Below are 553,450 nucleotides of genomic sequence, written 5' to 3' on the forward strand. Positions count from 1 at the left end.
GGTCTGTTACAAACATTCACTTTTTGAAGCACAACCATGCAGTTTGAACAAATTTGACCCCGTTGGTGGCGATGTAGTTATGACATGGTGCCTGATTGGCCCCTGGTGAGTATCAACATGGTGAATTTAGCACATTAGCTTTAGCTTCTGCTAAATACCACATTGGTATAGCACTTCCGACATCCACAAAGCATTTTAGGACTATGAAACATTTCCATTCTCTTGAAGACAGCAAAGGTATTCACAAATACAGTTTAAAAAATGAGTGGAAAATCTTGTAAATGCATTTAAAGTAGATAACTAGAAGAGCCAAGTCTCTGAAACTCACTTTAACCTTCATCCAAGTGTATGCATCCAAACAGCCAGCAAGAACACGAATAACACAGACCATGTAGCATTTCCATTTAATCCACAACAAAGTAATCAAAGATCAAAAAAATAATCAAAAAATAAAAGTTGGTAATAAAACCAGATGAATGCAGCTCCCTCCAAACATTTCTTACAGTGTAATCCTCTCTACATATTGATTTAATGAATCAGGCCAAACACAAAGACTGTGCTGCCGCCAGACAAAGGATTCTGAAGTGAATTTTATTAAATGAGTTATCTGCCTACTTAAAAGTAGTTCTGGCTCACTGAGTGATGAAATGAGCGTCTAGCATGGTTTATGCACCAGTAAGTGTTCTTCATAGGTAGCTGGCAATTAGGCGCGGCGAAACATCTCCAGTAACGTCTACAATTCATCTTCCTGGCATGCGGGGTAGACAACACGGGCCGCCGGTTCTGCCTCGTGACGGATTTCAGGGGAAGCAAGATAACGTTTTCCTCCACAGCCCAGGAGCTCGGCTTTGGCGTGCTGCGTTTTTTTTTTCTTCGCGGACAGGCAAAAGACGAGGTTGGACTCGAACACGTCCCAGTGGGTGCTGTTGGAGCCGGGCCACCACTCGTCGCCGCTACAAGCCGACCCTTAGACACACACAGCTACGACTCACGTTGGAGTGTGGGCTGGCAGCTGTAGAGGCCAAACTAATCCAGCTTCGTGAAGCAGTTGGAGGAGCGTAAGCTGTTAACGGGTTAAGGTGAAAATGTCTGCTGGCAGGTTCACTCGTTCTCCACCTCGCTGCACCCAGCAGCAGGTCGCAGCACACCTCCTCCAGGTGACACGCCCCACCTGCCAGCTGCCCTGGCAGCACACATACTTTAAGCAAACACCCACGTCTCCAAGGCCACATATAAATATTACATAGCATCTACTGGAATACTTGCAGTTTGCTCTGATAGGACATCGAACACCGCAGAGGAAACTAAAAGAGGCTAATTATGGTCAGCTTCTTTAGCCGTTTTAGTTTAATAGAGATGCACCAATCAGGGTTTTGTGGTGACAAATTTCCAATCTACATGTTGTGTAAAGCCTGGCATTACCGATTTTAAAGATTCTGAGTTCGGCACTATAACTAAAAGTGCTAAAGGAAATTTCTCCAGTTTTACACGAGAGATTTCCAGCTCACTTAAAAATATAAACCACATATTTTAGAGTTAAATAACAAGGCATGAAATGACTTCTAAGCCTTGCAGCATTGGTGACCTTCTGTTGTAGGTAAACTATGGAAATATTTTATAAAAAGCACCTCTTATTATTGTTTTTACGATCAAAAACATGTCTCATTTGGCTTTGAAGAGTCACAGTAGAGCGGACAAAGAAGGTTGCCAGCACCTGATACAGATGGATAAGTGTGGCTTGGCGAGTGTGCAGTTGTGTGCTGCTCTGCTCTCCAAAACCTGCTGCTTTAAACTTCTCCACAACTTTCTGGAAAACAACAATGTGAACGCGTCACGTTTCACGGGAGACAGTAGTTCCCTGCCAGCCCGTCTCTGCCCTTCTGCCCTGCACTCCAGAATGCCAGCGGCACAGAAACCCAGCAGAGCTTTCCAAAGGAAAAAAAAAAACAACAGAAAGCTTTTGACAACATGGAATAACAACAGAAAGAAAGCAGAGCACAAGTAGGCCAGCCTCCCAGGGAGCCTCAGTCCTCCATCCACCGTCCTGGTCCGACTTTTCAGATTGTCCTCATAAAGACAACAGCCCTCAAACTGACAGCTGTCTCCCTTCGCCAGCACAAACACGGGCAGAACCCAGTAGTTGGTGTTTCTGTGCACGGCCTGTCTTGCCTTTTTTTTTTTGTGCTTCGGACCACGGTTTGTTGACAAGTTGGAAACAGAAGGCCTGGACAAACCCGTCACCGAGGAGTGGTGGAGTAATAAAGTGTTTCTGATGAAAACTTAATGGCCCCTTCACCTTTATTGATGGCGGTGGGATCAGGATCCCGCGCCGTAATGGGCCCGAGTCGCTGCGCGCAGGAAAGCAGCTCCATCAACCTCACGCTCGCTAACACACCAAGCAGAGGGAAGCTCATAACAAGGGAGGGGCACGGATTAACACACTGAACACTGGCTGAATAATTAAATCACCCTCGATTTTAGCCAAATGTGTAACACTGAACTAAATCCAAGCATGGTTGGTAGTTAGGATGAGTCAGAACATGAAAATCCCTGAGAAGTAACAGGTAGATGGATTCTAGATGAGTTGGGAGAAAGGTTAAGAGTAAACATCCCTGCATGTTTGGTTGAAAATCAACTAACACATTTTAAAGGCTTGGTTTTGGTACAATCAGAAAAAAAAGATCAAATTTACTTTTCTGAAGCTGGAAGCTTCTTGTCTATAATGTCAGGACAGATTCAACTTGCAATATTAGATCTCAATAGTTCATAAACATTCTGCAAAACTGGACAAAGTTGCAATGTTAAACCAAAATCATGCTACTTTTGAATAAAAAGAAATATCCAAGTGTCATCAGCAAACAGTCAAACCATAGCAACTCTAAAGCACGGTGGTGTGGTGATAATGACATGGGATCCTGGGACCGCAAAGTCAAAGAAATGACCGTAAACGTTTGAAATGTGATTTTTGTGAGATTGTTGGAAGTTCTAAAAGCAGATTTCTGACATCAAAGTTTTAAAAAGAGAGTTTTAAACTAATAAAAATGAGGAATGGGACTTGAATGCGTTCATTATGATTAATTGAGGACATATTTTAATGTGTTAAAATTTCAATGCAATTAGCTTTTTTATTGGGGTTTTTTTTTACATACAAAAGTCCCAGACTGGAATCTTTGTACAGTGTTTCCAGTACGCCTGTAAATCTGACACATAAGCAACGTCCACAAAAACATCAACGGATGAAAAAACATTTTCCTGCCCTACAGGGAGTTTTTGCTTCAAAAGACTATGTGATGGGACACTGTTGCGTGCAAGTTGTGCTGAAAGACGTTTTGAACTGAATATTTTCCCAATGTATAGTTTTAGAATAAAATACAATTAATTAATCATAGACCGTGTAATTAATTTATTAGTCCCATCACTAATAAAACTTTTTTTCAATGTTCTCCGGCTATATTTAGTAGAGAATATTGATGCCTTGCCCCTCCCCTACTTGTTACTGTATATACCTGTTCTCCTACTCACAGAGAATATCAATTCAGCAATTTATTGTTTGCTACGGTGTAAAATACATTCATGATTATGCTCCACGTGTAACGTAAAAACACATTTTTGCTTGAAATCTTTGTGTTGACAGTGTAATCCGCTGAAACCGTGTTATTTCCACTCGAGGTTGTCGCACTGTGAGAATCTAACCGAAGCTCGCCTCGTTCTTAGCAAAGTTAAAACGAAGTGCCGAAGCAGTGGGAGCATCACGGTCAGCTGAGCACCTGACCTCACTCCTCACTCCGACTTTCCTTTAAGAGGAAACCGAGGAATTAAATTTGTCCATTTGTACCCCGACATGTTTGAACTACAACTGCACAAACAGGACTTATTAATAATTCCCTTTCAAATGCTAATTTGCTTTCATACATAAATTATAACTCCAGAACTGGCGCTCAGAACTGGAGGGGGGAGAGATGGAATAAAAACAGCCTCAAGTAACTAATGACATTATCCTGAAACTTGCCTCCGAAATGCAAGCCCGCTGTCAGGGCTCAGTGTTTGTGCTCCGTAAAGGTTTCACACTCTGCCTAACACACGCATTTCCAACGCATTCTCACGCAGACATATTTCAACTAAACGAGATCAGATGCTGATGTTCATCCCCCCAGCCGTCCTGTCTGCGAGGACGCTAGCTGACATGTGATAAAGCTGCACAGCTATTTAAATCCGCTTGGACACCCCTTACCGGGATTTGCGGGAGAGAAATTTTGAAATCCTTGCTGGTGAGAGAGCAGCTGAATCAGAGAGCCGCCTGCCAACTTGTTGCCTGCATCCCAGCTTTGATGTTTGTTTCCAGGCGTGCTGTGCCGGAGACCCTCTTCCTGATCAATGCATTGCCTGACTGAAAGGCAAAATATTATCCTAAATTTGACTGTTTTTTTTTTTTCCTTTACAAAACACTTTGGAGGAGAAGCACACAGCTTTATGAGATGCTTGGTTTAGTCTGGCACACATAGGAAATTTGGATAAAGATGTGCAAAAAAGCCCTAAAGAATTGATTCGATTAATTGATTTAAATTTATTCATATGCTTTTTTTTTGGAAGAGTTTAATATCACATAAAAAAATAATTTAGTTTGGAAAACATCCATGTAAGAAAATAATATAGGACAGTACTCCTGGCAGCATTCAGTTTCTACGCTCTGCTAATCTGGAACAAACTTCCAGAAAACAGCAAAGACGCTGAAAAACCGAGTTCCTTAAATCAAGGCTAAAAACCCGCTTGCTTAGAGCTGCATTTGATTTGAAGTAATTGGAGCATTGATCAATATATTTGATGTACATTTGCTTGATGATTTTGACTAAATGTAATCTTTATTTCTTATTTCATTATTGGTCACTGCATTGTTTTATGGCGCTTTGAACTACCTTGTTGCTAGGATGCCATGCAAGCAAACTTGACTTGACACTTTCCCTCAAATAATTTGCAAACAAGGAGAGTCATCTTTGGCCATTCCATCATATGTTTTGAATCATTGTGCTAAAAAAGATATATATATATAAAGAACAATGAATTCTTACTTTTCTTGCAGACGGCATCACGTTTTTAACTAGAATCTTCTAATATTTTGCAAAAGGTTTATGATGCCACGCACCGTAACAGGTTACCCGGAGTTCACAGCACCACAGAACCTCCACGTATTCATTCTCTGTTTCCCACCAGATCCACCACGTCTGCTGCTAAAACGCTCTATCCTATTTCAATCTGACCAAGTTGTTCCAATTAACATCTCTGTCAAGTGAGGCAACCTGCGTATGTTTACGTTTGTGATGGTAGGACAGAAAATGCTTCTTTTTTAAATCTCCTGGCATGTCTCTGAAACAATTGCTTAGTAAATAGCATCTAATGGTTGTCATGGAAACTTGACAGCCACTCAGGTTGAGCTTCGGACATTTTCTCTTACCTCCCTTCAGATGATGGCGAGATAACCAGAGGTCCTCTCCTAGCAACAGCTTCAAACTTACTGCAGATTTGAGGCGAGGAGCTATCTTCGCGAAACCTTTTTCTGACTTTTGAAATTTAACATTGCCCTCTCACTCAGCTGAATGGCATGTTTTCTTGTGTTTCCCATTTTTGAACAGAGGCTAAGAGGAAAAAGAGGCATCTAAATCATGTTCTGCTACATTTTTCAGCGTGATTTTATGTTGATGCAATTTTTCTTAGCCTTGGTAGAAAAAGGAGTTAAGGCTTTTTACACATCTTAACCAGGAGATTCAATAAATATTCATAAAAATCGGGACTTTAAGTTGTTTTTTTGTTTGTTTTTTTTCCAGTTTTCTTGATCAGAAAGTGTAAAACTGGGATTGGACAGAATCCTATATATACACAGCTACTGCGCACCTGTCCATGGATGCACGCTGCCGCGCCATACCCACCTCTCCTCCAACCACATGTTAGGGTGTGTAATGCCTTGTTACCTGCCAGGAGCTGGAGGGGATCTCTGCAAATTTGCCCAGTCCCCCGAAGGTGTAGCACCGGTACATGTGATCCAGAGACTCGGAGCAGTGCCACAGCAAGCCGAAGCTCACCGAGTCTTTGGCGCCGTGGTGCTGATGATGCTGGTGACCGCTCCTCAGCTGCTCCTTAACAATCCAGGCGGGGGATATGAAGCTGAAGCTGCAGACGGCCACCAGGGCGGAGGACAGGAGCACCCAGAAGCAGCCCACGCAGCTGAACATGGTGGCGGCGGCTTGGGGCAGAGAACCCGAGGACAGACCCAGACCGATCCCGAACCCGGCTTCGTCTTCTTTCTTCTCCCGACCCAGGAGCCAATGCATTTGGAGCTCGCCGCCTTTCAGGAGCGAGACTTCAACTTGTCCTCCTCCCTCTGTCCAGCACTACATGAGCAACAAGCAGGGATACGGTCAGTGGTGGGGAACATCAGCGGCTGCAGCTCCGCGGGTCCCCAGGACATCTGGTCTGTAGAAAACAAAACCCAAAAAAAAAAAAAAAAAAAAAAAAAAAAAAGCTGGTGGAAGCTGAAGATGCAGGAAAAGTCAGGTGTTCCGCTCGCTCGGGCTGCCACAATGCGAAATGTGACACTAAATGTTTGCACAGACAAAAAAAAAAGAGCTGGAAGCGGAGGAGTGGAGGTGGAGGTGGAGGAGCGGCGGGAAGCAGGAAAACACCTGAAAACACAGGTGGACTCTTCCCCCGTCTACCCGCGGGATGCTGCCTCTGCCTCAGGACCGACAGCGCCTTACTTTGCTCGCACTACTCGCCTCAGTCGAGTCTCAACAACGCCAAGTTGACGTTTGGTAAAGGAGAAGCTTCCGCCTCGGACCTTCAAAGTAAAATCCAATCGCTAAGGTGGCGCGAGGTCCAGGAAATCCAGCTTTAAAGCTACATGCTAGGTCTTTCCGTAAAATCACTTGCTTCTCTCAAATAAAACAACGTGTCATGGTCGTTGCACTTCTGTCCAGTTGTAAATTAATCAAGATAAAATCTTTCCTTTCGAAAACCAAACTAGTATACGCAAGCCTCTTGTGACATCACGAGGCATAAAGCAGCTCATTGGTGGTTTTCTTCCTCTTCATTAGCATATTTGTAAATGTTTCTCCCTCAAAGGTGTTTTCTTAAATTCTGCATGGTTGTAATTGAACAGTTCCATATTTGAGTTCACACTGCATGACTTTTGGGAAAATGTAGTAAAATATCAAAGTTGCTTCTTAGCTTCAATACCCACATTTCATTTTCAAAGATCAATTAAAGTTGTATTTAAAAAAAAAACAAACAAAAAAAACAATCTCACTGACGCATCCCGTTAAGATGAGTTTCTAGGCCTGGTGATGTTTTGCTTCTACTGAAAATGATCATCAAATAGATTTGATGAGCCCACATCATAGCAGTTAGCTAAATGATGGATTCAACTTGCAGTACAGGTGGCTGCAAATCAGTAATTACTGAAAGAGATACAAGTGAAAAATATGTATGGAAAACAAAGATGGGAAAATAGCAGATATACAGGCAAATACTTTGGATTAATTTGTAGTACTGGAGTCAAACCCTGGTCCAGATGGAACCGCTTTCAATGAAGTGAGACCAAAATACGCCACCATTCACCAATTTGGTATGAAACATCTGTGAAACCCTGAAGTATAAACCAAAACTTTAACGCTAAACATAAAGAAGACATTTTGAAAAAGGATGTTTTCTAAACAAACGTTTCTTTGCTCACCATAGGTTTAACATTTCTGAACTGCAATTTCTTGCTCTGAAAAAGGAAACTTCTTTAACATCGCCTTTAATATCTTTAAATTACCATCTTTTTTCTCCAAAAGTTTAATACTTGTACTTTCTTTTCTTTTGTATGAATTATGCTACATACACAAACTTACTTTTACAATCCATAGGTTTCCCTGGTTCCTATATTTAAAAAGCCAGAGAAGTAAAATGATGCATTTTCTCCAGCTTTACCCCATGACAGTGCAGCCAACACTGCCCCCATGTGGTCAGACACGATAAATCACTGTTATACTTCTGCTTCAAATACCAAATCTTTAAAAATCCTTAAAAAATGAAACCCTAAGCATTCTGTTAAAAAGAGCACATCTGACTAACCAATTCAAAGAATGAAACAGGGGAAGGAAAAAAAAAACCACATGTTTTATAGTAATTGTCTTTGAATCAAACACATTTTAAATATATTATAGATCAAGTACACATACATGTCAAAAACAGTGGTACATAGTACCAAGAGTTTTTTTTTCTGGTTCCTTTCCACATCTAGGTAAGGCTCAAAAGAAATAAAAAATAAAATAAAATTAACTGAGCACACCTTCCAGTTTAGCAGTCAATTCATTACTGAGTTTTGTGTCAGCAATGCTTATATATGTATAAAAACTAAGATTACAATTTAAAAAAAAGACAAATATTCATATAAGGGATAAACCAGAATTTATATCTATATATATATATATATGTATAGAACCTTAAGGACGTGGAGTTTGGAGTTTTCTGACATAGCTGGAGTATTATTCTATCGTTCCGTAAAGGTGCCTAGATGTTCAGTCCAAGAACTGGATCCGCTCTTCGCCTGCCTGATTCACAGTCACATCGCGAGATGCTCTACAGTACGCAAAGGGCCGGGGCGGAACAGCTTCAATTAGTAAACAACTCCACGCTGCTTCTGTGACTACGACTCGAAAACTTGCTGATTGGCTCTAAGTGGTAGACCCAGGCGAGAGAAACTCACGTAAAAACAAGGAATGCTTATAAAAAAAAAAAAGGTGCTGTGTGGGAGTGAATTTAATGAAGTCCTAGTAGAATCCTCCAAAGGTCCGAGATAAGCAATAAACCGTAGTATCAAAATGCTGCTGCTTCCTTCTGGACACGTGCTGAATGTCTTCCTACAGGAGTGTCTTAATGCGAGCGCCCTCGTGTGCATCTTCATAGTGTTTTGGAGATAGAAGATTGAAGTACTTCAAGTTTTGTCTCGGTCCATGCGTTAACACTCGCCCGTAATAACAGCCACACACACACACACACACGCAAATACACGCACACACACAAGCATAAGGTAAACGGGGAGGCGATAAAATTCTTTGTTCTTGTTTTGAGGGGCGGTAAAGCAGTTCACTGCGGCGTAAATCCAGCCGATAGACAGAGTCTGCAGGGAGTTACTGTCCTTTGGTTCCTCAGTAGGGTCATAGCTGCACACAGACAGAAGAAAACACTTAGCGGAATATCTATTTTCATCACACACACACACACACACCCCCACGCGCCCACACACACATTTCTACTGAGAATCCTGTGGCGGCTTCTGTACCTTGGTGGATTTGCCGGGGCTGTCGTGGTTCGACTGGTGAACGACGTCGTTGACAATCATCTTGGCGATCTTCCACGCCATTTCCTCCTGGGCCTTCATAAAGAAAAAACTAATTATTATTATAAAAATAAATACCACAAGCAAAAAAATTGATAAATAAATAATAGAAACACAGCATGTGGAAGAGCATCTACTAAGGCTATATGAATCATTGATGATACTTTAACAGCTTTTTTTTTTTTCTTATCTCACCTCGTCTGAGTTGCCCTGGACCCATTTCTTCATTGCTTGAGAAAACATGGAACCTTGATAGGGAAAAGAAAGCCGTTTATTACCTACGAAACTTGCTTTTATGACATGAATATTTCAAGAGCGGGACGTTTGACTTTACAGTTCATGGCTGGTCATCATTTCTAAGCTTCTATAAGTGCCTCTATAAGCAAGAAACTGAATCATTTGCTCTTTCTTCTTTGCAAAAAAAAAAACCCAACAAAAAACACCAAAGCTTTATCTTATTGGATAGAGAGCATAAGTCAGCAGCAGATTTCTGCCCCAAATATTCAAAAGGTTAATTAGGTACGGACTTCAACGTGGTTTGCTATTTTTATCTAAACTACAACAATGTGAGGCAAAAGTCAAGTCAAAGTCAAAATATTTTAATTTCACACATATGCCAAACCTTGAGAATCTCTACTTTTGGACTTAAAGGCTTTTGTTTGACTTTAAGAGCAGAAAACTCATTTTTTCCGACTCCAGAAAATCTCTTAAATATTTCATAGGACTTTGAGCTGCGGGGAGATAAAGTTTTAATACATATATATATCGCTACAGAGAAGAAGGTCTCCACTGAACGAAAAACGAGGGGGACAGGAAGGACGTTTGAGGGTCGTACCTTTTGATTTCTTCACGTCGGGTTCTGGCTCGGCCTCTCTGATGAACTGACCCAACTCGTTCACCTTTCCGAAAGTCATCTTTCTGAGAACGCAGAAGACAGGAGCCGATGAAGAGCAAAGGGGATGAAAGGAGGCCTGAACGCACACACTCGTGTGTGGGCGTGTGTGTGTGTGTGTGTGTGTGTGTGTGGGTGTGCGTGTGTGTGTGTGGGTGTGTGCGCGTGTGTGGGGGTGTGTGTGGGGGTAGTATAAAGAATAAAGTAGTAATTTTATGAAAACGCCAACACAAAAAATAACAAAAATTAAAATCAGGTATGTTGAACATCTTATAAAGTCATACTTGGTATCGCTTTGACAAACAAAGAAATACTTCATCTTTTAACACATCAGAACCATTACTATCAGTGGCAGGACTTTGAATCGATAGTGAAAACAATCCTCAACACCATTAACAGTTCACTTTAGAGACAAGAGTTGGAAAGTTTCGTTTTATGGGTGAACTCACCCAGCGTACGGCCGCTGGTAGAGCATCTCCGGATCCAGGCTGGCCACGTCGACGGTGATCGCCTCGTCGAAGTTCTTCAAAATCTTGATGGCTGCTTTCTTGGCTCCCTGCTGCAACGAGGGTACAACAGGAATTCATCTTCATGAATGTGACAAAGACCAGCGGAACGATCGCGACCTCGTCGTCATTATTGTGACCCAGCAGGGCGGCTGAAAATGTCAGCCGTGCGCAGCTCACCTGAACCTGGGAGCTCTCGCCGGCGTTCGAGCCGGAGCGGTCGCTGTCTGCCGGCACGCCCTGACCTTGACCTTGACCGCTCACGTTCACGAACTCGTCGCCCCGCACCGAGTTGATGAGGTCGCTCAGGTATTTGTAGTAAATGTTGCTGGACAGGAAGCCGGGCAAATACACCTGAACGGTTCCAAAACAGGATGACTACCATTAGTGACGAGCCTTTGCAGCTCATCGTTTTCTAAGATTTCAACGCTCATGTGGAGACGATCAGGCGTCTCTGTTAGAACTGCATGATTCGTCAGTGACGCAAGACAAAACCTTCAGAAAAATCGATACTGAACTTCAGAGAAACTGATTATTTTAGATATTAAAGTGAGGAAATAATACAGTGCCTTGTAAAAAAATATTTACACCACTTTCACATCCTGTCAAGTTACCAGCACAACTTTGTGGAGAACTTTCAAGCAGTGTTTGACCCAGAACAGGTCCAGAATTACCTCAAAAAAAAAAAGAGAGAGAGAGAGAAAGAAAAAGAAAACCTCAAGAGGAAGGATCTATTAAATTAATTGGTTGTAGAAACTAATCAAAAACTGAAACGAGATCAAAATCTTTCTGTTGTGGCTGCCAAACTTTGGAACTTGTTGCATTTAAATATTAGAGAAGCGTCTTTTCTCCCTATTTTTAAGTTTCTTAAAAAATACACCCGTTTTCAATAGTGTTTGACCCAGTCAGCTGAAATGTTCTTTTTATTGCATATGATTGAGCTTATACGTTTTAAATGTTGTTTTATGTCTTCTCTTTATTCTGCACTTTGGGCTTTGCAAAACAAATTATCATAATAATTGAACATAAAAACAAAACTTCCATATCCAGTTAAAAAAAAAAGGAGTAGGAAGAAGACAAAGCTTATTAAATCATACCTCCTAATTTCAAACCAGATTCTAATTAAAAGCTTAAAACTGAAACTGTCAGGCACCACACACGTTTTATTTTTAATCACCGGTTATGGTTTCATTTAAATTTCACAGCAACTAGAACTACAAGCATCCAGCAACTTAAAAGTCAAAGTTGAAGTTAAGTTCATGTCAGATATAATTCGTCATCAGAAAAATGGCTTCAGCGAAATAAAATGCTCGGTCTCAAGTCTTTATAAGACATTTAGCCCTAAAATATTTGCAGGAATAATTTAGATTATCTCTTATTCCATCGTTTCATTTATCCTAAAATGTTTTTAACTTTAAGTTTTCTGCTCACTTTAAACACTTCTGTCTTGTACAATTACAAAAATGTAAGTTTACTAAATTAATTAGTCATGTACAAGTTAACACTGCCTTTACTGACAGCGCTTTGTTGCAAGAAGTAGAAAATTTGGGTGCGCCTAACTTTTTTTTTTCTGACGCCCCGAGCGCGTCGTCATCAGAGACTCTGACCTTCTCCATGGTCGTCCAGGCCTGTCTGAGAGGAGTGGTGAAACAGTCGGGGAGCGGCCCTCCCTCCCGGCAAATGTTCGACTCGATCTCCATCCGTACCGAGTCGCCGAAGCCCAGAGGATTGGTAGCCTGGAGTGAGAAATACCTGGACAAAGAAAAATTTAAATTTTTTATTTTTTTTTAAACTGCATGAACTGTGCTCAGTTCAAGACACTAAACTTAAAGCAGTAATTCAAGCAAAATAAAAAAATAAAAACACTTAGCATAAGCGCATGTTTAATAAGGACAATTTGATTGCTACAAATGTGAAAAAAACGAGGGATAAAATACATTATATTTGCAGATACCGTATATATATATATATACGTATATATACAGTACAGACCAAAAGTTTGGACACACCTTTTAATTCAATGAGTTTCCTTTATTTTCATGACTATTGACATTGTAGATTCACACTGAAGGCATCAAAACTATGAATAACACATGTGGAAATATGCACTAAACAAAAAAGTGTAAAACAACTGAAAATACCCCTTATATTCTAGTTTCTTCAAAGTAGCAACCTTTTGCTGTGATTACTGCTTTGCACACACTCTGCATTTTCTTGATGAGCTTCAAGAGGTAGTCACCTGAAATGGTTTTCACTTCATAGGTGTGCCCTGTCAGGTTAATAAGTGGGATTTCTTGCCTTATAAATAGTCATGAAAATAAAGAAAACCCATTGAATTAAAAGGTGTGTCCAAACTTTTGGTCTGTACTGTATATATAAATGACATTGTGCTTTTCTGTCAGAAAAAACATACTCGAAGCTTTTTAGGGTTTTAGAAGCACAAATAATTCGTACTTATCATAGAGGATCATGGCGTCGTTTTGAGCCTCCTGGCCGTCATACTGGCCTTTTTTAGCAGCCAACTGGTTCTGGAAGTTATCCGCAGCCAGCCAGAACTGTAGTATATTCATCGCCTCTTCCTTCTCCATGTACTGTCAATGAGAGAACATGGAACTCATGAACAAGTCCAAAAAACACAGGGCGTCTCTGCAGGATCGCTCTGATAGCAGGTTAGTACACAGCAGGAGCAGAAATCCTTGTTTCTTTATGTCTTTCTGACTTGTTTTTGTCTGTGTGTGTGATTTATTGTTGTTGCTCAAAAGCCTCTGTGCTTTTGAGGACCGCCGCTAAATATGGAGTCACCGGGAGGCGCACACTGTGTGGGAAAAAAAAGGTGAGAAAGCCAGAGAAAATTGGGCCTACTCACCTCTGAGAAATAGAAGAGCGCTGACTCACAGAACAAGATGTCAGCCAGGAACACGGAGCCACTCGTCAAAACTTCAATCTGGTATTTACAGAAATGGTGGCTCCGCAGGAATTCGGTAAAGTGCCTGGAAATCAAAGGGCACAAGGGAGGCGGAGACATCCGTTACCGAGGATGTCACAAAAAAAAAGCCTCACGGTGAAAAGTGTTGGAGAAGAGGAAGAGAGAAACTCACTGTTGTTCCAGCATGGCGAGGACAACCGACTGCGCAATGACAAAGCAGTTTGGGTCCACCATGCCGTCCTCTCCGCAAATCTTAGCTGAGTGGAAGGAGAACAGGGGAATTTTTTTCTTTTACATTTTTATGGCTTCAACCAGAGGTTTCACCGAGAGCCACTGAAGCTCTGCGTCTGTTATTCTTCTTACCGACTATATCGTTTCTGATCTGCTCTGTGATGGGGATGGGTCTTGCAGCATCTGGAGAAATGTATTTGGTGAAGATGGTAACAGCATCCTTTTCTATACCTGCAAACGCAGAAACCCGCAGCTCATCATCTGCCACATTGCAAGCACAAACGTCCATTCATTTCACTGGGTAGTTCTGACACGATAAATCGTATGATCGTGATTAATCGCGGTTAATTGTGATTAATTCAATTAATTGCATATAATTGTCATTCATCCAATTAATTATGATTAATTGTGATTAATTGATTATTGAAATAGTCAGCAATTCATTTAGAAATCGACTGATCGTTAACTGGATTATGCAGACTCAAAAAAAAAAAGACAATTTGCTGGAAAAAATTCCCAACATAATCATAGCGGTAATCAAGTCAAAACTGTCCAAGTGGAATAGATTTAGCTTCACCCGGTTCAGATTTATTAAAAAGATTTTCTTCTTTTAAAAGAGATTTGAAGTATTTATTGCATCTTTTAATGTATTTCTAATATTGTATAAAAATCTGCAGAATGTGCCGACTTCTTTATCCAGTTAATCGCCTAAAAATCAGCCACTTCCACAAACAGACTAATCAATTGAACAACTACCAGTGAAAACAGTTATTTTTTAAGTGGACTCACTTTTCATGAGTGTGTCTGAGAAGTCTCGCAGAGTATTGTTGGGATGGCCCTTAGAGGGAGTCCCTGTCCTGGAAGGTGGCTGTGTGCTGGGGGTCTCCGCCCGAGACGGCTTGCCTTCCCCGCTCAACGAGTCCCACCGGGTGGAGAGCGGCGACGGGTTCCCACGGCTGTTGTGGAGGGCAAGGTCATTGAACGTGTTCTGATCGAGCTCTGGCCCGTCTGGAGAGACGGGGACCGGCTCGGCCAGCGAGCTGTGTTTGACGGAGTTGAGGTTTTGCGCTCGGACTCGCGACCAGCTGGCCGAGCGGAAGCTCTCGGCCTCGAGCCAGAACCGAACGAGGTGGTCGGCGCCCCGGTGCTCCATGCAGTGCAGGAAGTGGGGCATTGCCACATTGTCTCTGAGGACCTGGTCCACTGTCTTGGACATCCGAGAGCGCGTCTCCGGGGGCAGATAATTCACGCTGGAATGCCCTGGAACGAACAAGTTCACTTAGTTTAGGAACACCGCTAAAAATGCCGTCCTGTTCAGTATCAGTGAGGTCTTTAACAACAGTCAATAAAGTCTTTTAAAAAGAAGCTTTTTAAAAGAATGCTGTATTGTCTATGACATGTCAAGGTGCCTTTGATTCATTCAAGCTGTGTGGATAAAAACAATGGAAGTTGAAACAGCAAAGTGCTCTAATTTGCTAGCCCTTTTTTTTTAATCTTCTAACATCGTACTAGGAATAATAAATAAAACAACAAAATATACTGGGAAAGGGGGTGCTGTGGTGGCGCAGCACCACAGACCACCACAGGAGGTCTAAGTCCTATCGAGGTCTTAGACCTCGATAGGACTAAGACCTATCGAGGTCTTAGTCCTCGTGCCGGTGGTCGCAGGTTCGATTCCCGGCCTGGCAACATTTGTCGCGTGTCTTCCCCCTTTCTCATTACCCTCTTTCCTGTCGAACTGCTTTCAAATAAAGGCCACTAGAGCCAACAAAACCTTAAAAAAAAAAATATATGAGAAAGAGACATGATCAATATTGATTGAAAATACTTCCAAAAGAATATTCAGTAACACTTTATTTGAAGGGGTGTGCATAAGACTGACATAACACCTGTTATGAACATGAAGGAGTTTCATGAATGCTTGACTGTTGTGATGAAGTGTTATTATTTACTGACACAACAGTCAAGCATTCTGGAGGATGTTGGTCATGTGACAGTGACAGCAATGCAGCAAAGGATTGTGGGTAATTTAATTGAAGCGAAGAAGAAGAAGTGGTGAAGTCATCAGCAAGGTCTTTTTCTCCAAGATGTTGAAAGGGAGTGAAATATAAATAAATAATATACATTATACATTATCAGTAAACGTGTCATCTGCCTTAATGGCAATTCTAATATCGGATATCAATATATTGATCCAAATTTTCATAGCAGTGCATCCCTAAAATATACTTTACCAATTCAATAAAAAAATGCCATGAATTATTTTGTTATTCTGCTCATTTTTGAAGTAAGTTGATTGGTGACCCCAAGTAAAGTCCTGACCTTAACCAACACCTGGATACTGTGAGCCATGCTAACCATGCTAACCATGCTAACCTCCCTGTGTCTTCTATGTTCCTGTAATAAATCCTGAATGATCTATGAAGGTGGGATTACTAGAAGTAATCATTTTGAATGCTCCTTTTAATATATTGTTCCATTAAAAGCTCTTAAAGGGAAGTCTGAATCCACTAAAATTTGTATCGTCTTCAAAATATCGACAAAACTCTGATTGGTGCGTCTACATTTCCATATCACGCTGCGTTATTGACCCCAGTCTCTGAGGCCTGGGAATTCACACCAGTTTTTAAGTTGAATATTCAGAGGGAGGAGTTCACAGGTGGGCCAGTAGGTGGCCTTATACTTTGCAATTTCATACCAAAAAAATTTTTTTTTTAATCTTCTCTCAACACCGTCAAGAATCTGCAAGTTCACAGTGGATAGAAATCACACAAAGTCAGTTTTAGGAGGATCTAGTCACATGAGACTCCAAATATAGAAAATCCCCCAAAAAGTAAAATAAAATAAAATTTTACTATTCATCTGAAAAGGAGACAAAATGACTTTGACTCAATCATATTACCTAATGCTACCCTCCCCCCACCATCTGTGCTGCCTTGAATCTTAAATCAAAGTCATCTTGGAGGATCGTCCCTCATGTCTGCTGCTTCTGAAAAATTTGAACTCGTCAACTTTTTTCATTCTAAATATTCTTCTGCTTCCAATTCCTACCTCTATAAAACAAAAAGCTCTTCATGATATAGCATCTAACATGCTAATTCTGTAAAACACTGTTTTAATTACAACAATAAGGCAAAGAAAGTTGTTGTTTAGAATCCCGTCTCTCAAGTCTGAACTCTTATCACCGGCTGCAACCTAAGAATGAAATAACCAAAGCAGTCCCCTCCACCTTTCCTCACATCCTTTCTTCCCTTTGTTACAAACACAATCTAGTGACAACAGAGCGCGCCAGGCTGCAGCACAGGTTCCTCCACCTTTGAGTCACCCAGACTAGCTAGTGCAGTTCCCGTCTGCCGCTTCCGTCAGGCACACAGATGCTTACTGCAACTGTCCCAGAAGGTGACATGGAGCCACCTAATTATAGTTTGGGTTTTTTTCCCAAAAAGAAAAAAGGTGGACAAGTTGCTTCACTGGTGCGTCAGGGCCAAGTTTACCTGACAGTTGTCAGAATGAGCGGGTGTGCTTCGACGGACGAGCGCCTCGGGCAGAATTATAGAGGAATGGAGACAGCTGAGCGACGCAGCGGGATGTTTAAGATGCTGCCGTCGTGACGAGAAACTTACACAGGCAATCTGCAAGGACATTGCCCGAGAACTGCCTGCCTGCACGGAGCTTAACTGGATTCTAGCTTGGGAAAGAAGCAATCTTTAAGATAATTTCCTTCAGATTTTAGTGGCCGTTATTTGGCTAGACGTATGTTTAAATTGCAGGCAACGTTCCTAAACATTTTCTGGATTCTTTTCAGAGGGTGTTCAAAGTTCAGACTTTTAGTTTCAGTTTCAGTTCAGTGGTGGTTATTTTCAAGTGCTTTAGAAATAAAGTGTGGAATAAGAACAAAGTAAGGCTAAATGGCAGTGGGTGGGTGGATGGATGGATGGACGGATGGGACTTTAAAACCACAGACCAGAAAAATGCGTTATATAATATTTTCTCCATAATGCATTTCCTCCCCGTTCCCATTCTCACTAACAATACTTCAATAAAATGCCAGAGTTTTCTGGACTGCGTAGAGCACCTCTGTAAACAAAACCAACTTTGCCATTTCGTCATTCTGCTAAATCACAGACTTATTACATTGAAACATTTTTTTGTTGTTGTTTTCTTTGCCTGCCACACGTCTCTCGCTCTCCGTGTTCATCCATCTGCTGTCATCTCAAGTGTAACGGAAACACAGAAAGGCTTGCTGCGTACCGAGGTCTCCGAAGTGCGCTGCCTCCATGTGGCTCGGCTGCTTCTTGAGGATGGCGGTGCGGCCCCGGGCGAAGGAGTCCATGTTGGCTGATATGGCACTGATGGCCACGTGGCTCGGCCCGGCGGCGTCCAGGACGGCATTGTGGTTCTTCAGTCCGTGTGAAGGAGAGTGAGGGTTGACTGGAACTGGGTCAAAAAAAAAAAAAAAAATTTAATAAAGCTGAAAAATTACAGCGATGTTTTCAAAGTGACCCGACCAGGTGACGTCAGTGTGACGTGGATGACAAAGCCTTTGATTGTGGGTGTTTTTGAAAGAGCTCTTAGTGTGCGCAGGCCATAAAAAGAAGCCTGAGAGGACAAACTGTGCAGTGTTTGACTGACTGCTTTGTGTTTCACTGATAGCAAGAGCTTGGATCCTAATGATACATTAACTCTGTTTAGAATAACTAGAGCAAACCTAACCCTACAAAAACTTAAAGACTCTCTTAAATCACATCTGTAAAAATCCAAGGTTGTCTTCCATGCTTACATAAAAACTCAAAGACTCATTTTTTAAAACCCCTTCCAAAGCAAACAAACAATTCAGTTGTTTTGTAAAAGCGTTCATTCCCCTTGAACTTTTTCACATGTTGTTATCTCACAAACACAAGCTTCAATGTAACTTCTGCAGATTTCATGTGTGCAGACCAACACAGAGTAGCACCGAGCTAAAGTGGATACAAGGTTTTCTCACTTCTGGTCCATTCTAACATGAATATCTTTGGATGCAAACTGATCTATTATCCTCCTGAATAGGGCTGAAACGACTAATATTATTCACCTCCACAAGCTTCTCACGACACACTTTCCATTTTAAACCCTCTTCTGTGATACTTTACAACGCCGGAGGTAAAGACGAACTCACCTTTGTTAACTTTAGCATCCGTTACTCTCTCGGGTTCCTTGCTTTTGGCTGTGGAGAAAAGGATAAAAAAGGCGACGTGTAACTGAAGGTGTAAACACTCGGGATCAAGATACAAGGTGAGAGCAGCTGGACAGAATGGAGATGCACGGTGAAGGGAGACGGGGGCTGCCGCGACGGCATTAGCAACGCAGGAAAACAATATCTAGTTACTTGATGACACGGACGGGAATCTGATATGCTGGATACTGCAAAAGAAAATGTATCATGTACGACATGGGAACTTATGCAGCATTTATCCCTAAAGGCCTTTCAGCTCTAAAGAACTAAAATATTCATCAAACCAAGCCTTATATCAAACCTTATATAGAACCAGGTGTTTTTGAATGATCGGCGTGAGAATCCCTGACTAAACTAATTTCTGTCTGTGTTTTTAAGTCTCCCATCTCTAGTTAACAGTGACTCTTAATTAAATTTCCATGGCATTCTTCAGACAATCCAGGCCTATTCCCTTGCTCCCAACTTGTTTAACCCTCCATCCAGATTATTTTGTGTGGATCTAAACAAATCTGGGTTTCTATATATTGACACTAAAAGAGAAAGAGAGACTGCATTGGCTGTTGAAGACTTCTGAATGTAAAATGACCTGATGTCTGTGTGCATGAGGAATGATTGAACAGAAGGCAGCCGAATCCTAAGTCAATCATTTTATGAGGTTAAGGAGTTACGTTTTTGAAGCAAAACACCAATTTCCTTAAGCTTTGTCCGCACATGAATAACTGGAACAACAGGGAGATATATTATCTTACTAATAGGCCAGTCACAATAAGCAATAAATCAATTAATCACATGATAAATTTAAACAAACTCAATCATTTCCATTTGAATGATTTATTTTTCTCTTTCTTTCTCGCTTTCCACCAAAAACTGGATGACAAAAGTCTTCAGTTTGTTGCTTTGGTTTCAACTAGCCCTTTTTTAAAGGACAGTTTTATTAATAGAGCCTTTATTATTAATTTTTATTTATTTCTGTTGTTTTATTTATTTATTTTGGATATTTAAAATGCCTTCCAGTTCCAGTGTAAAACATTCATTAGACTTTAAAGTTTATTGATCGCAGAGAATGAGTTCTTGTGTTATTATTATGCCATTACCATTATATTACTGGGAAACAGTCTCAAACAACAATATTATCATTTATCGCAATAACTTCTGTGGACAATTTATCGTCCAGCAAAATTTGTTATTGTGACAGGCCTACCTACTACTTAGCAATTCATTCTAAGAGCTGAGCAATGGGGTTGGTGGCCAATTTTCAGACCTTTGCGGAGGCAGATGGGATCGATGGATAAGATCGGTTTCGCGTGTAGGTATCGGCCGATCGCCCAAAATTAAAAATATCTGGGCCCATCAATCGGTTCACCCCACTATAGCCTAGAAAATGGGTCTGGCACTCCTCGAGTGCCACCGTTCTGCAAATGCACAAATGGTTAATGACCACATCTTTGCAAAACTTGCTGACATGAAAAGGAGGTTTCAGCCTTTAGATTCGGGTGTGTTGGAGCAGAGATGCATCCAACAGTTGCAGAACAGTTGCACTCGAGGACTGGAGCTCCAGATCCCTGGGTCTAGCGCTTCAGAAATTGCTTCCCATTATCAGCTGGAGCAGGACATGAGTTTGCTGTAGATTGTAGCTGAGTCAGGATCTATAAGCAATATAGACAACATCCCACAGACCAGCCCTTGGGGACTGGACTTGGACACCCCGGATGTAAAATGTTTGAAATGACTTAAATAAAAATAAATACATTTTTTTTAAAAATAGTAACTTCCTTTTATTTAAAAAAAAAACAACAAAAAAAACTTGTATGCCCAGTTGGACCTCCCAACAAGCGGAGCCACTGGCTTCCTGTCAGTCCTGATTACCATCACTGCTAAGAGCATCCACTGTCTTTTCAACACTTCCTCCTTTTTTTTGCAAACGAACAGCGTCAGCAACTCTGATGCAACCAATAAGAAGGGGAAAAAGCCACTCGTCTCACTCGTTAGGATAAAAAAGATGTACTAACTGGGCTGGTTTTCTAAAGAAACATGCAATCACTGCAATTTGATGGCGTGCTGAGAAAGACTGCATAGTTAGTTAGCAACGACGAGCTGAAACTACAGTGATCTAACAGAGATACTCTGTAACACATTCAGTTACTGAAGGTAATCCGGGAGATGTTTACCTGTATTATAGAAATATTTGATATTATGCAACTGCTAACGTCAGACAGATTAAAATGTGAAAAGTGGTCAGCCATTTCTAAACCCTGGTGTTGTTCAAGAGTGTATTGCATAGAAGACATGTCAGGCTCCTCTCGTTATAAACAAAACAGTATTTACTACAAAGTGCCCCAAAGAGTGCAACATCTGCAGTCACGCCTTATCACTTTATGACAGGTGACAAGTCTGTGCGCACTCAGCTCAGTGAGACTGAATGAAACTAAAGTTAGCATGCTACATACATTTCCACATCTGACCACCGTGCAGATACCGACAGCTGTACGAGCTAGAAGTGATGCAGAAAGAGGCTCCACACAGCGATGCAGCTCGCGAGTAGTTTCGAGCTGACAGCACGAGGCAGCTTTAGTGCCAACCAGACCAACAACAGGTTTGGTTAGCTCCAAGAGGCCACCGCTAAGCTAACCGCGCCACTGCAGCAGGTTAGCGGCGGCAGGAAAACACCACCACCACCACCACCACCCCGGGGTCCCTGTCCGTTTTAAACCCCCCTGTTTTTAATCGCATCTCTTGTCATGTTGCCGTGGGCTTCTCCGTCCTCGGCGGGACTCTTCCCCGATAGCCGCGGCTAACGCTGCAGATCAGCAGTTTGAGCTTCTTCCTCACCTTTCCTCTTAAAAAACGACATGACGGGTTTCGCACTCTGGACGCTTCCTCTGCTCACTATCACCGTCCCAGGGACGTGCCACGAATCCCTTCATTCAAACGCATCGGCTCCGTACACTCCTGAGGCGGAAGTCGGTTTTATTTCGGAATCTCCTCCGGTCTGCGCTGTCAAATCAAAATTATCCCCAAATCCAAGCCGAGCTCGGTGGCCATATTGTCAATAAACGACTAACTTCCGGGCTGCTTCTGGGAGCAGCATTGTGGGAAATGAAGTACTTGCCCGCTCTGGTCGGAAGATGGTGCTGTTTGTCCGCAGTGTATTAACGTCAGAAGTTTCAAATGTAAATAAACAATATATATTTATCAGTATATTTTGATTTTTTTTTTCAACAAATACATATTTTAGCTCCACCAGCTTTACAAATTAGAGTTTTTTCCTCGTTCTTTTGGATTTTACAGGAGGTCTTGGCTTTGACTAGGACATTCTATCAGGTATATGGTTTCATTATATACCATATACAGTATATATGGCATATATATATATGGTATATGGTATATATATATATATTTTTTTAGCCTCTAACATTTCTTTCACACTACCCATCTTCCCATCACCTCTGACAAGCTTCCTTGTACCAGCTGGAAAACATCCCACAGCTATCGCAGTCATGTTTCACCATGGAGATTATTTACAATGATGCCAACTGTTCATTTCCATAAAAAATGTTAACGTACAAGTAAATAAAATAAAAGCGGAAATTGCAAATGTAAGATTTACAAAAAGGCTAAAATTTAAAGTTTGAATTTGCAGAGGAATTGATTTATAACTCAGAATGTGAAAACTTCAACAAGGGAACGGCTCATCTAAATCAAACATAATACTGTAGTTCTGAATGGATCCCTACAGCTAACACTGAATGGTGTTTCTTTCTGCAGTCATGTAAAGCTACACACCGTGAGATCCAAAATAACAGGAAATATTTTCTGCACGTCTGAGTCACATTTAATGAGGCACCGTTTGCATCAATTGAGGAACTATTTCTCTATTTCTCAATAGGCAAATTACAATATTCTTTGTAGGGAATCGTGGTGACAACAATTCATGAAGTTGGGGATTTCTTTAAAATCCCAGCTGCAGTCACTTGCAGATCTACAGACAGCTTAGAAACAAGGAAAGGTCTATCATCTGGGCCAAGAGCAACATAATTAGTTTCTCTTTGCACACAGTGAGAGCAGTTGGGACCAGGATATTTTGCAAATAGACATTTTAGTCTGCACAGTAAATGAGTTTGTTTCTCGTCTTAAAAATGATATAGAAACAACATTTGACTCTTCAGTTTCTTTGCAGTGTCCTGCGCTCGTAGAGCTTGTCCACATTGACAAATTTGACATTGTGACTTCAGCTCTTGCTGAAGACCTACACACACATGTCCTGTCTTTCCTATTGCACATACACATCTAATACATACATATTTACTCACTCACTCCAGACAAGTGTAGATTTCTTGCCACATTGTTCGGGACCTTGTTGTCACGTGGTGACAACATGGTGAATTTCTATTTTCTCCCTACAATTTCTTGTCTTTTAAAGATCAACACTCATCAGCCTGACTCAAATGTCATGTCCTCTTGACTTTCCCATTTTCATCATTTTGAATAGATGGTAAGAGAAACAAGCCGTTCGGAGCAAGCTGTTTACATAGCGATGCCGAGAGATCGTGTGGTTCTGGACAATCTGGTCATAGTCGCACTCTGCACAATAACTAGCCGTGTGTATGATGTTCACATCACATCACACACGTATGATGCGTGCATGAGCAGGACTGGATGTATTCCTTTAACAGTTAGCCGAGTAGGAGAGATGACAAACTGGAAAATGAAAAGTTTTTCTGTTAGACAGGTGACAGGAGGTCAGAGACTTAGCTGTAAAAGGGATGTGAGTTTATTATGTCATTACATACTGAAAATGTAGCTGAGCAATGATAAAATACAAACTGAGATCATCTCTTTTCAGAATAATACATAGTCTAGAATTCACTGCATTATTCATTTAGACAATATTTTAAAATTTGAATACTTATATCCCATGATCAAAGAATTTCCCCCTCATGTTGGTGAATCTGAATGAGACATCATTCATACATTTTAAATCACATTACGATTGAAGCATCAAGGCCCTCAAAGCACTTTTTTCAGAAACAATGTCAGTACACTACAAATCACTTCCTTTGACAATTGTTCGTCAACAGCAGACTTGATTTAAAAACAGAAATGATTAGGATTGACATATAAATTGGGTACTATCAGTACGATGTACTTATTCAACCAAACCTCCATTGTCATCACTGTTTATGAAGGTTCTTTTCAATCTCGACCAACGGTGTGTGTGTCTTTGGGTCTGTCAATGCGATAGACGAACTCTGCAGGGAGGAAGTATCCCAGGTACTCCACGGTGTCGGGCGTGGTGTCGATATAGTAGTGGCCACCTTCTCCGTGGTGGCTGAAGCCATGGGTGTGCTCCACACGCAAATCCAAGCCCTGGAAACGCAGGACAAAAGAAAGTGACTGCAAACGCCCCAATCTGTTCTTCAGCATCTTTACTGAGGAGCTTGCTTTACTCACAGGGTCTCTGGATACGAGCACAGACTGGCAGATGAGTGGAGCGCTGACCTCAAAGTGCTTCAGCCAGTTGTTGACTTCGTCGTCTGTGTTGAGAGGGCAGGCTGAGAACTCCCTCGGCTATCGATGATCCAAAGCACAGGAATAAATCAGTGTGAGTGTCTCTCAGTAGCCAAAGTACGACGGCGTACTAAGGGCATTGCAGGCAGAAATTCTGAGATTAATCTCATTCAAGAAATGTGCAAACAATTTTAACACTTAACACTTCAGCTCATAACCAGCTGAAGGCTCGCCAGCTGAAGACTCTGGCTCAAAAGCTGAAGGCTCTCCATGTCTCTCCTAGCTCATCCAGTTCAATTTCTGTGAACAATGACGAATCTTGGTCTCTAGTATTTTCACCATAATTCATCTGATCAACGTGGGTTTGTTCATCCCAGTAACTTGTGAATGATGCCTTTTTCTTGTTCCTCCTCTTACGTGGCCGTTTCTCCCCTTGTTCATCTATTATCTCCGGTGTTTTGGAGATTGATTCTCTATCAGCAACCAGTTGTGGCGTAGCGATCACAATTTGCTGTTTGCTCTTGGACTGATCCACTGTCTCCTGAGTTGTTGCGATGGTTTCTTTCTCAGAGTCCAGTGAACCATCATCAGCAAGACAATCTTCATTCTGCTCATAGCAAATTTTGAATGGCACCTTTCTCTTCTTATTGCGCCTGACTCTAGGTGAGTCCACTTCCCTTTCAATAACATTGTCCAATGTTTCCATTTCAATGGACTGCATTCTTCTCTCTTCTTTGGATTCTTAGATATATCACTTTTCTAGTAAATGCTGTGAATATCTCACTCTTGCTCAGTGTTAGTATTCCCCAGAGTAGTGACTCAAACAAAGTTGAACTCTCAGATTAACTTGTCTCAAATGGCTGCTCAGCGGTTGTGACAAAGTTTGATCAATACGACGAGCCTAAATAGAGGTAGTGTAGTGTAGTGACACTGCACTACTGTGACACTGTGACATCACGTTGTTTTCCTTATAATTCAAATTCAAAAATACTATATTGATCCCAAAGGGAAATTAAATGTTATTAATTCAGGTTCTTCAAAAGTGTTCTTGTAGATTGTGATGGTTGTTGGCAGGAAAGGTCCCTTGTAGCGGTTTGCATTACAGCGAATCTGAATTGTTTACAAGCAGCATGAATAAACCCTTTTTTGGCTACCCTCTCATCAGTTTAACAGTGTGTTTAGAATAATAATTATACCTATAATTACACATTTTTTGCTGAATTAATACTTAATTTGATGGCTATTAAAGGCTAGTAGACTAAAAAAAGACTTAGTTCTTAAGGACATAAAGAGGATCCCTTTGTTGCTGTGCACTGCAGGTCAGCTGGCTGAGAGAAGGACACATAAAAATAATAGAATAGTTCTGATTTTTAGCACAACGGGTAATGGAACCAATACCAACAACTTCCCAGGCGCATCTGGACCAACTCTTTTAAGATTGGTGTTGCTACGATCATTTTGGCAATCAGCTTTAAAACAAAAACAATTAGATCAGATTATACTTTTTTACTCAAAGTTACCAGAATCTCAGCCTAATCCAGTATTTACCATAATGTGGATTTTAGCCTTCCCTTTCTGGATGATGAAGGTGCCTCCCAGAGCCAGGCTCTTTTCTGGATACTGAGCTGCCAGAGTCTTCCTCAGTGCTGTTACCAGACTGTTACTTCCTGTCCTCCGTTTGGCTCGCACCTCTATGACCTGGAGAGATGCACGCAGGCAGAGGGGAACGATCAGCTTCATCAGCTCCTTGACCTTCAGTTAATGTTTGAGAGCACACTTTTGATGGGGCTAAAGTGCATATAGTTAATAACAGAGTTGGGTTAATCCTCCCACTCCCAATATACTCATTATCTTGCATTTATTTTAAAATATCTGCCTTCACTCATTTCCTGCAAGATTGAAATCCACTTTGACACTGATACCTTTCCAGGCTTCCCCTCACAGGCATATAGATTGCCCAGGAGTCCAAAGTTGCAGTCAGAGAATTTGTCACTGTACTTTTCTTGCAGACACTGACCATCAGCTGGATTGATGGAGGAAAAGTAGCTCCCGTTGACTGCTGGTCTTCCTTCAGCCTCAGTGAGAACAAGAGGCATGAGCTGTAGGTCACAGTGTTTGTTTTATTAACTATTGAATATAAAAAATAAATCAATTTTTAAGTCAATTTCTTGCATATAATAATTCACCTCGGCGTTCATCCCAGTAATTCTGGAAGGGGCGGCTCCTGCTCCAAGGATAAAAGCCCCCGGTAGCTCCAGCTCCTTGGATATTACGTTCATATTGTATTCCTAACATAAGGACAAACAGTAAAAAAGTCTTTATTAAAATGGACAGCATGCAAAATCTGCAAGCTATGCATTCAACAAAAAAAAAGAAATAAAAAAAAAAACCTTATGTGTTTGAGGCAAGGGGATCAGATATGGTACACCTCCAACATCAGTAATGCGAGGTTTACCACACAGACCTTCAGGACATGAACAGAAAAGGCAAAGAAATGTAACAAATACTCTGGGACAGCATTATTCAAGCATCCCCCTGAATTTTGATCTATGAAATACCTTTGACAGGAAAAAGGAAAGGCTCCTTGGTGAGATCTGGACAATCCACAACACTCACTTGAACTTCTACAAAATTGGCTTCCAGCCCAGCCTGCAACACTGTAACCAGGAAGCAGCGCTGTCAAACTAAAAATCCAATTTTATAAACATGCATGGGGGAACTTTGTCTCTCTTTCTCTAGTAGTCCCTACCTCCTCGCAGCTCTTCGAGGGCCGGGGCGTGCAGCTGAACTTTCTCTGTTTTGCTGATGTCTGCCATAACTTCTTCCACAGTGACAGTGATTCTGCTCTGGGGCCGTTAGCTCTGCAGAGACGAGCAGGAACAGTTAGGGTTAAAGTCCAACCAAAGAGGAAACACTGGCGAGAAGGTTCCTCCTCATTTCCGGTTTACAACTGGGAAAACTAAGATTTGCTTTTGTATAATTTCAAACAAATGATAGTGGAAAATATTTTTGATCAGATATACAACATTTCCAGTAGCATATGTAAATTAGGTAAAATATTTAAGAAAGTCATTTGGTGAAAAGCCATTAGCTTAGATTAAGCCTTTCCGCTCGCTTTTAGCTTCAAACGGAAGTGGGGCTGAACTATCTTGCTTCTATCAGCGCTGTTGTTCTTTGGTGATTGGTCACAGGAATGGGTTCGCCATATTCTGAGAGGCAAGTTTGCCTTGGAAAGCACAATAATATTTGTCTCGAGTAAAACGAACACAAAAATTCACATTTTAGCTCATTTCGGTGAGTCGTTTCAGGCAGTCTTAGTAAAGTCGTAATTTTTCAGGACTTACAAGCTAATATGGCTGCCTTGTATGCGTCAAAGAGGGGCTGTGAACACCTCTGACATTAATTATAACCACAATCCCATTCTGTTCAGCTACTGTATTGCTCAGGTGACTTCATTTATGAATTAATTAAGAAATTTATTGTCATTACAACATCATCCAAAATACCAGTTACCTACCAAACTGTGGATTTACTTGTGTTTGATATAGTTTCTACAATTTTAATGGGAGAAGAGCACAGCAGGATTGCCATCCTTTTCCCGTATACGGGACGCGATTTGCTCCGTATTTCTGTATGTCCGACAGTAACGCCTATCACACACATATAAACATTTAGTGTAACAATAATTACGAAACTCAAACACAAGATTTGTTAAGGTCAGCTAAATTTTGGCGGGAGCTAGTAAGGACCCCAGAACGCTTCGGACCAATGATGATGTCACGGTTGCCTAGAGACGGACACTAAGCCCCTTTTGCACTGCACCGCTGGACCCGGGTCGACCCGGGTCCATTTAATAATGGCGTATTAAGTTTTGTTGTGCTGCTTTGGACCAAAAAAGGTCTGAGCTAACTCCCGCTCTCCGGGTAAACTCAACCGACGCTCGCCACAGTTGTTCTTATCTTCCCAAACTTCAGCAGTTTTCTAGTTGTTCTGCTGAGATAGTGACATCAATTTGTGACATCACGCATAGTGATGTCACAAAGAGCTAGTCACAAATTGAACTCTGCACACTTGAATTCTGCAGTCATAAGCATTGCAGAAGAGAGAGAGAGAGCAAGAAGAAGGATTGTGTCCCAACAAGAGATTGAAAAGGAAAGTGTTTCAAGATTAAAAGGAATTTCTCACAAACAAACAAAGGAAAACATGGGGCAGATTTTGAATTCATTCAGACAAAGAGGATCAAAAGTGAGTCAGCGCAATACGGCTTCATCTTCTGATTCTGGGAATGAAGAAATACAGCAGATCTTGGCAAGAGAGACAGAGAAGCTAAATGGCATCTTGGAAGAAGTTAACATGATGTCTATTGAGAGACAGTCACTCATCAAAGCAAACGAGGAGCTGAAGAACGATAACACGGCATTGAAGCAGGAAAACACTGCACTGGGGCAACAAAACACCGTCTTGGAAGAGGAAAAAAGCATCCTGGAGCAGAGAATTTCCACATTAGAACAGGAAAACACCAATCAGAGGGAGAGAATTTCCACATTAGAACAGGAAAACACCAATCAGAGGGAGAGAATTTCCACGTTAGACCAGGAAAACATCTTTCAGAGGGAGAGATTGACTCATGCATTGCGGGTAAGTACCTACCTGGAGCAAAGAAGAAGGCGTTTGGAAGGGCAAAACTTTTTTTTTGAGCTTGATAACAGACACCTGCATCAGACTCTCAATTTAAGAAGAAGGCGACATGAGCAGGAAAAAACCTCCCTGATGCTAACCATCACTGCTCTGGAGGTGAAATGCACTGCCCTGGAGCAGAAAAACGCTGCCCTGGAGGAAGAAAAGACTGCTATGGAGAAGGAGAAGATCCCTCTGGAGGAAGAAAAGAACGCTCTGGAGAAGGAGAAGATCGCTCTGGAAGAGAAAAACACCACCCTGGAGCAAAAAAGTACCGCCCTGGAGAATAGAATAAACTACTTGGAGCATAAAAACAAGACCTTGGAGCTGATAAATGCCACCATGGAGCAAGTGAAGAGCTCTCTGGAGAAGGAGAACACCACCTTGGAGCAGGAAAACAATAACCTGCAGATTGAATTGGAACAGCTGAGGGACAGAATAGAACAGGTGCTTTCAGACCAGACACAGAATCAGCCGACTTTGTTCAGAAGAGTGATCAGAGGCTTTTCCAATATGCTTCTGAAAATGTACCAAACAGGAACTCTCAGGTACTGGATCGACAGATGGTACTTCTAAACCAAGAAGTGTCATGAGGGCTCCAAGCTTCATGTTTGATTATCGGTGGTCTCCATGCTGACTTCCAGGGCTTCGTAGCGAGTACCGTTGGTCTCCGGGCCTACCTTCAGGCCTTTGTAGCGAGTCTTGTTTGTATCCGGGCTGACTTCCAGGGCTTTGTATTGAGTCCTGTTGGTCTCCCGGGCTGACCTCCAGGGCTTTGTATTGAGTCCTGTTGGTCTCCCGGGCTGACCTCCAGGGCTTTGTAGAGAGTCGTGTCAGTCTCCCGGGCTGACCTCCAGGGCTTCGTAGCAAGTCCCATTGGTCTCCGGGACCTTAGGGCAGCATGCAAGAGGGCAAAACCTCTAAAGGAAGATAACTTAGGTCATGTGACTCAAATAAATACAAGGATGGTTTTGGGTCAAGAACAAAAGTTGAGATGACATCAACTTTTGTTCACTAAGATTGATCAACAAAGGGAAATTAAAAGCTGGGAAACAGTCGCTTTAAATGTTTGATAAAGCAAATAAATCGATTAGACAGTTGCTTTTTTCAGTGACTGTGGGAATTTGATAAATAACACACTATGTGTTAACTAGGGTGACCATATTTTACTTTGGGAAAACCCGGACAACCTGCAGCGGGGGTGGGGTGTTGGGGGAACACCTTACAGCGGGGGGCGGAGTGCTGCCCGCACTGATGCGGCTCAGGGATTACGTGACACGCAGCGCCGTGCGCAGTGCCCTACAATGCACTGGAAGCTATGTAATGTGTTTGAGGCAGTTGACCAAAATTCCGGACAATTTTTAAATTCCCCCCGGACATCTTTTTAGGTCTGAAAAGTAGGACATGTCCGTGAACCAGCAGGTGGTCCTAGTGGTGCATTCAATTCAGTTCAATTCAAAAATACTTTATTGATCCCAAGGGGAAATTAACTTATTACTGCATAAGTCTGTTGTCAGCGGTGAATATAATGCCGCTGTCATTGTCTCTGATATCATGCCGCTATCAAAAATGCTCTGCTATGTGTTTTAAAGACAGTCTCTTCCCACACCGCTTCGTCGGCCCCTTTTGCAAGATGATTCATCGGCTGACTGTGAATGAGTACACACACTTGGCGTTTATGTCGAATGTGCTGATGGGAATTTAGGAGACAGTGACGACTTTAAAAATATATGTACTGAGAGAGACATTATGTTTTAAGTTGCTTTTTCTTCATGTGACAATAGATAGATAGTTTTTTACAGGAAAACAAACATTTTACCCACCAAAACTTAACTTGCGCTTAGAAAATAATTCGGCGAATCTGCAGCCCATCAGCTCACAGCTAAACTTACATAGAGCAGTGTCATTGAGAAACATGGCCGCGTCCACGGGGGCTGCAGATGCTGCTGCTGCCTCACACTCTACAGGTCCAGCTTCCTCGGTTCCGAGCATGGGCAGTCCAGCGATCCAGTACAGTATGGTTCTGGAGCACCTGGTAGGGGAGAAGCGGCCCATTAAAGACCTGAGCCCCGGAGTTATGGGGGGTCTGCCGGTGCCTCCGAAAAGCGACGAGCAGAAGATGATAGAGAGGGGAATGGAGAGCTGCGCCTTCAAGTCGGTCCTGGCCTGTGTAGGAGGTAAACAACCGCACACTTGGGGGTAATTAGGTTACGTGTTAATAGAAAAATGGTTTATGGTTGTCACGTTTCTTTAAAATGGAAGAAAATCAGCGACGCATAGATTCGTATTAAGGAAAATAAAATCCAGAGCAACCAACTTTTAGAAGTCACTTACTTTTGTGAATAAAGTCTGTAATTTGTGTGTCATTTAATCTAAGAAAAACGTAATTGTTAGTGAAAACCTCTGATGTTCTTTGGGGAGCATTAGTAAACAAAACAGCATCATGAAGACGAATACAGGTCAGGGGTCAAGTTGAGAAGTTTAAAAATAGATATAGGAATAATGGATCACATGAACCTAAAAGGTTTATTCCATTTATGGAAATAAACTTTCAGAACTCATTCATGGGTAACTGGAGGAGTTATCACAGCTTTAGCTGCTTTGCAAAGAAGAACCCAGCCAAAAAAAACTAAACGTGCATCATGTTCCTTCACAGTTTTTCATTACTTTGGTTTGGCCTGTCCGATCAAATGCCAATACAAAACAACAACAAAGCTTTTGGTCGTAACGTGACAAATTGTGAGGCAGGTTTAAATTTGATTAACACTGATGAGAGTGTGTTCTTCACCGTCAGTGGCAGTGCTTGTAGCGAGTCCTATTTGTCTCTGATAATGGAGCGTTTATCTTTCCACAGGGTTTGTCCTCGGAGGAGCTTTTGGTGTGTTCACAGCTGGTATCGACACCAATGTCGGCTTCGACCCCAAAGACCCGCTGAGGACCCCGACGGCCCGAGAAGTCCTTAAAGACATGGGCCAGAGGGGCATGTCGTACGCAAAGAACTTTGCTATTGTGGGCGCCATGTTTTCCTGCACTGAGTGCATCATTGAATCAGTGAGTGACATCATTTCCTGTTTTGTCCGACATGACACCGGTTGTGAAATTTTGTGTCGTCATTTTGATTGTGCGTGTTATTTATTATTATTATTATTATTATTGTAAAGAATTTATAATATATTTTACCAAGATATCTAAATATTGATCTTGCCGTTTTAACCTTCGAGGAAAGGTGTTAGAGCGCCCTCTGCTGATTAAATCTGAATATTACTCAAAATGATGTTTAAACTTTATCACAAAGTGAAACACATTATATTTATTGATCTGTCAGTTTATTTCATTCATTTACACTTTAAGATAAACATATCACATGTTACAAACGTTTTGAATGATAAGTAGTTGGAAGGAAAAATATCTTTATAGTCTACCGCTTCTCTGAAAAGTTAATTGAATATACCATAAGCAGCTACACATCAATTAACCATCCATGTAGAAGATACATCTTTAAATGTAAAACTAACAATGTATATAAGAAAGATATATTATCTTTGTAATGATGCAGCACTCTACTGACACAGATGGATGTTTGAAAGCCTTTATTTTTGTTAATTATGATGATTTTTCCACTTGCAGGTGATGAAAAGATGACATTTAAAATTAGAATATTACACCAGACCAATAAAAAAAATCAGTAAAAATATGGAAATATGAGATTAATGAAAAGCATGTTTAATACCTGCTTAAAAGTTATTTTCAAAACACACTTTTAGCCCGACGAACGGCCCTCAATCTAAACTTGTATTGTAATTTATCGAATATGACTTTAGAGGGGAAAACGCAGTCTTTGTCCTCCAGTTGTTGTGTCTCTGTCCCCATGAAGGTAAATCCATCGGTGTTTTTGCATCTGTTTGCTTTGCAGCACAGAGGAAAATCTGACTGGAAGAACGCGGTGTACAGTGGCTGTGTGACCGGAGGAGCCATAGGCTTTCGCGGTAGGTAACCTCCTCCTTTTCTGCTGGCTTCACCCTAAAATTGGGCTCCGCTTCACATCGTTCCACCATTTCTCCTTTTCTTCTGTCTGTCGTGCAGCTGGTCTCAAAGCCGGAGTCCTCGGATGTGGAGGATTTGCTGCGTTCTCTGCTGCCATCGAATATTACTTGCGATGAGACGAGAGGCTTTACGGACAAGAACTTGTTTTCTATGTGGACTCGCTGCGAGGAAGCCGGGGTACAGAGAGGAACGTCGACGAACGTTGGCTTCAGGGACTCTGCTGGGACCTGAACAGCGCTTGCAGGGGATGTTCCTGCGTCTCCAGTCACAGAATGTCATGGGCAGAGAAACTTCTGCACCCGGGTCCTGATACCGAGGCCCAGAAACCACTGTTTGGTTACAGGCTCGTTATATAAATTGACAGAATGTAATCAAGCAGGATTATTTATATTAAAGTTGTTCTTTTTCAAGTGGTTCGTTCACTCAGTAATTTTAACAATCAGAAGTATTCTAGTGTCAATTCTCCTGACTTGGGGAATTTTCTGAAACATGCTATGCCTCTTTCTTTGTCAGTCTGTGTGTTCAATATGACGGCACTTTGGGTTGTTGCCAGTATCATTGTGCTTCCGATTATGAATTAAAGGAGATAAGAGGATTTATGCTCTTAGGTTTTATGTTGAATACTCTTTCTGACCCAACTCTGCATTTATCCAGACTTGGTACCGGCACAGGGAATCACTGACTTCTGACCCCTTATGGCCGCGTTTGACCTCTCGTTACTGCACTGACCTCTCTTTAGTGATTTCTTCTTTCTGGCAGTGATCAGGGTCTGGATTGCTAATCTGTGTTTAATCTCAGTTATTTAATGTTTTATCAAAGACCAGGTCTGTTTTGATCTCTTTTTCTGTATTTACTTTGATAATCTTTGTCTAATATTAACAGTTTATTAATCTACAGAATTAAGAGTGACAAAAAACCCAGAAAATCTACATTAATAATTTTCTCAGACACAAAGTGAGTGCTTCAATGTTTCTTTTAATTTTACTTAAAAAAAAAAAAAAAGAGGGAAAAAGTTCACATGGACATTTAGTCGCAATATTACAGCATATTGAAATTCTTCTCAAAGGAAGTAAAATACAACAGTTTTTGTTTCTTTTTATTCTTATATTAAAAATATCAAATATTACTCATTTAGCAGTGCTTGCATTTTCTTAAGATATGTAGGCTTGATAGCAGAAAGGTTGGCTTTGTATCGATTTCTTCCTTCTCCTTCCCAGAGACGGCCTACCTTTGTGTTACCCGGCCAAATTTCATCGACAAGCTGAACATGCAATGAGGGCGTCTACGCAAAATCATCCTACAGATAACACTGGTGCAGCAACACACTTGGAACAGGCTTGAAATGCAAGAAGAAGCAGAGGAAGAAAATAAAAGTCAACTGTTCCGTTTATGGTGTTATTTCCCCTCTCCCCTGCCGTCAACCCTCATGTGCCCTCGCTTGTCTACAAAGTGATCAGAACTGAACTGGCAGACTTATCTTCTCAGAACGGCTCACCGACCACGCGGTGATACAGAAAAAACTGGCTAAAAAATCAAAAGAAAGAAACATCACTACCTGGATAAACTTAAAAAAAACAAACAGACTCCTTAGAGAATGTCTCTAGTTGCACAAAACTCTACAGGCACAAATATTATATATATATTTTCAAAATAAATAGGGCTAATTTTGGCCAAGACTCAGTGGAGAGGAGCGTCCTCTGTCCCTACGGAGACACAATCCTTGCTGTTTCTTGGAATGGCTTTCCAGCCGCCTCGAAAGTTTGCTTAGTCCCTTTAACACGAACTCACGCTCTCAGTGGAAAACATCCACAGTCCTACTCACACACATACACGCACACACACACACACACACACACACACGAAGCCAGGAAAAACCAGAAAGGAAATAGAAACAAATGAGGAACGTTATTATAAAACATGTAAATGCCTTTTTTTTTTTTTGTTTGTTTTGTTTTTCTGGAATGCCTCTGAGCAGGAAACATAAACTCAGATATTGTCCTGTCCACTGCACCAGGCTGTGGTCTCTGCCCGGCCCCCAACCCCAGACACTCGTCTGAACATTTCCCGGTGTGCTCCCACAGAGGCCGGTCGCGTTGCTGCCGCAAAACCGTTTCGACTTCCTCTTCAGATGGGAGAAGCGAGGGACGGCAGCAGAGACGAGCGGTCTGCTGGGAGCAGAGCTTAGGCTGCAGCGCTGGGTGGTGGGGTCCGAGGTCTGGATGGAGTCGCTCTGTGTCACCCTCGCGGTCCGGGTGAAGCCCCCGGCGGGGTGGAGGCTTTTTTTAGACGTCAGTGGAGAAGTAGAGCGTGTTGCGCTTGAGTTCGTCGAAGGAGATCGGAGGATGCTGCAGGTAGTAGAGCAACACCTGGACCTGGAGAAAGAGAGAAGGAGTGATTGCAGACCTTAACTTGCTGAGGTTCTTAAACTTTTCCATAGTCAACCTGTTGACTGTCAGTGCTGGGGGGTTAATGCAGAGTAATTCTAACAACCTTTGTTAACACCCCTAAATTGCAAGACACGTTTGGGGCCATTTTTTTTTAAACTTTGAGACTAGTTCTCTCTCTAATGTTGTTTTGAAAAAAATATATAAATAAATTATGTGTTTGACATCATTGGCAACCTTAAAGTCCACCCTTCCAGAATCTATAAACAACTCAGAATGTGAAATAGGAGACTTGTTCCTGGTTTTGCCGTGACCAGAAGCATATTTGTTGTTAATTGAAGCGATGTGAAAAAACTAAAATGAACAGAATTTATAGGATATCTTAAGGCTGGACAATAAATCAATAATATATATGGCGATAGACACATGATCAATATCAATAGATAATACGTCTGGTAGAATTTTCAATAATTTCGCTGAACTCTGATCCAAACCACATGGAATTCTGGGGAATGTAGGCAGAGGAAAGACTTTAGTCACTCAACCTCTCATGACAAGCTAGGCTAGGATAGTGGCACCAACTAACTCTCTCTTTGGTTACCTAGCAACAACCTGTTGAGTAATTTCATGTTTCACCACCATGCCTCATAACTGCTTAAAAATAATTTTAAACAAAACAGCGAAAACTGTGGATAAAACAGGAAAGGCTACACCACCAGTTTGGCAGTATTTCAGGTATTTAAAACAATAAACTAATCAATAATTATTGATATCGATCGATATGAAATCCTTGTGATAAGTTTTTCAGCCACATCGTCCAGCCCTTGGACATCCCAACAGAAAGCAGCGTCTTATATTCCAGTAGAAACACTGTTGGCAGCAGCACCCGTGAACAAACTTATTTAAATCTAGACTGTGACTGATAGTCTAACATGATTTTGTTTTGATCTAAATCAGAGGCCTCATCGTCCAGGCCTCCAGGGGGCAGTGTTGTGCTATAGTTAGAGTCCAGCACACCTGATTCAGATGGATAAATTACTTCCTCAGCATGCAGTCACGCTCTAAAGAGTCCTGCTAATAACTTATTTTTTTATTCTGGAGTGTTAAAGTAAAAACACATCTAAAAGTTGCAGAATGCCAGCCTTTAGCTCTGGACCATCGTATTTTGTTACGGTTGTTGTGCCGAATGCATAAAACTTAGATCTGTGAAAAATCGTTGAAAACTTTGTATCCTTTCCACTTCACAGCTATGTGCAACTTATCAAGTAAAATCCCAGTAAACTAGACCAGTGTTTCCCAACCCTGGTCCTCAAGACACACTGTTCTACATGTTTTAGAGGTTTCCCTGCTTTAATGTGCCTGATTCAACTGATTGCAGTTCAACAAACGCCTGTTAATCAGTCATCAATTGAAATCAGCTGGATTGAATTGTTTAAAAACAGCAATATAATTTACATTTTGGAACCGATTTGAGAAGCATTTCTCTTCCAAGTTTAATACATTGCATAAATATTGGAGTAAATGTTTTTGAACACAAAACTGCATCATGCAGTTTTCCTTGGCTGCAGGGTCTGAGAGAGCTGAAACAGACAGGAAAACACATGTCCAATTATGTCCTGACAGCCCGTTTGTTTTTTTTCTTTTTACTTTAAGCATGATCTCCTGCAGCTGAGCAGGAAGTCCTCCCACCTATGCCCTCCATAAAGGCTGGGTAGAGACGATCTGTGAGAAGAGGCTCCGGCAGCTCCCTGAAATACAGCTTAAGCGTTCCTGCGATGGCGTTGATGTCCATGTCACTCAGCATCACCAGGATGTCTTTGGTATCTGCGAATCACGAAGACAGACCCGTTAGAGACGGATCACACAGCTTCATCGCGGACTTTCAGCAGAACAGCTGCTCTCTCTTTAGCTCCTCCCTCAGCGGACAGATACAGATGGGGGTCAAGGTTGAAAAAACAAACAAAAACAACAATTTAAGGCGATCTAGACTCTGACTGGTCACATCTTAGGGAGAAAAAGCAGCTGTGAGGAAAACTGAGAGACTGTTACTGAACACAGGACAGGAGAATCTGACAGCTGCTCTTCCTAAATACTAAAACCCCCGGCTGCAGCGGGGTCTGTCTTTCTAAAACAGACAATAAACACACAATATATCTCTAGGGAATTACATTCTCACTGAAGAAGAAAAAAACCCCTCATTGTTTTGCTCATATCTATTCCAATGAATTTTGTTAGGAAGGAGCGTAGTGCTTTTCCCAAATGTAGAGTTCCTCAGTTGAGGTTTGACCGGTCAGTGTATTCACATTTGTCACAATCCAAGAAAGTTTTAATCCCAAATATAAAAACCAAGAAATTATTTTAAATTGTTTTCAATCAGTGTGCAACGGTTATCCTTTCTTTAAAAAAAAAAGTGAAATGTTCATTTAACCCTTTATCAGGATATCTGCAAGTCAAATTTAAGACTTTTAAAGACATTTTTAATTCCATCATGAATAAATTTAAGACCTAAAAAACTATAAATAGAGAGAATAGTTTGTGGTTTGTTTGTGGCTCTTGGCAGCAGGTTTATGCTTCTCACGCTGCATATGGCTCTCTACAGTTTTAAACTCCACAATGCCAAGCTTAAAAGTTTGCACAGAATGCACCTACCCTCGTTGGCAATAAAATTGAAGCAATGGCAAAAACAAACATCATCCAGCCAACTGGCGATATATTTGTACTTTAAAAGGCTCGACATACGGGAGGTGACTTCGCTCAACGCACACTACACGATCTTAGAGTTGTCGGCCCATTTTCAAAACCTGAGAGATCACACATGAGCCGACAGAAATCCTAGGTATAACGGTTCGATCGGGTTCGGTCCTGCCGTGTGGTGTCCAACAATGGGCACCAAATAATGGCTACAAGTCCAGTTAACTAATTTTAAAACCAGGCGTTAATCAATGCTTTACTACAATCTACCTGCAATGCATGTGGCTAGTGTCAGCGTAAAGTCCTGACTGAATGAAAATCATTATTACCTATTTATGTCACGTTAACAAAGAACAGCTGAAAAGTTGCCAGTTTTATCAACTGCGGTGGCAATTTCGCTCCAACTCCTCCTCCTTGTCATTTCTATATTCTTTGCATGTTGAATAAACATTAATGTTGTTTCCACGTATCATCTCCAATGTCCGCTGGACTTCGGGTTGCGCAGTATCAGCTGTTTGGGATTCCCCTCCGTAACCTCCCCTCCAAAAGCCCGGAGGAGAATCCACGCTTTCTGATTGGCTACCTGTCACATTCAAGAGGCTGCTTTAAGCTCCCAGTCGGGGAAAACCCCTGATTTAGATCGGAGCGGCCACGATGATCTACCGCAGGGATGCTCAAACTTTTGAGACCAAGATCTACTTTTTCTCTCACCAGCCGGCTGAGATCTACCTCATGACACGAAGACATAAAAGTTGTAAATTAAACTGTATTGACTTATTTTATATGCAAATATACATCAGTTATAGCAGAAATAATAAAGTGATAGAAAACCTAATGCAGTATATTTCTTCCTCAGTGAGATTCTCCTACCGTTTTACTCTCTCTCTCTCTCTCTCTCTCTCTCTCTCTCTGTCGTTAAGCACGCCCGTTGCCGTGGCAACCGCCTGCGCCCCGCAAGCGGAGCAGCGACGTTAAAAACATAACATTCAGTCCGTTACGATGTCAAGTTTCCAGGTTTGATATTTATTTCTGGATTATTAATAAGCGCTCACCTGAACACAGCGACGGTTGATTAGCTAATGTAAACTCCTGCTCTGCTAGTCAGTCTGTCTTTGAGTCGCCTGTTTTTTTGTTAGTGGAACTGAAACGCACTGAATTGCGCAACACCTTGTTGAAACAATAATTACTGAGAATATAAATTTTAACAGGTTTTGTTGATTTAAAAAAAAAAAATATTATTCTTTAATGAAGCTACAAACGTTTAGGATCTTAGTGAATATTTTGATAAGTTCTGGTCTCATCGTCCTGGCGGCTTTCAGTTTGTCACCAACTGCCGAGATCAACTGAAAACCTTCCCGTGATCGACGTGTTGATCAGCCCTGATCTACCGTAACACACCAAACACTACAGGAGGATCGGTTACAAAATCGTAAGCGACAATCTTAGAACGGCCGGTGTTCTAAGATTGTAGTAAGGGGAAAAATGGGGGCAAAAAAACCGTGTAGTGTGAATTATTGCATCAGGTAGTCGATGTGCCCATTTTCTCTATTTAAATCTAATTATTACTGATGGGCAACATAGTATACAGACTTCATAATCTGCACTCTTGGTTGAATGCAGTATTTATTTTCACTTTGGCTTTATGTTGTTTAGTTTTTATTCCAGTACATTTTTTGTTAATGGAGTCTGAGAATCCATTTTATTTTTGTTTTTGGTTGTTTTGTTTATTTTGTTTATCAGTTCCAGTGTTAAATGTTCTTTTGAAAATAAAGTGTATCTTTGGCAGGAAATCGCATGAATTATCACGTCATTTCTATTAAATCAGTGTAGAAAGGTCTTCAAACAATATTATCGTTTATCGCAATAATTTTTGAGACAATTAATCGTTCAGCAAAATTTGTTATCGTGACAGGCCTGTGTGTATATAATTATTAAGATTAAGGTTTTGAAATCAGAGACGAGATTTCTAAATCAACATAAAAAAGTTTAAACTTAAAGCTACACCCTCTGTTGTAAGTTTGACTATTTAAATAGCAACTGGGGGGAAAAAAGCATATACAGTGCTGGACATGTTTACTTATGGAAGCGTTAAACTGCCAGAGCTAAGAAATAAATTCTGGAGTTGTATCTTGTTATAACGAGATACAAAAGTTGACAAAAACATTAAGATTTCTCTTTTGAAAGAGATATAGACACAAGCCCCACCGGTGCAGTGAAATTCACTAAATTATCTGAAGCATCCTGTAGACTTCCAACATCCTGCAGGCGAGATTCCCCTCACCTGTTCAAGAATACAGCCAGTTCCAGGTCCAATTACCCTGGAAACAACATGCCCTGGGACTCTATCATTCTATAGAAAGCAGGAGAAAACACGTCAGCCATAAAATGACCGTCAAAACCCAAAGTACTCTCACTAACACTGAAACCAGCCGTCGACAGTCACTTCTGCGTCGGTGTTACCCCGGCCAAGCCAACACCGGTCCCGTGCAACTTACTCCTTCTTAAATGTCCGACACAAGACAGCGGAAACGTTAAAATATTTAGATTTTACCTGAGTGAACTGGAGAAGAATAAAGGAAAGCGGTAAGATGAGAAAAAGATAGAAACATGCAGTTTCTTCTCCTCACCTGTTCGCTAATGCGGCGGAGCTGCTGCTTTCTGTGATGCTGCTACTGCCGCCGCCTCGCTCACGCGAGTCGTTGAAGTGACACGCGCTGACTGAGCCGGTGGTAAATAAGAAATTTATTGTCATTACAACATCATCCAAAATACCAATTACCTACCAAACTGTGGATTTACTTGTGTTTGATATAGTTTCTACAATTTTAATGGGAGAAGAGCACAGCAGGATTGCCATCCTTTTCCCGTATACGGGACGCGATTTGCTCCGTATTTCTGTATGTCCGACAGTAACGCCTATCACACACATATAAACATTTAGTGTAACAATAATTACGAAACTCAAACACAAGATTTGTTAAGGTCAGCTAAATTTTGGCGGGAGCTAGTAAGGACCCCAGAACGCTTCGGACCAATGATGATGTCACGGTTGCCTAGAGACGGACACTAAGCCCCTTTTGCACTGCACCGCTGGACCCGGGTCGACCCGGGTCCATTTAATAATGGCGTATTAAGTTTTGTTGTGCTGCTTTGGACCAAAAAAGGTCTGAGCTAACTCCCGCTCTCCGGGTAAACTCAACCGACGCTCGCCACAGTTGTTCTTATCTTCCCAAACTTCAGCAGTTTTCTAGTTGTTCTGCTGAGATAGTGTCATCAACTTGTGACATCACGCATAGTGATGTCACAAAGAGCTAGTCACAAATTGAACTCTGCACACTTGAATTCTGCAGTCATAAGCATTGCGGAAGAGAGAGAGAGAGCAAGAAGAAGGATTGTGTCCCAACAAGAGATTGAAAAGGAAAGTTTTTCAAGATTAAAAGGAATTTCTCACAAACAAACAAAGGAAAACATGGGGCAGATTTTGAATTTATTCAGACAGAAAGGATCAAAAGTGAGTCAGCGCAATACGGCTTCATCTTCTGATTCTGGGAATGAAGAAATACAGCAGATCTTGGCAAGAGAGACAGAGAAGCTAAATGGCATCTTGGAAGAAGTTAATATGATGTCCATTGAGAGACAGTCACTCATCAAAGCAAACGAGGAGCTGAAGAACGATAACACGGCATTGAAGCAGGAAAACACTGCACTGGGGCAACAAAACACCGTCTTGGAAGAGGAAAAAAGCATCCTGGAGCAGAAGAACACTGCCCTGGAGAAGGAAAGAAATACCCTACATCAGGAAAACATCACATTAAAACAGGTAAATGCCATCTTGGAGGAGGAAAACACCTTCTTCAAGCAGAATAATACGGTCCTGGAAAAAGAAAAGACTGCCATGGAGCAGAAATACAGCACTCAAATCAGCACCCTGGAGCAGAGAATTTCCACGTTAGAACAGGAAAACACCAATCAGAGGGAGAGAATTTCCACGTTAGACCAGGAAAACATCTCTCAGAGGGAGAGATTGTCTCATGCATTGCGGGTAAGTACCTACCTGGAGCAAAGAAGAAGGCGTTTGGAAGGGCAAAACTTTTTTTTTGAGCTTGATAACAGACACCTGCATCAGACTCTCAATTTAAGAAGAAGGCGACATGAGCAGGAAAAAACCTCCCTGATGCTAACCATCACTGCTCTGGAGGTGAAATGCACTGCCCTGGAGCAGAAAAACGCTGCCCTGGAGGAAGAAAAGGCTGCTATGGAGAAGGAGAAGATCGCTTTGGAGGAAGAAAAGAACGCTCTGGAGGAAGAAAAGAACGCTCTGGAAGAGAAAAACACCACCCTGGAGCAAAAAAGTACCGCCCTGGAGAATAGAATAAACTACTTGGAGCATAAAAACAAGACCTTGGAGCTGATAAATGCCACCATGGAGCAAGTGAAGAGCTCTCTGGAGAAGGAGAACACCACCTTGGAGCAGGAAAACAATAACCTGCAGATTGAATTGGAACAGCTGAGGGACAGAATAGAACAGGTGCTTTCAGACCAGACACAGAATCAGCCGACTTTGTTCAGAAGAGTGATCAGAGGCTTTTCCAATATGCTTCTGAAAATGTACCAAACAGGAACTCTCAGGTACTGGATCGAAAGATGGTACTTCTAAACTAAGAAGTGTCATGAGGGCTCCAAGCTTCATGCTTGATTATCGGTGGTCTCCATGCTGACTTCCAGGGCTTCGTAGCGAGTCATGTTGGTCTCGCGGCCTGCCTCTAGGGCTTCGTAGCGAGTACCGTTGGTCTCCGGGCCTACCTTCAGGCCTTTGTAGCGAGTCTTGTTGGTCTCTGGGCTGACTTCCAGGGCTTCGTAGCAAGTCCCGTTGGTCTCCGGGCTGACCTCCAGGGCTTTGTAACGAGTCGTGTCAGTCTCCCGGCCTGCCCCAGGACTTTGTAGCGAGTCCCCTTGGTCTCCGGGCTGGCCTCCATGGCTTTGTAGCGAGTCCTGTTGGTCTCTGTGCTGGCCTCCATGGCTTTGTAGCGAGCCCTGTTGGTCTCCAGGCTGACCTTCTGGCATTTGTAGTGAGTCTTGTTTGTATCCGGGCTGACTTCCAGGGCTTCGTAGCAAGTCCCGTTGGTCTCCCGGGCTGACCTCCAGGGCTTTGTATTGAGTCCTGTTGGTCTCCCGGGCTGACCTCCAGGGCTGACCTCCAGGGCTTTGTAGAGAGTCGTGTCAGTCTCCCGGGCTGACCTCCAGGGCTTCGTAGCAAGTCCCATTGGTCTCCGGGACCTTAGGGCAGCATGCAAGAGGGCAAAACCTCTAAAGGAAGATAACTTAGGTCCTGTGACTCAAATAAATACAAGGATGGTTTTGGGTCAAGAACAAAAGTTGAGATGACATCAACTTTTGTTCACTAAGATTGATCAACAAAGGGAAATTAAAAGCTGGGAAACAGTCGCTTTAAATGTTTGATAAAGCAAATAAATCGATTAGACAGTTGCTTTTTTCAGTGACTGTGGGAATTTGATAAATAACACACTATGTGTTAACTAGGGTGACCATATTTTACTTTGGGAAAACCCGGACAACCTGCAGCGGGGGGCGGAGTGCTGCCCGCACTGACGCGGCTCAGGGATTACGTGACACGCAGCGCCGTGCGCAGTGCCCTACAATGCACTGTAAGCTATGTAATGTGTTTGAGGCAGTTGACCAAAATTCCGGACAATTTTTAAATTCCCCCCGGACATCTTTTTAGGTCTGAAAAGTAGGACATGTCCGTGAACCAGCAGGTGGTCCTAGTGGTGCATTCAATTCAGTTCAGTTCAAAAATACTTTATTGATCCCAAGGGGAAATTAACTTATTACTGCATAAGTCTGTTGTCAGCGGTGAATATAATGCCGCTGTCATTGTCTCTTATAATATTTTTTACCAAAATATCTAAATATTGATCTTGCCGTTTTAACCTTCGAGGAAAGGGGTTAGAGCGCCCTCTGCTGATTAAATCTGAATATTACTCAAAATGGTGTTTAAACTTTATCACAAAGTGAAACACATTATATTTATTGATCTGTCAGTTTATTTCATTCATTTACACTTTAAGATAAACATATCACATGTTACAAACGTTTTGAATGATAAGTAGTTGGAAGGAAAAATATCTTTATAGTCTACCGCTTCTCTGAAAAGTTAATTGAATATACCATAAGCAGCTAAGCATCAATTAACCATCCATGTAGAAGATACATCTTTAAATGTAAAACTAACAATGTATATAAGAAAGATATATTATCGTTGCAATGATGCAGCACTCGACTGACACAGATGGATGTTTGAAAGCCTTTATTTCTGTTAATTATAATGATTTTCCACTTGCAGGTGATGAAAAGATGACATTTAAAATTAGAATATTACACCAGACCAATAAAAAAATTCAGTAAAAATATAGAAATGTGAGATTAATGAAAAGCATGTTTAATACCTGCTTAAAAGTTATTTTCAAAACACACTTTTAGCCCGACGAACGACCCTCATCTAAACTTGTATTGTAATTTATCGAATATGACTTTAGAGGGGAAAACGCAGTCTTTGTCCTCCAGTTGTTGTGTCTCTGTCCCCATGAAGGTAAATCCATCGGTGTTTTTGCATCTGTTTGCTTTGCAGCACAGAGGAAAATCTGACTGGAAGAACGCGGTGTACAGTGGCTGTGTGACCGGAGGAGCCATAGGCCTTCGCGGTAGGTAACCTCCTCCTTTTCTGCTGGCTTCACCCTAAAATTGGGCTCCGCTTCACATCATTCCACCATTTCTCCTTTTCTTCTGTCCGTCGCGCAGCTGGTCTCAAAGCCGGAGTCCTCGGATGCGGAGGATTTGCTGCGTTCTCTGCTGCCATCGAATATTACTTGCGATGAGACGAGAGCTTTACGGACAAGAACTTGTTTTCTATGTGGACTCGCTGCGAGGAAGCCGGGGTACAGAGAGGAACGTCGACGAACGTTGGCTTCAGGGACTCTGCTGGGACCTGAACAGCGCTTGCAGGGGCTGTTCCTGCGTCTCCAGTCACAGAATGTCATGGGCAGAGAAACTTCTGCACCCGGGTCCTGATACCGAGGCCCAGAAACCACTGTTTGGTTACAGGCTCGTTATATAAATTGACAGAATGTAATCAAGTAGGATTATTTATATTAAAGTTGTTCTTTTTCAAGTGGTTCGTTCACTCAGTAATTTTAACAATCAGAAATATTCCAGTGTCAATTTTCCTGACTTGGGGAATTTTCTGAAACATGCTATGCCTCTTTCTTTGTCAGTCTGTGTGTTCAATATGACGGCACTTTGGGTTGTTGCCAGTATCATTGTGCTTCCGATTATGAATTAAAGGAGATAAGAGGATTTATGCTCTTAGGCTTTATGTTGAATACTCTTTCTGACCCAACTCTGCATTTATCCAGACTTGGTACCGGCACAGGGAATCACCGACTTCTGACCCCTTATGGCCGCGTTCGACCTCTCGTTACTGCACTGACCTCTCTTTAGTGATTTCTTCTTTCTGGCAGTGATCAGGGTCTGGATTGCTAATCTATAAATATATAAATACTTTTCATTGACAGATTGTGACTTATTAAAAAGGCATAAAGAATCTCTCCATCTTCTCACTCGTTTCTTCCAGATGACACTTAAACATCCTGCGAAGTGTTGCTGTTCCATTATGACTTTCTCAATTAAACAAGAACATATTTTGGTTTTAATTAAATATTAATCTCATTTTAACAAGTTTTTTATTTCGTCATAACAAGATTCAGCTGCTGCAACATATCTGTCTAAACACCTCCTCCTGAATATCAAATATGCTCACTGTGTCACTTCTTTTAAGTCTGAACTAACTTTTCACCTTTTAAATCTAGGACTTTTCCCAACATTTTTGATATGATCAGTATTGAAGGTTGGTCGATTTTATTTTTGCGATTTATAATAGTTTTAAATATGCTGGTACAGCACTGTTTTAACTATACTTAAACATGATATAATAAATAAAAAGGCATTTATTTACTCACATGTTTAAAATATTGAGCATTCAAAAATGGTTTGGCGTGACAAAAATTATGAATATGTGGAGAAGCATCACATTGCCTCTGATAAGGATACTTTGAGCCTGGTTCTTTTCTCTCAGAACCTTAGTGCTTTGATTTCTTGAAATACTGGGGCATTATAAATAGATGCCTGGTAACCCTCCAGTAAACTGAAAATAGGTTATTGGATCATTCAGAAGGATATTGATCTAAAACATATAGCCAAGTCAACAAAGAAAATAATACAAATGACTGAGTACTAAAATATGCACAAATAGGAACATTTGCCTATCAAAGCGATACAAAACTAGCTAAAGAAACATTAGTCTATCAGAGTGTTAGGTTTCTGTCTCTAGATGTAGTAGGATAACAATAAAAAAAAACTAAGCAGATGTTTGAGGTGCAGATGGGATGTATTGATCGAGCAGGAACCCTGTTGAGCACACAAGCCCCACCGGTGCAGTGAAATTCACTAAATTATCTGAAGCATCCTGTAGACTTCCAACATCCTGCAGGCGAGATTCCCCTCACCTGTTCAAGAATACAGCCAGTTCCAGGTCCAATTACCCTGGAAACAACATGCCCTGGGACTCTATCATTCTATAGAAAGCAGGAGAAAACACGTCAGCCATAAAATGACCGTCAAAACCCAAAGTACTCTCACTAACACTGAAACCAGCCGTCGACAGTCACTTCTGCGTCGGTGTTACCCCGGCCAAGCCAACACCGGTCCCGTGCAACTTACTCCTTCTTAAATGTCCGACACAAGACAGCGGAAACGTTAAAATATTTAGATTTTACCTGAGTGAACTGGAGAAGAATAAAGGAAAGCGGTAAGATGAGAAAAAGACAGAAACATGCAGTTTCTTCTCCTCACCTGTTCGCTAATGCGGCGGAGCTGCTGCTTTCTGTGATGCTGCTACTGCCGCCGCCTCGCTCACGCGAGTCGTTGAAGTGACACGCGCTGACTGAGCCGGTGGGTGGAGCGCGTGCTGGATGATTTGGCGCCGTGCTCGAAAAGGTTTCTGGGAAACGTAGTCGTTAATGCTTCAAAAATGAAAAATGGCCAGGATTTTTTAAAAAGCAAGTAAAACGGCATTTTATACAAGTTTATATGATTTATTGCATATATTTTATTAAAGGAAATAAACTTGGGCATCAATAACTCTGAAATGCAGTATTATCTCTGTATTATATGGTCAAACTTTGAGACTATTTGGCTCCTTTTCATGTCCTGGAGTTAGAAAAACTACGGAGCCCCCTCCGTAGCTCCTGATGTGTTCTCGCTTCCCGTGTAATTTTTTATTTTTTTTTTTCTTGCCTTCTAGTGTGAAGCAACAAATCTGCCACTCACAATATGGCGGTGACGTTAACGCGCGACCCGGACGCTCAAGTGACGCTAAGTTCGTCACGATGCTAATGTTTAAACACTTCCCGGTTTTTATCCTGACACGCGTCTTGGGGCTCTGCTTGTCTTCATCAGACAAACCAAAGGCTTCGTTCAGGGTGTTTTTCCGTCTGCATCTGCTGTGTTCGTGATTCCTCTCTAAGTTACTGCTAACACGATGTCAGAAGCAGTTCCTCCTTCCTCTTGTGTTCTCCCAGATAACTTTACAGACACTGATGACATGGTAGCTCAGCCAGGTGACATAATGTTGGTAAACTCTCCTCCTGATGATGCGAAGGAAATATCAAATCATTTGATGTCCCCTCTGGAGCAGCAGGACACAAACAGGTAAAAACTAAAATGATGCTCCTCCAGTCGCCGGAGTGAGTCTGGTGTAGCTTATTGAAAGTGTTTGTGTGTTTATAGTGATTCAGGAGACAGCTTGTTCATCACTCAGAAATGTGCACCTCAACGACGGAGGCGCTCAAACCGGAGATCAAACTTCAGGGCCCACCGAGAGTCACCAGAAGATGAATATGACGCATCCACCTCCGAGGAGGATCATCCTGAAGACAGAAAGCAGAAGAAGAAAAGCTGCACAACACCGAAGTTCACCTTTCATTTCCTCAAGGAGAGAATGATGACTAGGTTACCATATTATCAGAACAGAAAACTTCATGTACGACCACAAAAAGAAAACTTAAATGCCCGTTTCCTTATGTTGAAGACTTTTTAAAAAAAAAGGTGCACATGCATTTTGATTGCAGTATTACGCCATGGGAGGTTACTTCAGATGTACGGAGCAGCTTTGGGACAGCTATCAAACAGGAGAAGGTCTGCTGCTGTCTTTACCGACTGCGGACCAGGACGGAGGAGAGCCCATGTCTCCGATGTCAGAGTAAGTTTGTTTAACCAAATTAGCATATTTAAAACATGTACATACACTTAAAACTCTTCAACAAAATTTTGTTGGAAGAGGCATAGAAAACACATGACCTTCTAAACTAGTGAGGAGTTTAGACATACCTTTGAATAATAGTGCTGTTAATCAAAGGCAAATAAAGGAGGTTAATCCCATAAGACTTGTTTTTGCAAAGTTCCTTAAAAACATTAAAAAGGGCTTGCATATAAAGACATTTAGCCCATGAAATTTTGCTGATCAGGTGCAGTTCTGGTTGGGTAAACGGTAATTACCTTAACCCCTCTTAAGATCTTAAATGGCAAAAAATATATTATTTAAATATTTTTAAAAAGTCAAAGATCATCCAGTGTTTTGAGGATTGTTTTTTTTTTTTATTCAAATGTTGGTGAAACACTTTTTTTATTATGTTCTGATGACTTGTGTAGAAAGAGAGCAGATTTGTATATACGTCAACCAAGAAAGTAAATCGTTTTGGTAGAAGTTTTACCGAAACCATAAATTTCTCTTGAATGTTGATCACCAGATCAATATTATCACCCTTACATGTCAGAAAGTCATGCTAGAAGTTAAATAATGTTTCTTGATTTCGAAGCAGTTGTGCATTGGTCCTATATTTTCATTCTGGCAGTGGTAAAGAGCATAATGTTGTCCCACTCTTCTGTTTCAGAGAGGAAGACGAAACTACAGAAAATGAAGACATCAGAGTGGTGGTGAGTGTGCTGCTAACTTCTAAGGAAGAAAAAAGAAAGCTTGTTAAAGTTCTTCCTGAGGAGAACATACAATTTTTGTCAACTCACAGGAAAAGAAGCTCTTTGTGGTGTCGAAAACAAAGAACTCCCAACCTTGGTACAATCCCAGAAAGAGATCCAGTGAAGAAACGCAACACAATGAAGAACACGACAATGCTGCACGCGAGCCACAGGGAGGACCGGGAATAATGACGCGCAAAATGTCGACGCGGATACCCTTGTTGAGGGGGCCGTCCTCTTCGAAAACAAAGGAATCCGATGAAATCTCGGAAGAGACGGAGTCGGTTGATGAACGAGTGTCAACGTCTGGAAACCTCCCTGCTGAAACTGGAATGGGAAAGAAGAGCAGATCTCCAGGAAATGAGAGTAGAGCAAGTGATCTTATTCCTGAAGAGAATGAACAGATGCTTGGTAACGAAAGCGATGCCACATGCCGGGGTCTGAGTGCAGAGCAGAGCGACAGAGAAGCAACAGACCCTCATACTGGGGCGGAGGAACAAACCGGTGTACGAGATAATGACATAGAGTGTAGAACAATCAAGGTAAAAAAGAGGAAGAAAGAAAAAAAGGACAGAGAAGATGACAAATGTGTAGAGGAAGGAAAAGATCAGAGTCTAGGGGGAGCTGAGGGTCATCAGACTGATTCCTCGGCAAACCTCATTATCACTGAGGCAGTGGAAGCTCCTTGTATGGAGAAGGAGAAACGTCAAGAAGAAGAAAAGTGGATACCCTCGTCGAGGGGGGCGTCGTCTTCAAAAACAAAAAGGTCAGATGAAATCTCGGAAGAGACGAAGTCGCTCGATGAACGAGTGTCAACGTCTGGAAACCTCCCTGCTGAAACTGGAATGGGAAAGAAGAGCAGATCTCCAGGAAATGAGAGTAGAGCAAGTGATCTTATTCCTGAAGAGAATGAACAGATGCTTGGTAACGAAAGCGATGCCACATGCCGGGGTCTGAGTGCAGAGCAGAGCGACAGAGAAGCAACAGACCCTCATACTGGGGCGGAGGAACAAACCGGTGTACGAGATAATGATATAGAGTGTAGACCAATCAAGGTAAAGAAGAGGAAGAAAGAAAAAAAGGACAGAGAAGATGACAAATGTGAAGAGGAAGGAAAATATCAGAGTCTAGGGGGAGCCGGAGGTCATCAGACTGATTCCTCGGCAAACCTGATTATCACTGAGGCAGTGGAAGCTCCTTGTATGGAGAAAAAGAAACGTCAAGAAGAAGAAACGTGGATACCCTCGTCGAGGGGGGCGTCGTCTTTAAAAACAAAAAGGTCAGATGAAATCTCAGAAGAGATGAAGTCGCTCGATGAACGAGTGTCAACGTCTGGAAACCTCCCTGCTGAAACTGGAATGGGAAAGAAGAGCAGATCTCCAGGAAATGAGAGTAGAGCAAGTGATCTTATTCCTGAAGAGAATGAACAGATGCTTGGTAATGAAAGCGATGCCACATGCCGGGGTCTGAGTGCAGAGCAGAGCGACAGAGAAGCAACAGACCCTCATACTGGGGCGGAGGAACAAACCGGTGTACGAGATAATGATATAGAGTGTAGACCAATCAAGGTAAAGAAGAGGAAGAAGGAAAAAAAGGACAGAGAAGATGACAAATGTGAAGAGGAAGGAAAATATCAGAGTGTAGAGGGAGCCGGAGGTCATCAGACTGATTCCTCTGCAAACCTGATTATCACTGAGGCAGTGGAAGCTCCTTGTATGGAGAAAAAGAAAAAGAAGAAGAAAAAGAAACTTGAGAACCAATATTTCAAACAGGAGGCGGATGAACAATCAGACCAACAGAAGGAGAAGGATTTTGTTGTGGTGTGTGAAACTGAAAATGTTGATACAGACTCTTTAAAGACCAACAAAGTTGCCGAGTCTCCGACGAATGACGTACATGTCCCAAAGAAAAGGAAGAAAAAGAAAAAAGACTCTTCAGATCTGAATCAAACAACAACAGAACAACCAAAGGCAATAGATCATTCAAGTAATGGTGAAGTTTTTCAGGAAATGCTGGAATTCAATGGGTTTAAAAGAAAAAAGCACAAAAAGAAAAAGAGGCAGCCGCCTAATGACAATCAGACAGATGTGGACTTATCAAACGATCCCTCGACCATGCCAGAAAATACAGACTTTGTTTATAAAAAGAAGAAAAAGAAACATGTGTCTGACCAAGTCGGACTTGCGGAAGAAGATGAAAGTGTAGAGAAAACTTCAAAAGACAGGCAAGATATTGAGCCGGAGACCAAGAAGAAGAAGAAGAAGAAGAAGAAGAAGAAAATGAAGGACGATATCAACGCAAGTAATTCAGAGGACATGTTGGGATCTGGTGACTATTCCGGGCTTGTGCGCGAAAAGAAAAAGAAAAGGAAAAGGACCCCTTCCGTCCATTCTGCTGATGATGAGGAACAGTCTCCATCTGCTCATGAGGGCTGTGCTGAAAAGCCTGAGGTCAGCGCTGGTGAGTTAGCCGCCGAATCAGCAGACGTTTCTGAACATTTGCAAGAATCAAAAGATGGCAAGAAGAAAAAGAGGAGGTCAGCAACTGTCTCCGAGAGTGAGGAAAGGGAGCTGGAGGAAACATGTGAAGCGCTGGTCAAGAATAAAGAGAAACGCAAGAGAACTGAAAGGCTCACGGGAAGTTTGGAGAGCGCTGAGCAATCTCAAACCGAAGAAGCGGTGGTTGTGAAGAAGACAAAGAAGAAGAGAAGCAGACAGGAGGTCCCGCATGAGGAGCACAGAACAAATCCTGGGGCTGGTTCTAGGTTTAACGCAACGTCATCTAAAACATTTCCAGCAGAAGTCGAGACGTCTTCCTCTCGGTGTGTGGAGAGGAAAAGGAAGCGCAATGCAAAAAGACGACTTTACAATCCAGATAAAGATTTTCTCTCAGACTTAAACAGAAGACCCGATGGATCATGATGTCACAAGGTTTATTTATTTTATTGTGAACTGTCCACTTTTTTAGAGTGACAATGTTGAAATTTAAAACGTTTTGGGTTCTGAATTATTATTTTTTTCTATATTTAATTTTGTATCAAAGCATTTTTCACCAGAATAGTTCTCAATTATTTTAAAATTGAGACATAATGTACAAAAATTTAAAGAATTTTTATGAAAACTCTATATTCTCCTCCCTTTTTTTCCTTCTATCACAAGTCATTATGGACAAACACTTCAATCCTAACTTCATCAGGTCACAAGACATATCTCCAATTTTTAAGGTCTTTGTTGCACTTAAAAGCTATAAGCTCACTTTTCATGTTCTGTTTGGTGTTTGCTTCTTCCTGTCCAAATGAATCTTCAGGCCATGTTGATACGAGATTTGCTTCACAGTGGATAGTAACTAACATCATCGACCAGCATTTTGAAAGGTAATGACACACAAGTTGTAAATGAACTAATCAGAAACTTAGAAAGTGCCTGGGTCAGACTTTAGAAACGGCCTACGTCCCCGAGTTTTTTGGGGGGGACACAAAAAAATGTACTGTTTATGTCTTACAAAAAAATTCACCTCATATTTAAGTGGTTGGCTCATTTCACATGTGGTGTTTTTTATTAAGCTACTGTTGAATTTGTATTAATTTCAACAGCACAAAGAAATTTGAAAATTAGACTTTTCTTTGGGACCAACATTGAGTCAAAAAGATTTGTACTTGCAAATGTGCAACCCTAACTATTAATATTATGTAATTTGCAACATATTTTTTTAATTTTATTTATTTATTTTGTTGGGATTAGGCACCAAAACCTCTCCAGGATAGAGACCCTTATTCTGGTAAATCCAGCTATGCATAGTGCCATTATCCTTTCCCTGTTTCAATTTTTTCTATCTGTTTTGTCTAATAATTTTCATCTAGCTTCTTCTGTGTGTTTAGCTTAGAAAATTTGTGTTTTGTTGTGTTTGGGATGGCAACATGAGTGGGTGTGGCCCGGGGCGCCATTCACGCTACCGCCGCCACTGTTCTCCACGCAGTAACCGCTGACTGAAGAGCTCGCCGGCCGAGCACGCTCGTTACGTCAACACGCAGCCCCAAACAGAGGATTTAAAAACGGCGAGTCTGCGCGGCTCCGGTTGGAAACTTTCCAACCACAGCGAGGCCAGCGCGTCAGCAGCATCCACACACCGCTCGGCAGCGGCTCCCACCTTCCAGTCATGTCCAATGGCAACAGCAACAACAACACGGCGCGGTTTGACGCGGCCAGGAGAGTGGCGATCTTCGGAGGGACTCACGGGAACGAAATGTCCGGCGTGACACTTGTTAATCTGTGGATGCAGAACAGCGCTGAGATCCAAAGAAAGGGACTGGAGATCAAGCCCTTCCTCACGAACCCGAAGGCTGTGGAGAAGTGTGTTAGATACGTGGACACGGACCTGAACCGAGCCTTCACTCAGGAGAACCTCAGGTAAACAAACACTGGGACAGGTGACCGCTGGATGATGGGACTGCAAGAGATTCTGCTGTTGAAACTTTGTGTTGGAGATCCACAAAATGCACTAATGACTCCAGTAGCGGTTTAGACTCGGTTTTATTCTGCTTTATAAGGCATTTGAACGCACTTACGCAACATGAAGTGTTGTATGAATGAGCAACATGAAGTGTTGTATGAATGAGCAACATGAAGTGTTGTATGAATGAGCAACGGTGTACAGAACAGGCGCGCGGGGGGCTAGGACGCACATTGTAACATAACTTTCATTGTATATTACAAAGGTCACCCAAGTCTTGTGCCTATAGTCCTTTCTCTGTCACGTCACGTGGATCAGCATCAGCATGTTGGTATCATAGGTTGGTGTTTGTGTCCAGTAGCCAATAACAGCGGAGCGGCGTGTCCCCTCCTCCCGCGTCTCCCTCCTCCTTGGCCGGGCAGCAGCTGACTCCCAGACACCCTGCAGGAGCAACGTGAGCGGAACGTGACCGAGCTGCGCAATGATACCGAGCCATTTGAGCTGCTGTCACTTTCTGTTGTTCTGATTTCGGAAGGAGAACAGGGCATTACGCAAACGCTCGTGCAGGCTCCGTGCCACGAGCACGCGCGAGCCGCTTAGTGTTGGATGGGAAAAAAAAAACGGAGCACCTGGTTTGTCACACCGACTGGCCACAGCCGTCCCATCTATTCCGCTGTGTTGTACATTGCAAAAGCACAAAATCTTACCAAGTATTTTTTTTGTGTGTCTAATTTCCAGTGCAAATATCTCATTAGACTTAAAATAACACAAACTAGTAACATTTCAGCAAGATGCACTAGCTTGTTTTAAGTCAGTAATTCTTGAACATTGTTCCAAATGTAGTAGTTCCACTGGCAGATTTTTTTCACTTATAACAGGGAAAAATACCATGTAGTAATTTTACAAATCAATATTATTATATTTATTTTAAATGGAATAAGATAATTGTAGTAAAAAAAAAAAAACTAGACAAAAATACTTTGTAATATTTTGTTTTTGTGGTATAGCAAGGTGCTTGGTGAAAGTTGCTCCCTCCAACTGTTCATATATCTGACTTTTACATCATTGAGGGTTTTCCAGTATGAACGGCCTGTTAAAGCCCACACTACAGCTTCTAATAGGGGTTCATATCCAGACTTTGACTAGGTCACTTTAAAATGCTCATGATTTTGCCTTTTGTAACCATTCAGAAGCAGATTTGTTGATGTGTTTTGGATGATTCTCCTGCTGCACAACCTGAGTGTGCTTGGCAAACTAATGACTAGATGTTCTACTTAATGGTTTTCTGGGAGTGACTTTAAATCAATTTAGAAAAGTCAGGTCCTAAAGTAACAAAGCAACCCCAGATCCTCATACTACCACTACCATGTTTGACGTGGTCAGTCATGGTAACATTTAAAGGGTGTAAAGAAGCAAAGCCACTATAGGCCATTAACTACCATCACCACTCTCAGTGTGGTTCTTTTTCTGACATTACAGGTTAGTGTTACATGAAACACACTTTCCAAAAAGTTAAATCAACAGAATATTCAGCTAAAAGTCTCAGAGATAAACAATTTTAGTTATAGTTTTGCAGCCGTATCCAGATTGATGAATTTAAATGACTTTATCCATCCTTGGATGTCTTTTGAACACTTTGTTTTGACTATTTTTGGCCTACTTCATGTTGTTAGAGGAGACAATTTATGATTTTCTTTTTTTTTTTTAAAGTTCTAGATTGGGTTGGATGGCTTTGTTTCCTTTACAAAATCATAATTTGAAAATTTGTCTTTGTAGTTGTTCATGTCTTTATTTTCTCTTATCTGACGTTAAAATTTGTCTGATCTGCAACATTTCAATGAGCAAAACCAGGAGAAGGACTTATTCACAGCACTGTGTTTACCCTGGCCACTAACCTTTGGTACATATTTCAGGCTTAAGTATTGCAGTGAAACTTTGGACACACACATGGATCTACAATGTTTACTCTTTAAATACACATGACTATAATGTGCCTTGTGTGTCATGGAAACAAATCTCAGACTTGCAGGAAACATTATTTTCATATAGAAACAACTAATTCACATGATGCAACATGCATCTCAGTAAAAGGAAATATGCGGAATTTGTACATGGATTTGCTTAGATAATCAAGGTGTTGTTGATATAGTAACAATTAATACATAGACGTCCATGTAGTTTTAAAGTTTTGCTGGTGTTTCTGGCTATTTAAAGATTGGATAAATACTAGAAAAAGTTAAACATTGATCAGAGTCTGAGGACTACATTTTTACGGGTTAGGTGAAGTCGCTATTGTTCACAAAAATATCCGAGCAAATCTTTCCACCTCATGTCTTGTCTAAGTTGGGGTTTTTTTCCCTATAAAGGTCATTTATCCTCAAATTTTGTGAGCGATACAATGGTTAATTTTAAAACTGTGCAGCTGCCATCCTGTTTGTCCCCTCGGAAGGAGATGAAGCACTTTGAAGCTCTTCTAAAAACAGCTCATTAAAAAAAATTCTCTGACAGCTCTACTTTTCCTCAAACTCAGCACCTGCACGTCTCTCAGCTGTGAACCCATCTGTGCTGGAGTCCACATTTCTCCACAGCGTGCTGATATTTGGAGAAAACGACATCCTACGGCCATATGCAACGTGGGTGAGAGAATATGGACTGCAGAGACCCTTTTTCTTAAAAAAAAAACAAAACATCTGTGGTTTAGAGAGAGTTTTCCGGACCAGTGGTTGTTTTTGAAATGCGTTAGAACGAGCCGATTGAAGTTGAGAGAGAAGCACGTTCGGTGGGAGTTTAACCTGAAAACAAACTCACAGATACTTTGGTCCGAACACACAAGACCATGAAAATGAGCCTTTATTCTTCCACCCTGATGGATCCACAACTGATTTTCACAAGCGAGAGTCCTCTGTGTACACACAAGCCACAGCTGCGCAGCGCAGACATCTTGTTTTAAACAAATTGTCCGTCAAACCTGCTGCTGTTTCTACCTTTAAAGCCTCAACATTTGACACCGTTTGTGTCGTACAGCGCAACAGGAGGCGACGAGCTGCCCTATGAGGTGCAGAGGGCCCTGGAGATCAACAGGATGTTCGGACCCAAAGGAAGCGCCGAAGCCTACGACGTGATCTTCGACCTCCACAACACCACGTCCAACATGGGCTGCACTCTGATCCTGGAGAGCTCCAAAGACGCCTTCAATCTGCAGATGATGAATTACATAAAGGTGATGGTCTCTCGCAGCTGTTTTAAGTCGACCTTTAGGATGTTAATTTGGACAAATCCCTACCAGACATACAGTTCCTTACAAAGCTATTTTTCCACATTTTTCTTACTGCCACAAAGTTGTACAAACTATATGTTATATGGGGGGTTTATATAATAAAGCTCAGATAGAAGAATCCTTATGAAGTGTCAGAAATAAAAGAACTGCTGAAAGAAAGTCAAAATAATCCCAATTTGCAGCTTGCAAAACAAATCACGTAAGAGACGACGTGTATATGTAGAGGAAGGTACTCTGGTTAGACGAGACCAAAATCTAAAATTTCTGACCTGCATGCAAAAGCCACCTGCGATAGAAAACCAAACATTAAGCACAACGGTGTTGTGAAGCATCGTTATGGTATCAGCATCATGCTGCGGGACATATTAAGTCCAAGAAAGATGACAGGAGTAGATTAGAGGCTGCAAAAATCTGAGATGGCAGCAGAGCTGCAGGGTTACGCTTGTTAGCAGCGTGTTTTATTTTAATTATCAGTGTTGAGGGAGTTAAATATAATAGCGTGCTACATTTTTTTGGGATATTTGTGAAAAATGTAGAAAATCGCTTATCTCGTTTCTTACACCGTACAATTGTTTGCGTTGGTCTATCACATTAAATCCTAATAAAATACAATTAAATTGATGGGTGCAGAGTACATTGTACCACAGAGATGATTCCTCCTGTGAGTTGTATATTTGGAAAACGTTTTTTATTTTGGGCTAAATTGTGTAAAAAAGCGAGCTGGTTCTCTCTTATGTTTCCAGTCAGTGATTTACGAAGACTTGTGGTCTATAATCAGACCCAGTTAGAATACGTTACTAATAAAATGACCTGCTTAGCTTTACCGTGTTGGGGAGGAAAGGCTACGTGAAGGATTAACCAAGTAAAACTAATAAACTTTGGCCGGTATGTGCTGGCACTAACCTGAGAAAAAAAAGATTGTTTTAAAAAAATAACAATTAGAGCTGCTTGGTGCTTGTTCTGCTTGTAATAAAGTCTTTTAACCTTGATGTTGCTAAGGAAGACATTATTTGTTAGCTTGGTTGTTCTAATGAGAAAGGCAGGGCTCTTTTAAACAACACATAAAGGAATGAAGACATATCACCAGAGAGCTACAAAATGGCAGTTTTACTTAGAAAACAACCATTAATTATTACAACAAAGTTTTGTTATATAACTAAGGAATCTGAGTGTTCAGTATTTCACAGGAAGAAATATTTTATTTATTAATTTTTCAGTAATCGGGTAACATTTAGAGTTCATTCTGCTATCTTTGAAAAATCCTTAAAAAAAAAAAAGCAGTTCCTTTTGATGCGGGAGAAACATTGCTGAGACGAGCAAGAAAAATCAAAAATATAATTAAAAAGGCTGAATCGGCTGTTTTTATACACAGAAAATTTTGTTGCATGAATCTAAAGTAGTTACCACTAAAATCAGATTACATAAAATGCATCCAAAATCCTTGTTGTTCTTCTTTTGATGTACATTCTTAAAGGCTTTTTGCAGCTTATGCATGGCCATGCTGCAAAGCCTTTCTATATTTACCTCCCGCCTGATGTGCTCAGTTAAATCCACGCCGCTGGTTTGAGAACGACGGACAGTTTCTTGTTGTGTTGTTTGACTCTTCTAAGGAGAATTTAAGCAGATGGGCAACATGGTCACTAAGAATCTATGTGAATGTTTCTCTGCATGCTTTTGGGAGAGTTATTACAGAAGATTTTCTTACACTAATCTCTCTGTGATTAAAAACAATATTCGCAGTTCAGTTTTACTATGCACACCTAAAACCACCTAAAAATAAATAAATAAGTATTTTTTTTTATTCCAAAACTTTTTGAATGTGCTAGTCTGGTGCTGCGTTGCAGTAATTAAGGCAACCATGAACTCTGCTGTTTACATAGACCTGGATGGCTAAAAATAAATAGTTTGTAGTTTGGGCTCTTTGTATTTATTTGAGTAACATTTGATTAAACTAAAAAAAATAAGAATCAAGACATTTGTTAGTGAGCTATACAGACAGCTAGCTAGCTTGCTTGCTAGCTAGCTAGCTGATATGTCAAAATACAGGCACGCTTGCTAGCTAACTAATGAAAACCCAAAATGAGAGCACACACTGTTTCACAGCACTGTATGCGTCATGTTTGCTCCTAGAGGAATTGGCTCTGATGTAATTTTCCACTTTGTCGAGCAGAAACCTAAAACATTTGACTGTGTTGCATAAGTCTTTGTCATTAAAGCTTTTTTTTTCTTTTTTTTTAATATGACGTTCTTGTTGGTTTTTGTTTCTGCAGAAAGCCTTCGCTCCTGCTAGTTGTCTTGTTCTCCTGAATGAACACCCTCTGCTGAAATATTCCACCTCTCGCTCTGTGGCCAAGCACCCTGTTGGTGAGTCTCTGACTCTCTGGGGATTTTCTCGGCTCTTTCAAATAGTTTACAATGTAGAATCAAGGTTAGTGTCAAAGAGCAGTGAAATAACTGAAACTTTTGAAGTGATTTATTTGTCAATGTAAAGATTACGTACTTCCAGTCTGACATTCATTTGTACGTGTATTCATCATCTTTGGTCGACATTGTAAGGATTTTGATTAATTATATATATTTTTTTATTCTTTCACAATTTCCATTTTGATGACATCTACCATTTTTGATTAAAAAAAAAAAGTTGTCAAGTTTTAAGGCAGAATAACGCCAGGTCCTTTTTGTTAAACCACATAGTTTCTTTTCAAATTGGTAAAAAAACAACAAAAATAAAACATTTAACTAATTATTGGGAGGTACACAGATACTTTTGAGGCTGTATGTTAGATTTTTACCTATAGCGTTGTTGTGTGCCCAATTCTTGTTTTTAAAAATCCTTTAAATTGGTTTGTATAATAATTCCACCTGAAAAAAGAATGATTCCAATAAATCCCCAAATTCCTGACGGTCATTATCACAGTGAATAACTGTTCATGGGAGATAAATTCCCTCTGCTTTATGCAAATAGGTGTCTCTGCTATCTGCTATGAAGCATGTGGTGATTCTTAACAACGTCAACCTTTTGGATTGTTTCGTTGCAGGAATGGAAGTGGGTCCTCAGCCTCAAGGGGTTTTAAGAAGCAACATCTTTGAAGCTATGAGGGTCATCCTGAAACATGCCCTGGACTTCATCTCTCTCTTTAACGAAGGTAGAGCTTTTGAAGCCGCTCTGTTACGCTGCGAAACTCTGATGACCAAAGACTTTGTGTTTACTAAACTGTGACTGTTGGGCTAAAACAGAAGCTCATGTAAACATAAGTTGTCATACGGTTTATTTTAAAAAAAAAATAAAAAAAGCTAACTTACCTTTCAATGACTCAGTGATAAATCGTCTATGTTCTAGAAAAATAAACATTTTGTAATAAAATAAATGTCCATGAAGCTGAATCATCTCTAAATTTCTTCTGATCTGGCTCGTCAATCCGCCGCTCTGCTCTCTCATCCCCCCTGAAGGCACCGAACGCTGTGCTTTCCTTCCCTTTACATAAGCCCAGCTGCCTGTGCCAAGTCCCAGTTGCAGCCTGTTTGTCTCCCTCGACTGTCCTGCTGTTGAACGGCCCCGCTTGTTGGGAGCCAGTTGCTTTCCGTATCGTGAGAGCTCGGCTGCCAATGTTGCGGTAACCTTCTGTCGCGGGACCACACCGGCGCTAATGAATGCCCCAGCATAATGATGAATCGATGTTCCTGCGCATTGAAGCCGAACGCCTTGATGAAACGACCGATTTGGTTTTAAGGAATCTTTCCATCACAGCTGAAAAGGGCACCTTACTGGGTAAAAGTGTGGCTGAGGCATCAGTACTCGTGGTTCCTTTGGCCTTGATTGAAATGCATTACTAACACCACTTAAGGACTTGCACATCTCAGGAACAGCAACCCTTAAAATTCGCCTTTTATTTCACATTGCCAAGTGTAAAAAACACAAACAAAAAAAAACATACTTTTCATATTTTAGGAATAAAATTCTGAAAAACAGAAATGGTGTGCATTTCCGTTTCCCCTTTTCTTTGATACCCCTAAATAAAATCCAGTTCCTTTCAGCAGTCACATGTGTTAACTTAAACTTCACAGCTGTTCTGCGAAGGCTTCCGAGATTCGCTGGAGAACAAACATCGTCATGAAAACCAAGGAACAAAGCAGATGGATCAGAGAAAACGCTATAGAGAAGTTTAAAGCAGGAGTAGATTATAAGATAAGGAACTTGTTCAATCCAGAAAAAAAGAAGAGATTTTCTCTATTTTGCAGTTGTGTGCTACTTTGTGTTGATCCAAGAAAATACATTGACATTTGACTGAAGGTCAAACGGGATGAACGCTTTAGTCTACATTAAGTTTTTTTGTTTTTCTTCCTAGCTCAAGATGCTGTATCTGAAGTTAGAATCAGACTCATTAATATGTCAGATTCTGTCATAAACACAAAGTATGTCTCTTGTGTGTCGGCTAGGAATGGAGTTTCCTCCATGTACGGTGGAAGTCTTCCGGGTCTTGGAGAGGATGGACTACCCCAGAGATGCCAACGGGAACATTATTGCCATGGTTCACCCCAACCTGCAGGTAAACGGCTGAAGGCAAATATACTGTGCCTGTAAAAAGTATTAATTTCCTTGGATGATATACTCTTTTTATTGCTTCTACAAATTAATCACAATCAACAAAATTTCCCCTTTTTGACAAAACAATGATCAAGAAAACTGATTTCTGCATAACATAACAACAATTGAATATAAACATGTAACATAAAATAAGTAATTGCATAGATATTCACCCCTTTTAAAGTGACTGGCCAAATTCGTCATCATCCTAGAGGTGAATACTTTGATATTCACTGTATAGCTGCCTTCAAGTTCATTGGAAGGAGGAAATTAAACTTTTAGTTGATGTGAACGTGTGTGTGTATATATATATATATATATATATATATATATATTAGCAGCACAGTCGAATCACTTCCCTACCGGCCGTTGTTTGTTGTTGTTTCAGGACTGTGACTGGGAGCCGCTGAACCCCGGCGACCCAATGTTCCAAACGTTTGACGGGAAGTCCATCCACTACCAAGGCTCCAGCACCGTTTATCCCACTTTTATTAATGAGGCCGCCTACTACGAGAAACAACAGGCGTTTGTGACCACCAGGCGAGAAACCTTGGCTGCGAGTGCCATCAGGAAAGCATGAAATGTTCTCCGGAAAGGCAGAAACAAAAACAGTGAAACAACAAAACCCTGCAGAGATATGTTGGTAGATTTTGCACAGGTTGCAAATCAAAACGCTTGGTGCAATATAACATTCTGATTTCATTTTTATCTTTTTAATATCAGAAAAATCAATTAACTATGCAAAAAATTCACCTATTAAGCTAAGTATTTATGATACTGTCCATTTATTTACATTAAATGAACTGAACTTTTATTAGTGTTTTAAAGGCCAGGCCTCATTACTGTTGGCTTATTAAACATTCCAGACACACTCTTTGAGTTTCCTACTGCTGCTCAGGAAGGCCATGGAAGATCAACACCTACGACCTCTGACCCAGAACTGTTGTCTCCTGCTGGAAACGTGTTTGTAAGATCTATCGGGGTGTGCTATGTGTGGCCTTTGATTCTACCTACCTTTAACTCCAGTATTGCATCTGTGGTGCTGCCCTATTGTTGCCTTATTCGGGGGGAAGTTTCCAGAGAAACTTCAGCATAGCAAATTTAGTGAAGACTTTGTGTAAAACATGTCAATCCAAAAGAGGTTATTTTGAGAGATGGTACATGAACTCTTCCTTTTACACTCCATTGATAGTGTGAGACGTGTTTTGTAATTACATTAACATGTATTTTTTGATATGTCTATTTATGTATGTTTGATTTTAAGTATTTTCTAGAAGTCATGGTGCTGTCTGACGTTTTTAATGTCTTGTGCGTCTTTGTGTAATACCGTCGTCTTACTGTAGGTCGTTTTTCAATCAGCAATATTCCTATGAGCACCATTTATATTAATCAGTAAAGTACTGTGACAATTATCCTTTCAATAAATGTATTACATCAGCGTGTAGGCGTTTGTTTTTCTTTGAAGAGCCATGGGAAGATATCACCTCCCACCACGAGAGGGCGACATGCAACCACAGTTTAAAACCCAATGACGATGCACTCTGTAGCGGTTTGGTGGACCAATCTGAGTCATTGGTAGATGGACATTATCTCACGGGTGCAACTTGAGCCAAAAGCTGGTGCAGTCACGAGGGAAAGGAAAATACATTTTCAAGTGTTTAAAAAAACATCAGATTGCTCACTGTCATTATTTACGAAAGTTGAAGCCAATTTATGCTGATTTTTAAAATTTATTTTTACAAATTTTTTTTCACAACATTGTCATCATAATCGATTAAAGAGAGAGTTTGGGTGCCAATCAGCTCTTGGTTGTAAAAAAAAACCCCCACCAAAACCACGTTGTTGCCATGGATATACATCATAACCGCTATCCGGAAGTAAGAAAAAAGGTAGAAATTCTTCCAGCTGCACAGCATGCAAAATTAGAGTGAATAATTCTCCAGAAAAGCAAAAACCCAAACAGAACTAAAGTAACTACTCCAATGTGCTGCCACTTTTTCCAGAACATCATTCTAGAAAAATAAGTCTAAATAAATAAAAGGTTGATTTGGAAAGTTTTTACTTATTTATCTATTTTAAGGGTTTTTTTAGGCTCTAGTGGCCTTTATTTCAAAGTGCTAAGACAGGAAAGTAGGTAAAGAGAGAGGGAAGACATGCAGCAAGGGTCAGCAAAGGTCACTAGGCCGGGACTCAAACCTGTGACGGCCGAGTACGGCCTCCTAATGGGGGTTGTGCGCAACCCCTGCGCCTCCACAGCAACCCAGTTCTTTCTACTTATCTTAAAACAAATGAATAATCATTTTTACTTTTGCGCAATTTTTTAAATGACAAAACCAACAATAAATCTTTGCTGTGTTTAAACAAATAAACAGTGCTATAACATCGACATGTCACAAAGTGTATTTCTAATTTAATCTAATCTTCCTTTGTAGCCAAGAAGATAAATGACGTGTTTGTTTTTTTTTAAATCCCAGCATGTAGGAGCTACAGTCTGGCTCAAGCATAATTACGTACAATGACATCAAATGCTATGATTACAGTGTATGAGAACATTGTTTTCCACATCTGTCATTATCACTAAACATTTCTGGAATCCAGCAAATGCAGGTGAAGGGAGCCGAGGGGCGTGGCACTGAAACAGTTGAGCAACGTCTCGGATGGAAAACATCTATATTGCACTTGGTTCTCAATAAATACTTTACATCATTGTATTTAATGAACTCAATAAAAACCTGCAGTTTTTCAACTATTGTAGAGTATTGGTACACTCATCTTTGTCACGCTTTTGATGTGAACGCCACACTGAGCAAGCATTTTTAACTTCTGTTTTACTGACCGCTAATTATGAAGAAGACCTTCTGCATTCCACCAGTGCTGAGAATGTGTGGACGTCTCATGATAGTTCATTAATTTCCTATAATCTGGCATGTCAGTAGAAATGTAAGTGCACAACCACCTGTTGGTCTCTGCCTGTTCAGTCGCTGCACTAATCACTGATGTTGTGGTCATCAGGAGTTGGATGACCACAACAACACCCGATCGCTAGATATTGAGAGGAACCCGATCTTTAAGTTCTTGGCAGGGATCCAAATGTGCACTTTAAACATTCCTCAGGATGCATCCCTGCTTCCACTGTGCGCCTCCTCGATATGTGACAGTACATCTGTTTTACTGGAAGAATGCTGCTTGGCAGCTTATCAAATTGTTGGTATCTGGATGCAGCTGCATAGATCGGCGGCTAGAATTACAGAACTGGTGGTTAGCTGTACTCCCTTCTGCATTGTAGAAATTCTGTTTATTGGCATGAACCCCCTCACAATGACAGGTTTACAAGATAAAGCAAGATTTATTCTTTTGCTTCATTTATTAAAATCTCAAACCAGTGAGTGCCAAGTCAGTGTTTGTCTGGTATGCCAAAGAGAGAGGAAGTGGAGGCATACTGACCATATCTCGGCACCATTTTTATTTCTTTTTCTTTTTTGGTAGTAAAACCATTCCCATGTTTGTAGTGCAGACATAGGAATGAGGAAGTAATTATCTGCAGAAAGTTCTGACATGCACCTGTTGTGGTTAAAATGCGTGTAAACCCTCAACGGGTCTTACAGTGGCAGCAGTTATGCTTCTCTTGTGATTACAGTCGCTTCGAGACTTCTCTTCTTTTCAGTGAAACTGCTGAAACCACCAGCTGGACGGAAGGAGAGTTATGTAAGAGTCTGTTTTAGCCTTCCTTCTACATTTCTGCTCTGCACAAAAACAAGTTGGCAGCCCGCTGCTGGAAATGCAGGGGTTGTTTTGGCAACCAAAGGCATGAATTCCCTGATTTATCCATGTCTGTGGCATCAACTAACATGTGGATAAATCTGGATGATAGAGAAATCATTTGAATTTAATGTGAGTTTAGCCAAATGCATTTGGTTGCTCGCTCATTTGGTTAATTACACATCGGTTTTAAAACATGCAAACATGGATGACTTAAAGAGGAATGTGACTTTATGGTGATGATCACTGGTAGTAGGAAAGCCCCACAAATCAAACATCAATACAGCCCCAATATAACGTTGTACTGGTCCTGGATCTAAACCCATCAAATTACTAGAGAAGAAGAAATACTCAATATCCTTAAGCAAGTGCTGGATTAATTATTTTTTAGAAAAAACTCATAAAAATCAGTTCTTCCAGTACACTAGTGCTCGCCAAACTGTTCAGCTTCCAATCCACACTCTGACAAAAGAAACGAGAGAAAGAGCTAATTGATCATTAATCCATTAAGCGGTAGAAGAATGACAATAAAAAGCAGCGCAAAACAAAACAAAACAAACATTAACAGTCAAAATACAGCATTTACAATGCAGTGAAAGTGTTTTTGAATCTCTACTAAAATGTACGTCATAAATATCCACTACCATTATGAATTTTGTTACTTAATAATGATTTGGAACATTTTACTATCACTACTGCTAAAAAAAGCGTAACATAAAATAAAACATATCAAAAAGGAACATGAACTAGATTTTTCCAGCACTCCCTTTAACTTTGGAAGCAGGCTTACTTTATGAAGTGAACACAGACAGTTAAAGGTTTATTAAAAATACCCCATAAACTTCAATTAATGCTGCAAACTGCGGTTAATGTTGCATTCAATGGTGTCGGATTTTTTTATTTTTATTTTTGACGATATACACACTGTGCGGTTAAAAGATTAAAATGTCACATTTTTAACAAACAGGATGACAAGTTAATATAACAACAGGGGGGATATTATGATTATTATAATTATAATACTAATGCAAATAATAACGCAAATAATAAAAAATTAACAAATAATAATAACAATAATAATAATAATCAGAATTTTGATTACTAAAATATATAGGGTATCATCTCTGTATAAAAAAAAACAACCAGAAGATAAGAAAGAAATTAACTGTAAAATAAAAAAGATAAAGATAAAGATAAAGATAAAAAATAAAGATAAGAGGAGACAAAGCGCTTTTTTCCCCAGATTTTTTAAACAAATCTGTATGCTTCTCCTTCCATCATTAAACCTCCGGAAATCTCAGTTGCAGTAGAAAATCGTAGCATTTCGATGCGATAGATTAAATTTGTTCCAGGAGTACTTGAAGGCACCACGGCTGGAAACAGGAAGTCTCGAAACTTTTCAGCACAGTGACAAACTTGTTAACCGCATCTCTGAGCCAGCACGTCTTCAGCCGGACTACAATCTGCGGAGGGATGAAGAGGGTCTGAAAGGTGTCAAGTTACCTACGCCAGTAAATATTTTTTTTGTTTCTTTAAATAAAAAGAGGTGTCGAGAGGAAGGTGGGTGTATGCGACAGATTTGCCGCTAACTGACGGCGAAGACAGTTAGCTCCAGCATTCCTCTCTCTGACGCCTGCCTGAACATCACAATGTGGGAGCAGGAGGAATTCGCTAAACACTGGAGGAACGAGTTCCCCGACGCAGAGGTCCCCCGAATGGACCTGAGCTCCGTGGAGGACATCGAGTCGGAGCTGGAATCAAGTAAAGCCAACCTGAAGAAGCTCCAGAAGGCTCTCGCGGAGGAGAAATTCAAGGTGATATACCTGCAGACCACCGTGGCCCAGAAGAAGAGAAACGACCCGGAGAGGTTCGAAGGAAAAGACGTAAACTTCAACGCAGAAACATTCGCCGTTCCTAAGATGGGGAATGTTAAAAAGCCGCTGCGGCGAGAAGATGAAGGCGGCGGCAGAGAGAGGACCAAGGTGTCCGACTCCGGGGTCTTGAAGCGCAGCGCGGCGGCCAACACGCCCATCTCCTACGGCCGAGAACGCAGCAGGTTCATCGGCAAGCCAGGTAAGTACGTCCCCATCCCCGTCCCGCCGCAGAAACCCAGGAGGGGGGACAAGGCCGCTAATGACAACGAGGAGGAGGACAGCGACCGAGAATACGAGAATGCGGAGCTGAACGAGAATTTCGTCCGGAATAACTTGTTGACGCCGAAGAGCATTGGCAAGGACAGCCAGCGGACGCCGGCCACCTGCACTGGCAATCCGCGGCCTTTCAGCAGGGACTTTGACTCGGATGATGGCAGGCTGTCTCCGTCCTTCCCGCGGGGCTCCGGCTGCAGCACACCTGACAGAAGGAGTGATGGGTACATGAGCTCCGACCACGACGACTCCTCCTCTGCAGGTAATCTATCTGCCATGCTCCCAATGACTTGATGCTTCAGCAAGAGTGTATTAAAGTCAGCGCAGTCACAGATTTATTGTTTAGTGTTCACATTGAAATGTATCTTATAGTTATTGCATCCTGCTCTTATCATCTTAATATAAATGCTGCCTTGAAAAAACATTCACACCCCTTCAGGTTTTCCTCATTTCCCATTTTACTATATTATGTATTTCACTTTTTTTGTGTGATAAATGTTGCGTTATTTGGAAGTGGAAAAACGTTTTTAGTTAATCAAACATCTGAAAAGTGTGGCCTGGATTTGTATCCATACCCCCACCCCTCTGATGCGTCTGAATAAAGTCCAACGCGATCACTAGACAACCAGGAGAAGTTTAATGCAGCTTTAATTTATTGTTTTAATCATCCGAAAATAGATAGATGAAGACATCAAAACTTTCAAGACATGGTTGTCCACCTAAACTCATAAGACTGGACAAGGAGAGCATTAATTACAGCGGCAGCCAGGAGGCATAGTGGAGTTGCTTAAATTGATAGCACACAAATGCATGCCACACTTATTGGATTTTTACTTATTTTAAAAAAAGGCGACTTTGTGGTGGTCTAATGAAATGCACTGTATCTCATCTTTGTGATGTGACAAAATGAAAAAAGGTTATCGGTTATAAATAGTTTTTTACAAGGCCACCACCATGTCACTTTTTCCTCCAATCATCATATCCCCAGCTGTCAGGCACACAGGCCTGTACCTCTTTTTAGACAGGAAGTCAGCTGATGGATGAGTTTGTTTTCTGGTTTTTGCTATATATATATTTTTTGGCACGAGTAGCCTTCTTCCTTAATTTGAATGGACTTGATGATAATGATGTAAAGCAAATAGTTTCCAAGAAAGTGAGGTGTTATCTAGGATTAGTTAAAAATATATTAAATTGACCCCCAAAAATGGGTAAAAATTTTATAAAACAGATGCAATAATATAAAGTGAATTTTAACATCTTGAGGAAGATAGCAGCTCCCCTCACTATCCTCTGCAGGACTCTCTTTTTTGCCTTTTTTTCCCCCCCGCCGGACTTAATTAATTATCTAAATCCAGAGCTAAAGTAGTCTATCACATACTGTGATCTTTATTCTGTTTTTACAAGTTGGAGGCTGTAATTATTTTTTAATTATTTTGGGAAATGTGTGAAAGTGGCAGTGTTTCTGAAGTAAAAAAAAAAGAAGTCTGTCATATTCAACTGTCTAACTAGCTGTGTATTAATGGTGCATTTCCGATAAGTCAAAGCCCTTCAGCTTCCTGGTGCACAGTCAGGTAGGTGCTGATTGATGTAACATCCTGTCACTGCAGCTCTACATTAAACACCCCACAAAACTGCCACATGCAGAACGAGTGTGAACGTTGGCTGCAGAGAGTGTGAGGTGCAGTGAGCTGTGCAGAACTCCAATATTACTAGCCTGACAGGCATACAGTGCATTCACGCTAGATTGACCGAAAATCCTCCTCTAGCTAATAATGCTGGCTGAGAAAAATACCACATTCATTAACAGCTAGTGCTTTGCAAAAGAAATAGTCGTGTCCTTGAACATTTCCACATTTCTTCAGGTTAAATTCGCAAACATGAATGTGATTTAGGCCAACACAAAATGCGGGTAGTTATGAAGTGAAAAGCAAAAGACTTGAGACATGGGGAGGATATTCATCTTTCAGCAGGAAAAAAAACAACCAGAGCTACAATGAGATGGTTTAAATGAACACATATTTATGTCTTAGCATGGCTTAGTCAAAGTCCAGACCATAATCCAGTTGTGAGACTTAAATTTATGTTTGCAGATGCACTACAGCTCGTCTGACTGATCCTTCAGATAAATCTTCATTTGCTAGATGTTCAAATTTGGTAGATGGAAACCTCAACTGGAATTGAATCAAATGGTGGTTCTACAAACTATTATTTTGTATTATGTGCTGAGTAGAAAAAGCTAAATGATATATTATTTGTATTCTAGGTCGCAAATATAGAGTACTTTCACTGCAGAAACACAAAACTTTACCAAGTATTTTTGCCTAGTACTTTCTTAGTACACTTAAAATAAGACAAAACAAACTTTCAGCAAACTTTTAGCTAGACATAGGATCTTGTTTTTAGTCAATAATTCTTTAATATTGATAAAAACAAATTAATTCCAGTAGCAGATTATTTCACTTGTAACATGGAAAAAAATACCTTGTTATAAGTGAAAAGCACCTGCATGTGGAATTAATATTAAATCAATATTAAAGAATTCTGGACTTAAAACAAGCTCCTATATTTTTGCTGAAATGTTACTTCTAAGTTAGTTTTCTCTTATTTCAAGTGTACTAAGATATTTGCACTAAAAACTACAGTGCAAATCTGGAAAGATTTTGTGTTTTGCTGTGTTGTGTTGGTCCATCACACAAAATCTTAAAATACATTAAAGTTTGTGCTTGTAGTGTGCCAAAATGTGAATAGGCTAAAGGGGTTAGCTTTTGCAAATCACTGTAATCTAATTCCCAATTTTGCAAAGTTGGACCAAAATAACACATAATGTTTATTATTTGATGGTTTCTGTGGGCGCCTTGCGCCTCCAGCTGAGGAATACAACCCACTGGTATCCATATGTTACCCTGGGCTGATGGCGAATGGGCGTCAGTCTGCAAACCTGTTGTTTCTGATCCGATTAAGATCAATCTGCATGTGCAGAACAGTTCTTGCTGCAGATGCAATGCTGTATTCTAATCTGATGCGAACCGGCTCACATAAACGTTTTCCAGAGCTTCTTGTGTGCATCTAAATAAAAACTGGTGCCAGGCATCTCAAAAATCAATGATTTCTTACCAGGTTTTTTTTCTGTAACGTACAGCTATATCAAATATCCAGTGAAATAGAGACTGGTTCTGCCTAAAGATGGCTAGTCTGAGGAAAAAATCAGACCACAAGATTCAGACAAATCCCACTGCATAAATCTGATACTTCCTTAAAAGTGTGGAGAAATTGACCAAGATCGTCTGCGATCTCATGAGTCAACATTAAGTGACTAACATGAACACGAGAATAGACTGAGGAAGGCTTTCTGATCAGATAAAACATGTGCTGCAGTACATAATCTTTATTAATGGAGCATTATGGCAAGCTTATCTCTTAAGTTTAAACATTTTGATTGCTCTCCTGATTACAACATAGCCAGAAGGTTCTATGTGGAACGAGAACGGCTGCCGCACAAGCGTGGTAGCAACTCCACTGTTGCAAAAGACAGGAAGCAACGTGACGCCAAAATAGAACTTTGGATTTTCTGAAAGAATGTCAGATGGTGTGTACCGCAGATGCAAAACAAAGTCATTGTGCGACGAAGTTCTGGCTTTGCTTCTCCAACGTGAAACTGTCCAAACAAAGACAAAGAAAGGAAAGCGTCGCAGTGATTTCTAATCACAGCAAACCGTTTTCTCTACCCCTTGAGCTGATTGGGGATTGTATTTTACTGTAAACATGTGGAAAGGTAAGGAAAAGCAATTACTGTTAGTCTCCTAATCTGCTCCATCATTGTTATCCCATAGGATACTGACGCTTTGCTGTGATGGCCAGGACAATCAGTGGAAGGACTTTAGCTTTGACCACAAACAATAGAGGGTGTGTGGGATGGAAACCCTAGAATTCCTAACCCGTAATGCCCTCCTATTGACTTTTGTAATTCCAAATAAGAGTTGTCTGTTTTTTTTTTCCCTGGGTAGTGCATTTATATTAGCACACACACACATACAAAAAGGCAGGTTCGTAGGAAGAGATCAAGCATAAGGTCATGTGAGTCTGAGGCGATTGCTTTAGCCTCTGTCTGTGGTCTCAAATTCACTGTTTTCTAGCTTGCTTCACAGCCAGACTCTGTTTTCTGTTCAGCTATCTTCTGTGAAGTACAGTCACAAATTGGACTCTAAGGAGAACCGTAGCTGATCAGTACCGAACCAAAATGGACTCTTGTTGTCTACGAGAGGATTGTCACAGTAAAACTGGTGGATTTGCTTAGTTACCGACTTTCGCATTCTCTAGTCATTCCGACAGCAGGATGGTTCTGCTGACAGGGCTGTTTCCTGTTGTTTTTGCCTATCGCACACTACTCAGTTCAGTATCTCAGCTCTGAAAGTTACCCACAGCTCTTCACTGCACCCATGCAGAGACCTCTGACACTCTGATATCTGGCTTTGTTTTAGGAAATACATCATTCACAATACAATACAATACTTTGTAAGGAACTTGCAGTTCCTTACAAAGTATTCATGCCCTTTTGAACTTTACACACTTTGTCACATTGCAATCACAAACCTCAGTCGACTTTATGTGACAGACTGAAGCAAAATAGCTCAAGAGGAAAAATACTCCTACCTTTCAAGACAAGCAGAGTTTATTTCTATAACACATTTACGTAAGTTGCAAGATGTTTGAAGCAAAAGAGTACAGTGCTCTGACATGGAAAAGGAAATGAAAGTTGGATTACATACTGAAATGTTTCAGTTGGTCTGACTGTAAGTAGGGAAAGTCAAAGGCAACACTAAACAAATGGGGTTTTAGTCTAGATTTTCAGCATTTTTGCAGTTTTCTGGAAGCTTGTTCCAGATTAGAGGAGCATTAAAACTGAATGCTGCTTCTTTATGTTTGGCTCTGACTCTTGGGATTCAGACATGGAACCAGAAAACCTGAGTGATCTGAAGGGTTTATATGACCACAGATCTTTGAGGTATTTTGTGCCAAACCATTCAGTGGTTTATAAACTAACTATTGTAAGGACTTTAGAACTGGAGTGACGTGCTGCATTTTTGTAGTTTTAGTGAGAACAGGATCAGCTGACTTTGTCATTGTCTTTATGTGACTCTGAAGGTTCAGGTGTGAGTCCATCTTCACACCCAGATTTCAGGCCTGATCTAGCTCTAATAAGTGAAGCTTTGTGCCGACTCTAGATTATTCCTCTTTAGATCCAAAAATAATAACTTCAGTTTTTTATACTCAGCTGTAGAACGTTTTGGCACCTCCATACATAGATTTCTGTCCACACATCTGCTCACTGCTTGAATGTGAACACCTTTATTGGGATTTTGAATTACATGTTCAGTCGGCATTCGAAACAAGCAAAGAGGCTCAGTGAAACTGAAATTACGTAATGAGAGGACAATTATGAAAAATGAACAATAAATTAGTAGAAACTGTACTGTATTAGTTGTATGTCTCCTATTTTTACGTTAAAAAGTTGCAAAGGCAGAAAATGTTGTGGTCTGTTTTCAGTTGATGCTCTAAGTTTTTAATACATTTCATCTCATGCATAAAAGCACAATCAAACCATCATTAGTGCAAAGCTGAGAAGTCCTTTATCTCTCCATCAACGCAGCAAGCTGAAACCTGTTGAAAGGAGATTTTACACAGAGCAGCCACATTCGTCTGACTCTGCAGAAAGGACTGGCTGATTACTGAAAACTATGTCTGGAGGAACATTATTAATTTTGCCTCGCAGGAAGTAGTATCCTAAATAAATCCTACTTCTTCAATAACAGAAATAGTTACTTAGGAAAAACTGTTTCTGTCACTCCCTTTTTCCTGAGAGTGGGTGTTGAGCATGAGGCACCTTCCCATTTTCCTCTGGGTTGGCTGTTTCTGTGCTCAGGGCAGGTCCAGGCCCGTCTTGAATAACATGTGCAGCGGAGGAAACTGCTGCGCTCTTTGGACTACATAAAAACTCACCACATTGTCTTGGTTTGATCATTGACTGTTTAGTCCTAAATAAAAAGCTCTGGCTTGTTGTTGGTTTTATTTAAGTGGAGTTATGCTGTGATTTATTGTAGAGTGAGCACTTTACTGTTTGGCAGGCGGACTCTTTAGAAAAAAAACAAACAATCCAGCCAGAACAGTTTGGCTTGCTTCTGTCGTTAGACTGCTGATGAGCTAAGGTGGGTTTACATTAGCTTCTGTGTGAGTGTGAGTGTGTATTTGGCTATTCAGTGCAGCACGTACACGTAATGGGAAACAGTGACGGTATTTAATTTGTCATAGGAAATTAGATTTTAAGAGTTCCCAGTGGGATATACATCAAGAATGGCATCTGAGTTTGAACTTGGAAAGTTGAGGCTTGAAATGCAGCCCCGAGATTTATTGTTACTTTGCAAGTAAAATGTACTCAACATGCTAGATGCATAGAAGTTCACAAGTAAATTTTTTAAAACCCAAGTCAAGACTCAAGTTTTCCACCCAAATTCAGTCATGCTCCAAGTCTCTAATGATAGAAATAAATATTTTTTTCACTTGTATTATTGGTCCTAAATTACCAGATGAACATTAGATCATTATTTGTGTCTCTTTTAACATGCAATTTACCATTTTAAATCAACCAAAGGTTGCTTTATAATAGAAAAATTGATCAAAGAAATATTTACTCAACTAGAGATATAAATATGCATCTCTTTTTTGTGAAAAATAATAGTTTAAAATCTGCTAAAGTCAAATTTTAGAATGAATCAACCTTTTTTTTAATGTTATTATAATATTATAAAGTTAATACATGTTTATCTCTGTCTTCACATTATCTACTACTTCATTTTTTATTGCACCAAATATGGTTTTCTTCTCTTCACTTCTAAATGGTAAAGATTTTTAAATATTGCTATTTTCAGGTGAGTGTGTCTTTATAAGGCTGCAGTTAGCTTGGCAGTGAGAGAATGTCAGAGGTGAAATTATTTTATTTTATTCTGAAATTATCCTGTGATCATTATTGTGAAGCTTCATGTAACAGATTTTTATGAACCATCATAAAAGTATCTAGCAAACAAAGTGGTGAGAAATGCATCGGCTTGATATCATCACCAGGGGTTCGCTCAACAACAATGAGCAAATCCCATTAGCTTTCTGACTGCAGCATAGTCAGTGCAATTCTTCAGATCTGGTCCAAATCTAAAGGACAATTGAACACAGCAAAATTTTCTTAAAAAATCTTCTGTTTACTTTTTTATCAACAAAATTATTGGGATGGGCAATTTGTTTTTTTGTTTTTTTATCACTGCATAAATTCAGAGCTTTACAAACAAAAACTCTGCTTGAAAAATGAAACCTTCCCTAAATATTTTTAAATGATTACATCACTACACCAATGAGTTTGTACAACTATCCAGCTAACCAGAACTCACAAACTATGTTCAGTCAAGTTTTTGAAACATGAATGCGAGGTTTACTAGTACTTCCATGGAAACAACAATGCAAAAACATCTAATCAGCTGAAGTGACAATATGAGCAATATTTTACATTTACAAACTCCATTAAAGTTCATTAACTACGTGAATTATTGTCTGAAAAATATTTATTTTAAACCGTGCAGTAGAACGTTGTCCATCTCATCTACAAAACTATTTGTGGACTATTTGACTCTACAAGAAATTCCAGTATTTTGTTTTCTATATAATATGTTGTGCTACTCAGAAAAATAATCAGAACTATGCAGTTCTGACCTGCTATTGCTCCAAACCTCTGCAGCATTCATATTCTCCAGTCCTCAGGGCTAATGGACTATTTTTTGTCTGTTTTGTCTTCGTGTTGCCTTGGTGATGAGTCGGCATGGTTGGAGATGGGAGATGGGCAGAATGTGTGTGTGTTGCAGCACTGAGGATGAGATGGGCGCTGAATGTTTCTACTAATACCTCTGTGTTGGAGGTGTGAAATACACGGTCAGGCGCTGCTGGTTGTGAGGCATCTACTACAGAATCGCCCAAAGCATCCAAATGGAAATTAAAACTGTAGGATCTGAATCTTGAATCTTCTGCTCTACAGTGTACTGAATTTTCCAGTATTATGCATCATTTATTTTCACATGTAGTGTTTATTTCTTATACTTTACATGATACTTCTGTACATTTTGATTAGCCAGTGGGTTTTACCGTAGTTATCATTAATAGTTTTAAAGGGTCATTGGAATTTAAAATTAGAAACTGACTCAGTCTTTAAACCACAAAGAGTAGCAATAGATAGAAAAGTTGAAAGAATTTAGAGTTTGAAAACAAAATAAATGTTTTTTTTTTTTTTTTTTTAGCTATTTCACCATTAAGTGAGTAGTTCTTTAGTCATCTGTTGGGTTTTCTTTTCCTTTCCCAATCAGTCATTGTACATTTGAAAAGACCAGAAGTTTAACCCATCTTGGGATGGTAATTTATTCAATTGGAGATTAGAGCAAGTTATGCATAGGCTACAAGAAAAAAATCACCTGGAGACATTTGTTAAATCAAAGTGTAAATTCTTTATTAACCAATCTAATCTATCTCTACGGGGATTTACTGATGTGAAACGTAACTCATAATAAGAAAAACACAAAGATAAACCACAAATAACAGTTTAGTACTGATCATAATAAAAAGGGCTTTGACCAGAATAATAAATGAATGCATTAAGAGCTCTAAGACCACTTGAGAATTTCCTAGACTCTTCCCAAAACTCTTTCTGGAAAAGTTTCCTTACCCTATTTGATATCTATCTGTTGAAGGAATAGGGAACAGAAAGCATAAAGAAAAAAGTAAAAAGACTAGACGTCACTGACTCATTGGTCAACATAGACGATCCCACCTGCGTAGTTAAAGATGTCATTTTGTTTCTCTACTCAGGGATCATCACACCCTAGAAATATTGACAAAAATTCAATTTTTGTACGTCTTTAGGATCTGGAGGGCCAGCCACAGTTAATCAAAAGGAGAGTTGTTTTAGGCAACTCCCTACATCAGAATGCAAGACACAAAGTATCTCTCTCTTCAGGGTGGCAGCAATTTGATGCAGATAGGACTAACACAAACAACACGACAGATTCTCTAAGCAGACTTACTGGAGAGACTGATCAGAAAATCCCATAAATTTGTCTTTTTTGACATTTTGTGCTCTGACTAATGTGTCCCTTGCCATATCTTGGGGGTCCCCCACCGTACAAACACCGTGGGATTTTTCAACTCTGGCGAACGAAACTTGACCAGGTGACCTTTGCGTACTTGTATCATAGGAGGAATCCCCTCCGTTCAGTTCCAGATTGGACTTAAGCTCACCTCATAGAAAGTCCTGTGACGCAATATGTTTCTGCAGCCTGCTGACGACATCAGCCGCAGTCATCAAGTGTTGAAACTGTGACTAGGAATGCAAGTACTCAGGGAGTCGTGCATTGCACTCTCTCAAGTCTCAGAAATCCGTTACGTTGTTTGAAGATTTACTTTCAGTATTAATTGCACTTTCCCTTAAGGCTTTCTTTTTGATGTATAAAACATTATACAGAAAGTAATTATTTTCAAAATGTTTTTTGCTTGTTGAAGTAGTAACTTTAATCCAGACCATGTGAATTCAAAGAGAGCTTTGTTATATGCACCTGATTTTCCCTTAAGTTCCTTATTTATGGGGCTCTGACATACTGACCTTTTGTTTCTAAAATCAACAAAGGCGTGGACCTCCCATGAGTTTGTAATAGTCACAGACAAGCTAGAAAGAGGAGCTGGAAGCTACTCCTCTTATACACACACACCTAAAACACTTTTTTTCCCCTTCTCATTTTCCTGTAAGCAGGACTGAGGTGATCTAATTTTCACTCCTCCACCCTCAAGTTCACTCCCCTTTTCTTCGCTTCAAAATGAATCATAGTAACTTGGAGTTTATGTGCTTGAACGTGTCATACAAAACGGCAAGAGATGAGCAGCTGCAAGATTCAGGAGTATGTGAAAGAAATGTGGTTTTCCTGTCAGTTAACCGATTTTCGTACCACCTCCCCTCTATTAATGAGAGACCACATTTTAACAAACAAAAAAAAAAATTTAAGAAGAGATGAAAAATGTCTGATACTGCAGTGGGAGACAGCCCTTAGTGCGGTTAGGGTTGGCATTGGCTGCCATGGAAACCCTACGGTGCATTTGTGGTGTGTGAGACGGGTGTGCAGGAGAGTGCATGCTGCATGAGGGTCCACAGAGCCCTTTATTGTTCTGACTGACTGTGAAGTAAAGTCTTCATCAGTTTGCTACTCCCTGTTATTTCTTTAGGTGGTGCAGCTGTTTACACTCCATCCATATTTATTTACTGAGGATCCACTTTTGTTTCAGTGCTACTGCTCACATGGAAGTAGTAATGCAACATTAGGAGTCTGTAACCACGCAGTGAAAAGTAGCTAAAAGTCTCTGTTTTAAAAAAAAATTAGCTTCTGTCATGTGATGCCGTGTCACCTCACAGTTGCGGTGTGTGTTTTAACCTTCTGATCAAAACACACTAAAACTATTGGCCTTTTAAAACTTTCAATATTGCATTGACAATCAATGTTAGCAATTATATTACGGCATAGTCTCATCGCATGGTGCTTAATAAAATGGTACTTATTTCCAGTTAAGACAGTTCTTCGTCAGGGTTTCCTCCAGTGTATTATAAGCCTGGCGGGCCACCAGGCTTTACTTGTGCCCCCACCAGGCTAAGAATTGCTTATTTATTTAAGTCTCTTTAAAACGTTTGCATTTTTTAAGACTTTATAGTTGGTGTTCAGGTATTAATCTTCAATCTTTCAGTAATACATAATTATCAAGATATATTTTCAAATTACCTGTCAACTTTAAACATTTTTTAATGCAAAAACACTTCGGCCCCTGGATGAATAACTGCATTAGCACCCAACCACTGGGCTTAGCAAGTTTTCTGGGGGAAACCTTGCTTTGTCATATGCATGTTGTGTGCAGCAATACTGCCGTTCATAAATTTGCGATATACTAAACTATTATTTGAGTTCTGATTTATACCTTGCCAGATTTTTAAATATGAATGCAAATTGCTCACCCAGTTGGTGGCTAATCAGCGTTTGATGAGCTTAATGAAAATAGCCAGCCCCTAAAACATTCGTTGCCTGATTTTATCTCTCTATGAGGAACATGATTGGCACTAGTAGTTGATGTTTTAATAAAATTAGCACATCAGACGCGCCGAATCTTGATGTGGGAAAACCAATGAAATGTATATTTTCCCCATAGTTGGCTCATATGGTAATTGTTAAGTAACAAAGGATTCTGTGGTGGATTATTTAGCAGATTGGAGTTTAGGTTTAACTCGGCTTGGAACGCGGTAAAGAACCAGCTTGTTGACACATTTAAACCCTATGACGACTGACTGAGCTATTACTAAACTAGATGCACGTCAGTAGCAATTGTTCAGCATGATATAAATAGAGACAGAGATAAAGTTCATGCCTTTGTTGCAACCAGCCTAGACTCTTATAATTAATTCTGTGTCAATTTAATATTGTTCAGCTGTAACACACTAATAATGTTTTACTAGTGTTCCATTGCAACCTTAATACTTGCTTTTCTCATAAATTTATTTTATCTCATAAATTGATAGTATGAAGCTTCTTTTGAGGCTGTAACAATTTTCGTATTGCTGTCGTGAGTGCAAACTTGTCATAAAAAGGAAAAAGGCAAAAAGGAAATTTTCTTACTTTGTGTTGAGCAACATTTTGAGCATGGCTACATTTTGTTTTTGTTTGATATCTTGAGTTTTGGGAAGTTTTCCATCACAAAGTGACAACTGCACGATAGTGATTTACACGGTCACATGTTTTAGAAACGCGAGTTATGGTTTTAAGCTACTGCGACAGACTGGCGACCTGTCCAGGGTGAACCCCGCCTCTCGCCCGGAACGTCAGCTGGAGATAGGCACCAGCACCTCCTGACCCCACTGGAGACAAGGGTGTTAGTAAATGGATGGATGGATGGATGAGTTTTAATCTACATGGTTTCACAACATCTGTTTGTTTAAGTGCACTAAAGGGGAAAAATGCTAACTTTTTGCTTGTGTGGATTTGATTTGATGACATCACAAGAGGCACAAATAAAAAAAAAAAATCAAGCTGATCAGCATAAGTAAACACGTGGACACGTGACATTTTTCAACATGGATTCAGAAGCTATCTCTCTGACTCTGCTCTCAAACCATGACAAAGACAGGCATGAATGACGACACTGTTGATGACGTTGATAAATTTCAGACCTTCCTTCACCTGATTTCTAATTGGTTTTCATGCATAGTCTCCACTCGTGTGATCGCTAATAATTAGCGACAGTGGAATCCAGATAATCTAGTCTGTGCTGGTCTTCCTAACAAACTGCTTCAGTGTATTTTACGGTATGATTGTCCTGAAATCCATGTAGCTCAAACGACTACAATTCCTTACTCAAGTATCTTTTGAGTAAGGAATTGAATTACAGTCATGCAATGAAAGAGGAAACACACACTAAGAACAATTGAAAACTTGGTACCCAAACCAACTGTTGCCTCACACACACAAGGTTTTCAACCAATGTTCAGAGATGGGTGAATTACTCAAAGATTGTACTTTACCCAATATGTGGGGTAGAGTACAAAGAGTAACCCTGTTTTAACAAGTAAAAGAAGTAGCCATCTAAAAAATTGCTAAAGTAAGTACATTTAAAAGCTAGTTTTTTCCTCCCAAAAATGTAACTGAGCATAAGTAATTAGTTGGCTATGCTTCAGCAGAGTAGCAAATCAAGTTCTGTGATTGAATACAACTAAAGAAAATTTCCTGCCTAGTAGCTTGGAAAAAATAAAAGCTGGATAAGTAATAAAAAAAAATCAAGAGCAATTCACCATTTAGTCATCTGTTTGTTATTGAGAGCATGTTATTCATTTTTTTACTTCAAAATCTAGCGATAAGTGGGATGACCGGGAAAATCGTGAACACATTCTTGGTCAGGCTTTCATTGTCCCTGCTGGTGTGTGAATCCTCATATCGGCAGTGTGAGGATCAAACAACTGCTACATTCAGGCATTAAAACCCCCCCAAAATATCCTAGACTAAAAGATTACTTGAGCTTCTGTGCCTTTTTAGATTTGATACATGTTACTGAAAGAAATGCGGTTTTATTGTTCCACTTAAATCCAGTGACAGTCCTTCTGTGTCTTAGAAGACAAAGTGTTTCCTCAGACTTTGTCACTATGTCCCTTCTGTGGCCTTTTTCAACCGAGCTGTTTCTGTTGTCACCGTTACACCAGGGAATCACTGACACATTTGCCTTTTCTGTTGAAACACCTGCGCTGAGAACATGAAAGCACTCTCTGTTTCCTCTGGTTCACAATCTTAAAGACATCCTTTGCTATGCTTATCATTTTCACTTCCCCATCTTAGTTGGAGGAAACGTGAATAGTTGGAGAAAGAATTGGATTGCAAGTGGAAAGCATTTCAGGGGTTCTAGTAAATTATTTTTTGCAAAAAGCCTTCCTGCTTGTGAAAGTGCATGGAAGAGGAGCGGATGCAGTTGATTGTGTTTCAGGTCACCTAAGTACCTGCTGTGGGTGTCAAGTGTCTGTGTCCACAATTGCTAATGGGAACAAAAACCAATAAGTGGACCTAGGGCAAGTGAACTTTCTTTCTGTTATTCCAGAACTGAGACACAGCTTGCTATTAAAATGTGCATCCCACTATAGTTTTTGTTTTACTTTTTTAATTTATAGTTCTAGCTTTTTTTCTACAAAGGTTGTTGTTGATTTTGAAGTTAGCGGTAAGCTTTTTTACCATGAAATGACAGTTCATGCGAAAGAACTCACCTTCCTGGTTAACTCTGTAGGTTAATCATACGTCCTATGTACAGAGGCCATACTCCTCCTTGTGTTTGACTCTTCATCTTAAGCCATTTGCTGTTCAATAAAGGGCATTAGAATAATAAACCAAATTAAAAGCATCAGTATGTTTGTATACTGTTCCTAGAGTTTAAAAGCCTTTTAAGAAGAAACTTCAGATACTCCATTTCATCTAGCTTGGTTAAAAACTAGTCCCCTGTTCTACGTTCTGCTTTGTACATAGGGTCTGGACCCGTGGCTATTTAGAAACGATTGCTTCTTGGAGGCGTGGACTTTGTTAAAGTTTTAAATGTTAACCAATCGCTAACGTTTGCCCGTGACGTATTTAATTCGCTGGTTGGTCGCTATGAAGCTTACCGGAAATTGTCTGCGCTGTAGAGAACCATACCCCACTATGAAGAGAGTCACAGTGGGGCGTGCGAATGACGGGACTTTTAATGTTAATTCCATGGCCAACATGGACGGATCGGCTACGTTTACTTCCTCTGCTGCCATTGCTAAAATTACAGACATAGATTTTACAACAATGCAGAAAATTGACGTAATCGTTCACAACTTCTTCTGTATGCTGATTGGCCAAAATTAAAATTATACTGGAGAAATCTGCTTCAATGGGAGAAATCCCAGATGAAGATGAGAGGGAGATGAGAATTGAGAGGAATTGCGAGAGACGGCAATGGCCAGGCTAGCTTACAGCAGTTTGAGAATAGTTTGGAATATTCTCAATCTAGGTCTATTTTACAGAACTTTATGGTTTAGAGAGAGTAACAAAACTGAAAACCAGTTTTTACGGGTGGATATAGAAAAATCCTCCGGTTGTGCCTTCACAAAGCAGCTTTTACTCTCCTTTTGCACTGAACCCCTCTCAAGTGTCTGCGTGTGTATGAGTGTGTGCTGATTTTTGTTTCTGGTGACACCGGACTCCAGAAGTGTTCCAAGTGAGCAAGCAGCACCTCGGCAGCATTAAACCCAGACAGATACAAATAAAAGAGCAACTAGCTTTTAAACCACATAACCAAAGGACTGTTTATCTGCAACATGAGACCCTCAATAATCCAACTGAAGCTCACACTAACTTCAGGAGACTCTGGTCTTTATGTTTAAGTAATGGGTAGAACTCCCTCTTGTGGACATATAAAATATGTATTTTCTTTGTTTATTTAATCCTAATTTGAAAAAAGTTGTCATACAATGCTTATATGTTGCCAAAAATGAACAGATATGTGAAAACATTGTTTCGGACTGTGGGGGTTTTTATCCACTAGTTAGTGCAAAGATAATATCAATATGGCATAAACTATTGAGTCTGTAAACCTCCAAACTTAGTTGCTCCTGCGTGAGTTCTACTGGACATTTTCTGAGTTAGCACCACAGTGATGGATATAAATCAGGAACAACAGGACTTGGACTTTGCCAGTTGATTACTGCGTCATATTGAAAACATAAAAACATTCTTATCCATTTGCACAGCATGATTAAGGGAAGAAATGTGCCTTTCTTATTGGTAGTAACAATTACAAGTAATTTAAATGTAATTACAAATATTTTTGTTTGCAGTGTTTATAACAACAGATAAATCTTTCCTTGCACTTCTAGTGTTACTGCAACACAATACAGACACTAGAGGGCAGTAGTTCTTTGCTTAGAAAGTGGTATCTAATGTATTTCTCATTTCAACTTTTTTTTTTTTTTTTACATTTATTGCAAAACTTAAAACGTAACAATGATATTTTAGTTCATTGAAAAAACCAAATGCCTACAGATTTTAATTTTAATGGAGCTTTTTTCTGTTCTCTCTGTTGTGGATGCATGTTGTGAAATAGAGAAAAACAGAAAGATGAGTAATCAGCATAAACACTGTGTATACAACAGGATTCGTGTGTGTGATGTGGGGGCAACGCTTGTTATCTGGTGTCTGTCCAATCGCAGCGTGATTCAGACGATTTCTACATTGACCTCAATAGATCAAAGTGAATTCAGCTGGCGGCCGATGAATACTCTCTCTATGGCTTCACGTCTCTCTCTCTTTTACTCACACACGCAGATTATTTGGAACCCCTTTGTCCCGTCTCTCGCTCTCTCCTGCACACAAACAGACTGAGTTCTGAGGGGAACTTTAACTTATCAAATATCAGAGACTGAATTAATATAGAAAAGCAAACACAGACACGGCACCGCGGGAGACTTAAGTTGTTCCACATAATAGGGCCATGACTGCTTCAAGGAGGGGGATCCAGTGCAGATGAGATGGATGGATTTGGAGGATCAAATTCTGTCATAGACGATATAAAATTTCATATTTTTCCTGTGTAGGCAGTTTATTTCCAGTTCAAGAGAAATGAGTAAGTATAGAAATCAGTTATATAGCCATTTGATAAATTATACCGTCAGTATCTGACATCTACTTCCCTAAACCTCATAAAGTGAAGAGGTGACTCTAAAAGAATGTATTACCCACTTCTTTACTTAAAGAAGAGCTAATTAGCAGGACATCACAATCAATAGAACAGTACCGTAGATCAAGTCAGGGATTCCCATTTAACATGCAGACATTTTATGAATGGTGCACTCCATGCTTTTAAATAATGCATGCTCATTGCTTGTCCCTGCCTCCCCCCCGCCGACAGCCTCCTGCACAAAGGGACATGTGCGAAAACATTTCATCTGGATCCATTTGTGATTGTCACAAGTCTTTAAACAATGCATTACAGCTATCATTACCGTTGGCACATTAATTATTGGTGACAGAAGTGTGGATTATTTTGAAAACACATCCTTCATGTCAGATTTTTTTGGTTCTGAAACTGTGGTTTCTGTTTCACACCAGTGCTTCTTTAGAAGCCACTCACGTGGAAACACAGCTGTCTACTTTCTGCGTACGCTGACCCACATACTCCAAAGTCCACACACAACACAAGCTCTAATGCTTGAAATATTGTGTGTGTGTGTTTAGGTGGAGGTTAAGCAGGATCAAGTATTTATTAGCTGCAAACCATTTTTTTCTATTGCTGGTCTGATTTATTCTCAATATTCCAGTTTCAAACCGAGAGAAGATGAAGGGGGGGCAGCAGAGTTTTCCCCAGCACATCTCCTGAGAGATGAGCAACCCCCCGTTTCCAATCCACCCATCACCCAATCTTCCCTCAGGCCTTTATCTGGGGTTGACATGTCGAAGGGGGCAAAAAGCAGTGGATGTGGGTGTGGTTTGTGGGGCAAGGGTATCTGGGTAGATCTTGGTGGTAGGAGCGGTGGGTGGCCGTCTGATTGGCTAGAGGAACACCGCGCTGCCTAATTACACACATACCTCCCCACACAGTGTCAGTCGGCTGGTAGCGATCACACAGACGTCCTCCAAGATTTCTCTTGACAGAAAATCTTTATTTATCTCTAGAAATGTCACGATAGGAACCAGAGATATTTTAGTTTAAGTGTCAAAGTGCAGTTGTATCTTTTTTCTCCTAAAGTCAGTGTAATAAACTAATGGAAACAGATACTTGTATTCATTAAAAACTTTTTTTTGTTGAACCCAATTTCTCTCTTAGATCAATGTTGTGACATTAACACCTTATTTTGATGAGATCAGCTCATCAAAAGCTGATCTCATAATCAGCTTTTGATCAAAATAATTGTCTTCTGTAAAACAATCTATATTTAGAGCCCAATAGTCTTGGAGTTTCATGCTATACAGCAACCAAGGCATGCTTATTTTTCACCTGAAGTTGCAGACTTCTCATCTATTTATCTGTTTTTTTTGCTAACCGATACAAATCCAGGTCAAATAAAAAGTGACACACCGTGTTCCAGTAGTTGTACGTAACATAAAGTAGTATTGTAATTGTGATTAACTTAACTTGTTGACCAATGACATTTTGGACGCTGCAGTATGTCTTTGCTGGCAGACTGCAGCAGATACTTTCTTGCGTTAATTTATGTTGTAACAATGCATCACCTTAAACCTGCATATCTTTTCTTATTTGTTTCTGAAGATATATGTGACTAAACAAACAGTGACATTGTTGCGTTGTCTCACGTCTTGCTTTTGATGTTTTTATTCTGAACTTTTTAGTGAAGTGCCAAGCTAACGTTAGCATTCTAATAATTCTGTTTTGATATGACTTGTTGATAACGTGGCTTGTGATGTATTTCAGGCCATATAAAACTTCCAGAAAAAGTTGGTCTTCATAACCTGAGCAATTGATTTTGAATGTTGTAAAATTTATTGACCAGTGTTTCATCTGCTCTCTGGATATCTAAGCATAGCAGATGGGTCACATGACGCAGAACGACAAGGATCCACATGAGTCCGTTTCATTGCAAATGTTCTTGTAAATGGTGCAGGAAAAAAAGATTCTAAGTGGAAAACCCAGACTCAATCACGTTGACAATGTTTAGACCTGCAGCGTGATGCATCATGTTAATCCAGAAGAAAGCTCTATCTGTCCTTCAAAACAAATCAATTCTACTGCGGAGACATTGAGAAAATGTGACAGCCTATCTCTAAATGAAAACAAAGAACAGCTTAAAGTCATGATCTTATCAGTCCACTTATCTTATCCCTCCCAGCTCCTCTGCCTTAATGCCAGCTCGCCCACACACACAGTGTGTGACGGACCATCGTTGAACGCTGACCTTTCTGCAGAATGAACTCGTGTGTTGCTGTATTTTAAAACCCCATGCTGCTGCTGCTGCTACCCCCCTCAACATCTGAAACCAGACAAACACTTCAGCCGCTCTCCACGGTACCTGAGCCAATTGTGTTGGCGGTGTGCGATGCGAGGAGTTCAACGTGGGGGGAGCAAACTCTTGTAGAGACACTTCATAATGGCCCTCTTTTACTACCCAGCTTGACTGCTTATTAATTTTTGATCGATGTAGGTTTGGGACGCTCCAGGAAGGCTAACTGCAGCCTGGTTTGTTTGTGTTTCAGGTCTTTGTTTGGCTGGTGCCCTTGAATGATGATGTATTCTAGAGGATGAAACTGGCAGCTTTGTGTTCAAAACCCTAAATCAGACGTGCACGTGGGAAACACGTCTTTTTGTCCCAGATTTAAGACAAAGGAGCCATACGTCTGGATGATCAATCTATTTTTGATGAAGAGCCACTCACCAACCTTCTTCATCTCCATCTGCTCGCTCTGTGTGAACCTCTTTATGTCTGTGCATCCTAATAGCACATTTATATTCATTAATAATCCCACAATAAATGCTACAAACCAGAGATAAGGATTAAACCTCTACATAGAAACTCTTTAATCATCCTTATGGTGACCCTGTACATGTTTTCATCAGCTGGCACACATGAGGACTGTAGTGAAACAAAGGAGTGCTCAGGCCCCGCTGCCTCCAAAGATTGAGGAGAAAGGAGGGGGTGAGAGGTTTTTGGGGTTCCTCCTGTCATCCTTTGTGTCCTAATTGAAGTTTTTCTGCCTCTAAACCCTCCAGACTTTCCCCCCAGCCCCCTGCTGGTTAGAGAGGAGGGAGGTAGGGGGGAGCAGGCCCAACAGAGGGTTGAGGGGAAAAGGTTCATGTCAGGCTTTGTTGCCACTGGCATGATGCCTGTCCCCGATTGCCCTTCTCTATAGCTTTGAGGTTCATAAACCTCAAAACTATTAAAAGGGGTGACGTGATGTGATGTTAATAATTTTAGTTTTTCAAAGGATGCACATAAATATTATAGCATCTACTTTGGATCTAATGCAGGTATTTCTCTAGTCAGGAAGAAGTAGTGCAGTACATGAGTTGTGGATACTTTATATGTTCAACCCGCATGTGTCTGTGTTGATGAGTGGGGTACAGAGAGTTGCCACGGAAACAGAAGATGAGACTCACTCAAAACATGACATGAACTGCATAGTTCATCTCTCTGTTTTTCTTACTGACTAAAAGAGTGGTTGTCTGATAGAAAACACCTGGTTATATTTTGTCCCATAAAAGACTGTGACCTTGAACTTGTGATGCACTGTGCTGCATCGACTAAGTCAAAAAAGCAATTTATAATGCCGCCATTATTGACCTTTGTGATCTTGTGAGGTATCGACAAATTTGGATATGGCAGTCACCTTTGACGGAGCATTAATGTCCCAAGGTGAAGCTATGAGCCCACTTTGTTTCAATAACAACAACAAAAAACAAAAGCATGTCCTAATTATGAAAAAAGGTGAATTCTGTGGAAGTCCTGACATAGTGGTGAAATCTGTCACTCAAATATGTTCCACAGTACTTTTGTAATGACAAGTAAACTGTGCTGCCATCAGTTGTAGCTGTTCAGAGCCTTTGGCATGCTGACTCTTCACTGACGCAGACAAAGTGTCTGCTGAGATTAGCATGAGATTAAGTAATGTTATTGCTATGAAACTGATTAGGGTTTGTCCCAGTGCTACAATAGTAACATATTCAAGATTTCCCCCAGAAAACTTGCTAAGCTCAGTAGTTGGGTGCCAGAGCAGTCATTCATCCAGCGGCCCTTTGTGTTTTTGAGTTAAAAAATGTTTAAAGATGACTGGAAATTTGAAAATATCACTTGATAGTTATGTGCCATTGAAAGATTGGAAGATTAATACTTGAACACCAACCATAAAGTCTTAAAAATGCAAACATTTTAAAAAGACTTAAATAAGTAATGCTTGGCCTTCTGGGGGAACAAGTAAAGCCTGGTGACCCGCCAGGCTTATAATACGCTTGGGGAAACCCTGATATATGTATGTCATATTTAGGATCTCTGAGTTGCCTTATGATGCCACTGGATACTTCGACTTAGTGTGTTGGGTGTATATTACTGTTTTCATATTTCCTATAGTCGTCAAACTAATGGGAATTGGGCTGCTACGTAATAATGCAATTTTCCTTTTTACTAACAAATGACCAGGTTACATGTTTACGTCTTGTTAGCTCTGGTTCAGCTAAACATGGCTAATCTCCTGTTTAACTCTGAACTATAAGATCTGCATAATCTTTTCCTGACTTCATGTAGAGCATTATTTATTTGGTGTGGGTGTGTGAGTGTGCAAGTTTCTGATCATATGTGCTTCTGTTATTAATGACCCCAGCAATACATTACATAGTAATATACATAAAGAGGAGGACGATTAAATAAAGCAAATACAAAGTTGTAGAACATTAATACAAGATACTAGAGAGAGTTTAAAACATCAACTCCCAATCATGTTGTCTTTGATTTTGAAATTGCTAAACTCTTACAAAACAAAATGAGATGTTTCGTCTGCTAGTATTAAAAATCAGTAACTACCATACAAGAATGAGGATTATTTCTCAATAACTTTTAACTGAAGTTCTTGAAGAAAAATCAGAATTGGCTAAATTGGCATCAGCCTCAAACTGGAGATCGGCCAAGAATCTGTAATCTGTACATCTATACTTTATGTGTAGTTTTGTACGTTACAGTTTGGGATATAGAAAAATGTTCAGTAAACTTATTGGTTTTTAAAGCATGAGATCAAATCTATATGTGTCGTTCCTTAATATTTGTCAGAACATGGCGAATATTCTACTTTTAAGCATATATAGGAAGTTAAGTCCAATAGCTTAATTTCTTTTAATAGCTCTGTTTCAGAAAGTTGGTTGAGTTACTTTGAACCAGCTGTTCAGCTTCAGCAGAGATTCTGTTGCCCATCCCATGTAGTGACACAAACCGTTCGCTTCACAGCTGCTTCCGAATTCGTTCCTGTGCTTAAAAGAGAGAGTGTGAGAGCAGAGCCGATGAGGCGTTTATTTGGGATCGAGACGAGAGAGAGGGCGAGAGAGAGAGGAGGGGTGGATGGAAGAGAGCAAGCCAAAGAGAGAGGGAGTGTTTCTCCCTTTCCCCTAGCAACGGTTGGTGGTGTTCGTCTCCAACCTCTTGTTTTCTTTTGCACACGCACACACATACGCACCCCCACAAACACATCTCCTGCGCTCATTCAGCTCGCTCGCCTTCAGCCTGTTGGAGCCCCGGGGTGTCTCTTCACTTTCGTTTTCTCCAAATGCTTCTCTGGGCTTTTTCTTGCCAGACAAAGGCTTTTCATCACGGATAAGAAAACAGAAATTCTTTGCAAAAAGCAGCGAGATTAAAGAGCGGAGGACATAAGAGAAAAGCGCAGAGTGTGACAGAAGGAGAGCGAAGGAGGATGGAGCCTCTGAGCGCTCACGGTCTGCCCCGGCTCTCCTGGATTGACACTCTCTACAGCAGTATGTATCTCTCCATCCATCCATCCATCCATCCATCCATCCATCCATCCATCCATCCATCCATCCATCCATCTATCCATCAATCCATCCATCCATCCATGTCCTCATCTCCACTCATAGATGTTCCTCAAGCCGTCTTACTTTGCACTCCCCATTTTCCTCCTCGTTTCCCTTACACCCACGATTACATGCACACACTTTGAATTCTTTGCATTTTTTCAAGACTTTTGCTCTGCAGGTGTTATGGTGGATGTCTGTAACTCAGCAGAAAACTCATCTGCATCTCCATTTTTTTCTGCTCTAGAGTGGCAACACCTCACTCTGGCTGTTTTCAGACATGAAGGCAGGGGGATGCCCTTATATTGGCAGTATGTGTCTGAAAACCCGGAGGTAGAACTTTATGTTCCAAGCCATGCAGAACAGCAGCTCTCTGATGTTTAATTTTAATCAGTTCTTTACTGTATCCTTCATGCTGTGCTGCAGACGCTTGCTGTACACTGGGTCAATAAGTGTTCAGATGGCAGTCCTGCTTAATAAAACAACAATCTCTTAATTTCCCTTTGGTAACTTTCCAATGACTTTGATTTGTTTGGTTGTTGTTTAGCTTAAAAAAAGCACAATACTCATTCATATAAAACAACATTCATAAATTAGGGATGAGCATTTAACATGCCATTTATTGTGAAAAATTTCTTGTCATGAAAAGAATTTTGATTTAATGTTCTCACAATAGATGTCAGTTAATGTTAAAACACTGATGAACTATCTTCTCCCATTTTTCCTGCCAGAGCATCCACAAATGTCAGTAAATTTGAAAATATGATTAAATAAAGTCTCTCTGTGCAGTTTGGCAATATAAATCACACTTCTTTAAGTATATGGCATCAAGAGCAGCTTTAACTTTGTGGCGATATGAACGCTATGCCTAAAAAGAAGTGATAAATACTTTTTAATCATAATTTTAATCATCACCATAGTACCACACAATACTGTGATGAAATTCCAAGTCCATATCGCCAAACCCTACTATACTTTAGTGACATGTATGAATGCTTTTCCGATCAGCTACTGTTATTCTGTGCAGCGAAACCCAGGTCTGATCAGGTGCAGCCATGGTTCTGTTGGTGTGTTTTTGAGCTTCTTTGTGTGTACGTTGGAGTCCTGGGCACATGGCACGGCCGCTCGGGATTTGCACCACTGTGCTACTGCTGTTACCATGTTGAAATCTCCTGAGAGAAAGTAAATAGGAGGATGGACAACATGAAGTCCTGGTGGGATTAAAACGTAGAGGAAAAACATTTTATCTTTGTGGTAAAGAGTGGTAGAATATACTTTCCCCTCATTAATCTTATAAATATTGTGTGAAATGTTTCATTAAAAATAATTTAAGCAGATTTTCTTAAACGCTTTCCTGTGATGTGTATTGCTCTTTGGTTTGTTAAATCGTTTTTTTTTATTATTGTAACTGTGCAGGAGCTTCAAATAGCCTTTTCAGTGGGTTAGAGTTAAGGGGAGCAGACGGTGTCACACAGCTCTGCAGTTCAAGAGGATTTCACCAACGTCAACTCGATTATTTTTTAGAACAGTTAACATTGATGCCTGTAGAGTTACTAGAAATTTACATTAGAGCTGAAATTTCCAAAGGACAGCCAACATTTTGTAAACGATTATCATCTGTGACAGAGTTTAAATCCTGAAAAGATGAAAAAACAGGGTGACTTTAAAAATATGTTTCACAATAATGACATTTCAAACTCAAGACTAATAAAGCTAATACTATATATCACATTTAAAACTCTGACATTTGGTTTTTTTAAGAAAGCATTCACCTGAAGGAAATGCCACTTAAAATAAGCTGCACACAAGTTGATCGCCCTCCAACCTCCAACCTCCTAGCCGGATGCTCAAGTCTCTCTTCTGCAGACTATCCAGAGGAACCCTACCTTTAAATGCTGCTGGCAGACACACGGAGGTTTTATGCCTACAGTGGTGTCATTTTGTGTTGTTGATCTTGTTGTACTTCACATGATGTGTAAGAAAAAATGTCTGCAGAGCAACCCGACTTCTTACTTCAAATGTTAACAAGCATGGAGATATAAATAATTATATTAACATAGTGCCCATCCCAGGGGTCCTTTAGTTGGATCCCTATTTCAGAGAAACAGGGAGCCAAAAAACCCTCTTTGCTCTTACTGTTGAAACCTGTACCAGTGGCGTCAGTGTTCTCTCATGACTGTAAATTCTTTACAGAGCTGGATATTTTTAGATGCTCAATGCATGCATTAATACTCATCTACCTGTGTTTCTGTGTGATAATCAGTTTCTGAATCATATTTAGCATTCACATGGTTTTCCTGTATTCGGTGTATCCTGGCATCCATGTGAAGCTGATTACATTCTATTTCAACACCCTGTGGAAGTGGATCCATTTTTAATGGCACCAGAGGCCAGGTGTATGCACCAGGAGACTGGATATTAGTTTCACAACTCTTTACTATCATGAAAAGAAAAATAGCCACAAACATTCATGCAGCTTAATATCTTTTGCTTTGTCTGTGGAAAGTTGCTGAAATTGTCCTCTGCTCAAGAACATTCAACATGAGTAACACCTCAGAATGTGTGAAGAGACTCATATTTCCGAGGAAATAGTACGCTGACCGCATCCCTCTGCTTTCAAACCGGTATGCATCCCAACTACAGCTTCCTCTGTTTTCCTGGGAGTTACTAACGCGATGGTGTAATTGCATCTGTTCTTTTTAGCCGCTGACGTGTTAATGGCTGTGTGTGCGCCGATCGGTGACCGCACATCCTGAACCACAGGAGCCAAGTGGGAGTAAATGCTCAAAGGCAGAGTGACTCTGCTTCTCCCAGAGAGACTGAAGCCTTTCTGTTTAACCCCACCGCCGATTTAGGCAGCGTGTTGCATTTCTGCCACGTGTTTGTTCTGCAACGGCTAATCCTAAAAGGCTTACAGCTCCAGTGTGTTGAACAGTAAAAATAAAACATGATAAATAAAAGTCTTCACATTAGAGCAAGCCCACTTGGAAGAGAAAAACAAGGCAAGTTCAGAGCTTTCATCAGTCTTCCTCTGCAACATTTGTCCAGTCAGCATCTAAAGTAGTCGAATCTCTGAGAGCAATTAGTACGTCTCAGCTGCTTCCCTTCAGCACTTTTTTTTTTGTCAACATTTTTTCAGCTCTTGTTTCAGTTCTGAGGCTAATCACTGTCTCTGGTGGGTTTCTCAAACAGAGTCATAAACTTAATCAGTTTTGTTCTAATCTGCTGCAGAGTGAGGACTTTCCCCCCTTCCTGTGGTTTGATGCTTTAGGCTGCTTTCTCAGTTTTCTGTCTTAGAATCTGACTTTATGAGATACCAAGATATTGCGTAACATCAATCATAGCTTTATGACTTTGTTGCTACAGCGACTGGTAATTTTTTGTGTGTTTTAGCTTTGTGTCATGGATAAAAAAATATATATTTTTCCTATTTAGTTTGTCAAGTTATTCCCCCCATTGACCATTGTTTACAATAGCTCCTTTACCAAACCCTTTCAATGGAATGTAAAAAAAATAATAAAAAAAACATAAAAGAAGAAATCTACCAACATTTTACATAACGGGCAGTATTTGTTTTTAATTTTTGTATGAAAGTGTTTCATGTTGCTCTGACTGATGTCTTCATGCAGGGCCATTTCCTGAAGTGTCACACTAATGTTGACATATTTGATGTGACTTCTTGACCAAGAAGGTCACAACATTTTGTCATTTTGAATCTTATGTGCTAAAAACGTTAAATAAGTTATTCTGCTTTGTAAACTTTGCATTCTGATTTGTACATTATAACATTTGACAACTAGTGTTTCAGCTGCCCTCTGTGCATCTCTGCCTATACTGAAAACATTCCAAGCGCAATGCATGGAGGAGGGCATATCAAAGACAGACGGACGCCTGCAGCAACTATTGCAGTCTCTCTGCTACTATTTTGCAAGCTATCCAAAACATGTTCCACTTAAAATTGGTTAGCACTTGAACAACATTTAAATGGAGTTTGCTAAGGGACTCAAGTCAATCAATTAAAATGTCTTGACTATGACCTCGGTCTGATACTTGGGATTTAATAGTGATAGACTCAGTCTTTATGGTCCTCACTGCAACCTCACAGAATTAGACTTGTCTCTGCCATGCTTCAGTGGCATGTGCAGCTCAATCAAAAGGGAAAGCCAGATTATGTAACAATCTGGATATGGACATTTTGGCATGGTGGGGCCGATGTGGCACGTGCACATTCAGGGACGTAACGTGTGTGCATATGTCAAATGGATTTTCCCTAATCCGATTCAGAGGGAGGAAGGCTTGAATTTATGTGCATCTCTGGGGATGCGATAAAAATAGTTTTTGTCACGCCGGTGTGTCAAAGAGTAGTTCTGCTGTGCTCTAGTAACCACACCACGATAATCAGAATTGGCAGATGAGTAGTTTGTCACTTGTTAAAGATTGTAGCATGAGTCTGTATTTTTATTGCTTTTTTGGAATAAACTGTTTCTAATAGCTGGTAATCCATCAATTCTTCATCACTAAACAATTACGAAATAAATAAAGTGTGATCTGATTAATGTAGAGTTTGGTTGTAAGTTAATTAATATAACATGTTGAAGAAGTATGACAAACAATTTCTGCTAGTCATCCACTGCCCAGTGTGTTAATGATCAGTAAAGATAACTCCAATGGTCATGAAAATTGCCCCAAGTCCTCTGGTCATTTGGTCACACAGTCCGTCATTGGGATGTGACTGTCTCAGCTGGTGACACTACTTCTTACTACATGTGTCATTTCTGATATCCCACAGAGAAGACCCACAGGTACTTACTCTCTGCTTGAAGTATTTTGAGAAGAAGGCCAGATTATTGAAAACCTCTTTCAGTATCATATGGGTACTCAAATGTTTCTAATATATCAACATGGCTATTCCACAGTGTATCAAAGATTTGATCAGGCAGGTCTTCCATGAAAGAGACCCTAGAGCCGTCCCAAAACCGTCAAAGGGTGCATTCACACCAACCCTGTTTAGTCCCCTTTAATCGCACTTTAGTTCGATCGGATGTCTAGAAATCTGGTTTGTTTGGGGAGATCTGAATGTGCCATTGAACTCTGATGTGGATCAGTGGTTGCATTAACGGAATATTTTCCGTATTTGATCGGTTATTTTTTTAAACGACGGGAAAATTTAAAGCCTGTCGGTCATTTGACAGGTTATAGTTAACACCCTTGACTGGTGCAGATGCGCAGACATTCTAGACTTTACGCAAAGAGTTCATCATAGAGGCAACTAAAATCAATTAATAAAAAAAGATTTTCTGAATATCATCTCATGAACACTGAACTAAATGTGTCTTTCTGACCGGGAGCTGACACCTTGTTGAAGAGTTATGGACCGGACGCTTTGGAGCGTCTGGTTGGGAAGTGCATTGCAAACCTTTGGTTGAAATGGAGCGTTTAATTAGAGTCTCCATTACATACAGAACAGAGAAAACTAAAGAGAATTCAGCGTTGAGCTAATCCATTTATAGTCTAAACAGAGGAGCCGGCAGTTTATCTTGGGGAAATAAATAAAGTTAATTTTAATTAGACTGTAACAAGCATAGTCTGCTGCACTTTTCATACAAAAGGAAGTTGCGCTTAATGTCTTTTTTATGTGCAGCACCACCAAAGGCAAGGGTTTAAAAAGATTTCTCAAAGGGTTTGGTTTGTTTGACACAATACGGTGTGAAAGTGAACCGCATCAGCTGAAAATGTAACAAATGTTGCAGCATTGGTCCCCTATCGAACTGAGTCTACCGGATTATCAGGTGTGAAACACCCAAAAGGGACCTTAAATACCTTCTTCAACCCTGGGAACACATCGGGATTGCCCAGGATTAACTGGAAAGTGTTGCTGGGAAGAGGAACATCTTGAACCACTACCTCAACAGAGAGATGGATGTGATTCCCAGGCTGCCATATTCTTTGTCTGGATTTCCTCTGGAGCACATTAACTGTAAATGATGGAGTTTACTGCCGGCCAGCAGCTCCTGGCTGACTTCGACTCAGTCCCAGTTCTGTCTTCATGTGTTAAATGTTAGCAGTTATTTGGCTGTCACATGCCTTGTCTCAGCAGACGGACTCTCTGCAATTCTGGACAGCTTCCCAGCAGACTCTCTGAGGGGAGTTTTAGTAAATCCAGGAATGTCTCGGCTGTTGCACCTTACAGAGACCCGATGTGACCAAACCACTTGTCTTTCTCCAACTTCACCTCTCAGAAAGAACATCCAGTACTTCTACACTCCAGGGGTCATAAAACCAAATCTGTCATCTAAGAGTTCTTTTCAAACATGTCAGTTGTTTCTCAGCCACACAACTTAGGTTAAATCAGCCACCTAATCCAAGTGTTTGCCAGATGTATATTTAGTTATTTATTATATTTAAATAACTAAATATTTAAATACATTTAAATAGTTAGACATGCAAGCTTTGAATATCGATTCAAAGCTTGCATTTCAGCTTTGAATCAATGTCCTCGCATCGTTTCATCCCTACTGTTGTCCTGGTCAACAGATGAATCTGTTCTTTCTTTTCTCTGAGCTGTAGCTATAGAAACAGCCATTCAGACTTCTTGTCACACACATGAGCAGGAAACAATCTGAGTCAGCCTCAAGCACTGTTGTTATGTAATACAGTAATCTCTACTGCCCCCTCAGTGCCATCTTTCTCTGCTTTGTGTTCAAGCATTGTCTTTGCTTTGGGCCCGTTAAGGAGTTCAGGCTTACGTAAGAAGTTCATCTCTTCACAAAAAAATGCTCCCCAGTTTTATTTAGCAAAATAAAGATGCTGGAAATGACTAATTTGACTATTCCAAATGAACATGTCTAGCTTATAGCAGTGAAACTGAGATCTGGCTATCAATTTCAAGTCTACCTTGACTTCTTAGTTGCTTCCTTCCCTGCAGGGGTTCTGCTGTACCATGACAACCTGAGTTCATTCAGTGACGACCTTCTCCATTATGGATGCAGCTTTTGTCACTGACAAAATGTTATAGTTCAACATGCAGCAAACAAGCAGGAGCAAGCTAGCTTAGCTGATCCTTTAGCAAGAGTCAATAAGTTGTACATTCCAGAAGTTACTGATATGAACTGTATTTATTAAATTCTGTCTTACAAAACTTTTAGAGAAATCCGACAGCAAAGAAACACTGATTAAATCCAGCGTGGCACCGATATGAAATATGTACCATTATTGATTTTTGATATTAGTAATTCTGCTATGGCTAAAAACCAGTATTTACTGATAAATGTTTCCCTACCCTTTTAACACCTTGAAAAAATTACCACACCACAATCACTGTCATTGTGCCATGCCCAAATACGAAATACCACATGGCCAACCCCCACCATTCCCGTAACATGTACACAAACAGCAACAAGATTAAAATAAACATCACTTATCATCATTATTATTATTATTATTATTATTGTCCCAGCTTTACTACACAGCCTGCTAAATATGACATGTAGCCAGTCATAAATTGAGATGACGGAAAGCATGGAGGGGAATCCAAAATACAGAGGACAAAACAACTGCTATGGCACACTACAAAGTCAGGTGAATGTGAGAGACGTCTTTTTGTATTGTTTTTGTCTCTGTTAAAAATAGCCCGCAAACCTATCGCCATTGCTTCGTCCTTGTCTTCCATGTTTTTTTACTCTGAAATGTTTGATCTCGAAAGGTTTTGTGAGATTTCCTGTCTGACACCTGAATGGTTGTGTGTGTGGTTTGCTGTATTTGCTGTGTGGCTGTAGACCACACAATCTGGTACCAAACCTGATATATCTATGATTTCTTATTCCCTTCAGTCTCTCAGATTTTGAAAATCAGCCAATAATTTTAAAATCTTGCCATGTGAAGTAGGCATTAGGTTGGTGTTTCTATAGTCATCCATCCTTGCTAGAAAGTAAGGATGAATTAAAAATTTTTATAATTTGGTCTACTAAAAATTTCCTACAAATTGAAAAGTATCTTAAATATAAAACTGATTTTGGATGTTACGCTTCTAAAATAACCACTGGTTTAAGTATCAGATGTTTCACCATCATTATTTTGGTTAAGCTCTGGTATCCTTTGTTGTGGTTGATGTTAGAGGGTGTGTCATGTGTCTCAGTGTGTTTGTGCTCCAAGTCTGTGGGGACCATCACTATACCCTGAGGGGGCTGAAGCCTTTTGTGTGTGCGGGTGTGTGTCTGTGTGTGTGAGTGCTCCATGACATAGACAGCAGTCATGCTGTAGGGCTATGGTAACCACCATCCTCTTCCTCCTCTGCCATCCATGCCCCATCTGTCTCAGCCAATCGGCACAGAAAGACCTCTCTTCCTCAGCCAATGGTGAGGCTGGCATGTTTACATGCTCCCGGAAGGCAGGGGCCATCATTAAGCATTCAGGTTAGTGTAGCAGAAGAGAGGAGTGGGGGAGACAGGAAGAGAAGATGAGACCATTATGAGTTGGGGCTGATGGATGCACTCGGGCAACAACCAGTCAACCAGCCAGACGCAGGTGAGCAAACATATGTACTAATTCATCGCAAATTTGATTACATTCGGTATTTAGAGATATTTCTTCAATAAGTTTATGGCTGATAAACCAAGAATCCATTAGGCCATTGGAACTTTTCTCTTCTTTATGTCTTCGTATACATGTGCTTTTGCTGGGGTCATTAAAGATTAATTGCCCCACTAAGCTGTTGCCATCTGGTCTCAGTGTGTTGTCTATATGCTTATCTCAACGGATGCTGTTCAGCCTGATTGGCTCTTTGACATTTCAGAAATCCTCAGTGAGAAAATAAGGGAAAAGGCCAAATGCACAGAATTAAGCTGTCATGTGAACAGGTTCATGATCTTCTGATATGGGATTAGTGAGTGGGAGTAAAAGTAAGGTGAGGAATTATTTCCTGTGTGTGTGTGTTTGCATGTGGTATGCCTTCATTTTTCTTCGTTTCCCCTACACCAACAAGCTGTCTGTGGATGTCTGAATACATCACATTAAGCAGGTCACATGACACAAACGGGCAGGAAGCTGAAGCAGCCATTACGCACCATATTTTATTTTGATCGTCATTGTAAAGGGTGACAAACACTTAGATAGTGTCTAAGTAAACAAAATCTATATTTGTAATTATCTCCATTGAGATATTTGTGTACAAACAAGAAAACATATCAGTAAAAAGCCTGTGCTGCATGTCTTTTCCCCCTTTCTCTGCCCCTTTCCTTTTGGCATATTTAAAAAAAAAGGCCCCTAGAGCTGCAAATATTCTAAACTTCCCCGTTCCCCACCAGAAAACAGAACATGAATATCCGTTATAACGCAAGGTGGTTTTTAAAAGATTCAATTTTATTGTTATTATCAGTAGTAGTATCAGTTTGAATACTATTTACACATGTTGTAGACAGTAAGGGAAGAGTAAGCATGCTTACTGTGTATGTTTTTAAGTGAACATGTTTACTGGGCTAAAAGTGATTAATTTTTTGTTCTGCTGTTTATACTGAACACTGGGAGGCTATAAAAGCTGATATTTGTTGTCTCCTCAGAGGCAGACCAACAGTCTGCTGCTTAACAAGCGTACTGCTCAAGTCTCAAAGCTTGCCAACTGGACTCTTAAAATCATTATCATAATGACAATAATGTGTGGCGTTTCTTTTGTTTCCATCACTTTCCACATAGCAGTGGATTTTTCTTGTGAACTACAGAAAAGTGTTGGTGATTAACAGTTCACCGAGACACGGAGGGAGAACATAAAGCAACTTTGACAGGCAGGCAAAACTCTCTGAAAGCTTTACCTTTCAAGGACTTCAGACTGTGCAAATGGACATATTGGACAATTTTGAAATGCTGTTTTTTGAAATCTTTGTATAGTTTTATATCTGTAACCAGTACATGCATATGTGGAGAGACACATGAAAAGTAGTGATGACATGACCATCAGGACTAGTCATGTCAACATGACTTTTGTTCTGTAACAGCTGCACCTCCCCACCCCCACATGTTGCTCAGTAATCTAGTCTAAGCATGTCCTGCATCAGAAATCCATCCATCTAGAGCAGGGGTGCCCAGAGTCGGTCCTCGAGGGCCGGCATCTTGCCCGTTTTCGTTCTCTCCCTGGTGGTAGTAACAACCTTTTCAGCATGTCAATGTTCTTGTTAGTCCTTCTAATGAGCCATCATTTGGTCCAGGTGCGTTGAACCAGGGAGAGAACTAAAACATGCAGGACACCGGCCCTTGAGGGCCGACTTTGGGCGCCCCTGATCTAGAGAGTTGTTGTTGACTTTACACTGATATTCTAAACTGGCTCTGTTTTCAAGACAATGTTTACGTTCCTCACGTTTGAGGTCAAAACTTCCTCTCATTGTCTTCCTTCTATCTTAATTAATGTAAGCAGAAGCAAGTTGTGGGACTGCGACATGGCCACCGCACAATATATCTAAAAGCAATCATCATGACAATGTCAGTGTCATTCATCCTTTGCGTTTTGATATTTTTAGCCAGTTAATTGGAGAGTGGTACATTTTCATTATATCTCCTTATCGGGTATAAAACTGTAATTCCTTGGCTGTAAACGTTTTGTAGCTTAAATGTAAAAAAAAGGGATAGGAAATAAATGGAATTTTTGTATGCAGTAATCATGCCAAGTAGTATTAACATTACAGAAACAGCCAGAATGATGTGGCAACAGATCTCTATTTTAGCATATTAGTGATTTATTTCAAAAAGGATGATTATTGGAGTTCTGAAATAAACATCAATGCAGCTGTGACAACGCTGTGGTACTTTTGAGGTCTGTTAGCCTCAAAAGTGTCTTCTCTATGAAGGAAGCCATTTTTAGGAAAATGGTTTTTAAAAATGTTCAGATTCAAGTTTTGTCAAATCAAATCATTTAGTCTTTTTACAATAAAGCAAATCCTATACAGCTTTATGTATAAAGCTGTAAATATGGTGAGACCATATTTACTCATCGTTCATTCAGAGTGGTGAAAAGAATAAATAACTATCACAGTATCACTTTATTATTATTATTATTGATATTACAGAATGTCTTCTGCCTTTTGTATGGCTCTCATTAAAACATTTCTGTTAAATTAAGTAATCTAACTGCTACAATTTAGCTAGCCACTTTTACAATTTGTTTGATCCTGCTCATGTTTAGAAAAACACAAAATAGATCAAATATAAAACTGCTACTCTTCCTTTGAGTGTATAGTACATCCATGAACGTCCTCCATCTTTATTTCTTCCCAGGCTAGTTACGAAACTAGAGTATCTTCTCTGCCTTATTGACTCAAAGTAACCCCCAATGCTTTTAAGTGGTGCGAAACATTTCCTTGACCCTGAACTACTCGGTCCAACACCCTCAGTGTCTCAGTCTTACTCCCTCTTAGCTGCATCATATTCTCCTAATTGGGCTGTGGAGCCCACTAAACAGACAGCACAATCACCGATTGGGTCGCCCCACAGGCTTTAGCCGGGCTTTTGCATTTTAATGACTTTATTGTAGTGCTTTTGTGTCACTGCACGGTTTGATTCATTTTCCATTAGCACATGTCCACCAACGGACACGCACAGTTAGTGGCACGCTGAGGAGTAGAAGCACACACAGCAGATTTACAGCACTTTTTTACTGCAGGTGTGTGGGCACTGAATAGCTCTTCAGTACATGTGACTGATTTGTCTCCTCAAACCTGCTGCTAGTGTGAGGAGTAGTTCGGCTGTAGTGAAAGTGTTTCTGGGTCTTTAGGTGTGTCTCCATGTATTCGGTGGAGCTCGTTTCCCATGATGCGTGGAAGCTGTGTGGCATTTCTAACCCGTCTGAAATATGGAGATCTATGCCAGGTAGTTGTAACATATAGTGACTGGCTGCTATGGCAACATCTCCTGGTTGAGTTTGGGGGATGTAGTGAATGAGTAGGGGGACTGCATACAAGTACAGGAGGGGTCCTTATCTCTGGCTGCCTACAGGCACATGGCTCATGAAGATATCCAGCAGTTGTGGATTTGTCTGTCCTTCGGCATATTAAGGGACAATACTGCCTTCTATCAGCCTGTCCCCCAGCAGGAAGTGCTCTACATGTGTGCACACTCCATGTGGAGTAGCTAGATAATGAGCACCCTTCTTCATCTCAGTTAGCTTCTGATGATTTTTGATTTAATGGTGAACTGCAAAATAAATATGTATTTGTGTGGTCTCAATGGTTCATGCTGATTAGACTTTTACTCTCCCTCATCCACCGTTATTTCTGAGTGTTGTATGGAGGTCAACCCTCTTATTGGCCTTCGTTGGGTTTGCTTCCTGAACATAGCTGTTAGTCCTATCGGAGGGTCCGGCCATTATCAGCTCGATCAGGCTGGATTAAAGAAATGAGGAGCAAAAATCCCACTTTAACCTGTTTATCCAAAGACCACAGGAGGACCATAGGAGTTCAATAATTACTTTTTTAGCTTAAAACCCTGAATTATTATCAAATTTTTTTCTCAGGAAACCATCTTTATCAATTTTTCACACTGTTCCCATTTTGCCACATGTCTAAACGAGAAGAAATGCTGAACATTTGAAAATAAAGTCCTGTCTCCTATTTGAGATGCGTACCTTAGTTTTGCATAGTGCATGTGTATCTGGATGAAGAGTGTAAAATATACAGAGGACTGTATATTTTAAACTGTATATATACAGTCCTCAACAAACTTGCCTCAGTTTGTAATTATAGTTTGCATATTTACAAATTATAAATAAATGACCCGTAGCTTGTGGCCCACATATTTTTTGTTTTTCAGAGCTCCACTTGAAGTATCAGAGCCACTCTGTGAAAATGGTGACCATGAGTCACACACCTCTTTTTATCTTTGTCCTTTTCCATGTTGCCTTCTGTTTGCTGCTGCTTCTTCTAACTTCTCAATCCTTCTCAAGTCAGATGATGGATTAATAGATTTTAAACACGCTCCGAACACAATGCACTTTTAAACAAAAGCCATTTCACCTTTAATCATCTCCAAGATATGGCCTCCCTCGTCCAATAAAATCCCAATTTAACGCTCCGGAAGCAAACTAGATTGGAATGTGACGGCGTGCTGCGAGACTCATCTGAAACATCTGCCCATCTGTTGCTGATGCATGAACACGTGGCCGCTTGCTTTCTCTCTCATTGTATCGTGAAGTCAGATGTTGTCTGGAAGAGATGGGTGTGTTCATGTATTGATTCCAGTTCAGATGGTTTCAGGACGAAGCAGCTACCAGTAGAGAATGCAATATACCGCTCCTCATCTGCCTCTTTGGTCAGCAGCTGCTCGTTTTAAGCCAACAGGTATGCTTCTTTTTTTTACTCATAGGTTTAAAATAGGGACGTTATGAAAGAGTATTATTTGAAGTGTTTTGATCTGTGAATTTGAAGCACTGCACTTTGTAGCTGGTTGTGTTTCTGCTATAAAAAATTGCTTTATGAGTGTGGAGTGGTGTAACTGGGCGCGGACACAGGCCATCACCAAGGCTTTTAATTTCCCCAGTGTCAACCCCTAATTGATAATTGCAGAACAGGGAGGTGTAAAAGCCTGAATGCACTGCATCAACACACTCACACAAACACAATGACTGTGCATTCGTCTTGCTACTAATGTACTGCTGCGGCTGGGAACCTGAAACTTGGCAGCTGAAATATTATTCCAGATTTTTTTTGTTTTGTTTTTGACATAGTGTTTTGTCTTGTCTTTAGAGAGTTTTCTTGAAATCGCTTGTTATCTTCAAACACTCTGGAAAGTGGTCATGGAAGGTGTGGAAAAAACGCTCATCAGACGCTGAAAGGTGGAATATCGGTTTGTGTGATTGTCGGGTTGTTTATTCATTTTCAGCAGCTCTCACAGTTTGCACGCCAGTTTCTTGGTGCCCACACACTGTTGGCTGACTGCAGGCCATGATGTAATCCATTCTCTCCTGAGAAAATTGCTGAGGAAGGCAGCACAGCTCCCTGATTAGATTCTCACGCTGTAGCGGCAACTTTTTCTCACTGTGATTTTATTAGTTGGATCCATGTGTACAGTGAGTTCAGCGCTCATAACGGATGAAAGGAGAAGACTGGGACAATGGTTGTGTTCACTATACAGCTTATTTTATCAGTCATTATGTTGTGAAGTTAGTTTAAAGCTTTAGAGTTGCATCAATGGATTGTAAAGACAGCCATGTTTTATGACTTATGTTCAGTTCTTGACATTTATTGACAATCTGGTGAAATCAAATCAAATTCTCTAAAAGTCTTGTCAATGTTGTCCTGAGATTAGATTTTTTTAATGTTTCCAAGAGTTTATTTCACCCTTTATTTCAATTTGTATTCTGTTTTTAATTTTCCAGGAATCAAACTAATTTGATTAGTTGTGCTAGTCATTGTGCTAATGGTCAGTAGGTTAGCAACTAAACTGAAAATGGGCAGAGGTTGGTCACCTCTAATTTTCTAGAAAATTATTTTAACTTAATGATACAATTACTTGCCTATTTTAAACATTTGAAATGTGTGGACTTAGTATAGACATATAGTCAAATTGTGGAGAAGATGTCTGAATTTGCTCAGTTTTGGATGAATGGGAAGTTGTTATGCTTTATAAACTATCCTTAATTTGCATAGTGGACAGTGCTGCTCATTGACATATTATTCCAGATTTCCCTCTTGGGGTTTTCAGTGGTTTGTGTGAAATGTGGAAACTGGAGGAGTTTCAAAGCCTTGAGCTAACAGTATTTTTACCTTGTGGTAGTTTATTCATATCATCTCTCTGTTTCAGCTTTGAAGTCTTTACTGTGACAAATTACACCGCTTATGTGGACAAGCAGAAGACATTTGGATCAACCTCACCGGTTGTCATGGCAGCCTTTGCCCTTTCCAATGAAACCAAAACCCAGATAGTGAGATATTTGGGGAGTGAGAGCTGTCTGTCAAAGTGAGAGTGATGTGAACTGACACGGTCAGAGGTCATTACACCCAATGAAAGGGTGCAATGGTTATTTAGTAGCAACTCCCTGCAGCTCAAACTGATTTATTATGCAACAATTGTGTCTTTATTTGCCTTATAGCTGTCTGCAGCTCATATCAGCAGGGACTAAAGAGTCTTCAGTTTTTAGACAACGAGAGTTTAATTTGGACAATCAGAGAAGTGCCACTGGATTGCATATCCAATGTTCATCAGATTTCTCAACACCCACCAGTTTGGATTGGTCTGCATATGCACCAAATCCACACCAGGTTCTGATGAATGAAGCCACGTTTCTGTTTTCTGCCAATTAGTTTTGGTTAAATTTTTTCAATTATTGTGCATCACTTCAACTATAATTGTTTGCTTTCGTCGAGAGGTGTCTTCTAGTTAGATATGGTTCTTTGATTCACTATCACTGCTGTCTTTCTGCAGCTTCAGGACAGGAAGAATGGATCAAAGTGAGGATTCAGTGAAATCTGATGGTTTTATTAGCTAATAATGTTCCAGGAATTGTGGCACTGTGATGAGTAATGCCGAATTTGACCTCATTGATTTGGTTTGTGTAAAACTGGAAATATACTGTTTAATCCATGTGACCAGATTAACTAAAATACTACATTAGACTGTATTTAACACTGTCCTGTTCTTTATTAGGTGTTTAGTTGTGAATTGGCATCATAACACAACTGAGAAGAGATCAATGGAATTGATTAGATTCATGACTGTGACAGAGAGTAAACTGAATTTGGATGTAAAATCTCCTTGTGTCACATTTCAAGATTCTCTTGAAAGATGCTTAATGTGTCAAATAGATAAAAGTAAAACTGTAATTTTAAGGAGATACTGAGATTATTAAAGTTTGTAGTATTGTTTTAATTGTACACCTTGGTCCTATTGTATCTTATTATCTTGTTTACATTTTTAAGCTAAAACTGCTGACGTGTTTTTCTTCCCTGGGAGATTTAAACACTTTCCTTTTGGACACAGTCTCGGTCACACAAAGCAGCTACAGTGAGCAAGTTTGTAAATTCAGATCAGTGAGCTCCGTCTGTGGTATTTGTGTGCGTGTGTGTGTAGGCGTGTGTTGTCCTAGTTTAAAAGGTTTTCTGGTGTGAGCCACTCCTTAATAACAGAAGCCTCATTGATCTGACTCACAGCAGAGCCCAGGAGTAATTGTGTAGAGCATGTATCTGTGGTTTGGGTAACAGAGGCAGCCCCGTTTTCCCAAAGCTTCTTGTGGGAAGTGCAACTTTACAAGAAAGCCGTAATACTGACGGATTCATCTGTATTTGATCTCTTTCATTTTTTATCACATTATCCCCAGAGTCAACGGAGCGGGAATCAAACTGGCAACCCACTTCTTGCAGGGTGAACTCCTACCACTGTTGCCACCAATACCCCAATTGGATGAATAATTGTCCCACAATTATTGTGATAAATTATATTGTTGTTTTAAAACCATTTTCAGGTAATCTATTGATAACGACGTAATAATGCAAGTTCACCACCAATAATCTTTCATTTTTTATTGAATACTAAACACTGGAACTGTGAGATATTTGAAATATCAAAAACAAAACACGGCATCCAAAAACAGCAAATAAAACATCATTAAAAATCACACTGTGGAAGCCATGAATAAAATGGATTATGATGTCTCTGTAAACAAAATTGCCCTTCAAAAAATATTCATCAGAATGGAAATTATCATGTGATTAATTGCTTGTTGCGACAGGCTTAATGACAACATAGAATAAAGTTCAAGGAGTGGAAATGATAGGTTTATTTTGTCCTAACCTGCAAAGAATTAGTCGGAGACAGAGATTAGTTTTCTTTTCTTTTCTTTTCTGCAGAACAGGAGAATTGAGAACAGACGCGACGAATCGCTGTCAAACACTGTCTGGAATCAATTCTGCCAGATCTTTCTTTGCATTTCTCTTTATTGTATAGAAAAAGGAGGTTGGGCTTCTTCACACAGTCACACAGAGAATTGACCAACCGTCTTTACATTCTGGAACCTCCTATGGACATGCCCTTACAAGGGCATGTGACTGACCACAACTAATCAGTTACATATGGAACTAATAACACATGAATGTTTAACGTTTTTAGCAGGCAAACATCCTAAACAAAGTTAATAATATACTACAAAAGATTAATAAAGTACTACAAAAGAAAGAGAAGTTAAGTAAATATAAAAAGAAGAATAATATGAGAGTAATAATATAAAAAGAATAATATGAAAAGAATAATATGAAAACATAACTTGTAAAATAAACTCATAAGTAAATGAACAGGAGGATAATTTTTCTAACAGGAAATGTTTTACAACCCTGGCTTTACATTGTTTGGTCAGTTTTGACTTTGTAATCACATTTTCATCCTAATAAAGCCTTCCGTTTTGTTACCAGTGATGACCAAAATCCTCATTAGTTGCCTAGTAATTGTTCTGAATGAACTCTTTGAAATTTACCTACCGGTACATATAAATTACCCGATACTGTAGTTACACATCAGCCTCTGACACGGCGTCTGTGATGACTTCCATTAGTCCTCTCATCATTTCCCTGTTTCACTGAAAGCTTGTATTTGGTAAAGCTTAGTCCCCCTGTTTGCACATCAGGCTGTGGGCGTTGTATATGTGATTTGTATCTTGCTCAAAGCTCTCTTTTTAGTCTGCAGTGATGTGTTTGTGCCTTTTTGTTCTGCCGATGATATAATATGGCAGGAATTTTGTCCGAGTGTGACTACTGGGTCGCCTCAAAAAGGTCAGCTTTGAAAACTTTGCTGACATGAGTGAGACATTTCATGTTAATTGCAGAGACACTGTTTACTCTGCTACAAAATATTACATTATTAACAAATAAACTACGTGGGAAGTGTCACCATAATAGGGGACTGTTTTGATTAGCAAATGAATCGTTTACACAGTTCCGTATTTATTGACAGTTGTAGGGCAAAGGTTTTCTGTTTTGTTTTTTCAGACCAGGATGTAATAGTTAACAATAACAGTTGTTTGTGCTGGTCAGCTTTAAGTTTACTAGCCAGACTTTGGTGTAAAATCCATCAAATAAATTTTTTATAGTATATCTCACTTCTAAAAAAAGACACATTTTTGGTTTTTCTTGTTTTTAGCTGACTCTGATCTCTTTTTAAAGAATTTAACACCAGAAGATATAACAAGGCATGATTATGACAAGGTATGAGGGCTATATAAGTTAATTTAGTCCAAGTAGGGCTGCAACTAACAATTGTTTTATTAATTGATTATTCTGGCGATTAATAAGATAAAAAAAATTAGCACATTCTGCAGATATTTTATTTAACCACTCAGCCCTTGGTTTTACAGTGTAAGAAATGCATTAAAGGATGCAAATAAACAATTAATTAAATTCATTTAAACAGCAAAATAAACAGACGCAATAACACAGCATTCCTTTGGTTAATTTCAACTCAGTAAATCTAACTGTAAAACATATTTAAAGACAGTGGTGTTTTTATCTTAAATGCAAAATGTTTTTGTACAACTTTGGCTTAAGTACTCCTCTGAAAATGTTTCAGTAACGAACAAAACAAGGTATAATTTAACAGCTATATTTCTTTCTAGCAGCGGATTACCTCACACCTCCAGTTTTGGTTGTTTTTTTTCCTTTATCATGCAGGCAGTTCATGTGTATTTTTAATCCATGTACTCGTAAGAAAACACCAAAAATATTGTTTTCTTACAGTCCGTAAGAAAACAATACGGACTAGAAAACGGTCCGTATTCTAGTTACGGACCGTTGACTAGAATACTGTCTGCTAACCAGAGGGGGCCAGCCATATGCAAATGAAGAGTGAGAAGACCACATTTTACATCTTCTATTCAGCAGCGGCTCTTCATGGATGTGTGTTTATTACACGCTCCTGAGCTGGCTTTGGACGTTGTTGGATAAACCCCTAGAGCCTTCATTTGAATAAGTGCTGGCTCAAGGTTTGAAACAGTGCAAGCATTGAGCACTGAGAAGCACCACGCTGGCTGTAGTTTTCATATCACTATTTCAGCGGCAGGCCACACATGTTGGGTTTTGGATCAACTCATTGTTCAGTTCCAGACTAAGAAGTTGTGCTGCTAGTGTTTAGAGGGGGACAGAACGTTGCCTAACAGTAACAATGGACAATTGCCAGTGAAGAGACAACCTGCTGCAACACTTATGGCTTTCTTCTTTGAGGCTGTGTGCGTCATTCGTTCTCTGTTCACTAGTGATGGTGAGTTGCAATGTGCTATTGGTTTAGCTGTGGCTTCTAAATGTGTGTGTGTGTCTCAAAACCAAGTAGAATGTACAGTCATCATCTCTGAATTGCTGTGCAGATTTTATGAAATAAGCCTAATTTTCCTCAAGGGCTGAAATGATTAATCAGATTAATTGTGATTAATTGATAAATCAAATAATCGTCAACTAATTTTGTAATCGATGGAGTACACAGACTTAAAAAAGGCCGTTTGCTGAAGTAATGACATACTCGGAGCAATAATTAAGCCAAACGTGTACAAAAATATTTACATTTTGCATTTATGATGAAAGAAAACCCTTTTCTGTTGATGTTTTCTATCCATGTTAGAAGTATTTTTTAATTGCAGATACGTCCTTTACTACAAGTGATCAGGTGTACACTAAAAGAAGGCTACAATTGCATTTTAGGTAACTAATCCTCTTGATTAAATAAATGCTGAAGTGGTTAAAGGAAACATCTTCAGAGTGTGCAAATTCTTTAAATCTGATTAATCGTCAGAATAATCGATTACTAAAATGATTAGTTGCAGCCCTGCTTTCCTCTAAGGCCATTTCTTCGTACTCGGTGTGATCTGCTACTCCGTCACGCTCCATTCTGATCTTATTCCAGTCTAATCCTGCAGACATGGATGGCCAAACAGAACCGGCTGCAGCTGGTGGACCATCTAAAACATTCTCTCTCTCTCTGTTGATTGGCAGCAAATCATTAACAGAAAACATTAAACATACAACAGTGAAGCGACATTAATGTAGCTCTGTGACGAGAGGTGAAAGCGGTGCTGTGTGAGACACGAACATTTCCAGGCTAACTAAGAGGAAGTGATATTCTCCATTCTGTAAACCTCAGGAGTAGAGAAATGAAATCATAAAACAACTAATGCTACCATGGTGATGAAAGGCAGTTTTATCCTCCTCTTTAAATCTCTGTCTGGTCGCACGGTTAGAAAGCTGAACACAGACAGATGTTAGAGACAAAATTTTCAGTCTCCACAAAAAAGCTCTGGTGACGTCATATCAGGGAACTCAGATAATCAAGAGTTCATAACAGTCCACCCACTTGTATTTGTTTTATTTTTCCTCTTTATTTGCATGTTTCTGATCTAGGATAATGTTTGTAGTCGGTACGGGGACAATAAATTGTTTGTGTGAGAAAATGGATGGATTTTTGGAAAGTTTGACTCCGATAGAAAACCTGGTTTATGCAGAGAATGATAAACTTGTAGAATTTAGTCTCCGTAATATTTAGTGAGCATAGCTGTCATGAATAGGACCAGATGGAAAAACTCAAACAGGAACACAAAAGGATCACACTAAAGTTTTGAAGATAATCATTGATAGAATTGTTTTTTTTTTCTTTTCCAAATTTCAGAGTACTTTTGAAAAAAACCTTCTTGAAATGCTTACGGAGAAATCCAAGCTTCATTGTTGAGCAGGTATTTTAATCTTGATCTGTTTTTGTGAATTAGCAGCAGTGGGTCTGGCTTGTGCAAAAGATAGTTACAGTTACTTCCTCTTCCCTCTCTCCCTCTGTGTGGCTTTTATTAAAACTGCTAAGCAGATCTAATGAGCTGAAAGACTGACCAATCACATGCCAAATTGCCCTTCTGAGAGACTCTCACACACTTCACACCAGTAATGACGAAATCAAACAGTTAATATGCGTAACGGTCGGGATGGATAAAGTAAACTAGACTACTGTATGCACTCCAGCTCTCTGCTCGGCGCAGTTGGAGCTGTATTTCTGAATGGGCTCTGTGTCCTTCAGATGTTTCTCCAAATAGAAAATAAAGAGCAATGATGGCCGCCTGCTTTAAAATAGATTTGATTTGGATTCTGATCAGCATGTTAGCATCTTCCTCACTTTAATACTTCACGCTCCACTCGTGTCTTCCTGCAACGCTTCACGGAACGCAGCTATTTCTGCGTATGCATGACAGCTGCATAAAAATCATGTCCCGATTCAAATTCTCAATTATCAACACACACACAAGCATGCAGGTACCAGATGGAGGCTCTGATTGACAGGTGGGCCTAATGACTTGAGGTACATGTCACAGACTGCATGTCCAGCCGAGCTGCAACATTAACTGCATGATGTAAATTGTCCCAGTGGGGTCTGAGTCCCGCTTTTCCTATTAATTTTTATCCGCATCTCATTAGAAACGACTGATATATTTTATGCAAACACACCCGCCCTATAAAACACCCACACAACTCCCACACAATCACTGTAAAACATCACCGAAATTAAATTTAGAATTTTTAAACACTGCTGATACAGGTTGTCTCATTGAGAGTCAATATCTCATTTACAAGAGAGACCTGTTTTGATCAAACATAGCATAAAAAATACAAACACAGTAACAATACAAGTTATTAAGAAATCCAACTAAACTTAATAAGCTAATAAAATGTGAACCAAAAACAAGAGCAAGTTTCATAAGAAAGCTCTCTTTGTCTTGAAAGAAAACAAAAGAAATATGCTTGAAAAGGACTGTGCTAGTTTCTGTGGGAAAATCAGCTGTGATAACATAAATCAACCTCTTTTTTAATTTTTTATTCCTTTCTCATTCTTCGAATATCTAGTTGTTATTCCAGTCGTCTTGTTTTTGCTGCTGCTCTTTTGACCTCAGGACAGGAGTGATTTCACAGTCAGCAATGTTCCCTTCCACCGGAGCTGTCACCACTACTCAGGGCTTGACTGCCAGTGTTCACGAGTTTCGACCTGATTTCTGACACAAAGTCTAGTACATGACTGTGATTCCACAAAGTTAAAGTTAGCTCTTGGCTTTGGACTTTTGGTAGTTTTTTGCTTCTAGGGCTGCAAATAATTGGGGGGAAAAATTGGCACAATCTGCAGATTTTTCATTTAACCACTTAAGCCTTCTTTGTACAGTATTAGAAGTACATTAAAAGTTGCAAATAATTAATTTACTTTTGTTGAAAAATAAATCAGCCCAGACTTCCTTCATTTTGGGAGCTTGGTGATCCACCGATCTTATCTACCTCGGCAAGGATTCTGGGTAAAACAGATTTGCAGACAAAGAAGCTTTTAACTTAGATGCCAAATTTCTAGATTGCTTTGTGCAGTTTTGGCTTAAATACTGCTCTGAGGATGAACGATTAATCGATCACTAAATTGACTATTTCAAAAACAAATTAATCTCAATTACTTTGATTAGTCGTACCAACTCTATTTCATATTTTCAGAGCTCTGTCTGAAATGAAGATTTTCATTTTGGGTCTAGTTGCTTTATCTCAATGCTTTCACAGCAAATTGTTATTCAGTATAAGAATTAATTGCTTGGAGTTGTATAAGTGGCTGGAAAGTGATGCCTGTAACTTGAATCCCTTTGTTCTGTGGTGAACTGTTAACCTGCACTTTTCCTGTATCAGAGCAGCTGGAAAGCACTCCAGCCGTCCAGCTTATAACCTTATCCTCTGTCAGGAAAACAGAGACTCATGCACAGTGACTTTTATTATTTATGCTCTAATTATTTGGACATTTTCATGGAAGATTGTATTCTGTTTTACTGGCGAAAGTCAGGGCAAAATGTGCCGCAAATGTATCGTATTTTTATCTGCGCACGTGTGACGATAAACCTGAACTTCTCTCTCCTTCCCCCTCCACATACAGACTTCAATTATAATACAGATGGCTACGACGGGGACGGAGCCGAAGACGGCAAGTCCCAGGATAGCTCCGAGACGCTGCCCTACATAGACGAATCGCCCACCATGTCCCCCCAGCTGTGTGTGTCTCAGGGGCCTGATGGTGAGGCGGTCTCCCCCTCGCCTCTGGAGGTAAGAAGAGGCACACAAATACACATAACAAGGGAGGGAAAAACGTTTTGACTTGGGAAAACTATTCATACCCCCTGGGGTTTATTGAGGTTTCATACACTGTGAACATACCGTTCCTTAAGGGATACTTGGTGGTGACAGAATCATGCTTTGGGGATCCTTTCTTTTTTTTTTTACTTGAAACTGGGTACCTGTGTTTGTCAGTCACACAAAGTATTAATGAAATACACTGACTCTTGTGGGACTAAATGTAAAAAATTAAAGGGGTAAAAACAATTTTTCAAGGCAATGTAGGTACTGTAGGTAAATGAACAGGACGTAACAGGAGGGTAAATTGCTGCCCCTCGTGGTTGATTATGTGGTAGATTGCTTTCCACTGAATATATTTAAATCAAAACATTCGTACATGGATGAGTAAAGACATAGCCTGAAATACGTGAGTGATTTTATTTTATTTTTTTAAGATACGTACGTTAGACTGATATGTAGCAGTGCGTGCTACTAGAAACTCTACCGTTAATTAGATGACAGCATTTCCTGTGTAAATAAACGTTGCTATCCATCCTGCAGCACTTCATCCTTGTTTTCCCTCAAACATCTGATTAAAGGCTCTTAGCTACTCGGCTCCCAGATCTGTTCTAAATATGAGATGATTGATGGCAGCTCCTCTTTCTGTGTCAGCTCCACACATTCAGCTGAAAAGATTAGATTAACTGAGGGTTGTTATGGGCTTTGATGTTAATTACTTAATTCTGGTAAATACATTAGATGTATTTACCACATCCAAGCATGAGAAGTTGTGTTTAGTTCTCACCATGGTGCTTGTTATGTTGCATAAGTTCAAAAATGTGGCTCTGTAGAGTCTTTTTGGTTATTTTTTCTTTTTCTTTCCTGAATTTGTGGATTTACTGACCTGTTTTTACTCAAATGATCAACCTTCCAGTAAAACAAGCCAGTGATTTGTTTAAGGCAGCAACTAACGATTATTTTAGTAATCGATTAATCTATCTTTCATCCTGATGATTTATCAATTAATCTGATAAAAAACGAGACATTCTGCAGATTTTTCATTTAAGCATATTTTACACCATATTGGACAAGTAATTTGATTACTTTTTATGATAAGAAAATAAACATGTTATTGCCTAAAATGCAACAACATGGTATTCCCTTAGTAAATCTGAACCGGATGAAGCTAAAACTACATCACCTGTGGAGTAGCTTGGCTAAAACATATTTACAGACAAAGGTCTTTTTTCTCATAAATGTATGTTTTTTGTACAGTTCCGGATTAATTGCTGCTCTAAGGGTGTTGATTTTTTTATTTTTATTAAAGGCCATATTTTTGGAGTCTGCATACTCCAGTTAACGATTAATTGATTACTAAATTAGATGACGATTTCAATAATAATTGTTTCAGCCTGAGGTCTGTTGGTGCTACTTTGTGCAGCTATTTCCTCAGGAAAAAACTTCATTTTAATCCTTAGTACCTGATGTTCTTATTGAATTTAAATATAAGTTGTTGGGGTTTTTTCTTACAAAGTTCTACTGATTTTACCTAGATGGGCTTTTCTTGCAGGGAACGTTGTGACACCATCAGCATTAGAAAAAAATACATTTAAAAAAACCTTTCACAAGGTGATATTTTAGATGGTAAATCATTCTAGTGCAGTTTTGAATTGGTGCTGTTGTATATATAAACTCAACAGATTTTTATTACATATTTCCTTATGCTTCTGAGATAAGTCATTGTGCAGTTTTCTCTTTCTGATCCTCTAGTGTTGGTAACTTGACCCGGCGATCATTTCACCCCAGGACCGATAATCACCTGCCACTGTGTTGTCCACCGTGTTATCTGGCCTCCTGTAATTGTTGTGGAGGGCCACTGAAACAGATGGACTCAATTTGCCAGTCTGCGTGTAAATTAGAGCACATGTGTGGACTGTGTTAACTGAGACCGAGGGTCCATGCCATTGATCAATATCTGTCACTTTAGGAATTTTAACTTATTTGCAGCATATAACTTTTCCACATTGTCAAGTTGCAACTACAAGATATTTTATTTGGATTCTATGCAACAGACGAAGAAGAAGTGGTACATAAGCAGAGAAAAACGGGTTGAAGTCTCATGTTTTTCCAGCCTCAAACTGATTTTCTTAAAGGATAGGATCTCATCTGATCTTTGCCTGTTTGCTGTGTGCCCTACTGCTAATTTGGGCTTCTTGCACTTTCTTCATGAAGTGTATAAATAATAGTGTGACTGTTCTTCCATCTGAGTTGTGGAGCATAAAGATACTAAAGTTGACAATGTTGGAAGGATCCTGATCACAAATGAGAACAGAGGAATAATGAAATTATGGATTTATCACAACTGGTACCATCTTCTTAATGGTACCAGAAGAGGGTACCATTACCATCTTCCAATATGCAATGGCAATATTGGATGATGGCAATATTGCCATTGCATAATTAGCTTACTAGCTTGGCCCTCTTCAGCAGTATCAACATGAATGAGTGGCTTGTTTCTCCCCTCAGAACACAGGAGGAATAAAGTTAGTTTGTTTCCAGTGTAAAAAATAAGATTACCGTACCGTATTTACTAATTTCTCTATTGTTTCCTCCTCTGTTATCTGTGCTTTCAATTTCCTAAATTTCAGTATTTGCTCTCTGTCTTTGATTCTATTTTTTATTCTAGATTTGAAGCACCATTACTGTGTAATCACTGCGATATAAATACCCCCGGTCCTCATCCAGGATGTGTTTTTAATCGAGCTAATTCATGAATTATTAAGCTTATTATTCAGATGTGTACTTTTGCTGGTGGTCAGTCTGCTTATTCACTGAAATAGAAGCTTGTCTCCATCTAGTGGTAAGCAGCACTAAGAGCAGAAGATGGGGAAAATTGTTAGTTATTAAAATATGAAACTTTTAAGAAGAATACTTCGGATATATGGTGCCAAAAATCTACCAAACCAGAGCTGTCTTAAAAACAAGTAGAACGAAACATCTTTTGGTCTTCAGAAGCTTTTATTTCAGGAACCTAGGAGTTAATTGGAAAAAATCAAACAAATTCTTGTAATTTTTCAAGACAACAAAAAATATGACTTTACTTTTGTACAATTCGTGTTAAAAAAAGGTAACACTTTATTTGACAGGGTGTGCATAAGACTGACATGACACTGTCATAAACATACAACGTCTGTTATGAACATGGAGGCTTTATGAATGTCTATAACTGTTGTCATGAAGTGTCATTCGGTAAATAATGACACTTTTAATACAAAGTTGCTTTAAAAGTTGCATTAAAAGTCCATTAGAAGTCCCAACTTTGTATTATTTTGTAAATAATGACACTTTAATGCAATGTTGGCACTTTTAATGGACTTTTAATGCAACCGTTAGAGCAACTTTGCATTAAAAGTGTCATGATTTACCGAATGACACTTCATGATAACACTCATAGACATTCATAAAGACTCCTTCGTGTTCATGACAGGTGTTATGTCATGTTTATGACACTGTCATGTCAGTCTTATGCACAACCCGCCACATAAAGTGTTACCAAAAAAAATCTCTAAATTGTTATGTGTGAGATACGTAGCCTGTAACAGTCAGCATCTCTCACACAACAGCACAGCCAGAGAAGAAAATGTGAGTGCCTGGAGGCTTCTTCACTTTCCTCTTCCTCATGCTTGTTAAGTTGGCCTCTATTTCTGCTGAATTTGCAGAGCCTTTCACAAAAGCTGACAGCTCCCAGCTATGACGCATGTATGCAGTACGATGTGCATGAATAAATATGAATAAAATGTGCACATGTTTATATTCTCCTGACAGAACAGTGAGTTTTCTCAAGTTTGTGTTTGGTTTATCTTCACTATTTATCACTGGTTCTCCTTTGTCTTACTCTGGTGTCGTTTTCTGTCTGCTTTCCTTCTCTTTAACGATCCTCACCCGTCACATTAATGGCTGGAAATTGTGCTGACTTTGAAATATAAGCCACAAACATAAGATTAGCTAACATTCACACTTTCCAGTGCTTGGTTTATAAAGTAAGGCTGATCTTTATAATATCATCTTGAATTTTTGCCATTTTTGCTTTGCATAAACAGTGATGATACACAAAAAAAATAAGTAAAACCTTCAACATGACGGCCTATAAGCAGTGAAACAAAATAACAGTCACCGTGGGTTATAGTTTTTACACTATAGCAAGTTAAATTTAGCAGCATGCCAACATCATTGCAGTCCTCAATCATTAAAAAATACAAACACACCTAAATTAAACTACATCTTTTTGCTTTCTTTCATGCATACGTCATTGTTTTAAAGCTACTGCACAGACTTTTCTGTAAAACCGTCCAAGATGATTTAAGATGAAGTTGATTCATCTATAGAACAAAATGCTGTGGCTAGATTTTTGGCAAAATTTTTTTTAAATCCTTGTTTAATAAATGTAAAAGCGGCTTAATTCGAAAATGAGCTTCTGATGACATCACATTATAAGTTGCTTTTGAGTGTTTTTGCTGTTTATTTTTGGCATTTTACTTTTCTTTTCTTTTAATTTCTCCATTAAATGGCTTCTGAACAGCTGCCACAAAACGGAGTGTTTTCATCTGTGAAAACACTGACTGCGTTTTGAGGAAATTCATTAAACAACAACAATTTTTGACTGTATTTGAATATCCAGTCCACAGATGGGAAGCAAAAACACTTTTATCAACAAAAATTCTGATTAAAATCCTAAAAGTATACTCTACGTGCATTCATCATGCGTAACTTTATATTCAACGAGAACTGTCTTTTGAAGCATCAAGTAAAAACGGTCATTGATAATTATGAAGCTTGCGATATATTGCAGTAAGTTGTTGAAGCTATGTAGACTGAGAGTAAAAATACACAACACTTGTATCAGTGCCAACAAAGAAAATAGATTAACTTAAGCTAGAAAAGTTAAAGGTTATGGAAGCATGGATATTCACACTAAGACCAAAAATAAAAAAGAAAACAGAAAAATAAGAATAAGAGACTGCATAATGAGATTAAAATTTACAAGAAAAATAATACTGCATTGCTGTTAAAAATCTATAAAATCGATGTGCATCTGAGTGGGATAACTTCAAAAAAAATGTTGGGAGAAAACAGTAACAGACTACACGAAATAAACAATGCTGTGCAAATAACAGCGGTGGCGTTTATTGAAATCAGACAAACTGCAGAATGAGACAGATTGCAGGGGTGTAAGCACTTAACGAGTCTGAGTTTGTGGATAGCAGTGATCATTAAATTTTATAACATCTGCTGGGAGGAAGGAGCTGTGATATCGCTCATTTGTGCGCATAGGATGCAGCAGTTCGTCACTGAAGGACCTCCAAGCTATTAAAATAAGTAATCTTTAAAAGTATTTTTGCGTAATTCATTCACATCCGGAACCTTCAATTTAAGCCTAATCAGCCTTAAACATTTGCTGCCTAACTTACAGAAATCCTGTTTAGCACAAAAATCAATCAGATGGAAAGATTCCATTTGGAATATTTAAACATTAGTACAAAGTAACTTTCTGAAGACGATGTCAATGTTTGCTTCAGCTTCACCATCAAAATCAGTATAGAGTCCGACTTTGGCATGAAAACATAAGAGTGAACTTAAAGGCATTGAAATGTTTTAAAATCTTTAGAAGTTGCTAATTTGCCCCAGTGTTGACCAGTGCCTCCATTCTTGTGCCTTTTCTGACGTCATCAATCCAAATAACGCAAAGGAGATTTTTTTCTTCTTCTTCCTTTCAGTGGGATTTGTGAAATTCTGTTGTGGACGTCTCATTTGTTCAACACCTAGCTGTGTTTTTATTGTAAGTGACCACTTGTCAATGAGACCAAAATACATCACCGGATGGTATCTTTAAAGCCCAACACGGAGCACACCCAGGAGCTACTTGATCTGCAATCAGAACCTGTTGTTTACGGGCCAGCATCGACGGCTCTGAGCAGTCCACTAATGAGATGATGACCAAAGGAGAAAAACTGTGCAGCGCGTAGCCATGCGAGAAAGGCAGAACCTGTTTTATGATGAGGAAGTGGCTTTTGACTGATGAGAGCGGAAGGCTGAAATAAAGAAGAAAAGAAGAGAACGCAGACGAGTGTCCCACCGTTGACTCTAAAGAGAACCGGCCTGCGCAGCCATCAAGGAAGTGGTTGGATAGCGTTTGTTGTGAGAGGAGGGGCGGGTAGAGAGGGGAGGGGCCGACCGTATCGACCGAGGTGAAACTGCAACACACACACACACACACACACACTGAACACACAGAAACACCAGGAAGCCCAGCAGAGGAAAGGGGGGGTGGGGTTGCGTAGGCGGGGCCCTCTCTCCCTTTCTCTCCCTCACCCTGTCGGCGTCCAGACGACTTGCTCCGAAGGGAAAATCCTGATGTGTCCAGGCGGGCCCTGATCCAGAAGCAGAGAGAGGAGAGGAGGTGGCAAAAGAGCGGACAGGAGAAGAAGGAACCATGGAGGAGGAAGAGGAGGAAGTGCTGGGCTACTTGGACAAGGTGCTGGAGGAGGAAGACGAGGTGTTTGAGTATGGAGATGGCGAGCTGGACCTCATCACTCCGATACATAAACAGTTCAAGGTGAGGTGAGGCGGGCGCTGGACAGCCGGATACAGGAAAAACACGCCGGCGATGCAAACACTTGAAAGCTGATCCACTCGTAGACTAACTGAAAGCCGTAATTGGAGTCCTCTTATGATGTGGCGTCAATGTGTTTGTTTTTGTGCTTGTGAGACATCTGTGCCGCAGCCGTGTGTGTGTGTTTGTGTGTGTGTGGGTGTGTGTGTGTGTGTGTGTGTGTGTGTGTGTAACAAAGCAGCTCCTCTGGAGCACATGTCTCCTCACTCTGCTGCTCTGTGAACACTTCTGATTTCTTCCCAAGCTAACTTCTGTCTGTGTGTGTGTGTGTGTGTGTGTGTGTGAACTCCTCTCTGCAGTTGAACTGTCTCACACTGCCACAATATCAGCTCTGTTATCTCAACCAGTGAGTACAGGGGTGCAAAAGGAACGTATGTATGGAGAATCCTTCTGTGTTGGGGAGGGAAAAAAATAAATACTTCCTTGCTTTCTGGATTTCTCATCTTGGTCTTGCTACACAGTAGCTCTTTGTACAGCGGAGGGAAAATATTCTTCGTGTCTTTTTTTTCTCCCCCCCTTCCAACTTTCTACGACGTATTCAACTCTAAAATGGTAAAGTGAGCACTTCTCCTGCACTTTAGCAAGTTTAGCCAGGGGTCAGGTCTAAATTCCATCCTGCAGTGTTTCAAAAGTATTCATACTGCTTAAACATACTCTCTTTTTGTCACGATAAATTGTCCTGGTAATTATGGCGATACTGTTGTTGTTTTGAGACCATTTTCAAGTAATATATTGATAATGGAATAATAATGCAAGTTTGGCCTCCTAAGGACCAATAAGCTTTAATTTTGTAAAGAACACTTATCAGTCGAACTGCAAGACATGTTATAAATAACATTTATAATATGTTATAAATAACATTTATAACATGTTATAACATTTATAACATGTTATAACATAATAACATGTTATGTTATTATAACATGTTATAATAACATTTATAACATGTTATAATAACATTTATAACATGTTATAATAACATTTATAACATGTTATAAATGTTATTATAACATGTTATAAATGTTATTTATAACATGTTATTTATAACATGTTATAAATAACATGTCTTGCACTTATAATAAAACATGACAAGCAAAGTTAATAAATAAAAACCTCACACACCAAAACCATAAATAAAATTGATTTGAATGTCACTGTAAACAAAATATTAATCATCAAAGTGGAAATGATAAAGCTCAGTGTAATTTATCACACGACTAATTGATTAATTACTTATTGCGACAAAAAACTTATGCGTTTTAATTGGACCTAATGTCATAGACCAACACAAAGTGGTGTGTACTTGTGGAGGGGAATGAAAATGATGAATGTTTTCAGTATTTTGTTTACAACTAAAAATCTAGAAGCTAAAATCTATTCGAGTTCAGCTCCCTGTACTCTGATTCATCTAAAAGAAATCAAACCAGTCATTTGTGAAATACTAAAAGCTTCAGATGTCAATAACCTGAGATTAAATTTCTTACAAGTGGACTCTATTTATCATTTAGGTAGATTTTACATAACGGTATCAGAGAATTGTCTCAGGCGAAGTTAAATGCAAATGCATGCCACACTTTTCAGATTTTTATTTCTAAAAGCTGAAAATAAATTTACCGATTTATTTCACCAGGTCTTTATTAAAAGAGCTTAGAAGGTTGTAGTAACAATTAAGCCTGTCACACCAAGCAGTAAATTAATTAATTGCATAATAGATTAAAATGAGCTCGATAATTTTAATTTGGATGATTATATTAGTTAATATTGTTGAATAGCCGACATTTTGAAATAAAAAAAATTGACAACCAGTACAAAATAGTTGGTTGCACTGTTTTTTAACAAAAGTCCTAACTGGCGCTTTTTGCCTGTTTTTCTCATCTAAGCTGGATGATTGATATGTTTTTAACTGTAATTTTATTTAGAGACTTCATAATTCATTTTAAATATTTCTGTTTTGCTTTTTTGGGATATTTAAAATGTTTCCTAGTTCCAATGTTGAATGTTCTTTAAAAAAAAAAAGTTATCTTTGAGAGCGTATACTTTCCATTATTATTATATTAGTTGAAAATGGTTTCAAAATGACAATATTACCGTTTATCGCAACAGTTTCTAGGATAATTTACCAGAAAAATGTATCCTAAGTAAACACTAAGCTCATACATTACAACCTTACTCTGTTGTTTGGGTCTGCCGTGTTCTGTTAAGGAAATAGAACCTGGTTCAATCCACAGAAACATCTGTTAGTACCACCATTGCTAAACAGTTAGCTGTGTCTTTAAAAAAAAAAAAAAAGACTCGTGAATCACCATACTTTGTGTGATAATTGTTCACGACGTCATCACAAACCACACCTTTGGTCTTCAGAGATAACATCGATGTCAGAGGTAGCCGGTAGTTTAGACGGATTTAACACGTAGAGCCAAAGTCGGGCCTTCTTGCCCCTGTCTTAGGGGAGGGCTGGTGGGCTAATATCATCGCAAAGATCTGACCGTGTTAATAATTAATCATCCTTTCTCCTCACTAGTTGCTTTTTGCAGATCTGTGACGGTACATGTGTGTAAACAGATTTAGAAACCCAGCCCAAAGAAGACTGTTTTTTTTTTTTTCATACAGACACAGCAGAAGATTTTTATTTCTTTCCATCCACAGAACTGACTCGTATCGCAGTGTTTTGTTTTTTTTTATCTGATATTGTGGTGCTGTGACATAAAGCTCTCCTATGTGGCACATTGATCAGGATTCAGGGTCATTTAAATATGCAAATGCAAAAACACAAAATCTTTCCAAGTATTTTTGGTCTAGTTTCTAGTGCACATATGTAAGCATACTTGATACGAAGATATTTTCACTAGAAACTAGACCAAGTTTCTAGTGGTTAGTGCTGTTTTTGCCTTCTTGTGAAAAAGACGTTTCACATTTGCTTCTTATCGGGTTTAAGACTTCTTTTTTTTTTTACTGACATGGTTGCACATTTTCTTCTAGGTTTGTATCTTGGCAGATAATAAAGCGCAAACCTTAAGAAGAAACTGCTGCCTAAAAGTAAAACTGCATGTTACTCAACTATCCTCACACTCGCTGGCTAAGGAATGGTTAATAAAAAGAAAGAAAATGTCCTGACCCAGGTTATGTTCTGTGGAAATATCATAAAATTGCGTTCCTGAAGGAAAGTTGGAAAACGGGGAGGAGAAACAGACCAAATTAGCTTGAGAGTTGAGGAAAAATGCACAGAAGCTCTTGCTACTGCTCTTCTAAAATTTGGAGTGCTGCCGCTAAGATGGCGCTGAATGTTATGCACACAAAAAAGACGTCAAAACATTCATTCAGATTTAAATGAACAGTTTGAAACGGATAAAATATAATCTAAAAATAATCGTTTCTTTTAACTGGAAACTTCATACAAACTAGAGGAACTGACTGGTATTAGACTTCCATTGCAACCTTCTTTGACATATTTACACCTTACATGTAGTATGTGAAGAAACTATGGATCTGTTATCCATATGTTTGGATAAAAGATCCAAATCATTTGGCAGCAATATACCGCCAGATATAAAATCAACTTTCTTCCAAGGCCGTTTAGACCAAAATGGCCTTGGAAGAATATATATGATTGTGAACACCATCTTTTTTATTTGAAAAGTTATGATTTTTCTGCACAACAGACCTAAACAGAAAGTATGCCATGTTTTGCTAAAAACATGATTATAGCTGCGACTTCTTTGACTCTGATCTCCATGTATAGCTGCAACCTGGAAGCTACGTGAGTCAGCTAAGTCACCATCGACGTTTTCAGATGAGGAAATCTTCTCGCTGCACAAGTTTTATGGATTCCCGTCAGGCTTTTGGTTCAACCACGTGTGTGTTCTTTATTCTGGTGTTTACCCGACGTCGTAACTGCTCTGGCACCATGCAGGAAATGAATTAAAGTCGTGGTCCTCCCGTGTGATGCCGGCATGTGCTTTGTGTCCACTTCATTACAGCGTCGTGTATTGTGTTTGCAGGGAGATGTTGAGAAAGGGCTGGAGATGAAGAAACTGGTGCTGTCTGGTTTCTTGGCCAGCGAAGAGATCTACATCAACCAACTGGAGGCCCTGGTGTTGGTGAGACACACATTCTCACACAGCTGCTCTGTGCGAACCTGTTTAGTGGGTCAGAAAATACTCAATCATATCGAGAGCCGAACCGCTGCCACTGCAGTTTCCTGAAACACGTTTCCCCATGCTGAAGCAGCGCAATATGTCATTTCCTGCCTTTTTATAGCCACACGCTGCCCTATGACCAGCATGGGGTTTCACATATGTCGAATTCAAGATAACCACTGTTTAGTAAAACTGAAGTCAATAAGTAAAGATGGAACATCAATAAAAGCAAGTTTTGTAGTGAGTTCACCAAACAGAGTCCAGTAAAGTTAAATCTGTCTGGACTTTTTAGTAGCTGCCGTCTTTGACGACACCAGCCAGACGTTTCACAACACAGCCCACTCTGTCTTTTTCCCCAAAGTCGCTGAGTGTCTCCAGAAGACATTTGCATCATGTTTTTTAGTCCTACTTTGTTTTTAATCAACGACTTTTATGTTGAAAACCTCAGTAGCAGACCAGCGCAGAATTTGTTTCTGCTTGTGTAGTCATTTACAGCCACTTTGAGTCTAAACCACTGTCACCGCAGGCTTACCCACGATGAGGGATTGTTGTAAAGTTAGCGACTTGACGCTATCGGCTGGGCTTCTGTAGACAGACATGTATTAAATAATCAACTCAGTCCAACTGTATTATGTCATAAAAAACATGATTTCAAAGTATTTATAGTTGAACTGGAAATTAACTAACTGCTTGGACTGGGTTTGAATGAAATGGATTAGTTTAATTTGATTCTAATTAACTTTAGCGATGGACACCTGTTTATCTTCTAAATTGCCTTTAGATGGCGTGTATGTAAATAAACTGAATTTAATTGATCTGTTTACTTTCAGTTCAGTTTAGTAGAGCCATATAACACCAGTTATTTTCTGGTGTTATATGGTTCAGTTTTAAATTCTTCACATGCTTATTCTGAAACAATACTGTCCTGATTGATCGATTGCTTCCTTCCTTTTCATTTTCTCTGATACGACTGCACAAACGACCCGATTACATATGTCGCTTGTATGTTTTAAATATAGAAGTGGGGGTGGCCATATGGAGTTAGTTTTACTGCGATATTTTGAGGTACGATTGTGACTTTTTTAGGTAGCTGGATAGTCGTGTCTGCTTGGCAATCATAGCTGCAAAACACAAATGGCGCTCTTGTAAAACATTTTCCTTAGGAAACCAGTCGCATAAAGCTGCTCACTGGCTGATATCCTGATGCGTCTCTAGTTCAAGCTTTTATGTTGAAAGACACTTTTTCACATCTTCTATGGAGACTACTAGCTATGCACTGTAACACTGTTTGGACATTTCAAATTATTTTTGATGATCTCGACTGGTCTAGTGAATGAACACCAAACTTTTTATTAAGTCCTTTCATTCTCATACTGTGTGCCTGTGGCCATCATGACCACTGTAGAAAAGCAGTGAGCTAGCCAGTCTGATGCACCTTCATCCAACCTCTGAAATCAGAAATACTCTGTCTCAAGAGAAAGCTTTTAAGTTCTTCACTCTTATCTGGACCCTCAATCCCAGCCACCAGAACAAATCTGCTCTCAAATTCGACATGGTCTTACACTCCATTAATTCAACCAGTGCCAGTCAACCAGATTTCTTTCTCCCTCTGCAGCCCATGCGCCCCCTGAAAGCCGCAGCCACGAGCTCGCAGCCCGTCCTGACCATGCAGCAGATAGAGACCATCTTCTACAAAATCCAGGACATCTTTGAGATCCACAAAGAGTTCTATGATGCCCTGCTGCCCAGCATACAGCGCTGGGACGAGAAGGTCACTGTGGGGCATCTGTTCCAGAAGCTGGTGAGTCTGACGTTGCCTCAAGACGTTAAACTGCGTGGGTCTTTTTTTTCTTTTCTTTTTTCTCCTCTTTGATGTTATCCACAGAGAACAAGAAAGTGGCTGTTAAAAAGAGAGTTGTAAGGCTTCTCTGAGTTGGCTGCCAAATTTAGACAAGTGATTCACCAAGTAGCTGTTCCTGTTTGTGTTCGTGTGTGTGTGTGTGTGTGTGTGGGTGCGTGTGTGTTCCTGACATTTGCAGAAATAGTCCAGCTTTCAGTCTAACACTTTTTTGGTTGTTGTTTAGTTCAGAAAGATTGGTGTCAGATTAATCATCTTTGCAGTGAATTTTGAAATATCAGGCTTTATCAATTTGGTTTAGTTTTTAAAAAGTAAACAATTAAACTGAGCTGCTTTACATGGATTGTAGCTAATCTTCTATTTGGTCCATAACAATGTGCCAATGTAGAATCCGAAATCCATTATAATCATTGAAAATTGTTGAATTCAAGTTATATTTTCAAGAATAATTTGCAGCAGTAAGCTCATATTTGAGTTCATAGAAACTGATTTTGTTTCTCTGCTGTTATTTTCTTACCTTGTCTTGAATCAGACGATTTATTGTCCTGTAGCTGTTTCGGCTAAGACCACGTTTCCTGAAGGTTCTGGTGCATTATCTGGGTATGAATTAATCAGATGTCTGTTCCATCATGGGAGATCCTGTGCTGTTGTTGCTGTGATTAGAGCAGAAAAAATGTTTTCCTGCTCAGTAACAGATTGTAGCATCTATTTTTCAACACGACTGTGGCTCAACTTGCTTCTGATTAATTGTTGCTTCTGTTAGCTGCCAGCTTAAAAAGCCAAGAATCCTCTTGGTGTTTACTACACCTGTCAACACATGAGTTGATGTCTTTTGTGTAGCTATCCAGTTATGGCATAAATCTGTAGTTCGTGTTCATCTTTCTTGGAGGATCAGATTTTTAGACACATTATAAAGTATTTCAGTCAGGAAATGGCTGTAAATCTATGATTGTGCCAAAAGTTATAGCCCCAAATTGATTTACTGGATGCCATATAAACAAGCAACATAAAATCTATAGAAAAAAAAACATGAAATCAACATAATGTTTTTATAACCTTTATGAAATCTGCAGTGTTGAACTTTTTTATATTTATTTACATTGTACACAAGCATTATAATGTATTGGGATTTCATCAGCAAAAAGAAGTGCATGGTTATGAAATGGAATTAATTGGATGAGTCAATTATTGAAATAATCGTAAACTAATTTAGTAATTAATTCACCACAAATCGCAGTATACAATTTCAAAAAAGGCCATTTGTTGAAAAAGTAACGTACTCAGAGCAGTAATTAGACCAAAACTGTTAAAAATATATAAATATGTTTAATTTAAGTTAAAAAAAAAGAAAAAAACCTTTGTCAGTAAATACTCAGAACTACTCAAGTGTTATACTTTTAGCTTCATTTGGTCCAAATTCACTAGAGCAGTTCTATGTTACTGCATTTCAGGCAATAAAATGTTTATTTTCTAATTAAAAAAGGCATTGACTTATTTGTTTATGAGAACCTTCTTAGAGCACATGGCATCAGGAAGTCTTGGAAATAGCAGGAAATTTTTAATAGAAATTTAGTGAAGTCTTCCAGTAAACCGAAAATGGACCATTGGTGGAAGATATTATGATCCAAAACACATGAAAAATCAACAAATCGTTCAGCAGACACAAAATCAGCTAAAGAAAACATACTCATGTATGAGAAAGGCTTAATTTTTGTGCATATTTTTCATTAAAAATGAAATGTGCCAATTTTTAAAAAATGTAATTAATTGATTAATCGTCAGAATAATCGATAGATTAATTGACTACTAAAGTAATTGCAAATTATTTTACACATCTTTACCAGGGGTGCCAGGTCATGCACATAAACCCAACTCCCTGCCCGGTTTTTGTCTTCTACAGTAAGAAAACATGGACTCACCTCATGCATACAGAACCAGAGGTGTGTGAACAAATGAAACGTTTATTGAAAGTGTCCCATCAGCCGATGCTTAACATCAGACCAAATGGTGCAAATGACTTCAAACTTTCCCTGTAGTGACTCTCTTCTGCTGGGATCACAGGAGTCACACCAGCAGGAGTCAGCTGTTACTGTAGTCATCAACTCCCATCTGTGCTGTTTAAATGTGCGTAGATGAGCATGTTGTGTGACAGCAAAACATTTAGTCGGAGTGGCAGTGTGAGAATACAGATGGCGGCGTAATTAGCTGCTATATGCATCCTGCTGCTCCTCATCGGTAGTGTGGAGTCCGCTGGAGCAGCAAGGAGTTCCAGGAAAAACGAGACAAACGCTAGCTATGCTTCCCAGTTATTTCACCTTTCTCACACAGGCTCCATGTTGGGAGTGACTTGGTTGGATTTTGATTGGGAGATAATTGTTTTAGTCGGTATGTTTTTAAAAACTGTAAACAATAAACAAAATACTATTTTCGACCTTCTGCATAAGTGGACAATATCCCGTCATTACAAAGAAAGTTAGGGCAAAAGCCATGATTTTCTCAAAAACACCCCAAAGTTATAGTTTTGTTTTTTTACTCTACAAATCCAGTAAAATCCTCAATTATAATGGGACAGTGGTATTTGCATGTAGATAAGACCTAAAGAAAAGAATAATGCTCCAAAACCTCAAAGTGTAAAGAGGCACTGTACCTACCCAGAGTTTATATTTTAGTCAAGATGTAGATCAAGAATTCCTCTCTGTTTGTTTACATTAAGTTTACACTTAATATGGGGCTGAAACAATTAATCAGATCAATTAATTGCATTAATCGTGATTAATTGATTATTGAAATCAACTAATTTCGTAATTAGATCATCACTAACTGGAGTATTTAGACTTAAAAAGGTAATTTGCTTAAAAAACAATACAGTCAGAGCAGTAATTTAACCAAAATGTTATAAAAAATATATACATTTCACATTTAAACTTTGTTTTTGGTAAATATGTTTTACCTAGAACTCCTCAAGTGGCGCAGCTTTGGCTTATCTATTTAGCTGCAGATGCATCCTTATCTATAACGATCAAAGAAACACTAATGTAATGCCATGTTATTGCATTTTAGGAAATTACTTTTTTAAAAAAGGGGATTGAATTATTTGTTCATTTTCATTTTCTTATGTATTTCTAACATTGTATAAAATAAACTCATGAGGTTAAATCTGTTGAATTTCCCAAAATCTTTTAGCCGATTAATCAATTAATCATCAGACTAATCGACTACTAAAATAATTGTTAGTTGTAGCAATAATTAAATGATGTTGAGTTTAATATGGTTGTGATAAGGATAGAAATGAACTATGGTGTGTCCCAACACGACTGCTGTTTTTGGATTCCCTACCACTAAGAGCAACACATGATCACCATCCATTCTGCAGCCATGGTGTTCAGTATTTCAATTTGTTGCTTGTTTCTTGTGTCTCAATTGGATCACAATCCCATAAATTGTTTCTGAAGAGATTGGCCAGTGAGTGCAAATAGCTGATTTTTGATCAGCAGGTCAAATGCTGAAACTATAAATAGTTGTTTATGTGTTTGTGGACAACACTGCTCCCACATTCCCTCATTATTTACCTGCCACTCTGACCGGCTGCGTGAAGTGTTGCAGTTTTCCCTGGAGCGCCGTGGGTTTCCTCCCATTCCGGACACTTTGTCACAATGTGCCGAATCAACGTGAATGACTGAAGAAATGTTGTGAATTTATATCTGTTTGTGCTTCCCACTCCTTCTATTTCTGGAAGTTTCTCTTCTCCTTCCAACGTTGCGCAAAAACTCACTTCTTTCTGTGATAATGAGGATTGAATCCTTATTTGTCTGGTTTTTGGGTTCAAATATTGAACTTATTGACTGAGTAAAAGCTTTTCTGTTCGTGCTGAAAAAGACCAAATGTGTATTGAAATGTTATGCGATAGAAAAGCACACAGTACTACTTATGACTTTCTTTCACCAGTGACTTTCTGTTTGCCACTTTTCCATCACATCCTGATTTATGGGGTGCAGGATTAATAATTATCGACCTGAGCTGTCGATTTCTGCAGCTAAACCTTTTCAGAACCTTATCCCCATCTAAATTATGTGGTACATTTTATTGCTTTGTTTACAGCTAACAAAGTCCTCTGACGTTTGTTTTTGCGACATGACAAAATGTAAAAGTTGCAGGGATTTCAATACATGTGCAACGCTTTGTGTCTAGAAGAGAGATGGGAGGAAATGAAGATAAGATGGGGAGTTTAGGAACAAAAGTAACAATAGCCTCTGATTCACTCTGTTCAGTTAAATCCACTCCCATTGCTTTGATAGAGTGCAGTCAACTCTCCAGCTTCTGCATTCAAGCTAAATTGCAGCAGAGTGCATATGTACGCACTGCTGGTCTGCAGCTTGTGTTACAATGCACACACGGTGCAGCAGAGTGGGGCTGCTAGTAGATGGGGAGAGAAAGACAGAGACTCTTTCAGTGAAGGGAAAGCTCATATCTACCAGTGGTTGGACATTAAGGGGTTGTGAAGGGGATTTGTTGACTGTTAGTGTTTATTTTTATTTACTTTTAAGCCTTCATGCCAGACAGGATGGTAATAATCTGTGTCTGTGCATCCTTAAAAAGTCTTAAAATCATCTAACAAAAATTAAGGCATTGAAATGTCTTGAACGTTATTTTAAAAAGTAAATTGGACTAAAATACGTAAATCACAGATCTTACATTTTTTTCTTTATAGGACTATTTAATCTCATATATTTTATGTAGTTTTATGTTTTTTTCTTTTCCTGTTGGGATTTTTATGTCAGGCAAAAATTTGAGTCGTACTCATATCTTCATTGCGTTCTGTGACTCAAGGTGATTGAGGCGCCTGGTAACTAGTAGTTACCGGGCAAAAAAAAAAAAAAAATTGACTTGAAATGCTTACTTGAATTTGACTACATATCCCTTAAGACATAAATAAAACTTTTTTTTCTGATAGTCCTACACCTTTTGGTTTCTTGCGGTCCCTTTATATTTTTCTGACTTATCTCTTTTTCCGTCCCGCTTTAGGCCAGCCAGCTGGGAATTTACAAGGCCTTTGTGGACAACTACAAGAACGCGCTGGAGACGGCGGAGAAATGCAGTCAGGCCAACAACTTTTTCCAGAAGATATCTGAGGTTAGTTGTTTTTTGTTTCTCTTTACAGTAAAAGTATCGGTGGGCAGACAAACATGTAACATGTCTGCAGCAGCCATTGGCTTATGTACTGTAACGTTTATTAAAAACTCTGTTGTGTGTGAACAACAACTTTTATAGGTTTCTACATCACTGATTGGACAGTAAACGCGTCTCTTGTTTGTCTCGGCTCCTACAAACCCTTCTCACTTAGGTGATGATGAACAGAAACAAAGAAGGGAAGCAAATAAAGTTTTCATTCAGAGAACAGCTGTTATGGGGAAATGTGCTCTTAGTATGAGGAACATGAGCTTACCTGTGTGAGTCATATGGTTGAACTATTTGACCCATACATGGACACATTAACAGACATGACAACAGTTAAAAGTTGCAGTATGTGACTTTATTAAAAACTATGTTATTTGCATATTTGTTAAAACTGTTACCATGTGATGACAGTTTGCAATGAGACAGATAATCAGTGAAAAGATCAATCTCCTCCACCTACACTCTGTGCTATTATTGACATCTGAAGAAATGCACCACTTCCGACCAAAAACAACCAATCAGAGCCAGGAGGCGGGTTTTAGCGCCGTCACTCAACATCACATACTCGCTGCTAAATGTGCTAATGGCGAAGAAACAGCTCACCGTTACAGGAAAACCGTTCATCCACCGTCATCAGTGGCCATGCTAAGTAGCCTAGCATTCAGAACGAGATCTGCTGATGGGGAAAAGTTGTAGCGTAGCACAAAGCAATGGCAGCATGAGATTGTGATTGACGAGTGCTAAGACCCGCCTCCTGGCTCTGATTGGTTGGTTCTAATTCACACTTTCTTTTCCCCCCACAGATTATCTGTCTCATATCATACCATCACAACATCATGACAGTTTCAAAAAATATGCAAACAGTATACAGTATGTATGTATGTGTAAATATGTACTTTCAGAATATCTCGTCTTGATTTTGATATGACTTGTTGCTGTTATTTGCTGTTAATCATGGACACAGAACTTACAGAGCAGAGTCTCTGTCATTGTGAGCATGGGGTGTGTGGTTTATTTTAGCTGTTCACACGAAAATGGGCCACAATCTTTAGAAATTGGCTGTTCAAAAGCATTTCAACATAACTTCCTGGCTGTGCAGCTGACACAACGAGCAGCAGTATACTAAAATCAGATGTGGGGAACTATGTTTACAAATTACTCAGGTCTTCTGGTTCTAGTCTGTGCTGTATCCCAAGAACCAGAACCAACATGGTGAAGCAGAATTCAGCTTCTATCCACTTAAAATTTGGGAATAAGCGTCTAGAAAACAGCAAAGCTGCTGAAACACAGAGTTCCTTTAAATCAAGCTAAAAAATCCATCTGTTTAGCATTGCCTTTTATTAGTAAATGCTGGAACATTGATACATATATTAGATGTATATTTCCTTGATGATTTTGATTATGGCATTTGAAAAAATTTAATGTTTTTTGGTTGTTTCATAATTGGTTACTATATTGTGTTTTAAGGTGTAAAGAACTTTGAACTGCTTTGTTACTGAAATGTACAATACAAATAAGCCTGATTTAAAAAGGAAAAATCCTTCATCAGGATCAGATTGAGCCATTCCTAATAAATATTACTCCCCACATTTTAAAGACTTGACATGTGAAAAGCTTGATGGATCATAATCATCAATTACCCTAAAACCAGACCTTGTTGATTTGAATTTTGGAAGCATATTTCACTATCTGTTCATGTGAACTGAGGCTGTTCTCTGAGCTCCTATCACTACTCTGAAGCCTCGTCGTGTTCAATGTCCTGCGGCTCTTGCGATCAATATTGTGCTAAAAATACAGACACGCTAGGTGTGGATGGACAAATATTTATCCATCCATCCATATTTTATACCTGCTTTATGCTCACTGGTTTGCACAGGGTAATTTCCACCTGTCATTGGGCCAGAGGTGCAACACAAACAGACGAGTACAAAGTCCAGCAACAAGATTATATTATATTTTAACCCTGTAGTTAGAAACACTGAAGAGAAGCAATATAAAATATTCCTTAACTGTGGTTTAGCTTCTAGTAAATGCTAACTGCGGTTGGCTGTGGAGGAAATCTCAACAAATTAATTTCCTCAAAAAGGAAGAGACTTCCAGTTGCACTTAATCCACATCCACTGATACAGGATGTAGACATGCTCTGATCAGGCCTTTCAAATTCACTTCACTTGACTTGCTAGTAGAGAAAGTCATTAATCCATAAAGTTCTGCAATTCTTAAGGGAATCTTTGAAGGTAAATCTCATTAGTTCTTCAGGTTTTATTACTTATTTTTATCTGATATGATTGTTAAACTCGATTTTTTATTTGAAACCATGTTAATGCAGAAAAATGTAAGGATTGTTTTCTTTTTCATGTTGCCCAACTGTGTTTGAATGAGACATTACTTTTGAACTGAGCAGAAAATTGAAGTATTATCATATTACCATAATTCATTCATCAAATGTTTCATTGTCTGCTTTTTACTGAAAGAAATATGCATCATAAAAGTACATTTTGCTGGTTGATGCAGTTAAAGACCAAAACAATGGTGGGAGTTCTTAAGTTCTTTGTTCTGATGATTTGATGAATAGAAAAAAATAAAATTTAACTTGCTCATCACAGATCAGTGCCAAGTAAGTACTGCACAGTGCGACATTACATAAAAACTGGTAATTGTATATTTCTTTTATTTCACTTTGGTCCTTCTTGTCTTATAATCAGTCCAGTGTGGTTCTAGTTTTTGTTAGCAGTTTAGTAAACATCTTAAGATTCATATTTCTTAATCATATTTTTCTTTTTCCCTGTTTCTGTCCAGACTGTTAGCGTGAAAGGACCCAAAGACTCCAAAGACTCCTCCACAAAAAGTTCTATGGAGGGTGAGTAGTGTGTGTTTCCTGTTCTTTTACGCTCCAGAGTGTGTCTATATCTGCCTGGGTTGTGAAAGGGAATCCAGTCTTGTCCTTCCTGCTTGTTTATGCAGCCGGTGGGCATCAGGAGTCAAACCGTTGTATGTGTGAACCTGCTCTCTCTCTCACACACACACACACACACACACACACACACACACACACACACACACACACACACACACACACACACCCACACCCACACCCACACACACCCCCACACACACACACACACACTCTCTCACTGGCTCGCTCCTCTGCTGCCTGTGTGCCTGAGAAGGGAGGCAGTGATCTGGAGCGGAGAGTCAGAAGAGCAGAAGAGGGATATGGCGGTTCTGCTGGTGCTCAGACTGTGTTGTAGCTGCAGATCCGGTAAAGACCGCATGAAATGAGCCACTGGACTTCAACGGAGTGTTATTTTTCTCTTCTTTTTTTCTTGTACCTCTGGGATCCTGTAGTTAATGGGTGAAATAGGATTGAGCAATGAAGTAGGAGCACTTAATTAATAGTTGTTTATGTTTTTTTATTGCGCTTTCATTTTTATTTACTGACATTGCCTGTTCCGTTTAAACTGCTTTGCTAAAGATTGCGGAGAGAATGGAAGTTTCTTTTAAAGCTGTTATGTGTGCTGGACTTTGTAATTATTGTTCTTTAGAGATTAATTTCTGTGTGTTTCTTAAAGAGATTCAGATTTTCTGAGTATACTGACCTAAAAACAATGTAGGAAAAAGTAATGGTGTGTCGATGTGAGTGAATAAGTGTGTGGTACATCTGGCTGTACTTTGTCTCCACCTTGCAAACTAAATGCTGCTGCATTGAGCATTCTGCCTCAGGGTAGTTTTCTATAAGGGAGAGAGAAAGAACCCTAATGTGCTGTAAAATGTATTACATGATACCTGGGAAGTAATTAATTCATGTATTGCCAATGACACTTTCTCAATGTAGAGAAACTGTTTTATCGGTCTATTCTTGTACTCTGTGCTCTGGCTGCACTTTATTATTATTTATTGATGCTTATGCAGTTTGTATGCTCTTTCATTATATGTACAGTGATGTAGCATGCAGCTACTGCATATCCCCCAACAATCAGGGGTTGTCAGCAACTAAAATAGCCTCTGTTATTAATTTTGAGGCATCAGGAGGATTCCTTTCTTACATCCACCTCTTCCTGTTTCATTATGTTTTGTCACCCTGCCTAGTTTGTAAGTAAATATAACATTATTTGTTCAGTCATTTTTGGAAATGCAGCATTGATGAGATGAGAGCAAAACAATTTGAATGTTATTGTAGATTTATTTACTTCAATAAATGTGGCAGTAATTAAACATTTTCCGGTTTGAAACACTTTCAACTTTGCTATTAAATTATTCAAACTCACTGTAAATATATTTGGTTCCCAGAGGTATTGTGGTCAGGTTCTCTGTTTGCTTAGGTTAGATCAGGAGTGTCCAGATTCAACTTGTTCACTTCTGATACGATACCGATATCTCAGCTTTGAGTATTGTCCGATACCGATATTAACCCGATGCGATATCAGCACGAATCATACACACTTTTATTACTTATTTCGTAGTGTTGAATGTTAGAAAATGCTTTAGTGATATTACTCAAACATGTATGAGAACAAGTGATCCATTTATTATTAACCAGTGGATCTGCATGCGGGACGCAAGAGCTGCTGGACAGGAATCCTGGGTCAGACTAAATGCTGGAGCAGAATGATTCCACCGGCATTCTTATATCGGAAATTTTAAATTTACGCCGATATAATCCAATACTTGTTTTTTGTCTGAGAACGAACTGATTTCTGGTGTCAATATCAGATCGGAACATCCCTAGTTTACATTAAAAACTACCCTCTGAAAAATGAGCTGTTTGTCTCTGTTCATATAACATAAAGAGACAAAATAACTGATCAAAGTTGCTTTGTGTGAAATTATTTACTTTTTGTGTTATTTTTCATTTTATTGTCATATCTTTGCAGTCTAATTCCTTATTCAAAGATGTTTATCTTTGTTATGCACAACTGCAACTAAATGTTTGAACCATATAAAAACCATATTTACAAAATATATATTTTTTACATATTTGTTGAAACTGTCACAATGTCATGACAGTATGATATGCGACAATAATTTGTGAAAAAATTGCGCTCCTCTGCCTTCTCCCATGCTCCCAGTTTTAACTAGAAACAACCAATCAGAGTTCGGAGGCGGGTCTTAGCGTTGTCAATCACAAACTTACGTGGCAGTGCTCACAGCAGCTTTTCCCCATGAGAGGATCTTGTTGCGAATGCTAGGCTAGTTTGCATGGTCACCGATAAGGGTGGATAAGCATTTATCCTGTAACGGTAAGTTGGTTCTCCACCATTAACACATTGACCAGTGAGTATGTGATGTTGATTGACAGCGTTAAGACCCGCCTCCGAACTCTGATTGGTTGTTTTTGGTTGGAAGTGGTGCATTTCTTCAGATGTCAATAATAGCACAGAATGTAGGTGGAGGAGATTGATCTTTTCACAGATTATCTGTCTCATTGCAAACTGTCATGGCATGGTGACAGTTTTAACAAATATGTAAAAAACCTTTTTTAAAATAAAAATTACATACTGCACCTTCAAGGCTGTAGTGAGTCATATGCAGTGTCTCTGCCAAGAGCCACACAAATCCCAGAAAATTCAGTTTTTGCTAGGCTTGGCCTTAATATTTATATTTTTTCAGTCTCAAATTTCATTCAATGTGGCTTTGAAAAAGGTCTGAAAAATCTTAAATTTGACTTGCTGAATCCTGCAGATAAATAAATCCTGAATAAATTATAATGTATTTTTGGTGTAGCAAATCAGTATTGCTACACCTAAACACAACCTCAGAACAAACACAGCCCTGGACATGATCTACTGAAGCTCATGTCTTACTTTACACTCACAGTTAACCTGTCTGACTTCCACAGATATTTTGTTGTATACAAAGTGGCCTAAAGTCATCTGATATTTCCTGCAGCGTCTGTTCTCTGTGTGTGTGTGTGACTCACACACACAATTAAATATTCTTTGCCCTGGCAGTCCGTACAGGATGTGTAGTAAGCCCTCTTGGAGGTGGCGACATCGCTTCACTGAGCCACAACAATTGACAGGGGCTGCATTCATGATCACAGGGTGGAGAGACTTCAAAGAACATCTGCACAGCTCTCTTGCTGAGTCTCATTAGTATTAAACAGTAGCTGTGTGGGCATATTTTAGTGAGGAGTGAATAGATGGAAGTCCCATCAGCAGATAAGGAGGGATGTTTTGCTTTCACTCTTTTGTGCCTCGTTGTGGAGGAAGTAGGCAAATGGCATAAACAAGAGAAAGAGAAAATGTTTCTGTTGTGCTGCACAGCTAAAGGACTGTAGTTGAAGCAAAGCGTAGTGGTCCTGCTCTCTGCCTGAGTGGAACAACCCTCCCTGCATGCAGAAGCTTCTTCTCTGTTTCACTTGGCTAGTTTTCTTCCCTCGGGCCTCAAATGTATTGTAACTTTTTCATTTCTGAAATGGAGATTAGCTTCTTTCCTGGGTGGAACAGCATTAGCTGCTTTCCATTTGTTTCTGCCCTTGATGCTGTAGCATTATAATTCACGACAATGTCATGTGACACAGGCTGTAATATGAGGGTGAGGCAGCTTTGACGTTTTTATTTAGTGGCTTCTGGAAGCTGGACTGCAGTGTGGGAGTCCATAGGACTGGGGTCATGAAAATGTCTTTGTTTTTGTTTTTTCTTTTCTCTGTATAGCAGCTTTCATAAACAATCTGGAAATGTTGGGAATTTCACTGAAGTGTTTCTCATCGACAAAGATTTATGTTTCCAAACGTCATCCACATTATCTAAATGTTGAATCCATCCATTCATCCATCTTTTTGATCGGACGTCCGTCCATTCCAATGTCTTATCACTGTAGAAACATCTTCCATTTAATTCATCGTCAGGTTTAGTATTAATGCCTCAGCATTGGCAAAAAAATAAAAAGAATAGAGAAATTTGAAAAATTTGATTCTGGAAAAAATATATTTTAGACATTAAAAATGAGAAACAGTCATGTTCTACATCCAGAGTTGGCTTGTTTTTGTTTTTTTCATGTTTATACCACCTACCATTTCTCTTTTCTCCTTAACGTGACTTTGTTTCTATTCCCTCCATCTTTACATTTTGCTGCATCTGTGGGAGTGTTTTACCTCCAGCGGTCATGTATGCCACCTGCTGCTGCTGTTTCACCACCTTAGCAGCAAAGCCAACCCTAGAGAAGCCAGCCGAGAGCGGCGATCAGGGGATGTCTCAGTCTTATAGCACTTTTTATAGATGTGTTGTGTTTTCTTTTCCTTAGAATGACTGCTTTTTTAGTTCTGTGTTTAGTTTAGATCATAGCAACCTCACTATGCAGAATTACTATTTACTAGTGCACAAACTTAGGAAGAAACAATCAATGAAATGTCTTTTCTTAACCCCCACATGGAAAATATCTTTTTTTTGGTAAGATTTTCTCGTTTAACTCTGTGAGCTGGGTTTGTGTATTTATTGTTGTCTGAGCTCCAGGTCTGTGACCCACTGTGTGTCTGCGCTGACTCAGACTCTCCGTCTTCTCTAACCCACAGATCTTCTTTACAAGCCGATTGACCGTGTAACCAGAAGCACCCTGGTCCTTCATGTGAGTGCACCACAGTAACTTCCACGGCCTTAAAGGAGCAGCCAACTTAAATTGTGCGCTGGGTTATAACAATAAACACAAACTCGTATCGTGCTCCTAGCTAAAGTTTTTCCAGTGTCTTGTGAAGGTTTTCACACAACTTTGACATTTTTACATTTTGTCAACCCTGAACTGTAATGGGGCGCATGTGTAAAGTGGAAGGGAAATGATAAATGGCTAGATACTTTTATTGTGAAGCTGTGTGGGTGTTTATTCAGCTCCCACTTACTCTTACACCCTGAAATAAAATCCTATCATATTTTTCTTTTGTAGTTTCCCTCCCATTTCACAGATATGCACTACTATGTGTCATTCTATAACATAAGATTCCATAAAATACAAACTATACGAAGCAGTCTTGGGGATTCTGGTCTTTACCAGCTTTTAAGATTATATGAATCTTAGTCAAGTGTTCAAAGGCCAAATCGACACTGTTGTTATTATTAATGGAACCAAAATGGCTCAACTTTTGTGTAAGGAAAAAACTTACCAGTCAGTACGATTTTTTTAAAACTCGATTCTAGACAGGGGTGCTCCGCTAATTCGGCCCCGATTTCCCTAATTATGGAAGATCAACAATCGGCCGATACTTGCATCTGAATTTGATCTTTTCCACCAATCTACTCTACTGCGGTCAACATCTAAAAAAATCAACCACTGTCTACTTTTGCTCTTTTGTAAGAGTGACTGACAGTTCAGCCCAATAGGTCAGGTCTGCACGTGTGCATTTATAATAGTCACCCCAATCTGTCTCTAATTTGGCAACTTTTCAGAGAATAAAAAATTGGAATTGACCAAAATCAGAATTGATCGGCCAAAAAACTGCAATCTGTGCACTTCTAATTGTAGAGCATCCTTTAGCAACAAAGACTTGAAGTGGTTGTTGCAGTTCTTTGACCTCTCTTGACGTCTCAATGCATCAGTTCTTAATCAAGATTAGGTCTGAATTTGTCAACAATTTAATTTTCTTTTTTTTCAACCCTTCTTTTATAGATTATCTTCCATATTTGGAATGATAGTCCCACTTTTTTCCAACCCTTTGTTGTTGGAAAGATGGCCTCGTATTTGACCCAGAAATCTGAGTCAAATACTTTGTTCTTATCTGACCAAAGGAAAATCTTGTGGCTCATTCAGCCAATGTTCCAAGCTTTGGTATCCTTCCATTTTCATTTATACAACAGGCATTCTCTTTCTTAAGAAAGAAAGAGAATGCCTGTTGAATGCCTGTTGTATGCCTGTTGTAGTAAGACTTTCTTAAAAAAGAGAATGCCTGTTGTGAACGTTTAGTATTTAGCAAGCTGTCTGAGGCTTGTAGAGTATTGCAATGTGGCTTTGAGGTCTTTTGTTGGCTCAGACTGACAGAATACCAACCTCACAGGAAATGGTCTTATAAACCTTCCCAACAATTGCTTCTCTAAGGGTATTGTTGATGTCTTTTCAGCTTCTGCATCTTTAATAGTGACTGGAAAGGGAAACCCAGATTTGTTGTTTCCAGCCCCAAACCGGCTTGCACCTTAAATGAGCAAACATTATTCAGAAACTGTCAGCCATGGAAGCAGTTTACGCCTGTGTGTGCGCGTGGTTGTGTTACGGGAGTGCTTCACATGCATATGCTTGCATAAAGCTGGCAGAGAAACAACAAGCCTTTCACTCTGAAACGGCTTTCAGTTCATGCTGCTGTCATGCCTGCTAACCATGCAAGGAAAATTGGCGGCGCTCATTCTGGAGCGAAGGCTGTTCCAGGCCGTCCTGTCATCAGGAATCATCAAAAACAAGGAACTGATATTACTTTAGTGAACATTTTCCTTGTTTGATAGGAAATTAAAAACTAGAAAGTAAGACTGAATGCATTTTTAGATAGTTTGATTTGTTTGTTGGCTGGAACAGGACCTGCTGAAGCACACGCCCAAGGACCACCCAGACTTCCCTCTGCTGCAGGACGCGCTGCGGATCTCTCAGAACTTCCTCTCCTCCATCAACGAGGAGATTGACCCTCGCAGGACTGCCGTCACTACGCCTAAAGGAGAGGTATGTGGCACTTTAAAAAGAAATAAATAAATAAAAAACCACAACCTTTGCAACCGCAGGATTCACACACAAATACAGCTGAGTCTATTCAAATGATGCCTCCCTTTGAAGTGAGCGCCTGCTACCCTGTGCGCGTTTTTAATCTGTCAGTAGGAGTTTACCTCTGGTGTTCTTCCAGGCGCGTCAGCTGGTGAAGGATGGATTTCTGGTGGAGGTGTCGGAAAGCTCCAGGAAGCTCCGGCACGTTTTCCTCTTCACTGATCTGCTTCTCTGTGCCAAGATGAAGAAGACAGCTGTGGGGTGAGTGTCATCTGTCAGACTGAAAAACTGTGATCCAGTCTCCTACTGGAACTGCCGAATGAAAAGCTCTGCCTTCAGACTTGAACTCGGCTCACTCTGACATTGGAAAAAAATCAAACTTGACAAAGAGTGAATTTTGGTCTTAAAAATCTGTCTCATCCACAGACTGCAGCTGTGACAAGTGATGTGTATATTTTATATTTTTTTTACATTTATTTTTGCACAAATAAATGTAAAATAAAAAGGCTTAACCTTTGGCTAGAACATAACATATACACAGTTATTACAGTGTATATGTAATTTTACATATATTTATTATTACAATAACTCAATATTGGTTATTGAGTTGTTCTCAATAACCAATAACATAAATCTCAACCTCTTCTTGATGATTTCACTTTGAGGTTGGAGGATTTGTCTCTCTTAGCTTCTGCCAGTCAGACGTTTTGATGATGCTAACATTAAAAAATACACTATTAGCCTTTGTTCTCACAACAAGCAAATGCGAAATAATGCCTGTATGCTAAAACCCTCCTCCCAGCTCTGATTGGTTGTTTCTGACCGGGAGCGGCGTATTTCCACAGATGGTGGTAGGGCCACTGGGAGGAGGTGGAAGAATTTTTCACAGATTATTTGGCTCATAAATAGTGACAGTTTTAACAAATATGTAAAAAGAAAGAAAAAAAAAAAAGGCATTTTTATTTTGAGCTGCTTTTACAGAAAAAGCAAGTGACCAAAACAAATCTCTCCTCCTTCGAGCCTGACTGTTTCTTTTTGTGGTCCTCATCATCCCTCACTCCCCGCTCCGATTGTTGCCATAACTACCACGGCTGAAAGTCAACAATAATGGCCTGTGCCGTTATCTCAGCAGGCCACCTCCAAGCGACACATGGAGCAGAGCAATCATCCAGAAACTCAATCACCCTGTGTTAAATTACTGGGGACCTCTAATCCTGCTCAATTCCAAGATTATCTCTGTTATGTCATTTGATAATCATTCATGTTCATGATGTAGAAAATATGGCAAGATGTCTTGCCATGTCTGGTAACGAAGGGGTTCAATTATTCCCATGTCAGACAAAACAGTGAACTAGACATAGGGACACAAACTGTGAAAAAAATGACATCTTCTTATAATCTATAATATAGTAATGTTATGTTTAAAAAAAAGGAATTACCTGGTTGTTAGCAACTTTAGTTAACTACATTGACAAAGTGCAGTGCATTTTTTTTTTTTTTAATCTAAGTAGACAAAAGAGTGTGTTTGACATTGGTGTTCTTGAATGTGCCTTTTGAGAACATCTGAGATTATGACTTCAAGATCATGAATCTTCTCAAAGGGCTGGTTGTGCCAGAATATATTGATAAAACCATTTAACAAACTGTTAAAATATTAATAAACAGCTGTGTCTACATTTAGTATGTACTACTTAAAATAAAATAATATTCTGTATATTGTATTTAAAAAAAATATCAAAATCACTTATTTTGTGAAGCTACTTTAGAAACAGAAAGAAATTTTGCGATGTTTGTGCTGATGGATGACAGTAAATGTGACTTTTTATGACTCTGCATCAGTCACAAACTTTAACTTGACATCAAGTAAGGCTGAGGCAGCAGCATAGTAGACGTAAGGAATACTGACTCAATTATGCATTAGCGCTAAAAGGTGCAGGGATCTGTTGATTTTGAGTAAATTTCAGCAAAATACTTGAAGGATTTATGTAATTTGACTGTATGCAGATGAAAGCTGCTTTGATTTGCAACCACACAACTGTTATTCTGAAGGTTTTATTCATGCAATGATTACAACATGGTCATTCATTAAATGTGTTTTACTCACATTCATTTTGCTTAATTGCTTAAAATAATGAAGACAATGCGTGCTGCGAAGTTAATATGAACATGGAGTCTTTATGTATGCACTCTTGAGTAGCTGCCTGAGCAAGTGTGGCACTATAATGAATGGAGTGTGCTGCTTGATCATTTAATGCTCATTAGAGGCACAGAACATTGCTGTCTTCAGCCCCTCATCTAGTAGAGCTAACACTACACATCTAACATTTTTATTAATATAGATTTGTGACACAAATAGACTAAGAACAATTCATTATTCTGCAGCTTTCAAGTTACATTAACCTACTTAATAGAGACATGCTTTTATAAATGGAAAATTAGGGAATAGGCCTTTAAAAGATGGTGCTCTTATTTATCCAATCGCTTTACTCATTGGCCTTGGCTGAATATGCAAGGTAGTCTTATATTCTAGCTTTAGCAAAGATGTGTAAATCATATTTTCTATTTGACTTGAACTAATTTCTATCCATTCTGTGGGGGTGTGTGTGTTTGTGTGTGTGTGCAGTCGCCACCAGCAGTATGAGTGCAAGTGGTACATTCCTCTGGCTGTTTTAACCTTCCAAACCCTGGACGACTCAGACTCCTGTCCGAGCATCCAGGTCCTGCCGGAGCATGAGATCGAAGAGATGAAGATGAAGATCTCAGTTTTAAAGAATGAGATACAGAAAGAGAAGGTAAGCTTTGTTTTGTTTTGCTTTTTTCCCTGATCCAAACTATTTATGTAGGTCCTGATCTTTAATTCAGCTCTCAGAATGGACTGAAACTTATTTCATGTTGTAATAATACAAAAGTCCTAGATTGAGAGTTTGTTTGTTTGTTTTGTCTTTATCAAGGTAGCCTTCAGTGTTTTTATTTCAAACTGGGACTTTCCAGTTCTCATTACATCTAATCATGAGCTGAATCTTTTGCTGTTAGGAGAAAGATAAGCACAAACAAGCGAATGACAGACTTCCATGGAGATTTGTGTTTATGTAAGTGATGCAAGTGACTCCTTACTGGAACAGCTGTATCTTTATTTTTAACTGTGCTTTTGTCACCCACCCTTATGTTTGTCCTGGCAGAGTAGAGCCGGGACATTACAGACATCTACAAATATTAAGCAAAATGAAAAAATCTTTTGTGTTTTTTTTTTTTTTTTAGCTCCTGCTGTTGTGGCTTTCCTGCTCTGATCTTTTGTTTATGTATGATTCACCTTGGCATCCTAACTATGCAACAATTTAGCTTAATTTCCAGAACTTTGTATTTTTCCACAGGACATTGTTTGATGTTTTGCCACTATGTGGTACAAAACAATTGTGATTATGTAAACCGTGCCTGCTGATACTGAGAAGAACGCTCCCCTTTCTACAAGCTGCTTTTTGATTGTGTTGAGCGTGGTGGAAAATAAAATTCTTGTTACAAAAAGATAAGTTCTGGAGTTATGAAAGTAAAGCCATAAACAATGATTCCCTCTTATATGGAACAATGATTCACAATGATTCCATCACAGCAATCACAATTTAGCTTATATAAAGTCACGCCAAATAAACTGAATGGATTTTCCGGACGCATACTTCCTGTTTAATTCATTTTGAAGCTGACAAGAAGTTAAAACTAATACAGCACAGTTTGCTACGACTATCTCCCGTGATTATTTTACAGCATTTATACCCTGAAATTGAATTAAAATCATTTTAAAGTCAAAGGAATTTTGTAATAATTTACAGAATTTTAGATTTTAAAGCTCGTCCCATAGAGGTACAAAGAAATATCAAATCACAATTCCTTGTTCTAGCAATTCTTAATCAGTTCAAAATCCTCAAAAATCTATTTTAAAATGCTTATAAATCATACTTCTACTTGCAAGTATACTGCATATCTCATTACATGTTCATTCGGCCGCTGTACAGCAGAGTAGTTAGCAGCTAGTTCTCTGTCTGAATAGAGCGCGCTAGCATTTAGCATGAGGAGAGCGTGAAAGTTCAAGGTTTAATTTGAATGCACTTTGGTTAAGACAGTGAAGTCTATTTTGTTTTAAACTCAAGTTGTAGAGATTTACAAAACATAAATGCACTATGACTGTATAGTGTATTGTATTTTTGGTCAAAGGTCAATACACTATGGTAGACTGAAGTGTGCTTAATTTTTGGAAAATTATATTTTATGCACAAACTTATTTGTAAACGGACTAAATTTGATCCAGTACGGAACCTTCAAGAATTGTTTTAAGTGTTCTATTTGTTTACACTGTATTTTGCTTTTGTCAGTCATAATTTAATCTGCATATTTTTCTTTCTGCAAACAGAAAATTTTTTTCTGAATTGAGTCGGGACCCTAAAACTTAGAATCTTGTGAAAATACACATTGGCAGCTTAAGTGCCGGGGATGAATTGTTTCATTTGCTAACAAATGTAGTAAATTAGTAACTATCCCAGTTTTAAAGTTTACAGAACAGCATAAAAGGGATTTTATTAGTGAAAAGTCTGAAATGAAGGAATGTTGAACATCTGCTCATTGCACCCATCTAAAAATAGTTTAGGCTAGATCTAAGAAGTACTACTATTTTGTAGTAAGATGGAGGTAAAAGAATGTATCCCAGGATATTAACCCGGTTTTTGTTGTGGAAATGTGCCGTTGTGTCATCGCGTCTTGTTAATCCTCGTTAGTGCTAAAAACAAATCAGTTGCTAAAAAGAGCTGAAATATCAGATGTTGTGACTCTTACCAGTTTCAAGTACTTTCAGTAAAGCACAGTGTCATCCAGGCCGAGTTGTATCACCGCCATCAAGAGCGGAGAGTTCCTGTTATTCCCCTCTCACGGCGCTTGGCTCGCCCACTCGGGGCACACTGAGTGGCCACTGCTGATATTTCCAGTCACCAGAGGCCGGTGGAGGGAGAGATTCAGCTGATTGTTGTCTGGGAGGCTCTGAGTCACAGCTTCCTGGTGAAGACTGAGAGGATTTATTTGCTTTTTCTTTCAGTCCTGACAAAAAAAATAAAACCCTGCAGTTATAAAATGCGCTTAACGGCATAGAGCTTACGTTTTATAGCTTATCCAGTCTTTTTATATAAAATGATTGAGAGCTGAATATGAACTGGCAACATTGGTGTTGGCAGGAGATTCTTGAAAATCTGAAGAGGAACACAAGGAAGTTTTTTTTCTTTTTTTTTTATCTGGTTGAAGTTGTCCTCATTTTACCTACAAACAAAGCAGATGCGGTGAAGTTATCAAATTGAAAAAGTACAAATTTCTTCTTTTTTTTCCATCCAACAGAAAACACCAGGTCCTGATCTTATGAAGCATTTCTCAGAACATTTTGAACACCTGCTGACTCGATAAATCACAACCAGCATTGGGTTTCTAAGTGATGCTTCAGACTGTAAACGACAGTGGAATGATACATGCTTTTACCTGATTCATTTGGAAGTAGAAACATTGACAAACACACTTTAGAAAATTTATTTGAATGGGAAAATTATTTGCAAAAGTAAACCAAACTTTTCTCTTAATTTTCTCCTGTACCAAAATTACCACCAGCTTTCAGCAGGTGGTATTTTTTCCTTGCAACTTATCTACGGCAGTTGCGTTTTTTGAGATTTCAAAGTTGTTTTCTCTTGCTATTATTTACATAAATAGGCACTGCCTTCCCCTTAAATGTCTCCTTAATGCTTTATTTAAATTTTCCAGCGCTAAGTGCCGCTATTAGCTCATCAAGGCTAATTTGGAGACAAATGTTCAATTTCGGTTAGATTTTGAGCTGAAATAATGAACATGTCGATATATTCCATGAAAGAATTCATAAGTCAGATGTTTTATTTTCTATTCTTTCTATTTCTCACTTTATCTTCTCAATTCAGTTGCTAATTTGTCATATCTTTATATAAATATCAATAAATCCACAAGTAGATTCATGATACAGTTAACAAAAGAAAAGGGAAAATTATCCCTTTTTTTTGGAGCTGAAGTTCTAATCAAAAGTCATGCCAAGTCTAAAAACATGCATGTTGTGATGAGTTTTGCCACTAGTAGAGTTCTGCCCCTCCTCCTTACAAGCCTCTCTTATTTCAGATAACTAACCACACAGTATCTTCATTTTGTGTGTTTGTGCAGAAAGCTCCAAAGGGTCAGAGCCGTGCGGAGCGTCTCAGGAAGAAGATGAATGAGCAAGAGTCATGGCTACTCCTGCAATCCCCCACCATCCCGTTCCGCATCCACAACAAACATGGAAAGGTACTGATGGCCCAATTGTTGGCAGTTGCAATGCTCAAGACTGACCACTAGGTGGAGCGATAAACCTTTGAGTAGTTTGTGACGGATTAGAGCTAGAATCCCTAAAATCCAATTCCCAACTCTTTGTTTTTCTTATTTTCGGTGACTTTCTAAAAAAGTTTTTTTTATTTAAAATGTTATTTATTGATTAAAACATTTATGCATTTGTTTGCAGAGCTATCTGTTCCTCCTCTCTTCTGATTATGAAAGGGCAGAGTGGAAAGAAAGCATCCAGAAACTCCAAAAGAAAGGTAACTGGCTTTAATTAAACAGTTTTGTTAATAAGGATGAAGTGTGACTTAATTAAAAATAAACGTCACACCAAATTTTGCTGTTTATTTTAAATCAGATCTCCAGGCTTGTGTGCTAAGTTCTGTGGAGCTCCAGGTCTTGACCAGCTCCTGTTTCAAACTCCGAACCGTCCACAACATTCCTGTCACAACCAACAAAGACGGTACGACACACTCACACAAAGACTCTCTTTTATAATCTTGTGTTTAAACCCTCACATAGTTTAAATTCACACACACAACGGTTTCTTCCCCAGCCCCTTCTGCACAAAAAAGACACATAGCGAAAGCTGGGGCCCTTTAGGAGATGAATCCGGGATGCAATATGTTTCTCATCTAGCTCATAGCGGCCACTGCCATGCCGTGTGTCGGCGTTGAGCCCCCAGCTCCTATGTTTGTTTTTGCTTCAGATCTCTGCATTGCAGCTCCTCTCAGTGACGGGAGGTTGGGTGGAGGGGGGTGACATTAAAGCCATCTGGCCGACCCGCTCTGATCCCCTTCCTCAATTGCCAAGAGGTTCTGTCATCCACTTGAAATCCTCAAAGCTGGCAGGAAGGTCTCGGGAAAACAATGTTTGATTCTTGCACAAGAGAATCTGAGTGAGATGTTTAATGAGGCTGCGGAGGTTTCTGGGTTTGCATACCTGTAAACGTTGAAGTGCTGGAAAAATTCCCCGCTGTCGTGTTTTTACATTGTGGCACCCACACTGAAGCCACAGCTGTGTAACCTAATAACTGTGTTGTTGGTTCCCTATAATTCTAAATCCAGGCATAATATTTATTTATGCTCCAGCTAATGATAAGAAAAATAACAGATTGTGTTTTTACTTGGTATATAAAAAGTTAGACAATATTCTAATGGTGCTGTTTTTTCTTTTCGTCAAAAGTTCAGTGAATTGGGGCGTGCCGTGGTGGCGTAGGGGTTGGCGCGACCCGTATTTAGAGGCCTTTAGTCCTCGACGCGGCCGTCGCGGGTTCGACTCCCGGACTCGACGATATTTGCCGCATGTCTTCCCCCCTCTCCTTCCCAGTTTCCTGTCAGCCTACTGTCATATAAGGGACACTAGAGCCCACAAAAGACCCCCTGGAGGGGTAAAAAAAAAAAAAAGTTCAGTGAATTAAGCTTAATATTGTGGGTGCAGTTGACGACCACAAGGCTAACATGGGCCACCTACTGACCTTCACACTTGCCTCTACTAACAACGTGTATGCAGGGTGTCAGTGCATCCTTTAAAAGTTTTAAATTTGTGTGTTATTCTAACAGTGTGTATAAAATCAAGGTCTTGAATTGGCTTAAATTCCTAAAAAAAAGAAGAAAGTCTTAAATTGTCTTAAATTCTTTAATCACAAGTCTTAAATTTTGTCAAGGCAAGACTATTTAATACAATTTCTGTCTCACAGGACTTTTCTGTCAGGCAAAGGTTTGATTTGTATGAAAGCATCGCCATTGTGTTCTGCGACTCGAGGCTATTGAGGCTACTACTAGCAAGCTGCTAGCTAACTAGCTCGATTTTTGCCTCTATCTAAGTGTAAATTTATCAACAGTTGGCTGTGCGATGTTTGTTTTTGCCACTGGCTGACTTCTTCTGCCAACCCATTTGAGGTTAGGTGGCAAAAAAAAAAAAAAAAATTAAACCTGGAAATATGGCTGTAGAGCGTTACATGTGAGAAGCACAAGTCAGGTCTACATTTTTTCTACATTTGTTGCATAACAAGCAACACATTTGTAGTTTTTGTGATCTTGAACATGATTTAAGGTGGCATTAAAATAAGGTCTTAAAAGTCTTAAATTTGACTTTCTGAAACCTGGTGATATTTATTTTATTGGAATTATTTATACCAGAGCAACACAAATTAAAGCATAATTATAAAGCCAAAGGAAAACGATACGAGTATTTCAAAGGGTTTTGCAGATAAAAAAAAAAAAGTTTGGCAAGTGTTTGTATTGGGCCTTCCTGAGTCAAGTGTTTGTAGAACCAACTTTTGCAGCAATTACCGCTACAGTTGTTTAGTCATGCCTTTACCGGCAGGATTTATGACCCGAAACCCACTGTTGTGTTTTGACTGGGCCATACAGATTTGATTTAAAGCATTCAATTTTACTTTCTCATGTGGTTGCAATGTGACAAAATGTTAAAAAAAGTTCAAGAAGTATAAATGTGTTACTGTAAAAAAAAAGCTTTCCATCTCTGTTACCGCAAGTAAGTTTCAACCAAAGATGTTTTGAGTTTGTTTTTAAAGAAAGCTCAAATCTTGCGATTAGTGTAAGCTTTTTTGACCAATTCCTTGATAGAAAGCAGCAGAAATGCAAAGACTTGAGTGACATAGGATGTAAAGAGGAGGAACTAGAAATATAATTACTTTCAGTGAAATCTCTCTTGCTTACGTCACTCATTATTTACCTGATATCATATTAAATGTGTAAAGATCTGTTTCGGTGGAGAAGCTTACAGGCCACCCCGAAGCTGAACTCTATGAACCACCTCCCTGTGAAACTTCCCAGTTGCATATAGAAAATACTCCCCCCCACACACACACACACACATATTTAATCCCAACGATGTCTATTCTCCACCACCTACGCTGGACCTCACTATAGTCCTGTCAAACCTCATCGTAGTTTATTTACCAGGAAACAAGCAAACTTCACAGGGTTTAACCAGAGCAAGAATTCATCGTCTTGAAGTGTTTGTTGGTGAGACGTTTTGAGGGGGGGGTTCTGTCTACTCTTCCACACAACATTCAGCTCAGCTGGCTGACAATGTGTAGTCTTAGACCAGCAGCATGAACAGAAATAGTTTGGGCTGACTGATCTTCAAATAGTGAAGTTTAGCTCTTTTTTTTTATGCTTACGGAGACACTCTGAGCATAAATGAATTGGAGTTCATTTTTACATTTATTTTGACTTAATAGTTTGGGGAACCAATTATATTGACTTTGGGGATAGTGTGTAAAACAATAATAATTACCAACATGGAGTTTTATTCCCCACTAAATAAATATCCTAAACCTTTTCAGTAAGTTCCAGTAGGGCTGGACGCTACGGCTGAAAAACGAATCAGGATAAAAAGCATTTTATATCAGTCGACATCAATAATTATTGATCAGTTTTTCTTGTTTTAAATATCTGAATTACTGTCAAACTAGTGGTGTGGCATTTCACCTTTTATCCACAGTTTTCAATCCATGTCATTGTTTTTTTTATTTCTAAGCAGTTAATAACTGACTACTTTTCTCTGCCTACATTCCCCAGAATGCTGTGCGGTTCTGAATTGGAGTCCAGTGAATATTCTATACATTAAATATCTGATATAGTATTATCTATTGATATTAATCATATGTCCATTGCAATATATATTGTTATTGATTTACCGTCCAGCCCTAAGTTAAGCTTATGGTGATGAGCTGAAGGTTTTTATGCATCTTCACCAGGGGTGAAATTGCATAAATTAATCTACATTTTACGTAAAAGAAACTCTTTTTCTAACTTTTAGGTGAGGAACGATACTATTTCTAACTTCACCTGATACGGTATGTTTCAATAACAGCTCTGTTGGCTTGTTTTCCAGATGAGGAGACCCCCGGCCTGTACGGCTTCCTGCATGTGATCGTCCGCTCTGCCACGGGATTCCAGGAGTCGGCCAGTGAGTTGTCAGCTAAAATTCATGCTTTTTGTGTCTTATATCTAAAACCTGCAGGAATCCACTGTACCTATATGTGATCACCAGAAACATTAATGCCCAGTCAGTCACTGCAGCCTGCCCATGTCTCTGACAACCTGCACTATTTCAACTGACTCAGAAAGCACTTCAGGCACATACAATGGAATAAAAATCAGCCACGCTCGCTTTCGATGCAGAACTGCAGCCAAACATGCTGAAACGCTTTGTTCACTTGCTCTGAGATTGCCCACTTTAAACAACAGTTTCTTTTGTGCATTCTTTGTAACTCTTGGTTCGTTGTTGGCAGAGAGTGGTGTTGGGCTTGAAACCACCGAGACCGTTTCAGACATGTCAGCGGTGGACAGCTCCTGCTTCACCACACTTTGCTACCTTTGTTGAACAAATACTAGATCAAATATCAGAGGGCTGAGGCAGAGAGGGAGAGATATGACTTTTCTTTTTCTTTATTATTTATTATTTTTTCCAGTTACCATGACAGCCCTGCGTCTGTATAGGAAAGCTAGTCCACTAGAATGTCCTGGTTAATGGATTGGAAAGCTTTCTCTCTCTACTCTGAAAGACTGTTTGATCCTTGATGGAGCGGAGTGAGCTGACGGGTTTGAAATGAGTAGGTGTGTGTGTGTGTGTGTGTGAGGAGATGTTGAGGTGGTGGGGTGGGTTCTCTGATACAATTTGTGGGCAGCATCTAGTGAAGCATGCAGATTCAGGGTGGGGAATGGCAGCCATGGTGACGGTGAGGAGTAGATCGTGCGTCGGTGTTGGAGGTCACTCTGATGGCCGTTCCTCATCTTCTGCATTATAAATGACTCCATTTGATCACACAGTTAAATGCAACAGCAAATAATCTTACCAGAAAATGCTGGACTAAATGAAGTCATTTCACAACTGAAACAAAAATGTCAGATATAATGGAGAACTAAGGAAATGGAATCGTGTCATATTTATAATGAGGAACACCAACTAAACTGAGATATAAACTTATCAGAACAGTTGAATAGAAACATGGAGGGAATATTCAGTAAATATTTGATCGGCTTGTAACAGCAAAAAAAATTACTTACAAGGTTAAACTTCACAGCTGGGTTGCATTAGGCGTGTATTTAGTCCAAAGTCTTTTCTTCTGCTGCCCACAGTTGAACACAGCCAGATTTTATCTACAGCGCCATCTACCCTACTAAAAGGCAAACTGCAGTTCCTTGACATAAGTAAAGGCCAAAGGGACGCCGCTCATGGCTGAACCCTCTGAAGATTGTTCTGTTGCTAAGAGAAAACCACATATTGACCCAAAAAACTGTTTTGTTTCAGTAAAATGTGTTAAAATTCACATCTGGAAATTTTTTTATGTCCATTTCTATTGGGATTATGATTTTTTTCTTACAATATACAGCTTATACAATCTGTGTAGCACCACTGCAAAGACATTAAAGTTGTAGTGATGTGAGCTTCCTTTCTGGTCCTCGTCAGCGTTAATGCAGCTGTATTTTGTAGTAACTGCAGCGCGGCTTCGCTCTGCTGGAGGAGACGACCAGGAATTGTTGTTTTCAGCCCATTTTAAACCTTGAATTAGCCTTTCAGACTTGGATGAAACATAACAGGAGATTTTTCCTCTTCATCTGAAGGGTTCATTGCTAATGTTAGAACACGAGTTTTTCTCTCTGAAGCTCTGTGCCTATTATTGAAACAAGTGGTACTTTTTTCTGATTAAGCTGAAGAAAAGTTCCATGTTAAATCATCCATGACTTAATAAGTACAATTCTGCTCAGAATGCATCACTGCTAAGCTGTGTAAGGTAGCATGATACCTGACTTAAAGCTGCTTGTTTTAGAACCACATCTGTGTAATTAGTTCTCTCAAAATGTAAATGTGACACAAATTATCAATTTTTAAGGCTGCGTCGTGCTTTTCCTTACATTCTAGACTTAAAACTAATCAGTATGGACCAGAGGACGTTATTGGGGTCTGTTATTTGTGTCAAAACAATCTCTGCTCAACAGGAAAGTGGCTTTAAATTCAGCCCAGGGCAAAACTTAGTCTAACTGGGTCACAGCAGCAGAAACTGGGAGTTGAGCGTGTCACAAAAACTGCTTGTTAAAAAGGAGGTCTAACCTAATACACCAACAACAACAAAAAAGGTGAAAACAGATCACGCTACTTTATTCTGAGTTTTTATTTTCGTTTGTCAAAGTGACAGCAGCACTCTGCAGCCTGAGCTGTGTTGGAACAGGGTGAACAGATCCAGATAAGAACATGTAGGCCAAACGGTAAGAAATGTGCGGCGACATCCCCGAAATCATCCGACCAGAATACCTGCTCTGAGACAATGGAAGGATAGATGGCTGTATTGTTTCAGCACTAACAACTTTCTGTCCAATTCAACGTTCGCTCCTTGTTTTCCCATTTCCCAGCTTTTATTAATTTTCCCTCTCTAGATTGAATAAAAACAGCTCCTGTTCTTTGCTCATTTGATTTGTTCCCGTAAAACAAATATTTTGTCCTGAAGCCTTGAAGCAAAACCTAGAACCCACCATGCTGGTGGCTGCAGAGCGCTGATTAGACTAACTGATTAGCACTTGCCTCTAAACTCTGTGGACCCGCAGTTTGACCCAACATTCAGCATCGCCTCGGGCGCAGGTTAGCCTCCTGTGTGAGCGTACGCACACACACACACGCACACACGCAAGCACAATGGCTGTGCTCCTTAGCTAATTAAGATGAAAAAGGATGGGATCCATTACCCGGTATTTAGAGGTCGAGACCCAATCCTGACCAATTTATTCCCCCACTCCTCTTTCCCAACGGGCAAGCCTGGTGGTGACTTGCCAGGAAAATAAAAACTCGTGGACTTCTGCCCCGCTTGCCGAAGACCCCCTGGATACAGTGCAGAGAAGCAAAAAAAAAAAAAAAGCCCCTCTAAATATGCTTCCTATGGCCTCGTTTGAGTTTTTGGGCCGGGGTTCATACATTTTTTTGATAGAGAAAGGAAGTCGACTTTCAGAGAGTAAGGCTGCAACTAATAATTATTTTAGTAATCGATTATTCTAACGATTAAGCAACTAAAAATGGCCACATTCTACAGATTTTTCATTTAACCATGTAAGCATTTCTTATACAATAGTAGAAATGCATTAAAAGACGGAAATAAACAATTTAGTTCATTTCCTCAAATAAAAAAAACATGCATTTTATTGCACCAGATGCAATGACAGCATTACTTTAGTACATTTTTACCGGGTGAAGCTAAAATTATGCCACGTGAGGAGTTTTAGCTAAGACAGATTTACGGAATATAAAATGCAAAATATCTGAATTTTTGCACAGTTTTGGCTTAGTCTAAATACTCCCATTAATGACTAATTGACTACTAAATTAGTTAACGATTATTTCAATAATCAATACATCACGATTCATACGAATAGTCTTTTCAGCCGTAGTTTCTGTCAGCTGTGACTATCGGCAATTCATGGATACGATGGCGTTATCAACGTTGACAGTTGCCATAGCGACTTCCACAAGCATTCAAACCTCTTGAACCTCACCACAAACTCCAAAGTTTTTGGTATTTTATGTGACTGGCCAACACAAAGGAGTAATTTTTTGTGTAAAATGAAAAACATTCTTGCTGTTTTGATTTTTTGTTTTGGCAATAAAAACCTGAGAAATATGGTGTGCATGTGCATCAACCCTGTTGTGGGCAATGCTTCTCTTTAGCAGCAACATGGAAGCTGGTTAAGAAAACCTGTTAGAAAATGCCAGTGACCTGGATCTGGGATGGCATCTACAGCTGGACTCCTACGAGTTGGATCAAATCAGCTTCATGTTAGAGTGGCCTAGTAAAAGTCCAGAGCTGATTAAAATGTGCATGACTTGAACGTGTCTCTGAATGTTCGAATCTTACCCCAAAATTGGTGCTTCTGCCAAGTATTGATTCAATACACTTTTAAATATATATATATATATTTTAAGAAACTTCAAAAAAGGAATCATGTTCTTCTTCTTTTATCCTTTTCTTAGAGTTAAAATAAACATTTTGATATTAAATATCAAGACATATGCAGCTGTCTAAGCAGCTACATTATGTAGGGGAAGTGTACAATAATTGCTTCATTTCCCACATGGTCCAGCTGAATTCCCCTCTGCTGAACTTCCCTCATAGCACTGGCACTAATCTCTTCCTCACTGGGACGAATTATGCCCGGACCTTTCAGGATGTTGAGAAAATAAACAAAGATGGAGTCAAACCAGATGGAATAAGACTCCGTGTTCCTCTGATAGTTATCTGAATGCAGTCAAGGTGTGGATCGCACTTTTCTTGTACTTTCAATTCAATGTTCTTAGTCTTTGAGTAAAGATGCGAAGGTGAGATTTACTCACATTCACATTCCCCCACACCTATCATTGTGAGCGTCCCTGTGAGAGGTCAAAGCACACAGCCATCCGTCATGCTGTCTGGTGGAGGCGACCCCAGGGGACGAGGTCCACGCTGCAGGACGATCTGGAGACCCATCACAGGCAGTCGGCAGCTCGATCTGCAGGGGGCAGCGTTAACAGAAACCCGTTTAATGACTTGATTGGTTCGTGAAGGGGGTCAGGGTGGGCTGGTCCCGGTGGAGAGAGGAATGAGGTTGTGGAGTGGAGGAGAGCAGCTGAGGCCGACAGTCGGCACAAACACAAGAGATGAGCCAAGAAAACAGAATAAAATGTCAACATGAACGCAAAGGAATCCTTTTTAGGTCTTCTCCATTTCAACTTCTGCCTGCCTGCCATCCATCCATCCATCCATCCATCCATCCATCCATCCATCCATCCATCATCTGTCTATCTATTCAAGCATTTTTCCATCTATCCATCTGTTTGTTTATCCATCTATCCATTCATCTGTGTATCCATCCATCCATCCATCCATCCATCCATCCATCCATCCATCCAGATTCATACTTTCACTGATTCTTCCCTCTTTCTGCTCCTTCCTTTCTGTCTCTGTTGTTGCAGCTTCCATATTTAAAGTCTGATCACTGTGAAAATATTTGTCAGAAACTTGTTATGAACTTTAGTGTTTGTACTTTAAATCTGACTTCAAAACGTTTGGAAGATTTAGACATGAGAGACCCGTCGCAGCTTGACTTTAAATCAAGTAGCAAAGCATGAAGCATTCAGATTGTATGTTTATCTGATGAACCTTGACTCTCTCTCTCTCTCTGTTCTCTGATAGATTTATACTGCACCCTGGAAGTGGACTCATTCGGTTACTTTGTGAGCAAGGCCAAGACCCGGGTCTTCAGAGATACTGCAGAGCCTCAGTGGAACGAAGTCAGTCGCCACCTGACAAGTCGCCGCGCCTCGCTTCCTGTCCAATCAGCCGTTTTAAATCTCCCTCTCTCCACCTGCGTCGTTTTCCAGGAGTTTGAGATCGAGCTGGAGGGCTCCCAGTACCTGCGGATCCTGTGCTACGAGAAGTGTTTCGACAAAAGCATGCTCAACAAGGACGACAACGAGATTGTGGACAAGATCATGGGCAAAGGGCAGGTCCAGGTGAGGTCTGCCGCCTCACCTGGAAATATGTCACGTTTTTTCCCATTTTCTCTCCGTGTGAGTCACTTTAATGAGTCGTCTAGCCTTTCTGTGCAGTAAAGTGGTTCTGTAGTGGCGGTTTGTTATGAAAGTGGTTGGATTAACAGTCTGGGAGTAAATTGTAACGGGGGTTTCCACTGTTTTGTTGGGAGGAATCTCTTTAAGTTCCATTTTAAAGTGGAATGGGTGGTTTCATTTTCTGCTTTGTATAAATGTTGAGTTGATGGTCCGCCGAGGTGTCGTGCTTCCATTTTTCCTTGAAGTCACGGGAAATCAAATAAAGCTTGGCTCCTTCTGTAACTTTCCTGCAATTCAGCACAACTTTTACAGTTAGTTCTGCCACAATTCAGTCAGTAGTACCTCTCAGCATGAGGCCTCTGACGGATGGAAACGCTCCCATCTTTCAGCGATGTCCCTGTTCTTCCTCCAAACTTGCACTGAAGTGAGCGTGTGGCTGCTTATTTATAACCCTCCCTCTTGTGCTCTTCACATTTCAAAGGACGTATTTGTCGCTTTTAAGCCCTTTGGAGGGGATTTGTTTATGGCGTGCGGAGTCAACAGGTAAAAGTAGAATCCGTGACAAGGTTTTCCTTACAAGTGTCACACCTCGGATATCAAAGAAAGTGGGGCAAACACGAAACTTCTCCAAAATATCTTGTGCTTTGTTGTTTCTCCGCAAACCTAAATCTCCTGCTATAAATCTTTTTTTTTTTTTTTAAACAAAAAACGACTTTGGATGGAAAATGTTGAACCCGCATGTTATTGTTCACATTCCTTATTTGTTACTACAGCTTTCCATGCCTTCCCCTTTCAGTTTGAAGATTTATGTCCTTGAGTTTTGCCTTTGATTCCCTCTGAAAAACAAATGGAGTGACAGAAGCGCAGCACCAACCATGCATCCTTCATGATCCACTCAGATCTGGCTGTGTTTTTTTTTCTCTGTCTTTGCATCCACTCAGCTCGCTTCAGTCTAGCAGTTTAGCCCAAAGTAAGTGAATGCTTTACCTAACCGGGATTAGTTTCTACATAAGGATCTATGCATCTAAACTGCAGCAAGTGTTCTGCTGCCTTAAAGTTTAAAGTTAAAGTTTTTCTTCCAGGATTGCCCTGTATTTAGCTTTTAGCAGCTTTTATCTGACTGCTGAAGAAAAGCATTTCCATAGCATAAAGCTACCACCACGTTTCACCATTTAAAGTGCACAATATCGACTCAATTGCAATTTAAATTGATTAAAAGCTTTAATATTCCATCACTTGCTTTGGCAATTTATCTGTCATTCCACACAGCATATCCAATTGTACACTGTTCCTTATGTATATTCAAGAACTTTTATGCGTTTCTGTTAGGGCAGCAACTAACAATTATTTTAGTAATCAATCATTCTGATGATTAATTTGATTTTTCAAAAAAGGCACATTCTGCAGATTTATATAACCACCAAGCCTTTATTGTGCAATATTAGAAATGTATGAAAAATGCAAATAAACAAATAATTTAATTCCTTTTTAAAATAAGAAAATAAACATTTCATATGTGCACTTGTTCATTTGTAGCAAAGGAATCATCCACATATAAAAAACTAAAATTAACATGTGAAAAGTTCATGTATGTATATATTTTTTGGTGCAGCTTTCAGCAAATGGCCTTTTTTGAGTCTGCTTATTCCAGTTAACAATTAATCGATTACTAAATTAATTGCTGATTTTTCCAGTATTCGATTAATCACTATTAATAGTTGTTTCTGTCAGCAACTTTTTTCTTGTCCCTCTGAAACAGAGTAAATAGGGGTGAACAATAAAAGCCACACTTTTTTTTTCAAGAATTTTATAAACCTTTCACTTTACAATTGTGTGTGGCTTTGTCTTAACCTGTTGTGTGAAATCTGAATATGGTACATAAACGTAAAAGTGCTCAAATGTGGAAAAGGTTCAAAGGATAGAACTATTTTTACACCCAGAGTATGAGAAACTTCAAATATATAGACTGCTACTGAAAAACTAAATTCCCTTTTCTAGGTTAAATGCGACAATCCCACCTTCAAATGAGTCATGTTAGAAGATTTCATCTTTGATTTATAGCTGCACCGTATCTGACACCCTTAATGAAATGACTACCAATCTGCGAGCCAAATGCTGCTGCTGTTGCTGGGAATTTCCGCTTCCAGCCAACACCAGCCAAGAAAACATAAAAATAAACCGGCCACATGTTCGCTGGCTCTGTGTTGTTGAAGGCGATCAGAGAATGGCATGTACTTTGTGAAGCTCTCAGGGGGATAGAATAGTATATCACAGCGTCTGATTGCCCGGGAATGATCCACTGCACTGCAGCGACTTTGCGTGTGGATGTTGCCATGAGCTTGATTGAAGATGTTCTTTTATTTCAAAATAAAATCCATAACCTGCTTCGCTTCTTTGATCCAGCCTGTGTTAACACAAGCTACAGACATGGAATGGCTTCATCATACCTTGCAAAGGAAGGCATGTGAAGTGTAGATTCCTTACCTAAAGAGACTCACACCAGGACCTGAGCTTGTTGCTTTGTTGATGAAACAGAGTTTGGAAGGAGCCTTCAGTGTTTTGTTTTCCTCTCCAGAGACCATCTGATTTATTTAACACACAGCAGAACACTGGCTGACCGTAAATGGGCATAGTGGTCTGTGAGTTTTCCTCTCTCTTTTTTTTGTAACCACTGTTGAGAAAGTTGTGCACTTATGTCATCAGAGGATGCTTTAGTCATGGCCTTAGATCGTTTGTTCTAGTTGTGACAGTTTGCATTTGTAACTGTCTTTCTTTTTGTTTCTTCTTTTTTCTTTTCTTTAAAGTCTGTTCCTTCAGTGAAAGCATGGTGGTGGCAGCATCATGCTGATGGACATGCTTTTTCTTTAGCTCTCTTTTTGGGTTTAGCTTCTCAGAGACTTCAGACTGAGGCAAAGGATATTTACACACCTGATAGTTTTGATAGACTCTGTTTGATTGGGGACCAAAGTTGCAACATTTTCAGCTGCGGTTCTCTTTGACGCTGCACTGTGTTCAATGAACCAAACACTTTGGGAAAATCTCTGACCAGTGGTGGCCCAAGAACCATTGACGGAAATTACACAAAAACCTCTAAAGACAGCGGTTTTCTTCTTCTTCTTCTGTAAACGAGAGTGTTTACATTTTAGCGGTTCTAAAATGTCTCCTATGTCTTCGTTAAAAGATCACGAGTCGCATTTACCCAGAATGCCCTGCGCTGTAGTCATATACTGGAAAAATCTAGAATAGAGCTTTGGAACGTGACGTCAGTTCCAAAGCTCTATTGTCTCCCCCCTCCGCCACCCTCCTCAACAAAAAAAATTATTGAAGAAGCATTTGCATTTAAATAATATCAATTTTAATATGAAAAGGCAAAAGAAACAAAGAACAAAAATAAATTTGCCATTTATCTCAGAACAAAATAAGAATTAATTTTTAGTCACCCCCCTAGTTAGAACAATGGTTCAGTCCAACTCGGAGGCGGAGCAACGGCTAGGAGCTAGCTGTTAGCTGTGGCTCTGTATCACAAACATAAAACCCTCCAGTAAGTAAATACTTAAAATTAAAGACATGTAACACGTTTTATTTACATTCACTGCTCAATAAGAAGAAACACATTAACAATAAAGATCAGACTGCAGTTCGTTATTTTCTTGCTTTGGCTGAATCTTGATAAGCTGCGTCATTAGCATAACTGCTACACTGCTTTCATAGACTTAAGCTTTTTTTGTTAAAGGTAGCAAACATTCATATTTAACTCTTTAACTTTTAGTTAATTAAAAGAGTTTGAAACGGGAGGGAGAGGCTGAGGAGTGGCAGCAGCTCTGTGTGTGGGAGCCGAGAACAGATAGAAAAAACAGAAAGCTGCCTTTATTTCTCACTGTCTTCAATGTAGAGCCTTTAAAACCACAAAATAAAATCTGAATATTTTTTTCTATATAAATCCTGGTGCTTTAAATGTTACGTTTAAGTTAGAATTCCCCCCAGATATTTATTTCTATCAACCTGCTGGTTCTCAGTCATCCAGGACATGGCAAAACTTAAAAAAGGCTTAAAAATAAAACAACTTGACAAGTTATAATTTAAACAGCCCATAACTTGGAGCCATTTCAATAAATCAATGTTCATGAGGAATTTTATTAGGAGCAGTTACTCATTAACTTTTTTTATTTAGAACCTTACATTTTTGTAAAGGTGCTGCAGAGATTAGATCAGTCAGACTGAACAAAACTCATATCTAAGCAACAATTGAATTTTTGTTTCTCAATAGTTTGCTTACTGAGAAAAACACGTTTGATGTGCATTACCAGCCATTTTTGGTCCTGCAGCTTGAATGTGGTTTAAAAACTTTTAGAATCACATTTAACATTACATTTCACTGTAACTTTGCTGACCCCCCCCCCCCCCAAAAAATAAAAAATAAAAAATTGGTCTTAAGAAATGTTCCTGTTTATAGGTCCCCCCCCCAATAATGAGATGGGATTTACGCCCTTGGCTGTAGTCCGCTTCCTGCTTTAGGATGTGGTATATTTTCCATGATTTCCACTTGTGAGTTCATCCAGTCACATTTGTGGGAGAAGAGAAATCCTTAAAGATTAAACACTAGTGCACCTGTGTGTGCTTTATGAAGATTCTTAGCCACATGAGGAATTCCAGCATTTATTTCTCACTATGAAGCTGTCTGACAGCCTCAAACCAAACCAGATAACCTCTGACCTTTAAGGTCATGTTGCTAATCCTCAGTCACATGGCAACAGAGTCAGGCTTACACTCCTCTGGTCTTTCAATAAAATGGATTCTCAATAGGAGGTTGGAAAAGCTTTGCCTCCAAAATCTTCATATGACTAGTGTGGGCAATATGGACTTAAACATAATTAATTGGAACTTATCAATTAATAAATCAGAATTCTTATAAGAAATTCATCACAATAAATGTATTTATTTATTTCAAGCAAGTGACAGTCAAAACTGAAGGAAAAATATATTTTTACATAATTTGTTTAAAAAGGAACAGATAGAAGATATTAGATCTGATGATCTAATCTCTCATAATTGAATATACTGTTATTTAGCACATTTTGTTTTTATAACATCTCAAATATTTTTGCTGCTTGTCTATTTGTTGGCTTAAATAGATGGTGGGATCTTAATCGAGCTTTGAATTTGTTTTACTAAAAAGCAAAAACTCTTGTCTTCAGAGGGCTGGTTATATTACTGTTTAGCTGAACAAACACGGTGCTTTGCCCAGTAGAAATGCGTCATATCGCGCAGCTTCAGCAAATCTTTGAGCTAGTAAACCCAACCTCCCCTTTTCTCCAAACCGGCATTTCAGTTCTTGTGGCTCAGGAGTTTTATGACCAAAATCATTCTAATTTTATTAGGAAGTCTTCTTCTAAGACAAGTCAATGGCTTCGCCAGAAAAATCCTTGAGATAAATAAATCCCTTATGACCCCAACAGACGCCACATTGTGCCGTTACTGAATGTTCTGTCCTCCGCGTTGTTTGTAGAAAACATCTGTGCTATCTTCAGTATCCCCGCTTTTGTTCGTCGCGCATTGCTGCAGCTTATATTTCATTATGTGGGATCTCCTGTGGAGTTGTGTCCCCAGCAGAGGGACACCACCTCACCCAGCGTGCCCTGGGGGCCTCGGCGAGGTGTAACCTGATAGTCTTGAGCAACTTCCCAGAAATAACGAGAGCCAGAAAAGTTGGATTACGTTTACAAACGGACAAAAGGGCGATAAAGTTGTTTGTCTTTGAGAGCTTTAACTTTTCTCTCTCTCTCTCCCTGAAACTTGCAGTGGTGGACAGGGCTACATGCATTAGCTCGGCGTTGCAGTAATGTGAAGCTGTGGGTGCTGAGGGGTTGTAAAGTTTGAGGCGAGCACTTTCATTTCCACTTTAGAGAGGAGGGCTCCTATAATTCTACATGGGGGCATTAAATGCAAAGTTTGGCTTGCTGTACAGACGGGTTTTATTGGGGGGAAATGCAGCTGCTGGGAAAGGGAGCAGGGGCGATCATCTGGAGAATTCACTTTCAAACTTAACGTACAAGCCAGGACGTCTAATTACGATCTGATTGCACTCATTAGAAATTTGTGGCGGAGTTCTGGTCTCTGGTTTATCTGCAAAGTAGGAAAATACGAGGACCGCATTCATTTAGAAGATTATTCTAACCATCCTACTGTGAGGGGTCTCTAATCATTCATACAGGGAGTAGATTAATACTGAGATGGCACTTGAAACTGATATTAGCATCTTGCATTAGCGATTAGCGCAATTAGTGTTACTAAACAGCAGCATCATATTGCATATTACAAAGAAAGTAGATTTACAGAAGGGCTGTCAAAATTTGCAAAGTCTTTCATGTTTATTGACAAAGTACGTAGACGTCACACAGCAGCACGTTGTTCACAGAAGTAATAATGGATGGAGTTGATTATGGATCGATTTTAAAGTTTATACACTGATGAAAGCCTGTGGTCACAAGATCATAATATGAAGGAAGCAAATAAAAAAGAAAACACATCTAATAGCAACGGCGTTTCGTGGATCATTGACGATGATGTGGATGTGTAGTCAGAACCGAGAGTGGGCAGATTGTGATGCGGTGCGATTCACTGACGCAGACTTCTTCCATAAGTTCATAATCATAATTTTCTGTCATTGTTTACGTCCTGGTTTACCACATCTGCTTTTTTATGGTGCAGAATTATAACGCATGTTTCATGCCAATGACATAAAAGTCGAATAAAATGCGGCATTTTTGGGGGTGTGAATAGATGGGCCATTCAGACTGCAGTAAAAAAAGGCACATATTGTTCGCATACCGGCAAAAAAAGCTAATTTGGGTCGCATTTCCGTGCTGTGTGAATGTAGCCAATAGCTCCTTTATATCTTTGTGCTTTTTCTGTCTTCATTTTAACACCTCACTGAAACAAAAAATACAACTAGTCTTACTTTCTCCAAACGTTTGCGCTTCCAACTGACCAGTCATCAGTCAGACGATCACCGGCTGATTTATGCATCTTTACCTCTGGTCTAGTCTCCCAAACACTGCGCTAACATTAGGTAGGCAGGGCAGTGAAATTTAGAAAACGCTGTTTTTATAGAATTTATGCCTCTCAACCTTTTTTTTTTACTTTTTTTAATATATGTCACTTTTGTTAAAAATGTCTTCCCCTTGGGACTAGCAGAGCTGTGGTATTTTACGCTGTGTTTGTTTTGAGCACAGAATTGGGGTGATTTTAATGAGAGTGTGTGTTTGTGTCATGCTTCAGTGTGTAAGTATTGATATAAATTAGCAACTAATACATGGAGTCATTTATTTTGTATCCGCTCCCCTCTCACCCCCCGTCATTCGACGCTGCGATCCGTCATGTTCCCACCCAACACGCCCCCTGCGGTCATACACACGCAATCTTACACACAGCTGTCAACAACACTAACAGATGGGGCTCTGCTCTTGTGCTCTACTGCTCGGGGGACAAACCACAGGCTCGCATGCACACACAACTGGGTGATGGGGTAATTCATTGTAAATGATATCAATTACCAGCAGTAATACTCTGTGTTTATTAGCTCAGGCCTCTTGTTGGGCGAGATGTGTGTGTTGGAGCGTTAGCTACCAGAGTTGTGGATATTCATTTGAAATAGCCAATAATAAGACAAACAAAAGCATTATTTCTTCGTATTGAGGCTTTATTTCTTTAACCATTTCCCTGCAATGTGCCATTTTCCTCAGCAACTATGTTTTTTAATTAGTCTCATCTTTCACACTCCTCCTGTTACAGCATATGGCATTTTTTCTTTATTGATGAGGAGTCCCAATTAAGCCAACTTCCTCATCAGTGGATCCTTGATCAGTGAAGCTGATAGCAGTGTTTTGATGGATCTCGATGATTTCCTTGTCATAATCCAACAGAGGGGTTCATCCATCACAACTCTCACGTCTGTAGCCTTTTTGTCCCCGTCAAAAACCTAACAACGCCTCCCCACCCCCGCCTCGGGAATACGCTCACTCTAACGAACTATATTCAAACAGTTCATGCCAAACATCAGATAAACTTGTTTTTTCTTGTCAACAGATGAGCTTTGGCTGCTGACCTGCCTAAGCTAGCTGCTATATTATACAAAGACAAAGCACACATGGTTTCATCATTTTTATTTTGTTTGGATAGTTTTGATCTGATGTTCTGATGCTGCAAAATGTAAACAATTTTAAATGAAACAATTCTGGAAATATTTTGCTCATCTTTAAGTCATTATTATATGTGTGCTATCTAAAAAAAACAACTTTAATTGAGTCTTTTATCAGCAAACTATATTCATAAAGCACATCAAAGAGCTGTAGAAGACAAGTAAAATTAAGCTGCACACAGTACCATCTAAATGAAAACATTCTCAGTAATATGGTGACATGAAAGCCTCACAGGAAAAAGGTTTTCAACTGGGTTTTATGGGTGTCTGCAGTCAGCAAAACAAAGTCTAAAGAGTCTCACAGCTTTGGAGCAGCAGTTAGTTATTAACTTTTTACATAGAAATTTTGGAACAGCACTGGGTTTGGTTAAAAGTGAACGTCGACCATCAGGAACTGGATAATTTAATAGACCCGGTACTGAACCTTGTGGAACCCCAACATGTTCCACAATATGGAATCAGAGGCAGAGTTGGGGAACTTGCTTGTAGGCTAATTCACCCAAACTACTGAGGAAGCATTGCATTTAATTAAAATACACTAATGGTTTTGATTTAATATGGCTGGTTTAACACAAAGGGCTTGAAAACCAACGGCTGTACCTATAGTGCAATCCATAAATAAAAATCTGAATATGTTCATATCAGTCTTGGCAAGTCGCAGCTTTACATTACCAGAGATCGGCCACAGAATACATTCTTAGTGGTGACTGCTATACTGCCAATGATAAGAAAACGTCTAACTAAATCCAGAATCCAGCCGGTAACAAGTTCACAAATTCCCAAACTGCTGCTGGCCTCTGTAGAAGTCGGAGGCGTTAGACATGCTTCTGCTTCAGCAGAGATGAACAGTGCACTGTGACATGTGTAGGAAGAGTTAAGCTGAGAATCTTTTTTGATGAGTGTACCCAAGTGACAGAACAAAAGCACGATGTTAAAAGGTCACTTAAAGGCCGAAGAACCTCAACAGGACGTCCTTCATAATGTCATCTGTCGCTTATCCCACATGTCTCTCTCTCTTTCTTCATAAAAACACTACTACAGAAAATAACTATGAAGTCTAAGGACGTCCGTCTTGATAATCAGTCCTCATTATAAGATTACATAATCTTTCAGGAAAGTCTAATGGATACGCAACAGATGTATGATTTCCTACCAGAAACATGCACATGTGGCACATGTGGAGCAGGCGGTGGGAGGGAAACAAAGAAGTCGGATCAGGGGGAAGAGAATAGGAATGAAAGCCCCAGATGGTGGCCAATTATGGGATGCTGGGAGTTAAAGTGAGAACAAAGGAGCTCATCACAGCCTGAGAAATGAAATGCTCTCCAGAGAGGGACGCCATGAATCTGGGTGTGCACTTACCACCACCCGTTTGTCAGATGGAAGAGTCAGAGTTCAGAAATAATTGCCTGAAAGAGGGGTTTGCAGATGCTTGAACAGTGAACTGCATCCAGATATAATTGATAGGTGCATGAGGGAGGCTCTCAGTACGACTAAAAGAGATTCAGTTTTTTTGTGTTGATGCCCATCAGGATCCGCTAGCTGTTTCTGAAGGGCTTTTCTTATTGACTCACTTTGTCATCTTTAACTTTCTTACCCAGATTTCCCAAACAAAGCTGTTCCTCTGCAAATAAAGAAAGGAATAGCAGACAATGCATGTCAGTCTAAGAATAATTTGTCCCATTTGACCATGTCCTCTGCGAAAGCTTTTCTTGCTTTGTAACCTGCAACTTTGGGGAAAAAAAACACTCCAGTTCAAGATCTTCTTCTCCTCTTGTTATTCCTCACACAAACCTCATTCCTCAGCTGTCCTCAAGCTGTACAGTTATTGACAACAGATGACAAAAGAATCACCTCGTCTTTTCTCATCGCAGTCCCAGTTTGACTCTCAGAGGGACAAAGCTCATTTCATGCTGCGAACTGTCTGCCAGGACACTGTGAAGCTCTGTCCCAAGGATTATCAAAGATTCTCCAGAGCTCTGGTTCTGTTAAATCTCTCTTTGGTCAACACCCACTTCTGCTTTGGGACCGGACCTTTGATCTATTACCACTTCTACCTGGGGTTAATAGTTACAGTTAAAGTTGATGTTGGATCAATGCATAAAATCAACATCGATTGGATAAAGATTTTTAATTTTTTTTTTTTTTTGAAATAGTAAAAATAATCCCAACAATAAGCACAGTTTTGGGGGAGTGTTTAAACATCTTTTAATTGGAATTTACTGTGACAGCAATAAATCAGAATTCCTGTCACGACAAGAAATTTATGATGATAAATAGGACTGTTGTAAAAGAATATTTTAGTAATCGAGTACTCTATAAATTATTTCAGCGCTCTTCCTACCGTTCGCTCTCGTACTCCCAGCATCGCACCACACAATTTAACAGTGCTTATTTTCCCCCCAAAACCTGGTAAAATGCGGGAAAATTCAACATCATCCTGCTACCACGTAGCAACAACTCATAGGCAGAAGTGACAGTGTTGCCCACCACAAATAATGACCCCGGCGGGTCACGGTGCGCTAAATAAAACATAATTTAACAAAGCTTCGAGGCGGATAAATTTTCCTCGAGGAATTTTAATAATTAAGGTACTCGAATCATTCGAGGAATCGTTACAGCCCTAGTGATAAACGATACGATAAATGCCAACCCATGTTGCTAGCATTACTGGAGGGGAGTCTTCTTGTGTATTCCCCTGAGAATAAAATGCCTGTCTTTACTGAAAGATTTCCAGAAGGATGCCAACATGTCCAAGTTCAGCATTTTCTTTAACGGTAAGAGTTGAAAAGTTCAAAAGAGGCTTTTTCCTTTTTTTGGACTTCTGGTTATCTGCTCAAAGTCTTGCTCTCTCTCCCTCTCTCACAGCTTCCATGATTTGTAGACATGAACACTGAAAATACATCTTTTTAAATATCTTCCTATATATGCTGCTTTTGATTTTACACAACCTAATACTCATTAAAAAAATACAAGGCTGGGGTGTTTTTCACCCAGACTGTCCACATAAAGCATGTGCAATTGCGTATGGGCACCAATAATGGCTAATCTAGCTAAAGATTTTCAGTCTCCTTGTAGAAATTCTGATCACAGCCACATCACATGATGGAAATATAACAATAATATATATGTGGACTAATATATATTAAGCAAGAGGGCTCTACACTAGCTGTAGTAATTATGATTTTTTTTTTTCATTTCAAGGACGGATCTTTGTGGTAAACAAAAACAAGTTTCCAGTAAGGACTAGATTTACATAAACAGCCCTGAGTGTCTCGCTGCCTTCTCTTTCCATAATCAGATTTCACATTACTTGCAGATTCTGGTTTCCACCACCAGCTTCAACTTATTGTTTTTTGGGTTTTTTTTAATTTTCTAAACCCCAGCAGGACCAGAATACTTTCCTCCTCTTCCTCATGTTGTTTTTGGCCAGTTTTAAAGTAAGTGTGCCTTGGAGATGCGCTGTGTCCATGCTCTGAGAGCCTGGTCTATCTTTTAAAGTGGTAAGCCAGGAGATCAGAGCCATTCCTGGAGGAGTTGAAATTTGTTCTTCAACTCTTTGTGAACCCCTCCACACACACACACACACACACACACACACCCCCACACACACCCCCACACACACACACTACCCTGCAGAATGTGATGTGAAGCTTTTAATCAGTCACCACATTGTTCTGGTGCTCTGCTCAGTTGTTTGTGGTTCCACACATCATGGTGTTGGAAAGGTGATCCTTTCTGAAATCTGTTTTGGAGATGTGATGGAAAGGACACCACAAAGTATCAGTCTACATCATGAATGTAAAAGAAAAATAGACTGTAAACTACTTGTATTCTGTTTTATTGTAGCCATATTATCCCTTTAATAGAGAAAATTACTTCGATAAATGAACTTCCCCGTCTTCCTCAGCAATGATATGCAGTACATAACCTTTATTTTTAGGAAACCATAGTCATCTACAAAACATGACATATAAAACTTGTAAAGTATCTTGAGTCGTAACATTTCAGAGTGATCACGGTACATTTTATGATTCCTTACATCTTGACAGCTGAGGAAAATGTTTTGCTAAATGTTTCCCCAGAAGCCTCACTAAGAATTTAGCGCAGTGTGTCAGTGGGATTACCGACATCCCACATTCCCCTACAGCCTTGATGAAATCTACAGCAGTTCAGATGTTACAACAGAGTGTTGCAATAGCTTGAACACCATAGCAGATTCTAATACTATCCATGTTCATGGTAAAAAGAAAGTACACCTTCTATTAACTCCAGGATTCCAACAACTGCATGATCTGACTTACAACTCTGTTCAAAAATAAACCTCACCTCAAGTTTTCAAAACCACACACATCCCTTTTCACTGTGCCATTATTTATTAAAGATGATGCCAAAATGGAAAAGTTTATGAGAACCTAAGTTGACCCCAAAAGCCTTAGTTGCACTTCTGGAAAACATTAAGATACCTCTTCAAGCATTTTCCCAATTACTCTTAATACAGTTTTTTCTTCCTTTATGTTATTTGAGATCTGAAAACACAGTATATTTGTCAGATTTGTCCTTTTCTGCAAATAAATGGTCAAAATGACTGTTTTATCTTCAATTAAAAAATATTTTGTCAAAAGTGTATAAAAAAACTAAATTTTCAGAAATGTGTTTTCCTCATGCTATATTTCTATATTTAAAGTCATACTACAAACTTAAGCTCTAAATTGGGTCTACAGAAACTCCTGTTGGAAAACATTATCTGTCAAGAAATGACAGACACCACAGCATACAGAACATCATTGGAAGGTGAGATAAGTTGAACTCAACAAAAAGTATTTCAATATAGGCTACGTATTATCAGGATGTAATAACTTGTTGTTTTCCTGTACTGTAAAATATTACATCCTGCTGATTTGAATAAATAGACTAATGACTCTGATTGGTATCTCAGATACAGAATCCTAATTGAGATAGGCCTAGTTAAAATATAAAGATGTATCATTTTAAGGTTTCTTGATGCCTGGACCAATATAACTGATGGTGTACAATATATTGAGAATTCGTGTATGTCTAATTCTCTAATAAGACAGTTTATTTGAAATGTGAGTTTCTTAGATCTCGTCTTTTTGTTCTGCACCGTACGACTATGAAACAGTGAGGTTCTTAATCAGTTACTGCAAAGCTTATTTCTGTGTTACTCTGTGGAAAACTCCAGTGTTCATAAGCTCCCAGCCTTAAGCATGTACTCATGATAACTCCACAGGACAGAGAGAACAAAGTACAGACAGAGCAACCGACTGCTCATTAGTAATCTTTCCCAGGCTTTTAAGGCTCTTTAATTGGAGCCCCAAAGCCCTAAAATACTGTTTTTAGTCTCTTGACCTAACATTGACATTTAACCCTACTATGAGAAGAAGTTTATGCTTAGTTGTGCTATTTTAATTTGACATTTTGAAGACCCAGTGTATATTGCACGACTAATAAAATACTTTGTTTACAGACTCTACAGTCCCAGGGATTATTTAAGATTTCAGAATTCACGTTATTGTTGTTCCTCAGAGTTACTGCTGAGGGTACGATCCCAATTGATATTATGCCGTTCATATGGCAGAACTGTGAGCTGTGCCAGCCGTTTGAACCTGATTTATTACTTCCTGTCCCAAGGCGAGGGAGGGAAAAGGCCTGTTTCCTGTCCAACTGTGCAGACGTTAAGAACTGGTACTGGTTTTCTAATCACTAAAGCTTGCATAAAATTATCTGTTCTATTTCGAACTAAGGAATGTGAAACAAGTGTGCTATGGAGAATTACCAATATTCGGTGCCTCTCAAATGTAGTCATACTCCTTGTAGTGCATGTTGTGATGTTATGTGACAGACCAATTCACGGCCAGCTCTACCCAGGAATTGTTTAGATCAAAGTCAATTCATGTGTTAGAAAAGCACAGTCAAAATTATTTAGAGTGGAGTCCTATTTGTGAAGTTAGGGACCACAGCTGCTCTCAAATAACTGAAATCTGCAAATACTTGAAATCCAGTATAACAACTCTTATAGCTTCCTATAGCTCAAACTCCAAATATACCTTTAAAATGCATTAATACACAGTGGAAACTATCAGCTACGCTGCAAAAACACAAAATCTTACCAAGTGTTTTGGTCTGGTTTCTAGTGCAAATAGTTTAACATAGTTGCAATAAGCAAAACTAGCTTATACTGTAAGTAACTTTCCAACAAGATATTGGAGCTTATTTTAAGTAAATAACTTCTTAATATATGCTAGTTATCATTTCATCAATATTAAGATATTATTGACTTAAAACAATCTCCTATATCTAGATCTAGTGCACTTGTTTTATTTCAAGTGCACTAGAAACTAGACCAAAAATACTTGGTAAGATTTTGTGTTTTTGCAGTGTATAGTCTCTGGGGAACAGCCAATCAGCACCATGGAAAGTAAAAGATGCTCCAGGATTGGCTGCTTTTGAAAAGGCCAGTCACTAGTCTTTCAAGTATCATTATGTGGGGCGTGCTGTGGTGGCGCAGGGGGTTAGCACGCCCCACATTTGGAGGCCTGAGTCCTCGACGCGAACGTCACGGGTTCGACTCCCGGTCCTGACGACCTTTGCCGCATGTCTTCCCCCTCTCCTCACCCTCCTTCCTGTCTGCCTACTGTCTAAAAAATACGAGCCACTAGCGCCGCAAAAACTCTTCGGAGAAAAAAATTGAAAAAAAAAAAAGTATCATTATGTGTAGGTAATTTAGCTTCCCAATCTTTGGAATATTTTAGAAATTTTCTATGAAAATATCTGCAAATGGTCGGGTTTTTTCACGTTCTACAGAAAAATCCGTGAATGGTGGTCCACCTTCAACTTTATAATTATATACCATTTTGTGCTGGTTTATCATAAAACGTCCTTACAAGACATTAGACATTGAGGTGATGAAATAAATACTTAAGCAGGGCTTTAGAGCGGCACTCCTTTGAAGCTGGTTTGGCATTTTGCTAAACACTTCCACAGATATTATTAGAACTCTTTCTGTGTGACCTTTACGTTGGGAGAGCTCAGTTTTTGGCCCAGTGATGACGAAAAGGTTAATGGGAGCTGCTCAAGTCTCTTCAGACTTGGAGTGAGGATGTTTTGAACTTGTTCAAGTTAACAGTGAGGTCATGCAGCTGCACCACATCCACCCCTGGTGCTGACAAGTCAGGGATCAAAGCAATTACATTTGATCTACTTCAACGTTACCAGCTCTACCGAAACTTTCTCTCTCTCTCTGTCTCTGCCTCTCTTCTTTCCAAAAATGTAACCCGGTGAAATGGCCTCTTCACTCCAGCTTTGATGCAAACTGCTGAAACGAAGCACTTAAAACAACCTTGGACATCAACGCAGTTATCTGCATCTCTTCGTGTTCCTCCGACGATGAATTGTTCCGCTCGAAGCAGCCTGTTGCATAACCGGCGTATCGTGAATTCATCTGAGCAAAGCGTTTTTTAGTGGCTTTATTATTTTCCATACCTGTCCCTGGCAGAACGCTGGAACGCATTGATCTGGTGGTGGGCGCCGGCTCGAGTGCGTACCTCTTCCCTCTGGTCTCCGGGCTTGCAAAGAGCCGTGTGGGTGTTTGTGAAGGCGGGCACCTCAAAAGTCAATTTCTCGCAGTCGCAAATTCTTTGAATTATGCAATGTACATTGTGTAATAGCCGGGAGAGGGATGTGTAGCTTGCGTGTGGGTTCCAGGAGTCAGGGAAGAGTTGTTTGGGTTGATAGCATCTCTTCCTCTTTGCGTTGTCTCCTCTTCCTCCCATACAAACCGATAATGTTTCACTTAAACCTCACTAATCCTGCTACCTGGCATTAATCATTAGCAGGAAGCAGTTCAGTTTAGTTTCAGATTCGCCTCATTTTTGTGTGATTTACAGGAAGAGAAAAAGGAGGAGGACTGAGATCAATGCAGAGTAGAGAAGAAGAAGTCGAGAGAAGACTTGGAGTCAGAATAGTTAGGGAGAAAATGTTAAGCTCCTCTTTCAGTCATCGCTGGGTGCTAAAGCTGAGGGTTTTATCGATTAAGTGATTGATTTTTCCACTGGCACGTTAATGGATTGTTCACCTGCAAATGAGGTTTGACGGCAAAGTGATTTATTTTTTTCAAGGGCCTTTGTTTTTATTGGATTCAGTGAGGAGGAACGGGAGGGGGAAGGATGGATGTTTCCGTGACTGGATAGCTGACCTGGTTTCACCGAAACACAAAAACGTCAGCGCTTATAAAACTATTCAGGATTTTTTGGATTTCACACCATTATGCTGTGGCTCGGCTTTGGTTTTGATTTGTTTGGAAGCACAACATTCTGACCAAGTTTTATGTTGGAAAAACCCATGTGGAGAAAATTTGTAAGATTTAGGTGTTCACATGTTTGTAGGTCCGTAAATTATACCTTTTTGTCATTCATAACAGACAAAACAAGTATAACAAACTCATGTCTGCTTGTTAATTAGTAATTCTTGACTAACCACTTCAGGCTTGCACAAAATGTATTGGAAAAACAGGAGATTTTTGAAATTGGCATGTTTCCATTGAGCAAATTTATTTTTGTAATTCCAATTTACGCAGTTTTATGGTCAATGGAAACACAGGCAGTAAGTATTTCCAAACAGATCGATTTGCCTTGTTACTGAGTGATAAATGTACCAGCCTTTGCTTGTCAAGCTGAAAGACAGACTTCAGCAACAAGTGTGGGAGGGGCCACCCTGGAATTTTCTCAGGCATCATATTAAGCAAACTTTGTACCTTAGCAACACTTTGTTGAAATAATTGGTTATATCTTGTTACCAGCATTTGGAGGTTCTGCAAATGGAGAACAGAATAAACTAAAGCATCAAAAGTAATATTAAAAAACGTACGTTTTGAGTACTGAGCTGAACGTTAATGAAAGCTACTCAGTTATGCTTGTAGGCATTTTGCTTAGCTCTGAGGAAGCCTAGCAGCTGCGGTCTGTCTGCTGTCTGCTCAACTTCAAGCACAGCACCTCCTCTCGATTATTCACCTGACTTCCTAGAAAGCCAAAGTGACACTGCGTTGTCTCCTTGAAATATTTAGACCATCCTACTTTTCTCTCTCACTTCTTCTTCTATGTTCCCAAGTTGCATAACCCCATCTCATGTTGTATCACTCAGGATCATGCTGTCACTTTTTCTTCTCTTAGTCCCACCGTGGCCCACCCCCTTCCTCTTGTGTAATCTTCCAGGTGGCTGCATCCAGTCAGCACACTTAAGATAAATTATTCAAGCAGGTCAGCAGCAGCTAAGTCCTTTGAGGCTGCACTCTCTTCATCCCTGAAACTGGGTCACGATCCTTAGATGTAACACAACCTCATCCTGATATGTGATTGTAACTTTTGTTTGTGTTTAGTTTGTGTTAACATCACATAGATTACATTCACAGAGTTCACACAATTGAGGCTGAATTAAGATTTTTGTTTGTTTTTTTGCACGATCATTCATACTAATAGTTAAATTGTTAAATGCGACTGCATTCAGATTCGTATAAGATTTAGTACAACAAATGAAAGTGGCACAGATATGATTTTTTCACCCCCGAATGAATAGATTGGAATTCGGCCAGACTGCCGTGAAAAAGTTTGACATGGGCAAAATATTTTTTTAATTTGGGTCGCATTTACAAGTTGTGTGAACATTGTCAATTTCTTCATCAGCATACTACTTAGAATTGTGACTTGGGTTCTACCTATTTAGTCAGAGTAGACTATGCATCACTGTGTTGTTTTCATTGATAAAGCATTAAAAATTTTATATGAATTAGATGCATAGAGAAGTTGCCTCTATTTTGCTGCAGATGACATTACTCTTCAGTGTGGATCCTACTACTGAGTGAATAATTTCCAATACCACTAGTGTAGGTTACAGCAAAGTCAGACGAGTTAGAAATTATGTGAAGGTATTTTGAAATATATTTTCTATTACATGTCTACGGTTTGTTCAGACTGAGAGAATGAGATTCTCAGCTGATAACAAGAAGGCTAAAACAAGTCACAACATCGTCTGTCAAAGTTATACTTTTGAGTGGTACATTTATTACATTACAAATTACCAACTAAGAATACGTTAAAGATGAAGCTTTCTGTTTATAAAATGACATCGTCAGTCTTATGGAACTTTTCAGGACGCTCATGAAATCAGTCATTTCCATTCACACACACATTCACACGCTGATGATGGCAAGCTACTGGATTGTAGCCACAGCTGCCCTGGGGCAGTCTGACAGACACGAGGCTGCTATATTGTGCCATCGCTCCTTAAAACTAGGTAACCCACATTCTGTGACATAGATACCAAAGTCATGATTCTGATTCAGGACCTTGTGCCTTAACAGTCGCAGGGTGACTCACTGTATCTGTAAGATCCTTTTTATATCGCACTCTAAAACAAAGTAGATCAGGTGAAAAAGTTATTTCATCTCTGACATACAGTTTATGTCAAATGATGTCATACGATAAGGATCATGTCCACTGGTGTTGTACTGAGTTTCATTCAAAGTCAACTCAAAGTTTTAGTTCTGCTCTGACAAGAGAACCGACTGTATTTATTTTTACCACGCAGTTGTTTGTCTCATGCTCATAATGGTGTCTTTTTTAGCACACTGCCACTCAGCCTGAGAACGACACAGTTTGCTTTCTGTGCTAACTCGGGATCTAATCTTGTCTTCCTCCCACCCCTGACACTTTTTTTAATTTTCTTCTCAACTGCAAATATACTGGAAAAGACTTTATTGCAGATGCTGTGTCTGACTTTTCTACAGGATGAAATAAATGGAACAAATCTCACCCTTCTGGTTAGAGGAAACGGTCTTAAATCACAATAAATATTACAAGTATAAAATAAATAACAGTAGAACCATTAAATGCACTTAAGAGTACTGATGAATGACTTAAAAGTCATCACTGTTAAAATAAACAGCTTCGGGTGTGCAGAGCGTGACCTCATTGTATAAACTGGGTTTTGTCATGCAGAACCCTGCAGCATTGCTGCTCTCACTGCTCGCTGTTGCATCAGGCTGTTTCTCAGCCTCTTTTTTTTCTTATCTCCTTCAGTCTGTTTCACAGCTTGCATTAAAACATATTCACAAAACCCCCAAAACAAGAGAAAAACATTTCAGAAAAGTTTTCTCTTCTCGCCTTTTGAAGTGGATTTTAAATACATTGTATTCTTTGGCATGTTTTAGCACTCTTTGCACTCTCTCCCCGTGTTCATCACAGCCACACCCAACAACAGCTTCTCTTTACTCGTTTCCTCCCTCCCCATCCTCTTTGTTCCCCCTCTGCCTCCTTCTCCACTTTTGTTCTAATGTGCTTAATAAATGATGGAGCGGTTTATCAGAGGAGGATGCTCCCAGTGGCCAGGATGAAAGAGAAGCAGGAATAATCTTTAAAGCACCCCAAGGCTGTGAATTCCCACCCTGCCAAACCCTCCCCCCCTCCTCCTCCTGCACTCGCATTTAGCACTCTCGCTGCACCCTGAAAGATCCTCCCTCGAAAGCCCTCCCGACACACAGACCTCTCTCTCTTTCTCTCTCTCTCTTTTTGAATTAAACTCTATCTCCCCTGCTTTCCTCCAAAGCTCCTGCAAAGGCAGCAGAAACAGATCAAAGAGCAGCAGTGGGTCATCCCCTGAACATGCTTATACAGATCAATCGACTTTAACCTGATTGAGTGATGCGCTCAAAGTCGGGTTTGCAGCCATCACTCTCAGCCAATCCCTGTCCTCCTTGAGATGCACATGATTACCATGAAGTGCTTTGTCTTCAGTGATGAGTAAATCAAATACGCCTAAGGCATCTTCCCGTTTCTTTTCAATTTTGTCGTTTTTCAGTCCTACGTCCCAAATGATTGTCTTTGTTCCTAGATAACGTCTTAAGGGATTAGGAGGACGAATGATCCCAAGAATATAAATGGATACTTATGTGTTCAGCAATAACTGGGAGTCACATATGACAACCTATGAAATCAGAAGTTTATATTGGTCTTTTTCTGCTTCGGGTCAAGTTACCCTTCCACCAATTTAAATCCCAATTTTGTATCTAAACATGGATATTTTGTTTCTTCCTACTTCCATTTTGTTCCAGTTTGCAAACTATTTCATTCCCATTTACTTAAACCATTGTATACCAGCTCTCATCAAGTTACCACTGTTGGTTTTGGTTCTATTTACCCAGAATGCCCTCCGCTATAATCCACTTCCTGGTTTTATATTGGTCTTCGTTCTGCTTGGCATTCTCATTCAGGCCACACCAGAGTTCACTTCAGACAAACCGAGAGTTGGTAGAGTTCACTTTTTTGGTCCAGATCAGAGTTTGATTTTGGATTTACACCTCCGAAAAATAAGCCGGACTTATTAGACAAACAAACTAGAGTTGGATTAAAGCGGACTGAGAAAGGCTGGTGTGAAAGCACATTAAGGGGCAAAATAACCAGCACCTAAGTCATAAAATGGCTTCTCTGTGCCTATACTGAGCGAATGCTGAGTTTGGTAGAAATTGAAAAAAAAAAAAAAGGTTCAGAAATGAAGTCATCAGAAAATTCCTTTTAGCTTCAAAAGACCTGAAAAATCCATGCAAATCCAATCTTAGAGGCTGTGAAGAGTTCAAAGCGTTCTGTATTAAAGGAACAGTGAGACATATTGAGAGTATGAAATTCTCACCTTGCATTTTTGTTAGTTTCTGGTAACGTCTCCTCACTTGGACCTTAACTTTTAAATTCACATTTTTCTTTTAGTTATTACTCGCATGATAATCTTAAGGATTTCTAATTTTATTCAGGAGTTTAAAAGTGGTTTTGCTATATTCGGCTATAAAAATGTTTCACCTATTTATCTTGGTATAAAAAAAGCACTTCATGCACATCAGGACTAAATGTACAAAGAAAAGCTGAGAACTGAATTTGTATCCAGAACAATTGCTGAAAACCATGAAGCGCTCAATTTTCTTTGAAAGTAGCTTCATGTAAAGTAATCTAAGTTTGTCATAGATGAAATTATGACAAATGAAAATAGTCGACTAGAGATTTAACAATAAATTTAGATTTGATCTGAACTTTGTGTCCAATTTCTGGTATTTTTGAAGACATTTGACATTTAATCTGATTGATCTTTATTAATAAAAGACAAAATAGAAACAGCATTCAAAATATAAAACTGTATACATTTTTTTCTATAACTCATGAGGGTCTTAATAAATATTTGTAAAATTTGTGGTGGCAACTTCATAAAATGTGTTTGAAAACAGTCGCTGTAATTAACAATTTTGTTATGATTTCAAAACAAAGATAAAAAGATAATGGGAAAAACTTTGTGCTTTGTTTTTGTAAGCCTAAACATGCTAATATTAAAGAGAATTAAAGTATTAAAGTATTTTACTTTAGCCATGGTTTTTAGGTTTTATGATAATATCATAGCAAGTAGGGCCACAGGTATCAAGTGACTTTTACTCAGAACAAAACTTGGGCACACATTCGTTACATTTGGCTAAATACAAGAAGGGGTTTTAAAGAAAGTTTTTGTTTTTGATGCCGCAAAGAGATTAAAAACTTTCTCTAGAGCAACAAAGCAGAAAACATTCAACCCAAGACTTATGAAAGTGTACAGTTTACTTTTATTAAAGCAAATGTCTGAGACAGGGAGCAGCTTTGCTGCGTTACATTCAGCCTTCCTGTTATCTGCTGAAATCTTATCTAGAAAACTAGATTTGAAGATGTACATCTTTTTGCTTCCTGTGACTGTATTATAAACACCACACTGAAAACAGCTATATTTTTGTGTTCTTCATTCAGTAAGAGCATTCACACAGAAGAGTGTTGTCAGCACAACCTGGTTAGAGTTTAGTGTAATTCTTCCAGTGACTGGGAAAAAAGGTTGGATTTCAGAGTTTCAAACTGAGTAAAGACTGATCTGAGATCAACAACAAACTATTTTTCAGTGCATCTGTACGGCTAATACCAGGTGTAAACTGATAGGAAACGTACCCCAGGCAGCAGCTACACAATCCCAGGATGTTCCGCATTAAAGCAAAGAACTCCCTGGCACTGAGACCATCTATTGTTCATTGGGTGGGTTGCATCTGTTAAAAGGATCATACCTACTGTATATTTGAGGACCTCACAGATGGAGGCTGGAGAATCACCAAACCAACAGCAGCATCCCACTGCTAGCCTGGGAACAGCTGCATCCAGACGGAGCCTGCAAACATGGACCTGGTCCACCCATGGCTGTGGTCATATAGCAGAACTGTACGAAGGGCCGTCCCACCCTGTCTATAATTACGATGCGGGGCTGAACCTGATGCCACAGCATAGGCAGCCAGGGGTAAAACCATCAGCTTATTCACATGTAAGCATTGCATAATAAGATTAAATAGATTGCAAGGGTTCTGTGCAATCTATTGTTTTTTTATTGGAGAAAAACTTGGCTGTTTAAGTAGAGTATAAGATGACAAGCAGCAATAACAATCAGAGAAAAGCCTTAGGCAGCTGCAACACCACATCAACACCAAACCATGCTCTAATAAAGAAAACATTTCAAAGATCTAAAATTTGACTAATTACTCCACTTTATCCTTTATGTGTCTCTCCATTCCCACAAGAACCTTCATCCTTATCTCCCAGTTGGGTTCCCTCCTCTTGTTGTGTTCTCATCTGTCGCCTTTTTATTGGTCCCATGTCTCCCGAGCTCAAGGCCCCTCAGCTATTCATCTCATAGTGTTAATTTATCTCTGCAGTGGCTTAATATCTGTTCAAGGCCTTCTCAGGAAAAAAGGGTCCATTATTTGGCTCCACTTTATGCATTATAAACCAGCCCACCGAACAGAACCTGAAAGCTGAATGTGCCAGGATTCCAGCAAATATTACCAAAGTACAGTCATATGCTTTACTTTGATTTCCAGTGGCATGTGGCAAGTAGGGGTTTTGAAGAGCTGTGTCAGATGAACTGTTGAACTTGGAGAGCTTTTTAAGATTGAACCCTCTGGATTCTGGGTTAGCATGTCTGCTTGGGCTCTGTCTTCTTTTTAATGTCTTAAATAAATAATGAGTTGACATTAGTGAAAGTGGGTATGTGACTTTGTAGTATCTCTGATCTGTGGGGTCAGGGTAGATCTGAATGTCTCTGCTGAGTGGGTTTTGTTGATGTGATGGAAAGTGAAGCATTGGACTCTGGTTGAACTGGTCGTACAGATGCCAGTTTCTGTCCCGTTGTCAGCATGTGAATTGACACTCAGGCATTTCTAGATGTTTAAAGTAGGGCAAAAATACATTAGAGCCATTATAAAACCAGATAAACGTTTTGGCCTCGGCTGCATAGTGTTGACTTTGCAGCAATCCCTCGATGGGAACCGCAGCAGCAGAAATGGCTCTGTCCGATAAAGAGTTACTACTAAAAGCAGAAGAGGCAGGAGTATTTTGAAATAGATTGTTCTTACCAGCTAAGTTTCTGTCCAATTGTCATATAAATTTTGAGCAAACTTTTAAAAAGTCGCCATTTTTCCATCTACTGGTTCGGAGCAAATCAACGTAATTTAGCCAGATGTTGACGTTACCCATGCCTGTAATAAACAGGAAGTAGAAGTTGTAAACTACTATAGACCACATATCGAAGGAAAATAGAGAGCGGTTTTCAGGAATGTGTAGCTCTCGGCGAAGTTGCAATTGTTGTTATGTCAAGCATTGGTGATGTTGCATGCTGTCTGGAGAAGTAGAGAAAGAAACGCAGTTCTCTAAAGCGGCTGATCAGTCATGTAAGGTAAAAGTTCGCTATGCCAGAACTTATTTGGCAAATGTGTTTCCATCTCCACTTTAGCGCATGACTTCTTTTTTGGGGGGGGGGGGAAATCCAAAAACTACCTCAAGCGAATGTAAAAACGTTTTTGTGAAATTGAGGAAGTTACTTTGAATTTCACCATTTCCATCAATGTTTTCATTACTTTAATTAGGAAAGTAATGAAATACTTTCCTAATGTTTTATGGAAACATTAGCTGTTAGCTATAGCTAACGGCAGTTTAAAAACAAAAAACAATTTGAATTGTGGACCAGTTCAAGATTAAGAATATGCAAAAGATCAACTACCTATTAAAACTGTCAGTATTTATCTTATGCTCATACTGTGCTCCTTGGTTTACCCTGCTCTGCGTTTTCACACTTAATTTGTAGAATGATATTTAGTTTTGAAATGGTTCAGAGAAACATTCATGTAATGAAGTGTAGTGTTTTCTACCTCATATTCACGCTGTCAAACAAATCCCTTGTGAACTGATAGAGGTGAAATCACCGAAGGTACTCCCCACTGATCTTACTGATCTTACATTTTCTGTGTAATCCACTGAAGAACTCTGTGCCTGTGCTTTTAAATGTGGTTCTAGCTGTTCTTTTTCTCGTTTCGTCCCTATATTAGTCTGGTCGATGGATGCTATAATAGCACGAACCATTTTCAAATAAAAACCCTTAAACATTTATGAGTTGCCATATACAAAGCTATTCCAGCGTTCCCATTCTCTCCCATCTTGCCCCAAAATATCTCCCCAATCTCCCTGTGGGGTTTTTCTTCTCCCATTTTCAAAACATGGTTTTCCCAGACATTCTTTCCAAGTTGTGACGCATGGAGTGTGTGTGTCTCATAACTACGGACCCCATGAGTTAAAAATAATCTGTGCTGAGGGGTTGGCTGAGGTCTGCTCCACAACAAAGCTCCACCTCCCCTCCTCCGCCTTCCCCTCCAGTTCGCGGAGTCAGACGTTCACGCCTTGCCTCTTGCCCTTTTTATCTTTTCACTGTTTTATCATCACCGCAGAAGACACGCTAACCCACATGGTTTTATGCTGGGTTTTGTACAGTCTGAGGTTATCCAACACGCCCTGTGATGACATAATGAGTCTGGTTCGGTACTGTAAGGATAATTACTGCTGACTGAATATTAAACTTAAACATTTCTTCTATTTTAGAGGAAGAATCGACTAAAAGAGAATCTAATGATACTCTAAGATTAAATGATAAGATACTGTACATCCCCTATGTAAACAAAGCTGATAGTGATTCATTCATTAAATGAAAGAAATTCTGTTTTTCTCTACTTATCTGAGGCTCCTCTATGAATCAGTGAACGATCAGCCGGCAGATGTCTGCGCCGACTCTGAATCACAATCATTATCCCTTTAAAATGCATCCTCGCGTATATAACCTTTCCAAAGCTGAATATCTTTCCACTCTAATTCCAGCAGGTTGGGACACAGAAGACAGGGAGGGAATTTGACAGGCACACACACATTCCTTTGCTGCATATCGATCCAAAATGTAGAGGGCTCCACGTATGAGCGGTCAACTCGGCTTGTCCTGTTGAATAAACGTGAAGATTTGATCTCGCTGAATGTCTTTGACTGACTTTCCAGTGTCGACAGGCAGGCTTAGGGGAAAGGGTTTTGGTGGAAAAATGCATAATAGTCAGTGGTAAGACAAAAATAGAGATATGCCAAACGAGGCACATTAACAGGCGCACAGGGTGAAAACGGTGGAAAAGGGGATTAAGGAGAAGAGAAGGAAATGCATTTCTTATAGACCTTATTAGAGATGTGTGGCTGATTTCTAATCTCTGGTTTTTGTATAGATCTGAATTGCTGATGACACATTTTTTTCCAGCTTCTCTACCCTGACCTGTCGTTAATCTTTTTATATTCGGAGCAGCAGAGGCAACGTCACACTGTGTGTGAAAGGGCAGTCGCTCCAAAAACGGGCTTTACAAAGTTGAAAAAAATAATAAGATATGAACATGTTTAGCATATAGTTAGTTTCACTCGCTTACATGGTGGAAATATTTTTAAATCCAGCTTGTTCAATGACTGACAGGGAAAAATATCGTAAAAGAATAAGACGGCTTTTTCTCTGTCTGGTCCTGGTCACTTTGCTTCTTCACTAAAATGTTTGGTTACAAGCTGACATGTGGCTGACATCTTCCTTGTTGTGTGCAAAAACCTTCTTGTTATTTGTTGAAAGTCTTGCTCTCTCTTGCTCATTCGCAGCCTGAATAAACCACTCACTTGTTTTAATATATTATAAATAGTTACGTTTTCCTCTCAAGTTGCTTTTCACCACTCAGTTTCCTCTGACTTAATTTCTGAACATCTCACTGGTACTGAAAATGGCTAACTTAGCGGATAGCATTGTACTGTGTTGTGCTACTGTTCAGTTTAGCACAATTTCTGATTAGGAATAAATGTGTTACATGAGCGTGAAACCTAATAAAGTAGAAGCTAAGGGTCAAAAGCGCATACGAATTCAATAAGATGCTAAAACCACAGCGCCATCTTGTGGCCTGGCATAGCCACAGCTAACTAAACGTGGAACTTTTTCCCCAGTCAGTATCCGAAAACCCTGGCAGCGGTCTTACCTCAGCCTTAAGAGTTTGGCTATAGATGAACTCCAGAATTGTTTAGGATTTAATTGCTTGTTGATTGTTTTTAATATTCATTGCCCTTTTTTTCTCATATTATCCACTTCCTGTGCAGCTCTGGGAAAAGTTGACCAGGGGTCAAAGTACTAACCAAAACACAGCGAAACATTTACCAATCCCTCCCTCTCTCTCTCCCTCTCCTGTGTTTCTTTCTCTTTTCATTCCTCATTGACTGTTTGTCCACCCCTCCCCTCTCTGGAGGAGTGTCCATCCACATCTGGAGAGGCAGCTCTGCTCCTGGAGCTCATTCACCCCTCCTGCTCGGCTCTCCCGCTCCCTCCCTCCTCTCTCTGTCTCTGCCTCTCGGAGCGCTCGGTGCCTCCGTTTGCCGTGGTGGAAGTCAGATTGCACAGTGAGGAGATGCTGGCGGCTGACTGTGAAGCAAACTCTCAGAAGCAGGATCCTACCTGGACTTTTTATGAGGCTTGTCGAGGAGGTCATGGCAGCAACCAGCTTTCCTTCTGCTCTTCATTTTTTTCCTTTTTGAATTAAAAAGACTTTCTTTTTTTATTCATCGCTTCTCGGCTCTCCAGCACCTGGTCTAACCGTTACGGGTTACGTGGAGATCCTTCCTCCAACCCCTGCCTTCTCCTCAAGCTCAGCACTTCCTACCACCTGCATTTTTTGGAGGAAGGGGAGATTCGACGGCTTTGGGATGACGGAGATCCTGGTGTCGGATGTAAACTTGAACTCTATGTGCGAGCGTCTGGAGCAGCAGTGCTGCGTGGACCAGAACCAGCACAATCTGTCCAGCCAGCCCCAGACCCCGGTGCTCAAGAGACACTCCAACACGGGGGCCAAGCTATGGGGCCGAGTTCGCAGCAAGCTGCTGAGACAAAAGGTCTGACATGCGTACACAAGCTGTTTTCTTTCTGCTTTTTATCTTCTCTTTGCTGCATCTGTCCCCCTGCATTCATCATGGTGTCACTTCCATCTGTTTGTTCAGCCTCTTTTTTATCCTCAGCGCATATCTGTTTGTTCTGTCAGTGGGGAGCTGACTCTTATCTGATGGCTCTATATGTGATGGATGGTAGTGATGCTAACGCTGTGACCTGGTTAGAAAAAAAAAGTTTTATTTGAGAGGATTGTTGCAGGAAATTGGTTCAGATGGATTTAATATCCTGCAAATGAGGGTTTGTGGAGATGACTTTATTTCTGTCTGTAAGAGGTATAATCACACTTTCTTGAGATGGAACACAATGTTAATGTTTCAAGACACAGCACAGAAACCGTGAGAGCTTATAATTATTTTCCTGGATTATATAATAACCTAATCAAGAACGGAAATCTCTGACTTTCTCATTTATCAAATCTTTCTGCCACCTTGAGCTCATCTCAGCCTCTTTTTTTAACTCCCACCAGTGTCTTTTGTCCCTGTAATTTCCTGCTGAAGACAAAACAAATGAGTGACTCGATGCGTCTGAGATGTTTCGTAGTCAAAACAGCTCCCTCCGCTGTTCATTTGAGAAATTACCCTGTGCTTGAACTGATGAAGTTAGTATTTTAATATCGTCTTTGACTTGCAGTTACAGAATTTGGCCTGTTCCAATTTTTCTATAAAAGCTGTAAGAACATGTTCTTTAAAAAGCACTGATTTCTAATGTTTTTGACCTTTTCTTCAGGTATGTAATAATACCCATGTAAAACAGACATGAATGAATTTGATTTTTGACATTAGCGTGTTATGCTAGTAATTAGCTCAGTAAAGAGCATTGTTAAAACAGCCATCTTTGTTTTCTTTGCCTTAGTCTTCCTTGAATGGGTTTGAAAGTTTATGGATATAAAAAGACCAACTTTGAGGTAGTCTGTTTGGTCTTCCTGTTATTTGCTGAAGTCTTGCTCTCTCTCGCTGTCACAGCATGATTTAAATTAAGACATGTCAAAACATCCCAGAGAAGATTCATTTTCAAATAGCTTACCATATCACTTTACCTCCTCTGATTTTGTTTTTCAACACCTCATTGGTACAGAAAGTAAATGACTTTGAGTCTTCTTACAGTACCAACTTCCACACCAAAGAGTGTTGAAACTGTCATTACTGGGTAGAATGTAGGCATAGTGTATTGTAAAAAGTCTAAAAATGGACAAATTCCTGTCATCAACCTAATTCTCAGTATAAATTACACAGACACAATTTGCAAATCATGTTTTAATTTGCCCAAATACAGTTTCAGGGCATACAAGTTTTATTGTGGCACACTTAAAATGCAGGATCTGAATCATGACTTGTTCTTTTTTAGCTAAAGAGAAGATGCTTTTTTTGGGAAGCTTTTATTTCTTGCTTCTGAATTATCACAAGCAAGCTCTGATTATATGCAAAGCTGCTCACGTGCCCCTTCAGCTATGACTAACTGAGATATAAAATTAGATGTTGTGAGGCAGTTTTGCTCTGTATTTGCGCATGTTTATTCAGCAGTCTTCACCTCATTATGAGCGCATCGGCAGAATTTCTCCTTTGATTTAGTGTGCATAATCAGCCTCTTCAGCATCTGCATCCAAGCTGAGACTTTACCTGACCTCTAATGTCTTGAATTATTCGATTGCTGCTTTAGGAACACTGACCGCTGTCAATCTGAGAGGAATAAGAGAGGGGATTACACGTTAAGACCAGCCTTTACTGAATTGACCCATAGGTCTGGTATTGATTTCTTCTTCTCCTCTCACGTTGTTTTCTCAGTGTCAGCAATAGTATATAAAAAAGTGATTCTCTAGCATAGAGTAAAGCTGCAGAAAAATCTCCCACTCACCCACCATGTCTCAAAGGCCCCATTCATTTTTACAATCATTCATTCATTTCAAAGTAGATTTATTTTTTTATTCTTTGTTGGTTGAGTAAATTTGTGTTGCACTAATGCACAGTTGCCTTTTGATCCTATCAGTGTTTATACAATTCTCCCTTTATTTTTCCTCTATGCTGCCTTTCTGCCCCTATATAACCGGGATCTCTGTTTGACGGCAGAGATGAGAGGATGTTAAATCATCTGAGCTCATCGCTTGAAACGGCAAAACAACAAAAGCCTCCAGGGTGTTTTCACGAAGAGATGAAGCGATTAATGTACTTGTTTTTGTCATATTTACATTTAAAACCCTGAATGCCAGCATTTTTGTAACTCTACAGCCTCAAAAATGTACCAAAATTGCAACAACAGAAAAAAAAAGAGCAAAGAAAGCATCAATGTGATTACTGAGCAAGGCAGGTGAAGCAGCAGACATTATTGCTTTTTCTCTTCGGGTGCACCTATGGCAAGCAGCATGTTATCTAATTTCTGTTCAGAGGAATCTGCATGAGAAAAGATTTGCGAGGGCACGGAGGAACACCGGGGAAATGTTCTTCCTGCTTCGGCTGACAGCCGAGCCTAATTAAGACGCAGCGAGATGAGATGGGAGGCTGACTTAGGAACACTAATTGGACTGGAACCAGACGTTGTATACCTCACGCGTTTTAACAAAAGAGCAAAAGATGATGAAGTAGCTATAGGTTGGCTCTTTGCTGGATTATTTTTTTTTGGTTTGCTTGACCACCAGAGAGAGGAACATGTAGCCATTATCACCTGCCCTCCACCTCACTCATCCCTCTGCATTTTAGTCCGCATACAAATTTATATTCTTTCATTTAAGTATGTTCATTAGTGCAGATGAGATATTAGGGTTTCATCCTTGCTCTTGCTTAAAATGCCAGCCAGCCCTTTAATGGCCCTTTTATGTAGGCCACATAAATCTCCGTCTGTCCCCACCGGCGGGTGTAGCCCTTTATTGGCCCCCATCTATCCCCTCCCGTGTGCTGCGTTGTGATTGGTTAAATGAGCTCCGAGAGGTCAGTAAAATATTCTCATGCTGATACTTAGTATAACCTCCTGGCTTCTAGCTGTACGGCTGAAAGCGTGCAGGTTGTCTTCTGCGTCTGCAGGATGATGAGTAGGCATTGATCTTCTATGTAGGTGGTGAGGGTTTGAGTTTCATTACACATTGAAACAGATAGAGAGGATTTTATTTCACCGAACCTCAGGGCTGAGATGAAACTTTGTGCAAACTGACACATTATGTTGCTTATGTGCAGTTAAAGATGCCGTTTTTACTTCCCTGGAAACCCATATAGATCATCTAATTGCTTCCATGTTGGCAGAGATAAGGATTACAGATCACCAGAAAACCGAGGTAATGAGCTCAGCGTTGTATTATGCCGTATCCCCAAAAGATTGTGCAGATCTGCCCATCTCTGCAGATCTGGCCAAAGAAAACATGAGGCTTTATCAGGGGAAATGAAACACTCATATAGATCATCTCTATATCACAATAAAACCTGTGTGTTCTTTCTCAGGCAAGGCACATTAAATCAGGACATACTTGCTCAATATAACAATCTCACAGTAAGGGTTTTATGTTGAGTTTGAAGAAGTTACATTTGTGACGACTGTATTATCCCCAGAACCAGAACCAAACGAGGAGAACCAGCTTTCAGCATCTATGCACCACAAATTTGGAACAAACTTCCAGAAAACTGTAAAACAGCTGAAACACTGACTTCTTTTAAATCGCAACTGAAAACCCACCTGTTTAGAATTGTATTTGAAATGTAATCAATTACAAATTTATTGATGTAACTTGACTTAATGATTGATTCTATATTGCATTGTGATTCTGTGTTTGTTATGATGTAAAGCACTTTGAAATGCCTTGCTGCTGAAATGTGCTATACAAATAAAATTTGATTGATTGATTGATTGATTTGCAAAACAGAACACAATACTGGGTTCATGAAATGGGGTCATCAAAATTTTCTTTTTTACAAACAGAATGCAGGGTTCTCAAATCACAAACTTTGTCTTTAGACAAACTGTAATCAGTGTAGAATAAATTAAAGTGATTCTTGATATGTGTAGACTGCGCGCTGACCGGCATTAGTGCGATACACTCACCAACTTGACTTGATTCTGCGCTGATTATTCCAATCACTAGTGTAGAATAATTTGATACAATTCTTGATATGTGTAGAATATGCACCGTTCTGCATTAGTGGGATACATACATCAACTTGACTGGAGTAAGACTGAAAACGGTTAGTGCCAACACTTTACTATGCTGGCACTAGATCTCACTGCACCCCTATGAGAGAGTTATTCAGAAATGATCTCGGGCTTTACTCACTGGCAGAAGGTTGCAAGAAAGTGCTAATCATAAAAAGAAATCCTTAATGTATTAAAATATTGTGTTTTGAAATCATTATATGAAACATTTACTTAGAACTCTGTCATTAAAAACTATTTAAGCTCCTTTATTCTGCTCTTATTATGAGATGATCCCTGCTCAGTGGGCTGCAGAGCTTCTACTCATCTGGGCTGCAGGCAGAGTCGTCTTCCAGACATATAGTGCTCATCCGTAAGCTTCTGTTTACTGGAAGTATAGGCAGATTCCATACACTGAATGTGAAGGTAACAACTCTAAAAATCACAACCATCAGTTGTTGGAAAATCCCTGTCCAGTGGCTCAAATGTGCAAGTAAGAAGGCAAGGCAACATGGCAGCTGAGCTGAACGCCTCCCGTGGCGCTGATGCCATCATCAGCTGTGTAGTAAAAAGACTCACCACTGATGAGCATGTAAGCAATATGCCTAAGTGATGAGGACGTCTAAATATAGTCATGCTCCTTATATTCCACGGAGCAAACATACTGCAGAGTGATGTTCTAGCTGGGACTCGCTGCACAAACACTTCCTGTAATCCTGCTAAAGCCAAGCAGGCGTGCAGTTTGCGCCGCGTTCTAATTAAGGAACTAATAAAAAGCTCTCTGCTGCTGAATGAATATTTAATCAGCCAGAGAGCAGGCACAGGAAAACTGTGATTAAACACAAAGGGGGAATTAAAGCAGCAATTCATTATAATTTTCCTGCAGATCAAAGGATCAAGTTGTTCTTTCTCGAAGGTTGTCAACAGCAAGAAGAAATAGGGTGATTTATTAAGGGTAGTGTTAATTTAATGAGGCTGTCGACCTACAGTCATACTATTACCTCTCATTACTTACACAAAGTTACTCCTTTTTTGTTGTTTAACAAGAGAGTTTAACACCTTTTTGCGCTTATTCCCCGGAGAATTTGTCCACAGTATGTAAATACTGCAGGGGAATCCCAGCAGATTGATACCGGACTTAAAGTCTGACCACGTGTTCTCAGAGAAACTGTGAAGTCTCCAGGAGTCACAGTGCTGCAGCTCTGAGTAAGAGAAGCAGAGGGGGAGGGGGGTAGCCAGCCAGTTCCCGTAGTGTAGTGGTTATCACGTTCGCCTAACACGCGAAAGGTCCTCGGTTCGAAACCGGGCGGGAACAACCTTTTTGTCTCTTCCAGCGGCTTGTTGAAATAATGTGGCTGTGATACAGCGTGACTTATGAGCTTTGTTCCGTGCCTGCAGATCAGTCCGACAGCATACACACTTTACAACCTGGCTAACAGATAATATTTCTGCTTGTGTGAAAATGGCATAGAGCTCAGACAGGAGTGTGAATAGATATAGAAATCAGACATGGATTTTCTGTAATGTCTACATGTGGGCTGGATCATGTGGATGCTTCCTGCTGAGCACACCGAAGGGCTGAGAAGTGAAGGGAAATATGTGAGGTCAAGTTTACACGTGTGCTCACATGTAAGTAAGTAGGGTTCACTGTAAGAGCAACACATGGTTGAAATAAAGCTAATGCACTTATTGAGCACCTGACATGACTAGAACGCTGAAAATCAGTGCACACAGCTGTTCTGTAGGTTTAAAGGATTTATTTGCTTGTTTTAACCTAAAGAATTGTCACTCTTAAGGACATACTCGCCAAACATGAAGCAGATAGGTCAAAATCCTTAGGAAGAGTTTCCTCAAGTTCGACATGTATTAAAAGTAAGAAACGGCCAAAAATGACCCTTTGACCCAAATGGCCGACTTCCTGTTGGGTTTAGAATATACCTCCAAGAGACTTTTACCTTGTTTTAGGCGGATCTATCTATGTACCAGTTTCAACTCTCTAAAATTTACCAGTTGGCCTATCTCAATTTACGGGGCGCTAGAGAGCCGTTTGACCATGGCCATTTTTAATTCCATTGAAATCCAAACTTTTTACAAGGCAGACAATTTTCATTACATTTGGTGAGTTTTTGAATATGTTGAGACCTCGGAAAAAAAACAATTAATTTAGGAGAAGAAAAGTAAACGTGACAATTGTGTTAACATTTATTGCATCAAAAATCAAAAACAAATTCTTGAGCATGGCTAAACAGTGCTAGGCTAAAGATTCAAAACATTCTCTCTAAGCAGTTGTAACTTGTATTTTCTTTGACACTATTTAACCTTTCACCTCAGTCGTAAAGCTTTCAGCCTACATTTGCAGCTTGAAGCGGAAATGGCGTCAAGATAAATCAAAATAGTGAGTTGTTTTTTTCTTTTCTTAAGCTATGGCTAGCCAGTCCACACAGATGCACTATTTAAAAAGTAACAGTTTTGAAGTTTCACAAAAATAACTAGTGTGAAAAGAGTTGCTGTTTCAGTCTTCAGCATACATTAAAACAAAGTCATTTTGTTCCATGCATGCCCGCTGGGTCAAAGTAAATCATTTCCCATAAAAGCCAAGAGAAGGCCAGTGGGTCAAGTTCTTCTCTTTTTAATAAAGAGAAGCCCAGTTGGGAGATGCAGATCTCAGAAGGGTCACTGAGTGCAGCCACTGCCTGTAATGGATCCTCTTTGTTTTTACAACCCTGTTTGCGTACATTCATATTTAATCAGGTTGCTTTAAAATGAGCAGAGAGTAATGGGGAGAAAATCTATGAAAAGAATTGTTTTCCTTGAGTCTCCAGTGAGCCACAGGAGGCGTTTTCAGTGCGTCCCGCTTCCCTTCCCGGTAGTAGCCGTCTACAGACCCAGTCGTGGTGATTACCCATCCTTTGACACAAACTCCCACCCTGCTGGGAAAATAGCCTGGAACAGTAATAGGAATGCATGAAACGAGAACTAAATGGCTCCTTTATGAGCTAATGAAATGCACTCGGAGAGGATGTTTAATGGTGTGCAGAAGTGTAATAACATGACTGCGGCGTGCAGATGCTAAAACCGACAATGAAAAAGTACTTAGCTGTTTTGGCCTCATGCAGCCTCCTGGAGTTTTAAGACTCCAGGAGGCTTAAAACAACACCAGCTTGCCCTCGCTGAGGTCTCGAAGGGCTTCGTGGGGCGAGAAGTTCAGACTCGGAGAATGTATCGAGGAGCAGGCCAAGTGCCTGGGCCAATCTGGAGCTTTTGTTGGACCCCAGAGAGACCGCCGAGGGGCAAGTGCTGGAAGCACGGCGGAGATGGCATCATTCATTCCTAAAGTAGGAGCTGCGAGGAAGCAGTTTTACCCATCGCAGCTGACTTAGAATTGATGCAGAGGACACGCAAAAAGCAGGTCAAAGGTTATTTCTTTAAAGTTTTATGGAGTTTGTTCCCTCTCTGCGCCTCCATGCGTCCAGTAAGAGAAGCAGAGGGGGGAGGGGTAGCCAGCCAGTTCCTGTAGTGTAGTGGTTATCACGTTCGCCTAACACGCGAAAGGTCCTCGGTTCGAAACCGGGCAGGAACATTTTTTTTTTTTTTCACAGCACAAATTAACACTGCAAATATCACAAAATCTTACTGGTGTATTATTGGTCTAGTTTCTAGAGAAAATATCTTGAAGCACTTGGAATGAGACTAAACTAAATTTTAAGTAACTTTTCAGCAAAATGTATTAGCTTGTTTTAAGTAAGTTACTCCTTAATATTGATACAAAAAAGAACTAGTTCCACAGATTATTTCATACTGTACTTGAAATAATTTGCCAGTAGAGCTAGCTCTTTTTCATCAAAATTAAGAAATCTTGCCGGAAAGCTACTTGTAAAAGTTTTGTCTTATTTCAAGTGTGCTAAGATATTGTCACTAGAAACTAGACTAAAAATACCTTATAAGATTTTTTCTTTTGCAGTAATTTGCTGTTTAAAGCAGCAAATGTTTAATAAATTATCTTTTCTTCTTCACTAGGAGAAGATTCTGATTCTTAAAAGTTACCGTTCAAAAACCTACTAAAATATTTCTACGGGGTTTTTAAATGATTCTTTGGATTTATGGAGCATAAACTAACAGTGCTGCCCAACTCAAACATGTTGCCGCACACTTTCAGTCAGCTGGCGAAAACAAGGCCACCCGTTTCTTTTTTTGTTTGTTTTTTGAGAGAGAGGTTTAGATGCTCTGGTTTAGAACTATGTGAATACATTAATACTGTGACAATGTGTTGCTTTTTCTCAAGATTAGCTTGCCACGAGAGTCCAACATCGGTTTCTGTGCACAACTTTGTCATTCTTTTCAGCCAGAATGTGGCGACGTTATCAGCTCTCCTCTGGGGAAAAATGACCACATGGATTTAGTGATTTGCCCATATTTGGTAAAAAAAAAAAAAAAAAAGAGCAGATTTTAACTACTGCGTTTGTTTTTTGTGTCTTTCAGCTGGACCCTCAGACTGTGCAGTCCAAGAATTGGCACATGGACGTCATCGAGATGAATGGGGTAAGAATTACGGCAAACTCCTCTTTAAAATTAAATTGTAGCAGTACTTTGTGATTTATTGTGTTCAGCAAAGGCAGCTCCACTGATTAAACTCTGTTTTAGCACAGCTGTATTTCTGGCCAGATCCACAGGAAGTGAAAATGACAGCTGGATGCTCTGTTGAAGCCAAACAGATCATTTTACTCCCAAACAGATCTGACTATCTGTATGGCTGCCGTAATAACAAGAAACAGAGCAGCTCTGAGATGTTTGTACAGTTCCGTTTGTGTGTCTGAAGGAGTCATTTTACAGTATATCTGGATCTCAATCTGCAGATTAAGGTGGAATTTTCCATGAAGTTTACAAGTCGGGACCTCAGCTTGAAGAGAACGCCATCCAAAAAGCAGAGCGGGGTGTTTGGAGTCAAGATCAATGTGGTCACAAAGTAAGCACTGTGGCTGCCTAAGTCGGTTGTCTGGTTTCTAACCTGCTCGCCAACTGAGAACTAACCGCGGTGATCGTCCGCAGGCGCGAGCGCTCCAAGGTGCCTTACATCGTCCGCCAGTGCATTGAGGAAGTGGAGAAGAGGGGGATTGACGAAGTGGGAATCTACAGGATCTCAGGGGTGGCCACGGACATCCAGGCCCTCAAATTAGCATTCGACACAAGTAAGGCCTCCACTTTGTTTCCTAGCTCTGTACCGCTAGGTCTGAAACCCACAGTGTCTAAATCCATCTCACTGACCTCACTGTAAAACTGAGCGTTGACTCTAGAAATAGACCCCTTTTCTCCATATGGTCCAGGTTTATGCTCATAAACTCTATAAGTATGTTCATTTCCTGTTTTTGGACAAATGATGCAAACCAAGCCTCACCACCTGTTTATTATGATACACAATATCATAATATTGTGTGTATTGTGATACACACAAACAGTTTGCAGTAGACGGACTATGTATCTTAGGCAGTGTAGAGTTTTAATTACAGCAATGCATCTTACCGAGCAACAAACAGCCAGCACCACAATGCTGAAAATGTCTGTAGCACCTTAAACCACTCTATGAGAAAACTAAAATGGTGGGTGCTTGGGTTCGACATCAATGAGGTAATACCACGGACCGGGTTTGTAACAAATATGACCCAGAGAAATAGAAATTCAGGCGAAATTACTCAGCTTCACTTTATTAACTACGGTGACAGGGAACCCTCACTGTTAATCACCATTGAACTGTAAGCTGTGAATACTTTTAAGTTTTAGGAAAACAACACACAAAAAAAATGGAAAACAACATATACTTTTCACATAAGGCAACACATAAGGCGGGCCCACTAAACACTTAATGTTCACAAGCAATGTCCAAGCTAATATATCGTCCTGAACAGTCAGTTCTACTCACGACCTTCAAATGGTGGTGGAGAAATGGGAAAAGACCCGAGAAAACCCAACGGTGCAGGCCTGTGACCAACGAGGAGTAGACGTTGAAATCCCAGAGGGAGGACGAATGAAAGAAACAATTTGAGAGCGGTGCAATTCGGGGAAAACATAGGAAACGCTGAGATGCCTCCCTCCTCTCAACTCCGCCGCGGCTCAACGGCTGCCGCAGGACCGTGGCGCTAAAGCGTTAGCTCACTTAGCTTAGCCCGAAGTCCGTCGCGACCACTTGCTCCGGCCCCCTCCTGCCTCGTCCCTCCAGCGTCCACTGAACTCCTTCAACTTCTCCCGACTTCCGTGCTCTCTCGTCCTGTTGTCCCTCTGTCTCTCCTCTCTTTCTTATTTATTCCTCTTTTTTTTATTGGGTTTTTTTTTTTCTCGTCCGCCTCCGTTCTCCACCCTTCACTCCTCTCTCCCTTGCTCCCGCCCTCTCCTCCTCCTCCACCAATCCCCATCCCGCACCGGACAAACTGTCCCCACTGCCAATGAAAATGGTGAGATCAGAGAATGTGCAGTGCAGCTTACGTCACACTGCTTCTTTCAGTTACAATATTTACACAATAGCTCACTAACAAACAATAGTTTTCATCATCAAATAAGATAATTACTCAATAGTGACCTTTATATTATTCAACTATTAAGGTGAAGGAAAATACCAATGTATTTCTTTCAGAAAGAAGAATACTAAACACTTAGTTGTTCACCAATGTATGTTTGAGTAAACAGTAATTTACTTTTAATATACTTGTATCTTATTTTGAACTATGTAAAATTAACCTTAACAAATAGTAACTACCATAACCTCAGTTTGTCACTGGGCTACATCTTCCCCCTTCTAGAAGGTTTTGATGTCCCCATCAAAATTAACGAGGGACAACTAACAGAGGACAGTTTTGATAAGAACTCGGCCTAGAACATGTTTCACACATGGCCATGGGGTGGCACCAGAGGGTATGGCAAAACTGGCTTCTAGGGACTTGGTAGGTTCCACTTCCCACCAACACTCCATGGCTGAAGACTGTCACCGGCCGGTCAGAAGGCTTTCCGAGTTCATCGTAGCTCAACCGAACTACTAAATTGATGAAACAAAATGTAAGTTTTCCTTAAATATGTTATTCACGTGTCTTAAATTTGGTCATGACAGGAGTATGTAATCTCATATATTCAATGAATATGTAGTTCTTTTTTTTTTCTTGGAGCTTTTATGGAAAGCAAAAGTTTGAGTTGTGCACATTGTGGGAATCGAGGCAATTAAGGCTAATGCTAGCTCTGCTAATATAGCCTTACTAGCTTTTTTGCGTCTATCATGGGGAGTCGACACAGGAGCAAATGACAGCAACTCGCAAAAGTCATCGCCGCTCTGAGTGAAACCCAACACACGGGACGCGACAGCGACAAAAGTTGAACATTTTTCAACTTTCCTGTGTCGCGTCACTAGCCCGAGTGTACGCGCCTACGTCTATGATCGCAAAATTTCACATGCACAAATGTCATCGTTCACTTAACTAGAGAAGCTCAAGCAATTGTTGCCGTACAAAGTGAATGGAGAGGGAGCGAAGTCACCTCCCGTATGTCGAGCCTTTTAAAGTACAAATATATCGCCAGTTGGCTGGATGATGTTTGTTTTTGCCATTGCTTCAATTTTATTGCCAACGAGGGTAGGTGCATTCTGTGCAAACTTTTAAGCTTGGCATTGTGGAGTTTAAAACTGTAGAGAGCCATATGCAGTGTGAGAAGCACAAACCTGCTGCCAAGAGCCACAAACAAACCACAAACTATTCTCTCTATTTATAGTTTTTTAGGTCTTAAATTTATTCATGATGGAATTAAAAGTGTCTTTAAAAGTCTTAAATTTGACTTGCAGATATCCTGATAAAGGGTTAAATGAACATTTCACTTTTTTTTTTTTTAAAGAAAGGATAACCGTTGCACACTGATTGAAAACAATTTAAAATAATTTCTTGGTTTTTATATTTGGGATTAAAACTTTCTTGGATTGTGACAAATGTGAATACACTGACCGGTCAAACCTCAACTGAGGAACTCTACATTTGGGAAAAGCACTACGCTCCTTCCTAACAAAATTCATTGGAATAGATATGAGCAAAACAATGAGGGTTTTTTTCTTCTTCAGTGAGAATGTAATTCCCTAGAGATATATTGTGTGTTTATTGTCTGTTTTAGAAAGACAGACCCCGCTGCAGCCGGGGGTTTTAGTATTTAGGAAGAGCAGCTGTCAGATTCTCCTGTCCTGTGTTCAGTAACAGTCTCTCAGTTTTCCTCACAGCTGCTTTTTCTCCCTAAGATGTGACCAGTCAGAGTCTAGATCACCTTAAATTGTTGTTTTTGTTTGTTTTTTCAACCTTGACCCCCATCTGTATCTGTCCGCTGAGGGAGGAGCTAAAGAGAGAGCAGCTGTTCTGCTGAAAGTCCGCGATGAAGCTGTGTGATCCGTCTCTAACGGGTCTGTCTTCGTGATTCGCAGATACCAAAGACATCCTGGTGATGCTGAGTGACATGGACATCAACGCCATCGCAGGAACGCTTAAGCTGTATTTCAGGGAGCTGCCGGAGCCTCTTCTCACAGACCGTCTCTACCCAGCCTTTATGGAGGGCATAGGTGGGAGGACTTCCTGCTCAGCTGCAGGAGATCATGCTTAAAGTAAAAAGAAAAAAAACAAACGGGCTGTCAGGACGTAATTGGACATGTGTTTTCCTGTCTGCTTCAGCTCTCTCAGACCCTGCAGCCAAGGAAAACTGCATGATGCACCTTCTGCGCTCTCTGCCCGACCCCAACCTCATGACCTTCCTCACTCTGCTGGAGCACCTGAAAAGGTACGCAGAAACACTCACACCATCAAAGTTTACAATGCAAAGAGCCACTTTTTTCTTCTTTTTTTTTTGGTTCTTTAGATCTGCATTTGGTTCATAACCCTTATTAACCCTAAATAAATGTTTCACTACTATCTACTACAGGAAATTAGGCTTTAAAATAAGTAAAATGAAATCAGGCACATTGTCACCGATACCCGATCTATAATTGTTTTTCAATATCAAGACCGATACAGACATTAATGTCGGATCGGTGCATGTCTGGTTTCTTTTTTCCCCCATTCTGCTGTTCCTTTCTGCCTTTAATGAAATATTTCCTGTTTGTTGTTCCTGCAGGGTGGCTGAGAAGGAGCCCGTCAACAAAATGTCCCTCCATAACCTGGGCACCGTGTTCGGACCCACCCTGCTCCGGCCCTCTGAGTCAGAAAGCGCCAAGGGACAGCACATCACGTGCGCCTCCGACATCTGGTCACATGATGTCATGGCACAGGTACACGATTTTAGTGCTGAGCATTATTGTAATGGTAGATGCAAATTCTCACATTTGTGCCGGAGCTACTCCGTGATTCTCCTGTGGTTTTCCGTCAGTCATCTTTATGATGGACAGTGAGAAAGAGCCGCTTCCTCTGCTGCCGCTCCACATGTTTTCTAGATTAACTTGACTCCCACATCGCCCACTGACCCATCTCAGTAGGGTCCTTTCTCCCAGCTGTATTTAGCTTTTTCACCATCTATTTATCTCTCCTGACTGACGGGTTTCATGTCAGCAGAGTTCTTCTCTAAGCTGGATAAACAAGTCTGAAGTAAACATCATAAACCGGGCGGCGTGGAAATGCAGGAGGTCTCTGCTGGCTCCTAGTTTGTCCTGAGGATAATTTGTGTTCAAAAACCTTTACTCCAATATTTATGCAATGTATTAAACTTGGAAGAGAAATGCTTCTCAAATCGGTTCCAAAATGTAAATTATATTGCTTTTTTTAAACAATTGTTAACTTCTCAAAAGTAGATTTATGGGATCATTCACAGCCACTTGAACTGATGGCTTTTGAGCTTTCCCACATATTGGACGTTCCAACCACAACCGTTAGTCTAATTTACTGGGATTTTACTTGATAAGTTGCACATAGCTGTGACGTGGAAAGGATACAAAGTTTTCAAAGTTTTTCCACAGATCTAAGTTTTATGCATTCGGCACAACAACCGTAGCAAAATACGATGGTCCAGAGCTCAAGGCTGGCATTCTGCAACTTTTAGATGTGGTTTTACTTTAACACTCCAGAATAAAAAAATAAGTTATTAGCAGGACTCTTTAGAGCGTGACTGCATGCTGAGGAAGTAATTTATCCATCTGAATCAGGTGTGCTGGACTCTAACGATAGCAGAACACTGCCCCCTGGAGGCCTGGACGATGAGGCCTCTGATTTAGATCAAAACAAAATCATGTTAGAATATCAGTCACAGTCTAGATTTAAATAAGTTTGTTCACAGGTGCTGCTGCCAACAGTGTTTCTACTGGAACATAAGACGCTGCTTTCTGTTGGGATGTCCAAGGGCTGGACGATGTGGCTGAAAAACTTATCACAAGGATTTCATATCGGTCGATATCAATAATTATTGATTAGTTTATTGTTTTAAATACCTGAAATACTGCCAAACTGGTGGTGTAGCCTTTCCTGTTTTATCCACAGTTTTTGCTGTTTTGTTTAAAATTATTTTTAAGCAGTTATGAGGCATGGTGGTGAAACATGAAACTACTCAATAGGTTGTTGCTAGGTAACCAAAGAGAGAGTTAGTTGGTGCCACTATCCTAGCCTAGCTTGTCATGAGAGGTTGAGTGACTAAAGCCTTTCCTCTGCCTACATTCCCCAGAATTCCATGTGGTTTGGATCAGAGTTCAGCGAAATTATTGAAAATTCTACCAGACGTATTATCTATTGATATTGATCATGTGTCTATCGCCATATATATTATTGATTTATTGTCCAGCCTTAAGATATCCTATAAATTCTGTTCATTTTAGTTTTTTCACATCGCTTCAATTAACAACAAATATGTTTCTGGTCACGGCAAAACCAGGAACAAGTCTCCTATTTCACATTCTGAGTTGTTTATAGATTCTGGAAGGTTGGACTTTAAGGTTGTCTATGTTGTCAAACACATAATTTATTTATATTTTTTTTCAAAACAACATTAGAGAGAGAACTAGTCTCAAAGTTTAAAAAAAAAATGGCCCCAAACGTGTCTTGCAATTTAGGGGTGTTAACAAAGGTTGTTAGAATTACTCTGCATTAACCCCCCAGCACTGACAGTCAACAGGTTGACTATGGAAAAGTTTAAGAACCTCAGCAAGTTAAGGTCTGCAATCACTCCTTCTCTCTTTCTCCAGGTCCAGGTGTTGCTCTACTACCTGCAGCATCCTCCGATCTCCTTCGCCGAACTCAAGCGCAACACGCTCTACTTCTCCACTGACGTCTAAAAAAAGCCTCCACCCCGCCGGGGGCTTCACCCGGACCGCGAGGGTGACACAGAGCGACTCCATCCAGACCTCGGACCCCACCACCCAGCGCTCCAGGCTAAGCTCTGCTCCCAGCAGACCGCTCGTCTCTGCTGCCGTCCCTCGCTTCTCCCATCTCAAGAGGAAGTCGAAACGGTTTTGCGGCAGCAACGCGACCGGCCTCTGTGGGAGCACACCGGGAAATGTTCAGACGAGTGTCTGGGGTTGGGGGCCGGGCAGAGACCACAGCCTGGTGCAGTGGACAGGACAATATCTGAGTTTATGTTTCCTGCTCAGAGGCATTCCAGAAAAACAAAACAAACAAAAAAAATGGCATTTACATGTTTTATAATAACGTTCCTCATTTGTTTCTATTTCCTTTCTGGTTTTTCCTGGCTTCGTGTGTGTGTGTGTGTGTGTGTGTGTGTGTGCGTGTGCGTGTGTGTGAGTAGGACTGTGGATGTTTTCCACTGAGAGCGTGAGTTCGTGTTAAAGGGACTAAGCAAACTTTCGAGGCGGCTGGAAAGCCATTCCAAGAAACAGCAAGGATTGTGTCTCCGTAGGGACAGAGGACGCTCCTCTCCACTGAGTCTTGGCCAAAATTAGCCCTATTTATTTTGAAAATATATATATAATATTTGTGCCTGTAGAGTTTTGTGCAACTAGAGACATTCTCTAAGGAGTCTGTTTGTTTTTTTTACGTTTATCCAGGTAGTGATGTTTCTTTCTTTTGTTTTTTTAGCCAGTTTTTTCTGTATCACCGCGTGGTCGGTGAGCCGTTCTGAGAAGATAAGTCTGCCAGTTCAGTTCTGATCACTTTGTAGACAAGCGAGGGCACATGAGGGTTGACGGCAGGGGAGAGGGGAAATAACACCATAAACGGAACAGTTGACTTTTATTTTCTTCCTCTGCTTCTTCTTGCATTTCAAGCCTGTTCCAAGTGTGTTGCTGCACCAGTGTTATCTGTAGGATGATTTTGCGTAGACGCCCTCATTGCATGTTCAGCTTGTCGATGAAATTTGGCCGGGTAACACAAAGGTAGGCCGTCTCTGGGAAGGAGAAGGAAGAAATCGATACAAAGCCAACCTTTCTGCTATCAAGCCTACATATCTTAAGAAAATGCAAGCACTGCTAAATGAGTAATATTTGATATTTTTAATATAAGAATAAAAAGAAACAAAAACTGTTGTATTTTACTTCCTTTGAGAAGAATTTCAATATGCTGTAATATTGCGACTAAATGTCCATGTGAACTTTTTCCCTCTTTTTTTTTAAGTAAAATTAAAAGAAACATTGAAGCACTCGCTTTGTGTCTGAGAAAATTATTAATGTAGATTTTCTGGGTTTTTTGTCACTCTTAATTCTGTAGATTAATAAACTGTTAATATTAGACAAAGATTATCAAAGTAAATACAGAAAAAGAGATCAAAACAGACCTGGTCTTTGATTAAACATTAAATAACTGAGATTAAACACAGATTAGCAATCCAGACCCTGATCACTGCCAGAAAGAAGAAATCACTAAAGAGAGGTCAGTGCAGTAACGAGAGGTCGAACGCGGACATAAGGGGTCAGAACTCAGTGATTCCCTGTGCCGGTACCAAGTCTGGATAAATGCAGAGTTGGGTCAGAAAGAGTATTCAACATAAAGCCTAAGAGCATGAATCCTCTTATCTCCTTTAATTCATAATCGGAAGCACAATGATACTGGCAACAACCCAAAGTGCCGTCATATTGAACACACAGACTGACAAAGAAAGAGGCATAGCATGTTTCAGAAAATTCCCCAAGTCAGGAAAATTGACACTAGAATATTTCTGATTGTTAAAATTACTGAGTGAACGAACCACTTGAAAAAGAACAACTTTAATATAAATAATCCTGCTTGATTACATTCTGTCAATTTATATAACGAGCCTGTAACCAAACAGTGGTTTCTGGGCCTCGGTATCAGGACCCGGGTGCAGAAGTTTCTCTGCCCATGACATTCTGTGACTGGAGACGCAGGAACATCCCCTGCAAGCGCTGTTCAGGTCCCAGCAGAGTCCCTGAAGCCAACGTTCGTCGACATTCCTCTCTGTACCCCGGCTTCCTCGCAGCGAGTCCACATAGAAAACAAGTTCTTGTCCGTAAAGCCTCTCGTCTCATCGCAAGTAATATTCGATGGCAGCAGAGAACGCAGCAAATCCTCCGCATCCGAGGACTCCGGCTTTGAGACCAGCTGCGCGACGGACAGAAGAAAAGGAGAAATGGTGGAACGACATGAAGCGGAGCCCAATTTTAGGGTGAAGCCAGCAGAAAAGGAGGAGGTTACCTACCGCGAAGGCCTATGGCTCCTCCGGTCACACAGCCACTGTACACCGCGTTCTTCCAGTCAGATTTTCCTCTGTGCTGCAAAGCAAACAGATGCAAAAACACTGATGGATTTATCTTCATGGGGACAGAGACACAACAACTGGAGAACAAAGACTGCGTTTTCCCCTCTAAAGTCATATTCGATAAATTACAATACAAGTTTAGATGAGGGCCGTTCGTCAGGCTAAAAGTGTGTTTTGAAAATAACTTTTAAGCAGGTATTAAACATGCTTTTCATTAATCTCACATTTCTATATTTTTACTGAATTTTTGTATTGGTCTGGTGTAATATTCTAATTTTAAATGTCATCTTTTCATCACCTGCAAGTGGAAAAATCATCATAATTAACAGAAATAAAGGCTTTCAAACATCCATCTGTGTCAGTAGAGTGCTGCATCATTGCAACGATAATATATCTTTCTTATATACATTGTTAGTTTTACATTTAAAGATGTATCTTCTACATGGATGGTTAATTGATGTGTAGCTGCTTATGGTATATTCAATTAACTTTTCAGAGAAGCGGTAGACTATAAAGATATTTTTCCTTCCAACTACTTATCATTCAAAACGTTTGTAACATGTGATATGTTTATCTTAAAGTGTAAATGAATTAAATAAACTGACAGATCAATAAATATAATGTGTTTCACTTTGTGATAAAGTTTAAACACCATTTTGAGTAATATTCAGATTTAATCAGCAGAGGGCGCTCTAACACCTTTCCTCGAAGGTCAAAACGGCAAGATCAATATTTAGATATCTTGATAAAAATATATTATAAATTCTTTACAATAATAATAATAATAAATAAATAAATAACACGCACAATCAAAATGACGACACAAAATTTCACAACCGGTGTCATGTCGGACAAAACAGGAAATGATGTCACTCACTGATTCAATGATGCACTCAGTGCAGGAAAACATGGCGCCCACAATAGCAAAGTTCTTGGCGTACGACATGCCCCTCTGGCCCATGTCTTTAAGGACTTCTCGGGCCGTCGGGGTCCTCAGCGGGTCTTTGGGGTCGAAGCCGACATTGGTGTCGATACCAGCTGTGAACACACCAAAAGCTCCTCCGAGGACAAACCCTGTGGAAAGATAAACGCTCCATTATCAGAGACAAATAGGACTCGCTACAAGCACTGCCACTGACGGTGAAGAACACACTCTCATCAGTGTTAATCAAATTTAAACCTGCCTCACAATTTGTCACGTTACAACCAAAAGCTTTGTTGTTGTTTTGTACTGGCATTTGATCGGACAGGCCAAACCAAAGTAATGAAAAACTGTGAAGGAACATGATGCACGTTTAGTTTTTTGGCTGGGTTCTTCTTTGCAAAGCAGCTAAAGCTGTGATAACTCCTCCAGTTACCCATGAATGAGTTCTGAAAGTTTATTTCCATAAATGGAATAAACCTTTTAGGTTCATGTGATCCATTATTCCTATATCTATTTTTAAACTTCTCAACTTGACCCCTGACCTGTATTCGTCTTCATGATGCTGTTTTGTTTACTAATGCTCCCCAAAGAACATCAGAGGTTTTCACTAACAATTACGTTTTTCTTAGATTAAATGACACACAAATTACAGACTTTATTCACAAAAGTAAGTGACTTCTAAAAGTCGGTTGCTCTGGATTTTATTTTCCTTAATACGAATCTATGCGTCGCTGATTTTCTTCCATTTTAAAGAAACGTGACAACCATAAACCATTTTTCTATTAACACGTAACCTAATTACCCCCAAGTGTGCGGTTGTTTACCTCCTACACAGGCCAGGACCGACTTGAAGGCGCAGCTCTCCATTCCCCTCTCTATCATCTTCTGCTCGTCGCTTTTCGGAGGCACCGGCAGACCCCCCATAACTCCGGGGCTCAGGTCTTTAATGGGCCGCTTCTCCCCTACCAGGTGCTCCAGAACCATACTGTACTGGATCGCTGGACTGCCCATGCTCGGAACCGAGGAAGCTGGACCTGTAGAGTGTGAGGCAGCAGCAGCATCTGCAGCCCCCGTGGACGCGGCCATGTTTCTCAATGACACTGCTCTATGTAAGTTTAGCTGTGAGCTGATGGGTTGCAGATTCGCCGAATTATTTTCTAAGCGCAAGTTAAGTTTTAGTGGGTAAAATGTTTGTTTTCCTGTAAAAAACTATTTATCTATTGTCACATGAAGAAAAAGCAACTTAAAACATAATGTCTCTCTCAGTACATATATTTTTAAAGTCGTCACTGTCTCCTAAATTCCCATCAGCACATTCGACATAACCGCCAAGTGTGTGTACTCATTCACAGTCAGCCGATGAATCATCTTGCAAAAGGGGCCGACGAAGCGGTGTGGGAAGAGACTGTCTTTAAAACACATAGCAGAGCATTTTTGATAGCGGCATGATATCAGAGACAATGACAGCGGCATTATATTCACCGCTGACAACAGACTTATGCAGTAATAAGTTAATTTCCCCTTGGGATCAATAAAGTATTTTTGAATTGAACTGAATTAAATGCACCACTAGGACCACCTGCTGGTTCACGGACATGTCCTACTTTTCAGACCTAAAAAGATGTCCGGGGGGAATTTAAAAATTGTCCGGAATTTTGGTCAACTGCCTCAAACACATTACATAGCTTCCAGTGCATTGTAGGGCACTGCGCACGGCGCTGCGTGTCACGTAATCCCTGAGCCGCGTCAGTGCGGGCAGCACTCCGCCCCCCGCTGTAAGGTGTTCCCCCAACACCCCACCCCCGCTGCAGGTTGTCCGGGTTTTCCCAAAGTAAAATATGGTCACCCTAGTTAACACATAGTGTGTTATTTATCAAATTCCCACAGTCACTGAAAAAAGCAACTGTCTAATCGATTTATTTGCTTTATCAAACATTTAAAGCGACTGTTTCCCAGCTTTTAATTTCCCTTTGTTGATCAATCTTAGTGAACAAAAGTTGATGTCATCTCAACTTTTGTTCTTGACCCAAAACCATCCTTGTTGTATTTATTTGAGTCACATGACCTAAGTTATCTTCCTTTAGAGGTTTTGCCCTCTTGCATGCTGCCCTAAGGTCCCGGAGACCAATGGGACTTGCTACGAAGCCCTGGAGGTCAGCCCGGGAGACTGACACGACTCTCTACAAAGCCCTGGAGGTCAGCCCGGGAGACCAACAGGACTTGCTACGAAGCCCTGGAGGTCAGCCCGGGAGACTGACACGACTCGTTACAACGCCCTGGAGGTCAGCCCTGGAGGTCAGCCCGGAAACCAACGGTACTCGCTACGAAGCCCTAGAGGCAGGCCGCGAGACCAACATGACTCGCTACGAAGCCCTGGAAGTCAGCATGGAGACCACCGATAATCAAGCATGAAGCTTGGAGCCCTCATGACACTTCTTGGTTTAGAAGTACCATCTGTCGATCCAGTACCTGAGAGTTCCTGTTTGGTACATTTTCAGAAGCATATTGGAAAAGCCTCTGATCACTCTTCTGAATAAAGTCGGCTGATTCTGTGTCTGGTCTGAAAGCACCTGTTCTATTCTGTCCCTCAGCTGTTCCAATTCAATCTGCAGGTTATTGTTTTCCTGCTCCAAGGTGGTGTTCTCCTTCTCCAGAGAGCTCTTCACTTGCTCCATGGTGGCATTTATCAGCTCCAAGGTCTTGTTTTTATGCTCCAAGTAGTTTATTCTATTCTCCAGGGCGGTACTTTTTTGCTCCAGGGTGGTGTTTTTCTCTTCCAGAGCGATCTTCTCCTTCTCCAGAGCGTTCTTTTCTTCCTCCAGAGCGATCTTCTCCTTCTCCATAGCAGTCTTTTCTTCCTCCAGGGCAGCGTTTTTCTGCTCCAGGGCAGTGCATTTCACCTCCAGAGCAGTGATGGTTAGCATCAGGGAGGTTTTTTCCTGCTCATGTCGCCTTCTTCTTAAATTGAGAGTCTGATGCAGGTGTCTGTTATCAAGCTCAAAAAAAAAGTTTTGCCCTTCCAAACGCCTTCTTCTTTGCTCCAGGTAGGTACTTACCCGCAATATGTGAGTCAATCTCTCCCTCTGAAAGATGTTTTCCTGGTCTAACGTGGAAATTCTCTCCCTCTGATTGGTGTTTTCCTGTTCTAATGTGGAAATTCTCTCCCTCTGATTGGTGTTTTCCTGTTCTAATGTGGAAATTCTCTGCTCCAGGATGCTTTTTTCCTCTTCCAAGACGGTGTTTTGTTGCCGCAGTGCAGTGTTTTCCTGCTTCAATGCCGTGTTATCGTTCTTCAGCTCCTCGTTTGCTTTGAGGAGTGACTGTCTCTCAATGGACATCATGTTAACTTCTTCCAAGATGCCATTTAGCTTCTCTGTCTCTCTTGCCAAGATCTGCTGTATTTCTTCATTCCCAGAATCAGAAGATGAAGCCGTATTGCGCTGACTCACTTTTGATCCTTTTTGTCTAAATAAATCCAAAATCTGCCCCATGTTTTCCTTTATTTGTTTGTGAGAAATTCCTTTTAATCTTGAAAAACTTTCCTTTTCAATCTCTTGTTGGGACACAATCCTTCTTCTTGCTCTCTCTCTCTCTTCTGCAATGCTTATGACTGCAGAATTCAAGTGTGCAGAGTTCAATTTGTGACTAGCTCTTTGTGACATCACTATGCGTGATGTCACAAATTGATGTCACTATCTCAGCAGAACAACTAGAAAACTGCTGAAGTTTGGGAAGATAAGAACAACTGTGGCGAGCGTCGGTTGAGTTTACCCGGAGAGCGGGAGTTAGCTCAGACCTTTTTTGGTCCAAAGCAGCACAACAAAACTTAATACGCCATTATTAAATGGACCCGGGTCGACCCGGGTCCAGCGGTGCAGTGCAAAAGGGGCTTAGTGTCCGTCTCTAGGCAACCGTGACATCATCATTGGTCCGAAGCGTTCTGGGGTCCTTACTAGCTCCCGCCACAATTTAGCTGACCTTAACAAATCTTGTGTTTGAGTTTCGTAATTATTGTTACACTAAATGTTTATATGTGTGTGATGGGCTTTACTGTCGGACATACAGAAATACGGAGCAAATCGCGTCCCGTATACGGGAAAAGGATGGCAATCCTACTGTGCTCTTCTCCCATTAAAATTGTAGAAACTATATCAAACACAAGTAAATTCACAGTTTGGTAGGTAATTGGTATTTTGGATGATGTTGTAATGACAATAAATTTCTTATTTACCACCGGCTCAGTCAGCGCGTGTCACTTCAACGACTCGCGTGAGCGAGGCGGCGGCAGTAGCAGCATCACAGAAAGCAGCAGCTCCGCCGCATTAGCGAACAGGTGAGGAGAAGAAACTGCATGTTTCTGTCTTTTTCTCATCTTACCGCTTTCCTTTATTCTTCTCCAGTTCACTCAGGTAAAATCTAAATATTTTAACGTTTCCGCTGTCTTGTGTCGGACATTTAAGAAGGAGTAAGTTGCACGGGACCGGTGTTGGCTTGGCCGGGGTAACACCGACGCAGAAGTGACTGTCGACGGCTGGTTTCAGTGTTAGTGAGAGTACTTTGGGTTTTGACGGTCATTTTATGGCTGACGTGTTTTCTCCTGCTTTCTATAGAATGATAGAGTCCCAGGGCATGTTGTTTCCAGGGTAATTGGACCTGGAACTGGCTGTATTCTTGAACAGGTGAGGGGAATCTCGCCTGCAGGATGTTGGAAGTCTACAGGATGCTTCAGATAATTTAGTGAATTTCACTGCACCGGTGGGGCTTGTGTGCTCAACAGGGTTCCTGCTCGATCAATACATCCCATCTGCACCTCAAACATCTGCTTAGTTTTTTTTATTGTTATCCTACTACATCTAGAGACAGAAACCTAACACTCTGATAGACTAATGTTTCTTTAGCTAGTTTTGTATCGCTTTGATAGGCAAATGTTCCTATTTGTGCATATTTTAGTACTCAGTCATTTGTATTATTTTCTTTGTTGACTTGGCTATATGTTTTAGATCAATATCCTTCTGAATGATCCAATAACCTATTTTCAATGTACTGGAGGGTTACCAGGCATCTATTTATAATGCCCCAGTATTTCAAGAAATCAAAGCACTAAGGTTCTGAGAGAAAAGAACCAGGCTCAAAGTATCCTTATCAGAGGCAATGTGATGCTTCTCCACATATTCATAATTTTTATCACGCCAAACCATTTTTGAATGCTCAATATTTTAAACATGTGAGTAAATAAATGCCTTTTTATTTATTATATCATGTTTAAGTATAGTTAAAACAGTGCTGTACCAGCATATTTAAAACTATTATAAATAGCAAAAATAAAATCGACCAACCTTCAATACTGATCATATCAAAAATGTTGGGAAAAGTCCTAGATTTAAAAGGTGAAAAGTTAGTTCAGACTTAAAAGAAGTGACACAGTGAGCATATTTGATATTTAGGAGGAGGTGTTTAGACAGATATGTTGCAGCAGCTGAATCTTGTTATGACGAAATAAAAAACTTGTTAAAATGAGATTAATATTTAATTAAAACCAAAATATGTTCTTGTTTAATTGAGAAAGTCATAACGGAGCAGCAACACTTCGCAGGATGTTTAAGTGTCATCTGGAAGAAACAAGAGTGAGAAGATGGAGAGATTCTTTATGCCTTTTTAATAAGTCACAATCTGTCAATGAAAAGTATTTATATCTCTTTAAAAAGAGAAATCTTAATGTTTTTGTCAACTTTTGTATCTCGTTATAACAAGATACAACTCCAGAATTTATTTCTTAGCTCTGGCAGTTTAACGCTTCCATAAGTAAACATGTCCAGCACTGTATATGCTTTTTTTCCCCCAGTTGCTATTTAAATAGTCAAACTTACAACAGAGGGTGTAGCTTTAAGTTTAAACTCTTTTATGTTGATTTAGAAATCTCGTCTCTGATTTCAAAACCTTAATCTTAATAATTATATACACACAGGCCTGTCACGATAACAAATTTTGCTGAACGATTAATTGTCTCAAAAATTATTGCGATAAACGATAATATTGTTTGAAGACCTTTCTACACTGATTTAATAGAAATGACGTGATAATTCATGCGATTTCCTGCCAAAGATACACTTTATTTTCAAAAGAACATTTAACACTGGAACTGATAAACAAAATAAACAAAACAACCAAAAACAAAAATAAAATGGATTCTCAGACTCCATTAACAAAAAATGTACTGGAATAAAAACTAAACAACATAAAGCCAAAGTGAAAATAAATACTGCATTCAACCAAGAGTGCAGATTATGAAGTCTGTATACTATGTTGCCCATCAGTAATAATTAGATTTGAAAAGAGAAAATGGGCACATCGACTACCTGATGCAATAATTCACACTACACGGTTTTTTTGCCCCTATTTTTCCCCTTACTACAATCTTAGAACACCGGCCGTTCTAAGATTGTCGCTTACGATTTTGTAACCGATCCTCCTGTAGTGTTTGGTGTGTTACGGTAGATCAGGGCTGATCAACACGTCGATCACGGGAAGGTTTTCAGTTGATCTCGGCAGTTGGTGACAAACTGAAAGCCGCCAGGACGATGAGACCAGAACTTATCAAAATATTCACTAAGATCCTAAACGTTTGTAGCTTCATTAAAGAATAATATATATTTTTTTAAAAATCAACAAAACCTGTTAAAATTTATATTCTCAGTAATTATTGTTTCAACAAGGTGTTGCGCAATTCAGTGCGTTTCAGTTCTACTAACAAAAAAACAGGCGACTCAAAGACAGACTGACTAGCAGAGCAGGAGTTTACATTAGCTAATCAACCATCGCTGTGTTCAGGTGAGCGCTTATTAATAATCCAGAAATAAATATCAAACCTGGAAACTTGACATCGTAACGGACTGAATGTTATGTTTTTAACGTCGCTGCTCCGCTTGCGGGGCGCAGGCGGTTGCCACGGCAACGGGCGTGCTTAACGACAGAGAGAGAGAGAGAGAGAGAGAGAGTAAAACGGTAGGAGAATCTCACTGAGGAAGAAATATACTGCATTAGGTTTTCTATCACTTTATTATTTCTGCTATAACTGATGTATATTTGCATATAAAATAAGTCAATACAGTTTAATTTACAATTTTTATGTCTTCGTGTCATGAGAGGTAGATCTCAGCCGGCTGGTGAGAGAAAAAGTAGATCTTGGTATCGTGGCCGCTCCGATCTAAATCAGGGTTTTTCCCCGACTGGGAGCTTAAAGCAGCCTCTTGAATGTGACAGGTAGCCAATCAGAAAGCCTGGATTCTCCTCCGGGCTTTTGGAGGGGAGGTTACGGAGGGGAATCCCAAACAGCTGATACTGTGATACGTGGAAACAACATTAATGTTTATTCAACATGCAAAGAATATAGAAATGACAAGGAGGAGGAGTTGGAGCGAAATTGCCACCGCAGTTGATAAAACTGGCAACTTTTCAGCTGTTCTTTGTTAACGTGACATAAATAGGTAATAATGATTTTCATTCAGTCAGGACTTTACGCTGACACTAGCCACATGCATTGCAGGTAGATTGTAGTAAAGCATTGATTAACGCCTGGTTTTAAAATTAGTTAACTGGACTTGTAGCCATTATTTGGTGCCCATTGTTGGACACCACACGGCAGGACCGAACCCGATCGAACCGTTATACCTAGGATTTCTGTCGGCTCATGTGTGGTCTCTCAGGTTTTGAAAATGGGCCGACAACTCTAAGATCGTGTAGTGTGCGTTGAGCGAAGTCACCTCCCGTATGTCGAGCCTTTTAAAGTACAAATATATCGCCAGTTGGCTGGATGATGTTTGTTTTTGCCATTGCTTCAATTTTATTGCCAACGAGGGTAGGTGCATTCTGTGCAAACTTTTAAGCTTGGCATTGTGGAGTTTAAAACTGTAGAGAGCCATATGCAGTGTGAGAAGCACAAACCTGCTGCCAAGAGCCACAAACAAACCACAAACTATTCTCTCTATTTATAGTTTTTTAGGTCTTAAATTTATTCATGATGGAATTAAAAATGTCTTTAAAAGTCTTAAATTTGACTTGCAGATATCCTGATAAAGGGTTAAATGAACATTTCACTTTTTTTTTTAAAGAAAGGATAACCGTTGCACACTGATTGAAAACAATTTAAAATAATTTCTTGGTTTTTATATTTGGGATTAAAACTTTCTTGGATTGTGACAAATGTGAATACACTGACCGGTCAAACCTCAACTGAGGAACTCTACATTTGGGAAAAGCCCTACGCTCCTTCCTAACAAAATTCATTGGAATAGATATGAGCAAAACAATGAGGGTTTTTTTCTTCTTCAGTGAGAATGTAATTCCCTAGAGATATATTGTGTGTTTATTGTCTGTTTTAGAAAGACAGACCCCGCTGCAGCCGGGGGTTTTAGTATTTAGGAAGAGCAGCTGTCAGATTCTCCTGTCCTGTGTTCAGTAACAGTCTCTCAGTTTTCCTCACAGCTGCTTTTTCTCCCTAAGATGTGACCAGTCAGAGTCTAGATCACCTTAAATTGTTGTTTTTGTTTGTTTTTTCAACCTTGACCCCCATCTGTATCTGTCCGCTGAGGGAGGAGCTAAAGAGAGATCAGCTGTTCTGCTGAAAGTCCGCGATGAAGCTGTGTGATCCGTCTCTAACGGGGCTGTGTTCGTGATTCGCAGATACCAAAGACATCCTGGTGATGCTGAGTGACATGGACATCAACGCCATCGCAGGAACGCTTAAGCTGTATTTCAGGGAGCTGCCGGAGCCTCTTCTCACAGACCGTCTCTACCCAGCCTTTATGGAGGGCATAGGTGGGAGGACTTCCTGCTCAGCTGCAGGAGATCATGCTTAAAGTAAAAAGAAAAAAAAACAAACGGGCTGTCAGGACATAATTGGACATGTGTTTTCCTGTCTGTTTCAGCTCTCTCAGACCCTGCAGCCAAGGAAAACTGCATGATGCAGTTTTGTGTTCAAAAACATTTACTCCAATATTTATGCAATGTATTAAACTTGGAAGAGAAATGCTTCTCAAATCGGTTCCAAAATGTAAATTATATTGCTGTTTTTAAACAATTCAATCCAGCTGATTTCAATTGATGACTGATTAACAGGCGTTTGTTGAACTGCAATCAGTTGAATCAGGCACATTAAAGCAGAGAAACCTCTAAAACATGTAGAACAGTGTGTCTTGAGGACCAGGGTTGGGAAACACTGGTCTAGTTTACTGGGATTTTACTTGATAAGTTGCACATAGCTGTGAAGTGGAAAGGATACAAAGTTTTCAACGATTTTCCACAGATCTAAGTTTTATGCATTCGGCACAACAACCGTAGCAAAATACGATGGTCCAGAGCTAAAGGCTGGCATTCTGCAACTTTTAGATGTATTTTTACTTTAACACTCCAGAATAAAAAATTAGTTATTAGCAGGACTCTTTAGAGCGTGACTGCATGCTGAGGAAGTAATTTATCCATCTGAATCAGGTGTGCTGGACTCTAACGATAGCAGAACACTGCCCCCTGGAGGCCTGGACGATGAGGCCTCTGATTTAGATCCAAACAAAATCATGTTAGAATATCAGTCACAGTCTAGATTTAAATAAGTTTGTTCACAGGTGCTGCTGCCAACAGTGTTTCTACTGGAATATAAGACACTGCTTTCTGTTGGGATGTCCAAGGGCTGGACAATGTTTCTGAAAAACTTATCACAAGGATTTCATATCGGTCGATATCAATAATTATTGATTAGTTTATTGTTTTAAATACCTGAAATACTGCCAAACTAGTGGTGTAGCCTTTCCTGTTTTATCCACCGTTTTTGCTGTTTTGTTTAAAATTATTTTTAAGCAGTTATGAGGCATGGTGGTGAAACATGAAACTACTCAACAGGTTGTTGCTAGGTAACCAAAGAGAGAGTTAGTTGGTGCCACTATCCTAGCCTAGCTTGTCATGAGAGGTTGAGTGACTAAAGCCTTTCCTCTGCCTACATTCCCCAGAATTCCATGTGGTTTGGATCAGAGTTCAGCGAAATTATTGAAAATTCTACCAGACGTATTATCTATTGATATTGATCATGTGTCTATCGCCATATATATTATTGATTTATTGTCCAGCCTTAAGATATCCTATAAATTCTGTTCATTTTAGTTTTGTCACATCGCTTCAATTAACAACAAATATGCTTCTGGTCACGGCAAAACCAGGAACAAGTCTCCTATTTCACATTCTGAGTTGTTTATAGATTCTGGAAGGGTGGACTTTAAGGTTGTCTATGATGTCAAACACATAATTTATTTTTTTTTTTTTTCAAAACAACATTAGAGAGAGAACTAGTCTCAAAGTTTAAAAAAAAAAAGGCCCCAAACGTGTCTTGCAATTTAGGGGTGTTAACAAAGGTTGTTAGAATTACTCTGCATTAACCCCCCAGCATTGACAGTCAACAGGTTGACTATGGAAAAGTTTAAGAACCTCAGCAAGTTAAGGTCTGCAATCACTCCTTCTCTCTTTCTCCAGGTCCAGGTGTTGCTCTACTACCTGCAGCATCCTCCGATCTCCTTCGCCGAACTCAAGCGCAACACGCTCTACTTCTCCACTGACGTCTAAAAAAAGCCGCCACCCCGCCGGGGGCTTCACCCGGACCGCGAGGGTGACACAGAGCGACTCCATCCAGACCTCGGACCCCACCACCCAGCGCTCCAGCCTAAGCTCTGCTCCCAGCAGACCGCTCGTCTCTGCTGCCGTCCCTCGCTTCTCCCATCTGAAGAGGAAGTCGAAACGGTTTTGCGGCAGCAACGCGACCGGCCTCTGTGGGAGCACACCGGGAAATGTTCAGACGAGTGTCTGGGGCATAGCATGTTTCAGAAAATTCCCCAAGTCAGGAGAATTGACACTAGAATACTTCTGATTGTTAAAATTACTGAGTGAACGAACCGCTTGAAAAAGAACAACTTTAATATAAATAATCCTGCTTGATTACATTCTGTCAATTTATATAACAAGCCTGTAACCAAACAGTGGTTTCTGGGCCTCGGTATCAGGACCCGGGTGCTGAAGTTTCTCTGCCCATGACATTCTGTGACTGGAGACGCAGGAACAGCCCCTGCAAGCGCTGTTCAGGTCCCAGCAGAGTCCCTGAAGCCAACGTTCGTCGACGTTCCTCTCTGTACCCCGGCTTCCTCGCAGCGAGTCCACATAGAAAACAAGTTCTTGTCCGTAAAGCCTCTCGTCTCATCGCAAGTAATATTCGATGGCAGCAGAGAACGCAGCAAATCCTCCGCATCCGAGGACTCCGGCTTTGAGACCAGCTGCGCGACGGACAGAAGAAAAGGAGAAATGGTGGAACGACATGAAGCGGAGCCCAATTTTAGGGTGAAGCCAGCAGAAAAGGAGGAGGTTACCTACCGCGAAGGCCTATGGCTCCTCCGGTCACACAGCCACTGTACACCGCGTTCTTCCAGTCAGATTTTCCTCTGTGCTGCAAAGCAAACAGATGCAAAAACACTGATGGATTTATCTTCATGGGGACAGAGACACAACAACTGGAGGACAAAGACTGCGTTTTCCCCTCTAAAGTCATATTCGATAAATTACAATACAAGTTTAGATGAGGGCCGTTCGTCGGGCTAAAAGTGTGTTTTGAAAATAACTTTTAAGCAGGTATTAAACATGCTTTTCATTAATCTCACATTTCTATATTTTTACTGAATTTTTGTATTGGTCTGGTGTAATATTCTAATTTTAAATGTCATCTTTTCATCACCTGCAAGTGGAAAATCATCATAATTAACAGAAATAAAGGCTTTCAAACATCCATCTGTGTCAGTAGAGTGCTGCATCATTGCAAAGATAATATATCTTTCTTATATACATTGTTAGTTTTACATTTAAAGATGTATCTTCTACATGGATGGTTAATTGATGCGTAGCTGCTTATGGTATATTCAATTAACTTTTCAGAGAAGCGGTAGACTATAAAGATATTTTTCCTTCCAACTACTTATCATTCAAAACGTTTGTAACATGTGATATGTTTATCTTAAAGTGTAAATGAATTAAATAAACTGACAGATCAATAAATATAATGTGTTTCACTTTGTGATAAAGTTTAAACATCATTTTGAGTAATATTCAGATTTAATCAGCAGAGGGCGCTCTAACCCCTTTCCTCGAAGGTCAAAACGGCAAGATCAATGTTTAGATATCTTGGTAAAATATATTATAAATTCTTTACAATAATAATAATAATAATAATAATAAATAACACGCACAATCAAAATGACGACACAAAATTTCACAACCGGTGTCATGTCGGACAAAACAGGAAATGATGTCACTCACTGATTCAATGATGCACTCAGTGCAGGAAAACATGGCGCCCACAATAGCAAAGTTCTTGGCGTACGACATGCCCCTCTGGCCCATGTCTTTAAGGACTTCTCGGGCCGTCGGGGTCCTCAGCGGGTCTTTGGGGTCGAAGCCGACATTGGTGTCGATACCAGCTGTGAACACACCAAAAGCTCCTCCGAGGACAAACCCTGTGGAAAGATAAACGCTCCATTATCAGAGACAAATAGGACTCGCTACAAGCACTGCCACTGACGGTGAAGAACACACTCTCATCAGTGTTAATCAAATTTAAACCTGCCTCACAATTTGTCACGTTACGACCAAAAGCTTTGTTGTTGTTTTGTATTGGCATTTGATCGGACAGGCCAAACCAAAGTAATGAAAAACTGTGAAGGAACATGATGCACGTTTAGTTTTTTGGCTGGGTTCTTCTTTGCAAAGCAGCTAAAGCTGTGATAATTCCTCCAGTTACCCATGAATGAGTTCTGAAAGTTTATTTCCATAAATGGAATAAACCTTTTAGGTTCATGTGATCCATTATTCCTATATCTATTTTTAAACTTCTCAACTTGACCCCTGACCTGTATTCGTCTTCATGATGCTGTTTTGTTTACTAATGCTCCCCAAAGAACATCAGAGGTTTTCACTAACAATTACGTTTTTCTTAGATTAAATGACACACAAATTACAGACTTTATTCACAAAAGTAAGTGACTTCTAAAAGTCGGTTGCTCTGGGTTTTATTTTCCTTAATACGAATCTATGCGTCGCTGATTTTCTTCCATTTTAAAGAAACGTGACAACCATAAACCATTTTTCTATTAACACGTAACCTAATTACCCCCAAGTGTGCGGTTGTTTACCTCCTACACAGGCCAGGACCGACTTGAAGGCGCAGCTCTCCATTCCCCTCTCTATCATCTTCTGCTCGTCGCTTTTCGGAGGCACCGGCAGACCCCCCATAACTCCGGGGCTCAGGTCTTTAATGGGCCGCTTCTCCCCTACCAGGTGCTCCAGAACCATACTGTACTGGATCGCTGGACTGCCCATGCTCGGAACCGAGGAAGCTGGACCTGTAGAGTCTGAGGCAGCAGCAGCATCTGCAGCCCCCGTGGACGCGGCCATGTTTCTCAATGACACTGCTCTATGTAAGTTTAGCTGTGAGCTGATGGGTTGCAGATTCGCCGAATTATTTTCTAAGCGCAAGTTAAGTTTTGGTGGGTAAAATGTTTGTTTTCTTGTAAAAAACTATCTATCTATTGTCACATGAAGAAAAAGCAACTTAAAACATAATGTCTCTCTCAGTACATATATTTTTAAAGTCGTCACTGTCTCCTAAATTCCCATCAGCACATTCGACATAACCGCCAAGTGTGTGTACTCATTCACAGTCAGCCGATGAATCATCTTGCAAAAGGGGCCGACGAAGCGGTGTGGGAAGAGACTGTCTTTAAAACACATAGCAGAGCATTTTTGATAGCGGCATGATATCAGAGACAATGACAGCGGCATTATATTCACCGCTGACAACAGACTTATGCAGTAATAAGTTAATTTCCCCTTGGGATCAATAAAGTATTTTTGAATTGAACTGAATTGAATACACCAGTAGGACCACCTGCTGGTTAACACATAGTGTGTTATTTATCAAATTCCCACAGTCACTGCCAACCTCCTGAGCCTCTCCAGGAGGTCGATGGGACCTGTGACAAGGGCAACGGAGCATGTACCTGCCCGCGGCAGAGCAGGAACCAGGAGGGTAATAGGACCCACAACAAAGGCCTGGAGGTCGGCCCGGACACCAACAGGACTCGCTATGAAGCCCTGGAGGTCCGAGAGGAGACCAACGGGACTTGCTACGAAGTCCTGGAAGTCTGCCCAGAGACCAACAAGACTCGCTACAAAGGCCTGAAGGTAGGCCCGGAGACCAGCGGTACTCGCGACTAAGCCTTGGAGGTAGGCCCGGAGACCAACGGGACTTGCTACGAAACCCTGGGGCAGGCCGGGAGACTGACACGACTCGCTACAAAGCCCTGGAGGTCAGCCCGGAGACCAACGGGACTTGCTACGAAGCCCTGGAGGTCAGCCCGGGAGACTGACACGACTCTCTACAAAGCCCTGGAGGTCTGCCAGGAGACCAACGGGACTTGCTACGAAGCCCTGGAAGTCAGCCCGGATACGAACAAGACTCACTACAAATGCCAGAAGGTCAGCCCGGAGACCAACAGGACTCGCTACAAAGCCATGGAGGCCAGCACAGAGACCAACAGGACTCGTTACAAAGCCATGGAGGCCAGCCCGGAGACCAACGGGACTCGCTACAAAGTCCTGGGGCAGGCCGGGAGACTGACACGACTCGTTACAAAGCCCTGGAGGTCAGCCCGGAGACCAACAGGACTCGCTACAAAGCCATGGAGGCCAGCACGGAGACCAACGGGACTCGCTACAAAGCCCTGGATGCAGGCCGGGCGACTGACAGGACTCAATACAAAGCCCTGGAGGTCCGCCAGGAGACCAACATGACTTGCTATGAAGCCCTGGAAGTCAGCATGGAGACCACCGATAATCAAACATGAAGCTTGGAGCCCTCATGACACTTCTTTGTTTAGAAGTACCATCTTTCAATCCAGCACCTGAGAGTTCCTGTTTGGTACATTTTCAGAAGCATATTGGAGATGCCTCTGATCACTCTTCTGAATAAAGTTGGCTGATTCTGTGTCTGGTCTGAAAGCACCTGTTCTATTCTGTCCCTCAGCTGTTCCAATTCAAGCTGCAGGTTATTGTTTTCCTGCTCAATCATGGTGTTCTCCTTCTCCAGAGAGCTCTTCACTTGCTCCATGGTGGCATTTATCAGCTCCAAGGTCTTGTTTTTATGCTGCAAGTACTTTATTCTCTGCTCCAGGGCGGTATTTTTTTGCTCCAGAGCGGTGTTTTTCTCTTCCAGAGCGTTCTTTCCTTCTTCCAGAGCGGTTTTTTCTTCCTCCAGAGCGGTCTTTTCTTCTTCCAAAGCAGTCTTTTCTTCCTCCAGGGCAGCGTTTTTCTGCTCCAGGGCAGTGCATTTCACCTCCAGAGCAGTGATAGTTAGCATCAGGGAGGTTTTTTCCTGCTCATGTTGCCTTCTTCTTAAATTGAGGTTCTGATGCAGGTGTCTGTTATCAAGCTCATAACCAAAGTTTTGCTCTTCCAAACGCCTTCTTCTTTGCTCCAGGTAGGTACTTACCCGCAATGTACGAGATAATCTCACCCTCTGAGAGGTGTTTTCCTGTTCTAATGTGGAAATTCTCTGCTCCAGGGTGCTGATTTGAGTGGTGTATTTCTGCTCCATGGCAGTCTTTTCTTTTTCCAGGACCGTATTATTCTGCTTGAAGAAGGTGTTTTCCTCCTCCAAGATGGTATTTACCTGTTTTAATGTGATGTTTTCCTGATGTAGGGTATTTCTTTCCTTCTCCAGGGCAGTGTTCTTCTGCTCCAGGATGCTTTTTTCCTCTTCCAAGACGGTGTTTTGTTGCCCCAGTGCAGTGTTTTCCTGCTTCAATGCCGTGTTATCGTTCTTCAGCTCCTCGTTTGCTTTGATGAGTGACTGTCTCTCAATGGACATCATGTTAACTTCTTCCAAGATGCCATTTAGCTTCTCTGTCTCTCTTGCCAAGATCTGCTGTATTTCTTCATTCCCAGAATCAGAAGATGAAGCCGTATTGCGCTGACTCACTTTTGATCCTCTTTGTCTGAATGAATTCAAAATCTGCCCCATGTTTTCCTTTATTTGTTTGTGAGAAATTCCTTTTAATCTTGAAAAACTTTCCTTTTCAATCTCTTGTTGGGACACAATCCTTCTTCTTGCTCTCTCTCTCTCTTCTGCAATGCTTATGACTGCAGAATTCAAGTGTGCAGCTTTTTGCGACTAGCTCTTTGTGACATCACTATGCGTGATGTCACAAATTGATGTCACTATCTCAGCAGAACAACTAGAAAACTGCTGAAGTTTGGGAAGATAAGAACAACTGTGGCGAGCGTCGGTTGAGTTTACCCGGAGAGCGGGAGTTAGCTCAGACCTTTTTTGGTCCAAAGCAACACAACAAAACTTAATACGCCATTATTAAATGGACCCGGGTCGACCCGGGTCCAGCGGTGCAGTGCAAAAGGGGCTTAGTGTCCGTCTCTAGGCAACCGTGACATCATCATTGGTCCAAAGCTTTCTGGGGTCCTTACTAGCTCCCGCCACAATTTAGCTGACCTTAACAAATCTTGTGTTTGAGTTTCGTAATTATTGTTACACTAAATGTTTATATGTGTGTGATAGGCGTTACTGTCGGACATACAGAAATACGGAGCAAATCGCGTCCCGTATACGGGAAAAGGATGGCAATCCTACTGTGCTCTTCTCCCATTAAAATTGTAGAAACTATATCAAACACAAGTAAATCCACAGTTTGGTAGGTAACTGGTATTTTGGATGATGTTGTAATGACAATAAATTTCTTAATTAATTCATAAATGAAGTCACCTGAGCAATACAGTAGCTGAACAGAATGGGATTGTGGTTATAATTAATGTCGGAGGTGTTCACAGCCCCTCTTTGACGCATACAAGGCAGCCATATTAGCTTACTACATTAGCGGTAGCATCTCCTGAAAAATTACGACTTTACTAAGACTGCCTGTCTCAGTCTCACCTAAGACAACATACAAACAACCCAGAAAGTCGCCACCCATCAGTTCTCTTTAAAGATTCTAGACTTGGCATTTGTTTTTGAAATAAAACAGGGGAAATTGGGTGCGGGACAGGGGGTTGGGGGGGAGGTAGCATTGGATTTTATTCTTGAGCATATATAATTAGGTTTACATGAAGCCTAAAAAATTGGGAGATTTGGGGAAGAACTGCAATGCCTGGTACAAAAGTGATCAAAGGGCAAAAGGGATATTACTCACTGATGTACTAACAGCTGCAGTTTGTCAGAAATTAATGAATATTGAATATGTGAGCAACCATAAAATAGGTTAGGATTAAAACATGGCTTTTTATTAGAAATTTAAAATAAATAAATAAAACCTCACTTTGGCAAACAACATGCCGTTGTTTTTCTAACTCCAGGACATGAAAAGGAGCCAAATAGTCTCAAAGTTTGACCATATAATACAGAGATAATACTGCATTTCAGAGTTATTGATGCCCAAGTTTATTTCCTTTAATAAAATATATGCAATAAATCATATAAACTTATATAAAATGCCGTTTTACTTGCTTTTTAAAAAATCCTGGCCATTTTTCATTTTTGAAGCATTAACGACTACGTTTCCCAGAAACCCTTTCGAGCACTGCGCCAAATCATCCAGCACGCGCTCCACCCACCGGCTCAGTCAGCGCGTGTCACTTCAACGACTCGCGTGAGCGAGGCGGCGGCAGTAGCAGCATCACAGAAAGCAGCAGCTCCGCCGCATTAGCGAACAGGTGAGGAGAAGAAACTGCATGTTTCTGTCTTTTTCTCATCTTACCGCTTTCCTTTATTCTTCTCCAGTTCACTCAGGTAAAATCTAAATATTTTAACGTTTCCGCTGTCTTGTGTCGGACATTTAAGAAGGAGTAAGTTGCACGGGACCGGTGTTGGCTTGGCCGGGGTAACACCGACGCAGAAGTGACTGTCGACGGCTGGTTTCAGTGTTAGTGAGAGTACTTTGGGTTTTGACGGTCATTTTATGGCTGACGTGTTTTCTCCTGCTTTCTATAGAATGATAGAGTCCCAGGGCATGTTGTTTCCAGGGTAATTGGACCTGGAACTGGCTGTATTCTTGAACAGGTGAGGGGAATCTCGCCTGCAGGATGTTGGAAGTCTACAGGATGCTTCAGATAATTTAGTGAATTTCACTGCACCGGTGGGGCTTGTGTGCTCAACAGGGTTCCTGCTCGATCAATACATCCCATCTGCACCTCAAACATCTGCTTAGTTTTTTTTATTGTTATCCTACTACATCTAGAGACAGAAACCTAACACTCTGATAGACTAATGTTTCTTTAGCTAGTTTTGTATCGCTTTGATAGGCAAATGTTCCTATTTGTGCATATTTTAGTACTCAGTCATTTGTATTATTTTCTTTGTTGACTTGGCTATATGTTTTAGATCAATATCCTTCTGAATGATCCAATAACCTATTTTCAGTTTACTGGAGGGTTACCAGGCATCTATTTATAATGCCCCAGTATTTCAAGAAATCAAAGCACTAAGGTTCTGAGAGAAAAGAACCAGGCTCAAAGTATCCTTATCAGAGGCAATGTGATGCTTCTCCACATATTCATAATTTTTGTCATGCCAAACCATTTTTGAATGCTCAATATTTTAAACATGTGAGTAAATAAATGCCTTTTTATTTATTATATCATGTTTAAGTATAGTTAAAACAGTGCTGTACCAGCATATTTAAAACTATTATAAATAGCAAAAATAAAATCGACCAACCTTCAATACTGATCATATCAAAAATGTTAGGAAAAGTCCTAGATTTAAAAGGTGAAAAGTTAGTTCAGACTAAAAAGAAGTGACAAAGTGAGCATATTTGATATTTAGGAGGAGGTGTTTAGACAGATATGTTGCAGCAGCTGAATCTTGTTATGACGAAATAAAAAACTTGTTAAAATGAGATTAATATTTAATTAAAACCAAAATATGTTCTTGTTTAATTGAGAAAGTCATAATGGAGCAGCAACACTTCGCAGGATGTTTAAGTGTCATCTGGAAGAAACAAGAGTGAGAAGATGGAGAGATTCTTTATGCCTTTTTAATAAGTCACAATCTGTCAATGAAAAGTATTTATATCTCTTTAAAAAGAGAAATCTTAATGTTTTTGTCAACTTTTGTATCTCGTTATAACAAGATACAACTCCAGAATTTATTTCTTAGGTCTAGCAGTTTAACGCTTCCATAAGTAAACATGTCCAGCACTGTATATGCTTTTTTTCCCCCAGTTGCTATTTAAATAGTCAAACTTACAACAGAGGGTGTAGCTTTAAGTTTAAACTCTTTTATGTTGATTTAGAAATCTCGTCTCTGCAGATTTCAAAACCTAAGACAGAGGTGCTGCTGGAACCTGCTGTTAAAATTATTTAAATAGATTTGTTGTGAGAATTAAAATGTTTAAAAATACATTAAATCCATTAGTTTTTCTCCTGGTGCTGTTAGAAAATGTTGAGACATTGAATAAATGTCCAAAAAAAGAAAACAAGCCAGATGAGCAGCTTAAGTTTGGTGTAAATTGTTGGTTTTAGTGTCAAGTTGTGTCTGGACCACCTTTGGGAGCATCAAGCTGTTCTTCCTGGTGTGATCAGCCAACCATTTGTTTCTCATTAGATCATTACCTTTGTAGTTGAACAAGCCATTGTTGCGTTTAGTACAGCAGTTTCTGAAAGCTTGCAGTTTCTGTCTTTAATTGGCCCTTCAAGACAGTCTGTCCTGACTATGTTGTGTGTGACTCTACTCCTGCCACGTAAACAGATGGATCATTGTTATTTTCTTCATAATGAAGATTCTTCAATAATAAATTTTTTATAACTGTGAACGATATTTGTATCTAAAAGTGGGAACAAAGAAAGTTTGAATTTGAGAATTCATGTTTGAGAAGAACTCCACATCCATCTCAGTGTGGAGTGTGCTTGGCACCAGTTGGAGAGAAATGGGCAATGGATTACAACGTTCCCTGTTTTCTGTTGCTTTTGGTTGGACCTAGCTTTGCCTTTGAGGTGCAGCTCTTCCTCAGAGGTGTGGTTTCCAAGCTTCAGAGCTTCCGCCTTACAGAGGAGCCGTCCCCCACAAAACACGCACTCAGATCCTTCAAACCAGCCGGCAGCGATTAGCAAACACCTGGTCGAACTGCGCATCTGCTGAGCTCATTATACGAGCTACTTCTCAGGTAAAAACATTGTTAAAGGATTAATAGAAGAGCAATATCATCAGGATGTTGTGATGGCTTCCTGAAGGTGGAGTATTAGAAATACAAGGAGTTTTTAAATAGACAGAGGCCCAATTTCAAGGTGTTAAATTACAAAGTCAAATTTTCTAAAGGAAAATATAATTATATACTCATATTACCATATATATAACAGCTCTAGGTGATCTAGTCACTTTCAGTTGCAAAAATGGCACTACGTGTCTGGGAAACGCATAAGAAGACTCTGTTTTTACATATGGTTAATTTGGGACTCTGTCTGCAGGATCCAGGCTGTTTTCAGGACAGGCTGTTCTTCTAAAAAGCCGCAGGAAGTGCAAGTCATATGGCAGTCTGAGCAAAGTCAAAACATCCGATTTTGTAATTGCTCATTTGTTAAGGGAGCTGTTTCCTCAATTTGATTTGGACTGGATCTGTTCAACAACTAACATCCAAAAGTAAAGATATCGGACTAAGAACTGCAGCATCTACAATCTGGTAATCGATAGGATTTTCTTTGTTGTTGATGGAGTTAGTTATGAATGTCCAACAACAAGGAGCTGTGAGTTTCTCAGCGACTCCTCTCATCTTCTGTTCAAGTCATTATCCAAGCAGTTCCTGTCATTGCTGTGCTATTTATAGCCAGGGGTTGTGTGGCGAACGCACACATCCAGCTGTATAGTGGCGAAACTGTCCTTTTATCACCCAGAAAATGTTATCTCATGATCTCCTTGACTGCTCTGCTTAGTGGGAGGAATTCGAGCCTGTGTGAATGTGAGATGCTGAGAGGGGAATTCAAGGTCCCCGTCTCAGTGTTGGGACAGACTCAGAAATATCTCCCACCAGCGCCTGTGTCCTGGAAACGGCTCACGTTGACGCCGCTGCGGAGGGACGGCGAGGAGAAAACGAACTCTGTTTTCCTTCCACTGTTGGTTCTGAGCGAATTGGCTCGGGACGGGTAACTACATTTGCAGTGACCTTGTCCGTCTGGTGAAACAGAAGATGCTGCAGTGATGTGCTTCTCTGTTCAAAGACGCCAAATGACTTCTGTGGGAAAACAAACCCCAGTAGTGATGGATTACTGACTTAATTTAACACTTAGGACATTAATCTCTGTCTCACATTGGCAAACATTCAACTGCCCCGATACTGAAGTGAAAGAAAATTATCCTAGATGAACCAATCATGTGGGTTACACTGCCAAAAGGTTGAACCAGGTTCCAACCAAAACTGAACTATGTCGCCTGCATGCTGAATGACATGAGAGGTGGAAAGAGTAGCAGTTCATCATCCTGGAAGCACATCCACGTGCTACAATGATCCAGTTCCTGATCATAAATCCAACTTAGAATCTGCTGCAAGACATAAAAAGTCTTACAACAGATTCTTTGCAAGACTTGTTCACAGATGTTCTCCGCAACATCAAAAACTTCAGAGTCTGAACACTGATTAGCCTTAATCCTAGATCAGTTCATAATAGGTTTCTATCAGTCTCTGGAAAATCTTAGCAACATGTTTGAATTCTTTCTACTTGTGGTAATACTTTTGACAATACAAGATGGGCAGAGGAGGTAAATAGATGGGATGCCAGCAGGGCTGCCTGCATTTTCTGACAGCATCAGCACTGCTGTTAGATTTTCCCCTGAGAGAGTGTTTTTTGTTTGTTGCAGGACACTGTCATCAGTGTGGAGTGTCAGAAGTGCAGAGCATTCATTTATGTTCATGTCAGATATGTTTTTCAGTTGAGCAGCTTGAGATAACGGTAGTCTTTGCTTATCTGAGACCTCTGTTTGAGATGGACTATATGCATAAACCCACTCAGAAACAATATATTGCTCTCTCTGGCTGCGTTCTGCTGACTTTATACACTTTGAATCAAAATATATTTGTCATTAGGTTGGTAAAGACAAGTGCAAGGTGTTACCACCATGAAGGTTTTTAAATTAACTCAAGTTCTACATTTAAATAAAAAAAATACTCCTAATATCTGTTTATTCATCTAGAGAGAATTGACTTACAAAGTGTGCAAGTCATCATTGCTTATTTTCTGAACCATCTAGTTGGTTTTCAGTTACCAGAAAGTCAAACAGCAAACCTGCTGGACAGATAGAGGGGCTTTATTATTAATAGCTTTGTCCTCTGAGGTCAGTGTGTCAGAATACCCTTGTTTGTCTCAAAGCAGTGTTCAGCTCTGTTTCCTATGTGTTAATCCACTTCACTGCGTGAAGAGAATAACTTTCATAGCTCTCTTTAAGAAATTATTTAGGTGGACTGACATTTATTCTCAACATTATTTGAGAATAATTTAACTGGATTTCAAAAAAAGCAACACAGCATAGATTATTTAAATGCTGCCTTTTAGAGTGGTATGCCCTTGACTGTAATGACTGATGCTTAGATTGGAAGGTGAGTGGTTCTGATTAGTCGAGTGGAACTCCATTTAGAAATTGACTAGTCAGAAGTTGAGAGCTAGCAGGAACCTTTACTGATTTTAGCTGTTTCTGGTCTCTCTTTAATAGATATTCATGTAGAATGTATTCTTCAAGCCTTCCTCCCATCAGCTGGAAGTTATTTAGAGATCAGAGTTGACATCATGTTGCATGTTTGTTGAAAGCACTAATATGATAACACCGGGCCACTCTCCCGAACAATGTTTAGCCTTTCTGTTATGTGCTGCAAATCTTGTTCTCTCACAGCTTGACTGAACTGCTGTGGACACATCTTGACATGTAGCAGAAAATAGCTTCCTTTTTAAGTAGGTTGTTTCTTGGGATGCACTTTTATAAACTATTGGGATGATATCAATATTAACATTGCTGTTAAGGTTACTAACTGACATTTGCCCTTTCAAAATTGGCGAATAGACGACCAGAACGATGACATCACTTCTCTGCTTCAGTTAAACACTCCACATTCCTGCTTTGCATCACTATCACTGTCACATGCCATTAGTTATTAATATTGGCCCAATTTTACGTATTGAATTGATTCTGATATGTTAAAAATTGACCAACATCGGCCCAGTACTGATATTATTGCCAATATATCGTGTATCTCTAGTTGCTATGTCTCTGGTCTTTTTTATGACGCCATTATACTAAAAATGGTTAACTTTCTCTTCACTTTGTAAAGCAATCTACACTGAAGAGTGTTCTTGTCAGTCTTACTTGGTAGCGCTTAGTACAAAAGAAAAAAAAAAGTTTTTGATGAATTGATCATTGATGAGCTATAAACCTGCTGATTCCAATGACCAGTATGTTTCTCTGCTCATTACTTATTCAATTAATTTAATTAATAAATAAGAAATATCAACATTTTTGGCTAAATTTGGGCTTGGAGGTATAAAATTGTATACTATTGCCTTGTAAATCAACAAATGGCTCTCAGCCTCTGCAAGATTTTCAAGAACATTTCTGCCTAAAAATATCTCACCTCAGTAAGTAAATACAGATTGTGCCTCACAGTGGTACAGAGCGTTTGTTTCTGTTTGTTTGTTCTGTGAAGGGACGCTCCAAGCATCTCCATTTCCTCAGGCTGTGTTTGAAGCTCAGGAAACAATCTACATACTTGACAAGCATCGCCCTCAGTGGCTTTAAGGAATGCTAATGTTTTTATCTTGGTAAAAGTGTAAAAAGCATGCAGCTCCACAAGAGGCAGGTGAATTAAAATGCAAACAGGACTAGCAAGCTTGGGTGTGTGACTTATAAGGTTGTTAAAATATTTACTTTGTCTGTTAGATGTCTGACCCATTGTAATCTCCTTTATTCTCCACACAAGTCAAACCGAACACACCCGCAGCGAACATCAAATGCCTTTCATTCCACAATACTGGGTACAGCATATAGACTCAAATTACAAACAGGAGTGTTCATTTCTGTTGGGTTGGACAGAAAGGGTTGTTGGTGGTGCTGACGATTATGATGATCCATTGTGGAAAATATCTCTGTTTTAGTGGCTGCATGTTTTTTTTTTTTTAATTCCCTCGCAGACCTTGTGGATGCTGTGCTTGTGTTTCTATGGAGTCCGCCCACTCGGTACACTCAGCCAGCTTGGCAGACTGGAAAACAGCTGAAGTTTCTGCAACGTGGCTCCGACTGACTGTTTATCTGTCAAGAACTTTGACACTGACAGAGCAGGAAGTTCAAACCTCAGGGGAGCCGTGGCTCTGAGAAAGATGAAACGGAAAACGGGAAGCATAAAATATTCATAAAAGTTGTATCTGTCTTCACATTTTATTAGCTGGATCTCCAAATATAGAACATTGCTTGGGGAAATAATGAGGGACTCAGACTGTTGACGCATAAATTTGGCCTTTGCCTATTTCTAATCAGTAGTTTATGAATAGCTCTGACTTATTGCTACAAACGTTTGCTAAAAGAAAACAAAACTTCTCTATATTTTTGATAATTGTAAACAGAGCTGGTGTATATATAAAATACTAAAATAAAGTAATTATTTCTCAAGAAAAGTCCAAATTTACAGAGCTGTAAAATTAGAAATTCACTAAAATCCTCCAAACCTAAACTAGGAAGAATTAGAGCAATATTTACTCCTTCACAAAACAAGTGTTTTTCTATTTCTGACCACATGTCCAAATGTACAATATGCATCTTATGAGAAGACATTCAGTTCATTTTTTAATAAAATTATTTCAAAAATAAGGAATAAAGAAATCTCCACCATTTTAGTATTTGAAGGAAAATCATTGTTAGCAGAGGACAGTGTTATATTGTGTTTCTCTGCAGTTAAACAAAAATTATTTATTAGTTATTTTAAGACAAAATGAATACAGAACATCTTAAATTGTCTCAAAAGTCTTGTATTTGGGCATTATTGCTTTTAACCTTTTCACACAGTGGTTTCTGTTCGTATTCTCTGTAGAGAAATGAGACTCTTACAGTAATTGATGCTAATCTTTACTGTTACAGATTCAAGAACAGCTGGAATCAGATTCTTACAAAGGGATCAAACAGATCCTTTTGTAAGGGATCTGTTTAAAGCCTATTTACTGTAATATTCTAAGCTTCCTGTTTGCTGATTACTCCTTCGCTGTTGTGCTAACCTGAGTAAACAGCCAACACCCGTCTGCTGAAAAGGTTTAATTCATTTTTAAACACTACTCTCTGATAGTGAACACAACAATCTTTGTTCTGCAGTAGCAACTTCCACGGAGAAAAGTGTGATTGTTGGCACACTGTCAACCTGTTAGCATGCAGGTATGCAGTTTTCCTTGATATTGTAAAAAAGAAGTGAGAATTAAAATAATCTTATTTGGTTATTCACATCCGTAATTCATTTTTAACCCCCAAAAATATGTAAACTAAGTTTTATTGTTTGTATTTCTGTTTCCTGAGCATGAATTGTAGAAAATAACAAAGAAAATCCCCGTTCCCTCCGTGAATCAGAGCCAAAACAAGCCATAAACCCGAGTCCAGTGGTGAGACCTTGTTATTTAGAAGATTTGTGAATCTTCACTTCCACAGCCTAAAGGCTAACTAGAAAACCTATTAATCTCTGTCCAGATCAAAGCAAACAATCAACTCAGCAGTTTCTTCAGTAGGTTCCTTCTCATCTTTTTTTGTTTTTAACTCAAAGATGCTGATATAAGCAGATGCTCTTGTGGTTTCACAGTTTCATATTTCTACACCAAGAACTTGTTGTTTTGTGTTTTATTTGAGAAATGACTTCAGTGTTATTCATAACTTTATTTGAAATAACTCAAACTACCTCATTGAGCACAAAAAATCCAAAATGGTTATTGAAACACTACTGTTTCGCTTTAGACTCAAAAAAATACTTTCAGAAACACTAACAATACAGGTCTAATACTAATACAGGTCTTAGCATGTTTCCCATTTCTAATAAATTCTTCTGCCTTCAGAAAATGAAACATTTGCTGTAATTTCTAGCTTGAAACTGCCGCAACTCCGCTAATACCACATTATGTATCCTGTTGCATACAAGTTTCACATCCCCACAGACTAATATAGGAACACGGAGGGAACAGAGACCGCCTCACAGCATGGGATATAAAGCGATCCCACGCTTCCTGTTGGACTTTAGCTGAGATGATGGTTTTTTCACACACTCCTTTACTACATTCAGGTGTTGGACAGATGCTACAGAGCTACACATGTGCTCAAGCAACGGTACAGTAGTAACTTAATGGTGGCGTAGTAGCACTGGTATTTGCACACATTTAGATATGAATACATTTGTGGAAGCTCGTTAAAAAAAGATCTGTAAAATGACCGTGTCTTAAATTGCAAGTTTATAGTCTTGTTATAAATGATTATCCAAATCTTATGGCGAAATCAACACAGAATTGATTTACCAGTCCCAAAACCACTCTTCTCTTATACCATGTGTCAGTAACCTGAGGCAACAAATGTAGCTTAATAACTTTGGATAACATGATAAAGAACCAACTCATATTTTTACATATAGATATAACAAATGCAATTAATCTTTGAATAAATGTACTGAAAATAAACATTGGGTTTTTACAGTGTTGGATTACTCCTGCAGTAAAATATGAACGTATCTTCACCAGCAGTGCTAACAAGTTAGTGTGTGCAGATAACCCCAAAATTTTTACCAAATGGACCAATATCTTCCCAATCATGTGAATAATTGTTTAAACAAATTAATCACTGTTACCCAAGTCAGTAGTGGGTTAATTATTAATGTACAGAATCAAACAATCAGTGAACCAAAACGTTTTGAAGGAAACAAAGGAGTCAGTGTTTTTTGTGGCAGGAAAAGGAAGGCTGTATCCAGTTGTGATGGAGGTATTGTTGCCAACAGCAGCAACATCCAGACAGAAGCTGAGGAGTTCAACAAGCATCAGTGGGTGGAAGAGGAAATGGGAAAGTTGTGGAAAATAGCTGGTGCCAAAAATCCTTGAAGAACTTGTGGCTGTGAACCGATTCCAGGAGATGGGCTGGAATCTTGGATTTAGACTTGAGCTGCAAAAACAGACTTTAGTCTGCGTTTTGGATTTTCAAATAAAAGTACCTGCTTTCTTGTTCTTTCTGAGCTTTAGCATTTCCTTTACTGTATGGCATCTTGCTCTTTGTTTTAGACTTTATAGTGTGTCCTGAAACATGTTTAGGCTTGGCAACAAGATTTTTTTTTTAATCCAGATTATGTAATAGTTTTACAAATACACAGACTAAGAAGAAATGTTTATACACCCTACCTGTTGGTACGCAATAGATTGGAGGAGTGGACAATTCAAAGATTGTGATGAACAGGTTTGAATAAAGACTCTTTCTTTTCTTATTCTTTCATTCAAAATGTTATTTACAGACGTTAAAGAATTTCTGTCTTTTGTAGCAGATTTAACAATTGTTGAAATGACTTGAGTGGTTTGTTTACAGCAGATTTTATTTAATTTTTTTTGCATAAAGTAAATAATTGGTTAATGTTTGTGTTTGATTGGGTGAAGGTGTTAAACATCTCCTCAACATCAGAGGTCTTTATCTGAAAACTGGACACTCAGACTTTCAGAACCAAAATTTGAAAGACTTCCATCTACTTTGCTTTTTAGCAATAGATTGGGAATGTTGCTGAATAAATATGTTGTGAGTCTCAGAAGTCAAACAAGGTGGGCAGGCAGATGGTACATGTCTACCATACGTTCATTAACAATAAACAAATGAGTAGTTTGTTTACCTGGGAAGAGCTGCACTAGAATGCTATACTAGACAAGACAGGCCAATGATCAGAATGAATCTGACCTGACTTGTCCAGGTGATAAACCCCAGCATTCATGTTATTGTTGCACTTAACACAGTAAATTTTATTTACATTGTTTAAATAATCTTGAGCTGTGACTGGTTTTATTGCCCCAGTGCAAATGGCCATTTGGCTAGCTACTGCTGTGATCATGTGATGTCATTAAGGTCACTAACTCAAGCAGCATAAAACGTTTACAGATGCTTTCTGTGCTTTGTTGTAAAAAAAAAAAAAAAGTGCTTATTTTTCAGGAATCCTACTACACCCAGGGAGTTGATATTTTTATATTTGAGCATTACCGTCTCATTAAATTGGACCTGTGTTTAGTTTTAATTCATGACATTTTTCTACAGTAATATAAGACGATACATTTGTGTTGAAGGAATTTGAACTGTTATAAATAATAATAATAGTAATCTTCCCAATTTGTTGAAAAACATCAAATCACTAAACAAATATATGCTAATAATTTTAGCACTGTCTTTGTCTTTAGTACTCTTTTCTTAGATTTGACATTGAAAGCATCTGATGTTGCTCCTTGTGTTACAACAGAGATTTTCCCATGGTGATGAGGATGATATTCAAAGATGCATGTGGGATGCTGTGCAGCTGGTTGTTGAGTGGGACTGCCTAGAGGAGGCGTGGCTGACCAAATTGGTGAGAGGATGCACCGAAGGCGGTGTGTTTTGTGGCAGAGGCTAAGAAGCTATTCGCTAAACAACTTGCGCAAGTAAGAAAATGCCATGCTTAAGTTTAGAACCGTCTCCATAGCAATACATCCAATCCAGCTAAGTCCAGCTGGACTGTGTTACTTTCAGGGAACAAACTGGTGGGTTGGCTGCGAAAACTACCACCACTCATCAGCCAGAAAAACACCTACTTACCATGGAGACCGAACGGTGACCGGTGGACAGACATTTCGTTTTGCAGACAAAAGAGTTACTCTGACCTTGTAGGAATAATCTCGTTCTACTTTGTGGCTGTTACTGCCATCGTATGCACAATAATCATGGAAACCAATTTATTTTTAGACACACACACACTCGACTGAATCACCATCACTGCATGTTTTATGTTTGCTTTCATATCCGTCAAAAACGTTGTGCGTGCATGGAGAATCTGACTCACTACTCCTTCCTGTGCACATAAGGAGGAAAAAGGAAGACGTGTGAGGCAGTCAGTACTCACTGAAGGAGTCTCACTCAGCCTGCTGGATGTTGTCATCTTGTTTCATACAATGGTGGTAATCCTTAGAGATACTTCACCTATTCGGTGTCCTGCCGTGCTGCTCCATGTTATGTCATTATTTATTCATGTTTTTCCATTGCAATGTTGCTTTTATGTCCTGTTTTTCAATTAGCCCAGTTTTAAGTTTTGCAGCAGGTTTGGATAATTGGCTGTATTATATCAAGTCCACGAGTTTCTTAAATATACAAGACGCCCATTGTTATGGATGAAAAATATTTGTGCTTGTACTTATTGGTATTTGTTTTCTTATTGTCTTATGTAAGATGTTTCTTCATTCTTTTGGCCATACCAAGGATTGTGCAATTTCACTTTGAGCAGAAACTTGATCTAACCTTAGGTTGAACAGGTTAAAACTAAAATTATTCATATTTATGATCCAGCACATTGACACTTTGAACCATCATGCTAATACAATACAGTAACCAGTTGTGAAACGAGCAATAGACGTTACATTTTGTCAAATGCCGTCGCCAAAGTAATCAAACTAATATACACCAAGGGTACAGCTAGAGTAGCTAGAGAAGAGGGGAGAGCATTCAGATCTGTTGCATAAGAATAATAAAATAGCTAGTGTTTCAGTTTTAACTTTCTGTGTTGTTATTAATATTTTTATGTGCTATATTTGGTTTGATGTGGTTCAGTTTGGCCTTTTCTGATTATTGTAACATTCTGTCAAACATGTAGACCGCAGAAACAGACAGTTGTGAAACACTATGATTCATTTAAGTGTTACTTAGGATAAAAACGAACAGTTAATATTTCCAACAAGCTATCTACAAAAGATCATGTTTTTAACCAGTTATCGCTGTTTAAGAGTGCTGTGTGTCAACATGGCTCCAAACATTGTGGAAAACAGCCAGCACTCTCTGTCCCCATTGAGGAATTTAGTGCCGCCACACAGACTGAATGAGACCACAGAAGACAGTAACACGAATGAAGCACTGCATTGACAAAATATATGTGGGCTGCAATTCACATGGCGGTATCGCCACAGGCTCGATGTAAATACAGATCCTTTCAAAAGCATTCATAGTCCCTGAGTCTTTTACATTTTGTCATGTTACAACCACAAACTTCAATTAGTTGTGTTAGGATTTTATTTGCTAGATCAACACAAAAATGGCTAAAAGTTTAGGGAAATTATCCAGGGAGTACAAGTTTCTCTAGAAGTAAACATTTGGAGGGTTACTTCTTTCTGTCCTTTCTTTCACAAGGCTAGATATTTGGGTGACTGCAAATTCCGCACATTCTCCTGAGCTGTGGAACTCTGCAGCTCCTCCAAAGTTACTACGATCTCTTGGCTGTTTCTCTAGATTAATTCTCTTCCTGCCTGGCTTGTTGGTTTAAGAAGTGAATGACCATATGTTGGTGGATTCCAGTTGTGCAATACTTTTTCCATGTTTGAATGATGGATTGTGCTCTGAGACAAAACCTCAGCTTGGGATAATGTTTTGCAACCTAACTCTGCTTTAAACTTTTCACCATGGTCTTCATGATGCTGTTTGTTCTCTACGGACACATTCTCACCAGCCATGTTTAGTCCACTTTGATTGAACTCTTGTTTGTTTGCCTAGAAAGTCCGGCTCATTTGGGGAGGTGTGAATGTGCAATTGATCTCTGGGGAAAAAAGCAAACTCTGGTTTGCCTAAAAACCTAGCTCAGTTGAATGTGAATGCCAGTTGGACCTGAGACCACTCCAAAAGCAGGAGGCAAACTGTAGCGCAAGGTATTCTGGGTAAATACAAACAAAACAAATGTAAGAGTCTAACCCTGGAAGGAGAAGTGGCCTGCAGTCTTATATCAAAGACAAAAGAGAAATCCTACAACTGCTAAAAGTCCATTTTTGTTTTTGTGAAGGAAGTTGTTCTCAGTGTCTTCTTTAGATATTTTCCTGTCATTTCCTTATGTCACTTTTGTTGCAGCGCCACCATAGGTGAGGAGGTTTTTCAAAGGGTTTGGTTTGTTTGACACTGTGCCGTGTGGAAGAGAATCACACCAGCCAGAAATGTAACAAATGTTTCAATTTTGGTCCCCGATCAAACCGAGTCTACCGGACTATGAGGTGTGAAAACCCCCTAAACCTCTGAGACCTTCATAGAACACCTACATTTATACTGAGATTAAACCACACTGAAAAAAATCTGTCTCTGCAACAGGACGTGGGAGTGTGTAATGCCTTAAAAGCAATCTGCAGTCTTGCTCAAGTTTAGCTGCAACACTTTAAAAGGCAGCCTGTTGCTTGCGAAGGGGTGTGGTCAGATTGAGTTCCTCTGTTCACCACTGGCCACAAGCTGAAGCCCATTTAATCCCAGACCCGAATGCAGTTCACTTTCAACCCACATGCTCTACATCCTTGGCAAGCTGCATGTTGTGGGATCAAAATGAGACCATTACTGAAGAACATAAATTCTGACTGTCAGCCAGTCCACAAATGATCCACCCTCATATTACTGAGGCTTTCTGAGACACAGATGGGCTTTGTCAGTGCCAGTTGCTGCTGTTTCTGCCCACACAACCTGGTGTGGTAACAAAACAATATTGTTATAAATAGATTGGAGTTGCAGCAGGATTAGTTTGTAAAACTTGTCGTTTTAAAAAATATTGTGATTGATCTTTCATGTGATCAAAGGCTGCATTGCATTTTAATTAAATAATAGTTTAATCTTTTCAGAATAAAATTCATCGCTCTTGTTCAGCTCTCACTTTGCCCAGTTGTTTGTGTCACATGATGGTGATCCCTCCCTCCCTCCCTCTGGTTCTTTCTTCCTTCACTGCAAAAGACCACAAAGCCTTAGCAAATATTTTTGGTCTAGATTCAAGTGCAAATATTTTACTACACTTGAAATAAGACAAAACAAACTTACAAGTAACTTTTCAGCACAATATAGGAGCTTGTTTTAAGTCAATAATTCATTAATATTAATGAAAAAGTACTAGTTATAAATGAAATAATCTTCCAGTGCAGCAATATGTTTTAACTTGTAATATGGGAAAAATGGCAGATTATTTACTTGTCTTATTTCAAGTGTACCAAGTTGTTTGCACTAGAAACTACACCAACAATATCGGTAAGAATTTGTTTTTGTAGTGTTTTTTTTTTTAACCCTTATTAATCACAAGTGTAAAACTGAGAGGTGAGAACAGAAACATGCCCATGGCAGCAGCTATGTGACACGCTTCTCCTTTGTATGAAGCAGAAAGAGAGCGAGGCACTTCTTCCTCTTTCTGGCTGCTGTGTGGAGGCCGTCTGTCGCTTCTCGTGTCTTTTCATTTTCACCCCCTGATTTGCTCTGTAGGGCCAAGCAGCAGATATTTATCCTCAGTTGTGGATCAGATCACTCAGTCTCCAGGATAGCATCTGCTACTTAACAAGTGAGTGGTTTGCTCAAGACATCACATGCTGTATGTTTTTGTTGTTTTGATATCCTTTTTTTAAATTTAGATCAAAAATTGGTTTGAGTTTGGTTTTCAAAAGGCTTTGGGAGGGGGGAAGATTGAACTTTATATAACAAGTAAGAAAGTCTGGGAAAACATCGGCAGTAGACGTTTTCAGCTTGATTTCTGACATTTCTGGCAGCTCGTCTCTGCCGCTTCTCCAAAAGCAAAATAAGAGCTGGGTCAGAACTTTTAGGAACAATGGCATATAACAGATAATGCTATTTACACTTTGCTGCAATAATAATTCCCTATGTTCATTTTCTTTACTAAGTCTACTACTGTCATGAACTGAATATAGCAACGTTGTACTTCGTAACCTCTCGAGATGTTTAAGAGAACGTCAAACTACACTATCTTTAAATGCCTGATTAAAAACCGCAACAGGAAAGCATCTAATTTTGCAGCCACAGTTTGCAGGACTGCTATTTCCCCTTTGAGCAACATGATATCTGTAGTTTTTTGTTTTTTTTTGAGATGTGCAAGAATATTGACAGGATGTAATTTCCTATGTTAATTTTCTTTACTAAGTCTACTACTGTCATGAACTGAATGTAGCAACGTTATACTTCGTAACCTCTCGAGATGTTTAAGAGAACGTCAAACTATCTTTAAAAGCCTGATTAAAAACCACAACAGGAAAGCAGCTAATTTTGCAGCCACAGCTTCGCAGGACTGCTATTTCCTCTTTGATCAACATGATATCTGTAGTTTTTTTAAGATGTGCAAACACATTGAGAGGATGTATGTTGTTTTACATGTAGAGCTCCTTATTGTGGGTGCATGCATTCCTCTTTACTGCTTATTCTAACCATGCTGACATGCAATGAGTGTTTGAAGTTGTAGGAGTACTTGGTTGCACTGCTGTAGTGTCTCAACTTAAAATTTAAGGAGCTGTTATGATCGCTGAGCTGTTTCTGCCTCTGATCATAGGTTATGATAAGCCATGTTAGCCAGATTGTATATTTATGTAAATGATGTGCACACAAAAAGTACATTAGCATTGTAGCTGATTTATAAAACTACTATGTATGTGTATAATATTAATCAATATGTTTTATTTTTTGCTTTGCAGTTGCTCTGTTGAAGGTTAGAATTGGAATTGCACAGACTGTGTGAAAATGAACTCTGGATAACAAATTAGAACAGTTGTGTTCGATTTTACTCGGTCTGCTTTGTGTGTATATATACAGTATATATATATATATATATATATATATATATATATATATATATATACACACACACAAAGCAGCTTGCAAAACAATTTTTTCTGACTCTGCTGCAGTGAGTGGCCTTTAATGATCTATAGCAGGAGATGAGGTGACACTTTGTGCGTGTGAGAGGGAGCAGTCGCTGTAAAACGCGGTATTAGTTATTATTGTTTTAAAACTAAATGGATATGGAGTGTAGCATCAGATACTAGCAACAGGTAGCCTTACAAAAAGTATTTTTTCCCCAGAGAACACAAACCCTTACCTTAACTCTTAAGATTCCCAACACAGGGACGTCTGAATTTTGAGTGCTCCTCCTTCAGCAACAACATCCACAGTGAAGAGTGTTGTTACCACTAACTTATTGAACTGGTTCAAAATGATTGAGTTTCTAACAGATTGGGCTGCCTTTTAGTGAAGCTGAAAAAGGATATATGTGAGATTAATATATTACTTTAGAAACATTTGCACTGTTGATGTCGTACATCCACAATTTTTTTTTAATGGGTTGTTGAGTCAGGTGGAAAATCGAATGGTTGTTTTGTGAAAAATACCAACTTTTGAGCCATCTGAAATTGGTACCACTGGCAGCCTTCATTTATTTCTGTAAATAAATATATATTCAAAATGTGTATAAATAACTTCCCTTTTTTCTTTTCTCTCCTCTGTAGTGTAGTCCATAAAACTGCTCCAGCACTTTGTCCCATATTCAGCCTACCATTTAACTGGCTGTTTTTAGCAGTAATTAAGGCAGATGACTACCTATGACTTATTTCAGAACCACAAATTATGCTTGCCTTTATATGAAGTTTGGATTTTCTTTAGAGCAGGGTCCATGTTTAGGATTTTATAAGTCATGTTCAAAGCCATGCCTTTTTTCTGCCTGTGAATTTTTATCAGGTTGTAAAAAATGTAGTCCAGTCGCTCTTTCTAGATTTCTATTGTCAGCTAAATAGCAATCAGTTTCTCATCTAAACTTTTACGTTGTTCAAGAGATGAGAACGGAGCCTCCCTGATTGAGGTTTCACAGCTAGTAGGTCGTTGGGAAATAAGTGGGACACCATTCTGGCTCCTGAGAATCAGACCTCCGCAGTGCAATATGGCGAGGTCACATTTGCAGAATGCAGCTCCGCAGTGGCCAAAAGAGGTGAAGACAAAGAGCTTTTTTTACTCTCAAAGCTGCCAGGTTATCTTTGATCGTTCTGGTTATTTATGTTTGTTTTTAAAAAAATATATAAATACAGTATCCTAAACGGGAACATCTCAAATCACAACTTTTCTGTTTGTCCATGTTGAGATCAGAGCAGGTCAAACTTGTGCCTCTCAGTAAAACTCGTGTAAAATGACCTGAGACAAGGTAAGACGTCACTGCTGAGGCGTTGTTGGACTGCCCACTCAGGCAGGAGTTAGTCACAGGATATTGCCCTGAGAAGTCCTGAGGATCATCTGATGGGCCAGAAGAGAAACACATGCTCTCACACAAAAAACAGTGAACACAATCAGCAAGTCCTGAAACTCCTCTAATCTTTTCTGTAAACACTGACACAAAAAGTCAACAGATTATTTCACAAAGTGTTTGTAGCTTCATCATCATATGATTTGCATGTCATGCGTATACCAGCACTATTTCTAGATGAGAGGTAAATTATTAAACTTGCTATCATAGTTCTGTGACTGCAGACTACATCCTCCATCTTCTCATAATACATTATTTAAAGAATGAACACAATCCTGTGTATCCTTGCTGAAGAATAGTAGAGTCCCTCCAAAGGACATTTTTATTTTAATATTTCGTCTTCAACTGTGTTTAGGTTTGTACCCAGTGGTATTTATACTGATTAATGTGCTGAAATCAAGAAATATATTAAATAAGCATGAAAAACACAAAACTACTAATAAAGCAGTAAAGATTTATTTAGTGATTAGAAGATCAGAAGAAATATTACAAGAACAGAAACTTAGAGATGACGGTTGGCCGATGTTGACTTTGAATTTATTGTGCTATTTTGTGGTACTATTACGATAATGATAAAAATTATGATTTTTAAAAATATTTATTTTTAAGGTGTGTAACAGCTTTCTTAGCCCCACAAACATAAATACTACTCCAGGAAAACATTCCCATTTGAAACATGCTTCTTCAGGATGCCACTTACTTATGTGTGATTTATTTCACTAAATGGCACAAAGTAACTATATTTAATCATATTTTCCAAGTTACTGATATTTATTTGTGATCTTGTGAAATTCAAAAATGGGAACGATAACATTTCCAATGATGCTTTCAGTTTTGCTTTTTATTTGACATAACGAATCACAATTAACATCCGAGGTTTTCCACAATAAATGATGCAGAAGATGCCCGCCCCTATTAACATCCATCCATCCTTTCATTTCTATCACCATTTATTCTCCAGCGGTCTCTGGGCGAAAGGCGTTGTACACCCTGCGCACCCACCGGACAAACAACCTTGCATGCTCACACTCAGACCTGAAGGCTGTTTAGACATCCGGTACCTCAGGTATTTTTAGGCATCCTTTATTTTTAAATTATAATGATTCTGAAGAACTCTCTAGAATCGTTCAGACATGTGTTTTCTTCTAGTTTTGTTCAGCTTTTCATCTCCAGATATTCACTCAAAATACACTTTTTGGTGCAGAGAATCAGAAGTAAATGACGAGGCTTTATTATAATGCTTCATAAGTGTACGGTTGACTTATAAACCCACGTGTGTGTCATGTAATGGGTCTATCGTGAATTATCCAGTTGCCTCAGGAGATCAGGTTGCTAAAACCCTAATCAATAAGTCAGCCTGGCCACGGGGAACAACACAGGAGGCATGCTCATGTTTAAGTGCCCTCCTGTTTTCCCCAGATGAAGGATTTTCCTTGAAACATAAAACGCAGTCATGCTGACCACATCCTGTTAGCGATGGAAACACAAACCCCTCATTGTGTGGGCTTTTAAAAACATATATTTTTCAGAAAGATAACCATTATGGCCTTAGGCATCTGCATGCCTACTTGCTACTTATGTGCATGTTGTGTCAAGTCTTGGTAAGTTCCTCCAAGTTTGAGCAAATTAGATAAGAGAGGTTGTTCCTTTACCTTCCTCTGTCAGGAAGCGGTTCAATGGTGTTACTTATTAAAGCGGCTCTTCGTTTGTGTATTTTGGAACAGCAAAAAATGCCACCAGACAGTGTTGCTACCTTATAGGTTTGTTGTCCCTATTCTTCTGTGCTTCCTATTGGCAACGTGTGCTCCAAACCTGGATAATTGTATAACAATATTTAAAGGAAAAAAATGATTCAAGTTAAAGGGGAGAAGTCTGTTTTTGCTATGATAATCATTAAACAAGCTCCAGATAGAATCAATTAGGACAAAAGTTACTAAGCACCGAGGTAAAAATAAAATATAAAAATGCTAAATATAGCCTTTCTGTCTCCAAACAGGCAGCCATGCTTAAATCAGGCGCCACCAAAGGAGGGCTGCCCAAGCCGGGACTCCAGGAGCGGGTAAGGCAGGCCTCCTTGACCTCCTCTACCTCCACCTCTGCAGCCTTGAGGAACTCCAGATCTTCTAACACTCTGGCCTCAGACCAGCGGCTGGGCAAGGTGAGTCACAGCAACCAGGTGTAATTTAACCTGAAATTAAATTAAATTTATTCAGAAGATTATTACAATCTAACTAGAACTCATAACTGTTTCTGTCACGTTCCTTTAGTGCACATTTGACCATTTGTAGCAAAGGATGCAGCTAAAAAAAAAGCACATCTAACATCAACATGTGAAAAGATCCCATCCCTTTCTGCTTGACTTAACATCAATACAGTGTAGGGGTGATTTATTGACTATATATATATATATACAGTATATATTAGCTGATTAATAATTGGATGCAAAATATTTTTTATGAACAGAATTTGATTCGGTGAAGTTAAAATTGCTATGTGATGAGTTCTGGGTAGAATATTAAAAATGCTAAATATAGCATTTTTAATATGCTATATTAAAAATATACCATATATATTTTTAATATAGCATGAAAATATGTTTTTAATTTAAATACAAAATGTATACATTTTTGGCTTAATTATTGCTTTGAATTTTTAATTTCTGTATACTCCAGTGAACGACTAATTGATTACTAATTTAGTTGATGATTATTTCAATAACCGATTCATCAAGATTAATCCAATCAATCGTTTCAGCCCTATTATGATGTTCCTTCACTAATGTTGAAGGAACATGTTGTCTAACAAACGTCTAAGTCCTTCACAAAACAGCTGGATTTACACTGAGATTGATTATACTTTATTTACAAATTAGGAGACTTTGTCAAGCATTTGGATTTATTTAAGGAGTAGAAGAGTATAATGTTGGCACTAACCTGACCTGTGTGTTTGAAGCTGAAAAGGGCCAGCAGTGACGATGCCTTGACGAAGCCGGCCCTTGGCGCCGCAGCCGCCGGCTCCCGGATGAAGAAGACCGTCACTACTGGAGGAATCTCTGACCTGGCAGAGGCCCGCCCTCGCAGCCTTTCAGGTAGGCGCTCTGCAGCTTCAGGCTCAGTTGGTGAATTGACCACATGCCGCCACTAGGTGGCCACAGAGCACTACTAAGACTTCTGTTGGAGTGCAGACCTGTTGTCTTATTGATTTTCTTTTTCTCTAGTTTTCTTGTTTGCGCTTGTTTGTTAGTGGGATTGAGGCTTTGGCGGCTGAGAAGGAACTCTGTGGAGGTTCTGGCCTGAAAAGTATTAATGAGCCATTTTATAATTTATAAATGACTGAGTGTTTTAATGGAGACTTAATTTTTACACTTAGTAGTTGGAATTGTATTTACTTCTCTATTGTAGCATTTATGTACAATAGTTTGCCTTTCTTTTAACTTATTCATTAGCACTAAATTTAGTGGTTTCCTTGGACACTTCATGACACCTTGAATCAGCTGTGTTGCTTATTCCATCCATTATCCTACATGCTTATCCCTTGTAGGTACTGGAGCCTAATCAAGCCCTAATCATGACGAGCAATAACCATGTCATGATTAGGGCGTAAATGACTAATTGTGATTATCGAAATAATTGTCATCTACTTTAGTAATCAAATAATCATTAACAACAGTATACAGATTCTGAAACAGAGTATTTGCTGAAAGATCAACATGCTCAGAGCAGTAATTAAGCCAAAACTGGAAGATAATATTATACATTCTACATTTAAGAAAAGAAAACTTTGTAAGCTTGCTTTAGCTTCAATTGGTTCAAATTCTGCAGGGAGAAAAAAAAATCCTATTAAGCGCTTTTTGCTATCCAGCAGTGTTGTAGTACTCGAGACCGGTCTTGGTCTTGAGACCATTTTTTGATGGTCTCGTCTCGGACTCGACCGCATTTGGTCTCGGGCGCTGAGGACTCGGGATTTTATTTCAAGACCGCAACTGTGAAAATATCACTAAACTTACAGCATACTGTCCAGTTTATTTGTTAACATGTTTGTTTTCAATGGATGCAAAACGCACCGATTAAAATCCAAGCAAAACGTGACTCACCAATGTTTCTGACCACTGCAGATTGTAGCACAGAGACGGAAGCAAAGCAGAACAAAGAGTTTGTTCTGCTTTTAATATTGGTTAAATTTATTTGAGCTCTAAGTATTTAATATCTAGGTGTTTTTATGGGGATGTGAATCTTTCAGATCAATTTGATTAGCAATTTTGATCATATTTCACATTTTATTGTGACATGTAGCGCGGGGCGCTGGTCTTGGTCTTGACTCGGTCTCGACTTCCCTCGGTCTTGTCTTGGTCGGGTTAGTTGGTCTTGACTACAACACTGCTATCCAGTTATTATTCCATTAATTCAAAAAGTGATTGCCAGATGAGTCCTAGACTGCTTTGATACCAAGTCAAGTATAAAAGGCTGAACTCTCCACATGTCAGAAGTATTATTTTAGCTTTAGATGCATCTTCGCTACAAATGATCAAGGTAATAACATTTTTATTATTTAAAGGAATTTAATTATTCAGTTATTTGCATTTTTATGCATTTCTAATCTTGTACAAAAAAAACCTCAAGTGTTTAGATGAAAATTTTGCAGAATGTGCCAATATTTTTATTTGATTAATCATCACAATAATCACTAGAAAACACATTACTAAAATAATAGCTGGTTGCAGTCCTAAATATGAATAGTCCTTTAAAAAATTGTAACACCCATTGTTAGTTGGCGTAACACTTTATGCGATGAACTAAAACTAATAGAAGATCTGGTTCAAAAAAAATATTAAATAATGTATTTTCTACTTGGTGAAAACAAGGAAGTTGGAGATTAGGAGTTTGTTGGTGCATCTTCTCAAAGAGCCCTCAGTGTGTTAGAAATCTTTATTTGTTTATGCTGCCCGATTCCCAGGATGCTTTTCTGCTCGTCATTTTGTTCTTTAAAGGGATTTTTTTTCCACTGCATGACAAAAGACTGTGGAGGAGTCGGGAAACCGCAGCCAACTCCTGCTCTCGCTCCTGTTACACTAAATTAGTCCCCGATCAACTTTCGCTGGATTGTGCTCTAATTAACAACAGGTCAGGCTTTCACACCCGAGGACAAGAACAAATTCCTGCTTTGTGCAATTCATGCTAAATAATTAAAGTTGACATCCTCTTATTGACCTAGATTTCCAGAAAATTGCTGGTAGTCTACCAAAATTACAGCTATAAACCCCCCTGTGTCTTGTATCATGGTGGTTGATATATTTATGATAAAATCCCTCCATTAATTAACTTTTTACATACTATTGGCTTTTTTTTCTTGCATTGCTCAAATTGACACAACACCCTTAAGCTTATTCCAATCCTGAAAAAAATTACAAGGCAGGTTTAAACAAATTTGACGAATTTTCCTTGTAACATCCCTCAGGCAGAGTGCGCTGCTTTGCACCTGGTGTGGGAAAGGCAATGAACAATCGCCACTGCGCATCCAGACATATGAAGCCAGACAGTGAGTGGATATGTGAAGTCAGTCTGAAAAAGCAAGCAAACTGGAGTGTGGAAAATGCGATGTGGCACCTGAAAGAGTGGCAGCGGTCAACCATGTGTGCAAAGTTTGACGGCCATTATGGAGCCTCGTGTTTTAAATGCCAAACATGGGAGTCTGACTTTATGGTTGCTAGAAATCCTTAAGAGGGAAATGACATGATTTGAATAAAGAGTGGGGTGACGATCTGTGATATTTTGAGATCCTTTGAATGCTAGATTTGATTGATGGTTGAAAGTTTCTCTGGAATGTATCAAAGCTCAACAGTTTTGGATTTGATAGTTGAATATGTTTTTAGGTTTCTTTGGTGATATTGCAGGGTTGGTTTGAAACACACCGAGTGTTGCCATGACTTTCCAGACTCCAAACCAGCTAAAATGTTATCATGCATTCCAAGCAGAGGTGGATCGGTGTACGTATAATCACTACACAGCAAGTGTTATGTTCATTAAGTCTCATTTGGATATCGGCAAAAATCTTCATACTCCTTGAACATCTTCACATTTTGTCTTCAGTGCATCGTTTTGGGATTTTAATGAACCAACATAAAGAAGTGCGTGATTGTGAAGTTTAAGGGCAATTTCATATAATTTTCTATGTTTTCTTTAATGTAAAATTTCTCTTTGATCAGAAGCTGCTAAAATGTTTAAAAGTTTAATGAATACTTTCGCAAGTCTCTATCATCATCTAGCTCAAAGAAAACATTTTACTATATTTTTGTGATGTATGGCTGTTATTTTAGGGCTGAAAGGTCGTGAACACCATCTAAAAATCTTCTGCTGCTCATTTATACATTTTGCCGCCATGCATGCACACAGCCTGACCCCTTCCTTCCCTGCCCTCACAGCAGGCTCTGCTAATGAGTTCAAAACTGTTATTTTTGCTAATGGAGTGTTGCTCCAGTTCCATCTGGCGCTTTACCAACTCTGCCCTCCTGCCAGACAAAGAGTTAAAACCCAGCCCCACACCGATGACTTATTTAAAGCACTTCGTCAATAATTCAGGGGGGCTTTCACTCAGGGAGGAGTCCCTGCGGAGCACGCAGAGAGAAGCGACAGAACATAAGAAAAGTTCCTGTTGCAGAAATGAAAAGCCTCTTTGGTATGACCACAGGGCGTACGTAACTGGATCAATGGTTTTTCATTGATGGGTGCTTTCTTTTGCCATTATTCAGTCGATTTCCTCTCACTCTGATCATCGATGTTTGTGTGAACTGAACAAAGAAGTCCTTCATTCATTTATTTCTCTGTCTGATCTGATCTATTCTAGTCACTGACAGTACATTTATATCATTCATAGATCCATAGGGCACATCATATTCAGGCTAAGACGCAGGTACATGTCAAAATGTTAGAATATCGTGGAAATTCAATGTTTTTGTCACTCATTTCAGAAGGTAATACTCAGATAGGTTCATTCATTAAAGAGTGGAACATGCCAAGCCTTTATTGTTTGTAATGTTTGAGGATTAAGGCTAGCAGATAATGAAAACCTAAAATTTATTCTCAGAAAATTGTAATTTTCTATAACAATTTTAAAAAGGTATTGTTAAAGTATAAATGTCAAGTCATGTAGAAAATGGAGTGGAAGGAAAAAGTATGATCGGAAACAGAGGTCAAGCTTGACACAATAACCAATTAATCACATAATAAATTAAAATAAGCTTGATAATTTTTATTCTGATTATTAGTCAGGAGTAAGGTGGTTGCAGCTTAACCCTGTTTTACTTGTAATGCCATTGTTTGGGAGGCACAGAAAGAACGACAGCGATGTTCCCTGAGTTGCTCATATCTGTCAGATAAATTAGCCGCATGTGCCTCAATCAACTGAGAGGCCTCAGCCTGCACAAGCAGTCAGGCTTGACGAACAGACACACTCAGTCAGCGGCTAATAAGACATATGTTTGGACTTGCAGACGGACGTAGAAATGATTCCATCACAATGAGTCCTGTATAATGTCTCCTGTTCTGGCTTGTGTACAATTGAACAGTGTAATTCACCATGTGGTATCCTGTTTATAGTTGCTCCTAATTAACCCCTGTTGTGCATAGTGTGTAAAATGGTTATCTGGCCGAAGCATATCTTCTCTACAATATGAGAAATGTGTGTGGCTAAATATAAAAGGGCCGATAAGTGTATTGTAAATGCATCTGGAACAAACTTAGAAAGTGTCCTGATCTGGATCAGTTGGAGCACAGAAAACTTAAAATGTTGTGGCCACAAAGAAGTCTCTGAAAGACAGAGACTGCAATGGTCTTACCAGGTCTGCAAAGAGATGGACGTGCTGTGGTGAGGAGAACATTCCTAGATGGATTAGAGACGCGTTTGTTTACTAAGGAGGATGTGCTGCTCACAACAGGAGAGGACAATATGGAAAAGCAGCAGCTTCTGCATCAGTAGGGAGACATGAAAGACCTGGAATCAGAACATGCTGGATAGTTCTAGAATGTCCGGTCTATTTTTGCCAGAGCATTTTAAGTGAAGTATTATATAATATTAGATAAATGCACAGCTGCTAAACCTCTTGAGAGCATTTGATTTACTTTCATTTCAGTATTTGTTTTTCAGAAGCTAAAAATCTTTTTTTTCGACTTCTGTTTTTCAGTTAGTTCCTTATCCCTCTACCGATATCACTACTTATTTATGCGACATAACCTTTGAAAATTAGCTTTTGTTAAAGAACAATTTGAATTTAAACGGTGCAACTAATTACCCAGTGAGTTTCTGCCTGTTAGATTTGGGTTTTTGAAAACTATCACTAAATATTAGCAGTGTTAGTTCTTTATTTGATTCATTCATCTGTGTCAAAATCAAAATAACAATACATACACATAACATTGCCATTAGTACAATAGTCCAAATTTAAAATGAACTTAAAATTTTAAATGAAAATTTTAAGTTCATTTAAAACTTAGAAATAAAGTTGGCTTTTGTGTTTTTGATTAAAACCGTTTTTGAAGCTTTTAATACCGCCCAATCTTTGTTGTTGATTTTTTAAAGGTTCTTTTATGCTGCGCCCTTTCATTTACTTAATGTGTTAATATTCTTTAACTTTCTCCTTGTTGGTGTTATAGTACACCTCGAAATGAGGATGAAATGTTTTGTACCAAGTGAAAATGCTTCATCATTTGTTTTAAAACTGATGGAAACTCTTTATGTTGTACCCTTAAAAATAATTTTATGGCCATTTCCTGAATGTTGCTCATTTATACAAAATAATGCATTTACCTGAAAAGAAAAGATTTTCCCAAATATGTTCTAATACAAAAATCCAGCTCGTATCGATATTCAATGCATATGTCAATTAGAAAATGTCAAGCCAATTCTAAATATAACAGGCTAAATCTTTTTATACTTTGTATCCACGCTAACACAACCGCGCCGTTGTTCCCTGCTGGTTCCGCTGTAGGCTAAATAAATTAGAAGTCTGTGTCAATTCATTATCTCAAACATCTTTCTCAATTCAGGATGTCCGAGCATCCTTAAAAAGTCATAATTCGCTCATCTAAAATTAAGGCCTTAAATTGTCTTAAATTCACTTTAAAAAATGTAAGTTGGCCTTAAACATGTTAATCACGGTTCTTGATGGTTTTTTTCTCGCTGGACTTTTGTCTCAGGCAAAAATTTGAGTTGCACCCAAACATCTTAACCCTCTATGGCATGACTTTTTATTTTTTGGGGGAAAAAATATTTTCCTGCATTCTTTGGGAGCTTGGTGGTCCCTAATTACATGTCAATCATAAAATCGGACTCTGACACCTCCTGGAACCAGATTTGGGTTTGTTGCCTCAGGGTAACATTGGTCTAGAACACCAAGATTTTCTACACTGATTATGAGAAATGAAATACAAATCAAACAAAAACTATATTCATAAAAAAACTTTTTTTTGGACAAAAATATGTCAAAAATCATGCCCCCCAAAAAATAAAATAAAAGGGCCAAGGTGAGGTACAGATATGTGGTTTGTTGCCTGAGGGCAACGCCATGCCATAGAGGGTTAATTTGATCTGTGACTCAAGGTGGTTGAGGCTATCAGAAACTAGCTGCTAATATACAGTACAGACCAAACGTTTGGACACACCTTTTAATTCAATGAGTTTCCTTTATTTTCATGACTATTGACATTGTAGATTCACACTGAAGGCATCAAAACTATGAATAACACATGTGGAAATATGCACTAAACAAAAAAGTGTAAAACAACTGAAAATACCCCTTATATTCTAGTTTCTTCAAAGTAGCAACCTTTTGCTGTGATTACTGCTTTGCACACACTCTGCATTTTCTTGATGAGCTTCAAGAGGTAGTCACCTGAAATGGTTTTCACTTCATAGGTGTGCCCTGTCAGGTTAATAAGTGGGATTTCTTGCCTTATAAATAGTCATGAAAATAAAGAAAACCCATTGAATTAGAAGGTGTGTCCAAACTTTTGGTCTGTACTGTACATTTGCTGGCTAGTCAGTGAGGTTTTTGTGTCTGTCATGAAAGGTAAGTGGCAATTTATCACTTGTTGGCTGTATGACTTTTATCTTGGCTATTGACCGTCTTCTATTGCCAACTGTACGATGCTATGTACATTCTGTGCAGAAAAAGATAGACACTAACGGGGTTAAGGATGTAGAGAGCATCACAAAATATGTAATTTGTCTTGATACAAATAATGGTCAGAAAGATCTAAAAAGTCTTACATCTGAGTTGGTGAAATCTGCAGAAACCCTGTTGGTTACTGAACCGGCAAAAATCATTTAGTAAAAATCCAAATCCTGCGTTTTTTCTCTCCATCCTCCTCTCTCTCCTGTACATCCTGAGAGAGGTGGGTCACCACCGCTCACCTCATCCTGGTGAGAGTAAACTGGCTGACGGCAGAGGGAGGAGGCGTGTGTGTGCATGCATTTGTGAGAAAGCCACTCCTCTTCTGAGCTGAACCCAGTCATCACGGCAATAATGAAGCACACACAAGGCTGCTGCATGCCAGAGTGACATACTGTCACCACTCTGGAGGACAAACACAATCACACACATTCATACACACTCACACGAACTGACGCTACACGCTGCCTGCCTCCTCGCACATGCCCACACACACAGTCCTAGAGAGACGTGGAGAAAAGCGGCGAGGACCAGAGGGAGACGAGGATTTTTCCATCTTTTATGGCTTTTGTCGACATGTGACCAGCCGGAGGTGATTGTGAGAGGAGACGACGGTCCGGACATTGACACAGACACACACACACACCTCTCCCCCCTGCAGTCACAGATTCTTGGATTAGTCTGCCTCACTGTAGCGTGTGGGAGTCAGGGAGTGGACCAACATGGGAAACCAAGCAGGGAGACTGGAGGAGACGGAGTCAGGTCGGATTATTGTGTCTTAAAATTGCTCGTTTGTCTCTCTATGTGTCCGCCTGTTTGCTCATGTAAAGCAGCAGAATACAGCAGGTCTGAGCTAATCTCCTGTCATGTCTGAGTGTTTCGCTGGAAGACAAGTTCTGATTAATAGCATCCTACAGGACGCACACCAACAAAGCAGCGGCGGACCAGTCTCCCTGCGCTTGGAGGAAACGTAGTTTTCCATGCAGTCCTTCTGTTGGTATTTGTGCAAAGCCGACACATTTTGTGTGCGTTGGTGTGTTTCCACATGCAGTAGGTCTGAATACGCACCTGTGTGCCCACTATAGTAGTCCGGGGGAGAGAAAGCGCTGAGTTGGGTTTACTGTAAGCACCAGGGCACCTCACAGGAGGAGATGCTATCATCAGTCTCACATTCACATCCCTCCTCTGCCCCGAGCGCTGAGATTTCCATTTCAAAGTGGCTCTGAACTGCACTCGGCAGCAGCTTTTAGTTTTACCAAGGGACAAAAGCAGCCGAGCTCTTCCGCAGCTTTCTAACCTCTCCTTAGTAGGACAACCTAGAACATTTGCTTATTAAACCTTTTTATGTATGTATCAGTTTGTTAAAAAAAAAAGAAGCTGCATCCATACAGGGATGGATGCAGCTGGAAGATGGAGCGCTGTTGTTTCAGATGAGAAGGCAACAATTACAAGCTGTTGCTCCAACACATTAACTCCTGGTTTACACTGTTACAGTGAATGTTTTTACTGCAGCATCTACACAGCAGAAAATTTGTGGTAAACTAATTATTTTCTGATTGCAAAGCAAAATGGCTCGCAGCAGAAAAGAAATAACCTAAGGTAACAAGAATGTGTGGCTAAAGGTTAAAGTCGGAGTTTTCTGTTATCGTTTTTTTTTTCCTAAAAAATGTAAATATTTAAACTGTATTTGGTGTGGTGCTTCGTGACTCCTAACCTCCTCCGATATTCTTCAAAATGAAACTGGTGCAAAGCTCACTGATTCACCTAAAGGTTAAAAATGTAAACCCATGCTCAATATTTTTATTGAGACACCTTAGTACATCGGAATAATCTTTGTTATATATAATAAGAGTAAGTTATAGATCAGGGTTATGTGAGTTTTACCCTTATCTTTGTTTACCATAGTTGACAATAGCATGATTGAAAACCGTACACATTTTTACATTTTGTTTAAAATGTTCAGGTTTTTTTTGTATGGTCCAAACCCTGTTTGTCTGAGAGATTGTTGAGTTTATCTTGGAGGTTGGAGATCGAACAATGACTCTCGAGTAGAGCGCGTTCTACCTGCAAGTCAGAAAACTAGTGGAATTAGCTCATTGTTTTAGCTCTCACTTCTACGTACTGTAGAAATACTGGCTAGTAGCAACATATTTCTCTGCATTTTACAATGTACATTTTACAGTTCACAAATTGTTTTTACACGAGATACAAACGCACTAATAGTTATACTGGCAACTTTCACAACATTTTATGTGTCTGAAAAGCCATATTGGATTCTCACACACCAGTACCAATTACCCATAGACCAATTGATGTTGGTCAATGGCCAATATCAATGTAGAGCAACTCCTATTTTCCCAGTTAGAATTCCAACTTGATGGGAAATCTTTGTTTTCCAACTCAGAAAATCCAACTTTATTGCACAAAGGTACTGTATTTTCTGCATCCAGGGGGGCATACTCCTCTTCTTCAGCCCCTATTTCTTGTGGTGTATCTAAAAGTTTAATTTTGGGAACTTTTAATTGAATAGTTCTTCCCCATTGTAACCCCTGTTTAGCTATCTGGATCTATATCTACCTAGATTTAAGAGACAGAAGTTTTTTGGTTTTTTTTTACACCTAATAAAAATAAGTGTTTGTCATTGATCTTTGGGTGTTTCTAGGACAAAGTTGTTTAGTTAAACTGCTTGAGCTATATAACCCCAGAAGAGCAGTAAGATTAGCCAGATGCTCTCAATAAGCCATCCAGCTCTATGAAACGTTTTAGGACTGGGAAGTGGAAAAACATTCCTGGTGCTGGAAATAGGAAAGGAAACGTGGAAATATAAGAAACTGACTTGAATTTGATAGAAGGTGTTATCTCAGAATTGGAAGGCGAAGGAATAAGCTGTCTGCAGCCACGATAAGCAGGTTGTTATCTAAACTGTTGTAGCCCTTCTCTTTTCTCTTCTCTTCTCTTGCACATTAGGAACGAGCCAAGACCAGAGCTTCGGCCCAGCAGGTTGCTGGGTTTTGATTAATTGTCAGTTCGGTCCTAGAACTCGCTCATGCCCATTTTTGTGCAGAGTAAAAAAAAAAAAAAGTTCAACAATATTTGCTTAATAAAGGTTTTGGTCAAAAATGGAAAATCTTAAATGTTTTCTTGCTTCGGATGATTGATGCGAATTCTTCACTCTAATATTTCAGGATGCTGCCAAGCTTTATTCCAAATGGGTCTATGGCCAATATCAATGCAGCAGGTAGTGTTATTGCTTGAAAAACATTCAGAGATTCAATTTCTTGTCTGTTGGTGGGATAATAACATTAAAGCTGCAGAATATAACTTTTGTAAACCATTTTTTTCTTCCTTTTTACATATTTGTTAAAACTGTCACCATTTTGTGATAATCTGTGAAAAATTGAGCTGCTCTTGCTTCTCCCTGTGATCCTACTAACATCTGAAGAAATGCACTGCTCCCAGTTAGGATCAACCAATCAGAGCCAGGAGACGGGTCTCAGTACTGTCTATCATGCTGATGTATATGCTGCTCAATGTGCTAATGGCGGAGAAACAACGTACTGTTTCAGAAAAACAGTTTATCCGCTGTTGTCGGTAGCCATGGTAACTGGCATTCATGGCTGGCTCTGTTGTGGGAAACCAGCTGTGTAGTATAGAGAAAGGGGGAGGGTTTGAGCAGCGTGTACACAAGATTGATTGACAGAGGAGCTTTATTTTGTTTCTCCTCCCATCCCCAGAGTATTTGTCTCGATTACAACATAGTGACAATATATATAGAAAACAATTTAACTATAGATTTTTGTTGTTTTCAAACTTAATAACTTCCGATCATCAAAACATTTTATCACACCAACTTGACCTGAGTAAATGCAAAAATGTAGTTGTAATTTTATTTATGAACAAAAAGGCTATTCTAAACAACCTTGGCCTGGTTTGCCTCCGGTGGGGGCAACAACAGCCGTCAGATGTTTATTACAACTGGCAATCAGTGTTTTGCATCAAAATGTGGAGGAATTTTGACCCACTGTTTTTGCCTAATTTATTTTAATTCACCCAGTTTGAGAGTTTTCTGTTTATGAACAGCCTTTTTAAAGTCTATTTGATTTAAGTCAGGACCCTGTCTCAGCCACTCCATATTTTTAGGGATTGTTTCCATTTTTTTAGCCTTTTAAAGGCAGACTTGCTGGTGCTTCAGATCATTTCTCTGCTGCATGAATCACATATGCTTGAGCTTAAGGTCACAAACTAAAGGTCATTTGAGATTTTTTGATAGAAAGTAGAATACATGATTCCTACAAAAACCAAGCAGCAATGCAGTACTGGGTTATGTCATTTTTTGAAAATGTTCCTCTAGTATTCAAATTCCTGAGCGATACAGTGTTACTGGTCTGTATTCCTAATAATAGCTGTAGTATGAGCAACTACTGGTTTCCTGACTTTTTATGACGACATACCAAAAAACATCTGAAATTTTGTCTTAGGACTTTCTTATATCCAAGTTTAGAGTTCTGAGGTGAATCAAATACAGCACTGGAGCCTATATGAATTTCTTATTCGCTTTCTCAGCTGACATTTAGAGGTCAGCATTCACTGTCCATGCCTGACAGTGAATGCCTTCTGAGTGTTTCTGCTCCTTTTGGCACTGACATATTGTAGGTGAGCAGAAGTTCTGCCAGTCAGAGTGGATTTCCAGTGAAGGACACAACACACAAGTGTCATCACACTCCCACATCAGAGGAAAGTGGCCTAGAGCAGGGATTTATCCAACATCTGATGGCCGGGACGCAGTGAGGAAGTTACTCATACTTTCCGTGTCAGTTAGCAGTTGGTACAGTAAATACAGCAGGATTTTCACAGAGCTTTGTGTTTGCAGAGGGAGGTGTGCTCTGTTTGAATGTCCTGTTTGTGTAATGGAGACCATTGCACTGGACATCAAAGTTGATACATTATAGCTCCCTCGTCTCAGCTCATAAAAATCCCTTATTTCATGCTCCATCAGCCAGGACTGTGATTCCACTTTTAGTGCATACCAAATTCAGCTTATCCTGATGTGGTTTTTATATCTGTCAGCAGCTGGCTGTGGTTCATCTGCAGTTTGGGAATGTGGATGCTGTCTGTTGTTCAGGGCTGGTTTTATCTTGGGAAGAATAACCCAAACAAAGATCAGACCACTAACACTTCAGTACTGATTCAGTCTTGTCGACATTTGGTTTGCATTTATTTATCGCATTTTCTGCTGCAGAGGACAAAGACACAGTAAAAAAATTGCCCAGTATTGCATGTTGCCCAGTCACAATGTCTTATAAATAACTCACGAAGATAAGGATTTTTACTGAATCAGTTATTTCTGAAGTGGTTAAACGATCCTCATGCTACTCAATCACAAAGTAATAAAAGTCAGCAAAGCATCAGAGGTCAGCACTGTCAAAAAAAGGTGATATTTATGTCTTCTGATCTGTTTATTAAGATGCTGCATAACATTATCTCTAGTGAGACTGATTATATTGAAGTAAATTAAAGATTTTCCAGTTTGTTCAATAACAGACAAAGGTTGGAAGCACAATAGGATAAAACAGAGCAGCTTTGCTGTACTCTGTTCAGCCTTCCTATTATCCAACTGTCTTGCTTTTAAATAGCTTCTCACATGTCTGCACTTTCTGACTTTATGTTAAGCAACTCACTGATACTGAAGTTGCCAACTTCGAGTCTCCACTCAGTAACAGCATCCACATCAAAGACTGTTGTGGCTCTTTGGATTTTAGGTGTCTGACCTTTTACTACACTTTGTCTTAGTATAGGACATGATTGACTTCTTTAAAACCTGCTGGTTATTGAAAGCGCTGGCAAATATAACTGTATAATCAAATAGTGAAAACTCCATATGTATGTCTTATTAAGGGCATGCAAATTTTCCCAGGGGAATATTTTGCATAATTGATTAATACGCCTCTTGTGTACCAGTAATGGCCTCAGATCAAAAATATGATGGTTGGTGGATACTTATTGTTTCTCAGATGGCTTTATAATGGCTTATAAATTTTTAATTTGATGTAAGCAGCCACTATTGTATAGAGAATCTAATAATTTTTGTTTCAGAATGGCTAACACTGCTACTACTACAGGGTTGAACTAATGGATTCCAATTCATTATCTTAAAACCCTTATAGTTGTAGCTGATGCAGATTGGCCATGTTTACAGTTTATAAGCGGTACCTTCTCATGAAATTAGGATGATTTATTGTGTTGTGCTTGAACAGTTAATCTGATTAATTGATTGTTGAAATAAGTGGCCACTAATTTAGTATTTGATTAATCATTAACTGGAGTCTACAGACTCAAAAAAAAACTATACATAGTTTTGGCCTTTTTTTGCATTTAAGATGCAAAAAAAATCTTTGACTCTAAATATGTTCTACCCAGAACTCCTCAAGTGGTATCGTCTCTGCTTCACCTGGATGAAACTCTGTTAAAAAATTTAAATTAAAAATAAAAAAATCTCCTAGAAAGCACCTTTTCCCAACTGATTATTAATCGATTAATGTAAAAATTAACCTATTAATCTACAAATGATCAAGGGTACACTAAAGGAAATCTGTTGTTGCATTTTGGGCAATACAATGTTTATTTTCTTATCTTAAAAAAAGAATAGAGTGACTAGTCCATTTTAGCAACTCTGTTATGGTACATAGAGGTTTTTGTTTATGGTTTTTATTCATAATGTCTTAATAATGATTAATAATGCTTAGTCATTCTTTATGGTGCCTTCAAATGCAGGGTAGCCATGTTGTTTGGTTTGAACTTCCCAAAGAAATTATCCATCCATTGAGTTCTGCTTATCTGAAAGAAAGGGGTGACAGGTTGAGGACTGAAACGCAGACATTTGTCACATTCGTCTCTAATGGAGTATCCCGAGAGATTCCCAGGTAAGGAGGAATTTAAAGTCCCTGCAGGAGGTTCTGCAGGGACCTCCTTTATTGTCTCCTAAAGGAGGAACGGTGGCTCTTCTTGACCTCCCACTGGATGGTGGCGCTCCTCTCTATAGCTTAACACAGTTAGCTGAGGAAACTCATTTTAAATTATTTTATACGGCATCTTTTATGTTTGAATTTAGGCGACCCATTAAATTGAGAGCTTTGCACTTTGTCTCCAAGTCCTCCTGCTCATAAGAGTTCAGCATTGAACTCAAAATTCTTGAACTCATCCACTCGAGGCTCAGACTGACCCCTGAACTGAAGGAAGGAGGCTACCTTTTTGTAGTTGAAACCCAGAATTATTGTGAAGGTAATTCCTTGAAGACACGGACAGAAATGAATCTTCAACAAGATGAAGAACCTAACTTCACCTTAATATTTGACAACGAACACCTCAAACAAGGGTAGATGGCCTTCAGTAGAGGGAATCGGCTAGACTTCTTGCTAGGAGTTGGGTATGCAGCTCTTTTGGGGATATAGAGCCTGGAAGGCGTAGGAAAAAAAGTTTACAATAGTTCATATGTACCTTGTGTGAATAAGATCTTTTTGTATTCATAAATCGCCTTCGATGTGGTGAAATAGCTTCTTATAAACTTTGATGTGACGGGGGTTTTATGTTGCAATACAAAGTCTTTTGATGTTTCTAACAGCAGAAATTTTTTAATGTTCTAGTCAGCAAAGAGATTTTTATGTCCTAACAGTAATAGCTGAATAGTTTTTAGTGGCACTCTGGACCAAGTGGACTTATCTCTGCTCAGTCACTGTTGCGGTCAGGCAGGCTCAGCTCTGTCTGCAGTCCTTTCTTTTGTGTAAGAGGAAAGGAATGCCTGAGTGTCCTGGTAGTTTACCGATGGGCGCCGATTTCATTCCCTGTAACTTTGACTACAGGAAGGCCATGGACACAGACTATGGTTTTTCCCCTATGTTCTCATCCGAATTACAAAAAAGTTCCCATTACACTTCCACAAACCTAGAGAGGAAGACATGGGAGCGGCGGAGCACGTTTCCTCTACAGCGTGTGTTTGTTTTCACGATGCCAGTGCGTCATTACAGATGCCAACTTGTGACACTGTGACCACCTACAGTCATTAATTCATCATGACTCCAACCGTCGCCCTCCCTTCTGTAAAGTGAAGTCTCTCCACACTTTGCTCACAATGCACCCTGTCACCTTTTGACTGGCTGGCATGCTGGCCCCAGCTATCCGGCTGGTGTTGGACGCTTTCCAGACAAAAGGTTCTTGGTGTGATTTGAAAGCTCATTTCCATTAGGAAGAATGAAGCCTGTACAGTTCAGTGCTGTGACTGAGGATATGACCTTTTATTAAATAAACAAATGCATTTGGGTTACTGGAAGTTGGCCTTTAAACGTTAAGGAAATTATTTAATGTATGGAGTGTATGCTACTCTATTAAAGCTGCTGTAAATCTGTTTTTGTTGCTAATTCTGTGCTGGCATCAGTAAAAGCTGCTGGTTTCAGACAGCACGAGTTTATTTGTTGCTAGAGGAGCGCTGCTCCTCTGTGAGCCATGTAGCGACCCAGATTTACTGCCTCGTTGGAGGAGTTACTGAGCCGAGTCATACATAAGACTTCACTACGCTAAACTAATGGTTGTCTGCGTTAGTATTTCATAGCCTGGCACCAGAAGGAGAAATATGTTTTTTGCAGAGCTTAAGAATATCATGGTCTTGTTCTTTATTTGGTTCACGATCTAAATTAATTGTTTAGGTATGAGCAAGTATGTTAAGTTAGTCTGTGATAACCTTAAAGTACCACATTTTCAAAAATGTGTTGCGTGATGTAACGGGTTTTATTTCAAACAGAAAAGCTCCATGCATTCCTCATGTTTGCAGACTTGTAGAGCAATACCATATATTAATTGTTACAGTTAGACTGGTATCTGTCATGTTTACTATAATTTTAATTTTGATAAATAGAGCTATTGTTGAGTCAAGACCAAGATCAGAGAATGCCAAGACGCTGAGGGAGACCAGACTAACTCCATGAACCAATGAGAGACCATTTTCAAGACCATTGCTGCAACAATAATCATATAGTTGTTGCTGCCAATGTAAAATAACATGTCAGCAAGCTTGGTTAGCGAACTAGCCTACAACAGATTAGCTATTTCAGAGCATATACATCCAGCTAAACGTTAACTGCTGGCAGAGTAAATGGAGGTGGAAGAGTAAAATTGTTGGTGAGATTGAGACAAAACTAAGACTGAATATGTAGTCTCAACAATAGTCTTCAGGCCAAGACCGAAAAGCTGATTTTTGTCATTAGTTAATTAGTTGGTTTATCTTTTAACTAGCCTGCAATCATCTGTTTAATATGCATGCAGCTGCTGTCTTACTGTTTAAAACTGCATTACCAGAGGAGTGATGGTGTTGGTCCTCTAGTGTCCATACTTTGACTGCCCATGATTTTCAAACTTGTTAGTATTTCCAAAATGACTATTTTGTGAAAATATAGGATTCTCTTTTAGCTATCTAACGAGTGGTAGCAACAGGCAAGGGAGGTGCAGAAAAGTTTTAGCAGTTTCAAACCCAGGCACTTTTAGAACTCCATTATAGGTGACCATTACCACTAAAAGAAATTAACACGTACAAATGATGCAATGGAAATTTCTTTACTACACTTTTATCTAAAACATTAGTATACTTTAATGCCGTTAACCGGCCGACGCCTAATGGTCTTTCACAAGCACAGTTTTGCTTGAATAAATTACTAAAATTGTAATTATAATTTTTTTTCTTAATCAGGAGAGAATGTAGAATAATGTTGTGGACCTTGTTCACTTAGGTTTTTATTACCTAAGTGAACAAGGTAATAAAAATCTATAGTCTTGTCATACTCTCCTGGGAGTCTTTCAAAGATGGCCCCAGAGCAGCTCCACTGGAGCAATTGGAGGTTAATTGTCTCTTTCACTGCCGTCTTTGCTGTACTGTCCTTACAGCTTTTTATCTCTTACTTTCTCCTTTCTTTAATCCACCACAACCATGTTTTATGTCCTCTTTTTTTCTTTGTTTACGTAAAATCTGACCTCAACTCTTTCTGCTTTCTAATGTGGTTATTTGTTGCAGGGTTTTTATAAAAATAATACAAAATTATCCAGCTTTTTGAAAACAACTGCAGAACTTGAGCAGCATGTATTTAGTTTGTTTTTGTTTTTTTGTCTGAAGAAAATTTAAGAGAAACATTGGTGACATTACTTTGTGCACATGATCAGCCGTGGTGATGTCAGGTTATAAAGGTTTGTGATCTAATAATCAGTGACTTTAAGCTTCAGATGGTGTAGGGTCTTTAAAAGAAATGGAAAAAAGGACGTTTACTGACCAGGATTTTTGAGTAGATGTTCTGCCTGTTTTTTGTAAAGCTTTGACCTGCAGTGCTGATGTCAGATTTGTAACTATAATTGATGAGTGTAACAAATGTGTATGGGGGAGTAACTACTTTATTCCCTCATCAAAAATATTTGTGGAGTGTTGCTTAGATTCTTGTATGCATGTCTCTTGTACTCAGCTCCTTCAGACTAGCCAGCAACAATTAGCAAACACCTGGTGGAAATGCATGAGCTCATCATATGAGGCAGTGAAACATTAAACGCTTGATAGAAGAACGTTGTTGTGATGACATGCTGAAGGCAGTGTTGTAAAAGAGCAGAAGCTTCTTAAAGAGACATGGGCTCAATTCAAGGTGTTTGCATTTCTTTTAAGTCATGTTTGATGTATAAGACATTTTTATAACGACTGAAGGTAGCATAGTTACTTAATTGTGCTTTAAAATAGGACTATTTATGTTGAAAACACGTAATACTGCCTCTGTCATTTGGGAACCTAATGACAGCCATGAAAACCGTCTGAGGTGGGGATGAACTGTTAGATGTGTCGTATCTCCTTTGACTTCCTCCAGTGCACAGTAAAGAGTAATTTATATCACTGTGATGATTTAGCTTTTACGTCTTCTAGAAGAGTACATAATTTAGCAGCGCACATTGGCCTCATTCTGTCACTCAGGATTTTTTTCTCCCAGTGAATTTCAGACATAAGTGACTGTGGATGTTTAATGGCAGCCATAGGATCTTTAAAGTTTCCCCTGTGACGTAGCTGCTTCATCTGGATGGCATGCTGTTCAGCCTCCTACATAAATCTTTTTGTTTTCTTAAGATGGATAGATATATTTACATATTTGTAATGCTTAAAATTAATTAATACGAAGCCCCTCAGTCTGCAGCCACAGTCTCTTACTAGAGGAATGCTAAACAGCTCTCTGCCCCAGAAATGTGCCACGGTTGGCAGTTCTTGCTTTCTCAGTAAGAGGATGCTCTGCAATGTGTCTATCAGTGACGGACTATTCCACTGGGGGATAGGATTTTCACTCCAAACTGGGCCATTTGTTCGGGGATTGTGCGTGTGTGTATTGTGTTTACTGAAAGTGTGTTACCGTGTTGATCAGGAAGATGCGCTGTCTATCTCCTGACACAGCCTGTCTGTCTGTCTGCCTCTCGCTTTGTCGGTTTGATGATGATGCGGGAATGTGATACACACACACTGCTATCTTTGTCCACTCACTGCTTTAGCTGCTTTGTGCCTGAATGCTCCACGTGCACAGCGACCGCTGTCATCCTTTGAAACAAGCGCTTCCCTTGTGTCTGTGCTGCTGTTTGCTGATGGTCCTAAAACAAACAATACAGTATTTTCAGGCAACATCCAGCTCATGCCAGGCGTCAGTAAATACTCTTTATATTTCAGAGGGCTCTGGAAAAGGTTTCATTCCTGTGACCCACATTGATGCTTTTTGAAATGCCAAAGTTGAGCTCTTCTACAGTCATGAATGACAGCAACACACACAACCAGGCAGATGTGATGCTGTCTGAATAGAGAACAATCTGTGACTGGGCCACAGTGATCCTAGTGCTGATTAATGCAACTATGAATGTGACAAACCCTCTATTCATAACTCCTGCATAGCTGAATGCTGATACTAATAATCTTTTGTTTTCAGTGTCAGAACGTTCTTGAAAGTTCCCAAAACCTCATTTAAGAACAGTGGCAGATTATTTTAAGGAGATCATGAATCATTTATGTAACAGAGAAAAAAAAATCACACATGTATCTGATTTTTCGCATTTAGTAGCATTCTAGATATTTCAGATTACATTTTGAAAAGTCGGTTTTCTCCATCTTAATCCAGAAAATTTACTAAAGTTTCAGATCAGCTCTCAACTTGTGTCTGATTTGCAGTTTACAAAATTAGAATGATATAAAATTATTGGTCTTACAAGGCTCCAAACATCCTTGGGCCTAAATAAATATGTACTTATTAGACATGCAACAAAGAACTAAACCAGGACTCCATGATATTGGAAAATACTGCAATGATAAAATATGTATTTGTATGCCTAGTTTCTGGTTCCCTCTCCATAAATCTGTGACAATTATGATTTTGGTTAATGTCATTAGTGTCCAGTGTGAACATCTGCTGCTGTGAAATTTTGTCCAAGTTGCTAAGTTGCAAGTTGATAAAACTTGGGAAATATTGGCCCACAGCTATATCACTCCAAACACCTCTTTTTTTATATGAATATTGCACATATTTCATACAGTGGCATGACAATATATTTGTGATATATTGTGCACCCATTAACTAAACTAGCAAAAAGAAGTAAACTGCAAACAAAGACAACTTTTAGTTTGCATGCAGCTCTAAAACAACTTCTCTAAAAACCTGAGATGAACAGAAACTGTTGTCTCATTTAAAGGAGGTTTTGCAGAAAAGGTCAAAGTTTATCACTCTTTTTGTTTTTAATTCATATTTGTCTTTTCTTATCATATTTGAATTTGACGTTTTTCTTTCAATGTGTTTCATATCTTCAGTGTAATTTATCTTAACCTGCTTTTTCTTTTTCTTGAAACTGCTTTCAATTGCCTTGTGCATGATGTACAAATAAACATTCCTATTTTACACAATTGCTATTTAAACTGCACATTATGGACTTGATTAAACACTTAATATTTTTGATTTTGTGTTGCAGGTGTGCAGCCGACCAAGAAGTCTGGAATTCCTGCTCCGAGAGAAATCTCCTCCTCTATAACAAGAGATCGGGTTTCCCTTAGAGATCAGCTGAGGAGTTCCTCTACTAAGAGAATCGTTACCAGTTCCAGCACCTCCAGCCTCTCCACCCTGGCAAAGCAGACGCGTAGCTCGACTAAGACCCGTGCGGATGCGGAGAGCCAGGAAAGGGGCCTGCTGGAGAGCCAGGTAAAGGAGCTTCTCGCTGAAGCTAAGGCGAAGGACTTGGAAATCGACAATCTAAGGACAGAGCTGCAGCGCTGCAAGAGTAAAACCTCCGCTACTTCGTCCTTGCCTTCTACAAGCTCGGTTTCAGACCAAGCGCACGCTGCTGATGATGAGCAGGGGCAGGTGGCTGAAGCCCTCGTCCTGGTTGGGGAGCTGAGGGAGAAGAACGGGAGGTTCCAGAGAGAGCTAGCAGCACTACGAGAAGAGAACCAGACATTGAAGGAAAAGCTGATTTGCTTGGAAGCTTCTCCTCTTTCCAATAAAAAGACAAGCTCGTCCATTACCTTGGTGAATGGCGTCCCTCCAGACCCTTCAGCTTCCCAAAAGGACAAACTCGTCCCCACTGCCAGCCCACTCAAAACCTCCGTCTCCTCCAGCTCTGACATTACCAAGGATTCGCCATCGCCAGACTCCTCGGAGTTCGAGAAGCTCCCATCTCGCTCTGAATCGGGCAGCAGCGTTGTCAGCGGCGATGACATAACGGCGAACAATTCAGGGGGTCAGGATGTGTCAGTGCAGAGACTAACAGAGCAGATCCACAAGATGGAGGAGAGCCATCACAGCACAGCAGAGGAGCTGCAGGCGACACTCCAGGAACTGGCCGACCAGCAGCAGATGGTGCAGGAGCTAACCGCTGAGAACGAGCGCCTGGCGGAGGAAAAGCGCCTTCTGCAGACGTCGCTTCAGCAGCAGAGAGAACGTCTGGAAGTGATGGCTCAGAAGAACGAGACGCTTGCCGTCAGAGTCCAGGAGCAGGCTCAGGCTCAGGCCCAGAGGGAGCAGGAGCTGGGGAGCCAAAGGCCGAGGCTGGCCGAGTTGGAGCAGAGGTACGCCGAGTTGGTGGAGAGCTCTCGATTCGAACGGGAAAAACTAGTGGACATCCAGCAGCAGCTGACTGGCAGCTTGAGGGCTCTGGAAGAAGAACACCAAGAGGCTCAGGGTCAAGTCTGCTGCCTTAAGGAGGAGCTGGACAGGCTGCAGGCTCGGCTGGACAAGGAAGTGGAAAGCAGCAGTCAGGTATCGCAAGCTGCCGAGGAACACAAAGCCACGGCAGAGTGTCTCAGACTGGAGAACAGTAGGCTCAAGGCGCAGGTGGACATAGAGAGGCAGAAGGTCGGTGAGCTGAAAGCCATGCAGAGCGTCAGTGACAGCACCGAGCTTCAGAACATGCTGAAGACGGCCCACTCTGAGAGGGACAAGCTGGAGGTGGAACTGACCGAGCTGAGACAGGAGCTGCTGAAGGCCCAGGCTGAGACTGAGCATGTGCGAACCACAGTGTCAAAGGTACGGAGGGAGACGTTTACACACCGACTTAGGTTGGATTTGTTTTTTCAAGGATTCAGCATTTAATTACTGTAATAGATGGATAGACACGCATGCACTTTATTGATCCCACTATGAGAAAATTCATGATGTGTCTCAGCAGCAAAGAACGAAATTGCACATTGCAATAAACAACTCACAATAAAACACTATCTAAAATATAAAATACCTAAATGTGTTTGTATTAATCTTATGCATTTTGGTTAAATATGTTTGGATCCCTAGTAAGACATTGTTAATCATTGAAGCTGTAGCTGTGGTTGGTACCTTTTTGTTTATTGTTGATAAGCCACCATGTTTGTCATGGGGCCACAGAGTCCAGCAGCTCTATGTCTGAATAGACCAGAGGTTGGTAGAATAACCTCCATCAAGTCTCAGTGAGTAACCAGTAGTGGTCTGATTTATTTTTTGAGCTTATGTAATCAGATAGACTAAAATATAAGATGTAGAATATAAAATTGTTTTAAACGTACATTTTTTCTAAAAGTTATTCAAGTAAATGTAGGAGTGAACGTTTCTTGATCACATTCATCACAACAGTGATGTTTCTGTTTTTACCTTATATGGAAGATGTGAAACATATTTCCACATTGTCTCAACATTTATTCTGGATCTATCTATCCTAATCATTTCTTTATCAATAAACAGAGTGAATTGTCATTGCTGGCAGCTCTGATTGTTTACATAATAATTGATGAACGATGATAATTTTGACATTTTTTGGTGCAGTAGAAAGTTTACATGTACTCACTCGGCGTATCTAATGAATGGTATGCTAATCTCTGGTCTGGTTTCCAAAACTATGCTTGACAGATAGTACACAGTGCTCTTTATTTAACATAGGTCAACCAAACATGCTACTTGGCATCATAACCAAATAATTCAATCTTTAACTAGATCTGGGAAAAAAGTCACTCTAGAAAAATAATGGTTCTAGTATAATGAAAACCTTAAATTCAAGACATTTGTGTTGGGCTGGACAATATGACTGAAAAACACATCATGATGTAAGCGCTCATATCTGTCGATATTGTTTTAAATATCTTAAATACTGCTAAAGTGGTGACATGGCCTTTCCTGTTTAATCCACAGTTTTCATTCCATGCAGTTGTTTTTGATTTTTAAGCAGTTTTGAGGAACTGTGGTGAAACATGAAACTGCTGCTGTGCAACTTATTTAACAGGTGGTTGCTAGGTAACCAGAGATCGAGTGAGTTAGTTGATGCCAACTTGCTTAGCCGGTCATGAGAGGTTGAGCGGCTTAAGTCTGTAATCTGCCTTCATCCCCCAGAATGCTGTGCAGTTCTGGATTGCAGCTCAGTGAAATGATCAACAAATTATTTTGGATGTGTTATCTATTTGTATTGATCAAATGTTTATATATATACTCTTATTTATTTATTACTTGGCTCTATATTTATGCTGCATTTTCTCCGTTAACTTCTGCCTGGCGACTGAGTCAAGTAAATACAGATGGGCAGACACATTAGTATTTATTTTCAGTGATATTTATCTTCACTTAAACTATAATCCTTTGTTTCTAGCTTCTTTGGTTTTCTCCCCACAAACACAGGAGTGAGTCAGGGCTGGTAATGGCTCTACAGTGTTAGGTGTGTCTCTTTTAAGTCATTATTTTTGGGAGGTGATGGAGGTGCCAACAGCATAGTTAGGCTTGTTCACCCGAGCATGATTCCTTGAGTCACACAGCTGTCCTCTGCCAACTGGATGTGAAAATGACGTGACTCCATAACTTCCCTGACAAGCATCTTAATCTATCACAGCCTCATGGCGTCAGCTGTGGAACGTCCCAAGTGGCTACATCATCTACTGGTTTTAGTATCCTGTCCTCATAGAGATGTGCCTCCCAGACAACCACAATAATCCTCCTTTGACTTCAAAATCTGTATCAAATAAGATGGTTTTTGTTCTGTTTAGACTTTAATTTGACATGGAAGTGAGAAAGACTAAAGTAATCTTGAGTAACCTCTAAATGCATTTAGAAACGGCAACACCACAAAATGACTTGGAGTGACTTCAGATGCAGTATGCATTTAGTACACTGCAGGAGCTCACATAAACACACAAACTTTATAAACATTGTGTCCATACACAGGTGGAGTCCACATGCCAGCAGGTTCAGGAAAAGGCTGAGAAGAGAGAGCAGGAGCTGAGCGACCGTGTGACGTCCCTGGAGGAAGCTGGAGTTCAAGCGGAGAACCAAGTGAAGGAAATGAAGGAGACCATCTTTGAGCTGGAGGACCAGGTGGAGCAGCAGAGGGCGGTCAACTGTCACACCAACCAGGCGGTCCTGGACATGGAGAGTATGTACTGATCGCAGGTTTTTTAGTTCTGCACTGTTTAACCGAAGCTAGCAAAGAAAATGAGAGACTATACATTAGGGCTGGGCATTTTATTATATTGTTTATTGTTTTTCGCAATATATTTCTCAGTATGATGAAAATTTAGATTTATTGTTGTCGCAATAAATTCCGATTAAGGACATTTAAAATCCTCCAAATTGTCCATAGTGCAGCTTAGTGATGCAAATCACACTTTTTGTGGTAATTTTTATTATAAAATTGAGATTAATTTAAAACCTGGTCAATAAATGAGAAATTATTAGGGTTGTTCCTTTTGCTTTTCACTTTAGAAAGATCTGTGATTTTGTCTGTGATGTCACCATAATTTGCAAAACGTGCCTGCAGACCAGATTTGTTACATTCTAGACTTACACAAAATCATTCAGAGGGCCACATATTGCCTACTAAGCAGCACTCTGGTGACCCTTGATATAGATATAATAAAGCAAAGTGCATTTTTTTAAAATATAAAAGCTTGTCGCATTCATGAAGTGTTATTGCAGTTTATGATACAATCCGATGTGTGTACTGTAGAGTGTTTATTGGCATAAACAGTATACAGTTTACAGTAAGATAATGATTAATTACTTTTGTTGATGGACCCCATCTCTGGATTTTTGTTCATATTTTATAATCACCTGATCATCTTGGATTACAGTTCAATGCACAGTTTATAAAGGGCTCCATCTAATGTAATGGTTATTAGCTGAAACAATCAGAAAGTTGATCTTACTGCCGTCAGATGAATCCACTTCAAACATTTTTCATGCTGAAGTGAGTGAATCTTCAGCAGGGTAGACAGAGTGACTGCATAGTGTATCATGACACTAATTTAGGATCATAACCGTGACACTGAGTAGCGCTTGCATTCCTTTTGTTGCACTGGAGCGCATGGGGTATGTGGTGTTTCTAAGATGCTTTGCTCATGTCACGGAAAATTTCTACATAGTAAAACTATATTCCAAGTTCCACCATTAAAATGCGAGGCCTATGCACAATATTTTCAAAGTATTTATAATGTTTATATCCCCATCATGGGGATATAAACATTATAAATACTTTGAAAATAGCCATGAAGAAAATCTCTCCACAGTTCCAACAAAAGCTAAAGGTTTACACATACATAAGTGCAAGATTTACTGCAGGGCTGTAGGATTATTAAAGCTCAGTCTGCCCAGACCGATTCCCTGGAGGTCTCTTTAAACATCCAAGAGAGTGTAAAGTGGAGCACATCGAACGTTGATTAAAATACAATAATATTACTGTTGTAAATCGGGGCAAGTTATATTGGCTTGATAATATGATTGCAGCGACCGAGACGTACTTCAAGAATAGTTCTGTTATTGGAAGTTTTATTTTTAGAAGACTTGGCTGCCGTTTCTCTAACATAATCAAACTGTTCACACACTATAGTAGTGACTGCTACTGTGGTACATATGTTTAGTTTGTTATGCTGTTTTTTGTTTTTTTTTAAATATCTGAACTTTGCTGTTGCAGATCTTGTGAAAAAGATTGAGGAGCAGAAGGGTGAAGCAGAGCGACAGCTGAAGGTTTTGAATCGACAGATGAAGGTAAGAAATGTTTGACATGGCGTTCTGCGTGGGTTCAAAAGTTCAACTAATTGTTGTTTGCTGTTCCAGCTTGGATCCATTTGGATGATATTTTACCGTATTTCAATAAAGACTGATATTTTTGGAAATTCAAATGCGCTACATATACAACATCTTTTTTTCCTTTATCTACCTAAAAGTGGAAATCAACCGAATCGTTCTGCCTTCTTTAGGAAATGTGTATTTTCACAATTATCAGAAAATAGAAAGGCATGCAGAATTCTTTGAGTTTATATATGTGCCAACAATTCATAAATATCATCTAAGAGTAAATGGGTCATATCTGATATTCACCTTAATGCATTTGGTCAGTTAGATGAACTCTGACACCTGACAGGATGTCAAAGGTCACTGGAAGTGAAGGAAACATTGTGAGAATAGAAAAGACAGAGGGGTGAGAAAAAATTGGGTTAATCAAAACTCATGCTGTCACAGTCACATGTTTACCTTACATCATTTAGCCCGCAAAACATTTTAGTTCTTAATGTTTTGCGTAAATATCAGGTGCATAAAACGGTGCAACACTGACAATTTTTTGGAAATCAATATTCCAAAGAAATACTGTTTTTGGTGTCACTTTGAGGTCAGGATGATTTCCTTTGGCTTGATTTTTCGTCTCTTGCCTTCATGCCAAAATAAATCTTTCCACTGAGCTTTGTTCAGATAGCATTGTGTCGCATGATAGCAGAGTTTTCCAATTCTTTTTCTAAGTTTAGGTGGTGAGTACTGTATCTGAAAGAATTGACTTGTTGACAATATTTCGAGATGCAACAATGGGAGATTTTGTTATTACATTTTTAAGAACCAATGCACATTTTACCTTATTTCTACAGTTCTAGAAGAAGTAGAATTTACAACATTGACATTTTTTCTAGCCTTCCTACCATGAGCGAGACGAAGGCTTACGTTGTGTGAGAGAGATTGTGAAACAGGAGTTTTCTATTTCTATATAGTGCAAAGTTGACATTATGAGTTGTCCTTAATGAACTAGCTGTTAGTACAGTTAGCATTAGTAAAGTTTCAGTCTCCATGTGCAATCCCAGGAAGATGTAAATCCTAACATCCCAGCTGAAATTTCCAAAAATCTGTCAACATTTCCAAATCTATTATACTCCATAACTGAGGGAGGTTAAAAGTTTTTAAATACAACATTTTTTCTGTAATATGTTCAGCCTTCCTGGAACCTGTTAAAGCCAGCTATGACGCAACGTCCCAGTGGACGGTTTGAATTTATGTCTGCTTTTCATGCCCAAAAAATCTGCAAAAGGAAGAAGGTCAATGTGACACAAATTAACAACCTTTAGCAGCCTGAGCAGCTAACGAGCCGATCTTAATAAAACATGGGCTACCTGTGTGGAGACTAAATAATCACATGCAGTTGATTGTCGAAAGGATCTTGCCGATCAACTGCAAACTGATGGAGACTAAAGCATTGCAAAATGTTATAAATAATGTAAATTGAATGCAGACATTCTTATTGTTACATTTTGTCTTAAAAATTATGAAATAAGCAGATTAGTGGTGTTTTATCCTCATATGAAAGGATTGTGTCCGTTTTGTGTTTCCCTTCAGGGTTTTGTTTTGCTCAGTCCTGACATATAAAAACACAATAGAGCAATTCAGATTATACCTACTGATAGCAGAAGGTCTACAGCAATTATGAATTGATACAAAAGGATCGTCTGACTGAAAAAACTGTCATGTTTTGTAATGTTGTTCATCTGTATAAAACTAAAGTTATTCCAAGAATAATTCAAACAGATTTTCTTCTACTTCATTCTGTGGTTTATAATACTTTTAAACAGTTCAAGAAATGTGGAATAATGTTGGTGTTTTGAAGGTTAGGAGCCCGGTCTGGACTCTTGTCATATCAGTGTGCAACATTAATGGCTGTCCCGTAACAAGTGCAGGAGATTTTTCAGGAGTTTGTCCGGCACTATAACAGAGCGATGTTTCCAAATGAAACTTTACACCTTGTTCCAAATTATTATGCAAGTGATATTTTCTCAGATTTTCTTAAATGGTTAATGCAAATGATGGTCAGTATAATTTTCAAGTCATGAACTATTACAGTATAAATCAAATTTTACTGAACAAAGCTCCCCATGAGAACAGTATTTTGTTCAAAAATAAAAAACTCAAAATGCTCTGTTCCAAATTATTATGCACAGCAGATTTTCAAAACATTTTATGGATTGTAAAAACTGCAAACGGTCATTCTTTGAATGTCCAGCATTAAGTGGTCACATTTACTAAAATCAAAAGCTATTTCAATCAAAAACATCTTAACAGACCGAGTTACATGTTAACATAGGACCTTCTTTGATTTCACCTGCACAATTCTTGCATCCATTGAACTTGTGAGTTTGTGGAAAGTTTCTGCTTGAATTTCTTTGCAGGATGTCAGAAAACCTTCCCAGAGCTGCTGGTTTGATATGAACTGCATTCAGATCTTCTGCTTGAGGAAACTCCAAAGGTTCTCAATAGGGTTGAGGTCAGAGGAGGATGGTGACCACACCATGAGTTTCTCCCCTTTTATGCCCATAGCAGCCAATGATACAGTGGTATTCCTTGCAGCATGAGATGGTGCATTGTCATGCATGAAGATGATTTTGCTACTGAGGGTACGGCTCTTCTTTTTGACCCATGAAAGAAAGTGATCAGTCAGAAAGTCCATATACTTTGCTGAGGTCATTTTCACACCTTCAGGGACTCTGAAGGGGCCGACCAATGATTCTCTCCCCATGATTTCAGCCCAAAGCATGACTCCACCACCTCCTTGCTGACATCACAGCTGTGTTGGGATGTGGTGGCCATCCACCACCAATCCACTACTGTGTCCATCTGGACCATCAAGGGTTGCACAGTAGTCATCAGTGAACAAGTCTGTTTGAAAATTAATCTTCATGTTCGGCTGGGCCCACTGCGAAAGTTTCTGCTTGTGAGCTCTGGTTAGTGGTGGCCGAATAGTAGGTTCATGCACCGCAAACCTCTGGAGGATCCTCCACCTTGAGGTTCCAGAGGCACCAGCAGCAAATAACTGTTTGCTGCTTTGTCAGGGTATTTTAACAGCTGCTCTCTTTATCCAATGAATTTGTCTAACAGAAACCTTCCTCATTATGCCTTTATCTGTACAAACCCATCTTTGTTCTGAATCAGCCTCAAATCTCTTCACAGTACGATAACGTTTCAGTTTTCGTTAAATATTTAATGTTTTCATACCTTGTCATACGGCACTACACTATCTGATGATTTTCATCAGCAGAGATCCTTCCTCTTTCCCATATTGCTTGAAACCTGTGGCCTGCTTAATAATGTGGAACATCCTTCTTAAGTTTCTTTAATTCTTAAGTTTCTTTAATTGATTTTCTTTAATTGAGCTCACCAGACAAACTAATCAACCCAGCTTTCTGAAATTAATTATAGTGATTCAAAGAGCCCTGACACACAATACCAGCTATAAATTTAATAGCATAACAAAAAAGTTCATCTTTATGACACTTAAATCCAATTTGCATAATAGTTTGGAACACGGTGTAAATGTAACGTTTCTTGGCTCAGAACCATCACACAGTGGAAATGTGGTTTGTGGTCCAACAAATTAGTACTATTATTATTATTATTATTATTATTTTAAATAAATGAACACAGTTTAGGGCTTGGGACCAAAGAGGAAATGAAGTGTTCAGTCCAAGTCCAAACATTTGGGCTGTGTGATGATATGAGGTTGTATTGTTGTTGCACTTGACGAAATTGTTGGGATTTATTGCAGAAAATTCATGGACAAATTTCCAGTGAACATCTGGGAATATTTTCCATCTTTTGAAAAAAAATCAGACAAAAGCATTAGGCAGTTGTAGGTAGAGAGATGGGTATTTGTTTTGTTTTGCCTTTTTTATAACTTAATCTGACAGTTTTAAATATAAAATATGATTTTTTTAAAATAGAAGTTTTTTTATTTGGAGAAAGCACCACAAAAATCTTATCATCAACTTTGCTTTAACTAGAAAAGCAACAATTAGAAATTATTTAGCCAATTTTCAGTCACCAACAACCTAATGATTTGATTTTAGCCAATTCTGATTTCTATGTAAAAAGTATAAATAGCAATGCACTTTTAAATGACAGCAAACAGTCTGTTTCTCTACTTTGTGTGATAACATAATGTTAGTAATATTTCAAAACAAAAATAAAGTGCCATAGCTGACTTTTTAAACTGTATTTAATCATATTGCATTAGCATTTTGTGTAATTAGCACAGCGGACATGTTTAAAATGACAGAGCTGACATTTAAACAGTTTTTAGACATCTTGTATTAATTAGCATTCAGCATGATTAGCACAGTTAGCATACTGTGATAGTAGACCCTTAGGTTATCTATTGGATTTACTTAAGAGTCCCAACTATTTCTTAGGCAGCCAAGTTTCTTCTTCTTTTTGTTGTTGTTGTTGTGCAGAAACCAAAAAAACAGGCCGAATCTGTCAGCAGATAAAAGTCCGTAAATCCACCACATGCTATCGGCTAAGGTTAGCTTGCAAGGTGTCCCTTGCAGATTGAACTGAACTATTTGCTAGAACAAACCAGACCAAGTTTTACTTTGCAGGTTGTAGCAGCTTCATAGAAAGTACAGCTTCTTTTCTAGAAGCCTCCTAAACTTTTTCTGCTTCTTATGTCTTCATTTTTAGACCTTAGCCTAACTTTCAGGCATCCTCAATTACTGATCAGAAAAATGTTGAATTCTTCTGACTAAGTTAATGACTGATCAGAGTCAGTTTAGAAGAAAATCGACCCATTCTGGTCGCCAGCTTTTTTGTCAGTGCAGGTTTTTATTTTAAAATGTGATGTGAAATTGCGACAACAGCTAAAGTTTAGCTTTTCGTCTTATGGAAAGTGTTTCAGACCTAAACTACAGCAAAGCAAATGAAACAAACATAAACATATAGAGCATTACTATTTCCAGAGTGGAAGAATCATTGCTTTTTATATTTTCATCTTTAATGTCAGATTCAGTGTTATGTGGATGCAACAATCATTTATGATTCCTGCAAAAAGATCCAGACAGAATCCTGATTGATCTTTCATGCACAATTCATGATAAAATCCCAAAGGGTTTATAATCTTGTTTAATCAGCCAAGCATGGCAGCCTGAGACCTTTAAAATCCTGAGATTCATCTCTTTTCCAGATTGTTTAAAATAGCCTTTGCAGCTGCTTTTAAGCTGACCATAATTATAGAAAGACATTTTTTCATGCATTCAGGGACTCTAAGGAATCATTCATACCATTTTTAACATACTGTTAATAAGCAACATCCTTTTATTTATTTTTAGGCTTCAGTTTTGGAGTGCTTACTGGCGATCAGTGACTTGCAAATGTTTTTTTTTTTCATTTGCCCCTGTATTGTTTTTTTTTTTTAATTTGCATAAATTAACTGCTGTGCCTCAACCTGTGCTGATCCATGTGTTTATGTATTTAGGAGGAGAGAGAGGAGTGGCGGCGCTTTCAGGCAGACCTCCAGACAGCGGTGGTGGTGGCCAACGACATCAAAGTGGAAGCTCAGCAGGAGCTGCGCACTCTCAGGAGGCAGCTGCAGGAGGAGCAGGACCGCAACGCGAAGCTTTCTGCAGACCTGCAGGCCATGCAGGGAGTCAGGTACTATCCACTGTTTCCATCCCCCTTACACCCACCCAGCCATCTCCTTCCAGCCCCCTCAGGCACCAGGCTCCTTTCTCTCTGAATGTACCAGGATGTGACATACCTACCAGAGTCCTGCCAGATCTCCACGCAGCAATAATCTTTAGACAGGTGGCCCAAATGATCCCAACTTGAAATAAACTCTTGCTCAAGAGGTTCCCAAATTTCCTGTTTGATCCTAAGAGAGGATATGTTTTCATCGGAGGCATAATTAAGAGCTTCAGTGTTCGTGTTCCTGGGATTTGGCAGACTCTGTAGGTCAATGAGCCATCTCCTGCAGTTTTATTTTCTCTCTGTATTTTTTACTTCTTTTAAAGCTGCTGCCCTTTCTGTTTCCCTCTTCAACATGTATTATGACCTGTGGCAAACATTCGAATTTCACACTCGAAACACATTACGTGTGAAGAAGTCGTGTGGTAGTTGTAATCAAAAACAGATTTTACACCAGTTTACTTCTATTAACATAATGGAAGCCTTACAGTTTTATTATAGGCATATTTAAGGTGCCAAATTAATTTACCTTTTCATATTTTGTCAAACTAAAGCCAAAAATTTCAATTTATCTTATTTGGTGTCATGTGTTAGATCACATGTGTCAAACTCAAGGTCGATGGGCCAAATCTGGGTCGCCATAGCTATTTATATGGCCCTCAATATCCTGGAGGGCCATATAAACAGAACTTCAAAACAAGTTAGGTGCTTACATGTTACTTATTTAGTCAAATCAGTTTTTATTTATATATTTCAAAATTACGTGAGTGTGAAATTTCTAATATTTGATTTTATGAAGTACTCATTGAATACAGAAAAAGCTATTCTACTTTTAGTACTTCAATAGATCATTTTATTGCACTTTATTTATTCTGCCACAACCGGCTCTTTGAGGACATCCCTGATCTTGGTGTGGCCTTAAATGGAAATGAGTTTGACACCTAGTGCATAAATGTGAATGAACATGATACATGATTTTATAAAATTTTTTTTCCTATGCTTAAAAATCTGAAAAAAACTTTTTTTTTCTGTATTTATACTAAGATTAAACAACATTTCAGTGGACTTTATTTATGAATTAGGTCACTTTTGAAGGCAGTTGGTTGGACAAAGAGTACTGCAGTAAAGTAGAACACATACCTCATTTTGCATATTTTTATAAAATATTTCAAAACTATTCACTTAAAAATGACAAGCTACTTTTTGCTGACCTAACTTACCAAATCCCATTTAAATATGTTGAAGTTTTTGTAGCGTGACGAAAGGTGAAAAGGTACAAAAATAGTTCTTAAATCCACTTAAAAATGAGGATAGCTGTGGTTTATGTGTGATTTAGCAAAAGAGTCCTAAAAATCCAAATGATAAAAACTTAATGGTGGTTTGTTATAATATTATCATCACTCCAGATAAAATACATCTTTGTTAAAGTAGACTGTTTATTATTCTAAGCACTTGAGCATGCTTAAAATTATTATTATTATTTTAAAAAACAATTGCATTAGCGCAAGATACGGATCAGTACCCGTGTATTTAGTATCTGGTAGTAGACCACGTCTCAATCACCAAACTTTCCCCAAGAAAAGCTGTTATGCTGCGTCCGCTCCCCTCCTCCATCAGCTGATGTCTCTGTTAAAGACGTCCGTCTGACGAGCCTGAAGTCCAGGTGAGTTCTCAGCCAGCCTGCCGCTCCCCGCCTTGTGTGCTGCCGACGCTCACTGACCTTCCTCTCTGTGTTTGGCTTCATGCTGCTTCTTCAGCCTGTCTGACTCTGTCTGCTTCTCCATACGCTGGCTGACTGCACCTTTAGGGCTACCATTCCCTCCCGGTTTGCTCTTTAAACCTGTGGATCAGTTAGATTGTATCTGGTGCCACCTGCTGTTGTTTTCGATGAATAACACTCCTACTTTTTTTTTTTGATGGAAAAAGCAGGATGATGATGGCTGCACTGGCATGACTTGGACTGAACTCATGCTGTTTTTAACGACACAGATACATATCCATAGCATCTCCATCACAGGGTGATCTGGCTGTATGAGTGACTGTTTTAATCTTATGAGGTGTGCATGGAAGAGTTGAGGAAAAATATGCCCAGAGGTTCTGGCTTTTTAATTGACATGAAGAAGCAATCATGTGTTGTTGTTGTTTTTCTTTTTTAAAGTAGACTTTCTACATCATTCATTTTTAATTTTCTTATCTTTTTCTTTTCAGAATCAGCACTGGAGCCACTTTTGACACCAAGACGGCAGTGGAAGGACACTAGAGAGTGACCCTCATCTCAGCATCATGTGAAGACAGTGTTATTGTTGCACTTCTATTTTGTGGAAACCAGCTTTGTTTTGACTCACTGTGCAGAAGGACGTTCAGGCCTTCATGGGTTCATTTCTCTCCATATGGCTAAAATATTTTTGAGGACTTTTTAAATGAGAGTACTCTATTTTATTTTCTCACTGAATGTTCTCGTTTTGTCTGGACTGTTGGATTCTTGTGTTGTGGACGACTTTTTAAATGAAATTTTTTGTGCCTTTGAGAAATTAGAGAAGATTGAATGGCCTGGTATGGTGAGGGGCGTAACAAATGCTGAATGTTTTAGGTTTGGCAGAGCTAAAGATTTCTATCACTGAATTTGCAACATTGGAAAACAGCTAAATCTTGCTTTTAAATGCAAAAGCAAGGAGATAAAATTTTTTATAAAAATCAATTTTGTAATATTTCCACATCCCTTTAGGAAAAATATAGAAGCACTGCTGTTAGAGGATGTTCAGTCTGTTGTTTTGCCTTTTGAGAGCAAAATAGAAAACATTATACAATATATGCAGTAAAACACAAAGTTGTTTAAATGAACCATTCATTCCTGGAGTGGTTCATTCCTGGTTGCACATGTAAAACACCTTACATAATATTAGCTTGTGACATGAATTCCAGGAATGAACCATTGCATGCATTAAGTTTTGGAGCAGATTAACCGTGATGTAGCAGCGCTGCTAGCAGCTCGTCTCTCTGAAGAGAGAATCAGTGCAGCTGTGGTCAGCTTTCTGCCAGGGCTGCAGGTTTGCGCCGACAGTGCAAAACACCGGAACTACCGTATTTTTCGGACCATAAGCCGCTACTTTTTTCCTACGCTTTGAACAATGCGGCTTATAGCCCGGTGCGGCTCTTCTGTTGATTTTTCTTCAACCGCCAGGGGGGGCTCGTTAGCAGGAAGTGAATCATTGGAAGTCAAAGAAGAAAGTGCTAATTTTCATTTAGAACAAGCACATTCTAGGAGCAGGTACGACGGAGGAATTTCTTCAAACTCATATGATGCAGCTTTTAAGGTGACGGCTATCGGATGACTGGGTCCTTTAATAAATCCAGGAGATTTATTTATTATGGAAAACCGAGAGCGGCGGAGATACCGGCGGCTTATCATTTAGATGTACGTCTCCAGATTAAAAAAAAAAAATTTTTTTTTTTTTTTCCAAAAAAATTTGTACGTACGGCTTATAGTATGGTGCGCTCTATAGTTCGGAAAATATGGTACATAATATTAGTTTGTGAATTTTACTCTTCCTTTGGATTTAAAAAAATAAATAAAGTAAGTTCGGGTGTGGCTACTGGTGTACATGTTTGACTGCATTACCAAAATTAAAAAGTTTGTACATTTAAAACTATAAGGTTCCAGAATGTAGTGATGTTTATAAGCAAAGAGGAATAATCAGCTGATCTGAGTCTTTATCATTGTGTTTGGGCCAGAAATGAATTTCCATAAGACAAAATGAATCAGCTGGATATCTATGAAATATCGAGTGTTATTGGAGTCCATTTGAACCAGAACCTCAAGGTTCTCCTTTGCAGAATGAAGCTGCAAACATCAGCGTAGAGTTGACCACATCTGCTGCCGCTCACGTCCCGCCCATCATAGTGAGGAACAGAGCGTGTCGTGGAAATCGCCACTACCTGGGGTAAAACCGAGCCGCACATTAACTGGTCGGAGCGCGACTTGCCAGTGGAAAAGAACCTTAATTTGCAGAATTAAAGTTGTGCAGTTATTTGTTTTAGAAATCCAAATTACAGGGTAATTCAATATTTTTCATAAATCTTCCTGATCAGGATGAAAAATTTCCAAACTATTTGTTGTAATTCTTAATGATCATGGTTTTGCAGCAAACCATGATCAGAAAAAAAAATAAAATCAGACTGAACATCCTCCATCCAGGAGCTTTAAGGATATCTTGTTTTTTTGTTTGTTTTTTTGCTCCTCACATCATCTTGTTACTGTTTTTGTATAAAATACGTCACTGACAACTTTTTCTTGTTGGTCTTTCTTCTGCTGTTCAAATCGAGTGCGGTTCATTTTTTTGGCCCCAAGATGGCGCTGTGGACAAACTTAATTAGGCATGTCAGTTTCAAGCTCTCCCATTTTTTACAGTTGTGTATTTTTTGTTGGTAGAATTATTTTTACATGCAGATGTCATGATATCATGCTGCCAGTATTAGACGTGACCGTTAACAGCGTACTTCTGGACCAATCGAACTGTCTTAAAATCAAACTTTTAAGTCGTAGACCAATAAAACTGTGTTCCCGAAATATTTACATCACTTTCAAATATTTATATTCCGTACTCCCTGTTTTGTGCAAAATCAGAATTTAATATATTAACCACACGGACTTTTTCTAACCTTTAGCAGATTCCAATAAATTACAAGCTTTACATGTTTATATGTAAATATTTTTCTCACCTTTGGTTCAAACTCTTAAAGAGCATCACATACAGTGTGTGTGAAATATGAGGTCCTTTCTACAACCCATCTTTAAAAAGCCATATTATCCAAGCCGAGTGAATGGTACTGGTGCTCAAGTAAGTTGGGTTATATAAGAAAAGATGAAATGTTTGGAAAAATCTTTTACGAGGCCGAGCATTCCTGTTCATATTGTGATAATTTATTTTGCTGAGGAAGGACTCGGCTGTTTTTTTTGTTTTTTTTCTGTATGTGAAGTTCTGTGTAAATGTCTGACTTGTTCATTAGGTGAATAAATAAACAAAATGTATCCAGCCCCGTGACTTTTATTCACACATCAAACTGGTCTGTAGACTCATCATAATGTGGGTTTTCTTCACTGATCAGAATCAATCAGAATATGGGGATGGGGGTCATATACAGGGCGGCCCAGAGGAAAACCCGTAAGATCTGAACTAATGTATGCGACAGAGCGGATCAGTCACAGGACTCTGATCCAAATCCAAGTTGGAATCTTTGGAAGATTATCGTTTACAGATGATCTCAATCCAGTCTGACTGAGCTCAAGTTATTTATTTGCAACGAATTAAGGTTTTTTCTTATTTTTATTTGTAAAAAAAAAAAAAAAAAAGAAAAGAAAAAACCATGAAAGATTTGCAAGTTTTGAGGTGTTTGAAAGCTCATATCTTATCACCAGTAAATTTAGAACACTTTTTATTTCAGAGCATTCATTCCTACTCATCAGGATGAATCAGGACTAACATGGAGGGTTTTGGATCAGAAACAGACTACACCACCATTAGCAATATGTTTTGCTTGAGTCTATGCAGCAATTGTGTTTTTTGTGTCTGCCAGGTCCCAAGGTGATGGTGGGCGAGCGTTGGACTCCGACGGCGGCAGCAGCCAATGGTGCGGCATCTCCGTGATCCCCGGCACGTCACCCGCCGACGCCAGCGCGGAGCCCGGAGCGACCGTCAAATCCCTCATTAAGTCCTTTGACACTGTTGGACAGAGTGAGCGCCGAGCACACGCAGACACAAGCAGTGGCCGGGCCAGGCGTCCCGTCACATCAGTGTAGCTGTAGAGGAGAACAGCTGATGAGCAGCTGTGGTCTCCAGCGTTCATGTCTGTCGTTTCTCAGCTCGTCAGGTCAGGGATGGGGGTGGAGGGGGGTTTCTGGTGTTTGTCAGGAAAATCATTTGATACCGATCAACATGAGATGAGCTGGAAGTCTGGGACTGATTAGCTGTTTTAGTAAATGGTTTTTTTTTTAGATGGTTTCTCGTGGGATTAACACAAATCTGGAAAGTGTGGCATGGATTTGTATTCAAATATTTTGCATAATGCTCTTTCGCTGCACATGTACTAGGGTGTTTCTCCCAGCTTTGCACATTTACAGATCTGAATTTATGGCCATTCTTATTTGCCAAACTATCCTTAAATGTCTTAATGTAGGTCAAAGTAATAAAGTCTGTGATCCTGTGACCGGAGGACTTTCTTCCAGATGTTTGCATTGTGCACCACATGGCTGGTGGCAAACTCAGAAATTGGACTTTAATGTTTACTTTGAACTTATTACTTTATTTAGAGCTCTCATACTAAAAAGTCTGGTTCATACACGGCATGACAAATGCAGAAGCGGTCCTGTTGGCAAATTCTTCCACATGAGCTGTGCTTCTCTGCAGCTCCTCCAGAGCTGCCATGGATCTCTTGGTCCGAAGAAAATTTTCTGGGGTTTTACCGGTTCCAGTTTTTGGAGTCAGTGGTGCTTCATTACATGTGCAAAACTTATGGTATCATCTCTAACTCTGTTTTAAACCTCTCCACATCTTTCTCCCTGATTTGTTTTTAATCTTAATGTTGCTCTTTATTCACTGTTTTCACTGATCTGTTTTGCTGTTTATATACCAAACGTAAGCTGTGACACCACAGCCTTAATGAAGAAGAAAAAAAAACCACTCTGACATTGATCATGGATATTGCAGATGGTCCATGTCATGCGGTTCCGGTGCTTTCCACCCCGAGAAGCCCTTTGAGTGGGATCCCCGTGCGCACTGCACCAGCTGCAGCCGTCTCCCCCATCCAGGTACTTAAAACTTCAGCCTTCATCCAAAAATCACATGTAGGTTTTGTTGGAGGGGAGCTTGTTTTAGACTTCTTTTTTTGTCTTTAAAAAAAATTTTTTTTTTTAGAGACATTCCTACATTAAGCCACTATCAAAGACGCTGGAAAAAAGAATAAATCATGGAGAGTTCGCTCATCCTCGTGGTATGTAACAATCCGTCCAAATCTTATTTGATCTGCTGTACCATATTTGATCGGTTGCTGCATGACATAACAATCTGGTTCTCTACAAAAATTATGGAATTGAGGCTCCTATTCACTTTTGCTAAGTGTGCAGAAGGTCTTCACCGTACTATGGGTTATGTACTGTACAATTCTGGATAAAATCTTCTCCCATAAGCCAGAAATCTGATGATGGCTCATCAATGAGCCACCATCAATATTTCGACACAGCCAGCTTCTTCAGCAGTGACCTTCCACTAAAGCAGGGGTCTCAAACTCCAGGCCTTGAGGGCCGCAGTCCTGCAGTTTTTAGATGTGCCACAGGTACAAAACACTGGAATGAAATGGCTTAATGACCTCCTCCTTGTGTAGATCAGTTCTCCAGAGCCTTAATGACCTAATTATTCTGTTCAGGTGTGGTGCAGCAGAGGCACATCTAAAAGTTGCAGGACTGCAGCCCTCTAGGACTGGAGTTTGAGACCCCTGCACTAAAGGCTCTGACCAAACCAGAATTGCATTTTGACCTTGTGCTGGTCTGTGGTCAGAGTGAAAGATGACATGCAAGCAGACAAAAAGTCCAGTCAGCCATCACTGTCCTCACCCAGAGAGCCGACCACCAGATTTTGTTGTGGCCTGGTGAAATTTAAACGTTCATTCAAATTCCTTTGGCTCTCACTCATGATCAGGTGGTCGTTTTAAAGGCAAAGTTCTGCTGATTCAATATCCTCAATGAAAAGTACAACAAATACAGACAATCAAACATTTGACTTCTGCTGGTTTTTTACTGACTTTCGCCACTTCCTTCTAGAAAAACACATTTAAATGCAACTCTGGAAATGCTCTTAAATGTGTCACGGTTGATTTGTTTCCAAAGCCTCCCCTGAGGAGCTGCTGTAGGAACATAGTTTCCTGACTGGAAGCAAACATTTCTAGGATATGCTCTGTTTTTTGACTCTTTTGTCACATTCTTCTGTATCCACATCCGTCTCTCGCGTCCTTTTGATTCCGCAGATAAGTTGTCAAGTTTTGGCGAGGACCTGAAACCAAACAGCCTCATGAGGAAGAGCCCTTCACTGGAGAGTGTAATCAAAAGCCCCATTTCCCTCAGCAGCCGCACCGCACCGTTCAGCTACGGCCGAGGAAGCAGCAAACTCAGGTATTGTCGTTTGGATCCAAAGATGAGCTTAGAGACACAGGAACAGTTTAATTACAAGAAAAGCATTAAAAGAAATTCAGCTTCTTTCTCACTTTAAAAATGTTTGAAACATAATTCATCTGTTACCATGTTTAGTATGTTTAGGGTTATGTGAGAACCGCTGCGTTATTGATGATGTATGCAAATACTCGCCAATTCTGGAGTAATTTAAAATGGCAAAAACATGTCCGCTTCTAGCATCGCACAGCCTGAAACGGGGAAATAATGGATTCAACAGCAGAGCTGCAGTGACGTGTGAAATGTTTAGCATGCTAAGTGGAACGACCATGTCTCATGTTCTTCCCATGGCCTCCAACCCCAGGGAGCAAGTCCCTAGAATAATATTACAGATAGACCTTAAATCTATCCGTCATGCATAGGATTTCTTTCCTTACTGCTTTACAACTGTGCACATTGTGCATGATGTCTGGAAACATTTGAGTGTGGGACCACAGGGACGGGGGGCCGGGCAGTAAAACGGGCTTCCACTCTGCACTGAGATGTCTGCCGTTCCAAGTAAACGTGGCTCCGCTCTGAACTCTAAAACAAATAAACGAAACTACAAAGAAGCTCCGGAATCATCACGATAGTGCAAGATAAGATCATTTCCTCCAGTAATGAAAAATTGCAAATCAGAGGGTCTTTTTTTTTATACGAAGCAAGAAAAACGAGTGAATTTGTTTTTCCTTTAGAGCAGCACCAAACACAGATTTTGACCCTTAATTTTCCTGTCTCAGTTTCTCCTAGTTTTCTTTTCTATTTTCTGGACATGTAAGAAGTTTAGCTGCCTTTTTAGTAAAATGTTTGTATTAAAGCAAATCTATTCTTTCTTAAAAACTTTCCTAAATTACACTTATGTCCCTCAGTATCACTGATAATCTATAAAAACACTCAGATCTTCCAGGTTAAAGAATCAGAACTTATATGAATAAAGTTCATCTCATTTTCTCGACAACAGACAATCTCTCAGTAAAGTTTTGTTTTACTTTTATACCAGGCATGCTGATTTCTTACCATGTATCAAACTGTCTTCTGTTAGAATACATTTCCTTTTGTTTTCCCGTATAACCTGCAGCTCTCAGCTTTGCATTTCATCTAAATAATATAGTTAATGTGCCTTATTTAAGTTTGAGATTATATGTTTACATTTTTTTTATAATTAATAATAAATTTTGCTGTTGCATAAAATTGTTTAACCATGTGATCTTTTATTTTTCTGGTCCAAATAGGGAACTTTTGAAAAGGAGAAATAAAAGTCATCAAGTAGAAATCTGAGAAGAATCAGATGGTTTTTTTAATATTAGGCCACAAATATAAAAATTATTTCAGAGAATGCATTCTTTGTGAGGACAAACGTTGCTCTAATTCAGCATAATTTTAGCTGTCTGACCAGCTATGATTAGCAAGCGTCCTCCACGTTCACACAAATAATTGTGTGGGAGTGGGGGGGGGGGACAGTAGAGGAACTGAACTAGATATCGCACAAGTTGTACTCCAGATGACATCTCTCCTCTCTCCCTCTCCTCTGATGGCGGCCCGCGTTCCCCTGGTGACAGTGTGGAAAGAACGGACCCCTTGGCCGCTCTGGCGCGGGAGTATGGAGGATCTAAGAGAAACGCTCTACTGAAGTGGTGCCAGAAGAAAACAGAAGGCTATCCGGTAGGGATCACAGGCCACGGACCGCTCTCAAACATGAGACGTGCTCCACACACTTTCACGCCCAGCTCTCCTTCACGTCTACATCTGACGGTTTGATATTTAGCCTTCACTCCCCTGGTTTTCATTAAAAAAGTGAGCTGACACTTCCCACTCTCTGCTTTATATTGCATGACGCGATATTGATTATTCTGACCCCAGATTCTGAGGTCAATCTTTATTTATTTTCATTTTTTTAGCCACAGCTGGGTCAGACAGCCGGAACGGCATATTGTTGACCAACCATTTAGCTAACTGGCATCTCACATCTCACTGGTATGAATGGGTTTATGCCTGTGTTTTTAGACGGCTTTGGAAAATTATTTTTTCACTTTGCAAAAAAAAAAAAAAAGAAGAAAAACCGGAAGGGGAAAAAACCTAGTTCTATTTTTTTTTTCAAAATAATTTGAGAAATATGGCATTTATTCGTATTTAGTATTATTTCCTCTGATAACCTTTAAAAGAATCACAGTGAACCACCATCCAAATACACAAAATACAGGGTGGAGATGCTTGAAATCCTTGAATTTCATTTCGGGGTTTTCAAGGTTTGGAAAGTTCTTGACTTCTGCATAAAGTTCTTGCAAGTGATTGATATTCAAACTGCACAGTTTTGGAGCAAAGTGCAATCTAACATTTGATTAAAACCCTAAATGTGGACAATGTTGTTTACATTTGAAACCAGATATTTTTATACACCTAATGAAAAATCAAACATATTTATAGATTATTTCTAGATTAACATATTTGCATGTGCATGCTTTTTTATTTATTTATATTTAGTCACATTCAATTACTTACATCACTCTTTTATATATATACAGTACAGACCAAAAGTTTGGACACACCTTCTTATTGAATTCAATGAGAAGGTGTGTCCAAACTTTTGGTCTGTACTGTATATATACTGTATATAGTAGTTTAATCTCTGGATTATAGAGATAGAGGCCCAATTTCTGGCCTTAAATTATGAAGTCAATTTTCTTTTAACTCATGGTGGATATATATAGAGTATGTTTTTAACAACTGAAGGTAACATAGATACTTGGTAGTGCCAGAAAATGGCATCATGTGCCTGGAAAACACATAATACTTCCCCTTTAATCTACTTCTCAACAACTGATCTGTTGGTTTTTACACTTTCTGGAATCAACCTGGAATCAGCACTTATTAACAGAAATTGAATTTGGTTTTTAGTTAGAAGAGTTGTGACCTTTGCTGTGATTTAAATTCATCACATTTTCTTCCAGAAATCAGTTCTCACCCCTTTAACTTTCTCAGTCTCTGCTTCTACCCTGGTGTTCATGCACCAGCTCTCTGCTGCTCTGAAACGAGTCGCGTTCCTTAATACTTTTGACTGTTAGCATCACTTATCAGACCAGGCGGTCTGAAAGTCCGCAGATGGAGAGTTGGATCAAAGCATGTTTATGTGTTAGAATGGCCTAATCAAAGTCCAGACCTGAATCCAACCTAGATTCTGTGGTTAGATATGAAAGTTCATGTTTATAGATCTTTCAGAGAAGAATTGACTTTTTTTTTTAAAATGTGCCAGACTGTTAAAAAAACATTCAGGTGTAATTGCAGAGAAAACTCTGATTATGAGAAATCAACACAATCATACAATATATTTTATTATTATTACGTTAAACATTTTTATAAAACCTCATGTTATTTTCCTTCCTCCAAGGAACACAAATCATGAACTCTTTAGTGATTTTTAAAATTATATAAATAGTAAGGCAATACTTCAACATTTCTGGTTGTAATGGTTCCACAAATGGTGGAATAAATATTTCTTAGGCCGCAGAGCCAAGTGCTGATATTAACCAAGCCAAGTTTCTCCCTTAATAGCCAGTTTAAGGAACCCATTATGCCCAGTGGGATTACAGATTAGCCAGTATAATCACTGTGCTAAAACGTTTTTCATGCACGCAGAGGGGCTGCAGTCTGCAGACTCTGGATCTGAAAGGAAAGGAACGATTACAGCCCTGTGTGCATTCTGATGGATCCTTAAAAATACACTAAGGCCTTTTTTTCTTCTTCTTAAAATCAATTGTTTCATGTGACTTTCCCATAGAAAGATGCACAAGTTCTAAATATAGATTGAACTTTTCCAGCGAGAGATTGAGTTATTGAATGAGCCGTCACATCGATAGTTCTGACTTCTGGAGAACAATGCTACTGAACTTTGAGCCGCCCTCCCTCTATCTCAGCTCGGGGACTTTATGGTCACAGTTTGCTCTGCTGGTGAAAGACGCACTGAGGAGACACTGTGCTAAAAACCCTGAAACCAGAACTGATGGCCCGTCTGTTGGGTGGATAAAACCAGTGATTTTTAGACACAATCAGTGGTTTGAACAGTTTTTAAAGGCAGTTAAAGGTTTGCTAAGAAATGCATCAATTATAAATGTTGCGATATATATACAGTATATATAATAATTTCTACGGTAAATAAAAGTTGACAGTTCCTTCCCAGTTGGGATTCTGGAAGACAGCCCCCAGTCTCGAGTCTCTTCCAGTTTTCTTCCAGGATTTCTCTGCGTTTAGCTCCATCCACCTTCCTAACCAGCTTCCCCGTCCCCACGGAGGAACAGCATGCCCACAGCATGATGCTTCCACCAACAGTTTGTAACATAAGTATGTGTTCAGCAGCTCTTTTGTAGTCAGAGGTTTTTCCGACCAGCTTATTTCCTGGGAATCTGGTGGCAGCTTCCTCTTTCTGTCAAATCCAGGTGCGGTTGACTTCAGGATCACAAACGACTCTTCCTGCTGCATCACCATCAACATTTAGGGTCTCTGTTGTCTTTTTGTCTCCTTTTCCTTGTTTATATACTCTGGCTAAGGGACACATGATTTGCAAATGTGTTTTCTCCTGGAGATTTCTATTCAGTGTCGTAAATTTCAAACTGACAGTCATTGAAATTATTTGTGCTGAATATGTTCAAAATCCTTTTAATAGCTTTAACTGTTTTCTCTGTTCTTGAGTAGTTTTTTTTTTCTTCTTTTAAACAAACAAACGGGAACAATTTAGAAATCTACCAAGTAACCTAATTTGCAGAGTAAACTGTATAATTTGATGTGTATGCTGAGATTTAAAGTTACACACAGTTATTTAGTGGTATCAGTGTGTGTGGAGAAAGAATGGAAAATGCTTGCTGCCCATTGAAGATTTTTACTTGTGAAACATTTTTTGTTTATCATTTTCATTCCTCTTTACAGTTACGCGGCGCCTCCCATCTAGTCCCAGTGAAATGCTCTGGGACTACACAGTCCCAGAGCATTTCTGAAGTTTGTGGTTGTAATGTGTTAAAATAGTATGAATACTTTTGCGAGAAAATGTCAATTATAAAGCAAACCTGTGGATTTTAGTTCAGTTAAGGACAGATGAGTTGAGCAACATAAACTCTTCACTGCAAGCGCTGATCCCTTCACAAAGGGCGATTATTTGCAAATGTCAGGAATTCATTAAGTAGATTTGGCTAACAGCGGTGTTTCAGGCTGTGGCGTAATCAGTTCCTTTCTGGATTCGGACGGTGATCCGTCACCATGCGCCCGCTCTGCTATTGGGTTTCTCAACGCACAGCGAGGCGGTTAACTCTTTCATGGACGCCTCGCTTGATGTAAAGTCTCGACTTTGTACAATGCGATCAATACGCGGCGCAGCACTCTGTAATGTGTGCTTCAGTCAGGAAAAGAAAAGGAAAGCCACTAATAAGTGACAACTAGAACAATTAGCAGAGATTTTCAGGAAGTGACCCTGGAGATTTTTATATCCTTCTGCTGAACTCGAGCCTTTCCAGAGGGATTTCTGTTTCTGTTGATGCAAGGATATATACTGTATATTTGCGGGCCAGCTGACGTATTTACAGCAGTTTGTGAAAGTGACTCTAGTTTCTTAGAAAACGTGACCACAAGATCCTGTTTGAGTCTCATGCCAGGCTGTGAGAAAAGGTTACAGTCAGAGGATGTGTTGAGCTTCACATATCTGGGGGAAGGTTACGGCGCTGCAGGCCTCCACCCATTTAGCAGAGCGCCTGTGACCTGGTCTCACTCATCTGTAGAGGAAATGGTCATATTTTAGTTTTTCTGTCAGGCTAATGTTCAGCTCCGATAGAGGCTAGTAAACTTTAGCTTTAGCTGCAGATCTCACCTCATTTATTGGCATCTTTTGTTAAGATGTGTGAAAAAAAGTTTACATTTTTGTTTTCATGCATGCAGTAAGTCGCAGCCTCTGTAATTTTAGCAAAATTTGAAGGTGCAGTTATTACCTTTCACAGTCCATGTAAATATAATTGTAGCATTTTGTTTTTAAATTATAGCAGGGCTAATCTATCGATTATTCTAACAATTAACTGATTAATTATATTTTAAAAAATTGGAACATTCTGCATATTTTTAATTTAAACATGCCTTTCTAAAACAATGTTAGAAATACATTAAAAGTATAATAAATAAAACAATTCAAATGCTTTATCTTAAATAAAAAGATTTTCTTTTGCCAAAAAGGAAGGAAAGGATGCATCTGGAGCTAAAAAAAAACAAAAACCCTGACAACATTTGATTAGTTCACATTTTTGATGCTTGACTAACATCATGTAGATGATGGTTGATGTATTAACTCTTTGTTTGGATTAATAAGTGGATGGCACAAAGAGGATTTAATAGGTTTTTTTTTTTTTTTTTTTACAGAATTTGAACCAGGTGAAGCTAAAACTTTAAGGAGTTTTGGGTTTAAGCTTAAGCAGCATTAATTACTTCGTCAGGTATGTTCCTCTTTCAGGAAAATAGCCTTTTTTGAGTCTGCATACTTCAGGTAACAATTAATCAATTGCTAAATTATTTTAATCATCGATTCATCATGATTAATCCAATTAATTGTTCCTGCTGTATTTTATAGTTTATGTTTATAAATTAATCAGTTTCTATAAACTTCTAATTAGGAATCCTTTACTTCATGGTTTCCTGCAGCATAAATATAATCTCAGACAAATTGTTGCCTGTTTCTTTTACCCACTGCCTCCATAATTTACCTAGCAACAGGTTAAAAAAATCATCAGAGCTCACTGTTAGAGACCAGCAGCAGAGAGTGGCATCCCGGGGTCACAGAGGTCACATGCAAACATAATAAACATGCCCACTAGTTGCTTGGGATGCGTGGGTACAGTCTTTTCTGTCCTACTGTCCCAGCTGCAAACATTTGGACAGATGAGAATCAGACTGAGCGTCTCATCAACAAACACCCAGGCGGCTCCGGAGTAAACCAAGGGGTGGATATGTGGCTGCTTGCCCACCTTGTGGAGGATCTGGGATGCGGTCGATCTGCTTCTGTGCATGACATCATGAATCCTCTGAAATCATGAATCTATCCTCACAAAGTGAAGGATTGGGATTATTTTTTTGTAGGATTTTCTTCTCTTTTTGCACATCTGTGGCACGGATAGATGTTGCACTTTCTCTTCTTTCTGCCTCCAACAAATTCACAGAGGTTTTAATTCAACGCTAATCAGCATTTTGGCGTCTGTGAGCCACATAGGGTCTGTTCTCGGCCTCTTCGGCCACATAATTACCAGTCAGGTGAAAGAGGAAGCTTTTGGCCCTTCCTGTCCCCTCTCCGGCTCCAGGTGGTTCAGTCGGGACTCAGGCTCATATAGGTCACCATTGTCTGCCAGAGACAAAGTCGATGCCAGTTGTTATTACAATCCCTTTGTTGGCAGGAGACGTTGTCAACCGACTGCCTAATTAAAGTGAAACAGCACCCGGGTGCTATTGTGAGCATTAAGGGAGATTATTTGATGGTTTATAGTAGCTGAGGGCCTAATAAATCTGTGTGATTGTAGCTGGACAGAAAGCCTGATGTCATTCTATGCTTTTTTTTCTGAAATCAATAAGAGGGGGAGTTTGTGTAATCATCACAAGGAGAGGGCTGTTAGATGTGTTGTAACAACCCTCTGCTTATTATTTTTTAAATATTAGGTTAGGCTCTCATTGCTCATCTATGAAAGGGAAACGTCAGTCACTCTGGTCTCCACTCAGGTGTGTGAAGGCTCAGGTGTGTTTACAGATTTGTGATCATGTGTCATCACGTTTTCTACACGTGACGCCTCTGATGGCTGAGAACATTTGAGAAAAATGTAAAGAAACATGTTGTGCCAGTGTTATACATGTGAACATCTTAAATTTGACCTTTCACCTGCTTTTTCCTTCCATCGTCCATCAAAAGGATCCATCCTCTTCAGATCCCAAGCAGCCACCAACACACACGAAGTTGAACATTTTATGTTATTTATTTTAAAAAGATGTATTTTTGATTAAGATGTTACAAGTGGAGCGTATGGCTTCAGAGTGAGCTATAAAACAACAAACAAAAGGAAACTATCTTGAATATTAACCGAAACGTACCAAATTGAAAGTAAATAAACCAACTTACCTCCCTAATTAAGAAAAACATGGGAAAACCAAGCAAACATAAACGGCAGCTCACTGCTACAAACTCCAGAACTATTACGAGGTGTTAGCAAACAGTGCGGCCGGTTGAGATGAGCTGAGGACAGGAAGTCTACGTCAGCAGCTTTCATATCCGCCAATTGGACGTCTCCGTCGCCTTCTGGGAACCAATCAGAGACAGGCACTGGCACACTCATATTTGCATAATTAAGTTGACGACGCCAGTTGTAACAATATGAAAATGCCTATTTTGGACTCTTACTGAGAAAACTTTTACCTCTTATGGTGGATGTTTTACCCATTTTATTTTATTTTTTAACAAATTAATCGTGATCAGCAAAATGCGCCTTTTTTGATCAGATAAATACATTTTTAAAAAGTATGGTAAATATTTTTATTGGTAGAAATAAGTTTTCACTTTGTCACTAAAGGCTTTCTTTTTGCCTTTTTTTGACAAAAAAAATGTTGATCATGACTGACTTGTAAAATTAGTAAACCATCTAAATGAGTGAATTAGGTAAATTCTCACAGTGTATCTACCCTAAAGTGTCACAGTCAGGAGCTGTTAATGTGTTTAATACATGACATTGTGTCTTTGAAGCTAAATTAATCAGAATTTTATAACACTGAAAAACAAGAGAAGACATCATGGACCCCTGGGGGACATGGTGTTTCACAGAGCAACATGTTTATCCACCTTCTGCCCCCCGTGCCCTAAAAACACGACGCTGCTAGAAGCAGGTGAAGGCCTGAGCTGAACTCTCAGGGGACGGCGAGATGTGAGCCCAGATCGGCTCCGTCACCTCGATTGTCAGATTCTGGGAAGCACAAATCGATTAGTGGCGAGGGCCTTAAAAGCTGCCTCTGATTGGCTCTGCCCTGTGGGACAGACTCCAACGACCTCTCACAGGAAATTAGTATTCACAAGGGATCCTGTGCACGTCAGCTTTGCACTAAACACATGAAACACACAGAACTGTTGCACTGCGTTTTAAGGCAGATTGTAAGATGTGTCCTTGAAGGATTGTGTGATAAAACTTCTCAAGGTCATTATTTGTGGTCATTTGTAAGTTAAACTTTTCCTCTTTCTTTTTCTTGAACAAAAAAGTATTTTGATCGCACACACCTGGAGAGTTTACTGCCATTTGTTTTATTTTGGTGTCACATTGTTAGAAATATTTTCTACAGTCTCATGTTTTTGTTGAAAGCCGTAAGCAGAGCGCATTTAGACTTATAACCATTCGATGATGCGTCTATTTATAGCCATGATTTAGGGCTGAATTTTGTCTAGATCAAGTTTGTCAAACTGTCGGCCCGCGATCCAAACGCAGCCCGCCGAGGCTATTTCTGTGGCCGTCGAGACTTTAACAATAACTTCGGGTTCCCAAGGTCAGTTGTCATTTTTTCTAATTCATGCAAGCCTTGATTAAACTGGATCTGAATTAGAAATGTCATTCATCCAGAGTCTTGGGTTCTCTTTTTTTTTTTCTGCTGGTTTTCAGAGGGTCTGTGGAAGGAAGTGAGTCTGATAAAGATTTTTTATTTTCCCACTTTAACTTTTTTTAAATAAAATATTAGACATGCATTAAACAAATAAATGGAAATAAAAAATAATTCAGCTCTTTTTTAAGATAAGAAAATAAACATTGTATTGCCTAAAATCCAATAACTTGGCATTCCTCTAGTAAATCTGAGCTGGGTGGAGTTAAAACTATTACACTTGAAAAGTTTGGAATAAAACATATATACCGACAAATGTATTTTTTATCTTAAATATTAAATGTATCTGTTTTTTGTACAGTTTTGGCTTAATTTACTTAACTGCTCTGAATATGTTGGTGGGAGGAGGTTGTTTGTTTTTTTTAGCAAATGACCTTTTGTAAGTCTGAATATTCCAGTTACTGATCAATAATTTTCTGAATTAGTTGACAAGTATTTAAATAACTGATTAATCACATTAATTAGTCCACTTAATCATTTAAGCCACATTCTTAAAGCCAAAACTTCAGAGCTGATTATCACAGACGTGTTGAATGTTTAAGGGGTCTCAGTGCTAAAAACTTGATCTGGAAGGTCAAACAGTAACCAAGATGTTAACTTGTAATTAAAGATTTTTGCTTTTTTGGCCATCGTTTAGACGCAGAAGCTTTCCTGAACATTTGCCTACTTGGGAACACAATCTAGCCTTGCACTGTATATTTATCATGCTCTTTGATGTCTTAATTTAGGACAGCTCCGGACACTTTATACATTTCTTTTTTCTCAATTAACCATAGAAGCCAAACAAAAATAAATGTGCTGTTTGCTCAAGATGGGAACAATGAGAAAAACCTCTGAACATTCAGCTCAGCTGGGCCTGAAAGAGCAGAGCCTATCCGGCCTCATCTGGGAAACTCACACACAGTGCACACACACACATACACACACGCACGCAGGCTCACACAAAAACCATTGAAGAAACGGAACGGACCCCCGGGAGAGTGGGGTATGGAGGTCAGACATCGAGGACAGGATGAGGATAGAAGTTCAAAGAGTAGACATTGCAGTTCTAATAATGAAGGAGGAACATTTAATGCTGCAGCTTTACTCTACATTCATCTGTTCATTAGTTTTTTTTATTCCGTTTCCTTGAAACGTGACAGTCGAACTTTGTTTCTCCCCCAAAAACTATAGATATCAGGTTTATTGTAAGAAAGGAGACAAGAATCTCAATCATAAATCCAAATGATGTCATTGTTGAAACTGTCTGGACTACAAAAAAACATATGGAGCCTTTTTTTTTTTACTTCAGATTTGTGTGAAAAGGTGATGTAATGCACCTAAAACCCAGAGTTAAATAGACTTTATGTAACACAGGAAGTTCATGGTGAGAAGCCTCATTTGGAGAGCATTGATATTTTGTTAGACTGTTCTTTGTCTCTTTTTAACCAGATGAGACGATGCAATATTTAGAAAGGTCAGTAGAATCCAAGATGTTCACGAAACTCCTTAAAAGTTTGGAGTTATTTGGCTGAGAAAATGAGGACGTTTGCCCTTTCATTTCGATTTCTGCTCCAACTACCAAAACTGTACACATTGATCACATTTTGTGTTGCAGCACAACAACATTTTGCTCAGGTTTTCATCCTACATTTGGGTCGGTGTGAACTCTCTGCGTCAGTCCAGATGACAGGTTAGTCTATCAATAAATACGCAGAATGTTACTGCGTTTTATTTTATTTATTTTACTATTAGAGTAAAAAACGGAAAAAAACACGATTTTTTTTTTGAGGAGGAGGGAAGGGAAACGGCGCTAGAGTCTCTCATAGTTCAACAAAAGTTGACAAGAATCAGACTGAGCCACTGCAAGATGTTCCCAGACAATATTCAGTATTTGTGATCTGTCTTCTTCAGTCCTGGGAACTTTAGATTTGAGCCCACATCTCAAACTGAACAACCACAGATCACCAATCATCACGAACAGAGGTTATCTATAGCACTGGAAGATTTCAGCCAAGACAGCTTTATTGATACTAAATACTTTTTGCACCGAACTTATTTTCCTGAAGCCGCTCTGCTCTGGTCAGTTTGGTGCTGTGCCGGCTAAAGGTGGGCGGTGAATTTAGTCTGCCGACTGTGAGAGGGGAGTGTGGCTGCTTCAGCTTCGATGACCTTGGGGCGCAGATCACTGACCCCCACAACAACAAGAGTCCAGAACGCAATTAGAAGAAGTTATGAAATCAAACCGTTTATTTTAGATTTGCTCGTTGCAGTTGGGACTTAAAAGGCTGAGTCCAAACCGGTGGAGAGTCATGTGATGCCTCTGTATAAAATGTTATTTTTTTTAATAACCAATTCCTGCACAACATCTCCAAAAGGAGATTTTACAACAAACACACATTCACATAAGTACCGTCCAGCTTCTTTCAAATGCACCATGAAACGGGTATCCATCCCTCCCTGCTTGCAGAATGCATCTTTTTTTGTTGTTTTTGCAGAATGCATGTTGCAAAGTCATTTTCTCTCTTCTTACTACTCCTGTGAGTAAAAGTTGAGTGTTGCAACAGTGACTTGTTGACATTGGAGTGTCAAGTGGCATTAAAGTATGACAGCAGTAGTTGGCTGGTCATAAGACCAGCAGCATCAACGTGCAGCTGCAGAGGCTAAACCTCTGTGTGTATGTGTGGATGTGTGTGTGTGTGGGTGTGTGTGTGTGGCGAAGGTCCAACCTATTCATGAATGTCATTTTAAAAATATCTACAGCATTCAGTAGATAAAGACCACACTAGATATGACCACGTGTTGCTTCTTCAATTCGCTCCACTACTAGTTTCCTGTATTAAACTACAATGATCCAATGTGAAAATGATGGGAAGAAAATCTAAAATTTATTTCAGTTTTATGTATAAACAATGGGCTTGTTTCTATCTTTGTAAAGCAGAGGTTGTTTTGCATTTAATAAAAAATAAGCCAAGGAATAAAGACTGAAAAATACCTGAAAGGTGTTTAAAGTGAGCTGCTGCACTACAAAAACAAAACGGTGTCAGTTTGTTTCACTTCTAACAAGATATTCTGCCGTGTTATAAGAAAAAAAGTGGAACTAGTGCTGTTTTATTAATATTAAGAAATTATTGACTTAAAATAAGCTCCCATATGTTGCTGAAAAGTTACTTGTAAGTTAGTTTTGTCTAATTCCAAGTGTACTAAGATATTAGCACTAGAAAGCAGACCAAAACTATTTGGTAATGTTTTGTGTTTTTGTGGTGTATCTGCTGGCACTTTATACTATTTATTTTGCTGCATCATAGGGCAAAAGCATTCTCTTAATACTCTCAAAAGGTAAGTTGAGGTTGAGCTAATTTGTCACAATCACATTTTTAATAGAGTGGCAAATAATCTGAGAACTGAACGAATTCCTTTTTGTCATGACGTCACTGCAGTAGAAGTGATTTTAGCCAGAGCAAGTTTATTTTTTGGCTTTGCTTGGTTGCCTACAGTGAATAGTGCCGTTGCTCTCGCCTCATTTTTCTGCTGCAGAGAATGGAGCTGACATGCTCTTCCTGTCAATACTAAGGTTTTCCTCCAGAGTTCTCAAGCAGAGAAAGGGAACCTGTTCCCTCAGGTCTGAATTGTTCCCCTCTAGTCACAGTGATTACTGGACAATAATGTCTCGTTGGCGGTAATGTGGACACTGCTGCAGCGGTGAAGAGCTTTACTTTGGTCAGCAGGTCTGGATCAGGAGTGAAAGAACAAGCTGTTAGATAGAAGCTTCCTCTCTCGATGGCTTGTGCTCAGATATAGAGATTATTCAAGTGGAGCTGCTGGTGCAACACATTGAAAGGAGTCAGCTGACTTGGTTTGACAATAGAAGAATTAATGTACTGCCAGAAATTACACTGTACTACATAAAGCAATAAATCACAGTATTTTTGTCTAGTTTCAAGAATACTTGAAATGAGACAAAACTAACTTACAAGAACCTTTTCTGCAATATGAAGGAGCTTGTTTTAAGTCAATAATTCATTATATTGATGAAGAAGTATTTGTTCCACTGGCAGGTTATTTCACGTACACATCAGGGAAAATGTGAAATATGTGAAATAATCTCAGGGGAACTAGTACTTTCTTAAAAATATTAAAGAATATTGACTTGAAACAAGCTCCTTTATCTTGCTTAATTCAAGTTTACTAAGATATTTGGACTATAAACTAGACAAAATAGTTGGTGAGATTTTGTCTTTTTGCAGTGAGCAGTACAGATTTTAGGAAGAATCATAGACATTACATTTGTCTCCATTACCTTTGAAAATGAGAGAGTTATTTAAAGCAGAGGGTTATTTAAACAGCAAAACTCATTCATTCATTTTCTATACCTGCTGAATCTTTGCAGGATAACAGAAAAGCTCATGTCTGTCTCCAGCACTGGGACCATTATGAACAGGTCACTGGTCCATCACACTCATGTGTTTTTATTTTTTCTATATGACTGTACTTCATAAATTTATGATCAGCTGATGAAGGATTGCATTGTTGGATTATATAATTTTTTCTATACTATTTCGGTGGCGGCTTTATGTTAAACCCACTGGACTTTTATCATTATTTTATTTCTTAATAGCTTTGATCTGTAATTTAATTGTGCAATGAACTAAGCAACATATTTTAAAAATCAAACGGTAAAGTAATCTGTGAATCCTTAATGCTTTTTTTTTTTTTTACTTCACTGAACTGTAACTTTTTAAAAGAGAAAGTTGTGTAGAGCTCATGATCAGCTGTCCAGGTGCTGACATGCTGAATCAGGCTCAGTCCAACAAAATGTTCTGTCTCTCTGTCCAGCCTCTCTCTCTCTCTCTCTCTCTCTCTCCCTGAAAGCGTCGGCTCTGGCTTTATTGTGCCGGGCGAGGCGCTTCCTGTCGCTTGATGCTGTGTTTGCTTTTCTGATCCCACTCCCAGAGACCTGTTGTTGTCCTCTGCTGTTTTAGCATTCACGTCTCTCTCCCCATGTCGACTCCCAACAGCCGCCCCTCCCTGTGCTGACCTCTTCCCCGAATTCAAACATACCTACGATTACGATTGGCTCTCGCCAGACCCGCTGACACCTGGAAAGGCTGTCTCACACAAATTGTCCTCAGAAGCCCCCCGATCCGGAGACTATTTCTGTCCGCTTTGGGCTTGGAGTGTGACTAACCCCCTGCTGTTCCCCCAGTGTGATGTTTGTGTGTGTGTGTGATGTTTGTGTGTGTGGGTGTGTGTGTGTGTGTGTGTGTGTGAGTTTACGCATGCTTCACCCACGCTCAGTGCTGCTGAACCAGCTGTGAGAGGGAGAGGAATGTGACATCACTGCCCAGGTCTGTCCTTCAGCTGAGGACCTGAACTCAGTGAGCACATTTCCAACACATACTGTATGTTATAGAAGCAAAAGGACAGTCCATAATGTGGTGATGCTGGTGTCACCATGGTAACACCCACATACTGAAATTAATACTGTTAATCATTGGGGGAATTAGCACCAGCTAATTTGGCGCAGGACATTATATTTGACCTGGGAGCTTGGATTAATAGATGCACCTGATAACATTGAACATGTTTTCAAACTGGTCAGACCCTCCAGGATTTTGTGGGAAGTCTCTGATTTGTGTAGCTATTTTAGAAATATTTGCAAGAAATTTTGCAATATTTGAGCTTATGTACAACGGTAATAGTGACTTTTTGTTACACTCTGTATCGATCACAAATTACAGCTTGACATGAAGTAAGGCTGAGGCAGCTTTACTTAGAAGAAATAAGAAATATTAACAGCTGGCACTTAAAGCCAACAGTTTTGACAATTTTTGAGGAAAATTTGCCATAAACTCAGTTTTGCATTAGCATGAAAAAGTGGAGGGATCTGTTGACTTTGCGTAAATCTCAGCGATTGCAGAATCGCAAAAAATTTGAGGGACTGATTGGTGTAATTTTGCAGCAGATAAAAGCTGCTTTAATTAGATGAATAAAATATAAACAAACAACTGTTATCCTGTAGGTTCCATTTATGCATCTGGAGCCTAGAGGACCACATGAAAAGCCACAGCTTGATTTTCCCCCTGTGCCTTAAGTTTGACGCATGCGCTTTAAAAGATTTCACGGTCAAAAACCAGTACTTCCATTTATAGGAACTGAAAATGTTAAACTAAGAAGGCTGGTATCAAAGCAGAAACTTGAGACAAATACTTATTTATGCTTTTATTTCCTGTTGTCTAGACTACTGTAAACGGCTTTTGAGATGCATCAACAAGAAAAGTTACTGACCCGCTCAGCTGGTCCAAACACTGCAGCAGAAGCTCCTAACAGAAGAGTTAACATCGCTCCTGTGTTCATGTCTTTGCACTCGTTCTTCTTCTTTTCAGAGCTCATATTAAAATCCCAAATTAAATCTCCTGGGCTCTGCATGGTAAAGCTCCTTTAAATGTCATTGAATTGTTAAAGCCACGGAGCTCAACTTAACCCTCTGTTTTTATGTTTCCTTGAACATGTTAGAATGGGCCTGTGGCCTATATAAAACATAATCGTTCTTAGATAATCAGACTTTAGTCTGGTCAGTTCTGCCTGGTTTAAACTCCTTTCAGAATGAGATGTTTAAGGGCCTCTTGTTACTTTCAATCCAAATAATTTGCTACTGGCCACGCCCCCTGACTCGACATTTACACTCTCATGTGAAAATGGCTGCAAACATGTGCAATTATGCAACTGTATATCTTTGAAAAGCATTAGCAGTTCCTCCTGCACGGCCAACAAGAATGGAGCAATTAGTTTGCTAGGTAACGGCACAGTAGGACTTAGCAGTCAGGAGGTTTTTGAAACGGCTCGTTTTCCAGACACCAAAAAATATTAACATAATACCAAAAATAAACAGCTGGATGTTTTTAGGCGTGTGGGCGGCTTTTAAAAGTAATAGGAATTTTTAAAAAGTACAAAAGTGTACTAAGGCTAGTTTTTAATTATCTAGAATTTTTAATATCTTTATTAAGTCATTTTTAAACTTTCATTCTCCATCTTTGTGAACATTATTGTTTCTTACCTGTGAAAGGTGCTTTGCTCATTTTCTAAATTTAGCCAAAGATATATTTACACATCAGCGACCTGCGGTAATCACGTCATCAGTACTATTATATGTTTCACTTCCTTTCACAAAATTTTCCTCCTCACCTTGAGAGTGCGTCTGGTTTAATGACTACGCTAACAGGCATCCAGACAAATGAAGGCGGCCAGAAATGCCCCCGTTTGTGTACAATTCCTCAGAGCTCAAGGGATATTCGTTATTGCGGTGGCCGGGTGATTTAACATTTTTGTCCTCAGGTCTCAGGGTTATGCCGTTTTTCTATCCTGTCAGGCAGTTAATTGCATTCACCTGGCGTCGCATATATGGATCAGTCACTGATTAGATTTGCAGAATGAAAATCCGCAGCGCTCCTGTCCGCAGGGCCAGGGTTGAAGACCACTGGCCGGGAGCAACGGTAAACAAACACGAGGCAGCGCGGCACGTTGTTAGCATCTCTCTGGAGTTAATTCTCTGTGTGCAAGAGGCAACAGATGGACTCTGAGATATTTATTGTGCTGCAACAGCATATCTTCTGGTACAGCAAGTCCAACCTTATTGTTTTGTTCTTTTTTTGAATTGTGAAAACAAGGTTCTTGTTTCTTCTGGGGGAAACAAATCTTGGCGCCCAGGTCGGGTTGGGCCGCACATATCCACAGCAGATTCAGTAGAATTGAGATTTGTTTTTGTTTGTTTGCTTGTTTCTTGCATGTGCAACACTTTTTTTCTGACTTTTCTCCTACAAATTTGACATTTCTGCACTTGTAGGGTTTCTTTTGTGCTAAGTGTGACATGAGGACACCGTAAACCCCAGATGTTATATTTGGCGACGAAGTGGTTTCTGGAATGTAAGGAGGAGAACCTCCTCAGCTGCAAGGCTGGTTCCCAAAAGCTCATGAGAGGGGTGAAACAGGAAGACCCCGTAAATAACTTATCTATCCAACGGGGAGTGTGCAACCTCCAAACAATGGCCTGCAGGAAGTCTTTCCTTCAAACTCAAGACTTTTCAGGCCCAGAATACACTGAATGCGTCGTGTGCGAGGTGACATTTCTGTGCGAATCCCACAAACAAAAACAGAAGGAGCTGGACGTGCCGCTGTGCACGTTCCTCGCCCAGAGGGCAGATCAGAGACCTCATCGACTGCAAATCTACGAAGATCCTCTTACCCGCCGCTGATGGAAACACTAGCAGCCTTAAATGGAGTCTGGAAAACCCAGAGTGAGACATAATAGCATTAGATAATAATTGTCATGTTGTTTTCTGTGGTTCTTTGACTTAATGGCTTTTTCATGGGCTGTTCATATTGCTCGCTCAAGTTATGGATGCTTTAAGGTCACCATAATTACTGTCTGTGACTTCATCCTGTGATCTTGTGGCTTTCTCCTCTTCTCCTGCTGGTAATTAATGATGAATAATAAATAAATACTTTTCTCTGTCAACAGAATATCGATGTGACCAACTTCAGCAGCAGCTGGAGCGATGGCCTGGCTTTCTGTGCCCTGCTGCACACGTACCTGCCTGCTCACATCCCTTACCAGGAGCTCATCAGTCAAGATAAGGTACAGGAAGCCTGTACAGGAGGCCAAACTATGAAAAATACCCCCTGCTTCCAAAAAATAAAGGAACGCTTCCCCGCCTGCGGGTCAGATGAGGGTCAAAAAGTAACACTATTTAGAGAACAGAGAAATAAAAAAACAATAATAAAAAAAAGGAAGCCACTGACTGAACAGCTGAAACTCTGTATGGGAAAACATTCAAGTTTAAAGGCAACAGCAGGTTGGCCTCCTCATTTCAGAATCAGTTATACAGTAGAGGGGTAAGTCTGCCGTCTGCACACATTTTAAAATAAAGCTCCACTATGTAGCTTTTTTATTTTATTTAATTTTTTTTTTTACATATTTGTCAAAACTCACTATGTTCTGACTGTATAATGTGAGACTGATGGTCTGTGAAAAAAACTGAGCCCCTCTGCCATCTTCTTGTGGTCCTACTGCCATCTGCAGAATCAATCAATCAAGTTTATATTTCAGCAACATGGCAGTTCAAAATGCTTTACATCATAAAAACACACAAAAAATACAAAGTCAAAGAACACGCAGTCAAGTTTCATCGTTATACATCAAAATGTTTTATAACGATTTGTAATGTTTCAAAGTAACTCTAAGCAGGTGGTTTTTTTGTCTTGATTCAAAGGAACTACACCTTTATAAAGAAACACATCTCCCCTGGTCAGACACAACCAATAAGAGCCAGGAGGAGGGACTTGGCGCTGTCAATCATGTTTGTGTACACGTTGCTGAAGATTGAGAGTTTTCTTACCATTACAGGAAAACTGTTTATTCATGCTAACGAGGCTGAACATTCACAGTTAGCTCCACTGTCGCCTAGCAGACAGTAAGAATGAGGTGTGAGCAGTCCGTACATGAGGGTGATTGACCGTGCTAAGACCAGGAGAAGTGTATTTCTGCAGATAGCAGTGGGACCGCATGAGGAAGAGCTCAATTTTTTCACAGATTATTTTTCTGTCTTAATATGGTGATGCTATTAACAAATGTGTAAAAAATATATTTTTATTGAAGTTGCCTACTGTATATTTAAGAGAATATCTTGATTCAACATCCTAATTACACAATGGGAATGTTGACCATTTATCATTTATAGAAGGTTTTCAATTTTCATCATTTTACAACCACAAACTTTAACACTTTTCTGGGTTTTATGTGTGTGATCAACATACGGTTGTACATAGTTATGAAGTGGAAATCAAAAAATAGAAATCTGTAAAGTGTTGTGATCCCTTTACATTCAGCCCTTATGAGTCTGTAATTTGTAGAACCACCTTCGGCTGCAGTGGCAGTGATTTGCACCGCGTAGTGGTTCGCACGTAGGCCAGGAAATTCAGTTTCGCTCTGATTCGATCAGAGCGACTTCTTCCGCATGTTTGCTGTGTCTAAAAACCTGGCCTGTGGCGAACTGCAAACTTATTTTGATTTTATTTTTACAGCACTCTGATAAAGGCCATGTTTGAGGGTTTCATTATTAATGGCTGCCGTGTCAAAAACAACATTAGCTGCTGATGTCTGCAGCTCCTCTGGAGTTACCATGGGAACATTAGCCACTTCTCTAAGCAATATGTTCAGTCTAAATGAATACCAAATAAATCCAAATAAAATAGACTGTGTGTGGTTGGAACGTGGAAAGGAACAATAAAAAAGGGGTGCGAATATTTTAGCACAGCACTACATTAAGCACTTAGAGCTCAAACCGTTACAGAATCTGTGCACTTTGTCCTTTTTCTTTCATTTTAAGCCGCATCTAAGGTTTTATTGGAATCAGGCTTTCATGGCCGCTCTGACCTCCTCAATAAGTGGGTCAGTGTTTCATCAGCATGTAATCAGGGACTCGGCTCATCAAACTTAAGTGATTGGAAATCAATGCCTTCATTGAAAGGCGCGCTGAATGCATCCAGCCCCGTCTTCACCTCATCCTGTCCCCATCGGGCTGTCGGACAAGATGCGGTTTTACAGTTTGAATTACAACCCAGACAGTGAACTTTCACGAATTAGAGAATTGAAAAACATGTCGGTAAAAGGAGTTTGTTGTTATGATGCGCCCTGCAACATTATTTTTAATTGAGGCATGTGTTGCACAGGTTGACAAGTGTAGCATTTTGCACGTGTAGACCCTCTGTCCACACAAATCACTCGCACCTCCAACTAAGAATGCTGAGATACATCCGTGAGTCACAGCAGCTTCTGCAGCGTGAGCAGCTCCTCGTCAGTTTGCATCAGGACACCAGAGCGTCTAATATGTGCTGAACGTTGCACCACACACTTTCTGGCTACATGTTTCATTTAGAAAGTCATTTCCTTTTTAGAGCTTCCTCAGATTCCATAAAAAAAAGTTTGCATTTTTAATTATCTAATCTGCCTCTTTTGTTTTGCAGTTCCTTTCTCCACCCTGTTTTTTCCAGATAGTTTTGCTTCTGAGAAAATGTGCAAAAAGAAAAAAGTGCATGTTGGGCCTCTTTGGCTTGCAAGAAATTAATTGCCTGGAAACATTATTCATGGAGTGACATGTGGAATATGATGATGGGAGAAAATAAAAGTATGAGAATAAACTTGTATGAGAATAAAGTTAAAATAACACAAAAATAAAGTCATAGCATTATGACTGTATTAAATATGTTTTCATTTTCATATTATAATTGTTTTATTCTCACAGTATTATAACTTTAACCTTTTAACACTGACATTATTCTCCAAACATTGACTTTATTCTCACAATAATATGACTTTACTCTCATACTTTGTTTTGTTTTTATTTGTATTGTTTCTCAGTATGGCCCTAATATTCCATCGTATGCGTGAGTTTGACTAAAGTGAAAATCGTCTGCTTATGCACATCACATTATGAGCCAAGAGGGAAATAAAATTTTTGATTTGCGTTTGATGTCACAAACTCGTCTAATGGAGTTGCATCCATTTCATAGGTCTTTTATATTGGCCGTGCTGCGTTCAAAGAAAGCATGATGATGAATTATGAATGTTTGTGTAGTGATGCTTTAAGCGATGCAGTGATGCCGACAGCTCTGTAATGCAGACAAGCAGCTGGTATACAGTGACGCTGCAGATAATATGCTGCCTCCCTGGCGGCTCTGTCACTTTGCTCTCACATCGGGGCAATAGATGAACGTCTTCGACCAGACCTGACATGTTCTACCTGATAAATTAGTCGTGTGAAGGTGGGTGCGTACGGCCGTGTCGGTGTGAATGTGCAACATGGAGCTGATGACGGAGACGCTGCATGGCCCATCTCTCTGAATAATTCAATAGACGTGTGTTGCCTTTAATAACTCCTTCTGAGTGACTTTCCCTGAGGCCCAAACACACAGCCTGCTCCCGGTGTAATCCGTCCTCCCAATAATCCCATTACTGGCCTCCTTCACCTTTTGTCATAGATGCTTTTAGGAAGATAACACGGTAGGTCTGCTTAGATTTTAGGTAAAAGAAAATTCTGGGATTTGCACCTGGGTGACATAACTGGAAAATCAAGGAGATGGTGAAGGAACCATAACAGTACTCACTTAAAACTTTGTTGTTTTTTGGCATTATATGACTATTTATATTTTTTTTCTCTAATTATACATGTAGGAAGCCCTGAGGAAAGTTGTCTGAGATCATAAGCTTGGAGACCTAACAGACGGGGAACCTACATGGAGATTTAAGTGTTCTTTAACAAGCCAGATCTGCATTTATTTCATCACAGTGATGAATAATAAAAAAGTAACTTCACCAACTTTTCTGACATTTTTTCATTTCCGATTAGCATGTTCTCGTAATAACTGTGTCACCGAAATAGCGTTTTTTATACTAGCGACACTCTTATTGTGTAAAACATAGTAGCAGTAAAGAAGCACCTCGAAGTCTCACTCTTTTTACCACAGAATAATTCTGTGTTTTATTTTTGAGTTTTTACTGTTTAATTGTAATGCAGCTACCTTAAGGTCATTCCAAGGACACAGTTACACATCTCAAACTCTAAATGTCCACTGACAGCTGCAATAAAGGCAAAAGTATTTATGTATTTGATGAATTTAAGTTTAAAGTAATCTTTTGATCTTATCAGCTTATTTCGTCTGACCAGAAGCAGTAAAAATGTAATTGTGAGTAGTTTTAAGAACGGATTTGATTGGTGTGCTGTCAATAAAGATATTTTTTTATTGAGAAGTCTATAGATTATTTTCAGCATGTCCTTTTTGTCATGTTTGAATTCTTTTTCCAAAATTGGCGCATTGTTTTTTTTCTCTCTCTCTTTTTCTACTCCTATCAGAAATGAATAAATCTTAATCGGTCAGAAAAACATTTCATTTTCCCATAAAAAGTTGCTTTGAGTTATTGCTACAAATCTGTTGAAGGGAAGTGAAAATACCACAACCTACACATTTGGTCCAAACACTGACGAAAAAAATGTCTGTTGTTGTGTTTAGGCGTAGAAAAAGGAAAATTGTGGGGGGCAAGTATTGTTAGTATCTTTGCTTCAGCTTATGATTTATAAAACATGGTGAAATAAGGTGTTTTCTTAGCTAAAACACTTTATGTTCACAAACAACACCTTCTTTGTGGTCTGACCGCTAACTCACTGTTTGAGTTATCTGTCGCTGCCACGTCATAAACTGTGTTGTTGACCATTAGCATTGATTTCATTTCAAAATGTTTCATTATCCCGGGTCAAAAGCGTTTCAGTCGAAACTGAAACTGCTCTCTGCCTCCACTTTTGCGAATCTAACCCACTTTTCCTGCGTAGCAGCACTTTAGGAAAGTTTTGTCTATAAAAAACATTTTGTCTCAAACTTTGCAGTTACATGCTACACATCATCGTCCATTTATGTTGCTTCTTTTTAGAGGTCACTTTTTCCCAGGGCTGAAGGTGACGTGTATTTTAAAATCAATTTCCTGCATTGAAAAGCAATGGAAAGGTGGATTTTACACATGTTTATATTTCATACATTTAGGGCTTTTAGGGGATTCTGGATCTGAAACTTTACTAACCTCATTTATATAAGATCAAGTAAATGATGACATTTGCACATTCGTTTTATTACTTATGACAGAAACACGCAGGAAAATATAACGCACCAAGATGGTCACATAAACAAGCAGACGGGCTGGTTTTAAGTCCGTCTGATGGCAGATTGTACTGTTTATTGGTGTGTCTGTGAGCTTATTATTGTTGCTGAGCGAACCTCCGTGTCTGATTTTCATGTCTTCTGAAAACCCCATGGTTTGTTTCTTTTGGTTCAGGTCCGGAATCTGACTCTAGCCTTCCAGGCCGCCGAGAGCATTGGCATAAAAACATCTCTGGTGAGCAGAGCTGCAGCACACACACACACACACACACTCTTAGATTCGTTACAAATTGGAAATACTACACTTTTCTTAGATTTTATAGCAATAAGCTGCACAACTTTAATTTACCCAAAGGACGTTTTTCCCCAAATTTGTGAAGATTTTCCATTACTTACTGCCGATCTTAAATCCATATTTCTGTTGCGTTGCCTCGGTTGCAACAAGACAAATAACTCATTGAAAAACCCTTGCAGTTTGTAAATGCATGAGTAATAGTCACCTACGCTACACTGCTTACACTTGAAGAGAGCTCCTCGTGTGTTTAGAGTAAATAAAGTCAGGTTCAAGTTTACTCCACAGTGAGCTTGAAACAACATTTCTGCAGAACACGGCTCAGTCATGGATGTTACTGTAAAACTGAAAACCTGTTTGTTTAAGTAAACTGTTACTCAGCATCACCATGCGGACATAAAAGTTTCAGATTCTTCTTGGGCCATTATTCCTTTTATGCTTAACATACTTTTAATCGACTCAGTTATGAGATAGATGCTTTTCATAACTTTTAAAAAGAGCGCAGAATAAAAACATCTTACTGTAAACAGGCAGCAAAATGTGCTAATTCCAGTTTTTAACTCTTATTTTAAAACTGAGAATTATTTAGAATTATGTTTACATTTACTGCTGGTCTTTCCTCTTCAGGGAGTAATTATTGAAAAGACATTGAGTGAACATTGGGTTATGGCCAAACATCCACTTTGTTCTCAGATCCAGTGATGAACTTCTGAAATTACATTTGCATTATTGACAGTCCAAACTTATTCAAGCATCACACAATCGCCTTCAGATGTCATCTGAGTCAATATGACTCCTGGAGTTACGAGGAACAAAAATGTGTGACTTTGGTGCCGCACTTTAAAAAAAAAAAAAAGACAGGTGTGAAATTTGTGAATGAATTGTAATTCTTACAGATTTCTTTCTACAAACACTGTTGGGTACCAAGCAGGGCTTCATTCTGTCAGGAGGAAATGGAAAGTTTTCAATTTGACTTGGTTTTCTAAGCGTCATTAAGGCTTAGAATTGGAAATGGAAATTGTGGGCTTTTACCTTATCAACAACGTTAAATGTTAAGGGTTTTTTTTTTGCTAGCTTTATTTAAGGAATGTGGATTAATAATCTCTCGTTCAAGATCTAAAACAATCAGTGCTGCACTTGAGAAGATGGATTTGATTGCTTCATTGATCACGTTTACAGCTTCCTACGTTCCTCTTGTGATTGGATCAGGCAGGACTCTTATCAGCAGTAAATGACTACACTAAACTGTTAACATGTGTATTGGAATGAGCTGCCAATCACAAGATAATTGATAGTTCTTGTTTCACTTTTGATGGGGGCCAGATCTGGACGTGTCAGGGGCCAGCCCATACTCATAATGTCGTCACCTACAGCTGTGTCCAAATTTATTACCTCTGATAGATTTGAGTCTAAAGTAATCCTTTCATTTTACCAATGTCCCTCTTCTGACTGGAAATAACATTAAAGTTCCGGAACCAGAATCTGACAGAGAATGTGTGGCGGCATCTAAAGATTAGCATCCGTGTTTGAACAACCCGAAGCAGAACTCATTAATCATCTGTAACTGAGAACATGCGGCGCTGATGTTCGGCTTGGAAGGTCCTGCTGTTCAAAATCCACAGAAACCCCACAACTGTTCTTGACTTTGGAGCATCAGGTTATGTTTCATTAATGTGGTTTCAGATTTTGGCACAAATCAGGCCAAAGAGGTAATCAGGCAACACATCACCAATCTTCTGAATAAATGTATTTCTAAATTTGTAATTGGCATTCCATTTTCACCGGACGCTGTCCAAAGATGGCAACGTTACTTACTACTTTTTTTAAAAATATTAATAGTAATATTTTTTTAAAAATAAAATAAAAGAAAGCTTTGTTGGTGAGATATTAGCCCATTTTTTTTTACACAATATTTCTTCAAATTCTCAAAGTTCTGTGGGTTCCTTCTGTGAACTCTGACCTTTAGTTCTTTTTTTTTTTATTTTTATTTTTATTTTTATTTTTTGTACCCCTCCAGGGGGTCTTTTGTGGGCTCTAGTGTCCCTTTTTACGAAAGTAGGCTGACAGGAAACAGGGAAGGAGAGGGGGGAAGACATGCGGCAAATGTCGTCGGGTCCGGGAGTCGAACTCGCGACGGCCGCGTCGAGGACTCAAGGCCTCCAAATACGGGTCGCGCTAACCGCTACGCCACCACGGCGCGCCCCCTGACCTTTAGTTCTATGTTCTGGAGAATTCAGATCAAGTGATTGGCTGGATTGTAGCACCAGCTTTATTTTTTTTCTTCTGTGAAACCATTTCAGAGTTTTATTGGTTTGGAATCGCTGCCTTGCTAAAACATTCAGCGTGTTTAATCTCCACTGTCATGGCGGCAGCAGATTTGTCTGTTCATCCTTTATTGTCTACCAGAACCGAATTGTCCAAACCTCCAGACTCCACTGTTGGTAGGCTGGTTTTTTGCGGTGCTATACAGTTCCTTTGACAGCCAAACAAGGTGTGTTTTAAGGCCTCTAAAGAGTAAATTTTTTATAGTTTAGACTATATCGTCTAAATGTTTCCTAGCAAATTTCCTCTTAAACGTGATTTTTCTTCAACAGTGGAGTCTTGCGTGGTCATTCCAAGTTATTACACATAACTTAATTTGTGGATATCAGTGGTTTGGATTCTTTGTACGTTTGAACTGGATTGATGAGAGTTTGATGACCTTTCACCTTCAGAAAATTTGCAGAGAAAATTGGTGATGTGTTCAATAGTTTCCCGGTTTCAGCTCCATAATAACAAGCTTTAGTGGAAGAAATCAACTCGATAGCCAAGTTAGTGAAATGCCACCTGCAATAAAAACACAATTTGAACATAATTTTGCACTTGTATGTACAAGTGAATATTTTCTGCTCTTTCAGAGCTCGCCTACATAAGCAGGCATACACAGTCTGAGAGCTGGGGTTGGATATGACTGTTTCCTGTCCTCTGAAATGAGCAACACACCATCCGTCATTCTAATGTATGTGAAATAAAACTCCATCACACTCCCACAGCTTTTGTTTGCAAGCACTCTACTGTGCATGTTTTTTCATCCCTGCATTAACGACACACACACACACACACACACACACACATTACTGAGTGTAAAGTAGAGACTCGTTAAAGTTTCAACATTCCAGTCCAGGACAATCATTATTAGAAAAGAAGTCTAAATTTAAAGTAACTGCTTTGTTTGTGGAAATTCTGTGTTTGTAACATGTTTGTCTGCTTCATTAACTGAAGCAGTCAATACCTGCAAGAAATTAAAAAAAATAAAAATGATAATAGTAAGGATGTAGAGATTAGAATCAGACGTCTACCCTAAAACTCCCAGCAGAAATCTTTTGTCCTGATGTGGCTTTTAAAACTCCAAATCTGGAAGTTTGACTAACCCTAATTACTGCATTTATATCAAAGGTCACACTTTGGTTTCTTATAATTCTCTATTAAGCGTTTGTGGTTGGATTTGACTGAATTGTTCCCATGTCCACAACATAGACCCTCTGTCTCCCTCCCATCCTGACTCTCTTTCTCTCTGCTGGTGAACTTTGGACCACATTTCCCTGCTTTCTTACTTTGAACACATCCCAGAAATTAATTTCTCATAATTCTTTTGGGCGGTGATCTCAGTTACGGAAACCAGAGTCAGCAGAGAATTATTTTTGTTTTTTCAGATTCATGCCATGTCAGCATAAAAAAGATAAAACATTTAACAAATCAATTTTTTGAGTCAGAGGAAGTCTGGGAAACAATCCTGCGACCTTTACGAGCGTTTTCTGGGATGGGTTCTTTGAATTTCTCGGTAGACATGTTGAAGTTCAGCATGTTTGGACTCCATCATTTTCAGGTCCCTGCGGAGATGTTCTGCTGCGTCCAAATCCAAACTTTGTTGGACTAATTTACGGTTTTCTGCATCATTTCCCAAAAGCCTTTGCCTGTGTGTGTGTTCAGTTCATTGTTTTTGTTGTGCTGTAATCCCTTCACCGGCTGTCACAGCTTATTAAACTTGGATATGTAGCGTTGAGTCACCAGAGTCTCCTTTCTATGTCATGATTTATTCTCCATTCCAGGAATACAAAAAGCATCTAGAAATGTTGTTCTCGCTCTTTCTTTCTGTCTGTCCTGAACAATTTCCTCAGCATGATGCTGCCATCACCATTTTAAACTGTTGAGATGCTATTAGGATATAAGGCCACTGGGTTTCCACTGCATACTCTGCTCATTCAACGGATTTATTAAGGCATCGTTGGAAAACTCCCAGTTGGTTTTTAGTGATAAATGGCCTCTTGGAAGTGGTGTTTTTTTGTTTTTTTCCAAGTATGGAACATAAGAAATGTAAAAATAGAAAGAATCTAAAAATATTTTTCTCCTTGTGCTCCATTCAGTGAACTGTTTCATGACAACACATCAAATATTTTAGAGGAGTGGAAGAGAACAACAAACCTGCTCATTTCATTTAAGCGGATCTACCAGAGATTTTAAAAATCGAAGTGTGTCTGTTTGTGTTTGTGCTTCAGTTTTACTTGTGTTGAATACATCAGGGAAAACGAGCCACGGTGCTCCTGAGTCCAACATCCTCTTTAACATTCTTGAGAAGTGTTCAGCAATGATTGCATACAGTAACTAATCAAATAATCGGTATGAAAAACAAATAAATGTTGGAAAACTGCATAAGTTCTTCTTATCGGCTTTCAAACTCTCACAGTGGTTTTAAAAATTTTTTTGGAACTAATTCCATTCTGATGACCCAGTGAGAACTTATCCTCCAGCCAGAATCACAACCACTTAGCTTATGATTAAACAATTAAGATTGTTTATTACTGATCATGTTTATTTTTTCATTTTTGTCTGCCTTTACTGATGGGGAATAAATGAGAATAAAAAGATGGGTGGACGGACTGGGGGACTTGTCTTCCCAATCTGCCCAATACTAGATGAATGATGGATATTCATTTGCTATGATGAATGTCCATCATAGTAGAGATGGACATTCATCATATCGTTTATCATTTATCGTAATAAATTTAATTTTGATTTATCGTTGTCATTAGAAATTCTAATGAATGTTTGAAACCCCCAAAACTGTCCATACTGTCAAGAATATCAGCTTTAATATTTGTTTTTTCACTGTTCATTCAATGACAGCATCAATAAATACAAATACTTTTGAAAATATGACTAAATGCAGTTACGATTTGCTGCCTATTGATATAAATCACACTTCTGTATGTGTCTGGTGTCCTAAAGAAGTGTTTTTAAATGTAGATATTTCCTTCTCTTTCCAAACCAGGTTTTGCCATGTGATGGCGTGTTATGGCAATATTAAGAAAAAAAAAATTATAAATAAAATTACAAGAAAAAGTCATGAGAATAAAATCATAATTACACATGAATAAAATCATAATGAGAAGAAAGTAGTGGTATTGCCACATTACGAGAATAAAGTCAGAATTTTATTACTTTATTCTCGTAATGTGACTTCGTAATTAATTTCTTAATGTTCTCAGTGAGGCCCTAATACTCAATCGTATTCCCTTTACCATCAACATCATCTTAATCCCATGTCACTTCCGCTGTGTTTCCGTTCCAAACAGGACATTGAGGAGTTGATGAAGACCGACAGGCCCGACTGGCAGAGCGTCATGCAGTACGTCTCCCAGATCTACAAATACTTTGAGACCTGATGCATCAGGGAGGCAGACAGGACGATCAGTCGGACTCTTCTGTCCCGTCTCCATGTGGGACGCTCTCCTTCCAGACCGGCTGAAGGCCGCCGGCTGACCGGCGCTCCTGTCCGTCGCTCATCAGCTGCCCAAGAAGTTTCTGAACTCACCTCTACAGTCAGAAGTGCGACCAAAAAAAGGAGAGGCGCTGCAGTCGGCAAAATAGATTCTCACAAGAAGTGTCGGCTGAGCATTACATTCACAGATGAACTAATACTGATCCAGAGTCACTCTGACATCATGTAGCAGTTTTACAGCACAGCTGAGATTTTTTTTCTATTTTACAGTTTAAAAAAAACAAACTGTTGTTGATATCTTCCATCATCCTCTCCATGCAGCCGACACGTTTCTAAAAGGCAGCATTAAAACCACTGTTTACAAATCAAATGCTCCCGACAGACTCACACAACTCCGGCGGGACCATCCATCACACCGAGGAGCCGCTGCAGGCGTCTGCAGCGATATGATAATGGCAACACATTCACCTCTATGATTAGATTAGTACCTGATGTTAAGGATTAACTAACTGCTGCCGTCGCACTGCACAGGTTTTCCACGTTTCCCATAAAAAAAAAAAAAAAGTGAAGCATCTGTATTAGGCTGCATGCCACGTTGAAATATGGACGATGTTTTACATGTAACAGGACACTCCAGCTTTTGACACGCTTCACTTTGCAGACGCCTGTTTTCCTTTCTTTCTTTTTTTTAAAATAAAGTTGTATTTATTTATTTACAAAAGCTGCTTATTGACAAGTGACACGATGGGGAGAAACAGAAGATGTTCTCTGGTGATGGATATGTCTCCATGGTAATTTTAATAAAGGATTATCTTGAATTTATTTTTACTCGTCAGTGTGTCTGCTCTCACTTGTCATGTTTCGACACGTCGGCTGGTTGTGGGTAAACAGTCCAGCCTCTGTGTTTGTGCCTTAATCATACAGCTGTGTTGCATCATGGGTGATAAATTGTTTTCCCACTGGGCCCATTGAAGCCCAGTGCCAGGACTGGAAAAACATTGAAGTCAGTGGGAGAACTCAGCAGGGCTGCCAGCTTTTTTTACAGTACACCTACTGTTGTTACTGTAACACATTTCTGTGGCTGCAGGTTTGATCCATGTGAAAACATCGTCTTCAAGGACTGGAAATGTACCGGAAAACGTGACTAACGTTTTTGATGGATGCACTTCTGACCTTGTTTTCATCAAACATCCAATAGCATGAGAAAAAAAAAATCAAATTAAAAGTATTTTTTTCTTTGAAAAGGGCATGTGTTGTGTAAAACCAAATATCCGTGGAGTGTTTCCCTTATTCTTTCACGCATGTTTGAGAAGTCCTTCAGTCTCCCGTGGCAACCATTCAGCTGTGTAAAGCGCCTGGCCTTCGAGCTGCTGCTCCTCAATAGAGCTGCAGTTTCTAAGCTTCCCAGTTCCCACCTCACAGAGCAGTCCTCCCAGTCAGCTCCTTCAGACTAGCCAGCAGCACTTAGCAAACACCTGGTGGAACTGCACATCTGCTGAGCTCGTTATACGAGCCACTTCTCAGTGAAAAGTTTTTATTTTTATTTTTTACCCCTCCAGGGGGTCTTTTGTGGGCTCTAGTGTCCCTTAAATGATAGTAGGCTGACAGGAAACAGGGAAGGAGAGGGGGGAAGACATGCGGCAAATGTCGTCGGGTTCGGGAGTCGAACCCGCGACGGCCACGTCGAGGACTGAAGGCCTCCAGATATGGGTCGCGCTATCCACTACGCCACCACGGCACGCCCCTCAGTGCAAAGTTGATAAAAGTGTTGTTAAAGGGTAAATAGAGAAGTGATGTTGTGATGACTTCCTGAAGGTGGAGTGGGGATTGTTACAGATTCCTTGTAAGCCAGAAACTCCACAACTTTCTCCCTGACTTGTCTGCTGTATTCCTTGGTCTTCATGATGCCGTTTGTTTACTAATGTTTTCTAACAAACCTCTGAGGCCTCCACAGCTGGATTTATATTTAGACTGAGCTACACACAGACTGAGTCCCTTCACTAACTGGGTGACATTCGAAAGAGTCAAATTCATATTCACACCACACTTTTAAGATTTTGTTTTGTAAAAGTTTCAAAAGCATTTATTTACTTTACGCGTCACAAATGCCTCATTTTATCTATCAAATGACATAAAAATCTCAAAGTTAAAGGAATATGCACCACATACAAGTATTTTATTTTACATCACTTACTTGCGAGGTAGAAACGCTCGTTTCTGGAGGAAACAAAAAAATGGTAACACTTTATTTGAAGGGATGTGAATAAGATTGACATGACACTGTGAAAAACATGAGACAACACCTGTCACGAGTTCATAAATGTTTATAACTGTTGTCATTGTTCGGTAAATAATTTTATTTCTTTCGAACATTATATAGAAGTATAAAATCCCACACATGAACAAGAAATGTAAAAGACAAATATTTTTGTACCACAAAATATTACATAAAAAATAAATAAATAAAAGACATAAAACATTTAAGAAAGACATAAAAAAAATAATGAAAACATGACTTTTAATGCAAAGTTGGATTAGAAGTTCATTAAAGTGTCATTATTTACAGAATCGGACTTCAGGACAAACATTCATGAAGACTCCTTCGTGCTCACCCCAGTGTCTTACACACACACACCTTCAAATAAAGTCTTACCCACAAGTTTGGAGTTGAATTTCTCTCGCATGAGTGCTTGATGGAAACCAGTGGTATCGACTTTAGGTCGCGTGGGTGTACTCGCGCGCACGCAGGCCAGCGATTACGTGTCGGGAAATCCACGTGGAAACCGTGGTTGAATGCCGCTGACTCGTAATTACGCACAGCGTGGCACCGGCGCTCTCCTGGGATTTCGCCTTTTTTTTTTTTAAAGTACTTTTTAACTGCTTGTGTGAGCGTGTGTGTCGGGGCGTGGCTCCTGTGTGAAAGTGATCCCCCTCCCTCCTCGCCCTCTCTCGCTTCCTCCTCTGCACGAAAACCGCTGTGTGAGGGAAGTTGTGTGACACACTGCTACCAACACCACCGACGTACAGATGCCGCTGCATGTGTGAGGACATCCAGAGGTGATGCGTGATCTCATTAAGGTAAGTCACACAGATAATCAGATTAAACAGACGGATGTTGAAGTTTTTTTCTTGTTTTGGTTTGGGGGTTTTTTGGTTAAGTTTCCACAAACCATCTCGTCTAAAAGTGCCCTCCTCACTTCGCAGCAGATGGCACCTCCTGCAGCCACTTGTGGAGTATCCCTGGATTACAGCACACAGACTTGTTGCCTTCTCTGGGACTAGAGGCGTCGCGGATGACCGTCACTGATGTAACCCACCTGCAGATTTCAGGCCGGACGCACTCTACTGAGATGAATGCATCATACATCGCGATTGAAGCAGTGATCGCTGTCCTCTCCATATGCGGCAACGTGCTGGTGTGCTGGGCTGTGGCGATCAACAGCAGGCTGAAAAACGCCACCTACTACTTTCTGGTGTCTCTGGCTGTGGCTGACATCCTGGTCGGCTGCCTCGCCATCCCCTTCGCCATAATCATCAGCGTCGGCTTGTACCTGAACTTTTACGGCTGCCTCTTCCTCGCCTGTTTCGTCTTGGTACTCACTCAGAGCTCCATCTTCAGCCTGCTGGCCATCGCGATTGACAGATATCTGGCGGTGAAGATCCCACTGAGGTGAGTCCGCGCGTTGTCGCTGACCAGTGGCGCAAAAAGTGGGTATGCAGTGCATGCAACGCATAGGGGCGCTGCACTAGAGGGGGCGCAAAAACGATGTGGGGATATTTTTTTTTTCTAGTCAGCATTTTAAGTACTTAACAGCTGTTTGTGTATGAAATGATCAATAACAGAGGAGCAGCACTGATTAGGCGCCCCGCCCCTCCTGCCAGCCGCCCTCCCCTCCCATACAGGTAGTTTGGGCAGCAGCGGCCCTGAGGCGCGTTTTTTTTTTCTTTTAAATTTTAATTGTAGTAGTGCCTTGACAACAGGGAGCTAAAGATGGGACGGCAGGAAAAAAACTCCGGGGCACAAAACAGAAAACGGAAGGGGGAGGGATAAAGATGTTGGAGAGCCGAAGAAAAGCTTTTCAAAGTGGTTGAAAGACGGAAGGTAAGTAATGTCAGTGTATCAACAAGAGAGTTGTAAATATTCAGGTTAGCTTAAGCTAGCCTAAAATAACAGGTTGTTATTGTCTCCGCCCCTTATTGAACCAATACGGGACGCGATTTATTCCGTATTGCTATAAATGTCTGATAGACACACCTATCACACACATCTCAACAATAAGTGTAATAATAATGACCAAAACAAAACACGGGAAATATTAGGGGCACCAATAACATGTTCGCATTCACCTCACGCCCCTGTGACTGACGGGGGTTTTATTCTGGCGCACATAAACAGGGAAAGCTCATAACTTGGACTGAATTCCCGAACTCCCAGAGGTGATATTATGGCTCTCTGCCCTGGGCGTCATCATATGAGAGGGACAACATAACAGCTTGGGACAAAAATGATCTGCGCTTTGAGCCGGAACTCTTTTTCTCTTCACTTCTTTTATGAAGGGTTATTGGGGATTTTAATAAAACGTGGCGTAACAATGAAGCTGGCTGATGAAGCAGATGTTGTTTTCTTAATTTAAGGATTACTTTGAATAGATTAGATCATCTCTTTACTTCAAACTCTAAGAGTCTAAAAATGATTTTACTTTACACCAAGCAGAGATTCTTAAAAATAATGCCAGTTTTATAAAGCCGTCATTTTATTTTTTCAGGAAGGGTTTGATTTGTATTTATGAGCGAAAAAAATGTAAGACTTTTTTTTCCCTCTCTCTTCCTCTCTCTCAAAATTTAGTCAAAACGTCTTTGCGTTTCCTCGTTACAGTATGCAGGATAAAGTCACAACCTACTTCCTCTCCCTTGTCTTTTGCTGCTGAATACCAATAGTGGTTAAAATATGAGTCAGACCCCGGTACCACTACTGATATTATGATATAAGTCGTCTTATATCATAATAAGATGACTAATAATATCCTGTAAACTGTTACAGAGGCGGATGGTATTTTTTATGCTTTTTAATGTAGAGCAACTGCGAACAAATGTGATTTACTTTAAAGTATTTAAAGGGTTTTTACATTTTACATAGTTTATAAAATGACAGGTTTCATGTATAGTAATAACATGTTTGAAGGAAATAAAGTATGATTAAATATGACAGCTTGTATTTAACTAAGTACATATATTTATCCAATATTTTACAAGCACAAAGATCTGATGTGTTTATAGAAGGATTTTCACCACATGCACTTTGAGTTTGATGATCTGATAAGTGTTTAGATTTGTTGTACAAATGGTGGCGATCTTGTAATAACTTGTAATGCTGGTGGCAAGGAGTGAGCAGCATATTTCTTTTCTAATTTAGTCTTAAGAATGATTTAAAAAACCCAGAAATGGGATTGGTCGAAGCCAGACTCCACATGTCATTAAAAAAAACATCATGACTCATTATCATCCGGATCAGAAGCCGGTTCGTTGGATCTGTATTGATAAAACATTAAATTAAACTTTAGTGCTTTTTAAAAATTATTTTCTTCTTGCTACAGTATGTTTTTACTTTATTAGCTTGTTGAGAAGAAATGAAAGTTATATCATATTACTTTTTTCTAAATTTATATTTGCTATTTTTAATCTGATCACCAATAATTGACAGTGATTAGATCTGATGTGCTGGGACGTTTCAAAGTAGACATTGCTGGAGTCGTTTTCACTTATCGACTTAAAATCGTCTGCTTCTTCATTTCCAAGTTTGCACCTGGAAGGCAGCCATTCCCTATAAATCTTTATTTACTCCTCAGCAACAAACCAAATTTCCCTTTCTCCTTTAAGGTTGAGGGTTAAGGAGTGAAATGAGATTCAGCCTTAATCCCACCAAGCTGTGCTCTAATTAATCACATCATGATGATCATTTATCTGCAGTGTTGTAGCTTCAGCTGTTTAATCACATATGCTAATAATGCAGAAGCAGAAGCATGCAGACCTCCACTCACGCCATCTTCATATGAGATGAATGCTCTTTTGTCTTCAGAGAGACGCACAGATCAGAATCAGATCAGGGATCTTATAAATCCCCCATGACGCTTATTGCCTCATATAAACTTGGAATGATAATTGCATTATTGCACTCTGGGTTTATCCAGCCAGTCCTTTGAAATTTATCAGGTGCCAGGATGCAGAAAGTCATCTTACTTCCTTACATATTTGATTTACATTTGATGGTAAAGCAGCAGAAATCCAACATCTGAGTAATAATCATAGATTTGTTTTGCTAACTTATTTTACATCACATGTTGTGATGGTTGGTAGGAAAAAGTTTTACTTTGGAAGCGTTTGGCTTTTGAACGCAGCAATTTAATACATATTCTGTGAGTGAATTAAATGCCAAACGTACAGTGGAGCATCAATTATTGTAGTTGCCAGTAATCGAAATGTTCCCATTTTTGCCGTGACTAGCATTGACAGATAAGTTGAATGCATAAAAACCAGCATAATTTTAGGTCTAGTTGAGAAAATTCAGATAACACGTGCAGGAAACCTGCTTTTATGCATAAACAGGGATCATCTTGCAACTCCTTTGATTGCTAAATTAAAACCCAGGTTCAGCTGAATGTATTTGTCTGAGCAAGCCACAAATGAAAATCAGAAATCAGTATTAGTGCAGCATTACACCAGTACAGCTAAACGTTGGTCCAACATAAATGCTGCTTTTAAATTTTCACACCAAATTGGTTCATGGTAAACTCCAGGCTGAGTCTGAAATAAACATCCTTGGATTTCAGCAGGTGGTATTTTTTTATTTATTCTTTTTTTTTTTTAGCTTTAAGTCACTGATTACTATAAAGGTGTGTTAACACGTTGGTTTAACTTTATCCTGCACTGTGATTTTCTGTAAAAGTTGCAACAGAAGTCCTGCTCTTGAGTCCTGGCAGAGATTTAACTTTAGGACACAGCAGTGAATTCACTCGGAGCGCTGCTTAGCACGGTTCCTGAGCTCATCCTGTGTTTTCCGCTAATCTGTTTCCAACGCTGCGCTGCCCGAGGGCTCAGAGACCAAAACCATTCACGGTTGACTTCCATGCTTTTCTGCTCCACACCGACGCCCGGCTGCTTTTTCTTTGTGTTCTGTTGACGGACACAGAGAAAGAACAATAAAAACACAAACTCTTAGGAAATCATCGCAAACAAAAGTTTCCCCCCAAGCAGTAATTTAGACGTGAATTCATCTTAATGCTTTTGATTCATAAATTAACTCCGCTTTGATAAATGTTCCATCAGGTGCGTTTTCTGAGTCAGCTCTCCGTGACTGAACATGGTTCCAACAAAATTAGCAGTAAATGTGTTTTATTCTGATAAACTAAAACAACAATATTTAGCAATATTTAAAACTAATAAGTTGTCCCATTTCTTTTGGGGTTTTTTTGTGAGTTTTTTTAAAAAGAGGCTGAATTTACTGACATGTATTGTTTGCACTTATCAAAAACACCATCAAAAAAATAAAACAGGGTTGAGTGATTAGAGACAAAAGGCGAAGCCTCTGGATCGATACTTGCCACTGAGTGTCAGAGCTGATGGCAGAGGCCAGTGAGCTGTACTGTGTGTGTGTGTGGGTGTGTGGGTGTGTGTGTGTGTGTGTGTGTGTTCCCGTGAAAACAGAAACAGACAGATCGAGCTGCCAGCAGGGACAGCACGGTGCTGCTTGATATTTCCATGAATTGAGGAGCAGCAGCTTTCAGCGATCAGATGGGAAGCGTCTGTCTGCAGGTGTTGTTGTTTTTGGGCCGTGTCAGCGAGCTGTCGGCTCTCTCTGCTCGTTCTGGGGGCCGTTCGTGCCGTGTCGGATCCGCTGTCATTTCCATTACGCTCAAAAACCCCGGCAAGAAAGGACAGTCTGACACAAACTCTGGATGAAAGTTTCCTGCCACCGAGCGAGTGGCTTGTAAAGTCCCCCATTAGTATGTCTATTTCTGACCCACAGAGCAAAAACCTGAAGCCTGTCACCTCCCCCCACGCAGAAAAGCCTGACTGTTGTTACGCCAAGAGCACAAAAACACTCAAAGAATCCTGCAGAAATGTTCTCATTCTGAAAGGTTTGGCTTTGTGAGCACTGAGGAGTCCCTACAAGTTTGCTATGTTTTTAATCAAACAATTTTTCTAATGGTTATTTTGGTAATCGATTAATCTGTCGATTATTCTGACAATTAATTGGATTTTTTTAAATGGCGCACTCTGCAGATTTTTCATTTAACCACTTAAGTATTTTTAAAAATACATCTTTAAAAAAGGAAATCAACTTTTTATTGCCTAAAATGCAAAAACATCACATTCCTGAACCGGGTGAAGCTAAAGCTATGTTCTTGAGGAGTTTTGGCTCAAACATATTTACAGTGAAAGGAGTTTTTATATTAAATGTAAAATATTTTTGTACAGTTTTGGCTAAACTACTTGCTCTGAATGTTGTTTTTTTTTTCACCAAATAGCATTTTTTCTGTATATCCCAGTTAACAATTAATCGATTACTAAATTAGTTGACGATTGTTTCAATAATAGGTTAATCGTGATTAATCCGATAAGTTGTTTCAACACTTCAGATTTTTATATCGAAGATGAACAAAAACCTGTTTTAGAATTATGATTTTATTTGTTAGGGGAAAATATATCCAAAGCAACTTATTAGAAATATACTGACCCACCTGTTCAATCATAACTTGAATCTTATCAATCTTTTGGGTTGGGTCTTAAAGAAGTCGAGCTTTTCTGACAACGTGACTGAAAGCGCTAAAATAAAAACTACCAACACATCACTGCCAGATATAAAAAATAAATCAAAACAGATGAAACAGCAATGTCATGTAGAGCTCTCTCCGGTTTAGTAGAGCAACACGAAGGAAAAAACCTGGAGACTTTTGCACATACTGAACTTGTTCATGCTTGTTCACGGTAACACGCTTTCATGCGTCTGTCTCTACCACAGCTATCACTATCAAAACATTAAAGCAGTTACAGATCACACAACAACAATCTGGAACTTTAGTGACGGATACCGTGACATGAAGACAACTTTTCTTGTTTTCTTTGACTCTGAACTCTGGGGTTTCTGTGCAAGGTGTAAGAATGAAAATGACATAAGCTGGAATTAAAATGTTCTTACAGTCTAACCTGAAAATGTTGTGGAGACCTGAGAGCTGCAGAATGCAGCTTTTACAAGAATATGTTGTTTTTTTTGTTTTGCATATTTGTTAAAACTCTCATTACGTCCTGACAGTATAATATGAGACAGATGATCTGTGAAAAAAATCAACTTCCTCCCAGTGCTAATATTCCATCTGCGGAAATGCTCTGCTCCCAAACAAAAACAACCAACCGGAGGCAGGAGGAGAGTTTTAACGCTGTCAGTCACGCGTGTGTATGCGCTACTGGCTGGGTCTGATTGTCTGTTTTTTTATGGTTTTATTAGCTCTAGTGGCCTTTATTTGAAAGTGGTCAGACAGGAAAGTAGGTAATGAGAGAGGGGGAAGATGTGCGGCAAAGGTCACCAGGCTGGGAATGGAACCTGTGACGTCCTTTTTGAGGAATAAAGCCTCCAAATGTGGGTTGTGCTTTGGCCCTGTGCCGCCACAGCACCCCTCTGGTTGGTTGTTTTTGACCAAGCAGTGTATTTCTGCAGATGGCAGTAGGACCACAGCAAGAGGGTTAGGGATAGGGGTTAGAGGAGCTCGATTTAGTGTGTTTTTTTTCCCCGACGCAGATTATGTGTTAATATGTTATTAATGTTACATACCGCAGTTTTAAACAAAATCCTCCAATGTGCCTGAATTGAAACAGCGTGCCAAAACTCCTCCAACATGGTTAGCTGTTGCAAACGCTTCATAGCTCTGCCAAGAAAAACGGAAACAAAAGACATCTGTAAGGAGGAAACACTTGTTTACGGCTCAGTAGTTACCCGACCCACACAGCTGCAGACTCTACATGCAGAAAATAAGATCAGTGTGTATGTTGAGCTCAATGACACATCCAGAGGTGTTAGTGTGCGAGTTTGGTCAGTTTGCAGGCCTGGAAACGCCACGATTCTGTCCCAGATAGAAGTGATGAGAGAGGCCAGATGCTTCAATATAACCGAGCCACAACACACACTCAGGGCTCCCCCCAACTCCAGCCCTGCTGTTCTTACTTCTCAGAAACAGCCCCTCTGGCTGCTTTCTGAGATCAACTCAGACACATCAGACAACTCTTAAGAATTATTTGTACCCTCATCTGCGGATCCCAGTCAGAGAAAATGAAACCTCGCTCTGCCCCAGGTGTCTGACTCAGACAAAGATCGTGTTACTGGGTCGTGTTTTGCGGAGACGGAGTGTCTGCGTCGCGGCTTCGTAATGCGATGAAGTGGATTTAGAGTTGAAGAACGAGGTGAAACTCTGCTGGTGGCAGATATGTTTTTGATATGTTTTGGCTGGACTTCAAAACAGCCAATCCCTATTTACGGATTCGTCACACGGACAATGATGGGAAAAGGTGCAGCTTCAGGATCCAGAATGTGCCGTGAGTCGAGGCGTGCTGCATCTCTAAGGGTCAGCTGTGACATAAAGCAATGAGCTGCAGTGTGATGCAAAGCCTTGCAGTGTGTGTAGCTCTGTGTTGTTGCAGAGGAGTGAGTGTGATTGTGGGTTTCTTGGTTTTGTTCTTACAATGATCATATCTTTGCTGTTCATCTCACCGCGATTTTATGATTTTGTTAGTCTTTCCCAGCCTCTCAGTGATATTTTCTAACACAATCAAGTCACTGCTGCCTTCGTTTGTTATAAAAATGTTGAATATATCAAATATGACTTAAAAGAAATTTGACTGTAATTTAGCGTCTTGAAATTGGGTCTCTGTCTCTTTAAGAAAGTCCTCCTCGTTTTGAAACTCCACCTTCACGAAGTCATCACAACATCATTCCTCGGTTAACCCTTTAACGTTTTTACCAGTGTTGCTCTGAGAAGTGGCTCCTATAATGAGTTCAGCAGATGCAGTTCCACCAGTGTTTGCTAATTGATGTTGGCTAGTCTGAAGGAGGGAGGACAGCCGCTCAAAGGAAGAACTGCATCTCAAAGGCGACGCTATTTCACAACTGAATGGTTGCCATGGGAGATTCAAGAATCAAGCCCAGAGGATCTCAAAGCGCTTCACACGACATGCAGGCATTCACCCGTTCACTCGCATCTAAATATGAAACATCTAAATGTGAGTGAACGGGTGGTGAACCTAAACATATTGAAGTTTGTGGTTGTGACGTACCTTGAGGTGGAGCATGAATACTTCCACACCGTCCTATTAAATATTCACATTTTTAAATATACTTAATAAGTAGATAAATATTGATTAGGATTAATTTTGAGAAGGAAAAAAACTATTAGTGAAGTAATAAATTAGGAAGAAACTTTTAAATAAACTAAGACACTAAACTACAAACTACAAAATATGCATTTAGGATTCTTTGTCATCAACTAAACTACAAAAGAAAATATACTAACCTGTTTATATTTAGGGTCTTTTGTTGTTTTAACTAGGTAATGTGTCTTTGATCTAAAGTAGAGCTAAATTCTTGGTTTGTTTGATCTTATCGCAGATTTTAAACTTTCAATTTCATGTAAAAACACAAACATTTTGAATCACTGTGGTGAAAGAATCTTAAAGTCAATAAATCAGTCAGCAGAGAAATCGAATCTGGAAGTGACTCGAGCCTGACATGATGAGGTCGACCCCCCATCAGCGATGACATTTTCACCACTGAGGGGAAATTCCTTCAGCAGGACCTTCAGCTTCAGCGAAGCCTCGTCAAAGTCATAGAAAACCTAAAACCTGTTCCACCATTGAGCGATCGTGACGTAGTCAGTTTCATTTATCACTGCATTTATCTGCTGCTTTTGAAACATAACACCTCGATGGCCCCAAAGCAGAACTATTTCACGTCGCCTCCTGTAACTGATCTGTGTTTCTGAGCAGCGATAAACATAATCAACCAGTTGTTTCTCTGTTTATTAAGCCCTGCTTTGTTCCCTCTAATTGACGAGCTGCTGCTGAGAGGATTTTATCTTCTGCAGAAGAAGCTTAAAGTCTGCCTTATGGCCTGTTTAGTTCTGTTCAGGTAGCGAATGAGTGACTCTCTTAAATTTTATGTGCTTTTAGTCGGGACTCAACAGACGGAGCCTAAAGGGATACTTCAAGATTTTCTGTGAAAAGATCATAAACAGTTACTGTCTTGCCTATTTTAAATAACTACACATGGAGACTGAATCCAGATTAGTTGATCCCGGAAATTAAAGCTAAGACGGGCCAACCGGGTTAACTACTACTGTCTTAAAACACCGTTAAGAGAAACAAATCTTATGGTTGTTTATGAAAAATGTTACTTTATTAACCTTTGAATCACTGTTCAAAGGTTAGCATACCTTTGAATAGAGAGTTACTTACACAGACTGCTTGTACACATGGAAAATTGAGGTTATTCTCTCTGCTGTTCAAACAATAGAACATACTGATTATAGTAGGAATCTTAATATTATGCAACTTATTTTGATTTTTATACAGAGACTTAAAGCACTTGGTAAATTTAGCACTTTTTAAAAGCTTATTGCGTGACATATTTTCTCCACAACATGGCCGTCTGTCTGGAAATTACAGTCATTTGTCTAATTTGAAAGCTAGCAAAAGATTAACTTCAAAAGAAGCTAGCGTACTAGCTTATTGGTTTAACGATGCTAGCTAGCTGGCTTCTTTAAGCTTGTAATGGCAGCAGTGGCTATGCTATGCAGCCGGAGAAATCTCTGGACTCTTCAAGGTTCTTGATATCTCATTAAAGGACTTTAAACCAGCTAAACTAAGTTTTAGTAATATACTGTGCTAGATTATATTAGTGTAGTATATTGCTGTTGTAGTCTTCACAGAGCATCACTGGGAGTTGGGAAGCTTATGGTTGGTTTATTAATTGGGCTGCGGTTATAGTATTTAACCAGAAGACTCAGTGAAGATGTGCAGACAGATTTACAGCAGAGACTTTGTCTCCTGCAGGAACTTTGCACCAGTTTTCTTCTCACCAGTTAGTTTGTAGAAACAATCTGAATGGAGTTGATATGATTGAGGGATAGTCCAGGTCAGTGACAAACACTCTGCTGTCACCTGTTGAACAGTTTGTGGGGGTTTTGCTGTGGACGCAACTGGACTTCAAAGTGGATGTTGGGAGTGCTCAGGCCGTGTTTGCGTGTGGCGTGGCACAGGTCGGTGGCCCCTGGGGGCGGAAGTGGAGTTTGGAGAAGAAAGCAGAACAAAGATAGATGCCGTCGGGCTGTCGTCATGCCAGGACTAATCCGCTCAGCCGCCGGTTTGCTCGCTGTCTCCACGGACGAAAAGCAGAGAGTGGGGAGCGGTGTTCAGGAGATGGGCCCTCTGGGAAACGGATCCCATACTCGCCGTTGTACTCAGAGATTAAAGGGAAGAAGGAGCGGGCGACGGAGACGAACAGCAGGATGTTGTGGGTAATGAAGGAAGAGCGCAGGCCATGATGAGCTCCTTGGTTTCCTCTGCTGTGCTGCTCTGGGTGGCGTGTTTTTATTATTTATGCCCCGTGGGGCGTCCCGCCAGGGCCCCAGCAGGGGTCACAGGACAGAGCCAGGGCTCATAAACTTATAGCTATCAGAATTATAAAAAGGAAAGGGCAGAACGGGATAATGATTAAAGATAATTTCTGCTGTTATGGTAACCTGACTTTTGTTTTACAACCAAATTCCCTGTAAAACAGGAATAGTGATTTTCTGTCACGAAGCCCAGATTAAATCCACATTTCCATCACCGCAGCTCCGCAGAATAAAACGATTGTTCATTTATCATCATATTATGCTATTGTTCCATCCAGTTAATGTGGAGACCAAATCCAGGAAGTACTGCATGAGGAGTTACGAAACAAAGCCTTGTAAAAGGCCTTGGACTTTTTCACAGTATACACAGAAAAACTCAATGTATCTTATTGAGATTGTTTGTGACAGACCAACACAAAGTAGGACTTAACTGTAAAGTGGGAGGAAACTGCAAAAAATCCAAATCTATTTTTATTTCCTAGTTTCTAGTGCAAATATCTTGGTACATTCAAAATAAAACAAAACTAACTTACAACTCACTTTTTTGCAAGATGTAAGAGCTTGTTATAAGTCAATAGTTCCTTAATAGTGATTTAAAAAGTACTAGATCTACTGGGAGACAATTTCATTTATACTAGAGATGCACAATCCACTTTTTAAAAAAAAATTTCCTATACCAATACAGAAATCTGAGGTTTAGTATCGGTCAGTACCGATCCGATACAGAAAAACGTTGTAGAATTGACTTAAAGTGTTTCTTTTTTAAAAGACGCAGACATAAATGTACCAGATTACAAATTTATTTGATAACTCTGCACCAATACAGAACACTTAAATACACCAATAGCTTCAGAAGCTTGGTCAAACATGTAAAAATAAAACAATTTAGTTAGTGCAATTAGGAGTATAACAGCCAAAGTAAGAAAAAATAACAAAGAAACTGACAAAAGCAATAGTTTACTTTGGACAAAAATATAAAAATAAACTGCGTCAAATCTTTCAAATGGTTCAGTCAGTGCAATTAGGAATTCTAAATATAATGTAAAATAAATGAAGTATGACGAAGAGCATACTTCATTTATAGCATAGAATTAGACTGACTAGATCTGCCCTTATGGACCTGGCACATTGTCACCAATAGCTGCTGAACTTTTTTCAATATCAGGACCGATACAGATGTAAATATCGGACCAGTCGTATCAGCATCTCTACTCATACTCAGACATGTTTCCGATAACACGTCATCATTTTTTTCATCAACATTAATTAATTATTGGGTTAAAACAAGCTGCTATATCTTGCTGGAAGGTCACTTGTCAGTTTGTTTTCTCTTAGTTCAAGTGTACGAAGATATTTTCAACAAAAAAATACGAGAAAGAAAGTTGTGTTTTTGCAGTGTGTCACATTAACGAAATAGGCCTCTTCTGTTGTCTGCAGGCATACAGCAGTCTGAATGCCTGATCCTTTCAGAGCTCTCCTCAGTGTTAGCCAAGAAAAGCGTCGTGTTCTTCCCTATTCAGTGTGCAGCACTCACAGCCAGACATATTACATGTGACACCTCCAGCTCAGACTGACCCCCGTGTTTGGAAGCGTGTCCCTGTCAGCGTCCTCGTGAGTCATTAGCGTGCGGCTGTGCCATTGAGTCACTTTGAGGAAAAGGCATGTTGGGCTCCCAGCGTGGTTCACGTGATCCGGGCGGTCAAGACAGAACCCAAAATGATTCACCCAGCTTCCCTGATGTACAGCTGCTGCTCTGGGCTTCATGTTTCAGCCAGGGAACGTTTTAATGAGAAACCTACTGCAGGTTCTTGCTCATGTCTGGATGTGTGTTATCACCAGAGCATAGTTACTTTGAAACAGTAACTTTAATCCGATTACTGATTACTCCTGGAAGAAGTAACTTAGTTAGATTACTGATTACTTGATTTGGAAAGTAACTAAGTTACATTAAAAGTAACTTTTTTTAGTTACTTTCAGCAGCTACTAACAACAACGCTCCGCCACCTGTGAAAATGACATTGAGCTTTGTCAATACTTAATTTAAGCTATTTTATAACAGTAACATCAACAATGTATCTCCACTTATAAGGTTGAACTGACGTCACTGGATATCACTTTGAAACACCGGGGAGGATTTTAGCACAAATTTTAGATTTGAAAAAAAAAAGAACATGTAAAACACCTGCTACCTGTTCACAGACCAAGACTTGCATGCATTGATACACAAATAAAAGAAGCAGGAGACTTGTTACTTTCATTTTAACTCAACAGAGGCACATAGAACATGGCTGCATGTAGATTCTGTCTGTGGAGAATAAATACTTAATGTAAAAATACAGCATTTCTTCAATTCTATTAAGCTATTTATAGAATTTCCTAACAGGTGTTTATCACCTATCCCCCTTTTTCTTGTTGTGCAGTGTTAGTAGGAATTGCTTTTCAGCTGTAGCCATCTGTTTTGCTCAACCCTCTGATAATGCAATCAAACATTTTAATCTGTTAGCGATCTACACTTTGGTTTTCTGCTGCACTTTTAGTCTTTTTCTGTTGTAGATTTGCTGCTGAGCTGTAGAGCATCGTCCAGTTTGTTCAGTTTTGATTGTAGAAAGTCTTTGGTGTGTAGCTCATGGTTGACTCAGTGACTGTAGAGTCCCGGTTTTGTAGCTCCTGGTGTCCCATTTGTAGTCTGTACTCAGAAATTCTGAACTCCCAGTCGGGGAAATTGACTGGAACGTTCCCCGAAGTCAGACTTCACTCGGAAAGTGGTAAGACCAACTTAGCATTTCTTTATGGCAGTAAAGTGGCAAGCTGTGATAGAAACATATTTATTTTATAAGACACACATGTAAGAGTGCATCTAAAATCAATGTTTTCTTAAGCAAACACCACTTCTAATTCTGAACGAATTAAAAGTGGTGTTTGCTTAAGAAAACGATGTTAGTAAGAGGTACTCCGAACAATGTCTACTTGGGTGTCACCATTTTGAAATACTGACTTGTCCGACTACGATAACTGGAACTCTTGCTATCTTGAGTGTGAACCAAGTCCGACATCAGCAGTAAATGCAACACAGCCTTCAAAACAAGTCCAAAGCATCGCGTCACTACCATCGTACCAAACACGGTGACTGTGTCTGTTTACACCTAACTTTGTAAACCTCAACTGTGCTGCCATGTTGACTTTTTTTTTTTTTGGAGAACCCTTCAAAGCAGGCCACACTTTTCTGGTGTTTTTGTAAAATCTAACATGCTAACGGATGTTTTCACACTCTGACCTCAGGAGGAACTTCCTGGAAGAGTGACAGCGGTCCTCACTTCCTTTCCAACAAGCTTTTTCTTTGTGGAATTGTAGACCTAAAATTCCTTAGAAAGTGCTCTATAACGTTTTTCAGACATATCAGATATGGAGTTTTATTTATAGTGGAGCTCATATTTGTTCATGATTAGATAACCATGTTGTTTGATAAGCAGCACCTGCAGACTAAACCCTGTTTTTCAGGCTGCTGCAGGATGTTGGGGGTGATATCCTCACTTTTCCCTATAGTGGTTGTTAAGATCAGATTGGTAGACTATAACAAAAGACAAGACTGTTTGGATCCATGTTGTTGCAGCAGATCTCTATCTGTGCTTTCCTGGTTTGATAAGCCAGAGCTGGCTTTTGTGTCTTTGTGCACATAAGCAACAGAAAATGAAGCCAAGAGCAAAATTCATTTGCAGGATTTTGCATACAACACATCAATTAACAATTCTCTTACACTATTGTTTTCCTTGCAAAACTTGTTCCACAAAAAGAAAGTTTGCATTTTTCCATAAAGCCTTCTCAAGACTGGAAACCATCACACATGTTCAGACACGCCTTCAAGCTGTTGGAGCAGATTTGCACCTTCAGCTCACTTTTTTCCACATTCTTTCTGATTCTCAGAAAAACAGAAAGCGACAGTGACCATCTCTGCTTCTGCCCCTGAACACGAAGCTGAATATTGTTCAGGGAATGTATGATCTCATCGTGACTTTGACCTTTGAGATATTGCGAGTTATGGATAAAACTGTGTTTTGTGAGATCACTGTGACCTTTGTGAATAATACTAACCCGTGCCCCGTTTTCTCCAGGTACAAGGAGTTGATGACGGGGAAGACCGCCAGAAAGATAATAGCCATTTTATGGATCCTCTCCTTTGTCATCGGCCTCATTCCCTTCTTTGGGTGGAACTTGAAGGACTCGAGTCGGGAGAACTGCAGCTCGGTCAACAGCACGAACTGCAAAGAGTGTTACTTTGAGAGCGTGGTGGACATGCAGTATATGGTGTACTTTAACTTCTTTGTGTGCGTGCTGGTGCCGCTGCTCATAATGCTGGGCATCTACGTGAAGATCTTCACCGTGGCCAGGAAGCAGCTGAGGCAGATTGAGCTCAAGTGTGTGGGCAACGGGGACAACCAGAACAAGGGGCTGCTGCAGAAGGAGATCCGGGCCGCTAAATCCCTCTCCATCATCGTGGGACTTTTCACCGTCTGCTGGCTGCCCGTCCACATCCTCAACTGCCTCACGCTGTTCTACAGCGATCTGGAGAAGCCTCCGGTTGTCATGTACGTGGCCATCATTCTGTCTCACGCCAACTCCGTGATCAACCCGATCATCTACGCTTACCGCATTCAGGACTTCCGGAACACCTTCCGCAAAATCCTGGTGCAGCACTTCCTCTGCCACAAGGAGGAGCTTTACCTCAGCTCCAACGGCAGCAGACGCAACAGAGACCAGGTCACAGTGACCATTGACCCTCTGCTGTAGAGGCGGAGGACTCCATCAACGTCAAGGCGTGAGATTTCTAATGTTTACAGAACAATGTGAAGATGAACCGATGTCAATCCCACCTTGAATGTAGACTTTTATTTATGAATTGTATTGGGGCGGGATGGGGGTCTGTGAAGTATTCAACTACAAGTCTTAAATAACTTGTTTTTTTGTTGTTGTTGAAGGAGTTTTGTTTAAATAGTTGAAGCTAACTGGATTTGTAGGACTGTGAGGATCCAAACTCAAGATGCTATTTATTGTTCTGAATTCGCCCTGTTCCAACTACAAACACTCCTCTTTTTGTGCCCTGCTGTTTTTTATACTCTCGACATTCAGTGCCAGTGTTAAAATAATTTATTTATTACAAGACCTTGTCTTTCAGAATGTATTGATCAAACAAACGTGAGTGTGTGCGTGTGTGGGCTACATCTGTACTTGTGGAGCTAAAGAAAGGTTCAGTGGTAGCTATCCTAACCTGTGGATATTCTGCAGCTCACAGATCTTTGCTTCATCCATCTGCTGAGAGGAGGACACATTTTCTTCAGCCTAGATTTATGAATTTAATTCGGAAGGAAGCAGTTGAGGTAAAAGTGTGAATCTTTGCATATCATTCATCAGTTTTCTCAGACAAGCTGAAATCATGGTTCCTTAAATAAGTACCAAGTTTTTAGAGTGCTAAAAATGTCAAATAAAGGGACAGTATAGTCTTTTTTTCAATTGTGAGGTTCTGCTTAACAGGGGTTCATTAAATTACATTTAAAACATTTTCAAGACAAGTTTTATCTAAAATCAAGACGTACATAAATAATTCATTTGATTTTCTATCTACTTTAATTGCCCTTAAAATCTTCAAAGCATCAAAGCCTAACTTGTCATTTATATACAACCCAAGCAGCTGGTGGTTAGTTACTGTAATGAATGTTTTGGTTTTATTATCCTAACCCAGAGATAGCAAACTAAAATGAATATAATTCTAAACCTTAAGCAGGTCGAGGGTCAAACTCCATAAGTAGGATCTGAAAGATTAAGATGTAACAAAAAAGGTATTTTTGTGATGTCTTACTTTCAAATATTTCTAAATAAATAATAACACCGATCTAAATGCAATGGGGAAAAAAGTAACAAGTTAGGAAACCCCTCAATTAATTACTTAATATTGTAAGTCTGTGCATTTTAAAGATGTTTTAAGGTCTAAAATTGGGATTATTAATTATTTTCATCAGTTTAAGACTGTAAAAATCTTGGTTCACAGTTAGTAACTTACCTGCTGTGAATAACTTAGTGTCTTCAATTTTTAGACGGTGTTTTTCCTGGACAATTAAGCTAACGGCTAACCTGGCAAAGACCAAGACAAAAAAAACGGTCAAAAGCAACCAGTTGGGTAAAGCACAACGCACGTATGGAGGCCGTAGTCCTCAATGCAGAAACCTTAATAGCAGAGTAACTGTTCCTAAATAGTATTTGAAGAAAACAACTGATTATTTTATGCTAGAGTTGTTTTTAAATGATTAAAATGTTACTTTTGTCTCCAACGGACTAGCCGTTAGCTTTTCGGACAAATTAAACTGGATTTATACTAAATTTAGGGAATGCAAAGATTGTTAAGAACCTCTTAACAGAAACTCACTTTCAAAATATATATTTTTTAATTATAGGATGAATAAGAAACAAGTCACTTTTCTTCGCCTTGCATTTTACTGCAACCACTAAAAACCAAACTGTCACCTTTGTACTGTATGTGTTCCACAGGAAATGACTAAGTGGTCGAAGTTGGTTTAGCTGCAAAACTCACCTTCAGTGATGTGCATTTCTTCACATCAAGTGGAAAACGGATCGTAACCTTTAAACTAATTTTGCGCCGGCATCGAGCCTTTTTAGCTGCTTCACGATGACATCATGCAAGATGACACCTCAAATCAAAGTCCTTTACATAACTCCATGTCGACCGGGTTCTAGTCACACGTCCCTTTAGTGGCTTGCATAAGACTTCATAGCTGTCATTGCTTTGGGTATAAGAGTTGGGCTTACTTCAAACCTTCGCCCACAGTCAGTCTTAAAAACCACAGACAGAACAGACACAAGCCATTTGATTTCAGAAAACAAACGATTTGAATCTTCAATATAAACTTTAACTCAGCCGAGTAATGTTATGTGTGCCAACAAAAACAGGTTAGTAAATCCAGATTCCAGTGAGGGAGATTGTGAAAAGTAAATATTTTTAGACACAGAGGCATTATTATAATTCAAAGAAAAGCTTTTAAGCTGCATAAGAAGGTCTTTCTGCAAAGCCACGCCATCTACGAACTACCAGAAGGTGTTAAGGTCACCTGACAGTCATCACTATTCAAATGAACATTGCACTGACATTTTAATTTCCTGTTTTGGTGTGCTTCACTGGTGTAAAATAAGTGCTCTGAAGTGGAGCCCTCGGTCTATGCTGCTGCTCTGTCTTTCTGCGTTTGTTGATTTCCACCTCTGTCTGATTTCAAGGGCTAAAACACAGGAGTGTCGCAACGTTTAGGGCCATTCCAATGGAGACAACTATACTGTAACTGCACTGTAACGTTATCTTATCGTCTTTGTTGACTGGTGTGTGACAATAAGTACTGTAGCTGTCTGGCTTTCTGCTTGATGTCAAACTGTTGCCTTTATTTTTTATTTTTTTATTTTAAAAGGTAATGCGAACAATGGCAAGTTCAACATTCCTGCCTTTCATTCCCAAGTATCCATTTGTCTGTGTGCCATCTTGTTGTTACTAATCAGGAAAAATGCCTCCACTGTGGTCAAGCTGATGTCCAACGTTTTCCAGAGGTGAAAGTTCATTTGTTCAACACAAAACTACAACTGTTTAACATGATGCAATCTGTGTGTATGGTGAATTATTTTGTTAATAAAGGCAATGTTTATATTGGTAAGGTCGGATTTTATTCCCACATTTTAAAGTAGTGACAAGATTATATTTAGTAGCAGCGTATGAGAAAAAATCATGAGATGGTTTGGAAGTGACCTCGGTGTCCAGATGTCCTCTCACTCCATAAATGATGGAGCTTCAGATAAAAAGCAACTAAAAATAAAGCTGTAAGTATTTGAGATCAAGAACATTTCTAAAAGAAAACAGAGTAGAATCTGTTATCTTTCAGATAAATACAGCGGGGGTCGCTACGGGCCCTCGGTCCCGCTCAGCACCGCGGACATCTGCTGATCGGAGACGCTCTCCTGTTGAGTCACAGCCATAGCCTGACACAGGTAGACGGCCAGGATGTGTTTGCACTGGGAGGAAAAAGAAAAAAGAAAGAAAGAGACAAGTTCATTCCACAGACGGTGGATGAAAAAATGATTAATGTCACGGATATGAAGCTGCAATGACACTCGGAGGTAATTCCAATAACAAGATCTCATCAGAGGAGCCTGTTGCTAATATTCCTTTGAGAATCCTCCAGTCTAGGAGCGAGAGTCACGGAGCAAATGGCAGGCTAATTTCAGACATCAATCAAGTTCAGCACCAAAATCTAGAGTAAATGATGACGGGGATTATTAGACTTTATTAATTTTTGGAAGCGTGTAATATCAGTAGCTTGATTACTGGATCGCGAGCAATTTTTAATTTGCATTAAGACATCTTTTACAGAGCCTCTTACAGAGGCTTGGAAAAATCGGCTGGTGACTGGAATAGGCTCTGGCCAAAGACCAGCTGCTTGGAAACTCAAAAAGGGATCTTTTTCCAGTCACTGAGTGTTTTAAACCAGAGTGGAAACAGGTTGTGGAAACGACACTCTGGTGTTTAAGTTGTTAAAGAGTGAAAAATGGAGTTGGTATCTGCAGAACAATACATAAGATAAAAACTGAGATCCGAAATTAGGCAAAACATTCTGATCAGTGCCTCTAGTTTTAATATGCTTCCATACTCGATGTCTCATTTTCAATCTACTCACGTTTTCCATAACACTAAAATTATTTATTAGGGGTGGGCATTTATTGTTTTGTTTATCAATCAGTAAAAACTTTCTTATGAGAATTTTTATTTATCTATTTAGCTATTTTATCCAGTTTGTTCCAAGAGAGCATCAATAAATCAGAAAACTCAAAAACACGATTAAATGTGTTTACTGTGTGATATAAATCTAACTTTTTTCTAATGAAGCGGTATCCTCTTAAATGGGAATTTATTTATTTAATATTTGTGTTCGCTATAAATGCTGTGCCATGCATTCACAACCAACCGTAGTTACTTAAAAAAATAAGAATAGTTTTATTTTTAGAACAATTTTATCATTATCACAAAGTACTTCAAAATATCCAGTAGATACAGAATTTTGTTTCTGCTGAAGGCAGTTTGCTGCTAGTATGGGAAAGGCAACACATGTTGCAGTTGCAGCTCAGCTGTTTATCCTCTGACCCACTTTTTTGAAACAAAATGGACCTGGTCCACATTGCACTGAGCCAAGATTGAGCCTACATATTCCCTGAATGGACTCCAGCTGCTGAAAATCATGCATGAAGGCCCTTTATAAGACTCTGCAAGAAACTTATGCACTTCCCTATGACTGTAAAAGTAATTTTATTTTGCTGTGTGTGTTGTGTGTTTTGTGTCAGCGTTGCTGATGTGCTCGTTGGGAGTCTCCATGGTCTGCTGCAGCTCTCTGTTTCTCACACTGATTTTAGCTGCATCCTCCAGGGAGACAAATCAGCCGCGCAGTCGGAGAAGGAGCCGAGCTTGTTTGTTTCAAGATATTTAGGGAGAGACCGAAGGGGAGACACTAATCAGGGACCAGACAAAAACACAACCTGACCACAACACATCTGTGCACACACTCCACAGTGTGCTTTGTCTCACTTGGCGGGGCAAAGAGGGGTTTTTTTTTTACTCAGAGATGCACGCTCGACTGAGAAGACACAACGGCTGTGAAACGGGTTGTATGTCTCTGAGCGTCGCTGGAAAGTACACAATGTACGGCAAAGTGATGTGAACTCTGATACGTCTAAAATTCCTCTGCAGAAGGACTATAGGCTCGTGAACTGGCCCGTCAATGGAAAATCTTGTAATGCATACATTTAAGTAGGGCTGAAATGATTCATTGTATTAATCTATTAGAAATAATCGTCAAAGTAATCGGTTAATCGTTAACTGGAGTGTGCGGATAAAAAGAAACAAACGAACAACATGGACCTTACCAGAGGGGCCGCTTTTCATTGGCTGATGCCCATTCTACGTGGTCACGTGCCTGGCCGTCTCACAAACACACTTAGCTTCCCGTTAGCTAAGTACAGCATAATGGCAGAACTGATACAACTTCTACACCTTGAAGCCTGTCTGCTACACAGTCTTACTTTAGCTAAACAGATCAATGCAATGTATCTGTATCTGACATACACTAAAGATTTTATTTTAGCAGAAAAGGCTTTGGACTAAACTGTTACTCGTGTTAGCCACGCTAGCACCAAGTATAGCTAGTCAGCCAATCATCGCTGTGTTCAGGGAAGCGCTGATTAATAATCGAGAAATAAATATCAAGCCTGGAAACTTGATATCATAACGGACTGAATGTTATGTTTTTAACGTCTTTGCTCGTCTTGCGGGGCGCAGGCGGTTGCCACGGTAACAGGTTTGCTTAAACTACAAAGAGAGAGAGAGTAAAAAGGTAAGAGTGGTTTTGAGTTGATCACCTGTTCGGGTTATTTTACCTTTGTTTACCTTTGCTGTGGCGCATTACAGCCGCTGTAGTTTCTAAATGTTGGACTAATTACCTCGTTTGTTTGTGAGTTTACGTCATTCACAACAAACATCAAACAGAACAAATATATTTCATAAAATTTTAACAAACAAATGGCTTCTACCGCGATAATTATGTGAAATTAAATTAATTATATCCCAACATCAGAAGATTTACCTTTACCTTTACAGAGCTCTTTGGTTCCTCCTATCAGTCTGTAGCTTCTCATATTGACGTCATCAAACCAAATTTCAGATCTACCATAACTGACTGACACCTGCTGGCCTCAGGTTTGCAACCAGCTTGTGACTGAGAAACCAGTAACCTCCTCCCAGATGATGACATGAACTTGTTAGTTCCTCTGTCTATTGTAGTAGCTGATATATTGCGAACATCCGGTAGAAATGATGCACTAATCGAGTCATGTTTACATAGAAACAACGCGCTGCGAGGCTTTGCTTGTGAGACTTGCGGTGACGTGGGTCTGTTGTGGGCGGAGCTTGGTAAGGTCCATTCTCAGAGTACTAATGAGGCCAAAACTGGATTAAAAAAATTACCTTAGAGATAAAAAAAAATTATATGTTCTACCCCAAACTCCTCAAGTTGCATAGTTTTAGTTTCACCTGGTTCAAATGCTGTAAAAACAAAACATCTCCTATTAATTATCTTTTGCTATTCAATTATTAATCAGTTAATCCAGAAACCAACAGATTATCCCGACACTGAACTGATGTTCAGTCGAGAACAAAGACCTGAGCTTAGAAGCTTTGATAGAAATATTTTTTACCTGCATTTACTACAAACTATTAAGCGTACACTAAAGTAACGCTGTTTTTGCATTTTAGGCAATAAAATGGTTATCTCATTGAAAAATATAATTTAATTATTTGTTTCTTTGCATCTTTTAATGCACTTCTAATATTGTATTAAAAAAAAAAAGCTCAAACAAAAAATCGGCAGAATGTGCCAATGTTTTAAAATCAGATTAATTGATTAATCATCAGAATAATTGTTAGCTAAAATAATTATTAGTTGCAGCTCTACATTTAAAGGGCAAAAGATAAAAACCCTGCAAAAGTTGCAGTTCATTTAAAAATTGTGTCTTTTTACATGAAGTAATGAACACAGAATATCATCAGAAAAGTGATCTGGTCTAATGAAGTCCAAACTTTAACTTGGGTACACGATTCCTGAGGAGCTCGGAAAATGTTCTGCTTATTCTCTTTGGTCTCTAAAGCCAGGCTTGTTTCCTATTGAGAAAGAGGAAGCTCAGGTCGTTTCAGTGTTGCAACATTTTGCTTAAGATGAGATTTTGTAAGTTGATTTTATTCCAAGAAAAGAGCAGGACTGATTGTTACTAGGGGTGCACCGATTGCAGTTTTCTGGCCGATCGCCGATTACCGATCTTTTAAAAAGCCTAACTTACCGATTCCGATTTTGGCCGATACCAATTTTTTGTCTGAAATGTTGCTCAATATATCAAGAAAGTTGCTGAATTGGCAACAATGGGGTGACTATTGTTTACTGTAAATGTGCAGACACGACCTGGTCGGCCGGTTTGTCAGTCAAACCTCTCTCACAGGAGAAAAGAAAAGCACAGTGGTTGATTTTTAGACCTTTGACAAGGTTGATAACATCGGTGGATAAGATTGGCTTCATATGTAAAAATCGGCCGATCACCGATCTCCCAAAATTAAGGAAATCGGCACAGATAAATCAGTGGACCCCTAATTGTTACCATTAATAAAGCAAATAGACATAAAGTTTGTTCGCTATTTCCTTAATAAAATCCAGGTCACATCCACTTTGAAACATAAAAAACCTCAGAAGGTGAGCGTTGTGCCCACGTTCGAATGCGAGTTGAAGTTTATAACATGTATTGTTTTTTTAAATTTCTTATCTCGGCTTTCATTTTCAGCTGGACCTGAAATTATTCAACACATATGGAAATTAAGTTTTTTGTCCTTGTTGTAGGATTGACTTTAAAAAAAAAAGATAAAAGTAATTTTGCAAAGACGGATGAAGCACTTTTGTGTTTGCTGGTTTGCTATGAAAGTACTGATTGGAATGTAGTAGATATTGAATGTAGTCATCAATATCATCGGTGATATTGATGAGCTGACTGACGTCAGATATTAAATTGCGAAAAAACAAAAAAATCTTTCTGCACTGCTCTTTTTTCTCTGCCGTTTAAATTCTTGTAAATATTTGCTGAACTTAAATAAACAACTCAGTGTAATAACACACTAATATATAACTGGTACCTTAAACTATATAAAGCTCTTAAATTTGTTTTCAAAGTTAGACTGTCAAATTATATCTAAACCGTTGCAACAACACCAACACAATATTCTAAAGAAGCTTATTAAAGCTGCAGTATATAACTGTAACAAATAATTATTTTTTTTACATATTTGTTAAAACTGTCATTATGTCGTGACAGTAAAGCATAACACAGATCTTTTTTTTGTTTTAGCTCTTATTCTTTTCCCTGTGGTTCAACTGCCATCTGCAGAAATGCACCGCTCGGTCAGAAACAACCAGACAGAGCCAGGAGGAGGGTCTTAGCGCTGTCAATCATGCATGTGTATTCGCTGTTCACACCCTCCCCTTTTCTCTCTGCCACACTACAGCTGCTTCACCCCAACAGAGGCTGCTATGAATGCTAAGGCTAGTTAGCATACACACCAATGATGGCGGATAAACAGTTTTCCTGGAACACTAAGTTGTTTCTCCACCATTAGCACATCGAGCAGCACAAACATGAGTGTGATTCATACTCTAAGACCCTCCTCTTGGCTCTGATTGGTTATTTTTCAAAGGAAGCGGTGCGTTTCTTCAGACAGCAATAGTAGCAAAGAGAGGAGGACCTTGATTTTTTCACTGATTATCCATCATGTTGCACTGTCACAACATAAAGAGAGTTTTAGCAAATATGGAAAAAAACATACTTTTGTAAAAGTTACATACTGCAGCTTTAAATGACCTAAATAGGGACACAGCTTATATGGAACCAGGTTCTGGGAGACTCACCAGCAGACCTTGGTTTCTGCGTAGGACAGTATAGGTAAACGCCGGGCAGGGGCAGTAGTGACAGGACAAGAAGCAAGTGTACAAACGGCCCGAGCCTCCAGTGACCTGCAAACAATTCATGGAAACTAGATTAATATACAAGACAGAGCACTGATGTAAATTCCTCTTCTGCTGTGGGTTTATTATGTGCCAGGAGTCTGGCAGCGATCACAAATGTTTATATCAGCACACGTTGGTTCCACTAGAGGATACAATTACAGATTTTTATCCCCTGATTCTAATTACCTACTTTTTATCTCTGCAAACTTAAAAAACAAACAAGACTGAAAACGTCTGGCATCATTATTTACGGTAGCAGTGAAAATAACACTTTTATATTTTCAGTGAGCAGACAAACAGTGAATTAAACTGCGGACAACTACTTCAAAAAAGAACATTTCCCAAAAAAGTCTTGATAGTCATAAAGACATATTTTGGCAAATGTGAGACAGGACTTCATGTTCTTAATCATCAGGTTTGGTTTACATCTCTAAATTATGACATTCATACATGGTATCGTTCTTTTTTGTTGAATCATGAACTCTGACCTTAAGGCAAGCGAGGCCTGTAGAGCTTTACATTTAGTTCTGTTCTGGATGAAAGAATGTTATTCTTGGAATGCTATTCGTTCCAAGAATAACACATTCCAGGAATGTGTTATTCCAAGAACACATTGTGATTTTTTTATTTTTTTTATTTCCAACCTTAAAAGTTGTAGAAGTTACATACTGCAGCTTTAAATGACCTAAATAGGGACACAGCTTATATGGAACCAGGTTTGCTGAAGACATGCCCGCGCTCAGCAAATATTAGGCAGGTTATGTGCATGCGTTGCTCTCCTGAGTTCGGAGATGTTTTAGATTACTAAAAAGCTTTCTGCTGTAGTTCTAGCAACCTGTAAGCTTCTCAACGCGCTCTGCCCATTTTCCTCTCTGAGCTCCTCACAGTCACAGCGATGGATCTCTGCAGGCGTTCGCTCCACCTGTTCCGCAGTCTATGCAGTTTGCAAAAAGTCCATGCAAAAACACGTCGTGTTCTTGGAATAAATTTGGAGATCGGCCACTTTCACTGTCCAATTCTAATTTGAAATGTTGTAACTCATTTATTTAAAGAGTTATTGTAGACGGTGATGGCTGTTTGCAGGAAGGATCTCCTGTAGCAGTCTGTATCACAATGAATTTGAGGAAGCCTCTGAATACATTTTCTATTTTTCTATGACTCTATGCCTCAAAGAAGTTCTGTTCCAATGTTGTCTTTGGTTGTGGATAACAGATGTTATTGGACTTAGAAGTGGCTTTTCAATTACTTTGTTTTCTACAAATTGTCTTTGGATCTATTCAAGTACTCGAGTGATTATTGATTCTAACCTTGTGGCAGTAATAAAACCTTGGTGTGGCTTGTTCTAGGAGACAGTAATTATATTTTTACGTAGTGAAGGGCAGATTTGGATAGATTTGATTCCCTTTATAAACTAAATAACCATTTAAAAGCTGCATTTTGTATTTACTCTAATAATATTCGAGTACACAGCTATTTTAACTATTCTTTTCTCTCCCAGGAGCTCATTTTGAGTATTCCCTACTATGAAAAAGTTAGAATCTAAGGTAATCTTGCTACATTTTTTTCAACCTCATCATTTCCTATGAGTTATTTAGAAGAGCAGGAGCAGAAATCATGTATTTTTAAACGAGCTGTGTGGGATGTCTAATGGCCCTGGGTGACGGAGCGTCGTGTCCACGGTGTCGGCATCCCCTCCCAGCTTTGGACAGTGATTTAAGCGCCTCTCTCATGCTTGTGAGGGCGCGTGAGGACATCACATTGGCAAATTAGCATGACACAGCACAATAACTAATGCCTCTCAGACTTGGCACCATTATTCTTCTGAGATATAATTAATTACCTTCCCCTATGATCTACCAAAGTAAAAAAAAAGCTCATTTGTTCAGTACGACGCTTCATTATAAATAAGGCACAAAAGAGAAAATTGCTTCGACTCAATGCAGCTTGAGGAAGATGAATAAAGCACCATGAATACTGGGATGAAGAAGGAACACTGTGGTAACTAAACCAAGGACTTTCTAAAGAGTTAGGCTGATTAAGAAGCAGCTCACACTCGGGTCCTTTTTGTTTCCTGTTGGCGTCAAAGAAATGTGGCTCTGCTGCAGCTCACATAGCAGCACTGGCAGCTAATATCATCAAAGGATACAGCCACATGCAGACATGGATATATGTTTGTTTGGTAAACACAATACATCAAAATCTGACATGTAGTGGCAGCACATGGAACAGGAAGAGAGAGAGAGAGAGTTAGCATAGTTTAGACTCAAAAGAGCCCTTGAAAGGAAGCCATCATGATTCAGAGAACCAGGAGCTGACAGAGCTAACTGCTTCTGGTGTAAAACCCTGGAATATCAAACTGTATGTGATCATTCTGCATATGTGCATCACCACTCATCTGATCAGGTGCATTTATGTTGACTTATAAAAGTGCTTTACGATTTAATGCAGGGTGTCCCCCAGTGTATTACAAGCCTGGCGGGCCACCAGGTTTTACTTGTGCCCCCGCCAGGCTACGCATTGCTTATTTATTTAAGTCTTTTTAAAATGTTTGCAGTTTTTAAGAGTTTATAGTTGATGTTCCGGTGTTAATCTGTCAATTTTTCAATAACACATGATTATCAATCAATATTTTCAGTTTCAAGTTTAAAGAAAGAACCTTAAAAAAATGTCAATCATTTTGATAGATTTATTTGTATTTATTTTTTCAAATGAACACAAATTAGTAGTTTTAAAGATACATGTTTCTGACACATTGAGGGTCTTTGAGTCATGTCTCTAAAACAAAAAGGCGCTACGACTGAGTTGTTAAAATAAATGCTAAGAATAGTTGCAAAGGATGCTAACTGTACAGAAGAAAAACATCTTTGACCTTCACTCTGGTGTTTGAAAGGTAAGGTTTCTGTATTTGTAGTCAAGGAGCAAACATTCATAGCCCAAATCTAAATATTTCTTGTTAAGTTTGAAGATTAGGCTAGATTATTTCCTTTATAATCTTTCTAACAAGCTGTCATTCAGTGCTGTGGTTAATTACAGTCAGAGTTGGACTGTGCCAGCTAACGCAGATCTGTGTTAGTCAGAACCAAAGCAGAAAGTTTATATGAATGATGCAAGAACTTTACTTTTTTAATTTAATTTTTTAGCACAAGTGATTATTTGTCACTAGTGATGTTTTCATTGATCATTAAATTTTGCAGATGAGAATTAGGAAAATAAATTTGCTAAACGGAAACACAATTTTCGGCTGTTTAGAAATTAGTGTATTTTGCAAAACTGCAACAGAAACACTTTTTTTGCATCATACAAGTCATGTGATCAACAACAGGATGTTACTACTGATGGAAAAGACGAAGAAGACGACAGGAAGTGGTAGGAGGACATGTTTTTAATGACTTATAGTGTAAACAAACTTATTCACATGTGATTTTAACTGCTTTTCTCACTTAATGGAAACACAGCAATTGCAAAATTGTGTTTTGTTTTTTTTAATCCTAGTGCCGATCTGTTAAATCTTCAAGCAACTTCTCTTAGACAACTTTTCTCTTGACTTCTTCCTCCTCGCAGGATTGTTATGCATTAATCCCAGTTTAGTGTTTCACACGTATCTCCGTCACCCTTTGACAACTTTCGCCTGAATTATTGCCTTTTGTTGCTTATCTCTCCATTTCAAACATCTGAGACTAAGAGCCCTTCAAAATGATTGCAATTAACTTAATTTTTCTGATATCCAACAGCATAAATCATGTCATTTACCTCATTGAGCATCAATTAAATGCTAAAAGCATATATCAAATGAGGGATGCTGAAAGTGCTACATGTTGTAGTGATAGCTATTAAATGTTTTTTCTTTCTGCATCTTTGAGCTGTCACATGTCTATAAAAGTAGCAACAGGGTGAGAGTTCAGATCCTAGCCGCCTTCAGATTCTGAATGTTACATAGTTAATTTTTTTTTCACAAGATGAAACTTGGATTAATTAATGACTTGGTAATTTTGACAGAGACACCAAAAATTAGTTTCATTAATAATCACCAGCTTAAATTAAGAACTGAAGAGTTTTCTTTCAACTTTTTGAATAGAAAGAAAATGATCAAAATATGCCTTCGAAGTTGTGACCTTACTTTTACTTCCATTATTTATCCAATGAAAAGTGTGCGGGTGGAAGTATTGAACATCAAAATTAAAATGGAAAACAGAAAAATGGTGAGGACAATGGAAACTGAGACCTGAATAATCAAGAAGTTTGATTACTCCAAAGCTAATTTGATTTAAACTAAAAAAAATAAATCATTTTGATGTATTCATTTGGGTTGAAAGTAATAAAAAAAAAGGTGGCAAAATATAAAAAAGTAACTTGTTTTCATCTGCTTGTATTTTTGTGCTTTGCTTCATTTAAGATTTTTTAATAACACCACACAGTCGGTGTTTCTGTTCATACTTTTGCTTCCCTGCAGACGTCAGTGCATCATCCCTTATGTAAAGGTCAGTGGATGTTAGGAATGAGATAAGGTGAAAATCCCAGTGGTGAAATGCCAAGTTCTCATGAGTAATTCCTCCCTTCAGCGGAAAGAGACTGAGAGAGAATAAATACAACATGAGAAATCCAGTAGAATCCAGCAGAAAAGGGGGAAAAAAAACATTCACATATGTATGGGAAGCTACAAACCCCCCGCTTCATTCGTTATCTCGCTTCAGTAATGTACAAACACATATCATTCAACTCTCTCATCCTCTTTTAATCCAAGTGGAAATCTTCTGGATGACTAATTGTAGGTGGCTTTTTTTTTTTTTTTTTTTTTAAGAGTGAAGGGAAGTTCTTCAAAATGTCACAGTTAAGATTTATTTGCTAAAAGTTCAATACAGCTTCCTAAGTCAGAGCTCGGTGTGAAGATGATGTACCCTGAGCTGAAACACACATCCCAGAGTCCAGCTTAAAAGATCAGAGCTGTCAGAACAGAACCCCGGACCCACAAAGAGCCGTTTTCACCCACTCACTGAGGCGCTTCCAACGGCTCATTAAAACTCACCTTAGCACAGCCAGAGAGCAAGTTATGTTCAATAAACATGTTTTTTTTGAACAGATGTTGCTCTTCTAATAAATCTTCCCTAAATACAGAGGCATAGAAAGACTGGCTGTCACTTCAAATAGAAGAAGAAGAAAAAAAATCACTAAAAGGCTAAACAAGTTAAAAAGAAACATTTTTTACAGATTTTTCTCAAACATTTGAGATCTTTCTTACTTGTACTAAACAGCTGCCTCAGCCTTAATTGACGTCTACAGTGAGTAATAAAAAGTCGCATTTATTGTCATAAATAGGCGCAAATATTCCCACATTAGTACCGCAAACACTTCGATTTTTATTACAAACAAAAATCACAAAAAGAACCACAAAGTCTTGGAGGGACTGGAAAGAAGTTCAATGATATTATTTAATTTTAAGAATTCATTGATATTTTAACAGTTTGTGAACGGGGTTTTATCAATAAATTCTGGCACAGCCGGCCCTTTAAGAGCATGCATGATCTTGATTTGGCCCAAAATGAGAATGAGTCTGACACCACTGATCTAAAAACAGCAGCCAGGAAGTTAAAGCTTGGGTAGAGATTGGTCTCCACATTGACAATGAGCCAATGTGGTTACAAAATGGCTTTAGCACAGGAAAGGGGAAGTGTCAGTGTGACATCACAAAGTCCTGATCTCAGTCCTCTAGAGCAAGAGAGTCAAACTCATTTTCATTTTGGCCCGAATTGATATCACAAATGTCCTCAAAGGGCAGATTATGGCAGAATGCATTCATAAAACGGCCCATTAACAAACTGCTAGGAGAATAAATAGCTGCCTCAGTATCTGATGAGTGCTTTCTAAAACTAAATAATACTAAACATCTTTTCACATTGATGCAACTTGGCAGTATACAAGTAAAACCAGCTTTTATTTAATTGAGAAAATAATATTTAAGCACATGACTGTTATCTTGAAGGTACTAGGGCCACATATATATATATATATTTATATATATATATAGTTGTGTTGGGTCAGATTTGGCCCCCAAGCCTTGAATTTGACATCTTTAGAAATAATTTTGGAGATCCTAACTGACCTGAAAAAGACAAGTTTGGTCTGGTCTAACTTCACACAGTGAGAAGAAAGAGATGTATGAGTCTCTTATTTGGTGTATGTAAACTTCTGGTTTCAACTGTCCTCACATTCAGGAATGAAACAGAGCGCAATAAAAGTTTGGTTTCAGAAATACTATGACATAATGTTGGTGAAAAAGCTAAAAGGAAAGTCATTTTCAGTGGTTTCTTTTATAAAGAAAAGGGATTTTTTTTGTGTGTGTGTCTGGCCCCACAGGTTGCCGGACAGCAAATATCAGCCGGCCTTGAGGGAAATCACATGAAACAATCACAATTCAAGAGCAGAGCTGAGACTATCCCAACAGAACCACCTTCCTGTTCGGCTTCATTGTCATAAAACGGCTCTCTTTATAAAACTATTTTTATTTCAGCCTGAAGGAGTTTACCGGAAAAAGTGGGGCACAATGACCACAAACTGTGTGGAGAACATCGATTCTCCCACCACGAGTAACGCCACGCCCTTCTGACACGCAAACGCCATGACTCAGTAAAGATGACGGGTTTGTTTGTCTGAGAAATTCTGTGAAAATCCTGGATTTAGAGAAATAGATAACATCCGGACTCCCACTTCTTGCTTTGAAGAGTAATAATAAATGTGTTCAGACCTTCTGTTGGATTTATTTTTAGTTATTTCCAGGTTTTATCAAAAATCTTCGTTGCTCTTATATTCAACGGAACTTATTTACGTACTGAGACACACACACACGATCATTTTTATTTTTCTTTAGTTTACATTTAAATTAGTCAGAATTGAAAACTGTTGTGGTCTTTTCATGACTATTTTTACAATTTATTTGCAACTTTCTTAAAGATGAAAAACAGCCCTCCTCTCTCTGGTTGAGAACCGTCTCCTCTGACTTGTGCTGACTCATCGGTTCCTGGGGTCAAAGTTCTCCAGGACGTCACAAAGGTCATGATTTGAAGATGGCAACACTTGGAGTTTGTTAAGATATTTCAGTTTTTAAAGCCTTTTCTTTATGTGCTTTAGCATTTCTGTGATGCGCTACTGTAGGGCTGAAACGATTAATTGGATTAATTATTATTAATCAATTACTGAAATACTTATCAACTAATTTAGTAGTCGGTTGATCTTTAACTGGAGTATACAGACTCAAAAAAAGAAAAATTTCCTTAAAGAACAACAGACTCATAGTAATTAGGCCAAAACTGTAGGAAAGTCTATGTATACGTTTTAGATTTAAGAAAAATCTTCTTTGTCTGTAAATGTCTTCTACCTAGAACTCCTCAAGTGGCAAAGTCTTAGCTTCATTGGTTCAAATCCTATAAAAATAAAAATCTCCTATTAAGCACCTTTTGCTATGCAAAAACAGATCAGTCCTACAATGTATTGCTGTAAAGTCAAGCAGAAAGGGCTGAACTTTTCAGATGTTGATGTTACAAGTATTTTTTAGATACTGAAGATTTCCTTCTGCTACAAACTATCAAGCTGTTATTGCATTTTAGGAATTCATTTCTTATTTTAAAAAGTAAGTGAGCGATTTGTTTATTAGCATCTATTAATGCATTTCTAAAACTGTATAAAAAGTCTTAGGTGGTTAAATGAAGCTGTTTTTATCTGATTGTCAGAATAATCAATAGATTAATTAGCTGCAGCCCTGCACCACTTAGCATAAATATCTTTGCAGTTAGAGTGATACTGAGCAAAACGGGCTTACTAGCAAAAATGAAACTACTGTCTATTGTCATACGAGACAGGAAATTGTCTCCACGCTATGCTTAGCAGGCACCAAATACTGCACATCACCACAAACATATCATCCCCACTGTGAAACATGACGGGTGCAGCGTCATGCTGTGGTGGTGCTTCTCAGGAGTAGGCCAAGGTAGAAGGTAAAAGGAATACAGCAAAATATAGAGAAATCCTGTAGAACAATTTGTTTTCATTTATAAGAGAGCTTTTCTAAATCCCCTAAGAAGTAATTGAATCTCAGTTATAAAATCCAGCTGTTCCAGAGGTCAGATAGAGGTCAGACAGAGGACGCAGTAAACAAAAGAGACATGTATGAGAAAACCCTACACCTCATCCTGAGCACATCACCCACTACTTGAAAAATAAACCATCTTTATTGTTTATAATAGTCTGACTGTTAGTCAACCCGGAAAGTCTTGTAATACTGTTGACAGAAGAAAGAAATTCATAAACAGTAATTATGCGGCTCTTATATGGAAGTTGTTCTGTTGTACTTCGCAGTTCAACACTCTGTAGTTTATAGAGATTGTCAGCTGTGCAACCGGGGACTCCTGACTGCAAAGTGCGCAACGTTGACAGCTACTTAACAGACCTGGAAGGCTTTTCGACCGCTGGGAGAGGACAGACACGTGACGGAGCGCTGGTCAACCAGGTCCAACGCCTGCAGCGCACAAGTCCCGAAGACAAACTTCAGCCTGCCAAGACGAGAGGAAGGCGGCGTGAGGGTTGAGGAAAACCAATAGAGTCAGAGATCTCATGGCTTCAATCTTGGTGCATGATTCAAAGTTATAAGAAAATACAAGCTCTAAGGATTAGTCCAACAAGAATAAATTTCTATTTGTAAATTCATTGATAATTCAAGATCCTTCTTATTGAGACGTTCTTCTGATCCCAGAGCATGCACAATGGCGAAACACAAAACTGCTGCTGTACAAGTTACACAACAGGCTGTTGCTAGGTAACCAAAGGGTGAGTGAGTTAGTTGATGCCATCAACCTTTGTTAGCTCGCTTTGTGAGGTTGAGTGGCTAAAGCCTTTCCTCTGCCTACATCCCCCAGAATGCTGTGTGGTTCTGGACCGAAGTTCAACGAAACTATTTAAAATTCAATCAGATGTATTATCTATTGATATTTTTCACTTTGACATTTCAAATGCTCAAACGGATAAAACCCGAGTAGCTTTGTTGTAAACTTGGTTGTTCTGCTTTCCACTATTTGCTTTTTGAAAGTCTTGCTCTCTCTCGCTCTCTTGCAGCTTGAATGAACCAATGAATCAGATCGAGTTTAGTACCAAGTGGTCAACAATCAGGGCCCGTCAGGCAGAAAAGATTTTAGTCAACGGAGGATTTCTGGTGCCTTTTTTGGGGGGGGAGGGGGGGGCGTGAAAGTGAAACCATATTTTGTTTTGTTTGTATGTTTTTAATTCTGCAAACCACAAAAAATATACAATTTATAGAAATGAAGAAAGAAATAATGTAACCACATTACATTTGTCTTGTGATAATTCCAATCATATTTTGAAAGTAGTCGCTAATTCGTGAAAAGATAAACATGGAGCAAAACCTCAACTTTCTGACAAATTTCACAAAACCAAGATTTTCCACAGCGTGAACCCCTACACTTTAAACTTCCTGATGAACAAACAGGATGTGAAAGTGTTACGCAGACAGGGAGCGGCCCTCACTGACAGCAGCTCAGACCTCCAGGGCAGGAAATGTCTCCGTCAACACACAGCTGGGCATCAAGTCTCTGTCTCTACGTCACGTGGGGCAAATCCGAGCCATAAAAATGCCCCATTCATTCTCCTTAGTGTGGTTTAGCAGTTCAGCATGACTCAACCTGAGCACCCTTTCCATCACCGCTCGGATCACACTGGATGATTGATGTTAATGCTATTCTCACACAGATATTTTAAATAGAAAACAGAAGAAAAATGGCTGTCAAGCTCAAAATAATACCTTTGACAGAAGCAAATGTGTTATGTATCAGGAAAATGGATACTTACGCAATAAGTAGGTCATCAGGTACTGCAAAAAGAAAAAAATAAGATCTCAATTTCAAAATGCAACAAATAATTCCAGTTTATTGAGGAACTGTTTAAAGGGGACTAAAATCTAACTCCAGGTTGTTGCTTCTGGCCGTCACACTGGAACTGGAACACTGCAATCAAATGCAGCTACTCTTGATATGATGATGTGTTACTCTGTGGCAAAGAAAAGGCATGCTGCCAAACATTTTTTTTTTAATTCAGCAGCTCCACATTCTGCCTGTGCAAAACTTACCTGAAATATGTAATTATACTGTTGCAAATAATTAGACTTATTTCTTATTTTACGGATTACCTTTGAGGATAAATAAAGGTAAAGGATATATGTGTAAAACAAACACCAAAAACATTTTGCATTTTGTTGAAACACCAAAATGCATTTAAAAAAAAACGTCTTCAAGCAAGAAAATTAACTCAGAATGGGGCAAAAAAACAAAACAGGGTCGTTTCCTCTGTTTAAAATAAATGGGGATAAGAGGGAAAATATCCGCACACATTCTTTGGACCAGGGTGAGTAACCTTTACAATTCTGAAAGCCAATTGTTCCACTATTCCTTCAGATTCCACTTTTTGCAAAGACATGATGCCAGTTGTTACTGCTAAGGATTACAGTTACAATGCAAAGTTTGAAAACAGCTATCTAAAACAACCTGGCCCTGTGAAAAAGTCTTTGCATCTAAACAGCTGTATATATCTACTCAGGTTATCTTTGTCTAATATAAAATTTCTCTGATGATCTGAAACATTTATATTTGGCAAAAAGAAATAACAGAAGAGCTGTATTAAGAAGGGAAATATTTTTTTTCCAAGAACTACTACAGTGAATTAAGAAATCACACATTAAGTCTTGTCAGAAAAAACAAATTAAGTCAACATTGTTATGTGGATATATGATACGTTATCTGATTTGTATTAAGGATAGGTGGTTCTGGCCTATTAGCAATGTCAAAATTCTGTTCACAGCTCATAAAATCCAGTTCAAATTCTAAGGCAGCAGTGCCCCCTACAGCTCAAATAGTTAACTACATTACCCTGCTGCATTAGCAAAAGCTACATTTCTTTCACTGTACAAGCAAAGTGAAATACTTTCATTTTATTTGAAGCAAATAGCAAGTCGCTATAGATATCCGATAATTCAAATCTGCCAAAACAGTGAGAGAACTAGGAAGTTAGTAATTCTCGCTGTTAGTTCGTAGAATTCAAGACACTTTTCCGTTAAAACCAACCAAGCTAGGTTCGTCTGGCCCCAAATATCACCACTCGCTCTTTGCTTACTTTGAGTCGTCTCTTCGTAGTTTTTCTGGATGTCTCGAAAAAGCTGTTCTGCTACTGCAGGTAAAAACGTCCGCATTTTTTTACCACATAGTTTTTTGCTTCTGGCACTGCCGCTCTTCATCAACCAGTAAGGCGCGACCAAAACATTACGACTTCCGGTGTCAGAGTGCTGTCGTCCTTTCAAAGTAAACGTTATTTTTCACCTTTGCAAATAAGCATGGTAATTAATTCATTTATTTTTCAAATTTGACTTAACTTTCAAAATTCAATAGCAACTCTTATTTTAGCGAAAAACCAGGAGCAAGAAAAAATTTAACTAAGTACATACAGTACAGACCAAAAGTTTGGACACACCTTTTAATTCAATGAGTTTTCTTTATTTTCATGACTATTGACATTGTAGATTCACACTGAAGGCATCAAAACTATGAATAACACATGTGGAAATATGCACTAAACAAAAAAGTGTAAAAGAACTGAAAATACCCCTTATATTCTAGTTTCTTCAAAGTAGCAACCTTTTGCTGTGATTACTGCTTTGCACACACTCTGCATTTTCTTGATGAGCTTCAAGAGGTAGTCACCTGAAATGGTTTTCACTTCATAGGTGTGCCCTGTCAGGTTAATAAGTGGGATTTATTGCCCTATAAATAGTCATGAAAATAAAGAAAACCCATTGAATTAGAAAGGTGTGTCCAAACTTTTGGTCTGTACTGTATATGAAAATAAAACATGGAAATCTGAATTTTTAAGAGGTTGGAATACAAGTAAATATTTTTTTTTGTAGCTTTTCTTGAGACGGAAGAAAATACTCACCTTATCATACATGAAGGTGTATGACGTGACGGGGCGACATGTATATTTTATGAAGGTGAGATTTCTATTTATAAGAGGTATTTGTCTGTCTGTTTATCCTACTCTAACAGACTGTCAGACTTTTATTACATACTTTTCATTATATTGCAATTCATGACACTTTTTTATTTAATATTGCAATAACTTGCCAGTAAAGAGCCAAGTGACAGTTGCAAGTACACCTCAGCAACCAAGCATGACAGTCAAAAAAAAAAGAAAAAGAAAAGATGGCACATCTGTAAACCTACAAATCTGTCAGTGGTGGAGGACTGATCCACTTTATTCGATTGGTCTGAACTCTTGTAATAGCCTACTAAGAGACATTGTGCGATACAAATATTGCATTTTAACATCATAGGATACATGGGGTTTCAAGTCTCAATTTCCAATAGACAAAAAGAGTCACCACTGTGTATTTGAAAGAGAGCTGGAAAAAAGAAACCAACCAAAAAAACAAAACAAAAAACTGAGACGCACTAATTTATTTTCTTTTTACGGCTTCATGTCGGATTTAAGATTCAAGTTTGTAAACTTTTTTTGTCATTGCGTCCGTAAACACACAACATCCCTAAAAAGCAGGATGGAAAACAAAAGTGAAATGAAAAACGGTGAGAAATATCAAGTTTCAAGCAAAATGGGTTTCCCAACTTGAGCAGAGAGACAGCTAGAATATGGCATTGTTACATAAAGAAAATGTGAACAGAGTTACTGCCGTTTATGACGTCGATGTAATAGGAGTCGTCTCCAGAGCCATCTGTTGACGGACACAATGAAAGCAGATATTAAGTTATCAAGATTCTGAATCACTTTGACAGCAAACTCCTAGACATTTAACGGTACCATGCACTTAAAAACAGCAACTGATGCAGGTGTTAACACCAAAATATATTATGTACCAGCAGTGAGGAAAGAAAGGAAGTTCAAACATCCAGATTTTAATTGAGTGGCGGGGAAAAAGTTAAAGCACATCTTAGTATAGTCCTAGGCTGGAGGTTGATTAAGTTACACAGCAGGTAGTATGCTTTCTGTTGTCTGAAGCCACAAAGCAAACAAAAAGTGCAACAATGGTGCAGAGCATTCTTTACGTTTGGTTAGTTTCTGCGTTTCGTGTAATGAGAAGACAGTTTTACAGAGCTCAGATTGTTGTCAGGACAGGAAATAAAGAAGAAGAAGAAAAAAAGAGGGACTGCAGAAACAAATACAAATGACACCAACATATATCTCTGAGAAAATCGTTTTTAAAGCTGCCTTCTCTCTTAACTCACAAGGCGTGGCAAAATTATCCCTCAGAAAAGAAAGCTGAAAAGAAATCACATGTCCTGACACTGACATTTTTTTTTTTTTGTTAGTTTTTTCCTTTTTGACAAGACGTTATTCTGGACAGCTTGGAAAGAGAAACTGCAGGGATGCAACACACTGAGTTGTCAGCTCTATTGAAAGAAAAAGAAAAAATAAACTCATTGGCTCACTTTCATCATTCAGACAGGGTCCAGGAGTAGTCATAACGATTATCATTTCCAGCAAGCTTATTTCCGACTTTTCACCTTTCGGCTCTGATGCCAGTGATCTCAACTTGTTGTGATGTTTCTCTGTTCCAACTGGGTGAGAAGTTGTCTCTACTGTCTATTTACGATCCACGCATCAGCTCCACTGTGTGACGAAGACTGACTTCGGATTTCGACGCTTCATTTTTTGTTTTTGTTTTTGTCCACACCGGTTCAGGCTCTGGTGGTGCTTGGTTGACGGCGGCACAATCTGTGATCCGCAGAGGGGTCAAGTTTTAACAACAGGTCCGGTCTCTCTTAGCAAAGCCATGGTAAAAAAAAATAATAATAATAATAAAGTTTCAGGTTGGTGGCGTGGAGTCTGGGAGAACAAGTGCGTTATTAAAGATTACACCACACCTCTTCCCAATTAAAGTGGATCAAGTTAAAAGCGACGTTAAAATAAGAAACAAGTTAAGAAAAACACTGCAAAAAGGTTACTCTATGTACATACAAATTTTCTTAAAGACAGGGTGTATCTTTACAGAATCAGACAAAAAATTCAGAAATAGCTTCTTATGTTTCTTTTTTTACACATGAAGGAACTTCTTCAGCTCGACTGGTGCCGTTTGTCGTCCTCCATGTTGGTGTGTACGTCTCCCAACAGGCTCGGTGAGCGCTCCTGGAGCAAATACTGAGTCTTCTTCTGGAGAACCCTGCCTGTTGCTTGCTGCTCCAAGCTGACCGCCAGGGGGCGCCATAGCACCAAAAACAACAAAGAAAAAAAAGAAGAAGAAAAAAACCCCAAAAAAACATGACACCACCTCATCCGCTCCTCACTCGCAAAAAGAGTGAGGTTAGTTCTGGGAGACGGGTGTGGACAGATCCGCCTGAAGCATAGGCCGTTTCCCTGGTAACCGGGACGCCGGCGGGTATCGGGTTCAGTCGTCGCTGTCAGACAGGGTCTCATACTGCTCTGACAGCAGAGACTGCCACACTCGCTGCTGCCCCCTGGCTGGGGGCGGCTGCTGCTGCTGCTGCTGCTGCTGCTGCTGCTGCTGCTGCTGCTGCTGCTGCTGCTGGCTCTGTATCGAGGCTGAGGCCATGGACGTGGGGGGTGTGCTCATCAGGGTCAGTGGGTTGTAAGGAAACGGCATCGGACCTTAAATAAGGGAGAAGAAGAATGAGACAAACTGGTCTAAACGCCCCCTATGCACTTCATCCGAAGCACCGAAATCGGCTCTTATTTAGGGAATCTGCAGGTCTTAGTGAGTCAAATTTAAGAAATTTTTATTTGCCTTTTTAATGCAACAACTATAAATATATCGGACTGCCATCTACAGCCTTTGTACCAAGCTTATTTGTGTTTTTGCACAGACTGCACCTAGCTTTGTATGTGTAGGCAACAGCCCTGACCCAGTGACGAAAAAACAAATTTACACTTAAAGGAGTTGACACACATGAGGTGAAGTTGCTCCCTCTCCATTCATTTCCTATGGAAATGCATAATGAGGCAACAATCACATTTATATATGAAAATAAGAAATTAGTCTTGTCACAGCAAAACTTAAGACCTTTGATTAATGTGTTGAAGGCCAACTTACATTATTTTATTGAATCAAAAATTTTAAGGCCTTAATTTTAGATTCCCAAAATTAAAGCTTTTTTTTAAATAAGCCTTAAGCTTCATTTGACCAGAAATCATGTAAATGCACGGCAGAAATCGAGTGCCTCTGCGGCTAACACCAGGTTCGTGTTGAACTGTTTTGACGGAGCTCTTGTGCAAAATGTTGTGTGATTGGTCAGAAGTTTGTTGCAATGTTTGTTGCAGAGATCAACTGGTTTTTATATAAGGATTGAGCAATAAACCTATTGAGCAAGGTTCATTTGAAGCGATGAGGAATTACGTATATTTGCACGGTTCTTCCCTAAATGAGTAACTGTATTAGTAAGACTAAAAACTCCTGGATGAAAATTGCAACGTCGTCGTCCACGGAGTGTGGCTTTAGCGCCATGGCCACTTCGCAAAAGCAAAACAGATGCAGGGAGGGAGGAGGAATGGTTGTATTAGGAGGTGAGTGCGAATACGAACGGTCCAGAGCCACATGACTTCAGATGAAGTATGTGGGAGCCTCAAGTTTCATTTTACCAGTAATCATGTTCTCAGACAAATGAGCAGCTCACCTGTGGACGGGGGTCGCTCCTCCCAGGTCCACTGTGCTTGGGTTTGTCTGTGGTATTCCCCGTCAGAGTGGACTGACGACGGACGCTCCCCTCCTGGGTAGGCCTGACCCAGGTTAGGTGACTTGGACTTCCGGCTGTTTGCTTTGCCCTGCTTCTGTTTCCCTGCGGATTCAAACAGGCGGCTATTTATAAATCGGCAGCATGTTTGTAGCATAGATAGAGACGCAGAAATCCTTAAATCAAATTCTTCTTTTATAGCAGGAGTACATCAAATTGCAAACGTTAGAAAGATCCAACCCAGAACTTTATTGAACACAAAAGTGTCAAATTTGCTTTTCAAATGTGTTGATTATCACACAGAAAGTCAAGTTTGTATACAAATCTGTCACGATAAGCAATTAATTAATTAAAATGAGCTTGATCATTTTCATTCTGAGGATTAATATTTTTAAAGGAAATTGTGTTTACAGAGACTTCATAATCATAATTCATAATTTTATTTATGGTTTTGGTTGTGTGTGGTTTTTATGTATTGTTTTCGTTTTGCTTTATTTTGGATATTTAAAACATCTTGCAGTGTTAAATGTTGTTTACTAAATTAAAATTTTGTGGCAAACTTACATTATTATGCTATTGTCAATATAGTACTGGTCTACTGGCCTGTTTGTTTAGCACATTTCAGCAATAAGACAGTTCAAAGTGCTTTACATCAGAAAAACACACAGGCACCAATTATGAAACAAGCCAGAGACTTTGCATTTTCTAAAATCAAAATCACCAGGTAAATATACATCAAATATATTGATCAATGTTTCAATTATTGTGAGTCAAAGGCAACTCTAATTAGGTGAGCTTTTAGCCTTTATTTAAAGGAAGTCAATGTTTCAGCAGGTTTGCAGTTTTCTTGTAGTTTATTCCAGATTAGTGGAACATAAAAACTGAAAGCTGTTTCTCCAAAAAGCAACAAATCACAAATCTGGAGCCTACAGACAGAGGAATGGTTTTATTTTAAGAGTTTTCACACACCTTTACCTGGGTTACTAATAAATATCACTGTGTCTCAGATGGTGGAGTTAATTTTCCTGTTTTTGACCTACCCATACTGGGAGACAGGCTGGCCTCCTGTCGGGTATCGCCGCCCGTGCCGGATGCGTTGTTCATGACAACAGCTCCTCCTCCTCCTCCCTGGTGCTCCTCCTGCCTCTCTTCCAAGTTGCCCATTAAAGCCTTGCGGATGATGTCCTCCAGGCCCAAGTTACTGGCCGGGTCGTTGAACGACTGATTCCTTAGGTTGATGCTGCCTGCAGTTTACAACACAACAAATCTGCAGTGAGAAAGGAAATGGAAACTAGAATGAAGGTATCTGATCTTCTGGAATTTTTTTTTTTGGCTTACTGGAGCTGGTAACAGCAGGCAGGTTGAAAATCTCTGTCCCAGGCTGAGCATTTCCTACAATATGATAGAAAAATTATGAAAACAAACGCAAGTATGAAATAAGACTATGACATGAACAATGAGAGAGAAGAACTAGAGAGAATTATTTAGTTTAAACACAAAAGATAAGAGAAGACCCACTTACCAACGTCAGAATCCCCAACACCAGAGGTGGAGTTCAACTTACGAAAGATTTCCTGCTTCTTGGATTTAACCATGGGCGAAGTGCTCTCCAGTTTGGTGAAGAAAGCAGGCAGGTAGCTGACACTCCCTGGGGACCGTGAGTCGCTCCTAGAACAGCATGGAGGCGGGAAGAGAGCAGCTGAGGCAACGAAACTGCAAAAATACAAAATCTTACCAAGTATTTTTGTCTAGTTTCTAGTGCGAATATCTTAGTACACATCAAAAGTCTAAAATCATTTAAATGTATATTTTCAGCAAGTCAATAATTCCTTAAACGTGATGAAAAAGTACTTGTTTTACTATCAGAGTATTTTACATGTAACATGGGAAAAATGTCTTATGTTATGTTAAACGAGCTCCTACATCATGCTGAAAAATTACTGTTAAGCTAGCTTTTCTTGTTTCAAGGGTATTAACATATTTGGAAAACAAACTAGACCAAAAATACGTGGCAAGATGTTGTGTTTTTGTAGTGGAGTCTACAAAGTTTCAGCTCCATAGAGAAAACAACTACAGATACAGGAAACAGTTCATCTGTGAGAATTTAAAAAAGAAACTAGAAATAACTTCAAGCTACCGTATTTTCCGCACTATAAGGCGCACCTAAAAACCTTTAATTTCCTCAAAAGCCGAGAGTGCGTCTTATAACCCAGTGCGCCTTATATATGGACCAATATTGAGCCACAAGAAGTCTCGCAACTACGGTAAGCAGCCGCCGACTTCATTTTCCCCCGTAGAAGAAGAAGAAGCGCGCGGTGCACGCTGGGTTTTGTGTAAAGACCCCAAAATGGCTCCTATTAAGAGACATGCTTACGACGCAGAGTTTAAACTCAAGGTGATCAGTCACACAGTTGAACACGGGAATAGAGCAGCAGCCAGAGAATTTAACATGAACGAATCAAAAGTGCGGAAGTGGATATATATTGTGATTGCGCTAACGTTTGATTTACCGTAACAGTATCAGACTGTTTTTTACGTGTTTATTGAACCGAGGAAAAGTTCCCCCTCCACTATATGTTATACCTTGCTGTTGTTAAAAGATAAACTGTGTCACGAAAATACCACGTCACTTACTTTACCTCGGGGAAAATAATAAAACAGCTGTTTATTCATTTTGGGAATGAACGGAGTTTTCAGAACGCTGGTTTGTAATCTATTAATAAAGTTTGACTGACCTATCTGACTATTTTGTTGACATTCCCTTTAGCGCAGTTCCATCTAATGGATGCATAACGTAACCCCAGCCTCTACTGTAGCGTCTATTCTATGCGCCTTATAATGTGGTGCGCCTTATAGTGCGGAAAATACGGTACATGTCAAGCCAGTACCATCAAATGTTCCTTCTAAAGCAAAACAAAAAGATATTTTCAGAAATTTGTCAATGCGTTTTTTTCCCCACTCATTTCTCTAGAAGAAGTCGTGATCTGTTCCGACAATTTTACTCTTTGTATGAAGCCTGCAATTGTTAGTGAGTTAAAAATATCTCACATAAAAGGTGCTAATTGCATACCTGATCTCAGAGTTGTCAGTGTCTCGCCTTTGGGGCGGAGGCCCACCCGCCTCCTGCTTGTCCATGCCTTGGTACCCCTGTGGGGGAGAGATGGGTTCATAGTTCTCCATCTGCCTGCCTCCTCGGTCCGGAGACTTGCCGGGTCTGAATGCAGAAAAAACATATCTTAGACATTCTGTAGGAGTAGAAATCCATCCTACGTATTTACTCTGCATACCTGGCCCTGGATTTGTCAGGGGCGTTCTCTGGAGAAACCCGACTGGAGGGTCTCTGGTGGTGTGGAGGCTGGTTCTCAGGACTGTAGCGGCTCGGGGCTTTGACCCGACCCGAAGAGGACACCGGTGGGATGGAGCTCTGGAATGTGGTGGGTGCTGACGAAGAGACAGGGGGGTCTTGATTCCTGGCGAAGTCTTGGGTAATTATATGCTGGGTTTCCGGGAAAGACACACAAACAAAACAGGTTGACATTATGAAACAATATCCAGTTGCTCAAAGACTTTATCTGGTTAACTAAGTGCGAGCTAGGAATATCAGAGCAGGATATAAATGTGCGTGCTTTAAATTGTCACAATAATAAATTGTCACAATAAATCATAAACAGTACACCAAATGCCCAAAAATACAACTAAAATCTTGTCCACTAGATGGCACACATTTTCATTTTTGTAGTTTTGAATTGAATACCTGGATTATATTTTTGTTTGCAAAAAAACCAACAAAATTGTACCGGATCCCTTACCGAAATATGGTCTGCCAAGGTCATGACTCTGTGGGTTTTGGGGACCTGTGAGTAGCTGTCTGCCTGGGAGGAGGGGGGCTGCGGCGGCTCTGCAGACGATCGGTACCGGCCCATGTCGTAGGTCCGCATGGCAACTGCAAGAGTGACCAGAAACAGGAACGTCTAATTAAAATAGTGATGATGAAATGATGAAACAGAAAAGAGTTAGCAAGATCCAGGAAATGAGTTTCTGCTTCACGTCTGCAGGGAGGCGACTAAAATAACTTGGTTTGGAATAACAGGACGCTAAGTCTTCCACATAAAGGTTTGCTCCCCAAAGCCCTCACTACTGAATCTCCCATAAAATATTTATATTATCTTTGCAAAAGGTGAGACATTCTCAGACTTATCGCCTTCACACCTGCTGCTTGTTGTTGTCCGTCTTCTGCTTTGTCCTGCTGGGGCTGGACTGGGGAATTAGCAGGACTTATAACCTCAATGGCTCCTCCAGCAGTGTTATCATACCGACTAGATGACACTGCAATGTAAACATGGATAAACAAAAAAAGAAATTACGTTTCATACAAGAACATAAAAGGGAGGGGAAGATTGGATCCTAAAGGAGATATGTTTGTGGACTTAATGTTTGAATTTAAAGTTATCTCAATTAACAGTTTATTCAGGTATCATTCACTCAAGACCTTTTTAAGACCATCATGAGTGGAATATAAGAAATGTATCTCCACAGAAATGTACAAACTTCGTCCATTTAACTGCTGATAAATTTGAATTAACCCTCGATAGAACCAAAAAAGTCAGCTAGACGTCCTAATGTGACTCAAACCTTTGCTTAACAGAAAGGTCCAGAGAGAGAAAAAAAAATATATATATATATATATGAGATTTAATAGTTCTGTCAAGACACAATTTGAAACCTGTAATTAATGTATTTAAAGCCAACCTATTTTAAAATGAATTTAAGACATTTTAAAAGGTGCAGAATGTAACTTTTATGAAAATATATTTTTTTTTACATATTTGTTGAAACTGTCTCTCAGGTGTCACAGTTTGGTATGAGACAGAATCTGTGGGGAAAAAACCTCCTCTGCCTTCTCCCAGTGCTATCTAGAAACAACCAATCAGAGTTAGAGGAGGAGGGTCTTGGCGCTGTTGATCACCATCCATGTGGCGCTGCTCATCACTTTCCTCCGCCCTCCTTTCTCTCTACTACGCCGCTGCTGCTTGCATAGCCTGTTGTGAATGCTCAGGCTAGTTAGCAAGACCACCGATGACAGAGAATAAATGGTTTTCCTTTAATGGTAAGTTGTTTTTCTGTCATTAGGACATACATTGAGGTGGCAGTACATTAGATTGAGTGACAGCGCTAAGACCCTCCTCCTGGCTCTGATTGGTTGTTTCTGGTCAGGTGCATTTCTTCAGACAGCAATGATATCTCAAAGTGGAGGTGGACGATATCAATCTTTTCACAGATTATCTGTCTCATAACAAACTGTCATGACATGGAGACAGTTTTAACAAATTTTTAAAAACATTTTTTAAAGAAATTTATATACTGCAGCTATAAAGCTTTAATGTTAGATACATGATTTTAAAAATTCTTAAGGGTGTGTGACCATCCTCATTAAAGGCACTCACAGCTGCTTGAAGAGTCGGAGCTCTGAGAGCCTCGTTCCCGCGACTCTTTGTCTGAAGCTATCTGCCGTGTTATGATGACGTCGATGAAGTTGGCGGCGGTGATAGTCGTCTTTCCGTGAGTCCGAAGCTCCTCTTCGATGCGGGACTTTGTCTGAGGACCCTTCTCCTTCCCCCCGACGCCCTCGGCGTAAGCCGGATGCGGCTTTCCGCCCGGCAGAGACATGGCGTTATACGGCGAGTGCAACGACCGCCTGTCTGCTTCCTGCTGCTGCTCCGAGAGGATCGGCCCCCGCCGCGACGCGGCCGATGAAGACATTTCATCGTCCCGCTCGTGTTTGCTCTCCTTGACCTTGGTGACGTCCACTAAGGCCGCGGCGTCCACCAGCGCAGCCAGAGCGTCGGCCGCTGTGCTGTAGCGTGAGCTGCTCTGGGACGCTGATGTAACCACAGGCGGGTGGGGTCTAAGAGGAAATAACATAACATATAAGGTTGTTTTTTTTCTAAATAATTTGCAAATCATGTTGGGGGTACAGCTTGACTGGCATAGTCGAAACTTAACGACTTCTCACGGTATTTTACTTCGTTGCAGATCAAAAAAACAATAGAAAACATGAAACTTTCAATTAATGGTATGTTTGAGGTTTTATTTTTACAATATTAAAACAAAACTATTGATGATTTAATACCTTTAACGTGTATTAATGTTTGGAGTTGGTAAGTTCTTTCAGAAGGGTTCATACTAAAATAAAATTCAAGTATTTTAGGTATATTTAATGTAAATTTATGGTAAAACTTTCAAACTTTTCCAGCACAGCACTTTGGAGACACCTTCACTTAATTATTATCATGTTATTAATTTCATTTATTACTGTTAACAATAATGTCTTGTGATAATTTTCTACATTCTAGGTAAACTAAAATAAAATTAAACTTGATGTTTTGAAAAGTCTCTCTCATAGACCGAATTCCCCTGTCTGGTTTGAGAACAAATTTGACTAATTTTAAAAAAAATCCCCCAATTTCAGTAAAATTGCTTAACATATAAAAAAAATATGTCAACCTTTATTTCAATTACACAGATCAATAAATCATTGAGCCATTAGGGAGTAATAAATATTCATTACACTGAAACAATCCAAACAAATCTTAAGATAAATAATATCCCTTTTTAAATTAAATGTTTAAAAATATTATACAATGAAAATGTAAAAAAAAAAAAAAAAAAGCTCTTGATAAGTTTTCTGGCATTTAGAAAATAGAAATAATTTTGGAATATCTAACTGACCTAAAACAAGAGAAGTTTAGTCTGATTTTACTTCAGACAGTGACTGAAAAAAATACCTGGTTTTAGCTGTAAATAAGATTTTCCAAATTTAGGCTTTTAATAAAACATTGGACTTTCAAGGTCTTCATACAGAAACCAAGCACTTTCCAAAACCTTTCAAAAACACCTGACTGCAATTCAAGCATTTCTTAAGGATTTCAAGCACCCATACAAACCCTGTCTTAAGAATTTACAAATTTTATGAGCTTACATTAGTGAGGTGATGACACTTTTTCCCTGGAAGATGCTCGGCCGCTGCTGAACGACCACATCCTGGGTCCGGAGCGACGGAGAAGGGGAATGCAGATAACCTCGGCTCCCTGGCCGGCCCGGCTGCTCCAGGGCGCCTGAATGATGCAGAAAGGGCAAAAGTTGCAGCTTTGCTTCCGAAACTACTCACTGAGCCGTGACTTGCTAAGCAGCTCACCTCCACGCATGTATTCATTAGTGCGCTCCCGCTCTCTGATCTCCCGTTCCCTCTCCCTCTGTTGCTCCCTTTCCTTTTCCCTTTCCTTCTCCTGCTGCTCCCTCTCCCTCTCTGCATTAGCAGCAAGGTGGACTGGATGGCCTGAGCAGAACAGGGACAACAACATGCACGTAAAACTTTAAACGTTATACCTGCATGACATCATCACACCCCTGGCATGGTGTATGATGCATCAGATTGAAGTCATGGTTTAAATACTGGTCCACTGCACCGGGGGACTGGGTGAACATTTACCTGTGAACATTTAAATAGAGTCCACCTGAGTGCAATTTAATCAAATCCTAAACGCAGCTGTTCTGTGCAGACCTCTATAGGCAGCATCATGCTGTGTGGATACTTTCTTTTTCTTCAGTAGTAACAGAAAGGCTAGTCAGAGCTGATAGTAAGATGGAGTGGAGCTAAACACAGAGCCACCTTGGAAGAAAACCTGCTGGAGGCTGCAGAAGACGTGAGACTGAGGTGGAGAACAACCCTAAACACACAGCCATGATTCAGACCAAAGATTGGTCTTGTGCTAGAATGGCCCAGTCAAAGTTCAGACCTAGATCTTGGCATTCCACAAAACACTTGCCGCTTTCACTGCGGTAAAAGGTGGGTCTACAAAGTGAATAGAAATGAAAAACACATTTTAGATGCAATTTGCACACAGAAACATGCAACACTTTCCTTCCAAATCACAGACAGACACTTTGTGTTGGTCTAAAACATAAACTACCAATAAAAAACATGAGGTCTGTGGTTATAATGTGACTGAATGTGGAAAATTTTCCCAGGTATGAATACTTTTTCAAGGCACAGCACACAGACAAACACACAAGCACATTTGGTGTTACAGCTCAGTAAAACAGACCGTGCACATCGGGATGCGGTTGGTATGTAGTTGTTGTTAGAAAGTTCAGGTACTTTAAATGTTGTCACAAGAAGAAGATTATGATTGGGTTTTTTCTGAAAACAGAAGCAAGTTAAACAAGCTAGTAATCATAAATAAACTGAAGAAATTTTAAATCTAAAATGAAGCTGTGAAGTCAGATCATCTTAGTGATTTACACTGAATCTACACATTTGGGTGAAAGCAGAATTTGGACAGAAATAATCCAGAAACATGAAGAATTAGAGTGGAAACTAACAATTATTTTAGTAATTGATTAATGTATCGATAATTCTGAGGATTAATCGATTTAATTTTTAAAAAAGGCACATTCTACAGGTATTTTATTTAGCCACATAAACATTTCTTATTCAGTTTTAGAAATATATTAACTGATACAAATTTTTTTTAAATCCAGCGTCTTTTTTAAATAAGAAAATAAATGGTGTTACATTGTCTAAAATGTAACACCATTGCATTCCTTAAGTAAATCTGAACCTAACCTATTTTCAGACAAAGGTGTTTTTATCTTAAATGCAAAAATGTATATAATGTATAAATGTATATATTTTTTCACCAAATGGCTTCTTTTTTGTTGAGTCTGTATACTCCAGTTAACGATTAATCAATTACTAAATTAGCAGACGATTATTTCAATAATCGATTAATCGTGATTAATTGTCTCAGCCATATGGAAAATACAGTGAACCCTCGCTATAACGCGGTTCACCTTTCACGGCTTCTCTGAGTTTTTTGTGCAGTTTTTTTTTTCCACAGTGCATTGTGTTCTGCGTCCTGATTGGCTAAACAGTCTCCGCGCTTCTTCTCTACCTGTGTGCCAATAACGTTACGGTATTTCAATATACAGCTTGGCAAATTTTGGCAAATATTTTTGCCCAGAAGAAAAAAGAGCAACAACAAATACCAATAACTATGTGCTTCTCTCAAAAAAACACACCTGCACCACAGGCTTTAGAAGAAAAAGACACTAGAGAGCGGAGTCAGGCCACAGCGTCACAGTCAGAGGAACAGTGAAATACGCGAGTCACAATTTCTCCTACTGTACCTCGTATTGATGACTAAAATTATTATTTTACTGTAGTTATTTGTAAGAAAGCGTTCTATTTGTTAAAAAAATACTTATGCCTGAAAACAGTTTTTGTTCTTTGGTTTCAATGTAGAGTATTTAATTATGCTGTATAATAATTGTAAAAAAAATAAAGGTAACTACTTCACGGATTTCGCCTATAACGGGTTCTTTTTGGAACCTAATCCCTGCGAAAAACGAGGGTTCACTGTATTGAAGTCTTCCAGAACTTCCGATCAAAATCTAAACATTCTATCAGAACATCTTGGAAGTTGCATATGAGACCGATCCCAGCGGTTACTGCGGTAACCCTAAACCTCTCTGCGCCGTCGAGACTCGCCCCAAGAGTGCGAGGGGGAACACAGAGTTGGTGGCAGTAGAGATAAGGGAAAAACAGGGTGTAGGATTGGGAGGGGTCCTCACCTGGCGATATGGAAGTTGAGTTGAAAGGCCTAGGAGGGAAAGGGGGCTGAGCTCCAGAGAGGTAGGCGCGTTCCAAAGTGGGAGTACCTGTTCCCCCAGGGTGAGGCAACAGGATAGTTGGAGGCATCTGGGTTAGATCAATAATCCCTTTTACAGACAGAAGCAAAGGGCCAATGGTGAACAACAAGAATCGATCCATCAATTTCTGAATGTATGTAGACACTTGGCTGTAACCCATCACCTTCATCCCAAATCCCGCTTGATGAGTGAGCAACAGGGCTGCACGGAGTGGAATAGTGGTCAACTTGTAAGAAGCAACCACTCAGCAAATGTGAGATTTTGATGACCACACTCGATAAGTTGAGTAAGAGCCAAATGAGTCGCAGCCCCAATTTAAAAGAGCAAATCGGCTGAATTTGTCAATTTGTATTAAAAAGGAAGAAAAAGGTCATTTGCTTCTGGGCGTCTGCAAAAGGTAGCCACTACTTCACAAGCACACAGTCTGCATACTACAGCCCCCTGCCTTCTGTGGCAGATGAGACTTACCTCGAGGAGGCGGCGGGTACGGGATGGCGACGGGTTGTTCCCGCGGCGACAGCCCTCTGGCCATGTCGGGCCGAGGGATAACTTGCATCTGCTGCGACGTGATGTAATCGTTGAGGATGGTCTGCCGAGTGTTCTCCATGGTATACAGCTGGTAGGTGTTGTGGTAGCCGGTTGGTGAGGGTTGCCGGGGAAACATGAACGCTACAGGACACAAAGAACAACAAAAAAAAAAAAAAACAGATGAATGAATATGAACAGACGGCTCACTAATACTCATCGCTGTTGCTGACGTCAATCACTGAAAGAGATCCTGTTGACCGGATGCCTATGAATTAGGCAACCTGATCTGCTTTTGACAGCTATTTATAACTGAAGTAAAAAAAAAAAAAAAAGTGAGAACGGTTTAAAAACAACGTACCAGGATCGAGGCCTCTGTGGCGGAAGGCCAGGGTGGGATCCAGGTGTGGGGGCAGGTGGGTCTGATACACCTCTCCGGGAACCAAAGGCCGGTGGTGGGGGTCGAACGGGCTGTGGGAGGCCACGGGGTCGCCCACCGACACAGGCGATTTGGATGGGATGCTGTCCCTCTGCGTTGGGGTCATGGCACTCTTTCTGTCATGTGCGGCGGATTTGGCAGAACTCATGCCCCCTTAAAGACAAACAAATGATCCAGAATGAGATGATTTTATGCGAAAATGCAAAAATCCAGCAATTTTGAAAAAAAAAAAAAAAAAAATCAGAATTGGTTATTCTAAATAAAAAATAGGTACTTTATAGTACAAACTACAGGGTGAAAATAGCAATATAAATTATCTTATTATTATATATTATTTTTCCATGATGACAGGTAAGGCAAAGCCTCCCCTGTGTCCTCTGACTGCATGTCACTGGTTTGACATGAGCTTCACCGTGTACAAGCTTTGTAAAATGAAGATTTTACACTTCAGGAACAACGTAAATATGTGAATCTTGGATTAATATTTAATGTGACGCGTTAACATCTCCACTCGTCAACCTACCTACTCAGACTGGAGCACAACATGAGGATCCCTTGCATACCGACAGATTAAAGCAGAAATCATTATGAATAATCGCTTTTAACTCAAAAATTGATTTTGAATCGAATCGTGGCCCCAAAACTTGTGAAACAGTAAACAATTCCCACTCCTACTAAATACACAAAGCATGAGTAAACAAAATTCTTTGCCCCTAAAACCTTTATGGGACTTACCCTCTGAGCCCCGTCCCAGCATGGGGGATCCTCTGGAGACGGGATTGGTGCTGTAGTTGACGGGGGTCCTGCGAGCACTGGCGTCCTCATACATGCTGGGGCTGTGCTGGGATTTCCCGGCCTCCTGGTGAGTGGAGCGCAGGACGGAGGCCGTGCTGTTGACCACAGAGTGCCGCACCGCCTTGCTCTCCTCGTACTTGGGTCGCTCCATGGCCTCCAGCTGGGGCATGCTGTGGGGAAGCTTGCTGGGGCTGGTGATGAGGGACTTGACGTTGTGTTTGATGGTTGGCTGGCCCATGGAGTAACTCTGTTGCAGAGAGGAGAAAATATTTCTATTTACATGGTGCTTTTAAGAATTTACTGCATGACAGGTGCATCTCTATAAGCTAGAATACCAGTGATTAAGCAGTTCAGTAGTTCAATTCAATTCAGGGCTGTAAGTAATGATTGTTTTAGTAATCAATTAATTGGATAAAATAAATGGCAAATTCTACAGATTTTTCATTTAATCACTACAGCCTTTTTTATACAATATTACAAATACATTAAACAATGCAAATAAACAAATAACTCAAGTCCCTTTTTAAATAAGAAAATAAACATTTTATTGCCTGAAGTGCAATGACAGAGGATTCCTTTAGCACCAGCTGAAGCTAAAATTAGGCCAATTGAGGAGCTTTGGCTAAAACATATTTCCAGATAAAAGTGTTTTTATCTTAAATGCAAAATGTATTTTGTACAGTTTTGGGTAATTGATACTCTGAATATGTTGTTCTTGGTCTCCAATGGATGTTTTTTGAATCTATAAACTATAGTTAACAACTAACCAATTACTAAACTAGTTGATATTCAATAATCGATTAATCACAATTAACCTGATTAATTGTTTCAGCTATAACTCAAATTGTTTATCTTAAACAGGGGTGTCCAAACTTTTGTCACATGGGTCAAAATTGTCAAGTTAAAAAGACTTGCAGGCGAAAAAAAAACCCATTTTTTTCTTCTTAACAAAACATTAAGCTGCAGAACTTTGATTTTATAAAAATAAATAAATATTTTTGTTGGGAAATGTGTAAATTATTGCAGATCCAAAACTGAAAAAAGGTTCTGAAGGCTTGCCTCACTAAAAGAAAGGCATCCAGTTTTGCCAAATTTTTAATATCTTGACTGAAAAAAAAAAGGAAAAAGATTTGGTCAATTGTGATCTCCAAAAAAAGCATTTAGGTCACTATTTCTTTGAAAATGCTTATAGTATTCAGCCAATTTTAGTAAATGAATGAGATGCAGATTTGGCTGCAGCAGCGTTTACTTTTGAGTAAAAGTAAGAAAGCAATAATCCTGATTATATAGAGATATATAAAAATATAAATTATGGAGTCTTGAAGTGTTAAATTTACAGAATAAATGCAAAAATCTCCACAAAAGGAGCATAAAAATCCTGCAGAATGAGCCTAAAATGTAGATACAAATATAATACTTTGTGTTGTAGCCAATATTTTCTATTGTAAGATTTTAATTTATGATAATTTTGCCTCAATTAAAAATAAAAAGTCTTGTATCATTCTTGAATTGCAGTCAGGGGCTAAAAATAATCTGTTCAAGGGCTGCAAATGGCCCCTCTGGACATCAGTGATCAATAAAGGGTTAATTTTGTCCACAAACCTGAGACATGGATCCCTCTATCACCCTCCTGTCCGGCAGGTCAGGAGTCTTGCACATGTCCTGTCCAGGTTGGTCCTGTCTGGGGATTTCGTGAATGGAGCGCCCCCTCTCTTTGATGGTGTTAACTCCTTCGTAGGGCTTGCCTTTGCCGATGGCCTCTTCGAATGTTCGGATAGGCGGGCTTTCTGTTTTTATCAGCTTCCCGTATTTCACCGCATCCTCATACACGTCAGCGGTAGTTCTCGGTGTCCCTAAAAGAAAAATGGACAAATAAATAAAAATTACTCCAGCCTTGCTTTGTTTTTGACACAGCGAACTACAAATGTGGAAAGCTTTCCAGGCATCCACCTTGCATAATGGATCCAGGGATCAGCGCTCTTTCCTTGGAGTCGCCAGGATGCCCTTCTCTAGGTAAAGCCCTACTGATCAGACCTGGAATGAAAGAAAATATCACGCATGAAACAAAAAATACAAACCAGGACACACACTATTAATACCCCTTACACTTTCTTACATTACAGCCATGAGCCTCAGTGTATTTTACTGGGATTTTATGTCCTGTACTAGTACTACGTAGTGCATCGTATAAGTGGAAGCCATCCTGTCTAGCATTTGTTCCAGTTTGATTTGACAGTCTTTCTTTTCTATTTTATGAGAATTAAAACATCCGTTTTATGTGACCACTTTGTCTTATTTTTGTGCAGCACTTGGGGCAAACTTAATCTTTTCTTTTTTTTTTTTTTTTAGGAATTGCTTTATACATAAACTGGATTTGGGAAAGGTCTACCCTGGAGAGATTTCGGACATGTTCCCCTGAGTGGTGGGTCTGTGCAGATCATTTGTTGCACTTTTTATGGGTAACAGATTAAAGGGGTCTGAAAGCCACAATTTATAGGATTTCATTTGCAATGTTTTAAAAAGACATTCATAATTTTCCATTCAAGTTGCCATTATGTGCTATCTTGTGTTTGTCTGTCACATGAAATCCCAATGAAATGCCTTGAAGTTTGCGGTTACAACACGACAAATTGTGTTTTTCCAAAGTGAAGTGGTAAAGTCGGTGACACACGAAGAGTACCCTCGAATGGAGCGCCCTCCCTGCCATGGTGTGCTCTTCCCATGGGACTCTCCATCATGTCATGGGTGCGTTTCATGTCATGCCCTGTTCTGGGGCTTCTGGTGTTTTCCCTGGGATTCTTTAAACCTATTGGAAACAAAGAAATCCAGCTTTAAAGCTTGGCAGAAAAAATACAGGTATTAGGCACTTCAACAGTAATAAATCTACATACCATCATAGGAGAGGATGTGGCCACTTTTGCCTTCATAAATGACTTTAGCTAGCTGCTCCCCCCGGGCTTTATCTGGGCTGCCCAGGTCCTCTGTAGCCAGCTTTGTGATTGTGCCCTTCAGGAGGTCAGCAGCTATGCTAGGCTGGGACAGAGCTGGAGTGCCCTGTGTCGTTGACAGCAAAACAAAGTTACTTCAATGGATGCCAACACACACAGTGGAACCAATAAAGTGTAAATAATTTGTTTAATAATTGATTACCTGAGTGATGGATCCTCTGAAAGCCAGGCCTTCACCAACCTTTGCCGGGTTGCCTCTGCCGTCCTGGATGGAGGACACCACAGCTCCTGCTGGGCGGGACAGAAGAAGAGTTCAAGTGGAAAATTTAACAAGTCATATGACATCTGATGACAGACGCAGAACAAGTACTCAAACTATGAAGGAAGAATATTTCCACCATATGAATCAGGGTTCCTATGTCCCTATTTTTCCCAGATTTGATTGCTTCTGCCAAACTTTTTAAAACTTTCTGAACATCTGGGAAGAAAATATAAACCTATCTGCTCGAACATCAGCCGGGTCTTACTGTCTACAGATTCAACCAATCATGAAACTGGGTAATGCTAAATTTGGCATCCGATTTCTGAAGTGCGATTGAAGGGACTTTTTTATTTTTGTCATCTTGACTAATTTGGATCCATTTGATCCAAGTTAGTTGGATCAAATGGAATCTGGTTGCCATTTGAACCAGATTCACCTAATGCAAAAAAAAAAAAAAAAAAAATCACAGATCCAGTTCAACCTGAATTCAAAGTTTCCTCACTTATTGTTTCATGCTGTTTAAATCCATCTGATAAAAAATAGGTGTAATCTTTGTACAGTTGTAGATTAATAACTGCTGTGAGTAAGCTGCCTTTCAGCAAATAGCCTTTTTTTTTAGTCTTTATAGTCAAGTTGATGATTAATCGATTATCAAACCGATTGACGATTATGTTAATCATCGATTCATCACGATTAATTTTTAAAACATAATCTCATCTGAGTCTGATGTTAGTTTGAAGAGATAATCTTGTGTTTTTTTGGTCTCAATGTTGGTGTGTTTGTGTAGTCATGTGCCAAACGTTGGACCTACCGGGCTTGTTGGGGTCCATCTGCCGTGGCAGCCCCAGAGAGATGGATCCTCCAGAGCTCTTCGTCCCCTCTGGCCCGTAGATGGCATGAGAGGGCAAATATGTGCCAGGAGTTCCCTGGATAAGAAACAGGACAAACAGTTCATCTCGTGTTCAGGTCACTGCGGCTAACAGAATAATAAAGTGGTGTCAAGTGATACCGATCATCTTTTAACTCCTGATGCACTGATTATGTTACGCTGTCGACTACCTCATGTGGTGAAAAACCAACCGAGGACGCTAATACAACAAGAATATTGTATTAGTGGAGCATCAATTACGCCTCTAATCATAAGTAGAACAAATGTGCAAATAAAATTGGATTTGAAAAGGACGAGTGGGTCGCGCTGAGGTAAACAAACCCAGATTTTCCAATTTAAACGGAACCGTCCACGTGAAGCCTGTTAGAGAATTAGATTTTAACATGAAGACGGAGAATATCAGCAACTTGGAGAGACCCGGGTGTCTTACCTGGGAGATGGAGCCGCCCTGGATGAAGGAGGGCTTGTCTGTGGGCTTGTTAGTTGGAATGAGCGGAGGAGGAGAAGGAATGTTGGGAGGTCGACTGTGCCTGTTGAACGGCAGACGGACTCCGTCGTTCATGCTCTGGACCAGCTGGGTGGGGTTGGGGTGGAGAACTGAAAGGGAAATGACACAAAAGAAGACAAACTCTGATTAATGACTGATTAGAGAATTTTTATGGTGTTCGTCACAGAGCTGGGCGATGTTGCATAAAAACTAAGTCTTTTGTCATACCGGGTTTGATTTTAAACGCTTTGTTTTTCTCACTTTCTTTTCTAGAAATTAGTTTAGAAATGACAGAAAACATTTTCAAAAACTCACTTATGTGAGTTGTGTAACGGAGTATTAGGATGATGCTATGAGAATTTTTGTTTAATTACGAGAATAAAGTCATAATATTTGCAAAATAAAACACGCAATTTTACCAGAAGAACATCTTAAAATTACAAGAAAAAAGTTTGGTTAAATTAATCTTTTGTTATTTTTTGTGGGGGAGTTCAGAATGCTTGTAATTTTATTCAAATTTAATTTAAATTGAAAAATACTTTAATTGATCCAAAAGGAAAATTAAATGTTACAACTAATCTCGTAATTAAAAAATATTTTGTCGTAGAGTTGATCTGAATTCAAGTTCCAAATAAACAGAAGCTCTAAACAGGTTTGTCAAACAAGATGGCCACCAAGATGGCGTGCTGACATCAGTTAACTATGAAAACCCAAAAAGTGCAACGGTGAAAAAGTTTCAGATTCTCCAAAAAATGAAAACTTCAAAACAAAAAAAAATAATAATCAATTAATCACCCAGTTCTGGTTTGTAAACATTTCTCATTGCAATATTCCATACTCTTCTAGACTTAATATTAAGGAGTTGTTTTTACTTGTTTTTAAAAATACACAAGTTTCTACAGCGGATGGACAAAACGAACAGAACTATGAACGGATGGAAGGGAAAACAGATAAATGGTTAAATAGATTGACAGACTGATAAAAGAAAAACCAGATTAATAAATCAAACTTCATACTTGTCCACCCTACAAGGGAAATTCTATAAGTCTTTCTCAGCATCTTAGCTCCAAAAGCCCTCATTTCCCCTCAAAGCCTTCTGATAGCACTCTTGAGTGGTGAGGTAAGCCTTGAAGTTTAATGGCCTCTCTTCAGACAGAGGTAACTTTGGCCCATGCTCCCTGTCTCCTTTAATGTACCACGGGAAAGCGGAGCAGACAGAATAGTTCATAACAAACCACAGACCCACAGCAGCGCAGACCGAGCGGCCTCGCTGCAGGGGAGAGCACCTCGTGTTCTGCTCTCTGCAAAATAAAAAATGCAACCGGCTGGAAGAGTTCCTCCGATGGTCACAGACATCATAATCCTGTCAGTTCAAAAGGGGACGAATGAGAAAACAAGTCCCTCTATAACAGATTTATAAAGCCCTGCTCCAGGGAGACGGTTTGCAACCAACAGGCTGTCAGTGGCTGCAGAGAGAACATCATGACAAACAAACAAAATTGAGAGAAATCGGAATATTGACACAGAAAAGCCTAAATCACATTGGATTTATTCTGACCCCACTTCATGAGTCAAAGACTTAGTGGCAAAATTATTTTTGTACCATTGCCAGGAATAGATTTTAACTTATTTTCATTAATGCAAGAAGTTATTTCTGATTGGAGATCCCACCGGCATCTACCAAAAGATGGAAGACTGACAGGATCATAAAAAAAAACACTAACAAAAATATTTAAGACAAACAGCAGTTTTAATTTTATCAAAGCCAGATTGCGAATAAGGCTGCAACTAATGATTATTTTAGTAATAGATTATTCTATTATTATTCTATTATTTTGACAATTTATCAAGTAATGGTATTTTTAAAATGAGGTAACTTCTGCAGACTTGTTATCTTACCATTTAAGCTTAATTTACATTATAAATACATTAAAAAATATGTATAAAGTCATTTGATTCATTTTTAAAATAAGAAAATAAATATTTCATGGACTAAAATGCAATAACAGCATTCTTTTAGTAGACTCTTAATCAAAGCAAAGGATGCTTCTGCAGCTAAAAACCTACTTCTAATGTCAACATGAGAAACGCTCAGCCCTTTTTGCAGAGTTGGCATCAATACAGTGTAGAGCTAATCTGTTGATTAATTTTTGGGCAAACCGTTTAATAACTGGGCAGTAGATTTTTCCTAATAGAATTTCAACCAGGTGAAGCTAAAAATTTGTACAAGGAATACAAAGCTGTACAGTTTTGGCCTAATTACTTCTCTGAATGTGTTGCTCTTTCAGCAAATGACCTTTGAGTCTAAACTAGTTGACCATTATTTCAATAATTGATTAATTACAATTAATCCGATTAATTGTTTCAGCCCTGGTTAGTTATGAAAAGCCTTTGTTGGCACTGCAGCAATAAAATGCTTCTCATCATTGCTGACCAGCTTTATGCATGTTTCCGTCTTTGCAGATGAACTCAAAAGTCTTTGAGTTTGGAAAACCTCCATACCATCACCTTAATCTTTAACTCCCTTAGGATTCTCCACCAGATTCTGTCTGGGGAACTCCAACTTCACCATTTCTAGCCAGAGGAAATGTGCTGATAACCTTATAATATTACTTTAGACCTAAATCTGCGTGGAGTATGAATACCTTTAGACTCTATAAGGGTTGTTGTGGTAAAGCTTGGTATTTGGCGCAAACTTCAGATTGGTGAAGCTCTAATTATTTTAATTTCAATCAACAAAATGTTATTTTCCTGCTAGCAAGTTCGACTCTTTTGGTGAAACATTTATGTTTAATTCTTAGCTAGTGCAACTAAAGCAGCTCTTACTTTACACCGTGCTAGTCACAACAGATTTCATAGAGCTAAACCACACATATTCATGCGGCAATGAAAGAATAACCTTCACACGACATTTGGATCTCAGAGGTGACCAGTGCTGCCAGGAGGACGATTTAACTATTCATCTTAAAGCGAAACATAAGCAAAGACTACATACAAAACCCTACAGAATAAAGTCATGAATGGAGTCATTATCCCTGCCAGAGATGGTAAATATGTTCATGTTCCCGGTTAAACGAAGTTCAAATGCATCTTGTATAGAGTTTATTAAATGGAGGAAATTCAAGAAGACTTGTTTAGAGCACAGGAGGTCAGACTTCTTCCAATGGTGGCCACAAAGGTCATGTTTTCTCATTTTGCTAAAACAATTCTACAGTAAAAACTAAATATGCAATATTTTAATGAAACCTGCTAACAAATTTTTAATACCTTGTATTCAAGGATACAAAAACATGATACGAGCCCCTATTATTAAAAAAAAAAAAAAAAACGTTTTGGAGGCACTAAACATAAAGTTTACGTGATATAATTTTCTTATTTAAAAAAGAAACTGGATTGTTTATTTGAATCTTTAAATGTATTACTAATTTTGTGTAAAAAAGGCTTAAGTGGTTAACTGAAAAAAAGTAATTACCAGAATAATTTATTACTAAAATAATTGTTAGCTGCAGTCCCAAACAACAGATTAATAAGTTTAGAGAAAGTGGAATCTAAAGGCCTCAAACACCTTGTAGCAGAAATGAAAAGATAAAACAGCAGGCAGGCAGACAGAAACAGAATCGACCAGGAAAATAAGGTGAAGATGTGCGATTCTTTTACCTGGAAGCTCTCAGAAAGAGGAGGAAACGAGGACACGGGGGTCAGGCTGAAGTGAAGCCTCGCTCAGCCCCACAGGGAGAGTCTCTCATTAGAGAGACTAATGGCCATAATGCTGACCCAAAATGGATGGACCTGTGTAAATAACCCCACTCTCCCACCTGGACACACACCTGCTAAAACGTCTGTGCCATGTAGCTGTCAAAGCTCGGCGGCTCACCGACTGCTCCGCTCCTCGCAGCACTTTGGCTTCGGGGTGCTAAAAGCTTTTCAGAGTCAAGCACATGATGTCACGGCTCTCTCGCACTCCGTGACTAAACTACGTCTGACCACCCAGGAGAACAAAGCCTTCCGCTCCCAACCGGAGTCACATCAGGAGGATCGCCGCCACAGACTCCAGATCGGTTTAGTCATGTTGTAAACAGGATCTGGTAAATTCTCTCTGCTGACATGCATGACGGCAGAACCTGCTGCCCCTCTGGGGTTCCAACAATATTTCCAAGGCAAATGTCCATGATTAAGTTGACTCAATTAACAACATTAAAAATAGTAGATTACTATTAATTTACAAAAAATGTTTCTACAGAAACCAGGCTTTAAATACAGGATCTGCAAATGGTGGATAAAAAGGACAAGAGATGACTGATAGAATAAGTCCAAACATAGAGAGATGATGGGACAACAACTGACAGAAGGTGGACGAATGAATGTAAGGGCAAACTGTTGAAATGATAGATAGATGAGAGAACAGATTATTGGAAGAAGATAAACAGGACATAAACATATAGATGCAATCAAGAATAACTTTCCATGTTTTGTTTTTCCACACCAATCCAGACCGCACAGAAACCCTGTTTGTCTCCTAGGAGACTCCACAACAACAATCAGGCCTTCAGCAACACAACAGGTGCACAGCAACTAAAGACCAGCTCTTCTCATACCGTCTCTGTCCAGCACAGAAGGGCTGCGAGTGTTGAAGTGGGGTCTCCGCTCCAGGTCGCCCTGATCCTGCCGCTGCTTCTCCTCCTGGTGAGCCGAATCATGCGCTGCTTTGATCTGGTGCTGCAGCATGGTTAAACCGCTGATGGGAATGCCGCCAGGACCGTAAGAACCAGGCACCTGGATTAATGCAGCAGGAGAAATCGATTCAGGACACAACACAGAAGAAAAATGGACACAGATACATTAAGTAATTGAAAGTACGGGGTTTATGCATGTTTCACCAACTCAAATTTGATACTATCATGAATAAAATTTAAGACTTATATCACAACAGTGATGTACAAAAGAAATAAAAAGGGCCAAAACTGTGAAAGCAGCAGCCTTGAGCTTCTCAGATAATAAAAATGGCATAAGGCCATTTAGTTAGCTAAGTGGCTAAAAAGAGAGCCATACGCTAGCTGCTAATGGCTTGTTTGCTTGCTAGATAGCAAGGAGATAACAAGCAAAGCTATCAAACATTAGCAGCTTCTTACTGGTAGACCTCTATCGCCTTGAGTCACAGAGCGCAGTGACTGAAGATGTCAATTCACATTTAGAAAATATCCCATGAGATGGCAGTAGCTTGACTACCATAGTCAAGCTACTGCCATCATGAAATATAAGACCTGCGAGTAACTTTTCTAAGGCCAACTTACATGTTCTCTAGTGAACGTAAGAAATATTAAGGCCTTAATTTTAGACAAATTCATTTACGTTAACTTTTTAAACAAAGGTTTAATAAACCATTTCTTCATCTCAAACAGTTGAATTGGACCACCTCGTTCGCTGAGGACTGGGTACATCTAGTTCAAAAATGAGAGAGTTGACAGAAGTGAAGTTTCCCCTGCGTTACAGCTGCCTTCATCTTTGCCAGTGTAAATAAATCAAGCTGAAACTAACCATAGGAGGGATGGCAGCTGCCCTGTGCTGCAGCTGCTGGATGTTGAGCTGGGTTTGCTTGGGCGAGGGCATGAACACCGTCCCCGGAGGGCTGAGCAACGATGGTTTTTCCATGGGGTATATTCTGTAGAAATAGCCAAATAAAATAGGTAATTGTGTTACAGAGCAGTTATATTGCAAGTATAAAGATGTTTCGGAGGCTCACCTCTGCCGATCAGGCTCGGCCTCCACGTCTTCATCAGCACTGCAGGTGGCGCTCGAGTCATTGTCCGAGTGGAGCTCCCTCTGCCGTTCGCCCGGCTCTCCCTTTTCGCCCTTCTCCTTGATCTCGGGCTCCACCTTGACTTGAACCTCCCCGGTCTTCATGTCCACATCCTGAGGTTCGGTTTTGGGATGCACGGGGCCATGGAAGGAAGAAAGCTTGACTTTTTCTTCCTGGGATCCACTCTCGCTCTCTGGGCTCTTCTCTTCCTTGACGCGAAGCTCCCCGTATGAAGGCTCTACAGACTTTCCATTGCTGGCTTGACCTTTGTCCTGGTCTGCACCTGGAGCTTCGCCTGCCGTGCTCTCAGGTCTCTTTGAGTCGACTGATTTTGAGGAGTCGGGCTGAGAGGGTGAAGGTGCGCTCTCTGTATCAGAGCTGTTATCACCAACTAAGGAAAAAGAAGAATATGTCAAGGATTTGGGTAAAGGCTTCAAATGTTACAGATAAATAACATAAACCCTTTTTATACTTTCACAAACCAAACACAAACCATCAAAAATACACAACAGATCAAACAAGATGAAACATTCAGATCCGCCTGCCATTATCAGCTTGAATGTTCTCCACTGCTGCAGCTGTTGCCATAGTGATATCAGTAGATGCATTAAAGTTAAAGTTCCAGCTTAACTCAATATCCTAGTGTTTACAAGAACACTTTCACGTTCCTATGTCCTATGTCTGCTCTTGACAGTACTTTGTTTCTCACACTGCATATGGATCTCTACACCGTTAATAGCATCAAGCCTTTAATAATAATAACAATAAGTAGAAGAATACACAAAGCATCGAATGGGTTTACAATCAAAGTGAGTCAGTGGTGAAGTCAAACATTGTCTAGTTAAATGGCAGCAAATTTACATGTAAAAAAAAATAGCTAGAAAGGGTATACACGCAGCTAGTTAGCGGTAGCCTCAACTTCCTTAGATCACAGAATTAAGTAAAACTTTTGTGTGACAGTCAGGGACAGATTTGCAACGATGTGGGCCCCTATGCTGGAGCTTGTATTGGTAACCCATCCACCGAAAAAAATTTTTGCTAACGCAAATTGCACACCAATAACAGATAGTTTAATGCATAATTGTGTATTAACTGATGATACCAACTGATGGAGGTTTAATACATCCCTTGGTCAATAACTCCATGTTATTCCCAAAAAAGCCCCAATTATTATACATTCATTATTTTCAAATACTTCAGTTTTGTTTATATTCATAAAAATTCCCAAAATATTATTACTTTAAACAGACTGAACTCAAGCTGGGTAACCCAAAAACAGGAACTGGAAATGTAGCCAAAACCAAATGTGTGTGCACATGTGCAGCTTTTATTCCAACTGCCCTTGGACTTGGACCTCTGATAAACAGGAAGGAAAGAGTGTGGGAACATAAATGTGTGCGTGTGTGTGTGAAACAGAACACACGCTTCTTCTGTCTGACCTTCACTGTCATCTGCATTGTCCTCGTCATCATCAGGTGATGCCGTGGCTTGGCCTTCCCCTTGAGACGTATCAGCGCGAGCTCTGCGAGTATCCTGGGAAACAGACCGAGATTACCACCTTGCATACACATGTTGCATGCTCCCGCGACAGCAGACCTTGACAAGAAGCAGAAAGCTGGAAGTTTACCTTCTTGTGCTGCTGGAGCAGGTTGTCCAGGTTGTGGCGCCTCTTGTAATTGAAATAGAAGTTCTTGCACTGCGCCTCGCTTTTGGTGCCCACCATTTTGGCGATGGCTGTCCAGTTTCTGCCATGTTCAACGAGCCCTGGGACAGAAAGCACAAGGACGATTCGAAATGTGGTTCATACAGTCTGATGCGGTGTGAAAAACGCAACAATATGCTCTATATTAGTGACATTCTGATCCGTTCTCAAGTACCAAGGCACTTCTTTTTCTTGGCGTAAACTCAACTCCCAATGCCGGTTGGTCTACTGTAGTTACAATTTGAATGGAAAATTAATTTTTTTAAATCTATTAAGTTTAAAAAGCAGGAAAATAGTTGTGTCTGCACACAGTTAACTGGAAACGTACTAAAATATATGACTGACAAGTCGCCTAAAAACAGAGAGCAAACATGCTAATGTTAGCCTAAGACTTTAGCAAACTGCTACACATTAAAACAAGTTAAGAGTTTACAGGATCTACAGGGTGGGCCATAAGTTTCCATACATAGGAAAATGTAAAATGTATATTTCTTTTATATTTCAGATACCCACGAAGATGCGTTTGACAAAAGAGCAAAGAATTGAAATTATACGGCTGGACCGGGAAGCAGTCGCATGGTTGCACGAAACTTTAACAGAAAACATGGAACGAACATCACACACGACACTGTGGCAAAACTTATTTGTAAGTTTAAGAGAACTGGAAATGTTGCAGATCAAACTCGAAGTGGTCCAAGACGTGCAGCAAAAATAAAAACGGTTGTCCAATGTAAAATGTTTAGTTTTTCTATTATATGGAAACTTATGGCCCACCCTGTGTACATATATCCAGTCATATATATATTTAGAAACAGATGCTGTTAAGTTATTAAAGCATATCCATGGTATTAAGTTTATGGCAGTATCTGACTGGGACACCGTTTCAATCATTTTAAATGACTCATATCGGTAAAGTTTTTTTCTTATCTGAAAATTTCTTTACTATCTTTTTATGCTATTTAATTTAAACGCAACTGTAAAAACCTCAATGATGTTTTGTTACACCAAAACTCTGAAAGCCAGACCTAAAATAAGTATTAAAATCCTATCATTCTGTCAGTCGACTCAGTATCTAATCAGCTCTGAGCTCGACAAACTTTAGAAACTGCTCAGCAAGCTGCAGTGAACTTGGCAGATGGCCATTTACCTTTGACATTAGGGTGTCTCTCTTTGAAAATCTGTAACCCGTGGTGACCAGCTCTCCCTGCCAGCCCTACTTAGATGAAAGATGCTGGCAGCTTAACAAATTATCACAAAACACCAAAACTGTTCCAATTAGATGATGGAATGAGGGCATTGTCAAGAGACTAGTGAATGTTACCTAAAAGATATATGCACCAACGTCCTTTAAGATTATCTGTGGCTAACAGCGATGTAATTAGGGCTTGTGTATACGGATATTTTAGAAATCGAGTAATCTATTGATTACTCTTACGATTAATTGAGTAATCAGAATAAAAAAAATAAAGTAAAACATTGGTGAATCTAACATAAGAGCAGTATTACTATCGCATATCAACATCAATCCAATTTTTCACAGTTGAGCTTCCCTAACAATGACTTTTCTGTAGTTTAGAAAATTAATTAGTAACAATAAAAGCCCCCTTTCCAAGTTAACCCGAAGAAAAGTTATACAACAATCTGAAATTATATTAAATTCAATAATAAAGAGGCAGGCTCACAAATACGCTTATAAAAAATGTCTATACTCCAGCTTTCCGTTTATGCATTCATCTTCAGTCAATTTAATAGATGAACTCTCACCTTGCCGTGTCATTTATAGTGTTTGTGTTTATGTTAGCGACGGGACTTGACACCTCAGTTCGTCACACACAGAAACATCTACCAGCTACGTGCCGCCACGATGAGCTCCGCCACACATTTGTTGAGACTGGGATGATATGAAATAAATTTTCCGGTTCATCCGTAAAGCTACACATCTAATGTGCAGCCGCCCGCAGTGTTCAGTCTGTCCGCTCACCTGTATAAATACACCTGCAGCGCTCTTCCCCACTGTTCGCTCTGAACCGCCACCAGGCAGCAGCTCCGGGAGGAGAAAAGCTGCCATACTCCAGGCATCGCGCCAGTCATTTTAAGGATATTTATTGGTCCCCCGTAAAATGACAAAGACCCAGACACGATCATCAATCAATAAAATCCTCCCAGGCCAAACTTGAAAACTGGACGCTATGCTGCTAACACTTAGCTTTCGTCAACAACTCAGGCGGAAGTGAGAGCTCTGTACAACGCAAGTAATAACCCGGCCGGAACACGATGTGCTAAATAATAAAATATAATTTAACGAAGCTTTGAGGCAGATAAATTTTCCTAGAGGAATTTTAATAATCGAGGGACTCGAATCACTCGAGGAATCGTTTCAGCCCTAGATGTAATGTACGCAATCTTCAGGAAACATTCAAATACTTGATGTTTCTTTCACAAAATGTCCTTCATGTCTAAATATTACTATTCTCTTCAACAAGGCAGCTTTTTTCATGGTGATCAGGCTGGTAGCTCAGCCTGATCACCAATTATAATAATCCCACTGACGGTAGAAAAAGGTAGCTGACAGAAAACCCTTTGTTCAATAATAAGCATCACCAAAACATTTGTGATATTTTACAAAAAAAACAGACACGAGTTACAAGATAATCACTGGGGAATCCTTTTCATCAACTTTTGCCACATGGTCTGAAATTGTGAAGTAGCTCCAAAAACTTTTACTTTTTAATAAAAATTCTGAATTAATTTTGCAGAGTTGTTTTTTTAACCCACCATAAACCAAAACTGTGGATGTAAATGTCTGACTTCTGCAGAAAAGTGATTCGAAAATCAAGCTAGGTCCAAAACACAAACAAGAAAAACGTCTGTCTGTCCTCAGCAATACAAACAGGATATGGGGCACTCTTCTTTGAAAACGTTTCATGCAAAGGTGCACACATGTCTGCTTTTGAGTAAGAATCACTGAAAGTTTGTGGTCCTGTTCACTCTCAAATTAAAATAAAAGCAAAACAAAAAAAAGTGCTCGCTAAAGGATGAATATGTAGATGTAACTAATATGTTCAATTTTAAGTTGTAAGAAATCTGCCACAGACAAAAACAAGTGCACATTTCTATCCACTGCCTATCCTGGTCTACAACATTTCTTAAACTGCGGTCCGCACAAAATCACTCCAAGAGTTGTTTTTATATGAAACAACACAAGGTAAAATATCTTATCCTGCATTACTACGCCTCACAGATGAGTACGTTCTCTAACCAAGAGAGGAAACTGATTTTCTGAGCAGCCATGTGTGAACCAGGCCTTGTCATGTGACTGGCTACACTAATCCAGCAGACAGATCTGAATGCCTGAGAAGATATAAAGCAAGATGCATTTTTGCAAAAGGGGACGAAAAAAATATCTATCGAGCCAAGAACGTTTTAATTAATCTGCATTAATCCCTTTATTCACTCCCAGCCTAAAAGCCACTAGGATTTAGAAATTCAATTCAATTCAAAAATACTTTAATCCCAGAGAGAAATTAAATAATAATAATTAACAACAATAATAAATAATTAATAGAAATCTGCTTTAAGTACCAAGAAGAAGAGTTCATACGATTTTCCCACAGTAAAAGTCAAGCATTTTCAACATGTTTTCAAACGACACAAATGAACTAAAAAAATACAGTTTCAGTTCAACATTATATAACATTATTTATTACTGCTAACACTGTTTTGTCATAGTATTCTACACAATACATTAGAATTAGAAGGACAATGCAAACTAAAGTACAGCAGAATTTTAGGTTTTGAGTTGTCTCCCTCACACTGTTTATAAGCCTGACTGGTTTGAGAAAGTTACAAAAAAATCTCAAAAAAGAATTCATGGCAAGTTTTCTGTGGTTTAGCAAATAGACATAATTTTGGAAATCCTAACTGACCTTAAAAAAAACCAAAAACAAAAAAGTTCGTTGTGATTTAACTTCAGGCATTGAGGAAAAAATGGGCATGCGTCTTTTTATAATCTTGAAATATCTGGTTTCAACTGTAAATGACGTCTACCAAATTTTAATCAAGCGTTAGATTGCGCTTTCTTACAAAACTGTGCAGTTTGAATATCAAATACTTTCGAGGACTTTATACAGAAATTAAGCACCTTTCACACCTTGTACATGCATGCAAACCCTGAAGAAAGTGAAGGGTAAAGTGAAGAAGGAGAATATTTAACTGAAATGTGACCCAAAAATGATTATAATAGTGCAGTCTCACATTAACTACCCAGATACTCGCAAGGTAAAAGTAACTGTTAGTTGATCTAAATGTAATGCTCTGTTGCTCCTTCAATGATTGATCACTTCTGAGAAGCGAGTGAAGCAAAAAAGCTAGGGAGGAAGAAAAGAAAAAAAAATCCTGATAGAAAATAAAGTGCATGCAAGAAACAGATAGGTTGATGAAATATCTATTATTCATAAGAACTACCGAGTTGACCATAAACAGCAGAAGACCTGCCGCCAAGTGAGCGGCTGCAGAAGGGAAGGGATAGTAGAGAAAGGGGAGAAATGAATCAAACATTACCTTTTTTGGCAACCTCCATCTCCTCCTCGGTCCAGCGAGAAGTTTCTCCGCTTTCACCAGCGCCAGCTAAATCACAAAAGGACGAGATGCAGATCCATTAGCACTCCCGGAGAGGAGGAGGGGGAAAAAAAATAACGACAAAAAGTGAAAGAGTGAGGGAGATGAACAGACAGCGAGAGAGAAAAAGAGAGAGAGACTGTCTTCTCTTCAGCCACCTTCTTCTCATGGCCACTAATCTAATAATCTGTTTACATTCAGGACTGCTGAGACCTGCTCCCTCACTTACTCGCCTCCTTTCACCCTCCCACTCCCTCTCTCTCTCTCGCCCTCTCTGATCCACAGGGGAGGGGAGGGGCCGCCCTGGTCAGCTGACACAGCGTCAGACACCGGAGGAACCGAGAGCTGTCGGCCTTCCTCTTTGGGAAATGGCCTTGGATGGAGACGAACGGGCAAATCGAGCCGTCGGGACCCGAACCCTCCCACCGCTCTGAATGTGACGCCGTGTGTTCGACACACACTCCTCCTTTGCTCTCCTTGGCTGTGCAGTTCAAGCTAAAATTCACAGAAGTGGACGGTGAGAGCAGAGGGGAACAAGGGAACTCTAGCCCGCTCTATTCCAGGGCGCCCCAATGAGGACGTATAAACATTTGGACCAAAATAGCTGCAGATGTCCCCTTGAGATTAGGAGGTCAGCAGTCCCACCACCCACCCATTCGCACCACCTTGTGAATGAAGATGAGTGCAATGTAAATGCAGACCGTCAACATAAACTCACGCCACCGTCGTTCTCCCCCCCCACCACTGAATCGGCAGCTTGTTTAACTTGCCTGGCAAGCCTTCAACTAGGCAACACTGACCCACAGCTACACTGTAAAACCAAGGCAACATTAGTTCTAAGAAATAGAAAAGGTTACAACAGAGCGAGCAAATACAGTCTGTTGCATCATAAATATCTCCCTGAAATCTTCTTCACATTTTGTCACGTTCTGAATACTTTTTTGAAATCAATTACGTAGGGGATTTTGTTGCGACAGACCAACAAAAACAGGCACCCATTTGTACTGCAAGGACGAAATATTTTGTATAACTTTCTATTTTTTGGAATTAAGGCTGCTAGTAAGATTTTTATATCTATAGGAAGAACATTTTCTTTGTTCTTCTGTGCAAAAGAGCTTAAACTCAAGTCAGAAAGAGGAGAAACTAGGAACATAAATGTTTAAGTTTTGCCTATTAATTATTAATTGGCTTTAGATCTGGACTTTAGCCGGCGACTGCAGAGTCATTTGAGTATTTCTGCTGATGACTTGTGCTAGAAATTGGAGGTGTGCAGAGAAAAAATGAGTGGTTAGAGTACAGTCCCCTGAGGAACTCCTGGGCTGCTGACTTCCTGTTTGGACACACAATCCTTCAGTCTCATAAACTGCGCTGTGTCTGTCAGGAAGTCATTGATCCAGGTGATTGCTGAGGCCTCCACCTGTATCTTCTGGAGTTTCTGCTTTGTATGCGCCGCTCATGGTCAAAGAAGCTCTGCTATGTTAGTTCTGATTTGTTCTTTTTGCAGACTTTGGTACCAATTGAGTTTTTTGCTTGAGACACTGCATGTTGACAATTATTCCCTCTGATTATGAATGCTGTGCATCTGGAAGGGTTTTCGCTTTCAATTTTATTACTTTCGGACAGTTGCTATGATCTGCAACCATAGCAACAAAGTTTTCTTTTTGAATCTGGGAGCCGCTGATTAGCATCTCAAATAATACCTGAACTACAACCTCAAATAACAGAGGAGTTGGAAAGAAGACTCCATAGATGTGTATATCGAAGGAAAAAGTTCAATCTCACCCATCAACCTTCACCATCTCTAAACATACAGAGATTTAAAGAGGAGCAGCAAAAGGAAATTAGTCGTATTTACAGTGATAACAACATAATAGTGTCATCCAAGACATGTTATTATGGAACATTGTCTGGAAATTTAACTGTCAGCATGTTGTGATAAACACAAAAGTCTTCAGTCAGAGGCCTCTTCAGATTCATTGTAAGACTGACTGCTACTGCAGATCCTCCCTGCCCACAGCGTTGGTGGCATAAGTTGCAACAACATTTAATTTCCCTTTGATGAAAATAAAATATTTCTGACTCAAACTTCCTCAAACTTGTTGCAGCATTTAACTATCTTTCCATTTTCCTAGCTTCACACTATGATGCTGCCACCACCGTTTCACGATGGTGATTGTATGCTAACAGAGTTGGGCAGTGTTAGTCACACAGTGATGAGACTATTTTCTTCCACATGTTTTCTGTGTTCTCCATGGCTCGTAGAGTGTGGAATCGCTAAGCTAAAACGATTAATATTCAGATCATGCATCATGCAAAATAAACCTAATTAGTAAAAGAATCCAACAGACTGCAGTGGGAGCTGGAGGCACAAATGTTTTTGTTTTTTTAGCGGGTAAAGTGAGAGTTTTCACCTTTATTAGCATCTGCTGCTACCGGAGTGAGGGATTTTGCGGGCTCCTTCATTCCCTTCTGCGCTTGATCAGATTTAGGGAGCTGTGGAGGATCTGGCAGGGCGGGCTCAGAGGTGGGAGGAGGCGTGTCCTCGGCTGCGACGGACGCAGCCTCATTGGCCATGGAGCGTGTGGTGATCCTTCTATTGCGGCGGCCCTGGCTGTTGGCAGTCTTCCTGCCACGCGGCGTGTTTTGCTCCTTTCCGTCCTCGTCCTCCCCACCGTCACACTTGTCTTTGTCCTTGCCAATCTCCCTGTGGTTTTTGGACAGGGGGATAAACACAGCTTTTAGCTGCTGCAGCAGCAAATATCTATCCCCTGATGACGAAGAAATAACAGGCTCTTCTTGTAGTCTGCTTTTTTCGCCGCTTACTGAATACAAGAAAAGCATATTAAAACTTTTCGATAGCAAACCCTAAACAGATCCATCAACAAGTCACACATCTGCTGGCTTGTTAGAACATATCATGGATGTTATATAGGGAACATTTTTTTATTCTTTGTCGTCACTCAACAAGTTAGATTGAGAGTTCCTCTACTTTATTTTTTAGACTCATATAAATGGAAATTATCGAGCTTGATTTCAGTGACAAACTGAAGGCTGAAGTGAAATGCGGAGTTTTTCATTTAAGAAGTTGGAAAGAAATAGCTGACCAGTGACACACTAGATTATTTCTTCACTGAAAATGATTTAGAACAATTTAAGTCAAGGTAAGTCAAGAACGGTAGTGCCTAACAAAGCTGTCTGACATTACAACCACACCTGAACTGACTCTGAGATGAGCCAGGCTGAAGAAAAGCAAAGCATTACCTTGAACCTGGTCTCTATGGTTTGATTTAAATGAATGGTGATGTAAAGTGAGCAATTGTCAGTATGGATGCGTGATTGTTGACGTTTGTGATTTTTTAAGATATTGTTATTGGTCCAATAAGTAAAACTGGACCAATATTTAATTCCATCTTGTTTCTGGAAAGGGGAGGGATAGTGAAGCAGCAATATGGGGAGTTCAACTGCAGCAGAAAAGCAACGTCAGCAATGTGGTTGTTTTTTCAGTGTCGAAAGACTAGAAAAATATATCCAGGATCAGTAAATATCGATCATAACAATATTAATATTGACCCAAATTTTCATATCGGTGCATCCCCAAATTTCAGCTTAAAAAAAATTCAATACAATGCTTTTCTTTTGTAGTGAATGCACTGCACCTGATCAGATATCAGATATTGCTAATTGCAACACCCTTCAGTGTGGAGGGTGGAAAAGTTTGCTATTTCAGTATTAGTGATGCGGCTTAAAATGTAGCAGAAGCACGGATAAGGGGAACCTTTAACTATGGCACCTAAAGAAACATCAGTCATTTTATTCAACTCACCGAGAATCCTCCTTTTCATCTTTCTCTTCCTCGTCCTTCTTTTCCTCGTCCTCTTTTCTCTCAGACTTCTCAGCTTTGTCCTCTTCGTTCTTGTCTTCCGACTTCTCTTCTTGTGAGGGACGTGTTATTTGCTGCAGACAAAAAATACATATTTGGGGGGGAAATTGAGTCTGGGGGAAAAAATATATTTTAAAAACATTTTGAATATTCAAAGTGAACAAACAACAACAAAAAAAATGGATATGAAAGTCTCTGTAAACAAAATTGACCTTCAAGAAAGAGACTAGTTGAAACCAAAGAACCAGACTGAAGCTTTTTTCATCCAGTCTTAGGTAGAAAAAGGGCGAGACACAAAAAACATTCATGTAAATGGAAATTATCGAGCTTGATTTCATTTATGGTGAGATTAATTGATTTACTGATTGTTGCGACACGCTTGTGCCAGTTACATCAAGGATTTTGTGATGGTTTTTCACTTTGACTTTGCTTCAGAAGACCCAACAAAGTAATGATGTGCAATACTTAAATACCTTTAAGATGCAAGATGCAGAACTATACAAAGATGCTTGTTTTTAAAATGTATAGTACGTTTTAGAAAATCCGTCAAAAATGGAAAAAGGAATTGACACTTATAATGATTTAGAATTTGACACAGGTAATAAAACCCTGGCTTCATGTCAAACAAAACTTTACTTCCCTTGTCATTTTAGTTTCACCATCTATAAAGTGATAAACGGATACATAGTGTATGAATTTCACCAACTGGGCTGATGGAGTGACTGAGGACATAACAACATTCCTGACCATCAGTGCTGGTGCGGTACACCACAGAATGCTTCCTCCTGACTGTTTCATGAAAGCGCTGTGCTGGAACAAGTTGGGGTATGCCAAGCCAAACATCCCATGCTGGTACCAGATGGGGCCAAGGAATGTGCTTCACTCAACGGTTGGGGCAAAAAGATATGAAATGAGGTAAAGAGAGAAGATAGATAGGGGTAACTTTTTTTTGGTAGAGGTACAAAAAGGGGGAAAAAAGCATCAGGGATGATCCCACCCATCTAAAACATGATTACACGAGTTAACTCAGCTATGTCATCAATAATGATAAACCAAGAATCCGGCTATCCACTTAAATCAGACACATTTCTGCTTAACTGACTCTGCTTAATGATGAGCAGCTATTCAGAAACTAAACCCATCCACTCATTTTCCCAATCGATGAAATGTACAATGTTAGAGCAACTGGGTCACAAAACCAACACTTTTCGGTGGAGACTCCAAGACTCAAGGATTGTTAATTTCACCATCAGTGATGTGTTTAAAATTAAGTTAGAGGAAGAACATGGTTTTAGGAAGCTACTTAAAAAGAAAACGCGTGAAAAAATGTCTGCATTTCATTGAAGCTCTGAGGAAACAAGAGGGAGAAAAACTTTGAAGCGATAACAGAAAGACTGGATATATTACAGTCTCTCGAAGATGTTGCAATGTTTTTTTTATTTTATTTATTTTTTATTTTATTGTTGCAGCCTAAAATTACAGATTTTGCTGTCTTTATCAGAAAAAAAAAAGTTGCAGTTATGGCTGCAAAATCTTTTAAGCTTCATTTTTACCAAAATATTTGAAATTGCTGCGCCTAACCTTCCTTTTCCTTCTCTTTTTCTCATCAACTTGTAATACCTCTTTAACTGAGAAGACCTTCTGCTAGTCTCTTTTCCAATATCTCCTCCCTGATTATTTTCTCTTCCTATTGTGATAAAAATATTTTTTTAATATGCAGAAAGCAACAGTGGGTACAACTTCTGCACAGAAATTAAAGAGGAGTTGGCTTATTCTCTGCAACCTCTTTCAGTGATAGACCATGGTATATTTTGACCATAAGCCCGTCTGAGCTACATTTTAATTAACAAAAACAACATTAAAATCCAACTAGCAGAGTGTACTGTTGTTAGGTAAATTGGAATTGGTTAGGAGATGTTAAATGAATGTTTGCTTCAGCTACAAGCTGATTTTAAAGACTTTGCTCCTGTTTGTTTGGGTCAGATGCTTAAAAAACAAGGTGCTGCAAATAATTTTGCTCCTAAGACCACTTGCACAATTTGTGTTTAGCTGACTAGAAACAACAGCAACCCACTACTTCCTGCTAATGTGACAGCTTCTTTAATTTTTTCCATGTTATAAATATGTTACTAGATCCGGCGTAGTCAGACAGTTGTTGCATAATGTAGAGGAAACGCTTCGGGCTGCTCAGTGAACCACGCAGGTTAAGATGTTGCTATATTAAAAGAGAACTCTGCATGTCTGAGGGCGGCAGGTCTCTAGCTGCCTCGTGATGCAGTAAATTCTGCAGTGTCTTTGATTTATTCAATAATGAGAAGCAACATGCAGCCTTAATAGTAGTTACCAATTCACTGAGTTCTTGTGCAGTCCAACATTGCACTTTGTCTGCTGCAGCGAAAGCTACATTTATTTTTGGTTCTATTCGCTACGACGTGGCTGACTGTCGAGCGGAACTGGCCAAGTGAGAAAACGCGGAACTAATGCCGTCGCAATACGTTATTAATCAACTAATCAATAAATGAAACTTGAAAATGGTCTCAAAATAACAATAGTTTATCACAATAATTACCGCACTAATTACCGCAATAACTACCAAGATAATTTATCATACAACAAAATTTGTTATTGTGACAGGCCTATAGGGAACACTGTATGCTGGGAGTCAGGACAACAAGGTGATTGGTTAGATGCTCACCATGGAAACACAGTGCAGACTTGTGGACAAACATTATTGCTGACCAAAGAGTTACATTAACTTTTTAAGCAACGCTCCTTAAACATATAATGACAAATATCTCTGCTACTAAACATATATTTTTACAAAAAACACTTCCTAACAAATTTGGTATTACTGAGTGATTTACGGAGAGAATTTCTCTCTTTTTTTATCTACAGCTTTTAAAGTATATTAACTCTTACGTTGCATACGACCAAAAAATTTCCTCAGGTTACTCCTCACCTATGACCCATCCTGAATGTGGTAAGACTACATTTCTCATATTATCTTTTCCTTTTATATCACCAAGAGGTTCAGTCGGGTTCATGGGGGACATTCTCATTGCACATGGTCGGCACTGATAAGCTGCACTAGCTGGGTTAGCGAATGCTTATATATTTGCTTTGGAGCTAGAACTGTGGCATTCCCAGCTCTTTTCCCACACTGAATCAACCGAACATCTGTGAGGATCTCCTCAAAAACTCAATGAGGTGCCTATGGTTCTGCAGTTCCTCTGTGTTTTGAGACAATTAGTACCGGGCCGCCAAGAAATAATTAAATATTTTCATTTTATGTATTATTTGAGTCTGGAGGATCTTTTATTTTGAAAATCCTTTAACCGGATTCTCTCAGTTATGTCTTGAGCGCCAACATTGAGCCCATCTCATCACTCCCAGATGGGACCGTCTCGTTGCAAAGAAACAAGCTCAGGGCTCTCATTAGTCATTATCGTGAGTTAAAATTTTCACAAAAGTAAAAGGTTCGTTTTTGTGGCGCATCTGTATCTTATTTTGAAGGGATATGTAAATGTTACCATAGCGACCAGAGTCAGAGAGCGTTAGGGCAGTGGTCCAGACGAGATGAGAGGAGTAGAGCTTGTGAGTTTTAGGTCTGGTTCACAAGGCACGAGTTAAGGATTGTCGGTCGATTTTCCAAACCTCAGTAACCACAGAGCCGATAAAAGTCCAACAGGTTCGGTCGGTTCGTGTGTCCATCCACACGGAAGGACCAACACACCACACACGAACCGATTCCACTCACGAACATCCCGATTCCAGAAGAAAATCCAGTAAAACCCCCAACATACCATACATGAATTTAGAATAATCAAACACGGATGACGATGTAGAAGCATCAGTGATAGTTTGTGGCTCATTTTAAGCAATCAAAGACGTAACAAATAGAAAAGGTATTTGATAAAAGACGGCGGGAGCAGCCGCTCTATTTGCTGCACTTTAATTTGGAGGTGAGTTATGTTTTTTCGTAGTTAACATTTTTAACTGAATAAACATAACCACATATAATAAACATATATAAAAATGACCTTTACGTATAGTAATAAACATTTCCACATGTCACCTCTGATGTCCACCGGACTCTCAGTTGCCATGTCAACTGTTTGGGATTCACCTCCGTTCTTACGTCACCGCGCTTCCTGATTAACTACCTGTCACATTCAACAGGCTGCGTTCTCGCTCCCAGTCAGGGAAAACCCCCAGGCTGCAATAATCGGGCCAAGACAATGTTGAATGTCGATTTTAGAAAAGAAAAAAAAAAAAAGGCTTTAGAGAGGAACATCAACATGCAGAAGCATTATTTGACGTCAGCCCCCTTTTCCCCCTCCGGGCGCAGTAAAATTGTCAAGTCTTGACCGGACCACTGCTTTAGAGAAGCAATGGTCCCCAAAGACCATTTTCAAAATCCACAGTCACTGCCTGTTACCATGGTAGCTGAGAGCTTTACACAGGAGAGTTATAAACGAGCAAAAACCATCAGACAAATGAAAACATGGTCACAAATAAAAAAATTTTGCCTTTAAGCAATCCCATAGCGTAAAAGTGACATTCAAAGTCTTTTAAGAGCCTAAATGACGTGTGTGCGGTGGTCTCTGCTGGGTTCAGCACATTGGTCAACACAGTTATGGGGGAAAGTAGTGGATGGCAGGCAAAGACATTTGATGCTGTGTGAATATAAGCTGCTATTAAGAAAGATTCATCCATCTTATTGTGGAAAAATAACACATCCATCTGCTCAAATGTCTAATTTGAATTTTAGAACATCAATGAGCGAGGCATGCCCTGGTTTCATGGACTCGGAATGAAGCGTTTTGAAGCAGAGAAGCCTCTAATCTTCTGGTGTTTTTCTAATAACATTTTGGGTTTGTTTTTCAGAAAAGAACTTGCACAAATACCAGCCAACTGCAAAACATTTAGGCTAAGAGTTTACCAAAATGCTTCAGCCCAAATAAGAAAAATGAAGATATTGGGGATTATTTTATTCCAGCCATGAATGCATTGAGTTTATTGTTACTATCCCTCATTAATATATACTTTCAGTATAGATTAAGATGATAAAATTAAACATTTAGGGTGACAGAGTTTAAAATCCAACAGTTTGTATTATCATTTTTCTTCAATATTTAGAAAAGAATAAAAATTAATATTTAGTGCAGAGAGAATGAAACTGGGGAAATGATGGAGGTTTGTACACTGGGGTCAATTTGACCTGCCAATAACACAAGAAGCCATCAGGCCCATGAATCAACAACAATGTAAGAGCTTAAACAAAAACACAATAAAAAAATTTAATGACTGCCACCATTAGGTTCTGTTTGTTGTGTGTGTTTTGGTCTTGTTTATATTCTGAAAATAATAACCTGGTAACGACTCAGCAAAACAACATGCAAATACTTACAATTTCTTAGCCTACAATTATCATTTATACTTTTACGAACACCACAGCTCTTTTCAGATCATTCTTTGGTTCCACGCAGAGGTTAGCTACGCCTTGCAATTACCTGAATGTTCCCAACATGGAACAAGGGATGGAATTCAACCCATTAATTTTATGCTCCTGATCTATTTACAATAATAAATAACCAATAATAAAATGAACTGTACAGGGTGATTGTGGAAGCAGTGTGATGCAGTACTATGATACCTGCTGCAAACGACTTAAGGCTCTTCTAGAGTTGAGCTGATCTGAAAAACATGCTGATCAGTAAATAGCAGCTATGTGCAGCATGCTGTTTCATGCAAACAGCATGCATTCATGCTGTTTGCATGAATGCAATGCATGCAAACAGCTTTGCATGCATTCAAAGCACCAACTGCATCTTAAAACCCTGCTAAGGGATCATAACACAGAACTCAGCCTTTGGGGCAACCCCCAGCATCAAGCAGGACATCTTAGGTAACAAAAAACATTTTTTAAAGCCGATGTAGAAAACAGACAAATAGAAATATTGCAGCAAGTATGACCTCAGCAAGAGCTCTTGTGTGATCTTCGTGGTGTGCAGTGGTCAGGACCTAATAAAAGCTAAACCGCTGAACTAACAACAGAGTATGGGCAGTGAAGACTCGATAATGCACACAGGAAAAGAACGCCAAGCCCTGAACTGCAGTAACTCAGAGTTCTTAGAAAGTGTATGCTGACATGAACAAAAAGCTGTTTAGATGATGTGGTTTAAATTCAATTTACGGCATATGGCACAGCAAACCAGCCAGGAACCCCATGCTGACCCTTCCCTTTTTCTCAGTTAGGGCTGAAACGATTAATCGGTTTCATCGTGATTAATCGTGAAATACTTGTCAACTACTTTAGTAATTGATTAATCGCTAACTGCAGTTTTCCGTTTCCATATAAGCACTTCAAATAGGGCCTAATTAAATCAGTTTTATTACTTCTCAATTTCCAGGTTTTCTATTTAAATTCTATTTTAACCATATTTATTATAACCCTTCGATTATTATGGTGTGAATGAAAAATATGCAACATGTCAATAGCTCGAGGTCAACATTTCCTGCTGTTATTCTGTGTCACAAATGAAACAAACTGCTGCAGTTCAGTAGAGCATCTTGGTTTTACGGGATGTTAAAAAGTGCTTCCCCAGGCGCCGCGTGGAGCAGCGGATAAAGCGGCCAGCATACAGAAGCCACAGACCTCGCCATCCTGAGTTTGAATTCCATCCTTGGATGCTTTGCCACATGACTTTTTCCCCTTCTCATCCTGTCAGATTACTGTAAATAAAGACCACCAGAGCCAAAAATAAAAAGATATTTAAAAAAAAGAAAGTGTTTCCCCTCAATTTTTAATGAACTCAAACTAAGAATCTCGTTTTTAACATAGAAAGAAATCTCAATTTTGAAAATGCTTTAGAGTTGAACAAAACACCACATAAAAGAAAACCTTTAAAAAGTAAAACGCCTGTTCCATAATTTCTTCCATGTGTCACAGACATCTCCATTTAAGAAATTGCTCCCAGTGTTTTTGGTGATGCTTTCATGTTCCTGCAACCCCCTTCAGTCCTCCCTAAACACAGTGGCATCTCTAAGCAGGATAAAGTGCAATGTCACGCAAACTGGTCTGCTTTGAGGAACATAAGCCTGAGGTGTTGCTTGAGTCTCTAAATTCGGTAGATCCTAATCCAATGGAGCGACACTCAGATGTGGTACAAATTAGCCAGATTCACGGATTCAAATCATCACAGCTTAGAAGAGCTGCAGGATCCACAGCAGACCTGCAGAGGTCTTGGTGAGCCCTCACACCTAACAAGGGAATAAAACGTGAAATTTTATGACAAATACAAAATCTTAAAAAATAATCTGTCCTGTCCTCTAAAGCAGTATAAATTTTAAGCACCAAACAAGTGGCTAATTTTGCTAAAATTTGCTCATAAAAAAAGAATCTCCTTTTTGACCCATATTAGCTTATGAAACCTTACACAAAAATATAAAAGGAAAGTTAAGAGCCATGGGATTTTTTCTGAAAATGGAGAATAACACCTGGACCACAACATAAATACATGTACATGGCCGCAGAGGTTTGATTTGAGTGGTAAATAAAGACCCTGCCTTCAAATGTCCCAGAAAACCTAGCCTAAAATAGCTGTGTTCCACTGCCTACAGGCCTAAAATAAATATCTAGGTTAGGAAACTAGCCGGCCAGCCAGAACGCGGCGAGACACAGATGGCAGCCAGAACAACCTGAGCAAAAAGTAAAAGGCTTTGGGTTTAAAAGTTAGAGACATACCTGCAGACTCATTTGCTGGCAACAAAAAGCCCTTTCCTCCGCCGAGCGCCAGAGCTAACTCGTGTTCCAAGTGGGAATTTAGCCTCCAGTGCCTCCATGGGACTGGTAGCAGTGGAGGGGCAGGACGGCACCATTGCAGAGCTCCTTAGAAGGGCTGCTGGGCCGCAGCGCGGCCGCACATATTCCAGGAAAGCGTGTCATCAGGCCGCTTAAGCCGCCCAAAGAATCGTCCATCTCACATGCACGCACTAATCTACGCGGGGTCACTCAAGGTAATCCCTGCTGAGCACTCTTTTTTGATTGGCACTCACAGCAGCACAGGGAGGGGTTTTTTTGGGCCTGTCAGCTGGTCGGACGATACCAAGTCGGGATTTTCAAGGAGGGGGTGGAGCTCCCACATGCTCCAAAGAAGTAAAAGTAAATGGAAAATGAGGAAAAAAAAGAAAAGAAAGAGCACACAATCAGCAGATAGGCTGCCAACGCTGACTCGGTCTCACTGAGATTTTTTTTTTTTTCCACTCAGTTTCACTCACTTGCCCTACATTCCACTGCTCTTTGCTGCTGCTCCTATCCCACTCTAACAACTCACTCTGCTCACTCAAATGTCAGTTGCTGGACCTTGGAAATCAGCCACACACTAATAAACAATTACTTAAATTACAACCTAGACCAAACAAATATCCCATCTATACATGTAAAGTAAACAGACTTTTCCCTCCATCTTCACCGGGGTTCTCTTAAACCCTGGTGTTCTAACCTGCAAACGTTAAACACTGAGGAAACTCATCCAGTCACTTGAATATGAAAAATATTCTTGTGCTCAATAGGGATTCTGAAAACTTTAGTTCGCCACCTCCTCTTACGTAAAAACGTGCTCTACAACCACACAGTTCTGTTGCACAGCAGATGTACTGGACACAATGTTCTCTGCAAGGGCTTGTGGCACAGGAAGCAAAGGGAAACAACCCAGATAGGATGAGACCTGTCCTTAGCCTGGATTGCAATATTTTTTCTGAACCAGTACAAGCTGGAGGTTACTCTACCCTTAACAGGATAAAGAATGAACAAGACTGAATGACGTTTTTCAATTGTTGAAAACTAATGTTTGCAGAATGCTATGAAGACACTCCAGTGGGCTTAATACTAACAGAACATCCTCTAGATAAATCAGTCTGATCACCAAACATCCGAGAACACTAGTAACCAAACTAACAAAATAGGATTTATTATATTCCATTTCTCTTCTACCTTTGACTCAATACCCATCCAAATTCCCATAATGCAACCCAAGGTCAAGTTCAAACTTTCAACACATTTTCAGCATTTACATAACTTCCGCCTTTGGGGTTGTTGGACTTAGACACAGACAGTTGAGATCAGGAACCAATCACGGAGCTTAAAGCCAGAATAAAGTATGCAAAGATTAAGACCTCACAATATATCATCAGTGCAATATTACTACAGGGAATATTGTTCAGGTTTAGATAGAGGAATTCCCTAAACTCTCCAGGAAATCCATGACCACATGCCAAAACAACAGCCTGGATTATTTTTTTAATGTCTGTACTTTGATAGTGTTGGTTTACTCTAGGGGTGTACCTATTGGTCCAGATTTCCTTACATTGTGTAAAATCAACTTATGTGAGCTTTACATCATGCTATAATGTTATTCCCTCATCAAAAGAAAACCTGAAATGTTGCCGTGATTCTTTCATGCATGTTTGAAAAATCTTTTAATCTGCCGTGGCAACCATTTAGCTTGGACCTAGCGTCGATTTTAGGCGCAATTCCTCCTCGGAGCTGCAGTTTTTGAGCTTCCACCTCACTTCCCCAATCAGCTCCTTCAGACTAGCCAGCAACAATTAGCAAACACCTGGTGAAGCTGCGCAACTTCTGAGCTCATTACATGAGCTACTTCTCTGCATAACACTTGTAAAAACGTTGTTGAAGGGTTAATAGAGGAGTGATGTTGTGATGACATTCTCTAGGTGGAGTTTCAGAAAGAGCTGGAGCTTTTAAAGAGATAAGAGACCATATTTCAAGGCATTAAATCAAATGATGTAAGCCACATTTGATATATGTAGTATTTTTGTAACAAATGAAGGTAATGTAGTTACATGATTGTGCTTTAAAATGGCACTGTGTGCCTGGAAAATATACAATAGTGCCCCTTTAATTTTGGGCAATCAGCCAACACATGTGAAACTGATCTTTTCCACCTTAATTAAGTTGTGAAGATTAGCCACTCACTCCTTTTGCTCTGCCATGACACCATCAGTGAAAAAAAAAAAATATCAGTATTGGCAGGTTTTCTTAAATCTTCTTAAAAGTTAGACTTACCTGGTTCCGTCCTCTCCTCCTGCCATAGTTTCTCCTGACCAATGCCTTGTAGTTTTGGTTCTTTTTGGTCAAGTAGTAAAACAGCACACAGTCAGCGACACACTAAAACGAAGAAAAATAATATATTTCTATGTTGTTTTAACTGGTTTATTATTGTTACTAGATGAATTACTTCCAGCTGGTATTTATTCAGATAATAAACTTTACATTTACCTTCCTTTCAAGATACGAGGCAATCAAACCAAAATTCTTGGGATGTTGTATGAACCTGCAGGGCAAATGCATTCATCACTCATCTAAACCAAACTCCCATTGTTGGGACTTAATAAAACCGGGGTAATAATTGAACACGGACTCACTTCTCCTTAAAGATTTCCCTCTCGTGTTCCGTCCAAACGTTCATGAACTGCCGAGCTTTGTACACCTTCATCGGGTCGTCCATCAGGCCGTTCATGTTGATGAACTTCACCCGCCTCTGCTCCGAGTCGTACATCATGGGAGGGATGACCGACAGCTGCCTCATTTGTTTCTCATTGTTCTGTAAGGCACAAAGGGGTCAGAGGTCAGACTAGGCTTGTTGCATAAGACCTTATCCAGAAAGTTGTAGTTTAATTGTGACGTGCTTCAAGAGAAAAATGCAATATCGGGCCAATTTATTGATGAGCTGGACAGTTTTTTCTCTAAGCCCAAACTTTGTCACTTGAGGAACGTGATTCAGAAAAAGCTGAGCAACATCACTGTAAGCCAGCCTGAAGCCAAACAAAAATCAGGTACAGATAAGCACGCTTTTAAATATAAAGATATACATTGGAAGTTGCACAGTTATAGGTCTCAATGACTGGTCATGGTCAGCCATGATGAAGCTACGGGTGCACAGATTGCAGTTTTCTGGCCAATCATAAATCTTTAAAAAGCTTGACCTGACGATTCCGATTTTGGCTGATGGCGATTTTTCTAAATATAGCAACTATGTCGCTGTATTTAGGACTATTGTTAACCGGCCACGTGCAGTTATAACCTGCTGGGCGTATCCATCAGCTAGCCATCCCTTTTGGGAACAGCGGCTGATTTTCAGAGCTTTGTGGAGGTAGATAAGATTGGTTTCAAATCCAAGTATCAGCCAATTGTCCATCTACCAAATGTAAGGAAATTGAGACAATTTATTGTTGCACGCGAAGATAAAACCCTTCCTATTGTCACTTTTACACTAAGAACTTAATGCTGAGCACCCAACAGAACGGTTCCTTTCTCAAAATATTTAAAGATGGGACTTTTTGCCGCTAGTCCACCATTATTGTTTTGAAAGAAAGCTGTTCCAACCGCTGAGGAATTCATCGTTTTACTAATCAACCAGCAGTGGCTTTCAGGCCTTTAGTACAACATGGAGGAGCCACAATCAAGAGTTCAATTAAAGGGAGATTGCCACACTTTTACTCATACTTCATCATCGGTGATGCAGCGATGATGTATGAAGAAAATCACTTCCAACAAGCATATCAAAAAGACAAGATGTACAATATATACAATTCAAATGTAGAGCATGTCCTTGGCTACATGGAGCTAGTCCACCATTATTGTTTTGAAAACAGTATGGGGAAACTCATGACACATACTTTAGGAATACCGCCCACAACTCCTGTTGTCGTTATGGCTTTATTATTTGTAAACTCACAGCTGAGCAGCTTTACGCCACCTCCACTTGTGAGTTATGAAAGGTCAGAGTCGGCTCGTCTTTGCGGGTTTATGATGCAACTGTGTTGTGAAAGAAGCTAAACCTTCTATTGTGGAGAAGTTGCAGAAAATCAGGTGCAGCTGAAGTGCTTAAATACTTTCCCTCTATAAGGAATGCAGTGGAAATCTCACAATAAGAACCAGCGTGATTACGACTGGAAACAATTAAACCCCTACAGAGGAAGAGTACTTCAAATGTTCTGCAGCTGGTTCCCACCTCCTGTTCCGAGAGACCATCGATGATTTCAGAGATCTCATGCTCGCTCCTTGCTATTGTTGCGGAAAGACCTGTTCCTCTTTGTCCAACTCTGTGGGAGAAAAACGGGACAAAATGAAGTACCAACAATAATAACATTGAATGTGTCTGCTGTGAAGATCCAGCTTTAATACAATTGAAAAAGTCTGAGTCTCAAAATACCTATCAACGCAAGTGGTATAGCTTTAGCTTCACTCTGTTCAGATTTTATTAGTGGAATGCTATGGTACTGCATTTTAGGAAATACAATGTTTATTTTATTATTTTTAAAATTCATTTGATTATCTTTTAACATGTTTATAATGTTTCATGAAAAAGGCTTTAGTGGTTAAAAGAAATATCTTTAGAATGTGCATTTTTTAAATCCAATTACCCATCAGAATAATTAATAATTTTGATATTAGATGCAATATATTCTTATTTTATTTCATTCTCTCTTTTTCATGTGACCTTCCATCACTCTGTAACATTTAGCCTTTAGCATTATGGGTAACCTCCTTAGTATCTATGGTTAGCATCAGCTGCTGTTAGGCTGTGTTCAACAGGCTAAATATTACCAACATTTTATTATGTTCCAAGTTCATAATACTTGGAACATATTATCAACAGTTATTTCAATAGAAACAGTCTTTTGCTATATCAATATTGCACACACAGATATTGCTATGGCGATGGATTTACATCAGATACCACCTTGTTTTCCCTACTTATAGATACAACTTCACGGCAAGCCCATTCCTTAAAGTATGTAAAAATTTAAAAAATGTATTCACTAATCACGCTTTTTATGACTGATTTTAGATTTTATTTGAGATTAGACATGCCAATTTTTATATTCTAAGAACAAGAACACATAAGAGAAAAATATGCTGCATTTTTAAAATAAAGTTTTTAGTTTTGCATAAACAGAAAATGAAGGAATTGAAGGATTACCCACCATTCATGCTTCAAAGTGTAAATTCTAGCATTCATTCTATTTTTATTAAATTAAAGTACATCTTGTTTGTTGACGTATCTAGAGGCCTTTGAAGGAAAATTGAACTCTGCACCCAATATAAGGAATATTAAAATATCATAAAAAGCTTTTTTTATTATTATTTAATACTGATTCTACTTTAATGTCATTAACATTGGAAAATACCATGGAGATTTAATTAACCGTTAACCCTAAATTTAATGCAATCTCCTAGTTGTGTTTGGAACAAAAATTTGACAGCAAAAATAAAAGAATTTAGTAATATAAACATAAAAACCTAACCTTGAGGCACCAGAGATTCATTCACAACAAAAATACTCCTTACAGGTTGAACTTTGTCACTATTACAGATTTTCATTACTTCATCAAACCAGTGCAAGGTGGCGAAGGATAATGAATGATGCTCACCTTTGGAAGCGCTCCTGCTGCTCTCGCTGCTTGCGGATCTCGGGGAACTGCCGTTCGTAGTACTCCCGTGTTCTGCTCTCCTTGGCTTTACGTCTGGGGTTGTTCTCCATGCGCTCCACCTTCTTCTCCCATGCCTCCATCAGTTGGTCGTAGCGCTGGCAGATCTTCTGTTCCTGTGCACCGGAAGGGGAAACGGCACTCTTGAATCAGGGGCGTTTGTTCTTATGCGTGGAGTCGAGGCAAGATCTCATCTTTTTGAAGTCTGTTGTCATCAAAGTGAATCAGAGAATCCACAGGGGGATGTTGTTTTATATACAGATGAGAAAAATATAAGGAGTTCCACCATTTTATGTCCATAATCACAGCAACCGACAGCATGTACTCCGATTAATTTTTTCCCAAGATTAATTAAAAAGATAAAAATGTTACATTATGGTTTGAAAAAAAAGACTGCTTATAATAATTTTTGATGAATATCTGCTTTGTTCTTAAAAGAAAACTTTTATTTTTGTTTGTAAATTTTAAAAGTAGAGATGACATTTCTCTAATAAAGTGGAAAAAATTCTTTACTAAAGTTTATTTATATACATTTAATGTCTGCGTGCTCTGAGCTCTCTGAATTCAAGTTGAAATTCTTGTTTGGCCACACAGTTTTGCCCAATAAAGCCAATTTCTGATTTTGAAAACATGTAAAGTTTTCAAATTTTCCTTTATTTTTTTTAAGAGTACTTCTTTTGTGAATTTGCCTGAATTATTCCATCAAAAACTAAAAACTTGTTCAAACCTGCATTTGTTGTTGTATCTATAATGAAAAATATTAGTGTGTTCTTTACTGTGGGAAGTCAAAAGAGCCACGTGGCTTAGATGCATAAGTAAGTAAAGATAATCTTTCAATTTTTTTTACATTTTCTGACCAAATTAAATTTTCTCTCCTTAAAGGGGCGGTGCATTTTACAGGCACAGTGCAATTTTGTAGCGCATATAGCGTTATAAAAATGTTGCATACATCAAATATAACTTAAAAGAAATATGAACTTAGTAATGTTACGTCTTGAAATTGGGGCGGGCTGCTCTGTGAGGCGGAAGCTCAGCGTGGAAGCTGTAGCTCCAGGGAGGAGATGCATGGAAAAGGCGGTGAGACCAAACATTTTACAAACTTGAATGGTTGCAATGGAAGATTAAAGGATTCCTCAAACATGAATGAATGTTTGAGGAATCACAAATTAATGAATGAATAAGCTTTACATGACAGGATGTAAAGATCAAAAAAGTCAACTTTACATAACACTGCCTCATAACGTCATATTCAAAACTGATCAAAATCAAAATCTGCAGGTTTGACCTCAAATGTTTGGAAAAGACTGAGCAACAATAATGGTATCAACAAAACCAATTTCTCCGTCTACCAACCATGGTCACAACTATTCTCTGTAGGAGACCAAGCAACAACATGAGCGCGTTATTTAAATCAGTGGCCCCCAACCCCCGGTGCCGGTTCGTGGACCAATTGGTGGCGGGCCACACAAGAAATAATTAAATATTTCCGTTTAATGTATTATCTGAGTCTGAAGGATCTTTTATTTTGAAAATCCTTTAACCGGATTCTCTCGGTTACATCTTAAACGCCAACATAGAGCCCACAAGCAGCAAAATGAGTAAGAAACAGATCAGATGTCTTTGGAAAGTTTCTTAGAGAAGGGAAAAATGCTCAGAGAAGAGACAGGACAACGGATTTATCTCGGTAGGTGATTCCCACAATCCAAGCCCGCTCTGCATGATCAGGGGTGACTGGCTCGCTAAAGAGGCAATGAAGCCTTCAAACTGCTTCGCCACATAAAGACCAAGCACGTTGTGAATAAGCAACACCTCGGGAGTCATTGTCTCTCATCACTCCCAGATGGAACCGTCTCGTTGCAGAGAAACAAGCTCAGGGCTCCCACTGATTTGTCGTTATCAAGAGTAAAATTTTCATGAAAATAAAAGGTTTGTTTGTGTGGCGCATCTGTATCTTATTCTGAAGGGATGTGTAAACGTTACCATAGCGACCAAAGTCAGAAAGCGTTAGGGCAGTGGTCGAGACGAGATGACAGGAGTGGAGCTTGTAAGTCTTAAGTCTGGTTCACACGGCACGATTTAAGAATTGTCGGCCGATTTTCCAAACCTCTGTGACCACAGAGCCGATAAAAGTCCAACAGGTTCGATCGGTTCGTGTGTCCAGCCACACGGCAGGAGCAACACGCCACACACGAACCGATTCCACTCACGAACATCAGTAACAAAAAGAAAAGGCGTTGGATAAATGACGGTGTGAGCAGCCGCTCTATTTGCTGCACTAAGCACTAGACAGGTGTTCTGTCTAGTGCTGTCAGATCATCATACGCTGTCAGAATAGCAAGTATGCTATTCTGTCAGAATAGCAACTGCTAGTATTCTGCTACATATCATGTAGCAGAATACATACTGTCAGCGTATGATGATCTGACAGAACACCTGTCTCTCAGTTGTGCCATGTCAACTGTTTGGGATTTCCCCTCCGTGCTTAGGTTACTGCGCTTTCTGATTGGCTACCTTTAACAGGTTGTGTTCTTGTTCTCTGTCAGGGAGAACCCCACTGGCTGCGATAGTCGGGCCAAGACAATGATGATTATACCCGATTTTAGATCGGAGCGGTCCCAACGTTCTACCGACTGGACCAGATCAGTCGTCGTGAACCAGCTCACAGTACAGGAGGATCAGTTACGATTATCGCAAGCGACAATCCGCGACAATTGGGCGGGGAGGGCCTTTACTGTGCCTTTTACTGTGCACCCCCCACCCCCGGGCCGCAGCAAAATTTCCAAGCCCTGACCGGTCCATGGTGGTAAAAAGGTTGGGGACCACTGCTTTAAACACTCAATGCTGCAGTTGGTTTTTTTGTTGTTGTTGTTTTGTTTTTTTTTAAACAAGTCAAGCAAGTTGGTTGAGACCAGAGCAGGAGCGAGTGAGGAAGTTGTTTGTTGTGGGTTTCAGTTTGTCATCGACTCCATTTCTGTTTCCCGTCCCATTCACAATCCGCTCCGGTGCAATCGTTATGTTTACAAACCCTCTTCAACGGGTCATTGCATTTCTATTACACAAATTTATGTTGAAATCATCAAATAAAAACACTGTTTATTACCGAGGTCAGGAAAACTATTTAAATCCATAAATGCCTTGATGGGAAAGAGTTAAAATGTTTTTCGAAGAGGGTAACGAGGACAAAATAGCCCTTTATTCTTTTTTTTCCTCCGACCTTCCGCAGCGAGGGACCAACGATTCACCTTCCTCTTGGCACAAGGCCACCAGCGCTCTGCCATTGTTCACGGTCCAAAAGGTCTGCCTGAACCCGACAAGGAGCTGCCAGAGAGGTTAGACTCACTGAACCGCAGCAACACAAAAAAGATCTGCGTGTTTAAACACAAGGTGATTCTGCAATATTTAAATAACCGATAAGGCTGCGGTTTGGCAAGGCACTTCTCAGAAAGGCTGTTTGATGTGACAATATTTATTATTCCACTGCATACAAAAGTTGTTATTGCCCCACACAATGCGTCCAAACAAACGGGGGAAACCGAGGCGTCTCCTGTTCCCTAAATAATACAGCGGTTGTATAATTTTACAGCTTCCACAACCATGACCCACAGAGTCAGAAGAACCTCGGTGAGCAGGTCCAGCGTATCGTCGCCTCGTTTTGAAGATGATTTGGTGCCGAAGCAGCGACATATCATTATTTGAACAGAAATGTTTGAAAACTATCTTTTATTGTTTTCTGTCTACTTCAGTTGCATTTGTTATAGAAGGTGTGTATTATCACTGTAACGTCCTGACTTTACTTTAGGGCTGCAGCTAAATTATTTTAGTTATCAGTTAAATCAGATAAAAACTGGCGCCTTCTGCAGGTTTTTCTCTTAACCACTTAAGACTTTTCACACAATACTAGAAAACCAAAAATATAAAGATAAACAAATAATTCATTTTTAAAATATGAAAATAAACATTTTATTGCCTAAAATACAAAGATGTAACATTCTTTTACTTATTCCACTGCGTACAGTGGATCATTTGTAGCAAAGGAAGCGTCTGCAGCTAAAAAATACTTCTAACATCATGTGAACATTTCAGCCCTTTCTGCTTGACTTGACGTCAACTGGACTGCAGGACTGATCTGTTGATTATTTATTCTTTTAAGCAATTAATAACCGGAAAGCAAAAAGCTATTTGAAAGGATTTATTTTCACAGAATTTGAAGTGGGTAAAGCTAAAACTATGCCACTTGAGGAGTTCTGAGAAAGATTTTTGTTTTCTTAATTACAAAAGGGTTATATTTTTTCCACAGTTTTGGCTCAATTACACCACTGAACATGTTGTTCTTTCAGACATTGGGCTTTTTCTGTGTCTTTATACCCCTGTTAAAGATTAATCAATTACTAAGTTCGTTGCTGATAATTGTTTCAGTCATAATACTTTATCTAAAAGTATCATTTCCCTCTAAAGACATATCTGCGTGAACATTCATAGACAGTCACAGTCCTTGATAAACTCGAGTCTTGGTCCTGCTGACAATATTTTTAAAGGAAACCGGTTTGCAGATGTTTAGTCTCTGTTTTGACACGGCTTGTTGATAATGCTGCCATGCAGTTTTTATGCGCCTTGACACCCCAAAAATGCTTGTGCTCAGGCCATGACGCAGTAAGCTAGAGCTGGTTCGTTAACATACATGCTGGTTTATTTGAGCCGATAGAAAAAAAAAGAATTTATACAATTTAATAAAAAATGAATGCAAAATTTTGTGGCCCCCTGAGTACCTTCAACTTGACATTTTTGGCCCCCAAAACGTTTGAACACTACTGGTGTAATAACAAAAATAATGTGAATGGCTTATTGTACAGTTTTGAAAGGACATTATGCGAACACGGGTTCTGATTGGTTGCAATCGCCTCCATGAAGCTGGGGGAACTGCAGGCATGAAATCCAGTTTTCAAAAATGCCTTTAAGGAGACCAGATCCAGTTTTAGAGATCACATGAGGACATCCACGGCCAAAATAAAAAAAAAATAAAAAGACTCTGAACTTCACTCTGCTGTCAAATATATTTCTCAGAAGTCATTTTGGATTAAACTGGCTCCAAAGCAAACGTGACACCACGTAACGTTGTTTGGGAATGACCGACTCTGTGACAACAGGTCAGCAGATTGTGTGGTCTCATCAGATTTTAGCCAACAACACAGCTGCCCAAGTAAATAATTTGCTTTTGAAATAATCTGCAACTAATTTATAGTGCTTTGTTCACTTTATAAGGTAAAAAGGAAGTACATCGTAAAGTCAAACTAAGTGCTGCCAGTCATTCTTAAAAAATGTAAGAATAAATTGTAACCAGTGCTTCAACACTGCAAGCAGGGGTCATATGAGGACAAGTGGTCACATGTTGTATTGGGCTGTGACTGTTACACCGACTATGGGAAAGGATAGGAGTTATCACGTTGTATCCATAATATCGACACACAAATATATAAAACAAGATGCAAGTTTGGCTCACTCCAGGGTGAGGAAACTTACCCTTTGTTTACGTGCGTGGTTCCTCCTCTTAAAAAACAAAATCAGCTTCTTCCGCATGACTTGGTTTCTGAAACAAGACAGGAGTCCAGTGAGTTTTTATGTTTATACAGGAATATTACTGATTTAATGTTGAGTTTAGAAAATGTAAAAAAAAAAAATAATAATAATATATATTTTTAAAAACGCCTGCATGTTGCAAACTCAAGATAGGGTTCATAAACTTTTCCCACAGTAAAATTCGAGCATTTTAAAAGAGCACACTTAGGAGATAAAAATAATTTTAAAAAAGACAATTTCAATTATTATTGAAATTATATTATGGTTGTCGTTAATAATGTCTTGGTGATAGTGTTCAAAGTTCTAGACAAACTAAAATGAAAAAACTTTTGTGTTTTGAAATGTCTTTCACTCACACTCCTTAAACACCATATAACAACAAATCCTACAATTTCAGTAATATAGAAAACATAAGCCACCCTTTATTTCAATTACACACATAAATAAGTTATTGAGCCATTGGGAATTATCACACTGAAACAATCCAAACAAATTGTCTGAAGGTAAATTACCATTCTGCGCAAATTCATTGCTTAAATATAAAATACAAAAAAGTCAGAAAAGAATCTCTAAAAAATGTTTTCGGTAAGTTTTCTGGCATTTAACAAATACAAATAATTTTGCTAACTTTAGCTGACCTAAAACAAGAGAAGTTTAGTCTGATTTAACTTCAGACGGTAAAAAGAAATGCATCCATGTCTTTTTTATTAGGTTTAAAAACATGCCTGGTTTTAATTATAAATACAATTTTCCAGATTTAGGCTTTTAATCAAACCTTAGATTGCACTTTATTACAAAACTGTGGAATTTGAATATCCAGCACTCTGTAGGATTTCATACAGAAATCAAGAACTTTCTAAACTTTGGAAAATATCTAATTTGAGATTTAAACATGCTGAAAGATTTTAAGCACCTAAAAGTCAAAAAGTCTCCTATAAACATGTTATGTCTGTGTTTGGCAGGTACCTTTAAAAAAAAAAAAAGGCATTTCTGAATCTTTCCAGTAATCCATCCAGCAAAGATTTGCGCTTAAAGAGAGACACATACAAAATACCGGGAACTCTTTGGTTTACAAATGCTGGTGGTGTGTGTGTGTGTGTGTGGGGTGGGGGGCAGTGAGGCCATTGACCCTGAGAGCGTGGCCTGTTCACTCGGTTCACACAGAATTGCTCTGTGTCCTGATAAAACACTGAGCCAGATGGGTCGCTCTCGTGGTACACGCTGATAAGAGGTCTTTTTTTTTGTTGTTTCAGATGACACAGCCTTCAACCCCTCATGCAACCTATTCTGAACACACACGCGCACTCACACATCGTCGCTTCCTCTCATAGCCTCTCTCCTTGGTGTGAGTAGTAAGTCAGCCAGGTGACTCAGCAATCAGATTAGACTGAATTATCAGAGAGGTTTATGAGACCTCGGGTCGGAGTTGAACGGTTTCCATGGCGAGCGTCTGCGGCGGCACGCTAACAACATGAATAAAAACAGATACTCACGTTTTGATGTTGTCGTGGTACACCTTTGTGTCTGACGGCTGGTTGTACAAAGGCTAATAAAAAGAAGAAGAAGCAAAAAATAATTATTCTGGCTGCTGTGCAATATGTCATCCTTGCATTAGTAGTAGGGACAAACCGAGAAATCTGCTAGTGACTGAAATTAGATCATTTTTAGCTTGACCGTCCCTGACCGGCGGAGCCAAATGAAAACTTCTCAATAAATGAGTCGTATGTGAGCCTCTACTAGCTTCTGCTAACAACAACATATGTTTTTTTTTTGTGTGTGGACGCTGACACAATGTTAGGCGGTGAGGTGTCTGAACATGATGGAGGAAGAAAAGATGCGTGAGAAAGTATTTTTGACGTTTCCAAACATGTCTGAATATCACTTGAATTAAAAGAGAGAGCGAGATTTTTAACAGATAGCAAGAAGGGTAAAAGGAGGTTTTATCCTTTACATCTTGGGACATCATTTCATCACATAAATATACACAAACTTTTGTCTTTGATGTAACATATCAGTAAAAGTGTGTTTTCCACGCATATAACTAAGCATCACTCATTGCTGTAAGGCAAGAATTAAATGCCATCCTTATTTACATCTTCCATTTTTAAACAAAATCGGGAAGCAGTAAAAATTGCAGAGATGGATAATAACTAGTTACATCTACTTAAGTAACATTTTAGAAACCATTTCCTTGCATGAGTAAGTTTATTTTGCTGTATTTTTTACTTTTACTTGAGTAATTTTATTTTGAAGTGCCACTACTTTTATTCAATGTACAATTCTTGGATATTTTGTAATTACGTTATTTATTTTGGTCCTTAAAATGCCAAAATAACTTTAAATTTTCAGCCGACTCAAGATATAATGTTTTAACATTAAATGATTAATTTTTTTAAATTTATTTTTTATCAGTTACTCATTACTTGAGCTGCCTTTTAACCAAATACTTTATTTACTCTTGAGTAATTTCTCGGACAGCTACATTTTACTTTTACTTGAGTAAAAATATGTTGAAGTAGTGCTATCCTACCCACCTCTAAAACGGTCTAGACAAAATTTGAATTGGCGCATCTCTAATCATTTAAGATCCTTAAAGCTAAAGAAAAAAAATCCATAAAATAATCACAATTAATCAACATACCAGCTCAACCTTGGGGCCAAGACCTTCCAATATTTTATGGGCCTCCTCAGCTTTTTTCTGAAAAGAAAGCATTGACATCACAACAGAAGCTTAATGAGTTACTGTGAACAGTTTAGTGATACAAATGACACTTTTTGTGCGATTGGTGTCCTAATTAAAGTAAAAATTGTCACTTTTATCATTGTCATTGTCAAGGGTATCACAAAATATTGTGACAAATTTTTAAGTTCATATCCCCCACCCCTAAGTGAAATTATTTCATGAAAAAAGTAGAGAAACTCTCCAAACCTGCATAACAAAGTTTAGAAACATTCGTTGGTTCTTCGCTAGTGTTAGCCAAAGTTATTAAGAGCCATTTTGGAAGATCCAATGAGCCATTTGTGGCTCCTGAACCGCAGGTTGCAGACCCCTGAGCTAGTGCAATAGTAGAAATCCTAATTAAATACACTAATATTGATAGCTGCGACATGTCAACAAATTGAAAAGTTTAAGGCCCTGCAAGTGACCAGCTTGCAGGGCTGCAAGGGGGAAAAGAGCAAAAAATGGTGATGCAAGAAAATAATTATGGAGGCTGGCAAGAGATTCTTCCTGGGTCAGAGCAGATTTTTAGCTGAGACAAGATCATTAGGAGAATAATGACTCAGTGTGTAATTTCCCGAGCTCATCTACAGACGGGACAAACAAGTGCAGCTGCCAGACTAACTGGCATGAGCGAGCGCCTTCACATCCTCCAGGGTTAATGGTTGACTGAGTAGGAGAAAGAGTCTCAGCACTCTCCGACCACAACGCTGTCTCCCAGCCATGAACTGCAGTGACCCCCACAGAAATGGTTTTCCAACTTCATGAAACGCAGTTCCTTTATCCCGAGACTGTTCAAAGTGAGGCCAGGGGGCCATTTGCGGCACCTAGACTGAATTTTTTGCGGTCGCCCGACTACAATCGTCTTTCCCCTCTGTCTTTTTTTAACGTTTCGATATACAAGTTAAAGTTAAAAGAAAAACACATTGCTGACAAAAAATTTAAATTAAAAAAGCAAAAAAAACATGAATAAACAATATTAAAATTCTTGCTAGAGGCAAGAACACAAAATTGTAGGAAGCATAACCTTATTATACATTCACTTTTTTTAAAAAAGTACAGCAAATTATCGAAATCAAAACAACAGAATCTTTCTTGTATATTTTCCTAAAATCATCTCCAGAGATTTCCAGCTGAATCTGAAGACAAACCCAAAAGAAAACAATCAAACCTTATTGTATTTATCTAGCAAATAATTTCTTTTCTTTTTTTTATTTTGAGTGAAAAACTCTTTGAATGCCTCACAACTATTCCACACTCGAATCCCTCTAACTGAAGTAAAGTTGTTTTTAATATTTGTTTAGTTTTCTTTTTAAAGAATCAAATTCATAGTTTATGTATTTCATGTTGAACCAGGTCTGTGTGCAGCTTTTGTAAGCTTTGTATATAGTCAATGATATTCTGAGCTTCATTAAATCGGAACATTTTAAAGTGCCCACTTCCAGAATAAAGTAGTTTTTGTAGGAAAGGTTTTCAGGTTTCCTTTTATTTCCATGGTAACTACGACAACAGCTACTCATTGCCTTACTCTCTAAAATAGACCTATGCGAACCAAAGCCTGATGTTAGTTTCTCTATTAAAACTCGATTAAATACAGTCTGTGTGATTTTCAAACAAAGACCCTGTTTTTTAATCGCTGAAAACAGACAAAATATTACTTCATTTTCTTAAGTCGAGCCCAAAATAAAAAGATAAATTTGTTTAAATGGAATAGTTTATACTTAGTTTATTGTTGAGTAGATAAAAAAAAAATAAAAGAGTTTTTTTGTTGTTGAGCTGATAACTTTGATCGGAGTGACAAAAGGTTTGGACGCCACTTTTTAAAAGGTAATTTTAAGTGATTTTTAAGAAGTTTTAATGGTCAAATCTTTTCAAGATTCCATTGAAAACACATCCCAACTCTTTTCCACTGCAGCCAAATTAATAAAAAGAAGAAAAAAAACCACAAGAAAGTGCAGCAACAGTGGATACAGTTGAATCATTGTTCTGAGAATCAAAATCCAGTCGTGTTTTGTGGTCAGGATGTTTGAGCAAGAAGCAGAAAGAAATGTTCATTTCTTAGTGGAAGCAACTTAATACAGCTCCACTGTGGTTCAAAGCAAATGCTTCATTTCAAAAGAGAAAGAGGCAGAATGGAGAAAAACTGAATTTAAAGAGACGGTTACAGCCCGTCTGCTGCAAGGATCGAGAAGAAATGTTGTGATCCCAGGTAAAAACAGACAAATTAGCTTTATGGGTGGCTGCAGCCGAGACAAACTGCAGCCGAGACAGAAAACTGAATAACACCATCAGAGATGGAAGGTGAGTTCGGAGGACGTACCCTGTTCTCATCGTAGATGATCTGAACGATGCTGCGGTGCTTGTGCTCCACCGGAGGAGGGGTCACTGGCTTTTCTGGCTCTACGGGCTTCGCTGCTTCTTCCTCGAGTTGTTGCTAGGAGACAACGTCGAGATGAGAATTTCAGACCAAAAAGCTTAATATAAAATAATTTAAAATAAAAATCACACACAGTCACACGTTTCCTTATGTTGAAACTTTGGAATTTCAGTATTTATCTTCTTTTTATTTTTTTGCGTGAAACAGCATAAAGCACCTGGAAGCTGCCTCAATAATCAGCTGATGCTCATTGGATCCCAGAAGCTCATTCATTTTGTATACAGTGATATTAACTGTATACACATTAACTTAATTAGGTACTGTGCGGCCAGCTATCACAAAAAACTTGTAGGACTTTTAATTAAATACAGTGATGTATTGTGTATAGACAAAAAAATGTATTATTTAGAATTAAGACAGAATGTAAATTTCACTATTTTGTTACCTAAAACTCTGGCTATTTACAAAGCAGGTCTGTCTTGTTTTGTTTTACTGCCACTGGGAACAAGCTTCATTTTTTTTCCCTGAACGGGATCATTATGAAACATTTCATTAAGGCCAAGGTTTCTTATACAACAAACTTTGTTTTCCAGCCTTGCCCAGTGACAAAACGCCTGGCTCGCTTTACCCCCACCTGCTTTTTCTTCAGCTTGGAAATCTGCTGTTCCACTTTCGCAATCTCCCTGTCCACACGGTCCATGCTCTGAATCAGCTCCTCCTTGGACAGCTTGGAGGGAGACGTGTCCTGCTCTTCCCCCATGTGCAGCGCAGGTCCTCCCGACGACGGTGACTCCACTTTGATGGTGAACGGAGACTCCTGATGAACAAAATTTGTTTAAAAAGCGTGAACCGTCAGGCTTGATTTTCTGCCAACTTAACCGAGTAAAGTTATAAAACCTAGATTCAGCCGAGAGGGAAGAGAAGGAAAAGCTAAAACAATAAGGCCCCACCTTTTTGACTTCAACAGTGGCTCTTAAGCTGTCCTGTACAGTGTAGGGCATGGGCAGCACAATACCCCCAGCAGTGGGAGGGGTGCGGTTGATATGGGCCTCGGCAACGGTCTCCATGCGAGGGCGTTTGGCCTCCAGGGCCTCGTGCTCTGCCTGCGCTGTAACGGAGTGAAACTGCTGGTCGTAACCATGGCGTCTCTCCGGAGGCCTGAAGTACGAAAGCAGACATGAAACATATTTAGAGAACGGTTCACCACAAATTGTTCGTAAAATATGAACAAATCTGAAAAGATCCAGCAGGAATTGAAAGAAAATCTGGTGCTTAGATGACGAGGTGAGAGCACCTTTCGGCTCCGGGGTGGAACTCGGAGAGCAAGGACAGCCGTCTGCGGCCCTGTGGATCCTGCATGTGAGTGCGGTAGTCTGGGACGGAGAAATCCTTCAGGAGGAAGAGGAAGGAAACAGAAGACTTAGAAAGCAATCTGGTGAAGACCAGAATAGCAAAAAAAAAAAACATTTTTTAAATGGAGAAGTCTTCCCACAAAAAAAGCAAAACATGAATTCCTGCAAAATGGACAATTGCAGTTTAAACTCCTCAAATTTCCCATCGAACTACTGCAACGTCTGAAAGTTGTTTTAATGAAATGTCAAACAGAGTGCAGGAGTGACTGGAGTTTCTTCTAGCTGTAACAGCATAGAGTAACATAGATGTGCCCCTCCCCCACCTTCAATAGCTACAAGAGGGCCACTACATGTTTCCCTATTTTACAAAAACAAACTTGTTTTCTTACAAACAATTCTTGCTATAAACACACAACGATGAGTCTCCTGTGAGCTCCTTCTGGTCCTTTAGAAAACAAAAAAAAGCAGGATAGTTGTGAGCTTTCAGAAGCAAAGCAAAATTTGTTAACCTCCTCCAACCACTGAAAGAAACGACACAAAACCCTACTGAGAACAACCAACTTCCTTCTTCAAAAATGTAAACAAATGTAGAGGTTGGAGGATTTCTCTTTTGTCTTCGGTAAAAAACCATGAGTCATTTCTCTCTGTACATTTGTTTTGGTTGTATTTACCCAAAAAGCTCTATGGGCACATATGCATTTAAACCACACAAGACTTCACTTCTACCGAACTGTTCCCTAGGTGGACCAAGGTTCACTTTTTTGGTCCGCATCAGAGTTCGATTGCACATTCACACCTCCCCAAATGAATCAAACTTTATAGCCAAACAAACTAGTTTGATTAAGGTGAACTAAACAGGGCTGGTGCGAACGCCATCACGCATTCTTACCCTTATCATTAAAAGTTATTTATATGTCTTGTTTACTCTTTCAAATCTTGCGATTGGCTGAGGAGGAGCAAAAAAAAAGAAAAAGGTAATCACTGCATCACTCTCTTGACCTGCAAACTGGGCTTACCTCTCTACAAGTCAGCTGATCAGGGTTATGTCTAACCTCAGCTGACTTTAACCACTTTGGTCACTTCCCAGAACACATGGAGGCAGCAAAAAAGAGTCTTGAAGTATTTTATTCAAAGAGGCTCCAATTCTTAACAAAAAAAATAACATGCTGTTTAACGCTACAGATAGCAAGCTACAAGTAGCATGCTTTACTGCGTCATGTTTTCAGAGTGCAGCTCTGACTACAGGTGCATTATCCTCTTAAATTTTCCTTCTACTTATTGCTGCACACCTCTCTCTATCTGACCTGTCTGAGGCAACATTGTGCAGCGTGAAAGGAGTAACTAGAATGTAATAATATTTTTGCTTAACTCTTTGTCAACATAAAAAAGCAAGTCACATTATTACTAAAAGCAAAAATATGTATTCTATTTAAGATGAAGTAGGAAAAACTGTTATTTCTCTACTTTAAATAAAATAATTTCATATTAAACATATTAGTTTCTTTTTTCAATACCTTGCTTTTCTTAAGTTTTGACATTACAAGAATCCCATAGTAACCTCTGGCTGCTTGCAGTTAAATCATTCAGCACTGCAGAACATTTGTGGTAATAAGCAAAGAAAAACAGATAAATCCTCAGACTTTATTTTTACCTACAAAACTATGTCCTGAGGCAACATTTTTGCTACGAAGAGTTTTGCAAGTCACTTGTGTATTTTGTCTGAAACATGGGACCTTTAACCCCACCCAGTCATTTCCTGTAAGCTGCCTGCTGTTTATTATCCCATAAAAGCAATAATTCCCAATTAACTCCTCGGTCAGTCAGTCATTCTGAAGGGAAAAGTAATGCTGACTTCATTTAGAGGTTTGACTTTAAGAATTCACAACATATTGTTGTTGTTGTTTTGTTTTTTCAAATAAAACTTTAACCGGTAATTTAAAAAAAAAAAAAATGCAAACAGTGCAGAACAATTTACCAGGGAAGTTCAAAACTGTTATCAGCACAGTGCGACTGCCAAAAAAAAAAAAATCTGTTTTCAGGAAATATTCAGAAATCCCTATCCTCTCCCGGATTTAAGCAAACAATCAAATGCCTGGAATTTTTCAGCCAATACTTTTCTGTGAAAAAGAGATTCCAAGAAGAAGGATGAAGTCCAAAAAAACCCCCAAGATACAGGATCCATTTTTTTTTTTTTTTAAGTTTCTCGGTTTCATTTATTTTAAAAGAATAATACACAAAAAATATATTAATATGGCTGCATCAGAAAATGTCTCTCACCAGGATGGAATATAAAATTAAAATTGAGCCAATTATTGTCTATGAGCCACACTGTTTGTAGACACCAACCTAACATGTCAAAAAAAAAAAACTTTAAGTGAAAGGAAATAAGAAAAAAATAAACAGGAAGTGATAAAAACCAGCTGCAGGCTCGCGTCATTTATTTATGCTCTACCTGTTGCTCATGTTTGCTTTTTTTTAAAATCGTCTTTCAGTCTATTTAGTTCTAAAATGACAATAATCATCTAATTCAGTTACTTCCTTTTAGATTTAAAACAACAACTCAAGAAAGAACGTGACATGTCTTCCTTTCTCTTTCTCTCTGAGAGAGACTGAGGACAGAAGCACCAGAACAAGCCCACGCATGTGCATCCAGATCAGTGCGATATGCTTCCAATGCTGCTGCTTGCTCTTTAGTCAACAAGGAGAAATGAGCTGTCAGACCAGAACTGAAAAGTGTTGGACCAAACTGTCTCAAAATGAGTTACTAGAAAATAAATAAGTGTGTCAAATTGTCTTAAAAGTTGCTGAAAGCAGAAACAACATAATAATTTAGCCTTTTTGAGATGCAACGTGTCCACAAACTAAGATTTTTACATTCAAAAAGCTGAAAATCTAAATCTGAATGTTTAGCTCTAGTTAACAAATGTCAAAATACGTAACACTGTCTTTGTAAAAACACTTATAAATGCCAAATCTCCATTATCTACCTTTGAAATGTAGCAGGGAAATGTAAGGGTTTTTTTTTTTTTTTTTTTGCATCACACTCATGTTGCTCAGGTCACAACTGAAGAAAGACAATATTTGTTTGTGTTTACAATTAATTTCAGACTTTTCACTTTTAGTATTTGGCATCACTTCTGCTTTATTTTAGCAAAACTAGAAACTATAGTCAAATAACTGCTGAAAATACAGTTAGAAACTCAAATAATGCACGATGCCTTTGGTAATGAGATTCCACATTTCACCCTGAAAAAATATGTTTTTGTTGCTCTGATTTAGTTTTATCGAGTTTTATTCACATTACTGCCAAATGTTACGGCCCCTGGTCTCTTGAGGCTGTGCAGGCTTCTTTTTGTTATTCAGGTTCAGCTGTGAGGGCACACCTTCCTGATTGGCTGCCTGGAGGCTGCAGGAAAGCAGCCACCCCATTGGACCAGCAGAGAATTGCAAGCCAACCAGAGTCTCACCTGCTTCCTATAAAAGGCTCCTGAAATCATTCCTCCAGTGGGGCAGCTAGTAGGAAGAGGTTTTGTTAAGCTGTCCCCCACCTTTGGTGTTTACAACTGCTTAGGGCAGTTTTGAACTATTTTGTTTCTGCTTGTTCAGTTAAGCAGTTTGTGTTACTCTAAATTGTTTTGACACAACAATTTTAATAATTGGATGCATAATGCTTAATAGCAGAATTTTACTGAATTTGAATAAAGCAAAGCTAAAAGTGACAGAACTTTTGGTAGAAAATATTTAACACAAGGAATGTTTTTTTTAAGTTTGTATGCTCCAGTTAATGACTACTGAATTACCAAATTAGTTGCCGATTATTTCAATAAATCGATTAATCATGACTAATCCGATTAATTGCCTCAACTCTACGTTAAATATGCATTTCATAATAAATCTGTGATCCCGGGCTGCACAGTGGCGCAGTTGGTAGCACTGTTGCCTTGCAGCAAGAAGGTCCTGGGTTCGATTCCCGGCCGGGGTCTTTCTGCATGGAGTTTGCATGTTCTCCCTGTGCATGCGTGAGTTCTCTCCGGGTACTCCGGCTTCCTCCCACAGTCCAAAAACATGACTGTCAGGCTAACTGGTCGCTCTAAATTCTCCCTAGGTGTGAGTGTGTGTGTGCATGGTTGTCCTGTATGTCTGCGACAGACTGGCGACCTGTCCAGGGTGAACCCCGCCTCTCGCCCGGAACGTAGCTGGAGATAGACACCAGCAACCCTCCCAACTCCATTAGGGACAAAGGGTGAACAGAAAATGGATGGATCTGTGATCCCGTCATTTTGTTTGTAAAACTTAAACAAAAAGTAGTCCTGCTATGTTGGAATCTTAACAAAACTTAGTTTAATCACATTTTGAAACCAGGACGGTCAGGTGGATGGGAGTCCACAGGGCAGGGAATGTGGACAACATTTTAAACCCTGGATTTGCTTTTATTCACTTTCAGACTGCATTTGTGAAGCCAACCAAACCACCAGAACCAAACTATGCGGTTAAACATCACAAGCAGCAGACAAGGCAGCGAGCGATTATCAAGTGAGAGACATGGAGCAGCAAAGAGAAGGACTGATGTCCTGCTGTGTCACAGAACGATTTCAGATCACGCATTCGTTTGTAAAGTCTGTTCGCAGTCCCACTGTACGCAAACTGTAGAAATGCTATTAGAGTCCGCTTGTTTTGTCCGGACAATGATACCCGGTGCCCAAACCAAGCAGACTACGCAAGGAAACACACGTGAATCAAATCACTTTGGTGTGAAAGAGTCGCAGACCCAGTTTAAAACTCTGATCTAGAGGCAAAAACAGAAATGTGCCACTGCTTTTTCATGAGGGGTTTTTTCCACTGTGGATCACTAAAAAAAAAAAATCAATAAGTCAAGTTTCTTTTTTCCCATACTTGTTCAAATTTATAAAAATTATGTATTAAGGTTTTACAGGAGCCTTTGAAATAAACTCTAAAAGATGCCAAACTAGTAAAGGAGGAGAGCAAGTGGCTTTACTGAAGTTTAGCTTTACCTGTTGGTGGCGCGATCCGGTGAAGGTGTACTGGACACCAGAGTGTGATGGGTATCGGCTCTGCTCGCTGCTGAATGACCCCTGGCTGGGGGGGTAGCCCGAGCTGCTGGACATCCTGGTTTGGTGCTGGCGGGCTGCTGCTGCCTCACAAAACGGAAAGTTTGGCTACACCATGTTTGGAGACACGAACCACCTGCACACAGGAATGTGGCAATAAAACACATTGCCACATTTGCATTTTAGACATTGGGACAGGTACGTAAAATACCTGAACTGATCTGAAAGAGAGCAAGAAGTTCAGCAGATAGCAGGAAGGTTTTACAGAGTAGAAAACAGTGGCTTTGTTTTATTCTTGGCTTTTATAGTCCTCCCAGGAAGTTGCGTTGCTGCGATTGCAACTGTTAATGCAAATTCAGTCATTTTTCGCAAATTTTGCATCCGATCGATCACATTTTCTGTATTTAGTGACTCTAAACAGTAACATTTGCCTTTTGAGATGTGCTGTAGGATTTTTGTTTGGGACCTTCCCTGCTCTTCTCCCATCTATGCTCCCTAAATGTAGTGCTCATTTACAAAATTACAAAATTTTAATAATTACCGAGTCAGTAAGTGTTACATTTCATTAAACTGCTATAAGGGGTAGGATTAAATAAGTGTCTCCTTATCCCTACTTCTTTTCAAACAGAAAAGTAGCAGTAAGTTAGTTATTTTTGTTCTTGGTTATCTATGCCTATGTTTTCACTTGTCCTATTTTCTTTATTTTTAAAAACTTGTTTGACATAAATAAAAAAATATAGTCTTATAGCTTACAAAAACAAAAAGGAAATGATTAAAATTGGGCCAAAGCTGTCAAGGCTTTGTGTTAAACCAGAAAACAGAAAGATCAACACAAAATGTTGATCTTTGCACATCTAGTTAAAAGTTCAGGAGTTATGAATGAACCACTACAAACAACAGAAAAACAACACCTTTAACACAGTTTTCCACTTTCAAAATCTAACAAGGTACACATATTTGATAGTACTGTTGTCAAACAGGTCATAAAGTCCTTAAAGAACTGACCCACTAATATAGCCTCTTCTTGGCAGCATTTACAGTAAGGTTAGAGACAAATTTAAAATATTACAAACAAACCAAAAATGTCTTTAGAAGTAAAAAACAACATAATAATTTAGCCTTTTTGAGATGCAACGTGCCCACAAACTAAGATTTTTACATTCAGAAACTGAAAATCTAAATCTCAATGTTTAGTTCTAGTTAAGAAATGTCAAAATACGTAACACTGTCCTTTTGTAAAAAACACTTATAAATGCCAAATCTCCATTATCCACCTTTGAAATGTAGCAGGGAAATTGTGCATTCATCTCCAGTGAAGATACACGATTTTTTTGGAATACAGACATTTTTATAAGCGTATTTGTGAGCCTGCCTCTTTATTATTAAATTGAATATAATTTCAGATTTTTGTATAACTTTTCTTCAGATTAATTTAGAAAGTGAGCTATTATTATTACAGGTTAATTTTCTAAACTACAGAAAAGTTATTGTTAGCTCAAACGTGATAAATTGGACTGACGTTGATATGCGATAGGAATACTGCAGTTATGTGAGATTTTCCAATGTTTTATTTGATCTTTTTTTATACAATTACTCGATTAATCGTAAGAATAATCGATAGATTACTCGATTACTAAAATACTAGTTTACAACAGCCCTACTGTGGAGTCAGGGACAGTGCAGGCACAGCAATCGTCTGAGCCACAGAAGAACAAAGAAACACTTCAGCTACCTGTCTGTACCCTGATCATCCCACATTCTGAATGAACAGCTTTAAAAATGTCAGCGCAGATATGTTTTTAATCAGTTGAAGCATTTTAAGAGATCGTTCAGCTTGTAAAATTGACGGTGTAATTTGTATTGAAAACCTAAAAAGGAGCCCAAATGTGACAGTGATAAAAAAAAATTTCCCTACGTTTCGTGCCATTGACATGAAGGAGTTGAGCTTTTCAACATAAAAAATAAAATGCAGGTGCAAGTAACAATTCATTCTGTCATTGATGAACTGGATAAAAACACTTGGTACATTCAGAAGATTTGTCACATAAGGAATTTTATATGGTATTAGAAATACACAGGATGCAAATGAACAATTTAATTCCTCTTTTTAAATATGAAAATAAACATTTTATTACCCAAAATGGAAGAACAGCATTGCTTTAGTGTATCCGTGATCATTTGTAGCAAAAGATAGTACTACTTCTAAACTCAGCCCTTTCTGCTTGACTTATCAAGACACTGTGGGGTTAATTTATACTTTATTTTTTGGACTACAGATTAATAGCAAAATGTGCCTAGTGGAATTTTTTTTTTTTTTTTTTTTACATAAACTGTACCTGGTGATGCTAAAACTTTGCCACTTGAGTGGTTTTAGGTAGAACATATTTACTAGCAAAGGTTTTTGTTTTTTATCTTAAATGCAAAATGTACATATGTTTTGGACATTTCTGGCTTATTTACTGCTCCAAGTATGTTGTTTTGTTCTCCAAATGTCCTTTTTTGAGTCCGTCTACTCCATTAAACGATTAATCGATTACTAAATTAGTTGACAATTATTTCAATAATCGGTTAATCACAATTAATTGTTTCAGCCCTAAAATAGAATGCTGTTTTATCTGTCCCCAAGTCTGTTATCAATTTACAATTACATAAAAAAATAAGAATAAGTGTGATAAACACTCTAATATTCTAAGATGATTTGGTCAAACTATTAACATGGACTATAAAATCTGAGCCTTTAGCAAAAGGGGCGATGTTTGTGATTGATACAACATCCCCCAGACTGATTTCCATAGGTCATTTTAGACAAACGCTCTTGCTGGAAAACATCAAAGAAACATGTATGAATGTTCTACAAGTTAGAATGGATCAGTTACAAATCTCAAAGAACACCAAGGACTTCAAACTTTTCAAAACCGCTAGCATATCTTCTCTTTCTCTCTTCCCATTTCCCATCTGAATACTTCAAATATAGGCCACTAAAGGCGCAAACACCTGTCATGATTTTGATCACACTAAAAATAATATGCAAGATATGTAAATCATAGAGTAACTCCCCTGCATATTGCTGCTCACTGCCAATCAGCTGTTAAAAGTAAGGTCCTGACATACAAAACAACAAGAACGTACAAATCACAAGCTGTATTATTGTTGAAATGCTGTGATTTTTACTAGATTTTTATGTTTGAATTTGACCTGTCAGAAAGAAAATAAAACTCTGGCGTATTAACCACGGCACTCACAAGGTTTTGTTTGGCTGAGCCTGCCTCTAAGCTTCTGATGAAAACGGTTCCTCTGGAACAGCAGCTTGATGAGGCTGGGATGACACTGGGTTTTTGTTGCTAGGGTCAGAGTTTAAGAACTGGAAACAGGAAGAAATGTGATTTAATAAGTTTAGTTACCAGTTTGAAGGGAAAAGCTCCAACTAATCAACCAATTGGTATCCACTTGCTAGACTTGTGATTCTCTATATAGAGCAAAACAAAAAGACATAGTACTCTGTGAAAATGACTTCTAAATGTAAATATTTTTGCTTCTGTCTTTTATTTTTTCCCCCCCCCAATTTAATTACAAATACTTTATTAATCCCAAAGGGAAATTCAACATGGTAACAAAAGCCACCCAAATTTCTGCAGAGTTGTTGAAGATGGTGATAGATGTGGGCACGAAAAAACTCCTGACAGAAAACTCTGTTGGTGTATTTCAGTCTTGTTAAGAGAATGCTCAGGGTTGGCCATTATGTTTTTCATTTTATGACGCATCCTTCTTTGTACAGTCATCTCTAGAGTAGACCTCAGAACTGAACCAGCCTTCTTTATCAGCTGGTTGAGTTTTTTTTTAAGTCACTGGCTCTGCTGCTGCTACCCCAACAGATGATGGCAGAAGAGATTAGCATAGATAACTACTAACATGTTATATAACTATAACATGTTAGCATGGAGAGGAGTATTCACTGTTGTTTTTGTAAATACATGCAATTAGGTCATGTTATATATTATTGCAGGGTTTCCCACATTGTATTATAAGCCTGACGGGCTACCAGGTTTTACTTGTGCACCACCAGACTTAGTATTGTTTACTTATTTTATTTTTAATGATTGCCCTTTTTTTAGACTTTATAGATGGTGTTTATGTATTAATTTTCCAGTCTTCCATTAACACATAACTATCAAGTGATATTTTCAAAATTCCTGTTAACTTTAAACATTTTTTAACTCCAAAACATGGCAGCCGACTGGATGACTGCCCCGTAGAACCAGGCTTAGCAAGTTTTCTGGGGGAAACCTTGTTATTGCTTTAAATCTTTGTGCAAAAACTAATGATGTGTTTTAATTTTGTTGTTTGGTGGTGGTGGGGGGGTTCACTGGGAAAGCTTATGATGATAATTTAATCTCAGATAATGCCTCATAGACACCTTTTTAAAAATAACTGTCACTGTAAGTCAGATTCGGGGATTAATTTTAATGTTACAACATTCTACAGAAAAGCAACTACAAACAATCTGAGCAGAAGAAAATCACAAAAGTAGTAGACATGAAGTGATTATCTGTCTTATGGTATAAGAAAGGTATGAAAGCAGCTCTATGGAGCATAAAGTAGCACCGCATTGTTTCTCATCCACCTGTTGCAGCACACTGCAGGTCAACTGGCTATTATTACACTTCTCAATCTCTAACAAAGACAATTAGTTAATATTGTGATACCTCAATAATTTTAATTAAGGTTTTCATGCAATTTAAATTTTACACTGGTCAATCTCTACAATCTCTAGCCAGATATCTACTTTCAACTGAAATACAGACTGAAGACTGAACATCAATTTAGAAAGAAAAAAAAGATTTATGCACTTTAGAAATGTTTGCGAGCCCAACATTTAATCCCTGTTTATCTGTATTAAAAGCAACCCTTCCCCTTAGTAAGAAATTCTTCAGCTTAGCAGCTTATAGAAATATATATTTTCCCCTATTTTTTTTTAAAGTCACATGGCAATCACGTTTTGTAAAACACGCTATTCCTTTCTAACTGTTTTGTTTTGTTTTGTTTTATGGACTCTTTTTAGCTGGATTTCTACAGATACTTAATTTTTCCCTACCTTCGCTTTTGAAATAAAACATGGGACGAAATAAAAATGAGTTGCAGGCATTCACCCTCCACTGCATCAGTTTAATAGCAGCTCCAGAAGGAGTTTGAGGCATATTGGGGTTGTAAACATAAATCTACCTCAGTGAAACTTTAAGGTCGAATTAAAAGGGTGCAATATAACAATGGCTCCGTCTGACTGTTTCCATGCAAAGTGAGCAGGCCTTGTGTACAAAAAGAATAGGGTTAATGCTGCTACTGTCTTGTGTTTCTGTTGACACTTAAAACGACATTATAACACAGTTAACTGCAACTGGATTAATACCACATCATGATGACGGGGAGGGGGGATGGGACTGCTTTCACACAACAGGGAGCGTATACAAAAAACGAACAAAACAATAAATGTTAACTCATATTAGGGCGATTTATACGTACTTTAACACCATATTAGGACGTTCAGGATGTTGTTGTGGCTAGCTGGCTAACCCAGCCTGTATTTCACCTTAAACCACGTCGCCATCTTGCAAGGCAGATTTTCAGCGTACAGCGAGTCGCTTAAATAGTGTATTAAGTACAGTCGCTGACTGGCTGCATGTAGGCCATATGTACTCACCCCATGTTTGAAGTTTGTAGAAACGGGAAAGAAAGATAGCCCGTGCAGAAATCTGTTTGAATTGTTGATTGTAAATCCGCGGGTTGTGGGCTGTGAACGACTGAGCAGACTAAAAGGCTGCGCCGCATTTGTCGGTCGACGTCCTGACAGTGACGAGCAATCGTTTCCGTTAGATTTTAATTTAGAATACTTCATAAATATGTACATACATACGAAACGGTTGTTTGTATTAAGAGTAACATAAAATGTTGCGCCTCTTTTCAGTTTTTGCTCATATTTTAAAACTACGACCCAATTATTTTTACATATCTGTAAGGACAGTACAGTGTTACACATAAATCGTCCCCTCAAACAAGGTAATGCCTAAGAGCTTTTAAAATGGTACTTTAAAAATAATCACCCACAGATATCAAAGAGCTAGACTCTTATTTTACTAACGTACATCTGATGTTTTTTTAAAAATCATAATTATGTTACAATTTTATTCTTAAAGTTGTTCAGGCTTTTGTTAAGTAAAATGCGAAAGTAATTCTAATTGTGTAATTAGAAAATAGCGACAAGTGTGGTATATGGTTACTTTTGCTGACCGACGAGTTTTTTAAACAACCGTAAAATATATACACTTTTTATTCTTTTTTTTTTACACTCGGAACCATTGACGGTTTGGAATTGTATCCTTACACGGACTGTTTACGGGGACGGTCAAAATAATGTATGTTTACCTAGTCCTCTTCGCCGTTTTATCCTATTTAGTTTGTATAAAATGCATTTACAATCGACAATGGCACGCTTTGAGGAGCTCGCTGAAACGTACCTTCAACGTTTCGTCAGAGAGAAAAACAGTTGGCGCTGACGTCAGAGCTCTGGTTGTTACTGCGCATCCGGACGATGAATGCATGTTCTTTGCCCCAACGATCATACGACTAGTTGAATTAAATGCCAGCGTACACCTGCTGTGCTTGTCTGAAGGTATGAGAAGACGACACGCCGACTGACATTGTTCATAACAGCAAGGCAGTTTAAAGTTAAGGGAACATTGACCACGTATTTTATCTAGAATGTTTAGTTTCAGTTTTATCCACCCGTTCGGGTTTAGATTCTGAAGTAAATCTCCTTAGCCAAAAGACACAAAGGTTAAAGATCAACAAAGCATCACCTTTAAGCTTGAAGCTACAGAAAAAGTAATCTTCAGGTTGAAAACATGAACATCTTCAAGGTGAGGTAATAACTAAGTAGGATGTAAAAGCCATAGAAAACTGATATTCTCTTATGTTCCGTAACATAATTTGAGAGGTAAGAGTAAAGTTTGTTGAATGATGGAAAGTTAATCAGCACTGTATTTTAATCAGACCTAATTAAATTGACATTACTATCATTCAGTAGTAATATATATATATGTTTCATAAACTTCATAGGGGTAAATTATACTTTTTTATTTTTGATAAACCTGTAGACTCAACTTTTTCTGCAATTTTTGTACAGGGAACTACTATCATCAGGGATCTCAGCGCAGAGAAGAACTTCTCAAAAGCTGTGCTGTGTTGGGGATACCAGCCTCCAGAGTCACCATCATAAACCACGAGTAAGCACAAGTTTACAACAACATGCAACTCATAAATAACTGCTTTTACCTGATTAACTTACTTGAACACTGTTATTTGATGGGGGGGAGCTTATTAAGGATTTTTTAAAACAAAATTACTAATGGCAAACTTATGTTCTTTGTTTTTAGTTTGATCAATGTCAAACTAAAAACACTGATCAAGTTTCCTGACTTCCTATTCCTGACTAATAGGAAGTCAGGAATTTAGTTATTCCTGTCTTTCTATTAGCTTGGGCTATTTGTACTAACTGACACATTTCTTTTAAAGCTTTAAACTACTACAACAGTGACAAACCAGACTTAATGACGATCAATGATTTTTTTTTTAGCAAAAGACAAAGTAACCAGGACAATGAGGGAGGTAAAATAATTTAAAAAAAAAAAACAAATGTCCAAATATCATTCTAGGAAAACTGCAGCAAAACCTTTAGATTAAGATGATAGACAAAGTTTTTGCTTTAGAGGCTTTTTGAACAGCTCTATCATGAATGTCAATGAAACTGCAGGTTGCTGTAATACTTATTGAAATAAGCTTGTAATAAGAAAGCATCAACAATAATAGAATACAAGATTTTTTTAAAGGAGTCAGCTCCACTCTCGAGAAAAAAATAGGCCAGAATTCCCACAGACTCCGGAAAAGTCAGCAGAAAAAGTGTCATATTGATTTCATCATTTACCAGGGATGGATAAAAATGAAATTTATCTTAAAAAGAAATTTTTTAAAAAATCTGAATTTCTAAACATGTTTTTTATTCCTTTACATGTATATTTCAATGACACAATAAATTTTTTACATTTATTTTTATTTTGATTAAAATAAAAACGTGTCTATCTTCATCAAGATAGACTGCTGAGGGGCCAAATTTGCTTTATCTAGACTTCTAAAATCATGTCGCAAGTCAGATTGGGATATTCTTCGGACACCCCTCTGGTACAGATTATTGTACAAGCAATTTCAAGTAAATGTTTTATTAATAATAATAATAATAATAATAATAATAATAATAATACATTTTATTTGACAACACCTTTCAAAACACCCAAGGACACTTTACAACATTAAAAACACAAGTTAAATAGCAAAGACGTGGCTACTAAAAATGTACAAAAAATTCCAGAATGTTATTAAAACTAGTAAAAATATAGAAATAGGGGAATCTGCTTAAGTAAGGTAAATGTGCTGATTTAAAGCTTTTTTTATATTCCAACCCACTATTATGGTCTCCATAAGGTGGTGGGGCTTTTGGGGGGATTTCTTACTGGGAGGAAGATTGCTTTAATAGAATTAGAATAATGCTTTGGGATCCTAAGAACAAGCTGACGAGAGGCATGCCTGGGTTTCAGTGCTAGATTTCCTAGAGACCCAACCTGATTGAAGATTTGTATAAATGGATGGATGTTCTTTATTTAGCTCATTGCTTATCTGCCTCTTGGAAAGCGTCAGATTCTTTCCTTTAAGCCAGCGTCTGTCAAAACACAAAGCGCTGACCACAAATCCACAAATCACATCCTGGCATTGTGCCCGCAAGTGACGTCATTCATTCTGAGCTGATGTATTATGTAAGGAGGTTGATAAGTCTGCCCTATAGGACACCAAATTCACCAAAAAAAAAACTCCCCCCAAAAATCCCAACACCCATTCTACTTCCTGTATGTAACAAAATATATTTTTATTTGTACATTTTTGCAAAATATTGTAAAGCAAGTTTAAAAAGTCAGCTTAAAGCATTTTTTTTTATCTCAAGTTTGAAATAATAATTTTCTAGTGAAAGAGATTTTTTCTCTCTCTCTCTGTTTAATGTGAATAAAATCTTCAGCCTGACTTTCAAATGTTTGGAGTTTCTCAGCAGCTCTGAGCTGCCTCCATGTGAGTCCCGGCATGTTGGCTCACCAGGAGAGCTGGATGAACTCTGACACTCACCTGGAACTCCCAGTAATGAGCTGGTAGCATGCCCAGACTGTCTGCCCAAAGAACAACTGTGTGTGTTTGTGTGCACGGGTGTGCGTGTGTGTGTGCTTGCTTCAGCACTCTTGCTCAGACCTCACCATTTTACCATCTTTTTGCTCACAGAATACAGCTGAACTTTGTTCTCTGAACTGTCTGCACTTCTGCTGAGCTGGAGGGTGGTCCGTTTCCCCCCTTTCCTTGTATTCCCCTGTTTGCCTGAAACACACACCTAAACACACACACCTAATCAGCACTTTGAGAAGCCTGCTCACTCGCTACCGACTGGTCCCCCTTACGCCTCCCCGTGTCCACGTCTGCTGAGGCCAACCGCCACGGACTGTGGGATACATTGTGGCGACACACTAAGCACTGCTAATGTAGGTCATTGTAAACTGTTTTTCTCTGCTTGTGTCTGCACACAGCCAGCCACACTTTGGCTTTGCTCCCGACCTCTCTCACCGGTTCAAGTATGCTCTTGTTTTTCCTTTGCGTTCATTTTGTTCTGCCCAAAGACGGAGAAAGGACAGTGTAACCTTTAGTCCACATTGATCATTAGAGTTGAACTAGTCGGTTTGGGGTTGTAGCTTTAACTGTAATGAGGTCATATATTTGGGCTGGTTCTTTATCCACGTGAAGGACAATTTAAAATCTTTCTGTATCTGTGCAACAACAAGACAGGTCAAGTTTATTTGTAGGCTTCTTTCCTACCTTCATCCCTCTCTGGCTAATTTTTTTTGCGTCTGCAACAGAAAAGCATCCCCACAGCATGATAATGCCACCACCTGTTTCAAAGTGGGGATGACGTGATCAGGCTGAAGTGCAGATTTACATCTCGCTCTCCACAAAGTTTTGTTTGTATGTCAAGAAGTCGCTGTGGTGGCTTCATCTCATTGACTGTGCGCTATGGTTTAAAAATAAAATCTACAAGTTCTGAAAATACCAAATTCAGTTTCTGATTTTAATAGATTTTTTTCCTCACTATTTTTCCTTAAACAATTACAAATGACAGAAAATATCTTAATAAACTATCTGGCTTTTATTTCCATAATTCCTTCTGCAAGTTGACGTGAATCCAAAGTAAAAATAAATAGAAGCTGTAAAACACGTTTGTCAAAGAAGATAGTAGTTCTAGGAGCGGGTTAAAATCACTCTGGAATACGGAAGAGGTTTAGGGCCACTGAAAAAACAAAAATGAGTACTGACTTTAATCTCAGAATTCTGACTTTAATCTCAGAATTCTGACTTTAATCTCAGAATTCTGACTTTAATCTCAGAATTCTGACTTTCTGACTTTAATCTCAGAATTCTGACTTTCTGACTTTAATCTCAGAATTCTGACTTTCTGACTTTAATCTCAGAATTCTGACTTTCTGACTTTAATCTCAGAATTCTGACTTTAATCTCAGAATTCTGACTTTTGTCATGGAGATACCTATCTCCATGACTATGAGCTGCTGCAGCACAACAGTGAAAGCCCTAGCTGTCCTCTGTGCTGCGCTGCGTTGTTGATGAGGGAGGAGTTAGTGCGGTTACATGAAGACAGATCTTAGTCAGACAAGCTCTCATGCAAATACAGATCATTTCTTCGAATAACAGGAATAACATTTGAGCTCTGTTTCAGAATAGCAGTTCAATGCCAATGGGACAGCTGTGATGACAGCATGAGGGTTGGGGGAGGCCGGCAGCACACCGGGGTCTCTGCTATCAAATTCGATCTGAGCACGCTCTGGTGCCTCCTTGCTTGCCCGTGCTTGACCTCTCCCTGCTCCCTGGGTTCGATTGTAGCTGCTCGCTGTGTAAATCCCACTGCCCCACCGTCTCATTGTTCATCAGACTGAACTTCTATCAATGTCCGTCTCTGACTCTGACTACTTCAATGCCAGGATTTGCTTCAAATCTTCTCTCCCTAGCAAATTAAAAGCTGGACGCTGCGATTTTCAGTAGGATATGTGCAAACCTCTGTAGTGATATAAACATCAAGCATGATGCAAAAAAAAAAGAAGCCTGTCATGAAATTCCAAGTTTTAAATATACACTGATCAGTGTTAAAAATAACCAACGTTGATTTATACTCACCTGGTAGTGGGTGACAACTAAAAACAAAGGGGCTAAACGTGTAAATTTGTTTAGGGCACAACTGACATGTAAGTTATAATTTTTTTATCTGGCGCTCGTCTGTATCCCTCCCTCTTTTTAGTACCGCCCTGAGAAACTACCCATATGAGCTGGGAAGGACTCTCCAGTCCAGTACTCACTTGTCTCGAATCTTACATAAAGTATAGGGATTTCTTTTCGTCTAAAGGTAACTTCTCACTGGAGAGGACAGAAGTAACATGTGGGGTCTTCTGGTTCTGGTCTGCTCTGCATCCCAAAACCAGAACCAGAACCAAACATGGAGATGCGGCATTCAGCTTCTATGCACCACAAATCTGCAAAACTGTAAAACAGATTAAATCTAAGTTCTTTTAAATCAAGGCTATAAAAACCCACCTGCTTTTGAACCATAAGAAATGGCACATTGACCAACATGATATTTATGTATTGATGATTTTGATGATCTCACTGGTCAGAATGTAATATTTGACACTGGTCAAATTGTCAATTGTTTTTTATTACTTTTTATTACTGCGTTTTTATGATGTAAAGCACATTGAACTGCCTTGTTGCTGAATTGTGCTGTTGAAATAAGATTGATTGGTTAGTTAGTTTGACTGATTGATTCGTTGGTTGATTGATAAATAACAGCCATTAAGCGTCACATCCATGCTTCTTCACGCATGAATGGTGATATGTATAAACTTCCTGTCAAAACTACGACACTAATCCTATAGCTATTTATTGGACATGTGTGAAGAGTGGTAAAACCTGCAGGCCACGATTGCCATGTAAATAATGAAACAACATGTGTCAGTCGCCTTAGCTACCGCAGCCGCAGACTCCTTGTTACAGTGGCTTATTGTGGGTGTTCTGTCAGCGTGCAGTGGCACCTCGGCTGTTCCCAGCAGGACATATTATCTGACCGTGTGGACAGAAGTCTGGCAGTTTCACAGGCCTGTAGACTAAACAAGCTCTCTCTAACACACACTCACACACACATAGAATCCTTTTACTGGATCAAAGTTCAACAACTGCGTACAGATGCCTGCAAGCAATTAGGCATCTGCATGCAAAGCTACAAAGAGGATCTGGCGAGGTTACTTTAGGACAGTTTGTCTTGTTGTAGTGGTGAAGCTGACAGCCTGCATCCGGCAGGAGAAAGGCCAGGTGGATCTTGTTCTCATCCATCCATCCATCTATCCATCTATCTATCTATCCATCCATCCATCCATCTACCCACCCAGCCACCCACTTTTTTCCTTTCTATCAAATCACAAGTGCAAACTTTGGTGCATTTTGTTGAGATTTTATATAAAGAACCAACACAAAAATGCAAAAAAAATATGAAGGGGGAGTCAGATAGATAGATAGATAGATAGATAGATAGATAGATAGATAGATAGATAGATAGATAGATAGATAGATAGATAGATAGATAGATAGATAGATAGATAGATAGATAGATAGATAGATAGATAGATAGATAGATAGATAGATAGATAGATAGATAGATAGATATTTATTTATTTATTTATTTATTTATTTTCAAAATTGAAATCTGACATCTGTGTTGTTTTCTTTACCCCTAAATAATATAGAAAGTTAGGTGTATTAGGTAGAAAAGGTTCTAAATGCATGTAATTAAATTTGACTATAAATTCAGACGCTCTCTTGAAGGCCGTAGACATTTGTTAAAGAAGGATACCAAACACAGAACATCATGGAGACCAAGGAACAAAGCAGACAGGTAGAGAGTTGTGAAGAAGTTGAAGAAATGGTTAGGGGATAAAGCCATACCCTAAGCATAAACATTTCTCAAAAGATTATAGAGAATCAGCTAAACGTAATACTGTTCGGGTGAGATAATCCGTTCACAGCTATTTGTGGCGCGCTCTAGAAATGTACTAAATCTTAACTGTATATGAGTGAGCTTCAAGCATCAGACAAGACAATCATTGCTCTGAAACCAAAGAGGTAGGGGAGTAAGTATTTATTTTTCAACAAAAATATACATTTAAGTTCACGGTAGCCTAATGACATTGCTCTCAGTATAAGTTTAAGTATTTCCAATTATATTATTTGAAGTGCTTTTGAAAATATTTTCTATCATTAAAATGTAGGATTTTTTGGGTTGGGCTACATTAGCCAACGCTTAATTATTTTGTGTTACCATGCAAAGTAAAAAAAAAAGAAAAAGTAGCTGTATCCATTTTATAGCTTATTTGAAATTTCACAATTCAATTATTTAATTTCATTTTTATAAATCTGTATAAACTCTCAGACTTTATTATCAGCTTCAAGGGTTTTATTTGTCAAAACACAACCACAGCCTCTCATTTCCCAGATAAGTGCTATAGCTTGTGTTGTTCTGCCGTGTAATATCTGGATAAAACCCGTTGAGGTTTGTGGATGTAATGTAACAAGATGTGAATGGTGTGAAAATTTTTGCAAAGGAGTTTGGTTTATATAGGGTGCTCCTATTTATTTGTTTTCATTTAGTTTCAGGTTGGACAAAAGCAGACCTAACCTGATGCCCAGGCCTCATTATTAGTAGGTCACTGGTATCAAATTGTCAGGGCATTGCATTCAGTCCATGATGGACAGTTTTAAACTATCTCTGAACCCTCATTCCTCCTCGCTGTGGCATTCATAGCCCCCTTCCCCCTAACGCCTGACCCCCCATGGCCCCGGCAGCCAATAGAAATGTGTTCTAATCCATCACTTCCCTCTGCGACCTCCACTGTCCTGGCTCTTTGTTAGCAACAAAAGACAGGGAGACAACTGCTGACACGAGGCCACCCCTGCAGCTCACAAGCAAGCAAGGCTGCAGCTCGCACCAGATATTATATATTTAATTGTTTTTATTCTTTAAAAACTTCCCCAAGTAAATAAAGACTTTCAAGTGTAGCCCAGACGTTTTCATTCTTATGTATCAAACTCTGGCCTTACATGGAAAATCTCTGCAATGTATGCAATAAAATCAGCACTAAAACCTTCTCCTTATCTTTTAAAAGTTTACAGCTGCACTCTTCCTTGCAGATGTCAGCAACCTTTTGTGGTTTTTATCAGCTGAAAGCAGAGAAGTGAAAACAGCATTCACTCCATTTTTGATTCAAGCCTTTGGGTTTTTGCTGTGAACCGTGTCAGCCAAATTCATCGCTAAGCAGATTTGAAGCCCCTTTGCTCTTATTTGTGTGTGTGTGTGTGTGTGTGTCTGGGTGTGTGGGCGTGTGCGTGCGTTTTTCCCTCTTGAGTTTAGGATGTTGGGAAACACAGGAGATCAATACCCTGCGTTGTATCTCAGCAGCAAAAATGGGGGATTGGTGAATGTTTAGTAGGTCAGCAGGGTGGGTTGGCCAACCTTGATGTTTGATTTGTGCTTTGTGTCGCCTCCAGGCTGCAGTTTCAGATGAAGGAGAAGCTACAGGGCTATCGACCCTTAACCTTTGAACTCTTCAGTACTCAGCTATTTGTGCACCTAACAAAAGCTCACTTTCTAAAGCACTGTTAAAGAAAAAAGATGGAGCTTTGGACAGAAATAACTTCTTGTATTTTTGAAGTTGCAAAAATAAAAGATTTCACACTTGAATTGGACTTCTGTTCTGAGATGCATTTCAGACCTCAGCCTGATTTTTACAGTGAAAGAATGTGCTTTATTATTAGCCAGTGACATTGGTGGATTTTTGGATGTTTATAGCTCATAACAATCTGTTAATCTTAGCTATAGCTTCACAATAATCATCACATAAATGTTTCTCCAACTGAATGTTGTGTTAAATGATTTTGGATTTAATACAACAGAATACAAAAAACTCACCAGACATTCACTCGTTCTTAAGCTAGATGCTAACAGAAGGACACTTCCGGCTAAAAATATCAAAACAGTCATTTTCTTACTAAACTTTTCCTAGCTCATTATGTTGTAATAGTACCTAATATTCTAATAACTTTACTATTTAGAATTGAGATAATAGGTTTTAAATGTGGATTTAGAGAATGGTTTCCAAATATTATTACAAATGATCTTTCTGAAGCAAAAAAATACATATTTAGTGCAACAAAGGAGTGGATAACAGGTGTTAGCTTAGTCATTATAATGGCACGCGAGCAGATTTCTTAGTACAGAAATTCTACATTAATAAGTTTTAATTTCTATTATTTTTCTTAGAGCATAAATATGGATTTATATTTCTAAAGGGATGAACATATTACATTTGAACAACTTCAAAATAATATAATATATTGATAACTGCAAGCCAATTTTTACATTTGACCACAAATCCTCAACGGGACTAAGGTCTGGACTTCGAGTAGGCCATTCTAACACACATATATACTGTATATACTTTCATTGGAGCTCTGGTTGTATGTTTAGTGCCATTGTTCTGCTGAAAAGTGAAGCACCACTCCAGTCTTTTCCAGCATTTTTCACAGTTCCAAATGACGCATTCAGTGTAGGCTCTAACCTCTTTCTGCTTTAAGCAATTCCATAAAAGCCAGATTTGACCTTTTTTTTTTTTGCAAAACAGGAAGGCGGTGATGTGTTTGATCTTGTTGATAATCAAAGTCTCCTTTTCCTTTTTTCTTTTTTTGGCCCGCTACAGAAAACTTCCAGATGATCCCAAAGCCGAATGGAGCATCTCATTAGTCTCCTCTGCAGTACTGAGGCTCATTATAGATCGCTGCATCAACATGGTAGGTTCACCTCTGAGTAAAGCTCTTTTAATTTCCCCCTTGTTATTTAAAGTTTCTTAACCGGTTCTTTTATATTATACATTTGTTTTGGCGCCCCAGTTGCCCAGTTCATTGTCCCCGTTTGACTGCGGCGTGTGTAATAATCCCTCTTAGCCCCACCCACTTTGCATTTCTAGCCCTGGAAAAGCAGAGGAAATGGCTTCTGCTGCAGCAGAAAGTCGAAATCTGTTTACACATAGATTCTTATCGGCTGCCAGCACAGTTCCGTGCTATTAGCTAATGGGAATGCAGTAAATTTAGAATCATATTCTACTTTTTCCACACATCTGGTTTATATCAACAAGAGCTTAAATCGGAAATACCCCCAACCAAAGACAACACGAGAGCAGGAGAACAAGTTCTTTTTGTAAGATTGTGGAAGTGCAATCAGGCTCCCTTGACTAAAGTAGACAAACAAACACACCATCTCCTCCTATTCTGTCCAGCTCAGCTGTTGAAAAATGCAGCCCAATAGTGGGCAAAAGACTCGTGTTAGTCACACAGAAAGAAACATCTGTTCTGAAAATCCAAAAGTGGTAATATTGCTTCTTCGGCCTACTGCATTGTTCTCTTGTTATGCAGTCAAAGTTTATGCCTTGCTCATTATTTATTACCACAGTCATGAAAAGCCCAAAATTTGGACTTGCAACAATAACCATCTCTGAAGAACCCTGAACACACCAACATAATGGTGGCAGCATCATGCAGTCGCAAGGCTTTCTTCAACTGGGTCAGGAAAGTTGGTCAGAATTGATGGGAATATGGGGTGCTGTGGTGGCGCAGCGATTGAGCACAAGCCACATAAGGAGGCCTTACTCCTCGACTCGGCCGTCACAGGTTCAATTCTCGGTCTGGTGACCTTTGTCGCAGGTCTTCCCTCTCTCTTTTTACCTACCTACTTTCCTGCCTTAGCACTTTGAAATAAAGGACACTAGAGCCACAAAACCTTTAAAAACTTGATGGGAATATGCACTGTAAAAAACCTTCATCTGGCAGCTGTGGTTGCCAGAATTTAACTGTATTTACCACAGCTGCTGGTATTTTACTGTCAATTAGAAACTTTTTTTACAGTGTAAATGGAGCTAAATACTTTTAGACTGAAGACTGGCGATTCCCTTAAGAACAATGACCTTTGGATCGTCCACAATGACTCTTAATTCACTAAAAATGATCTAACTAATGTCTTTAATTACATATATTACAATTGTGAGTTTTTAGTATTCCTTTTTTGTCATAGAATGATTATATTAAATTTCTACAACAGATGTTTTTTTAGATCTTTATTTTATTTGTCTTTAAATTGAAGATATTGTGATTTTTTTTACATCATTTTCCACAAATATCAACAGAAGAATATATATTCATTCTATTTTTACAAGGTTTCATGGTTTTCTTTATTTCAGCACCTAAAAATAGAAATAAAACAGTAGTTTTTTAAAAAATGACAACAAAATTCCTATTATAGATATTTATCTTTTTTTTCCTGAAAGGTCACATAACATTTGTGGCTCTAAAGGAGTTATTTCACTGAAATAAGGACAAAAACATCTCTTTGGATTTTTAAATCATGTTTTCAAATTTATCTTATTAAACAAGCAATGGAGAACATAGTAAAACTACCAATCCCGACAATATGGAGAGTTTTGGGGGATTTTAACCATCATTAAAAGGAATTTGTCATGATATCAATAAAAACAAATCTCATCACAATCAATAATAAACAATACGATAAATGCCTATTAGAACAGTCTAATGTCCAGACCGAGATCCACAGATGCCCCGTCTCCAATTTGACTAAGTTTGGGACAGATTGAGAGGAGAAATGGTCAAAAACTCCAACAGACTTGCAGGTGCAACAAAATAATATATATAAAAAAAACAAAAGACAGTTCTTCCAACATATTGCATTGTTCATATATGTTTGTTTATAGAAACTATTTAAAACTATCTGAAAACCATTTATATATTTCTTCTTCTGTCTGACATGATGTCTTTCTCTTGACATGGAGATTCATGAGCATAGGAGAGTTTAGACTTTGCAGAGAAAGTCATGGTAGTGAGACGGTCATGCCGCTCACATCTTCAGTCATGCGCCTTCTGTTCTCCCTTTGACCTGATTTATTTATTTTTTTGTCTTGTTTCCTCCCATGGTGTTCAAGTATGCACAGAAAAACACTCTGAAATATCCGGCTGTGAGCTGCCATGCAGCTCCATGGTCAGGCACCAGCATGCTTCCACTAACCCCAACATCTTTTCTTTTTATTGCTCTGGTTTCTTTAACTGTAGACACCAACAATTTTCTTTATTTTTTACCCAAACCTTGAGCAATTTTGTTGTTCCAGGTGCTGACCTTTGACGGAAGAGGTGTGAGCGGTCATGCCAATCACGTAGCCATCTATAAAGCTGTCAGGTAAGGACTGGCCATGAAGGACTTAGCCAGAAGAGCGACTCTGGCAACCGCCAACGCTAAAACCCTGAAAGCAGTCCGCTCCGCAGTCATAAAAGTCTTTCCAGGAAAATGCTGAAAATTTGGACTCACAACAACAGCCATCCCTCTAAATGCTTCCCCACGAAAACACACAGCCACACGCACACACACCCCTCCACACACACACACACACCCACACATGCATAGAGATGATGTTTTTCAGAATTGGTCTGTTACATAGCTGAGAGGTCATCCAAACAGAGTCCTCTGAGGCACTGGGCTTGGCTCCTAGCGAGCGGCCGTAAATCCTGTCCCCCGAAGTGGTGAAGAGGGAGGGAGAAGAGGGCGGCTTCGGTTTGGAGAGGCTGCCCTCCAGCCAGACTGTTGGTTTAAAGAAATGTGTTTGTGAAGAGTACATCACAATCCCTAGAAGGCATTTAGATCTCCTTCTAGCAACCGGCTGCACCTTCATGGTTACGGTTCTCTGTTAGTCTAGTTTGTTGTTTTAAAAAGTGAGCCCTATCAAACGCCATCTCGTGATTTCCATGAGGCTAGAGCCCAGAGGAAGTGTGTGCTAGTTTTACTCCGCACAGGATCTTAGTGTTTTGCTCATTTGTAAACAGATTACAAAGAATAAATGTGTGAAAAAGTCAGCACAGTTGGAGGTTTTCATGAATACCTGCAACATAAATGCAACTTATGCAAGTTCCTGTGATATGAACACTAAACCTTCGTGTTTTCCCTTGCAGACATCTTGCTTATACTGGTGAATTGCCTAAAGGTAAGGTGTTACATAAAGACAACTTGTAGAAGACTGACATGTTTAGTGAAGGCTCTGGGAAGTCCAGCAGAGACTGGCTGATCTTTGCCTGTTTAATGAGTGTTTAGCACCCTCTTCTGTTCAAACATGTTCAACAATCTCCTCTCTGCTCCTGTTTACTTGCAGCCAGTTTAGCCTCAGTAGTTGTGTGCTTTCAGATTCTTCCTGCTCACCTCATTTCAGGAGTCTCCATAGAAGCATCATTGCCTTTTAGTTTTACTTTTGTTTTCCTTGAAACATTTCTAAAGAACCACCAGGTTCAGGAGAAGACTGAAATGAAAGTAAAGCAAAATTTTCTACTTACTACCCAAAGCAATAAATATAAATGAGATGATTGAAGAGTAAAGAAATAAAGAATCCTGCAAAAGTATTCATCTTCCTTTAACTTTTCTACATTTTGTCACATGACAACTACAAACTACTTGCTTGTTTTTATATATAAAGAGTAAGTAGGGGTGCCCTACTTACTAGGGTGATTTCGGTCCCAATTTTCTTAGTTTTTGGAGATCTGCGATTGGCTGATAATAACTTGTGAAACTGATCTTATCTACCGCCACAAAAGTCTGAAAATCAGCCACTGTGCCGTTTTGCTCTGCTGTGAGACAGGGCTGACTGATGGCTCACCAGGTCACTTCTGCAGGTCCGCTGTTAACAGTGGTCTCTTCACTGTTACAAACTTAGCAACTTTTCAGACAAAAAAACCCCAATGCTCCAGTCAAAATCAGAATCGGTAAGTCCCCGACTTGGCAACTTTATGACTGACTCACAGCAGGATATACCAACTAACTACCACTGTATATAGCGTGGTAGTCTATCCAGGAAGAGACTGGCAATAAAATTCTCCACATTCTGTTAGAGCACAAGCAGGTGAGCCCAGTTTCTATACTCTCTTCCTGTCAGCCATTCCTTTGGATTTAGCCACTCTATAATCATTAAAATGACCAAAGATAAATATCCCTCTGTGCTTACTTATTTTTATTTAAGAAAAAGAGTGAAATTTGTTGTTTTCCTTCCACTTAAACACTACTATGTGCTGGTTATCACATAAAGATAAAAAACAATTCCCTGAATGTTTGTGGTCATTACGTGGTAAATGGTTCAAAGGACGAAGGACGAGAATAAAACTCTACAAAACACCATCTGCTTCATCCTGACGACCCGTCCTGCTGTTGGCTCAGAGTGAAGTAGCTGACCATTAAGCCTGTTGATAACCCTCGCCATCAGGCTGTAAGGGGATATCAGCTAATCTTGCCGCATGTGAGGGGAAACCGTCTGCGCCACATTAGCAGTCTGAGATCTTCTATACGACGTATTATTTGAGCGCTGTAAAGGCACACTTCTCGTCTTAAGAACTTGAAAAGCAGGTTGACCTTATTGTCTGCCTAAATACCGTCTGCCCTGAGCTTTTAACATTACCAGCTGTCTGAGTCTCCCTTGTGTTTGCTCACAGAGTGTGTGTTGCTCGCCTTGGAAACCATAGGCCTTCTAAGGAAGTACACCTCCTTCCTGGACCTTCCCTTCAGCTGGTTTCTACCGTCACACCTCCACTGTGTTGTTGGCCCAAAAGGCTACAAGCAAGCCAAAGTAAGCCTTAGGGCGGACAGGTTTGCCCACAAGACACGTCATATTGTATTTTTAGACTCACGCACCCTTTTAGTGCATTGTGATATGTATATGCACTAGGAAAGCATATTTAACAGCATGAAATAAGCTGTCAGAGGCATAAATGACAATATTACGCACAATCACTCATTTTCCAATGTTCTCATCATATCTCGAGTTAAATCTCAACATATCCCTCACAGGCTGCCATGCTGTGTCATCGCTCTCAGCTTCGGTGGTTTCGGTATCTCTACATCACCTTCTCGAGGTATATGTTCACAAACACGTTCCAGGTCGTTCCACAAGGACCAAAGAATCTGAAGATCTACTGAATGTTCCAGCTTGTGAGGGCGTGCCTATTGTTGACCTTTAAGCTTCCACATTTTCATGTGCAGTTGTTACAAACAAAGCAGATTATAGTTTTAATGAATCATGTTGTGTGTTTAAAAGACTCAAAGAATGTTGTCAGGACACTGTATGAAAACACTATATCAGATTCTTATTGTTCCGTTTTTGTATAATGTTTATTAAAAAAAGCAGTTTTCAAAGTTGTGTAGCAGCAGTTATTTTTACAGCATGTCCCCTTCAGGTTTAGACATGTCTTTGATGCTCTTGTGAGCTTGCATGCTTTCTTCCCACTTCTCCCCGCAAAACTTCTCCACAATGATGCTGCGCACAGTTCCTGGATCCAGACAGTGTGGAGCAACGCCTGAGGAAGTAAACAGAAACATAGGAACTGAAAAACTACAACAACAAAAAACCCTGCTCATGTTTGGTATATTTCAGTAACACCTGGTTTTACCAGATGAGTTTACCGTCAAGTTTCAAGGGAATTTTCAGTTCCCAATATTATTATGATCATAAGATTTTTGTTTCCTACATATACTGTGGAAGTAAACTCTGGAGGAGTCATTTGGTGTAAACACAGTCTTGTTGTGAAATAGGATAAGCAGGTTATGAGAGTAATGTGACCATCTCATGTCAATACTTGAGGCTGGGGTCTTACCATATCCATCGGGATTGGATCGTGGTGTGTAGAAACTTTGAACTCCACAGGTTTTACAGAAGGTGTGTTTAGCAATATGAGTCTGGAAGGTATAGGTCGTCAGATTGTCAACTCCCTACAAAAAAGAAGACACCACAAGCATTAAGACCTTTTCTTTTTTTTAGATTTTAAATGACCATTAACGTGTTTGAAGCAAGCCAGTTACCTGTAAGAGAGTAAAGCGACTCTTCGGGACGATGAAATGGTGGTTTTGTTTTTTCGTGCAAACACTACAACTAGAGAAACTGATCAATTAAGATTTATATTTTACAGTACCTTGGAAAACAGCGTCCTAGAACTTTTCCACCCATGATCACTTTACAAATATAACCTTTAAAGTGTTTTATTGAAACTTTGTGTGACAGACCAACATAGGGTAGAACACAGCTGAGAAGAATACGTGGGTTTTCTAAACTGGTACAAATGCAAACCTTCAAAATGTGACGTTCATTTCTATTTGTCCACCCTCCCCTTTTCCAATCATACCCTTAAAAGCATTTGAAGTAACATTTAGAAGTTATCTAATTAGTAAATTGAGTCAACCTGTGTATCATTTAATCTCAATGTAAAGATCAAGAAATTAGATTGAGAATACACACTTGCAGTGAAATACATGAAGGTCAGGGGAACTCCAGACTTCAAATCTAACAGCTCCACAGTGGCATCCACCAGAGTGTTTCACAAGCTCCATTCTAAAAATAAGAGAAATAAACAAAACCGTACATAAATATATGAATTATCTATATCTCTTTAGCCTTACTTTAGGTACATCAATTAAATCAACTGCAGTCCATTTCCTCCATCACTTGTGACATGTTTGTTGCGAAACCTGCTTATCTGGACCCAACCAGAATATTCCAGTCGTCCTATCCAGGAAATCAGAGCATACCTGATCAAAGTGCAACACTGATAAGTTTCACAATCACAATGAAGACCTTTCACCAAGATCAGATTTAACTGCTGAATACTTATTTTATGTGTGAACAGATAATTACAAAAGTAGGCTGCTAGATTGTACGTACAGTGTATGGGCTAGGCCTAGTTCTTCTTTATGTGTTGTTTTCCTGAAACTCGTTGAGATAGCTGATAATTGCTTCCAGCAAGGGGAAGGGCAAAGTACAGCCGACGTGAACAAACACATTCCTTGGAGGTTGAACCAGCTCAGCCTGCATGATGTTGGCAAGCAGTGATGTGTTAGATCACGAGTTCGGTGTCATATGACATGGTCCCAGATGGGTGGACTAAGGGAATGCTGTGACCCAAATACATAACTTATACATGCTCTGGGGTCAGTTATCCAGTCTGTGGCCCAAAAATAGACACCAAGTAGGTTACAGAGCCCCATTTGAGCATGCCGTTTTATATTATGTCAAACTAAAAATGGACTCTGCTTGTTGATTCTGTGATTTATTTTTCAAAGTCTCCATTTGTTTCTGTGACTCTATACAAGCTACAGATGAAAAAGCTTAAATATTAACCAAATAGTCTAGTCAATGGATGTTTCTATAAAAATTACTAAAGCTAGTGGCCAGCAGTCAATATGTTTGGAAAAAAGGTTATTTCACATACATGTTAAAAATAGACATCTATTCAAATGAGAAGATACTTTAGCTCAAGCTAAACAGATAAAAAAAACCCCATCCTGATATAACTAGACTATATCATTATTGTTGTCATAAAACGAGCTGTGCATCATTAAATCCTACTATTTTCATAATTTGTTTGATTTCTCTGTCACAAAAATGACCTCGAAACAGAAAATGTAAATTTTTTCAGCGTTTTGAGTTGCTACCGTTCACTAAGACATTTTTTCAAGGTTAAATTTGAGTATAATATTTTAAAATGGCATATCTTCTCTATTACAACTGCTACAACCAACATATTTTATATATTAATAGGAATCAGTTGGGTGATACATCTGGGATTTTGCCTGGTCATGTCCATGTGGTTATTACCGTAGACTGAGAAATGCAGTCATTCGACTTGATAGAAAAAAACATATGTCGACATTTACTTCGTCTAATCGAAAACGAGGTCGCCGAAACCCTAATTTCACCGTAAAACCTTATATCTATCCAAAAAAACGTCAACAAAAGGCTGCATATAATTCTTAAATAAGTATGAGTTATAACTATCGAAAAATATGCTAGTCATCATGCTTTACTTACTGTAACTCAGCAACCAATCACAAGACAAACAAACATCACTGTTATCCAATCAGAAGAGAGGAGCAAGTTCTTGTTGTCGTGGCGTTTCTGGTAGATTCTGGGGAATGGCCATTCACTGCCACTAAGATATCATTCCGCAGCTGAAGAAAATGTGTTTTTCTTAAAATTTTAGCACATTTTCAAAACATCAAATATAATTAAATGTTAAGCTTTCAAAAAAAGCATCACAGTACATACTTATATTTTTATGGAAAGGGTTCATTTCAGGGCTTCGAGAACTACTTTTGTATGCGGACTAATATGAATTTCTGACACGTTCAGCTCGACATAAAAGACAGTGTCGCGCTTCAGACTGCAGCATTTCTTCAACGGGAGAAGACGTCGAGAATAGACGATTACAGAAGTAACTATTACAGTTTCGAAAGCTGTAAGTATACTTTAAGTACAATTTATGTAATATAATGTGTACATTGTATTAGGCTTTTACAAGTGAATACAATAGTAGTAGTATTTAATATTTGTTGTTTGCTTTAATTCTTTTTCGAAATGTAAAATTATGTCAGTTGAGGATGGTAACGTATACCGATTTAATTTTGGCCGAAGACTCTTTGGTCTATTTAATTAAATTTACCATTACTTTGTTCTCCGTTGTTTGTTTAGCGAGGTGCTTAGTGCTTGCCAGTAATGGCAGTGACTCGACATTTTGGTTTCGGCCATTAGAGGGGAACTGACGAACAAAGAGTCTATGAGCTCAAAATGGCGCTCGGGCTGTTAATGGTTGCTAAGGCGCGGTCCTATTTTTTGAGAACATTAATGGATACATACACACATGCATACATATATACATACATACACACACACATATATATAATTTCATTTTTTTCCTTTGGTCTGATATCTTAATGTCACATTATTTTTTTCTTTTCTATTATTGTAGACTTATTCTCTCACAAGTTGTGGCCATTTACTTTAACTTATTTTTTCTATTCCCATTCCCCCTTCTTTTAATTTCTGAAGGTGGTGCAAGATGCAGATCTTTGTGAAAACCCTCACCGGCAAAACCATCACCCTGGAGGTGGAGCCCAGTGATACCATTGAGAACGTTAAGGCCAAGATCCAGGATAAGGAGGGCATCCCCCCTGACCAGCAGAGGCTGATCTTTGCCGGAAAGCAGCTGGAGGATGGTCGCACCCTGTCCGACTACAATATCCAGAAGGAGTCCACCCTTCACCTGGTCCTCCGTCTTAGGGGTGGCATGCAGATCTTTGTCAAGACCCTCACCGGCAAAACCATCACCCTGGAGGTGGAACCCAGCGACACCATTGAGAATGTCAAAGCCAAGATCCAGGATAAGGAGGGCATCCCCCCTGACCAGCAGAGGCTGATCTTTGCCGGAAAGCAGCTGGAAGATGGCCGCACCCTGTCCGACTACAACATTCAGAAGGAGTCCACCCTTCACCTGGTCCTCCGTCTTAGGGGTGGCATGCAGATCTTCGTCAAGACCCTCACCGGCAAAACCATCACCCTGGAGGTGGAACCCAGCGACACCATTGAGAATGTCAAAGCCAAGATCCAGGATAAGGAGGGCATCCCCCCTGACCAGCAGAGGCTGATCTTTGCCGGAAAGCAGCTGGAAGATGGCCGCACCCTGTCCGACTACAACATTCAGAAGGAGTCCACCCTTCACCTGGTCCTCCGTCTTAGGGGTGGCATGCAGATCTTCGTCAAGACCCTCACCGGCAAAACCATCACCCTGGAGGTGGAACCCAGCGACACCATTGAGAATGTCAAAGCCAAGATCCAGGATAAGGAGGGCATCCCCCCTGACCAGCAGAGGCTGATCTTTGCCGGAAAGCAGCTGGAAGATGGCCGCACCCTGTCCGACTACAACATCCAGAAAGAGTCCACCCTTCACCTGGTCCTCCGTCTGAGAGGTGGCATGCAAATCTTCGTCAAAACCCTCACTGGCAAAACCATCACCCTGGAGGTGGAGCCCAGCGACACCATTGAGAACGTCAAGGCCAAGATCCAGGATAAGGAGGGCATCCCCCCTGACCAGCAGAGGCTGATCTTTGCTGGCAAACAGCTTGAAGATGGCCGCACCCTGTCCGACTACAACATCCAGAAGGAGTCCACCCTTCACCTGGTCCTCCGTCTGAGAGGTGGCATGCAGATCTTCGTCAAGACCCTCACCGGCAAAACCATCACCCTGGAGGTGGAGCCCAGCGACACCATTGAGAACGTCAAGGCCAAGATCCAGGATAAGGAGGGCATCCCCCCTGACCAGCAGAGGCTGATCTTTGCTGGCAAACAGCTTGAAGATGGCCGCACCCTGTCCGACTACAACATCCAGAAGGAGTCCACCCTTCACCTGGTCCTCCGTCTGAGAGGTGGCATGCAGATCTTCGTCAAGACCCTCACCGGCAAAACCATCACCCTGGAGGTGGAGCCCAGCGACACCATTGAGAACGTCAAGGCCAAGATCCAGGATAAGGAGGGCATCCCCCCTGACCAGCAGAGGCTTATCTTTGCCGGCAAACAGCTGGAGGATGGCCGCACCCTGTCCGACTACAACATCCAGAAAGAGTCCACCCTTCATCTGGTCCTCCGTCTCAGAGGTGGCATGCAAATTTTTGTCAAGACCCTCACTGGCAAGACAATCACCCTCGAAGTTGAGCCCAGCGACACCATTGAGAACGTCAAGGCCAAGATCCAGGATAAGGAGGGCATCCCCCCTGACCAGCAGAGGCTGATCTTTGCCGGCAAACAGCTGGAAGATGGCCGCACCCTGTCCGACTACAACATCCAGAAAGAATCTACTCTCCACCTTGTCCTTCGTCTCAGGGGTGGTATGCAGATCTTCGTAAAGACCCTCACTGGCAAAACCATCACCCTGGAGGTGGAACCCAGCGACACCATTGAGAATGTCAAAGCCAAGATCCAGGATAAGGAGGGCATCCCCCCTGACCAGCAGAGGCTGATCTTTGCCGGAAAGCAGCTGGAAGATGGTCGCACCCTGTCTGACTACAACATCCAGAAGGAGTCCACCCTTCATCTGGTCCTCCGTCTGAGGGGTGGTATGCAAATCTTTGTCAAGACCCTCACCGGCAAAACCATCACCCTGGAGGTGGAACCCAGCGACACCATTGAGAACGTTAAGGCCAAAATCCAGGATAAAGAGGGCATCCCCCCTGACCAGCAGAGGCTGATCTTTGCTGGCAAGCAGCTGGAAGATGGCCGCACCCTGTCCGACTACAACATCCAGAAAGAATCCACCCTCCACCTTGTTCTCCGTCTGAGGGGTGGCCAGTAAATGATTCTAAAAAAAAAAAGAAAATGATTCCATGTTCTCTTAACTTGTTTCCCATGTCAACATTTAATGTATGACATGTAAAATTGCAAAAATGTTACAACTTAAGTGACCAAAGTGTGTATTCATATCACCTAATAAAAGGTTAAACTTATCTTTCTGGTGTGGTTAATTTGTCAGAATTAAGGAAACCATTGATTCCATAATGTCTAAGTATTTTTTTACAGTTCTATAAAACAAACAGAATATCTGAATTTGCCTTTTGAAAGTGTTAAACTCCGACCATAAAATATTTAAATCAGTAATGAATACAAGCTACTAGGCTTTTCCTTTAGAATGTTAGCAGAAGTGATTGATCAAAAGACTTAAATGTGTGTGTGTGTGTGATAAACTATGCAGGAATTAAACTTTGGGTGTAATTTAAAATGTGTACATTTTCAATGCTGCTGGAGTTGATGTTAAAGCAACTCTAGCTGCCAAGAATTCAAAAATAAAATGTCAATAGACAACTCAAGCATGATCAAAATATCACAACTTTCCACATATACATTTTTTCAAGAGTCAGTTGGCCAAAAGGTGAAACGATTAACTTATTAAAGAAAAGCTACTGCATATTGCTGAAAATTGCGATATATTTTGTCAATTTTTTTATGACTTTCAATAATCTGTTCAACATTCTGAACTGGTTAAGTATTATCTTAGGCAGACTAACTACTTTGGTCAGCTGCTGGCCAGGCACACCTCCATTTTGTTAGTCACAACATCAAAAACTTACTCCATGTCACATAATCAATGAGAGGTGAAATAGGCATAGCTGTAGATAATTGATAAATACATGAGATGCAGTACATATGAGAAGTTCTCCAGACTATTGAAGTCATGTTACATGGCTCTAACTATCACTCCTTATAGCAAAACTGAAACCTAATTGCACATCCACATATAATAGAAATTTTGAAAGGAAATTAACCAAAGTCTTGTAGTGGTGTGAAACGTGTTAATGTAGAATCAGAAAGTTTCAGTTATCCTATCAAGGAAATCACAAAGTTCATTGCTAATAGGTTTCACAATTAAACTAAAAGCATTTCACATTTGAATATTCTAATATTGGTATTTCTGATTCTACATTATCTTAAAAGTACGTCATGCCTTTGTAACTTCTAAAATGTAATTTTTTGTACCTTTCAGTTCCCCTTAAGCGGAACATTCCATCATCCCTAACCACAGGGGCATCCAAGGTTAAATGAGGCTTTGAGCTGAATTTCTCCAATGCATAACTTTATTATATTTATATGAATTGATCGAATGACAGAAAGATATACAATTTGTAATTAACAGGTTTTACATTTAACTAGTGAGCCAACAATCGTTGTTCAAGGTACGTAGTGATTAATCAGTTAACTAATTTTTATGTATAATATCAAATATCCTCATAAAACAGTGATAGTTGGTTTTTGACAGAGCTGTCAATCTTGTTGCAAACTGGAAAATAGTTCTTAAGGTATGACACAAGTACCAGTGGTACTTGGGCTGGTACTAGGAGCAAATTTGGAACTTGTAAACATTTTCTTGGACCTGAAGCAGACAACAGGAATAATTACTGGTGGTGACTAATTCTCATCTGACATCAAACCCAACTTAAATGTGTTTCATGCTTGAAAATTTCAAATTGAGTGAAAGTTTTTTTAAAAAAAACATTGATAAAGTATCTCCCAATACTTGCCACATACTGAAGTTTTAAAATGTTCAACATACCCAGGACTTCATTCTGTCAGGGTGAAGCATACAAAGTAGAGGACTTTAAAGAGGTTATATCACTTAATCTTGAACTGGTTTTTGATTATTTAAAACAGTGGGCATCATAAGAAAATTTAGATGTACAAGTTAGCTAATCTGATTACACTGCCAGGGCCGGTCCAAGCCTTTTTGGTGCCCTAAGCAGCTTTTTCTGGGGGCCCCCCATACCAACATGTCAACAGCCAGATTATTCATAATTCCTAAGATGCTCTATGTATGTAACGTACCTGCTATCATTGGCATTATTTGTAATTAGCATATATTATACCAGTACTATTATGACTTAATTTCAACCTTACAGGAGTAACAAATAAAAAATAATAATTTGGATTTTAAAATGCAGAGTGGTATTTAAGTACGCCATTTTATTTGAACTATTTGAAAGTAACATCAACTGATAAACACTAAATTTAGTATCTGTTTCCCAACAGTGGCAGCAGCCATCAACAGGAAGAGATTAATCATTATTATCTATAACAACAATAAAGTAATTATTGCATTATTCAATGTTATTTTAAATATATATTTAAGTAACATGAACTGATAAACACTAAATTTAATATTTAATATTTCCCCAACAGTGGCAGCAGCCATTAACGGGACGAGATTAATCATTATTATCTATAAAAACAATAAAGTAATTATTGCATTATTCAATGTTATTTTAAATATATATTTTTCTTCTTATGCTAGTTTGTTGCTCTTGGGGGCCCTATGGTGGCGTGGGGGCTCTAAGCAGCCGCTTACTTCGCATATGCCTTGGGCCGACCCTGGAAGCTGCTGGTATTTGATTCAATATTTCTATTAGTTAATTCAAGAGTTAGTATGCTACTCGTTTTTGTTTTAAAGGGATCTGAACTGCATTTCATCATGTCAAAATGCAGGAGATGTAATACATGCCAAATCTGAACCGGCCCAATCTAGTAAGTTTTTTCGAAAGGGAACCCCAGTTTTCTCAAAAATATTGTTAGAATCTTTTGTAAAGTCAATTATATATTATAGGCGGAGAAGTAGGGGCTCACCCAGGTTCGCATTCCTTCAAGAACCACCACTGGTGGGGCTTGTGTTAAAAGTTTGGCAACCACTCGTTTAGAAAGTTGATTTTTATAGCCTGAAATCTTAACGTGTAACAAAATGTTTGACTGTGCTTCATTCATTTTAATGCTGCGGTTTTGCGCACCTTTTTGAATAATATCTTATAGGCTCAAGGATTTTAATAATATGTATAAAACCGGACAATGTAATAAAAGTAATTAATTAAAAAAACGGTATACAGAACAAAACTAACAAACAAACAAACAACGAGGACTATTTTCGTGAGCGGATGAATATCACGTGATGGGTGCATGGAGGGTATAAAAACGCTCGCCTCTTAGCAACAGCAGTCAGAGAGCGGAATTCGCCGTTTTTTGAGCAATTTAGTGGACTAGCTTTGAAAATTTGTAAGTATCGTGTTTTGTGCTTTATGTTTTCTGTTCCTATACAGTTAACTGTTTTCTTGAATAGCTTCTGTTTCGTATAGTTCGTCTAAATGACTTTTTACTGCAGTTGGCTTCATTTGTTTTTCCCAGTCAGCTGACGTCTAATTACCGGAAAACGTATGGTGGTTAGCAACCAGGAATAACAATTTCAAGCAATTTGGTTGGCAGGTTCTCTCTTTTTTTTGTCGGCAATTTTAATAACACCGTAAAACAGAACAGCTGTTGGTCTTCAGAAACTACACGACTTTATTTCTAGCTGTGTCATCCATTCGACTGAAAGCAGGAAGGCAAACAATGGCTTTTTCCAAAATGGCGTTTATGCTTGAATCGCCACCCTCTTACCAGTCGGTTCGCTCTGTACACTGAACCCCACAAACTGTTCGACTTTACGGTTTTTAATTGCCGTGTTTCTCATGAAGAGACAAGTAATTAAGTTATGATGATAGGTTAATGTAGAGTGAATATCGACGGGATGATAAAATCTACTTCCCCCACCTGAATAGTTAAAGCAAGATAAACGGGAAGTTGAAACAATACCTCGTTATCCTCACTTTCTCTTCTTTTTCAGGCGCAAACATGCAGATCTTTGTCAAGACCCTCACTGGTAAAACCATCACCCTGGAGGTGGAGCCCAGCGACACCATTGAGAACGTCAAGGCCAAAATCCAGGATAAGGAGGGCATCCCCCCTGACCAGCAGAGGCTGATCTTTGCCGGAAAGCAGCTGGAAGATGGCCGCACCCTGTCCGACTACAACATCCAAAAAGAATCTACCCTCCACCTTGTTCTCCGTCTGAGGGGTGGCATGCAGATCTTCGTCAAGACCCTCACTGGCAAGACCATCACCCTGGAGGTTGAGCCCAGTGACACCATTGAGAACGTCAAGGCCAAGATCCAGGATAAGGAGGGCATCCCCCCTGACCAGCAGAGGCTGATCTTTGCCGGAAAGCAGCTGGAAGATGGCCGCACCCTGTCCGACTACAACATCCAGAAGGAGTCCACCCTTCACCTGGTCCTCCGTCTGAGAGGTGGCATGCAGATCTTCGTCAAGACCCTCACTGGCAAAACCATCACCCTGGAGGTTGAGCCCAGTGACACCATTGAGAACGTCAAGGCCAAGATCCAGGATAAGGAGGGCATCCCCCCTGACCAGCAGAGGCTGATCTTTGCCGGAAAGCAGCTGGAGGATGGCCGCACCCTGTCCGACTACAATATCCAGAAGGAGTCCACCCTCCACCTGGTCCTCCGTCTGAGGGGTGGCCAGTAAATGAGTTCAATATTTTATTCACTTAACATGACAAGTGCACCTAATAAAGTGAGATCACAATAAATGGAATTTGTTTGCCTTATTTCCTGTAGTTGTCTTTGAGTATTACATCAAAGTATTTAGTGAGCAAATTGCTAGAGTAAAAAAAGAAAAATATTCTTTTGCCCTCTGTAGTTTCCATAAATCTGAGGAGATTCATGTAAAAACCTCTAGATGGCACTATTACCATTGATAACTGATGTGTCCTTTGCACACTAGTCTGGCTATTCTGTTCAGACTGCAATACCAGTCTCTTGGAATGGGGGTCTATAAAGTAATTTGCAAACTTTTCAAATTTTCAGGGGATGACTCTTATCCAAACCAATCAATATGCCTAAAATCTTGAATTCTAGTGCCACCTGAGATTTATTACTGCCAGACGTTTAAAATAACAGGGATAAAATGTGTCTAGAAGCTTTTGTCTTCAATGTGGCTTTTGTTTGTCTTCCTGCTCCCGAGACAACTGACAGCCAGTAGAGCTGACAGCCATTAAATGAAAGGCCCCCAAAAATTAACCTGTCATGCCCTGATCTAAGCAGGTTATTTGACCCCAGCAAACCCCACTTTGGTTAACCACTCAGAAATGAGTGGTTAACCTTTCCAGTGTACATCCTGGTACATCTAGTGAAAGTGGTATTTAAAAAAAAAAACCCAACCTAATCCCTTGATAATTCCTTTCTCCAGTTGTAATTCTAGTTGTACTGGGTAAAAAAAAAAAGAGACTTGAATTCAATTAAGCCTTTTAAGACAAGCAAAATCCCTTTACACATTTTTTCATAGTTCTGTAAAGGATATCTCACATGCTTGGCTATTCTAGCAGCTATTTGTTGCACTACCTGTTACTAGAGTCAGTGTGCAATTACATGTTGAAATTTCACTTCCCTTTAAATTAAATATTCTCAAGAAAATAATATCTTTGTGTGATATGAAAACTTATTGAATGATCTGAAATGTGTTAATGTAAAAAAAAAAAAAAGATGAAATGTGTAATGGGGCAATTCTATTTCACTGAAATTTGGAACAAAGTCCAATATTTATAGCAGATTTGCCCAGTAACTTCCAAGCATAGTGGTTGGGCTTTTGAACACAATAGCCTTTTTTTTTTTTTGCCCCCAATCCAAATGAATAGAAAACAAAACAGAATACGGGCATGGGATATTTCACTCGGTAGTAAATCTACATCATATATGAGTTTCTCTTTGTGAAATGAGTAACAAAAATATGGATTTTTGTCCCCAAGACATTCTGTGGACGCTCTCATTATTTTGAGATAGCATCTCAAAAATAATGAGATACTATCCTTATTCCGGAAATAATGAGATAGCATCTCATTATTTTTGAAATACTATTTCATAATAATGAGATAATTTATTTTATTTTTTTTTAACAGAGTGGCAGAAACGGGCTTCCATAACATCCTAAGCTTCTTCTTCTTTTTTTAGCTGAACTTGTAAAACTATTATTGAGTGAGTGAAATGAATTTCTCAGCACCTCACACTGACTTCTGGGATGCGAGCAGCAGCGTTTCGCAGCCAATGTCTGTCTATCGCATGACAAGTGACCCGGCTGCAGCGTATCAGCGGGGACAGAGAGAGGCTGCGACCTGCTGCTGTCTCAGTTTGGTTTCGGCGAGGCGCGACAAATGGCAGGCTGCGGGGGCTTCTTCTTCTCTCTCCTCAACTACAAGACAGAGAAATATGTCATTGCCGAAAACAGGAAAATCGGGCTTTTGTTTCGGCTCTATCAGCTGGCGGTGCTCGGATACATAATCGGGTGAGGTCTTTTTGCGTGGACTAAAGACGCGGAGAGTGGATGGCAAAGTTAAAAATAGGAGAGCTTATGGGACAATTTTAAATAGCTGGTGGCTTTAAAGTTGCACATGATGACTTCTTTTTACTTTATCTGAAGCATCGCCAAGTCGGGATTGAATGTTGTTGGTCAAATCGGCAACTTTTTTCATTATAGCATAGATTTTATGCTATGATATATAATTTATTTATTGATATAAGATTACATTTACGATCAACTTAACTCCAAACTCGAAGATGGCAAAGCCTCTGGCTGTTGTAAACTGGTTTGCCTAATGCACAGGTGTCAAACTCCAGTCCTCAAGGGCCGCTGTCCTGCAACTTTTAGTTGTGCCTTTGCTGCACCACACCTGAATGGAATAATTAGGTCATTAGCAAGGCTCTGGAGAACTGATCTACATAAAGAGGAGGTAATTAAGCCATTTCATTCCAGTGTTTTGTACCTGTGGCACTTATAAAAACTGCAGGACACCGGCCCTTGAGGACTGGAGTTTGACACCCCTGGCCTAATGGCATCCACGTCTCAGGTTCAGGCATTGTTTACTCCTGGGACATGCATCTGCATAGACACATCATTTCAAACCGCCACTGCACTTAGAAAACATTGACAGCAGCCTGTTGTTCCATGCTGACGAGGACTGTATCCTGTTGAGGCTGGAGAACATTGTTCTAGCTTGAGGGAGTTGTTCTAAAGCACAGTGAGTGATGGAGATGATGTTTCAGATGGGTGTTTGTGATGAAGAAAGGGTACCAAGAGAGGGAGGATGCAATCCAGACTTCAGTCATCACCAAGCTCAAAGGCGTGTCTCTGACCAACTCCTCGGACACAGGACCTTACCTGTGGAGCGCAGAGGATTACGTCATACCTCCAAATGTGAGTAATTTATTGTCAAATTTTTACATTTCAACCACAAACATCAGTGCATTTCAATGAGACTTTACATTATAGACCAAATCAAAAATTACAAAATCAATGCTTTGTTCAATCATCATGTGCCAATTACTGCTGCAAGTTTGTTTTTGGGGTAGTACGTCTTTACCTGGTGTGTACATCAGGTCTGACATTTTTGCTCAAGGTCAGTCAAATGAGAGGGAGAGTGTTTGTGAACATACATTTTAAACTAGAAACTTTTAAACTCTGTTTTAGGTGTGGACTGGGCCACTTCTGTAAACCAAGCATGGTCGAGTCCGGTCCTTTAAAGCCACTGTTAAAGCAACATCAATCTAAGAGGCAGATATCAGAGCAAAAGTACAAGTTTATTACAGCAATTGCAATTGGAGAAAAATCATTTAACACACAGTGGTCATCAAGATTGAAACACACATGAGTGTCAAAGGAGTCTCTGTCGCTCAGGGGCCTCCTCTTATACAGATTCAAACACGTAGCCCATGGCTGAGTTCCTTAACCACACAACAAAAGAAAAAAACACAAGAAGGTACAGGCAGTTTCTGACAAACGGGTGACAGTTGGAACACCTGCTTCCTTGAAGCGTCGACACCATAACCACATACACCTCTGCATTAAAGAACTTTATCTGAACTTACCTCTGATGTGCATACGTTACTGCAGAATCAACAGTTTCATCCCTAGATGTGGAAAAACCTATCTGTTGTCCTTTGGTTCAACTTACGAATCTTGCACCGGTGCAGCTCAGGGCCCTGTGAGTGAGTTCGGTTGTGGTCAGGCATTTCCTGTTGGAGCAGCCTCGGAAAGGCAGACAGTTTGTCACACAGAAACACTGCAGTTGGTGCAAGCTGTGACCTTTAATGCATTGGATATACATAATAAAATGAGTAAAGTAAATGAATAAAGTAATAAAAGCAATCAATAATAAAAGTAATCAATAATCAAAGTATTCAAAACCCTTTATGAAATAATAGCCATTAATAGTCCATTTCGACACTACGTTCATGAAAACACTGGACATAAAAAAAAAAACAAATTATGAAGGCGATTGTGTGTTTTGTTTCTTAATGATACAGTTTGTTCACTAATGTTCTTTAAAACAAAGTGTAGGGCAGGAGTGTCAAACTCAATTTAATTTTGGGCCAAATCAAAAATCTGAATGTTCTTAAAGGGCCGGTTGTGCCAGAATGTATTGATAAAACCCATTAAATTGATAAAATATCAATAAATAGCTGCTTGTGCTTGTTTCAGCTTTAACTGATGCTGAGTAACACATTGGTCTGTCAATCCAGGATTTTGTGATTGTTTTTTTGTTTTGTTTTTGCAATCAAAATCACCAATTCTATGGTGCTAATTTAGAAATATTTGTAAGGAAGTTTTACAATATTTGCACAAATGTATGATGTTAAATGTGACTTATTAATCGCCCTATCAGTCACGAACTACAACTTGTAAAACTGAGGCAACAGTCACTTAAACTCGATTTTTTTGGGACAATTTTGAGAAAAGAATAGCAGTAAAATCAGAAAAAATGTGGGGATCTGTGAATTCTGTGAATTTTTGCAGATTTGTGGAAAAACTGGAGGGACTTGTCGATGTCATTAGGAGTCTACAGGGCCACATAAAAAGCTATTGCGGGCCAAATTTGGCCCCCGGGCGACACACATGTGCCGTAGGGCCTTCAGAAAACAGCTGCATTTATACCGAAATAAAATTACACAAAGGTTTACTCTATTGACTCAACTCTATTTAGGTGACATGTGAAGGCGGTTAGTTACACTAGATTTTATTTAGGAGCATCAGAGTAAAGGGGGCTGAATAAAAATGCACACATACATTTTGTTACTAAATGTTGAAACCCATGTCATTTTCCTTCTACTTTACTGTGCTGTGCAAAATTATTTTAGTTTGTCATGTAATAAAATACATTGAAGTTAGTGGTTGCAACTTGAACAAATACTGTTTGAAAACTTTCCTTCTGTCTGCCAAGCTGTTAATGAGAGGTGTCTTTTTCGCCATGTGGCATTAGCCTCAATGTCTGCCTCAGCAGACTGAACAGTATTGAACAATGTAATGTGCTTAACCTTTTACTTTCTCCTTCTAAACCTAATTGAATTCTGCAGGGTGAGCAGGTGTTTTTTGTAGTAACAAATTACATAAAGACCCCGAATCAGAGGCTGGGCTTCTGTGCTGAGGTGAGTACCTATACTGAGATTTATTTCTTTATTTTATTTTATTTTTTTTAATGTAGCAATTCCATTGTGAAAAACCTTCACTGCTCCTCCTGCAGAGTTTTAAGGTACCAGATGGACGATGTCGGAGCGACGACGACTGCCCTGAGGGGGAAAGTGTGACAGCTGGACATGGTAGGAGTCGTTCATTGGGGAGTTTCTTAGAAACATCCGAAATACAAATCTGGAAAAACTGCCAAAAACTTTAACTCAAATAGGAAGTAGATTTTCGAGTTAAGGCAAGCTACCTTATAAAACTGCTTGGTACTCATTAATTCATAATATTAGAAATACTGACGGTTGTATGTTATTGGAAACCAAAAGTGAGGTACCACACACATACAGAATGACGGATATATTGTTGTAAATTGTGCTGCAAAATTTTGATTTGGGAGTATATTCCCTCCAAGTGTGACATATTGCTATCAGCTTGTTTTGCTACTTTATAGAGATTAAGAAAGTGATGTTGTCTGTTTTAGGAATAAAGACGGGCTTGTGTTTGAACAGCACAGGGACCTGTGAGCTTCACGCTTGGTGTCCTATCGAAAACAGTCGGAGGCCAACGTAAGAATCCTCCTCCTCACTGTGTGTTGCTATCTGAACCCCAACTCATATCAAATTGAACTAAATGTTCCTCTGATATACAGCAGAGCTTAGGTTCAGGGCGATGAATAGATTTTATTGATTAACCAAAGTTTCTGTTCACGAAGATTTAATTCTTGGAAAATGTGAATTTCTTGTTTCACCAATGAACTCCTTGGGTTTCTGTAATTTTGTTTGAGAAGCACATTTTACAGATTGTATTTGGTTGGACTTTGAGTTCAGGTCAACTCTTAGAAGCAATAATGTAAATAAAAGCAAGTTTTAAAATATTTTCTATCATTTTTAATTAAAGAAGAAGAGAGAGGGGAGAGGGAAAAAAAATCGTATTTAACATGAAAAATCTACGATTCTATTTTTAAATCATATGGCCCAGTCCTAGCAGAGCTGTTATTTCTAAAACAGCCTCCTTATATTGGCTGTTTTTTTTTCCTCTTTTACTTATTGTTTTACCACAGAGAGCCATTACTGAGGGAAGCAGAAAACTTCACCATCTACATCAAGAACTTCATCCGGTTCCCCAAGTTTGATTTCTCAAAGTAAGTAGCTATAAGTGGCCGCTGACGGCTCCTGTGCCTGTGGTTTTTAAAGCATCGCAGCAGAGAGTGAGATGGGGGGGGGCTATACATATTTCAATGGCTGCTTTAAATAGCTTCAGGGTGCTGAGTCGTCTATTTATATCGGCATGTGCATTGCTCTCAGCGAGACAGTGAAACAGTCATCTGAGACGTCCTTGACGGCAGCCCTTGGTTTGGACAGGTGTCAGATCAGACGGGGTTTGCCCAGAGAGCGGGACCGCCGTGTCCCAAAGGAGAGAGCGGACCGCTACTGGACATCGTTCCTAATTCATCAGCCAGGAGCTCCATCTGATTACACATGTATCTTCCTCGTGCTGCTTCTTTAACCGCAGCATGCCGAGACATTACGGCAATAGAGGAGTAATTTGACGCCACTTGATGACTGCCACTAAAAATGGCTGGCAAGACAACACCCCTGACAGCGAGACACATTCAGTTACACCGGGAATCTTGTGTACTGCTACAGGAGCAGGTGTTCAGGTTACAGCAGGTCTTAAATAAGAAATATTACGAGTTCTCCACTTTTCAAAAGTTTACAATAGAGGTCAGATGGCCTTGAGATGCACCCTCTATTCAGTAGTTCACATAAATCAGATTGCATCTATTGTTTACTTTTTAGCGACATGCCCACACAACAAGTTTCTCTGCAGCTTTGTGAAGGAGGGAAACATTGCATCAGAAAATAAAATTGTTGAGCCTCTTTTTTTAGCTTTACATCATGTTGTAATGTTATTCCCTTATCAAAAACATCCAGAGTGTTGCTTTGACTCCTTCATGCATGTTTGAGAAATCCTTGATTTCACCTGAGTGGCCCTAGCACCACTTTTGAGGACGAAGCTCCTCCTCAGAGCTACTCAGAAGCTCCTCCTTCCCCCACAACTCTGTCACTCAGCTCCTTCAGACTAGCCAGCAGCAATTAGCAAACACATGATGGAACAGCGCATCTGCTGAGCTCATTATACGAGCTTCTTCTCAGTGCAGCACTGGTAAAAATGTTGTTAAAAGGTTAATAGAGGAGCCATGTTGCGATGACTTCCAGAAGGCGGAGTTTCAGAAAGAGCAGGAGTTTTTAAAACAGTCCCAATTTCAAGGTGTTAAATTACAAAGTCAAATTTCTTTTAAGTCATATTTGATATATATAGCACTTTTATAAGAACTGAAGGTAACATAGTTACTCAATGGTGCTGTAAAATGATACTATGTGCCTGGAAAATACATAACACCGGTGCTTTAAATGTAATAAGTCACTATTCATATCTGGAAGAATGGCCCGTTTTTGCTTCTTTTTTCCCTTCTTAGGTCAAATGTCCTTGAAACATCTGATGAGGGCTACCTAAAGAGATGCTTCTATGATATAGAGAACCATCCCTACTGCCCCATCTTCCGCCTCAGAGATCTGGTCAGCAGAACGGGGCATGACTTCCAGGAGATGGCTGTTAAGGTAGAGAGAAGCAACTGGTTTCACTTGACTTTTCTCGCGGCATTCATAAAAATCCCCCTGGATTTTGTGTAACATATACAAACTAAAGCAACTGTTCAGTTCAACATCTCGTTAATGATGGGGTTCATGTTGAGGGAAGGAGAGAAATTTGAATGTCAGTCTCTTGTACACACTGGAGGTGATTACACTAAGTGGAGAACAATGGATGAGGGACTATCATGAGGTTAGCATTCGTGGTGGTTTTTCTCTTTTTTTATATACCAATTTGTCTTGTTACAGCAACTAACAATTATTTTAATAATTGATTAATCTACTAAATATTCTGACAGTTAATCAATTAATCAGATAAAGAAATGAAAACATTACATAGATTTTTTTTTATTGAACCACTCAAGCTTTTTTTTTAAATAAGATATTACAAATACACTAAAAGATGCAAATAAATAATTTTCTTATTTAAGAAAAGAATTGGATTAATATTTTATTGCCTAAAATTCAATACCATAGCATTCCTTTAGATCTGAACCGGTTACAATACTCCTAGAAAGGAACTGGATGTCATCTGTTGCTGTTGACGTGCAGCAATAATTATGTCTCACTGTATTCAATAGATTAAAAAAAAATGGAGGATTTTACTAAGAGAAACTGCTGAAATTGTTTGAAATGCTTGGATAAAATGTCAAAATGCTGCATTTGTATTCACTCCTTTTACTTGGATACCCATAAATAAAACCCAGTGCAAAACAAATTTCTTTCAGAAGCCGCCTGTTGAAACTCCTGTTAGCTTGCAAGATCAAACTTAGAAAGTAGCATCTAGTTTTATCAGAACAAGAATCCAGAGAAACCCCTACTAGTCTATAAATATGTAAACCACTTATTCTTAAACATGGGGAACCAATACGTAGCTTTATACGTTTTTGTTTTCTTTTGCTCTTTCCTTTGTTGTTGTACTTTCTTCTAATTCATGTAAAGCACTTTAAGCTGCCTTGTAGCTGAAAATGTGCTACATAAATAAAATGACCTTACTTTATGTAATTAGCGAGTGGCAGAAAAACAGCTTAAGCTGAATAAACCCAAATGAAGTCGAGTAACACACCTCATCAGGTGTTAACTGTGACCTTCTTGATTTCATGATAGTCGAGGCCTGTCACTTTGTTTTCCGTATATACCGTCTTACCTTAGGCTCACTGTGTGTGTTCCACAGGGCGGCTCTATCGGTATTCTCATCGAGTGGAACTGCGACCTGGATAAGGACTCGTCAGAGTGTAATCCACAGTACAGCTTCACCCGTTTGGACATGAACTTAAACAACTCTGTTACATCAGGATACAACTTCAGGTGCGCCTCTACAATGCTTCTGCTTAAATTTTTCGTTCTTTTTTTTTTTTACATATTTGGTTAACCTGAAGTGTTTTCCTTTTCTCCTCCAGACATGCGAGATATTACAAAGATCAAAACGGTGAAACTTTTCGCACACTGTACAAAGTGTTTGGGATTCGATTTGACATCATGATCAATGGGAAGGTAAAGCAGTAACATGAGCAATTCATAAGGAAAGTACAGCGGGTAAAAGGAGTGTTGAACATGTCGGCGTTTTGCCAGTTTCGATATTCAGTGGAGCCATTAATGCAAAATTCACACTAGATGTCACTAACATGTTGGTATTGAACATATGAAGAAATGAATGTGCAAAAAGGCGTAGAAAGCAAAGAAACCAGCTGAAATCTGCTGCTATTTAGAGAACAAACCTGCTGCTATGTTCAAATCTATATGAGTTAGTTTAATATGATCTAATGGAAACGAGAAAATATTTTTGGTTTTAGTGATATAAATCTCTTCAATCATGTTTTATATTTTGTTCCAAGAAATTCTTGTTTTAACGACCTTTGTGTCTCATTTTAATGAGTTACTGATCCCCAAGTATTCATAACAATATTGAAAATATTTAAATGGGGGAAAAAAACACACTAATTTGTTCTGTACATAATTTACCTGCTGTGTGTGATTCTACAAATAAAATAAATGTATTGTTGATGTTTTGCAGGCTGGGAAATTCAACATCGTTCCTACAATAATTGCGTTTGGCTCAGGTGTTGCCCTGATGGGTATCGTAAGTAATTTATTAAAATATGCAGTGCATCGCAAATATATTTGGACACTTTGAGCTTTTTTGCATTGTAGACACTTTCAAACTTTAATAGACCAAGACCAATTAATGCATGATTGTAAAGAGGGCAGAAAATGATGCTTCAAATTTGAGTGAAGCCTGGAGATCTTTTGTTTCCTGCGCCAAACATGCGTCCAGGTCTGGTTTTCTTTTCTTAGTCAAGATGTGTTTAGCCTCATCCATCTCCACCTCTGTCACCACAGATGTTGTGTTCAGTGTCAACTCGGTGGCTTTGTCTTCATGCCTGCAATCTGAGTTTGCAGTGTAACTGATGTCAGCACATAATCTTTGTAAACAAACAATAATTAGTAGTGTCAGGTTTCTTGCACTTCATTGCTAAATTCACGTCTGACACGCGCTCAGCCTCAACGTTTCTGCTCCTCCTGTATGGAACACCAACAAAGCCAAAATGGTGTGAAATTCATGTCTTTCAAAATACATCAACATACAAGCAACTGAAAAACATGAGTAACCTCACCACCAACAAATGACCAATTGTTTTCATCCAATCAGCATATTCCTTGGATGAAAAAGGACCAATCACAACCAACAAGTCAAAATAATCCAGGAAGTGACATAAATTACGAATCAAAACTCTAGAATTTAAGAAAAACACAATAGAACACAGACTTACATTTTGTTGCCTAGTAATATGTAGTTAAGGAAACGAATGCGGTGTGTGCATTTCAGGTAAGATTTTTTACATTTCTTGAGTTACTATGATGATCCTGTGCCACAGTATCATGTGAACTCACACCCTCTGCGCTTTTGAAAAGCTTGCTACAATCTGAGTTTGCAGCTTGCTACACCTCCAGTTTCAAGCCATGTGTGATTTCAGTTTCACTTCACAATGATGCAATACATTGTGTTGGTTTATGGTTTTGAAATCTCAAAGTACATTGAAACCTGTGGTTATGTGACAAAGTAAAAGCAATATGAATAGGTTTGCAGGGCATTGCTTTACAGTTTCTGAAAAGAAATACTGTAAGTATCCTCCTGTGGTTTTAAGAGTTCAGGTCTTATGTTTGTTTTGCAGGGAGCCTTTGTGTGTGATATGATACTTCTCTACATGATGAACACAAGCTCCTACTACCGAGAGAGGAAATTTGAAATAATCAACTTTAAGTATGGCTCAGTGGCACAAGGTTTTTTTTCCCCTTCTCAGTGATTCTTTTCACCTCCATGCAAGCTTTTCTTTTCTTTTTTACAGAAGAGAGGAAAATAAACAGAAGGACGATAAAGCAAGCAACCGGGATAGGAGATCCAGAAAAGCCGGCGTGGACAAAGATGCAGCCAACTCTATCAAAAAACCGGAGGAAACTGAACTAACGGTGGAGACGTCTGCTCCTGAGGAGAGCCACGCGGAGAAACGGGGTCCCACCGTTCCACGCAACACGGGGCAGCGATACTCAGCTGTCCAGTCCAAACAAGGCGCGGCGCCAAAGCATCACATCAGTTTCTCTTCGCACAACTAGCATGGGGGGCAACTGAAGACTACTGGACTGCAGACGTCTCTTTAACGCTGCGGAAGGTGGATCCCAGTGTCAGACTGACGTCTGCTGATGGCCCGGTCCCTGACTGATGCGCTGAAGGAGGGAAATCTCAAATATTCTGCAGCACGAGGGACCAGGCAGTCAAAGGAGGAGGGTGATCGTTATGTTCAATGAGTTAAACTAAAACTTTGTCAAGAGTTGAATGTCTATCAAGACTTAAAGCGTCACTGACAAGAATCGCTAAATACGTAGATGTGGGGCAGGCTAGTGAGGGCCGAGGGTTTGAAAATGACTGCGTGAATGGAGATGGTGCCAAAGGGCGCGAGTGGTGTCATTAAAGGGCCTGTTTGTAAAGTTGCATGACAAATAGCGTCACTGTTACATCTGTATACTCCAAAGGCTTGGCAGTCGTACGATGCAAGCACCCAACCTCATATCAAACGTACATTTGTGTCGATAATGTGACTGTCGGATGTTGCGACCTGTAAAATAATCGTCCAACTTGTAAAGTCAACACTTCCTTTGGTAGCTGTTTCACAAAAACTGAATCACTTTAATTTACATCACTGGTCTTACGAGAAGCAAATCCACTATGGGATATCGGGGCCATTGCAGATAGAAAAAACTCACATTTTGAAACTAATCTTAAACATTTTACAAAAAAAAGAAATAAATCAATAACTTTAATAATTAAAAAGTAACTTGAGTTTCAAAAGTTACAAATTTTTGACTTTTGAAACTAAAGTTTATTTCCAGAAAACTTGAGTTTTTTTTAGGCAGAAATATCCTTTTATTTTTTTACTCTACAATAATCCATTGTACAAACCTGATTATTTTCTGCTGGATTTTTCTTTTGTCAAGATTGCAATTTGTTACAGTAAAACAATGACCCTTGTGAATATCCTTAAGCTTTTCTTAAAACTAAGCCATTTGAGTAAAATGTGAACATTTTTGAGCGGAAGATGTAGAAATAGAAAAGGTCAGGGTACAACGCCATGATTTGTAACAGACGTGTCAAAGATGCTTTTGGAAGCAATATGTAAAAAAAAAATTTTTTAAAAAAGATGTTTTTTCCTGTTGGACACTATTTAGTGAAAATGATTTATGTGAACTGTTGATGCTGCTACTCTATCTGCAATTTGATTTCCAGCCAGTAGCTACAACGTGTTTTGTTCATGTAAATGAAGCCGTCTGCTGTGTGTGTCTTAGTTCTCTGTGGTTGGCTGTGTTTGAATGAATGCTGAGTTTTTTCAGTGTGTTCTACATAATGTTGATTTACTGCCTGACTCATTAAGAGATTAATGCAAAGCAATCTGTACAGAGGTTTTTATTCCAATCAGTTGCAATATTCAATATGTTTTACATGAAAATGTTGCCACACTTTATTAGGATTTTGCAAGCTAAGCTATTAGTCATTGTGGTAATGTTACTGGTAGCTGTAGTAGAAGGAGGACAAATAACGCTACCTACGGTAAAACTGACGCTTTCTCCATTAAATCATCTACTCACAACAGAAATATTTAAAGTTTTTCACTACAGGATTGAGCTACGAACAGCAGCAGGCTAGACAGATCTAATGATTTACATAGCTTCATATCGAAACATTTCAGGGCTGATTGTGGGCGGGCGTCTCAGTAAACATGCACCATCCCGTACAGGAAAGTCCAGAACAGGACGTAGGTGAAAAGCCCTCCGACCAGCCCTCCGGTGAAGAGCAGCCGCCGCGATTTGAAGCACTTGTTCCACCGCCGTCCAGCCTTGAGGATGAGCAGCAGGGAGAGCAGGAAGGACGAGAGGAAATAGAAAACGAACCCGTACAGTCCTGTCAGCCCAAGGATGCCGGCTGTCGCCCCCGACAGAGCGGAAACGGAGGTGCGGCAGTAGTCCAGCACAGCGGCGTTGCCCCTCACCGCCACTTCGCTGATGAACTGTGGTCCCTCACGTTTGGCCCCAACTCCTGCCATCTTGGCTCTGGTCTACCACCAGAGGGTGCTGCCGTTACAGGAAACATTATGCAGGGTTAGGCTGCTCTCATCCAATCTTGACTAAACAATTGCTGTTTTTGCAAATTTATATTGCCACGTTGCAGAGTGAAGTGGACTATAAACGGCTATAACAGGTTTTAAAAAGGTACATGGACACATTTATCTGATTAATTCCTGTTTCCTTTTGCCCCATGTCAATTTATAGTTATACTGAATTCCTTCAGTTTCATATTTTATGGAAACTGAAAAAACAAAAAAAAATTACTCAGATTTTAAGCAGCAATAGCAGAGAGACAGCTCTGTAACAGTAATATTATTGTCCATATATATTGTTACCCACCACTTATAATTTTATTGTCAGAAAAGCATATGCTTATAGTCATCCAGAAATTAAAAAAAAAGTAAATTATGTGTAAATCTTGAAGAAAAATCTGAATCCAAGGTCAGTATCGATAAGTCAGAGCTTTAAATAAAACGCAGATTATTTGATCAAAGCATCTATAAAAACTGTGTCCCACTTTCACTCGTGGACAGGTAGCGTTTGAAATGAAGCTGGATTAAAAACAAGGTAATGTATTAAATCTCTTCTTAATAAGCCTACAATTGCTGAGTTAGTCAGATCAACCTGATGCATTTAACAAATGAATCACAAAGATAAAACAACCGAATAACAATAGAAGTACAGAAATATTAACCAAATATGAGCGTCAAAAGTAAAAACAATAACTGACAGAATTGGCTATTGCTAGTTTAGGCCGAAATGGAGCTATTAGTTAGCTTCTGTACATTAAACAAATCCCTAAAATAACAGTAAAATCACCGGCCTGGACCAACAAGTAAACCAACCAACAAGTAAACACTCGGTGCTCCAATGTGACCCAGAGTATGCCTGACTGCATTTTAACTCAAAACTGCTGCTTTACATTCATGTCACTTCTGCTGCTGACAGGCTAGCTCTGTTAGCCCTCGCTAACAGTGACGACCACTCACCGGATTTTAACGAAGCTTTCCGATTCCACTGGATGAAATTATTGCGGCATAATAATAACAGCACACAAGGTTACTTCACACCGTGGGGCATCTGGTGATTTAGTAAATATCAGCTGCTCTAGCTCGGACACGGCGCATTCATCCTCACAGGACTGACACTCCAAGCCGAAAGTCAACCATGCTCCTTCGCAATGCATTGTGGGTACAATACAGTCATCAAACAAGAGAGGTGTGTTTGCAAGACGGGGAAAAGTAGGACATTATCATTTCAAAGCAAAAAATCCACCCAAATTTTGTCATAATACATTTCATAGATGTTGCTATGCTAAACATGCTATATGCTCACGATATCCAAATGTACAGAAAGATGGACTTTATTCAAGTGCTAAAATTTAAAACATGAATAAGCTATTGTGTCAATGTAACAATTCCATAAAATGAATATATATAAATATAAAATGAATAGATAATTATTTTTAACGTTAGTTATTTAGACTATCGTTAGTTATACATTAGTTATATGGACTGTTTACAGTCACTTCTGCTTTCTTTGAGATTTCCGATTCATTTTTTTTGACGTGAACGCAACAAAGTCGACTTTGCCTTCAGGATGACATGCAGCACCTAGCAACTTGTCATCCTGAAGTCATGTCTAACTTCATCCTGGGGATAGATCTGGGCACCACGTCGGTGAAAGCTGTATTGTTGGCAGCGGGCTGCAGAACTGTGGCTGCGGGTCACTCGGAACCAACGGCTGCCGATGTTAGCGACGACCGCGGGATAAAGGTGAGCTGCTCGCTCAACTTTCCTCCGCAGCTGAGGGAACTGAACACAACTCAGCCTCTGTGTCGTCTAGGCGAAAGAGCAGGACCCCGGTCGGATAATAAACGCTGTGAACCGATGCTTGGCTCAGCTACCCGGAGACAAATTGCAGCATGTCAGCAGGGTCGGCCTGACGGGACAGATGCACGGGGTTCTGTTCTGGAAGGCGAACAGCGGTAAGAGGACTGTGTCTTCTTCTTCTGTTGCGTTTTATGGCAGTTTACACACTTTGCGCATTACCGCCATCAACTGGACGGAGATGTAACTTCAGAAATTATTTTTTTTTACTATACATCTTCAAAAAAAAACAAAAAAAAAAACTAAATTATGAGGACTGTGTCTGCTCTGACATTTCAAAATAAAGTACATTGTGGTGAAAGTGCAATAAGCGGCAAAGAGCCAGCTTGTCTCGCAATGGGGAAAAATTTATTTTGTGCATACTTAGATGCTGGGTAGTTCGCCATGAAAAGCTTACTAAAAATAAATCAAAGTTTTGATATCTCAGTCATAATCGTTAAATATTAATGATGGGCTTTTATGAACTTTGCACATTTCAGATGCCGAGAACTCAGGCGTCAATGACTGAATGTGAAATAAATAGGGGCAGAATTAAGATGGAGTGTTTGCTAAACTTATGTTAAACCATTTATTATCCCATCTATGAAAGCACATTCAGCTTATCCATAAAAGCTTATAAATAATTTATGAATCAGACTTGCTCTGACATAAAATGTTAAGCAAGGTGTGCTATAAAATATAAAAAATATTATGTTATATTGAAAACTTCCACTAAATGAAGCAGCTGTTTGTTAGCCATATGTTTTTGCTTTCGTTTGTCTCTCTGAATCAAACTTTTTATAAAAGTTATCTTTGCTCCTTATTAGTTTTATGTTATTTGTTATCTTAGAAAACTTGCATGCATGGTGTGTTTGATCAAAGATTGAAAAATAAATACAGAAATTGCTAACAAAAAACATGGAAGTTGAAAACTGGAAGCATATATAATCCTATAATTCTGCCTTTTTTCACAAAAAGATTCTATATACAATAAACATCTGTGTAATTTAAACCAGTAGTAAACAATTAATCTATTTTTTAAAATAAAATTTCGGGCTTTCTCTCATGTTCAATGAGTGTTTTCAGTGTGATGATTGAAAATAGTTTACATTAATTATTTGTCACAGGGGCAGAGGTGATGTCACACTGTGTGAAAATTGACTTTACTTATATTTCAAAACAAAGACAAAGTGATAATAAATTAAAATCTTACTAAAAAACCTATAAAATGTTTTGGTATTTGCATCATTCATGGCTGTATTCACGTCATACAGATATGACAGGGGGATTTTTACTGGAATGATGTTTACATCCCTTCTAAACTCGGTGTTCCAATTATACATGAAGTATCGTTTTTCTGTGTCACAGGCTGTGATTGGTCAAATGGAAACTATTTCACACCCAGAGACACTAGTCAGCTGGTCACATGGCAGGACGGACGCTGCAGCAGTGACTTCCTGTCTTCTCTTCCAAAGCCGGAGTCTCACCTTGGCGTTTCCACGGGCTTCGGCTGCGCGACGATCTTCTGGTACATGAAGCACAGGTTGGTGCGCATCTCATTCAGGCTCCACTTTCCTCTGTGATTTGATAAAAATAAAAATAAAACAGACATCTGTTTTTTCCTGGTTTCTCTGTAGGCCTCAATTCCTGGAAGACTTTAGCGTCGCAGGTACGATCCAGGACTACGTGGTGTCCATGCTGTGCGGGTTGGACTCATGCGTGATGACGCCTCAGAATGCAGCCAGCTGGGGATTCTTCAACACCACAAGCAGTCAGTGGAACGAGAACACGTATGTCAAAAGCTAAACTCTGCGTCCCGCGGCTTGTGCATGTATGATTTGAGCTGTAATAGCACCTAACAGTTCCCACCATCACCACCAGAGAGGTGTGTGTCCTTCTTAACAAACTCCCCTGTGTGCTTGCTGTAGTCTGAAGGCTGCTGGCTTCCCCATTCGCCTGCTTCCTCGGTGTGTGCCGCCTGGTGCCTTGGTGGGACAGACGCGTTCTGCCTGGCACGGCGTTCCTGCTGGTACACCAGTAGGGGCCGCCCTAGGAGACTTCCAGTGCTCCGTCTACTCCTGCATGAGTTCACCAGCAGATGCAGGTGAAACAGGAAGTCAAGCCTGCACTATGATTTAGTGCGTTATACGCTACATCTTTATGTGTTTTAAATAAGGAGATCAATTTGTTTCCACTAGAGAACCTAACAAAGCTGATCTGATTAATGCATGGAATAAAATGTCTCATACTCCTGCTTTGATTTAGTTTTAACTTTGAACACCAAAGAAGTTTAAAAGTATTTGAAACTCCATATGTGAGAAGCTTTGTCGTTTTTGAAAATCTCCCAGTTCTCAACATAAGCACATCAGCCCAGCTGACGTTCGCCATGCCAGCTGACTTCACACCTCCTGACTCTCCTCAGCTTGAGTCGTCCATCTCCTACTTCCCTTACTTTGACTCGTCATACTTGGCTGTGGCGGCGTCGCTCAACGGCGGGAACGCGTTGGCCACTTTTGTGGAAACGTTGGCCGCCTGGATGAAAGAACTCGGTATGTTTTACTACACAATAGTACCTCGCAAAGATGTGTTTACTCCACTAATATTTTTACACCTCAATGTGGTTTATTGTGACTTTATGTGACAGATCTTTACAGAGTAAAACCAGGGTTTCCCAGAGTGTATCATAAGCCTGGCGGGCCACCAGGCTTTACTTGTGCCCCCACCAGGCTTAGCATTGTTTATTTATTTTACCGTAGTTTTTTTTTTTATTATTGCCTTTTTTAAGACTGCATAGTTGGTGTTTAGATATTACTCTTCTAGTCTTCCAATAAAGCATACCTATCAGCTGATATTTTCAAATTTCCTGTCAACTTTAAAAAAAAATTTTAACTCACAAACATAGCGACCGGCTGGATGAATGACTGCTCTAGTGCCCCGTGCACTGGGCTTAGCAAATTTTACCCTGAACACACACACATTGTTTTCAACCCTTTTTAAATAAACGTCTGAAAAGTGTGTCTGGGAAACAGTATGTATTCAAAGTTTATACTTTGTGCAACTCACTTTAGCGCAAGGACAGCTGCACGTCTTTCTGAGTATCGGCCAGCTGATAGATCGACCCCACTTTCCTTCATTTTGGGAGATCGGTGATCGGCCGATGCTTACATGTGAAGCCAATTGTAGCCACCAATCTTATCTACATTGGCAAAAAGAAATCTAAAAATCAAATACTGTTCCCTGTTGCTCCACTCTGAGAGAGGTTCTCCAATTAACAATAGTCCCCTGTTGCCAACTCAACGACTTTTTCGCTATGTTTAGTAACATTTCAGGCAAAATAATTGGTATTTGCCAAAATCAGAATTGACAGTTCAGGTTTTTTAAAGATCGGTGATCGGCCAGAAAACTGCAATCGGTGCACCCTTTGTATCTCTCCATCAGCGTTGCACATCTAGAAAGATTTCTTTCCCGACTCTTCTTTGCAAAATACCTCAAGCTCAGTGAAATTAGATGGATCAAAGTAATTACTGGGGAAAATGAACGTTTGCTCCTTTTTAACCCTGTCAGGTGTGGAGTCGAGGGACCCGTGTATGTATGAGAAGCTGATTGGCTCTGCCCTGAACCAGGAGAGCAGCGACCTGATGGTGAGTCCCACCATCCTGGGGGAGAGACACGACCCCCTCCGCCTGGGTCAGGTCACCAACATCTCCTCCTCCAACCTTTCCCTGGGTCACGTGTTCAGAGCGCTTTGCCGCGGCGTCGTGAGCAACGTCACCTCCATGATGCCTGTGGAGCACCTGCAGAAGGCGGGCGTCCGCAGGCTGGTGGGGAGTGGGAGCGCGCTCGCGCGCAACGAGGTGCTGAGGCAAGAAGTGGAGAGGGCGTTTCCTCTCCAGGTGGTTTACGGACAGAACGCGGACTCTGCTGTGGGCGTGGCTATGGCCCTCTCTGACCGAATCTGAACAGTCGATGGGGGAATCCCTGCATGTTTATTTGATTCGCCGAGATTTTTTGCACAATCTTTGAGACTTTGATTGAATATAATTGTTTTTGCTTTAACTAATTAACAGGTTTGCTTAAAGTAGACTGTGCCATTTATTGTCATATAACAAAACTAAAGGGCAATTATTATGTAAAATTGTCTGTTTTTTAGCTGTTATAATGTTATTTCCACATCAAAAACATACCTGGAGTGTTGCTTTGATTCCTTCATCCTTTTTTGAGAAATCCTTTAATCTCCCATGGCAACCATTCAGCTAGGAAAAACGCCTGGTTGCTGCCTAAAAATTCATCTATCAACAAGTTTATTATCCTCAGAAATTTTCTTTGTGACTTAAACACTTTGCTCTGCTTTTCTTGTCTGGAAATATTTTTTACAATGCACCATGAAGTCTTCAGAATCTCAGTTGAAGATCATTTTGCTAAAGTTGTATTTGGTTTTTGTTTTTTTAGATCATTAGAGTCGATATAAAAAAATAAACAAGAATAGTGCTTATAAAATTGGTAGACATTACAAAATCAATAGAAATCACTTACTGATCCCAATCTGGAAATCAATAAACATTTCTTTCTGACAGCACTTCTGTGTACTTTCCAGTCAGAGTCCTAATTTGAGCGAAGGTCTAATAAATTTCAAATGCTATACTTGAAGATAATCTTATTTTGTGTTATTTTATTGTGGCATTACACTGTTTTACACAACACCAGTAGATCGAGGCTACAGTTTCTGCTGTTTTGGGTGGTAGAACAAAAAAAAAAAAATGTAAATGAAGAAAATAGAAGCACTTATATTTCAAGGCAGATTAAGAGACTGGGAAATTTATCTCCCTAACATTTTATTCCAACAGCCGAAGAGTTGGAAAAAAAAAACAGAAATTGTTACACCTCTTAAGCTTTTGCTAATTTTGAGACTGGAGTCTCTGGTTAGGAGTTAAGTTAAACCTTAAAATCTAATGCATATACACGTAAAGATCATCAAGCAGAAACTTTTTATACAAGGAAAAATCTGCTGAAGACTTCATCATCAAATCAATTTATGCTCCCATCGGACGATACGCTTGCAGTCTGTGCGGTACATGTATGTTGGGTTGATGGTTTCATTGTTGGAAGTATTTGTGGTCAACGCAGCAGCCTTTCAAGCACTCAGAGCCTCAGTAATGTGCAGGCTCTTATCTGGGTTGGGTCACTGTATCCCACTCAAGCTTTCTTCTCTCCACGTGACTTCATGTTAAGTGAGCATCTCAAAGTGCAGGATTCACACGCCCAGAACTAAGCTGGACGGTGGACCGTCATTTACTAAAAATTTTAATTTTTGTTTCAGTAAGCAGAAGGGAAAGGCTAATTCTGGTGAGTTAACTTCCACATTTACTTGCATTCTAATTTTTACAATAGAGCAATCTGAAAATTGTCTTACAGCATGGAGATCAGTGTTTGTGAATGTGTTGATGATGTCTGCATAAATACAGATTGTGGAACAACCACAGTGCTGGTATTGTTGGACCTCAGCAAAACTGCTGACCATGCTAAATTATTGAGGCTGGAGAGCTGAGTTAGGACCCTACTACAGTATTTGACTGGTTTGAGTCTTAATAAAGAACGGATCTCTTAGCATCAGTTGGGAATTTCTTAATAGAGGAACAGAAGTTAAGTGTGGGGTACAACAAAGTTCCCCACACTTATTTAATAGCTTCATGCTCCTTTCTAGATTATAACAAATTGCAGATGATACACAGCTTTACATTACAATGTCACCACGTGAGTCTGAACACGTGGGTTCTATGCACATTAAACATGTGCATAGAACAAATCAATGTGTGGATGTGCCACAACTTTATTCAGAAGAACAGAAACACAACTGAAGTTATTATCTTCAGACCTAAAGAGGAACGATTTAGTCGGCATGCAGCTTCAGTTATTACAGGTAAAAACTAGCAATCTGCCCTGAAATATGGGTGCACTCAGACCTGAACCTTCAGGATCGCATAAAGACGGTTACAAAATCAGCCTTCTATCACCTGAAGAACGTTTCCAGAATTAGAGGACTAATTTTCCAGCAGGATCTATAGAAACTGATCCATGCCATTGTCTTTAGTTGCATTGATTACTGCAACATTTTCTTTACAGACCTGACTAAAACAATCAGATAGCTGCAGCAGATCCAGCAAACTGTATTTCTTAACGAAGCTCAGGTTCTTCTAAGTTTGCAGCAAGATGATGCAGATCTTCTCTAAGTCATTTGTGGAGAGTGTAATATACAGTGTTGTATAGTAACGAAGTAAAAATACTTCACTACTGTACTTAAGTATATTTTGGAGTACTTCATACTTTCCTCGAGTATGAAAATTTGTGATGACTTTCACTTTTACTTCACTATATTTCCGAACTCAATTGCGTACTTTTACTCCGATACATTTTCAATGTGTGGTTTAGTTACTCGTTACAAAAAAGCGAGAGAGAGAAACAAAGTGTTTTGACCCCACCTACTGATTAGCAAGTAGCAAGCAGGCTACCGAACAAAGTCGTAGCCTGCTTGCCTGGGCTTGTTCATCACCTCCAATAGGATACACCTGTTTCGCTTCTCCCATTGTTGGGGAAATCAGAAAACCTTACAGCGGGGGGCGGAGTGCTGCCCGCACTGACGCGGCTCAGGGATTACGTGACACGCAGCGCCGTGCCCTATCATGCACTGTAAGCTATGTAATGTGTTTGAGGCAGTTGACCAAAATCCCGGACAATTTTTAAATTACCCCCGGACATCTTTTTAGGTCTGAAAAGTAGGACATGTCCGGGAAAAAGACGACGTCTGGTCACCCTAGTTCAATGGGGGACAGAAGCCATAGCGATAGCAATTTAGACTAAATTTAACGAATATAGGAAAGGCATGCAAGTTCAAAACCACAAACCATTAACATGTGCTACTCTTTAAAACTGGAACAATTTATTAGCAGGTTTCATTTTGCCTGCACTTGGTTGGGTACATTATTTTACGTTTATTTGACAAGTTTACCAAAATATAAGAAATGTCATTCACACTTGCCTTGTTTTACTTTTTACTTGTACTTTTCATTACATTACTTGAGTACATCCATTTTTACAGTAATTTCCATACTTAAGTACAAGAAGTTTCAGATACTTTAAGACTTTTACTCAAGTAACATTTCAGTCAGTGACTTCGACTTTTACCAAAGTCGTATTTTGGAGAGGTACTTGTACTTTTACTTGACTCTGAGATTTCAGTACTTTATACAACACTGGTAATATAGACTGCCATCATCTGTTGGCGTAGGAACCTAAAAAGGCTCATCACCCTGATAAAGATGGTTAGATCTGTTCTGGGGTGATTTTCCACAGAAGGATTTTTTATTTTTTTTATAAAATAAAGAACATAATGAATAACCTGAGCAATATAATCTCTGTGTCTTCAGAAAGAGGTTTCTTTAGAGCCGGTGCAACAAAGACTTCTTCCTGCCCACAGCTGCAACCACTGACAGGGACACTCTGTAGAAACTTATAGATAGTTGCATCTAATTTTCCTTTGAGATCAATAAAACACTCTTGAATTGAATTGAGTGAGTCGAAACATCGGGTCAGGTCTACACAGATCTTGTTCAGCAGACACGAAATCAACCATCACACCCCCAGATCTAAAATCCTGTGGAAAACCAGTGGGGTGAGCTGAAGCTTGGAGAACATAAGAAAAGAAACAGCACTCTGGACCATCTGGAAAGATTATGCAAAGAGTGATGGCCAAAAATGGCAATGATCTATGTGTTGTATGAAACATAAAAAAAAAAGGTACTGTTATACTGGTAAACTACCTGATAATAAAATCAGACAATCAGCTACCATCAACTTAAATTATTAAGTTGATCAAAGAGCCTCTCTTTGAGTCTGACTGCAGTGTCTTTAAAGCGTGAGGTTCAGGAACCAATATCTTGTAAGTGCTTCCCCGAAAGGAGATAAGAGAAAAGATTATCGGTGCATTCGCTTTTTGATCATGATAGTTGGAGCACAAGATGAAGACGTCATTTAGCTAAAGTGGTGGCTGACAAATAATTCAACAGCTTTCTAGTTCTAATGCAAAACTTGCAATAATGTCCCGTGATGTTCCCCAACCAAACCAGGAGCCATGTTGTGAAGTTTAAAGCAGAAATGACTGAGGAGAGATTTTGTGGATTTAATTTTCAAGCACCTCAGAAATTAGGACATTGCCAGGGAGCCACGTGGCTCAGTGGTAGAGCGTATGCACCATATATGGCATACGAGCTTTGTTCCTCGACAAAGCTGTGTTGGGTTTGATTCCTGACCTCCAGTCATTTCTTGACTTTGAGTTCAATTTTCTGCATAGTAATGAGCCCTCTTTCATTTCTGTGCAGATACTATAAGATTGGATTAGGTTGGGGCGTGCTGTGGTAGCGCAGGGGGTTAGCACGCCCCACGTTTGGAGGCCTTAGTCCTTGACACGGACGTCGCGGGTTCGACTCCCGGTCCCGATGACCCGCATGTCTTCCCCCCTCTCCTCACCCTCCTTTCTGTCTGCCTACTGTCAAAAAAATACGAGCCACTAGAGCCACAAAAACTTTTCGGAGAAAAAAATGGAAAAAAAAAAGATTGGATTAGGTTAACATAAAAAGAAATTTAAAGGGATTTAAAGTTTCAGTTGAAAATTTGCTTATGAAATCAGGTTGCATTTTTAGGTTTTTTGAAAATCCTTAATAACTTCTTTGAGTTTAGTCACATTCAAAGTCAAGTTGTTGACGTCTCATTGTCAATTAATATTTGCAGTGAGTAATATTACTGGTGTCTACTCTGTAAAGCAAGGGACTGAGACAGCAGCTTTGTGGAACCCCAATCTACAACCAGCTGAGTAAACCTGGATTTGTTCTGTCTCAAAACTACAACCAACTGGTAATTGAACTACACAACTACACAGGCCAAGAGTGGTTAGCTTTCTAATCAAAACCAATTCAAGTATATTGCTAAAACACAACAGTAGTCAAGAAAAGACATCATAGCATGCTTCATAACACTCAGGAGGTATTTACCCAAAAATGATCATACTTTTGTTCCCTTTGAGACCAACTGAACGTTAAAACACTTGTCATGTTTCATTCCAGATTACCAGAGTTTTATGTAAAGATGAGGAAATCAGAGATTTCTGATTTCCATCTGGAGGCAGATGACAGAACGGAGGAGGAGAAACGGAAGCAAAAGGCACCAAAGAAGGATGGCTTGGCTTCTGCTTTAGGGTTGAGCAAGGAGGCCCCTAAGGCCCCCATGGACACCGACTACCAGGAGGAAATGGAGCCAGTCAAGCCTCAAATCCGATTCAATCTCAACTTTGACAAGTGAGTCTCTGCACACAGACATAGATTCTGCTTTAATTTACCATTACATCACCACATGGGTACTGTGAGCTGTCAAGCCACTTATTACTGATTACAATGGACTAAAAAACTGCTTGATCCACAGTAAACCCTGAGATATGCAACAACTTTTGTTTCCAGAGAGATTGAAGGTGAGGCATCACAGCCAAAGAGAGACAGCTCCACTTTCACCATTGAGCGTCTGTTTGAAGCAGTGGCCAGCAGGGACATCAACAAACTGGACGGCCTATACCAGTACTTGAATCAGAACATGAAGAAACTCTCTGACTCTCTGTGTAAGTGTGTAAGGTAGCCATAACCCAGCAGGTGTCCCAAACAGCAGATCTGTGTTCTGACTCCCCCAACATGCGGTCACATCTACAGATCAGTCGTACGGTAAAACCGCCCTGATGAAAGCTCTGCTGCACCTCAAAGATGGCAAGAACGAAACCATAGAGGAGCTGGTCAGCGTTTCAGAGAGGATCGGCGACATTAAAGAGTTTGTGAACGCTGCATTCACTAATAGCTACTATAAAGGTCAACTTTCTTCTGAATAAAAGCTTAAACTTGTCAGTCTGCTCTCTTTTTCCATGTTCCACCATTTTGAAGTACCAATTAATAGTGTCCTTTTTTGTTTTTAACAACAAAAAATTATAAAAAATATGTTTTGCTATGTTTATTATAGGTCAAACTGCTCTACATATAGCCATTGAGAGGAGGAGTATGTCCTATGTAAAGCTGCTGGTCAGCAAAGGTGCAGATGTTCATGCCAAAGCCTGTGGGAAGTTTTTTCAGCCTCATGATGGTCCCAACTTCTACTTTGGTAAGTTTGTGGGGAGAAAGTTTGGTTTTGACAAAAAAAACCCAACCAATTTTGGCCTATTCCAGTGTCTCTGTTATAAATACAACATAAGAGGATGCAGGAAGACCATTCCAAATTGTTTTTTGGGAGTATGTGGCCATTATTGAGTTGTCACATCATGCAAAAGAGTCACAGTAAAACAGTGTTTTGCTAATATCTCTAAGTCATTTGTGGAGAGTGTAACCAAACTATCATAGAGTTGTAGAGTCATCAAAAACAAACAAAACACCACTGTTTATTAACAATATCTATGAAATGTGGAAAGACGTGGAGTTTTATTTTTACTTGGGTTAAAATTCCCTACCTACTCAAATCCGTTATTAGAAATGTTCCTGTTTCTCAGCAATTGACATTAGCAACACCTACTGTTTAAAGGAGGGGATAGTTAAGCATAAATAGGCATGACCTGCGTCAGGTAATGCAGTCATTCAAGGATTAAGCTATTGTAAAGTTTGAACCAGCTCTGTGAACGACACAGGGCTGGTTTTTACCAGGCTAATTACTCTCTATAATAGTGCCACCTAATGCTGGGTAATGGTACTTTTTAACACCTGAGGCGATAGTTGACTGTTATATCACATCTGTTGGTATGCTTTGTCCACTCCAATACCAGTTTTGTTTGGGATTATTATTTTTGATGGAACACCGAAGTGTGTCAACCATCTTACCGGCAATATGAGGTAAAGTTGACAGATTTGGAGGAAGCTCCACTTTATTTTCCCAATTCCTTTGTGAATTTCACCAGTAGCGGTTGCCGTGTAACAAACCCTCAGCATGACGCCTCAACCACCATTTCTCAGAGGTAGCACAGTATTTGTTGTGATTCATATTGTTTAATTATTCCATTATAGGTGAGCTGCCCCTGTCTCTAGCAGCCTGCACAAACCAGCCTGACATAGTGAGCTACTTAATGGAGAATGAGTTTCCAGCAGACGCCAAGATGGCTGACTCTCACGGCAACACAGTGCTGCACGCCCTGGTGTTGGTGGCCGATAACTCGAAGGAGAACACAGAATTCGTAACGGCCATTTATGATCGCATCCTAAAGACCAACGCCCGACTGCATCCCAAGATAAAGCTGGAGGAGAAAGAGAACAACGATGGACTCACACCTCTCAAACTGGCTGCCAAGAATGGCAAGATTGGGGTAAATGCAAACCTTTAAAAACTTAAAAAAAAAAAAAAAAAGACTAATATGGTTGGAGCCCTCAGTTGTGACTAGAATAGAATCCTTTTGTCTCTAACCAGGTGAGTCTGAACTGTCACAAACTGTTTATAACTTCCTTTCTTTTATTTGTCTACAGGTATTTTCTCACATCCTACAAAGGGAATTCCAGGTGAATCACTTCAAGCACTTGTCCCGTAAATTCACTGAGTGGGCTTATGGACCCGTCCACAGTTCTCTGTATGACCTGACCTCTTTGGACACAAACGAGAACAACTCTGTTCTGGAAATTCTAATCTATGGCAGTGAAATTCCCGTGAGTCCCAGCTTTGCAGGCAAACTCAGAAAAACCTTAAGGTGTCATTGAGGTCACAAGGTCGTGTCTCTTGTCAGAACCGCCACGAGATGCTGGAGAAGGAGCCGCTCAGCTGCCTCCTGGAGGATAAGTGGAAGAAGTTTGGACGTGGAATGTTCTTTTTCAACTTCCTGGTCTACCTTGTGTACCTGATCATCTTCACTGTTGTAGCCTACAATAAAAAAGATGCTACACAGGTAAACAGATTTAAACAGTGATTAACAGAACCTGAGACGGACCTGAACTAATGTCTCCTCTGTGTCCCACAGCTCCCGTTTATCCCTGATGACGCCTGGGATTACCTGTATGTTTCAGGCCAGCTGCTGACTTTACTAGCAAACTGCTATTTCTTTGTCACAGGGGTATGTGAGCCACATTTGGTTTATATCAGCACCTTGTATAGGTTTAAGTTTAGTAAAACCTCTATGACACGTGTCAAACCCAAGGCCTATGGGCCAAATTTGAACCACCATAGTTTTTTTATGTGGCCCTCTTGCCTCTAGAGGGCTTCATTAAAAGGACCTTCAAAAAACAGCTTGAAGATAAGTAGAAATGTATTTTATCAATTACATCAAAGCATCTTTATCTGTATGCCACCAAATTACATCAGTGTGAAAAGACATTCATTATCATTTAATTTTATGAAATGCTCATCAAATGCAGAGATAACTATTTATTAGTTTGTTAATGGGTAGTCTTATCAAAACGTTCGGCCACAACTGGCCCTTTGAGAACATTCATGATCTTGTTGTGGCCCAAAATGAAAATGAGTTAGACATCTTTTTCTATAATGTCATAATCCCAGATTCTAGGCATGACGAGGAAGCGGCCAAAGCTGCAGACACTGCTGATAGATGGATATTATGAGATTCTCTTGTGAGTATCGTTTTCTACTATTATTTTGTTACAGATTTGATCAATAATAGTTTCAGATTGTCTAATATGGAAACACTGTGACATTTTGAGGGCTGCACAGTGGCGCAGTTGGTAGCACTGTTGCCTTGCAGCAAGAAGGTCCTGGGTTCAATTCCCGGCCGGGGTCTTTCTGCATGGAGTTTGCATGTTCTCCCTGTGCATGCGTGGGTTCTCTCCGGGTACTCCGGCTTCCTCCCACAGTCCAAAAACATGACTGTTAGGTTAATTGGTCTCTCTAAAATTCTCCCTAGTGTGTGTGAATGGTTGTTTGTCCTGTAAGTCTTTGTGTTGCCCTGCGACAGACTGGCGACCTGTCCAGGGTGTACCCCGCCTCCCGCCTGGAATGTAGCTGGAGATAGGCACCAGCAACCCTCCCGACCCCATTAGGGACAAGGGTGAACAGAAAATGGATGGATGGATGGATGGATGTGACATTTTGAGGACTTTACTGGGTGTTGGGTTTTAAACCAACACTTAGCAGATTATAATTATTAAAAGTGTCTTCCTATGCACAATTATACACTACCATATATTATTTAGTGATATAAATTCCCAAGTCAAGACATAAGTTTGTGGTTGTAACAAGTAAATATTTGAAAAAGTTCACTAGATATGACTATTTCTGCAAAGACAGTAGTGACTACAAGTAAACTTGGGTCACATGCACTGAGTCAATCTAACATCCATGCTGTCGTTAGCTTCGCGCAGGGCTTACTGTTCCTGGTCGCCACTGTTCTGTACTGGGCGGGGAGGAAGGAGTACCTGGGCTTCCTGGTGATCTGTCTGACTCTCAGCTGGGTGAACGTGCTGTACTACGCCAGGGGCAACAAACACATGGGCATCTACAGTATCATGATACAGATGGTAGGGGTCAGCTGCGACTGACGTTGAAGTGAATTGTTTGCCATCTAACTTCTGATTTCTTTGCAGATGATTGTCAGCGATATCTTGCGCTTCTTTTTTGTTTACATCGTTTTCCTCTTGGGATTTTCAGCAGGTATTTTATCTCAGCTCCAGTAAATAGAGAGTTAACTACTCTAGGCTTGTCAGTATTTTCACATGTATTTGTATTTGTCTCTTGTTACAGCCATGGTCACACTGCTTATGGAACCTCCACTCAAAAACCAAACAAAACAAGGGAGTCCAAGTCCTTCTGATGCCCCCACAACTGGTAAAAAATGTGTCACAGCTGGCTACGAAAGCGTCCCTCATACCATCCTGCAGCTCTTCAAGTTCACCATAGGCATGGGCGACATCGAGTTCATCCAGGCTCACCAGTACATGGAGGTCTTCTACCTCCTCCTTATTGGCTACGTTGTTCTTTCCTACATCCTGCTGCTCAACATGCTCATAGCCTTAATGAACAACACTGTGAAAAAGACCACTATGGAGAGCGCTGGCATTTGGAGGGTGCAGGTGAGTGAATGCCATCCACATTGGTGTCTGTTGGAGAGCAGGTATTAAATGGGCTGCTGTCGTCCCCAGAGGGCTCTCACAATCCTGGAGATGGAGAAGCGGCTACTCTGCTGTCTGAAGAAAAGTTTTCGCTCTGGGGTGGAGATTAAACTCGGCACCGCTTTTGGAGACGATCGTCGAAGGTGTTTCAGGTAGGCCTCTTTATGTTTATTTCAGCTACTCAAACATACAAATGGCTGTGGAACCTTTATTTATAGTTTTTGTGACTGATAAAACCTGATTCTTTGCCATCCAACATCCAACTGGATTAAATGATTAAATATATTTATCAATTCATTCCATTTATCCATCCTTCCTGGATAAATTAGTAGGGGTTAGAAACCCAGTTAGTGTTTCTAGCACTGATGATGTGAGCCAACAGTGCTAGAAAGACTGTACCCATTGGTGATTTTTTAATATTGATTATTCATTATTTTTATTTATTGTTTATATATCTTATTGGCAAACCTTTGGTCAAAGTGATAATGCTCAATATAGCTAGCTTGCACTATGTTGTTATAATGAAGCTTAATATACAATTAATCCAGTGGAAGAGCATCACTGAAATCTGATCAGGATTTCTATTTGCTAAATGCCACAAAAATGAGATAGGGAATAAATGAGAGGTCTATTTGTCAAAGCTGAATTATGTCACTATGTTGTTTCTCCACCATTATCATATTAAGCAGCACATACATGATCATGATTGACAGCACTGAGACCTTCCTCCTGGCTCTGATTAGTTGTTTTTCACCAGGAGAGGTGCAATTACGCAGATTGCAATAGCATAGAATAATAAATATGTAAAAAACATTTTAGAAAGGTTACATATTTTACAGTTTTAATCTCTTCAAAATCAGAAGTTTACATATTATATTCAGGGTTTCCCCCAGAAAACTTGTTAAACCTAGGGCGCTAGGGCAGTCATTCATCCATCACTGTGATTCTGAGTTAAAAAATGTATAAAGTTGACAGGAAATTTGGAAATATATGACTTGATAATTATGTGTTATTGGAATTCTGGAAGATTAATACCTAAACACCAACTATAAAGTCTTAAAACAAATGCAATCTTTAAAAAAGTTAACAATGTTTAGCCTGGTAAGGGCACAAGTAAAGCCTGGTGGCCCGCCAGGCTTACTATACACTGGGGGAAACCCTGGTATTAGTGAGGAAAAAAGTGTTCACAGGGTTTCAGGCTATTTAGAGCTACCTCAGGTGTTGCACAGCTGGAAATAACGGTAGCATGTGTCGCCTTGTCTCCTTAGGGTCGAGGAAATGAACTGGAATAAATGGAGCACCAACCTGGTCAACATCAGTGAGGATCCAGGATGCTGTGATCGGAGCCAGCAGTCTGATTTGGATAGCCCTTCCAGAGGATTTACCATAGGTTTGAAAAACTATTCTTTTCTCCAATACTGAATATTTTCAGATCTTGTAATATTTCCTTGTGTTTTTTCACAGGGAGAAGCTGGAGAAGCTTTATCATGGAGAGCACAGTGAGGAGGAGGACGTCTCAGTTCACTTAGGTGAGCTCTCATCCTGTATATCTGAAGAGAAAGAAGAAGAAGAAAAAGAAGAAGAAGTTAAACATGGATGCCTGGCTTGAATGATATGATCAACAAGGTTTCCCAACTCAAACATATTGTTGTGTAAAAAAGAAAAACCTGAACTGGTTCCCGATCTGACTTGGAAGTGTTTGTTTATTGTGAATATGGTTGTTTTATTGACCATTTGAAAACAAAAAAACCCCAAAAACTTGACTGATCAAACTGAAGGCACACAATGAAATGATCACTTGAGGCGCCATGGATTTGTGGTTTACGCAGCGCAAAAAGGTTGAAATTGCACTTGGTGTTTATTTCAAGTTGCAGGCAAACAATAACCCTGGCATAGGGTTACTTGCTGCCTCTCCTGCTCTGACTCCTGCATGACTGGCTGCCTCGCCCACTGGCTGACTGACAGAAATCTATTTTACCACCTATGTGTATACGAATCTATGTGAACCCAACACATTTATACGACAAGTCAAAGATAAATAAGTATACACACCACGCAAATTTTTTTATTTGTCTAAAGCAGTATGTTGTTGCGTAAGCAGTGACTAAAAGCATGTAATGTTACAAAATACTGGAAACACAGGGACCCAGAACAAAACAAAACCAGGTGCAAAAAGACAGCAGGCTATAGCGGTGAAGTGAGGGGAGCAACCAGCAAGGAGTGACAGCAGACGTGTTTAAATACTGGGAGGCTGAATGATGGAACAAAAGACCAGGGCTGATTAGCTAACGGGTTGCAGGTGTGATGAGAGAGCAGAAGGCAGGTGCTCTACATGAGTGCACCAGCAGATGCAGGTGAAACAGGAAGTCAGTTAATCATTATCACCATTAATGCATTGTTCTCTTCATGCTTACACATTTTAAATAATCAAGTCAGTTTTTGTCAGATTGTGTCCACTAGAGAACCTTTCTGCCATCAGCTGTCTGAAGTCTAACAAAGCTGATCTGATAAATGCGTGACAGTCTTTATGAAATAAAATGTCCCATATTCCTGTTCTGAAATTGTCCTCATTACCTTTGAGCACAAAAGAAGCTTAAAATAGAAAATGGTATTTACCAATGTGTCACTGCAAGTATATTGTAATATATTCGAATATGTTAATTTTAATAGAATATATATATATGACTTATGGTTATATTGCGATATATTGGAAAATGTAAATACAAAATCTCATATATGGAAATATTTTGCTTAATGTATTGAATGATATTTTCCAATATGCTGCGTCATATTTTTGTTTTGTGAATGACCTTTGCCCCATGACAGCTGACTTCACACCTCCTGACTCTCCTCAGCTTGAGTCCTACATCTCCTACTTCCCCTCAGCATGCTGCTACCACCATATATTTTTTAAGGTTTGGTCAGCTCTGTGGTACTGGTCAGAGACAGGAACGTGGGTTATGAGAGAGGGGAAAGACAATAGTCACCAGGCCGGGATTCAACCCTGTGAAAGGCAGAACTTGCGTTGGTGTTTGGTTTTTGTAATTATTAATAACTGTAATCAATAATTTATTATTTGTTAAAGTAATAAAATTAATATTATTTAGTTTAATTGGGGTACCAACTCCAGCATCCCTTGAATCATAAGCCAAACTCAGTCTCTTGTGAAGGAATGAGTTCAGAAACTCTTCACACAACCAGGAATGATCACTGACACAAGTATTTCTAATCAAGTATGAGAATTTATTAACAAAATAGCCCAACTTTATAGCTGAATTATCCATAATGGATTCCAACAACATGGAAGCAGAACAACTTTAATGGACACTGTAGAGTCATTGATCATTTTGCCATGAGGTCATAGTGAAAATAAATGATTTCTTTACATTTGACCTGCACATTTAATGGAGCAGTGATCCTCCATCCAGGTCTGTGCTCTGCTTCATCGGTTTCACTCTCTTACACAAAATTCATAATGAAGAGGAAAGAAAATTAGATTTTTATTTGTTTCAGTTGTTGTTGAAGCTTGAAGGTAAAAATAAAAGTCTAAAATCAACATCTTTTAATCAGCAATTTCAAACTGAAGAAAGTAAACCATTATGTTTACTTTAAATAACTCAGTGAAATAATTTTACTACTATGTTTATACAAATCAAAGGTCCACTGGATAAATAAATATGTAAAGGCAGAATAGTCTGCTGAGGAGTCTTTTCAGTGAAATGTATACGACAGTATCATCTGCATACATCTTTGCAATTTTCAAGCATTTTCATATCTATTTGAGGAGTTCAAAGCCAGCATTAAGTATTTTGTCATCCATGCACCTGCATCCAAGCTTGCTCAACAGTTGCACAATTTACTAGCTGCTTCTGACGGTGCCCCTCTGGTGTAGTTCCTGTTCTGTTTTTAATATATTTCACATCCACTGGCCAAACATTAGAAGAAGCAACTATTAGCCAATTCTCAAGTCAGGCTGAAAATGACCTGGATGTCTCCGTCTTTTCCTTATTCTTACTGTTTATTTTAATTAAGGCGGTATGAAGTCCCTGCTGCCCAGGTGAATGATCAGTTTTGGATTCTGTTGTTTGTGATCGTTCAGACTGAAAGAATGAGAGGAATATTATGAATGCTTTTCAATCCTCTTAAAAATGAAAATTGGAGTAAATCCAAATCCCAGGCTGTAGGAATAAACATGGCCATGATCAAGAGGTTGAATATCCAAGTTTCTCATTTTTCTTTTTTTTTGAAATTTACGTAATTAAACATTCAAAATGTTTATTTTTGTGTTTTTGACCTGAGGTGTATTGAAATCGAAGCATCAAATATGCTACTTTCAGATTTCAGTGTTCTCTCTAGACTCCATTGAGCAACAAAGCTAACAGTATAATTAACTTTGTGACAGGATTTATGTCATTTGTTTGAACATTTTTAGTGTAATAATCCATCATTTGGCTTCATTTGGCAGATCCTATGCAGTTATACCTTTTCTCATCCACTAAAATCAGGGTCAAATTTTCATTGTTTGAATTTTTCATTGTGTTGATCCGCTCTATTGATCCAACTTCCTTCCATTGTTTAGCTGTTTTACTGTGGAGTACCAAAATGTTCGAGTTGGTGCTATGATTGTATTTAACTCTATTGTTTCTGTCTTATGACTTCAAACTTCTATTTATGCAATCAAGGCTAGGATTGGATAAATATCCAATATCTTCATCTCAATATTTTTCCAATGTAACCATTTCACCAGAAACCATCAGCTTAACTGAGCTGCGTCGATATTTTTGAAACAGTGAGCGCCATTCTCCATCAGGTAATTTTCTCTTTAAGGTGATTCTGGAAATAACCGTTTTGAAGTCATGAGTTACCACAGATACTGATTTTGGAGTTAGGTATTTGACTAGGCCATTCTAGCAGACGAACAGGCTTTGATTTGTCGTATTCAATAGCAATCTTGGCTGAATGCTTTGGCTCATCGTCCTGCTGGAAGACGAACCTCCTGACCGCCCCAATCCTTCTGCATCCTCTTCTGGTGTTTAGTTTCATCCGTTTCCTCATGAACTAAAGGGGGTGGTATTTCTTCTGAGTTGGTGTGTTCAGGATGATGTGCTGAATACAACGTATAATTTTACTCTCATTTGACCAGAGAACCTTGTTTCACGTTGTTACTGTGTCCCCTATGAATTTTGTCAATGCAGGTTTTCTTCTAGTGAAAGATCGGTAGATCGCTGAAGTTCCACCAGAGTTAAGATACGCCTCTCAGCAGCTTCCCTGATCTTGATAAACACATAAAAATTGAATAAAACACATTAAACCTTACATCTCTAACTAAATGTGAAAAGGTTAAAGAGGTGACTGATTGTTATCAGTAGATTTGGTCTCAATATCTATCAATTTCTCATAACTCCACCGAATGTTATGTGTTTAAAAAAAAAACTATGCTCCACACAAACAAATGATCTTGGGTAGTTTGTTTGGAAGTGGCACAGTAGTTGCACCATCTTATGCTTCCAATGCTTTCATGGTCTGTGCACAATTTAACCGTTAAAGAAAAGGAAGTCAACATTATTCATGAAGACTAACCTAAATGACGCTGGTTGGCAGCTCTCAAACCACAAAGAGTCACAGGACCAGAGCAGCTTTGACAACACACACACACACACACACACACAAGCTAAAAACTGAAATGAAAGCGCAAAGAGTCGCACACAGGAAGCTCTGCAGCGACTTCATCAACTAACAAGAACAAGACAAGAAAGGTGATCCTCAAATGCCAGAAAACCAGACAAACATCCTCGGACCCTGAAGGGCAAGTAAGTGTCTCTTGGGATTTTTATTTATTTATTTTAAAAACATGAGGATATTTAACTTTCAATATATTTGAAAGTATCATTGATGGACATTTTTCAGTTCACTAAGTAGAAGCTTTTTACGCAGGAGGAAATCTGCTGAAGTCATCATTAAGTCAATTTATGTTTCCGTCAGACGATTCGCCTGTAGTCTGAGCGGCACATACATGTTGAGTCCTTTTGATGTTGCATTATGTTCTTGGAAGGACTGATGGTCAATGCAACAGCCTTTTAAGCACTCTGAGCCTCGGTAATGTGTAGGATCTGCTGTGGGCTTGGTCACCCACTCAGGCTCTCCTTTCCTCTTATAGCTTTCTTGTTAAGTGAGCATCTTATGATGCAGGTTTCACACGCCCTGATCTCAGCCGGACAGCGGACTGTTGTCTGATTTTTTTTACTTTACTAAACAGGACCATCAGGATTATTCTGGTGAGTTAAGTTACACATTTCTTTCCTTGTAATATTTATTAAAGAACAATCTTTAAATTGTCTTTAGAGGTTATAGGAGTGCTGCAGGGATGGTGACCTCTTGTTTTTGTGACATGTTTATTAGCTTCCAATGTTATTTTGTGCTTTTGCAGAGCTTATCTCATGTTTCTGAGCTGCAGGAATCAATACATCCTCTAATATTACAGGAAATTCAGACATGCGGAGCGTGCTCTTGCACAGACTCCCAACCACAAAAAAAAATGTTTATGGAAGAGTGTTTTCTTTGTATTGGTGATATGACTGGATGATTTCACAACTCAGACAAGGCTAAAATAAAATGAACCTACTTCTGTTTTCCTCTTTTTTTTGTTGCTGTGCTGATGTGTAATAATCATACGGTGGGGGTCCAAACATGTGATTTCCCATTATTCTCGGAAAGGAGAACAAGGAGCCACCGATGATGTCTGTAACCTCCCCTGGCTTCCTGAGCTGTCTGATTTATGGTGATGAACTGAACTCTGGGAGAATATCTCACATCTTGTGTTTGTTGAATGGATTCTTTAATAAATCCTGTTGTTAAAGAATTCGATTTGACCCCGGAGAAGCACATAGTTGTCAGATCAAGTGATGTGTGTGTAACTGCTGCCATGGAAATCTTCTAAATAAACTGCTTTGTTTGTCACCAGGAAGGAAAGATCACATGTCCGAAAGAAATAAGAGTGTATTTAAAGGCCAGAGATGTGAAACTTTGTGGTAAACATGATTCACACTGGATTTAAACATGCTCAGTGATCTGTTCCTCATTGGTTACAGGAAACTGGTTTGCCATGTAATTGATCTACTAGACAGAAGGGTTACATGTCCAAATGTGATCGAAATGTATTGAGATTTCTTCTCTTGACTGCTTTCAATCAATCAATCACTGGTAAAGACGTGCTAAAAAAAACTTCAAATAAATTAATGGACATATAGAGTTAAAATATCAAACTGTTAATTCGTGCACATTTATTTAGTGGTGAAACAAATTCCCCTTTAATATTTTTCGGTTAATTAAAATTCAGATTAATAAATTCAACTCAAGCATTTTTCAAGGTGCACTTTACCATCTACATAGATCAGAGTTTTTAACTTTTAATTAACTTTTAGTCAGTTATCAATTCCTTTTTTGTGGGAAAGATAAATGGGAAAGACAAGAGAACATGCCATCCAGATGAGGCAGAGTTTGTTCAATCAAGAAAATGCCACAGGAAAATAAGCTCACCCATATTTACAGTCGTGGCAATGGGTTCAAATATCTGGAATGGTGACAAATAATGCCACTTTGAATAGTCGGAAAGACGTGAAGACACGAGAAATCAAATAGTTTCCAAAATTGCAATGACTCCAAGACATATAAAACAATCTTCCTCCCAAATGGTATCAGGATAGAAAAGCCTTTTAGAGCTCATCACAAATCATATCCTTTATTTATTCTGGACAGAAAAATGTCTCATTGAGATTAAAAAGCCTTTTTGAAGAAAGATCTGACATATTCAAAATGTAAAGTTTGTCAAGCTCCAATGGGGGTTTATCTGGAACCGATGTGACTTAGATCAAGCTTTCTATTGGCAGTAAACACTGTTTCTTCATGGTATAAGAAGTGAAGTTGATGGAAGTTGCAGTGAAAACCTACATTAAGGGACAGAGCAGACTGTACTTCCTGAAGAAGCTTAGGTCTTTCTATGTTTACAGTAAGACACTGTGAACATAGAAGAGGTCTGTTATTGAGAGCGAAATATAGGCTGCCATCATCTGTCGGGCAGATAAAACATAAAACAAAGATCATAATGTACAACGCTGAGCATTCAGAGACTGTAATATAACCTCTGAGGTTTCTTCAGTAGAGAAGAAACCTGGCTTTGGCGCACCCTTCCTGCCCACAGCTGTAACCACCGTCAGTAACTGAGTGAGGTGAGCTGAAGTTTGGATAGAATAAGAGAAGACGCAGAAAGTCTAGACCATCTGGAGAGATTGTGCAAAGAGCAATGGTCAAAGATCCCCCTTACCTGTAGAAAATGTTATGAAATAAAAGCTACATTTATTGCAAGGGTTTTTTACACATCTGACAGGCCTCTGAAATAAAAGAGTAAAGTTTCCCGATGCACTAAATGCTGGCTACTTAAAGTACAACGAAATGCCTTTCATAGCTTGAAAATAATACGGTAAACAGTTAAAGTTATATAAAAACTAAACTACAAACAAATATGCTTAAGATAAATTACCCATTGAGATTACTAAAGGATTTCTAAACCTAGTGGAAAATGGCATATAAACTCTTACCTATAACACAATTAGACAACATATAAATAAATCAGATACCATCAATTTAAATAAAGCATTAAGATTATCTAAGAGACTCTCTTTGAATTTGACTGCAGTGGAGTGAACAGTGTCTTTAAAGCTTGAGGTTCAGGAATCAACATCTCCTAAGTGCTTCCCCGAAAGGAGATAAGAGAAAAGATTATCTGTGCATTTACTTTTCTATCATGATAGTTGCAGCAAGACGTTTGTTAGCTAAAGTAATGGCAAATGACTGGATTTCTTTTTCAAGCAGAGAATACTAAATGATGGGATTAGATTAAGATACCAAGAAATTTTAATGGATTTACAATTTCAGCTGAAAAAGCATTTTTAGCTTTCAAAAATCCTAAATGTCTAGGGGTGAACTGATTGCAGTTTTCTGTCCAATCGCCAATTACGACCTTTAAAAAGCCTGACCTGCTGATTCCAATTTTGTATGATACAGATTTATTTTTTTCGTCTGAAATGTTGCTACATATAGCAAGAAAGTCGCTGAGCTGTCAGCAGTGGGGTGACTATTGCAAACCTGCAGACATGACCATGTAGGCGGATCTGTCAGTCAAACCTTTCTGGTTGTGTTGAGATTAAATAATTCTGTGTTATTCCTCTATCTCTTTTAGCTAGTTGCAAAGCTAAAGCTAAAACAATTAACATGTTAGGAAATGCCCTCAAAGCTACAGTTAGGATTTGACACACTAGGGCACATTTGTCAAACTCAAGGCCCGTGGGCCAAATCCAGCCCACAGTAGGTTTTTATGTGGCCCTCAAGATTCTAGACCAAACACTGAATGTGCTTAAATATTATGTTATCAACCAAATTAATTCCGTTTTTATTCATTTACTGCCAAATTATATCAATCAGTCCCTCCAGTTTCTTCAGAATTATTGTGGAAATTCACAAAGTCAACAAATCCCAGCACTTTTCTCAGCTAATAGTTGGGAGTTTATTGTAGATTTTTCTCAAAAATTGTCAAAACCTTTCTTACCTGTACTAAACAGCTGCCACAGCCTTAATTGATGTCAGATTATAGTCTATTATCAATACGAGTGATAAAAAGTCACATTTACTGTCATAAATAAGAGCAAATATTTCCAAATTACTACCACAAACACTTTTTATTGCAAAAACTCACAAAATCCTGGAGGGACTGAAAAGATATTCAATAATATTATTTAATTTTAAGAACTTATTGATATTTTATCAGTTTGTGAACAGGTTTTATCAATACATTCTGGCACAACCGGCCCTTTAAGAGCACTCATGATCTTTATTTGGCCCAAAACAAAAATGAGTTTGACACCCCTGCACTAGGGAATGCCCTCTTTAGGGCATAGCTTAGACAGGCTAACAAAGGAAGTTACCAAGTGTCGCTTGTTGCTATTTTGTCCTGCTAACTCCTAAAAGTAGCATGAGAAATGGACCAGCTGTATTTCGGTATTAATAAATAGAATTCATAAATTAAACTCACTGACTCTTCTTCAACCTCACACACCAAGAACTCAGCATGGAGAACAGATAAATTCTCCACAGTTGATTTTTAGACCTTTGACGAGGCAGATAAGATCAGTGGATAAGAGCGGCTTCACACTAAATATCCAACAATCACCAATCTCCCAAAATAAAGGAAAATCTTGGCCGATTTATCGGTGTACCCCTATTAATAACCTCTTTGAGTTTAATCCTATTCATTCCCATTATCATGACACCATAATTATATGGATTTCACTGCAGCCTACTTAATATTTGTTATAAGTCCTGTTAAATAAAGCAAGGGACTGAGACAGCAGCTTTGTGGAACCCCAATCTACAACCAGCTGAGTAAACCTGGATTTGTTCTGTCTCAAAACTACAACCAACTGGTAATTGAACTACACAGGCCAAGAGTGATTAGCTTTCTAACCAGAAAGCTATTGTTAAAACACAACAGTAGTCAAGAAAAGACATCATGACCATGTAGGCGGATCTGTCAGTCAAAGAGACTGACAGATCTGTTTAGGTAAATACCTCCTTCATAATATTCAGGAGGTATTTACCCAAAAATGATCATACTTTTGTTCCCTTTGAGACCAGCTGAACGTTAAAACACTTGTCATGTTTCATTCCAGATTACCAGAGTTTTATGTAAAGATGAGGAAATCAGAGCTTTTTGATTTCCATCTGGAGGCAGATGATAGAACGGAGGAAGAGAAACGGAAGCAAAAGGCACCAAAGAAGGATGGCTTGGCTTCTGCTTTAGGGTTGAGCAAGGAGGCCCCTAAGGCCCCCATGGACACCGACTACCAGGAGGAAATGGAGCCGGTCAAGCCTCAAATCCGATTCAATCTCAACTTTGACAAGTGAGTCTCTGCACACAGACATAAACTGATTCTGCTTTAATTTACCATTACATCACCACATGGGTACTGTGAGCTGTCAAGCCACTTATTACTGATTACAATGGACTAAAAAACTGCTTGATCCACAGTAAACCCTGAGATATGCAACAATTTTTGTTTCCAGAGAGATTCGAGGTGAGGCATCACAGCCAAAGAGAGACAGCTCCACTTTCACCATTGAGCGTCTGTTTAAAGCAGTGGCCAGCAGGGACGTCAACAAACTGGACGGCCTATACCAGTACTTGAATCAGAACATGAAGAAACTCTCTGACTCTCTGTGTAAGTGTGTAAGGTAGCCATAACCCAGCAGGTGTCCCAAACAGCAGATCTGTGTTCTGACTCCCCCAACATGCGGTCACATCTACAGATCAGTCGTACGGTAAAACCGCCCTGATGAAAGCTCTGCTGCACCTCAAAGATGGCAAGAACGAAACCATAGAGGAGCTGGTCAGCGTTTCAGAGAGGATCGGCGACATTAAAGAGTTTGTGAACGCCGCATTCACCGATAGCTACTATAAAGGTCAACTTTCTTCTGAATAAAAGCTTAAACATGTCAGTCTGCTCTCTTTTTCCATGTTCCACTGTTTTTCAATAATGCCCTTTTTTTAAACAATAACAAAATAATAAAATATGTGTTTTGCTATGACTTCTTATAGGTCAAACTGCTCTACATATAGCCATTGAGAGGAGGAGTATGTCCTATGTAAAGCTGCTGGTCAGCAAAGGTGCAGATGTTCATGCCAAAGCCTGTGGGAAGTTTTTTCAGCCTCATGATGGTCCCAACTTCTACTTTGGTAAATCTTTTTTCTCATAGCACACTGATTTGCTTCTGACAAAGGTTTTGGATTTACCTAAAAAAACACAGCAGTTCTGACCAAAGTTTCTATGTAACAAATGTAACAAAAGGATTCAGCCGGAAGACCATTCTAAATGTCTTATTGGTGGGTATTAAGTCATGCTAGGTGATTTCACACTGTGTGAAACAGAGGTTCATTAAGACAGGCGTTGCCAAAATCTATTCCAAATTAACATTAAGTCATCAAAATAAACAACAAAACCATATTTATTACCTCAAAATGTTTATAGTGACTTGAAGGAGTTTTATTTTTACACGTGTTAGAATGTCCAGATTTGACATAAGAACATTTATTAGAAATGTTCCTGGGAATCAGAATTTCTCGTCAACCATGGCCTCAAAACCTAACATAGTTTTTTTGTTTTTTTTTGCACAACTTTTTATTTGCACTTCGGACAATTTAAATCTTTAAAACTTGTTGAATATGTCTTTGACAAGGCATAAAGTCACAAAACCATACTTCTTTCACATTTTCTAATAAGTAGTAAGGTAATAAGGGTTGTCGTTTGTAAAGTTAAAGTGACGCAGGCAAAAATCAACAGCAAATTAACAGCCGTTAAGAGAAAAGTAATGCAGTCTCATTTTCACCTTCTTATTCATTCATTTATAAATGTCACCGTTTAAAACAAAAATATTTAATTAGCAAGCTAAATTTGTAATACCTATTTATGTAATATGTAGATTTAATAAACTCGGTCATACGAACCTCTTTGTAGCTGGCGAGACTGAATTACTTCCCGTCACCTCTTCGTCATCGTTTCTTTTCTCTATCTATCTATTTTTTGTACATTTCATCTTAAAACAAATGACGAGCAGTTTTAATTTCAACGGACGTCAACATTAATCATCAGCAGGAGTTCATAAAGAGGTTCACAAAACTCAGCTTTTATTTTTATTGTCCACTTCCGGCTATCGGCACGTGAAGTTTTAGATTAGCTTAAATATTTAGCTGAGTGCTACCTCGGGGAAAAAAATAGGCCTATATATAGCTTGAAGCTAAATGCTTGCTAATAGTTTGTAAACTAAATATTCAGCTTGCTAGTTAAATGTTTAGTTTCAAACTAAATACTTAGCTTGCTAGCTAAATATTTAGTTTCAAACTAAATACTTAGCTTGCTAGCTAAATATTTAGTTTCAAACTAAATACTTAGCTTGCTAGCTAACAGATAATAGTAGTTAGCTGCACAAGTGTGATTTTACTTACATTTTCTCCACTCCACACTGGCTGGAAATAATTTCTACACCATCACTAGAATTTGGATATATTTACATTTAATTTCTCAAATGATATAACTGTTAGGGCTCCACAGTATTTATTGCCGTCACAAAATCAGTGTGCGCAACATTAACATCACACTTACTGTTTGGACTGCAATGGCTAATATAAGTGTTCTGAAGTTGTGTTTTCCATAGTTATACAATATTCAGCCAGTAGGACAGTCTCATGGTGGCAAAAGCTCACAGTTTTCTGGCATCCTGTGTTTGTAAAGGTAGCACGTGTTGTGATTCATGTTGTTTAATTATTCCATTATAGGTGAGCTGCCCCTGTCTCTAGCAGCCTGCACAAACCAGCCTGACATAGTGAGCTACTTAATGGAGAATGAGTTTCCAGCGGACGCCAAGATGGCTGACTCTCACGGCAACACAGTGCTGCACGCCCTGGTGTTGGTGGCCGATAACTCGAAGGAGAACACAGAATTCGTAACGGCCATTTATGATCGCATCCTAAAGACCAACGCCCGACTGCATCCCAAGATAAAGCTGGAGGAGAAAGAGAACAACGATGGAGTCACACCTCTCAAACTGGCTGCCAAGAATGGCAAGATTGGGGTAAATGCAAACCCAGAGTCACTTTAAAAAAAAATAAGACTAATATGGTTGGAGCCCTCAGTTGTGACTAGATTAGAATCCTTTTGTCTCTAACCAGGTGAGTCTGAACTGTCACAGACTGTTTATAACTTCCTTTCTCTTATTTGTCTACAGGTATTTTCTCACATCTTACAAAGGGAATTCCAGGTGAATCACTTCAAGCACTTGTCCCGTAAATTCACTGAGTGGGCTTATGGACCCGTCCACAGTTCTCTGTATGACCTGACCTCTTTGGACACAAACGAGAACAACTCTGTTCTGGAAATTCTAATCTATGGCAGTGAAATTCCCGTGAGTCCCAGCTTTGCAGGCAAACTCAGAAAAACCTTAAGCTGTCATTAAGGTCACAAGGTCGTGTCTCTTGTCAGAACCGCCACGAGATGCTGGAGAAGGAGCCGCTCAGCTGCCTCCTGGAGGATAAGTGGAAGAAGTTTGGACGTGGAATGTTCTTTTTCAACTTCCTGGTCTACCTTGTGTTCCTGATCATCTTCACTGTTGTAGCCTACAATAAAAAAGATGCTACACAGGTAAACAGATTTAAACAGTGATTAACAGAACCTGAGACGGACCTGAACTAATGTCTCCTCTGTGTCCCACAGCTTCCGTTTATCCCTGACGACGCCTGGGATTACCTGTATGTTTCAGGCCAGCTGCTGACTTTACTAGCAAACTTCTATTTCTTTGTCACTGGGGTATGTGAGCCACATTTTCACCCAGTGGTTTATGTTGCCATCTTGTGGCAGTTTAAGTTAGTAAAACCTCTGATTGTCAAAATCCCCAGATTATAGAAATGAAGAGGAAGAGGCCAAAGATGCAAACACTGCTGATTGATGGATATTATGAGATTCTCTTGTGAGTAAATTTTTCTACCATTATTTTATTTCTACAGTGTCTAACACACATACTCGCTGACATTTTGAGGAATTTACTGGAATTTTGTATTATGCCAAACAAAAGCACAGCAGCTCATGATTATGAATTCAAAGGGAAATGAAATAATGTTTCCAAACCAAAATAACTGAAAATGAGGCAAGTATACACTCTTCTCCTGAGAGAATGACCTAATTTTTCTTAAATCTTTCTTCCTACACAAAGTTATATATCTGTCTGTATTGTTTTATCATATAAAATCCAAAGAAATTGAATGGTTTTGTTACAGGTTTGTGGTTGTAACAAGTCAATACTTGAAACAGTTCACTAGATATGACTATTTCTGCAAAGACTGTAGTGACTACAAGTAAACTTGGGTCACATGCACTGAGTCAATCTAACATCCATGCTGTCGTTAGCTTCGCGCAGGGCTTACTGTTCCTGGTCGCCACTGTTCTGTACTGGGCGGGGAGGAAGGAGTACCTGGGCTTCCTGGTGATCTGTCTGGCTCTCAGCTGGGTGAACGTGCTGTACTACTCCAGGGGCGACAAACACATGGGCATCTACAGTGTCATGATACAGAAGGTAGCCATATCAAAGAGCTGCAACTTACATTGCAATGGACAGTTTGCCATCTAATACCCGATTTCTTCGCAGATGATCCTCAGCGATATCCTGCGCTTCCTTTTTGTTTATATTGTTTTCCTCTTTGGATTCTCAGCAGGTATTTTATCTTATCCCGAGTAAGTTGACAACTCCAGGCTTGTCTGTATTTTCACCCCTGATTGACATAAAATTACATTTTGTCTCCTGTCACAGCCGTCGTCACACTGCTCATACAAGCTCCTCCTGAAAACAGAACAGGACAAGGGAGGCAAGGATTTTTTGCTACCTCCAAACCCGACACAGAGTGTTTCACGCCCAGCTACAGAAACATCTCCTACACTACCCTGCAGCTCTTCAAGTTCACCATCGGCATGGGCGACATGGAGTTCACCCAGGAGTACCAGTACATGGAGGTCTTCTACGTCCTCCTTATCGGCTACATCATTCTCACCTACATCTTGCTCCTCAACATGCTTATAGCCCTAATGAGCCGCACAGTGGAAAAGATCACCACGGAGAGCGCCAGCATTTGGAGGCTGCAGGTGAGTGACTGGCATTCCTTTTGGTATTTATTGAAGAGAGCAGTAGTTACATGGGTTGCTGTCGTCCCCAGAGGGCTGTCACAATCATGGACATGGAGAGGCGGCTACCCTGCTGTCTGAAGAAGAGTTTTCGCTCTGGGGTGGAGAGGAAACTCTGCACCGCTATTGGAGACGATCGTCGAAGGTGTTTCAGGTAGGACCCTTTATGTTTATGTCAGCTATTCAAACACACAAAGGGCTGTGGAACCTATATTTATAGTTTGAGATTGGAAAACCTGATTCTTTGCCATCCACCATCCACATTTAACTAGCCTGGTTCTGTCCCAGTTCTAGATACAGGTGATGTGGTTTGGCGAGTCATTGTCTTGCCGACTCTTGAGCAACAATGAGTACCATACATAGACATTCAAGTCATACTTGAGACAGTACTTTGGAGAATAAACACAAATTAATAAATGACAAAACAAGCAAGAACCAAGGAGAAAACAAGACACACAAACAAAAACCCAGCAATTATTTACAGAAGTACATGGATAAGAAGTAGATAAATAAAAAAATAAACAAACAGAGGTAACAGAAAGTAAATAAAATATAAAAACCTAGTTTAGGTTATTTTGCCAACCAGTTCTGGATCAGATATGAACCAATTCAATTGTTTGTTGATTTAACATACTGAATTACTCTTTACTAGGTTAGATTTTTAAGTAAATAATATGTTAAAGTACTAACATTTAGCATTGCGGCAAAAAGAGAGTGAGTTAAAAGGAGTAATCTTTAACCTGGAGGACTGAACAGGTAATGTTTGGCTAAATATAATTGTATGTCTGGTTTCAACTGTATGCAGTTAATCTTTTCTTTTGGACATTTCTTACCCTGTGAAGCAAAACTCCTGATTCTACTGACTCATCTTCTGAGCAGCTGAATAATTGGGAAACCTCAGCAAGAACTAATCAGAGAGCTGAGACAAAGGTTTAGTGCTGCTGCATATAATTAACAGAAAATTCAGCTGTGTGTTCAGGGTCAACCGATGCACAGTTCACAAGGTTTCAAGCTACTTAAAGCTACCTCAGGTGTTGCACAGCTGGAAATAAGGGAAGCATGCGTCGCCTTGTGTCCTTAGGGTCGAGGAAATGAACTGGAACAAATGGAACACCAACCTGGTCAACATCAGTGAGGATCCAGGATGCTGTGATCTGAGCCAGCAGCCTGATTTGGACAGCCCTTCCAGAGGGTTTAACAGAGGTTGTTAAAAAAAAAGAAAAAGTCTCCAAGACTGTACATAAATCCAGATCTTGTAATATTTCCTTGTTTTTCCACAGGGAGGAGCTGGAGAGACATTTTCATGGAGGGTTCTTGGAGGAGGAGGAGGCCGCCTCAGTCCACCGAGATGAGCCTCCTGTAAATCTGAAGAGTTAAACATGGTTGCTCAGCCCGAATGATACGAGCAACAACAGAGAAAAGCTTGAACTGATGCCCTAACTGACTTGCAGTGTTTGCGTTGTTGTAAACACAGTTTCAAAAGAAACATTCAAGCAATATCAACAGTAGCAAGGAAAATATTGAGGGTCTTCCTGTGTTTGACATCAATAACTCTATTAAAAAATTACCTTTAGGCATGCTGTAGCAGGTTTTGCTTAATCCTAGATGAAATGTTGTATTTTTTATTAAAATGTCTTGTGATGTGTATGTCAACAAGCTGATTTTGAACGTGAGCGGTGCAAAGACGCCCCAACCTTCCAGCGCCTCTGGCGTGGCTTAAAATCCATCATGGCGTTGTGCTGATCACCAAGGTGCTGATCCTGCCTCTCCTGCTGTGTGCCCTTTATACAGGTCCCATTTTCATCACAGCCAGACAAGCTAAATCTACTGCAGTCAGATCAGGCCTGCAGATTTCACAGCTTGCTCCATCTACTCGACTTCCTCTGGCCATGAGGCAGAGGCAGGCCTGCATAAAGGGCATGAAAGCACAGCAATCGGAGCAACAATCGCCACCTTCGGCTCCGGCTGACACAGTTACAAATTATACGTGCTCCAGACCTTTTTGTTCAGTCACTTCTTTGGCTGTGAGGCTCTAGTCGAAGTTTCCTTGTGTTACGCAAATAAAAGGTGATAATTTTGGTTTTTCAGAGATGCATTTGAGCATTTTTTATTTTTTTTGCCCAGTTAGAATTTAATATTTAATCCAAATAGGATAAAATATACAGGTATGATTTTGACAAACATTTTGTGGAGACATCAAAGTACATCTGGCATCATATTTGATCAGTATTCTGTTTGAGAAGGTTATAGTTCAATTAAAAGCCGGCCATGCAGCCGGCTTTTAAGATTAGTCCATAATTGGGTTTTGGTCTGGGTCACTCCAGAAGCTTAGTGTTAACCTACCTTATCCATTCCAGAACCAGACTTGTATGCATTTCCAGATTGTTGACACCAGGACAACGATCCCAAACACGAGTCAAATCAGGCCCGACTCCTCTAAATTGTTCAAATGACAGTCCTGACACATTTCAAAGCATAAATTAGAACTTTATTTTATTATTACAATATTACAAAAAGAGTAGCACAACTCTCACGCTCTTGCCTCTTATCTGTCGTACAGAATGACACAAAAGAAAGGCTCGTGGACCTTCTTCCATTTCACAGCAATAGTACAAGAAACAAAAGAGGAAAATAAAATTTAAATAACAAGCAAATCAAGTATCATAAATAGTCACAACTGCAAACTGAAGCTTTGAAACTGGAAAAAAAAGTTACAGCTCAGTAACTACACATTGCTAAAAATATATAATTACAAAATATTCCTCCTTTTTCTTGCTTTCCAACCATAAGGAATCTCTAAGGAATTGCTCTCGATGAAAAAAAAAAAAACTTCATTCAAATTAAAAGGCAAAAAAAAAAAAAAAAGAAATTGCTGTTTCTGTATGTCCTTTCCCTCCTCCTTCTCTTTATTTGGGTTTTTTTTATTAAAACCATGCTCATTGTCAAAGGAAAGTCCAAGGACCAAACACTTAAGGCTTTTTAAGGGCTGTTAGGGAGTTAGGTGAACAAAACATAGGTGTCATTGTGGTATTATACACACACACACTTTGCGCACACACGCCAACGCTCACTTTTAACTGCGCCGGCAACATTCACACACAATCATTAAAAGTTACAGTAGTCTAGTAGGTAAGCCAGTGTACAAGAAAATAAACAATGCATTTGCTGTTTTTTCACGTCGAACCGAAACGCCGGTTTCGTTTACCCTCCGAACGATCTTGCAAGTGATCAATTTGGTCTATTAGAGCAGACTTCACATCAGCATCAGTAGCAACTCACGTGTGACTCGGTTTCTAACCCGGTTGGGGGCTTAGAAAGCTCTGCCTTGGCTTTAGATTCTGCATCGCATTGAAACAAACTTCTTCAGTGTCCACAAAGCCGACAGATCCCTTTCGATACCTGCAAAACGAAGAGCCTCGACATTCAAGTAATACATTTTGTTACAAAAACAAAAGAAAAAAAAAATATCTAAAAAGTCTAAAAAGTAGACAAAGATGTGATGGCACAATTTCATACTGGTGTCTTCATTAACCTGACTTTGGCCATTTTAAGGTAGAGGAGGGAAACGGTTTTCATTATTTTCTGCCCTTAGTATTTCTGACTCTTGTTGCCAAATGTGGCTCTAGCAACAAGGCTTATTTTTTAAATACCTGAATTCACTGCAGCATTATAAGCAGAACAGAGCATTGGCTTTTTTGTCATATTTGCTCCTGCTTTATCTTCATAATGTACAAACAACCTGATTACATGCTTCTTTTACCAACTGAAAGGAGTTTATCTGTAATAGTCCTATTATACAAATAAATTAAAAGAACAAAAAACCTCTGCTGACATGTAACCTACTAATTATTGTAGCCCCTTTCCCATCAATCTCCTTTTCTCTGCATGGAAGTGATTGTACTTAATTTTGGCGTCATCACCAAAGTGAAGTCTAAACCAGTCGCAGCCAAAAAAATTCCTGATATTGTCCTGTAAAATCACACAAAAAAAAGCGAAAATATCAGCTGATGTCACCATTTTTCTGTGAGCGATGACTTTTACTTCTTTCTTACATGCATAAGAAAAGTCACGTTACGGATCTGAAGTAGAGATAACGTGGAATCTGTTCAAATCCAGGCACAGAAATTCAATGTATGGTCGAGGAAGAAGCAGAGAGGATTGCGAGTGTGTATACACACACACACGCCCACACACGCCCGCACACACACACACATTTCAGGAAATAATAGCTACCTGTGGAGCCAGGAAAAAAGCAAAACTAAAAATCAAGGAATTGATCACTTGCAAGATGAAACAAAAAAACAAAAAGGAGAAGAAGAAAAAAAAAACTATTGTTCTGCGTTAAATATATTATTTTACCCTCTTTAATACTTGATGTCCTTTAGGTTATCTGTTGAGTTTTATTCTTGTGATTCCTTTCTTAAGACTAAACAAAGGGGCTTGATAATGGTTGTGGAGACAAGGCCATAGCTTATCTGTACCCTGGGTGCTGGATGAGAGCGGTTCTGCCATCTCCGACCTCTGGACCTACCCTGTTCAGAGGGGGCCTGTGCATCTTGCCCATCAACCCGAGATTCTGATCGCGGAAGTAGGGCGTCTGGAAGTCCCCACCCAAGTAATCTGCCGTTTGCATCAGATTAGTCTGGCCGGAGGTGGACGTGGTGGAGCTTGTTGCGAGCCTGTAATGGGGACCCCCAGGGGGCCCACAGTCCAGCGTGGTACACCCTCCCGGGCCGGCGTTGTGGAATGGCATGGCTACGTCCTGAGACCCCGAGCTGTCACTGTTGGGCGTGGGAAGGATGCTGCTGCTCCAGATGTGGGACTGGAAGTAGTGGCCGTTGGTGTAGTGGGCCATGGGGCCGGGCATGTTGCTGTTGACAGGTGGGGAGGGGGTGGGCCGGTCCAGCGGAGGCTTCAGTGAGTACGGCTGACCCCCTAGCACTTCCCCGGGATAGCCCATGCCTTTGAACTGGAAGGATGGGTCCCTAGAAGGCTGTTTGCAGAGGTGTGTCATGCTGTTCTGAATATGGGGTACGTGGGTCAGCTGATGGGGGTTCCAGGAGCGCATCTTCTGCTGCTGCTGCTGGGCGGTGTGTTGGAGCGGATTCGGTGGTGGGTGAACGTGGTGCTGCAGATGCTGCGGGTCAGCGTGGATGGAAGGTAAGTGGTTCAAACCGGCCACGCTGGGCGGGGGGTGCGCTCCCATTGGAGCAGTGGCTTTTTCTTGGGGGCCAATGACGCAGTTGGGTGGGGGAAAGCCGGGCGTGGCTGGGTTACTGTGCATGGAGACCCTGGAACACGCGCTGATGAGCAGGTTGCGACTGATGGGACTGGGGTTGGCGATCTGGCCTTCGCACATGGAGCTGGCCCCCGGGCCCTGGGCCCGCGCTTGGCAGAACTGGTTGAGCTGATGCACAATGGTGCTCAGGTCGGCCTGGCGGGCTTGGTGCAGCCCGGCGGCCATCGAGAGTGGAATGGTTGAGGTAGAGACGGTAACGTTAGGTGGCGCGTCGCCATCCGGCAGCTTTCTGCTCGCCTGCGGGCCGGGCGGCAGCTGTTGCTGAAGCATGACTGCGGGGGGGCCCTGCGGGTGGCCGAGGGCTGGGTGCTGGGTCAAAGTCTGGAGTCTGCTTGGCCCCTGAGGGTGCAGGGCCAAAGGGGGAGGGTGTCTAAGACTCTGAGTGTGAGCCTGCGGCTGAGAAAGGGGTAGGTGTAAAGTCTGAGGCAGGTCCTGCTGTTGGTGGGTCAAGCTGTGCTGGGGCCGGGGCAGGCTGGGCAGAGGTGGGTGGTGGTTTAAAGTGCTGGTTGAAGCCACTTGATAGGGTCCAGTGGGAGGGTTCATACTGACTTCAGAGTGCAAGCGAGCCCGGCTACCGTCGAAATCTTTCAGGACGCCTTTGACCGAGGGCGCCTTGACGATGGCGAGGAGGCCCGTCTTGGCACTGGCCTGAGAGGGGGGGTAAGGGCTGTAGCGCTGGCCTGACGTGTCCAGCCCGTTGACCGTGCGGCGCACGTGGTTGCGCTGGGGGACTTTGACACTATTGGGAAAGATCTTGATGGTAAGGGGGTTGTTGGCAACCTTCTTAGCATATGCGTCCAATTCTGCAGGGGTTGGAAACGGAGCGGATCTCATCCTTTGTACGGTGTCCCCTGGAGGAGGAGAACCAGGATAGACGGAGTTAGGAAGGCAAGAAGAGAAAACAAGGGAGGCAAAATGAAACGGACAATTCAATCTAGGTGAAATTATTGATCTGTTTCACATTTTGTCATGTTATAACCACAGACGTTAACATATTAAATGATGCATCACATGAACCAGGGTATCTGCAGGTTTCAGCAAGTCAAATGTAAACCTTTTTAAGAATTTTTAATATCACCTTGAATGAAATTTAAGACAGAAAAAAACTATAAATATGCATTAAAACCATGCATAGCAAAAACGTCTGGAGTCTGTTTGTGGCTCTTGGCACTGCATATCTACAGCCTTTAGCCTCATATTGCCAATCTTAAACGTTTTTTTTCCCCCTGAATGTACCTAGCCTTAAGGTAATAAATTTAAGTGCAGAATCTCCCAACGAGAAATTTTCACGTTGTAAGGAGATGCAAAACTCGTTAAAACTAAAGTTTCTTGTTAGTTTCTCATTTAAACTAGACAAGTTTTAAATCTTAAGAAACTAACTTTTTCATAATGAGACATAAAAATGTTCTTCTGACAGATTACAACTTGTTAAAAAGACATAAAGTCGTCCCCTCCGACTCTCCTCCTCGTCACCGTTTCTTCTAGACGACACTTAAACATCCCAAGAGGTTTTGCTCTTTTACCATCATGAACTCTCTCATTTAAACAAGATGATATGTTGTTTTCAGCTAGACAGAAAGCGAGCTAGTGGCAAATGACAATAAATTTGTACTCATCCATGATAGACGCAAAGACGCTAGCTAGCAGGAGTGTATTAGCAGCTAGCTACCGGTAGCCTCAACCACCTCTAGTTATAGGACACAATGAAGATGTCTGTGTGCGACTAACTTTTGACTAACAGTAAAGTCCCACGAGAGAAAAAAAACATATGAGAATATATAAGATTAAACAGTCCTGCCACAACAACATTTAAGAACAGTGATTAGTGTATTTAAGCCCAACTATTCTTTTCTTTTTTGTGTGTGTAAATTTAAGACTTTTTAAGGACGCGAGGAAACCCTGCCAAATTGTCCGTCCTTCCTTGTTGCATGATGGTTCTGCCGTTTGTCTTCATATGGATAGTGTGTTCAGGTCAATGTGCAGAGGGAGATTTCTACTATAAAAGTTCAAATTTGGCCTCATCTGACTGGAGCATGTTCTTCCACTGGCTTCCTGATTCCCTCGTTTCAACGATTTGGAAATAGTTCAAAATTTGTACATATTTGTACCGAAATTGAATTAAAACACAGAGATTTTCAAGGGCAAATGCTTTCCCTGGATTTTAGAAAGCAATCTTGTGTAATGATATTCTCCTCAAAACCAGCAGCTCCCATTGGCCTGATCACCAGATGCAGATGAAGTCGAGGTTTTTCTCTTCTCAGCAGAAAATATCAAAGCTGACGTATTCGGATTCCAGTGAAATCCAGTAAAGTACAGTTGTTGGTGGCTTTTAGGTCAAAAGCTATTACAGGGGTCTAATTGACACATTCAGGCCAAGAATAAGTGCTGAGGGCTGGCTGCCATGTAGTGGGTGAATCACAAACCAAACAAAGAAGAGACGCAGTAATGGTCCCCTGTGGCTGCTACAGGGAGAAATAAAAAAGAACACACAGAGTGAAAGAGAGATGCAGAGAGCAGCCCCTCCATGACAGCAGACAACTAATCAGACACAGAGGCAGCGTCTCTGATGTGCAGGAACACCTCCTAGGACTCGGCTCACACACTTCTGCTGCACCTGCTAAGCACTGTGACTAAATTTAACAATGCCAGAGTGACAATGTGAACATGATTACCTGTTTGCGAATGTGGGAGGGTGTGAGGTTGTTCAAAAACGGCAACAACAGCCACAAAAATAGTTGGTTTATATGTCAAAATGATCCATTTAATCTGTTAGCTTTCTTTTTTGTTGTTGTTTTAAATCCGAGCAGATTTAAATGCACAACCAGCCCAATTTTAACATACACAGAAGGCCATTTGTTGGCTACCTTATTAGATGGTGTCAAATAGATGGATATTACATTCTTTGATTTGATTATATTTTTCCACAAGGGACAATCCCATAATTGTACAAGTACTGGTAACTTTACAAACCTTTTTTTTTAAGTTATGGTGACTGAAGCATTTCTTCTATTTTTACTTAGAACTTACATAAACTTTGTTAGTTGGTGACATTTTCTAGGAAATTCTGTTTATTAATTAATGACTTTCTGTGTCTCTGAGGAAGAAATATATATGACATGATGCATGTGGTGGGAAACTGACTCATTTCGTTAGTGGCCGGCTGGAGGATGACCCACATACAGTCATATTCAATTAATTATAATATGATCTCTGACGAGGTTCATTTGTCAGATTAAAACTACCTTTTAAAATAACCTTTAAACTGGGATTATGCATACTTTTCATTAAACCCACATTTCTGTATTATACATATTTTTATTGATCTGATGTAATATTCTAATTTTAAAGGTCATGTTCTCATTACTGTAAACAGAAACAGGTGGGGAACACCAGTTTGTGTGCAATTAATCTAAAAATGTGTTTCACTTAGTGAAAGTTCATGAAATTAATAGACTTTTCAATATTCCAGCTTGTTTAATGGGTCCATATATTTTGCCCCCTGCATACAGAGAATGGTAGGGAGCTGCACCACAGAGTGGCAACTTGGGGTCATCAGGTTTCCAGAACAACCATTAGAAAGTAATCATCAACATACGGTGTTGACTGATTGATGGTGAGGAAAGCCAAAAAACATGATTACCTGTCCCAATTTTATGAATATTGAGATGTGGAGTTTGCTACTAGGAATTCAACTACTTTTCTGGTTTGAAGAACTAAAACTGAGCTTTGTGGCAACAACAGCCACACTTCAGGTGACACAACAGCTGAATATGTGGAAAAGTGTTCAGTAGATGGAGGACTTGTGATGCTGTGGGCCTGTTTGTCTTCCACAGATCCTGGGTCTTTGAAACACAGAGAGTTTACACTTTTTTTAATACATACAAAAGTTATTCCTGAAATGCTAGTTTCTGCTACGCTTGTAAGCCTGAAGCACAAGTAACATCCGCAAGGAAAAGCGATAGTCGACAAAGCTGGTTGTCTTGGACCACTGAGGTTTAATTTTTGCTTCAGAAAACAATCTGATGGGACGCTGGAAAAGACCACTGTTGTGTTAAAGTTGTGCAGAAACGAATTCGCCCATCATTGAGCCTTTTCACAGCTGTTTCAGCAACATAGACATTCCCAACGCTGAATGTCCATAGTTCACATTTCAAAAAAAAAATTCAAAGCAGTTACAAGAATGACATGCATAATAAAAGTATGAACTACACCTGTGACACAACTGCATTTAATTTTTTTTCCCTCTGACCAGGGGAGGAGGTACAATTAGCTCAGGCAAAACCAATGTCTACACGGCTAATTAGTCACCTGACTTTGGTGCAGAAATAGGAATAAATCAAGTATGTGAGATTCTGCTGGAAGTCTGCAGTTTCCTGTGACTGAGGGCTGAGTCTCTCAGCAGTCGGACTAACCTCGTGGGATGAGGCTCAGAGCTAAAGAGACTGAAGTGAGGGGCACGGACCAAGCAGAGCCAGTAGTCGTGCCAATCAGCTGATTAATTCCTGCTTTATTTGTGAGCAGGAAACAATGGGTAGTGATGTGTGGGGGCTGGCATGGGGCGGCACAAAGACACGCACTCGGAGGGAAAGGCTCCACTGAAACAAAGTGTTCAGCCCACTGATGGCACCCTCATTAATGCAGGGGTCCGGGCCAAGGAGCTGGAGCCTGACACCCGCCATCGTTGAGCCCCAGTGTCTGTCTGTCACTGAATAAATGCCAGGCTAAGCAAACAGAGAGAAATGAACACTTCCACACAAGCACACAGACATGCTGAGGATAGGTTTCGCCTGTCAAACACAAGGAATGATTAATGATCTTGCTGGAAATGATGTCTCGTTGTGACAGGAACAGACTGAATAAATACAGCGCTGATTTTACTGGAAAATGTAACCACAGTCGGGGATTCTGACAAAAGGGCCGCATGGTGTGAAAACCTCCCGCCGCCTCGTGTGTTGCAGAAGAAAGGGATGGGAGTGAGAAGGAAGAGAGCGCCATGATCTGCCGCAAGTCACAAAACATCTTGAGCATTTCATAATTAAGATTTATTTGTTTTAAGTCATCACAATATTGGGTCAAATCATCCGATCACACGGCTTCTGATACTAGAGCTACGCTGATGATACGCAGCTTTATTTGTCATTCCCACCTGAGTACCACAAGGTCTTATTAAGAATCTCAGACCGTCTCTCTCGCATGGATTAAAACCCTTAACCTCCAACTAAACCTCTCTTTCTACACTGCTTGTCTTTACAGCCAAACTCACTATACCCCACAGAATCGTAATCCAAAATGAATCCCCATCTTTTGCTCCAGTAAAGGCAGCTAAAAACCTGTGTGGCTGATCGTTGACCAGCTGACCTATAAAGATCATGTTGCCTTTGTTGCTCAATCTTGCATCTCTGCATAGTCAAACATAAGAAATATCAATCAGGACCGAACCCAACATGTCACGCAGCTCTCCTGGTGCAGTCATCTCCCATGACTACAGTGGTTTCAAACTGCATTCTTTGAGGGCCACAGTGTTGCGACTTTAAGATGCGTCCCTTGTCCCACACACTTGAATTAAATGTCGAAACTGCCTCACTGGCACACAGTCAAGCTATACAGAGCTATGCTAATGAGCTAATATTGGAGACAGGTATGCTGAAGCAAAGAGATATCTAAAAGCTGCAGGACATCGGCCCTTGAGGACTGGAGTTTGAGACCATTGATCTACAGATAGTGGATGGACTAAAAGTGTTCGTTGAGCTTCACTGGCTACCCTTAGCAGTCTGACTTAAATTCAAGTTACTACAAAATACTTGTATGCTCTCGCTAAAGCTCACACCATGACTTGGTCACTCCAATCGTCAAGAGATTGTCGGCTACACCGAGGCTCTTCAAAATCAGGGTTGGAGGTCTGGCATCCTCCAGCTGCGTCTCTGCTTCAACACACCTGAGGCTAATAATGAGGTGATTAGCAGGACACTGGAAAACTTGACTGCACTGACGAGTTAATTCAGGTGTGTTGGACCTGGGACATCTCAAAAAAGTTGCAGGACACCAAACATCAAGGCGTGGATTTGAAGTCCTACACTATGCTCAAGACGATCCAGTTTCTATTTCCTGCTTTATTCCATGATGGTGGAATGACCTACTGAGCACCGCTGTCTAAAGTAAGAGTCTTGAAGCCCTGAGCTCTTCAGAGAGCATCTCTTATCTTAGCCTAGCACCTACCCAGTACTTCCCGACTGCCCACACTGCTCTTCCCTATATGCTTGCACTTTTTTTCTACACCATCACCCCTGTCACCTTTGACAGAACCCGACTGTCAGTCCTGTTTGACAAAATCTGGATTGTTATATCCTCGTTAAGTCGATTTGGATAAAAGCATGTGCAAAATACAAAAACGTCAACTAATTGGTTTACATCATGGAATAAAGAGAGAAAAAGAGACTACTGATTTCTTGTGATAATCTCACGAAACCTCTTTTCTGTGTGTGAAACACAAAGTAGTGATTCTTGGTTTTCCCCTGAAATTTTGCTAAAATCCTGAGGTGGGATTCCTGTGAAAGCATTGTGTATGATGTTAATTGTGTGTATGTCATTAAATCCCTATTCAGTACAAATAAGATGGAAACAAAAGACTGATAAAGTGAATTACAGTGAAAAAGGATCATGCTAGTGACTTGACATGTTACTGCCGTAAAATATGCAACAGTGGACAAATCATTGCAAAAGTCAGCCTTGAACTGTGACTAAAATGGATCTCTTGCTGCTTAGATCAGCAAAAATTCCTGTCTACCAATTTATCCTCTACCAAACAAATGTTGCTTATTAGCAATAACCTAAAACCCCGATTATTTGAAAGCTACGAGCATAAAGGGAAGGTTAATGAGGAATACGGAGGAAACATGTTGGTGACTGCTAGTGGCATGGAGCATGTTATCTCTCAGATCTCCAGCTAAGTACGTTGCCAAGGAGGAAACGGGGGGGAAAAAAGGGTCCACTCTGACCAAGCGCTAATTATCCCACTGCTAGAGAGCTGATTGGAACACAAGTGCACAGTCAGCAGGCACTAATTAGGGTTTCTTTTATTCAAACTACTGTTTTTATTGAGAAAGGTTTAAGCAGCGGGGAAGCGGGGGCTCGTGCTGCTGGAAATTGCAGTTTTCACACATGAGCAGGAAATTAGAACTGAAGGCTCTGTGTCAAATTAGACAAGTGGTATTTTTTTTGTTTGTGGGTAGAGGAGAAGGGGGCATTTCACATGAACCCTCTTCCTGCCTACGTTTTGCACTTTTGAGGAAGCTGATACCAATAGAGCAATATAACCTTTATAAATAAACAAGAACAAGAAGGGAAAAAATAGTTTGTAGATCAGTAGAGCCTAAGAAGCGGCGCAGCTGCGTTCCATTTGTTCTGCCTATAAGAACCGAGGAACAAGAGCCACTTCAAGGCTCTTGAGTCTTCCTGAGAGGAAAATGGGCTGTTTTCTTCACTTGATATACTCCTCCGACAGCCTTTACACTTTACAGCCATCATCTGTTAACAGTCACTCCCTGATGATGAATAGAGCAGTTGCTCTGGCCTTGTCTCTGACAGCAACCTGCAAGCTCGTAACTTTAAACGACTCTCACATCCCCAGATTCAGTCGCAGCAGAAGAGGCCGGCTGGTCGGCCGAGCAACTCGGAGCACTTAGAGTGAAGGGTTCAACAACAAGATTCATTTGCTGATTCAGTCTGTTTTAAAACCTGCTGGCAGTTTTGGTTCGCACATTTTCCTCTGCAAGTAAGAGATGAGAAGTCTGAGCAAAGAGCACGTTGTTAAACCCTGCAATCTTTTATGCCTACATGTTTATGAATCAATGTTCCCTTCTGTAAGAGAATCATGTCTCGTCTTACTACCTAGTTATTTGCCTTCTCTGAAGGAATCCCTCAAACAAGTACCTCAACTTCAAGCCTCAGCCAATTTTTTAAATATATAGAATGTCAGCAAATTACATATTTCAAGTTTCGACAGCACCTGGTGACCTCCAATCAAACTCATTTTGCCTTTGAGTCTTAAAAATCTTGACTGGGCCATTCACCCAAAGAATGCTTTCATCTAATCAGTTCCAGTAGGAATCACAGTCTTACTGGAATATGAATTTCCCAATCTAATGTGTTTTCCAGTTCATAGCAGGTTTTTTTGTCCAGGATTGCCCTGTATTTAACTATTTCCCTCTGACCAGCTTTCCTGTCGTTGTGGTAGAAAAGCCTTCCCAAAGCATGATACTTCCATTACCGTGTCACAGGGTGATGTGTAGTGCTGGTTCTGTGTGTCAACCAAAAACAGCTGAACCTCTACACAGAGCACCTTCGTCCTCATTGACTGTGTCCCCTGCATGGATTGTGGCAAACTTCAAACAGGAATTTTGTTTATGTTTTTTAAACAACCGCTTTCCACTTGTGACTTTTCCATTACGGCCAGATCTCTGGTCTGTAAGACACTTCTAATCAACAGACCCCCCAACTGACAGGTGAATCCCTACATATCTCCTAATGATCCCTACAGCTCCTGTTCCTCACAGATCCATGATGTTAACTATGGTGTCCCTCAAGGCTCTAGTTTAGGTCCTCTATTTTTTAATTTGTACATGTTGCTGTTTGGTGGAGTCATCAGGAACCGTAGAATCAGCTTCAGTTATGGTGATGACACTCAGCCATACATCTCATTGTGTCAGGACGACCCCCAGCCAATCACTGCACTTTTTACTTACATTTCAGACATAAAGACCTGGATGGCAAAGAACTTTCTCCTGCTCAACCAGGACAAAAGAGAAGTTTTAATCATTGGACCAGAAGATCAGAAGGACATTATTATTCAAAAATTACAAACTGCATCTTTTAAACCTTCAAAACAAGTCAGAAGCCTGGGCGTTCATCTCGACTCTGAGCTCGCTTTTATTCTGCATATTAAACAAATTGCTAGCGCGACCCACGTTTGGAGGCCTTGAGTCCTCGACGCGGCCATCGCGGGTTCGATTCCCGGACCCAGCGACGTTTACCGCATGTCTTCCCCCCTCTCCTGTCAGCCTACTTTCATAAAGGGACATTAGAGCCCACAAAAAGACCCCTGGAGGGGAGAAAACAAAACAAAAAAACAACAACAGGATTTTAACCACAAAAAAAAAAAAAAAAAAAAGCCAGAGTTCGGTCTATTCTCTCCCTCGCTAATACTGAGACTCTGATGCATGCTTTTATTTCCAGCCATGTAGACTATTGTAATGCCCTGCTTTCTGGTCCCCCTAAAAAAATTTTAAAAACCTGCACAGCCTTCAGCTGTTACAAAACTCTGCTGCTCAAGTGCTAACCAAGACCAGAAGGCAGGTTCACATCACACCTGTTTTAAAATCATTGCATTGGCTCCCAGTATGTCTCAGGATTGATTTTAAGATTTTTTTTACTGGTTTTTAAATGTCTTAATGGTCTTGCAACATCTTATCTTGCAGAGCTGATATTACCTTATGAGCCCTTGCAAACCCTGAGGTCCTCTGGCACCGGACTACTAACAGGTCCCAGAGTCAGAACACACCCTTATGCTGAGGCTTCTTTCCAGTACTATGGACCCCGTTTGTGGAACGGTCTGCCAGAGAACCTGCAGAAAACGTTGCTGTCTTTAAGAGAGGCTCAAGACTCGACTTTTTAAATGCATTTCCTAAATTGAATAATTTCTGCTTAGTCTGTGCATTTTCCATGAGGTTGTGTGTTTTACCGTGTAGGGGTGGTTAATTGTTTGTTTTTGTTTTTATTGATCTGTACAGCACTTTGAGCTGCTTTTAGTATGAAGGGTATTTTATAGATAAAATTGATCGACTGATTGATCTAATTCAGAGTTACCATTGGCCAAAAGGTTAGCGTTAGGCCAACGCTACAATGGTTTTGAAAACCTGGGGTATTGAAAACTTCACCTCTGGAATTGTTTGTAATGGTTACATTGCAGAGGTGTGATACATCTGTACCAAGGAGAGACTGAGTGGTGTGGACTGAGAATAAAGATGCTAACACAGAGCTACAGGTGCTGGGTCCGACACTGCACTATAACTCTGAGTGAACAGAATTTTTATTTGGCTCTTTGATAAAACAACTAAGAGCGAATGAAACAGGATCCATGTCTTTTCAAGTAGCAGTGTCTGTTTGAAGAACAGATGAGAAGGAGAGAGCATTAGAAAAGTAAAAGCGACGGAAAAATGGAGCGAAATTACACTTCTTGGAATCGCCGCGCTGCTCGTGTCTCTCACTCCATCACGTAAATGCATTACAGTGTTGGGCAAGAAAAAACAAAATGAACTCCAGTTGTGCTCAGATGTGTCTTGGTGTGTCAGAAATGAGGAAAGAGCAGAGAAACAGTCTGGGCTGATGGCTGCGCCGTGTCACAGGGCTGCCTGAGAGAGGCAACAGACGCTGCCACTTAGCAGACTCCCTCATGCTCGCTGATCTCCTGGGGGTTGGCTGATTACTGTGATTCTGAAATTACAGTCTTGATGAGCAGGAGCATTTCAAAAAAAAAAAAAAAATGCTGGAATGGAACAGAAATGGGTCAGGCTGGGACTGAGCTTCCACTCAGAGAAACTCCCATGATAACAGGAAGAAAAGGAGACTGTGATGAGGTGAAGCTGGAAAACGTAAAGGATCGTAATCAAAGCCCGGTTTTATTGTGATATGATCAGACGGTTCTTTGATGAAATATATATTTATATATAATGACGGCGTATAAGGCCATACTATGAAAAAATAAATAAAAGAGATTAAAGTCATAATATTACGAGAATAAAGTTATGCAAAAATGAAGCCAAAAAAATTTGAATAAATTGATATTTCAAGAAAAACGTCACAGTATTACAAGATTAGAGTTATAATATTGCAAAAATAAAGTTGAAGAATAAAGTCAAAGTAATGAGAATAAAGTCATAACATAACATAAAGTTGCACAAGAATAAAATAATAATACTACAAGAATAAATTCATATGAAAATAAAGTCGAAATAAGAGAATAAAGCGATAACATTTCAAGAAAATAGTCAGTTTTACGAGAATAGAGTCATAATATCCCAAAAATAAAGCTGAAATAATGAGAATAAAGTCATAATATTTCAAACACAAAGTTGCACAAGAATAAAGTAATAATAATACGAGAATAAAGTTGAAATATCACAAGAATACAGTTATGTTATGACTTTGTTCTCATATTATTGTGACTTTATTCTCGTACAATTTTATTCTTGTAATTGTATATTAATATTTCCTTAGCATAGCACTAATACTCTATTATAATACAGAAATTAAACAATAAAAGCAGTATTTTTTTGCAAGCAATTCAAAATAAAACTTCAACACATTTGTTTTGATTATGCACTCACCACTCACTAAAAGTCAGCCTCCGCTCTTAGTGACCTCAACTTCTCCATTTGCACTGCTGGCTAGTAATGCTCAAAAGTCTCTAGTTTGTCAGCAGTCGGGTAGTAAAACTCAAACACATTTAATTCAGCTGGCAGGCACTGACAAGTCTGCTGTTAAACCAGGGCAGCAGATTGCATCTTAAATTCATTCGCATTACAAGATCAGCGGGGCAAAACCACTCAGCCGCAATCTGTCTGCAAGTCTGACAGTAACCGACTCTTCCTGATGGTGAAAATTAGGCGAGATGGCTATGTTTAACACTCCGCCGCGACGGCTGCGTTCTGGGAAAGCACGCGGGGCCGCGCTGTTGTGACAGACACGTCTTCGCGGGGGACGAGGGAGAGGGGCGGGGAGCTAGTTCATCAGCAAATTAATGGCGCAGTTCATCCTAATTTCCCTTGAAGACAGATTTGCACTTGAGAACAAAAATATTCCCCCGCGGGTGAAAAAAAGAGAGCTGGAGATGTGGAATTTCATCTGCTTGCATTGTGATTGTGATTTTGTGTGTGTCCTGAGATCAGTACTTACATTTCTGCAGTCCAGTGTTCATCTGCGTGTGAGGGAGAAGCTGGAGGGGGAGGTCACCTGGCCCTGGCAGACAGGCCAGCATTTCACACAGACACTAATGCAACATGGGACACACACTTCTCCTCACACTGCACAGAGAGAGGGAGAGAGAGGGGGGAGAGGTCAGACATAACTGCGAGGCAGCACATGGTGCGTGGCGATACAGAGCCTGGGTCTGGGCTAATAGAAGTCTGGAGCTGCTCCCTGGAGGCATGGGGCCGGGGAGGACATAGTTAGCTTTCAATTAGAAACTGATTCACACCTGCAGCATCAGGTAAGGTGACATTTGAAGCCAATAACAACTTCAATTAAACATCAAACGGCTGAAGTGAAACGGGCAGACTGGGCCTGAGGGACTGGCTGTTTTAAATCGACCCAGTCTCCCCGCCTTCTCCTTCGACTCGCCCTGCATGTAAGCTAGTCAGACCCCAGCTACCTGCACTCTACCTCTGCACCTGCCTCAGACCACGGCAGGAGAAATCATTCATTCAGGTAGATCGTCCTGCGAAGTTTCCACATTTTCAACAGACTTCAGTGGATTTTATTTGGTTTCTACGCTTTTATGATCAGCCTCCTCAACTTTGACACCCCTCAATAAATTCTGCTGGAGCCCGTTTCATTCAGAGGTGATCTAATCAATTAACTGGACATTTTAGGCGATGTTTAAAACAGTGCAAGTGTTTGGAAAACTTAACACTATATTCAGGTTTAGTACATGTTTCCCACAGCAAAATTCAAGAACTTTCTAAGCATTTTGAAGGTAAATTTTCTTTCCAGTACCACCCAAACAATACAAGTGAACTAAAAAAAAGTCTCAATTCATTATCATGTGATATAATTCCTTACTGTGATAGTATTCTATACTGTACACCAGGGACAAAATAAAAAATAAGTTAACATATAACCAACTTATATTTTTGAAAGTCTTTCTCAGAGCTCAATGGTCAAGGAAAGTTACAAAAAAATCTCTAATAAATATTCTCGCAAATACAAATAATTTTGGAAATTCTAACTGACTTAAAACACGAGAAACTTGGTCTGATTTCACTTCAGACAGTGAGAAAAAAATGTGTATGTGTCTTTATTATCTTCAAATATCTAGTTTCAACTACAAATAAAGCTTTCCAAATTTAGACTGAAACCTAAAAAACACCTACTTTGAAATTCAAGCATTTATGAGAATTTCAAGCCTCCATACAAACCCTAAACCATCTCCATCATGAAACACTGTGGGTGGCAGCATCATGAAATGGCGATACCTTTGTTCAAAAAGGAAGCTGCTGAAAAGATGAATGGAGCTTAATGCAGAGCAACACTGAAAGACTGAGACTTATCCACAAGTAGCCAGGTCTGCATTCAAACACACATTTCCTCCACGTTGTTTTAAAAATACTGCAAGTAGGGGGCAGTGTAGAACAACGCTAAAACATGTCAGCCAATCAGATTGCTTCGGAACAACCAAACTTCCTGTTAGTAATTAAACACGACGCTCAAATGTGTGGACAGATACTTTTAAATAGTGTACTAGAATCTAAAGTTACTAAAAACACCATGTCTATTGGGAATTGTGTTAAAACATACATGTTAATATATTGGCGCATTATTTGTTTCAGACTGAAATGCGCAAGATCGTAAAAATCAGTTTTCTTATGCACACGCTAACACAAATACGGAGTTTTCTTATGTCTCCACTGTTTTTAGTGATACGACAAAGAGATTTTATGTGGATGAAAGGCCAACACGCATAAAAATGAATTTGTTTTCCCAGATATCCAGCTACGTGTGGACTAGGCCTAAGGCGAAGGCTTCTGTTCCAACAACCTGAAACATAAGGGTGGGTGATGTGTCAATATGAGATCATTAATGGTAAGGAAGTGTCTGGCAAAAAGCACAGAGACAGTGGGATCCTGTAAAAGGCAGATTCTATGTGTTTAGATTTCATTTTTAGGATCGGAAAACGTTTGCATTTGCTTGAGAGAATATTTCTGAAAGACCTGGTGGGTCTCCAGAACTAAAAGAGACCTTTGTTTTAGGGACATAAAAGCAGTGGAGTTAATGTCAGGAAAATAAAGAAGGACAGCTGCAGCTCCTATAAATGTCAGCCACGTCGTACAATAACTCGGTACGAGAAGGAAGGGGAATAGTTAGCCATGCTCCACTTGGCTTGCCGCTGTATTCCAAACACAACAGATGCTTGCTTAATCAGCACCGGGAGAACAGTCAGGGAGCAAATTAAGTCTACAGAGTCCGTGCCCTCCCCGTTAGCTGTGTGGCATCAGAGGAGAGCGGCAAGTGTGCGCAGACAAAAAGCTTCTATGAGAGAGGCAATTACCAACAAAACAACCTTGGCATGCCTGCCTGCCGCAGGGTGATGGCTTAAAAGTGTCTTCCCACCCGCAGGGAGGATAGACAAGAGGAGGAAAGAGTGACAAAGCCGGAGAGAAAGGTGGCAAGACTGAAAGACGGGTGGCTCTAAAAGAAAAAAAAACAAAACAGGAGCTCAAAAAGGTCAGGATGACAGCTCATTTAAATCCTCCCAGTGAGAGAAGAAAAACAAGGCTTAATGAAGCTGCCAGTAGTACACAGATACCTGAGGGCGTTGCACCTCGGGGTGCAGCAGGGGCACAGTGGCAAAGGGGAGGCAGGGAGAAAATGGTGGGTGGTTAGCAGTGGGTGGCGGAGCTGCTGTCTTCAGACGGATCTGGGAGCCTTGGAGGTGCTGCGTCACCTTCTCCGTTCCCCTGATCCTCCGCCGCTCCAGCCTGGACGGCCATATGGCGGCGATCCCTGCCCTCGATACGGCGTGTCACCATGCATTACCTCTAATTGGCCTGATATGTTATTCTTTTTTCCCCCCTCCGGCCTTGGAAGGGTTTTTAGGTACACGGAGCCTTGATGTCAGCAGGCAGGATTTCCAGCACTCGTTTATCAGGTTGCCAAGATTTCGCACAAAGATAACAGCAATCTCTCTGACAACAGGCAGATTCAAGGGTGGAGGAGAGCGGAGTATCAGACGGATCAGAGTCTGTTTTTCAAAGCTTCCAGAAGCGAAAAGAGAAACAAACAAAAAAAAACAAAACAGTGTCACACAGCAGAAATGATGCGGGGACGGAACACAAAATGGTAGCGTCCCTACTGACAATCCGAGGAAAAAAACGCGTTTATCGTATCGTTTATCATTTATCGTGAAATTTTGATTTAATGTCTCAAAATATTTCTAACAGTATGGTCACAAATTTAATTTTTTGCTATTTCCGCTATTGTTTGTTCCACGACAGCATCAACAAACAGTAAATTAAAAAATATGATTAAATGCAGCAACTCTGTGCAGCTTAGTGATATTAATCACTCTTTTTAATTAAGTGGCATCCTGAGGAAATCTATTTCTAATGGGAGTTAGGGGTGAGCAATACTCAACTCTAATTATGATATTTTAATATTGTATTGTAACTGTCTGTGTGTCACAGCAATTACAACCCCACAAACACAAATACTACTCTTAAAAACATTCCTCTTTATAATGTGCTAATTCAGAACACCAGCCACATAAAGAAGTGAGATTTTTATCATTAAACTGAACATATTTACTGATTTTAGTCACTTTTTTTTAGATGTATTGCTATTTATTGACACTTTGATTGAAAAAAGAAAACAGGTGAGAAAATGCAAAAAAATAAATAAATAAATAATCCCGACAATATGGACAGTTTGTTTGGTTTTTAAACATTAATTGGAAATTATCGTGACAATGATGAATCAGAACCATTATCGTGAGAATCTTATCATTATAAATAATAAACATGATAAATGCCCTCCCTGAATGGGAATATTTTCAAGAACTGCATTTATGTTTGTGGTCTATGAATGTTGCGAAATGGAGTCACAGCCACACAGTTACAAATAAAAAATGTATAAATCTGCCTTTTTTAAAAAAAAAAATCACAATCTTCATTGTAATCACAATAGGCACCACAAAATATCGTGATAAAATTCTACGTTCATATCGACAACAAGTACACACACACATCAACACATTCCAGGCAGAAAAAAAAACAAACCCCATACATGCAGCAGACTGCCCCCCATGCCCTCCTGCTGCCCCACAGCGCCCCTGAATGTCAGAAAACGGTGCGGCGGGGAGCGCAGCGGCAAAGGTCAGTCTATGGTAATGCCTGAGCTGACTCTGGGCTTTACGGCGCAGAGGCAGGGGGAGATGAAACCCGACAGACAGCAGCCTCCCGTCCGCCGTGACATCAAATCCAGCAGCACACACACACTGAACGCAGGCACTTCCGACAAAGCCACAAACCCCTGCGGAGGCTTTTTAGCGCCGCCGGCTATTTCTCTGTGAAGCTGCTGGTCGACTTGACCCGACAATCAAATCCAGACGGGAACTCTGCTAGTTATAAACAGCTGACTCTGAGTCCTAATTGGTTTTAGCTAACAGGTATTCAGCTCGGTGTCCTGGTGGCTTTGTGATAGAGAGTCAAGCCCCCACCTGGCATGAGAAGAAACAGAGCTGGGTGTGTGGAGACGCAGCAGGGCCAGCTGGGCAGGCCTGTGGAGTTAAGCCAGGCGGCTCATACTATCAACCTCGCGCAGACAGACACCAGGGGGCTCTGAAAATATTACTCGGGTCCCCACGCCCCCCTGTGACTCGGCAAGCCTCCGCCAGCTACTTATAGAGCTGTAATAAAACTGTGTGAATAACTGTGGAGCTTCTATTATAGACAAATAAAAGCGAGCAGACGAAAGCAGGACTTGAGCAAGTGATGCGCATGGCTTGTGTCATGTGTCAAATTGCTCCCATAAAAGCTGACCTATATTTTCTTTTCATTCCTCGGAGGGGAAGGGAAACAAGACAGCCAGCCGAAAGTGGGGAAAAAAATAGAATAGGAAGAGGATCAGGAGAGATGGAGACCATTGAGGTGGATTACGGCAGTCACTCCCATACTGGGCCTCCAAAGTATTCACACCCCGTTAAAAGTTACAACCACAAGCTCTATTTTATTGTGTTATTTATGATACATAATCAAAAAGTCGTCTATAAGTGTGAAGTGGAAGGAAAATTAAATGGTTTAGTTAAGGATGCACGATATTATCATCATCGGCTGATATTAGCTTTAAAATTTTCTATCGGACTTCGGCCTTTCCGTCAAAATAACTTAAAAATATATGACTAACCAGCGACAATGGTGCCTGCAGCACAGCACAATGTCAAACTTGCACTGTTTGAATGTTGTCATTGTCTTAGAGAGAACAGATGTCATGAATAAATTTGACATTAAACATAATACGAGTTGAAAGTGTTACATAATTTTCAGCCTCCTTTTTAATATTTGTATTTGGCAGCAAGCTAAATTGACAAAGATAATACAGTATTTAAAGCCAGAAAGTTTCAGGAAGTAGGTACAAGAAAAGAATATTGCTATTGGTATCAGTCATCGGCTAAATGAGTTTTACTATATCGGCATATCTTATATCGGAAAAAATCTAATATCCTGCATGCTTAGGTAAATTATTTTGTAATAAAACAATTAGGGATGTACCGATGGGAAAATTTGGGCCTATACCGATATCCGATATTAATATTTCTATAATGGTACATAACCGATATTACATATTTCACAATCCTGTTGACACTGCTGACTTTACCACCGCTTCTCTACTTCAGTTGAGCATCCCACAATCCTTTGCACCTCTTCCCCTCCCCTTCCTGAAACAAACAGCAAATAAATATCAGACAATATCAGCCAATTTTTTATCGGACCAATACCAACATGTTAAAAAATAACTAATACCGATGTTGGTGCTGATATATCGTGCATCCCTATATAAAAAAATTGCTCAAATTTCTGTTTGTCTTTCACAAAAAACTGCAATAAAAGCAACATTTGTGATGGTAACTTTATAAAATCTTCTCCATCAGATACTAAAACCACAGAGAAGAAAATTAAGAATTGCAAAAGGCAAATCATTTGTTAAAATCTCCCCAAACAGTAATGAATGGGGTCTGTAAAAGAGAAATCAGCTTATTAGAGGAAGATAAATAATATTAGCAAAGGAAGAAAAAAAACGATAGGAGGCAAATTAGGTGGGAACACGTTTGTTTGCTGTTTGAATGTTATTTTTTTCTTTACCAATTATTAGAAAAGGCAATTAGAAGAAGCCAGTCAGCACACTGCACATGACTTGTGCTCATGGCTAAAGGAGAGGAGAGTGGAAGAGTGGAGGAGAAAGCAAGCTGCTGTTATTTTAATTGCATGTTTACCCCCAGGTTATGGGTCTGAAATAGAGCCAAGAAAGGAAAAAAAAAAACAAAGTATGTAGCTGCCGACATTCAGAGCAACTTCACCGTGTTGATTCTCTCAGGGACAGAGGGAGTGAAATTACTTTTCTTTGCGAGGCGAGTCTCTGAATAGGAGATAAAGAAGAAAAAAGGAGCACAAAGATGAGAACGGCTTTTTACCGTTGAATACCGAGCCAGAGTAGTTTGTCAAAAAGAAATGGTTGAGGGAAGGGAGGGTTCGCCTTGGCTGTCTTGAGGACTCTAGGAAAGAAAATAATTGTTTGTTAAGACCTTCATTACGCTATTAGGCTTTAGACCGTGAGATTGAGAAGGATTTCTGCTGCTTTGCAGAGGATTGTAACCAAGTTACAGCGGGTCATCATTTCACACAATGCATATTGATGACATCCAGTTTGGGGGCAGCCCATTGGGGCTTTTTCAGGCGGGAGATACCCCCTCATCACCCTACGGTGATGGATTAGCAGAGAATATTTAAAAACAAGACGACCAGCAGAGTTGGGTTACAATGTTACAATATGGCGAAGTGCATTTTCTGCTCAGACACTCTTACTTCGATAGTCCTAAACAAAATCCAACCAGGCCAATCAATCACACTCAGAAATCAGCCAATGTCAGAGTCCAAGTGGGGTGTTACATAAAGTCTGAATGCTGCTGTTCTGTGAAACCCTCCAAGGTTTGTTAGAGAGAATTAGTGAAGACGAAGAAACGCAACACAGATCACAAACATATCTGTGGATCATTTTCAAGTTTAGGCCATAAAATAAAATCCCAACATCTCAATAGGCACAGCTCAGTCCAGCTAAAAATGGAAAACGTACAAGTGCCAACCTCCCAAAACACAGAGGACACAACAAACAAAGAAAAGGTCAGACCAAAACTCAACTTTCTGGCAAACATCCAAAAACGTTGTGTGGTGGAAAACTAGCTACACATCAAAGATGTTGACAAGTTATTTCTCCCATGTCCAAGTCAAGTCTCTTGTTACTGATATGAAGCATTGTGTCCTCAGAAATAGGTCACATCCTCCGCCAATAACGCTGCACTGATGGGAAACCAAAGCCAATTTTGATTGGCTTTAATTAATGTTAATCTAAAAGTAAATAAAAGCCTAAAATCCTCACTGCTCCATGAATAAAAAGGCATCTAAAACCTGTTAGAAACAACTAGAGACTTGAGACTGGGAAAGTTCGCCTTCCAGCAGGACAATGACGTCAAGCTTACCGCCAGGAATACTTTAAATGAAAGCATATTCATTTACTAGAATGGCCTAGTAAAAGTCCAGACCTAAATATGGTCAACATTCTATAGCAACTTTACACTCTCCATCCAATCTACAGCAATATGAGCAAAAACTGTCAGTCTCTATATGTGCAAAGTGGTAGAGCTATACCGCCGAAACACTTGCAGCTGCATTTGCAATGAAACGTGACTCTACAAAGTATTGTGAATTTGAAAAAGTTCAAGTGGTATAGATACTTTTTTGCGAGGCACTGTAGCGCCTTAATTGAGAGTCAGAAAAATGGTGGTTTCTTGTGTGTCAGGGATAAAACTGTCAAGCAGCGAAACTGCTGCGGTAGTGTGGGAGAGAAGGAAGACAGCTACAGGAAAGCGCTCCTCCATGGAGGGAGGGGAGTTGGTGAGCGAGCTGGGGAGACGGTGTGAACGCTTCGTAACTGACTGATGAAAAACTGACAGTTCCCAGAGGTGAGGTAGTGGATATGGAGCGGAAAGAGACAGCGTGCCCCTGGAATACCGCACAGTTCGACGCCGGAGCAGCAGCAGCGGCGTCTTTTTGCATACGCGGCGGCGTCACACATGGAAAGCTGCTTGGAAGCCATGAGACTTCTTATCAAACTGACCTCATCCCTCCCCTGCTTTATTTGGATCACCAGCTCAGATCCTCGTGTATGATGACCGAGTTTCCTCGCAGTGGAAAAGATGACTGGAATGATAGCGAGGTGAGCTGATGAGAGGATGAGGCAATGCGTTTTCTGGGCTGGCCTGGCTAGCTCTACCACATGGTCATTACCAGTCTACCACATCGGCAGTGAAGATGTCCCTTCTTCAGCCTGCGGTTGACTTCCTAGCAGCCACTTAAGGCGGCCTTGCTTCCTAAAGAGTCCCGCAAACATGGAAGGTAGCGCTAAGTGTACTCAGTCATGCCGAGGCCAGCCAAGGTCAGGTGGACGGGCAGGGAGCGTTGGCGGTGCCATGAATGCCAAGCGGCCGGGGCCCCCAGACTGCACCGACTGACAGACGTGTTTACACCTGACAGAAAACGCCGTGTGCGCCGGCTGCCAAAACAGAGGCGATCCAGAGCGTGGGGTGCCAGCTTAGTTATTTATTTATCCGCTGCAAATCCACGGAGAGCAGAAGCCGGGCATGTCTCTGTGAGGAAAAAGCCAACCTACTCTGAGACTTGACAGACTTCGACTATCTTAGAGAGGAAAGAAAAAGAAATGAATAAAAAAAAAAAGAAAAAAGAAACGGCTCTTGTGAAGCAACATTAGAAGATTGGGGTTTGATTTTAACGCATTTCACAACGAGTTCTGATTAATTACAGTCCTTCAATTTAATAAGCTGTTCTACAATCATTCATGATAAGATTAAGATTGGGGGAGGAGGGTCGGTCTTCATTAAAGCTGATGACAGCTCAATGCAAACAGCTGGAGACCGGAGGTGCACAGTGGAAGTAGATGCTGAGGATGTCATTCGTTTTCCAGCTGAACAATCAGAAACCAACAGATGGAAGAAATGTAAAACCCGACCTGAAGAATGAAAATCAGAGCAGATCAAACATATTAGGACAGCTTGTGGAGACGTTCATGGTAATCTGGCCCTCCGATCGTACACTCGGAGCCAGCGCTCATACATATGCGAGAGACACTGCGCCTTTCATCTCCTCGCTGGTGCCACAGCATCTGTGTTATCTTTATAGATCCTCACATCACACCAGACAACAATGTGCCGAGTCATATTAAGATCTGTCAAAAGCCAGACTGGTGGGTTTGGTACAAGACTGGAAAACCACCGTGAGACTTTTTTTTTTTTATTCTCCATGATCTGATCCTGTAAAAGTACGTACAGTTCAATTCAAAAACACTTTATCCATGAGGGAAAATAAATGTTGGTAACTCATAGTATCCAAGTATCTTTAAAAGCTTGTTGTGGATGCCGACGCTGTGAGAAAGAAGGATATACAGTAGCAGTCAGTCTCTCAACAACTCTAAATAAGCCTCTGACTGAAGACCTACTGTATGGCAGTCTCATGGATTATGTGATTGTTGCGGCACCAGCATATTTACGCTCGTGGTGCGTTTGAAGATGGCGTGGAAAATCACGTCACCACATCTTAACGACTGAAAAAAAAAAGTGCGGGAGACAGGGAGCATGAGAGAAGCAGAGAACATCCCAAATGTGAGAAAATCCTACAGCACATCTTAAAACGGTTCCAACAAAGAAAGCTAAATGTGGTACCAGCAACCTTTTCAGCATGAAAATGTTCTTCTTAGGTCTTCTAACGAGCCATCATTGGATCCAGGTGCGTTAAACCAGGGAGAGAACTAAAACATGCAGGATGAAGGCTCTCGAGGACCGACTTTGGGCACCCCTGGTAGCAGCACACATGCTTCTCCGTGGCTGTAAGCTGTTTACTACTAGCTGCTGGGGGAGTGGCTCTGCCTCACCCCGTAGTGATCGACTCCTTGCAGCTGCGCAGCGCCGCCATTCCCCTGCTTGGATCTCTGATTAGCTGCCTCTCAAACTGCCAGGATCTCATCGTATTCTCAGTCTCTGATACTCTTTGTCAGTTGCTAATAAGAATAATCGATCCGCCATCGTCATCATGGCAAGCCTTACTAGACTGCGGCTGCGGGTTTCCCCTCTTCGTTTTCCAGCTCAAAACAGAGCGCCACTGCATGCTGTGTTCATTCTTCAGGAAATCCTTTATATACAGAACAGAAACCACTAAAATAAAAACCAATTACGAAGTGGATGCCACCAGTCGCACCGATATCCAAACTTTGCATTAATTTCGCAATCTCACTGCTTTTGCCGCTACTCCGTTCCGCTTCTCTTTCACGCTTACTTGCGCAACTTTACTTTGTTTCTTAGCAACAAAATACAGCCCATCGTTATTTATTTTACAAAGGAATCTAATGTTGAGTTTTGTTTTTTACGTTTGAAAGCTCATTTCCTGTCACATAACCGGAAAAGCCGGTTTTTGACATTTCTCCGACATTCGGAAAAATATGGTTTACTTATTTTAGCATAACTCCGGTTTTACTTGGAATATTAGCACAATTTAAAAACTGGTGTGTAGTTTATAATTTGCACTTTAAGCACAAGTTGAAAGCGAGACTGGGGGAGGCGGAGTCTTGCTGCTACGCCGTCACAAACCAGACATGTTAAAAAGACAGTATAAGCCTATGGACCCCTATGGTTTAACGTATTGATAGTGGATGAAAAATCGATACCTTCCGAGGATGGAAAAAAATAAATATCGTAGAATTAATATAATTATACAGCCCTATTTTTTCGTGCAGGTTTGACTTTCAAGAGACGTCATGAAACGATAAAATGGAAGACGACCAAGGAGGTTGGTCAAAATTCAGCCTAGATTGAGTGATTAGGAAATTCAAAACTGTTAAGGTGACTGGTCAGATTTGTACTTAGAAAGACGGGCAGAGAGACGTGGATGCGACCCTTGCCCTTTATGATCGATGGAAGAGATGGTTTGAACTTTTCCTGCTCTTTGGTCCTGCCCTGCATCCATGAAGCCTCCTTTAATACTCCTCTGGGATTCGGTGCTGTAATTATGCATCATAATAACTGTTCAAAAGTGCAAAAATACAAATATTGGTACCAAATATTCAGTGCCTCAGAAAGAAGCAATGAAGTCTAATCAAATCAAAGCTAACATAAGAGAGTTACTCCAACATGCTGCCACCGTTCTAGATCACCTGACTCCAAATCACCTGCCATGGGAGCTGAGACAGGTGGTTTATCAAGTTGCGTGTCTTGTGTGATTACTCGGACAAACTGCAGAGTGACGATTTAAGCAAGATGAGGAAACCTAAAGCAAGCAGACAATCAGGACCTGCTGATTACATTCTGAAAGCGACACAACACATTGCAAAAGTATTCCTACCCCTTGACCTCTTCCACGTTTCGCCACGTTACAACCAGAAGCTTCAATGCATGTCATCGGGCTTTTATGAGATAAACTGGCACAAAGCAGGACTTAATTGAGGAGGAAACAAAATTAAATCCAACATAAAACAGAGAATTAGAAGAACATCGCAAACCACAGAAGACAATGTCAAATAACACGTGTGGTGTTTCTTTACGAGCTAAGATTGAGCAACACAGACTATAAAAAGGTTTAAAAGCAGATGTCTGAGCTCCTTCTCACTACTCACTGTAAGTGAGGCATGCTTTTTCCCCCTGCTTAGTGGGAAATAACTCAATGTGCTTCAAGCTAAAGTGAGGTAGTATTGTTCCAGCTGGCGGAAAAAAAAGGGGGGGGTGATGAAGATGGAGTGGTTTGATTTCATTTGTTAGCAGGTGCATCCATTTTGTGTTCTTCCCTATACCCATCTCGCCTCTCTCAGTCAAAGCGCTTATCAGGAACTCGACACCCCGGCGACAAATTGAGCCTGCGATTAAAGGGAGAAAGAGGGGCGCTTTGTTAAGTGCTGCTGATTGGGATCCCAGGCTGGCCCCGCACATGTGAGACGTGTGTTTGTGCATGCATGTATGTATGCCTGGTACGGAGCCAGGAGCCGAGCCGAAACCGCCTCCTCCCCTCCCATTTTCCAGGTGTTCCCACGGCTTACGTTTCTGCTCAGAGTACTCCGCAAACAAGTCCAAATCAATGCAGCTGTTCGTCTGAGTCAGTCGCCCGCATGCGTAGGGAACCATACAAGCCCCGAGTTCACATAAACAGGAAAAATTAACCTCCTCTGGCATTTCCAGTGCATTCCTATCGACACGTACGCTGTGTTTAGCAGAGGGGGGGAAAGTGGAGGCTCTTTGTTTGTCCCATTCAGACCCATATTATTGACCCAGCATTAACCAGCCCTGGCCTGTTTGCAAGCATTGGGCTGATTTAAGGTTAGGGGGGGTGGAGCAGCTCTTCTAGGCAGAACTGTGCAGCACCGACTCACAAATCATCCTAAAAGGGTTTAACACACACACACACAAAAAAACCCTCCAGTGTTATATAGGCATTTTGTGAAAGATTTATTTACCGGGTCATTTAACTGGTGACCTTTGATTTATTGAGTATAAATCAAAGCTTCATGATCAGACATTTCTGGAAAGAAATATGCAATGTAATGCCAAAAAGAAAAATATATATGAATTTGTTACAAAACATCTGTGGAGTAAGAACTTCAGTGATTTTCTAAGTGTCTCATCTGTGAACACCAACCTCTAGAATGAAACATTCTGTCATGTAAAGAGTCATTTTATCTAGGGCTGAATCGATTAATTGGATCCATTGTGATCAATCAATTATTGAAATAATCGTCAACTCATTTAGTAATCGATTCTTAGCTTTAGCATAACGACTCTGGAAAAGGTCATTTGCATTTGCATATTTGGCGCAGTAATTAACCCAAAACGGTGCAAAAATATATAAATTTGCATTCAAGATAAAGATAAAAACCTTTGTCTATAAATATTTTCTACCCAAATATGCAATAAAATGTTTATTTTTTTATTTAAAAATGGAATTTAATTACTTCGTATATATTTTTGTGTATATCCAATATTGTATTAAAAAAAAGTTTAAGTGGTGAAAAGAAAAATCTGCAGAATGTGGCAAAAAATTGTATCCAATTATTCTGATGATTAATTGCTTAATCACTTACTAAAATAATCATTAGTTGCAGTCCTAATAATCAAACACAGAGGTTCACCTCTTGAACACAGATTACTGAGATTTAGATCTGGTACTAACCCATATCTTCTTCCTAATGAAAAGCCACAATCTACGCTTATCACCTTAGCCATGTCTCACATTTCTAACTGCTGAACACCCTGTTCTTCACTTATTTGAGGAGGGTCAGAAGAGCATAAGGCCTGTTGAGCTGCAACTGAGTGCAAACCTTCTATAAAAACATCATAAAGTGTACATTCAAATTTATTTAAACATTGGTACTAAATTTTTCCTTCACACTAACCACAGTATGATGCTGCCACCTGCAAGTTTAGCCACAAGGAAGACGTTTCAGGGTGATTCAGTCGTAGTTTTCCCCTTTAACTACTGACTCAGGGTGGTGTAAAAACCAGGGAATGTACAACCTTTTAGCTGTTTGTTACTAAAACACAGCTGAAAACCGTGATTGCAGTAACGTTCATAGTTCAGGTTTCTCATTGCAGACGGGTGTAGCAGTGTGTGTTGCAGTGGTTCTGGAGGAGCCTCTGACAGAAAGCATTCACTTGTTGAGCTACTGAAGATGATGATGCTCAGGGTTGTCCATAATGTTATCGAGTTTATGAAGCATCCTCCTTTGCACCCCCAGCTTTAGATTCTCAAGAAACTTTTTTTTATCCATTTCACCTCACAGATACAAAATCCCAATAAAATAACATTAAAGGTCACGACTTTAATGTGGGAAAGTTCAAAGGCGTGAACATTTTTGCGAGGCATGGTAAATGTTCAGCTCAGTATAAAAGTAGCTATAAATAAACTCCGCACATATATATGTGGCAAGCTCAGCTGCTTCCACAGCAGCCAGACCTTCAACGCGACCAAACGAACATCCGCGTATCTGCAGAGCAGACAAGGAGAAGAGAAGACTCCTGCTCCACTGCAGGGAGGACAGTATGCCATGTGCTCCTTTTGCCCCTGGCGATACACAAGACATGTGCGGTCGACCTTTGGTCTACTGCATACATGTGAACACCTCTCCGCCCCCAGCTCTTTCCTCAGCAGACAAGAGCCCAGAGGGGGGCTGGACAGAACGGTGACTCTGTGGAGAATCGGGCAAACACGAGGCTCGGCACAGCAAACATCTCATCTCTGTGACTGCATGGGAACATCTGGCCCTCACAGGCTCAAAGGGCCGTCCGTCTGTCTAAAATGTGAGCCTACACACAAGGCCGGTGTATCAGGGGGTTGTCATGGCACCAGTTTTTTTTTTTTTTTACTCCTACACAGGTACTGGTCGGTTTACAAAAACAGTCTCTGCAATATCAGAACAAGTAAGTAAGTAAGCAAGCGGCTGAGCAAGCGAACAAGGAGTGATTTACCAGCTTTACAAGCCAAACCAGAGAAAAACTTAATGTTTATCTATTGCAGCAAAACTGTGGTAAACAGAACAAATATTTAGATTTAGAAAAATCTAACATGGATCAGCAGCTATAATGTGAAAGTCTTGAATGTTGAAGGGCAAGAAAATGGAAACTGAGAAAATGTTCACAGCTGTGTTATTAGACATGGACCACAAGAGATTCCCCCTGTATGAGAAACTTGAGGAAAAATACAATGGTGTTAAGGTACACACACACACACACACTCTAGCAAATAATATCACCTACTGGTGCTGAAATATGATACAAGCTGATCAACTGATCCAGGTCAGTCTTAGTGCGTTAAATCCAAGAAATTACAAAAATCTGCAGTGAGTACAAGGACAGGGCTAGAGAAGAAGATGGTGAAATGTCTGAATTGTAGGCCTGATATAACTCTAATAAAAAATTACTATCATATCTCACTATGTATTTCAAACAATAACAATTGTAGGAGACTTAATATCCAGTAGTTAGTTTATATAATCACATTAATGAAAATCAATGATAAATTATTAAGTATTTAGGTTCATTCTGACAAGTGGATCTTTTTTTGTTTAAATATTTCTGCCATTATTAGCTACTTTGTTTATGTCAGTCAAATATGATGTGAATAAACTTCTAAATATGGACCTAATTGTGTTTATTTAGCCGTAGAAAAGAAAAAGAAAGCATATTTTAAGCACACAGTCAGTTGTGCTACCATATACATGAACTGACTGTTTATGAAGAAGTTCAAAACCATCTTCGGAAATGTTTAGGAAATTCGAAAGTTGTGTTGTCCTGTGTGGCTCCCAGTATTTCACATATATTTTTTAAATTATGTAGTACAATTAGGTTGCACATGATTTCTGCGATAGTTGCCAAAATGAGTAGACATGTCAATAATATGATTTATCTAGCGTGTAGACACTGATGAATTTTTAAACTCATTAAGGCGTCAATACCCGTTTCTGGCCTGCACCCCCGAGACGCGTCATACAAATAATAGAGTTAACCCAGCTGAGGAAAACTGTTTATTTTCTCTTTGATTTCTCTGCTGCCCGCTCTTGCTTCATAGCTGTTTATACGGATCTCCGGTGTCTGTCCAATGATTCAAGACTGATGAGGCTTGCTCAAAGGTCTATGCCATTGAACACAGCATTAATGCACCCAGCAGCAAATTTTTGCTATCGACCCCGGTTCCCTGCAATAAGGACAGAGCCATCAATCAGGCTGTGATAGCTGACACCAGACACGGGCTGATGAAGTAGGGGACTTTGGAGCTAATGATAAATGGATCTCTCAGATATGGTCACACTATACTATGACAGTCTATAGAGAACACTTGACCTTTAACAAAATCCTCAGCCACTTTTTGCAAGTGCTGTGCCATGCACAAAACAAAAACTAAAACTACAAATATGCAGGCAGCTGCTGCGGTTGAGAAAGTGCGAGTATTGTGTGAGAACTCCAGGGTCCAGCTGAGGGTCTCGGCCTCCTCTCTGTAAGATCTGCTCCAGGCTGGCCCAGACCTCCCCGTTTCTCACACCAAAGCTCTGGGAGTGACCGTCAGCAGGCCTGCGAGTCCTGCTAATTGGGGTCTTAACTGAGCGCAGCAATCCACTCCCCACTCACAGTGAACTGAAGGGCAGCTGGGGCAGAGAGAGAGAAAGAGAGAGCGATGGCGATAGCAAGAGAGTCTTCTGCTGAGTGGTAAACAGACTGCACTTCAGAACTCAATTTGGAGAATTAAACTTCAAGGTTCTGGTGCTAGAAAATGTTCAATATGTATGATATGAAGCCATTCTTCGTCTGACAACGAAACATACACTTAGCCTCAATATTATTTATACCGACAGAAGATTTGGTTTCAAGTAAGCTTTTAATTTTACCAACATATTTCTTCTGACTCGAAGAAATTTGAACATTTTGAGCGGACCAATCAAAGTTTGGGCTTGAATATGACTAGAGTGATGGAAACCTGAAATACTTAAGAGATGGAAAAATCATGAAAACGGCCAAAGGAAACCTGCAAAAAGCTGTTCATCAAAAATGGGAAACATCTGATTAGTATTGTGACATTACAGACTTTTCTATCGATTGAGAGGAGCATAATTTTCTTTTAGACATGCCAGTTTTTTGTAATGAAAATTATTTTTGATCAAAAACTTTTTATAACGTTTCAGACTAGACTGTGTAACAATATCATTTAAGTGTATAAAGTATGCTGCGCTTCAATTGATCATGTAATTGGGCAAATTGGAATTACAACGATAAATTTGCTTAACGGAAACAAAAATTCTTTGATAAGTTTTTGCGGTATTATGAGGTAGTCTTTCGGTTGTATTGAAAGTATTGTATTTTGCAAAACTGCAGTTAAAATACCATTTGCATCATACGAGTCACAAGATGAACAACTGGATGTTTCTACTGGCGGAAAAGACAAAGAAGATGACAGGAAGTGGTAGGAAGACGATGAAGCAACATGTTTATTGATGACCAATTGTGTGAAAACAAATTGTGTGATTTTAATTGTGTTTCTTATTTAATTGAAACACTGCATTTGCAAAATTGTCTTTTTTCGACATTAGCAGAACATGAACAAAGTTTTTGCACATTTCTAATGGAAACACAGCTGCTGTGACACAATACTGATATAGTAGGTCCAATTAATAAAAATGCAAAACACATGATTGCATGACTATAGAGAGGCATGCTTCTTAAACTACAAAAACTATATAAAAAAGGAATGAAAGGACGAGAATGTGGACGATATTACATTCAAGAAAAAAAATGGAAACATGCAAGATCAGAATTTAAGGGTTTCTTTTATCTTTGGCTTTTGTATATCTTTACCTATTGATAACAACGTTGCCCAATTCTGTTTCTCTTTAGATGGTATAAAAGAAGAACAGGCTGACATAAACAGAACAATCAGTAAAAATCATTAAGAGAGCGCTATCTTTATGCAAAATACATGAGAAATGTGTTTAAAAGCTCAAATGATGTAGTTTAGCGGAGAATCCTCACCTTGAAAATACAATTCAGTAAATTAGAATATGCTTAGGCTCATTTGTTAGATTAAAAATAGCATTTGAAAATAACCGTTAAGCAGGAATTAAAAATACTTTTCATTAAGCCCACATTTCTGTTTTACTTTTTATTGGTCTCGTAATTATTTTAACCTTAAACTTTTTCCATCAGATTTAAGCACATGATCATCATACTGAACAGAAAACAAGTGAAAACAACATTTCACTTAGTGAACTGAGTAACTGAAATGACTGAACTTTTCAATAATATTCCTGTTTACCGAATATGGCAGTTATTGAACGAAGCAGATTCAGAAAAATCAATCCACAATCCAAAAGGATTTCAATTTACAAAATCAGGTTGTCTACTAACTGAAATTAACCAACGAAATGCCCAAAAAATATCAAGTTTGATAAATATTTCAGCAGCATTGAGCTCAACATTAGGTGCATCAGAAACTTGAATTTACAGCAGAAGTGATTGTGTTTTTCCCTGCTGATACGAGTCTTGAAGTCTGGAGTTCTAGCAGACAAAGCAGCTCAGAGGTCAGGCTCGATGTCCGGCCTGTTTCTGCAGTTTGTCTTCAGGGTCAGAGGTCACAGAGGTAGCTAGAGCTGCATGCTAGGAAGATTTTTACTGCTCCAGCAGGAAGGGAAGGATACTCTCTCATCACAGTGCAGGACAAGAACCGGGAAAGGCTTACCTCTGCAATTTTCAGGGTGGAGTGGCCGACAGCCGATTCTCATTGTTGCTTGGCAACGTGTTGATTTTTACTTTCCGAAAAGGTCGTCGTCCCTTAGTTTCTAAGAAAAACAGAATCTAATACTGTATATCCAGTCTCCATGCTTAATTAGCATCTGCAAGCAACTTTATGTCTTCTTCGAAACAAGGACTGTCAACTCACATTACAGGCTTTATCGCCATCTACAGGATGGAGTGTGAATAGATGAGACAACAAATTATTTTCATGGCATCTCAAACTCTTAAGAAGCCTAAATCTGATGATTCTTCAGTTTGTAACGGTGTCTGCCTCGGAAGAGCAATCCCCCTAAGATTTTTAAGGTTCTTATTTTTTGCAGTCAAAATCACTGATTTTGTGGTGTTCCTTTAGAAATATTTGCATGAAATTTTCTTCATTAAACCATTTTTTAAAAAAAACATTATATAGAAGAAACAAAGAAGAGTAAATTGAACTGAATTGTGCACCCGCTTGTGCGTAATCAAAGGTTTTATGAGTCTGATGTGGATCTGGAAGCGTGCTCTGCTGCGACACTGGAAGCTTTTGAAATCAGGGAACATTTCTTCAACTGAAGAGATCAGAAGTTTTTGAGAACGAGTGGCGGCGGGAGGAAATCCTGCTCCTTCTGTCCACAATTCTTCAACGCAACGTCAACTCATGGATAGTGAGATGCATTAAGTCAAGGTCAGAGAGGAAACTCCACTGGGAATTTTCTTTTGATTGATTTAGCCATCTGTACTTTGTGCGTAAAGTTGAAAATCTCTGCACTCGACAATCAGGTGTGTGAATCGTAATCGGTCAAAATGACAAATGGCAGTGAGATTTTTCCGTCACCGTTTTAAAAAGCCACTGTTTATGTCAAAGTCATAAAATATTCAGCTAACCCAAACCGTAAGTAGAAGCAGGAAATACAGTCACTCACAGGTTAGCATTTATTTAAACTCAATATTTTTGATCATTTTTAGCAAAAACTTTGCAATGAAATATTTATATAATAATATAAAAAATGCAGGAATTTGTTGATTTTGCGTTAAATTCCTCGACTGCAGAATCACCAAAACATAGACTGAAAGAGCGGTGTGTGACTAGCTGCGTTCCCATTACAAATGCGCACAAATCTTTTATCTATATTCTGCTAATGTCGATAAAACACATTTTGTAACTGCGATGTTTCCATTACATGAGAAATAAAATTAAAATCACGCGTGAATAAACTTGTTCATCCAATAAGTAATTAAAACCCTGACAGTAAGAAATATATAAAGAGTTACACAAGATTACATTCATAATTGAACCTTGTCGCCAGCTCTCCACAATCAGAGGAGACGCTGACGTCTTATTCAGGTGTAGAAGCGACAAGCCCCTTATATTTGAGAGTGTCTACTGCGGTGTTTAGGGGAAATGTATTCTGCAATTTCACAGAAGAGTTATGGATTCAACACGCTAGAATGACAACATTTTATGAGCTGTGTGATCCTGTGAGAGCTCTGGTGGAGCCAGCTTCACAAAAACAGAAACAAATCATCATCCTCCTGCTAGTTCCTGTCGTCCTCTTCTTGGTTTTTGCCAGTAGTAACATCCGGTTGTTGATCGCGTGACTCGTGCGATGTGAAAAAACGTCTCCATTGCAGTTCGGCAAAATACATCTATTTTGATACAGCTGAAAAACCACGTCATCCCAAATCAAACATCTTTTCGAAATTGCCCTGTTTCCATTAAGCAAATTTCTTTTCATAATTTCAAAAGATTAATAGGTCCAAAAGGTCACGAGCTGCTTGTTACAACATTACTGGAAGCAAATGTTTCAAAGTGATGCAAAGATAAGTTACATTTTTCAGTGCACATTCAGGCAACAACTAATCAATAAATTAAACCTAGCACACTTTCAGGAGTTTTTATCTCAAGGCCAATAGGGTCAATATTCAGCAAGCAGAAAAGTGGATAAAGCGGCAGCAGAGCAGGCTCAGGCCGGCTGCAGCTGTGCACTTTGCCAACACATCACCCTCATCATATCAGGGCCACTTCCTATATGAATGATCACAACTCGCTTAAAGACGGAGGGGAGAGAAAATGTGCAGGAAGTCATCCTGTAAAAACAAGATACAGAGATCCTTTCTGCATGGGAAAGAGTCATCGAGCTGCTTTATTTTTGTTAGGGCAAAAGACTCTTTCTGGAGGAATAGGAGAGCATACAGTGAACATGGTTACCATTTGAAAGTGGGCTTGTGATAGATCCAGTGAATGAGACTTTGAGCGGGAAGGGCCATGAATAGAAAAGTCTGCATTTAATTTGCTAATCCATCATTCCAATTGTACACTGTAACAAAGGGAAAGGAGAGTGGTGGGCCATTCAGAGGCAATGGAGCATGCGAAGGGGTGCGTGTGTGGTTCTCCTCGGAGCCGAGGAGGCCGCGGCCCCTTGGCCCTAAAAGCCCAGGCAGCTCTGGGGAGAATGGGCTCTGATGAGCTCAACGGAAGCAGGACTAATCCCTCCATGTCTAAAGAATTGTTTAACTATGTTTGACTGATTAACCCAAACCCCTCGATTCCACTTACAATCTATTTGTTCAATCAAGTCCCCTGCACTCATCGTGGTGCAGAGTGTGGGTGGTGATGGCAGGCGAGCGAGCGAGAGCAAGATGGAAAGAAACAAAAGGGGGCAGCCAAACAATCCATTTCATGGAAGAATACAAAAGTCAAAAGGACAGCTTTTTTCTCTCTTTTTTTGTTCCATTTGCAATTGTCAAAATGCACGCTGCACAGGCGTTTCTGTGAACCAGCTGTTGCTAACTTTTCAAAAGGTCACAGAAATCTTCCCAGAGGAGAGTTCAAGCATAAAGCCTGCAGTGAGTTAGCGCAGAGCACCGCCATGCTGCTTTTTCACCACGTTCAGGCGAAGAAAAGAGAACATTTAAAGACACTGTCCCTCGAGTGGAAAGGAGGTTGTCAGGAAGATTAACCCAGCTTCCTTTTATAGCCTCTGACAAGAGGTTAAATCACACATTACACTGCCTGAAATGTCTCCCAGTAATTAGATCAAGAATATTACTCTCTCCTCGTCCCCATCGCAGACTGCAGCTGATCAAAGCCTAATGATGGTGTCAGTGCCATTGGCTGTGCTGGCAGGGTAAATCTCCCCATCGGGGATGGCAATCTGTCAGGGCAGCGAGCCCTGCTAAACAGCACAGGACGTGAATACAATGGCGCTTGACGCAAAGTGGACTAAATGAACCACATCCTCCACCAACAAGCAATCCATCAGCTCTGCATCATTAAAATTCATCGCTTTGTTTTGAGTCCACGCCGGCGTGTTTACACGTACGCAGTCGGCGGGGTCGTACGCGGCGAGCGAGACAAGTCGGTGACATGTGCGGGCTTCCTCCACCGAGGAAAGTGAACCTCACAAGCCCGTTTCCTAGCGCCGGAGCGGATCCAGGCAGCACCTGGTCTCTGGACGGGGCCAGGAGGCTACTGGCTATTAATTACAGTCGGCGAACATGCAGAGAGAGCAAACTAGAGCTGAAACAATTGATTAATCGTGGTTAGTTGATTAATTGAAGTAATCGCCAACTAATTTATTAACTGGTTAATGGTTGACTAGTACAGACTCAAAAAAAAAAAGGTAATTTGCTGGAAGAGCATCATATCCAGACCATTGATGAAGTCAAAATTCTACTAAAAATATTTACGTTTTCCATTAAAGATAAAAATGAAAGCACTTCTTTGTCTGTAAAAATGTTTCTATGCAGACATCCTGTAGTTTGAGGCTCAAATTCTGTCAATAATAATATTTATCTTTTGCACCTCTGTGTTGATGTGAAGTCACACAGAAAAGTTTTTCACTTATTGACATCATAAATATTTTTTTAGCTGCAGATACATCCCTAAAGGAATGCTCTGTTGTGGTATTTTAGGCAAAAAAAAATCTAATTTAACAAAAAGAATTGGATTATTTGTTTATTTGCAGTTATTCACTAATTTCTAATACTGTATAAAAAAGATTTGAGTGGTTAAATGAAATTTCTGCCAATTTTTTAACACGATTAATCGTCTGACTAATATAATCGTTTTACTAAAATAATCGTTAGTCGCAGCACTAAAGCAAACCCTTGGAGCGAAATTGCGGCGAGACGGATGCCTCTCTCTCACATCAATGCAATCTGCCTCAGGTCTTTCTTTACGAATACTTGGGAGCAGCTCTTTCATATTGGAAACCCAGCCTCCACTATCTCTGCCATATTTTACTGATGCTACACTACTGCAGGGTACAATCTCCAACTAATGTAAAATGGATGTGTGCCTTCATGATAAAAGTTGACATTTTCCTTTCCTAATCCACCTCCTCCTTTGTAAATAACCTCGCTGTTTTTTTCTTTTTTAATGTGTGTGCATGAACACATAATGGTCAATGTCATTATTTGCTCTCGAAACTCAATGGTGGCAAACAAAAGCAGGAAATGGCGAGAGATATGCCAATCACTCAGCGCTGAAAGATGTCTGACAAAAAGAGGCCCTCGAAACATGACGGCTTTTCTTTGCATCATCCATTCGCAGCGGTACCTGGCTCCCGAGAAAGAGGCCGGCCTCCCCCGAACAACAGAGTCCTCAAAGACAAATGACCCTGATCTTAACCCCTTACAGGTGGCGCAGCTCTAACACAGCGGGCCCGAAGAGAAAAGCACTGTTTTCAGAGCAGTTCTCGGAGATCATTTGGAAAAGCACAAAGACACCTACATACCAGGGAAGTATGTTTTCGCTGAAAGGCAAATCCTCTTGAGCGCATGAGTAGATCTTAGTGTGGACTACAAGCACCTGGTCAAGAGGAAGGCAGAGTCGTAATGGTACGTTTTTGTAGCAGCTACTGCTGTTCGAGCGTCATCAGCAAGGCAAACAAAGCAGAAAACAAAAGCAGGCATATAGAATAATGTATCTATTCCTCAAACAAACTGTACTGATTAAAAACAAGATGTGAGAATTTGTTATTTCTTCATGACTATAGAACTAAAGAAAACATATTTCTTTATGCAAGTAGTGTCCAGATTAAGTTCATTTTAAAGTGACTTGCAGTCATACAATTATCTAAAAACACAGAAAAAAGTTAGCTCTAGGAAATCCATTTTATTACGTTTCTCCAAATTCCACTTTTTCCATTCTTATTTTTCTGAATTTCTCTTTTCCATTAACTATATTCATTAGGCCAAGGAGTGTGGTGTGAATGAAAACAAGTCAACAAATCAATAGCCAATTACTGTTAATCATGTTTCACAAATAAGTGAACATTGAATGATTTTAAAGAACTCAAACATTATGTCCAAAACAGAGAATCTCGTGTTTTTCCACATATTAAATCAGAGGAAATCTCCTTTAAAGATATTTTAGAGTTTAGGTCAACTTCAAAAAGTCTCACAAAGAAACCTGCAAACTTTCATGATGATCACCGACCCTCCGTTCATTTTTATTCCCAGAAATCTCTAGAGCATGTCAGTGTTTTTGAGTGTAGCTTTTACCAAAAATGAGAGGAACTGCAGTATAGCCTTTCTTACCTGCCAATATCAACAAATTCTAAAAAAAATTCCACGTTTTATTATGGATTTCTTTTTCCGCGACGCAAAACATAATAGGAACCGACATGCTAACATCAATGTGATCATTAAGATAAACTGAATAAATCAATGGAAGAACTGGAAAGAAAAGTGCAATCATGCAGTAAATACATCCATAGCACTTATAGAGTGGCAAGTTGTGTAGAGTACAACTTGCCAAAAGTATCTGGGGATATCTAAGCACCGTTCAGAGCAGGTCATATGACAGACAGGACAACAGCGGCAGGAGTGAATATGCTTTCCATTTCACTATGAAAGGGTGAGAAAAACTTTAACTGTTATTGGGAAATGGATTTGTTACATCAGCAAAACAATATAAGCAGACGACATCACAGTTACAATTACATAAATAACTTTTAAGATGGCTAGCTAGGACAAAAATCACAAACATAACCACGATCCTTGGAAATCGATAGAAACCTCCACAGCAATGATAATAACACCAGTGCTCAAACGATTAATCGAGATGACTCGATTATAGAAATAATCAATCATTATGTGGAGTATAAATACTGAAAAAAAATGAAATTTTCTGATTAAACAAACTTATTCAGAGCAGTAAGCCAATCTACATAATACATAGCAGGGTTTCCCCCATAAAAATCGCTAAGCCGATGCTGGGGGCGCGAGGTCAGTTATCCAGCCGGCCATCGTGTTTGGAGTAAAAAATGTTTGAAGTGGACAGGAAATTTTAAAAAAAATCACTTGATAGTTATCAAATGATATTTGATCATTTCAATTACGGGTTATTGGAAGACTGGAAGATTAATACCTAAACACCAAATATAAAATCTTTAAAAAAGGCAATCATTAAAAAACAAAAAAAAAAAAAAAAAAAACAATGCTTAGCCTGGTGGGGGCATGAAAAAGCCTGGTGGCCCACCAGGCTTATGATACACTGGGGGAAAACCTGCATATACATTTAAGGTAGAAACACTTTTGTCTATAAATGTGTTTTGGGTAAAACTACTCAACTCGTAAAGTTTTTGCTTCAGATTCACTAAAGAATTGCTATCTTATTGAATTTTAGGCAATAAAATTTAATGTATGTATGCAAAAAGGCTGAAGTGGTTAAATGGAAAATCTGTAGAAAGCTCCAATTTTTTCATCTCATTAATCACCAGAATAATCGGTTACTAAAATAACTGTTAGTTTCATCCCTAAATAATACATTGTATTTATATCGATGCATAAAAGCCTTTTGCAAAGAAATATGACTTTGTTTAATTGTTCCTCTATTGAGTCAAACTGCACAGCTCAACTCTGTGATTACAGCCAACATCCCCCTGCAGAGTGGCAACTGCATCTCTGCACATTCCAGGAAAGGCAGCCAGCTGAAGGCAGCAAATACACCAGAGAGGAAGAGATATAAACAACGTAAGCTAGTTTGAAAGCTGCAACGATGTTTACTGTCTCACCGAGCGCACTTCATCCCCGCTGCTTTCACAGCAGCGACGGTGTTTCAGCTCGCAGTACGGAGGGGGTTGGAGGGGCTTGCTGATGCCACCGGTCTGCGCACAGAGGGCTCAGTCACAGGCTGGGGAGGTTGTTTGGACAATGTGGGAGTCAGACACACTGCCTGTCTGGAATAACGATTCAGTTCAGCTGCTACAAAACACCCTCTGGTTCCTGAGGAAGTTTCATAGAAGAAGGAAAAAATAATAATAAAGCACAGTGCATGTTTTGCGGGCACAGCAGCTGAAAACCTCAGAAGAATTTCTGCCTTGTTTGCGTTGGTACGTTGCTATCAGAGAGCGAGGCCTGCATTTGCCTCCAACAGGCACTGAATGACATGCCAGAGATTAGCCTCTGAAGGTCACAGTCCTAGTCTATCCTTTCAGCCGCTTTTCACAACAGAACCCCGGGCCCTTTTGAACAACAGGAAGAATGTCATCTGGTTACTTTTCAAGGCACGGAGATACCATTCACAGCGGCCAACAATGGCTGCAAACAGCACCGGAGGGTTAGAAGGTTATAAAGAGACCCATTCTGAGCAGAGCTGGCTCTCCAGTACAGTGCACGCATGGAGGAAAAAAAAAAAAAAAAAAAGCACACCCACACACGGAGGCCTGGAGAAGTGGTGTAAGCCATGATAAAATGAGGAGGGTCGTGGACAAGTGGCTTGGCCTGACCGCCCTCCTGAGCGGCTCGGCTCGGTCTTCCTTCCTCTCCAGGACTGATCTCATCACCGCTGTCAGCCCTCCAGAGGAGCTGGAGCTTGTGTTATTTTGGGGAAATGACAACCACATCATAACATCACTATCTTCTAGTTTCCAGTATGCTGGAGATAACGCACGCAGCTACTCATTTTGGCAGAAAAATGAAATCCTATTTGAATTACGTTTGCTTACAGTTAGAGTTGGGGAAAGTTCACAATATCTGGAGTAAAGTTCTGTGACATCAGGAAATGATTCTAGCCTGGCCATTGCCGTCCTAAGTGGAAAGTGGATTGGGCACCAATCCACTTTTTTCACTTCCAATACCGATATTGGAGGTTTAGCATAGGCCAATATCGATTCAAGCAATGACAAGACAAAGGAGGAAGTCCGTTCAGGCCATGTTGACCACGCTTCCAAATATTGAGTTAACATGAACAGCCGCCTCGCTCAGACCTGCACTTCCCTCTTCACTATGGAGGATGGTTGTTAACAACACAGGCGATTTCTGGTAAGCTTCAACGCATCGACCTGGCACATTATACAAGTCACAGGTAAACATTAGCAATGGGGTACAATGTAAAACTTCAACAGAGTTCATGCCTCCAACAAGTAAACGTTTCACAATAGCCAAGAGTCCAGATCCTCTGCACAAAGCAAACAGCGTAGAACAAGAGGTTGGTTTTTACCAGGCTACACTGTTGTTGTTGCTTTACTTGCAGTAAAAAGATTTTAAAAAGTGGATAAATCCCCACAGAAGAGAAAGGCTAACAGCTAGTCAAACTGGTACTCTCATGTTATCTGATTTTAGGAGTTTAAATCAAAAATGTCAGTATAAATACGCTTAGATTAGATTAGATTGAGGCTGTTAGTTGCGTCAATCCCCCTGATCACCTGTAACTCTTCAGTCCACTCCAGGTTCGCCCAGATTAAACATTTGAATTATTAAATTACTATATAATATTATACATTTAAAAAAGTTATCCAGTAAATGGCTTGTGCTAGTTTAGCGCTTTATCAAGTACAGACGACCCCAAAGCCCCCAACTCTACATTCAGTCATTCACACACACATTCACATGCTGATGATGACAAGCTACTGGATAGTAGCCACAGCTGCCCTGGGGCATTCTGACTTGTTTGCCTGTCCTCTTTAAAAACCTCGGTTGGTCGAGGAAGAAAGACGCTCACACTGAGCCAGGCTCTGCTGATTAGTGGTTTCCTGTTAAAATCTGGTTGTTCCTTTCCAGTGTGACCACATGCTTGCTTTAGACGAGAGATTGCTGCACAGCGAACAACTTAACTATCGCATACTAAAATTAAATAAACGTCCACATCGCATGTGTATAATGCAGTGCTGTAATCTATTCATTTTATTGGATTGAGATGATTTTAAACTTTTGTGTTTAAATTGAATTAGTTTATTCCTGACGAGAAATAAGACTGCCAAAACAACACATGAAGTATCTGTTTTTTATTTACAATTTAATAAAAACAGCATTTGAAAATTACCTCATGCCTTCCTCAATAAACCAAAGAAAAAAAATCTTTATTCGCATTACAGCAATCAAATCTTTGTGTGCAGCTGATAACCGTCTTTTTGCATGTTTTCTACTGAAAAGCCTCTTTACCATCACCATAATCTTTAGCTCCCTTCACAGATTCTCTACACCCCAAAACATTTAAAATTCCAGCCAGAAGAAACATCTTGGGGTATTAATAATTTTGAGATTAATATATAACCATCTCAAACACTTTTTTGTTTGAAGTGCTTATGTCACAGAATATCAAATATGTTTTCTGCTCTGTTCTTTGCAGAGAAACACAGCACTAAGTTGATATTAGCTTCATTTTAGCCCTTTTAGTTTTCGTTAGATAACATTTTAAAACGGCTAATTTTGACTCGTATGTCCATGAGAGAGAAGTGAACAATTCTTCCAGCAATAGGTGGGGGAGAAACTGTGTTCACCTATGCTACACAGACCCTGATAAAACCTTAGCGACGCTGAAATCTTAATAAAACGATTGTGGTTCTGAAACGTAAGCCATGGTAAACTTGACAACGCTAACTGGCTAATGCTATGACAGCAGACTGGAGATCAGCTGATCAGACAGAAGGAGGCAGCTGGACGCATTAAAGCAAAGTCATTTCTTGCAGCGTAACGGACGTTGCTCAGCCGAGGAAAGAATGTGTTGCACATGTAACAACACTCTTTTCAGAAGTGCAAACTGCAAAGGGTTAAAATAAAGGATTGTACGTCAAGAGTATGAACGTTTCAGTTTGAGTGGTGATAAAATCCCTCCACACATCCCATCTTAGACTTGCTAGACTCCTAACTTACTGTGATATCTACCTGCTGCTAAAGGTATGGCAACTATTGCTGATAACTTCACAGAATCTTGCGTGACAAAATCTGAACTACCCCTTTAACTGCAGCCATGTAGCATTTACAAATATCATCTAATCTTACTAAATCTGTAAACCTGGCCCCACATCGTCACACTTGAGAGACGGATCTGAAACACTTGACCGATTTAGACTCTAACCAATATATAATATAGAGCCCAATTAGCCTGCAGCATTTTACATCTTCCCCATCTCTAATCCTCTCATAACTTGGCCTTATTTAACATGTCACCAACTAGAACACTGAGCTCACTTTCCTCTCTCCCCAGACATCCCCCACAGCTTTACTGGTGCTTTGTTGTGAAATCCCTGCTGACCCCACCGCTCAGGTCAGCCTCTGAGCCTCTCTGTCGGTAGCTAATGACGTCCTGATATGTACAGCTGGCATCCACATTGGAAAAGTGCAGCAGTAACCGCTGACATGCTAATGGCATCTATTGGGATTACTTAAGAGCGATGTAGGGCTTGCCTAGCAACCTTTCGCCGCAGATCGTTTGGTAGCGCGGCTGGGGAGCATCGGCGTAGGGCCAGTGATCCGATTGAGACGACCTTATCTCGCGCCATAAACAGATAACGGTATCTGCCCTGCTCTTCTGCTGTTCCTGAGAGATGGAGGAGGATAAACAACGCCGTCATCTGCAGCGTCTCTGACTTGCCTCATTGGACAGACGCTTTCCTAAAGCAAGCCCTGTTGATTCTGCTGCACTGACTCCTGTTACTGGGAGGCTTAAGATTCCTACATGATTACCCTCAAGCTGAAGACATAACAATTTCAGAAATCCCTTTGGTCCAAGTGTTTGTAATGTCAGTCCCCGGCTTAAAGCCTCAGGTTTGCTGAACACAGAATAGGGCTGGGCGATGTGGCTGTAAAACGTATCATGACATAAGCATTTCATGTCAATTAACAGATAATTGATTTGGTTTTTGTTTTAAAGATCCAAAAAACAGCTAAACTAGTGACATGACCTTTCCTCTTTTATCCACAACTTCCTCTTGAATACTAATTTTCCCTTTTCTCTCAACTAAAGTCTTTTTTTTACTTTTTAGCTGTCCTCTGATGGTTGAGATTTCACAGTCAAGCAGACCAATTGCCTACATTTCTCATGACAAATTACTTAATTTCCCATAATCCTAATGGACACTAGCAAGCTCAGCTAGTTGGAGATCTACCTTCTTTTTAGCTTAAGCTTTAAGCTAACGCCTTTTCTCTGCTTTCATCCCCCCGAATGCTGTGCGCTTCTGGATCAGTGAAACTATAAACATTTTATCGGACGTATTTTGATTATGTGTCTATCGCAATAGATGATGTTGGTGCTTCATCGCCCAGCTCTAAAAGAGAAACTAACCAGCCACAGCAGGGCTTTCTGTCCCATTTCCCTCCACCAGCTAACAGGAAAATCTACACAACACACACAAAAAAACACAAAAACATGACTAATAACATCATAAAGCTTATCTCAAACTTTACCTGCAGTCGTTGGACATAAAATAAACCAAGTCAGGTGAACCATGCAGTCATTTCTCGCTGATGCACATCCTAAACACCTGATCTAAAGTGCATTATGATTCCAGGTATCCTCTCTGAGCGTGACCTAAAATTGTCCACCAACTCCAGCAAACATCTGCTCAGAGTCTGACACCAAACACATATAGCAGAGGAATCACAGGGCAGCCTCTCCTGCTGGTGGGTGGCTGAGTGGGTGAGTGTGGGCAGACAGCTCCACTGGTGACTAGAGGGGCTGAAAGGTGGAGCTGGCTGGCAGATACCAGATAAAATCTCTGCCCTGCTGCCTCATTTGCTAAATGGGGTAATATCCACAAAAAAAAAAAAAAAAGCTACTCCAAAATGACTGGGTGAGGAAAGTGAAAACCTGCTATGCACATCAAGCACACATGCACCTGTGAGAGATTTAGCATGCATGGGTTCCTGCTGGAATATGAGAGAATCAAACGCATTTCATCTGGGAGGGCACGCGGTTACACATTTCCAATTCAAGTACCGTCACTAAAACCCTACGCCAAATCACTGGCTTTGAATAAACCCAAAACGAGCGCCAGCCAAGTGGCTCATTTCAGCTCGGAACATCATCACATCAAAAAAAAAAAAAAAAAATTGAAAGAAAGAAAGAAACTACTCCGGTTAGCCGAACAATTTCACAGTCAACAATCACAGAGTCCAAACTGTTACTAATCAATGTATTTTAATGAGCCCCCTGTGATTTCCAACAACAGCTGAAACATGAAAAGCTGCTCAAGTTCTCTGGTTCACTCTTTGTACCTTGTGATCTGTTATTCATGGACTGCTCTGTAGTCTCTGAGAAATAAAGCAGAGCTTTGATGTTATCCTCTTATGACTGCTGTCCGACACAGGCCTATCGCTGGGTTCTTCTTGGGCTGTCATGAGGCGAGAAAAACCTTTTTGCAACACAAAACAACCAGGCGTCACAACACAATCAATTGGGGAAAAAAATAAATTATTTTAGCCTCGAAAGCCAAGCAACACTCACGCCTGTCTCCAAAGAATAGGATTTATAACACAGTACCTTGCAATAGTACCTACACATCTGCAACTGTTTTGGTATTTTAATCAGATTTTGTGTGATAGACCAACACAACGTGGCTCAAAATTGCAAAGTGAAAGGAAAATTATGTAGTTCTAAACGTTGTTTACAATATTTAACAAGTGTGCTGTCCTTTTTTATCCAAGATTCTGATGCAACATTTGGTAAAATCTCTTGAAATTAAAGATTTGGGGATTTACGCTTTTTCCACATCTAGATCCTGTTTTCTTTCTTAGCCAAATACAAGACGGAGATCACCTGAAAACATCAATTTCACTTCGACTACAGACTCTAGAGTGACCTTTCGCTATGTGCCCCCATTAACCAGATTCCCTGTTCCTGTAAAAGACAAGCATCCCCGCAGCATAATGGAGCCAACACCGTGGTTACAAGCAGTTATCTGTCACATGTAGCACTTGCTGGCTAAAAAGACCAGCATTTGTTTCTTCTGACCAAAACGCGTTCTTTGACACTGGGCAACCGTGCGTTCCTGTTTTCATTTCTAGTTGATGGATTATGCAGTGCTTGATGAGATATTTGAAGCTTGGCAGATTGTTTTCCAACCTAACGCTGCTTTAAACTTCTTCATAACTTTCTCCCTGAGCTATCCCCGTTTCTTGGGCTGTGTGATGCCGTTTGTTCATCAATATTCTCTAACAACCGAATAAGGTCTTCAACATCCTGATACTGAGGTGGATTTTATTTCATAATTAGGTGACTTCTAAAGCACCTCTGGATTTTACATAGGGGCATCAGAAAATGGGGGGCTGAGTACAAAAGCATCCACTTTTCACACCTTTTGTCAAAAATCATCTCAACTTCATAGCTGTACATTTCTCTATGTTGGTCTACAACAGGAGTCTGCAACCTGTGGCTCATAATTGGCTGAAAATAATAACGATTAAATAAAGATACAATAACAATTGCAGGTTTTAGCAGTTTTTCATAATTTTAATGAAATAACTGCAATGGAGTTCCACTACAGAGTGACACTAAAAGTACAAGTAACATTTATTTAGGTTTGTTTTTCTTATATTCGTAACGCCAGGCTTTTCTTTACATCGTTTCACAAATAACAGCCAATAGATGACAATGTATCCATCCTCTTTTTGCAGAAATTTCACCTTTTTCTTCACTTTAAAACCTACAAATGGTAATAAAACGGTGACAATACATTAACATCCATAGGAACTTATTAAAAAATGTTCCTCTCCTCAAAAGGTCATGCAGCATTTCCAGCTCTAAACCAGCTTTATTTTTCCTGAACTGAGGCCCAGAATGTCTCTTTGTCTTGGTCTAAAACATCACTCTCAATAAAATCAAATAAAATTTGTGGTTTTTATCCTACGAAATTGGAAAAAATGTTTATGAATACTTGTAAGAAACGGCAGTGTAGCTACATAGGTGTGCATTACATTCATAGTGTGCTCTGTTCCCCAACCTATCTTTGTTTTTTCTGCAACACTTTAACACCCCCCATAAGCAAACTGAGAAGGATCAGAAGTCACAATGCCACACCAAAGTTTATTGAGAAAACTGCCCTCCTAAACCACAGTGTAAATCAATATGCTCAAATATACTTGTCAGTATCTTCCTAGGGAGAGGAAAAAAAGCCTAAAATAAAAAAAAAAAACAAGAGGAGCTTGCTTTTCTGTCGGCTTGCCCTCAGCAGAAACTCTGGATTTGCAGTGACAGGTCAAAGAGTCAGCACATGACTCACGGACAGAGGAGGAGAGGCACTCTGAAGAAGCCACGCAGAGATCTAATTAACACATGCATTCAAGTGGTATTTCCATTTGGTGGAACGCAGTAATTTTCTGCATTGCTGGCCAGCGTGACACGAACAAACGAACCAGGTGCTCCTGACACTCAGACTGATTGCCTGGCTTTATGACTAAGAGCAAACACGAGCGTCATTTTCAGACTCAAACAGAGAGAGCGTCGTGAGCACACAGGGAAAGTCACACCTGCGGCACCAGAACCGCCGCGTTCCTAACCACCGTTAACCTCCGCGTCGCAACGCATCTCCGGCATCTTCAAGCGGAGAGTTGTGCGCGATTCGTCAGGCTGTCGTCATTAGAGATGAGCCGCGCTTTACAGATGAGAAGAGGCCTTACAGTAATTTACTGCTAAGACCTAATTAATCTTCATTGTGCTGGGAAACATAGCACCCAAACGCAAAGACGGTTTCCTTCTGCACTGATAATTGCAGGGAGTCGAGGGGCTTGAGTTTCCCCAACAACAAGGTCTGAAATTTAATTATCTGCTCTTTGGAAAATGCAGGGGGAGAAAGCTACATTGCAAAACTGCACTTTGGGGCAAGTAATATCAGGCTCTTGTTTGAGCAAGCAGAGGATATCACGGAGCCCATCCTCCATGCTGTCATAAATTAAACAGTCTCACCTTTGTTTTTGGGGGGGAATTGCTTTGTCACATGACTACAGATTTGCTTTCTGTTGGTTCTGTATCAAACTGAAGGTTCTGATGCGAGGTAAGCAAAACTCCAAACAGTTGCAATATTTAAAGTAGTTGACTTCAAAGCTGGGTTTCCATTACAAATGTGCCCAAAACCTTTTCAATATTTTGCTATTGTGGATAAAATAAAAATAATTTTAAAAAATATATTAAAAAATTCACAGTTCTGGTGTTTTCATTAAATAAGAAACGCGATTAAAAATCACGTGTGAATACGTGTTGTCGTGTGGTAAATCATGAAAAAACATGCAGCGCCATCGTCTTCCTACCACTTCCGGTTATCGTCTGTTATGCCAGTAGAAACATCCGGTCCAAGACATCTTGATGCAGACACCAAGGCAGATTTGTAAAATATTGCCTTATTGATTGGTTTTAATTTGCCACAACTTGTCCAGTTGGATTTGGGTTAGAAACTGAAACTGATAGACAGTAAAGAGTAGATACTGTATTGGTTTAGTAGACGGTTCAATTATCTTATTGATATTTTCGTTAAGATGGATTATATGCTGAACTGCCTGAAGTATGACGTTGTAAAGCCATTGGACCTGTTGTTGATACTGAAAATGAATCAACACAGTACAAACTGAACATGATGTGTTTGATACAAATTTATTCTTTTTTTTTGATGCTAGGCTACATCTAAATGTTAAAATTTACTTCAATGACCGTTTCAGCAAAACAACCGTTTGGTCTACTGGTTCCTAAGTAATTTAGACAAACAGATCGAGTAATTCCATTGGAGAGTACTGCATTTAAATAAATATATTTTAATATCCATCACATTTTTTATGAAAAAGTTAAACCTTCATGTTCAGAGCATTTATAGAGAGATTTAAACTTAGAGGAGTGGCAAAAGCAAATGAGGTGGTTTAGCAGGACATTTAACTGAGGAATATAGTCTCTTCTCCCCGGATATTGAGCTGTCAGCATGTCATGACTCAGTCAGATGAGTCTTCAGATTCATTTGTTGATTAAAAATAAATAAATCATACAAAGGGTGGGGAAAGATGCCTGGACACATGGATGTGAAAGTAATATTGCAAAATTTCTTCATTTTTCCATTGTATTTTAAAATACCTCTCTATCATTTTTTCTCTTATTATATGAAAGCACAATTGTTGGACTACAGAAAAAAAAAAAAAGGAAATCAGTATTGGCCCAGAAAAGTCTGATCGGTGCATTTTTACTTTTATTGCGCCGAACACTGATCCACACAAACACGGTCTCTCTCCCGCATTTTGTCATTATGGATCCGCTTCCCCAACAAATAATAATAATAACAATAATAATAACAGTCCTGAATAGAACAGCTGGTATCTTCCGATCATTTCCTACCCAACATTAATCCAGTTTCATCTTACCCTGAGCCGAGGGTAAGACTTTCCCGGTCCCATCAGTCGCTGTGGAGTTGCTCTATACTGCGGTATGCCTCTCAATAAAATCCGTGACATTACAGAGCGATCACATCAACGGAGCCAGCGGACCCAGAGCAGCCAAAGACAACACGGACAGGCTGTGGCAACATTAACATTCCTCCGTCTAAAGACCAGGCTCACAGGAGAAGAGGAGGAAGAGGAGGAGGAGGAGGAGGGGGGGACATCGATAGGATCCCATTAGTTAAGTGCGCCCTTAGGATACCCGAAATTTGATCAGAGATAGTCCTCCTCCTTCCAGACACGATCCATTAGAGCTCTCCTGCTCCGGAGCTGCTCCTCCTGTCCTCCTCCTCCTCGGTGGTCGAGGTTGTGCGGCAGGATCAGGATGAGTCCGGTGACGTCAACCTTTTGTTATCACCTTTAACACTTGCCTTTGCAGGTGCAAACACTTTCCTCTGTCGCTGCGCGTAAAGCTGCTATTTGCGCAGCGCACACATCCCCGCGTCTGCCGCGAAGAGGGCTGGCACATCTGGACATTTGCTTCCACTTCCCGAAGATTTTAGGGAATATAACCAGCGAAACACACTTTAAATTTGAGCAATATAATATTTAAAAAAAACTCAACTTTATTTCAATGAAGCATTTATTATTTTATTTTTTTTTACATTTCGCCTAAAACATCCTGGGAGAAGTGGTATAAAACCGCCTGGATGTGCAGTGCAAATTACGTATGACAATCCTGTGGCAGGCAAATGAATAATCCCCTGCGGGTTGGTGTCACATCACAAAATACAACTAGCTAAAAAGCCCAGTTCGCCCAGTTAACACCAGCTTGCAATGATAAAATTAGGCTCCCCGTGTGCCTATAGACATGTTTGCCGCTACTGAGAGCCAAAGCGTCGCTGTGGGGTTTTCACAACAGATAAGCCGGGATAAAACGGGGTCAGCAGAAAGCTATAAACCTCCAGGTTGCCAGTCAGAGTGCCAGCTGACTGCCAGGGCTGCGGGCTAAGCTAGCCAGACAGTCTGAAACATACACAGTCCCATTGTTGCCTTCCCAGCCTCCCCTCATATTTCTGCCTCGGTTCGGGGGGACGTCACACGGCATCGAGCAGCAAACACGGGGGAAAGACGCAGGAACTTACCCTCCGTTCACCTCGGGGAAAAGCATCATTTTAGACCGTGGCCATGGTTTAAAACGGACAGATTTTCTGCCGTCGCCCTGCGCTGGCCGAATCACTGCTGCTGCTGCTGTCTGCGGCACCAACTTCCGGCGCATGCGCACTGGCAGGTGCCGTTCCAAACAGAGCCGTGCGACAGAGAGCGTTAAAGGCACAGCCGACTTATCTGAGCTAAATGGCGAATTTAGGGTTTGGTTTTAAAAGATGCGTGTCATTTTAAATATTTACTTTTCTAAAATAAAATAAATTTCAGAAAAATATCACCAATGGCTTCAATACTTCATATTTTATGACAATATAGAGCAAGGGTGTACAAAGTGTGGTCCGGGGGGGCATTTGTGTTCCTCTGAATGATTTTGCAATTCAAGAATGATGCAAATTTTTCAGACTGGCACAGGCAGTTAATAGGTTGCAGCACGTATTTTTGAAGAAAAATGCCTTTCATTTAAAAAACACTAAAGTATTTCAGATCTAACATGAATTACAGATTAATTTTAATACAAAAATCAGAGCAATTAGCTTATATCATTAAAGCATGGTATGTTTTAATGATATAAAAGGTGTTGAGGTATGGGGGGGGGAAAGAAATTAGTTGTGGTGTATTTTAAAATCAGGTTTTGAGACATGTGAGAACTTTTCACTTTATAATTTTAGCCCACAAGGCAAAACGTTTGGACTCCACAAACACAGATTGAGCTTCAGCTGTTTTACACAGAATAATGAGCAATAGAAAGAGACATGCCCTTTGCAGTGAAAGGTTATGCCAGGCTATTATATGCTACTTTGTGTTGGCCTGTTCCATAAAATCCCAATAAAATGCATTGTTCTCAGTACTTAAAATGTGCCTAAATGTGAAAAAGTCCATATAGTTACTGTTACGGCTACTCTTGGATTTTAACAAAAATCAGTTACTTTTTATTCACAATGGGTGATTTTAGGTTTTCTTTCCAGTACATGTGAGCCTGAGGTCTGGCCCTACTGTTACGTAATTTACCTCTCATTCTTCTTCAACATAGAAAGTACTCCTGGCTCAGTTGATCTGTGTTTGATCAACTGATCTGTTGCTTGATCAGTCGTCTCAAAGCCCCAGTCGATGAGGATAGGATTCTGCAGGAGGTTTCCTGCTGTTTAAAAGAGTCATACCTTTCCACTGTCACCTTGTGCTTACTTAAAAGTCAATAACATAATGGAGCCATTTTGTTTACTTTAGTTTTTTCGGGGTTTTTTTTATGTTTTTACCACCTGAACTTGTGTGCATTGTATTATAACTCATATCAAACTGGAGTATACTTTGTTCCTAATAGACTGTCAGAAATTTTGTTTCAATGTTTTTGCTAAATCTATGAAAAATAGAAAAGATAGCACACTTTGACATTTAAAAATTATTTTAGCAGCATCAAGGTGATTCCATAAGGAGGTCAAATTATGTGGCCCTTTAGACTCTAAAGGAAATCAACCGTCCAGATAACAGGTGTGTTCTTAAATAATATTTAATCAGTTTTTATCTGTAAACTGCCAAGCTGTATCAATATGAAAAGATGTTTAATATTACTATTCTTTCAGAAGTATTTACTGAATACAGACAAAGCTATTTATTCATATTTTAACAGTTTCTTAATAGGTTTTATCGATACATTTTTTGAAGACATTCATAATCTTTATATGGCCCCAAATAAAAATTAGTTTGACACCTAAAATCTAATCTCAATATGAACTATACTCTGTCATGATTAGGCACAAGGCTGAGCAGAAAATGAGGGCAAATGCTGCCAAAGTCCCAAAAACATTTTTTCAATATAACAAAAATAAAGCCTGGTTCCTAGTAATCAACTAATTACAAAGGAGTTTAGAAGTTTTGAAAATACTCAGAGCTGGACCAAAGCATATGCAATCTAAGTCATGCTTAGAGAACTTATATTCTCAAACTTTAGATTTGACTGAGAAGAATTGTGAACTATTCTTAATGTTAAATTGATCTTTATTTAGCACATAAAAGAAGTGGCAGATGCATTGCTTGCAATCATGTAAATGTAACTGGATCCTTTCTGCGTTGCGCTGGTTTTATTGAGTGATCAGGCCGTGACACGGCTTGTCTTTAAAAAGGATGGTTTCTTGATTTATTCTGACGAGAACAACGTACAGAAAACAACCATGTGATAGGCTGCCCGCTCCAAGTCCTACACAAAACAGAAGCACATAACAAAAATTAACACAATAGATCTATAAATAAACTGGATGTATTTAGATGAAAAATAAACAGCACACACCTCTCCTGCAGGACAAGACAAAAGGGAAGGATCTAAGGCAGGGGTGGGCAATCCTGGTCCTCGAGGGCCGGTGTCCTGCAACTCTTGGACGTCTCTCTGGTCCAACACACTTGAATCCAACAGCTGAATCACCTCCTAAGTGCAGTCAGGTTCTCCAGAGTCCTGCTAATGACCTCATTATTTGACTCAGGTGTGTTGAAGTAAAGATACATCTAAAAGATGCAGGACTGTGGCCCTCAAGGCCTGGAGTTACCCACCCCTGGTATAAGGGGTGCAAACAATTTAAAGACAATACCACAGAAGAAGAAATAAAAAGGAGGGGCTTCCGATCTTAAAGTAACAAGGTTAAAACAATGACAGAGTTTTTTTTAGTCAGGTAAGGAACAATACAAATAACCAAAAAATGACGTTTTGTGTAATTATAACAAAAGAGAAATATAACCAGGTTACATAAAGGAATAACTCTGTAATTGTCTCTGTAATTTATTTAGCAGCTGTCAACTTCTAACACATTTTATCCAAAGTACTTTTTAATACAATAAACTCACCGATGAAATACTGTCATGAATTGTTTTCTTATGAGTCAACCAAACATGTATTTAGTGCACAAAATGTGGTTTCTCTATCACATTTGAAGAGATGGTGGTAAATAGGCCCCTAAATCAAACTTTGCTTTAGGCTCTAAACAACCTTTGCCTGGCTCTGTATATTTTCAAAAATAAATCACAAAAACAAATGAATAAATACTCAAAGCCTATTTTTTTTATGTTTAACGGACACCGTCTTGTTTGTACATGTAGTGTTTATCTGGTTCACCTCAGTGTTCCCTGTGTGCTGTACTATATTAGGAATCTTGCTGGGAAAGATAAAGCCGAGAGAGAGCACTCCTGGTCAATAGTGTCACATGCTTTGTGATTTGATGAAATGTTCTATTTGTGCAGCCTGGTGTGTATGGCCCCCTAATCAAAGACTTATATTTCTGTGACAACTAAAATAAATTACTCCATTACAATCGCCCACCTGCCCTCTCCACAGTATTGATACCCTTTTATTACCAGACGGAGGCAGACGGACAACACCGACGATTGGGCTGAGTTAGCGAGAACGCTCCAAAACGTGTGTTAGGTGGCTCCGAGTGGTAATGTCACGTCAAGGTGGAGTCGCCACAAAACGTAATCACACTTTGATTGTCCCGGAGAAAATTACACACGTTCGGAGCCACAAACACGCCTGATGTGGCGCATTGTGAGAGATAACCGCACGGCCCCCGGCTCCCAGAACAGGCCCGGCTTATTACAATACTTCAGCCAATTTAGGCCTGCAAGCTTCACTTCCCCCATCGGCGGCGGCAGAAAGAGGGAAGAATTTGGTTTGAAAGCTCAATCACATGCAGCGCTCCGAGTTCAGCAGGTGGGGAAGTAGCAGCAAGCGGGACCCCATCAGGCAATAATACAAAGTTAATGATGCAGAATGGTGTCTTTCTCCATGGCGAAGAAGACGTCAATACAGGATGTTTAAGAACGTTGTTCCTAATTACGCTTTTTAAATTCAACACTGACGTGATTGATGATTTCAAAGAGAGGTATTATTGATCCACTTCACAGACAAGTCTCATCGATTGCAAGTCTGGAATGAATAAAAGTTTTTTTGTTCTTTCCCCTCATGCCCCCCAACCCTTTTATTTCCCCCACTGAGAAAGAGATTGTACAATCAGAGCATCAGTGTGACCTATCTGGGTAGTTTGGAGCCAAATCACATCTTTTACAAAGGAAGCCTGAGCAAGGACGTATGGAACGGTGATTGCTGGATGGAGGGACCCTGGGGGTCTTTTAAGGCGTCGCACGCAATGCAACAGTTAAACCCCAGGCCTTTCTCAGTCTTTACATATGTGGCATGTGGCACGATCGCTGCTAACTATAGCAAGTGGCAGAAGAGCCTTAAATGATCATTTTTACCAACCCTTTACACGATTCAGTTTGGAAGAATTAACAGAGACATTGCTTGCAAATTAAATACACTTTTATTTTATTCACAAGAATAAAGAAGTGCCCTGTCTAATACAGTGAACTAATGTTAAGCTGCTGCAAGCACACGCCTCACAATCCTGCCAAATTTTGAGGCAGTGGCTTCTAAATCTATAGCTGGTCTACTCATACGAAAATGCATCCATATATTAATTAATCAGTAGGATTCTTTACAAATAGTCCGACTTTGCTGTGGGTCTCTGCTTGATTAAGGTAAGGAGTGGCTGTTTCACAGAAAGCCAGCCGCCTGTGCTGCGTCACGCCTCTCGCTGCAGTCAGCAGTGATGGAGTGATGGATGCTCTGACAGATTGTTTTTCTTCCTCCTCTTTTCCCCTCAACACACACCTCCACTCCCCCGTTGACATGCCCCCCCCATGGGTTGTGCTCATACTTTGTTATTCCCTCAGAGCGGAGAGGTCTCCTTATTAGTGCATGAACCTGACACTCGTCGCATGTCTTATCCCAGTAAATCAACAGGAGAGGCAGCAAAGGCCGGGCGCGTCATGACACCACCTGGTTCAGCTGCAGAAACTTTCTGCATATTCAGGGTGATCTGACCTGCTAATGCACCGTTGGCTGTTTGAATTACACAAACCCGGATTGGTCAGGATTCAACAGCTTGTCGGATTGCCGCAACAAGGATGAGATTTTTTTTATTTTTTTTCCCATCACGTCGTGCTGGATCTCATTGGCAAGTGCACTTCAAACAGCAAAAGTGCTTATAATTAAATGGTATGCAGGCAAATCATTTTCTTTCCTTTTTTTTTTCCCTTTTGGTTGGGGTGTAGTGGGTTCTTCTTCCTGAAGGCCAAAGTTAATGCTGTTACAGAAAGAACTCGGATCCACTCCCACGTGAAGTGGCCATGTGAGGAAAGCCCAACGGGAGGGAAAAAAAGAGCCTTGAATGAATCTGAGAGGCAGAAAGTGGGAGAGAGGCAGATGTAGGGAAAGTTCAAACATTACTGATCCTCAAATATCCTTTTTGGTTTCTGGTTCAAATGGAATTTGGCTGTTAAGTGTCTGCTAAAAGCTCCATTTTTGTTGCCCCCTCTCCTTCGTCGCTGCCGAGCTTTTAGAGCTAGATGATGACAGATTGTGAGCTACCTGATATCCTTCATCATTCTCCCCCAGTGGAGGTGTTTGTTCCAACCCGAGCAAGTCCTCCAGGACTAACAAACAGCCGGCGGGTTTTGATGGACTACAGGGAGACATCTGCTCCGCCTGCTTTCGCCGTGCATGTTTGGAACACCGTGTTACAGTAATCAATCAATATGCAAGCCTCGTCTTTTCGGCCTGTTGATTAACCTTACAGACCTCGCGGTGATAAAGTCATTATGTCGACCTGTCATTGTGAATTGGTGTTTGAGGAGCTGCAGAGAGTGGGTATGACAGCAGGCATGGCAGAGTGCTCAATATAACCTCAACAACATTGTCACAAATGCGCTCGGAGCGCCCTCGGGGATAAGCTCTGTTCTGTGCGCTCCGGGGAGCCGGGGGGAAGGAAAACGTCTGCGCGGTGCAATCTGATTTGCGGTTACGGGGCACAGGAGCCCTCGCCAAATGATCAACAGAATATCATCCCCGGCCCCCCCAAAAAGATCCCGTGAGCGCCGTCATCCATTTAAACTGCAAGTTGCTCATTGTCAGCAGATGTGTTTCTGCATTGTGATGAGCTCTTATGGGATTGCCGTTGGAGGGTTTTTTTTCGCCTCTAAATGTCCTGCCTGCTGTTGACAGGTGGTTCCAGAGCTGAGGGGGCCCCTCAGGTGTCCTCTGGGAGTTGCAGAGAATTTGCTGCAAAATTATGCACATCAGCTTGTTTCTCCCTAATTTCTCAATGGAGACAGTATCTAGCTGTCAAACACGTGAACAGAAATAATAAAAATCCCGGGCGTGGACACTAACATCAGTTAGTTATCGGCTGGGCCGATATTAACAAACAATATTTATTTCCATGTCGTTGCCTCAAGTGACAGTGATAGACAAGCTATGCAGGATCATGGGGAGTTTAACTGAAACAGAAAGGCAGTGGTGAAATCAATGGTGAGGTCAATTTATTCAATAAGTCGAAAGGATAGTAAAATATATATATATAACACATAATATATTGGTACATATCGGTGATCGACTATAACTGTCTCAATAATTTCAGGTGATACATTAAGAGATTCAAAGTGGTTTCAAAGGTATTGTCAAGTTTACTTTGTAAAAGTGCAAAGAATAATATTCATTGTTTGATTGTTGAGTTACCATAGTTACAATCAGAAGTTTAGTCCTTTCCAGTTTGCTCACTAATACAAGTCAGCAAATAAAAACCAATCATCTGTGATTGTTTTTCAGCTCAGCCAATCAAACTTGGCCCCTTCTCTCATATCCCAACAAACTTGTATTAAGACATTATTGGTGGTGGCCCAAATACAACTCTGCCTAAGGTCAAATACAACATTGGGCCAGTGCTGCATGGACGTTAACCTTAATGACCCTAAATAAACAACCAAAGCTACTAAAGAATGATTTGGGTCAATGTATATCTGTGGCCTGGAAAAATTCAGTTGAGAATCAATCAAGACTTTATAAGATCTAAACGCTGATGTCCATACACATTCTGCATCTATGTGTATGTACATAGATGCCTGAAATTGTTTTGTTCCAAAAAGGATTGGGGGGGGGGGAAATATTTCTGGTATTTCAAAGCTAGTGGAGACATAATTCAAAAGACTCCTGTAACTGTGGTGAAAGGTGGATTTACAAAGTAGTGGGTAAATGCAAATGAATATCAAACGTAGCCAATTATTTTGTATGATTATATGTTGGTCTTTCCAAAGAAATATCTCAATGGGTGTAACATGATGAAATGTGAAAAAAGGGCACATAAGCATTCTTATGTTTTTGAGAAATATTTATATATATATTTTTTTATTTGCTTTCTTGTCATTTTGAAACTAATTGTGTAGTAAGCACATTGAAGAAGTTGTTTACACATGTAAAATGCTGGCTAAGATTTCTATAGGTAAACTAAGCACGGATTAGCCCCAAATCCATGCAGGTTAAAGAAAGGTTGAGGTTAA

The 553,450-nt window shown here is 39.7% G+C and overlaps 22 protein-coding genes, 3 long non-coding RNA genes and 2 other non-coding genes across 66 annotated transcripts; 16 read left to right on the top strand and 11 right to left on the bottom strand.

Annotated features, from left to right (window-relative positions):
• Window positions 1-8,129: 8,129 nt before the first annotated feature.
• Window positions 8,130-22,216, bottom strand: LOC116728917 (A-kinase anchor protein 10, mitochondrial-like). Of its 2 annotated transcripts, none has more exons than XM_032577261.1 (15): window positions 21,970-22,216; window positions 19,084-19,131; window positions 18,180-18,365; window positions 14,718-15,188; window positions 14,061-14,159; window positions 13,870-13,954; window positions 13,638-13,761; window positions 13,226-13,362; window positions 12,379-12,523; window positions 10,952-11,125; window positions 10,715-10,821; window positions 10,209-10,291; window positions 9,569-9,621; window positions 9,317-9,409; window positions 8,130-9,197 (listed from the first exon to the last, which is right to left on the bottom strand). In XM_032577261.1, the coding sequence occupies exons 1-15, from the start codon at window positions 21,989-21,991 to the stop codon at window positions 9,192-9,194; spliced, it is 1,833 nt and encodes a 610-aa protein (XP_032433152.1). In that variant the 5' UTR covers window positions 21,992-22,216; the 3' UTR covers window positions 8,130-9,191. The 2 variants fall into 2 exon arrangements, with proteins under 2 accessions (XP_032433152.1, XP_032433151.1); XM_032577260.1 differs by having other exon boundaries at window positions 10,715-10,824.
• A 1,672-nt stretch (window positions 22,217-23,888) lies between these two features.
• Window positions 23,889-31,328, bottom strand: c11h11orf54 (chromosome 11 C11orf54 homolog). The gene is made up of 9 exons (XM_032576746.1): window positions 31,218-31,328; window positions 27,398-27,509; window positions 27,207-27,305; window positions 27,039-27,112; window positions 26,835-26,936; window positions 26,571-26,747; window positions 26,197-26,346; window positions 24,592-24,708; window positions 23,889-24,507 (listed from the first exon to the last, which is right to left on the bottom strand). The coding sequence occupies exons 2-9, from the start codon at window positions 27,462-27,464 to the stop codon at window positions 24,334-24,336; spliced, it is 960 nt and encodes a 319-aa protein (XP_032432637.1). The 5' UTR covers window positions 27,465-27,509; window positions 31,218-31,328; the 3' UTR covers window positions 23,889-24,333.
• On the top strand, window positions 31,220-34,495 carry LOC116728543 (mitochondrial import inner membrane translocase subunit Tim22-like). Its single transcript, XM_032576747.1, has 4 exons — window positions 31,220-31,502; window positions 32,180-32,376; window positions 33,239-33,311; window positions 33,409-34,495. Exons 1-4 carry the CDS (start codon window positions 31,241-31,243, stop codon window positions 33,483-33,485), a joined length of 609 nt encoding a protein of 202 aa, XP_032432638.1. The 5' UTR covers window positions 31,220-31,240; the 3' UTR covers window positions 33,486-34,495.
• A 2,776-nt stretch (window positions 34,496-37,271) lies between these two features.
• Window positions 37,272-41,184, bottom strand: LOC116727976 (uncharacterized). Its single transcript, XR_004340906.1, has 3 exons — window positions 41,072-41,184; window positions 37,443-37,577; window positions 37,272-37,333 (listed from the first exon to the last, which is right to left on the bottom strand). It is a non-coding gene; the product is annotated as an uncharacterized LOC116727976 (long non-coding RNA).
• Window positions 41,185-44,937: 3,753 nt separating this feature from the next.
• Window positions 44,938-45,818, top strand: LOC116727957 (uncharacterized). The gene is made up of 2 exons (XR_004340901.1): window positions 44,938-45,166; window positions 45,264-45,818. It is a non-coding gene; the product is annotated as an uncharacterized LOC116727957 (long non-coding RNA).
• Window positions 45,819-47,917: 2,099 nt separating this feature from the next.
• LOC116728714 (trichohyalin-like) lies at window positions 47,918-52,675 on the top strand. Its single transcript, XM_032576997.1, has 5 exons — window positions 47,918-48,230; window positions 48,309-48,561; window positions 48,650-48,780; window positions 49,472-49,514; window positions 49,604-52,675. Exons 1-5 carry the CDS (start codon window positions 48,061-48,063, stop codon window positions 52,472-52,474), a joined length of 3,468 nt encoding a protein of 1,155 aa, XP_032432888.1. The 5' UTR covers window positions 47,918-48,060; the 3' UTR covers window positions 52,475-52,675.
• A 774-nt stretch (window positions 52,676-53,449) lies between these two features.
• aspa (aspartoacylase) lies at window positions 53,450-63,306 on the top strand. Its single transcript, XM_032576998.1, has 6 exons — window positions 53,450-53,959; window positions 57,027-57,222; window positions 59,550-59,643; window positions 60,318-60,425; window positions 61,717-61,826; window positions 62,253-63,306. The coding sequence occupies exons 1-6, from the start codon at window positions 53,709-53,711 to the stop codon at window positions 62,442-62,444; spliced, it is 951 nt and encodes a 316-aa protein (XP_032432889.1). The 5' UTR covers window positions 53,450-53,708; the 3' UTR covers window positions 62,445-63,306.
• Window positions 63,307-66,996: 3,690 nt separating this feature from the next.
• abr (ABR activator of RhoGEF and GTPase) lies at window positions 66,997-200,042 on the top strand. Of its 8 annotated transcripts, none has more exons than XM_032575608.1 (23): window positions 66,997-68,032; window positions 112,780-112,946; window positions 123,624-123,722; window positions 125,377-125,562; window positions 130,642-130,749; window positions 133,594-133,654; window positions 138,308-138,360; window positions 140,287-140,427; window positions 140,606-140,727; window positions 143,090-143,258; window positions 146,674-146,793; window positions 147,008-147,083; window positions 147,182-147,286; window positions 150,691-150,765; window positions 156,014-156,111; window positions 156,202-156,333; window positions 192,557-192,616; window positions 192,931-193,040; window positions 193,124-193,302; window positions 196,512-196,646; window positions 196,756-196,861; window positions 197,195-197,348; window positions 199,245-200,042. In XM_032575608.1, exons 1-23 carry the CDS (start codon window positions 67,273-67,275, stop codon window positions 199,332-199,334), a joined length of 3,306 nt encoding a protein of 1,101 aa, XP_032431499.1. In that variant the 5' UTR covers window positions 66,997-67,272; the 3' UTR covers window positions 199,335-200,042. The 8 variants fall into 8 exon arrangements, with proteins under 8 accessions (XP_032431499.1, XP_032431500.1, XP_032431501.1 ...); XM_032575609.1 differs by having other exon boundaries at window positions 67,273-68,032; window positions 193,124-193,263; window positions 199,245-199,334; XM_032575610.1 differs by lacking the exon at window positions 66,997-68,032 and adding an exon at window positions 89,526-89,844.
• On the top strand, window positions 189,320-189,392 carry trnav-aac (transfer RNA valine (anticodon AAC)). Its single transcript has one exon. It is a non-coding gene; the product is annotated as a tRNA-Val (tRNA).
• trnav-aac (transfer RNA valine (anticodon AAC)) lies at window positions 191,585-191,657 on the top strand. Its single transcript has one exon. It is a non-coding gene; the product is annotated as a tRNA-Val (tRNA).
• Window positions 200,043-200,492: 450 nt separating the features above from the next.
• Window positions 200,493-203,761, bottom strand: LOC116727931 (mitochondrial import inner membrane translocase subunit Tim22-like). The gene is made up of 4 exons (XM_032575617.1): window positions 203,480-203,761; window positions 202,608-202,804; window positions 201,671-201,743; window positions 200,493-201,573 (listed from the first exon to the last, which is right to left on the bottom strand). Exons 1-4 carry the CDS (start codon window positions 203,739-203,741, stop codon window positions 201,497-201,499), a joined length of 609 nt encoding a protein of 202 aa, XP_032431508.1. The 5' UTR covers window positions 203,742-203,761; the 3' UTR covers window positions 200,493-201,496.
• A 7,199-nt stretch (window positions 203,762-210,960) lies between these two features.
• LOC116728828 (active breakpoint cluster region-related protein-like) lies at window positions 210,961-213,498 on the top strand. The gene is made up of 4 exons (XM_032577145.1): window positions 210,961-210,982; window positions 211,335-211,469; window positions 211,580-211,719; window positions 213,171-213,498. Exons 1-4 carry the CDS (start codon window positions 210,961-210,963, stop codon window positions 213,258-213,260), a joined length of 387 nt encoding a protein of 128 aa, XP_032433036.1. The 3' UTR covers window positions 213,261-213,498.
• Window positions 213,499-213,590: 92 nt separating this feature from the next.
• On the bottom strand, window positions 213,591-216,150 carry LOC116727932 (mitochondrial import inner membrane translocase subunit Tim22-like). Its single transcript, XM_032575618.1, has 4 exons — window positions 215,867-216,150; window positions 214,995-215,191; window positions 214,059-214,131; window positions 213,591-213,961 (listed from the first exon to the last, which is right to left on the bottom strand). The coding sequence occupies exons 1-4, from the start codon at window positions 216,126-216,128 to the stop codon at window positions 213,885-213,887; spliced, it is 609 nt and encodes a 202-aa protein (XP_032431509.1). The 5' UTR covers window positions 216,129-216,150; the 3' UTR covers window positions 213,591-213,884.
• Window positions 216,151-220,354: 4,204 nt separating this feature from the next.
• specc1 (sperm antigen with calponin homology and coiled-coil domains 1) lies at window positions 220,355-310,813 on the top strand. 5 transcript variants are annotated; one of them, XM_032576246.1, is made up of 15 exons: window positions 220,355-220,451; window positions 240,006-240,167; window positions 240,962-241,097; window positions 261,177-262,726; window positions 264,878-265,085; window positions 266,622-266,695; window positions 272,211-272,386; window positions 277,994-278,151; window positions 279,124-279,224; window positions 279,331-279,406; window positions 280,436-280,580; window positions 282,176-282,278; window positions 298,756-298,872; window positions 304,117-304,176; window positions 309,846-310,813. In XM_032576246.1, exons 2-15 carry the CDS (start codon window positions 240,012-240,014, stop codon window positions 309,933-309,935), a joined length of 3,150 nt encoding a protein of 1,049 aa, XP_032432137.1. In that variant the 5' UTR covers window positions 220,355-220,451; window positions 240,006-240,011; the 3' UTR covers window positions 309,936-310,813. The 5 variants fall into 5 exon arrangements, 4 of the variants coding, with proteins under 4 accessions (XP_032432137.1, XP_032432138.1, XP_032432139.1 ...); XM_032576247.1 differs by lacking the exon at window positions 220,355-220,451 and adding an exon at window positions 235,106-235,276; XM_032576248.1 differs by lacking the exon at window positions 220,355-220,451 and adding an exon at window positions 238,899-239,075.
• A 1,746-nt stretch (window positions 310,814-312,559) lies between these two features.
• On the top strand, window positions 312,560-331,352 carry adora2b (adenosine A2b receptor). Of its 3 annotated transcripts, none has more exons than XM_032576725.1 (3): window positions 312,560-313,069; window positions 313,196-313,661; window positions 327,571-327,795. In XM_032576725.1, exons 2-3 carry the CDS (start codon window positions 313,285-313,287, stop codon window positions 327,611-327,613), a joined length of 420 nt encoding a protein of 139 aa, XP_032432616.1. In that variant the 5' UTR covers window positions 312,560-313,069; window positions 313,196-313,284; the 3' UTR covers window positions 327,614-327,795. The 3 variants fall into 3 exon arrangements, with proteins under 3 accessions (XP_032432616.1, XP_032432613.1, XP_032432615.1); XM_032576722.1 differs by having other exon boundaries at window positions 312,571-313,069; window positions 327,759-331,352; XM_032576724.1 differs by having other exon boundaries at window positions 312,571-313,069; window positions 313,199-313,661; window positions 327,759-331,352.
• Window positions 331,340-348,612, bottom strand: zswim7 (zinc finger, SWIM-type containing 7). Its single transcript, XM_032576726.1, has 5 exons — window positions 348,447-348,612; window positions 347,130-347,151; window positions 345,718-345,820; window positions 337,182-337,286; window positions 331,340-331,707 (listed from the first exon to the last, which is right to left on the bottom strand). The coding sequence occupies exons 1-5, from the start codon at window positions 348,565-348,567 to the stop codon at window positions 331,597-331,599; spliced, it is 462 nt and encodes a 153-aa protein (XP_032432617.1). The 5' UTR covers window positions 348,568-348,612; the 3' UTR covers window positions 331,340-331,596.
• A 928-nt stretch (window positions 348,613-349,540) lies between these two features.
• On the bottom strand, window positions 349,541-421,515 carry ncor1 (nuclear receptor corepressor 1). Of its 8 annotated transcripts, none has more exons than XR_004340955.1 (46): window positions 421,380-421,515; window positions 415,628-415,820; window positions 410,558-410,652; window positions 410,214-410,421; window positions 409,898-410,080; window positions 409,207-409,320; window positions 406,809-406,865; window positions 405,661-405,713; window positions 404,111-404,177; window positions 398,537-398,709; window positions 397,114-397,204; window positions 395,525-395,703; window positions 395,379-395,433; window positions 395,166-395,267; window positions 385,022-385,152; window positions 383,610-383,902; window positions 381,142-381,207; window positions 376,507-376,643; window positions 376,319-376,412; window positions 374,823-375,270; window positions 374,618-374,741; window positions 373,678-373,855; window positions 369,026-369,192; window positions 368,518-368,632; window positions 367,647-367,735; window positions 367,388-367,550; window positions 367,177-367,302; window positions 366,447-366,530; window positions 366,099-366,349; window positions 364,437-364,743; window positions 363,624-363,854; window positions 363,206-363,406; window positions 362,660-362,806; window positions 360,222-360,362; window positions 360,006-360,141; window positions 358,471-358,931; window positions 357,236-357,352; window positions 356,836-356,969; window positions 356,314-356,522; window positions 356,097-356,240; window positions 354,549-354,739; window positions 354,365-354,418; window positions 354,067-354,270; window positions 352,970-353,131; window positions 350,771-351,947; window positions 349,541-350,055 (listed from the first exon to the last, which is right to left on the bottom strand). XR_004340955.1 is itself a non-coding variant. In XM_032576042.1 (46 exons), exons 3-46 carry the CDS (start codon window positions 415,739-415,741, stop codon window positions 351,727-351,729), a joined length of 7,017 nt encoding a protein of 2,338 aa, XP_032431933.1. In that variant the 5' UTR covers window positions 415,742-415,820; window positions 418,927-419,045; window positions 421,380-421,515; the 3' UTR covers window positions 349,549-351,726. The 8 variants fall into 8 exon arrangements, 7 of the variants coding, with proteins under 7 accessions (XP_032431933.1, XP_032431934.1, XP_032431937.1 ...); XM_032576042.1 differs by adding an exon at window positions 418,927-419,045 and having other exon boundaries at window positions 349,549-351,947; XM_032576043.1 differs by having other exon boundaries at window positions 349,549-351,947; window positions 367,647-367,732.
• Window positions 391,322-393,853, bottom strand: LOC116728183 (uncharacterized). The gene is made up of 2 exons (XR_004340956.1): window positions 392,826-393,853; window positions 391,322-392,341 (listed from the first exon to the last, which is right to left on the bottom strand). It is a non-coding gene; the product is annotated as an uncharacterized LOC116728183 (long non-coding RNA).
• A 534-nt stretch (window positions 421,516-422,049) lies between the features above and the next one.
• Window positions 422,050-437,159, top strand: pigl (phosphatidylinositol glycan anchor biosynthesis, class L). Its single transcript, XM_032576053.1, has 7 exons — window positions 422,050-422,348; window positions 422,862-422,961; window positions 431,632-431,722; window positions 434,104-434,171; window positions 434,939-434,970; window positions 436,460-436,593; window positions 436,815-437,159. The coding sequence occupies exons 1-7, from the start codon at window positions 422,090-422,092 to the stop codon at window positions 436,941-436,943; spliced, it is 813 nt and encodes a 270-aa protein (XP_032431944.1). The 5' UTR covers window positions 422,050-422,089; the 3' UTR covers window positions 436,944-437,159.
• Window positions 437,111-439,931, bottom strand: cenpv (centromere protein V). Of its 14 annotated transcripts, none has more exons than XM_032576061.1 (6): window positions 438,679-439,568; window positions 438,417-438,545; window positions 438,256-438,348; window positions 437,823-437,901; window positions 437,618-437,732; window positions 437,111-437,320 (listed from the first exon to the last, which is right to left on the bottom strand). In XM_032576061.1, the coding sequence occupies exons 2-6, from the start codon at window positions 438,425-438,427 to the stop codon at window positions 437,181-437,183; spliced, it is 438 nt and encodes a 145-aa protein (XP_032431952.1). In that variant the 5' UTR covers window positions 438,428-438,545; window positions 438,679-439,568; the 3' UTR covers window positions 437,111-437,180. The 14 variants fall into 14 exon arrangements, with proteins under 14 accessions (XP_032431952.1, XP_032431945.1, XP_032431946.1 ...); XM_032576054.1 differs by having other exon boundaries at window positions 438,486-438,545; window positions 438,679-439,566; XM_032576055.1 differs by having other exon boundaries at window positions 437,823-437,886; window positions 438,486-438,545; window positions 438,679-439,565.
• A 190-nt stretch (window positions 439,932-440,121) lies between these two features.
• On the top strand, window positions 440,122-447,760 carry LOC116728179 (polyubiquitin-C). 4 transcript variants are annotated; one of them, XM_032576050.1, is made up of 3 exons: window positions 440,122-440,251; window positions 440,842-441,127; window positions 447,037-447,760. In XM_032576050.1, the coding sequence occupies exons 2-3, from the start codon at window positions 440,852-440,854 to the stop codon at window positions 447,676-447,678; spliced, it is 918 nt and encodes a 305-aa protein (XP_032431941.1). In that variant the 5' UTR covers window positions 440,122-440,251; window positions 440,842-440,851; the 3' UTR covers window positions 447,679-447,760. The 4 variants fall into 4 exon arrangements, with proteins under 4 accessions (XP_032431941.1, XP_032431943.1, XP_032431939.1 ...); XM_032576052.1 differs by having other exon boundaries at window positions 440,842-443,129; window positions 446,981-447,747; XM_032576048.1 differs by lacking the exon at window positions 447,037-447,760 and adding an exon at window positions 442,856-443,288 and having other exon boundaries at window positions 440,842-442,627.
• A 1,436-nt stretch (window positions 447,761-449,196) lies between these two features.
• On the top strand, window positions 449,197-459,992 carry p2rx5 (purinergic receptor P2X, ligand-gated ion channel, 5). Its single transcript, XM_032576947.1, has 12 exons — window positions 449,197-449,490; window positions 450,249-450,399; window positions 452,556-452,627; window positions 452,723-452,798; window positions 453,143-453,227; window positions 453,722-453,802; window positions 455,141-455,282; window positions 456,487-456,620; window positions 456,713-456,806; window positions 457,327-457,392; window positions 458,486-458,574; window positions 458,660-459,992. Exons 1-12 carry the CDS (start codon window positions 449,360-449,362, stop codon window positions 458,922-458,924), a joined length of 1,386 nt encoding a protein of 461 aa, XP_032432838.1. The 5' UTR covers window positions 449,197-449,359; the 3' UTR covers window positions 458,925-459,992.
• A 262-nt stretch (window positions 459,993-460,254) lies between these two features.
• On the bottom strand, window positions 460,255-462,131 carry emc6 (ER membrane protein complex subunit 6). Of its 2 annotated transcripts, XR_004341014.1 has the most exons (3): window positions 461,918-462,130; window positions 460,480-460,934; window positions 460,255-460,447 (listed from the first exon to the last, which is right to left on the bottom strand). XR_004341014.1 is itself a non-coding variant. In XM_032576949.1 (2 exons), the coding sequence occupies exon 2, from the start codon at window positions 460,904-460,906 to the stop codon at window positions 460,574-460,576; it is 333 nt and encodes a 110-aa protein (XP_032432840.1). In that variant the 5' UTR covers window positions 460,907-460,934; window positions 461,918-462,131; the 3' UTR covers window positions 460,255-460,573. The 2 variants fall into 2 exon arrangements, 1 of the variants encoding a protein (XP_032432840.1); XM_032576949.1 differs by having other exon boundaries at window positions 460,255-460,934; window positions 461,918-462,131.
• A 48-nt stretch (window positions 462,132-462,179) lies between these two features.
• shpk (sedoheptulokinase) lies at window positions 462,180-467,448 on the top strand. Its single transcript, XM_032576946.1, has 7 exons — window positions 462,180-462,703; window positions 462,774-462,915; window positions 464,165-464,339; window positions 464,434-464,586; window positions 464,725-464,900; window positions 465,145-465,345; window positions 466,361-467,448. The coding sequence occupies exons 1-7, from the start codon at window positions 462,533-462,535 to the stop codon at window positions 466,753-466,755; spliced, it is 1,413 nt and encodes a 470-aa protein (XP_032432837.1). The 5' UTR covers window positions 462,180-462,532; the 3' UTR covers window positions 466,756-467,448.
• Window positions 467,449-471,871: 4,423 nt separating this feature from the next.
• Window positions 471,872-478,332, top strand: LOC116728831 (transient receptor potential cation channel subfamily V member 1-like). Its single transcript, XM_032577147.1, has 14 exons — window positions 471,872-472,140; window positions 472,300-472,454; window positions 472,543-472,695; window positions 472,844-472,981; window positions 473,872-474,167; window positions 474,325-474,501; window positions 474,579-474,737; window positions 474,810-474,902; window positions 475,346-475,416; window positions 476,154-476,319; window positions 476,386-476,452; window positions 476,543-476,871; window positions 476,941-477,062; window positions 478,179-478,332. Exons 1-14 carry the CDS (start codon window positions 471,896-471,898, stop codon window positions 478,330-478,332), a joined length of 2,325 nt encoding a protein of 774 aa, XP_032433038.1. The 5' UTR covers window positions 471,872-471,895.
• A 9,270-nt stretch (window positions 478,333-487,602) lies between these two features.
• Window positions 487,603-494,775, top strand: trpv1 (transient receptor potential cation channel, subfamily V, member 1). The gene is made up of 15 exons (XM_032576508.1): window positions 487,603-487,862; window positions 488,026-488,180; window positions 488,269-488,421; window positions 488,558-488,695; window positions 490,292-490,587; window positions 490,741-490,917; window positions 490,995-491,153; window positions 491,226-491,318; window positions 491,408-491,478; window positions 491,916-492,081; window positions 492,154-492,220; window positions 492,316-492,644; window positions 492,716-492,837; window positions 493,765-493,886; window positions 493,964-494,775. The coding sequence occupies exons 1-15, from the start codon at window positions 487,618-487,620 to the stop codon at window positions 494,044-494,046; spliced, it is 2,376 nt and encodes a 791-aa protein (XP_032432399.1). The 5' UTR covers window positions 487,603-487,617; the 3' UTR covers window positions 494,047-494,775.
• Window positions 494,776-495,153: 378 nt separating this feature from the next.
• fam222ba (family with sequence similarity 222 member Ba) lies at window positions 495,154-546,194 on the bottom strand. 2 transcript variants are annotated; one of them, XM_032576509.1, is made up of 3 exons: window positions 546,055-546,194; window positions 509,932-510,059; window positions 495,154-498,833 (listed from the first exon to the last, which is right to left on the bottom strand). In XM_032576509.1, the coding sequence occupies exons 2-3, from the start codon at window positions 510,011-510,013 to the stop codon at window positions 497,155-497,157; spliced, it is 1,761 nt and encodes a 586-aa protein (XP_032432400.1). In that variant the 5' UTR covers window positions 510,014-510,059; window positions 546,055-546,194; the 3' UTR covers window positions 495,154-497,154. The 2 variants fall into 2 exon arrangements, with proteins under 2 accessions (XP_032432400.1, XP_032432401.1); XM_032576510.1 differs by lacking the exon at window positions 546,055-546,194 and adding an exon at window positions 544,895-545,381.
• Between the last annotated feature and the right edge of the window lie 7,256 nt (window positions 546,195-553,450).

Source organism: Xiphophorus hellerii, chromosome 11, assembly GCF_003331165.1.
Source record: "Xiphophorus hellerii strain 12219 chromosome 11, Xiphophorus_hellerii-4.1, whole genome shotgun sequence".
NCBI lineage: Eukaryota > Metazoa > Chordata > Actinopteri > Cyprinodontiformes > Poeciliidae > Xiphophorus > Xiphophorus hellerii.

What these genes read in the sequence shown, in the direction of transcription:
- LOC116728917 (XM_032577260.1), bottom strand. Translation starts at nt 21,991, where the DNA reads ATGTCGTTTTTTAAGAGGAAAG. An exon ending in CTCGCCATGCTGGAACAACA is followed by an intron (nt 13,762 to 13,869) that starts GTGAGTTTCTCT and finishes TTTGATTTCCAG; the next exon opens with GCACTTTACCGAATTCCTGC. An exon ending in GCGAGAGCTCCCAGGTTCAG is followed by an intron (nt 10,825 to 10,951) that starts GTGAGCTGCGCA and finishes CCCTCGTTGCAG; the next exon opens with CAGGGAGCCAAGAAAGCAGC.
- c11h11orf54 (XM_032576746.1), bottom strand. Translation starts at nt 27,464, where the DNA reads ATGGCAGACATCAGCAAAACAGAGAAAGTTCAGCTGCACGCCCCGGCC. An exon ending in GTGAGGGGAAGCCTGGAAAG is followed by an intron (nt 26,347 to 26,570) that starts GTATCAGTGTCA and finishes GCATCTCTCCAG; the next exon opens with GTCATAGAGGTGCGAGCCAA. An exon ending in AGGCTAAAATCCACATTATG is followed by an intron (nt 24,709 to 26,196) that starts GTAAATACTGGA and finishes GATCATCGATAG; the next exon opens with CCGAGGGAGTTCTCAGCCTG.
- LOC116728543 (XM_032576747.1), top strand. Translation starts at nt 31,241, where the DNA reads ATGGCCGCGTCCACGGGGGCTGCAGATGCTGCTGCTGCCTCACACTCT. An exon ending in GGTCCTGGCCTGTGTAGGAG is followed by an intron (nt 31,503 to 32,179) that starts GTAAACAACCGC and finishes ATCTTTCCACAG; the next exon opens with GGTTTGTCCTCGGAGGAGCT. An exon ending in AGGAGCCATAGGCTTTCGCG is followed by an intron (nt 33,312 to 33,408) that starts GTAGGTAACCTC and finishes TCTGTCGTGCAG; the next exon opens with CTGGTCTCAAAGCCGGAGTC.
- LOC116728714 (XM_032576997.1), top strand. Translation starts at nt 48,061, where the DNA reads ATGTCAGAAGCAGTTCCTCCTTCCTCTTGTGTTCTCCCAGATAACTTT. An exon ending in GAGCAGCAGGACACAAACAG is followed by an intron (nt 48,231 to 48,308) that starts GTAAAAACTAAA and finishes GTGTGTTTATAG; the next exon opens with TGATTCAGGAGACAGCTTGT. An exon ending in ATGAAGACATCAGAGTGGTG is followed by an intron (nt 49,515 to 49,603) that starts GTGAGTGTGCTG and finishes GTCAACTCACAG; the next exon opens with GAAAAGAAGCTCTTTGTGGT.
- aspa (XM_032576998.1), top strand. Translation starts at nt 53,709, where the DNA reads ATGTCCAATGGCAACAGCAACAACAACACGGCGCGGTTTGACGCGGCC. An exon ending in CATCTCTCTCTTTAACGAAG is followed by an intron (nt 60,426 to 61,716) that starts GTAGAGCTTTTG and finishes TGTGTCGGCTAG; the next exon opens with GAATGGAGTTTCCTCCATGT. An exon ending in TGGTTCACCCCAACCTGCAG is followed by an intron (nt 61,827 to 62,252) that starts GTAAACGGCTGA and finishes TTGTTGTTTCAG; the next exon opens with GACTGTGACTGGGAGCCGCT.
- abr (XM_032575608.1), top strand. Translation starts at nt 67,273, where the DNA reads ATGTGGGAGCAGGAGGAATTCGCTAAACACTGGAGGAACGAGTTCCCC. An exon ending in TTTTCCAGAAGATATCTGAG is followed by an intron (nt 130,750 to 133,593) that starts GTTAGTTGTTTT and finishes GTTTCTGTCCAG; the next exon opens with ACTGTTAGCGTGAAAGGACC. An exon ending in AAGATCAATGTGGTCACAAA is followed by an intron (nt 193,041 to 193,123) that starts GTAAGCACTGTG and finishes GATCGTCCGCAG; the next exon opens with GCGCGAGCGCTCCAAGGTGC.
- LOC116727931 (XM_032575617.1), bottom strand. Translation starts at nt 203,741, where the DNA reads ATGGCCGCGTCCACGGGGGCTGCAGATGCTGCTGCTGCCTCACACTCT. An exon ending in GGTCCTGGCCTGTGTAGGAG is followed by an intron (nt 202,805 to 203,479) that starts GTAAACAACCGC and finishes ATCTTTCCACAG; the next exon opens with GGTTTGTCCTCGGAGGAGCT. An exon ending in CTGAGTGCATCATTGAATCA is followed by an intron (nt 201,744 to 202,607) that starts GTGAGTGACATC and finishes TTTGCTTTGCAG; the next exon opens with CACAGAGGAAAATCTGACTG.
- LOC116728828 (XM_032577145.1), top strand. Translation starts at nt 210,961, where the DNA reads ATGAGGGTTTTTTTCTTCTTCA. An exon ending in GAGGGTTTTTTTCTTCTTCA is followed by an intron (nt 210,983 to 211,334) that starts GTGAGAATGTAA and finishes CGTGATTCGCAG; the next exon opens with ATACCAAAGACATCCTGGTG. An exon ending in AAAATGTAAATTATATTGCT is followed by an intron (nt 211,720 to 213,170) that starts GTTTTTAAACAA and finishes CTCTTTCTCCAG; the next exon opens with GTCCAGGTGTTGCTCTACTA.
- LOC116727932 (XM_032575618.1), bottom strand. Translation starts at nt 216,128, where the DNA reads ATGGCCGCGTCCACGGGGGCTGCAGATGCTGCTGCTGCCTCAGACTCT. An exon ending in CTGAGTGCATCATTGAATCA is followed by an intron (nt 214,132 to 214,994) that starts GTGAGTGACATC and finishes TTTGCTTTGCAG; the next exon opens with CACAGAGGAAAATCTGACTG. An exon ending in AGGAGCCATAGGCCTTCGCG is followed by an intron (nt 213,962 to 214,058) that starts GTAGGTAACCTC and finishes TCCGTCGCGCAG; the next exon opens with CTGGTCTCAAAGCCGGAGTC.
- specc1 (XM_032576246.1), top strand. Translation starts at nt 240,012, where the DNA reads ATGCTTAAATCAGGCGCCACCAAAGGAGGGCTGCCCAAGCCGGGACTC. An exon ending in CGAGGAAGCAGCAAACTCAG is followed by an intron (nt 280,581 to 282,175) that starts GTATTGTCGTTT and finishes CCCTGGTGACAG; the next exon opens with TGTGGAAAGAACGGACCCCT. An exon ending in AGCTCATCAGTCAAGATAAG is followed by an intron (nt 298,873 to 304,116) that starts GTACAGGAAGCC and finishes CTTTTGGTTCAG; the next exon opens with GTCCGGAATCTGACTCTAGC.
- adora2b (XM_032576722.1), top strand. Translation starts at nt 313,285, where the DNA reads ATGACCGTCACTGATGTAACCCACCTGCAGATTTCAGGCCGGACGCAC. An exon ending in GCGGTGAAGATCCCACTGAG is followed by an intron (nt 313,662 to 327,758) that starts GTGAGTCCGCGC and finishes CGTTTTCTCCAG; the next exon opens with GTACAAGGAGTTGATGACGG.
- zswim7 (XM_032576726.1), bottom strand. Translation starts at nt 348,567, where the DNA reads ATGAAGAGCGGCAGTGCCAGAAGCAAAAAACTATGTGGTAAAAAAATG. An exon ending in CCTGATGACCTACTTATTGC is followed by an intron (nt 345,821 to 347,129) that starts GTAAGTATCCAT and finishes TCGTCTTGGCAG; the next exon opens with GCTGAAGTTTGTCTTCGGGA. An exon ending in GCAGAAACCAAGGTCTGCTG is followed by an intron (nt 331,708 to 337,181) that starts GTGAGTCTCCCA and finishes TTTTCCTCCCAG; the next exon opens with TGCAAACACATCCTGGCCGT.
- ncor1 (XM_032576041.1), bottom strand. Translation starts at nt 415,741, where the DNA reads ATGTCCAGCAGCTCGGGCTACCCCCCCAGCCAGGGGTCATTCAGCAGC. An exon ending in TCAGAGGATCCATCACTCAG is followed by an intron (nt 367,551 to 367,646) that starts GTAATCAATTAT and finishes TCAACGACACAG; the next exon opens with GGCACTCCAGCTCTGTCCCA. An exon ending in CGGACAACAACAAGCAGCAG is followed by an intron (nt 356,970 to 357,235) that starts GTGTGAAGGCGA and finishes TCACTCTTGCAG; the next exon opens with TTGCCATGCGGACCTACGAC.
- pigl (XM_032576053.1), top strand. Translation starts at nt 422,090, where the DNA reads ATGTATGTTTACCTAGTCCTCTTCGCCGTTTTATCCTATTTAGTTTGT. An exon ending in GTCACCATCATAAACCACGA is followed by an intron (nt 422,962 to 431,631) that starts GTAAGCACAAGT and finishes GGCCCGCTACAG; the next exon opens with AAAACTTCCAGATGATCCCA. An exon ending in TAGATCGCTGCATCAACATG is followed by an intron (nt 431,723 to 434,103) that starts GTAGGTTCACCT and finishes TTGTTGTTCCAG; the next exon opens with GTGCTGACCTTTGACGGAAG.
- cenpv (XM_032576054.1), bottom strand. Translation starts at nt 438,797, where the DNA reads ATGTGTTTGTTCACGTCGGCTGTACTTTGCCCTTCCCCTTGCTGGAAG. An exon ending in CTAGGCCTAGCCCATACACT is followed by an intron (nt 438,546 to 438,678) that starts GTACGTACAATC and finishes CACTTTGATCAG; the next exon opens with GTATGCTCTGATTTCCTGGA. An exon ending in GTCGCTTTACTCTCTTACAG is followed by an intron (nt 437,733 to 437,822) that starts GTAACTGGCTTG and finishes TCTTTTTTGTAG; the next exon opens with GGAGTTGACAATCTGACGAC.
- LOC116728179 (XM_032576052.1), top strand. Translation starts at nt 440,852, where the DNA reads ATGCAGATCTTTGTGAAAACCCTCACCGGCAAAACCATCACCCTGGAG. An exon ending in TGTTCTCCGTCTGAGGGGTG is followed by an intron (nt 443,130 to 446,980) that starts GCCAGTAAATGA and finishes CTTCTTTTTCAG; the next exon opens with GCGCAAACATGCAGATCTTT.
- p2rx5 (XM_032576947.1), top strand. Translation starts at nt 449,360, where the DNA reads ATGGCAGGCTGCGGGGGCTTCTTCTTCTCTCTCCTCAACTACAAGACA. An exon ending in TCCAGGAGATGGCTGTTAAG is followed by an intron (nt 455,283 to 456,486) that starts GTAGAGAGAAGC and finishes TGTGTTCCACAG; the next exon opens with GGCGGCTCTATCGGTATTCT. An exon ending in TTTGAAATAATCAACTTTAA is followed by an intron (nt 458,575 to 458,659) that starts GTATGGCTCAGT and finishes TCTTTTTTACAG; the next exon opens with AAGAGAGGAAAATAAACAGA.
- emc6 (XM_032576949.1), bottom strand. Translation starts at nt 460,906, where the DNA reads ATGGCAGGAGTTGGGGCCAAACGTGAGGGACCACAGTTCATCAGCGAA.
- shpk (XM_032576946.1), top strand. Translation starts at nt 462,533, where the DNA reads ATGCAGCACCTAGCAACTTGTCATCCTGAAGTCATGTCTAACTTCATC. An exon ending in TTCTGGTACATGAAGCACAG is followed by an intron (nt 464,340 to 464,433) that starts GTTGGTGCGCAT and finishes GTTTCTCTGTAG; the next exon opens with GCCTCAATTCCTGGAAGACT. An exon ending in CGCCTGGATGAAAGAACTCG is followed by an intron (nt 465,346 to 466,360) that starts GTATGTTTTACT and finishes TAACCCTGTCAG; the next exon opens with GTGTGGAGTCGAGGGACCCG.
- LOC116728831 (XM_032577147.1), top strand. Translation starts at nt 471,896, where the DNA reads ATGTTTCATTCCAGATTACCAGAGTTTTATGTAAAGATGAGGAAATCA. An exon ending in GCTATTTCTTTGTCACAGGG is followed by an intron (nt 474,903 to 475,345) that starts GTATGTGAGCCA and finishes TCATAATCCCAG; the next exon opens with ATTCTAGGCATGACGAGGAA. An exon ending in ACAGTATCATGATACAGATG is followed by an intron (nt 476,320 to 476,385) that starts GTAGGGGTCAGC and finishes ATTTCTTTGCAG; the next exon opens with ATGATTGTCAGCGATATCTT.
- trpv1 (XM_032576508.1), top strand. Translation starts at nt 487,618, where the DNA reads ATGTTTCATTCCAGATTACCAGAGTTTTATGTAAAGATGAGGAAATCA. An exon ending in GAAACTCTCTGACTCTCTGT is followed by an intron (nt 488,181 to 488,268) that starts GTAAGTGTGTAA and finishes TCACATCTACAG; the next exon opens with ATCAGTCGTACGGTAAAACC. An exon ending in GGATATTATGAGATTCTCTT is followed by an intron (nt 491,479 to 491,915) that starts GTGAGTAAATTT and finishes TGCTGTCGTTAG; the next exon opens with CTTCGCGCAGGGCTTACTGT.
- fam222ba (XM_032576509.1), bottom strand. Translation starts at nt 510,013, where the DNA reads ATGCTGGCCTGTCTGCCAGGGCCAGGTGACCTCCCCCTCCAGCTTCTC. An exon ending in GAACACTGGACTGCAGAAAT is followed by an intron (nt 498,834 to 509,931) that starts GTAAGTACTGAT and finishes CTCCTCCTCCAG; the next exon opens with GGGACACCGTACAAAGGATG.